This window comes from Heteronotia binoei, chromosome 4, assembly GCF_032191835.1.
Source record: "Heteronotia binoei isolate CCM8104 ecotype False Entrance Well chromosome 4, APGP_CSIRO_Hbin_v1, whole genome shotgun sequence".
NCBI lineage: Eukaryota > Metazoa > Chordata > Lepidosauria > Squamata > Gekkonidae > Heteronotia > Heteronotia binoei.
This window is the reverse complement of record NC_083226.1, coordinates 29974786-30551501: the sequence shown is the minus strand read 5'-3', so window position 1 is coordinate 30551501 and position 576716 is coordinate 29974786. Positions and strand designations below refer to the sequence as shown.

General features: G+C 43.7%; 11 protein-coding genes across 15 annotated transcripts; 5 read left to right on the top strand and 6 right to left on the bottom strand.

Moving 5' to 3' along the window:
* Positions 1–4401: 4401 nt before the first annotated feature.
* Positions 4402–105489, bottom strand: GAK (cyclin G associated kinase). 4 transcript variants are annotated; one of them, XM_060237053.1, is made up of 28 exons: positions 105138–105489; positions 77737–77798; positions 71987–72046; positions 70493–70607; positions 68565–68707; positions 66120–66245; positions 64231–64320; positions 63130–63265; positions 61224–61336; positions 60357–60468; positions 56913–57036; positions 48132–48181; positions 47894–48042; positions 45705–45827; positions 43759–43892; positions 42286–42480; positions 39935–40052; positions 37564–37643; positions 35853–36046; positions 35531–35686; positions 33111–33590; positions 29888–30055; positions 19213–19350; positions 18108–18227; positions 11086–11325; positions 8813–8961; positions 7405–7581; positions 4402–5138 (listed from the first exon to the last, which is right to left on the bottom strand). In XM_060237053.1, the coding sequence occupies exons 1-28, from the start codon at positions 105472–105474 to the stop codon at positions 5037–5039; spliced, it is 4191 nt and encodes a 1396-aa protein (XP_060093036.1). In that variant the 5' UTR covers positions 105475–105489; the 3' UTR covers positions 4402–5036. The 4 variants fall into 4 exon arrangements, with proteins under 4 accessions (XP_060093036.1, XP_060093037.1, XP_060093038.1 ...); XM_060237054.1 differs by having other exon boundaries at positions 33111–33587; XM_060237055.1 differs by lacking the exon at positions 29888–30055.
* A 4796-nt stretch (positions 105490–110285) lies between these two features.
* On the bottom strand, positions 110286–135010 carry LOC132570451 (S-adenosylmethionine synthase-like). Its single transcript, XM_060237052.1, has 9 exons — positions 134693–135010; positions 131354–131431; positions 128350–128472; positions 123742–123854; positions 121874–122017; positions 118814–119032; positions 115060–115242; positions 112231–112364; positions 110286–110512 (listed from the first exon to the last, which is right to left on the bottom strand). The coding sequence occupies exons 1-9, from the start codon at positions 134763–134765 to the stop codon at positions 110410–110412; spliced, it is 1170 nt and encodes a 389-aa protein (XP_060093035.1). The 5' UTR covers positions 134766–135010; the 3' UTR covers positions 110286–110409.
* Positions 135011–136915: 1905 nt separating this feature from the next.
* Positions 136916–153444, top strand: TMEM175 (transmembrane protein 175). Its single transcript, XM_060237051.1, has 10 exons — positions 136916–137104; positions 139895–139933; positions 141196–141293; positions 144360–144411; positions 146862–146897; positions 148552–148635; positions 149710–149874; positions 150479–150557; positions 151504–151633; positions 152581–153444. Exons 1-10 carry the CDS (start codon positions 136949–136951, stop codon positions 153242–153244), a joined length of 1503 nt encoding a protein of 500 aa, XP_060093034.1. The 5' UTR covers positions 136916–136948; the 3' UTR covers positions 153245–153444.
* A 3455-nt stretch (positions 153445–156899) lies between these two features.
* Positions 156900–162472, bottom strand: MYL5 (myosin light chain 5). The gene is made up of 7 exons (XM_060237050.1): positions 162344–162472; positions 161982–162089; positions 160894–160969; positions 160343–160447; positions 159141–159219; positions 158117–158165; positions 156900–157096 (listed from the first exon to the last, which is right to left on the bottom strand). Exons 1-7 carry the CDS (start codon positions 162344–162346, stop codon positions 156992–156994), a joined length of 525 nt encoding a protein of 174 aa, XP_060093033.1. The 5' UTR covers positions 162347–162472; the 3' UTR covers positions 156900–156991.
* Positions 162473–204384: 41912 nt separating this feature from the next.
* LOC132570448 (purpurin-like) lies at positions 204385–215430 on the top strand. The gene is made up of 5 exons (XM_060237049.1): positions 204385–204469; positions 209279–209425; positions 213064–213200; positions 214523–214635; positions 215201–215430. The coding sequence occupies exons 2-5, from the start codon at positions 209306–209308 to the stop codon at positions 215428–215430; spliced, it is 600 nt and encodes a 199-aa protein (XP_060093032.1). The 5' UTR covers positions 204385–204469; positions 209279–209305.
* Positions 215431–218809: 3379 nt separating this feature from the next.
* IDUA (alpha-L-iduronidase) lies at positions 218810–303932 on the bottom strand. Its single transcript, XM_060237048.1, has 14 exons — positions 303785–303932; positions 301036–301176; positions 256978–257060; positions 256458–256565; positions 254566–254661; positions 251280–251482; positions 249620–249799; positions 237810–238026; positions 236437–236646; positions 234093–234214; positions 225843–225968; positions 224208–224284; positions 221790–221890; positions 218810–220072 (listed from the first exon to the last, which is right to left on the bottom strand). Exons 1-14 carry the CDS (start codon positions 303922–303924, stop codon positions 219975–219977), a joined length of 1902 nt encoding a protein of 633 aa, XP_060093031.1. The 5' UTR covers positions 303925–303932; the 3' UTR covers positions 218810–219974.
* On the top strand, positions 288624–293952 carry SLC26A1 (solute carrier family 26 member 1). Its single transcript, XM_060237047.1, has 2 exons — positions 288624–289240; positions 292435–293952. Exons 1-2 carry the CDS (start codon positions 288635–288637, stop codon positions 293935–293937), a joined length of 2109 nt encoding a protein of 702 aa, XP_060093030.1. The 5' UTR covers positions 288624–288634; the 3' UTR covers positions 293938–293952.
* Positions 303933–306623: 2691 nt separating the features above from the next.
* Positions 306624–345561, top strand: LOC132570445 (protein regulator of cytokinesis 1-like). Of its 2 annotated transcripts, XM_060237044.1 has the most exons (14): positions 306624–306859; positions 317222–317354; positions 319673–319795; positions 323279–323512; positions 323923–324093; positions 324837–324989; positions 329913–330060; positions 330350–330486; positions 332539–332634; positions 334178–334318; positions 334772–334861; positions 340577–340657; positions 343096–343197; positions 345351–345561. In XM_060237044.1, exons 1-14 carry the CDS (start codon positions 306810–306812, stop codon positions 345417–345419), a joined length of 1728 nt encoding a protein of 575 aa, XP_060093027.1. In that variant the 5' UTR covers positions 306624–306809; the 3' UTR covers positions 345420–345561. The 2 variants fall into 2 exon arrangements, with proteins under 2 accessions (XP_060093027.1, XP_060093029.1); XM_060237046.1 differs by lacking the exon at positions 343096–343197 and having other exon boundaries at positions 306654–306859.
* Positions 345562–353120: 7559 nt separating this feature from the next.
* Positions 353121–370864, bottom strand: LOC132569932 (uncharacterized). Its single transcript, XM_060236371.1, has 5 exons — positions 370742–370864; positions 366292–366506; positions 363054–363223; positions 358024–358234; positions 353121–353352 (listed from the first exon to the last, which is right to left on the bottom strand). The coding sequence occupies exons 1-5, from the start codon at positions 370771–370773 to the stop codon at positions 353255–353257; spliced, it is 726 nt and encodes a 241-aa protein (XP_060092354.1). The 5' UTR covers positions 370774–370864; the 3' UTR covers positions 353121–353254.
* Positions 370865–378854: 7990 nt separating this feature from the next.
* DGKQ (diacylglycerol kinase theta) lies at positions 378855–471792 on the top strand. Its single transcript, XM_060237043.1, has 23 exons — positions 378855–379176; positions 400472–400551; positions 417427–417526; positions 418271–418356; positions 418622–418747; positions 426863–427016; positions 430565–430642; positions 433346–433446; positions 434074–434297; positions 435455–435545; positions 438282–438336; positions 438591–438652; positions 440800–440950; positions 441997–442035; positions 442566–442681; positions 454626–454777; positions 460610–460758; positions 461377–461558; positions 462797–462897; positions 465180–465326; positions 468940–469051; positions 470070–470222; positions 470455–471792. Exons 1-23 carry the CDS (start codon positions 378891–378893, stop codon positions 470551–470553), a joined length of 2844 nt encoding a protein of 947 aa, XP_060093026.1. The 5' UTR covers positions 378855–378890; the 3' UTR covers positions 470554–471792.
* A 14105-nt stretch (positions 471793–485897) lies between these two features.
* On the bottom strand, positions 485898–524350 carry SLC49A3 (solute carrier family 49 member 3). Its single transcript, XM_060237042.1, has 10 exons — positions 524189–524350; positions 505775–505933; positions 501740–501959; positions 497070–497146; positions 496825–496962; positions 495144–495260; positions 493945–494097; positions 491292–491449; positions 489294–489406; positions 485898–486182 (listed from the first exon to the last, which is right to left on the bottom strand). The coding sequence occupies exons 1-10, from the start codon at positions 524318–524320 to the stop codon at positions 486013–486015; spliced, it is 1437 nt and encodes a 478-aa protein (XP_060093025.1). The 5' UTR covers positions 524321–524350; the 3' UTR covers positions 485898–486012.
* Positions 524351–576716: the final 52366 nt, after the last annotated feature.

Genomic DNA, 576716 nt, shown 5'->3' with positions numbered 1-576716 from the left:
ATCACAAGATGAAAAAAAACCCCAACCTCTAATGCTTCCATGCCATTACAAACTACCCTCCATGGGATGAAACGGAGATCCAACTATAGAGGCATCAATATTACTTTTCAACAGGACCTCGGAGTTGTTTTGATATGTCATGAAACGTGCTGGACAATCATATTTTTATTCAGCTTACCTGCCAAGACTGAAGCATCTTATAAAGTGAGTCAAAAAGCAAGAAGGAAATGTAGGAAATCAGATATAAAGCTAAGAAGCAACCCATTAGAAGGCGATTATTATGGGCTTCAGGAGGAGATACCTTTGATGCTACAAAGCCATTGGGCTACCAAAACAAAGTGCAAATATTGACAAACTGTTTGACTACAGATAAGTTCTTCAGTTCAGGAGCTAATGCTGAAGAACTTAGCCTCTCTAAGTATTGATTGCCCAAAGCACTATGCTGATTGCCCGAAGTTCTCCAAGTTTACAGCCAGCAGCAACTGGGAAAATCCTTGCACATCTGGGGCTGCTTTGCTATTTTAGGCAAACCATTCTGTTTTTACTGTGGCTATACTATGACCATGGAGGACACTGATGTATCCACAATCCACACTCCCTTGTAAGTCACAAGGCAAGGCATCAGGAATCCACAGTGACCCCCTCCAAAAGTCATGACAAGCAAGGGATCAAAGTTAAAAACACCATGTGGATGAAGTTCAGACAGGTATCTTTCTAAGACGTTATAAGCCAAACTTCCAGGAGCATAGTACTGGCCTCCATGAGAACAACTGAACATCTTAATACCACAAATGATGGTTCAGACTTTTACACATAGATAAGAGATACCGGGAGAAGTCCTCTCACTTTTCTTACTAATAGGATGCTTTCCAAAACACAGTCATCCTTGCAACTAATATCTGCGAACTTCATATAGTTGCCCTTTGGGGTACAGAACAGCAAAATCATTTAGAATTTAGTCAAAGCTGCCATTCACTAGGAGAGTATGTTCAATTCATTCTTTTTTATCCTTTACTGCATGGAACACCAACAAAAAATGAAAAAGTAGTCTATAATATCAGGGCAATGAATGCATCATCACTAGATCAAAGGTTGTTTTTTTTTTTAAATAAATGGGTGTTCTGAAGCCGCAGTGTTTGAAACAACAGATAAATTTTACAAAACTGATCTGAATCAATTCCTTGAAGTTAAAATGAAGTTTGGTTACTGACTGCAGATCAATCTACCACCTAAACTCTACTCAACCAACAGTGGAACTTTGTATTTCTGAAGCACATACAGTAAAACTGTTCATGCCCTACAACGAGCAAGAGGTGGAGCTAGTTAGCTTCTAAGGCCTCTTCCAACTCTATGCCTTCATGTGCATTTATCTGTATATTTTATAACATGTATAACAGGAGTTTGTTGAGTATTACTGCCCACTAAATACAGAGTGGAAAACAGCTTCTTAAGGAATTTTCAAAAAGATGAATTTTCATGGAAAGCAAGAGCAAATCGGTAGTCTTCGTGTTTGTGGCTCCAGCACCAAGGTGAGGGGCCAACGTGGGCACCCATAAGACAAGTTCAGGACATACCAGGAGCACAATTCCTTTGACCTGGACCAGGCGTCAAGCCACATCCTAGTGAGCAAGCTTTCAAGTTCCCCAGAACTGTTCATCAGGCCAAGTGTTAAGCTAGAGAGCAAGACGCTGAGCATGACAGATCTCCCTCTGAGGCCTGGTTCAGTGTGCCCTCAGCTGCGATGGGGACTTACATGAACAACAGAGACAGCAGCCTTCTCAGCTGTGCCATCTCAGCCACCAAACTCTCTCCTCCCCACCCCGTCTTTCAGTTTTCCAAATATTTGTGCAAAGAGCTGCGCTGTGGGTACACTAAAATATCTGGTTCTTCTTTCAGACTTTGTCTTTCAGTTTTTCTTTCTGTTAGAATTTTAAGAGTGTTATTCTCATTAACTTTTTTTAAAAAAAATTGGACTGCTGGAAGGTTTCTGGGGAACATGTAAGCTTATTCACTGGTTTGAGTTGTTATGATTGGTACTGTGTTATTACGCTACTGGCATTTTTGCATCTGTCCAGAGCAGAGACCACCAGCAGGTTTAATTCAACTTCAAGTTTCTAGCGACTTCACAAAATTTGAACCATGGTGGAGTACACGCTTTGGCCAGTGTTACTACCGAAGAACAAGAAAATGGGTTTCCAAGATGCAAATGTGAGGGAGATGCCATATATCTTACATTGCTTTTGGATTTTGTATATAATGCTTGTGCATGACTTGGGGTGGCAGTGGTAGAATACAGTCCATGACTATGGAACTCATTAGCTGATAGTGGTAACAACGTAACTACAGACCATCACCTGAAGTATTAAGCTTTGTACGGATTTCACTTGCTATTTAAAGAAGAAACCACCCCTCATTAAATCAAGCTCCCCAAATCGTAATCTGTAAACTTCAGTACATCAAGCGGAAAGCACAAAAAAGCTGCAGAGGAATAGGCTCCAAGGACTACTGTCATTTTGGGGTTCTGAGCCAATCTTTCCATTGCATGTTCTAGCCCCTTTCCCCAATAATTCCCCAAGTTATTGATATTCTTTCGACCATTACCTTACACAGTAGCCGAATCAAAATTACATCGAAAAAAAATACTCCTTTAGGAACCCTGCTGACCACTGATTGAATCCACAAAAGTATGATATTGAAAGCCTTCTTACAAAAAAAAAGAGAGCGACACCAAAAACAAAAAAAAAGAGTTGAGTTTATCAAGATTAGGGAGACAATTTATTACAGAGTGTTTGACTAATGAAGAGCCAGAGAAATACCCAAAGCTGCACGGAAGCCTTTAGTCCATCCACTAGCCTTCCCGCTCAGAAACCAACAATAGTCTATAACCCACAGCTCCCAGATTGGCACAGCTCTTTGTACCTATGCAGGCTGCAGCTCAGCACGGTGTCTAAACTTCAATTGCGAAGACACAGGATACCACTACCAACTGCCCTGCCACAGTTTAGTGGCTGCCCACAAGCAATGCATCATCAAGTTTGTTTTCTGCAAGCCTTACCTCAATTTTTTTTGCTGCAATCCAACAGCGCAACAGGTTGACTAAATTTGTAAGTATGAATTCAAGTTGCATACATAACTCTATAAAGGATGGCGAACAGATGGTATGCAAGGTGAATTTATCCTCCAAGGGCAGTATCAAATTTTAATCAAGACACAATAAAAACTTTTGCAGTTTCATTCCCAAGGGGGTGGGGGGGTGGGGAGGGAAGATTGATTTCAAAACAGTGAGGCACACGCATCCCACGTTTCCATACAGAGCTCTTGCCGAGTTTTGTATGTCTTTCCCAGGCTGACTGCTGCTTGGAGAGTTTATTAAAGAAGCCAAAGACTCTAAAGAAAGATACACGGCATAACAAAACCCAATTCTGCCCCCATGGACTGCTGTCTAAGCAGAGGTGGGGGTGTTTCTCAGAATATTATATTACAGGAATGACAGGGAAAGTCAAACTTTCTTCAGAAATTAAAAAATGAAAGAACACCTCTTGACTTCTGCAAACCTCTCACCTCAATGGCGTTGCAAAACTGGACTGAGTGAACCCATGACAACTTGCAAATGGATTCAAGTTGCGCCAACCCGCAATGCAGAAGTTACACACCATGAGCTGCAAGATGTTGTCACCATAAACAGCAAGCCAGAACACCAATGAGAACACTTGCATACACAGAACTAGCCTTGATGTAACTTGTACCACATTCTTCAGTTTACAGAAGCAGCAGCAAAAGGTGCATTTCCCCTGCTTTAGAAGCAGCCAGCATATTTAAAGGTACGCACGAAGTACAAGACATCTTAAAGTACAGAACTTCCCGGTCTTAGATCCACATGTATGAAATTCCAGAATCAACAGGCTTTCAAACACAGAAAGCTGTCCACAGCCAGCAAAAGCTACATATGGCCCATCTTCAGAACGGCGGCTAACAATGGAGCCTCCACTGAGTTCAGTGTGACCAGAATCAAAACCAGCAAGCAGCATTGACTGAGCGACACTTTTGAGGTCTCAGCATACTTGCGGACGTCTATACAATTCAATTATGCCTAACAGAAGGCACACAGACTATTGAGAAAAGTAACGAGAAATGCAGGACAAGAGTGAAACAATACAAATGGTTTCAAAGAAATGCTTTGGAATAAACATCAAACGTAACATTGACTCTCAGAAAAAAATCTTCATAAATAGAACATGACTATGCAAATCCTTAATTTAAAGCCAAGATCCACTTCCAATGATTATGTGGGTTTCGGGCGGGGGTGGGGGAGGGAAATACAACATTCACTCAAACCAAAATTTGCCAACAACAGGGAGCGCTTTGGCTAAGTGACTGTCGATGCAGTATAAGGAACGCAGGTGTTGTCAGAAAATAGTTTAATTATTTACAGAATGATTTCTCAGAATGATTACATAAAATACAGAAGGAAAAAACAAAATGTACACCTCTCACAGACTTGAAAACAGATGCTGAGCAAATTCTCGGCTGAGAAGGTAACTAAAGCACTTTGAATAAGGCAAACACTGAAGTAAAAAAAAAAGTAGTAGTAAGTAATAAAAATCACAAAAGACAATGGTCGTGGTAGTGGGGAAAGAACAGGACTGAGGTTGTGTGGTTCTTCAACCAAAAAAAAATCAGGATTCAAAATGAAAGATAGCAATTATGCCCATACCAGCAGCCACCATTCATACAATCAGTGTGTCCACCCCATCTAATGTGGCCTGGAACCTCCCATACCCAGGGCCCCAACTTCCAGCTGTCAGTGGACCCAGAGTGTCATCTATGCAATGCTTCCCATTCAGTGTCCTATGACACAAACACACACACCCTGGTTTGCTGAGTGTACAGTTTCAAAGTGTGCAGGAACTGGGAAGGGCTTCTTTTTTGCCCCCTTCCTTAAACCCCGAAGGAGGCCACACTAACAGCACTCAAAGAATCACTTTTGCTGCCAATACATTTTTGATATCCATCCTCCTTGCAAGAGGAATAGCATGTTAAAAAAGCGACTTGGAGCCTTGGTTTTCAAATTCTGACCACGCGTCGTTCAACTCCATGAAGATCATTTTGGCGTACTGTTCGTAAGACTGTCCTGTGGCCTGGAAAGAGAAGGAATGGGAGTTAGAATTAGACAGGCCCAGTTTTATGCAGTCAAAACAACCGCAATTTCAATCACAAATAACTATTCTGCTTCCCCATCAAAAAATCCCTCCCCCCGCCTGCCATTCTTGGGCTATCAAGTCATTGATCCCAGTGCTGGGATGGCGAGTCCTGGAAACCACTGATGTGTTTCCAGAAGCCCGCTTAAGAACTCTGCTGGATCAAGATCAGTGGTCCATCTAGTCCAGCATCCTGTCTCACCCTGTGGCCAGCTGGTTCCTCTGGAGGACCAACAACAGGGCATAGATGTTGATGCTGCCTCCTGGCTCTGGGATTCAGAGGTTTAGTGCCTCTGAATGTGGAGGTTCCCCTTATCCACCATGGCTAGTAGCCACTGATAGATCGAACCGCCATGAATCTATCTAATCCCCCTTAATCTCCACGAATCCATCTAATCCCACTTGTTTCTTCAAGTCTTGGAGGGATAAAATTCAAAGGGTTGCTTCCTACCAGCAGCCTGGCAGAGCTCTCTGCTTGTCTCAAGCAGCTGTGCCACAGATGTGCATCCTCAACTTGGCTGTAACTGGGGACTCTCTCATGTATTTGAATTTGGAAATTTCACAGCGGCAGGTCGCAACTCTCCCCCTTTCTGTGCAAACCAAAATCAACCAGCATATTTCCCCCAAATGAAGGAACTGATTCGGTCTTGCTGGTACTTGGAGCAGGAATATTTCAGAAGACCTTGGCAGTCATTGCCTTTATGGCTCGGAAAGCACATGCTGTATATATGCTGTGAACATATTTCAGCACAGGTAATGCCATACAGCAAAGTCAGGAACTGCCCCCCCTCCCCGCTACAGCTAATGAGGTAACAATATCCAGGGCACAAGGGCTGCTTCGTAAATCACATAACTATCCTCTTTAAACACATTCCTTGCAGTGATTAGAGGGTTACACATCATTGGGAATGGGCCTGTAACAAGCCTACATGTTTTTATAACAACCTGAATGCTTTTAAGATGAACCACTACACAGAAGCATAAAGCCCACCTTTCTTTTTTGAGAACAAATTTTGTGCACATGCCTACTGATCTGCCCTTTCTGCTGCAGTGCACAACACACAGCATCAGAATGCCTGCTGGACACACAGAGCTTTGTGCTGAACCAAGCATGGTAGCCAAGCCACACCCTACAAGCAGACTTAAATCCCATGACTGCTGACCAATCAAATCAGTGCTACTCCAAACATGGCAATGGGAGACTCTGGTATGACTCAGGGCTTAGTTTGATGGAGTGACAGGACGACCTGGTCTACCAGCAACTCAGGCTGAGGAACAGGACTTGATGTTGGTATACCCATCACAGTCCTCAGTCCTCTCCTGAACTTCTAACCACAGATAGAGTCAGCAACCACCATCTCTTTCAGAGCAGAGCTGGAATATCTAAGTATGGTGGCCATTTCTTCTTCCTTGCTATTATTGACCTCGTGAAGATATTTCAGTGGCATTACAACTGCTGTATTTGCAGACCCAAGTTCCTAAATTGAGGACAGGGAAAAAACCCAAGCAGAAAAGGAGACTAAGGGAGAGGCAGTAAGACAGAGCAGAGGTCCCTAGTTGAAAAGCTTGGCAAATCAGCCTGACCTGGAAACACTGATAGGGGTTAGAGTGAGCCCCTTGGTTTGCTTTCGCATAGAAGCTTCCTTAGCTCCCCCTGCCACAGCACAGCGGTATTAGGATACAGAGTGAGTTTCCACCCAGGACCATTTTTGGTCACAAGCTCAAGATATATTGCTGGTTTGCCCTGACCCGGATAGTCCAGACAAGCTCAATTTTGTCAGATCTCGGAAGCTAAATAGGGCTGGCCCTGACTAGTCCCCAAGGAATACCAGGGTTGTGATGCAGAGGCAGGCAATGGTAAGCCACCTCGGAATGTTCCTTGCTTTTAAGCCCCACTGGGGGTTCACCAGAAGGCAGCTAGACTTGATGTAAAAAAAAAAAAGATATACTGCAGGCTCAAGCCTTAGCAATATGACTGCGGTAGGTTTTCCATTGTACATTGCTACAGACAGGCACAATGCCCTCTGCAGAGTCAGGACTGAGACCCCAGCTAAGTCCTTTTGCCAAAAAACCTGCCTCCTAGTGCATAGAGTAGACAGTAAATGCTCTTATCCTGTGGTCCAGTCAGACATTCTTTGTGTCTGACTTCTAGGCATACAAGTGTAATTTGGTGGAAAAAGCAGGAGAAAAAGCCACGGGGACTTACCTTATCTGGATGAACGACAAGGACGGCCTTCCTATAGTACTTCTTCACTTGTTCTGGGGTCACCAGGTCAGCCATGCCCACTTGCTTCCATTTGGTTTCGCCTTCCCAGAGCACAGTGTGAAGAGTGGATAATAAAGCTCTTATATTTCTCTCTTTCCCATCAATCCAATCTAGAATCTAGGGGGGAAGGCAAAGACTGCATCATAAGCAAGACGATGAAAATCTTCCTGAAATATTCTAGTTTGGAGGATGTGGCCCATTAAAAACAACCTGATTTAGTTTGCATGCAATCACGTAATTAATTCAGATTTGTAACTAGCCATTTAGCTGGTCACCTCCGGCAAGTGACAACTGCATCAAGGTGATCAGCAAGGAAGTTTTTGCACATTGGAAGAGAACCTTTCATGGATAAAAGACTAACTCAGATACATTTGGAAGTTCTCAATGTTATGGGCCTCTGAAGCTTAGCACCAAAACGTTATAAGGGAGAGAAAAGTCTACTTGCAGGTATTCTATGAAGGACTTTAAGCCATGAAAACACATTTTATTATTACACATCATCTTCCCGTATCCTTTTTCTCTACTCTATGCAGACGAGCAATATTAACTTCAGTATCTTCGGCTACTCCATAATGCACAAAAAACCCCAAACGCTGATACTTGCTGGTTTGTGTGGTGTAGTCTGTACTGAGAAGTAAAAACTCTGAAACTGCTCCAGAAAGAGTTTAAACTTCCCCCCATCACTCCAGAACCCTTTTATCTCACTGCTGCCTCAACCCCTTGAAAATACAAAGCTGCTTTAAGTCATCATCAGTTCGTTTATAGTACAACTCTAAGCAGAGTTATACTCTTCTAAGCCTACTGAATGGACTTAGAAGGCAACTCTGCTTAGCACTGCAATGTTAGCCTAGTAGTCACTGACTGGCAGTACCTTGGGCAGAGGCCTTTCCAAATCTTGCTTCCTGAATCTGAACAAAAAATATGAACATGAACATATGAAGCTGCCTTATACTGAATCAGACCCTCGGTCCATCAAAGTCAGTATGGTCTTCTCAGACTGGCAGCGGCTCTCCAGGGTCTCAAGCGGAGGTTTTTCACACCTATTTGCCTGGACCCTTTTTTGGAGATGCCAGGGATTGAACCTGGGACCTTCTGCTTCCCAAGCAGATGCTCTACCACTAAGCCACCGTCCCTCCTGCATGTAGAGGATATGACATAAAACTGACCTATGACCCCTTTCCTCCTCCTCTCATGTTTCCCATACCCTCCCTAACACCCACCCTTGACAGCTGCTTATCACACATTATTTCCTCCTCTGTTTTCATCTCTCCCATCATCTCTTAACATTATAAAACTGTTAACTTCCAACGCTTATTGAGTCACTGCCACATGGACTGCTTCTACAAACCTTTAATTTTAGGGGATCCATATCTTTAGACAGTTCTTGCTTTCTCATCTCAGCAATGGTTTTTGGTCCTTTCTTGTCAGATTTGGCTGAAAACCCTTGCTTTGACAACAGATCCTCAAAATCGTTTTCTGAAACTTTGGGCTTTTGTCCTGTTTGGTGAGATAAGAATTATAAAGTCTGCTCACAGGTCAAAAGGTGACATGAAAGAGAAAGTAACCTAGCAATAAGATGCCCGACTCCCTCCATATAGACTGACAGTGACCTTCTGGTGGGATTTCAACTCAATTCTCCCTTCAGCCAAATGCCAATGAGCCTTAGGACAACAAAACTGACAGCTGGCCTCTTCAGGATACACTGCAAATGAGAAGGTCCACATTGAATCAACATGGTGGCTAAGAGGGTGAGCTAAGAAATCCTCAGTTCTCATGTCTGACATGAACACATCAGTTGCCACTAAGACACTGTTCCTACCCAATTATGTTCTCAGTCTTAGCCTTCCTTCTGTAACATGGAATGAATAAAAAAACTACTGCAGCGTCATAGAGAAGAACACTGGATTAGGGATGCTCAAGTTAAGCTGAGAAAGTGACTTTGGGATCGTCACTACAGTGGCTGTGTTCTTTAGCTTAAAGATCATCAGCAGAGTTAGTAGCTAGGGTCTGAGCAGTAGCCAGCAGCATGTAACCCACTGCTGATCTGCCATAGGGAATATGCCTAACCTAGCAAAGCCAGATGCCTTATACTTCTGATTAAATGAACACGAAACGGCTCTTATGACAGAGCCACCATCATCCTTGGAAGCCCTCCTAGGCTACGTCCATGAAATCTGACTCTGACGAAACAGATGCGATGAAGACTTGAAGAACAGCCTGGCTCAGGGCTGGAGATCTAGGTAAACAATGAGGGGGACGGCTGGGAGAGGGGACATGTTCCTCAAAGTGATTTGGCTACTGCCATGGCGAGTGAACCTCCACACTAAACCTTTGAATCTCAAGAGCCAAGAGGTAACATCAGGGGAAGGTCTTGGCCTCCATGCCCTGTTGTTGGCCCTCCAGAGGAATCGTTTGCTGTTGTGTGAGACAGGATGCTGGACTAGATGGACCACTGGTCTGATCCAGCAGAGCTCCTCTTCTGTTCTTAAATGAGAGAAACACACAAACACATTTCTACTAATGGCTTTTCTAACAGATAAGCTTAAAAGCATTTTTGCAGATGGAAAATGCAGCTTCCTCACCTCTCCCCTTCCACTGCATCAGAGTCCCCAAATTCTTTTGGGTAACCCCCAAGTACAGCATTGGGCAGGGGGAAATCAGAGGTTTATGGTAGAACAGAATTAGAAGACACCCCCCCCCAACCAGTCACTGAAAATCCTCTGCAGCAAGTGTCCTTGAAGCGGTGCTAATGGGCGCCATAGTGCCCACTGCCACCATACTTGGTGCCCACCAAGTATTTTCAGAAAAGAGGTGGAGCCAGGTGGGCCTCATGCCCAGCACAGTTTCTGAGAGGCCACTGGAGATATGATTTGGCTGTGCAGATGAAAACGTTGCTGCTCAACAAATACTGTCTGACTGCCACTAGTGTGACAACTTCCGTAAGGAATTATTTGGAATGCTCTTTATCTTCTGATTACTGGACTAATCTGCCCTTCTGTCAATATTTACTGAATGATACTAATTTGGAGATTACTAAGGCTGTGGCAAAGTTTTTTGATGGATATTCTTAAATTTAAATCTGACCATGTATGACTCTATGCATAATTAACATATATATTTTGGTTTATTCTAGTGTCCTGGCCCCACTGATGGACCTCCTGATAGCACCTGGGGTTTTTTGGCCACTGTGTGACACAGAGTGTTGGACTGGATGGGCCATTGGCCTGATCCAACATGGCTTCTCTTATGTTCTTATATTCTTATTTCAAACATTTAAACCTTTCCCTATTCTGTACATATCTAAATGTGTACGTTATGCCATTAAAGGTCTGATGAAACCCCTGTTGGTTTTATTCTCTTCCACTCCTTCCCCTCCCGGCATTTTTAACCCCCCCTTCTCTCTTGCACTTGGACTTCCTCTGGAAGTGACCATGGTTCCATTCCCCCATGACAACCATTTTGTGCCTGAGCCCACCACCCTGGGTCAGAATTCCAAAAGTGCCCACAGGCTCAAAAAGGCTGGGAACCCCTTGCTTTGCAGGATCATACTGCAGTGTCTTGGGATCACAGCTTCAAGAAGCATGTCCCATCTGTCATGTGGAGGGGGGGGGGGCGCCTTACCGAAGCCTGGGGCTCTGATGCCTCTCTCTTCCCGCCCTCTAATAACGCTGAAATTCACAGTGTAGTTGGGTTTTGGTTGCCCGCTTGGCTTGTTCTGCTCCGGCAGTTTTGGCTGAGACTGGGACTGCCACGATGTGTTTGCGCTCTGCGGTTTCCCGGCTTGCCACTGACCCCCTGCTTTCTGAGACGGAGTAGACTTTGCAGCAAAACCGCTCGCTGAGAATCCTCCGCTGGAAGCACCTGGGCAACAATTTGGGCAATTTAATTTGCATTCCTCCATGTCCTTTTAAACGACTGAACACAAAAACAGTCTCGCCCCCTCTAGCATCCATCAACGCCATGATTTAAAAGCTGCATCCTGAAGTGACAAAGTTGATACAGAAGGGTGCAAGCAATTCTTTACAGCAGGGGTGGCCAAACTTGCTTAATGTAAGAGCCACATAGAAGAAATGTCAGATGTTGTTTGAGAGCCGCAAGTCGAGGGAGGGGAGCAAGGAAGGAAGATGGGGGAGGGAGACAGGGGGAGGTGGAAAGAAAGTAACTTTAACTTTAAATGCCTTATCCAAGTTGCTGGTTGGCTTGTGTTAGAGAAGTGATTTAAAGAGATCAATGCTTTTTTCCAAGCCAGCTGACGTGGCAGTGGGGACTTCAAGAGCCATACAATATATGTGGAAGAGCCACATGTGGCTCCCGAGCTGTGGTTTGGCCACCCCTGCTTTACAGGCTGAATTCCAAGCTCAGTGATAAGAAGGAAGGGGGTTCCTTCCTTGAGTGGACATACGGATGGCTTTAAAAGAGAGATTTGTAGAGAATAGGTCCATCAATTACTCTACATTGGGTGAGCTGTCAACAATGTAGCAAATTAAGTTTAATGTTGTAAGATGATGCACACTGGAACAAAAAATCCTAACTTTTAATATATGCTTACAGAGTTTGAACTGACCATCAATGCCATGATTTAAAAGCTGCATCCTGAAGTGACAAAATTGATACAGAAGGATGCAAGCAATTCTTTACAGCAGGGGTGGCCAAAATTGCTTAATGTAAGAGCCTTGAGCAAAACAGAAAGAGATCATGGGGTTACAGAAGACAGCTCAATGAAAATGTCAACTGTGTGTGAAGCAGCAATGAAAAAAAGGTGAACAGCATGCTGGGGATTATTAGAAAAGGCATTGCAAATGAAGCAGCCAGTACTGAAATGCCCCTTGTATAGAGCTATGGTACATTAACATTTTACTGTGTACAGTTCTGGACACTGTATCTCAAAAACAGGATATTGCAGAGCTGGAAAAAGTACAGAAGAAGGCAACCAAGATAATTGAGGGGTTGGAGTAACTTTCCTGGGAAGAAAGGCTAAACAGTCTGGGATTTTTCAGTTTAGAAAGAAGACAGTTACAGAGATCATTAAAGGCTTATAAAATTATGAATGGGGTGCAGAGAGCGGATACAGCAGACTTTTGTCCCTTTCCTATAATACTAGAACTTGGGAGGCGCTCAATGAAGCTGATGGGCAATAGGTCCAAGACAGGCAAATTCTTCTTTCTTCAAAAGGGAATTAAATTGTGGAACTCATTGCCAGCAGATGTAGTGATAGTCTCAGGCACAGATGGGTTTAAAGGTGGATTAGACACATTCATGGAGGCCCAGGGCTTTTTCTGTAGCAGGAACTCCTTCGCATATTAGGCGACACACCCCAGATGTAGCCAATCCTCCAAGAGTTTACAGAGCTCTTAGCACAGGGCCTACTGTAAGCTCCAGGATGATTGGCTACATCTGGGGGGGTTTGGCCTAATATGCAAAGGAGTTCCTGCTACAAAAAAAGCCCTGTGGAGTCCTATCAATGGCTACAGTTCATAGTGAGTTATTCAAATATCACGTAGAACAAGCAGCAAGCCCCTGAATATCAGTGTTAGGAGGCAGCACCAGGGAAATGTCTTGGCCTCTATGCCCTGTTTGCTAGCCCTCCATGGGAGCTTGTTGTTAGCTGCTGTGTGAGACAGAATGCTGGGCCAGACGGACCACTCTTCTGATCCAGCAAGGCTCTTCCTATGATATGTTGCAGTGTAGGTTAGCTGGCAAGGGCAAAGAGGGACCTTCAGTGCTCTTTTCTAGAGAGCTCCCAAACAGAACGAAACGGTGACAGAAACAGCCTAGCCTGTATATAAAGGCACTCTGAATGGCAGAGCCACAATGATGGAACATCCCTCCCCTTACAGTTTAGCCAAAATTATTTCCAGAGCTCTAACCCCTTCCTCTTCAAGCTGATGTTCAATAGTCACTATTAGGCAACTTGATAAAAGAGAGAGAGAAAGAGAGAGAGAGAGAGAAAGAGAGAGAGGAAGAGAGAGAGAAAGAGAGAGAGAAAGAGAGAGAGGAAGAGAGAGAGAAAGAGAGAGAGAAAGAGAGAGAGAGAGAGAGAGAAAGAGAGAGAGAAAGAGAGAGAGGAAGAGAGAGAGGAAGAGAGAGAGGAAGAGAGAGAGGAAGGAAGGAAGGAAGGAAGGAAGGAAGGAAGGAAGGAAGGAAGGAAGGAAGGAAGGAAGGAAGGGAGGGAGGGAGGGAGGGAGGGAGGGAGGGACAGACAGACTCAATAAGCACGTGGACGTTTAGTTTCATTTTTAGCCATTACTTACTCAGAGCCCCTGAGGAGAAGCAGAGTGCAAACTGAGCTTAGGCTGAGAAATGAACAGTTCAAGAGAACCTTCGTGGTCTAAGTCACTGTAAACCTCTGAGTGCCAGACGTTAGGGAAAAACTACATGCTCTTGCCTTGTTGCCCTGCTTGTGCACTTCCCAAGAGGCATTCAAGCAGCCACTGTTCTGCAGCACTCCTTTTCCGTAAGACAGTTCTTACTTTCAAATTATTAAAACAGCAAATACTTTTGTGCCCGAAGTCAAGGTAAATGGCAAAAGACAAACAAACAGCAGCACTGGGTAAAAGAGGGTATGAATTTTTAAATTCAATGAAGATATATTTTGACAAGGCATCTCAGCAAGTAGGTTGATGAACACAAAAGTCATCAAGAAGGGCATGTTCCACTAACGGAAATACCCTGGATATTTAGAAAAGAATAGGAATTCCTGGTAGCTCAAGGCTGCAACGTGACATAGCCTGGAAACCTGATGTATTTTTTTAACAGAAGCAGTAGGGAGAAATGCATGAAAAAAATACAGTGCTACAGAAAACTACTGTGAATACATTAAGAATACATTGCAAAAAATGTACAATAATAAAATGATGGAGGAATGGCAAAGCACATACAAATACATAGAATCGTATAGTTGGAAGGGATCTCCAGGGTCATCTAATCCAAGCCCCTGCACAATGCAGGAAACTCACAAACACCTCCCCCTAAATTCACAGGATCAGCATTGCTGTCAGATGGCCATCGAGCCTCTGTTTAAAAACCTCCAAGTAAGGAAAGCTCACCACCTCCCGAGGAAGCCTGTTCCTACTGAGGAACCGATCTAACAGTTCAAACATCACAGACAGGAAAGCACAAGAGCTTGATTTCACTGGCTGCTGTTAGCAATCTTCAAGCAAAGGGGTATGGATTCGTGACTTATGTGTTTGAAAGCAGTTTCTCTGCTGTTGCTGACTCCTGCCTTTGTACAAGACGGCAAATGCATTCATCTTCATAAGAGGTCAGAGCAACATTCTCATCAATACATTGAAGATGAATCCCACAAAACAGGAGTACATCCGGATTCCTGTCCATCACCTGTGCACTGTCATTCCTCAGCCCTTTTGTTATTGTACATTTTTGCAAGTACTACAATAATCATTCTTTATATATTCAGTGTTTGCTGCAGGAATGTATTTTTTTTTCCAGTTTACCTACATTGTGGTTCCTTTTGATCTATTTTTCTAATTATGCAGACCAGCAAAACCTAGAGAAAGCCCTTATTAAGCCCAATAATAAGGGGGAGGGGGGAGGTGCAAAAAGCTTCCAATGACAGCTGTAAAAATTACTCATGTAGTGACCCTAATTACCCTGTCACAATTTCGCCAGGGGAGAAGGCCAGAGCCTCTTGCTGGCACCCCACAGCTCAAAAGCCACTCCTGCAGCTTCTTTCTGTCCTGGAGGGGGAAAGGGGGGTGGGGGAGATAGCTCCTTCTCCAGAACTTCTGGCAATCTGCAAATGATCACATGGAAGTAATGCAAAGCTCTGACTCTGTTACTCAAATGCCCACTACTCCTGACTCCTCCTCTTGTAGACACAGTGCACACTTTTAATTATTGTGCTTGTGTGTTCTTTATCCACCCCACAATGAAGCTTAGACATGAAGATCTAAACATCCCAACACAATCCCGCTGAATTCTCATCCTCTGGGCACATCATCCAGATGGAACCATGTCAAGTACGTTTGCATGGAACCAAACAGGCAAAATAATAAGGGACTCAACAACCATGCCTGCGTGTTGGAAGAGAGCTTAGAAAAGCTACAGTGGCCTGGGACACAGCTTAAAGCACGACACTGAGACACTGAAATCAAACAGCTATAGCTGAAGACTGAATTCTGAAACAGGGGCTGCGTAAGGCTGCTCTTGGTGATTTACAAAGTGGTTGCGGCTCAGCATATGAGCACATGAGGCTGCCTTCACTTGAGTCAGACTTGTAGGTCCATCAGTCAGCACTGGCCATCTGTGACTAGAAGCGGCTCTTCAGGGTCTCAGGTGGAGGTCTTTCAAACCACCTGTTTCCTGATCCTTTTCACTGGAGATGCTGAGGATTGACCCTAGGACCTCCTTAATGCCAAGCAGATGCTGCTCTACCACTGAGTCATATCCCCTCCCCTCCATACTTGGCATGCTGAAAGGCCCCAGGTTCCATCCTTAGCTTCTCTTGCTAAAACACTCTGCCTGGAATCGTAAGAGCCAGAGTAGAAATCACGGGCCTATATAAGACCAAGAATATAACTCCATTCAACTTGATGACTGAGTCTGCTTCGGCAGGGAGGGCGAGATATAAATTTATTATTATTATTATTATTATTATGACTGGGATGTTGTCTCAGCAGTCCTGACAGTCCCCAGTTCTGGACTAGGGGATGGAAGAATTGGATTCTAACCCCTGCTCTACTATGGCAAGCTCACCACGTAAGGGACAGTCACTCTCTCAGTCCAACCTATCTCACAAGGTTGTTGGTGGGGGCAGAGAAGAAAACAATGGGATAGACCAGGAGTCCCCAACCCCCAGTCCAAGGACTGGTACCAGTCCGTGGCCTGTTAGCAACCGGGCCTTGAGTTGTATAATTATTTCATTATATATTACAATGTAGTAATAAGAAGACGACGACATTGGATTTATACCCTGCCCTCCACTCTGAATCTCAGAGTCTCAGAGCAGCTCACAATCTCCTTTACCTTCCTCCCCCACAACAGACACCCTATGAAGCAGGTGGGGCTAAGAGAGCTCTCCCCAGAAGCTGTCCTTTCAAGGACAACTCTGCGAGAGCTATGGCTGACCCAAGGCCATTCCAGTAGCTGCAAGTGGAGGAGTGGGGAATCAAACTTGGTTCTCCCAGATAAGAGTCATCATCACCACACCAAACTAATAGAAATAAAGTGCACAAACCATCACACAAACACCCCGGTCCGTAGAAAAATTGTCTCCCACAAAACCGGTCTCTAGTGCCAAAAAGGCTGGGGACCGCTGGGATAGACCACTGGCACCCAATTAGGGAGGAAGGTGGGATATAAATAACATTTTAAATAATGCATTTTAAATAATGGCATCTAGGAGTTAATAAAATGGAATGTGCTGATTTGTCTTCTTAAGAATTGTCTTTCAAAATCTGTCTAGAGAGTTCAGCCATCTGATCCGCCTTGAAAACACAAAATGCTCATGCCCTCTAGGTCCACTCTACTCCTGCCCTTTGTCAAGAACTACTTACACATGTGAGGAAAATTAGTAGAGGGGCTTTTCTAAAGCTCCCATTCCTAATGAATTAGATAGGGAGGGAAACTGGCAGGGACTCCAATAGCAAGGGTGGCCAACGGTAGCTCTCCAGATGATTTTTGCCTACCACTCGCATCAGCCCCAGCCATTGCATGCTGGCATCATTGGTGGGGGGGAGAGAGGGAGGGAGTGCACACACTGTTCCAGAGTAACTCTTGTTTACTGAAATACAAGACCATAATGCAAAAGTATTCAAGCAAATGGCAAATTAGCATTCCTCATACAGAAAACAAACCAATACCAATTAGAAAAAGTGCAATTGTAGATATCTATTTGGATTATATTTTTCTGGCAATTTGTCAGGTACCCACAAAGAAGGTAGCTGGCAAAGGGCCCTGGTTAATGGCAAGCACTGATATTGTATATCTTTAGAATCCAAAGTAGCCGTCAATTAAGAGATGGGATGGACCTGACAAAACCCAGATCCCTCCTCTTGCTCACCAGATGAACTCTGCTCAAAGTCAGCTCATAACCTACTGGGTTAGAAGCACCAGCACATTCCCCATGTCAAGGTGGAGTTCTGGAGCCACACACCCTGATATCCGAGATGTTTAGGCTTTGAGGCTAAAACTAAAAAAAATGAAAACAATCCTTGTATGACAGAGTGTATCTTTAGGTCAGTGCTTGCTTGAGAGCAGATATGCTACAAAGCTTTATGGGGAAAGGAATCAAACAATAGAGCAGGGGTGGTCAAACTTGCTTAACCTAAGAGTCACATAGAAAAAACGTCAGATGTTTGAGAGCCACAAGACATGAACATCAGAATTTGAGAGCCAGGAAGGAAAGCAAAAAGAGGAAGGAGGGAGGGAGGTGGAAAGTAAGCAACTTTAAATACATTCTCCAAGCCACCAGCTATCTTGGCTTGGAGAAATGATTTAAAGAGAGAAATGCTTTCTCCAAGCCAGCTGACAAAGCAGTGGAAGCTTCAAGAGCCACACAATGAAAGAGCCACACGTGGTTCCCACGCTGTTTAGCCATCCCTGCTATAGAGATTTAAGCCAATCTCAGCTGATCCTCAAAAATGGCCTAGTCTCCCACCTAAATTCTGCCTCAGTACACTTACTTGGAAGGCCAGTTTTCAGGTTTGCAAGGTCGGCGAAAGGGTCGAAGTTCTGGGATTTTGCTTGGCTGAAGGAAAGGCCGGAGGAGACGCTGGACGGGCCTCCTGTTGTAAAAGCTTGTCCTGAATCGTGTGACAGAAAACAGTTACAAAACTGCACAAGACCCTGAAAACAGTCGTATCGCAACTAAGGCTGGTGGCCCCAGACCTGGATGGTCCAGGCTAAGATGATTATTTCAGATCTGAGAAGGTAAGCAGCATCTGCCCCTGGTTTGTACGTGGATAAGAGACCACTAAGGAAGTCCAGGGTTGTGACACAGAGGCAGGCAATGGCAAACCACCTCTGAATGTCTCTTGCCATGAAAACTTCATGGAGTCTCCATAAGTCAGCTGCGACTTTGTGCTGCTTTCCACCACCAAGCTGTAGCATCTAAATTTGGTGCTGCACACACAGTGGCTAAGGGAGTAAGCAGTAGCCATTCTCTCTCAGCCCCCTCCCCTTTGTGCAATATCGGGAAAGTACTACCAGTTCTCTTACCAGGCTGTCCTAAAAATCATGCCATTATATATGCCTACTCTGAGCACTCTTAGAAGGGCTTCTAAGGCTACTAAAGTAGGGAATCTTGGTATAGTTTGCATGGTAATTCCTAAAAGAGAGAATATGGATTTCCAGCTGCCAGCTGCTGTACCCCGAAACTCCTCTCGATATGCATGCAGTAAGTTGGTTCGCAGTACTCTCAGGCTCTTTGCAGCTCTGAAGCTGCAACTGGAGACAGAAAACTCCAAGACTATTACTATAAACTCCAAGACTATTACTATTGTAAAGTGTTTTTATATAAGGCACATGATTTGGAAGCCAACCTAAAAGCATCACTATCTCTTCATGTGAGCTCATATCACTAAAAGCTTTGACATACTTTCATTACATCATAGCCCTGAGCGTGTTTGACAAGAAGTAAGTCCCACCGAGGTCAAATTTCCTTCTCCTGGGAAAGTGTGCTTGAGACTGAGGCCTTACAGTGCTATCCTGCGCAGAGTTCCTCCACTCTAAGGTCATGGGGGCTTAAGCAGCTGGGGGGGAAAGGCTAAATGCCACACTGCACAATACCTTCAAAAGTGGACTTCTTGGGCTGCGATGGTGCTGGATTGCTGACTGCTGGGGAATCTGCCCAAGAATCCCAGCCACCTAAAAGATCAGGTTGGCTTGCTGAGGACGACATTTTTGGTGGGTCAGGTGACAAGCCTCCTAGAAAGATAGAAACCAACAGCTTTAGGGTAACAGGGTATTATAAACATGCTTAAAGCTATGTAGAGCAAAATGTGGTATTAGATTTTTTTAAAAGTTCTCCCTTAGATTTGAAGAAGCCTATTTTTGGAAAAAAAGGAAGCTTCAAGCCTTTGCCTGTCTTCCAACACTCTGTAAGAGAAACCAGAGCCTTACCACGAAGACTTCAAGGCATACCAAGAGTTGTCTCATAATACACCTCCCAACCCATGAAATGAGCTAGAGCAAAAGTGAGTGATTTGGTAAAACCATTCCCCGCGCCATGAGCTTGAGTCTTGATGATTCTCCCAGTTCAAGACCATCAGCCTGGGCCAATTTCCATATATAGTTTTTATAATGTTACTAAGTGGGTCAACATTCCCCCCCTTCCCAATTTGCCGACAAATTAACTTGCATTAGCTGTTAGCTCTAAGTGGTGCACCATGAATCGCAAAGAGATGTTCTTGGATCTGCATAGCTCAGACAGTGAGGGATCAAAGACGAAAAGCATTTCAGAAATTTTAATCAGTCACAGAACAGCCCCATGATTCATGAAAACTTAAATCAAGGGAGCTGCCATCCTCCAAGTCAAATGATGCATTTCTAAACTGAAGCCACGGAGGCACCCTACTAAAAGCCAGTCCATTTTCAGCTTCAAGAAACTGCTACAGTAAACAAGTTATGTTTAATCCTCTTCAAAAGCGTGACAAGCATGACCCTAATCATCTATTTGAGATATTCCCAAGTCCTTTTCAGTACACGGCTGGTAGAATTCCATGTTTACAACACACATAAGATAATTTGGGAATTATATGGCATTTTTCTCTTAAATATATCTAACAGACAAGAATACTAAATGGTGGTTGCTAGCAAATGCAGAGATTTAAACGATTATGAAGACAAACATTTTGCTTCTCCTTTTTAGGATAAGAACTTTATGTCTTGCAATGAAAATGATTGACAGTAGGTCCATGGCAGATAGAACAAGCTTTTCTTCATAATACACATATCTTAACATCTGGATTTCACTATGCGAGGTGGAAGAATAGCTGCTAGTTTAGATGGTTTAAATATTGAAGGCAGTTTCGTGCAGGAAGGCTGCCTGTCAACACAGATCCAGTTCCTGCTTTGCCATGAAAGTTCCTATAAAGCATTGGCACAGCACTGCAATAGAGCATCTTGTGATTTTTTAAAAATTACGGACAACTAGGATTTCCCAAAAACCATAGCGTCGGCACACCAGATTTCAGCCTGTTTGATGCACTTCCCTCCATTCAAGCTGTGCTACAAAGAAAAAGCATAACCGTACCATTCAAAGTTTGCCTGTTGACTTCCTTATGGTCCCTTTACTTGCTCTGCAAGACTATATGCTTGATCGTCTAGAGAGTGTTCAGCACTGAGAATCAGTCACTAAAAGAAAGCATCTTCTATTGAAGAGCAACTAGAGTTGCTGGATGGCCCATGTTTCAGAAAACCCCCTCTCCTCTCCTGTTAACCAACACTAGGTGGGAGAAAGAATCTTATAGGTACAGTCTTGTGAGGAGAGAGAAAACAAAACTGAGCATGTTTACTTCCAGTCTACCTTAGGTAGCTGGGTTATGAAACTTTTCCACTTAAGGTGCTGGAGCATTATTGCTATACTTTGGACCAGACAATAACAGTCACGATGGAAGAAGAATCAGATATAATTAATGACCCTTCAATGGAGAAGATATAGGTCTTCATTGTCGGGTTAATATGCAAAACATCATTCATCTTATATTAATCCTATCATACATCAGTAAATGCTTTCAACCAAACAGCCATTCATGCTTTAATCTCGCCAATTCCAATTCACTTCCCTTACTGCAGGATATTCCACTTTGACCTACACATAGGACCAAACCAATGCAAAAGATTATAACAACAAAAAAAGATCTGTCCTCCTCCAAAAACCACACATGCACCTGGCTGAACAACAGGCCTCCAAGAAATTCAGGGCACTAGATTTCAGAGTCTTCTGATTCTATCCTTCCCAACAGCTCACCCTGAAGGCTGGAGACAGGGTGGTGGTGGGAAGCATATATGTGAAAATTGCTCCAGGCCACCATGTAAGTTTCATGGCTAAGTAGGCATGTAGATCTTCGTTTCCCACACCTCAGACTAACACTCTGGTCACTGAACACAGTGGCTTTCAGCAGTGTCTATTTATTTAAGAAACAAATGTGCCACTTTCTTCATTTGAGACACCAGAACTCTGGGTCTAGGTTGCTTTCCCAGCATATCTAGCAAGACAAATATCCTTGTGCCAGTAAATGGCAGCCAAAACGCATTGGTGATTTACAGGAAGGAACAAACCATATATCATATATCTTGACTGAGCCACCAGCCTCTCTGAATGGCCCTGGGCCAGTCACTTCCCCAGCATAATTTATGGCCCTGGGCCAGTCACTCCGCCAGGATGCTGTGAGAATAATATGTAGGAATGAATCATGCATGTCACCCCGATTTCCTTCAGAAGGAGGGCAGGATCAAATATAATGGGCAGATTTCTACCAGGAATTTGTGCTATTCTAAACAGGAAGAGCATCCATTTATCTCCTCTGCTCCAAGTACCCACCAAGAACCACACCAGAGATTTTTAAAAAGCCCATTGGCTTGGGTTAACTTGAGAATTTAAATTGTCACCACAACTGGATTGCCACATCTATATCAGGATGAGATGACTTCTGTTACACGTCTTCTGTTAAATTTTGTTACAAGTCTGTATCAAAAAACAGAAACTATCCTGATTGCTTAATTTTGGTCCAAATTAGCCATCATTTTTCTTGTAATTTTTGACCAATAATATCACTAACAATGTGTTGAATTTCTCATGTTCTAGAACTCTGAAAGGAAGGTATTTCGAACAATCAACATTTTAAAAAGGATCCTTTATGAAGGCTGGACCAAAAGGTAATCGAGTTTCCAGTTCCCTGAGAAAAGTATTCTTTTTCAGTCTTATGCATGACCATAAAAGACAGCTGGGTCAGGGTTTCTGGAATGACCCTTTCAGATAACATTATTTCTACTCTAATCATACACCCAAATGATAGATCCTACTTGAAGGCATAGAGGTCACTGTCTGACCTATCTTATCAAAAGGCCATGCGGTCTCATCTGCAGACTGTAAGCAGTAATTTTAGCAAGATTCTTGCACCTTCACTTAAGGTACGGAGCTGAAGCTATTTATGTGCCATTAAGCTGACAGAAGAGCTTTTCCTGATCCCACAAAGAGCTATTTATAGGATTAACCAGAAGAGAAACCTGACAGCAAGTGTTACGTGCACTTATAGACTCCCTCTAACAGTGCCGAGTTACTTGGGTTAAGGGATCAAGAAGCCTACATAACATTTCTCCCACTTTACACATCCTGTTTGAGCCCACAGACAAGACATGGAGAAAGGTTTCTAATATTGGATGGCATAGCTGTTGCACTCCAGTATCCCAAAGTATCACAGACAGTGGTGCCACTTGAAAGCAATTACTCTTCATTTAATATGAAATAGAAAGGTGATCAACAGAGGAATTAAGGAAGTCATACAGACAAGCATCGGTCAACAGCTGATTTGCATTTTTATATTTATTTTTGCACTGTCGTCGTAATCGTCATCTTAATTTCTATCCCACCTGTTTCCCAAATTGGGCTCAGGGTGACACACATCTCATCAGTGGACAATAAAAATGAAATTATGTGTGTGTGTGTGGAAAAGAAACTGAAGCACAAATGAACACACATGAAACTGAAGCACAGAGAACACAGATTTAAGATGAGCGCATCTCTTTGTCTTGGATTTTCCAGCTAGTGAGTCACTCTCTAAATAAAATTAATAGTCACGTCACTGATTCTCATGTTTATGATTATTTATTTATTAAAACATTTTTACTCCACCTTTCCTCATGGTTCCAAGTGGGATTTCTAATTGAATCACACGCTGCCAATGTTAAGATCTTGCTTGTTTTGCTTTATTTAATTGATTTACCTGCACAATCCAGAAGAAACCAGCAAAACCAATGTAATTAGCTCCTAGTTAAAGTATAGATAGTTTGTAAAATACTGGGCAGTATCAGATGCTGTTACTTGATACACTGCAATAGTTAAATGTTGCCACCAATCATCATATACAGTACGGGCTCCCAAAAATGGTGCCCAGTGGCATATGGGAATCTGTCAGTGTTTTTGCAGGTACTCAGGCCTTGAATTCAGCAGGAGCTCAGAGGAGTACAGCTCCTGAACCTTTCTGACAGCTCTCCCTCTTCCTCCCCATCTACCTTGTCCATTGAACAGTAGGTGCAGCTGCATAACAATCCCTGAATTAGGAGAGCGGGCAGCCACGCCCTCAGCAGCCCTCATTAACCCCTAGAGAAGCCCGCACCACCCTTTCTCCATTTCTTATGTGATTTTGGGTGGCAGGTAACTTGCTGGCCTTTTGTTTGGGGAGGGGGAGGCCCAGGAGAACCCCAGGCGAGCAAGGCCTGCTTGGGCTGACTGGATCTCTAGCCAGTCCAAGCAGGCCTCACTCGCCCGGGGCTCTCCTTTCTTGCATCGGTAGAGTACCAGCTTTTGGCTGGTAGGGGGGTTGTATATGCTAATGAGCTCCATCACCTATTTTTCTACAAAACAACCCCTGCTGGTACTTATTTGCTTCTTCAGGCTTTGGGCATATAATCCAAAAGGTCTTGACTCCAAGTGAGAAACAGAGTGCTTCAAGTCCCTCCCCCACTGGCTGACTGACAAGCAAAGTGCTAAGTTCAATCTAGGCAGGTGCATCAAAACCACGTGTCCTCTGTTTGGCCACAAACTCACTCATGGCTCTGGTCTTCAAAACCTCTCCCTAGGGACAGTCTAGGAATAAACCCTTCACTTTCTTAGGGTTAAGAAGCCAAAAAGCGTACTTTCTTAAAATTAGAGAGCCTCTCCAAGCTGTCTCCCCAGGGCAGGAAGTGCTTCACAGTTACCTAGGAGGCACCACCACTATATCTGCAGAGAGCACCTGTTCAGGAGATGTCTGCATCTATTGTATGATATTTAGCTTGGATCCTACCAACACTTGACAACTAGCCCCGCCCCACACTTCATGGTAGCACTGTCCATCTTTTTTTCAAATGATAAAACTGACCAAAGGGTCAACGATATTGGAGACCTCCAACAGAAAATCAAACACATGCTTGTAGCCAACTAGAGGCTAATATTAAGAATTATTATGGCTTAAAAAATGTTATGGCTAACTATGAACTTCATGCTACCGTTAACTAGTTATTCTTTCAGGCAAGGATTAACCACAGGCCAGAGGCAGCCCCCAAAACAAGTGTGATAATTCCCTCTCACTCCCTTTCCACTAGCAGCTCTGCAAAATTTTTACTTAAGGTCAGGGCATTTTTTGCAGCAGGAACTCCTTTGCATATTAGGCCACACAACCCTGATGTAGCCAATCCTCCAAGAACTTAAAGGGCTCTTCTTACAGTGCCTACTGTAAACTCTTGGAGGATTGGCTATGGCTACATCAAGAATGTGTGGCCTAATATGCAAAGGAGTCCCTGCTACAAAGAAAGCCCTGCTTAAGGTACAATGCAAATTCACCCCCATTTGCATTCAAGGAAAAACAGCAGATTCCAATTCATAAGGAACTGGATTTTGTACAAATTCCCTAGCTGTGCCAGAATAAATATTCTTCAAAAGTAAGAAGACAACTGCAGATTTATATCCCACCCTTCTCTCTTAATCAGACTCAGAATGGCTTACAATCTCCTATATCTTCTCCCCCACAACATGAGGTGTGTGGGGCTGTGAGGGCTCTTACAGCAGCTCCCCTTTCAAAGACAACTCCCGCAATAGCTATGGCTGAGCCAAGGCCATTCCAGCAGGTGCAAGTGGAGGAGTGAGGAATCAAACCCAGTTCTCCCAGGTAAGAGTCTGCACACTTAACCACTACACCAAACTGGCTCTTCTCTCTGCTAAATATTCTTCTCTCCGCGGACTTCCGGGGTAGGAAAATGCTAAGCTGAACTGCTTCTCAGAAGGGGAGCTGGCTGGAATTTTGTTCGGGGTAGTGGAAGGCAATTTAATGCCTACTGCCTACTTTTCTCAGTCAGAGATCAGTCCAAGATATGCACAGGAAACTTTGAGGAGATTTACCTTGGCTAAAAGGGAGTCCCGGGGGGGGGGGGGCTCCTTTGAGGGGTCTCCGGAAACGAGTTGCATTTTCATCATCTGCAGAAGTTTTCAGAGTCATTTATTTGACATAAGCTCTACAGAATCCTAATCTTCTTTGATACTGCTAAACATCTAAAACTACATAAGACCGGTGTTGATCTGGATAACTACAGAAAAGGTACAGATCGCTATCTTTCATTCCGGGACTAATTAAAGTTAAACAAAATAAAATCAGAAGGTGAGAAACTGAAATCTAGAAAGCTTGGAAGAAGGAGAGAAGGGACAAAATTTGGACTTTGTAAATTTAAAGGACAGTGCTAAAAAGTGGAAAGGAATTTATTGTTTGGTCTACCTGCGGTTTTTGAGAAAAAGCCCCATCGTCATAGAATTGCAGCTCCCACAGTCAACACAGGAAATAAGTCAAGTATCGTGAGATCTCTCTACCAGCGAAAACGGGATTTGGTGGCAAGTAAAGCAGGAAGTATTGGGTGGAAAAGGGAAATCATCAAAGCAGCCAGCCTACTCTAGGACTATAATATCATAGAAAAACATCGGCGGCCATTGCAAGGAGGCTAAAGTTTAAATAAAATTTTTAAAGTGTTCGGGACATTAAAAATTGGGGAGCCGACAGAGGTGACGTCTATAAGGTAAATGCTATTGGACATTATTGTTATTAACTATTTTAGAAGCTTCTAGAGAAAAAAGAAATTTTTTTTTAAAGTGAGGCAGAAAGTTGCGACCGCCATTTCGGAGAAAATAAAAACTTTAAAAATTAATATCTGAGCCCAGGAGGCTCTGAGGACGGCGAAATTAGGCTTATTGAAGAAAGCAAGCTTCACTCTTTCAAACCTTATAGTTGAAATTTAATTGGTGAGGTCAAAATTTTCGGTGTTTTTACATGTCAGACCACAAGCAAACCCGAGCAAGGACTGCTTCACTGGAGAAAATGCAGGACCAATTAGATGCAATGGAAACCGGGATAATGAAAGGGATGAAGGAGATGATAACTGCTTCCAAAAAAGAAATTAGAAAAGATATTGAAGAGCTAAAAAAAGATATAGAAGATATCAGAAATGAGACTGTGGTAGCAAAGAAAGTGCAAGAGGTGGAAGGGAGAGTGAAAGTACATGATTCCACCTTGTTAAAAATACAAGAAAAAGTGGCAATTCATGGCAGCAAATTGATGGAGACTCAGATCCGTCTGAGACGAGTACCTGAGGATGAACAAACTGATTTGAAAGAATATATAATAAAAATAATTGCAGAATTATTGGAGGAAGATCCTGAAGGGACTAGAAATATGTATGACTATATGTATAGAGTGAATTCACTTTATGCCAAAAAAAATAATCTACCAAGAGATGTGGTTATAAGATATATGACAAAAGAAACATTATAAGAATAAAAGGGAAAATACCAAATACATGGAAGGAAGCTGTTATTTCATTGATTCCAAAAGAAGATAGAGATGTCACAAATGTAAAAAATTATAGACCAATTTCACTATTAAATAATGATTATAACATATATACAAGAATATTGGCAGAACGGCTTAAACATCATTTGATAAATTTTATTAAGGAGGATCAAGCGGGGTTTCTTCCCAAAAGGCAAATGAGAGACAATATTAGAACTGTTATAAATATCGTGGAATATTATGAAAGGCATCCAGAAAAGCAAGTTGCATTATTCTTTGCGGATGCAGAGAAAGCATTTGATAATTTAAACTGAAACTTTACGTCTGCAGTAATGGAGAAAATGGAGCTGGGGGAAAACTTTATAAGGATGATAAAAGCAATATATACTGAACAATGTGCAGGGTTATGTCTAAATGCAGATCTTACAGAAGATATGACAATTAGCAAAAGTACAAGACAAGGCTGTCCGCTTTCCCCACTGTTGTTTATAATGACTCTTAAAATCTTACTGATGCAAATCCAAGAAGACAAAGAAATAGAAGGATTAAAAGTAAAAGGATTTACTTATAAATATAGGGCATTTGCAGATGATATAATATTTATAAATGAAAATCCCATACAAGTAACACCTTTGTTGTTAGTTAAAATACAAGAATATGGAGAACTGGCGGGACTTTATATTAATAAAGAAAAATCAAAACTGCTATGTAAAAATATGCAAGTAAGCAAACAAAAGGAATTGCAGGAGCTAACGGGTTGTGAAGTTACCTCTGAGGTAAAATATTTGGGTGTGGAGATAACAATGAAGAATATTGACTTGTTTAAAAACAATTATGAGAAGCTATGGCGTAAAATAGATGAAGATATGATAAAATGGAATAAACTTAATTTGTCATTGCTTGGCAAAATAGCTGCAATTAAGATGAATATTCTGCCAAGAATAATGTATTTGTTTCAAACTATTCCGATTGTGAAAGACAGTAAACAATTTAATAAATGGCAAAGGAAAATTTCAGAGTTTGTGTGGGCTGGGAAGAAACCAAGGATCAACATGAAAATCTTAACAGAGGCAAAAGAGAGAGGAGGATTCCAATTACCAGATTTAAAATTATATCATGAAGCAGTTTGTTTAGTGTGGATAAAAGAATGGGTGATGCTGTTAAACAAAAAACTCTTAGCGTTGGAAGGTCATGGAAATAAATTTGGCTGGCACGCATATATGTACTATGGGAAAAAAAAGATGGATGGTTTTTTCTCTCACCATTATATAAGAAACAATTTGCTAAATATATGGATGAAATATAAGAAATATGGGAATGAGAGAAAACCATTATGGATAGTGCCAGCAGAAGTAATAAAAATAACAGCTGAGACGGGTGAAGAAAAGTGGTTGTCATATAATCAACTATTAAAAACACAAAGTGGCAAAATAGAATTGAAAACTGCTGAAGAGCTGAATAATAAATATGATTGGTTCCAAATGCAACAAATAAAGAGCTTGGTAGAAAATGATATTAAAACTGAAGGAATAAGAAAAGAGCAAACAGAAATAAAAGAAGTTCTGCTTGGAGACAATGAAAAATTAATTTCAAAATTATATAAATTACTCGTAAAATGGTCTACAGAAGATGAAGTAGTGAAATCTCAAATGATTAAGTGGGCAATTAATGTAAACAAAGAAATACAGATGGAAACTTGGGAATATTTGTGGAAGAATTCTATAAAGCTTTCGACGTGTCATAGTATTAAAGAGAACTGTTTTAAAACGATGTATAGATGGTGCATGACTCCTAAAAAGTTGGCAAAGATGAACAATAAGATGCCAGATAGATGTTGGAAATGTAAAAAACATGAAGGTTCTTTCTACCATATGTGGTGGACTTGTGAAAGAGCAAAAAAGTATTGGCAGATGACTCAACAAGAAATTTCTAGGATCTTGGGATACGAATTTAAGAAAGTTGCAGAGACTTTTCTGTTTGGATTACAGATGGAAACATTTCCAAAAATAATTTGGTACTTGCTTTCAGTTGCTAGGACATTGTATGTGCAGTTGTGGAAGCAAGAAAAAATACCAGAAAAATGGGATTGGATTGTAAAAGTTATGACATGGCGTAAAATGGACAAATTAACAAGAATTTTAAGAGACTATGACTTAGAAGTTTTTAAGATGGAGTGGAAAAAGTTTAGGAGATATGCAGAAAAAGAGTGGAAAATAAAAGGACACTGGACAATTTTTGATAATGATTAAGTCTTAGAAGAAAGAAGAATATTAATCTTGGTTTTTATTAGTTAAGGGTACCTTTAAATATTAGTATATTAAGTAAACAACACCGGCGGGGGTCAAGTAATGGGGGGAGGGGTGGTTAAAAAGTAATATATGGGATAGGTAAAGAAGTTATTAATGATGCAAGAAATAGATATCGTTACCATATGTTACTAAATAAAAATTGTTTTAAACAGAATATTCTTCTCTCCGCTAAATGACATTAACTTCTAATAGAACATATGCAGCTGCAAGACCACCAATCAGTTTCACTGCAAATATTAAGTTTCTGACCCTGGACCACTTTCTAGCTATTCTGGATTTGAGGTATTGCACAGCCCCCTTTTTTGGCTATTCTGCATGGATTTTTAACAATCTGGCAATGCAGTGTCCCGGGTACACAAACTCAGCCACTCTGACACCTTAAAAGAAAGCTCCAAATAGAAAAAGGTAACAACTATTAGCAAAACCCCCCAAAAACAACAACCAGCCTTACACTGTACCCTATAAGTGTGCATGGCAACACTTTGAAAATAGCAACAACAATGTTGATCTGTTAGATGCTAATCCATTTAGAGTAATCTGATGGCAGCATGTCAACCAGCTAGCAACCATGAGATGGGGGGGGGGGGGAGAGGAAGGAAACCATGCTGAATGCCCACTTACCTAAATTAAGGAAGTCTGTGCTAGAGGAAGGAGGTGGAGCACTGTGCGTGGAAGGAAACATACCCGATGCTGTTGGCGCATTTGGACTAAGGAAGTCACCAAAAAGATCTGGAGTGGTAAGACTTGGATTGTCAGGACTGGATATTGTAAAAGGGTCGAACGGGTCAGCTGAAAATAGAAAAGAGGGGAAAGGAACACACAAATATCTGTATTATCTGAGATGCTTTGAGAAGGAAAATGCCATCGACAAAAAAAGTCTTTCTAGGCTGGAAATAGAAAGTATGAGAAGGTATCACATAAAACATGCTATGATCTTTCCTTTTAAGCCAGCTCTTCTCTCTGCTATCCCTTTCTCCCCCATTAGGGATTAGCTGCTATTATACAACGTAAGGATTGCCACCAGGCACACACAGGAAGAACCGTGATCTTCTCCAAGATAATACTTCACACACGTATACATTCAGCATGCTAAGCTCCCTTGTTTCCCCACAAAGAAAGAAAAAGTTTCTAAAACTTGCCAATCATGTCAGACCTGTCATCATTCTACAAAGGAGGGGGGGGGTGGAATTCCAAGTTTCTCCTGGAAACTGCTGGAGGAGCAATTAGCAGAGTAGAAACAGTCTTCTCACCAATGGCTAATTATACTAACAGCTATGTAAAAGCCATACCATACCAGTCTGAACAGAAGGCATAGCCGATTTCCCCCCTGGAAAGACGAACTAAAGCAAGGATGAAGAAAGGCCGTGTCCGGCCAGAAGTTGTTTCGCTGACCACAGCCAAGAGGGAGCTAATTGGAGTGGCTCAAGGGACGGTATTTATACCCAGCAGGGAGTGGCGTGTGATGGCCAGCAGGGAGTCCAGCTGACACTTTACCTTGCTTCTGCCGCACTCAAGGGCACACAAAGAAAGAATCCTTGAAGTGTCAAGTATGTTCTGCCACTCTCAGATGCCTAGATTTGAGAGCCCAGGTTCAGAAAAGCACCTCGTAAGGAAGGAACCGGCCCATTTTCAGAAACGTGCATCAAGCTTTGTTGCCACTGCAAGCAAGTATCATTCCCCTCCCCCCTCCATTTTCACCATCCGTCAGGAGAACTTAATAATGAACAAGCCAGTTTCCCACCCTGGCCAAAACTCCAGGTATAACCTTGTATCTATCATCATTCAAAACAATCACAGCTCTGTTACTCTCATGTGACCTCAAGATCTATCAGCAAGCAGCATGACAACATGCCTTCCAAGGCATCTTTTGTTCTCAGAAAAGGATGGTGGTGAAGGGGAGAATACCATGCTATGACAAACCCCACCTTTGAGCCATCAAGTTTTAATGAGAAAAAAAATCCAAAAACTAAAAGGAGAGAAGGACAATTCAATATTATCCACATTGTTAGAGATTAAGAAATGTGTCTGGTCTCTGAATTGGAATGCACAGTGCGAAAGCTTTGCCTGAAGGTCACACTGCTCTGATCCTGAGTGCCCAATTGGCCTGTCTCCTAAAAACCAATTTCTAGTCATTTTTTTCAGTGGGTTCTTACTACTGCTATGATGAATCATTCAGAATTCAGGATGCACAGAAGTTCCAAGCAGTAACCTAATGACAGTGAACATAGATGCTAGCAAAAAGACATGTTATGATTTTTGACAAGACAATAAGCTCAGAGAAGTTGGGCTGCTAAAGCGCGCATGATTTGCTGGAAGGAAAGAAGGAAGGAAGGACCTTTACACGAAAGGTAACACAAACTTGGGTAAGAAACACATCAAACCCTTTTAAGGGGATGGTAATGTTCACATCAGGAATAAACATGGGATGAATTTCCTCCCACACTGACTCTCTTAAAACGCTTGACTGGCATGCCAGTTACATGCTGGCTTTCCTAATGGGAGCTGATCCAGAAGAGAAATCCTCCCCGCACAGGTTTTCAGAAACTGCAAAGCATAATCATTATCTCCTTGTCACTCCAAAATCTTTAAGACAGCTTTACTTGTCATGACTCGCTGTTCAGGAACAGAATAAATGTCTTAAAACATGGTGCAGGCAGGAGCCTAGCTTCAAGGTGACTGCTCTGGTCACATCTTGGTTCCCTTTATGGGAGTAATCAATCCAATGCCATGGTTTGAGATGCAAATACAATGAAAAGGTATTCCATTCCCAGCTTCCTCCAAGTTCACAAACAAATGGAACACATTCTAGCAGTTAGTTTTCAAAGAGGTAGAGGCAGAACAATCAGAATGTGGGATGGCCCTTCACATGAGCTCGCTGGTGTGGAAAGTATTTGATGGAAGTTGAGCTATTAAGTGGATGTTCCACGCTGAATTCGTTATGATTTTTGGTATGCAAGATGTCCAAGATCAGGACCACTAACTAACACAGTTATGGCATTGGCACAAGGCCTAGTCAGGTATTAGACATAAACAGAGATGTTCAAACAACAACTATGGAAACTATGAACTGGCAACCACACTTTCCACATGCCCAAGGCCAAACACAGAAAGCAAACTAGATTGGATATGGATTTCAACTAACTCTCCAACCTACCACTGGTCCTTCCATTCGGGGGTGTAACACAGAGTCACTGAGATCCTATATGAAGGTAAGCACACTTCAACAGAGACCTCTTCCTGCACACAAGAAGGCGGAGGCAGACAGGGCAGGTGAGAACTCAGGACTCAATCCCAAGATTCCTGCACTGACCTCCTACTCCTGAAAAGAAAGCCTGATCAAGCCACTTTAAGCAGCAATGCCATGAACTCTGACAAGTTAGCCTCGTTTTAAATGCTCACACTGAATCTGACCAAGTGTTTCTGCTGGTTATTACATCCCATAGGAATTTACCTTCATCACTAATAATGCACTTTTAGTGCTATGTAAAAGCAGGGAACCAGAAGCTCGGGACATGTGGAGGATCTGATGGCTAAACCAAGTAAAGACTGTACGCCATCAGCCACTGGACACTCTCCACTCCCAACATTCTCTGAAGCAGCCAATACACTTCCCATTTTGTTGTACCCCATGAAAGTTATTAGAAACTTGCCCAGAACAGAAAGGGATGTGGAGCTTCCTTAAGATTCTATGCCTCTGCAGAGCCAGGGCTATGTGACCTAAAAGCATTAAAAAGTTTAGCATAAGCTGCAACAGAAAAAGGACCATGTGACTTGCTAGAAGCCTTTTCAGAGAGCGTTTCTTTAGACTGACATTCCAAAAGAAAGGAAAGCCACCATTACATACCTGTAGAAGAAGTGGCTACCGTGGGAGGAGAACCTCTCTGGGAGCTTGTCGTGGGTTGAGCCTGGCCACCAAAGAAGAAATCAGTTCCTCCTCCCAGAAGGTCTGCCGTAGAGTCTTCTGCACCCTCTGATGCACCACCAACAAACAGGTCATTCAACAAGTCTGCATTGCTGGATGAGCTCTTCATCTCCGAAGGAGGCGGGAGCAGCTCTGAAGGAGCTTCCGAGTCCAGTCCAAGCAAGTCGACGCTATCTTCCACAAGTGCCTCTTCTGGCTCTGGAATGGGAGTTTCTGTTTCAAAGAGCGGCTCACTATCTTCCTTCTCCAGTGTGGGCTTCTCCCTCTCGTCGAGGGGCTTGACATCTCCAGGAAGCACCGTGAACTCCTCCTCGGAAAGGTCGCTGTCATCCCTTTCCTCCATCAGCTCAGGACTCTCTTTTGAGAAGTGATCCTCAGTTGCAGCTTCAGAACTTTTGCCTTCTGTACAGGAGACAGAATGCTGTTGAATCATTCTTGCAACAAAGTTTACTTCGATAGTTTTATATTTCCTCAGTCTGTTTTTTTTTAATAATTGAGGAATGAATGGGGGCAAAGTCTCCAACATTATTGTCCTATTGGCTGACAGCTAAGTATTTTTTACGATGAGCCCACTTCTTTCCCATTCCTCTTTTGGCGAGGGGATGGAAAGGGAAGAAGACACTACTATGGTATTCCTTGAGAGGGACACATGGTATGGAACTCTTCATGAGATGGCTGGACAGTGTTACTGATGTAACAAACACAAATTTGGGCAGACTTCGGAGGATGGTGGAAGACAGGAGGGCCTAGCGTGACTTTGTCCATGGGGTCGCAAAGAGTCTGACTTGACTGTGCAACTGAACAACAAACTTTATTTAAGGAAAACTAGGCACAGATTCTGGGCATGGAGACCAAGTAAACAGCAGCCTTTTCTCACTAAGCTACATGCCCTGAAATCATTTTTCAACCAAACAAGAAATCCATGATTTCTACCCATGAGGGGAAGTGAAAGGCTTACGGGTTTTAGTTGTCTACCAAATGAAGCCCGGGAAAATTCTGTTTAACCTACAGTGCAATCCTTTAGAGAGTTAAATTGGAGTCAATGGATTTACACTGGAGTAACTAATGTGTTAGTGTATCTGCAGCCAACCAACCTCTCTAATTGCTGCAAAAGTCAAAAGTTCATGAGCTGAGGAGCTATTGATAATTTCAGGTCCTCTGCAGTAGAACAGTTTAGTAGTCATCACAAAGATGAAACAATGGCCTACAAGCAAGGCTGGGCAGGTCCCACAGTTCTGAAGGAACAAGGAGCAGCCAACATGACCTAGAGGGCTCTTAACAGGGATTGAGGAAGATGGGAAAGGAGTTATGACCAAGTCGGAGCAAAAAGGGGTGCAGCCTTCCTTCTCATCTGAGAAGGAATATAAATATAGGAGAATAATCCATAATAATTTGATTCAGGACTGAAGCAGCAGAACAAAGTTTGAGTCCAATGGCACCTTTAAGACCAACAAAGTTTTATTCAAGGTATATGTGTTTGTGTGCAAGCACACTTCCTTCAAACACAGTGAAACAGAGTCTCTTCATCCATTACATATAGGAAGAGAGGGGGCGGGGTGGGAGATTATTTGCCAGGAAGGGTCAGAGTCAAGACAGAGACAGAAACAACATGGAAAATTACCAGCCCATACATACATGACTCCTCACTCTCTACCTATGTGTATGGACTGGTGATTTCCACTTTCTTTCTTTCTTTCTTTCTTTCTTTCTTTCTTTCTTTCTTTCTTTCTTTCTTTCTTTCTTTCTTTCTTTCTTTCTTTCTTTCTTTCTTTCTTTCTTTCTTTCTCTGTCTTAATTTCCACTTTGTCGCTGTTTCTGGCAACTAACGCCCCACCCCACCCTACCCCTTCCTATATGTAACCGTTAAGGAAATTTTGTTTCACTGTATCGGACGAAGTGTGCTTACACAGGAAAGCTTATACCTTGAATAAAACTTTGTTGGTCTCAATCTGAACTCAAACTTTTCTAATATTAAATAGACTAATGAAAGCCCTGCCCTGCCCCAAATTCCCTGGCACCATCACACAAGACTTGGGAAAATGTTCCTACTTGATGCAGGGCCCTACCAACTCAAGAGACAGAGCTGCAAAACTCAACTTTGCAGAATCTGAACTGCCTGCTGCAGAAGCCTTCAAGTTCTTGTAACACCAAAAACAGAGACCTTGGAACTAAGTTATGTAACTCGCCATAGAGATATTTATTTATACACTTCATCTGCTGTCCACCTTGTTCAGCAAGACTCAAGAAAGCTCTGTTGTAGCCAGGAAGAGCAAGGCTTGAGCTGTACAGGAGCAAAGAGAGCAGCAGTGTAGCTTTGTCAATAAATGACTATCTTCCTGTACCTTGCCAATCCAGTGTGTGGAAGAAATTCGCTTCAGTGGCACTGCTCTGGGGAGAGTCCGGCTCTGCAGGCGCACTGTCCGAAGATGGTTCTGACTTGGACGTTTCAGCTTCATACTGGGCAGTGGACCCGGGTTGCCTAGGCAGTTCTGGCTTACCTAAGAAATGAAAAATGCACACCTAAGAAACTTAGAAATGGCACTTCTATAGAACATCCAACCCTACACAAGGCAGTAATTTTTTAAAAGGGACATGAGAGCCCTATGCTTTCACACACACATACTGAAGCAGAAAACCCCTGAAAGTGATTTTTGTTCTTTTTACCAAATTTCGTCAAGATCTCTTGCTGTTCCTCTCGGCTGGAGAAAAGGATCTTGGGATTCAAACCCTTGATGTTCAAGTTATCCCAGGGGGTTCGTTCGGTGCTGGGCCTATCCCGAGGCTCTACTTCAACTTCTAGGTTCACTTGAAACAAGTCGGGATATTTCTCTTGGATATCACATGCATCCAGATCATACCTGCAGCGATCATGATATGCAATTAGACAAGTCAATGTTTTGTTTTGTTTTAAAGGTCAACTGGATCTGGCTGGCCTGTGCAAGCTCTAAATTACATATTCGGCTAGCCTGCCTGAAGATTCCTAGCATTATGACATACAGGTCCAAACAATTAGACTATTTAGCATAAACATACTAATTGAAACATCTCACCATTTTTCATTTTTGTGGAAACTTAGTTCAATTAAAAAAGACAAAGCAACGTGTTACTAAACTGTGGGTTACGCTATTATGGGCTCTGGCCAGGAGCTTCAAGGTTTGCAGAAATCCCAAGGAAATGATATGTAAAATCCAGGTTTGCTTATAAGGAGATTTTAATAAAGCATCAGGACTTTCAGAAGATGCATGCTAAGCTTCCATCAGCTGGGTCTCGAGCATGCACACGCACAGCAAAACTTGCCAGAATCCGAGACCACACACATAACTAAAACTAGGCATTTTATACCCTAAATGCTGGCTACCAGTCAAATCATTTAGCTATGCCAAACTCTTGGATGAGTCAGGCCATCTTGCACTTGGCATCTAGTGGGGGAATAAACTACTCAGGCTTTGAAGATAAGCTCTGCTAACAAGCATGAGAGAGAGATAATGAGAGAAGAAAGTTCCCCTGGGAGCAGCTACACACCGTCTTTCCATAAGACTCAGGGCAACTAAGCACCAGCATGTAGCAACGATGGGCACCTAGGTCATACAACAACACACCAAGTACACCTATTGTTGGAAGGAAATGCTGCTGCAATTGATGGGATGTGATTCCAAGAAGGCAATTTTAAAAAATGGGGGGCGGGCTGCAGGTTTCAGACAGAAAGGTTTGGTAACTACTACTTAGCATATTACTATATTTAAAAAGAATTACAATTCATTGGCAAGAGGGTATCTGGGGCACTCGCAGGCCAGTGCAGATCCTGCATTAAGGCTCCAAGGATGGAGGGAGACTCCCTTGCTTTCTCCCTCCTATTGCAGCCCAAACAGACTCTTAAAATATTGCTTAGGGTGGGAGGAGATGGGGACTTCCGAGAACAGCATGAGTGAAGCATTCATTTGGTAAAGACAGACCCTTTGGGAGCCTACTAGGTCATATGCTCCCTCCCACTACCACCTTCCCTCTTACATGCAGACTCAGTTTGGTGTAGTGGTTAAGTGTGCAGACTCTTATCTGGGAGAGCCGGGTTTGATTCCCCACTCCTCCACTTGCACCTGCTGGAATGGCCATAGCTCTCGCAGAGTTGTTCTTGAAAGGGAAGCTTCTGGGTGAGCTCTCTCAGCCCCACCCACCTCACAGGCTGTCTGTTGGGGGGGGGGGGGATAAAGGAGATTGTGAGCCACTCTGAGTCTCTGAGATTTGGAGTGGAAGGCAGGATATAAATCCAATATCATCATCGTCGTTGTATCTGGCTCAGCATTACACAATCCAACATGTTTGAGTCACTGCAAAAAGAGTTGAGAAAATGTGCCTGGAAATAGTTTTAGTGACATACTTGGCGAATTTTACAGTGGTAGCATTTCGAGGTACGAATCCTGTATGGAACTGGATCTGGAACATCTTCATTGATGCCATCTTGAAAAATGAAAACAGGACATATATACTAAGAGGAGCACTGAAAAAAATGATCATTTTCCAGCAAACAAATTATGCACCTTGTTACTATCTTTGTCTGACTTCTGCTGTGACAATGAGCAACTTCAGGGGAGGGAAATGTTTCCTCACAGCAACTTATCATTGTGACTAAATACTTAAAGTTAACATTATGACAATTCTGCACTACCCAAGGGCCCCTGGTGGCTTACAAATGATAAACGTACCATTCAAAGCAACAGCCAACAACTTAAATGACATTCAGCGCCATAGAACCCACAGCTCTGTGCAGCTGAATACAAAAGAAGTCTAAATGCAATATTTTAAGAATAAAGTGGTGCAGAAAGAAAATTTACAGGTTTCAGAGCCAACTTAAAACTTCAGCACTTGTGCTGTGGATAGAATACTTGATAAAACTGGTATGTAGCTGAGCATTCTATGAAGGGAGTGACCGATACGGATTGCCACCAAGGCACGGACTCATCTTTAAATGAGAAACCAAAGACTTTCTGCTTCTAAAGATTTGTTCCTCCATTGCTCCATCTACAGGTCACCATATGTGGCATGATATATTCTGGGCTTTTTTTGTAGCAGGAGCTCCTTTGCATATTAGGCCACACACCCCTCATGTAGCCAATCCTCCTGGAGCTTACAGTAGGCCCTGTAAGCTCTTGGAAGATTGGCTACATCAGGGGTGTGTGGCCTAATACGCAAAGGAGTTCCTGCTACAAAAAAAAAAAGCCCTGGATATACTGTTAGGCACTTTCACAGTGACTTAGTGGTAGAGCCTCTGCTTTGCACGCAGTTTTCAGATTCAGTTCCAGGCATCTCCAGTTAAAGGGATCAGGTTAAAGGTGATGAGAAAGATCTCTCCTCTGAGGCTGCTGTCAGTCAGAACAGACAAGGCTCACCTGAACAGACCAATAGTCTGACTCAGTATTAGGCAACTTCATGGACTCACTGCAGGCAACATGATAACATAGCATTAATTTTTTAAAAAATCCTCATTGGGTCAGCGGCGACTCATCAAATCTTATGTTTCAATCCCAACGGCAGTCTTACATGCTTAATAAAAAACTACAAATGCCCAATAAAGGTTTCAGTGAATTGAAATTGAATAAAAAAAAACTAGTCGTTACCTTTAAGAATCCTTAATGATTCAACTGAGTTACTGGAGCATTACAGAGAGGGCTTAAGCATTCTACACCTGCCAAGAACGAGAGTCCATGCAAGAGAGAAGTCACTAGGAACATACAATAAACACTACCCTGAGGTAATAGTGACAAAATAACTATGTAATGTCAAGTGTGCCTTTGTAATTAGATACTCTGATACAGTAAGTCCCTAATGAAATAAAAAACACCTTCTGTTGCTATACAAAGTCCAATATGATTCCATCCCTGGCAGAAGTTGCGATGGCATGTCTTTGGTGCCACTGCAAGTTCTGCCAGAGATGGAATCATATTGGACTTTGTATTGCAAAAGAAGGTGTTGTTTATTTAATTAGGGACTTATTGTATCAGTGTATCTATTTGTAAAGGCACACTTGACATTACATAGTTATTTTGTCTCTATAACCTCAGGGTTGTGTTTATTGTAAGAATGAGAGTCCAGCAAAATAAATGCATTAACAGACTTCTGCAAGGCAAGCAAAAGACCAGCCTGGAGCAGAGAAAAAGTGCCCAGTAACAAGAAAAGAAGGCAAGTAGGAAAGACAATTTGGAGGGCTACTGGACAAGAAACCAAGAAAGCTGTGTGCATGTATGGGTACTTTCTCTAAAGCTATTTTTTAAAGAGAAAAAAGTACCCATTTGTTGTCATTCATCTCAAAATGAACACAAATGGCAAACATCCAACCATATCTGACTGCCTGGTTAACTCATATTCAAACAAGTTCAGATTCAGAAGAGATATGAAACTGACAGATACAAGGCAACTCTGAAAAAGATACGAAACTGAAAGCAAAGCTTTTCCAATCGGTGCGGTCAGAAATTGGTGGGAATTGCTGTGGGACCAAGCATTAGTTTGGTCATAACCAGCCTCGAGAAATGAGAACCTGTACAAGGAGAACCAGAATTTTTTTTTTTGTCCGAAGTGTAAGATTTGGGACCAAAAGGCCAATTCTGCTGTACTTTCTGAATGTAGGGCAACTGCAGTAATTCTTGCCCAGCTACATGAGACTCAGCACACAGATTTTACTGCAAATGAGGCTTATTCCCACAAAACCACACCAAGTTCTTGAGACTCAAAAAGGATGCAGTCCATAGCATTACCTTGGCTTGGAGTCTGCCACCTAAAGTGGACCTGGCGTGATAGATGACAATGAGAACATCTCCTTGGACTGTTATGCCAAGTGGGATTACTGCTTTGCCTTCTTCAATTTTAAAATCCCTAAAAGGGGGGCAGGAGCAAGCAAGCATTGTGTAAGCATTCAGTAGGGTTTACAAACATCACGGCCATCTGTTGCAGTTGGCTCTCTCCAGCTCCCCCACCCACCACGCCAGTTTAGAAAATCCAGTGCTTTATCTTCTGATTGAAGGCAATACTGCTACTAAAAATAGAAAATGCATCCTCAAATAATTCTACCACGCAGCAATCTAGCTCAGAGTTTTACCTTAGGAAGACATGTTAAGGATTTTACAAACACAACATTTGCCTGCATAGCTATTATTAACTCAGCAATCAGCAGAAGTGAACCCACAGTTGCGATACAAAGGAATTCCAGGAAGTACTATAGCCTAGATCCAAAGAGGTCCGAGACTGGCCATGCCCAGAAGGATTCTTATCTTTCCACCACCCCCCCCCCTCCGGGTCAGTATTAACCATTACTCAAGTCCCACCAGTTATAAAGAAGATGGCCATATCACTTGAGGGGCTGGTTGAGAAATACAAACTCAAATGCTCCTCAGACAAACAGCTGTTCAAATCTTTGGAGCTTGGAACTGGAGATGTTCCCCCCCCCCCACCCCTCTGCAGTAGCTTCATGCATCTCAAGTGATATTTTGCAAAAAGGAAGGGTGATATATTGGGTTTGGGGATGCAGTGGATGAAAGGAATGGCTGCTGGAGAAACAGAAGCCTTAAGGCCTTTTTGTCTTCAGTTGTGTGAATATCTAAATTATTAAACTGTATCCCAGTGTGTACCCATTATTCATAGCTAGATGGACTGCATGGGCAGGACTTACTTATGTATAAACATGAAAATAAAAGTACCGATTCAACATATAGGGAGGTCTGTGGGCATACAAGACGAAAGCCTCAGGGCTCCACTGTGCATGTAGAAAAGCCAAGGTGATACTGTGATCTGACCTTTAGAAATATGTAATAGTGCTTAGCTTCTGATTCTGAGAATCAGACTGGTATACTGGAAAGACCTGGACCAGAAAGATCAGGGTTCAAGTCTCCCTTTGGCTGCGAAGCTTACTGAACTGATTGCCATCTCAACCTAACCTCGGTCACAAGATCACTGGAGATGGAAGTTGTCAGGGCTGTAACCAGCGGTGGAACACAGAGGGAAGCGCCTCCTTTTGGACTGGGGTGCCCCACCCTACACCCCCACTTCACTTCACATCATCTTAAGCCATGGCTTCTCCTTCGCTGCGACTCCCCTCCTCCTCCTTGCTCGCCAGCCCTCAAGAGGAGGTGGAGATGGAGGGGAAGGAAGTGTGGAAGGGAGGGACAGAGATCTTGAGCCATGCAGGTCAGCTGGCTGCCAGAGGGTGGCAGCTTGGCAGGCTATGGTGGGGCTGTACATCCATGCACCCAGCTTCTCTCTGCCCCTCATGATGCCGGAGGGGAAGCAGAAGCGTGCATGCACACACCTGGTCTGGAGGCATCTTGTGACCTGGGGATGTCTGGGAGGGGAACTCTAATTAAACTTAATTTAATTAGCATCCCCCCTCCCCCAGAAAAATTCCTGGATATGGCCCTGGAAGGTGTGTTATGCCGAGCTCCCTGGAAGAAGAGTAGGATATACAAAACACACACATGCATATATACTAACAAAACAAACATAGGCAATCTTTTCTCTGTGACTTGTTTCTGTGGAAGTGCTCTTTAGACTGAAACCCAAGGGTGTAGGTTTCTAGGAAAGAAGGTAGTATTCCGCCCAAAGGCAGCTTTCCTACAGTGGATAAAAGTTCTCTGTCCGAGTACAGGTGGATTTCTTTCCCACCCCATGATAACTTAGAACCATTCTTGTTATTCAGGTCTGTAGGAGAAGTTCAGACATTTTAGAAGGGCAACGAAAACAAAACCACAATACAAAACCACAATCCAGAAATTAAATTCATATAAATCTGTGCTTACTTCCAACACACTCAATCACCTTAAAGACTAACAATGACATTGTAGCTGGAGCTGCCCAAGGGCTATAGCTGCAGATCTTAAGGTGTTTTACTGGTAATTTTGTTAGATTGCTCTAGTTGTACTGTTTTCATAACACTGTCTTCCAATTGTGTGATCTACCTTGAGTCTCAACATGAAGGAGAAACATTATATTTGAAGATTTTAAAAGCCCCAATAACTGGTTAGTCTTTAAGGTGCCCAAGGACATTTATTTATTTTGGTCACTCTTGCAGCAAGAGGATTTCAAATTATGACCCACGTGGAATATTTCCACTTACTTCATTTTATCATATTCCTGCGAGGTAGTGGCTACTCTTTCATCTCCAACGTAGACTTCACAGAAGGGCCTGCAGCCATTGCGTTGCTTGTTGAAAAGAGGGACTGGAGTCATGACAATTGATTTTACAAGGATTGGTTTGCTGTGAGGAATTATGGGCTCTTCTGCCATCATGTCACACATGTATTCTATGTACCTGTGGGAGGGGAAAAAAACAATGCAGCAAGCACAGACAGCCTCAAGCTAAGGAATATTTACCAAACTAGCTGTGACTCAGCAGCATGTGCCATGGGAAGTCTTACAGAGCTTTGCATGTAAGACCACAGGAATTTATCTTCTTCTCTATCGCATCCACTTATATTAGACATGTTTTATGTATTTTTGATACCTAAAAAAAAATCAGCACACTCTTCTAATTTATAATAGCTTCTTTGGAGATTTTTATTCACCACAAGCAAGTGATGTTTAAGAATGTCTTAACGAAGTTTATATACAAAAGACCAATTACTGAATTTGAGAACAATTGGAGAGCTTTTTATACCTATTATAGACAAAACTGTAAGAGGAGACATATCATTTAGGGATTTAAACTGATTAATTTAAAAAATCAAATATAATTATTGCAATTATTTTTTCACAGCTACATATCTAATTAGTGATTAAATAAACTTAATTTTTATATGGAACATAGTCTTTTTTTTACCATAAATTGTTAATGCTGTTACTTTAAAACTATGTGCGCAGAGAATTTCTTTTCTCCCCCCTTGCCCATCTATTTCTCATCAGTCACAGCCTTATAGAAAGGAAATAATGGAAATAGCAGCATAGGCTGCTTGCATTGTTATAGCGATTTATTATGATTTTTCATGTTTCATATTTTCATATTAATGATCTGTACTTAATGTGTTTTCCACCCCTTCTCCAACTTTTTATTCTGTATTCTTTAAATACTAAAAATATAAATAAATAGAAACGAATGTCTCAACTGACATTTTTCCCGAGTCAAGCATTTACTATGGAACTGGTGGGTTTTGTCAGTTCTCTGAGGATATTAAACCTTCACATGTGACAAGAAGCAGCAGCAGAGCAGCTGGCTCCCATCTCTCTGGTACTCTTTCCTGTCTGTCACACGTTTGGCTCCACACTTGTGCAGAGGGCTATGCAAAAGGAACCCAACGAGGGTAGGTCTCACCCAACAAGGACAGGCTCCACCAGGGAGGTCAGGTCCCAGTTGCATAGTCACTGAACACTGGAACAGCAGCTGGGGTTAGGAGGCTGCAGGCAATGCAATATTAATCCCCTGCCCACATGGAACTGGAACACTCTCATGTAGGGGTATGTACTGGCACACTGCAGTGCTCGGATGTTGGGCTGACTTGCAAAGTGGAATATCTTTTCCACAAAGTACATTCTTGCAAAAAAAAAAAAAGGACCTCTGTTCAAGCAACAACACATGTTTCTGTAAATCCCACACCTTTTATGTGATGGCCAAATGCCTGGCGGACAGCGTTTCATGCTGAACATGTAAACAGCAGCTTCGGCAGTGGTGAAGAGACGACAGAAGCATAAAAAAGAACAGACGACGACTGCTGACGCTGCTCTCCCGTCCTACAAAGGTAGAACAAATGGAAAGATCAGGCAGAATCCAGTCAACAGTTACTAGTTGTACAAGCTAGCTTTCTCCAGAGAAGTGCAATGAAGTGTTTCTTTATGCCATCAAGACTACAATATCCAGATCAGAAATGGACAAATAGCATCCACGGTCCCGCTACTGGATCAATGGCTATAATAAATATGTTCCCATTTATGGTATGGAGAGAGGCCCTCCACCCAAGAATTCATCCAAAAATTTCAATTGTTGTGACAGCTCTCTGTCCATGTACAGCAGCTCTGCAGAAAGGTGGGGGGAGGCTGAAGAAAGGAGCCAACTGGCTCCCAGCACAGAGTGCTCGAGCTCTTGGTCATGCTAACAAGGCTGTCTGAACCAGGAAAATGGCTGACTACTTCACTCCCTGCTGCCAGGTCACATCCAAAAGGGAGAGAGACTGCTCATAGACAAATAGCTCAAATGTAACAGGGCAAGGCTGGTAAGTCCATTTCTTCCCATATGGAATTCAAAAACTGGCACCTGCAGCCTCAAAAACTTTAAGCCTCTCCCTATAGGAAGGTGCTCCAACCCTGGATTATTTTGGCTGCCCTTTCTGCAACTTCTACAGCTCAACCATATCTTTTTCTGGAATGGTATCAAATGCTGCTGCAGCTATAAATTCTTATGAAAATATTATGTTGGCTATCCTGTCTTTCAGTTTCTTTCTCAGCCCACCTTTTCCACAGTTACTGGGTACCAAGGTTTATTGAACAAGTGATCACAAAGCCAAGTTTACTGCTAATTCACTTTCCATTAGGGTATAAGGGACTGAGACTTCTTGCCCTGGTCTCCGACATGTACACTGAATCTCATAAAACATTTTGAGGCCCACATATCACTTCGGAGCAATCCCTCTTCACTTCAGTCAAACTGTTCTGGTGCGACACTCAAACGTGACTACCTCACCTCAGACTCTGTTTATGAATAAACTGAATAGTGTAGGTCCTAGTACAGCTCCTTACGGATCCATCCCACTGCTGATTTCCCGCCACTGTGAAAACTATCCTTTCATTTCAGCATTCTGCTTCGTATTCTTCAACCAGCCCATAAGATGCTTTACCTGATGGATTGTGCCAATTAGAGTGTGTCCATCTGCACAATGTATATTCCCTACCCTCCAAGTGCAGGCCAAAATGCTGCGTTTCAGGGGCCATTTCAGGCTGCATCAGGAGAGGGGAGGCAAAAGTCATGTTCCATGATAGCAGTGGACCCAACCCTTTAGCTGCTAAGTCTACTCAGAACACTGCCTGATAAGATTCTGTCAAAAGATTCTTGAAGTCCTCATGTATAACTTTCTAGTCAATCACCCTTATCCATATGTTTGTAGACACTCAAAAGACTACTGGTGAGGCAGCACTTCCTATTGCAAGGAGCTGATTCTTCCTTTGTTGCCTCTTGCACAGCAAAGACTCATTTGTGGCAGCATTGTGTCATAAACGTTCGAGACAGTCCTTGGACAATTCTGACACAGAAAGTGCAAAAGCCAACTCATGCATTCCGTGTGTTGCTGTTCCATGAAGGCTTTTAAGAAGAAAGCCCGGCAGAAAGTTCAGTGGTGGATCAATCACTGTAGCTCCCCCGCTTCCAAGCCTATCTAATGCCCTTAAAAATTTTCAAATCTGTACCTTGTTATATCAAGTACTATGATACTGATCTGATCTTAGCCGTTCATGAAGGATTTTCACTGTCAATTTATTTATTTATTTTGCATAGCAAATCCTGCAAACCTTGCTCTGTTGACATTGAGCCCTTCAAATCCAAACCCCACTTACAAGGCAATGCACAATGCAAACGTTCTTCGGATCTTGCTTCAGCCATATATGCATGTTCTTACAAATGCTGTAAAGGTTTTGGAGGTTTGGTGCACGTCTTGCTGGCCAGCCACATTCAGAGACCTGTTTTAGGGACACAGAATCAGGAGGTGAAGTGGACATTAAAAGTCTATCATTACACAGCTCAACAGGCTGGACAGCAGAGGTTCTTTTGAGCGCAATCATAGCCTGCAATGCAGTCCCTTCAGGACATCCAACATGATGACTCACTCGGCCTTTGCAAGCTATCTGGCACATCTCTGTGCGCCATGATTTTATAGGAACACAGAACCTGCATAAAAAGATCGCTATGACAGAGCCATTGTTTTTAATCCCACTGTAGGAGCTCTAAGTGGCATACTGAAGGCAAGTGTTCTGTAACTGAGCTGCCAGCACAGATTACTCCAAGTTGCCACCCACTTTCCTCTGTAGATGGTTTTGAGAGCAGGAGGCCCATCAGATACCCAGGTCCTAGCCAAGGACATTCTAGGCTAAAACCAGCACCTAGAATTACACCTGGAAACAAAATAACCCAGTGAGTTCCTGAAGAGTTAGTGAGAGGCGCGCTATTCTATTTACTCTGGCTAGCAGCCTAACTGAAGTTCTCTGATAATCTTCAAAAGCAATCTGGAGCAAACATGACTTTGCTGCCACATAACATACAAGAGTGCCTTCATGGGCCACATGCTGACCCTCTGATTTGTAGCATATATCTGCACAAGGAGCAGCATCCAACAAAGGACGGGATGTAGCACAGAAAAGCGCAAGATCCTGCACAAACCCAAGAGCCATTGCACAAGGCATTGTCCACTATTCTTTAAGGCCTAACAGGTGAAAATTATGAAAGCAAACTTCAAAGGACATACGATTTTGCAGGGTGTTGGCATTTCTGGGGTTTCCTATTCCTTTAAAAAACAGCCAGAGGCAGACAGTCGGACTATGTCTACAGGCATTATTTTTAAAATCAAAGGCCCTCAATAACGTTTTGCATATTTATATTACATATTTGGGTATTTATATATTTAGCTGGACGATGACCTGCCATCTGGTTTTCAAGAAAGAAGTTCCAGAATGATCAATGGTGATTCTAGTCCACAAGCAGCAATGCTAACCATGCTGAATTCTTATGCATTTCTAGGCGTTATGTAATTATACGTAGATTATACTGTTTCCATGAATCACTTTAATTGTTCTTTCAAATCTGAGGCTTCTTGAAATGGGAACCACACCCTTTAAGATTTTCTGAAAGAGGTTGACATCCCTGCTATACAGGGGCAATATGCAGAAATATTCTAGGTTTAGCAAATTTGCACTCTGCCTTTCCTCCAAGGAACTTAAATTGACCACGTATTATCCTTACAAGCAAAGTTTTAGGCTTGGAGATTTCTGTCTTCTTCAAAAATACCCAGAAATTAGCAAGGCGACCTGGACTCCCCAGTCCAATTCAATACAAAAATCCAGATAGTGCCTACCAACCAGAAAGGATATTAGAATAAAATGGCATAACTTATAATCACTGCCCACTTAAGCATTCCAAAAACTAAAGAGAGTTCTTCCGCGAGATAAAAAGAACCCCACTGGATCGTGTGAAGGTCCATGTATCTGGTTTCCTACAGCAGCCAAACAGAGCTTCTGGGAAGCTCCCAAGAAAGACCTGAATGTAACAGCCCTCTCTTCAACATTGTTTCTAGCATCTGGTATTTGCTCTGGATGTTTCATTTAGCTATCATGGCTTGTAGCCAGTGGTAGACCTATTACCTTGTCTATATCTTATTAAAAATCTTCACAACACCTTGAGACCATTAATTTAAAAAAAAAACAGATTGGGTATTCATTCATATTGGCTATCTAATCGGCAAAATCAAGAACAGGGATCAGTGTAGCAAAGGCCAAGGAAAATTAGAGAAGACCTGAGTACCATCTGCAGCTAATAAAGTCAAGGAGAGAAGTCCCTAGATGGACACTAAGCTGCCAAGCAGAAAAAGTTAGATAACACAACTACTGCTGTTACGTTTTGATATCTTGGTCACTCTATTACTCTTTCACAGTGGTAGAAAGAAATAAAGAAAAATGCAGCAGAGCTACAAGTTACTGCTGAGAAACATGGCAACAGTGAAAAAGCCATGGTGAAACAATATTGGCATACAAACCCTATTGTGAAATCTTGAGGGTCTGTACGTTCTTGGAGACAGATTGTAAACAGCATAGCGCCCAGGATGTTTCGAGTCCAAGAATAACCGCACATCTTCTATGTTGTTTTTTATAGCAGATTCAACACCCTCAGCAGGAAAGGACATTACTGGAGGCAAGAAAGGAGGGGGGAGTCAGCACTCAACTCCTCAATGTCATAACAGGTGCACAGCTTAATAAATGGTTTTCTTGTCATACCAGCAATCCGTGAAGTGATGTACGATATATCCAGATCTCCCTTTGCGTAGCTAAAAGTTAAAAGACAAGAACTTGCATTAAAAGTGTCACATCTGAATTTGTTCACATGCAAAACACAGAAACAGAAATTTCTATCTGGGAAGGACCTCAAGATCTAATAATCAGTTGCCCTTGAAGGAGTAATACCCGCTAAAGCATCCCAGAAAGCCTCACTCTTCCTCAAATATTTGAACTGTGCAAGTTACCAGATGTACCTGGAACAGCACAGCAGGTTACCATGTTGGTTACAAGTTTCCCATTTGCTGTGCTCTCTGACCAGAGTGCAATGGTTACAGAACAAGGATGACAAATGTCATATAAAGGGGGGCACTGCAAGTAGGAATTCACGAGCATAGGAGTGAAGTTATTCTGCTGGCTACTGATGCTGCAGCACTAGCTGTAGTTTAAGCCACACAAACTGAAGAGGCTACCTGGACTCAGCAAAGTGTGGCAGGTGCATCTTACTCTTGTTCCACAATACTAAAAAAAGCTCAATGGAACAGCACAATGATAAAAGGTTATGGTCTCCATCTCCCAGGGCAACAGTAAAAAGCCAATGGGCTGCTTTGTGAAGGTAACTGTTGTCACCATGGGCCTCCACCAGCACCGCTCCCAAACTACCCCACATGGAGAGCCTTTCTGAACTTCACAGTCAGAGAATATTGTGTCAGTGCTACTGACCCAAGGATAGGCAGATCAATACTGGGGTCAGATTCTAGTACCAACACGAGGTTAACAAACTCTTCCTCACCCACCAGTGCCAGGATCATCCCAGGCTGCCCTGCTCAGTTAGGATCTGGCAGCTGTATGCATGGCTGTAGATACTCTGCCACCCCCCAAAAGAATTATGCAAATGAAGCCAATCTGTCTTGTCTTTCTTCTTTTGCAGACCTATTCTGCAGGGTTTTTTTCCTTTGGCGTATCTAGTTCTGCTTTCGGAATTCCCATGGAATAGCCAGAAGCTAAATAAACCACTGGAGCTGCCACCCAACTTGACAATTTTGCTAGCTTCTGAGATTCCACCAGGCCTTACTCGCAGGCTTTCACAACATAAAGGGCTAGAAAGTTTGCTTTTTTTGAACACCAGTTATAGCCTCCCACAAAATTATAACAAGAGCACAACCCCGGTTATTACTCCAGAAGGGCATGACTGGAAGGCCCACTTACTGGTACAGTTAAATCTGTGCTGTTTCACAAAACAGCAAGCATTGTACATTTGGAGATGATCTCTATAAGGTGGAAAGTTGGTTATTGGTTTTTTCACACACACAAGCAACCTTCCCCAAAATGAACTCCGTTAAACAGCAGTGAGCAAAAGAAATTTTAGGAAGCAGAAGTCTACAAGAGGCTAGTGAGTGTATCAGTCTCAGGCAAGTTACTAGAAATGAGGAGTTACACAGAAACAGGTTAATCAAGGTCAGCATCACATACTGCCAGTATCTGCCCTCCTTAACTGAGATGAATGTGTTTACGATTGGAAAGGCTGGCTTAGCATTGCTTTTAATGAAGCACTGCAGAGGCAGGGAACTGTAAAATACGGACTGCAATCCATCCCTTTCCTCTATTCTTTCTCAATCCTAGAAGAGCAATTCAAAAGAGAGATGACTTCCCCTCAGGCAGAAGAAAAAGAAAAAAAAAGAATTTCTGGATGTGGGAATCAACTGAAAGCAATCCTAAAGCATATAAACGCATATCACGTTTCCCTTGCATTGAGTACAATACCAGTTTTCTTTCTTTTTAAACAGAAAACAAGTCATAACCAGATGTTTGGCCACATCATCAATTAAATGGAGGATTGCAAAGTCCTCTGTGGCCACTGGTGGGGTATGGGAGAGGGTAGGGTTGCCAGATCCAAGTTGGGAAACGCCTGGAGATTGGGGGGGGGGGAGACTGGGGAAGACAGGAATCTCAGTGGGGTACAATGCCACAGAAGCCCCCCCCCCTCCAAAGCATCTATATTTCCTAGGGGGACTGATCTCTGTAGTCTGGAGATGATCTATAACCCCAGGAGATCCCCAGGCTGCACCTGGAGGCTGACATCCCTACTGAAATCCTACTACGGGATGAAGTTAATTTCAACAGGTGAAAATTTTGCAAGCAAGAGTTCTAGTCAAGCCCTCTGCCTGATATGTATAGATCCGGTGCTTGGATACAATGCCTTGAAACAGAATCCTGGAGAACAGCAATTCATTCTATATTCGTTTCATATGAAATACTGTAGCTTTGAAAGTTAACAAAGGCTAGCACCGATTAAAGGGTGGCTTGTTCCATGAAGGGGAATGAGACGAGAAGGCAGAATGGAGACTGTGGAGGGAAGATGACAGCCTGGTATGCACCCTGATAAGAAACTGCAAACAGGAAACAAGCACAGCCGCCAAAAAGGAGGCAGTGTATTCCCCCCTGCTAAGCTAGTTTCCCATTTGGATGGAGTTTTAAATCTGTGATTTAACATTCAAAGCTGCACTCTACCAGCTTCCACTTGAAACAGCGTGCTGCCACTTCACTCAACCAGACTTTCTCCTAAAACTTCTGCTTGCACCGGAACACTTAAGAAATATGTCTGTGGTGGCCACAGATTACAGTTGGTTGCTGATGCCAAAAAAATTATGAGGAAAATCTGAGCTTAATTTTTATGATCTAAGCATATTGTGTAGCTACTGCAAAAAAAATACCTGTCGGGGTCATGTTCCATACCTGTCTCCCTCTCCCTAAATTTGTTTGTCTGCATCTGCTGACAAACTTCCCCTCAAATTTCTCCAAGGCAAAATGCAGGCCTATTAACCAATTCTAATGACCAAGCTTACCCTGGCTCGATCCATCTCCTTCTAAACCAGCATGGTCATCTATCATCCTAGCAATAAGTAGGGTTGCCAGGTCTTCCTTGGAGACCAGTTGGGGGATGGGGGATAGGTTTCCAGATCCAGGTTGGGAAACTCCTGGAGGTTTGGGGAGTGGAGTCCGGGGAGCACAGAGACTGCAGTAGGATACGATCAAAGAGTCCACCCTCCAAAGCATCCATTTTCTCCAAGGAACTGATCTCTGTAGTCTGCAGATGAGCTGTAATTCTGGGGGATCCCCATGAACCACCTGGAAGCTGACATACTTAACAAAAGGTAAGGGAATTTTAATCACACAACAGCTGCCATGATGTGGTAAAATTGCCCAGACAGACTGTCATGAACTAGCGAGTGATAAGATGCATACTATCAGTTTGCCTACATAAACAATGACCTTGGGATAAATTAAACATGAAATCTGGAGACTGCCATCAATTGAACTGCTTGATGCAGCATTGAGACAATATTTTGCAACTCAAGATGACCCTGCCTTAAAAATGCTTAAGCAAATAAGCGCTCTAGATGGGAACAAGCTCTAATCGTGCAGCTTCCTGCAGTACTAATTTCAGCAACCCTGACCTGATTGGGCCAGGCTAGCCTTATCTCATGAGACCTTGGAAGCTAAGTAAGGTTGGCCCCGGGATGACCACCAAGGAAGTCCAGTGTTGCTACATAGAGGCAGGCTATGGCAAAACCAAAACCTATGATGTCACCATAAGTTATCAGTGACTTGATGACACTTTCCACTACCAATTTCAGCAAGTAACTTGCATCATGAAGGACTGTTATGGCATTGGATTCCTAAAGATACAGTCAGCCTCTCATTTAACAGCAGAACATTGGGGAGGGACGGTGGCTCATTGGTAGAGCATCTGCTTGGGAAGCAGAAGGTCCCAGGTTCAATCCCTGGCATCTCCAAAAAAGGGTCCAGGCAAATACGTGTGAAAAACCTCAGCTGGAGACCCTGGAGAGCCGCTGCCAGTCTGAGAAGACAATACTGACTTTGATGGACCAAAGGTCTGATTCAGTATAAGGCAGCTTCATATGTTCATATGACCTGGCCAGGTCAGAAGTATGGCCAGGCCAACACCATTTCCTCTCTTATTAAGGCTACCTGAGGAACAATGCTTGCCAGGCCAGCTGCTTCTGACTTGACCCAATGAGAACTGAGCACTACACAGAAGCTAGTTGAGGCCCCTAGAAGACGACACTTGTAGCCAGGAAGACTCCAGATACCAAAGCACAAGTATAAGGCCAAAATATTACATGGGTTTTGATGGAAGAAGAAAGGACTCTCAGATTATTTTCTTAAGAAATTGAGGAAGTTCTTGGAAAGAGGACTTGATATCACAACTTCTGATGGCAGGAATAGGCAATTTAATGTGGAATATGAACAGCACTGTCTGAGTATGTGTGTGAAGGAGCCCCAATTTATACTGGCACATTAGTATGTAGAAAATACTGCAGAAAGTGAGGGATTACAGTTTCAAAATGCTGAGCAACTAGTACGTTAGTGTGCAGAGCTTCTGACTTTTGTCCAAAAATCCACTTGGCATTTCCTCAATCCCTAGCAATTATATTGAAAGAGAAGCTCTCTTGAGTAATGAGATCTTCAAGGACTACAAATGATGTATTTCCCCAACAGTTTGCTCCTCAAGGAGGAGAAGGGAGAGTGGGAGAAGATACCAAAAAAATTAATTGCAAAAGATTAACAATTTAGCACATTAATTAAAAAGCAGAAGCTCTGAAATTATACAACCATGAAGACAGCCAAATTACGGCTTCCTGTTCAAGTGCAATGGAATAAAGCAGCTCTTGGGCCATTATACTGGCATAAGTCCAACACCCATGGGCTAACCCAGTGAAAAGTTGCAACAAATCACTCCTTATATGTTTAATATTAGCAAGTAAGGTCAAAGCAAGCGTTAACATGCAACAAACAACATACACTAAATTTAAGCATATTTACCTTGGACTGCTAAGGAACGGAAGTATGTAACGATGAAAGATGAAGAGGGGAAAAGGGGGGGCAACGAAATGAGCATAATGTGCAAAATCAAGATGCAAAACACCCCGTAATAAACAAAAATTACACAGCCACCCTCAAAAAAGCAGGAACCAGACAGAAGACATCTCTAAAGCACAGCTTGGCATTAAATGTCTTAGGCACTACCAAGCTAGGCAAAAGAACATGATGAATAATGCACTTAAAACAATAGCAGCTCTTGCCATTTCTTTCTTTTTCTTTTTTTTGCTTTGTGTTACTTTCTAAAGCAAAGGATGGGGCTATATAAATAAAATGAAACAGCAACTTAAAATTTGAATTCCAGGTGTTAACTGATTCTTTCTGCAATGGAGAAAGCAAGCAGCTTCAACAGTGACAGCTATACAGAAACCTCATCGATAGGCAGAGGGTGATGGTCTAATTTTAGTCTAATTACCATAAGTTGTATAAATGTAGCTGATGCCACATAGAGGTTCATTAGATGTCCTGCACTTCTGTGATCTGCGTCAGTTCCAGAGGAATATGGGAACACTTTAGCTTTAAAGCAGACATTTACATGGAAGCTCCGCCAATTTCAGCACAACTTGTTTCTAAATGAGTACGCTGGCTATAACTGGAAATACTCACAATGTTTTGGAACTCATCCCAATTCAATAATTTGGAAATTGCCATTTCAAGATTTCATAGATCCTCCAGCCACAGTACCTTCTGTTACTTCAAGCACTTCAAATCACATGGACAGGATTCTGAACAGCTATCTTTGGTGATCCCTGTAGGACTATTAAAATTAGCTTTCCCTTTGAACACCAAGCCCCCGTATAATAGCACAAAATGTTTTTGAAACTCTCTTCAGCTGCTGCTAGAGAAGCAAAAGTCCAAAGGTCTCCTGGGTCATGTGATAAACGGCCACACAGTTCTTTGGAATCAGGCCACAGTTGGAGGTAACAGAAGGTATAAGGGCTAAAAGGTATCTGGGTAGGTGTTTATTTGTGCGAACAACCTAACGTAACTCTTCGGTGAATAATAAAAGGGCCATAAAGTGTAAACTGGTTGCAGTTATAACACAAGAGCCCCTAAAACTTAGCAGTTACCACAGTAGTCACTTTCATTGTAATATTTAACTTTCACTGTAGAATGTTCTGTGCAAACCAAAGTGGAACATTTTATACAGAATCCCCTTGGATTTCCCACACAGAACTGAGAATTTCAGCACAGAGGGTACTGGATTCTCAGAAAAGAAAGCTTCAAAAAGTATTATCAAGAGAGACAAAATATTTGCTTCAGATTTCGGGACCATATTACTGGGACTGAAAGTCTGAGGTACTTTAATTCCTAGGTTTTTCCCAAGACCAAAGCAAAGGTATCTGAATAAGGCACTCTTTTAAATCAGAAACAGTTGAATTTTCCCCATCACCAACAACTCTTCTCTGTACCAGTTTATCCACATGAGGGCCAAAAACCATGTGGCCTTGAATGGTCTTTAGTGAAAGGAAATCAAACCACATCAAAAAGTTCACCTTCCCCAGGACAGGCCCCGCCTGAAAGAAACGGTGCCAGTCCATCCCAGTGGACTTTCTCTTTGACAGAAGACAGCAGCTAACATTCAAGCACTGAACTTCTACAAAGAAGATGGAGGGCCAGCTACACCTGGCCAAGATGGTCCTTGCCTCTTCTAACAGAACTGCAGCAGGGAAGCAGCTTTACAGTTGGTTTCCTTTTGTGTGATGTCATAGTGACTCCAGAGCAATGAGCCTGAAACTCTCCACAAATCAAGTTTATTTACTTGCTAGCCACAAGGCTCTTGCACTGACAACAGCCTTTCCTCCCTATGGTTCTCTCCAAGAAGCTAGGCTATACGGCAGGAGAAAGGAGCCTCTTCTGCCAACACTGGTACATCCAGTTCCTTTCACCTCTAAAATCAGAGGTCAGCACAGTTTTAGAGGAGTTGCAGTCTCCATGTAATTAAGATGCCAGTCCCTGCCCCTTGTCTCCCCAATGCAATTTACAACTGCAGCACTTTCTCTAATGTAACCAGATGGCTACTATTTGTTTGAATGGGAAATGTAAAAACCTAGCCAGTAAAACTCCTACCATGCCCTGAACACTGGTAACCCCTGGGTCTAGGATGAAGGAAGGGTTTGCAAACACATGCACAAACACTGCTGTGCTTCAAAACATAGCCAATTTGTTGATTTTTCAACACATAGAAGTTCTATTGGGGAGGGGGGGGAAACAATGAAAAAAATGTGCCAAGGAAACAGGTATGATTGCCTTTCTCCCATTCCTTTCACTTCTGCACCTGCAATGGAAATCCAAGATGTATCCCCCCCACGCTATTTCACTGAGTATAAGTCCAGTCAAGTGCATCATCATGCAGTTCCCAGGACACATATTTTACAAATATGTGAGAACCTAATGATTCCATTGTAATTTTGAGTTATGCCTTACATATTTGTGAAATCACGTTCCATTAAACAGCTGTTACTGAGGAAGAGGTGTTTTGAAACACCAAGAAATATACCCAGAAAGAGCGTTTTCAGCTGCTGCTACCTTTGGAATGTCCTCAGACATATACTACAGAGGTCCTTTGGACACTGCCAATTGTAGGAGGAATTCCCCATTTATTTTGTTATACCTTTATTCATATTTGTGGTCTTTCTCACATTGCATTAACGGAGACCTTATTGTGATACATTAGTGTCTGGTATTGTTACTACCGATCCATTTATTGTATTGTATACCTGAATTTATGAAATAATTTATTTATAAACATTAAAAAGAGCATTTGCATTGTTGATGGTTAACCTGTGTGTTTTTTGCTTTTGTTTTTACATACTTTACAAAGGCAAGGCCACTGTAACATAAAATAGAAGCAGCAGTCCATTGGACCCCTCTGTCAACAGCACAGCTGAACAAGAGAGTCCCATTGTAATTTTGGAGGAAGGCAGGGAGGTGAAATCCTAGCACTGACAGCTAATATAAAATAACACCACAGAGGAATTTACTCGCATCACATTCAGCAATGACATGGGAAGGTGGCAATAAGTGGGGGCTTTTTTGTCAGAGGCTTCTAAGCTGGATCCAAGACTACAGCAGACAGACCTACAATACCTTGTGTTTAAGTACATTTGATACTTCTGCTCTGAAATGTTCTATGGTTCTAAATCCTCTGATTGCAATTTTTGATTGGGGAACTACTTCCACATTCACGCTTATACCAAAGCCCAGCTTTTAAACTCTGCGTTTAAGTACTTGCTGAAACTGAAAGCAACAGGAGGCTATTCCTGCTCTCCCCTCTTCTCCTTTGTACTTCTTACCTATCTAGGTCACAAACACAGTTTTTGACGCTTTCCCCAACTCCACCAGGGAGGGGCAGCCACTGATATGAAATGGAAGCAGGGAAACACATGAATCAAACTGAACAATACAAATGCAGGGGTGGAATGCTTTCAAACGAACATGCAGCTGTCATTTTCGGTGGCAGCCATGTGCTTATGAGAGCCACCTTTGCCTGGAGCTTGTATAGTTGTAGAAGTGTGATGCTTGGTATACAAAGCAGCAACTTCCCTAACATTTAACATTTCTGGTCCACCCCAATTCAAACACTATTTTTTCTAAAAAAAGAATGGCCTTTCTATTTACATGCATACAAGGCTGTTCACAGTGGTGGTGCTCCCACTGGGAAGTCTCTACAAGATCTAACCTGAGAGAAAAAAGAACAACCAGAGCAAGGGTCCACTGATGGAAGACATAAGGGAAAACACATTCCAATCCTTTCGCAAAGATCGGAGTGCATAACCACTTGAAAACACACACACAAATTAAGCACCATCTTAGGAAATGTAGAAAGGCAGGCTGAAATTTGCATTCCCTTGATCAATACAGTTGCTTCTTACTTACTTGGCCACAGACTGGATAACTTTTGAAGACGTGTCTTTGATATTTGTGAAAAATCTCTCTGTTCCGCCTCTCAGTATATCAAAGAACCCGCTGTACGTCTGATCACACTCTGCGACCGTCAGACCTTAGGCCAGAAACACAGACTTGAAATGCAAGAGCGCTTCATCAATACTAACCTTTCTCTGTTTGAAGCTACCACTCAGTTACTAACACAAAAATCTATTCCACTTCATTAGTTTCGATGTTAAAATAATTTGTTGATGAGCAGAGCCTGTTACTGAGTTAAGACAATTTCCACCTCTGGGAATTACTCTTTGCTTTGGTTTATACTGTTACACTGGAAAGGGTTTGATCCCACTATTAATCAGTTACAACAGTTCAAGGAGAAGCAAGACCTCATGCACACGCCAAGGAGATCTCCTAATGTACCTGCAGCAGCATGTGGAAGATCCATTGTGAATTATGCAAACCATCCGTTCCCAGATGACAGCCAGTCAATACTGTGACTACCTAAAACAGAATGCTGCTGTACCTCATACATTATTGTCAATGATACAAACCAGCATTGTGCATCAGATACAACAGCAGCAAGAGAAGTGGCATCATCCAGCCACAGATATATTGCTGTTGGCTTTCAGAACACACTCAGGTATTCAGGTATGGAAAATACCATGATTCAGGTATGGAAAATAACTCCCATTCACCCGGTAATTAACCTTGGTTGCCTATTTCCACCCTCTATCACAGCCCCCTCCATCATCATCATTATATTATTATGTTCCATTTTTATAACCACCCATTTCCTAAACAGAGCTCAGGGCAGCGTACAAGACCCACTAAAACCACAAACACTAAAACACCCATTTAAAAATAATAAACATCGTGATAGAATTCATAATAATGATGCCGTTTAAACAGATGGCGGTCAAATTTCCAATTGTGCCACTGACTTGAAGAGGGGAAGAAGGGGTGAGCGTGCTTGCCAGACTGATGCCGTCGCTGTCCTCAACCAAATGCCTGGCGGAACTTCTCTGTCTTACAAGCCCTGCGGAACTGTAACAAGTCCCACTGGGCACGGATGTTACTCAGCAGAGAGTTCCACCAGGTTGGAGTCGGGGCACTAAAAATCCTGGCCCTCGTCGAGGAAAAACCAGTTATTTCTGGGGCCAGGGACCACAAGCAAGTTCTTATCAGCTGAGTGCAAAGCGAGGGGCTTACCGGGAAAGGTGGTCCCAAAGATACATGGGTCCCTGACCATTAAGGGCCTTAAAGGTAAGCACCAAAACCTGATCCAGCACTCGACCGGTAACCAGTGCAGCTCACACAGCACAGGCTGAATATGTGCTGGTCGCAGGGTCCCTTGTGAGGACCCACACCACTGCACTCTGGACTAGTTCAAATTCCTGAGTCAGTCTCAAGGATAGGCCCACACAGAGCGAGTTAAAGTAGTCCAACCTGCAGGTGACCGTTGTGTGGACTACTGTGGCACGGTCAGAGTGGAACAAGTAGGGGGCCATTTGCCTGACCTGAGGTAGCTGGAAAAACGCCAGCCTGGCAATACTCGTGATCTGGCAACGTGGTGTCGGTGTGCACCATGGCAACTGCTGACGTATAGCCTGTCTCCTTCTGGAGTCATGAGGATAAAATCTAATGAGGTATTTAATGGAACAAGCAACCAAACAAAAGTTCTGGGCCACTCTCTACCAGCTGACTAACCAGTAAAGCACTGAGCACATCCATGGCAGACCAGTTACAGTTGTGTCCCCTCTGCTTGGTCAGAGACTCCAACTCCCTTGTGTCCATTGCTTAGTGACTTCTCCTTCTGTGGCCATGCAAGGAGCAACCCTCTCCCTTTTTTGGAAATGGGAAACCAAGCAGTACGTCCCCCTCAAAGCAAAGAGCAATTACCAGCTTTCCTCTACTTCCTTGGTAGAGGAAGTGCTACAGAACAGCCTAAGACAGGGGTGTCGAACTCTTTGTTACGAGGGCCAGATCTGACATATATGAGAATTTTTCAGGCCAGGCTGGGCTATATTGGGCCGGGCCATGTATATACCTATTTAAGATTAGGTAGCAGAGATATAGATTTTTTTAAAGGACACAAACATTACTAAAGATTTTTTTTAAAGTTAAAATAAACATGCTTAAATTAGCGCTTGTTGATCTTAAAGGTGCTTTCTTTGTATTTCTCCCATGGGATCCAGGGAACTGGGCAAAGGAAGCTCTGGCTCTTTCCCTCCCTCCCCAAAGGACCAGGAGGGGGAGGAGCCTCAACCAATGCAGAAAATCAAGGTTTTGCTCTGTAGCTCCTGTGTGATTGAGCAAACCTTGAAAAGCAAGTTGAGATGCAGAAAGAAGCAAGAGAGAAGGAGAAGGAAGCAGGCAAGAGCCAGTTGTTTGGGGGCCTGATAGGAGCCCTTCGGGGGTCTGATTTGGCCCCCGGGACATGTGTTTGACACCCTTGGCCTAAGAGGTATAATCTTTGCATCTTCAGGGAGTGCCCATCTTGAAGCAGCTGCCTATATCACAGGTTAGTGCTCAGCTTGAAATATTCCAGCATTTAGAGAACGGAGGTCATGGGGGAAGGGCAGTTTTATGGTAGCAGCCACCACTTTTTCTCAGAATTTCAACAGCATCCACACGCGACATACACAAAACACAGACTGTAACCTGGCCGCAAATTAGATTAAGAGGAAGCCTAGCAAGTCCCAAGTCCTGCCCATTCAGTCCTCTCCTTGTGCACAGTTCCTGAAATCAAAGACTTCTTTGGTTTAGAACTCACAATTTGTCTCCACATCTGAACTGGGTGTTGTTGGGGGGGGGGGCGGGTTGCCATTTTGTTTCTTGGCCATAAACTGGGATTAAAGCCAGGTGCCTGACTGAAGGTTTGCAAACAAGGAACTAACCATGATTGCTTAAAACATCCTTCTCGGACATCACCCTAAGTTGCAGTTTAGTTAGGAAGTCTCCATCTTTGTCATGCTACACTAGGAAAGGAGGAAGGAGCAAGTTGAGGGATTCATGGACTTCTCATTATGAACAGGCCAGGAATGTTCATAACATCTGAATACAGAAACAAAGGTTGTAAAAACTCCTTGGGGCAGGAAACTGACCTTTGCATATGTTATTACATCAATATCATGAACAATTATGGGTATACCATAAATAGTAACTATGAACAGTAGTGATCCTGCTAACATAACTTTATTTAGTGCTATACATTAAACATGCATATTTCAGTAATTAAGAAAAGTCAATAAAACTTCGTTAGTCTTAAAGGTGCCACAGGGCTCAAACTTCGTTCTACCAGTTAAACCATGACGCTCATATAAAGACTGTCTTTTTCACTAATGCCTTCAAAAGGCATTTCAATGCTTTGAAGTGACAGAATTACAAAGATCTGCCTTGTAAGCCTTCGGAAGAAATGTGCATTTTAGAATCTACCTGCATTATACATATTGTTCAGCTGTCCTGCAGGCTTTGAGTTCTGCGGCACCACGGTTGAAGGTGTCCTAGGCTGAGCATTATTCCCATAGCCTCCATTCTGTTCAAGGAGCTGCAAGCAGAAGAGCCAGAGTGAGTACTTATACATCAAGAACATGCACTCTACTCCCTAATGGGTGTAGAGGATAATATGGCATGGGGCATTGATCTTCAAATGCCAAGTCGGAACTTAGTGCGTGAAATATCACCACCATTATCTTTCTTTTGCTTGGTTTTTTTTTTTAAAGGCAAACAGTAAAAATCAAAATGACAGAAAAATCATTAGAAATAAAGGAGCTCTAACATCCTTTCCATCTAATCATCGGCTACAAATTCCAGCTGGGATTTCTCTTCTCAACCCTGCATGAAAGGCTATTCTGGCCAAAAACATTTTTTATCAAACTGCAAGAACAACTGCATGGATTACTGTGGTATTATACATGAAGCACTTCAAACACATTTAGGGGATTGGAAACTTGTGGGCAAGGACTGCTGTGAATTTCGATCAGCAGAAAAATAGCGCCCATGAGAAATAAGTGATGATGAACATCTTCTAGCATGCCACGTAAATGCTAAATGTTAACATTCAGTCAAGTGCTGCTGAATACCTTACACTTGATATTCTAATTCTAGAGGCAAGAGAGGAGACACATGCCATTGCTTTGAGAAATATGACTTCAGGTTGAAGAGTACAGAACAGGCAAGCCAATCCGGTTTGGCATTCTGCAGTCCAAATCCTGGGTGTATCTTTCATAGATGACATGCAGAGTATAACATAGATACAGAAAACCCCGAACATCTGGCTCAAAACAAAATAAAATGTATTACCTCTGTAATAGGGGACTTTGGGTTCACATTCCTAGCAGCTGCAATCTCCTGCAGTTGATTCACAAGCTCCGTAATGGACAATCTTTCTTCTGGGTTCACCTTCAAAGTAGAACCTAACAGCATTACAAAACAAGTGTTATGTTGACCACTGTTGGATTTGCAAATGTGCTGGAGGACAGTGCTCCCTCTAAGCTGAGTTAGCATGAGCTAGCTCACAGATTTTTAGCCTCCAGCTCACAGATTTTTGTCTTAGCTCAGGAAGGATGACCCCAGAGCACACTAATTTATGCAGTAGCTCACAACTTTACTGCCAGTAGCTCACAAAGTAGAATTTTTGCTCACAAGACTCTGCAGTTTAGAGGGAACATGGCTGGAGAACACCCATTTCTTAAGACTCTGATCCTGCCAGTCAGACAAAGACAACTAATTCAACACAGTTGTTAAAATACGTAATGAACTTAAGATTTGCCTGTATAAACTAACTGTCAAGAGACAGCAGAACAAATATCATTTTTAAAAGCTTAGTCCTTAGGATTGTGATTCATTAGGAGATGGTGCTCTCTATCTAAGCTTGGAAAATATGAATAGACAATTTATTTATTTAAAAAATATATATGCTGCCTTACCACCCAAATAGGGTGCAATATGTTGAACGATTTTGATCTAGGAAGATGTTCCAAGACATGCTGAGAAGTGCACAAGATGATGGTCCTTTTGAATATACTTGGAACTCTAGCAGCCATGAATATTTTAAAAACAAGACTCTTGAAACACAACTCAAAATACGAATTGCTCTCAATCAACAAAGAGAGGACCCTGCTGAATTGCTATACTACTTCCAGCTTCCATTCATGGTTCTCCTTTCTAAGTATTATCCTGATTATTTATTTAGATATTTGATCATCTCTTCAATGGGGACCCAAAGCAGCTTACAACATCACTCTCTTCGTTTGATTTTAACCGCCACCTTGTGAGGTAGCTTAGCCTGAGATAAAACAACAGGCCCCATATCAGCTGGTGAGTTTTCACGGCATAATGGGAATGCAAACCTGAGTCTGCTAGTCAGACACTCTAGATCAGGGATGTCAAATATACGGTTCGGGGATTGAATCAGGTCCATGGAAGGCTCCTATCAGGCCCCTGAGCAGGTTATCCTATCAGGCTATCATCAGGCTATCATCGGCTTCCTTCTCCCTCTGTTGCTTCCTTCTGCATAATCGCTTGCTTTGCAAGGCTTACTAAATTGCACAGCAGAGCTACTGAGCCAAACCTTTCTTCCTTCTATTGACTGAGGCTCCCTGCCTCCCCAAGTCCCTGGGGAGGGAAGGAAGGAAGGAAGGAAGGAAGGAAGGAAGGAAGGAAGGAAGGAAGGAAGGAAGGAAGGAAGGAAGGAAGGAAGGAAGGAAGGAAGGAAGGAAGGAAGGAAGGAAGGAAGGAAGGAAGGAAGGAAAGAAAGAGTCAGAGCTTCCTTTGCCCAGTTTCTTCGATCCCATGGGAGAAATACAAAGAAAACACTTTTTAAGACTAATGAGTGCTAATGTTTTATGCATGTTTTAAGTTTTTTAAAAAATGTATTTGTGTTTGTGTTCTTTATAAAATTTGTATCTTTGCTACTTAATCTTAAATAGGTACACACATGGCCCAGCCCCACAAGGTCTCATTTGTGTCAGATCCAGCCCTCATAAAAAATGAGTTTGACACCCCTGCTCTAGATACTAAACCATGCTGACTCTCAGTATAGCGTACACTATTATTTTCACTTTAATTACATATATAGGAATGATTTGCATAAAAAAGGTCCCTTTTTAAAGAAAGACACGAAATACGGATGGCAAATCTTTAGAAAACTTTATCAACTTACCCCCCCCTAACTCCCCAAAACCCCTTCCCTCTGCCTTAAACTTACGAATAAGATCATGAAACACTGTGTATCTTGTGTCATTTTGGGGGATGGAATATTTTCCATTGACTATTCGAAGCTTTGCTCCATCTTCAAATGGATGCTGCCTAAAACACAACAAGTACAGGATGCAGCCCAGTGCCTGCAATGAAAGAATGACGAGATTTACAGAAGAATCAAAGAAATTAAGCTATTCAAGGTTAAACTCAAATCAATTCTAGAGCTGAAGTATTTTGTTTCATTAGAGAACTTGTCACCTCCAAAGAGACAGCAAGTTACAGCACACAATGACCAAGCAGAGAAATAGTGCTGAACCATGATTAGTGCTCAATATGATTTGTTGTCTGTACTCAGGTTAAGCTATGACTTGACATCAAATAAGTCATGACGAAATTTATTTCAACATAAACTCCTGTGACTCAGAGCTGCCTTTTTCAGAGAAATAAATGCATGAAGCACTAATCTGTTAGGGCAGCAATATTTGTACAAAAAGCTGCTCCTGTAAAAAGATGAACATGCGTCCGATGAAGTGACTTTTGACTCTGGAGAGCTTATTCTGGAGTAAATTTTGTTTAAGATGCCACCGGACTCCTGTTTCATTTTGTTGCTACAGACTAATGCAACTCCCCTGTGGGAACTAATATGACCTATAGAAATATACTGTCATTCTGGTATCTCATGAAGTAGTTTATACATCAGCATGGATGTTCATGAAGTAACTGCAGTCTGAAGACATAAAAGTGAGCTTCAGAAAACTTGCTAAATTTTGGTGTGTTCTTTTTTTTTAAGTTCAGTGCCTGTGTTTTAAGTTCCCACTGGAGACGGTGTCTCTTGCAAGCAGCTGAAAGGCTATGTAATACAAAAGAGCAAGATGGAAGGTATGGTGGGCATGATCAGGTGGCACACTAACTATGGATTTGGGCTGAATCTCACTACTTTTCTTGTATAGCAACTACTTCCCCATACCTTAAAATCTGTAATGAGAAAGAGAAGCACATTGTGGAAAAAATATATTCCACCCTGAAGAGGGATCTAAAGCAATTACAGACAAAAGATCCAAATTCACCACACATACCCCAAAAAACCCCAGGAAGGTGAAATACATACCCATATATCTTGTTTTTCATCGATGGGGAAATTTGAATATAGATCTACTATTTCTGGAGTCCTATACATCGGTGTTGTGTTCCTTGTGATCTGCAGAGACAAAAAGGCGAGATCCAGCACTCTGTTTTTACAGCTGTAGAAGTTAGGAACTCTCTTCAATTACTCTTCAAAGTAGTTTGCGAGTTTTTGCTTCTTTGAAGCACTGCATTAAATTGTCCACAAATATATCTATCCTGCACTCTCAGTCTATATCGATTGAGGGAGCCAACAACATTCATAATACAATAAAACATCCCTAAATATAATACCAGAAGACTAACACACAGCAAATCTCCTTAACAGCCAGTGTGAGGCACTGGCTTAATAAAACCAACAGCAGGATAAACCAACAAACACACGTGCAAATAAAAAATTGGCGAGATCCACGTTAAAAACTGCTATTTAAAAAGTTCATCAGCAAGCAAGAAACAGATTAAAAGGAACCAATTTTAACCATTGCAGCAAACAGGTTAATGAACTATCCTGAGGTTGAGCAGTCTGCATGTTCCATTCCGATTTGCTTAGCAAGCTGATCTTTTCTCTTGGGAGTGGCCTGCAGCTATCCATGACATACCAAAAGGTGCAAGCTTATCTACAAGCGGGTATGTTCCTTCCCCTCCCAAGATCCACACACAAGTAAATCTCCATTTCTTCATAACTGGGAGACACAGCCTAACCTACCTCATAGGGTTGCTGCTGTGTGAAGAGAAAGATCCACATACACTTCCCCAAGCTCCTTGAGAGGAATGACCGGATAAAAATGTGCTAAGAAATAATGAATAGCAAAATACAGAGAGGGGCTGCAGTTCAGCAGTAGAGCATCTGTCTGGCATGCAAAGAGAGGGGCTATGGCAAAGGTCTGGAATCCTAACATCCCTGAGGGATCTTAACCTACTCTCCATAGCAAAGCAGATACTCATAGTAGTTCTACGGCTCTGCTGGAGAACAGGGAGGGATGGTGGCTCAGTGGTAGAGCATCTGCTTGGTAAGCAGAAGGTTCCAGGATCGATCCCCAGCATTTTCAACTAAAAAAGGTCCAGGCAGATAAGTGTGAAAAACCTCAGCTTGAAACCCTGGACAGCCACTGCCAGTCTGAGTAGACAATACTGATTTTGATGGACCAAGGGTCTGACTCAGTATAAGGCAGCTTCATATGTTCAGGGATCTAACAGGTACCATCCATGCGGAAGAGCTGAGAACTGCAAGCTCCTTTAGGGGGGCTTGCCTTTTAGAAGGGTTCAGAAGCTGCTGGCAAACATGCTGATCTCCATCAGTCAGAGAAATAACCTTCCTTTTCAGAAATGCCCAAGTTCTTTGGAAAAGCTATTCTCAGATTACACAAAATAGGCTGAATACATGCAACTTGGCCTCCTTGCCAAGAAAGTTCTGCGACTGCACAACTTGGCTTCCCTTGGCACATGCCTTTGACGTTTGCAACACAAAGCGCACAAAGCCCTCTCTGCTGGAAAGCGCATTAGAGACAGAACGTTTGTGCTGCGGTTCAGAGTATGCCACCAAAGGACTCTTTAACTCTGTACTTAACAGAGATCTGTTGTATAAACTGCTTTGTTATGACAGCAGTTTGGTAACGCCAGGTAAATGACTTCTCAAGTCACTACGTGAGCAAAACAAATTTGAACAACTGCCATTGTTTCAGCTTTGTCACAAAGGAAAGGCTTCTTCTTTGAGAAAATCAGGCTTAGGATCTCTTACCTTAAGGCCTCTATGAAAGCAAGTCATCATTGAAGATGACTCCCCCAGGCTGACAATGAGCTCAAACATACTCAGAAAGGTGAAGAAAACCCATGAAACCAAAAACTAAATGTGATCCACCCTCTTGGGTTTCTCACCTCTTCCTCGACCATTGCTCTTTTCTGCGCAGACCAGCTGTAGTCCGGATAGTGTGCTACTGTCGTGGCGCTGCCGAAGTCACACAACTTAATTGTTCCCTGGTTACTCATCAGCATGTTTTCAATCTGCAGAAACAAAGACGGCAGAAATTTAAGTGTGCAATTTGCAATGAGGTTCATAACCAGACTGCCAAGTCACACGCATCTGTGCTCACGCTACATTACATTTTATACATGTAAGATTCTTTCAGCATAACTAAAATGCTCTGTTTCGGTCACTTCTCCCTCTGAAAACACGCTCTGCTTTCCAACGGCCAGCAAGGAGCAGCAAGTTCGCATGCTTTACTCTTCTAGCAGTAGTGGGCAGATGGATGACAGGGTCCCGGGATAACCACACATGAGGCTCAGATCAAAGCTAAACCTTACAGTTAACATTTTGCAATGTTTCTTAATCAAATATGAATTGCACTGAAAACCAAATGGTGATAAAAAGGGGTGGCAAGCCCACCCCCTTCATCAAGCCCTTCCACCAATGTCAAAAACCATGCAAAGGGTATTCGCACAGCACCAGGACGAGGCTAACTCCAGGTCTCTGGAGTTAGTATGTCTCACCAGAGCAGTGACCTTCAACAAAGGCATCGTGGTGCCCACCAATGTGCTCCCCCAAAGCATCAAGCCAATTTTGATTTTCCTCCACCTCATAGGGGCAGAAGGTGCCTTCAAGAAGCATCAACTTGGGGTCTATAGGGAAAGCGCCACCTTGGTGACCGCAGGAAGTATCCACTAGATATACTTGTGCCCACTGTGAAAGGATGTTAAGTTGGGGCTATCCCTGGACAATTTACTGGACAGGATCTGAAGCCGAATTTGAGGTATTCTTATTATATCCCAGACAGTAAAAAAACTTCCTGATGTTTAAGAGCTTACTCTTCCTATCCATTGCATCCAGAGATATTTTGACTGGCTACTGAACTGTTTAAGAGCTATCATTTCCTTAAAATAAAACAAACAGACTCTATTTAAACCTCGCTCTAGTTAAAGGTTTAAACTTCTCTTTTGAAGCATACGATCTCTAAAGTAACTGTGGATTGTCAGGCGAAAGCACACTGCACCACGCAAAGATAAATGAAACGTTACACAGCGAAATATTTTCCAGACCAATCTGAGTTAGATCTATAATGCAACATATTAAAAGGCATGCAAGCAACCACCCCATGTGCAGTCCTAAGCTTATTTATTTCTTGAAGTATTTTCCTTGTGGCTCATGGTGGTTTAGAATTCCAAATGAAGACTATATGGAATACAAATAAACGCCACACTTCAGAAAAAGGCCCGCAGCTCAAACTCCATTAAAAGCTCTAGCAAATACAGTGCCTCCTAAAAATTTATAGGGACATATCCTTCATCTGTACCTCCTTGGGGAGCCCATTTCACAAAGTGGGAGCTGTTACTGAAAAGATCCAAATTCTGGTAGCCACTAAGTAAAAACGTAAAGATAGTCCCCTGTGCAAGCACCAGTCATTTCTAACTCTGGAGTGATGTTACTTTCATAATATTTTCACAGCAGACTTTTTTACGGGGTGGTTTGCCATTGCCTTCCCCAGTCATCTACACTTCCCCCGCCCCCAGCAAGCTGAGTACTCAACCACTAAGTGGACAGCCTTAAATGGGAGGACAGTCAAAAGCAGCAGCTAAAGGACAATGGGGAAATATGAGAGACCATTCTTCAGATATGTAGCTCCTAGCCCAGGAAGGACTTTAAAGGTTATAACCAGCACCTTGAACTGAACAAACTGGCAACCAATGTAGCTGCTTCTGAACATAAGCTAGCCTCTGAACATAAGATAAGCTGTTGGATCAGGCCTATGGTCCATCCAGTCCAATATGCTGTGTCACACAGAGGCCAAAAAACCCAGGCACCATCAGGAGGGCCAGGACACTAGAAGCCCTCCCACTGTTGCCCCCCACCCCAAGCACCAAGAATACAGAGCATCACTGCCCCAGACAGAGAGTTCCAACAATGAGCTGTGGCTAATAGCCACTGATGGACCTCTGTTCCATATGCTTATCCAATCCCCTCTTGAAGCTGTCTATGCTTGTAGCTGCCACCACCTCCTATGGCAGTGAATTCCATGTGTTAATCACCCTTTGGGTGAAGTAGTACTTCTGACAGTAGCCAAGCTGTCATATTCTGAACCGACTGCTGTTTCTGAGGTGTCTTCAAGGGAAGTCCTACACAGAGTGGGATATAAAACCCTGGTCAGTTCCAAGCATCCTCCCACCCTTTTGTTCTCAGCTATAATGTATTTAGTAACTTCCATCAAACTATGCAATGCTTCTCAAGTCACTATGTGAGCAAAACAAATCTAAACTACTGCTACTGCTTCAGCTTTGCCATGAAGGAAATGCTCCTCCTTTGTGTAAATCAGACTTAGCATCTCTTACCTTAAGGTCTCTATGAATAATAGGCGGCTTCTGCTTATGCATATGCTGGACGGCACGGCACGTCTGATAAAATATCTTCAGAACCGTATCGCATGAGAGGGCCCCTTTGGATTCAGCTCTCTTTAAAAACTCTACCACTTGCCCTGTTGACATAACATAATTCATGTTAAACTCTTGCCCTGGGCAAAAAGGCAATCTCAGATCAGCTGTATACAATTCTAGTGCTATCTTTAGGCTTCTTACTACTTTATCTAAAAAGAACTGCTTTGTTTGAGTTGTGTTTGTCCATGCCTCTCAGGGCTAAAGGAGGCAGAGCTCACATTACCCACTCACAATAGGCACTATCCAAGGAAGGAAGGAAACACCACTGATTATTCCCTCAGAAAGATAACTGGGACTCACCTCGCCCACTAGGCATCACAGAAAATTCCAGAAGATGAGGCTCCAAGTTATTCACTACAAGACCAGCAGCCATGTCACTTCCTTCTCACTTTCTTCCTTCCCTTCTTGGGCAATGGGCAGTGCGAGAGGGTGCCGAAGTCCCTTCCCTACCCTAGACACCCCCAGACTCATAGCTGGGCCCAGTCAGTCAACCGGCATGCCCTACGCCACCTCATTATAACACATCTAGCCCTTGTTCTTTCAATCCGATTCCTAGTGAGTCCTGCACAGACTGAGGCTGCAATCACGCACACTAAATAATACACTTTCAATGCACTTTCCAGCTGGATTTTCCCAGTTCACACAGTGAAGTGGATTGAAAGTGCATTATTTAGTGGGTGTGATCGCAGCCTGAGCATTTACCACCCAGCCTCAGGGAGGGACTGTGGCTCAGTGGTAAAGCATCTGCTCTGCGTGCAACAAGGTCCCAGGTTCAATTCGTGACATCTCCACTAAAAAAAAGAGAGAGAGATCTAGCAGTAATGAAAGCTTGGAAAGCTGCTGTCAGTCTGACATCAGTGACATTAACACAATAGGGGTCTGACTCAAGCAGCTTGATGCGTAGGTGTCTCCAACCCTCATTCTAAAAGAGGCATGAGAAAGACTCATCCCTCCAATAAAGTAGGAAGCACCTCCAGCTCTAATCCTCCCCCCCCCCCCCCCCGGGACATCCTGCCTCCGTAAGGGAAAAAGATTGCCAAGATTATCTGATGCCTGCACCTGTTTTAAATGACTTCATGACTGATTTTTATGAAATAATTTTATCCAATTTTCTGCTATAAACCATCTTGAGCACATTATTTGGATAGGTGGCTGGAAACTATCCTAAATTATTCAAATAAATAGAGTCCCGGTCACTGGAGAAGGTCTCCCTCCCTCAGTCACCTGTGCTCCTTACTGACAGAAGGAAATATATGCTGTATTACACTCACAGCATCTTCACATGTAAAATATCTACTAGCTTTAAATACAAGAAGAAAAAGACTCCATCTTTAAGCTTCCTGCTCTTCCAATTTGGCACTGGAACGAGGGAACCTCACGTCTGCAGGACTCGCACAGTGGCGTGCCCTTCAGTCTCAGCCACACTGGTTAATTAGAGGGCAAATTTTAATCTGCAATTAAAGCTGTGATTAAAGCTTGCAGCTCTAATTAATACCCTTTCATTTCCCCGCCCCCCCCCCCCCCAAGAAGCATGCAAAAACCATGTGAAGGGAAAGGAAATAGCTCTCAGACATTCCTCTGCCATATTTATCATGCCTTTCACCGACATCGCTTCTAAAACCAGTGTGGGAAATATAACCAAAACAGAAAATTGGGTCCTGCAGCTGTATTAACAGACCCTGTGAAAACAGCCCTTCTGTTCCCTGTTTGACCATCAGCGGTTCCATTTCTGCAGACCTGGTTAAAGTTATGTCTCAAGAGACTACCTGCTTAGCTAAACTCTTAGTGCAGGCTACCATTAGAATTCCACATAAGCAGGATCTTACCTCTACAAAGCTCTGTTAGCAGAAGGAACTCCCCTTGCCCCGTATCAGATTCTTCTTTGCCTATTGAGGCAGCAGAGCAGAACTGGACAATGTTCGGGTGACCAGACAGCTTTTTCTAGAATTTTCCGTCTGTTAAAGTTTCAAAGCTTTCTGTATTTGGAACACATCCGCAAAGTCACGTTATACAAGAAAGCACGATCTGTTTCCTTTATCTGTCACTTGCTTGGGGCCAGTAAAACCTGACTTGCTTGGGGAGCAGGAAACGCATTAGCTGCAGCGTGTGCCGGTTCGGATCAAGAAGCGAAGAGGCCAACATTCAGCTCATCATACATCAGTCTAGTAAGACCACAACGGTCCTCTCAACAAGGTATGGTTTGATTTAGGCTTTTCAGTCATGTTTAGGCTGAACTTGTGCAGGGGTGTATAAGTGTGTGTGTATGAGAGAAAGAGCACATTCTATGGTACCCACGTGACAAAAACTTGGTTCAGACAAAACATGAAACCACTGTTTATTTTAATTTTGGTGAGTTCATTAAACCAGTATTTGGCTTGTAGACATTCACTCAGGTTGCCAACTCCAGGTCTGGAAACACCTGGAGATCTGAGGGTGAAGCCTGGGAAGGTGGGGTTTAGGAAGGGGAAGGACCTCAGTAGGCTATAATGCCACACCGTCCACCTTCCAAAGCAGTCCGTTTCCCTAGGAGAAGTGGAATAAATGTTTTAAATAAACCAATAAACAAACGAGTAATTGATTTATTGAGTTTTTATCTATTGTTAAGTCTAGTTGCTGGTTACTATGGCATTTTGTTGCTACTAATGTAATAAGGATTGATTCACTGATTGATTGAAGTAATCAATGTAGTTTGGAGAACAGCTGTAATTCCAGGAGGTCTCCAGACCGCCATCTCTTGACTTCATATTCTTTGCTCCATAGTTGGGGAGGGCAACACCAGGGACCAAGCCCCAAGATGTCTGCATTCACATATTGTGCAAAACCAGCTTCAAACCATGGTTTTGGATTCTGGTTTGGCTGACCCTTACCAATCATAGTTAGCAGTGTTGCCTGAACACTAACCATTGTTAGCTCAATTACATCACAGCCTTAAATGGCAACTGAACCACACCAAAAGGGTATGGACTGCCTTCTACAAAAATCAAGCAATGCAAAATGTCACATAGCATACTTGGCTTTATTGTTCTTGTGTTTAAAGTGTCCTGCCTTGTCACAAAATCATGAAAATGAAACCATGCCCAAATAAAAGAACCTTGATTTCCAGAACAGAACAAAGCATAAAAGAAAACTTAGAATTACTGAAAGGTTAAGATTGGTAGGAAATAATTACAAATCATTTGTAAGCTACAGCAAAATTGGTCCCTCAGAAATCACTGTGGCAAGAGTGACAGGATAAAAGGGCTGAAGAAACAGTCACAGGTTTGATCATTCCTTAAGGACTGCTTTAATTATCTAAAAGTGATCTTCTTCAAAAAGGATACCATAAAGCAAACTTCCTGAATGATGGCTTTGTTCTTTTCTTCTTCATTAGACAGTAACCTCTGTCAGAAAACAAAATGACAGGGGGAAAAAACAATTTTGTTTCACTCTAATAGAAGTATGCATTAAAAGTTTAGAACAAATAATATGTGGGCACTTGATCCTGTATTATGTATCTGTGTTTCCTTAATCAAACAGCATGGAGGATCCACACAGGGCTGTCACTGGAAGTTGTCTGGAAACTTTAACAAAAGCACAGTGCTATGACTTGCCTCTTAAGGTTAAAATACAGGGAGTCTCTTACCATAGTGGTATTCTGGCTCATTTTCTAGTGATAACTGCAAGTGTTTGGGGTCACTAAAAGTCATCAAGTAACTTGTGACACTATTGCAGCTAGGAACATAAGAGAAGCCATGTTGGATCAGGCCAATGGCCCATCCAGTCCAACACTCTGTGTCACACAGTGGCCAAAAAAAAGGAGGTTCACAAGTGCGGCTAGAAGCCCTTCCATTTTGCCCCCCCCCCCAAGCACCAAGAATACAGAGCATCACTGCCCCATGCAGTTCCAATAATATGCTGTGGTTAATAGCCACTGATGGACCTCTGCTCCATATTTTTATCCAAACCCCTCTAGAAGTTGGCTAAGCTTGTAGCTGCCACCATGTCCTGTGGCAGTGAATTCCACATGTTAATCACCCTTTGGGTGAAGAAGTACTTCCTTTTATCCATTCTAACCCTACTGCTCAGTAATTTCATTGAATGCCCACGAGTTCTTGTGAGAAAGGAAGAAAAGTACTTCTTTCTCTACTTTCTCCATACCATGCATAATCTTGTAAACCTCTATCATGTCACCCTGCAGTTGACGTTTCTCCAAGCTAAAGAGCCCCAAGCGTTTTAACCTTTCTTCATAGGAAAAGTGTCCCAACCCTTTAATCATTCTAGTTGCCCTTTTCTGGGCTTTTTCCAATGCTATAACATCCTTTTTGAGGTGCGGTGACCAGAATTGTACACAGTATTCCAAATGAGACTGCACCATCGATTTATACAGGGGCATTATGATACTGGCTGATTTGTTATCAATTCCCTTCCTAATAATTCCCAGCATGACGTTGGCCTTTTTATTACAATCGCACACTGTATTGACATCTTCAGAGAGTTATCTACAACGACCCCAAGATCTCTCTTGGTCAGTCTCTGCCAGTTCACACCCCATCAACTTGTATTTGTAGCTGGGATTTTTGGCCCCAATGTGCATTATTTTGCACTTGGCCACATTGAACCTCATCTGCCACGTTGACACTCACTCACAGATCCCTTTGGAGTGCCTCACAATCCTCTCTGGTTCTTACCACCCTGAACAATTTAGTGTCATCTGCAAACTTAGCCACTTCACTGCTTACTCTCAACTCCAAATCATTTATGAACAAGTTAAAGAGCATGGGACCCAGTACTGAGCCCTGCGGCACCCCACTGCTTACCGTCTTCCATTGCGAAGATTGCCCATTTATACTCACTCTCTGTTTCCTATTAATTAGCCAGTTTTTGATCCACAAAAGGGCTTGTCCTTTTACTCCATGACTCTCAAGCTTACTAAGGAGCATTTGATGAGGAACTTTATCAAAAGCTTTCTGGAAGTCAAGGTAAACAACATCTATTGGGTCCCCTTTGTCCACATGTTTGTTCACCCCTCAAAGAACTGTAACAGGTTAGTGAGGCAAGATCTTCCCTTACAGAACCCATGCTGAGTCTTCTCCAATAACTTGTGTTCATCAATGTGCCTACCCATTCTGTCCTTGATAATGGTTTCTACCAACTTTCTTGGTATTGAAGTCAGACTGACTGGCCTGTAATTTCCCGGATCTCCTCTGGAACCCTTTTTAAAGATGGGGGTGACATTTGCTACCTTCCAGTCCTCAGGAACGGAGGCAGATTTCAATGAAAGATCACATATTTTTGTCAGGAGATCCATAAGTTCATCTTTGAGTTTTTTCAGAACTCTTGGATGTATGCCATCGGAACTGATGACTTATTAGTTTTTAATTCGTCTATCAGTTGTAGGACCTCCTCTCTTGATTCTGAGTCTGTGCCCATATGGCAACACCATTCCAAAACGGAAGCACCATACTCAATTTCCTGCTGTTCCTGCCTCAGGGTTGCATGCACACATGGCCATTTATGTTCACAATCATTTCCTTTCCACACAACATTTGGTTAGTACCACTATGGCTGCAAAGGAGTGCCCCACAAAAGCTAACGTGAAGACTGGAAACATTTTTTCCCCTCAGAAAAGTTGCAATTCCCATAATTCAAGCAACCCCATACAGCCAGTTAACTCAAAAAGACTGTGTAAATGAAGATAATTTATTAAAAAAAAAGATTAATTCTTTCCTGTCTCATATTAAACCACCCTTCAAAAGCACCAAATTTTTTAAGCCAGGACCATCAGTTAGGTCATAAAGCTGAACCCCCAACATGCTACCATTTTGGTTTTGCTCTTTTTTTGGAAGGTTCTGCAGCTAGAGAATAAGCAGATGACACCACCTGCCTCTCTTTGAATATATATTGAGAAGAGCAGCAGAATTGTGAGGTGAGATCACTCAACAGTGAAGATGATTCTTCAGGGTTCTGACCCTTGGCTTTTTCCTCACGGTGTTACACCTTGCAGTGCTTAGCTTGCATTTCCTGTCCCACGCTCTCTTTGGGCTGCCGCCCAGAGCATTGATGAGATCTTAGCTCCAGCTCTTCCTGTCACATGGCCGTGATGTCATGGTGCTTGTGCTCAGTGGGTCTCATACTATAGACTGGGAGTTAACGATAGGCCCCGCCTCTGCAAAGGTTGTAGATTTCTGGTCTAAAGGGTCACCTTCATAGGACCTTTTTTGTATCCTCTTTTTAAAAAGTGCTTATACAGAAGCAAAACAGCTCAAAAGGATGACACATACATTTAAAGAAGTAGCTATTTTAGTCTTAGAGTTAGGGGATATCTGGGGACTTTGGGAGTGGAGTCAGGAGCAAGGAACAAGCATGACTCCACTCCAAAGGCAGTTCTGGCCATCACAATTTTAAGGGACTGTTCCTTTTAAATGCCTTCCCTTCATTGGCAATAGTGGAGGATGGGGGCACCTTCTTTTGGGGCTCATAGAATTAGAGCCCCTGATCCAATCTCTTTGAAACTTGGGGGGGGGGGCTGGGTTGGGAGAGGCACCACATGCTATGTTACAAATGTGGTGCCTGTACCTCAAAAAACACCCTCAAGCCGCCAGATATCCATGGATTGACTCTCCATTACAACCCTATGGGGACTAGTCTCCATAGGGTACAATGGAGTGCCTAGCAGAGAGGGGAGGGCCTCTAAACCAGAGGATCCCCTACCCCCAACTGGGTATTGGTAACCCTAGGTCTCTCACAGCAAAATAAAACAAAAGCTCAGTGGCACCTCAAAGACAAACATCTCTTTCAATATATCTTTCCCCGTATGTTCCCAGGAGAGTACTGAGATCTGGCTCGCAAAATCTGCTGCCAATCCCTGGGCCGAAGGAGGCCAAGTTGAAAATTACAAGGGAGAGGGCCTTCTCGATTACAGCTCCCCACTGGTGGGATCAGTTACCAGAAGATGTACAGGCCTTGCAGAGCCTTAAGCAGTTCCGCCGGACCTGCAAGACCATCCTCTTCCAGCTGGCTTTTTAATGTGGAGTGTTACCGTCGACATATAAAAACTGTGTTATATCAAGATTATAGCACCAAATTAATCTGTTGTTTAAATTGTTAGTTCTAACTGTTGGTTTTAAAAGTAATAGTATGTTTAATTAAGAAATATAATTATGATGTAATTGGGGTATTTTATTATTATATCATTGTAATATTTGTATTTTATGCTATGTAAGCCGCCCTGAGCCTGCTCCGGCAGGGAGGACGGGATATAAATTAAAAAATATTTTATTAATATGAGCTTTCCTGAGTCACAGCTCACTTCTGGACTCAGGAAAGCTCACTGAAACAAAGGCTGTGTCTTTGAAGTGCCACTGGACTCTTGCTTTACATAAATCTTGCCTATTTTCCACAAAGCTTCTTGTGAGATAGGGGCCTCCCAAGCAACTAGAATAGCAAGCCGCTTTTTGGCAACTGTGACCCAATAATCTTAAAGCCATCCCCTTCTCACTGAGGCCTCAGGAAGAGACAGGCAAGGTACTACAATTGTTTTTAAAAGGATGTTGTCTAGCAGCAGTATCTGTGATTCCCACTGCCACACAGATGCACATTTCTGAGCTTGCTAATGTTAAAAGTTCTGGAACCAGCCGGCTACGAGACCGGCAGCCTGCAGTTCATCAAACGCGATCTGTAAAACGTCCCCGATGGAGCTGCCAACACTGAAACCTGTTCTGGATTGTTGCTGACACAAAAGCCACAGCACTGGAGACTTGTTTGGAGGCCTCCCTCATCCATTTCAATCAAATCACTATTCTGCTATCGCTTCAGATGAGTTTGCAAAAAAAAAGAAAGAAAGGTACAGCATCAACTGGCAAGATTACAATGACCCTCCTATGAGCATTGCAGCAAAGGATAATGTTGCAGACACCGGACAATTAAGCAGGAGGGGTCTGTATCCGAGGCAGCACTTGTTTCTTTCTGGGTACAATCAAAAGACTGGAAGAAAACAGTGAACGGACAAAAGCTTTAAGATCTAGTAGCTGCCTCAGCCAGGCTGATTCTCACATAGCTATGGAATCGATACTGTAACTCAGGCTTGTAGAGACATCAGCCTGGTCATCTGCAATGAGAAATTGTCTCTTCCAGGCAACCAAACAACCTGGCTCATTTCAAGCCAGAAATAATTAATCTATGCCTATGTGCTGGCAGGTGAGGCTAGTAAAAAGTTGCCCGCTACAAGCTTTTGTGCATTTGAGTACCACTCTTCGCAATCAAATGACTGGCAGATTTGGAAGCTTTTAAATATACTTTCGAAAGGAAAAAAGCCAAATGCAAAGTCGTTAGCAGAATAAACTCTGGCTCCAAGTTGCAATCCCAAAGAAGAGCCATAACTTGGTTCCAGAAAGAACTGGACTAGAGGCAAAGTGGTGGTGGGGGGAAATATACCCATCCATCACTTACACTGAAGGAAAGACACAACAGCGCTTACATTAGCAGAACTGAACAGGGCAGTGTAGCTACCTGCCTTCTCTGTTTTGAAGAAAAGCAAGTTTTAGTCATCCAGGAACAGGATCTCAGACCTGGAAGAGAACAACCTTTGACTGACACCATGATCAACTTATGGGGAACATTTCCTTCTAACTCCAAGGCGACACAACTCAGTGTCACTCTGCGCTTAGCACAACACCTTAGTTAATCTCCAGCTTTGCCTACAGACTGACTGTTCCCTTCTGCTCTCTCTGCCTTAGAAAGGGCCTATGGGTTCCAATTAATGGTAGATTTTAAATCTTCAAACCAGAGAACAGCAATCGCTCCTTTCTCCCTGCACTCTTTGGCAACAACCTAAGACAAGCTGTCCACATAACTCCTCCTCTCCTTCGTATTAAGCCGGAGACTTGTACATCTTAGCAACATTTATTCCCCACCTCCAGGGGCTGGCTGAGTATTCAGCTTGAAGAAGAACTCTGATGGACTCAAAAGCTTCCTCTCTGCTCAGTGATGTTTTGGCTGCCCTAATAAAGAGGTATTGGAATACTGCTATTTTTGCATTCACGACATTACAAACCTCAACAACAAAACAGAGCGGGGGGGGGGGGTTGCTTACCTTTAAAGCATATTCTTTGCCACTTCCAACATCCAGAGCTTCATATACAAAAGCAAAGCCACCTGATAAGAGAAAGAACAGTGAAATCTAAATTTCTTGTGACATAACCAGTTACCGGCAAAAATAAAACAAGTCACCACAAAGAAAAGGGTGCACCCTGTAACACAGCAGATTTAATCATGATTAAAACAGTTATTTTAACAAAGGGCACTTGAAGTCCTTAACACTAGTTTTTCTACTGTGAAATACCTAGAATATTAAAGAGGGAAAAAACAGAAGTACAGATTCCTTTGTTCAGAACACTAACATCCTAGCTTCTGTTTTACTGATGTGCAAACAGTGTAAGAACATAGCCCTCTGCCACTTCTTGTCTCCCCAGACTACCTGCACTGCAGGTAGCAGCATTTAAAAAGAAAAAAAAACCCTGGACAGCTGCTGCCAGCCTTGAGTAGACAACTTCTCAACCAGTGAGACCAATGGGTTTTGATGGATCAAAAATGTCTGATTCAATATAAAGCAGCTGCATTTGTAACTCATTAAAAAAAAAAAGCTGAGAAGCAGAGCAGGCAATTTGCAGGTTGAAAACTGGGGGAAACTAGATATATGATGATAACGCTGAGCCCTAGATATACTGTTCTACATTTGATGTGAGCAAGTTACATCCCACTCTAAGGTTCTGTCATACTGCAACGTGACCAACAAGACAGTGCACAGGACTATGCAGCTGAGTTCCTGTTTCATTCTCAAGGGCTTCGATTTCTCCCCCATCATCACCTTCTATACAATACAGCTGCTGGGCTGAAAGTTGGAAGGCAGCGTTGTTTTGCTTGTTCTTTGGGAGAGCAATAGTGGGATGAGGTATGGAACACTGGCAGTGACTGGCAGGGGGCAGAGAGTGGGGCTATGGCAAAGCAAAAAAAAACCCCTGGCAGTACCCTTATATTATTTCTATTAATCTGGTCTTTCTAGCATAAATAACAGATGTTATTTAATCCTATCACTTTTTCCAAGCTGTGTGTGTGGGAGGGGGGGGGGAGTTAAAGAACACCACCTTGAATAACCTTGGCATAAGTCCCTTAGACTGTTCAAACTGCATGAGAATGCAAGCCTAGGATGCTAATAAGCATCAGAAGTCCAAATTCTTTAGAAGTGCAAATGAACAACCTGTGACTCAGATGGCCAACCTGTAGCTCAGATGTATAATCAACAATAGTATGAGGCAGTGCTGGTCGGAATGCAGCTGGGACACTGCTATAGCACCTACATTTCTAATTCTGAACTCACACCCACCCAAACCCTGTGTGGATCAAAAATCCTGACCTGGATCCACGCAGGATAACAAATATTGTTGTGCAAGCCCAGAGAAACCTTCAGGTTGGCAGAAAAATCAGACAATCAAGGAAAAAAGATCTCAACAACACTCTTACAATGCCACAATTTACAGATGGTCTAGCAACTCCAACTAACATTGCTAAAGGCCATAGGCAGCAGAAGTGGAGGAACTAAAGCAGGAGGAGAAGGGAATGCGAATTTGTCATGGATCTCTTGCTTACAATATCCCTATTTTGAAATTTACATCCCACCCTTGGCCCAAAGGTTCTCAGTGAAGCTCACAATCTGAGAGACAGAAAGTGGTAAGACCCCCCACCAAAACCCATCACCAAACCAATCTAAACACAACTTAAGAATAGCTCCCAGCTCTCGGGGGGGGGGGGGGCAAACTGCAGCTCAGGAGCCACATGTGGCTCTTTCACACACATATTATGTGGCTCTCAAAGCCCCCACTGCCCCATAGGCTGGCTTTGAGAAGGTATTTAAAGTTGCTTTATTTCCACCTCTCCCTCCTCCCACCTATCTTCCTTCCTTCCTTCCAGCTCTCATATATTTGAAATTCATGTCTTGTGACTCTCAAACATCTGACATTTATTTTATGTGGCTCTTAACCCTAATATAGCAATAAAGCCACAGATACCCCTACAAATACTATAATCCGTGAAGGTCTTATGATGTGTTAGTAATTGCTGCTCAAAGACACGGCACTATGGATTGTGCATAGGGTTATCAACTCTGGTTTGGGAAATCCCTCGAGGTTTGGGGTTAAGAGTCTGGTGAGGGTGGGGTTTGGGGAGTTGTGATGCCACAGAGTCCACCTTCCAAAGTAGCCATTTTCTCCAGGGGAACTGATTCTGTAGTGTGGAGGTCAGCTGTAACTCTGGAAGATCTCCAGGACCCACCCAGAGAATTAGCCACCCTATTTGCATATGTATTCCAACAAGGACTGGAATGATACACCTATGCCTTTATTTGTGGCATAGTTGACCACCATTCCCTTAGGAAACATATCAATGGTTCAGTACATGCCCAAAAGGGGCTATGATTTGAGATAAAATGAGATGCACAATCATATTCATGGAAAAGGTTTAACTGTGAAGACAAGGTGTAATTTGACAAAGCTTGCCCTCCGCAGCCTTTCAGATTATTTAATGGCGGGTTGCAAAACAGCATCCTCTGGAAACAAATATGTTTCCTCCTAACAGGAAACCCAGGGTGAGTGAGTCATAGGTGGAACCAGCAAATTGCCTCTCGTTCCTGAAGCACCACACTGCGGTGGCTCACAAGTCATACGCAGCAACAACAAGCCTCCGCCTGGAATCACCACGTTTTTGAGCTGTTTACTGTCTAGAGGTCCAAAGGTATAAGTGGGAAAAAACCTCTAGTCCCAGATTTTTCCTTTGGGTGAAGCTAAACATGCAATGGAAAGAGTTGGTGCAAGGGACATAGTGGAATGGACTGAACCACTTCAGATTGCTGGATGGGGACTGGGTGTTCTATTTGTAATGCTTCTGCGCAGATTCACTGCATCAAAACCAAAAGAAGGCATCCCGAAAAGGTTTATTTACTTTATCCACATCTTTGTCCTCAGCGGGGACCCAAAACATCTTGCATTGTTCTCCTCTCCTCTATTTTTTTTCTGCACAACAACCCTGTGAGGTACATTAAGACAGGTGTGTGTGAATTGCCCAAGGTCACTCAGCAAACTTCATGGCACTGCAAGGATTCAAACTCAGGTTTCTCAGATCCTAATCTGACACTGTGTTGCACTGGCTTGGCCAAAACCTTTCATCCAGAAAATCTAGTTTTCTAGAAGAGCTGACATGGGAGAATACCCAGGACCAGATCTACATGTTTTTTGAGAGGGGGGCAAAATGAAAAAACGATGCCCCCTTATGGGCTATTCTAACTTATGGTCCCATAGAATACAATGGACTCCATACCCAATTTGGCACCCCCCCTCTGTTGGTGCCCGGGGCAAACACCCCCCCTCTGCCTCCCCCTAGATCTGGCCCTGAGAATACCATAAAATGACACCTTTCACAAGCAGTCTGGGCTGTCACAGTCCATTCTGCTACCTTACAACTCTTACCTCATTCTGCTACATACCTGTCCACACTTACAACTCCCCCTTGTAATTCATCAATACGAGGATTTCAATGTGTGAAATGGCAACATGTACAAAACCAAATAACTTTTAATTACTCTCTCCATCTATTGTTGATACCCATTTTCGCAATACTGAGGTCTTTTTTGAAAATTACGTCAACCACAATAACTTCCCAGTACCGTTGGCTCAGGCATTCAGTACAAATTCTCAAGTGCTGACCCTCCATACATAAATTATGCTCATGTAAACTTTCTCCGCATCATTCAGAACTGCATCCACTCATGGAGTTTCTTTTAAAAGAAAAGGCTCCTAAACTTTCTCTCAGCCTATGAAAGGAAAGGAAATACCCAAGAAATAGTTATCACGGACTCCCACAGGGATACTGTAATATCATCAGACTTCTACTGTGCATTGCTGGCTATTGTGCCATCCTTTTTTGTTTTAGTTTTGGTTAGTATTTGCGTGTGTGTGTATTTGTGCATGTATGTGTGTGAGCCTGCCTGGAAGTCATAATTGACTTCTGCTGACCCTCTACTGGGGATTGGATATTTCAGAGGTGGCTTCTTATTGCCTGCCTCTGCGTCCTGGCCCTGATATTCCTTGGAGATCTCCCATTCAAGTACTTGCCAAGGTCAGTTCTGAGATCAGGCTTACTTGAGTTATCCAAAACAGGGAACTACTGTGCCATCCTTAAGACATAGCAATCATTCTCAGCTGGATTGTCTTGTCCAGTTGCTATAAATGTCATATTGGGGTAAAGAAAAGAGTCAGAAAGGGGAAAAATAAAAAAAATGGCAGAGATAAAGGCTGGGAAATGGTTGCTAGCCCTTGACCAGGCACAGTCTAAAGCAAACATACCCCTCCTCTCAATTCCTGTATTAGGGCTAGAGAGTCAGGGGCAAAATTCTACAAGAACATTTCTTTCTTTCTTTCCTTTTTTTTTCTACAGGAACATTTCTGAAATGCAAGCCTGTAATGTCCTGGGAACCCATTAAGGAAATCCCAACTTAGAAATAAAACCAAGAAGCTGCCACGTCACAGCAATAAACTGTTTCTTAAAAACAATCTGTCCCCTTGCTACTTTCATTACCTTATTAAGGAACAGTTAAAAGAAATGGGGAGACGCTTTGCCAAAGTGCTCCGATAAGCCCTCAACTTCCATTAACAGATCTCAACCACTACACTTTATCAGTGGCTGACTTTGATGCATTTGGAAGCAGGGGTTTGTGAAGCCTGGAGACTGACTTACATTGGCACTGAAATCCTGCCTGCTTTTGATGGCTCATGCTGCTGGTGAATAGACCCATCGTTCAGTCTCCGCTAATGCTCTTTCACTTCCATCTACAGCAAGTAACGTTTAACAACACCTTATAAAAGGAGGATTCACACAGATACACACACACACCAGTTAGAATACACTGCAATTATCACATATTAAACCAACCAAGTACCGAGAGCAACATAGCACTTTCACTGTGAACAACCGGTTGGTTCCATTAAGCACAGAGTATTTTCTAAGCAGCTGAGGAGTGGGCATGAAATCTCATTTGGCCCTTGCAACTTGTTTTATAAGCTTCAACCAGTGTTCCCTCTAAGCTGAGTCAGTGTGAGCTAGCTCACAGTTCTTTAGCCTCTGGCTCACATACTTTTGTCTCCACTCAGGAAGGATGGACTCAGAGCAAATTAATTTATGCAGCAGCCAAATCACTCACTCACAACTAATGCCAGCAGCTCAGGAAGTAAAATTTTTGCTCACAAAACACCACAGCTTAGAGGAAGCACTGGCTTCAACATCTCTCTTGCTCTTTCCCCCAACTCAGGAAATAACCATCTCTACAACCAACATTCATAATTTCCCCCCACCATCAGTACCCTGACAGAGGTAAAGCCACTGAAGTTCTTCCCAGCTTGGTAATAGATGTCCAGTCAATCATTTGGGATATCAGAGAGGTTGCCACTTCCTCAAGAACCAGAATTTCCTGCACTTTTAAGCTCCTTACCTCCCACAGGTTCAACAGCAACCAGTGTTCCCTCTAAGCTGCGTTAGTGTGAGCTAGCTCACATATTTTTAGCCTCCAGCTCACTCATTTTTGTCTTAGCTCAGGAAGGATGACCCCAGAGCACAATAATGCATGCAGTAGCTCACAACTTTAATGCCAATAGTTCACAAAGTAGAATTTTTGCTCACAAGACTGCAGCTCAGAGGGAACATTGACAGCAACCAAAATCAACCCCTGAACTGGTTGTTAACTATTAACCCATCAAGTCCAGAACTGTCTACCCTGACTGGCGGAGAACTGCTTTCCAGACCAGAGACTGATCCTGGGGTCTTCTGCATGGAAGGCACAGTTCTCCGATGGAACTGAGGACTCTAGCGCCTTCCCAAATGACAATGGGGAAAGAAGAAGAAGAAGATGGTCAGTGACCGGAACATTAAGGGAAAAATAGAGGACTCAGCGCAACACTGCATGAAACATTTACCAGATGTCTTTTAGCCAGGAACTTAAAACAAACACAGGGCTCAGTAGTAAAGTTCAGTGCATCTCCAAAAGGTATATAACTCAGCCTTTAAATACAACATGCCTCAGATTCCTTTGTACACCCTATTGTTCTACATTTCCAATTTGGAAATTCCATCTTCCACAGAGCCTCTAAAAAATTCTCTGCTATCTTGTAAGCTGCAGTCACCATTGGGGGCAGGGATCTCAGTCTGGGGTCAGCTCTGTTCTTTAGACAACATTTCTACAATCACTCATCTCATGTAACAAAGAATACTTGCAAGTTATGATCCCTTTTGCAGGTGAGCTGGTCTTCTGTGCCCACTTTCCTTCACCTTGACCTCATGACCCATGCTTACAATTCACACCAGCACAGGAGGAGAGCAGAAGGGGATGAAGAATCCGTGCAGTGGCTCCTCCTAAGATCATCAAGGCACATTAATAACCCTATTCAGCAGCGCCTGTGATTCACACAGTATGAAACGGACTTGCAAAATAATTTTTGTTCAACATTTGGTAACTCAAATAAAAACGACCACAGTCACTGAAAATTGTACTGCTTTGAGCTAACACTGGACAATAATTACGTTCAACTTGTGCTGAGTAGGCTGTGATGGATCATTCACACATGCAGGCTATCAAAGGGCTACTCTTCAGTGGTTACTATACCTGCACCACACAAAGCAGGGTTCTCATTTGAAACAATGAACTCTACACCAGCATCACCTCATGCTTTTGGTGCTTGGAAAATCCAAGAACCACCACAACTAAAGCCTAAGAATAGGGCAAGGAGCTGTGTGTAATTATATCTGGAAGGGAAGACTTCATTGAAGCAGATGTGGCTTTAAAATTCAAACCTGTGTTTAAGCTTGTCCCAAAAATATACACTAACTTGAAGTTACAGTTCTTGCAGTATTTCAGTAGCTTTGGGGCATGAGCAGAAGATCTTCTCCAAAAGCCAATATTCTTTCTTCCACATGCCTTTCTCCCAGTAGAACCAATACAAACTTTCACAACTGTTTGCTTTAAAAGCTATGGCAGAAGAATGGTTACACATGCTCTTCAGAGACGCAAGTTGACTAACTGTTTTTTTTTTGGGGGGGGGGGGGGATTAGGCTGCAACTTCACAAATACTTAACCAGACTTGGAAGACCCAATTCCTAAGATGCATTTCCACACAAAGGAAGAACAGCAGCTAAGCTTGCATTCAGTATGCTAAAATAGGTTTTAAAAAAAATTGCCTTGTTCTATTTTACGCTATTTTACAAAGAGGGAGTCTCTTTTCCAGTTTGCTTGGTTAAGAGCAAGTTGATGAGAACATAATGAAGCAGGAACACTACAGTGTGGTTACAAGTGAAGAGATAAGCATCTATAGATTTTTTTTTTCATAGCCAGAAGCTACAGGTGGTTCTTTCTTTTAGTATTTTTGTGCGTGTGCACCTGGAAGTCAAGGCGACTTCTGGTAACTGGCCCCTGCTGGGGGCCAGGAGGATATTCACAGAGGTGACTGAATAAAGCCTGCCCATGTCCTCCCAACTGTATATTTCAAGGAGGCCCCTGATCCATGTATTTGCCAGAGTCAACCCTGCTTAGCTTCTGAGATCTGACGAGATCAGACTTGCCTGGCCTACCCAAGTTATGGCAAAGCTACAGGTTCTTTAATGGTTTTGGATGGATGGCAGCTTACTAACACACACACACACACACTTTGCCCAGGTGGGGGCTCAAGAGAAGCAATTTCAGAGTTCAAGTAAAGAATGAGATTTGTAGCTGACTCGGGACAAGGAACCAGGGAGAGGAGCAAGTGATCAAGTGGATGGGGGCTATTACTGTGTAAAGATTATCCCTGTATCAGATTGCATGCCTGCTGTCCTCCACCCCCACGCCCCGTACATACAGCAGTTACAACACTACCACAAGCCCACAGCGCTTTCTGCTTGCAAAGGAAAACTATATAAAAGCTGTCCTCTGACACTTCCTACTACTCAAAGAAGTCGAAATTATGCAGCAATAACACACTTGTGATCCACGGCTTTCTACCAGTTGCCAGGCACCATTCAAGATGCCTCTCAGCTATCTGTACCCCAAACACCTAAGCAACCGCCTACCTTTTAAATCCATCTCAGTCTTCTAAACATAAAGACACCATCTTGGCTACTCCATTTGTGCAGCTGGTCTAGATACCAAGGAAACAGAAACCCACAAATAATTAGGGTTGGGGGTGGGGGAGGGGAACACAATGTCCAAAATGTTAATGCACACATTGACAGGACAATTTATTGTAAAAATGTAATCTTTCTGAAAGCTGGATGGAACCAGGTTGAGATTTTTGTTTAACCTTATACCCAGGGCTTTTTAAAAAAATAAATAGACCAGCAGGAACTCATTTGCATATTAGGCCACATCCCCTGCCATCACCGGAAGTGACGACACCCATTCAGTAGGTTACTTTCTGCATGTTAACACAGAACAGTACAGTGCCATCAGCCACATTTGATGGATGTGACCTTGTTTTGCACACACACACCAACACGGCCAGAGAGAGAGCCACAAGTTGTGAAGCAGGCAGCCACAGGCCCAGCTTCTCCCAAGAGCTTCTCATGGGTGGCTCCATGTCTCTCGCTCTCTTCACAAGCCCAGGAGGAGGCAGAGGAGACGGAGCACGTGGTCTGGAAACACATGGCTGCCTACTGCCTCCCCTCTGCCAGAGACCTTTTTTTGAGCTGGAGCCCTGGCCAAGCCTGCGGGAACTGCATTCCTGTTTGTTCCTGATATAAAAAAAAAGTCCTGCTTATACCAAGACTTATAATGCATTTCTTATGCAACGTTATTCCAATCTAAGTCCTAATAATTCCTAGCACCTAAGAAGGAGACTAAGCAGATGGTTTCCTCCCCCCATTGGCATTATGAATAAAAGCAGGAACTCAGGAAGCATTCAGGAGGAATGTCGCTCATTGGCAGAGCATCTGCTCTACATGCAGAAGGTCCCAGGTTCAATCTCAGCATCTCCAGTTAAAATCACCAAGTAGTAGGTGATGAGAAAGACCCTGGAGAGCCGCTGCCAGTCTGTATAGACAAGACTGACCTTGATGGACCACTGGTCTGATTCAGCATAAGGCAGTTCTCAAAAAGAAAATATGTAATAAGCAATCCCCACGAAAGCAAAAGAAAACATAGCCTGGAAATAGTGCCATCTTTTAACATAGGCATGATTTCCACGGCATTCCCCTCTCTTCAGCAAGCACATCCTGCCACGGCAATTTTAGCTGAAGATGAAACAGAATGCTGTTGATAATTACCAACGGAATCTATCTTCTTGGCATAAAGACGTCTGTTTGGCACGGAGAGTGTTTATTATGCATAGAGAAGCGAGGCATTAAGAATCAAGCCTGCCCTTGTCGGTCTGGGTCTCACTAGAGTACGAAGGAACAATGCAAACCGCCTGACACACAGAACAAGGCTTCACAGAAGCCAGGTGCCAAGTTGCAATGGTGCCTAGAAACTCCTATGTAGCACCTAGTATTTTTAGCAATGATTTTACTGTAGTGTCTCTCAATGAGACGTCAAAAGCTTATTAATCGTTCGACATCAGAATGTTTTGTTGTATGGCTGGGGGGGGGGGGGGGGTCTGGAAAAAGAGGTGCTGGAACTCCCAAGAGGGAAATGAAGGAGAAACACACAGGTGACCCTCATGAGCTTTTAAACATTTTTTGAGAATTTATTCCAACAATGAGGTTTCAGAACTCCATTCCACCATGTTCCCCCGGAAAAAAAGCCCAGTGTGTAGTGTAAAAATACATGTGCATGAAGTTCTTGCCACTGCTTGTTTACATGCTAACTTTGTACCATTCAACAGTGGTGAGTGAATTCACTTTTTTTGGTGATTAAATCTTGAATATTTCCCAAGCAGACCTTCAACTATGCTGGGAACTTTCCACCACCCCCGCACCAAGACCCAAAACAGCATCCCTGTGTTCACCTGAGAAATACATCCATAGCAACTTGTACTATCCTCTTGAGTCCACTGAAACAGAAACAGTTACATGTTGAAGCACTGGCAAAGTTGAATGAATGCAATGCCAGACTGGGCAGCAAAGCTGAACCCAAGGTTTGGCCTTAAGCAAGTCACAACTATCAATTCCACATCTCTCCTCTAAAAACAGGGCTGTGACACTTCTGACAGAGATGATGAGAGATAGGAACATGTTACCCACCTCTAGACTTGAAAATAAATTCATTACATGGTGGCTCCAACTGAAATCTAAACATTCCTTACAAAATCTGGGCAAGAATTATTTCCCCAGGAATGAAGTCCTTCCAAGTATCTGAACCCTTCCATCCACAATGGGCATTTGTTCCAAACCTAAAAACAGCACCATGAAATGTATTTTATGTATTCTATTGTTGTTTTAAGTTGTACTCTCAAATTGTTTAAAACTGTTAGCCGCCCTGAGTCTGCTTGTGGAGAGGGCGGGATAGAAAACTAATAATAATAATAACTTATTCTTGGATTGAGACTTAAAACCTGGGCCAATATAATTCCAAAACCAAACATGCTCAGTGCAAGATAATCTGAGACTATGGGCCTTTCAAGGCTGCTGAGCACTAAGTGGGAGTATTAATTGCACATCAACGGTCCTCCCCTTTACACACAAAGCACTTAAACAATTCCTGCCAAGTGATACTGAAAGTAGTATTGTGCTCAGAAACAACACTATTTCATTCCACACAAAAGCTTAAAGGCTTTAAACCAGTCAATTTGACAGGCTTCAATGATCTTGGTAATTGATTCCGCTGTTGGAGGAGAAAAAATAATACATCGAAGTATAATACGGCATCAACTGGCACATTCTCACAAATTACTTCATTTAAATAACTCAGTGTAGGATAAACAATTTTTAACAACAAAATTTATCTTGCCAGGCAAAAGAAAAGCAGCCAGCCAACCAATAGCTAGAGCAGAAGCTACTGACAATGGCTCTATTTCAGACTGATTCCTAACGCTTCCTACAGCAATTGCCTTTTCGGTACAGTGTGCAAGTGGTTATGTCTCCATACATCAAATTTATGGCAGAAAGCCACAGTTGCTATTGCTGTGCAAACCTTATAGCCTCTCTAACATTCTCATAGATCACAGTATTTTGTGATGAACTCTGAGGATCACACCACCTAAGCATTCTGCTGAAGCATGAGCCATAGCAACAAATAATTTCTGACAAGCGTGAACTCTGCATCTAGGAAGTCATATGATATATATATTAACAAAGCACCATGTTTAAGAACATGCTTCATTCATCAGGAGACTATTTAATTATCTTTCCCTTCCTCCAAGGACCTTTAAGCAATGTATGTGGCTGCCCCGTTTTTATCCGTACAACAACCCTGAGGAGCAGATCAGCTTGTGAAAAAATAACTAGCCCATGGATACCTCCAGTGAGCTTCAAGAGTCAAGATTTGAACCCGGCTCTACCCAGTTCTTGTCCAGCCACGATGTCACACCAGCTGTCAAACACACCAACATTTGAATTTTTCACATTCAGGTGGGCAGCTGGGTTGGTCTGAAGCAGCAGAACAAAGTGCGAGTCCAGTGTTATTTTTAAGACCAATGAAGTTTTATTCAAGATATGAGCTTTCATGTGTGTGCAATGAACAGTGAAGTACAGTGAAACTATACTTCCTCATACATTACATATTACCTATATGTCATGGTTGAGGAAGTCTGCTTTCACAAGAAGTGTGCATGCACACAAAAGCTTACACCTTGAATAAAACTTTGTTGGTCTTAAAGGTGCCACTGGACAATAACTTTGTTCTCTTGGGTTTTTTTTTTTTTACAAACACCCTTAAAAATGAGTCAAGATGAATTTCTGAGTAGAGAAGTGCCAGAAACTTCACACCGCCCCCCCCCCACCCACTCAGTACTCAAGGAAAATTACTGGACTGACATCATTCCCGGCACCCAGGGAAACAGGTAGAAAGGTCAGCCTGGCACCTGGACCTGTAGTGTGGAATGTGCACACTAACCTTGACTGTTCTTTCAGACTTCAAGGGGGAGATTGTAAAACAATATACATTTGCTTGGCCAAGAAACACACAGGGTCAGGCTGACATGCAAACTTCAAAGACGGTAACGTAGCTCGGACATCAGGTTCAGCTATTTCATGCAGATCCCTCAGGATCTGAGAGATATCAAGTTATAATCCAATTCATGTAGAGAGAATGCCAAATCCTCAAAAATAAAACCTGCAAGCCTTATGTGGGCAATAAACCTGGGGGGGGGGGGGCAAGGGCAAAAGAGGCCTAGAAATTTAGGCTGAGACCAAAGAGAGGCAACCAGAATCGTAAACAGAGCCCCCAGCAACCTAAATTACAAACTGAAGTATGAATAATGGCCCATGAAATTCCAAGGAGCACTAACTATGCTGTTGTTGCTTTTCATGTTTCTTTTCCCTCACGCTGGAAACAAGGCCTGCTTTGGAAGACCAAGGGACTCACGTGCCTGTTGCAGCAAGCAATTATATACGTATTTAAAAAGCCAGAACTGTGGGCAGCCGGGCATATTTCTCCACCTGCCAAAAGTTCACATGACTTCTTAGGCCTTGAAGGAAAAGCTCATGACATCTCTACCATAAACCCCACACAACTGTTCAACTTCTTGTCCATTTCACTGTGTGGGGGTTTTCTTCCTGCGGAGCAGCTGAACGTTCCCTGTGGGGAAACCACACCCTGTCAGTGGCCTGTAAGATAACATTCGCAGCAGACTTGGGGGAGAGGGGGGGAGGAAGAGTTTCACTTCACAAACCATGAAATATTTACAGGACAACTGCTTCAGGAACTTCATGCAGCAATTCAATATGCCAACAGCAACTGTTTCCTCACAGCGGTTCAAAAAGCACTTCAAAACACCAATGGAGACTTCAAACTAGAAATGTGGAGATTTGAAGCACAGGTTTCAGTGAAATAACATAAAACGCTCCCAAAACAAAGTGTTTCAAGTGTTAATTTGCATACCCTCTTATAAACCTACCCAACCACTGCAGTCATCTTTAGAGGGCCTGTTTCAGATGCCACCACCTTCTGATATTAGGTAGATGGTAACCCAGGTAAGGGCCTTCTCAGAAGTGGCACCAAGACTCTGGAACTCTCTCTCTGGGGAGATTTGTCTGTCCCCTTTTGTTCCCATCTTGGCATTCCCTCAGTGATTCCTCCTTCCTCCCTAATGTCTTAACTGCTATTTTAATTTTGTGTACTTATTTTAAGCTCTGGTTTTAACATGTTTTAATGGTGTATTTGTGTGTTTGTTTTAATGGCTTTTAAGGTGAGATTTTAATTTGTATGCTTTAGTTAGTTAGTCACCTTGGCGGCCCGATGAGTGCAGAAAGGTGGGATAAAAATTTTGTTTAAAAAAATTAATTCACCATTATTTTTTTTAAAAGTCTGTTGCAATAGTATCATATTGAGTCACACTAACACAATCTAAACAAGCTTGCTTATGAACTATTTCTCTTCCAAAGCCAGTGCTGAGTAGTAGCTGAAATGTTGGGTTAGCATCCAAGAGGCCTGGGTTCAAATCTCCTACCAAGAACCTTGCTGGGTAGACACCGGTCACTCACTCACTGCCTGCCTAACCAACATCACAGGTGTTGTGCCACACTAGCAATAGCAGCAAAAGAAATCAAGGTGTTGAGTAAATCTTTTACTATTACTTTCTGATTCCAATGCGTGAAGAAAGGAAAGCCATATGAACTCAACTCCTGGGAGGACTGCAACAGGAAAAAGTACTAGATAAGAGTATTTCAATTGCTTTCAAGGAACCAATAGGGTTGGAATGCAAGTAAAGAATTATTCCCATTAAAGGAAGGAAGTGTGCTGAGAATGAAGTACCGCTGAAATATTGCAAGACACATTCAGGAGGCAGCAATGCTGAATTAAGAAAAGGAGAGAAAAATGTATCCTGTTGGTTAAGTGCCCAGAACAGCAACAGCCTGCCAGAAAACTATTGCCACCATTATTTATTTATTATTTATTTATTACTTTAAATTTCTATCCCGCCCTCTTCGCAAGCGGACTCAGTATTAACCACACCTCATTAACCAGCGTAGTAACCATACCTCAAATATAAAGAGATCTGAACGATTTCTTTTTTGGAAAAGGAAGTATAATGTTTGTGTGGCTGAGTCACCCCATCACATAAAAGATATTACAGGCTTCCTCAAAGAGCCAGACTTCTTCCAAACTGACCACAACCTCATATGAGTACAGAAACAAGCTTGCCCCCTTTGAAGCACAAAGGAAGCGGGAAAAGGGCACAGGTGAGAAAAGCCCGGCAAGTAAGGATGTGGGACATTAAATGGAGACCAGCTCTGAGGAAAAAATTACTAGCCCAGTACAGTAGCCCCTCCATATTTACTGCTTTAAAAATGGACAGAGGTGGGTGAAGTTTCCATGCCTAAAAAACCTCACACTTGATAGGCAAGTAGTTATTTACAAGCCCACCAGACAGTCTTCTCAGAAGTCAGTGCAGCTCAAGAAGTCAAAAATTTGATGCATGAGGAGACTTGGCTGCAGTTGATCAAAGATCTTTATTGGTGACTACAGCATGGCAACGGTTAAACTAAGACTGGCTAACTGGGCTAATGGGGCCAATTATATACACTCCAAAGTTCCCACGCTAGAACATCATTTGAAGCACCAGGGGGCCGGTGATTGGTCTGGGGAAGCAAAGATTTGGGCCCTGCTTCCCACTGTTTCAGTGTCTCCAAGCTCAGTCCTAAAAAGCTCCAATGAGCCAGGCAGGAACTAGCAACCCACATTCAACACAGAATCGAATACACAACAAGAAGCATCTGGTCATCGTCTTCTTTTTTTAAACAAGGTATGTTGTTGCATGGGGAGCAAAAAGGAGCACACAAAAATTATTTGCCAGAGCTAACAAAGTCCAATGGAAAATACATGCAGGAAGAGCAATGGGATAACACGAACCCACTCACATCCGGGAGACTATGGTGGTTGCCCAGATAAACAAGGAGGCCAGGCAGCAGCAAGAAGGCTGTGACGCAGCCCAGAAAGCAAAGATAGGAAGACTACAGTGTTGGGTACCGGGACCCTGGTTTCCATTGCCTCAGACTCATGCTACTAACTGGTGACAGTTAGCAAGGTGCAGAGGCTGAAGGGTGTCAAACATATGGCCCATGGGCCACAACTGGCCTATCCAGGGCTCTTATCCAGTCCTTATGCAACCGGCCATCACCTTTATTGTCAGACGACAGAAGCTGTGTGTTATGTCTCTGCATACTGTCCCAGTACTAATGAGTAATGGACAGCGGAAGTGGGAGGGTGGGCATCAGGCAAATACTTTAAAGAAATAGCATAAGAATGTTAATGTTTTTAAGCATGTTTGTATTTTGAATAAAAATAACATAGTTAGCTGATTTTGCCTGTGTCCTTTCTGAAGTTTATATCCTCCCATACCTAGCATTACATTTTATAGCACACATGGCCTGGCTCAACAAAGTGACATTATTATGTACACTGCCGTGAGCCCTGCCTACATGGAAGAGTGGTTTAAAAATTGAAGTAAATAGATAAATTGTATACACAGCTGCCCACATCTTGTGGCTGAGCTCTGTAGCCAACTTTTATTTAATAACAGAGCCCAGCTGAACCACAATATCACCTGTTATAATAATATATAAACTAACTGAAGCAAATACTGTGTTGACAAAAGGGAAAAAAATTATTGAAACTTAAACTTGCTGTCTTTGGTACCTGATATCTTTAGTCTAATCCAGGGGTGGCTGAACTGTGGCTCAGGAGCCACATGTGGCTCTTTCACACATATTGTGTGGCTCTCAAAGCCCCCACCACCACATCAGTCAGCTTGGAGAAAGCATTTGTATCCTTAAATCACTTTGCCAAGCCAAGGCAGCTAGCAGCTTGGCGAACACATTTAAAGTTAAAGTTGCTGTCTTTCTACCTCCCACTCACTCCCCCTATCTATTTGCTTTCTTTCCACCCTTCCTTCCGGCTCTCAAACATCTGACATTCATGTCTTGAAGCTCTCAAACATCTCACGTTTATTCTATGTGGCTCTTATGTTAAGCATGTTTGGCCACCCCAACCTAAATTAATGAGGAGGAGAAAAGTAAGTTTTTATAGCCCACTTTTCTCTACTCTAAGGATTCTCAAAGTGGCTTACAATCACCTTCCCTTCCTCTTCCCACAACAAACACTTTGTGAGGTAGGTGGGGCTGACAGGCCTGAGAGAACTGTGACTGGCACAAGTTCACCCAGCAGGCTTCAGATCACAGCCTGCCGCTCTTAACCACTACACCATGGTGGCTCATTACACTGTTAACTTTAAACCCCTGCCCAAAGGGATTTATTACAACAGTCCAGAAGTCTGGCAAGTTTTCTAAGAACAAGGAGTTCCATGGTACCTAAAAGATTGGCACATTTTTGGCAGCCAGAGTTCACAAAGTACATTCTACTCTTCCCAGCAACTATTTCTCTTGAGTAAAAGGAGTAGTGTGAGGGAATTGCCCCATGGCACAGTGCATGCCTCACCCTCCAGAAGGTTCTCAAGGTCAGGAGCTGGCTCTCCAGATAGAACGACCTCTAACAGCAGGTCAGAGAATGATCTGCGGATAAGGTGCTCAGAGCCATTGCTGTGGAGAGCAGACAATGCCATCCGACATGGGGAGAGACTGTGGCTTGGCAGAAGAGCCTCTGCTTGGAATGCAGAAAATCCCAGGTTCAATCCCTAGCATCTCCAGTGAATAGGATCAGCTGAGAGATGATGTGCCTGAGACTCTGGAGAGCTGCTGCCATTCTCAGCAGACAGCGCTGACCTTGATGGACCACTGTCTAATTCAGTATAAGGCAGCTTCATGTGACTCAGTACAAGGCAATTCCATATGTTCAAGTCTGAAATGTCATGCAGTTACTTGGGAATCTACACAACCAAAACCCAGAGGGGATCATTTTTAAGTAAATATGCCTTTGATGAGACCGAAATCTCCTCACCACCAGCTCTGGAAATGCTTAGTAAAAACACTTTGCACAGAGGTCGACATCTACTGGCAGCATGGCACCTGCTGGCACTTTTTCTGGTGTCTGCCAAGTGCTTTTAGAAAGTTGGTGTGACCAGTGAAGACTTTTGCCCAGCAAGGATTTTGATTGGTTGTGCAAATTTTAACAAATGTTGCTTGGGCAGCAGCTGCCAGCACACCACAAAAATCTTTACTGTGTGACAGAAGGTAGGCTACGGCAACCATTTTGTAGCTGGCTCCACCTCTTGCAGCAGCCATTTTGTGGCTGCACCCACCATGCTATATCAGAATTCCAAAAGTGTTGGGGGCCTGGCTTAGCTAATCAGATTCTTTTTTTAAAAAAAGTTTTTATCTTATAGCACAAAAGCAGGGGGCAAAAGGGGAGGCTTTTTGTAGCAGTATTGTTTCCCATAGAAATGTGTATAGAAAACATTCCCTGTGCTCTGAATGGAGTGTGATTTAGCCATGTTTATTTTGAATTCTGTTTAGTAAACACATTTTAAAGAGTACTCCTTGTACTTTTATGTCTCAACTCCATATTTTCTACCAGTAGCCTTAGCCTCCACTACTGAGGCTTTTTCAGGTGGTTTAAAAAAAAGAAAAGGCAATTGAATGGCATTATAACAACCTCTCTATCAGGTCCTCTGAATCTGCAGCTGCCATTTTTAAAAACTTTCCAGCACATTTTAAAATTTATTTATTTATTTTATTACATGTGGTTTATTTCCCGCCCATTCTACGAAGACTCAAGGCGGCTAACAACATGAAATAAACACTATTAAAACAGTAAAACAATCAGGTAAAATCCCAATGGTGCTCCTTCATCTATTCAGGCAGGATTATACAGTATTTTCCTTTCTCCTTAGGGGCCAGATCCTAGGCCGTTAGTACTAATGCAAGGTAGATCCAGGTGAGGTGGCAGCCCTCTTCCATTTAGATGTCATAGGCCATCCGGAACAATTCAGTCTTGCAGACCATGTGGAACTGTGATAAATCCCACACGGCCATGATGACTTCTGGGAGGATGTTCCAGATTATTGGGGCTGCCACTGAGAAGGCTCTTGCTCTGGTGGAATTTAGCCTAGCCTCTTGTAGCCCAGGGACAGCCAAAAGATTTTGAGAACTTGATCGAAGTGCTCTCTGGGGAACATGTGTTGTCAAGATATAAGCAGAACAACTTATCTCCTCAATAAGGAGCTGTAGGTAATTTTGTTTTAAAAATAGCTGGAGACTCAGAACAAGGCACACACACCAATTAACAAACTAAAGTATATATTTTTTAAAAAAATTCAAAGTTTCTGTGCAGTTTGTTTTAACAGAATACCACTTTTAAACACACATTAAAGGCAACAGAGTGTGCACTTTCCTTATATTGTTTAAATTTAAGGAAGAACACAGGGCCAATGAAAACTATTGACAGGAATTTTAGCCCATTCAAAGAACTGTGCATGATACCCCATGGACATGAGTGTCCACTCATCTAATTCAACCGAATTAACTCCAACCCCGACTTTGATAGCCCAGGCGAGCCTGATCTTGTCAGACCTTGGAAGCAAAGCAAGGCCAGTTCTGGCTAGTATTTGGATGGGAAACCACCAAAGAATACCAGGGTCACAACATGGAGGCAGTCAATGGCAAACCATCTCTGAACGTTTCTTGCCTAGAAAATCCCACGAGGTCACCATACGTCAGCTGTGACTTGATGCCACTTCCCATCATCCATGGAGTTAACTGGGGCACCTCATCTTCACTGCCACTCTCCACAACATCACTTGCTTTACTTGTTAGGTCCCTATCTGTCTAGTGAGGACAACATCCCTTCTGAAGATACGTATGGCATAAAAATTTTAGCTCTCTGATTTCACCTGGAAATCCCAAACCCAAACCTGTCTCCCAAACCCATACCCATCTACAAGTAAATAAAACATATATGTATCCCTCACACAACTGCTATGGGTAACCACCTTCAAACATGACAATTCTGAAACTGTAAGCTTGCCGAACTACTGTATTGTCATCTATTCGTTGCTGTTAGGTTACAAACAGTTCCTCTTTAGAAATTGATTTTTATTGGTGTGATTGGAAAAATAAATAGCTGGATAATCTTCTGCCCTGCATCTCTGGCAGCAGCGAGCTTTCTCTCCCCCACCCCAGTCTCCTCCTGGATGAGACGGTATAGGGGCAGAAAGCTCGGAGTAAAAGTGGCTGCAGTTCAAAGCTAGGATGGATGCTATTAAACGGGGCTTTAATTGGTAGAAAAAACCCAGCAGGAGCTCGCATATTAGGCCACACCCCCTGGTGCCAAGCCAGCTGGAACTACATTCCTGTGTCGTCCTGCTCAAAAAAAGCCCTGCTTTTAAACACAATAAAACAGAAGTTTTTAAAACCTGAAACACTAACAAAATATATTCCTTTGGCAGAGCAGAATAAAACAGTGACTCATGAGGAATTTTATTAAAGACACAGCAAATTCTTTGGCCTTAAAAAAGGTGGTTGCGGGGGGAGGGTGGGATTCCACACCGTAGGTGACCAGGAGAGTGCTTTTATGGAACCTCAGGGCTAGGTCTGCATTACATCCAGAAGGATGCTCATCTGTAAAGGCTTCAAGCAACAAAAATACAGCTTGTGCATTACATACGATGACAAATATCCCAAAGATTCAGATACTAGATCCAGTTCTAGGATCCCAGGCTACTGCCAACCACTCTGCTCCATGATCCACTGTCATTTCACATGCCTTCAACGTCACAGATAGGTCAAAACTCTCTCAATGAGACATGTTTATGCTAATTGGTGTGGCATTCCCAACACATTGTTAGCTGTCAGAGTCACATCCTTTGCAGGCTGAGCTGCTGCAAGGTTTGCTAATGAAGCATCAAGTCCCTTTTCCTAAGCTGGGGGGGGGAGGGCAGAGGGTGGATCACTTCTTCCTCATAACTGCAAAGGATGCCAATTGACAACTCTCATAAAGGCTACTAATGCAGGTAGCAGGTAACACTCACCACCCTGTAAGATTGTGACAACATCTGAGGCAACATCTAGCCCAGAAGTCCCAAAAATCTGAGGCGAGGCTGCGGGCACCATTGGAATTTTCAGAGTGATGGTAACTGCCACTCCAAAATGGCTTCCACCATGGGAGGCAGACCCAAACTCCCAAGTGGCTAACTCAGGAGGTGGAGGCAAATGGAACGCCCCCTTCCTCACACCTCCTGGGAAGATGGAAATCCTGAAGTGAGAATGGAACCACACACTGACTAAGGAAGGCCCAGTAGTTTACCAGTCCTCCTCTCCTCCATTGGAAGACTCTTTCATTTGAATGAGGAAAGTCAATAATAAGCCCCACTTTACAGTGTCCCCACTCACTTTCTGAAAAGCTTGGTGGGTGCCAAAGGAAGTGCTGACTGGCACCATGACGCTCATAGACACCATGATGGGGAAGTCACATCTCGATTCTGTGCACTGCTTTTCCTACTAGCAACAGTCAACATGCAGGTTTTTCAAAAGTCCATCTACAGTACAGTATGGTACGATATTGAAAGTGTTGGACTAGGCAGACCCAAGTTCAAATTCTCACTATACCATGAATTATCTGTTTCCAGGCACCACTCAAAGAGCTGGTTCACACCTTTAAGGCCCAAAGAGGTTGAAGGCTAGGATACTTGCAGGACTTCCTCCCCCCATAGCGTTCAGCCTGACAGCTAAGCCATTCCTCAGAAGTGCTGTTCTCTGTGTCCCCCACCTGTAGAGGGGAGGCAAGGAGCAACCAGAGACAGGGCTTTTTCAGCAATGACCCCTTGGCTACAGAATGCCTTTCCCCTTGAGGCTCTCCTGGCACCTACACTAACCTCTGTTCAGTGGCAGGGCAAAATATTTCCCTGAACCCTGACTACTGATGAAGGGTTTTATAAATTTATTTAAACATTTTTCCTCCCACCTTTCCTCTTGGTTCCCTTGGTTTCTCTTTAAATGTCATTTTTATAGCCTGCTTTTTTAAGGCTACAAACAATGGGAGACTCATTTTACGCTGTTCAATGTCTTCACACTCTGGGTGGGTTTTGATTAATAAATTTTGTAGCCTTACACTTGTATTACGTTTCATTTTTTTAAGCTGCCTTGGGCAGCACAGCAGTTTTCTAAATAAATACAGTCTTATGAAGGGTTGCTCCAGTTTATACATGTTAAAATCAATGGGCTTAGAGAGGACTATATCTAGAATTGCACAGAGCATTGTTATGGGCCATTCATTTCTCAGTACAATACATGATTGTATTGTAAAAGAGGGAGGAAACCATGGAAACCACCCTGAAGAACTTGTTAAGGTGAAGGTAGTTCCCTGTGCAAGCACCAGTCATTACTGACCCATGGGGTGACGTCACATCACGACATTTTCTTGGCAGACTTTTCCAGGGTGGTTTGCCACTGCCTTCCCCACTTGGAGAAGGAAAAGAAACAAAAAAATAAAGCTTTACACCAGCTAAAGTCTGGTGAGTTGCTGAGAGATCTGCTAAGGGATGCATGCCGCCCCCAGTAAAACTGCCAGAATTCACAGGGACAAAGAAATTTGAGGCAAATGTGCCCAGAAAACCTACAATCCAACCATCCTTGAGGAACTGGGAGCAACAGTGGAATCTGAAGGGCACAAAGACTTAAAAATAGAACTTTTTAAACATACATTTTTCTATCCTTTCCCAACTGTCCACCTTTAGAGTTCCCCCCTGCAGGCCTCTCAGATTTAATGAAAAGTATTTTTAACTCTTAAGTAATCTGGAGGGGGGAGTGAGAGACAGAAAATGACTGTGCTCCTTTCAGATGTTATCAATATGACAGCTAGCCAAAACAAAGGAGGCTATATTGTCAATACACAGGACTGAGGCTCCACAATGTATTAGGTCCAGTGAGCCTCTCTTTATTCAGTACATTTTAATCCTGCCCTTCTTGCAAAGAGCCTTCTCCCTTTCTCCCCTCCACCATTTTATCGTCACAATAATACTGTATGATAATTAAGTACAGAGAAAATGACTAGGCCAGAGTCACCCAACAAGCTTTAGGACAAAGTGGAGATTTGAACCTGACCTTCCCAGACCCTGCTCCAATCACTACACCACACTTGCTCCCAACTGAGGAACTATGGTATTTTACATACCATAGTGCAAAAATGATACAGGTTCCAAAATCTGGAACAAGACTTGGGTCCTCTACTGATTTATAAAATGTCAGTCTCATATCAAATTTCCAAATACCTTAATTCCAATATAAGGCTTGATTAGTCTCAAGAGCACAACTAAGTTTTGTTAATTGGATTATATTATGCCACATGATTCAATAAACTGTATGTCAAGAGACAGGCACGATTCTGCTGGCTGCAGTCAGAAAGGAAGCAAAAATGGAAGGCTATGCCACGAATAAAAAACCCCTCCTTTTGGTCATAAAGTTCTGTACCCAGACACCCCAAGGCACAACAAATGGAAACAGAGGGCCCAACATTTATACCTTTGAGGTAAAACTCATGACTTATTACTGTTCAAACAAGTTGGAGACTTACAGACACTTTATGAGGCAGCAGCCTTTTGGACTACGCCATTTCCATGCTACAAGGGGTTTTTTTTGGGGGGGGGGCTTTTTACTACACCACCCATAAGAATTCCATACATACATCAGCACAAGCTTTTTGCCTCAATATGCTCGTTTACTAGATGCAGGCGGCTTCTCTGGGAAGGCAACTAGAAAAGGCAAGCATGATGGAGGAAGTATTACTTTGTTTAAAAGAACTCAGGAATACATAACCACATAAATCATATGGGAATCGCAAAAATCACAATCAAAAAGACCATCTAGAAACTTCAGCACAAGACATACCACACAGATTTGTTTTCTTTGGCTTCAAACTGGGCAGATATCAGGCTAGAAACAAACCTGCCATCATAAAGTGTACACAAAGCTGATACTCTAGACCATTTTTTACAATACACAATCAAGTCAATCTCTGTAAAAAAAAAAAGATGCAGAAATTCCATGTGTGTCAACCACAGCTGCGCAGGTTAGTGGTGCAGATTCTGATGTATTGCCGGAGGCACGTATGCATAGCAACGCTCACCCAACTGCTACTGAACGAAATGGATGAGTCCCTTTCAACAAATATGAATGCAAACCCATTAACTGTTACTCATGCCTAACCGTCCGTTATTAGACCTCGGTTTGGGACAGGTTGGAGTGTGGATGCATCTGGGTGAGAGGCATTTGCCAAGTGCCTGTAGCCAACTGTGATTAGAGCGCTGCACTAGAATCGCAGAGACCCACATTCAAATCCACAATGATTACGTTCACTGGTTTAGAGCACTCTCTTCCAGTCTAACCAACCTCAGAAGGTTGTTTGTGAAGATAAAATGGATGAAGGAAGTATCATGTCCAGTCCCCTATGCTCATCAAAGGAAAGGCAGGATAAAGACAACAGAATAAGATTGTTATGGTCAAATGGGCAGTCTTCACTAGCTTTCTACTGAAGTTTGTATTTTACCATGGGCCGTGTGCAGTTTAACAGATGCATCTCCAAGATAGCCAACTTATTCCCCCACCCCACAAGCAGACAATTAAGCTGGTAGTGCAAATTAAGTCACGGGACTTAACGGTACAATCCTGCACAGAGTTACTCCAGTCCAACTGCATTAAAATGCACTGAACTGCACTTTAACAGTCAGTTGATCTCACTTGCTCCAGCCACACTGAAGCATTCACAAAGCTGCCCCAAACAAATTGGTAAAAAAAAGCAATAACTGTCTTGAGAATTGAATTGGCTGAGGGACAGACGTGCTTAAAATCAGAAACAAAAAAAGGAAAGTGTCTTTTTCAGGCATAATGGGATTCAGCTTGCAGCTTTTCTTTTTCTTAAAGCAACCCTCAGAAGTAAGATTTGCAAATAAAAGTGAATCCTAAACAAAGTAGCACCCTTCTGAACACACTGAAATCAATGGGTTTAGCAGAGCGTAACTTTGTTTAGGATTCCACTGCTAATGTAGTAAAGGAGTGCTTCTCTTACAAAGACTTTAGTAAAACCGCACATTTCTTCAACTGGCCTTGACGACACACTTCCTTATTTCTTTTTAAACTATAAGCACTCCTGTGTTTAAGTAAAGACAGCCAAGGCCTTAAGACAAAGTACATACATTAAACATTTTAGAAATGGCCAGAGCACAAGATGGGGAGACGAGAAAAGCCACATCACCCAACATCAATGATGTCACAGGTTGAGCGAGACACACAGAAGTGTGCCCTGAGTATTCACTAATATAACTGGCAATCAGACTAGTTTTCCCAGCAACGTATTAGTACTATATAAGCAAATAAAACAATATTCCTGATATCCATGCACTCTTTTAAGTGAAGAAATTCAGAACCCCCAGAACCACCAATAAATATGATAAACATCTGCGGAAGTAAGACAAGCAAGTTAGTTATTAAGATGCCCACCATTAAGGAAGGGGCAGGCAGTTACTACGACCAGTTCCATAACCTGCAACACTCCATGGCTGGCAGGATCCAACCTCCTCTGTTGTTACAAAAAGGCACGCCAAACGGGTACTTCACACATGCCATTTGTCCCTATAGGCAAGTAGGGAACCACACGCCATCATTTGTGAAATGCTTTTCAACAAGGAAACATACAGCAGAAATAGACCCAACTGTATGCTTGCATGACAGGTTCACTCTTTCCCTCTACCTCTGTAAAGCAAATAGATCAATGTCGAAAGCAGAATGAGATCATATCATTGGCATCCTGTGCTAACTGCCCAGGAACAGGCACCTTCCCCTTACAATTGTTCTTCCTTGCTTCCTTTTACAATAAGCATTCAAATTTTACTAATTGTCCTCATGGATATTATCAATATCATTTTAGAAAACAACTATTTTAGATATAAGGATCAAACAAAAGGAAGCCCAACGACCCCAAGTATAGCTAATCTCTTCATGGTCGCTTTCGAAGAAAACACCGCACGTAACCCCAATGTTAACCCTTTCTTTCAGGTTATATTACATTATAAACACTTTATAGATGACCTCATGAGTTTTTTTGGAGAATAGATCAAGTAAATCACTTTTCAGAGTGGGTCAATACCCTCCATGATAACATCAAGTTTACAGGTCATTTTAATAAACACTCCATTCCATTTTGGGGCACTTGCACATACAGACAGCCTAATAATACTATTGCTTTTAATACACATAAGAAGTCAACACTTACATTTCCATCCTAAAGGGAAAGGAGGCAGCTACCCATCTCCCTCCAAGGAGTTTACAACCCTTGTCTTACTCTAGAAAAATGTAAATTATTTTAATGACTGTAAAAAAAAAAGAGATCTCCCCCCCAAAAAGAAAACTTTTGTGCATAGCAATCAAGTTCAAGGGTAGCACTTTAGATAATTGGTTTCAAGTCCCTGCTCAGCCGATACTCTGGATGGGTGACCATGGGCTTCTCTGCCTCACAGGGGCAACCCTAATGGGAAAGAATGAATATCTACAGTTCTCTAAACACCTTAGCAGATGAGACAAAAGCATACTAGGTACACAGGCATCATTTAGGAGAGTCAGTTTAGTTAGCAGATCAACCAGAGCCAGAGAGACCCAAGTTTAAATCCCAACCTGTCATAAAACAAACTGGGTGATCTTGACGCACTCATTCCCTCTCAGCCTAACCAACTTCACAGGGTTGTTGTGAGGCAAAAATAGGGATGGGAGAAGATTCATGAAGCTCATCTGGTGAACTATCTCTCAGGATAGCTATAGGGACAACAAAAACGGAAAAAAGGAAAGCCATGTACACAGGCCTGTAGCTACAGTGGGGCCCGGGGGGGCTAGGCCCATATTTTCAACCCCCCTTCCAACTGTATAGCCCCTCCACTGGAGGGCCCCCAATCTGCCCCCTTTGCTCACTGCCACTATGAACAAGTAGTATCACTGCTGCTGGTCTTTCGTTTTTCTCTCTCCCCTTCCCTAACACAGCATGCAGAGCAAAGTGTGTGGGGGGGGGGGTGAGAGTCAAGAGGTCTCTATCTTTCTGAGAGAAGGGCACATAAGAAAGGGCTGGGGGGGAGCAGAGCTGCTGTGACTGCCCAGGAGAAGGGGGGGGGGGTTAGCTTGTGGAACTCAAGGCAGCGTAGAGTGCCAAGAGCCCAGGGCTGCCTAACCAGGTGGCTCCCCAGCCCCGCCAAATAACAAATCCTGTTGTGAGCCCTACCAAACAAGAAATCCTGAGCTCCTTCAGGGAACTGGGGTGTGGGTTTTGAAATATACTAAACAAAGGCTTGGCCGCCTTTCTGCCTCGTTACTAGGTAGTGGCGGACTGGCCAGGGTGTCAGCTTGCCCGATGGCAAGTGGGCCTTGTGAGCCCCTACTGAAGTGGCCCCCCTTAAACATTAAGCAATATGTTAAAAATGTCAATGACCTTTTAGTACCTTGAAAATATAATAGACATTCCAACATTATTACTGTAATGCAACTAAAGTTTACATTGTATTTAGGGTTGCCAGCCTCCAGGTGGGGCCTGGGGATCTCCCGCTTTTACAACTGATCTGCAGCTGGCAGTGATCAGCTCCCTTGGAGAAAATGCAATCTGTATTTACATTTAGTATCTACTCCTGCCAGTAATATGTACAATATATGTACACTGAAATTACTAAAAAATATATATTTATTTTGCAAAAGTTTTGATTGTACCTTTTTTCCACTTATGTATTTTTTGAAAATTTTATTATTTCTTACAAAAATTAAATGATAGTCTTGTAGTTGTGGGTTGGCCCCAATGCCTCCTGGCAACCAATATCTTTAGACCCAATCCACCACTACTACTGGGCAGGTGAACCGCAGCTTGTGAAGTCACCAAATTGAGCAGGTGAAGGGACCTCCCCACCCCAGATTTCTCGGGCAGGTAAAGGTTTCCCTAAGAGCCCCGTGGCGCAAAGTGGTAAAGCTACAGTACTGCAGTCCTAAGCTCTGCTCACGACCTGAGTTCGAACCCGGCAGAAGCTGGGTTCAAGTAGCCGGCTCGAGGTTGACTCAGCCTTTCATCCATCCGAGGTCGGTAAAATGAGTACCCAGCTTGCTGGGGGGAAAGGGTAGATGATTGGGGAAGGCAATGGCAAACCACCCCGTAAAAAGTCTGCCGTGAAAACGTTGTGGAAGCAACGTCACCCAAGAATCGGAAACGACTGGTGCTTGCACAGGAGACTACCTTTACCTTTACTGCGTGTCTCCCTTCGCCCGCGGCAGCGAAGAAGCCAACCCCCCGGAGGGGGGCAGAAGGCAAGGCCGGTGAGAGGAAGGAAGCGGGGCACGGCAGGTGTACTGGCAGAAAGGGGGCCAGGAGGACCAGGCTCTTGTGACCACCCCGCTCCCTCCCAAGCCACCCCCCGCACCCACCTTCGGCGATGACCTTCTTGATCCGCAGCTTCATCTCGCCCATCTCCACCACCTGCCCCACGAAGTCATTCTGGTCTCGGCTGGCGGCCCCCAAGGAGCCCGGCCCGGCCAGGAAATCCAGCGCCGACTGGAGCAGCGACATGGCCGGGGCTGGGTGGAGGGCGGCGCTGGCGGGGAGAGAGAGAGGAGCCGACAGGCCGGTTCCGCCTGCCGCCGAGCCCACCAATCCTAACCCTCGCCGGCCACCGTACTCTTCCTTCCCTCCCTCCTTCCCTTCGAAGCCGCACCGAAACCAACGTCGTGCGTCGACAGCCGGAAGCCGGAGCCCCTCCCACATCCACTCAGGCACCGCCCACGCAGGCTGGGCACGAGCCCGGTGGGACCTTTCTCAGCTGCTCTTGACGTCATTTCTCTTTCGCTCTTTGGAAGGATGACAGTAGTGACAGCTGTCGCAGGAAACGGTGGAGAAATCCTGAGCCCCCCCCCCCAACTGTGAGCATTACAGACCACACAAAAAACGGTAGAAGAAAATCAGGCTTTTCCAATTCGTATCTTTTCCAATTGCTGGTTTGTTTGTTTTAAATTCTAGCTTTGCATTATTATTATTTTTTTTGTTATATGCGCTACCGATGTAAATGGCCTGAGGTATTATCTCGTCAGTCGGGTCCAGTTCAGAGCGATTTACAACACCTTTACAATGTAGTTCACTGGCCTACATTGCAGGAACGTATGTAGCAGGAGAGGGGTTAATGCACGGCCAAGTTAAAAGATTAACTACCTTCGCACAGCAATTGGAGTAGATATGGATTAGAAAAAATTATCCAGCGCTCTTGTTTGGTTTTTGCATTTCATGGCCCCTTTGACCCTGTTGTAGTTTTACGCCCCCACACACGAAAATCTCTTACATGACATAACTACACTCATAATACCTGAAGAACTAGTACACAAATGCTTAGTCTAAAATAAAATCTTTTTAGCCTTCAAGATGCCGCAAGGATCCTGTTTATTTTTATTCCCATTTAATGTAGCCATATAACGTAATGTAGTACTCAGTTAAGTCCCATATTAAAGACTGAAGGCGGGGGGTGAGGGGGTGGAGTGCTGAGATACAGTAGTTTAGGACGTTCCTGCAATGTAGGCAAGTACGGTATTTACTAATTTGTTTATTTACGTTATTTATAGTCCGCCTTTCTAATTTGGATTTAAATAAACAATGTCATAGAATTAGTGTTGCAGAACCAATCAGAGATCTAAAAATAGAACTGAAGCAAAGCGTTAGAAGATACAAAATTCCATAGGAGAAGCTGCATATTTCATATTGTATCTATGCACAAAGAACTCCAGACCCCAGAACAGAAAAGGAACTTTGTGGCACCTTTAAGGCTAACGGATTTATTATTAGTCTTTTCTTTAAAACGCCACAAATTATCCCTGCAAAAACTGACAAGATTTCAAAGTTCCAGGATCACATCCTCGCCTCTTCCGCCAGTACTACTAGCTGGCTTCGTGCACGAAAGCCACGCCCCGTTCTTCGAGGAATGGGATTGTTCTCCGTAGGTGTTCTACCAATTCCCCCGCCCCCGCGCAACAAACGCGCTTTCGTCATTTCTTGCAACTCGCCGGAATGCAACAGGCACGCTTGTAGGTAGGTGTACATTCCGAGGGTGAAATCATGACTCGTGACACACACACATTGACATTCAGGCTGTGCCTTCCACCCAGTGTAAAAAGTCAAGCCTCGAAAGCAACCCCCACTGAGTTGTAATTCCCGGGAATCTCCTGGTCACACCTGGAGGTTGGCAGCTCTAAACGCAGGAGGTGCTCCCTGCAGCTGCCTTCGTTCTTGTCCTCGTGTCAAAGATCGCTGCTCAGCAAGCACAGGATGAAGACAGCGGTTGCCACCCTCACAGCAGGCAAACAGATGGAACGGGTGCAGAATACCGAGTTCCGTTCCATTTATAGATGCTGACATAATGAGGGCTCATTCTTTATACAAAAGAAAATCTTCCTGTATACAGCCAGGGTTGCTTTTCCTTTGTATTTTTTGTTTTTAAAACTGTTCCCTTTGGAGGAAAGGAACTCTGCAAGTGTTAAGAGTAGGGCTGTCTCCCAGGTCTGTGTGGTAATACCTGGAGATTTTGGGGGGTGGATCCAGGAGAGGGTGGGGCTTGGGGAGGGAAGGGGCCTCAGCATAGTACAATGCCATAGAGTCCACCCTTCAAAGCCGCTAATTTCTCCAGGGGAGCTGATCACTGCCAGCTGGAGATTAGTTGTAAAAGTGGGAGATCTCCAGGCCGCACCTGGAGGCTGGCAACCCTAGTTCAGAGGCAGACGCGTGCCAGATTTTTTCCATAATTTTTCTGGAATCCTCCTTCCAGAATCCAACCCAAACAGGATGGCTTTGTTTCTAGTTAGCCTGGAATTCTGGAACCCAATCTGCAAGAACTGAAAAACTATTTGGAAGGGTGAGGAAATAACTGCCTGTTGCCAAGAACTGCAATTTTTGTATTGTGGGCTTTCTTGCTTATATTTTGTTCTTGTTGTAGAGGGCTTCTGTATGCCAAGTAGCAATTTGGGGGGCTTACTCTAAATGGTATGAAGTGCACTCAACTTAAGTATAGTCCTGGGGGCCATGATTTTTGTGTCCCAATGTAAATTCCACTTACAATTACAAGCTGCTCTGTGGGTGGTTTGAGGATTATTTATGAAGTAGCCCCCACACGAACACAAATAATGATTTCCACTTTTTCTGAGGGTTTTTTAAAATGAAACTAGATCAGCCAGCTGTTTAGTGAATCTGTGGAATAGGGAGGACTCTCTTCCTAGCAAGGGCCAGGTTCCGGTGCTCACTGGGCCATGAAACTGATCAGATGGCCTGGGCCTGTCACTCTCAGCCACTTTTTATCCCCCAAATATACCTTTATACAGGGCTTTTACGGTAGAAAAAGCTCAGCATGAACTTATTTGCATATTAGGCCACACCCCCTGACACCAGGCCAGCCAGAACTGCGGTCCTGTGTGTTTCTGCTCCCAAAAAAACCCTGCCTTTATAAGTTTAGGTTCTAACTGGTAGACATTAAACCATAGACAATAACATGGCCTTTTTTTTTTAGCAGGAATGCAGCTTGCTTAGCATCAGGGGGTGTGGCCTAATATGCAAATAAGTTCCTAGTGGGATTTTTCTACTAAAAGCCCTGTGTAAAACAATGGTGATGTCAGGAGGTGTGGCCTAATGCACAAATGAGTTCCTGCTGATACACAAATGAATTCCTAGACAATAACATATGGAAAAAGTTAATTCAGTATTTTATTCCTGTAGGCCAGCCTTCCCAGTACAGTTTCAAAAACCATCACTAATCTTGCTACCTTGTCAGTATAAATATACCTGTTTGTTATTTGTAGGCTTAAATGTTAGAATCAACCCTGTTTATCTTCTGAGATCTGACAAGATCGGGCTTGCCTGGACTATCCAGTAACCTACAAGCTGGTCAGGAGTAATTCTTGATTGCTGTAACACAATGTATAAAGGGCTGCCTTTGAAGATTATTCAAAACTACAGCTGATGCAGAATGCAGTGTCCTATTTATAAGTAGAGCGGCCTGCTTGAAAAGTAATCCTGCCACATTATGATAATGGCACTGTTCGTTGGTATGTTTCTGGGTCTGATTCAAGGTGCTAGGGCTTCCCTTAAAATACCTCCATGACCTGAGGCCTTCTTGAAGGATCATCTCTCCCATTATGAGCCTGTGCAGCAATTCTGCTAGGTACAACAGCATCTGTGGAATACCTTGTTCAGGTTCATTCAGCTGCCATCCAATCATGGGCTTTTTGGGGGGCCACTCCAGCCCCGTGGAATAGTCTCCCAGCTGAATCAAAGCAGACCTCACCGCGATTAGACTTCTGGAATGGTAGGAAAACAGGACTTTTAAGAAAGGTCTTTAAGGGCCACGTGATTACATTACAGGAAGGTGGGATACTACTATTACAGGAGGGCTTAAGCCTGCCTGTACTCCTGTACAGCCTGTACAACTGTACAGTATTACTGTATGACTGTACAGGAAACTTGTTGTACACTGTACTACTGTACTGTACACTTGCTGTTCTTAATATGATTTTTTAAAAAAACAAATGTTAGATGTTACTTGATTTTAAATGGTTTTATTCGGTAATCTAATATGGGTTTGGGAGAAAGGCAGTTCTGCAAATAGTTTAAATAGCTTTATAAATAGTGCAAGTGAATAAAAAGCAGACTGAAAGGGGCTGCAAGTGTTGTTCATAAGGGTAACACAGGGGGTGCTTAATACTTCCAGATTCATATTCCCCTGCAACACACAAAGAAAACAGTGGGGAAGGGAGAGATTCCCTCCATTCAAACTGGCAGCTTTCCAAGACAACTTTTAAAAGAGAGAGAGAAAGGTTAGAAATGTTACATGGTTAGAAATAAGTAACTGACAAGGCCCCATCTGGATGTTACAGAGTTGAAAAGTACTATACAGGGCAAATTAGACAAGATGCTGGGAGATCCATGTGGCTGCATACTATAGGGAAAAAATCTCCACTCCTGGAAGAGACTTCTAGCAGCAGAATGGGATTTCCCTGCCTCCCTTATTCTGCCAAGCTTGAAATTTTTGATGAGGAATTTGATACCTGCTTTCCCCCCCCCCCCCATCTCAAGAACAGTTCCCTCTCTGCTCAGGGCATCCTCAAAATAGAATTACCTGAGGAACAGCTACAGCTGTGTACACACTTAGGAAAGCAGGGAACGGGAGGGAGCAGGGTTTCTCCCAGGTATAATCTGAAAAATTACTAGAAAAGTGCAGAATTGCAGCCAATACTCCCTCTAAGCTGTGGAGTCTCATGAACAAAAATTCTACTTTGTGAGCTTGTTCTGGGGCCATTTTTCCTGACAAAAATGTGTGAGCTGGAAGCTAAAAACTGTGAGACAGCTCACACTAACTCTGCTTAGAAGGAACACTGATTGCAACTTAGAGACCATGCTAGAAAAAGTGGAGAGGGGAATCTACATACTACAGGCAGTTGTTGCACACAGTCATTCCACCCACACTCCTTTACCAGTGTAGAGACACAACACCTATTTAACTGCACTTTTACTCCATTGCCACAATACTACTCCATTAGACTCTGGCATTGAAAAGCATTAAATCGCTTTTTAATGTTTATAAAATGTCTGCTATCCAGCCGGCTCCACAATATATTCTTATGATAGTTTTGACCAGATTGGTATTTTAGAAACCTCACTGCCCAAATGTTTCTAATAAACCAGTTTTTTGGGCTGCTCCCATGTAAATTCTTCTCTTCCAAAATGCCCATAGCACGCAGTCTGCTGATAAATGGGTTTCTTCAAGTCCAGCTCCCTATAAGCAAAGAGAAAAACATTTGTTATCTTGCAAGATTTAAGTGTTTGTGCAACTATTTAACTAATACACCACACACACACACACACACACAAGTAACTGAAAATCTGCAATACTAAAAAAAAGCAAAACAAAAATGTATAATGTTGCCAGAGGGATCTGTTTCAGATTAAAGCTTATAACATAGAATGTTATAACATCAGATGTTTGAGAGCTGCAAGACCTGAACGTCAGACGTTTGAGAGCCACAAGACAGGAAGGGAGGGAGGAAGAGGTGGAAAGAAAGCAACTTTAAATGCATTCTCCAAGCAGCCGGCAGGCTTGGCTTGAAGAAGTGATTTAAAGAAACAAATGCCTTCTCCAAGCAGGCCCATGGGGCAGTGGTGGCTTTGAGAGACACACAATATGTACGAAAGAGCCACATATGGCTCCCAAGCCACAGCCTGGCCACCCCTGGCTTATAATATGACAAAGAATTCTATCCAGTTCCTATTGTATGTTTGTAATGAAGCCATGGTTTCCTATTGTTACATACCTCTCTGACCTTGACATTTTGCCAAAAAATAAATTTTATCATAATCTGATATTTTTCTAAAAACAGTGACACTCCTTTACTATTGAATTTTGGCTTTATTGTGTATATTTTTGTTTGTTTGTTTTCCCATTTCTCCTTCCCTCTCCTTTTCTGGAATGCTAGTTTACCCTGTGCATTCCATGCATTCTATAAGCTGAGCTCTGTTGAACTCATCAGTATGTATTCTCTATGTAGGGAGTTTATTTTGCAGCTTTTTATTTTGACCATATTGTCTTTTATCTACTTCTTGACTTCGCCTGTCTGAATCTGATCCTAGGATTATGGTGTAGATGTGTTATTGTAGGTTTTTGTCTGGTTGGAAGGGAGATTTAAAGGGTTAAGATTTGACTGCACTTGCTGTATATCATTTTTAATAGTTTAATTAAAAAAAGAGAGAGAGAGAGAGAGAACAGCAACCACGAACTCTTTGAAAACAAGCACAGCATTTCCATCCCACTGGTCTAAATAAATTTGCAAATGGTTGCACATGTGGGCACCATCTGGATAGAAAAGCTTAATCAGCGAGCAACAGGAAATGTGTGGTTTGGTGTATCAGGTACAGCAGCTATCATGTTGCAATAAGTCATTTAGTTACGCCTTCCCAAATAACCAGTAAGATGGCCAGCAAGGAACATTTTTAAAAAGTATAACCTGCCTTGCAGTGCAATCCCAAGCAGAGTTACACCCTTCTGGGGTTGAACGGGATGTTGTTTACTAGGTGATGCTATTTACTCCCATGCCTTAAACAGCTTCAGGACTAAGCACTAAGCTATTATTAATTTTCCTCTAGGCCGGCTGGCAACTCTACATCAAAGTGGCTTGGGATAATCCCAGCCCCTCTTGCTCTGCAGTGCTTGGAGATGCTTCATCAGAGCATGGCAAAAGCTAGCTATCCCAAGATCCATTAGGGGAGGGACAGTGGCTCAGTGGTAGAGCATCTGCTTGGTAAGCAGAAGGTCCCAGGTTCAATTCCCGGCATCTCCAGCTAAAAAGGGTGCAGGCAAGTAGGCGTGAAAAACCTCAGCTTGAGACCTTGAAGAGCCGCTGCCAGTCTGAGCAGACAATACTGACTTTGATGGACCGAGGGTCTGATTCAGTATAAGGCAGCTTCAGCTAATCATATGTTCATTCAAAACCAACAAACCTGATGATCGGGCCCAGGCGAAGGTCAAAGTTCTTCTCAATGATCTCAAGCAGCTCGTCTTCGGATCTGTCTGATGTGCCGTAGTGGAAAACTGAAATGGCTAGAGGGTGACTCAGTGCAATAGCATACGATAACTGCGGGGATAAAGCAAAATTCAAATCCCTCGCAAATGAAGAGCATTTTTGTCAGGAAGAATGTACAGCTCAATAGCTAGCAAGAACAGATAACTGCAACTTGGGATCTCTTGAGGGTAATTTTTCAGAAGGACGAGCCATTAGCCAATAACTAGGTTATCCTGCTGTGCTATAAGGTCTAGTGCTTTCCTCCTACCAAGACAGATGTTATAGCCCCCTCTGAATGACTAAAGTGGTGAAGGGCACAAAACTAGTTTACTCGGATGGATGGCATTTGTAATACTCTGAACAACAGAAGTTCATCTCTTGCTTGGCCTAAGGAATTTAAAGGTTTTTTAAAAAAATTAAGGCTCATTTACTTTAGTGCATAATGTATAAAATCAAGTATACGTTTCTAAGATAGCAGGTAGGAATTAAAGAAACACACTGGATCTAGGCTGCAGACCTGTGTACATTTACTTGTGAGTAAGCCCCACTGGATAGCACAGGCTAGCCCAGGAGTAGCCAAACTGTGGCCCGAGAGCCACATGTGGCTCTTTCACATATATTGTGTGGCTCTTGACGCTTCCACTGCCCCATTGGCCAGCTTGGAGAAGGCATTTCTCTCTTTAAATCACTTCTCCAAGCCAAGTCAGGTGGCAACTTGGAGAATGCATTTAAAGTTAAAGCTGCTTACTTTCTACCTCTACCTCCCCATCTATTTCCTTCCTTCCTAATTGTAATTATTGTTTATTGTTGGAACTCTCTGTCTGGGGCAGTGATGCTCTGTATACTTGTGCTTGGGGAGGGGGCTACAGTGGAAGGGCTTTTGGCCCCACTGGTGGACCTCTTGATGGCACTTGGGGTTTTTTGGCCACTGTGTGACACAGAGTGTTGGACTGGATGGGCCATTGGCTTGATCCAACAAGGCTTCTCTTATGTTCCTGCCTGCCTGCCTTTCTTCCTTCCTGTCTTCCTCTATCAGACATGTGACATTCATGTCTTGAGGCTCTCAAATATCTGACATTTATTCTGTGTGGCTCTTACATTAAGCCATTTAGCCATCTGTGGATATTATGACTTACAGTATTTTAGCACCTATTTTATCTATTTTAAATAATTTATTATGTAATTGATTATATTTAAAACTGTTTACATTGTTTTACTTGAATCATGGAATTCCATGTCTGTGAGCCGCCCTGAGCCCGCCTTTGGCGGGGGAGGGCGGGATACAAGAATAAATTTATTATTATTATTATTATTATTATTAAGCAATTTAGCCCAATCTTGTCAGACCTCGGAGGCTAAGCATGGCCAGTCCTGGCTAGTATTTGGATGGGAGACCTCCAAGGAATACCAGGGTCGTGATGCAGAGGCAGGCAGTGGCAAGCCACCCCTGAACGCCTCTTGCCTTGAAAACCCCATGAGGTCGCCATAAGTCCGCTTTGACTTGGCAGCACTTTCCACCACCAGGTCCCACTACATTCAGTCAGAGAGCAGACACGCATAGGATCGAGAAACTTACAGGCACAGCAGTCCTGCACAGCCGAAAGTCACAACCCATTTGTGCAGGCGTGTGACTTCAGAAGCTGCCTGGAATCATGAATCCTTAACCCCATGCTTTCATGGCAGAGTTGAGATTTGAACTGAGGAAACCCAAGACATAGCACATGCTCTCAGTCTCATTCGTGACCTCTTTGTTGCCTTCAGTCTCCTGTTTGCCCTGGATATCCTTTTAGGGATAGCTGGTTAGGGAAAGGAAAGCTGACTCCTTCCGTTTCAAGTAATGTTTACATGTGGATTAGTGCTGCCTATACATATTTAAAGTCAAAAGCCCTTTTAATCACCCAGCCATCTCTCCCACCTAGCAGTTTTTCTAATCAGTTTCTGCTGCTCCACCTCTGCTTTATGTTGGACCGGATGATCCCCTTGGTCCCATCAACAGACAGGCAGGCAGCTCTCAAAAGTGAACATTCTGGGGCTCAAGAGCAAAGAATCGTTCCGATTTCAATCCAGAAAGAAGTGGCTCTCTTCTGTCAGCAGCTTGGGGAACACCAGCATCATTTCTGCCAACTACCACCAACATGAGCAGAGCCGGATTAAAATTAGGCCAAGCAGGCAGTACCTGGTTGGGAGACCACCAAGGAAATTCAGGGTCTCTGTGCAGAGGCCAATGGTGAACCACTTTTGTCCATCTCTTGTTTGGAAAACCTTAAGCCTGTGACTTGGTGGCACTTTTCAGCACCAATGTTCATCACATTCACATTTTACATTTATAGGCACATGCCCTGTGCCAAACCAAACCAAGGGTAAAATGTCAGTTACATGTACGCCCCGGGGGGAGGGGGGGAATCATTATATGAAAACGAGAGGTTAGATTTTAGCACGTTACTATAATAGATTGATTGATTGATTGATTGATTTGTATTTATATCCCGCCCTCCCCGCCGAAGCAGGCTCAGGGCGGCTGTGTCAAGTCTAGCAAAGCATATTGCGTGAATAGCTGGACATGGTTTTTTAAAAACTCTTTGGCATCCTGAAAGGGACAATACAACACACCAGATAACCAGTGAGGATCTTTCATTTGTTTCAGGCTTAAGTTGCATGGTCATCCAAGACGGTCAGCACCAGACATAGATGCAAGCAGCAAAGCCCATACTGTTAATACTTTTCTTGAGCAGACCAACTGGCAGATGATGCCGACTCGTTCTCTTACCTGGACCAAGACTCTTCTGCAGAGGCCTGCTTTCACCAAGGACTTGGCCACCCACCGAGCCGCATATGCTGCTGAGCGATCGACTTTGGAGGGATCTTTGCCCGAAAAGGCACCTCCGCCATGGGCCCCCCAGCCCCCATAGGTATCAACGATAATCTTTCTGCCAGTCAGGCCAGCATCACTCTAAGGAGAGGGATACAGAAGTTAACAGTGATGTCAATGCACGGGCAGATGTAACAAATAATTTTTAAAAACTCTGGCATCTGAGCACCTTGCATGGAAACTGCTGCATGAAAACAGGAGATGGCATTGGCAGGCACCTAAGAGGCTGGGTGGGAATCAGCAGGAGGAGCGGGAAGCTGGAGCAAGGAGGGAGGGAGAAAAGGGGCATTTCCTTCCTCCTCCACTTGCATGTGTAGCCTTTGTAGAGTGAAATAATCCAGGGGTTTTTTGCAGAGTGAAATGATCCAGTTATCACACAACACTGAAAATTGTTTCTGACTATCAGTTACTGTGGGGTGGCGCACATATTGGAACCAGTGCTCCATCTAAATTGAGTTAGTGTGAGCTAGCTCACAGATTTTTGGCCTCTGGCTCACACATTTTTCTCTTAGCTCAGCAAACTAGTTTATGCAGTAGCTCACAACTTTAATGCCAGTAGCTCACAAAGTAGGATTTTTGCTCACAGGACTCCGTGGCTTAGAGGGAACATTGATTGGGACTAGAGATAAAGTCCTTCACACGGTGAGGAGGGAGTCAGGTTGAGAGGGACTCAGAAGCTCTGAACAATGTCATACATGAGGGAAGCCCCTTGCACATTTATTTAATATATTTATTGAATTCATTTGTATCCCACCTGTCTCCTCAGTGGTGACCCAAAGCAGCTTACATCGTTCTCCTCTCCTCCCATTTTATCCTCACAACAACCCTGAAAGGTAGGTTGGGTTGAGAGTATGTGACTGGCCCAAGGTCAACTTCCCTGGCACAAGTGGGGATTCAAACCCACATTCTGTTGCTTCAGAACAATATGGCTGCCCACCTGGATGCATCTACATAGATACTTGTTTGACATTCTTAACCACTACGCCACACCATGCATGCATTTGTAAGCGTAGTGCACAAATGATCCTTGTCACGTTATCCTTGGGGCTCAGAAGGCATAGCGCCGTCTGTGCCTCACCACGTGAAGGTTATCTTCTCTGGCAAAAAGGGAGTGGGGCTTTCTATTGTGGGCCAGGATTGATAGCAGACAACGGGTCTCAAAACCAGGCCTCAGATTCAGCAAGAGCTCACAGAAGCACAGCTCCTGGACCTTTCTGAGGATTCTCCCTCCTCCTCCCCATCTACTTTGTCCACTGAATAGTAGATGCAGCTGCTTAACAATCCCTGGATTAGGAGAGCGGGCAGTCAGCCAGCCACCAGAGGCTTTGCCACGCCCCCACCAGCCCTCATTAACCCCTGAATAAGCCTGTGCCACCCTTTCTCCACTTCTTATGTGATTTTGGGTGGCGGGTGACTTGCTGGCCTTTTGACTGGGGGAGGGGCAGCCCTGGAGAGCCTCAGGCAAGTGAGGCCTACTTGGGCTGGCTGCATCTCTAGCCAGCCCAAGCAGGCCTTGCTTGCCCGGGGCTCTCCTTTCTTGCATCAGGTTGCTTTTGGCTGGGGGGGGGGAGCATATGCTAATTAGTTATGCTAATGAGCTCCACCACCTATTTTTCTACAAAATGACCCCTGCTCAAAACAATGAAGACTTCAAAGGTAAAACTCAGAGGAAAACCTGGGAGAGTAATTACCTGCAAGTGATACTGTATTTAAGGAAGGAGAAAAACCAAAGGGGGTTAAGAAGCTGAGCTTGTGCTGTGGAAAAAGCACAATGTGGAAAAAGCCCTCTATGGATTCTTTCTGTACTTTCTAAGTCTTTCCTTCCCCTAACAAGCAACAAGGCCATAGGGATTAATAGTAAAGTCCTAAGCAAAGGTACACACTTTTAAACAGGTTGACTTCAACGGGCTTAGAAAGATGCAGCTCCAGGTTGAAACTATAAAATACCGTTTTTTGTAAAGTGATGCTGCCACCTGGTGGCCACCTATAAGCACAGTCCAACATTACTACCTGACCAAGGGAACTTTGACTTGCAAAAGCATATGCCTTGGAAATCTTGCTGACCTTTAAGGTGTTACTGGACTCAAATCTTGCTTTTCAACTGCAGACCAATGTGACTGCCCACCTGAAGCTACAGGCACAGTATTTTACTCTTCACCATAGATAGGAGGCAGTGAAAATATACCGGGGGGGGGGGGGATAAACTTGCTCCCCCCATCATGGTGCCACCAGTGACTTTAAAAAAAACCATTCATCCCCCAAGCCTGTATAGCTTTAATCTTGGTCACGTGACTAACAGTGCAACCCTAATCACACTTAGCTGGGAGTAAGTCCCATTGATTATACTTGTATGTACTTCTGAGCAGGGCTTTTTTGGTAGCAGGAACTCCTTTGCATATTAGGCCACATCCCTTTTATGTAGCCAATCCTTCAAGAGCTTACAGGGCTCTTAGTACAGGGCCCACTGTAAGCTCTTGGAGGATGGCTACATCAGGGGTGTGTGGCCTAATATGCAAAGGAGTTCCTGCTTTTGAGTAATCACTTATCGGATTGCTCTATTCATGATAGCTAGTTTTTAGCTTATCAACAAAACATGCACCAGGTGGTGTATGCACAAGATGGCATACTGCACTACTTGTTGCAGTCTATACTCCCTCTAAGCTGTGGTGAGCAAAAATTCTGTTTCATGAGCTGCTGGCATTAACGTGAGCTATTGCTTAAATTAGTTTGCTTGGAGGCCATTTTTCCTGAGCTAAAACAAAAATGTGTGAGCCATAGGCTAAAAAATTATGAGCTAGCTCACACTTAACTCAGCTTAAGAGGGAATACCGGTTGCTGTACAGCAGTTCTCTGTAACTGGATTTCCCCTAGGGATAAGCCGATCCAGCAGCAAATGACTGCTATAATGCAACACCCAATATCTGTGTGGCTGCAGCTCAGTTCCTAAATCAACTGCCAGCCTGTGATTCCACTGTGGTCTGTTTGTGTCTCACACAACCAGCACTCACCACCTCTCCCCCCGCAGTCTTGCTGAGCTCTTCTTCCTACTGTCTTCCTCACTGGCTGTCGGAATAATACTGGCTCATTAATTAATCACCATGTGGCAGTGATTAATTAAATATGGCAGTGTAATGTAGCCAGAAGATCCAAAGATTGTCTGGCAGCCTGAAGCTCTAACTCAGGGATGGCCAAACTGCAGCTCAGGAGCCACATGTGGCTCTTTCATGCATATTGTATGGCACTCAAAGCCCCCCACTCCACCCCATCTGCTGGTTTGGAGAAGGCATTTGGCTCTTTAAATCACTTATCCAAGCCAAACCAGCCGGCAGCTTGGAGAATGCATTTTAAGTTAAAGTTGCTTTCTTTCCACCTTTCCTTCCTTCAGGCTATCAAACATCCAATGTTTGTGTCTTGCAGCTCTTGAACATCTGCCATTTATTCTGTGTGGCTGGTATGTTAAGGAAGTTTGGCCAGCCCTACTCTAGCTCTTTTTTGTGGTGAGCTAGGATTTGGGGGGGGGGGGGGGCTGAGAGAACTGGGACTGGCCCAAGGTCACCCAGCCAGTGTCAAGTGGAGGAGTGGGGAATTGAACCCAGTTCTCTCCAGATTAGAGTCCACTACTCTGAACCACGACACCAAACTGGTTAATTACCTTAGGTCCACCTTCCAGAAATGCTTTACTTGGCAATAGATGGTAGACTGTCCTCTCATCCAGATATTTTGCTGGAATCACATCTTTCACAACTCGGTCCATCAGGTCTTTCTGCATTTGCTTCAGCAGCACCCCAGGAGCGTGCTGGACCGAAAGCACCAAGGTGTGCACGCGGATTGGCTCAACTGCACCATTGACTTCCTTGTATTCCATTGTGACCTGAGAAAAAAGAGCAACAGGAGATTAGGTTAAGCTCCAACAATTTTTGTATACATTTTATTTATCTACTTCCTTTCTAGACCGCCTTTCTTGCTGAGTCTCAAGACAAATCTCACAATTAAAAATGATGCAATAACAACAATGTAATGTTCAACAATGGATACAATAGAACTGGGATACAAATTTAGAGAAATCCCCCCCCCCCCTGGCAGCTGTAATGCATGCAATAAAGCCAGGTCACAAGATCGGAGAACAATGCTGTGTATGAAACTAGATAGCAATCAACTGTGGGCTATTATGACTGTAAATGATCTCCCACCCCCAAACCAGGCCTTTAAATCCATTGTTTTTCCCCATTCCTTTCTTGGTGTGTAGAAATTTTGCTGGAAGCACTGACAGCCAAAGTGATATAATGGTGTCAGAACAGGATCCAGGAGACCTGAATACAAATCCCTGCTCTGACATGATGAAGTCTGCTGGTTGGTCTTTGGACAGTCACTCCCTTTTAGCTTAAACAACCTCCCAGGGTTCATGAACATATGAAGCTGCCTTATACTGAATCAGACCCTCGGTCCATCAAAGTCAGTATTGTCTACTCAGACTGGCAGCCGCTCTCCAGGGTCTCAAGCTGAGGTTTTTCCCGCTTATATGCCTGGACCCTTTTTAGTTGAAGTTGCCGGGGATTGAACCTGGAACCTGCTGCTTACCAAGCAGATGCTCTACTACTAAGCCACCATTCCTGTTGTGTGGATAATATGGAGGAGGACAGAACTATGTTGCAAGCTGCTTTGGGTCCCCACTGAGGAGAAAAGTGAGATATAAACACTCAGGGGTGGGATTCTAGCAGGAGTTCCTTTGCATATTAGGCCACACACCCCTGATGTAGCCAATCCTCCAAGAAATTACAATAAAGAGCCTTGTAAGCTCTTGGAGGATTGGCTACATCAGGGGTGTGTTGCCTAATATGCAAAGGAGCTCCTGCTAGAATTCCACCCCTGTAAAGACTGATTATCATTATCATCATCTAGCATTGTGTGTAGTATAGCCAGGAGATCCTAAGACTGTCTGGCAGCCAGAAGTTCCAGTGCTTTTAGCATTATGCACCACTAGGTGGCAAGCTAAACTTGTTTTCAAGGCAAGAGACGTTTTCGAGGTGGCTTGCCATTGCCTGCCTCTGCGTTACCACCCTTGTGTTCCTCGGAGGTCGCCCTTCCAAATACTAGCCAGGGTTGGTGAGTTTGGGCTAGCCTGGGCCATCCAGGTCAGGGATGTAATACTGAAATAAGTTAAATGAATAATAAAACTAATAAATTAAATGAATTCTCAGCCAGCAATTTATTTTATAAATACTGAAATGAAATGACATAAATTGCTGGCTGGGAATTCATTTTATGCATCTGACAGAGTGGGCTCAAATCCATAAGAAAAGGCTGATATTCCATGAAGTCTTCTTGCCTTTGAGGTGCCACAAGCAGGGCCGACCCTGTCACTAGGCAAACTAGGTTATTGCCTAGGGTTCTGGCCTTCTGGGGGCACCAAATTGGGATTTTCAGACAGTCTAGGGCCAGCCCTGGAAGTTTCTTTTGTCTCTACCCTAAGCCATTTCAGGGACGCTTAGCTCCGCCTCCATGTGACAGAACTAAACTCCATATTTCCTTCCCCACATAAAGCATTTTGTTTCTTCCATAGCTCAGCCATACTTTATCTTTATACTGCAGCTCAGCTGGAAAAGTGGGAGGAAAGAAGAAGGTGGCTTGTCAGGCTGGGGAAGAGACAGTACTACCAGGGGAAAGGGGGACAGATGGGACAGTGATGTCAGCAAAAGGGGAGGGACCAGACATGGTGGATGTCATTCCTGCCCCAATTACTGCTGCTTCCTCAGGTTGCCAGCCTCCAGGCAGTGCCTGGAGATCTCCCACTATTTCAACTAATCTCCAGCTGACAGAGATCAGTTCGGCTGGAGAAAATGGCTGCTTTGGAAGGTAGACTCCATAGCGTTATACCCCACTAGAGTCCCTCCCTTTCCCCAAACCCACCCTCAGGCTCCTCTCCCCAAATCTCCAGGGATTTCCCAACCCAGAGCTGGCAATCTTAGCAGGTGCCTTTCCTATTCCTTTGTGGATGCAGCCAAAAAAGTTTCACAAGATCCCCGTTCAGACATTTAAACAGGTTATACCAATTCAGGCAGCATATGAAAGGCCGGGTTTGCGGGTTCCAGAGGAAAAAATACTGCAAGTAAATAAGGACTGCCAGTGTGATGTTGTGGTTGGACTGTCAGACTGGGTCTCGGAGACCAGGTTTGAATCCCCACACTGCCATGGAAGAAGCTTGCTGGTTGACTCTTGGGCCAGTCACACCCTCTCAGGCTAACCTACCTCACAGAGTTGTTGCAAGGATCAAATGGAGGAAAGGAGAACAATGTGGACCAGCTTGGGTCCCCTGCTTTGGGTAAAGCGAATAAAATGAACTTCCTCCTGATCTAGTCATCTCCCTGTCTCTCTGCTATTTATCTATGCAAAGGGGGTTTCTTTTTATCCAGGAACATTCCAACAGCCAAGGCCTTCAGCCTGCCTGTTCCTCATCTGCCACTTGAGAAAGTAGCGTTCCAGAAAAAAAATGCAACCTGTTTTAATCTGCCAAATTGCTTCAGCTGGCCCGTGACCAGCCCCAACTACATGCGGAGTTGTTGACAGCATTACAATTTAGCCACGGTGTGGATGATGCTCGCTTGGGAGTTGCCGCCTGTCAACCTTTTCCGGCTCTCGGTTGTTCCCTACGGGATGCGTCTTGTCCTGTATGCTGCCATGCTGGCTCACTGGATTCTTCACGCTATGTACCAACCTGTGTTTTCCCATCTGGTCTCAGCCAGGGCAGAGTGCCATCCCTCTCCAGAGACTTCAGCTTGGCGTTCAGCTTGTGGGCAAGCAGGATGGTTAAGGGCATGCATTCCTCGCTTTCGTCCGTAGCGTAACCAAACATCAAGCCCTGTGTGGGGACGCAAGCAGATATGACAAAGTTTAGCAGTTCTTTAGACCAATTTGAATAGAGATTTTGCTGGCCAGACGTTTTACTGCATTGTGGCCTTCAGACTTCAGTTCCCTGCGGCTCACAGCACGACCACTTAAGAGGGCCACATTAGATATGACTGCATCTTCAGGGCCAGCCCTAGACTGTCCGGTACCCTAGGCAAGGCACCCCCACCCCTGCACTAATAACATCACCGAGTCACATGGAGGACACCCAATTCGGCACCCCCAGAAGGCTAGAGCCCTGCCCAGTGGCAGGGCCAGCCCTGTGCATCCTAACAATTGCCATGAGGACACCACCCCATTTTAAAAAAACCACTGAGGGTCCAGTCCTAGCCAAGCTGGCACAGCAGTGGGCTGTGGTGCTCTTGTGCCTTCCCTTTAATAGCAGCATTTGTCTCCCCCCCCCTCCCAAAGCTGTTTCAGTATCCAAAAAGGAGACAGTGTGTGTGGGAGGGGGGGCAAAGTGATGCACTGTGGACCCATTCAGGACTTGGGCCCTCACAGCATTGTAAAATGACTTTAAAATGCCAGGGGCATCTTTGTGGTGGCCACGAGTACACCATCAAATTGAGTTTGGCCCTAACGTTTCTTCCTCCACTGGAAGTGGATCCCAGGAGAATGGAAGCAATATCAGCAAACAGATTATATGCAATGGGACGATATGCTGATGTTATAATTATGGTCTTCCTGAAGCATAGGACTCCGCCTGTGGTTTCAAAGGGCAGGTGACTGAGTGGGTTCTCTGCAACAAAGAATAGAGAGCCCCTGCCCTGAGTAGAGAGTCTGTAGATCAAACAATTGAGCAGAAATCTTGTGTTGCCAAGATATGTCTACTGTATGCCCCAGTGGCAGGGGTGGGGTGCAACATGGGTATCTGCTCCAATCAGACTGACTCATATTTGAAGGGGAGACAGGGAAACCAGGGCATATGTCACCAGTGATGATGTAAGCTTGCCAACCTTCAGGTGGTAGCTGCAGATCTCCTTGACAGTTGATCTCCAGTTTGCCAGGAGGAAATGACCACCTTGCGGAAGGTGGACTCTATGTAGGGTTGTCAGACCCCTGGTCCAAGTGGGCTCCTCCAATTTTCAAACCTTCAGCCTTCTGCCAGCCACCTAGCCAGTGGGGAAAATTCCACCCCCAAGTGCGGCAACGCCACTGATGTGATGTCACACAGAACTTTGGGCAAAACTCTATGGTAACCATAGAGTTTTGCCTCATAAGCCAGAGTGTTGCTGTATGATATCTTCAGTGTGATGACATCACTTCCATGTGATATCATCACATAGGCGATGTTGCATGAGGTGACCTTGCCCCACGCTCAAAAAGCACCCTCCCACCCCTTGCCAGCAGGGTAAGTTGACCTGGCAACCCTAACTCTATGGTATTATACTCCATTGAAGTCCCTCCCTTGCCCAAACCCCACCTTCCTCAGCTCCACCCTCTAAATCTCCAGGTACTTCCCAAGGCAAAGCTGACAATACTTCTTGTGGGTAGGAGTTTGTGAATTCAGCAAGCTAGTTGCCAAAGGCCGGGGCCATGTCTTCTGAAGCCCAGCATGGGGGTTGGAATGATGTCACAGACCCTCCACAGATTACCTCTCATTTCACTTTGGGAGAGAAAGTGAAGGAGATTTAATGGGGCCTCAAATGCTTTAAGGACAAACAAAACATGTTTTACTTGATCTCCAGCTCCAATATCATCGTCAGTCTTCCCACAGGAGATGGCCTTTTTGATTTCATGGCACTGCTGTTCCAGGGCTATCAGGACGGTGCAAGTCTTGTAATCCAGTCCTGTGAAATTAAGAATAAACCATCCTAATCAGCCATTTGCTTTTATGACCCATTTGGATACAAGGTTCACCTAAATCCCACTGAACTGTATGGAATGAAAATACCTAAATTTGATCTTTATAGCTTTGGCTACTGCACAGCCATAGCATTTCTAACAATCATTGGCACCTGGATTCTCCTGTGTGGGCAAGCTAATGTGAATTATTGCAACAGCACAAGAGTGCAATATCGAATAGTATGTGGATACATCTACACACACAGATCATGCATCAGAATTGGATTGAACCATTTAAGACTGCAGGTGGGAGAATTCCAAGGCTGAATTTTCTCCCAAATAAAACATTCCCTACACAGAAAACTAGAGGTCATAGATAAGAGACCTAGCCTCCTCCCTGAACTGCTAATTTTGTACATGCAAAGAGGTTTGTGTGTTGTGGGAACATTGAAACAAGCAGTATGAAATGGTTGGCCAAATCTGCCGTGACTTTGCATTGAAGCATTCACAGAAAGAACAGATGCATGGCTAAACAACCCTGTTTTCTCTCCCAAAGTTCTGTTAAATATTTATTTAAAATACTACTTTCCCCCAAATTCTGCAATATGCACATGGTGTTGCTTCCAATAAAACTTAAACACAAAGACTCTGGCATTATGCCCCAAACCGCCCTCCTGGAGATCTAAACCACTCCCCAATCTCCAGATATTTCCCAGCAAAAAACTGGCAACTGTAACTCACCCAAAGCCAACTAAAGCAGAACAAAGTAAAAAACAGGAAGGGCAGACAGAAGAGATAACCAATGCCCCCCAAACAGCAGTAATAATCAATCAAGAATGATAAACATTTGGGCCTGGGGGCATAAAACTCAAAAGACTTGGCCATAGGGTTGCCAGGTCTGTGTTGGAAAATACCAGGAGACTTGGGGGGGGGGGGGTGGAGCCAGGAGAGGATGGGGTAGGGTTGCCAAGTCCAATTCAAGAAATATCTGAGGACTTTTGGGGTGGAGCCAGGAGACATTGGGGCAGAACCAGGAGCAAGGGTGTGACAAGCATAACTGAACTCCAAGGGAATTCTGGCCATCACATTTAAAGGGACAGCACACCTTTTAAAATGCCTTCCTTCCATAGGAAATAATGAAGGATAGGGGCACCTTCTTTTGGGGCTCATAGAATTGGACTCCCTGGTCCAATTGTTTTGAAACTTGGGGGGGGGGTATTTTGGGGAGAGGCACAATTCAAGAAATATCTGAGGACTTTGGGGTGGAGCCAGGAGACTTTGCAGGCAGAACCAGGAGACATCAGGGTGGAGCCAGGAGCAAGGTTGGACAAGCATGATTGAACTCCAAGTTCTAGCCATCACATTTAAAGGGACCACACACCTTTTAAATCAGGAGTGTCAAATATGCAAACCGGGGGCTGAATCAGACCCCCAGAGGATTCCTATCAGGCCCTCAAGCAACTGGCTGTGGTCTGCTTCCTTCTCCCTCTCTCTTGCTTCCTTCTGGATAACAGCTTGCTTTACAAGGCTTGCTCAATTGCACAGAAGCAATTTTTTCATTGGTTGAGGCTGCTCCCTTGGGGAGAAAGTGGGGGGGAGGCAAAGCTTGCTTTGCCAGGTTCTCTCAATTGCACAGCAGAGCTACTGAGCTAGCCCTCTCTTCCTTCTATTGGCTGAGGTTCCTCCCCCTCCTGGTCCCGTGGGGAAGGAAGGAAAGAGCCAGAGCTTCCTTTGCCCATTTCCCTGGATCCCATGGGAGAAATACAAAGAAAGCACCTTTAAGACCAATGAGTGCTAATGTTTTAAGCATGTTTTATTTTAAGTTAAAAATAACATTTAATTGTGGTTTGTCTGTGTCCTTTATAAAGTTTATATCTTTGCTACCTAATCTTAAATAGGTACACACGTGGCCCCGCCCAACATGGCCCGGCCTGACAAGGTCTCATTTATATCAGATCTGGCCCTCATAACAAATGAGTTCGATGCCCCTGTTTTAAATGCCTTCCCTCCATTGGAAATAATGAAGGATAGGGGCATCTTCTTTGGGGGCTCATAGAATTGGAACTTTTGAAACTTGGGGTGAGTCACGATGCTATGCTGAAAATTTGGTGCCTCTAACTCAAAAAACAGCGCCCCCCCCCCAGAGCCCCAGATACCAGCAGATCAATTTTCCATTATACCCTATGGGAATCAGTCTCCATAAGGAACAATGGAGTGCCCAGCAGACATTCCCCGCCCCCACTCTCCGATGACCCTGAAGCGGGAGGAGGGTCTCCAAACTGGGGGATCCCCTGCCCCCTCCTGGGGATTGTGCAACCCACAAAGAGCAATGCAGATAATAGAGCAAGGGAAATAGGTAAAAACCTCCATGAAGACCAGCCTCCTATCATATACAACATTGCAAATTTACCTGCAAATTGATAATAGCACAATTATACACAGTTAGTACAAATGAATGATACAAAATAAGGAGCATCAATAGCCCCACCCACAATCATTCAAGAGACAAATCTATGTCCAAAATTTCTTATCTGTTGGGTGCAGGTCAAGATTCCAGTGATGGAGTTTTCCACGGAGATCGATGCTCCTATGTTCAGCTTTTCAATTTCCGGAAATTGACCATACCAAATAGAAATGATCTCAAGCAGCAGAGTTTGAATCTTGAAATGTCTTTGAAAAGCTCACAGAAGCAAATAGCGAAACGTGGGAGAATGTAACACCGCATCGCGTATCACTTTGTGTGCCTAGCTGTACAACTAAACATAGGAGCATCGGTCTCCATGGTAAACTTCATCGTTGGAATCTTGACCTGCACCCAACTGATAGGGAATTTTGGACATTGATTTGTCTCTTGAATTACTGTGGGTGGGGCCATTGATGTTCCTTATTTTGTATCATTAATTTGTACTAACTGTGTATAGTTGTGTTATCAATTTGTAAGTAAATTTGTAATTTTGTATATGATAGGAGGCTGGTCTTTGTGAAGGTTTTTACCTATTTTCCTTGCCGCTCCTTGGGATTGGCAAACCTATCCCCAATCTTCTATGGCAGCTTGGTGGGTGACCTTTCTCAGCTCAACCTCTCTCATGGGGTTGTTCTGAAGATAAAATGAAGGAGAGGAGAATGATGATGTATGCTGCAGTGGGCCTTCATTGGTGAGAAAATATCTTAATAAGCATATTTAACAGGGTCACTGCCAGCCATGTTAAGAACATAGAGGAGGAAATAGTCCTTTAAATATCCTGACCAAAAAGGCACTTTAAGCTGTGCTCAGAAGAAATCTGTAGCCAGTGATGCTGTTTTAGGATTGGTACAACATACAAAGAGTATCACAGCAGAAAGGAACACCTTTGGGTGTTCAGTTAGAAAACATTTGGGCTATGATTGCCTTTGCTTTAAGAATTTGCTAAGAAGTTTATTGCAGCTTGAAGAAGCTCTCTGTTAAGATGTCTATTCCAGCTTGAATGAGCTCTCTACCAAGAGGTGTATTGCAGCTTGAAGAAGTTCTCTGCTAAGAGGTCTTTTATAGCTTGAAAAAGCTTTTTGCGAAACAAGGGTATTAGTACAACCTTGTCCCTTTCCTCTTTGAAAATTGAATTATTTGGCTGCATCCATTGAGAGACATTCATCATTTGGAATATCACACCACGATTACATGGAAAAGCTGGACAATTTTACCATATAAAGGAAAAAGAACTCTTGGCGTAAATGCTTCCTTTTGTTCTAAGGACTAAGTATTATGGTTGCTTTGATGAAAGTAATATATGTGGGTTAAATACAATTATTTATATATGAATGGTTTTTCTTGTTTATGTAATTTGATATAGAAGCTGGTTTCACGCGGGGCTTTTTGTTTTAGGATTGGTGACATACTCTTTCTGTATCTTAACGCCTGCAAACAAGCTTACTGCAACTTTCCCCACCTGTTGGAGCTTCTGAACAGTCTTTACCATATTCCTAACGCAGTGACCCTGAGCGTGTTAACACAGAATCCTATTCAGGTCTATTCTGTAGGGCTTGTTACCTGGAAAATGTTCATTACACTGTATCAGGGAAGTCATTTTGTTCTTTGGCTTACACCCAATGTTTCTCACTCACATGTACCACTCTCATGGATGCTAAAAATGTCTGACCGGGCCATGAAAGGAAAAGGGGCTAAAATATGCATATTCCAAACAGTTGGAGAAAGCAGTGCTTCTGGCAGCTCTTCTAGCCAATGCCTGTCAGTGGATCTAGAATGCATCATTTTTTAAAAAAAACAACAACTAAGTAGGTTTACTCAGAAGTAATGGGGCTCACCCCCAACAAAATGCTTTTAGGACTCGCAGCCTTAGACCTCCTGTCAACTGAATATTTGCTAAGCAAAACGGTTTTAGAGGGAAAGTAGCATTCAGTCATGAAGAGCACTTCATTTTCTTCCCTTGCAGAGCCTTCATTCATGCTCATTTGCTTCCCGTGAGTCATTAGGGCAGTAGATTTGACAAGCATCACACCACTGACCTTTGGAAGAGTCATCGTACCCAATCTTCTTTACAGTCTCTCTCACAACCTGCTGGTAGTCCACAACAGCTTTGGAAGTAATTTCTCCACATAGCAAGATCATCCCTGTTTTGGCTACACATTCTGCAGAGAACACGGATAGGGGGATCAGTTCAGTTCTAAGATATCAAAGACTGATCATTTGTCCTTGGAGAATGCTGCATGAGACTCCTTAACATTTTTTCCTGGATGTAAGGAGGTTCAAGCCCTTTCCAAGGTACCCTGCTAGGAGCCATGAGGGGAGGGGGCCATTGGGGGCTGGAGGGGCAGGGGGCCATTTAAATAATTCAGAAGGCTGGTGACTGTTCTTGCCACCCCTCCCCTCCTATTTGGATCCCACCAATCAGCTGATTTGTGGGCCCTTTAAATGGCATGGGAGGGGCAGCAGCTGTTCCTGGGTGCCCCTTCCACCCAATTTAAATTGCACAAAAGAAAGGGGCAACCTTGGGGGGGGGGGGTGAGGGCCCCCCAACTGTCAGGGAGGCCAGGCCCCATGGCCCCCTGGTTAGCTATGGGCCTGGTACCCTACTGTCTGTAGTTAGGCTGGTAACCATTCAGGCTAAGATTTGTTCAAACTGTGAGATCTTCCATATGTCACATTTGTAGAGTTGCAAGCCAGATCTTCCACTTTTACAACTGATCTCCACCTGGCAGAGATCAGCTCTCCTGGAGAAAATCGCTGCTTTGAAGAGTGGACTCTGTGGCATTGCACCATGCTGGGCCCCTTCCCCCTCCCCAGACCACCCCCCCCTTCTCCTGGATTCACCCCTAAAATCTCCAGGTATTTTCCAGCACAGACCTGGCAATCCTGCACATTTGCTAAGACCTTAGAAGGCACATGGAATTTGAGGGATGGAGCTCTGTTAATAATGCCACAATATGTAAGTGGTTTAACTGTTAATCAATTACAGTTTAAGCTGATTAACTCATATGGTGGTTCTGCTCTTTATCTTTGATGCTGGCAAAAGTTCACACTCCATAACAAACCAGAGTTTGGAATCCTGGTTTGGAAGGCAAACTAGAGTTTGTGATCAGGACGTGAATAACCAAATACGGTTCACTGCAAAACCAGAAAGTATTACTTTCCAAGCTGCGCATCAGGGGTGGAAGAAAGGGAAGGGAGCACATGGGCCTAATGATCACTCCATTCCCAAAACTGCAATCCATGGGGCTTGTCAATATTGTGAGCTATTGCCACTATCTCAGCATTTGTCCACTAGCAGCATTGAGGCTCGAACTTCAATACTGCTGGATGCACTGTGAGATCTTTTACTAGCATTTAGGGGTCAAATACATTGACTATCATCCCCCATGCAGCAGTTATGCTCTAGGGGGGCAACCCACTTGGGAGGCCCTTTTTAAAAATTGTTGCAATAAAGTGATGTGCCCCACCTCCCAGCTTTTCAGACACTCTGATCATTCTTCCTATGTAGCTTCTAAAACTGTCCAGAAAACACATCTGGAGCTTTTAAAAGATTTTCAAAATGGTGCAATAATGGGGTTGAGGAAGGAGGAGACGAATCAAGCAATTGATCATAACACAGACATCGGCCAGTTTTTGGCAGTAATATTTGCAGATCTCTTGTAATTTATCTTCAAATGCATTTATTTCAAATATTTATAAAACTGCCTTTCTCCCAGACAGCTGGGACTAACTAAACATTTACTTCCCTGTAATTAAATATGCTGCTTAATTGGAGCGGGGGGGGGGTACACTCCAAATAAGCATCTTAGGGAAAGAGCCCCGTGACACAGAGTGTAAAAGTTGCAGTACTGCAGTCCTAAGCTCTACTCACGAACTGAGTTCCATCCCCGGCAGAAGCTGGATTTTCAGGTAGCCGGCTCGGGGTTGACTCAGCCTTTCGAGGTTGGTAAAATGAGTACCCAGCTTGCTGGGGGAAAGTGTAGATGGCTGGGGAAGGCAATGGCAAACCACCCCGTAAAAAAGTCTGCCATGAAAACATGAGAGCATCGTCACCCCAACTGGTGCTTGCACAGGGGACCTTTCCTTTTCTTACATCTTAGGGAGCAAATCCTCAGCAGCTGTACTCGGAAAGAAGTCTCTTGCTATTCAAGTATGAAGACTTACTCCCCATAAAGTTTCCTGAGAGTTACTGCCACAGTCAGTTGAAACCCTAACACTGCACTGTTCTGCTATCATGCGTGCATATGCACAGTCATTGCAACCAACTTGTGGTGACTCCAGCAAGGGGCATTCAAGGCAAGTGAGAAGCTGAGGTGGTTTGTCCTTGCCTTTCTCTTCAGAGCCCTCCTCAGCATTCTTCCATCCAAGTCCTAAGCCTGTTTAGCTTCTGAGACTGGGCTATACCATGCCACTTTCCCTCTCTGCATTTAAGAGGGCCATCTCTTTTTCTTGATTGCACAGGTAAAAAAAAAACACCCTAGTCTTTCTTTCAGGTAAACAAGGTATTTTCTTATGGTCTTTGTCACTTCCTTCCTTTGAACATATGAACATATGAAGCTGCCTTATACTGAATCAGACCCTTGGTCCATCAAAGTCAGTATTGTCTTCTCAGACTGTCAGCGGCTCTCCAGGGTCTCAAGCTGAGGTTTTTCATACCTATTTGTCTGGACCCTTTTTTGGAGATGCCAGGGATTGAACCTGGGACCTTCTGCTTACCAAGCAGATGCTCTACCACTGAGCCACTGTCCCTCCCTCCCTCTCTCCCTTTCCTTTGCAACTGTGTCTATGCCCTGTATAACTAGTAGCTACATATACAAACATAATAGCAACCAACTTGTGGTGACCCCAGCAAGGGGCTTTCAAGGCAAATGAGAAGCAGAGACCATTTGCCATTGCCTTTCTCTGCAGAGCCTTCCTTGGTGGTCTCCCTTCCAAGTATTGACTCTACTTAGCTTCAGAGATCCAGTGAGATCAGTCCATACCACGCCACCTTCCCTCCACCATTTAGCTCATTGCAAACTAATTCTGGCTAAGACTTACCGCAAGCAACCTTGGCATCCGGATCAATCTTTAAATGCGCATCAAGCACAGCGTCACTGATCTGGTCACACATTTTATCTGTGGGGGAGAGCATCAAACAATGAGGCTTTTCATAAAACAGTATATTCAAGAACCCCACCAGACTGAGCAAAAGGAAAACATAGTTCCCATACAATGATGAAATATTACCTGGAGGACCCTGAAGGACCCCTGCGCACTCTCCCCACATCCTTTGAGCAGGGCTTGATAATTATGCACTTCCATTGCAAAACATAATTTTTCTTTACAACTGAACCAGCAGTTAGGATTTGTTCCAAACCAGAGTTTGGGAGGGCAGAGAACAAAAAAAGAGATGTAACTCTAATTTGGGAGAACCAGGTTTGATTCTCCACTCCTCCACTTGCACCTGCTGGAATGGCCTTGGGTCAGCCATAGCTCTGGCAGAGGTTGTCCTTGAAAGGGCAGCTGCTGTGAGAGCCCTCTCAGTCCCACCCACCTCACAGGGTGACTGGTGTGGGGGAAGGAGATAAAGGAGATTGTGAGCCGCTCTGAGACTCTGAGATTCGGAGTGGATATAAATCCAATATCTTCTTCTTGCCATCAAACATGAAGTTTTAAATTTAATAGTGAGTCATGGAGGGTGAAAAAGCATGCAAACTTCAGGCACATAAAGGCAAATGATGGTTGTCACTACATTCTATTATATCCTGCTGTGCTGAGCAGGTCTACTCAAAAGCAAGTTTTGCTCTCACGGAGTTTTCCCTCAGGAAGATGTTTCTCCAGATTTCAGCTAGTGGCTTTTGGCTGGAAGTCAACCCCAAATATCATTTTTATTCATACATTTACAGTGGTTTTGAAAAGAGAATTACTGTTTTAATAGTCTTTTCCTAAAGATGTATGCCTGCACACAGACACTTATGTATGTATGTACCTTCACACTAAAGAAGAAAAGAAACACACAGAGAAAAGAGACAAAGAGAGAAAATTGTCCAAACATTCAAAAATAAAACATAACCTTGCGTATTTAGGTCTCAGATATTCCAAAAAGTGTTCAGCTCCTAAATATCACAAAACAGATGCCACACATGACTAATTGTTTAATACATTTTAACCAATTACATATTAAAGCATATGAAGAACTAATTTATAATATCACCTTACTTACGGACAGGGGTGGAATTGTAGTAGGAGCTCCTTTGCATATTAGGCCACACACTCCTGATGTAGACAATCCTCCAAGAGCTTACAAGGCTCTTTTTTGTAAGCTCTTGGAGGATTGGCTACATCAGGAGTGTGTGGCCTAATATGCAAAGGAGCTCCTACTAGAATTCCACCCCTGCTTATGGACATAATACCCTTGACGATAGCAAATTGCTTTACTTGGCCTTGCAGTATACTGTAATAGGGAAATGAAGGTTGCCTTTACAACTGATCCTCAGGTGAGAGAAATCAGTTCACCTGGGAAAAAAATGGCCGCTTTGGAAGGTGGACTCTATGACATTATACCCCACTAGTGAACCCTTGCCTCCCCAAACCTCAGCCTCCTCAAGATTCACACTCAGCATCTCCAAGTATTTCTCAATCCGGAGCTGGCAACTGTAGAAACACAGCACTGAATTCAACCCACAACCAGAATTACACAAAAACATCTTTGCACAATTTGTGTACTAGAAGAGAAGCAGAAGAGATTGCATTCATACCCCATCCATCACTTGGAGTCTCAGAGCGGTTTACAATCTCCTTTCCCTTCCCCTCCCCACAACAGACATCCTGTGAGGTAGGTGGGACTGAGAGAGCTCTCCAAGAACTGCTCCTGAGTGAACAGCTCTGAGAGATTTATGACTGATCCAAGGTCATATCAGCAGCTGCATGTGGAGGATTGGAGAATCAAACCCAGTTCTCCCAGATTAGAGTCTACGCTCCTAACCACTTTACCACTACACCAAACTGACTTTATATTTTGCTGGTGCTATACTATACAAACTGGTACTATACATTACTGCTCCTTGAACGAAATAAAAGTGCAAATCAGGCATCATTTAAAGGCAAGGGAAAGAAGAGCCCAAGAAGAAACCAGAGTTTCTTCTGTCATGTTTAAATATAGTCACTATGTGCACTGTATCCCCTCAAATGTTAGGAAAGTGATAGGTTATTGATGCAAAAAAGTCAACAACCTTCAGATTAGCACACACTGAAGTAGCTCCTTCTGACACAAGATTCTTTTTTTGTGTAGAAATTACCTTTTAAAAATCTTCTTCCAAATAGATGAGGCTTTGTTCTTGACCCCCTTATAATCCATTCTGAAGCAGATAGCTCTGAATTTCCCTCTATTAGATACACATTTTTCCTTTATAAAGAGATTTAATTCTCCTTACTGTCCATATAATACCATCTTGAAAGGGAATTGGCTGAGTTCACAGCTGCATAGCCCATTCTCTACTAAAAGGAAGATTCAGCACCATGAAAGTGGCATTTTTAAAAAAAAAAATCACATCTGCAAATATTTGTATAGTTTTCCTTTCTTGTCCTGATTTCAGAGACAATCTGAAAGTATTATGCGTTTTATCAGCCACCCACAAAACAATGGCCACAGAAAGCATTCTAAGGGACCAGATGACATATAGTTAAATCTGACATAATTCCAAAAGGGTAGCCATGTTAGTCTGTTGTAGCACAGTAGAACAGAAATTAAGTGGCAAGATTTGCAGATTTCAACAAACTATATTCCAGAATGAGTCAGACCTCACTTTTTCAGATCTTTCGACTTGCCCATCTGCAATTAGCATCGTGAGGACCCCTATAGATGTTTGATTTTCTGGGCTGATGGAAACAAAGGGCAGAAAATCAGTTTCTATGATAGAGTTGCCAGCTCCCCCCTGGCCACTGGCAAGGGGTGAGGGGGTAAGGTTGCCAGCTCCAGGTTGGGAACCTCCTGGAGATTTGGGGATGGAGCCTAGAGAAGACAGGGACCTTTGCAGAGTACAATATCATAAAGTCCACTCTCCAAAGTATCCATTTCTTCCAGGAGAGCTGATCTCTGTGGTCTGGAGATGAGCTGTACCTCCAGGGGAATCTCCAGGTCCCACCTGGAGGCTGGCAACCTCTGAGCAGATGGGTCAGGTACAGCAAGCCTAATTACACCTCCCCCCGCAGATGCAACACGAATGTTAAGAATAACCAAAGTTGCCTAAGTTATTAAGGAGGAAGAGAGCAGAAACAATAACACTTCATCATTGAAATCCTTTTCAGTCTATTCTTTTAGAATCTGGAACCTATGAAAGGCTATGAAAGTTACATTTTGTGCGTCAGAGAGGAAATCTGCTGCTAAGGGCTACTCACCAGAATGTCCTTCTGCAACAGATTCAGATGTGAACAGAAATCGCTTCTCTTTCTTTGCAGTGTTGCACGACATGTCTCTTGATAACAAGAACAATAGCAAGAAGAAAATATCCCTGGAAAGAGAATCAGTCTAGTGAAAGATCTACAGGAAGTAGATTCAGTTGGCAGGCAGGGAAGGGAAATGAAATGTAGCAAGGGATACATGTTTGGCTAAGCTACATAAACTGCTGACTTAACTCGTTCAGGCTCAAAGTCCGTAAGATTTAAAACAGTTCTAAACATTGCCTCTGTATTATCATATTCTTGGTGCTCTGTGCCCCTCTGGCTCCTCTCCAAGGCATGCTTTGCTGTCAGTATCTCTTGCCATACATAACTAAAATAACTTCTACACACTTGTGAAAAGGAAGGTTAAATCACCATGCCTCCTTTCAACAGAAGGCATATCCGCTCCTATCTGGAAATTCTCTTAGTGTTAGTTTATGGATATCTGCTAGGACATGCTAGAGTGGTAAAATGTTGCAAATCGGCTTTTGTGTAAAAAAATATGGTTACCCTTATTGTACGTTTAAGCCACAAAGCAAAATAAAACAGAAGTCCAGTGGCACCTCAGTATCTAACATTTATTCCCCACCCCCCTATAATTTTCTGAATAAAAATGAGGAAAATGGTTTTCTTTCTTTACATTGCATCTGATGAAGTGAGCTCTAACTCATGAAAGCTCATACTGGAATAAATGCCGTATAAGTGATGTTAGTCTTTAAACGCCAGTTTTGTTTTGCTACAATAGACTAATATGACTACCCCTCTGGAATTGACATGAGTCACAGACTGCCTCTTACCTAGATTCTCTGTAGCCACTGAATTTCTTTCTCACTCATCTCCAAGGGTTTCCCTCTCCCCGAAAAACCTCTTCTCTGGCAGAATAGGCACTGTCATTCTGTGAAACCCAACAGCTCAGACACTCCATGTGGTAAAAATGTATCTGCACATTGGCTGAAACATCTTGATTGTGGTACTAACTGATTTAGAAGCACTGCTGGCTATCTGTTTCTTTCCAAGCTCAATTCAAAGTGTTAGTTTTTACCTTTGAAGCCTTTCATAACCTGGGATTCAGAAACCTGTATAAGTGCCAAGTATGCTCTTCAACAGGTAGTAAGAAAAATGTTTGCTATTGATGCCTTTAGAAAGGCCCACAATGTACAAAGTGTGTTCTGTTGACTTGATTAGTTAGCAGGCGGAGTTTTACAATGATGGCAATTTATGGCTGTAGCAATTTATGGGACTTTATTGTTTTATTGGCCCTTTGATGTAACTGACTTTGGCGGCCCCTTCCTAGGTTGGAAAGGGTAGATGTTTTAACATTTTTATATCAAATGCGGACTCTATGGCAGCGGATCCCAACCCCTGGGCCATGGACCTGTCCCAGTCTGTTAGCAACTGGGCCGTGAGTTGTATAATTATTTCATTATATATCACAATGTAGCAGTAATAATAATAAGACAATGACATTGGATTTATATCCTACTCTCCACTCTGAACAGAGCAGCTCACAATCTCCTTTACCTTTCTCCCCCACAACAGACACCCTGTGAGGTAGGTGGGGCTAAGAAAGCTCTCCGCAGAAGCTGCCCTTTCAAGGACAACTCTGCAAAAGCTATGGCTGACCCAAGGTCATTCCAGCAGCAGCAACTGGGAAATCAAACCCAGGTCTCCCAGATAAGAGTCTGCAGAATCAAACCCAGGACTCCCAAATAAGAGTCTTAACCACACCAAACTAATAAAGTGCACAATTATATCATCCCAAAACCATCTTCTCCCTGTCTTCCACAAAACCGGCCCCTGGTGTCAAAAAGGTTGGCATTGTACCCCACTGAGGTCCCTGTTCTCCTCAGGCTCCATCCCCAAATCTCCAGGAAGTTCCCAACCTGGATCTGGCAAGCAACCCTACTTTCCATTCTGGCGAAGAGCCCTGGAAACTCCTAAGCTTGCACACAGTTTTTGTGTCAGTTTTGTCTGGACTTTACACAAGGCATATTGCATTGCACAGCCTTTGTTTAGAATCCGGGGTCCGCTGCAGCTCCTTCCCTCTTGAGCCCAGCTGGTTTCCCAAAAGAGAAGCAGCCAGGCTGGCTCCCGCGAAGGCGGAGCTGGCTGGGTGAGGATTGCGCAGCCACTCTTTTTCCTCCTCCTCCTCCTCCTCCTCCACTTCTCCGGGTAGGCGCGGGGCGGCGTCTTTCTGCTCATGCCTGTCAGAAGATGGCCGAAGCCGGCGAGGCCGCGGCTGGCCCGTCGCCGCCGTCGCTGCTCCTTGGCCCCGGCAGAGCCCTGGGCGAGCTGGGCGGCGGCACTCAGGCCTCGCAGCGGCTCCTGGCCTATAGCGACGCGCTGCTTTCCATCATCGCCACCGTCATGGTGAGTGGGGTTGCCCCCTTCCTCGCTTGAGGGGCGGCACTCGGTCCCTGCAGCAGCGGCAGCAGGACAGACAGGCAGGCATTCAACTGGTTTTGCAACACCACAAGCCGGGGGGTGGGTGGGAAGCGTGACGTTTTGCGCGTAGCGCAGTTGGGTCGCCCCCCCCCCTCAAGTGAGGGGAAACTAGTAGGGATGCCAGCCTCCCTGGGGATCCCCCGGAATAACAGCTCATCTCCAGAGTACAGAGATATATGAACGTATGAAGCTACCTTATACTGAATCAGACCCTCGGTCCATCAAAGTCAGTATTGTCTACCCAGACAGGCAGTGGCTCTCCAGGGTTTCAAGCTTAGATTTTTCACGCCTGTTTGCCAGGACCCTTTTCAGTTGGAGATGCCAGGGAATGAACCTGGGACCTTCTGCTTACCAAGCAGATGCGTTCCACCACCGAGCCACTGTCCCTCCCAAATATTACTCATTAGAAAATTGATTATTCATTAGAAAATGAATGCTCTGGAGGGTGGACTCTGTGGCATTGTATTGTACCTCACTGAGGTCCGTATCTTCCTCAGGCGCCATCTCCAAATCGCCAGCCCAAGGAGTTTCCCAGCCTGCATCTGGCAACCTACCTTCCCCCCAACATCCCTTGTTGGTAGCCAGGGAGGACCTGGCAACTCTCGATCGTCTTTTTCTGTTATGCACTGCCAGGCTTCTGCCCCCTTTCGTAACCTTCCTGGACCAAGCAAGGGATGACTAGATCCCTTAACAAAAATGTCAGAAAGATATGCCACAGCAATAATTCCTTTCTGATAGGGATGCCAGCCTCCAGGTGAGACCTGGGGATTCCCTGGAATTACAATTGATACCCAGCTGACAGAGATCAGTTACCCTGGAGAAAATGGATGCTTTGGAGGGTGGACAGTGTGTACCCCTTGAGGTCCCTGTCCAAGGTCCTCCCCAGGCTCTATCCCCAAATCTCCAGGAAATTTTTAACTGTGATCTGGTTTCCTACCCTTGATTCCTGCCAGTGGGAGCAGGCAACCCTACTTTCTGGGCATATACAGAGTGCCTTTTCTATGCCAGTAAGTGCCTATAGCTGCAGTAAAACAGAAGGCCAGCAGTGCCTTAAGGGCTAATAATACTTGATTCCAGTTTGAATTTTAGTAAACTGTAGTCCCTTTTTTCAGATTGCACTGAAGTTTGCAGAACAGAAACAAACAGCAGTTTGGTGGCACTGGCAACATTCCAGCATAAACTTTCACGTGCTGGAATTTGCTTCTTCAGATGAAGGGCTCTAGACCATGAAAGCATGAACTAGAATAAAGCAATAATCTTTTTAGGTGCTGCTGGATTTCTGTTTATTTTTAATGCAACAGGCTTGACACCAGCAATCTTATCCTGGCCACTGAACTTGACGACTTTTAGGCTGAAAGATATAGCCCCAGACCTTCCCCTCTGAAGAAATTAATCATCATATGGCAGGATAAGAACATTAAGTTACCAGTTCCCCAGACTTGGTACCAGCCATAGCTTTGCTTCTTATGTCACTGCACATGATAGCATTGTTCTGTTCACCTTTATATTCATTAATCTTGGTGCTGCATTTACACTACCTAAAGCAAATTAGGATTCCTGCTTCATCCATAAATGTAATTTCCTTTACTCCTTTCAGTATCGCAGTATACACAGCCTTTGACTGTAGCTTTGTTTTTAAACTCTTTGGCAGGGTGTTTTTTTCTGGGGGGATGTAGTGGAATGGAGTTCCAGAACCTCAGTGGAAACAAAATTCTAAAAAAAAATGTTTAAAAGTTAATGAGGGGGACATATGTGTCCCTTCATTTCCCTCTTGAGAGTTCTGGCACCTTTTTTTCCAGGAAAAAAAGCCCTGCAATTTGGGACATAGGTGTGTTACTTTTGCATACAATACACTGCCAAAACACTGTGCTTTTTCAATCTGTTTCGTATCCCAGCCTTGTAGTGCGACATGTGTGGAGATTATGGCATTGCATCCGTGTAACAGTCCTGGAAAGTAGATTAGGCTGCAAGATGATAACTGACCTTAGTTCGGCAAGTTAGGTCATCCAGTGAATGGGTACTTGAACCTTATTGGTTCAAATCTAGCATTTTATTCGTGAAACGGTATTCTGGTTCTATTCATAGCGGCAATTATTAATACTAAAGAAGACATTGAAAGTTTTGAAAACAATTTGCTGCCACTCTTCAGCTGGTTATAAATTAGGGCAGGGTGGCTAAAGCATATTAAAAATAGCATTATGGATTTGTGTATGCATCCTTAAAAACCTTTCAGATGTCTTTTGCTTGCCTGAAACCGCCTTTTTCTTCTTCCCACTGTTGTGGTTGATCTTCACTGTTTTAGGTTAATGCGCTTTGCTGTTGGGTCTTTGCTGTTGGGGGTTTATTTAACTATGTTCAGAGTTTTGGATAGACAGCGGAGAATGCGAAAGTCAACATAAGCGTGGGCTGGGGGATGGATTGGGCAGCTGGTAGGTGGGAAACTAGCCGTACTAGAAATGTAGGTTGTTACAGCACCGTTTTGAAGATCTCTAGGATGGTAATTTCAAGGAGGTAAAAGCTGAAGGTTAATTTTTGTGCTAGGTTCTTAAAACCCAGTTGCTTCAATTAAATATTTTCTGAAGTACCTCTGTGTCTTTGCACTTTTTTTCCTATTGCCTTGCATACAGAAACACAGCTATTTCCCCCCAAAACCTAAGTCTCCTATGCAAAAGAAACAGTGTGTATCATTTTAGTTGTATGACTCTTCTCTTGCAGATTTTGCCAGTGGCTCATACAAAAATCCATCCTGATCAGGTACTGTGCATTTTATGTTGTTTATGTACTCAGTTTAATAACGTGTACACTGAAATTGCAATATGTTGTTCCAGTACTTGCAGTGACGGGCATGTCATAGCACTAACAATTACAAGTCCAGTTTTTTACTAACTCAGCTGACTCATGACAGCCCTGGACTACCAGGCTTGCAAGGTGAGAGATGAGCAGAGGTGGTTTGCTCTTGCCTTCCTCTGCACACCAACCCAACTATTTGTGGTCTCTTACCCAAGTATTAACCATGGCCAGCCCTGCTTAGTTTCCAAGCTCTGATGATATCAGGTTAGGCTGGGCTATCAGGCTGCTTAGTTCAAGTTTAAGATCAGTTTATTGTTAAGCTAAGGATGACTTAAGCCAACAATCCACAAGACACAATACTTCCCTGGCCTTATTTCCCGCCACACACACATTTCTGCCCCTCCTCTTCTCTTGGAAAGTGGCCTCAGGACATGCTTTCACCATGTATTTGGGAGAGGTAGGCATCAGGTTATTTAGCCTGCTGACTGGCCCTCACTGGCTGAACTGATTGGCATCACATTGTATTTCCTCTTCTTCTGAAGACACTGTTCATCACTACTTTGTTCATCACAAAAGATACAACTGGAAATTAACAGGTAGCATCATGTGTTCATTGCCCCACGCACTGCAGAATGAATTCCAAACTATAGCACATGTTCATTTCCCCACACACTGCAGACTTCCAAGCTATTAGATAAGATCCCTGGAGCAGTTTGGTAACAGAAAAAACTAGACCATCATATTTATGGCTTAAACGGCCTCAAGATGACTTCATGTTTTGGAAATGGAATATACGTTTTGGAAAGTTCCCCAGAAGATGTACCATTTGTACATTCGGTGATGCACAGCAGAGAGGTGGGATTAAGTGAAGAATTCAACATTTTGCCGAGGTTGTTCTAGTGTTTTACCTACAGCCCTGAAGATGAAGGCTGTGGTTCAGATATAAGGCTTGAACACAAAGGAGTTCCATAGTGTTTTAAAGACTACTAAGTTTATTTTTACATATCTTTTGTGGGAGCTTTGTGAATTAGCCTAGTTTATATGTTTGGGGAAAGCTGAGGGATGAATTTATTGATGGAGGATATATTTAGTATGAAAGTTTCCCATTTATGCAAGTGGTTTTGCAGGGTATGTTTGCTTTGTGCTGAAAAGGAGTTGAACAATGTGATGTTTCAGTTGTGATAAATGATGTGCATTTATTTGACAATGGCTGTTCTTTGTTTCAGGAACTCAATGAAAGTGTTCAGCAGCTGCTAGCCACCAAAATTGCTGTTTATCTGATGACATTTTTAATAGTAACAGTGGCCTGGGCAGCTCATGTCAGGTATGCAATTAGAAAAGCACAAGCAAGGGATCCACAAGGACTTGCAGGGAGCATTTCATTTTCCCCTCCCCCACTATTTCCTCTTTCCCTTCCCCCTTAGGATCTCCCCTTTTTCTGTTTCCTTCTCTCATTCTCACCAATCAGCTGACCTACCTTTAGCTGTCCCGTTGTCTTCAGCTTTCCCTCCTTCCCTCACCCTGGCAGCCTCTGCTTGAGAGAATTATGGCTCAATTGCATGGCGTGGGCTACTAGTTCCGGCCCAGCAGCACAGTGGGGAACCTGCAATGACTTGCAAGGGCACTTCATTTTTCACTGTATCCCCTTCCCCACACCATTTCCACTTTCCCTCCTCCTGGCTATTCCCATATCCTTACTTTTTCCTGCTTCCTTCCTTCCTAACCACTAACCAGCAGGGGTCGTTTTGTAGAGCTCATCCAGGGATTGTTATGCAGCTGCACCTACTATTCAATGGACAAGGTGGGAAGGAAGAGGGGAACTGTCAGAAAGGTTCAAGAGCTGCACTCCTTTGAGCTCCTGCTGAATTCAGGACCTGCTAACCAGCATTTTATCTACATCTGCATCCAGGGCTTTTTTTGTAGCAAGAATTTATTTGCATATTAGGCCACACACACCCCAATGTAGCCAATCCTCCAAGAGCTTAGAGGGCTCTTAGTACAGGGCTTACTATAAGCTCCAGGAGGATTGGCTACATCAGGGGTGTGTGACCTAATAGAGAAAGGAGTTCCTGATACAAAAAAGTCCTGCTTGAATCATAAAATGGTTTGCAAGTCAAACACAAATGATTATGAGAATTGCAGGATTAGACCAAAGGTCCTTGTAGTTCAAGATTCTATTTCCCACAGAGGCCAGCAAGATGTCTTGGGGGAGTCCACAGGCAGTGCATCTAAGCAGCATTATTGTTTATAACCAAAGAAGTACTCTTCAATGTTATGTTGCCCCTCATCCTGAAGGTACTATTTAGACATCCTAGCTAGAACTAGGGGTAAGCCTGTCCTCGGGGTCTAATCCCCTTTTCATAGCTCTCTGAGCTGGTGGCCATAATGTCATCTTGTGGCAGTGAATTCACTGTGTGGAGAAGTCCTTCTTTCTGTTTGTCCTGAATCTATCTCTCTTACACATTTTTTCTCCTGCCCTCTCTCCAAGGAACTCAGGATAGCATACATGGCTCTCTCATTCTCCTTGTTATCGTCATACCAACCCTGTGAGGTAGAGTAGGCTGAGAGAGAATGATTGGTTCACACATTGAGTTTTATGGTAGAGAAGGGGTTTGAATCTGGGTTTTCTAAGTGCGATGCTTTCCTCACTGCCCCATCTGCTGCCAATCCAATTTCTTCTTGATTCCTAACCTGTGAAGAGTTTTACCAGCTCATGGCCCAGCCTGAATGGAGTGTCAGTCATCAAAAACTGCAGCGGAATTGCACTGTGGCTAGGCCAGTCTGTCCTGGCAGATGGACTAGGAAATTGTTCATTAAGCTGACACTGTAATGGGAAGTGTGTCGCCCGTCATTGCCACGCTTACAAAGCATCACTGCAGTTCTCTGCAGCAGCAAGCACAGCTGAATAGACAAGCCAATTTTAAATGGATTTGTGGTTTGCCTATTCAGCCATGTGAGTGGCTGAAATGACATCTTCAAAGGCACCTCCAGCTGTGTGCGTGATTCTCTTGTTTTCCCCTTGTGTGCATAAAGCTTTGTGAGATTGCAGCCTAGCCTAGCCTGTTGGGCCCAGTCTTCATAGGGCCACAGCGCCTCCTGGTTCTCCTTCCTCTCCTGCCTCTGTTTCCTCAGCTTGGTGTAGCGGTTAGAAGAACCGGGTTTGATTCCTCCTTCCTACCCATGAAGCCAGCTACCTTGGGCCAGTCACAAGTTCTCTCAGAGCTGTTATCTCAAGAGCAGTTCTTGAAAGAGCTCTCTCAGCCCTGCCTACCTCACAGGGCATCTGTTGTGGGAAAAGGAAGGGAAGAAGATTGTAAACCACTCTGAGATTCCAAGTGAAGGGCAAGGTATAACTCCAACTCCTCATCTTCTTCTCTTCCTTCTCCTCCCTACCAGCTTGCCATCCTCTGTCTCTCACCTTTCTTCCCTCAACATCTTTTTTTTTTAAATCCCTGGGCTCTAGCCACACTCAGCTCCAACTCTCTGTGCTTTAAGCAGTGCTCCTCTCTGAGCCCCTGCTTTGCCTTCCCCCAGCAGGGTTTACTCAGGGCTACCCAGAGCCACTTGCTGTCAACCTTCCCGCCAGCCAAAACCTCTACTAGATAAACATCTACCCCTGCCAGTGTGCTTGGTGGCTGATTTGCATGGAGTAGAGTCTTCTGGAAGTGGTGCACCACCACTACTGCTGGGGCTGTCATACCACCACTGCCATCCTGGTGCCCCAGCCTGTCTTAGAGCAGCTGCTGCCTTCAGCTAGGCAGGCCAGGCCTCTTCTGGCCTTCCCTGCCACCTCTTGGTCTCACCTACATTGTCCCAGCAATGGGTCAAGTGATAGTTTGCCAGAGGGGATATTGGCAGGGATCTTTGGAAGGCCAGCGAGTGGATTTGTCAGCATGTAAGGGTGATATTGGCCTGTGTCTCCTGGCTCTCAGCAGTGGCATTTTGGAAAAGGGAGCTTCTGAATGTCAGTGGCTATTTGCAGGACTTTTTTTTTTTTAGCAGGAACTCCTTTGCATATTAGGACACATGCCCCTGATTTAGCCAGTCTTCCTAGAGCTTACAGGGCTCTTCTCACAGGGCCTACTGTAACCTCTTGGAGAATTGGCTACATCAGGAGTGTGTGGCCTAATACGCAAAGGAGTTCCTGCTACAAAAAAAAATCCCTGGTTATTTGCATATCCTGTTGCACTTCCATGGCACTGCATAAAAAGATGAATGAATCTTCTAAGAGCAGATGAATGTGCTGAGAGCAGAACTAGACTCTGTATAGCCATTTGAACGCTATGGGTCTTAAAGCCTTCACTTTTGGAAGGCATGTCTGTCAGTTAATATTTCTGCGTTTCCTTCATCACAGAGGAATATCAATGGCTTTCTCTTTTTCTCTTTGCAGACTTTTCCAGGTGATTGAACTCATTGATGATGTTCTTGCGCTTCTAAATTTGGTGAGTCTTAACCTGTGACTGTTGTTAAAATATTTTTTTTATTATTTTTTAAGGAGATTTCTATGTCACTGCTTCAGAGTCCACTTGAAGCAGATTATAATCAAAATAATAACATATCAGTAGGAAACCGCAGCTAAAACAAACCCAGGGACATAAACGTCAAAAAGCTACCCATAAAATGAGACTCAGGCCAGAAGCAGAACATTTGAAAAACTGGAAAGGCCCCTAATTAAAAGCCTAAGTAAAAAGATATGTTTTTGGCCTGGTGCCTAAAAGACGGTAAAGTGGGCACCAAGCAGGCATCAAGGGGAGAATGTGTTCCAAGGTGAGGTGCCACCCTGTTTCTCCTCACTATCCTCCTTGTCTTTGAAGACATTGACATAGAGAGCAAGTCTTGATAGGCAGGTCTTAATTGGCTCACTGGATTATATAAGAGGAGATTGTCCTTTAGGTATCCCAGACCCAAACTATTAAATAACATTAAACTAGTGGTTTAACTAAATGTCACAAAAAGTTCCCAGATTCAAATATCACCATTAATCCTTTTACTAATAATTTTGGATGCTCAGCTGTTTTTCAACGATAGCGCTCAAAACATTGGAACAGAATTTTTAAGCATGTAATTATTTACAAACCATCTTACTGTAGATTTCCACAGTGCTGCTACTCTTCTGTTGTGGTCTCAGTCACCAAACGTTTGCTGTTGGATGGGGAGTATGTTAGTTTGTGTTCCATCATTTATTCATCTTAAAATGTAAATGATACAAACAAATGCAAATTAAGAAATTGAATGCCGTAACTGATCCAGTGCTCAGCACATACGAAAGCTCAGTCTTGCAGATAGTTTTCCTTTTCACCATAATGAACTGAAAAGGAGGCTGCACAAGAACACTACTCTTGCAAAACTGGCATTCATTTTAGTGAGGCTTGAATATGAGTGCTTTTCACTGAATTAGACTGTAGCTGTTGTAGTCTAATGCCAGTAATGGGAAAATGGTCTGAGGATACAATCCTGTACATGAGTAACCAGAAGACCAATTGACATAAACAGCATTTAAGAAAGAGTCCTTCTGCTTAGGACTGTGAACAACTGCAGTAGCTTTTCTCTAGACTGGCTTTTTATGAGAAGAAACGCCCAGGAATGCAGTTCCAGCTGGCTTAGTGTCAGAAGTGTATGGCCTAATATGCAAATGAGTTCCTGCTGGGCTTTTTCTACAAAAAAGCCCTGTGGACTGCCATTGTGATTCAGTGCTATTCTGCTTGGATCTGGGAAGGGTCTGAACTAGCCAAGAGAGTCTTCATCACCTGCAAAGAAAGATCCAAATGTTTGTCTGTAGCAGTAGAAAAGAGTAAGAGTCCAGTAGCACCTTAAAAACTAACAAAATTTGTGGTAGGGTAGGAGCTTTTGTGAGTCACTGCTGAAGAAGAGAGCAGTCACTCATGAAAGCTCATACCCTATTACAGATGTTGTTAAGAACATAAGAACATAAGAGAAGCCATGTTAGATCAGGCCAATGGCCCATCCAGTCCAACATTCTGTGTCACACAGCGGCCAAATATATATATATATATATATATACATACACACACACACTGTGGCTAATAGCCACTGATGGACCTCTGCTCCATATTTTTATCTAACCCCTTCTTGAAGGTGGCTATGCTTGTGGACGCCACCACCTCCTGTGGCAGTGAATTCCACATGTTAATCACCCTTTGAGTGAAGAAGTACTTCCTTTTATCCGTTTTAACCTGTCTGCTCAGCAATTTCATCGAATGCCCACGAGTTCTTGTATTGTGAGAAAGGGAGAAAAGTACTTCTTTTGTTAGTCTTTAAGGGGCTACTGGTCTCTTACTCTTTTCATCATTTGCTACAGTATAGTTTCTTTGAGATTCCTTCTTACATGGGGCCAGTTTTGGCACCACAAATACAAGATTTGAAGGTCCAGAATAGTGCCCATGGGCACCATGGCACCTCCCAGTACTTCTCTTGGTGCCTGTCAAGCTTTTCCAGAAGCGTTTGGATTCTTGTAAAGCATGGCTGCCCTCATTCAAATGGAAGGATTTATTGCAGCATCAAAGCAAGGAGGGAGGTGTTGCATTTCACTCTGCCTCCTGTGTCAGCCATTTTGGTATTTGGCTTCAGCTCCTGGGGCAGCCATTTTGGAGTTCTGTTCACTACACCCTCTCAAAATTCCAAAGATGCCACATAGTCAGAGAGTTTAGTCAGTCTGTGGACAGACAGACAGTCAGACAGAGACCCAGCTCTGAATCCCAGTTCTACCATGGAAGCTTGCTAACCTACCTCACAAGGTTTCTATGAGTATGAAATTGAGGAAAAGAGAATAATGTATGCTACTGGGGAGAAAAATGGTATAAATGAAGTACATAAATAAATAATATATAGTAATATGCCTGAGGAGTGCTGAATCCCTTTTTCCTTCTCCTAGGCCTGCATGATGCTGATTACCTTTTTGCCATACACGGTAAGCAAGGATTCTGCTTTTTTATCACAGGTTTCTCCCAGTGCTGCCCACATGGCAGGCATTTTTCTATAGTTGTCATCCCACTCCATTACTGGAAGGTTGTTTTTTTAAAAAAAAAATGGTAACTGAATATCATTGTGTTGATACAGTGTTATAACGATATACGTAAAAGGTCCTTTGAATTCCCAGCTTTCATTTAAAAAAAATTCTCTAGCCTCTTTTGTTGTGGAGATATAACAGGAAAGATACATATCACCAATAAAAGGGGATAGAGACTTACTTTTAAAAAAATAAAAGCTGGAAATTCAGACATGTTATCATATTATTATTATTATTTTCAGTATAATGATATTCCTTGACCGTGTTGTTGTTTGAGGGTTTCAACTGTAAAAGTGCTGCTGGTGTGGGGAGGGGGAACTGAGGCAGGGAAACTGTGAGGAACCCCCGATATGTGGAAGCCCCCCTGCCACTGTGCTGTATTAGCAGTTGCAGCAGCAACAGGAAACAACAAAGTCCTGTTTCTGTATGGAAAACACCAAAGTTTCAGCACGGCAGCATAATTCAAAGGCGTTGTGGATTAGGTCCTAAACTGTACAAATCAGGGATTGTTATTATCAAAAGTCTTTTATTTGCGGGGGGGGGGGAGGATTTTAACTATTGCAACTTGATTAAATAGTTTAACTTTAATTAAATTATTTTAGCCACTTGCGTTTGCTTTACAAAGTCATCAGCTATGTCTTGTTCAAGCTTGACATAGTGCTCATATTTCATTATATACCATTGGCTCCAGACCGCATCTTTAAAAAGTTTTGGACCAGGAAAGGAAGGTACACAACTGAATCATGATTCAAAACACGTGTATCATACCAGGGCAGCAGGCTATTTAAAAAGAGGCCTTTCAACTACATCGCTGCCTGCATCAATTATAAAACAATTTCAACTTGGTCCAATTTAAATAAATAACTGTCTTATTATTGTAATGCCTGGAGCCATTGTGTAACAACATTGTTTGACCATTAAAGAAGGCCAGTTGGCTGAAACACATTTGGTCAGGGTCACAAATGGTCTGTTTGAGACAACTGTATATTTTATTCTGATTTGAGGCTACTGTTTTTGGCCTACATTTGATTTTATCTAATTTGTAATAAGTGTGTGTGTGTGTGTTTGGTAATATTTATGTCTTAAATTAAGCTATTGGGACCTTATATTCTAATTTTGTTAATCTTTTGGTTCTTAATTGGCATTGTGCTCTGCCAGACAATATAAGGATGTTTTTGTAAATTTTCAAATGGTATTGTACTAATGACTTGTAATAGCTTTTCAGCATAAAAGGCTGTTTCATAAAACAGATTACTAATTCCTTTGGTCTCTTGCAGAATGCTGTACTCAGGCATTTGCTTTGCTTATTAAAGGATCATAAGACATTCAACATTTGTTAGAAATACATTTTCTCTTCAAGTTAATGTAATATACTTCAGATTTCAGAGCATTTACTGTCTGTTTCAGACAGTGTTACTGTTACTGGAAAGTTTAGATTATTTCTTGGTAACTGAAAACAAAGGGGGGGTGGGATACAAAGTATAACTTTTTAAAATGCAAAGTGCAAATCAGTGGCTTATGAAGACTGTAACTGGACTTATCCTTTCCCTTGCAGTTTTCCTTAATGGCCTCCTTTCCAGATGTTCCATTTGGCATTTTCCTGTTTAGTAGCTGTGCTGTTATAATCGGCTTTGTCCAGGTAGAGTTGTTTTTCACTTCAGAATTTAATTGTTTATTTCATTTACACACCACCTTTCTTCCCTGTGAGGGGAACCAAAATGCCATCTGTGTCATTCTCCTCTCAGTGGTGAGAAAAAGGGGGTATAAACAAACTCTGTTTTTGAATGTATAATTTGTAGTCTTTTAGGTTTCATCATGTGCTGTAGTTCAATACATACCAATTAAACTTTGGAATCTGTTTTTTCCAGCTGGCATGGCCATTACCTTTTGGGATTATAAGAACCCCAAAAAGATAGAACACACACAGTTAGAAGACCTAATTAACATGGGTTATGGTTTTAATCACTGTACCTGCAGTTCTGTTATGACTACAGTTGTATAGTGGGAGGGGGAGAGTACGCAATCCTGATCTTTTAGTTGTGTCTGAGAATCTCAAATCTGATATCTCTCAGTCATGTCTGATACTGATTCCTCACTAGCAGTTGATTGTGGAATGGAAGAAAATTCCATCTCCTAGGCTGCTCTCCTTTCATTTTCCTGTTAATTTGAAGAAGTTGGTTGAAATACAGAAGATTGTTACATTCAGCAACTCCTGTGAGTAAAGTGATTCACTTTGCCCCAGTGAGATCACAAAAATGATCCCCAGGTTTCTGCTTTTCCTGGCTCAGGCAGCTTCCAGATCTCCAAAAAAACAAGAGCAGGAAGCCACGAGGGAAATTGTAGGGAGCCATGGATCAAAATGTACCTGCAAAGCAACTGGTAAGGCATTGATCACTTGAGCCAGGGAGAGCAGAAGCCTGGAGACGGAGCAACTGCTAGTGAGGAATCGATATGAAAAATTCAAATCTAATATCTGCCCAGACACAGATGCAGCTTAATGATCCCTGCATCCTCATGGAAAAATAGCAGTGGAAATGACTTTTGGCACATATAGTTCAGTGCTTTACAGGTCTGCTTCTCCATGTTTGCTGCAGCAGGCTCCAGCTTATCTACATTTTATAATTGCCTCCTGGATGGAGCAGGGAGGATGTACTGTTTCGTTGGGATAACCTGTACTGTACTGTACTGATACATTCTTGTTTTCGCTCTGCAGGCAGTCATTGTCATGTATGGATTCCACCACCCATATCTACTTAATCACCAGATCCAAGTGTCTGAAAACCAAGCATTTTATAAGTATCATATTTTGAAGATTATAGTACAAGGACCAACGCTTAGCTTTTGTGCTGCCATCTTCTCATTCTTCTTCATCCCAATGGTGAGTTATATTGGAATCAGGGCTATTTTTTTGTGGCAGGAACTCCTCTGCATATACGCCAACACCCCTCTTATGTTGCCAATTAGCCATGAGCTTACAGGGCTCTTATTACAAGGCCTACTGTAAGCTCTTGGAGGATTGGCTACATCGGGGGGGGGGGGGGGCGTGGCCTGATATGCAAAGGAGTTCCTGCTACAAGAAAAGCCCTGATTGGGATTCCCAAACTGTGTGCAACTAAAGGGGCTGGCACTTACCTTGAAACACTAAGTCACCCTGCTGAATCTTTCCTCAAGAAAGCCAGTCTCTACTGATCCACATATAATACCTATTGACTTCATCTACTTATCTATGTATTGTTGTCCTTTCCCTCCTCCAAGGGCTGTTCCAAGGGGATATTTAATTATCTTTATTTCATGCTGGAACACAGTCCTTTCTCCGACAGCCACTTTTGTTGAATGAATCAGTGGGTCTTAGTTTGCTGGACTTCTTAGTTTTTATGACAGAGTATATCATTAACAGAACATAATATTAATCCTGTTATATACTATGAACAGAATGTCACAAAGCTCTTACTGTGCATTAATGTGCTTGTATTTCCTTGCAGTCTTATGTGTTCCTGGGTCTCATTATATTCTACCCACATATCCGGCACCTAACCAAATGGTTTACAAGAAAGACCACTGGTGAGTATGAGGACGATATGCGGGAGACATACATCTCCCTTCCAACAGTTTTGTACAGAAGTAACCAGTTGTACTTCAAAGCTTGAAATGGAATGCAAATCCAGAGTAAATGAGTAGTTCTTTTCCCTCCTTTCATGCTGGCATAAGGACTTGTCCAAGCTTCTGGGTTCAGGAGCAGTGGAGGGTGGGGGAGTCAGCTCCAAGTCTGGATGCCATACCTCATACTGTGGCCACAGGGAGATTAGTAACACCTTGGCCCCTGTTGATCACTACTCACGCCTCTCCCTCTCTCTGTTCCTCTCTTTTGGCAGTGAGCTCTTCCTCCCCAGTATGTTGGCGTCCCTTCCATTAAATCCCTGTCCATCCAGCTACTGCCCCCTCCCTTCACCAACACCTGAACTTTATTAGTGCTTATTAAGATTTTCAGCCCGAAAGGCAGTTCTGAAGCAACAGTGACTGGCCTTGAAAGGACATTATTGGAGCGGTTGTTCTAATCCTCTCTGACAGATCCAGGAAACCAGACAGGGCTCCCTTGCAGTTGGAAGGTGCAGCAATTGATGCAGCAGCTTGCTGGTTGTGGGCGGGGATGGGATTTGGGTCTAGTCCAGGATGTGAGCAAAGGCATGACATCCAGACAGGGCCCTGACTTAACTGTGTCTCCTAAAAATAAAGTGGGCAGCTGCCCACTCCGGATTCAGGAGCCAAAAGGCACAAAACCCCCCACAGAGAATGCACTTGCATGAGCAGTTGCTGATTTTAACCCATTTGCAGGAGGGCACCTTCAGAAGGTTTTGCTCTGGTGAGCGAAGCTGTCGCAGCGGAGATCCAGAGTGTACAAACCAAAAGATCTGCAAATAGACTAAAATGGTGTTTTCCTCCTTTTAAACTTCCAGAGCAGTTTTCTTGCCTGTGCAGGTTTGTTTAACTATACTGTTGTGGCTTGCAGGTCAGGAAGAGGAACTGCCTTCGGAGTTGTTTACTTTTTATCTCAATGAACCTCTGAGCAAGGAAAGAGTAGAAGCCTTCACAGATGGAGTCTATGCTATTGTAGCAACCCTGTTAATTCTGGATATCTGGTAAGTCTTCAGCAGGCTCGAGAAACTTAAATCTGCTGTTGCTCTTAACTGTTCCTTCATATGGGGAAAATATTGCTTTTGTGTGTGTTTTAATATCTAGAAATCAGTTTCTTCCCTCTGAAGCATGGATGAGAACTGTACTAGTCTATCCCTGTGGGGAATCTCTTTGCCTAGTGCACTCAAAAGTTATTTCCACCTTTGCTTCATGTTTGTCATTCATAGCCAGGACCATGTATAGTACCTGCTAAGCAATTTTAAATTCTGTGTCCAGAATTATCTAACATACGAGGCAGCCCTAAGCAGTGCTACCCTTCTGAGCCTTTTGACTTCCGCGGCTGTAGATGGGTATAACTAGGGCTTTTTTGGTAGCGGGAACTCATTTGCATATTACCCTCCTTGATGTAGTCAATCTTCCAAGAGCGTACAGGCTCTTCTTACAGGGCCTATTGTAAGCTTTTGGAAGATTAGCTAATATGCAAAGGAGTTCCTGCTACAAAAAAAGCCCTGGGTGTAACTTCATTTAGGACTGAACTTAGCCTCCAATGCATTGCGCACAAGGAGAAGGCCAGAGGCCATAATAGTATAGCATGTAATGTCATTTTTTGCCTACTTTCACTTTTCTGATAGAGTTTTGCAGAGCACACTGTGTCCTGATATTTTGGTTGGTTGAAAAAGAATGGTATTACCTAGCTTTCGGTTTTAGGGTTGTTGTTTTTGGCACATAAATATAAATTGCAAGAGTTATACGCCCTTCTGAGTCCGTTGACATCAAAAGGCTTAGACGGCTATGCCTGTTTAGAACTGCACTGTATACTGCTGGAGGCAGAATTTTAAAATTGCTTAGCGTATATTTATAAAAATTAAAGTGTAATGTAAAAATTCAAAGTGATAAAGATCTAGCTTGATGCCTGTCTATGCAATGTAATGCTATTCTCACCCCCCAACAGTGAAGATAATGTACCTGATCCTAAAGAAGTTCGAGATAAATATCACGGACATCTCATCAACGCTTTGAGCAAATACGGTCCAAATTTCCTTGCCTACTTCGGCTCGTTCGTAACCATTGGGCTTCTCTGGTTCGTCCACCATTCGCTGTTCCTTCACGTGACGAAGGCAACTCGTCTGATGGGCCTCCTTAATAACCTCTCCTTGGCTTTCATCGGAGGGCTCCCTCTTGCTTACCAGCTGACCAGTAAGTTCGCCATGAAGTCCCACAATGAAATAGAAGCCATCCAGGTCAGCTGCGCTACCATTTTTTTTGGCAGCATCTTCCAGTTTGGTATATGGACTGCCGCTCTGTTCTACGAAAGAGAGACGTTGCACCCTTACGCTAGGTATGGCGGGAAAGAACATGCCTTTATGTTTGCCAAGCTTGCTCTCTATCCTTGTGTCAGCCTGTTTGCCTTCTTCCTTACTTGTGTCCTCAGTGAATTGAGTGCCACCATCTTTCATCTCATGCAGATAATCACCCCATTTGCCTTCCTTGTGTTGCGTATCTTTGTCAGAATAGCACTGATGACAATCAGGTACATCATGTCCCTGTCCAGGGCACGGGAGAACATATTAGAAGAAGAGGAAGCATGTTTGTCTCCTCCTGAAACGTTGTCCTAGGGTTTTGGTTGTACTTTTACTGTGACAACTGTGGAACTGATATGCCTTGAACATGTCTGACTTTCTGGGTCCAAGCCACGACTGGATATATTCAGCTTGTAAGTTAGGTTGCTTTCTTCAAGCAACAAAAATGCTTCCGGCGTAATGGCCGCCAGTGCAAACTCCCAGAATCTGAAAGTCATTGCACTGTTGGTTTCTCTCAGTCTCCTCTTGTAGTTGGGTGTGATCAACTGCAGCTCAGTGGTGAGCATTTTCAGTTGCTTTTGTGTTTTTGGAGAACCCTCCCTGAACACGTCAAAAAGGCCTTCATGTTGATGGCTTTCAGAAGATGCTGAGCTTTTTAGGAGGGCATTCGAGGCCTCACAGTGGGGCAGCAACGCGGCAGAATGTGTTATGAATTCTTTGGCTGACATCTGCTGTGAGTTTTAATTTTTAATTCTGTATTTTTAACACACCAAATGCCCCATTATCTATCAGATTTAACTATTCCAAGTCATTGCAGGGCATTTACGTTGGCTAGACTAAATGTGTGTTCCCTACAGTGTTTTACAGGGGAGATATCATCAAGTCCCTTTATGTGAGACTCTGTTCCTGTGAAGCAAAAATTCCTGACTCAATTCAGCATATATTGCCTGATTGTTCCATATATCATAGTCTCCATAAAGGTCTATTTTGCAAGCTTTCCTTCTCCCTAGATCTGTCTATTCTGCCACCCTGTCATTATTTACTGAATGATACTGAGTGGGAGGTTCAGGAGGCTATGGCAAAATTTTTGACTGGCATTCTTAAATTTAAATCTATGTCTGAATGCATTTGTAATCTTGGTTTCTTTTTGATTTTATCTCCAATGTTTACATTTTTATATTCTGTGTATTCTCATTTGCAACTGTTATGCCATTAAAGATTTGGTATTTCTTTTACATACCTTGGGTCCCAGATTTCTGAGATAAAGGTAGACATACTATTTTAAATGCATACCTGAGCTCCTCTGCCCATACTTTGCCTACAGATTAGCATGGGGGTCTGTGGATGAATTTAACAAGATTTTATCAGTTCAACAGTCTAAATTGTATGGATTATAGGAATGAATATGGAAGAAGAGGAAGTCTGAGAGAGTATTATGGTTTTACCTCTCTGTGAGGGAGTTCAATAATGTCAACTAGTAGTAAAAGCAATGAACTTAAATGCAGAAACTCATGGGTTCAGTATGACAAGAAATGTATCAGACAGAAAAATGGGTACAAAGTGTAGGATGCATTAATATCTACAGATGTACCCCTCCCCTAGCCCCCCAGGAAGTCACTTTGTATTGTAAGGGTCTGTCTGGCACTCAAAGCTAAGACTAAAAATCCAGCTAGCAGATTGTGATGCCAATGCTGCTAAGGACAAATAAAAAATGTTTTAAAAATTTAAGATACCTGACTTCTCAGGTGCCGAGAAATTTGCTGCTAGGGCCTAGAAATGGGAAGCTTCCTTCTCATGCTGGCTCCAACCCAAAGTGAAGCTGGTACCATTGGGTGTTCAGTATTTTTCCAACATAGCTTCATACAGCACCAAGGGTTTTCTTCTGAGACTCAGCTGGGCAGAAAAGATAGGTCAATCTTAGGTAAAGGAAAGGAAATAGAATCCAGCAGATGCAACTTAGCCAATTGTCTAATAATTCACTACCTTTGCCGTTTATCAATAGTGGTTTTTCTCCCAGATCTTTTGTCCAATTGGGATGTGCAGTCATCTAGGCCTTGCTTAAGCCGCTAAGCTGCCTCTTTTTCATGGAGATTTTTATTAGCTTGAAGTAAGAGCTGTGCCTAAGGTTTGATGCAATTTCCCCAGGAGAAGCTCAGCATTCTGTCTCTTAGAAAAACAGTGCAGAGACTCTTCTTGAAAAGCATTTAGATGAGCTAGTTTACAAAGTTTCTCTGCTTTCCTGTTCACTGCACTTTACTATGGACATAAAACATTTGTGTTTCGAGTGGCTTATGATGCTACCTGTATTGTTATATGGAGTCATTTGTTGGAGTAATGAGATATATTGTATATTGAAATTCGCTCTCAGATCTGACAGATACTTCCTTTATTCTGTTATACATGTGTTGATTTAGAATGAGCCGAATACTTTTTGATTAAATTAAACCTTTTTTTTAAAAAAAAATTACAATTACGCCGTCAAAACTTTGTCTCATTTCAACCCCTCTCCACAACTATAAGTTTTCACTGTTTAATGAGCATATACAGAGGCTATGCAAGTTTAGAGACTATTTCTATGAACAGAAAAAGAAATCTGGGAAATGCTGAACAAGGAGGCTGAGGAAACTGGTTTGGGTGCGATCAGAAAAACGAATGTGAACCGGCAAAGAGAGGCCAATTAGGGTTTAGAGGCAGATACAGGCTTGAGAGGAAGTCAGGACACAGTTTACAAAGGAATCAGAAGCAGACACAGCAGCTTCAAAAGTACTCCCTTGGAAAGAGACAACAGGTTTATGTGATTCCCCTTGAATGGAAAGTGCTCAGTGGCAAACAGTGGTTCATACAAAGTCTAATTCTTTCACATGGGCATGACCATGTGGCTGTCCCCTCTTGCTTAATAGAGTAAGGCCTCTATGCAGAGGAAAAGTAGCTCACAGAAAAGCTACTGTAGCATCCTGGAGCTCTTATACACAAGTTCTTTGCCCCAGCTTGGGTGCTACTGGGAAGTATGTTTTTCCCCCATCTGTTTCCTCACAGCATCAGTGGCTTCAGTGCATCTCCCAAGTTTCCCCCATCTTTTCTGCAGTCTTTCCAAAATCTGCTTTGTGCTGATGTTTTGGGAAAGATCACAGCAAAACCAGCCTGGCTTCCATGTAGACAGGGAAGTCCAGATCTTCCCAGCCCGGCCCTCATCAGTGCCATTCTCCCTGTGCCAGTCCCCTGTAGCAGCCATTTCTTTGTCTGCTGCTAGAGGGCTCTGTTTCCTCCCTTTGAAATCAGCAGTAGGCATATTTATGTAACACTATAAACAATCTGTTCATGATGTTCTCCAGATTCCCAACTTCCAGTTTGAAAATAACTCTCGATCCCCTTTTGTTGCGCAGACATGCCTTTCTTCTTATATCTCTACAATGAAAAGGGCTATAGATTTTTGTTAAAAGCTGGGAATTCAGAAAACCTGATAGATTGCTATAATGAAAAACGTTAACAGCCATTTTTTAAAGCCCTCTGTGGAAAGGAAATGGCCATTGTGGGGACTAGGCAGGGGAAATGCCAAGAAACCATGCAAACCCCATCCTGAGGTGGAAAACACCAGATGCTACCACAAGTTTTATGCAGGTACAACTATTGCTGGGCGAGCCACAATGATCACATTAGTCCATATGGATTATCATCAGTGGGGGAAGCCTACTGATTCTACAAGCCTGTCACAAAAAAGTGCTCATCTTTGTCTTCAAAATGCTATTTGGAAGTGACTTCAGAATATAAGTACAGTGTCCCTTCAATTTAAGTAAGACTTTTCTTTCCATATAGCTGTTTTATGCATGTAGCCTTTCAGCCGAGCATGAAGGAAGAGACATGAAATTAGCTCCTTTGGAAAATGTGATTGTCTGCTGCTGCCATTAATTTTATCATCAGCATTTCCTCTCTCAGCACACGTTCAAAGTAAGACACATGATGCTCGCGCCTCTTGAGAAGGCAAAAAAATGAACTCTGGTTTTATTTTAGTTCTTTATGCATGGATAGAGAGATGTTGATGCAACAGTCAAAAGTTTGTCAGATTTACTCTGACTCTTTTTCTTCTCCATGTGTGATGGTGTAGCAGAGAGCTTTGTAATCCAGGTTTCCGGCTGCATCAATAGGAGAGCTCTGGAACATCTGGTCAATCTGTTCATCAAAAGAAAACCCATAATGAAAAGTTTAGCCATTGGGCTTCAGAAGACAACAAAAGGCAATGTCAAATAAATAAAAAGCCAATGTCAGACTCAAGGCGTAAATATAATCCACTACAGAACACCCAGTAGCTCCAAAAGAAACATTTTTAAAGGCCTATCCTTTAGTTCTTGGAGGTGCCTCATAGAGACCACTTGGGAAGGGTGCTGACTCAGCGGTACAACAATTGCTTTGCATGCAGAAGGGGCCAGGTTCAATACCCAGCATCACCAATTAAAAGGATCAGGCAGTAACTAAGCATATGATGTGAAAGATCTCCAGCTGAGAGAACCTGTAAGTAACAGGCAATTATTCATGGCAGGCAACTTTGTGATTTATCTGCCTTCATCTTCTAACTCCATATCTTATCTCTGAGGCTAGGCTCAGAACAGGCAACATTAGTTTATCTTATTGATTATAGCACAGGTAAATCTACTTAAAGCAGGCACGTTCATTCTTAACATAACATCTCCTAATGATGTTAGCATTTATGACAGCAGAGTTCAGGCAGTGTTCAGGAATTCAGGACATAAAAAGATTTTAAGTTTCAAGGCACACAAAATGGAGTTGCTTTGGTTTCGTTTTCTTGTCATAGGTTCAATCCCTCATTTTCAGCTAAAAAAACAGCTGAAATTTTAGACATTTTACTTGATACAAGGCAGGTTCTAAGTGTACACCTGGAATGTTGGAAGATCTCTGGGCCCAACAGAGTTTGCTTAAGAAGCAGTGTAAGACTGTAGATCAAACTGTAGGAAAAAAAGGGATTTTTTTTAAATTCAGCCACAGAGTTCAAATTGGAAGGGAGCCATTAGTTGCAACATAGACACACACCCTTCCCTCTACCACGACCAGCAGCTGTAGCCATTTTCAGAAGACTGATCCTGGTGGCAATTTAGAAAGTATTGGATTATTCTGAAACATGCTCATCCTAAAATGAATTACGCCCTTAAATAATGGCAAATAGAGCGCACCAACCTCTTCAGCAGAAAACTTGTCGCCCTGTGACATCATTAAGCGTTTGATGCTGGTTAAGGAACAGAGAGAAAGGGATGGTGAATCACTACTATAAAAGCTATCTTAAAATGTTATGTGAAATGTAGCCCTAATTAGTGCAGGGAACTTGCCCCCCACACCCATATTTGAGCCAAATTCCCACACAGTCCCTTGGACTCTGTTTGTGGCCTAATTTGCATGCTACTCCTGTGATGTAGCAATGGGACAGCAAGCATGCAGTTTATATAAACAGCATTCCCAGGGTGACTGGATTTGGGGGGTCATCATATCCCAGGGCAGCACAGGCAAATGTGAGAAATGCATAAGAATGCAGAGTGGGAAACCAGCATGAGCTGTGCTTCCATACCCAACCACTTTGATATAGGTGCCGATCATGCATCAGAGACGTTGCACCAGCTGCCATACTGCAACTAGTTACATAGGAATCTGGGTCCCAAACTTATTTTTGCATGTGACATGAAAAAAATGTGTTTGAGTTCCTTCCACTTCACAAATGTCATTGAAACTGAACTGTAGAAGAGAAATCAAATGTATACTAATCAGCAGAAGTATTAATCTGAGGTTGATTTGGGGGGGGGGGGGGGGGTTGCCATCAAGTTACAGTTGACTTTAAATATGACAGCAACCATACCTGCTATTCACTTGTATTTGGGACAGATGTATATTTAAGGATATGTTTATAATTTTCATGGCCCTCAGAAGAAGAGTTGGTTTATATCCCACTCTTCACTATCCAAAGGAGTCTCAGAGCGGCTTACAATCACTTTCCCTTCCTTTCTCCACAGCAGACACCCTGTGAAGTAGGTGGGGCTGAGTGAGTTCAGAGACCCAGCGGGCCTCATGTGGAGGAGTATTCAAGCCTGGTTCTTCAGATCAGAGTCTACTGCTCTTGACCACTACACCAAGCTGGCTCTCTTAAGCCAAGCTTAACAAATACAAGCTTGCAAATCAAATTTGAGATTGTACTTGGGTGGCTCATACTTACTAATCCTTGTTAATATTTCCTTTAGCTTCTGGATCAAACATTTTAAATGCATTTAATATGGTTTCTTCAGTGTCTGTACCTATAGAAAACAATGGAAAGAAAGCAACGCTGGGTTCAGTAATGCTGTTATCTGTGCAAAGCCCCCATTCATCTACTAGAATCTAGATCAGGGGTGTCAAATATGCAGTTTGGGGGCTGAATCAGGCCCCCAGAGGACTTCTATCAGCCCCCCAAGCAACTGGCTATCATCTACTTCCTTCTCCCTCTTTCTTGCTTCCTTCTGCATAACAGTTTGCCATGCAAGGCTTGCTCAATCGCACAGGAGCTACAGAGCAAAACCTGTATTTTCTCCATTGGCTGAGGCTCCCCCCAACAGCCCCCTGGGGAAGGAAGGAAAGAGCCAGAGCTTCCTTTGCCCAGTTCCCTGGATTTTTAAAAAATATATATGTGTGTTTGTGTTTTTTATAAAATGTATATCTCTGCTACCTAATCTTAAATAGGTACACACATGGCCCGACCTGACATGGGTTGACCCAACCCAACATGACCCGGCCCCTCAAGATCTCATTTATGTTGGGTCCGGCCCTAATGACAAATGAGTTTGACACCCCTAATCTAGATGAACTAGACAATGCATCATTCATTTTTAATTTGCTAGCAGGATTATGCATTTTAGAAGCAAGTCCTTCCCTTTTAGTCTTGATTCCACTGCAATACAATTGTCTTCAGCTGCATCCACATGGAGATACAGGTTTTTCTCCACACTGGCTTTAAAGTATTGACATTACATTGTCTTCCAATTATTCACTGTCTAGGCTTTCCCTATGTTCGGTATATTCCTTCTCAAACCTTGTTTGGAACAATCTTTCCAGAAAGACGGCAGTCCAAGTGCATTAGCAAGCCATCTAAACATTTCTTAAGAACATGCCCACATAGATGCCTCCCTCCCCCCCCCCCCCCCCCACCCCACCCCGAAGCCTCTCACAGCTTCCATTTTTTTTCCTGATCACTAGTAGGCTTTTTGAAAACTTTTTAAAAAATAATCAATAATTGCTACTGTGCTGTCATTTCACGAAATAACATTTATTACAATCTATAGCCATGCTCTACTATTTCTGAATTCTAAAACTTCATTTTTTAAAGAAATAGAAGTCGCCCTTTTCATTGTGAAGATACAGAGGGAAATATGTAGGTTGACTTACCACTCAACTTTTCCCCAAATAGGTTCAAAAACATTGTAAAATTAATCGGTCCAGTAGCTTCTTTGAGCATGGATTCTAACTCATCATCTTTGACATTTGTTTTACCTAAGAGAAAAAAGAAAGTTATCCACTGGAATATGCATATAAAATTAACATATCTGTGCTAAAGAGGCACTTTCTCCAAAACTTACTCCTTAAACAGAAGCAAAATTTAATTGTGTGGCGTATTTCCTATGCTTTCTTATTTCCTTTGTAATACTATGTGATTTGCAATATAGGAATATTAAACCATTTGTAATTTAATTTAACTTAATATTGAGATTTATATCTCACCCATCCCGCCAAAGCATTAGCAATAGCAAAATGTGAAATTAAACTTCAGATCCAATAAGATATGAACACTTGGGATGGATATAATGGGCATTTTCTTATGTACATAATTTAAATAATTTGAAATTTAAAAGGCACAAGAATAATGCAAGGTAACAACAAATGAGTTCAAAGCAGTTCAAATTAGTTCAAAGAGGATATGAATATTTCATAATACTTGCCTAGAGAAGCATAGGTATCTTTTAAGTCTTCTTTATCAATGAAGCCATCTCTGTTCTGGTCAATTAATGTGAAAGCCTAGAGAGAAGAAATATTAAAAGCTTTTTTTAAAATTAAAAACTAATTCTTTCTGATTACAATAATAATTGTATCCCTTTGCTACTGACATTTTCCTTGATCTTAACAGCACATCATCTAAAGAAATATGCATAAGCCTTTGATCTTACAAGGTTTTGGCTGCAGTTCTAAGGACACTTTCCTGGGAGTAACCCCAGTGAATAACATGGGCCAATAGCACATTATTCCACACTATTTGTATGAAGAAGACTGCAGATTTGTACCTCGCCATTCTTTCTGAATCAGAGACCCAGAGCGTCTTAAAATCTCCTTTATCTTCTTCCCCCACAACAGACACCCTGTAAGGTGGGTGGGGCTGAGAGAGCTCTCCCAGAAGCTGCCCTTTTAAGGACAACTCTGCAAGAGCTGTGGCTGACCCAAGGCCATTCCAGCAGCTGCAAGTGGAGGAGTGGGGAATCAAACCCAGATAAGAGTCCTCACACTTAATCACTATGCCAAACTGCCTCCCAAGCAAGGGCATGGTCAATGTGACTTAAGTGCTGTTTACTTTTCTCTCATGATTCTCTAGATTCCAGTTCAAATCTGCCAGGGCAAAAGTACAATCCTGGCAAAGTTAAGTGTTTTGAAGTCCCCATTTCAAATACATATACCAACCAAGCATCACTGGACAACTCTTGAAATCCTGTCTACTTTCCAGAGGAAGTCACAGGCCACCTACTTACGTAGTGCCTTCAGTTCTATTAAAATATTGACCCCTGCTACGACATTGTCACAAGCTCCAGTCTTACTTCAGCTATGCACATATTTTGTATCTGAAACAGACATTTAACAGATAAGGGAGCTTTGACTCATGAAAGCTAATGCCCTGGTTAATGCTGATCTTTAAAGGGCTACCAGACTCAAATTTTGTCCTACTATTATAGACTAACATAGCAACCTTCTGAAACAGATCCTCATTGTAATCTAAAATTTCAAACCTATACATTTTTTTGAAAAGGAGATATTTTCTTACTTCCTTAAACTCTTGAATTTGTGTCTGTTCAAAGTTAGAGAAAACGTTGGAGGACGCTCTTGCAGCACGCTTAGCACCACCTTCCTTCTTCTTGGTTTTTCTGCTGGCCTGAAATGAAGACAATATGAACCCATCTAGGAAAGCCTCACATGCCCACAGCTAGTTCAGTCTATAATATTTCAACATTAGGTAATGGCCCTATCATGAAGGGCCCATGACTCCTCTTCTGAGTGAAAGACACATAGCGGGCTTCAAGGCATACAATGATTAGTCAAAGGTCATTTATGAAATTAAAACACCACCCGACAAGAATGTGGTAATGAAAATCACCTAGCTCGTCTCTCTGTACAATTTGCACTCACCATCTTTCCTGGAAAATGCTACTCTGCCTCTATCTGTCTCTCTGGAAATCTATCCTTATGAAGTACCTCTTATACCAAGGGGAGGGTCTTGGCTTTACAGCTGGCATGTCTCAAAGGAGATCTCAAACTTCTTGAGAACCCTGAGCTCACAAGATCTCCTCCTTACATGGTCAACACTGCAAGATACCTTCCATTCCCCAGGGACTAAACAACGGTTGCTTACACTTGAAATTGTCTACCCAGCTTTTGGCCCCTAATCATGATACGTTTGAGTGAACATGGTGATGGTATTCATGGTGCTAGCAGAACAACATAATCCAAAGTGTTCTTAAAATTTTGATCTGAAGTTGCTCTTTATTTTGCATAAAACAGAATTACTGGGTTGGATTCTACAATTTTCTTCTAGTAGGTAACAGTTCATGATCTAGCAGAAGGAAACCCCTGATGTAGTGGAAGGAGCTGTAAAATCAAACCCATGATTTTAATATGCTAGAATAATCTCGCAATCCAGCAAGATGGGAACCTCACATCTATCCCCTGGGCTGTCACTATGAGAGCATATTGGCCACAATTTGAGTAGAAGAGGACAAATTTGATTTTGTGGTTCCATGAATGGCAGCAATCTTTCAGTTGCAGACTGCAAAACAACAACAACTATCTGGAAATTCCATGATAATTCACCTGTCTTTGCAAATATGATGGACAATAAATATAACCTGAAGTATCAATAATCTAAATCAGTTGATGGTGGCCTAAAATGTGACACTTCTAATACACGCTCTTTTTTCCACTACATGCTCCTATCAATCTCTCTCTCCCACCCCCCAATAAAATTTATCTTTCCCCCTCCCACTGTTTGTTATTCCAAAGGCTAGAAACTATGAAAGAAATCACAGGGTGGGGCCAGGGTTTATTGGCAGAACATCTGCTTTGCATGCAGAAGGCTGCAGGCTTCTCCACTTAAAAGGTGATATGAAAGACATCTACCTGAGACCCTGGAGTAGGGCTGTCAAACATGAGGCCCAGGGGCCAAATCAGGCCCCCAGAGGGCTCTTATTAGGCCCCCAAGCAACTGGCTCTTGTCTGCTTCCTTCTCCCTCTGTTTTGTTTCCTTCTGCATCTCAGCTTGCTTTGCTCAATCGCACAAGAGCTACAGAGCAAAACCTCAATTTTCTCCATTGATTGAGGCTCCTCCGCTCCTGGTCTCCTGGGGAGGGAGGGATAGAGCCAGAGCTCCCTTTGCCCAGTTCCCTGGATCCCATGGGAGAGATACAAAGAAAGCACCTTTAAGACCAACAAGTGCTAATGTTTTAAGCATATTTTATTTTAAGGATTTTTTTAAAAAAAATATTTAGTTGTGTTTGTCTGTGTCCTTTAAAAAGTTTATATCTCTGCTACCTAATCATAAATAGTCACACACATGGCCCAGCCCGACACGGCCTGGCCCAGCCAGACAAGGTCTCATTTAGGTCAGATCTGGCCCTCATAATAAATGAGTTCAACACCCCTGCGGAGATTCACTGCCAGAGTATACAAGATTGATCCTGATTGACCAAAGCTCTCACTCAGTATATGGCAGTCCATGTACAAAAGAACTAGCCAGCCACTGATTTTCATCTTTTTATGGGTTACATTTTTAGATCAAGTAAATAGAGACCTGATCAGGGTGAAGTGAATTTGACTTCTGAGCATTACTTTAACATCTAAGATGCTGCGTTAAGCAGGAAACCACACTGTGGAATGCCTCATTCAATCTTTTATCTATAAAAATTACTGCTCTTCAGAAGTAAGTAGGTGATTTTATACAATTCCAGTAGCTCTCTATGGGCACAACCCAACCAACAGTAACATTCTCTCCCACTCCAATCAACCCAAAGTGCTTTCTTATATTATCACACCTGCTATTTAGAATTATTTAAATCAAGCATAATGATCAAATAACTTCCAGAAATCATCAGCCTCCAGAAAATGATATGGATACACATTCATTTACACACACTTTGCCTAGCATGGATGTTACTCCTCTGCAGCTCTGTGCTGCTTTCATGCACTTCCTTGATTTTCCCCGTCTTTCCTATAATCTTCACCTAAACCTGCTTTGCTGTGATGTTTTGGGGAAATCTGCAACAAAGTCAGGATGTTTGCTATGTGGGTGAGAAAGTCCTGCCCACATTCGTGCTATTTGCCCTGCCCCATATCTGGCAGTAGCCATTTACCTGTGGTGTAGTGGTTAAGAGTGGTGGACTCTAATCTGGAGAACTGGGTTTGATTCCCCACTCCTCCACATGAAGCCAGCTGGGTGAACTTGGGCCAGTCACAGTTCTCTCACAGCTGTTCTCCCAAGAGCAATTCTCTCCGAGCTCTCTCAGGCCCACCTAACTCATAGGGTGTTTGTTGTGAGGAGAGGAAGGGAAAGAGATTGTAAGTTGCTCCAAGACTTCTTTGGATAGTGAAGAGCAGGGTATAAAACCAACTCTTATTTTCTTCTTCTCATGCCTCTGGGAGAATTTTTTGAGTTGCTTTAAAAAATCAATAATTGACATACTGATATGCTATTTTATCACTATGTCAATTACCTATCTAAAAAACACTCAAGAGTCCCCCTGGTAGCACATGGGGGAGGTCACTGAAGATCCTGGGACAGGGAAACTGAGAGGAAACCAACCATGCAAAAGCACCATTGCTACTGTACTGCATGGGCAGCCACAGCAACAATGCGGAAACCACAGAAGAGTGGTGCCATGTGGAACCAACACATGTTTCAATGAAGTACTTAAAAATAAAACCCTTGCTGGCAACAAATATGTACAGAATATAATATTTGATTCCTGTTTTATTCTGTAGAAAGCCTGCTTATATAAATGTTAATGCAAAATTTTACAGAAGAGAAAAATATTCAGTCCCATATCTCATTTACAGTAAATCTGACTGAAGGCAAATATATAAAGTAGGTAGATCAAGATGGATAGCTCTGTTGGACTGTCTGTAGCAGTAGAAAAGAGCTAAAGCCCAGTAGCACCTTAAAGACTAACAAAATTTGTGGCAGGGTAGGAGTTTTCATGAGTCACTGCTCACTTCTTCAGATATCTCAGAAGTAAGATGTCTGAAGAAGAGATCAGTGACCCACAAAAGCTCCGACTCTTTTACAAATTCTGTTAGTCTTTAATATAAAGCATGGGTCACAAATGTCAAGGGAAGCATATTCGTCCCACTGCAGGAATCAATCTAGGAGCCTGAGGCTGCAATTCTAAAAAGGCTTTCCTGGGAGTAAGCCCCATGGAATAAAATGGGACTTACTTCTGAGTAGAGCTGTTCTGCTGAGGTGCCAAACTAATCTACTAATGTTCATTTCCAGGACTCAGTGAACATGGAACAAAGTGCATCCTGCGTCAGATAATTATGTGCCCTCAGACATATTCATTAGCTCTCCCCTTCTAATATTCCTGCACAGTTGCTTCTTGTCATTTATATCTTTTGCCTGCAGCTGTTCATGCTAATAATATTCACTCATTATTCTGTATTCTAATATTCTCTCTGGGCTTTTGCTAAGCAGGGTGTATATCTTTAGCGTCTGCTATTCTGCGGCTCTTTGGGATCCAATTTAGGAGACAAGTTCCATTCAACTAAAAATGTGTACTATGCAGGAAAACCTTTCAAACTATAGATGGAATATTCAGATAGTATTCAGATGGTATTGCTTCAATCCTTATTGCCTTATTTTTATCATAACAATAAGGTTTCCAGGCTTCATTGCACAATTGCCAATTGCTTATAGGAATTAACTCCAAATCATCCTTTCTAAACCTCGTCTAGATCCCACCTACAATTTGAAGTATCTGTGTAATTTTACTGTATGGTGTTCTTTTTTTATTATTTAATATTACATTTTAAATTGCACATTTCCTTCAAGGAGCGCAGTCCAGCACTCTAATCATGACAGCACATTGGCTACTAATGCTCATGAGGATTTAAGCATGGCTAACAGTGCAGTCCCATACAGACTTGTTCTCATCCCATTCATTTTGGTGGAGTTACTCTGCACAGGATTGCACTGTACATTTCATGGGATTAGGACCATAGTGTACTGTGTTCCACAGCAAAACGTGCAACTGGGTGACTCAATAACTTTGAGGGAAAAACCTTTATCTTCTCTGTGGATGTACTTTACACAACTAAAAGCAAGACTATAGTCTTTGACAAGCATTATGTTTGACTACACAAAAACAGAGAACATGCTAGGCCCTATCTTCCTGTGATGAGCAGTCACCTTTTTGTCTGAGAGGAGCAACCAGTGTATTTTTAGTCTTGGTATACATATATCTGAAGCCTGGAAAAATACAGATAGTGTTCTAGTTGGTTAGATTATATGGGTTGGACTAGATGACCCTGGAGGTCCCTTTCAACTCTATGATTCTATGAATATGTGTGTGTTGCCCATTTCAGACAAAAATGGCCACTGTGGGTATCAGAAGGATATGCATATACTCTGTTCTTCCAAACATAATACCCATTAATGAATAACAGTTGTACAATGAACTATAAATACAAAGGATGTACTATATATTGAATGGACTCTCTTTATCCAAATTCTTCCGGAGCTCTTGAGTCAACAGTATTCTTCTGATATTGCCCCAGGGTTCTCAAAAGGGATGCCATCAGTTGAGAAAAATAATCAAATACATGTGAAGACAGAAAAAGAAAAAAATGCCACTAATTGTTTTACCATTTCACTGTAATTCTGAATCAGGTGGAAGGAAAAAAGCAAAGAGGAGGTGGAAGATTGAGGGCATAATAAAGAACAATAAAGAATAAAAGACCACACACCTTCTAAATGTCTTCCCTCCATTGGAAATAATGGAGGATAGGGGCATCTTTTTGGGGGGCTCATAGTATTGGACCCTTTGGTCCCATCAGTTGGAAATTTTTTTATTATTTTTTAAAATTTATTTTATTCGATTTATATCCTGCCCTACCCCACCGAGGCAGGCTCAAGGCGGCTCACAACACAAAAAGCTAACAAAATCAATTTAAAATACATTAATAATACATTAATAATTATAATTATACAATAAAATACATAAAATACTTATAAAATACATAAAAACACGTAAAACTCACTTCAGTATGTACTATGCTACCTTCCTTAAATCAATTCTTCAATATTCCAGTATTGAATAATCTGATGCTCGAGATTTGAATGTTCAGGCATTCCGATAACCATTAATTATATGCCAACCGGAAGAGGGCTGTTTTGCAGGCCCTGCGGAACTGTTCAAGGTTCCGCAGGGCCCTCACCTCCTCCGGGAGCTGATTCCACCAACAGGGAGCTGCAATCGAGAAGGCCCTGTCTCTGGTCACTTTCAGACGGGCCTCCTTTGGCCCAGGGATTGTAAGAAGGTTTTGAGACCCCGATCTCAGCACTCTCTGGGGAACATGTGGAGAGAGACGGTCCCTAAGGTAGGCAGGTCCCAGGCCATAAAGGGCTTTAAAGGTCATAACCAGCACCTTGTACCGAACTCGGTATGTTATCGGCAGCCAGTGCAGTCCCCGAAGCCCCGGCTGAATGTGCACTAGCTGCAACTTCCGGGTTCGGCACAGGGGCAGCCCCATGTAGAGGGCATTGCAGTAGTCCAACCTCGAGGTGACCGTTGCATGGATCGCTGTTGCCAGGTCGTCGTCCTCAAGGAAAGGAGCCAACTGCCTTGCCCGCCTAAGATGAAAAAATGCGGACTTGGCAGTGGCTGCTATCTGCGCCTCAGGGTGGAGGATATTTTGAGGAGAGGCACCAGATGCTATGCAGCAAACTTAGGTGTCTCTATTTCCAAAAACAGCCCCCACCCCGAGCCACAAATCAATTCTCCATTATACCCTATGTGGGAATCAGTCTCCTTAGGGCATAATGGGGTGTGCAGTAGGCATTTCCTTCCCCCCGCTTTCTGATGACCCTGAAGCAGGGAAGGAGGGCCTCCAAACGGGGGATCCCCTGTCCCAACCTGGGAATTAGATCAGAACTGGAAACCACAGTGTATGGACAGGTAAAATAAGAAAACACTGTGAAATTAACAAGCCTTAAACAAATGCATGTAATTCTTTTATGCAATCAGTTTATAAGAACTACTCAAAACAACTATCAAACATAAATCAAAGTGGCTCAACTGAGCTCAAAGTCCAGCAATTATTTCTTCTAGTTCCAAAGAAATTCACTTTCGATGCTGTATTTGATTGGTGACATATCCTGCAGTCTGTATATTTCATTTTCTGAGAGATGCAGGTGTACCGTATATTCAAATAATGTAAAGGTAGCAGTCCTCCATTCAACAGGTTCGGCTACACTAGTCCAAGGTTCTATTTGTGTTTCATTTGCCACTTCCACTGGCTGCCTGCATTTTTATCAGGAACCCGTGCTAAGGCAACAGCTCACATACAATGGCTAACATTTCTTGTTTGCACGAACGGTGATTGAGAACAGTGGAGAACTGGCCAGTGGAAGTGGCAAATGAAACACATACAGACAGCAGGATATATTACCAATCAATTACAGCATTGAAAGTGAATTTCTTTGGAACAAGAAGAAATAATTGCAGGACTGAGTTCAGTTGAGCCACTTTGATCTATGTTTGATAGTTGTTTTGAGTAGTTCCTATGAACTGATTGCATAAAAGAATTACCTGCATTTGTTTAAAGTTTGTTAATTTCACAGTGTTTTTTTCTTTGTTTACCCACCTGGGGATTGGCAACCTTACCCCAAGCACCAAGAATAGAGAGCATCGCTGCCCCAGACAGAGTTCCAACAATACGCAGTGGCTAATAGCCACTAATGGACCTCTGCTCCACATGTTTATCCAATCACCTCTTGAAGCTGGCTGGCACCCAACGAACTTTTATTCAAGGTATGAGCTTTTGTGTGCAGCCACACTTCCTCAGATACACTTAAACACTTCCCCTGCCTGCCCTGCCCTGTCCCCGAACTAAATCCAAACATATACATTTAGCTTGTTATTTCTGTTTGCATCTGTTAAAACAGGGGTGTCAAACATGCAGTCCAAGGGCTGAATCAGGCCCCCTGAGAGCTTCTATCAGACCCCCAAGCAACTGGCTGACATCTGCTTCCTTCTGCATAACAGCTTGCTTTGCAAGGCTTGCTCAATTGCACAACAGAGCTACTAAGCCAAGCCTTTCTTCCTTCTATTGGTTGAGGCTCCTCCCCCTCCTGAAGGAAAGAACCCAGTTAAAGGAAGGAAAGAGCTTCCTTTGCCCAGTTCCCTGGATTCCATGGGAGAAATACAAAGAAAGCACCTTTAAGACCAACGAGTACTAACACTTTAAGCCTGTTTTAATTTTTTTTAAATAATATATTTGTGTTTGTGTCCTTTATAAAGTTTAAAATTCTGCTACCTAATCTTAAATAGGTGCACACATGGCCCGGCCTGACATGGATCGGCCGAACCCCATATGGCCCGGCCCAACAAGGTCTTCTTTATGTCAGTTTCGGTCCTCCTAACAAATAAGTTTGACACCCCATGTGTTAAAACCTCCTCATTATGTCGCATGCTAATTTGTTGTTCAACTTCTGCCTATAGGTATGGACAGGTAACAACTTCCATTTCAATGTATCTGAGGAAGTGTGCCCACTCACCAAAGCTCATAGCCGGAATAAAATTGAATCACTCTCAAAAGTGCCACTGGACTGATTGTAATCCCTCCGCCACGCAAGCGCAGACACACTCATCCTATAAAGCCGTACGTCACAAAACTGTCCGTTCCGCCCCACCGCTCCCACAAGCCTCTGCTTGTAATCCCGCCTCGCTCTGGTTTGCGTCACATCCATTTCCGGGTGCCGGAGAGAGGCCGAGGCAGGCAGGATGATTCCCCCGGTGCAGGTCTCTCCGTTGATCAAGGTGAGGGGATCTCCCGGCTGGCCTCTTTGTGGCTCCGTCCCCCCCACCCCACCCCTTGGGTTGCGCTTGAGAAACCCCACCGAGCCGCGCATGGGGCCCTGTCCCCTTACCCGAAGGTGACCATGGAGGAGGTCAAGGAGAAGCGGAGGACTGGCTTCTTCGCTGCCTTTCGGGACTTGAAGGGGCTCATTATGCAGGACTGCTGCTCTCTGGCTCCGCCCCTAATACATTGATTGCTTTTCAGTAGGGTTAAACAGATGACTTGAGGTTGGGGGTTAATGTTTACTGGTATGCTTTTTGACTGGAGCTTGTTTTCACCTGTGTGCTGCGATGTAATTTTATTTGTGCTGTTTATAATCTGGATTGAAGGCAGATTGCACAGTGTAAGTCGTTGCATTTAGTAAATTGAGGTATCTAATAAGCGGTGTGATAGAACTAGAAATTCACCTTATTCTGCAGGATTGGGACCTTGTGCTTTTCATCCAGAACAGTGGGTTTTTTTTTTTCTTTTGCCCTTCTGGTTGCAGCTGTGGGTCTAAATCGCCCTGCAAACCAGTTTGTTTATATAATTAATTCATTTATGCCCTGCTTTTCACCCTAGTGGAGACTCAAAGCAACTCATATCGTTCTTCTCTCCATTTTATCCTCACAACAAGGTCACCCAGTGAATTTCCATGGCAAAGTGGAGATTTGAACTCAGGTCTCCCAGATACTAGTCTGACACTACTGCACACTGACTTTCCAAAACCAAAAGTCCTGCTGTATGCATCAGATGCAGCATTTCTTTCTTTTAGTTGGGCTGTTTGCCTCCTGTTTGTTACCTTCAGACTTGAGGGGAGATGAATGGGATGTCATAAAGAAATCTCAGTTAACTTCCCACACTTAGAAAAGATGCTTACAGACTTATTTCCTATTTTGATGTATTTATTGCTTGAATTGTTCTGCCTTAATTGGATCCATACAGCTGTTGACCTTTGGTCCTGTCTATAAGTTTGAATGGTTTTCTTCCATTTCCTTTTATCTGAAGATGTGTGTGAAGAAGTGTGCATGCACATGAAAGCTCATACCTTGAATAAAATGTTGTTGGACTTAAAGGTGCTGCTGGACTCTTAACTTTATTCTGTTGCTTCAGGGGTGGGCAAACTGCAACTCTGGAGCATTGTGTGGCTCTTTTGCACATATTGTGTGGCTCTCGAAACCCCAACCGCCCTGTGGGTGGCTTGGAAAAGGCATTTGTCTTTATATCACTTCTCCCAGCCTAGCCAGCCAGTGGCTTGGAAAATGCATTTAAAGTTAAAGTTGCTTTGTTTCTAACTTTCCTGCCGCCTTCCCCTATCTATTTGCCTGCCTTCCGTCTCTCAAGCACTTGATGTTTGTTTATTCTATGTAGCTCTTACATTAAGCAAGTTTGGCCACCCCTACTTCAGACCAACACGGCTAACCCACTTGGATCTATCTTCTTGTGCCTAAGAGGGCTTCCTAGTAGAGATTCATTGTTGTGAGGTGCTGATTCTAAACTCATAAATGCAGTTATATTTGTGTTTATAGGTCAGTTGTGAATCTTGTCCAAACTTTAAAGTTTGTTTTTTTCTGTTTTAAGAAACTTGAACCTGCAGCTTATTAGATTACAAGACCCCCTCTAAATTCTATACCTGTTATAGCCTGGAAAACAAAATACTTTGTGTGCTTGGCTATGTAGCAGTTTACATGCCTACACTTTGTATTTCAGGTCACCAGGTACTCAGCATTGCTAATCGGAATGATCTATGGAAAGAAAAGATACGGTAAGTAGCTACAGACAATCTAATGCAAACAACTTCTTGAGAGTGAACTTTTGCTCATCTTCAGATGGTTTTGCTTTGCCTTGACTGAATTGTACAGCTATTACGTGAAAAACAGCTATCTGAATCAGTTCATGAATCTCCAAACATGCAAATACAGCCATATTTTCTTTCTTTCATCTTGCAGCTTTGTCTTGTAAAATAATCTGATGTGAAGTATCTAAGGCCACTAGTGGTGGGGAGGGGGGAATCATTCCATTTGGTGACAGTCCAGTCAAGTCCCTGGCACAAGTCACTGCCAAAAATTCTTGACTGCTGGATGTCTGTTAGCTTGTCTTCTGATGTGAAATATGCATTTGTAAAAAAGTCATAAGCATTCTTAATAGTGTGTATCTAATGAGTGGGTATAAGCACAATAAAATGCAGTTCGGAGGACATTACGTTATAGTAGGTATGTAAATATCTTTTGGCAGTATTTGTTTTAATGTGTCTTTTGCTTAGTAATGCTCTTTGTGCGCTACTAGAATCTCAGCCGCCTAGTGATTTGATACTCTTGTAAATTTAACGGGGTTCCAGCATAACTGCCCCTAGTTCTAAAAAGTAGAACAAAAGCACTAATTGTAAACTATTAACCTATCTAAACAGCTAGAGACTCCCTCTGATATATCTCTGTATGTTCTTTAAAAATGTTGCATGATCTTATTGAGTTGGAAGCAAATTACTCTATTGTTGACTAGTATATGATAAAGCTTCTTTAAGACTGGAGGGGCAATCCTATGTAGAATTCCAGTCCGAGCCCCTGATTTCCATGATCTTAGGCTGGAATAACTGCATAGGATTATGCTTTAGTGAGGATTGTGCTTCTGTTTACTAAACGTTTGTGTACTCAGTGATATAAATTGCTTTAATGACAGACTACTTGAAGCCTATTGCTGCGGAGGAAAGGAGAATAGAAGAGGAAGAGAAGAAGAAGCGTGAACAGGAACGCATTGCAAAAGCACTGGCAGAAGGTATTTTTCTTATATATAATCTTTTTTCTGAAAAAGCCATGCATATTTTCCTAAAGCACAGTATGTCTGTACACACACTACAGTGGATATTTGTTCACTCTTTATTGACATTTGTATGTCTTCAAAAACTGGCAATCAGTGTCTGGATTAATGTTGGGTTTAAGTTGTGAATACATTAGTTGAGAAAGTTAAATCATACTGTAACTTCTGTACAGAGCTAGCAGCAGTAAGTAATTCAACATAATATAAAGATGGGAACTCTCTGGAATTTTGATTTGCAGAACTCACTTGATTTCGTTTTTTTGTGACTATCAGTGTGATGGCTGTTCCTTTAAAAAAGGAGAGTTTTCCCCCCTCCAGAAGTAAACTTACTAAAGAGAGCCTTGAAGCTAAAAATAAAGAGTATAGGTGCAGTACTGTGTTATCCTGACTTTTTTTTCTGTCCATCTTAGTCTAGGTTTGTTATCTGTGGGATAATTGCTCCCTTGACTGAGCTAAAAGCCCAGTTCTTTATAGTGGGCACTGTCTAGCCCCCATATGACATGCTAACCTCATGTGACAAGATGAAATCCATTTTAAAAAGCCAGATTCTCAAAATACTTGCATTTGCGACAGTGTTGCTGATGTAACTAACACAAATTTGAGCAGACTTTGGAGGATAATGGAAGACAGGAGGGCTTGACACGTGACTTTGTCCATAGGGTTGCAAAGAGTTGGACTCGACTGTGCGACTGAACAACAAATCAAAATTGCGAGGAGTTATTTCAAATGGCTAGTTCAATTGCATTGCTGTCAGAGGAATGCCAGGAAGGATGTCATATAGTAGCTTTACCAAGCTTGCATTATTCACTAGCTAAAACCAAGTTGCATTATTCACTAGCTAAAACCACTTTGTCCTTGAACTGCATCTTAAGAAATCATCCATGTAATCTTTACACACAATCATCATCCCCATGTAATCTTTACACACACACGCTTAGGAGATGTACTCCAAATCCTACAGGTCTGTTCAATGGAGCTTACTCTCAGAAAGGTGTTTTTAGGATTACCCTGTTAGTGGCTGCATCTGTCTTTAGAGTTGCTGAATTCTAAGTGGCACTAGGAGTTCTGGTTTGTTTGAGAGCTATAAGAGAACTATAAATGTTTACGAGCCCCACCACATTCTGCTTTAGCAGGAATCTTTGCTGGGAGAGTTGATTTTTTTTTTATCCTTTGTATTTCCTTGCTGACTGAATAGTTCTTACCGTATTTATAGTCCGCCTTGAGCCCCAGTGAGAAAGGTGCAGTATAACCCACTTGTGGGATAGGGCAGGATATAAATCTAAAAATTAAAGGTAATAGTAATGTCTGCATTCATGCTGTCTGCATACACATGCTGTGGAACTTAGATTGTGGCTCCTCAGAACATACAAAACCTAGTTTGTAATTGTCACATGTTCCACTATACACATGAGTCTCATGAAGTCTCAGACGGCAGTGACTCGTGTATAGGAACCTTGTAAGGGGGTTACAGCACTCATTTTTTATATGTTGCGTGAGACCAGAGGGACTCATTTAAGTGTATGTGATAATTGTCTAAAATGATCAATCATTTTGTTTAGGTGTAGGAGTTGCACGCGCAGTTATACATGCTTGCGGGGAGGTGTAATCAGGGATACTTAGAAAGCAATCCTGTGTTAATAAATGGTCCTTTCTTCCATTAAAGTGTCTTATGTTTTTAGCTGTAAGTTCAGTTGAGCCAGTGTGTTTAGGTAAGCTGAGTCTCCTTATAGATATGTACACGTTTTGCTTAGTGGGTCCTGAGATGCTCAGGGGAAATGTGGGCATATAAATATTTAAAATTTGTTCTGTTAGTATAGTTTTTTTTTTTTAAAGGCATTCAGCAACCTGAAATTTCAGATTCATTCTTTGAGTTCAGGGTGGGGTGATAATGTTAATATGGCAGTAATTTCCAAACCGTTTGCCATGAGGGAACTGCTGATATACTCTAAGAAATAAATTAAAAGCTCCTGGGAGAACCAGGCCCCCATTCACAAAGGAGGTGGCCAGCTATATTGTTGCATGGCTCCCCGCTCTATCTCTCCCTCCTTAGCAGTCAGTCTGGGCTGGAGCAGGTAATTCTGCTGCATCTTAGTTGGGAGTGGCTGAATACTCCAGTCACTCCTGATACTAGGGCTTTTTTTGTAGCAGGAACTTCTTTGCCTGATGTAGCCAATCCTCCAAGAGCTTACAGGGCTCTTCTTGCAGGGCCTGCTGTAATCTCTTAGAGGACTGGCTACATCAGGAATGTGTAGCTTAATATGCAGAGGAGTTCCTACTACAAAAAACCCCTGCCTGATACAAAGGTTTGCTGTCCAGAGGCTGACATCTCTGCATGAGTCACTGCTGTCTTGTTGCAAGGACAAGGGCTTCCCCAGATCCGCAACTCAAGGAGAAACACAGGAGGTGGGTTTCTCTGAGGCTGGGCAGTTCTGATGCCCAGAACGCTTTTACAGATCTAAGAATGAAGTGGGATTCTAGTTTTTATGTGGGGTGCACACATGTACCCTATCATGGGCATATGGAATTCTACCACTTTGATATCTTCCCCATCTTTTGAGAAGAATTAAACAGCTTTGTGCTTGACACAGCTGCAATTAATGAACTGTGGTAGTGGCTGCAAGCAATACATTTGGTACAGATTATTTTAAGCGGTGTACTTGGAGCATATCTGAATCACTCACTGGTTAATTATCTTTTTCCTTTTCAGCTAATGAAGATACAATACTGAAATAAAACCCAGCTGTTAACTTCAACTTCGTTGTCTGGACCTTCTGAAGTGGATAATCTTGACTTAGCTATGAACTCTATTTGCATCAATAAACATTTTGTGAACTAGGCTTTTCAGGTTTCTTCATTTATAAAGTACAGATTTTAAAAGTATGTCACATAAGACTGACTCGTAAATGTTCATCTGGCTACAGGAATATAGATGTCACTCAATGAAGTGTTATTCAGTAATGCTATGTGGCAATATTAGTGCAAATTGAAGTGGGGTCCAGTGACAAGATGCCATGGAAGAGGATGTTTTGTTTCCTTGTAGTGTTGCTGGAAACTGATCTCTTAACAGAATAGCTGTAACATGTACTGAATGGGGTTTTGAACTTCCAGGGTATGTTGCAACAGATGGCCCTAGAGACTGACATCTAGAGAACTGAAGGAATTGCCTTGTATTCATTTGAGAATATTTAAATGCCCTAGCACTTGCGGCAGGAACACTGGGTTAATGATATTGGCAGCAGCCAATAGGTACCTTGCATAACCATTCATAATTAAATTAAGTGTAATTGTAAAATTTATTGACTTCTGTAGCTCAAAGAAAACAACCTTTTGTTCAACTTTACAATAAAACTATACAACGCAGGCATTATTCTCTGGATCTGCTTTAAGTCTTTGAAGCGAGAGGCTATGTTGTATCTGGTACCTTGAGGTGGTGGGTGATAACACAGAAAATTCATTCCTGTAAATGTGAAGAGAGCTGTTTGTGAATGTCTGAAATGCTAAATAAGCTAAAGCTTTCAAAACCGCTCCAGGATTCCTTGAATTTCATTATTGTCACATTTCCAGTGGTACAGCAGCATATTTTGTGCAATGTCTTTTTGATTCTCCAGTTTATTTGATGGTTGATCACCAAAAAAAAGGGAGGTTACAGTGTAGGAGAAAAGAAAAGGTGAGAGGGTAGCAGGAAATTTATCGCTTACTAGTAATAAAGCCTGTTAAGAAAAATACAATGTGCTCTAGAAAGAGGTTCAGGGTAAGTGCCCCCCCTTGCTGTCTTCCCACCCAAGTGATAGCATGCACTTCCCTCCCCTCACCTGAAGGGGAGCTGATGTCTCTAGAGAGCAGTTGTAATTCTGAGTGATCCCCAACCCTCACCTAGATAGGCAACAGTGCTTCCCCAGGAGGAGACGGCATTGTATCTGTCTCATTCCCTCCTCAAACCCCACCCCTTAAATTTCCAGGAATTTCCTAACCTGGAGTTGGCAACCATGTCTCCCTTTACCTGTCCCTCTGACCAGCTTTCCATTGCCTTCCCCATCCCTGTAGCCTCATTGGAAAAGGACAATCTTTCTTCACAGTAGGGGGTGAGACCAAAGCAACTTACATCATTCTCTTCTCCCCACTTTGATCTGCACATCTTAGTAAGATAGGTTAGGCTGAAAGTCTGACTGGCCTGAAATCACCCAGTCAGCTTCCACAGCAAAAATCTGGGTCTGGTAGACCCTGCTCTTAAGTCTCCCCCCCCCCCCACTCCAACCCTTGGCTTTCACTCACCTCCTCACCCTTGCTGTCTTCCCACCCACCTACAACCCTTGGCATTCACTCACACACACCCCTTGCTGTCTTCCCACCCACCCTGCAGCTGAAACACACACTAGCTTTCCATTTCCCCCCCCCACACACACACACGTGTGTGCCCTCGTGTCTGTGGTGGCTCAAAGCCCTGAAACCAGTCCAGAGGGAAGAATAAGGGGGCGGGGTTCAGGGGGGAGCATGACGACGGTCACACAGACACTGAAGCACAGCATTCCTTTTGATTGCAGGGCATTGTTGCCACCTTTTCCTGTCATATTCAGCCTTGTGTTTAGCATAAGTGAGCTTGTGGCATTATTATTATTTGGCCTGGCATGGATGTGTTATGGTATACCATAGAGTAGGCACTCCAAAGCAGGTATTTTCTGTAGGGGAATTTATCTGACTTCAGTTTTCCACCTTCTCCCCTCCCTGCTACATCTATCTAGAAAAAGTACAGTCTTTCTCCACAATGAGGACAAAAGCAGGAAGCAAGCAACCTGAGCAGGGTATAATGACAACCCTCACCTGGAGATTGGCAACAATGGTTCTCCAGGCAAAAATGGCTAATTTTGAGAGTGGATTCTATGCCATGGTACCTGAGGTCCCACCCTTTCTCAAATTCACCCTCTCCAGGCCCCACCCATCAAATCTCCAGGAATTTCCTAACCTGGAGTTGGCAATCCTAATTCACTTTGGCTGTCACGGACTACTGCTGAACAGGAGCAAGCAGCCAGGCCTAGTTAAGTCATGCCAGCCGGGTGGCATCAAGTCACCCGGAGGGTGCTGCCAGGCCTAAGGTAGCCAACCTCCAGGTGGAGCCTGAAGATCTCCTGGGATCAGAATTGAATTCCAGACAGTATCTCCCCATCCTGGAGAAAAGAACTGCTTTGGAGGGTGGGCTGTATGCTATTCACCTGAGGCCTCCACTGAGAAAAGCAGCCTGGGTTGCCTAGCAACAGCTTCTGGCTAGCACTTCCCAGGAGGAAAGGGCCTGGCCTCCTTGGCTATTTGTGTGGCCTTTGGAGGCTGCATGTGCCTTTCTGAGAGGCTGGTTGACAGGACACAGAGAAGAGTTGGCTGCCTGTGAGGTAAGACTGTTAACATTCCTGGGCCTGAATAGCTGGGAGCAAAGGAATATGTCTCTCACAGTTTAGTGTTTGCTTCACTGTTTACTTCGCAGTAGCGTTTGTGAGGTGGTGGGGAGATGGACTGTTCCAGGCTTCTTACGATGGGCCCTGAGGAGAGGCAGAACCCCACATACTGGGGCTGGTCTTGGGGAAGGGAAAAGCTGTACACAGACATATACATTGAACTTCCAGAAAGCAAATTTTTACAAACTTAAAGTTATGCTGGGTAGAATCCCATGGCCAGAAATACTTAAGGAAAAGGGAGTTCAAGAGGGGTGAGAATTTCTTAAAAGCAAAATCCTGAAGGCACAATCACGAATGAGAAGGAAAAATTGGAGGAATCCAAAGAAGCCAAGGTAGTTCATAAACAGCTTTCTAAGCACTTGAGAAATAAAAAAAAAAAAGATTCATTTAGGAAACTGAAGGAGGGCCTTATAACCAAGGATGAATATAAACAAATAACTACTCACAGAGAAAAAGTTAGGAAAGCTAAAAATCAGTGTGATCTCAGGCTAGCAAGAGATGCTAAAAACAACAAAGGTCAAAGCAAGAAGAAAGGACATGGTAGGCTGCTTGCGGGGAACAGGAAAGTGAACTTATAACAGGTGATGAAGAGAGCTCAGAACTGCTCAATTCCTACTTTTCCTCAGTCTTCTGAGGGAAAAGGTGCTTAACATGGCAAAAACAGAACACATGATGAGGGAAGGAAGTTGCAGCCTAGGATCAGCATAGGGGTAGTACATAAACACCTAATTTCAATTAAATGAAGTCCTTGGGGCCAGATGAACTGCATCCAGAGATACTAAAAGAACTTGCAGATGTCATTTCTGAGCCTCTGGACATTATTTTTGAGAATTCTTGGAGAACAAGGGAGGTGCTGGAGGCAGGCAAATGTTGTTCCCACCTTCAGGAAGGGGGAAAAGCTTGATTGTACCTTGATTGTAACCTCGGGATTTTTAAAAACGAAGAGAAGGCAGCTCCATTCCCTGCAATGGAGACAGGAACGATTTGGTTGGATGCATCTGAATCCCGAGTGGTTTTAAATACCTGCGCGCGTGATGTGATGATGTCACCCAAAAGTGATGCTCCCAACCAAATTGTTCCCCTCTCCCTGTTGCAGGGAATGGAGCTGCCTTCTCTTAGCTTTTAAAAATCCTAAAGTTGGGTGCATCTGAATCCCGTGCAGCTTTATAGCCACTTGGGATTCAGACGCACCCAACCAAATTGTCCTCCTGTTCCCATTGCAGGGAATGGAGCTGCCTTCTCTTAACTTTTAAAAATCCCAAGGTTGGGTGCATCTGAATCCCAAGCGGCTTTATAGTGCCCCGCTTGAGAACACAGATGACTTTGCAACCCTAGGCCAGCATGGCAATGCACCTGAAACTTTTACTGATAAAATGTACACTCAGTCTCTGAGGCAATAGTTTCTTACTTAGAATTTTTCCCAGCAGGTTGATGCACTGCTCCTTTCAGCAGTTCTCTCTTTAAAGACTAGTTTGTGTTCTCTGTCTCATGTAGTTTAGCCCCAGTGTTTCCAATCCTGTGGGCAAAAGAGAATGAGAGAATGGAAGAGATGGCAGGTGAGTGGGGCTGGCTCAGGACATTGTGCTGTCTGCAGAAGAAAGGCCAAAATGACAAATAGCTGGTTGGTCCAGCAACTTTCTAGCCAAAATTGCAGAAACTGATAATTTAGCAGGCTCACTGCGACAATTCAAATGAGCAACTGAATTCACCGATTGTAAGGCTGTCATTTTAGAGCCTCAAATATACAATTAGACATTGCTTCACTGATCAGAAAGGCAGGAGAAATGTGGAATTCGCTGCCATAAGGTGGCATGATGACCACAGATATTGATGGCTTTAAAGAGGCATGAGATAGATTAATTCATAGAGGAGAGATCAATCAGTGGCTATTAGCCATGATGACTAAAGAAAACCTCCATGTTCAGACTCAAGAAACAAGTATAAGATTAGCATTGTGCAACATGAGGACAGAGAGAGACAATCCCTGGTAAGGTATCCTGGCCAGGGCATCAGATACCCTAATCTTGTGAAACTTCACGAATGGTACAGGATAGCAGAACCCACAGTGTTCTCATTCCACACTAGGAAGTGATCCATACCTTTAAAAAAAACTATTCTAAATGATGTGCAAAAAAAAAATGAATGAGGGCTCAAACGTCTGTAATATCTTCAGAAATCCAGTAAGGAAGAGGAAAGTTTAGAGAGCCTGAGTCCCAACCTGTGTGAAAAACAAAACCAACAGCACAAGAATCAGGGTCCAAACCCTCTTCCAGCCTCAGTAGGAACTGGGCCTCATTTTGGGAAGGAGCTCACAGGTAAATTTTATTGTGCACTTCCTTTCTTTACTCCCCCATGCAAAACATTCTGGGCTCCATTGTTGAAACTTCCTTTGAGAATTTTGCTGAACTGTAAGATTTGACAAACTTTCTAATATTTTCTCCCACAAAAAATGAGGAAATTAGCAAAATCTATAAAGCAGACAGATGGGAATCTTCATCATGTCACTGTGGCCACACAGGAGAAAGTAAATTTAAAAGTATGGTGGGAGTCAGGTTTTACTATGACAATTATAATTCAAGAAGCATTTTAAGGTAGATGCTGAACTGATATAATCTAGTACACCTTCCGGTGTTGTCAGGGGTGTGTGGCATATGCAAACGGGTTGTGCTAATGATCTCTGGCACTTCTTTTTCTACAAAATGACCCCTGGTAGGAACTCTTCAAGGCGTAAGATCCACATGCTAACCATGACAGTAGTGAAGCAGGCATGATGTAGCCAAGGAAAACACGGATACCGTGTGCTGTAAATAAATCTAGTGTAGCTTGCAGAGCAATCTGCACACGAACTTCCAGAGGCTCAGAGCACCCTCTCAAAATATGCCCTGAGACCACCCAGTGCTGAGACCACCCAAATGAGACACATTAGCTGCTCCTCAGAAAGAGGAGAAAAACCAAGGCACTGAAAACCAAATTCTGTTGTGGTGTCACCTGCAGAGATGGGGAAGCCAAAAGAAAAAGGTAACCATCTTAGAAAAATAAGGACTGTCTACATTTTGTTTGTTTATATATTTTTTTTGGTTGCCACTGCCCTGAAGGGTCTAAAGACCAAGAAAGCAAAGGGAAACTCAGTCAGCAGGATACGACACCCTGGAAAGGATCAATAACCAACCATCAACAGCACAGGGAAAACCATAGAGTAGCCTCACATGGGCCACCTGAATTGCTCTGTATGTTACAAAACAGCTGAAGTGTGACCCTCCAATAAAGGGGAATGTTGGTGTTTTGCCACTGGCAGCTTCCACTTGCAAGGGCAGAGGAACTCTCTAAAGGCAGGGGAGACAGGTCTATCAACCAGACAGGCAAGCACAAGCTTAAAGCTCTAACACAGAGGTGTCCAACTCATCTGTTATGAGGGTAGGATCTGACATAAGAGACCTTGCTGGGCCGGGCCATGTCTGGTTGGGCTGAGCCATGTGTGTACATTTAAGATTAGGTAGCAGTGATATAATTTTTATAAAGTACACAAACACAAATGTATATATTTTAAAAACTTAAAACATTAGCCCTCATTGGTCTTAAATACTCTTTGTATTTCTCCCATGGGATCCAGGGAACTGGGCAAAGGAAGCTCTGGCTCTTTTCTTCCTTCCCCAGGAACTAAGGGAGGGGAGAGTCTCGGCCAATAAAAGGAACAGAAGCTTGGCTCAGTTGCTCTGCTGTGTGATTGAGAGAGCCTGGCAAAGCAAGCTATTCCTCCCCCCTTCCTCCCCAAGGGAAGAGCCTCAGCCAATGGAGAAAACAGAGATTTTGCTCTGTAGCTCCTGTGCAATTGAGCAAGCCTTGCAAAGCAAGCTGTGATGCAGAAGGAAGCAAAATATAGGGAGAAGGAAGCAGATGACAGCCAGTTGCTTGGAGCCTGATAGGAGCCCTCCGGGGGCCTAATTCGGCCCCCAAACTGCATGTTTGGCACCCCTGCTCTAACACATGTAGTTAGATGACCTGGACCTGAACACAGGCCTTTTCACTCTGCCTCTGTTTCTCGTCTTTGGACCACTCCTCCCCTATCTGCCAGATTTCCCAGAGACTTCGCAGAGACCAGTGCCTGTGACCCAGATGCTGCTGGGCCCTCCCCCTGATGTCACAGTGCCCAAGGAGACAGTCATGTATACATAGGCTTGAGCTTTGGCAGTTGGATTCAAAAGAGAGGCTGAAAAGTGAGAGGCCCACCGTCTGACTAATGTTTGTGCGGAGAAGAACAGTCCACCATTCCCTCTTCCCTTTCCTCCTCCACCCCCCCCCCCCGCTAACTTACCCACCCCTGTACCTGCTTCCCTTCCTTCCACTAGTCCTGCTGTTTCCTATTCCACTCCCTCCCCTGGAACCAATGGAATGGGGAAGCCTGTGGCTGACCCCATCCTCCTACCCCTCTCCCTCCCTTTCTCTCTTGGGAAGTACTCCACAGTAGCTGTCTTGCAGTGGCCCTTTGCTAGAGATGTCTGTCACTGGGGCCAGTAAGGTAAGCATTTGCCTTTGTACGCTATTCAGCTCAGTCTCATTAGCAAATCTGCATAATCCATTTTGTTGCCATGGCACAGTACCTGGTGATTTACCACCTGATATTGTGAGTGCTCTTTCTAAATATATTTGTATTGAAACTATCTGTTTTTTAGGAACACAATTTAGAAAATCAGTTTCAAAGAACCAGAAAGATCTGATTACTGAAGTGGCAGGTTGTCAAGGTGGCAGAGTTATTTGGCTTTTAAAGAATGCAGGAGACTGGTGCAGTACCTTCGAGTCAAAACCCCATGAGGATACCTTGTCTTCAGTTGTTTGGTGCTAAACATTTATCCAGACCTCAGAGGGTCAGAGCAGATGACCAGAGTCATGGCTGGAGCAGCAAGTCAGTTCTGCAGCACCTCCAGGTCCTCCTATTGAGAGAAAGGAAATGTTAAGCTGGCAATAACCCATAGGTAAGTGACTATTTCTGCCATGTGTGAAGTGGAGATGGAGGGGGAAATAGGCTGGATTGCAAGTTCTTTTCCTCCACCACAGAGGTTGCTGAGAGACCTACAGTGGAGAAAGAGAGTGCAAGAGCCAAGGGAGCTGCTGGGAGGAGGGACAGTGGGTGGCACAGGATTCCCCCTTAGTTTCATAGCTCTATTTACTAACCTTGGAGCTGTATTTAGCAACCTTGGTGTCAAAGCAAACAGAGATGCATAATGATGCAAATGGTGGTCAGTGATTTATATGGTGGATGTATGTTTCCTTCTCCAACTGGTACCAAAAAATAGTTTCCTAAGCTTTCCCTATGTTGGCCTTATGGGGACTGTTATTCCCAGCTTTGTTTTTTTAAGTCGTGTTGTAAAGTGCATACATATGTATTTTATCTTTCTGTGCAAAGAAAGTATTAAGCGTTTCAATAATGATGTGTGTGTGTGATATTTGCTCGTGTGGCTCTCAAACATCTGACATTTATTCTATGTGGCTCGTAAGCGAAGCAAGTTTGGCCACCCCTGCTCTAGATGCTTCTAAATGGCTGCAGTTATCTGTGCGGCCCTAACATGAGCAGCAAATGCTTTGGAAGTGGAGTATCTGCCTAGTAATTTCCACCACATTTTGCTTGTCATAATCCACTGCAGCCACCATTTAACCTTTCTCAGCTCATGCTACAGCTGAAGGTCTTTTTGTGGCTTAAAAATGTGAATTAACATCTTGTTATAGCACATTGTAATATTATAACAATATGCTAATAACTGATTTATTTTTTAAAGCCCTCCACTGGTGGGGGATGTGAAGATGCTAGCTACAGGCGCCTGAGGCAAGGAAAATAGTTCCAGTATGGGTGGACCTGAAAAAAAATCTTCATTTCCCCATCTATACTGGTGTGAGCACACATTAGGTGCAACATTTCAAAAAAACAAACAGAAAATCCCCAAGCTGCTTTAGGAAAGATCATAGCAAAGCAAAGGAAAGTCATATGATACAAGCATTGCGGAAAAGATCACTCCTGGTTGATAGCCACAGTGAAACAAAACAGCCATATGGGGCCCCCAAGCACTACTATGGGAAAACATGACATTGCCCTTCCCGTTGTTGCTTTGGGGGCAGCATTTTTACTAACTATAGGATGGAAGTAGTAGGATTGCCAGTTTTGGATTGGAAAATCCCTGGAGATTTAGTGTGTGCAGCCTGGGGCGGGTGGGTTTTGAGGAATGGAGGAACCTCAGCAGTGTTCATACAGTCCACTCTCCAAAGAAGCCATTTTCTCCAGAGAACGTGATCTTGGCCATCTGTAGCAGCAGGAGATCTCCAGGTGCCACCTGGAGACTGGCAGCCCTAGGAAGATGCAAGGGGTATTGGTTTTATAGGAACATACAGAAAAGCGAGGTAGCAGCTAAGGGGTTCCCTCAAGAAGGGGCATGTAGTTTATTCTTTGGTCCTAGAATTGGCTATGGAATGTAGTTGTGAATGAACTGCAGGAAGTGCCACTGTGGTTCAGAAAGTGAAGTATCAATTGTCTGAATTTCCATAGGCTCTGCAATGTTTTATGTATTGATGTTCTCATTTTTACACACACACACACAGAGATTCAGGTCAGCAGCCAGGATTTCAAATGTTGGGGGCATTTAAATTTCTGAGGGGGCACTTTAATTAATTTAATTCTTGCCGGGGAGCTGTGTACTGATGCTGTATCTGTCTGACCTTTGCCAGGCTGTCTTTGGGCAGAAATTCGAGTAGCACACACATACAATATATATTCAATTGCTCATATCATAAACACAGTATACACAAAAATATATTCACAAAGTTCCCGTCCACGAATATCCACTGTATTCCAAAGTCTACTTGAAATGCAATCTTCAGTTCCTTGTGTGAAGTAGTGGAGAAAAGATGAAGACCGGTTTCGGCCACTTTCTCAATCGTCACTCACAACGCAAATCACTGCGTACACCTTCTCCAGTTATACTAATGATCATTTGCTAATTGGGACCCAGTCCTACTTCGCTAACGGGCAATGCTTCGCACAAATTCCACAGCTGGTTACGTCCCATCGTTTCTTCTCCACTACTTCACATAAGGAATTGAAAATTGCATTTCAAGTAGACTTTGGAATACAGTGGATATTTGTGGACTGGGACTTTGTGAATATATTTTTGTGTATACTGTTTACGATATGAGCAACTGAATATAATGAGCAATTGAATATATATTGTATGTGTGTGCTACTCGAATTTATGTGTTTTTGACATATCTATATCAGGTATCCTCTGTCTTTACCAGGCTGTCTTTGGGAGCCGCAAGGCACAGGTGGGGCTTCCTTACTTTCCAAGGGGCCATCTCTCTCGGCCACTCCCCGGTCTCTGAACAGGGAGGACCAACCTCTCACAATCTGCCCACCTGCATCCCAAGCAGCAGCAGAGGCGGCAGGAAGGGAAGGCTGTGGGTCAAGGGGCCTGAGTCAGGGGCCCTCGCCAGGAAGTCATGGGGCAGGGCCCCCACAGGCCCCCGTGGCTACAGGCCTGGAGAGTTTTAGAAATAGGCCGACTAGGCAACGCCCTAGAGGCCCCGACACCTTTAAAGGGCCCCGCGCCACGCCCTTGCCTCAAGAAAGGGAAACGTCCCGCCTGGGCAGAGAGTTGTTGCAGAGGTGGACGTATTCCACGGACGCCGCCGGCTCCGGAGCCCCTCCGCGCCGGCTCCGCGTTCGCCTGGAGGCCGCTGTCGCGCACTATCAGCCGCCCGAGCTCCCTTGCTCGCGGGCAACTCGCCGCTCCTGTCCAGCCCAGCCCGACCCACGACCTAAGGACCGCCGGCTGGCGGCGGCATCTGGCCGTAGAGCCAGAAGGAGGAGGGACCGGCCGACGCGCAAAGGGTTAAGGCGCTCCCCTTTGCCTCCCGGGATCTAAGCGCCGCCGCCAGTCTGCCCAGCCCGCCAAGGCGCTCACTTTGTTGCCCGCTTGTGCCGCGCGGTCCTAAAGGGCGGCGGGTTCACCGGTCAGGGAAACAGCCGAAGCCGCCGCCACGCCCTCCCCACGCCTCCCTTGGGCGCCCAGGAGCAGCTCTCGCACTCAGCCGCCCAATCTCTGGCAGGGAGTGGTGCCTCTGAGCGTGTGCAGAATCTTTGCTTCACCATCTTTATGCACATGCATCAGGGCCGGAGCTTTTCAAGAGGACAATCATATATCAACTCGCAGTTGTCTCATCTCCAGAGCAGAGATTCCCTGGCTCTTTCAACACGTTCTCAACAGGTCTTTGCTACAGTGTGTTAAATTAATTTGGTGTAGTGGTTAATTGCACAGATTCTTATCTGGGAGAGTTGGGTTTGATTCCCCAGTCCTGCACCTGCTGGAATGGCCTTGGGTCAGCCACAGCTCTCCTAGGAGTTGTTCTTGAAAGAGCAGCTGCTGCAAGAGCTCTCTCAGCCCCATCCACCTCACAGGATGTCTGTTGTGGGGGGGAAAGGTAAAGGAGATTGTGACCACTCTGAGATGCAGAATATAGGGCGGGATATAAATCCAAATTTAGTATCCAAATCCAAACTCCTTCCTAAACTGTAATGCCCAAACTGAAGAGAATACTCCAGGTGAGGTCTAAGCCCCACCAGTACTTCACATTAGCCTTTTTAAAACTTGCGTCACATGCCCGGCTCAAATTACTAAGCGGATGACTTCTCATCTTGGAAATCAAGGACTGCTTGAGATCCATTTGTGACTTCTCTAAAAAGTCATTTCACTGACTGTTCCATGGCCAAGTCCATTAGCTAAGCCTGACCTGGACGGCCCAGGCTAGCCTGATCTTGTCAGATCTTTGAAGTTAAATAGTGTCAGCCCTGGTTAGTACCTGAATGGGGAACCACCAAGGAAAAACAGTAATGAATTGTATTCTTGTAGTGACTCCAGAAGGCTAGCAAAAATAAATCTGGAATCTAGTGACATCTTAAAGCCACCAAGATTTTATTCCAGCAGACATGTTGTGGACTACAACCCATTTAGTCAAAGACAATGTGAATGGCCCCACTAGGTTATTGCGGGGGTAGGGGGGCAAAATAAGCAGCTAGGGCCAAAGGGCTGTGACATGTGTAACGATATACAATTTAAGAGAAGCACAAGATGCACAACAGCAGCAATTGGCCTTTCTTGTCGTTTTGCAGAGGTCACACCAAAACTGCCTCCCCCCCAAAAAAAGCAGGTGTGACCAAAATCTTTAGCAGCATTTATAATGACTAAGTCCTGAGTCCTGACCTGGATGGCCCTAGCTAACTTGATTTCATCAGATCTCAGAAGCTAAGCGGGATTGGTCCTGGTTTGGACTTGGATGGGAGACCACCAAAGAAGTCCAGGGTCACCATGCAGAGGCAGGCAGTGGCCAACCACCTCTGAACATCTGCCTTGAAAACCTACAGACCTCTTGGTAGATTCCAATCCAGCAGTCTCACCTTAGAATCTAAGGCTTTCAGTCAAGCAGTTTATACACAGCATTTCAGCCTGGGTGGTTTTCATAAGTGAAACACGAGCTTTTATTAATTTGCACTGCAAGTCCATGGAGAGTTAGTTCAGCTTAAAGTCACTGATCCCAATGGGCATAGACTGAAATAACTCTGTATAGGATTGCAGTTTATTGTAGTAGGGGTGCTGAATAAGGCAATGAAAAGGATTCAGTGGGTTACTCCTCCTCTTGCTGCTGTAAAAAGCTGTTTTGTTTATGGTGGGTTCCCACAAAAGGTGCAGGGGAATTCTGGATGGCCTTCTGACCGTGAGGGACAAATTTATGCACTGTTACTTGGGAGTAAATCCCACTGTACTTAGTGGGACCAAGTTCTGAGTAAACATGTTGCCAGTCTATTAAAATGATAAGCTGCCCCACAATTGCTCTCTAAAAGGCACCTATACTGAGGTTGTTTTTAGGGGTGTGCATTCAGTTCGGCCGAACCAAAGAAACCTCCGAATCACCCCTGATTCGGAAGTATACGGCGCTGTATACTTCCAAATCCAATTGGAAGCCATTATACGGGAGCCGTATACGGCTCCCCGCATACTTCCGAATCAATATTTGGAAGTATACGGAAGTCCATAGAAAAGGTGGGAAAGGAGCTTCTGCAGCCTCAGGGGAGCTGCTTGCATCCTTTACCGCCTTTGGAAGCCTTTTCCCGCCTCTCCCATAGCCTCCCTGGGATCAGGGAGGGAGGGGGAGAGGAGCCCCAGCAGCCAATCCAAAGCATGCATTTGCAAAATGCATTGCAAATGCATTCTTTGCAGGGCTGTTGTGTAGCTGATGGCTGGGCTAATCCCTCAGCCATCAGCTACATTGTTGTTCTTTTGTTTTGTATTTTTTGCAACTGCTCTGTGTAGGGCCAGAGAACCTTTTTAAGGAGTCTGCCTGGCTGGACTCCATTCCATTGCTACTGTGTTGGTGTTGGTGTGTGAGAGAGATTGTGCTGCGCTGACCCTTGGCCTCAGCTGCTGCTGCTCTCTCTCAGCCTTGCCTGACCTGCCTGGAGAAGAGAAGACATCTAAGGTAAGACAGTCTTCGGGTTCTTGGGGTTTTTTTAGTTAGTAAAAGGACTTTTTAAGACTCAGAGTCCCTTTACTTATCCAGATTTGGGTGGGTGGGTACTGGGTAGTTTATTTGGGATTAGGGTTAGGGGGTTCTGCTGGGGGTGGGGGGGGTTGCCAATTTGCCTATATCTTACTTTAGTGAGAGGACTTTTAAAAGTGCAGTGTCCTTTTACTTTTCCTGATTTGGGGGGCTTGGATTTCTTGGTGTTAGGGTGAAGGTTTTTTGGGGAGGAGGGGTTGGTAAAGTTCTTGTATTGTTAAAAGTCAAGTTTTTTACTGTTTTAAAAGAATTCTGTGTTTGATTTGTTGCTGCTGTGTTGTTCCTTTTCTCTTCTGGTTCTGGTTCTTGGAGGGGGGGGGGCTGTTTGGCCTAATTTTCATTGTTATAAAGGTCACTTTTTTAACAGTTGAGTTTGTTGGCTTTTTCTCAGTGATTTGGATCTGTTGCTGTTGGTTTTGCATCATGTCCTGTTGTCCCTTTTCCTGGTTCTGGTTTTTTTTGGGGGGGGTGGTGGTGGTGTTGTTGACTGATTTGGCCTGAGGGTTTTTTTATTGTTGAAAAGGTCACTTTTTTAACAGTTGAGTTTCTTGGCCTTTTTTCAGTGATCTGTTTGGATCTATTGTTGTTGTTGTTTGGATCTGTCCACCACGTCTCTTGTTTGAGAGTTATGTTGTTTGGGGCAGGGCTGGAGAACTGGCATCTGTAGATTGTGTGTTCTGTGGCAGGGAAGCTGGCATCTGGGTGAGAGACCCAGAACCAGCATGCTTGTTGTGCTTGGCCAGCTCTCCCCGCGTTGTTTGGGGCAGGGCTGGAGAACTGACATTTGTGGATTGCGTTTTCTGTGACAGGGAAGCTGGCATCTGGGTGAAAGACCCAGAACCAGCATGCTTGTTGTGTTTGGCCAGCTCTCCCCGCATTCTTTGAGGCAGGGCTGGAGAGCTGGCATCTGTAGATTGCGTGTTCTGTGGCAGGGAAGCTGGCATCTGGGTGAGAGACCCAGAACCAGCATGCTTGTTGTACTTGGCCAGCTCTCCCCGAGTTGTTTGGGGCAGGGCTGGAGAGCTGGCATCTGTAGATTGTGTGTTCTGTGACAGGGAAGCTGGCATCTGGGTGAGAGACCCAGAACCAGCATGCTTGTTGTGCTTGGCCAGCTCTCCTCGCATTGTTTGGGGGAGGGCTGGAGAGCTGGCATTGTAGATTGTGTGTTCTGTGGCAGGGAAGCTGGCATCTGGATGAGAGACCCAAAACCAACATGCTTGTTGTACTTGGCCAGCTCTCCCCGCGTTGTTTGGAGCAGGACGGAGAGCTGGCATCTGGGTTTGCTGCAGCCACGTCTGCAGAGCAGACCTTGAGCAGATTGTGTTTTGTGTGGCAATGACGTTGGCAACTGGGTTTATATTGGTTTCCACACCAGCAGGGTTCATAGAGTAGATAGATGAATGTAGTGCATTTGGGTCCTATAGAGATTCTCTGGTGTGAAGTTAGGTTTGGCTTTGGGTGCCCCAGGAATGGGATCCCCTGCCCCAATCTTTTTGGGACTTGGGAGTTTTGTAGGGGAGAGTCCCCTGCGAGTTCCCTGCAGTTTTGGGGGCTGTCCCTCAAACCCCCTGCCCCCCAATAGCCTCTTATTATGCCCTATGTTGTCATTGATTTCAATGGCCCATAGGGTATAATGGTGGGATAGGGGCACCCTCTTTGGGTGCCCCTGGAATGGGACCCCTTGGCCCAATTTTTTTGGGACTTGGGAGGTTTGTAGGATAGAGTCCCCTGCAGGTCCCCTGCAAATTTGGGGGCTCTCCCTCAAACCCCCTCCCCTCCAGGCGTCTTCCAATATTCCCTATTTTGCTATTGATTTCAATGACCATAGGGTATAATGGGGCCATATATCCGGAAACAGCCATTCATCTACCATACATACGGCTATTCCAAGTACCGCTATTTGGAAATATACGATATTCTGAATATTTCGGCCCCGTAGATTTCCAAATCCGATTATTTCCGATTTTTTTTGCACACCCTTAGCCTTGTTTTCCCTCAGATATAAACATAATTAATATTTATATCAACCTAATAAGAAAGGATTTTATTAATTGAATAAAAGCCAGACGATGCATTAATTTTTTTAAAGCTTCCCTCTGCAGCTGTCCCTCCTAGAAAGGCACCTAGACAGTTTGTTTCATCAAACACCCGAGAAAGAAGAGTACTGACTTTTTTTTTTACTGCTCCTCTGCTTTAACTCCAGTGGGACATGCATTTAGAAACAAAGCTTTCCTTATCACATTAGGCTAAGATGTATGCTGAATTACTGTTCAAGGTGTATGAGCCATGTAGCCTTTTAGAAAAGTGACCAGAGAGCCTTAATGACACTTGAATTATGTGACAATGCTTGCTTAAGAATGTTTGTCAAAACTGTCCTGAGCCATGATTTCACTTCCTGAGATACATCTTTAGGTGGCGCCATAGCACAATGATTCCAATTGAAAGTTGCCACGGTTCAGGTGGTGAGGTGAACATGATGTTCTGCCCAAGGACATACATTCAAACTAACTGCAGGTACTTTGATGTGGGACAGACAAAATGCAACCTGAGGTGCCTCTGCACTTGGCAAGAAACAGTTTATTTGGAAGATTCTGGACAAAGTATAGGCAGATGCTTTTAACCCATTCCTGCTTGTCTGTTGTAACTAGCTATATTTTTAGGTGAAAAGCAGCAGCTGGCTACTTTGTGTGTTAGTCTTGCTGACTGAGTCATCCTCCGCAGGTCTACTCAGAATCCTACCTGGGGATATTCAATAGGGCTTATTCCTGTGAAAGTGTACCTGTATGTGTGTTAAGTGCTGTGTGATGGACTGGATAGAACTCTCAGTGAGTGACTCACTGTGATTGGCTGACAGCTTCTAATTGTAACAACAGTAACAGTTGAGAAAGGCAGTGAGAAAGAAATCTTTTCAGTCTGAGGCAGAGCGGGAGTTTGAATCAGAGCTCTAGTCTATGAGAGGAAGTATGAATGGCTTTCCTCCTTTCTCCTAGGTCGGGGACAGAGGGTGGCTATTGGGGGAGAACGATCCCGGAGGCGCACACTGGATTGTGGGGTGCCTCAGGGAGCAGTTCTCTCCCCGATGTTGTTCAACATCTATATGCGCCCCCTCGCCCAGATTGCCCGGCGGTTTGGGCTGGGTTGCCATCAATATGCAGACGACACCCAGCTCTATCTGCTAATGGACGGCTGGCCCAACTCCGCACCAGGGAATCTCGACCGGGCTTTACAGGCTGTCGCGACATGGCTCAGGCTGAGCGGGCTGAAACTGAACCCAGCGAAGACAGAGGTCCTGTGCGTGGGCCGCGGCGCCCTGGGAAGGGAAATAGCTCTCCCGGCCTTCGACGGTGCGCTATTGAAAGCAGCGCGCCAGGTAAAGAGCCTAGGTGTTTTACTGGAGCCTTCACTATCAATGGAGGCCCAGATAGCAGCCACTGCCAAGTCAGCATTCTTCCATCTGAAGCGGGCAAGGCAGTTGGCCCCTTTCCTCGAGCGCCGGGACCTCGCAACGGTGATCCACGCAACGGTCACCTCAAGACTAGACTACTGTAATGCCCTCTACTTGGGGCTACCTCTGTGCCGGACTCGGAAGCTGCAGCTAGTGCAGAACGCGGCGGCCAGGCTGTTGTTGGGACTTCCAAAACGGGAGCATATACAGCCGGGGCTACGTGAACTGCACTGGCTGCCGATTATATACCGAGTCCAGTACAAAGTGTTGGTCGTTACCTTTAAAGCCTTATATGGCCGAGGACCCACCTACCTGAGGGACCGTCTTTCCCCATACGAACCCCAGAGAGCACTGAGGTCAGTCGGGAAAAATCTGATGACCATCCCCGGGCCGAAGGAGATTAAACATCAGAGCACCAGAGTACGGGCATTCTCGAGTGCGGCTCCTACTCTGTGGAACCGACTCCCCGAGGAGGTGCGGGCCCTGCGGAACCTTGAGCAGTTCCGCAGGGCCTGCAAGACCGTCCTTTTTAAACTGGCACATCCGGACTGTTAGGAAGATCAAGAATTAAGGAGCCGCCAATGCGGTCTGAAGGTTCACACAGCAGAATAATTATATCATTGAACTGGTTTTTAATGTTAGTAGTTTCATTGTTGATGTTTTATATTGTTGGATTTAAATGTTTTTATAATATCACTGTATGTTTTGTAATATGCTGTTAGCCGCCCTGAGCCCGCTAAGGTGGGGAGGGCGGGATAGAAATAAAATTTATTATTATTATTATTATTATGAAGGAGCAAGCGGTTGCTCTTTTGGGGAGTCTCTGTTTTGCGGCACAGAGTGTCACCAGGCAGAGTGAGTTCAAAGGCTCTGGTGAGGACTTCTGATCCCAAGAATAATGGACAGACTCCATTTGTGTGAGAGAACAGAAACACACTGTGAGAGGGACAAAGGTTCCGGTGGAATTTGGAATCTCAGAAGGCAGACTGATACCCCAGCAGAGAAAAAAGGACTTGGCAAAAGGGTTTGACGCACAAGAGTAACAGGCCCTCAGAGGTGCCAAAGTCCAGGGTTATAGCTCTTCCTGAGAAGAGGATAACTAGTCTGCCAGGGAGAAAGGGTCTGAGATGGAAGGTCTGATAAAGCCACAGTCAGTTCCTCAGAGACAGCTAGAGTGAATGATTAAAAAGCAAAACCTTTACCAGCAAGGTTAATTCTCGGGGCTTTTTCTGAGCAGGAATGCACAGGAATGCAGTTCTGTCTGGCTTGGCATCAAGGGGTGTGGCCTGATATGCAAATGAGCTCCTGCTGGGCCTTTTCTACCAAAAAAGCCCTGTTAATTCTAAGAAGTGTTGTCCAGCTGAGGGAAACATTTTGTCTTATGAAATAACAACTTGCCTACACAAGGTGTTCCTGTATATAAGTTTTTCTGCCTGCCCACAGATTCTAATCCTACAAACCTCTGTACCTTTTTCCTCCCCACCAATCTGTTTAAAATAAAGTATATCCTGTTTTTGTTATATAAATGCTACCAGTGCCATTATTTTGTTTCTGATGGGTAAAATTTTGGTTCACCTGAGGTACTGGGCAAGGTGTGATAGGAATTAAAATGGTCCCCTTTGCCCCTCTGGCCTTGGTTCATCTCATGTTGTCTTCTGACTTATGGAGACCCTATAAATTAATATCTTTCCAAACATCCTACTGTTAATAGCCTTGCCTCAGGTGTGCAAAATGAGGACTGCGTTTTCAACTTAGTCAATTTGTTTCAAGTTGGATCTTCCTCTTTTCCTGTTGCTTTCAACTTTTCCTAGCATTATGCCCTTTTCCAGTTACTCCTGTTTTTTCATAACATAACCAGAAATAGCCTCAGTTTAGTCATTTTCGCTTCTAGGAAGGGTTCAGGGTCTAGAACCCACTGATTGGTCTTTTTGACAGACCACACTATCCCTAAAACCCTCCTCCAACACCATGTTTCAAATGAATGAACTTACTTCCTGTCAACTTTCTTCACTGTCCAACTTTCACACCCCTATATAGTAAGTGGAGTACTGCGGCATGAATTGACTATCTTGGTCATGTTTTTAGTGTTGTGCTTGTAATTTGTGCTGTCATTTTAAAGTGTACTTAAGATTGTGCTATTAATGCTGTGAAGTGCTTCCTGAAGTTAGCAATACATAAAGCAGTAAAACACTGTAGTGAAACTACAAAAACATTGAGCAGATAAAGTTGTTCCTCAGCCTTTAAATAACCTTGCTCATTTCCTTGGCATAGTGTTGGAGATTAATTACTGATTAAACTGATTGTAATATCACTCAGTGTACTAAATGGTAGTCTTTAGAACAACATTGTGACATCAGCTGTTCATTTCCTATGGAGCAGTGTTTGGAGTAATAAATTGTAATCAATGCTTCAATACTGGCTGAGTGCAGTAGAAAATGCTGGGGTTGGGGGCTACTGTATACTTTGTGGATGGAAGACTTTCTCTTTAATGGCAGAACTTAAAGGGGTTTGGCTCTTGTGTTAATGTTTATATTTTAAAAAAATTATTCCATAGTGTCACTCTACGAGCAGTATTTTTCCATTTTTCTTTGAAGCATTTTATCAATAATCATAGAATCATAGAGCTGGAAGTGACCTCCAAGGTAATTTAGCCCAGCCGGCTGCACAATGCAGGAAATTCACAAATACCCCCCCACCCCCATGGATATACATTTCTGACTGATTTCAAAGTGTCAATCAGCATTTCCCTGGGCGTGTAAGAAAGGGCTACAAGAACTAAGCACTGTTGCAACCCTTCCTGCCCTGCTTCCCATAACCTCCCTAAATTCAGAGGATCTGTATTGCTGTCAAATGGCCATCTAGCCTCTGTTTAAAAACCTGAGGAACAGCCATATATAGGAAGTTCTTCCTAATGTTGTTCTTCCTAATGTTGATCTTCTTAATTAATAACACTTCAAAATAAATCTTCACTCCAACATGTGAAGGTATCTGATAAAGGGAGCTTTGGCTCTTGAAAGCTTATGCCTCCCAAAATCTTGTTGGTCTCAAAGGTGCCCTTGGACTCCAATCTGGCTCCTCTACTGCAGACCAGCAGGGCTACCCTCTGCCACTATCAGCCTGTGAAGTGGCAGATGACGAGGAACAGGATCCACATGCTTGTTCTCCAAAGCACTGAAGTATATTCTCCCCCCTTCACAACCATAGTCTGTCAATCTTAGAAGACGGGGCTAAGTCTTGAGAATACAAACGTGCAGAAACTGTTTTTTTCAAAGGTACTCTTCCAAAATGTCTTCCAAAAAGAAGAAAGCAACACCCAGAGCTTGAGAATAGGGGTAACCCTCTTCCTCAATTCTGTGGGAAGGGAACCAGAAGCTCTCTCTCCTTCCTTGCAAATAAGGTTGCCAGCTTCCGGGTGGTGAAAATGACCAAGAAAGAAGTCACTACAGAGAATGCAATACAAAATACAACCTGCAGGTTATAGTGACAAATAGGTATGTCATAAGCAATTAACAATACAATAAAGTCCCATCCAAGATCACAGTCTCTTTTCATTATTCAAATTACAAAAAGGAAGTCCATATTGTCCTTGTCCTTAAAGAACTTGTAATCACTGCCGCAGTGGTGAGTGTGAGCCACCATAGAGAAAACGTACTGGAGACTTTGTGTCCCTTAGAATTTATTTCTAGTAGTTTGAAACTGTGAAATATCCCTCGTTGATAAAGAAATTGAAACAGGTGTGGCAGAAGTCGATGACCTGTTCAGGGAATTTCATTTTGCTGTTACACAATGGATACAATGATATGAATGGAATTTTTTTCCTTCTCATTGCATGAAGACATCAGTTTACAAGTTCCTTTGTGACCTGGTTTTATTGCTGCAGTGATTGCAAGTTCTTTAAGAACAAGAACAGTATGGACTTCCTTTTTGTAATTTGAATAATGAGAAGAGATTGTGATTTTGAATAGGACTTTATTGTATTGTTAATTGCTTATTAAATAGTCATTTGTCACTAAAACCTATAGGTTGCGCTTCCAGGTGGTAGCTGGAGATCTCTTGGGATTACAACTGATCTCCAGGGGACACACATCAGTTCACCCAGAGAACATGGCTACTTTTGAAGTTGGGCTCTATGGCAATATGCCACATTGAAGTCCTTTCCCCTCCAAACCGCACCTCCCTCAGGTGCCATCCTCAAATTTCCAGGTATTTCCCAACCCAGAGCTGGCAACCTGACATTGCAAATTAGAACTGTTTAAGATGATTTCTCCAGGGTACATCTGACTTCAAGCTGAGTTGCATACCCATGACTTGAACTGTGTTTGGTCTACCATGCATTTTGGCCCTTAGTGAGTTGTCTTGCTTTGGTATGGTAAGTCCTGCTCCAAAAATCTTCTAGCTTTGGAATGAGACTCCTCTCTTAGCAAAAGGAAATCACTGGATCATCCAACCCAGAGTTGCCACCCTTTCATGATTTTTAGGGGATCATTTCACTTTCTGTGAGTTTTTATAAATACAATATTTATTATTGGCAGAGATTGCTCAAATTTTTGCAGCTGTTTAATTGCTTCTAATACAAAAAAAAAAAAAAATCCCGGTAGCTGACAGCCAGCTTTTAATGAATGATGAATGCCCTTGTGTAACAAGTCTGATGGATTGAATTGGCCAGTGTTCCTCTGTTTCTCTGCTTTCTGCATCTCTATCAATCTCCTGCCACATTAAGGCAATACCTGTCTGTATTAAATAATTAAGCACTTCTAGATGTCCATTAGGCCATCACTGCAATAAATGTTTAATGTCTTACTCATTTTTGGCACCACTGACTTTTGGCAAATGGCTGGATTGTTAGTACTTTTTCAGGCCCAAAAATGGCAATATTAATTGTGCCAGTTGAGAGCCAGCTTGGTGTAGTGATTACGAGCAGTGGACTCTAATCTGGAGAACTGGGTTGGACTCCCCTCTCCCCCACATGAAGCCTTCTGAGTGATCTTGGGCCAGTCACAGTTCTCTCAGAACTCTCTCAGCCCCACCTGCTTCACAAAGCAATTGTTGTGGGGAGAGGAAAGGGAAGGCAATTTTATGCTGCTTTGAAACTCCTTAGGGAAGAGAAGAACAGAGTTTGAAAACCAACTCTTCTTCCAGTTTGCAGATTCTAGTATGGATCTCATAGCCATCATTTCCACTTTAAAATGAGAAGGCATGGGAGTAGATCATGGCTCAGAGACTGAATGTATTGTGCTTCATGTGGAATGTCCCAGGTTTAGTCCTTAGCATCTCAAAAGGATTTCTGGTGGCATGTAGTATTTGGCAAATAAGAGTCCAATACCAAGTGACTTTTATTTTCCAAGATGATTGACCTGCTATCCGTTGCTCTGTTTAATAATTGATGGTCTCTTTGTGGCAGCTGTTTTGTAGATCCATTATCAAAGACAGTGTTCTAGGGTTGCCAAGTCCAATTTAAGAAATACCTGGGGACTTTGGGGGTGGAGCCAGGAGACATTAGGGGTGGAGCCAAGATCAAGGCTGTGACAAGCATAATTGAACTCCAAAGGGAGTTCTGGCCATCACATTTAAAGGGACGACATACCTTTTCAATGCCCTCGTTCCATAGGAAATAATGGATACAGGCACCTTCTTTTGGGGCTCATAGAATTGGACCCCCTGGTCCAATCTTTTTGAAACTTGGGGGGTATTTTGCGGAGAGGCACTAGATGCTATACTGAAAATTTGGTGCCTCTACCTCAAAAAACAGCCCCCCCCCAGAGTCCCAGATACCTGTGGATCAATTCTCCATGATTTTCTATGGGAATAAATCTCCATAGGGAATAAGAGTTCCCAGCAGACATTTCCCTCCCCTTCCCCCGCTTTCTGACGACCCTGAAGCGGGGGGAGGGCCTCCAAACCAGGGGATCCCCTGCCCCCACCTGGGGATTGGCAACCCTACAGTGTTCATACCAACATGGGCAAATGTTACGTCCAGAACAAAGTGGATCAACATGGCATTTTGTTGGCACTGTAACTTCCTTGGCATTAAACTCATTGCTGGATCCCAGAAACACACCAGAATCTATGGTCGCCTGATGAAGTTCCAAAACATAAATCTGAATTAACAACGATGCTTTTACTAGCAGCAAAAATGTTAATTGCTCAGTAGTGGAAATCTACATCTTTGCTATCCAAACGGCAATGGTTCTTAAAGATTTGGGACATAATTACAATGGATAAAATTGCATACAACTTGCAACAGTCAAATGTTAATTCTGAAGCTAAAGATTTAATGGAAAAATGGTTTCCTTTCTTTGATTTTGTACAAAACCATCAAAATACTTTGTGTAAGCTTCCAGATATATATATAAACTTTGTTTATTATTAATAACATAGATTTGTATATCTAGCAGGCTAGTTTAAGTTTAAGTTTGTGTTTATGTTCACAATGTATGATGTATGTGTGAAGTACATTTTTACAATAAAAAAATTAAATTAAAAAAAAAGCACCCCGTCCCCAGCCAAGTCTGAAGAAGACCATTTAGTGGAAAATGCTCTGTACACAGCATGACCTTTAAAATGGTGATTCATTTGGTATTCCAGAATAACATTCAAATATGTTACTGGTGGGAATTGCTGCCTTGCAGTTTTTGCTAGCATTTAATGTAATAGCTAGCTCTCTCAATGAAGTCATGGACTCCTGCTATTATATCCCATTTCTAATGGTGGATTTTCCATATTTATTTTCTGGGAAATTCTTCCTCTCCCCACTCACTCACTCAAAGGTTCATCCCCAGATATCCAGGCATTTCTCAACCCAGGGTTGGCAATAATTATCTAACCTGTCTTTAAACAGTCTTACAACAAATATTGTTCTCATTTACAGAATGAGATATGCTAGATGTTCATGCTAGATTCACAAAAGGGAGAGGCACTAGAGGCCATATTGCAAATTTATATTGGTTTCTGGAGCACACAAGAGAATTTCAAAAGAAAATGAGCTTGTGTTTCATAGCTTGCTGCAGGGCTTTTGACTGTGTTGATCATGAAAAACTATGGATGGTTTTTGCTATCAAAAGAAACAGGTGTGCTACAACCTCAGATTATTTTAATGCGCAATTTATACTCTGGAAAAGAGACCACTATTAGGACAGAATATGAAGAAACAGGATGATTTCCAATTGGGAAAGGTGTCAGACAAATAAGCATTTTATCTCCCTATCTCTTCAATTGATATGCAGAACCTATAAGGAAAACTGGATTAGATTAAGATGAAGGTGGCTCTTTAGTTTACCCACAGAGCCTGATGGATCCAACGCAGTTCCAAATGACTTTGTGGGATCCCTGGCCCCCTGGCAATTCTCTAGATGACCTAGTTGAGACCTGACATGGTTGGCTCTTTAGGGTCATCAACAAGATTGCACCCCCGATGCCCTCTGTGGCCTCGTTCTAAGCTAGCGCCGTGGTATAGCTCGGAATTGTGGCTGATGAAATGAAGGCTCAGATAGCTAAAGAGGCAGTGGCGACAGACTCAAGACGAAGCAACTAGAACATCTTATAGAGAGTTTATGAGGTCCTATGAGATGGCAGTCAAAGCCACAAAGAAAGCTTACTTGCAGCCCAGATTGCATCTGCAATGTTGCGCCTGGCACAACTATTTAGCACAATTCGGGCTCTGATGGGTCTGCCTTGTGGCAGAGGGAATCATAGGGAATTGGATATTGGCTGCGAGGCCTTTGCGACTTTTTTCACAGATAAGATTTCATTGCTCCGTTATGATCTCCCTGCCACTTTTGAAACTGTATGTGAACTCGAGGCTCCGTGCCTGTCTTCTGGACCAGTTTTGGATCATTTTACAACATTCAGACTGGAGGAAGTTGACAAAATTCTCTCCACTGTGCGCCCAACAACGTGTGATCTGGACCCCTGCCTATCCTGGCTGATTAAAGCTTGCCAGATGGAGCTACGATATCCTACACGGGACATCATAAATAGATCCCTCTCCAAAACGCTTTTTCCAATGTTTTTGAAAGAGACACCCTCTCCTGAAAAAACTCACACTGGACCCAGCAGAATTGGCACATTATCGCCTGGTCTTGAACCTGCCCTTTTTGGGCAAGATTATTGAGAGGGCAGTAGCGCTACAGTTACAGAGTTTTCTGGAGGATGCTTCCATCCTAGATTCCCACCAGTCTGGTTTCCACCCAGGTCATGGGACGGAGACAGTACTGGTCGCCTTAGTGGATGACCTCCAGCGGCATCTGGATCGAGGTGGTTCAGCAGTACTGATGTTGTTAGATCTGTTGGCTGCGTTTGATATGGTCAACCATCAGCTGCTTACCTACCATCTCGCTGATGCAGGGATTCAGGGGTTGGCCTTGCAGTGGCTTTCCTCTTTCCTTTAAGGTCAGGGACAAAGGGTGGCAATTGGGGGACAATCATCCCAGAAACACTCACTTAATTGTGGTGTGCCTCAGGGGGCGGTGCTCTCTCCAATGTTGGTTCACATCTATGTGCCCCCTTGCTCAGATTTCCTGAAGGTATGGACTGGGTTGTCATCAGTATGCTGATGACACCCAGCCCTATCTACTGATGGACAGCCAGTCTGGCTGTGTCCCAGAAAATCTGGACCTGGCGCTGCAAGCTGTGGCTGGATGGCTTAGGCTGAGTTGACTGAAGCTGAATCCGATGAAGACAGAGGTCCTTTGTTTGGGACATGGTGGTCTGGGCAGGGAAATTCCCTTACTGTCTTTTGACAGGGCGCCACTGACAATGGCGTTCACGGTCAGGAGCTTGGGGGTGCTGCCGGAGCCGTGCTTGTCAATGGAGGCCCAGATAGCAGCCACTGCCAAATCTGCCTTTTTCCGTCTCAAACGGGTGAGGCAGTTGGTTCCCTTCCTCTACTACAACCTAGCAACTGTGATCCATTCAACGTCACCTTGAGACTGGACTACTGTAATGCCCTCTACATGGGACTGCCCCTGTCTCAAACCCAGAAACTGCAGCTAGTGCAGAATGCAGCGGCTAGGTGGCTATCGGGGCTCCCCAAGTGGGAGCACATATAGCCGAGACTGCGGGAACTGCATTGGCTGCCAATAGTATACCGGATTCGCTACAAGGTGCTGGTTATCACCTTTAAAGCCCTATATGGCCGAGGACCTGCTTACCTTAGCGACTGTTTCTCCCCACACGTTCCCCAGAGAGTACTTAGATCTGGGACACAACATCTATTATTGATCCGTGGTCCGAGGGAAACAAGATTAAAGTCAACTCGAGAGAGAGCCTTCATGATCGCTGCCCCCTTCTGGTGGAATCAGTATCCGGAAGAAGCTAGGGCCTTGTGGGACCTCGCCCAGTTCCACAAGGTCTGGAAAACAACACAATTCCGGCTGGCCGTTAATCCAGAAGGACTGATATGGGAGTAGGGAATATCTTATATCCTGAACGCCATTTGAAATACAATAGTGTCAACTGATATTAGCACCAGAATGTTTTGACTGTTTTAATGGTTTTAATAATGTAATGTGAACTGTTCTGTTTTTACATGTTGTGAGCCGCCCTGAGCCTGCTCTGGCGGGAAGGGTGGGATATAAATCCAATAAACTTAAACTTAAAGTGGAGTGAAAACTTAAACTTAAGGTGGAGTCAAAATTGTTGGAAGGAATATTAACAATGTAAACTGTGTAGATGACACCTGTTCCTTCCTTGTTTCAGTAATGCCATTGAGAAAAAAGCACAACAGCAACATTACTTTGCTGTTTGGAGAGTCAGTTTGGTGTAGTGGTTAAGTGCGTGGATTCTTATCTGGTAGAACCGGGTTTGATTCCCCACTCCTCCACTTGCAACCTGCTGGAATGGCCTTGGGTTAGTCATCGCTCTGGCAGAGGTTGCCCTTGAAAGGGCAGCTGCTGTGAGAGTCCTCTCAGCCCCACCCACCTCACAGGGTGTCTGTTGTGGGGGGGAGAAAATATAGGAGATTGTAAGCCGCTCTGAGTCTCTGATTCAGAGAGAAGGGCAGGGTATAAATCTGCAATTCTTCTTCTTCTTCTTCTCTTTAATTAAGTTGCCGGCCTCCAGGTGGGGGCTGGAGATCTCCTGCTTTTACAACTGATCTCCAGCTGGCAGAGATCAGCTCCCCTGGCGGAAATGGCTGCTTTGAAGGGTGGACTCTATGGCATTGCACCCCCAAAATCTCTCAGTGTTTTCCAACACAGACCTGGCAACCCTATTTAATGCATTACAGAGATGCTGTATTCTAATAAAGTGTTGGTAGTGTGCATATGACATCACTGGGTTACAATCTTACCGTCAGAGTTGAAGGAAGGGTCAGAAGGAGTAATAATTTCTGAAGTGTGTCAGTGCCTTTACATAACAATACATTTTGCCTTAACTAAGAGAGCTTATTATCTAGACACTGTTTTTCAGAGAGCTGAAGTAACAAAGCGCTTTCCCTGCCTAGTAGCTGCTGATCTCAAGAGTCCACGGCCTTTTAATGACAATCATGGATTAACCTCGGGGGCAAACGCTTGGTTTCCTTGGCCCTAGCAAAAAGAGGTTCTCAGAGAACATTGCTGTGATTTCCAGTTACAAAGGAAAGGCCTATCTATACAATTCCTATCTATAGGCAACAAGATTCAGAAATATGGTAGCGATCTATGGAATGTGTCTACTTTGCAGATTTAAGTTGGTTTAATAGTCATTCCCTGAGCCCAGGAAACAAAGGGGAGACAATGGCTGATTCTTCATTAGCCTTTGCTCCGGCTCCGGTGCTGGGTTTCCCCCAGGGCAGATGTTGGTTTCCGCATATCTTGACCCGGTGCGGCAGTTTGACCTGCCTCCAAAGCGGTGTTGCCCCGCATTTAGGAGATCCTCAAAATGAGAGAAATTTATTTTTGATACAATTTCGGGGCTCGAAATTTATGTGCGGAACTCACGCCAATGTGCTGTCAAACTTCTCACATCAGTAGAACACACCCACAGAACTCCACACCCATGATTCTGCCCAGTTATTTCGTCATACTTCCTTAATTTTACTCCCTTTAAAAATTATCCAATATTTTCCTGAAATAAAGTAATTTTTTTTAAACAAATCACGTTTCGTGTTACAACGTGAAAAATATATAACGATGTAACATGATTTTCTTTTACTGAATACATTCCTTGCTTCCACCCGCCCCCATTCTTTATGGTATTCCACGTGATTTTGATAATGTGTCATTGCATTGTGATTACTTCCCCCCTCCAATTAAATCACTCCTGACTATTATAATTTTTTTTTCAAATAAGATCATTACAACACAACTAAATAAATAGTGATGTTACACAAACTACTTTAAAGATGTGCGATCGCCATCTTTATCGATCCGCACCCCCCCCCCCCGTATGGCCTAAAATGGGAACGGGAATTTGATTATGTTTATAGGTTTATATTTTTGATAGGGTGGGGAAACTTTTTCCCGTAACCCCTCGACATAAATTTCCCCCCCCACCACCACCTTCATGCATCTATTTGTAATTTGTTATAGCTTTTAATGGAAAACTGTGTGCTTAACATTCAGCGTGTGTGGATAAAAATGGTGGATCACCAACTCAGATTTCCCGAGGGAAGATATCACTAGGGAAGACATATGGTTTCACTACCTGGCTGGGTGCTTGTAGTCCCCTCCCCGCCCAATTACATAAAAGCCATGTGTGTGATAATAGCAAACAGACTTTCTGGTGTGAGGATTACTGCTGATGGTTTTTACATAATGGATTAGCCAGAGTTAAGTATTTTATTTAAGCCCAGGAGGAAAAAAAATAAAGCTAATTAGTGCCTTTCGAGACCCCCTTATTTAAAGGCTGCTAGTCTAAGCTGTTAACATTTGGACCTCTGGGGTGGCAAAGGAAAGCCAGACTCAAACTGCTGAAACTCTTTGAATTGAACAGGTAGGTTTCTTGATTGCTATAGGCATTCTCAGTTTTATGCCATGGTATTCCTGTTCTACTGAGATATCCAGTTTACATGGGAGCTCCTTAGTTAGAACATTCAGAGTATGTTTTGCCAGCATTTTAAATGTGAAATTTAGGGTTGCCAGCTACGAGTTGGGAAATACCTGGAGATTTTTTTTGGGGGGGGGGGTAGAGTCTGGAGAGAGCAAGGTTTGGGAGGGAAGGACCTCATAATGCCATCTTCCAAAGCAGCCATTTTCTCCTGATGAACTGATCTGTCCTCTAGAAACCAGTTGTAATTCCAGGAGGTCTCTAGTCACCACCTGGAAATTCACAGGAACAATACCCCAAAATGAAATTTTGCCCCAAATGGGAAATTTCCGTGTCCACTGAAGTATTTTGTCTTCACTTCCAGTTTGGTGTAGTGGTTAAGTGTGTGAACTCTTATCTGGGAGAACTGGGTTTGATTCCCCACTCCTCCACGTGCACCTGCTGGAATTGCCTTGGGTTAGCCATAGCTATCACAGGAGTTATCCTTGAAAGGGCAGCTGCTATGAGAACCCTCTCAGCCCCACCCACCTCACAGGTGTCTGTTGTGGGGGGAGAAGATATAGGAGGTTGTAAGCTGCTCTGGGTCTCTGATTCAGAGAGAAGGGTGGGGTATAAATCTGCAGTCTTCTCCTCCTTCCTAGAGTATATTCCAAAAAAATATACAGATACCATCCTGAAGTCGACTAAGAACCTGTTTTGTATTTCACTTCCCAGCAGGACCTCTGTAAAGATTTGTAACTTACATTTGTAAAGCAATGTGCAATTTCCAGTGTATTTTTCCCATTCACCACCAGTTACCAACTCAAATACCCCCTTTCGGGCAGTATTCATGCTTAAACTGAAATAGAGACTTGTGTATTTATGAACATATTGTATTCTGGTATACTTTTGCAAGGCATATGATTCATGTATGTAGCAATTTTGTATAAGAAGCCAATTGAGACTGGCATTACTAATATTTTGCAGTTTTGGAAATATGTATTTCATTATTTGGGGTTATGATATTAGCTGTATCATTCCTGTGCTCCCTTGCATAACCACCTGGAGGTTGGCAAGCCCTGTGGCAATGGAAGTAGTGTGTTCTTGTGACACAGAGAGTAGGAGTCTTTTTTCCCCATTGCCACCCATAAATCTGGGGATACAATGTAGACAGGCTAGCACAGGGGTTGCCAAACTGTGGCTCTGGAGCCACATGTGGCTCTTTCACACATGGTTTGTGGCTCTTGAAGCCCCTACTGCCATGTTGGCCAACTTGGAGAAGGCAATTGTCTCTTTAAATTACTTCTCCAAGTCAAACCAGCCGGCAGCTTGGAAAATGCATTTAGAGTTGCTTTCTTTCCACCTCCTCTCCCTCCCTCTCCCCATCTATATTCCTTCCTTCCTCCCTTCCCTTCCCTTCTCATCTTGTGCTTCTCAAACATCTGATGTTCATGTCTTGCAGCTCTCAGATATCTAATGTTTATTCTATGTGGCTCATACATTAAGCAAGTTTGGCCACCCCTGGGCTAGCAGGATTCTATGGGTAGGGTTGGCAACCTCCAGGTGGGGCCTGGAGATCTCCTGGAATTGCAAGTGATCTCCAGGTGACAGATCAATTCCCCTGGAGAAAAAGAGATGCTTCAGAGGGTGGACTGTATGTCAGCTGAGGTCCCTCTCCTTCCCAAATCCCACGTGTCCAGAGCTGCATCCTCAAATTTCTGGGCATGTCCTAATCCAGAGTTGGGAACCTTATAAAAACAATGCAAGTCTAAAAGTCATTTGCAAATTAGGCTCAAGCAAGGGTTATTGGGGGGTGCTATGACATGGCTTGTGCAGGGCTGAAAATGCTTATTCATTTATATTTTATTTATACCTTGCTTTTCTCCCCTGTGGGGACCCAAGGTGTATTATCGCATTGTTCTCCCCTCTTCCACTTTATCTTCTCAACAACAGCCCTGCAAGATGGGTTAGGCTGAGAGATTGTGACAGGCCCAAGGTCACCCAAAGGGCTTCCATGGCAGAACCAGGATTCAAATCTGGTTGTCCCAAGTCTTAGTCTGACCCTCTAACTGCTATGCCACATGGTGGTAGGAACTCTTCTGCTAGCAGTAGGATGTGTTGTAGTCTAGGAAAAGCTGCACTGCTTGGGAAGAAAGCATAGCACAGTGGCTAGGCACAGAAGGTTGCTGGTTCAGTTCCCAGCATCTCCAGACCCTTTGTCCCTAAGACGCTGGTGAACGGTCACCAGGAGTAGGAAGTGGTGGGAGAGAAAAACCAATGGCCTGACTTGGTATATGATCATAGGATCCTGTTGTATATGGAAGCAATGCTGCATCAATCCTTTGGAAGAATTCCAGGGGTCAGCAGAAGGTTCTGAGCCCATAGCAGTGCTCTGGATTTGGATTATGGAAATCTGTTTACTTGGAACTCTGTGTGATCAGTCTGTGAACTGTACTTCCCCCTTCCCTCCCCCACCCCCAGATCTAGCTAATACTCTTGCTTGACATCCTGAAATGGCTTGTCCTCTCGGATAACCTTATAGCAAGGCAGATTCATACCTTTAGCTGAATTCTGAATGCAGCTGTCCACTGTTGAATTGGAGGACCGGGAGTTCTGAACAAAGGCAGGGCATAATCTGTCTGCAGCCAGTTCCAGATGGTGGACAGACAGAAAACATTTGCCCAAGAGCAGGGAGGGGACCACCACTCCTTCGTTATTGTTTTTTCAATTTTATCAGGAGGTGTCCGTGCCACTTTTGTCCCCCAAAGGGACCAAACAAAAATTTCTAAATTATAACCAGTTGAAACAATACAGCTAAAATGAATACAACAAAAAAGCACACACACCAGGATTGCCAGTTCCAAGTTGGGAAATATCTGGAGATTTTGCGGATGGAGGGCAGAGTTTAGGGAGAGGAGGGAAGTCAATGGAATGTAAATACCTACAAACCACCTTCCAGTGCAGCCATTTTCTCTATGTGATCACTTGAAGATCAATTTTAATTCCAGGAGATCTCCAGCCATCACCTGGAGGTTGGCAACCACAACGCGAACACCCTGAGCAGGTCCTGATTCACCAGGGTGGCTAATGTTGGCCCCAGATTGTGAGCCACAAGCTAATGTTGGCTTCCAGTGTGGTGTAGTGGTGAAGAGCAGTGGACTCTAATCTGGAGTATCAGGTCTGATTCCCCCCTCTGCCACATAAAGCCAGCTGGGTGATCTTGGGTCAGTCACAGGTTTCTCAGAGCTGTTCTCTTAGAGCAGTTCTCTCAAACAGAGTTGCCAGGTCTTACCTGGCTTCCAGTAGGAAGCTCCCAGGTCCATTCCAGGATGTTTCCTTACATGTGCTTTGCATTCACATCACCCAGAAGTGACATAATTACACTGTGCATGTCGTGCATTGACACTCTGGCATTTTTGTCAAAAACCTTATGACAACCGTAGAGTTCTGGCCAAAATGCTAGTGTCAATGTGTAATGTGCCTGGTGTAATTAAGTCACTTCTGGGTGACTTTGTCATGCCAACATTGAAGTGGGAGAGGGGTGCTCAAGGGTGGGGCTTCTCCCACCGGCCAGCTGGTCAGTGGTGGATTGGAGCCCCCAAAATCAGGAGAAACTCTGTCCCAACCAGGGGAATGGAAACCCTACTCTCAGAGCTCTCTCAGCCCCATCTACCTCACAGGGTGTCTGTTGTGGGAAGAGGAAAGGATTATAAACCGCTCTGAGATTCAGAGTGAAGGGCAGGGTATAAATCCAATCTCTCCTCCTCCTCCTCCTTCTGCTTCAGGGAGCTCTGGTTGTGTCCAGGCTAGAGGAGATGACAAACTTAGTCCAAGTGGTATATTCAGCAGCTGATAAAGAGCTAGTAGGATCTCCCCAATTTTCTCCCTTGCCCTTCAGTATCATTTTGCAGAGGGATGAAAGAGGTGTAGAGGGAATTCTGTGCTCTTTCAGAAACCTGTTGAGGGTCCAAAGAGGGTCTCAATCTGGCCCTGCCAGCTGCAATAGAGTGAGCATCTAAACCTAGGTGAAATCCAGGTGGGCATTATTGACACTGTACTGTGTTGATAGAAGATTCAGTTGGGTAGCCACATTGGTCTGAAACAGCAGAACAAAGTCCAGTGGTACCTTTAAGACCAACGAAATTTTATTCAAGCTGTATGCTTTTGTGTGCCTGCACACATCTTCCGATACATTCTTCAGGTACACTCACACTTCTTATGAAACACTGAAATGTAATTTACCAGTCCATACATATAGGTGTAATTGTCCTTCTTTCAATCCACTTCCAGTGTACTTTGCAACTGTATTTTACTGCGTGAAACATTGAAATCATTGTTTGCAAACTATCACTAAAGTGCATTGAAAGGGTTATATAGGTAGTAGTAATGCTAGTCCAGAAAACAAATACCAGAACACAAGCACTTCTCTGGCACTTATCTATCTGTCTGATTAGCCTGGAAAAAATGGATTCCACTCTGCTTGCTGTTTGTATTTCTTGAAACAATGGAATGCAGCAACTTTAGCAGTCATAATCTGTAAGATCCAACTTTTGTTTTGGGAAATATACTTGCCTGGAATCCACAAGGGGCTGGGGCTCTGTCAAATAATAACTAGCACAGCTCATATATGAGGTATCTCTTTGTACGGATAGTTCATTTCACAGCTTTTTAAAAACACGCGGATTCCCCTAGAAACATGCATTTGCAAGGGCCTGGGGAAGTGTAGCCAATCATTGCAGGAGTGTCAGAGATGTGTGATTTTTTTCTTTCCTCCAGAGCCAAACAGTTGTGCTGCTTTACAGAATGAAACACACCCCGTGCACATTCTTGGTGATCCTGCTGTCCATCATTGATGATTGCTTGGCACAGCCTTCATGTGTAGTAGAGTCTTTCTCTGTGAAGGAAAATTTTGACCCCAAGAAGGTAATTATGAATACTTTCTGACGCGGAGGGGAATACGTACCTTATTCGTTAAATGCAATTCTGCAGTGAATGAATTAGTACATATGGCTTCTAAAGTTTCCTTTTCGATTTGTTAGATATGCCACAGAGTTTCTCAAATATTTATAAATGTTGTCTGCATTTATCAGCAGGGTTGCCAGCTCTGGGTGGGGAAATAGCTGGAGATTTTAGGGGTGGAGCTTGAGGAGGGTGGGGTGGGGGTGGGGGAGGGGGTTGGGTTACAATGGCATAAAATCCACCTTCCAAAATGGCAATTTTCTCCAGGAGAACTAATCTCTGTTGCCCAGAGATCAGTTGTAATCCCAGGAGATCTCTAGCCATCACATTGAGCTTGGCAATAGGGTTGCCAAGTCCAATTCAAGAAATATCTGGGGACTTTGGGGGTGGAGCCAGGAGACATTGGGGCGGAGCCAGGAACAAGGGTGTGACAAGCATAATTGAACTCCGAGGGAGATCTGGCCATCACATTTAAAGGGACAGAACACCTTTTAAAATGTCTTCCTTACATATGAAATAATGGATAGGGGCACCTTTTGGGGCTTATAGAATTGGACCCCCTGGTCCAATCGTTTTGAAACTTGGGGGGTAATTTGGGGAGAGGCACTAGATACTATACTGAAAATTTGGTGTCTCTAGCTCAAAAAACAGCTCCCCCAGAGCCCCCGAAACCTCCAGATCAATTCCCCATTATACCCTATGAGAATCGATCTCCACATAGGGAATAATGAAGTGCTCAGCAGACGTTCTCCCCCCCTGCCCCCCCCCCGTTTCTGGCGACTCTGGGTAGAGCCTAAGCCTACCAAACCACTTTTACTCTTGAGGAGCTGGGCGTGCTGAGGTCTGTTGCAACAGCACCCTGCAGGAGCGTGCCTTCCCCCCCCTTCCCCAGAAGATTAGCGTCTCTTTCCACCAGCTGGCCTCCAGAGAAGCGGCTCTCCTCCGAGCGCAGCCGTGGAAGGTGGTGGAAGTAAAGGAGACACCCGTGGCCGCTTTCTCCCCAGTTTGGCCCAACCCACCCCCAATTCCGACGCAAGCTGCCAGGCTGGATTGCAGAACCTGAACCTGCCCCTTCTTCTCCGCAGCCACAGGGGCGTGCCTACCTGCCCATTAGCAGCTGCTGAGAAAGGAGAAGGCATGGGGGGAGGAGGAATGCCCTGCTCCTATGCCCCTTCCCCACCCTTGGGAGGGGGGCGGGTTCCGCTTGCCTTAGCCTTCTCCTCCAGCAGCAGTGGCTGCTGCAGGGACCACCACAGCAGAACTTCCCAACAAAAGCAAAGGTTGTCCAGCTGCTAAGCAGGCGAGGAGAGCAAGCAGCTCGCAGAGGAGGCAAACAGAGGCTGTCAGGCACCAAATGAAAAGGTAGTTGGGCAGGGGCGAGAGAGCCGTAGCAAGCTTCACTTCTCCCCAGGAGGAAGAAGGACTCTTCCGCTGCTTGCCTAATGGCAGCACCAACTCTGCTGCACTGGCTCACCCCAGATAGGAAAGGGTGCTCTGGAGTGACTCCTGGCTGCTGGAATAGAAGGGGAGAACTCCGCCTCCTCCCCCCTTCCCCTTAAGGTGCTGCCAGGGACACAAGACTGGGCCAAGCAGCCTTATTTGCTCTGAGGCGCTGCAATGAAGGGAGTCGCCTTGGGCACTGGCTACTAGAGCAAGGGGGCTGAGTTCTAGCCTGCAGTAGCCCGACCCTGTGTGCAGATGTCTGATGTTACTTCAATTCCAGAGCCCCATGAAAAGCAGCTTCTTTGAGCCACCGGTGCTGACGGATATGGGTAGAGGAGAGGCAGGCAACCTCAGTGCAGTGGCCACTAACAAGTGCAGCAGAACAAGGCATCTGTCCTCCCCACCCCAACTCGCGGATACCGCGCTTACCCCGATGGCCTGCTAGTCTCCCACCCTTCCTCTTCTAAAAACTGCGGCAGAACAGGGCGTCGAGAGGCAGACTGCCTTTTCTCCACCCCCCCCCCCCACAAGCCTGAGCTCCCAGAAGCCACCAATTCCCCACTCACCCCGACTGCCTGCTGCTCTCCCGCCCTTTCTCCTCCAGCCACCACCAACAAAAGTGGGGCTGCGGGGCAGACTGGCTCTTCTCTCTCCCCAAGCCCCCAGCAGCTGCCAATTCCATGCGCAGCCCAACAGCGTGCTAGTCTCCCGCCCTTTCTGCTCTGGCCACCAACAACAAAGGTGCAGCAGAACAGGGCACCGAGGGAGACTGGCTCTTCTCCCCCACACATCCAGAGCCCCCACAAGCCGCCCATTCTCCTCTGGCCACCAACAGCAAAAGTGTGGCAGAACAGGGCTCTGAGGGGCAGACTGGCTTTTCTCCCACACACACCCAGAGCCCCTGCAAACTCACCTTGCTCACCCCAATGGCCTGTTGCTCTCCCACCCTTTTTTCTCTGCTCTCCAAAGTGCGGCAGAACAGGGCACTAAAGGCAGACTGGGTTTTCTCCCCCACCCCGAGCCCCCACAAGCTGACGGCCTGCTGGTCTCCCGCCCTTTCTCCTCTGGCCACCAAGAGTCACGAGTTTTAGCCAGTACATGTCAAAAGCAAAAGCCTACTCACGAGTTGCAGCCAACTTCTTCCAAGTAACACAGACATCCCATCCCAAAAGGAAGCCTTTCAAAGCAGAGACTGGAGCCTCGGGAGGGGATAAGTCACTTGGTGGCTTTGGGGCAGGGCTTTCCCCGCCGGCCAGCTGACTGGGGGCAGGAAGCAGCTGGATCGGGGCTGGGTGGGAAGGGCCACCATTCCCCCGCTTTCCGGTTTTTTGGCCAGCGGGGGGAGGAGGCTCCAAATCGGGGGTCCCCCGCCCAGGTGGGGAATTTGGGAAGCCTACTTGGCAACCCTGTTTATAAGTTAATCTACTTTCTATGAAGCCTCTGTTTGACAGTTTAAGCTTGGTATGCATGTTATCTGTGGGTGGCCCAAAACCCACTGAGACACGCCTGTTCCTGCGTCACTTTTGGTAATGTTAGAAAGGTGGTCAATTGTGGTAACATTAGAAGGACTGTAATCACAGACATGGGATTGGTGATGTCCTTGCTGCACTGAAGCTGTGCAGTCCAGGACCCTGTAATTCACACAGAGGGATTCCATCTTGAAGTTGGACCCTCTAACATGCATGGAAGGATTCTGTCCTGAAGTTGTACAACCCAGGAACTTTTGGAATCCCTTGATTCCATATAAACTGGTCCTCAGCTGTAACTTTAACCTCCATTCCAGCGTCTCGAGAGACAGCAGCTTGAATTCATTGGAATGTCTTCTTGTGTGAAATGATTTCTTCCCACTGAATGAGACTTTCTCCCCTCCTGCATTCTGCTCTGCAGCCTTGAGAAGAGCATTCTGAGGAAACATTTCAAGCTGAAGCCGGAGAGGGAACACAAGAAGGCCATTTTCTGTGGGTGGAAATCGTTCTGTCTATGGAAGTGATGGGGTGCATCCAAGCCGTCTCTGACTTTTATGCCCCAATTAACACTTAATTGGCTGTTCTAACATTTGGTGGTCTGTCTGCTAGCTTACCCTCTCTTCTCAGGTCTAGTAGTAATCCAGCCTGATGTCATGTCCTTTTGGATAACTTTAAATGTCTTCTCATTTTTAGTATGAAGGTAAATGGTATGCTCTGGCCAAGAAAGACCCAGAAGGTATCTTTCTACAAGATAACATCTCAGCCGAGTACACGATTGAGGACGATGGCACTATGATTGCAACTTCCAAAGGCAGAATGAAACTTTTTGGGTAAGACACCACCACCTGCCCATATGCCATAGGCCTGGACCCTAAGCAGCGCAAACAGAGTAGCACTAGAGCAGGGAAGGCCAAACTTGTAAGAGCCACATAGAATAAATGTCAGGTGTTTGAGAGCCACAAGACATTACTGTTGTCAGGTGTTTGAGAGCCACAAGACATGAATGTCAGATATCAGGGAGGGAGGGAGGGAGAGATGGATGGGGAGGGAGAGGTGGAAAGAAAGCAAACTTCACACTACTTGATTTCTACACTACTCAGATTCAATTTGAGATATGAGCTGTGCCTAGAGTAGCATGGAATTCAGGTTCCATTTTTCTGCTGAAGAATTGTTTTGAAATGTCTTGTATACCTGGGAAGGATGTATCAGCTATAGAGATTTCTCGGGGACATCCTCTGCCTTCTCTTTGGACTTTAGGAGGTCTTTTGGACACTATTACATGAAGGAGCACAGAGTCTCTTATTGGATTCTTATTTACTATTGAAGAATGTTTCTTGAATTGTGATATTTATTTCTTACTACTTATATCTGAACTGTGACCACCAATTCTATTTCATTGTCTGTATTTACTATGATTATGTTTCAATAGACTGATGTCTACTGGTACTTGTGAATTTTTGAAATTTTTTTGATGGCCCGACATGCAGTCCTTAAATTTTTCATCTTTGCACATTTCACATGCTTGGGGTCCCTATTTTTTGACCCAACTGGGGATTGGTAATCCTGTCCTGCACTTAACAGTCTTGAAATGGCACATTCTGTTTTGTCTCTCTAGGTCCTAGTTTCCTGTTTTCATCAGGCTCCGACACACTGCATTCCTATTCAAATTGTGATGTATCTGTTGGTCCATGCACTTAGCTTCAGGGGGTTTTTTTGAGCAGGAATGCACAGGAACGCAGTTCCAGCTGACTTAGTGGCAGGGGGTGTGGTCTAATATGCAAATGAGTTCATGCTGGGCTTTTTCTACAAAAAAGCCATGTGAGACAATGGTGACATCAGGGGGGGTATGACCTGATATGCAAATAAGTTTCCTCTTAGCATAGATGCACCAGCCCTTGCTGTCAAATTTTGGGGTATGCCATTAGCTCTAAAGTTGAGCAGTCTTGCATAAATTCAAGCCGCATCACTGATGGGTCCATGCTACAGCTGGCTTCTGACAATAGGGCAGAATGGGCTATATCAGCTGTGTCACGTCAGTAAGCAGTGCAGAGAAGTTAGCTGTGTTAGTCTGTTGCTGCTAGGGATGCCTTAGGTTGTTGCTAGTTAAATCCCACAATATGCTACTCAAGTGTTCACATTCCTCTGGTTTCAGATTCTGGATGATCTGTGCAGACATGGCAGCCCAATACTCAGTGCCTGACCCCAGCACACCAGCAAAAATGTTCATGAATTATCAAGGCTTGGCCAGTTATTTGTCCAGCGGAGGTAAGAAAGATATCATTTGCTTGTGGCTGCAAGTACAGAGAAGTAGAGTGTGTGGTCAGACTTAGAAAAGCAGTTGCTAGTATCCAGCTGCAAGCAATAAAAATCATATACCACAGAACAATGATGAACAGTAAGCTATAAATATACCATCATAGTTTATACAAAGTGAAAAAAATTACAAATAGATATTCCACAGAAGTCTTTAGAAACATCCACAATATTGATATCAGATACAGTTCCAATCTCTAATTAATTCTCTTTGATAAGTCTGTTAGTGATTCCTATAAACCCGATTCATAAGTTGTTGTTTATCACATTCATGAGAAACACATATCCATGCTTCTTGCTATTCCAGTACCAAGGACAATGATCATACCCGCCATATATTTTTAATATTCCCTTCCTACAGCATAACAAGACAGGCCAGCTAGCTTTACATGCCTCAAAATCCCCATCTTTTTACCTCCCATTCTGTCATCTTCCAGATCTCCCAATTTCCCACTAAGTACTCAATGGAAACAGCAGGATCTTTCGTCTGATTTTTAAACTCTTGGTATGTTCTCAGGAGACAACTACTGGGTGATTGACACAGACTACAACAACTATGCCATCACTTATGCCTGCCGGACTCTGAAAGAGGATGGATCCTGTGATGACGGCTATTCCATTATTTTCTCCCGCAATCCTCGGGGTCTTCCCCCAGCCATTCAGCGCATTGTGCTTCAAAAGCAGGAAGAAATCTGCATGTCGGGCCAGTTCCAGCCAGTGCTACAATCAGGTAAGTCAAAATACTGAGCAGAGATTTTTTTTTGTAGCAGGAACTCCTTTGCATATTAGGCCACACACTGCTGATGTAGCCAGTCCTCTAAGAGCTTACAGGATTCTTAGTACAGGGCTGTCTGTAAGCTTCAGGAGGATTCATCACATCAGGTTTGTGGCCTAATATGCAAAGGAGTTCCTGCTACAAAAAAAGCCCTGTTGAGAAGAAATGATAAGAATGCATAAGAAGGACTAACCTCAAAGCAGCTTTGCTGGCATGCAGTCCGTGAACCAGTTGCCGATCAATGTCAGAGATGCCCTCAGAAACAGGAGAGAAATTCAGCTCATTTGCCACCTTTAAACTTTGAAAGGATTTATTTATTTATTTTGCCATCCATAGTTCATTTTTGGTGACCTTGTAGGGTTTTCAAGGCAGGAGATGCTCAGAGCTGACTTGCCATTGCCTGCCTCCGTGTCACCACTCTAGTATTCATTGGTAGTGTCCCATCTAAATACTAACTGGGGCCAATCCTGCTTAGCTTCTGAGATCTGATGAAATTGGGCTAGTCTGACCATACTGGTCAGGGCTGGAAAGGATTAGTCCTTCATTTATTTATGTATTTTTAGGCCACATCTCTTCATAGGGAGCCAAAGTGACATAAAAATCTGAAGGAAATTCCCAATTGCAAAAGAACAAATAGACAAACAAAACACCACTGAGTCTTTGGCTGCTCCTGATTTGTCAAGCTGGGTCTTATGGCCAAAGGACTGTATGCCCTTTACCTTCTGCACTTTGGCCCTGACCAGGTTAAATGCCTTCTGGATGGGAGGGGGGCAGGGCTTTTTGTAGCAGGAACTTCTTTGAGTATTAGGCTACACCCCACCAATGTAGCCAGTCCTCCAAGAGCTTACAGTAGGTCCTGTAAGAACAGCCCTGTAAACTCTTGAAGGATTGGCTACATCAGGGGGATGTGGGCTAATATGCAAAGGAGCTCCTGCTACAAAAGAAGCCTTGGAGGGAGGAATCAGCCTAGATGGACCTCAGCTGCTGCTAGCTTGTTGCCAGCAAAGTAGCAGGTTCCTTCTCATTTCTCTGTTTTGAATATGTTTAATAGGGGATGCATAAAAAAAATAGAGCAACATCTTTGACATCTAAGGATAGTTCTTTACTATAGCATTTGGCTAGCAGACTGACCTCATTCTAGTTACTATGTCTGCATTTCAAGAATATAAGCTTTCTGTGCTGGATCAGGCCAAGGGTCCATCTAGTCTCATACTCTGTTCCTCAGCAATGGGTAAACAGATGCCCTTAGGAGCTTCGCAGATAAGAGAGCTGTTATCTGTTGCTTGCCTACAGTTTTTGATGCACTATTAATGCCTATAAATGTGGAGATGCCATTCAGGCAGCATGGCAAATAGCTGTCAACTGTCCCATTCTGTATATGTAACCAGGCCTCATTTTGGAATCTCGTTGTGCTCTTTCTTTCTTACCCCCCCTCCCAAATACCTGCTTCTGGGCTCCATTGTTCAAACCCCTTTGAGAATTCTGCTGAATTGTTAAGCTATAACAAACTTTCTAATATTTTTCCCCACTATAAATGGGAAGATAACCAAAACATATAAAGCATACAGATGGAAATCTTCATCATGCTACTGTGGCCACATAGGAGAAAGTAATTTTAAAAGTATGCTGGGGCTGTGGGAGTAAGGTTTTATTATGACAATTATAATTCAGGAAGCATTTTAAGGTAGATGCTGAGCTGATATAATTTAGTACACCTTCCGGTGATGTCAGGAGTGTGTGGCATATGCAAATGAGTTGCACTAATGAACTCTGGCACCTCTTTTTCTACAAAATGACACCTGCAACTCATCCTTTTAAAGCTAAAAATCACCTCTCCCTCTCTTGTCATGTTGAATTTGTTACCTTATACATTTGCATAGTGTGAAGCTGGACTTCCTTTTGTCACTGATGTGTGTGAACCAATTGATGATATTGACAACATGCTTATTTTGCTTTTCTTCCACAGAAGCCTGTTAAAAAATTCACACTACTTCCAATCCAGAGTTGGTGCAGACTTCTAATTTCTGTTTCTTGAAGCTGTCCCTCTACTTCCATAGTTTGGATTAGTGCTTCTCAGGGCTTTTTTTGTAGCAGGAACTCCTTTGCATATTAGGCCACACCCCTCTTATGTAGCCAATCCTTCAAGAGCTTACAGGGCTCAAGGCCTACGGTAAACTCTTGGAGGATTGGCTACATTAGTGGTGTGTGGCCTAATATGCAAAGGAGTTCCTGATACAAAAAAAGCCCTGGTGCTTCTTCTCAAACACTTAAGTGCTGGGTTTTCTTTTTGCACTTGGGTGCAATACACAATTGTTAAAACCTCAAAGAATTGTATTGATATTTGTCAATAAACATTTTTAAGTAATCTTTTAAATGTGCTTCCTTGAATTGAATTGTGTACCTCTATGGGAAGTAGGGTTGCCAACTCCAGGTTAGGAAATTTCTGGAGATGAGGGCGGAGCCTTGAGGAGGGGAGGGACCTCAGCATGATATAATGCCAGAGTCTACCCACTCCCAAGCAGTCATTTTCTCCAGGGAAATTGATCTTTGTTGTCTGGAGGTCAGTTGTGATTATGGGAGAACTCCAGGCACCACCTGGAGATAGGCAACCCTAGTGGGAGGAGTTTGAGAACTTTTCATTTTACATGCTCTTTCCCAGAGCCAGAACTGTTTTTATTTATTTTTCTCAGCAACAGGGACCTAAAGGAGCTTACGACACCATTCTCCCCTACTCTATTTTATGTTTGCACATACCAAATTCTGAGATAGGCTGAAGTGAGAGACAGCAACTAGCCCAAGGTCACCCAGTGAACTTCCATGATAGAGTGGAGGGGATCTGAACCTGGATCTCCAATCTTAGTCCTGCACTGAAACCACACCACGCTGGCTTACAGCAAGGCAGACACAAAAAAAGGAAGCCCCATTTTTGAGGACTGCCCTGTCTCTCTTCAATGTACCCGTGCAATCTTTGTGTGGTGTAGCATATTGGATCATCTTCTTCAGTAAAATCAGTGGTCTCCACCTAGAGGAGAAATACATCTTAAGACCTCTTCCACAGATGATATAGTCCTCTGTGGTTGAAACAGGGTCAATGAGCCAATCATTACACTTCAGAATACCCACCCTGAATCACATATTGCTTCATTTTTGTCCAAACCCTTTTTTTCTGCCACATCTTTGATAGCTGCTGCTATGGCATACTTTATGGCAGATCCTACAGCAGGGAGCAACAGCTAAGTGGGGCAGGGGAAGGCAGTCACTTTCCCCTTATTTTGAGGCACATGTGATTCTTCCTCAGGATCACCTTTGGTTCCAGTCTATTAAGCATTTTAAAAAAGAAAACACACTTGCTTTTAGAAACAGCTTTTGGCAATTTAATGTACCGTGGGTTGGATTTCCTCAGAAACACACATATATTGTGCTTTAGAATGCCACGTTCTCTAGTGGAGTGTGTTGGCATTTTGAGAAATATTTTATAAAAATCTGGTTTCTTCCCCTTCACCAGTTTGTCCATCTGAATAAACATCACTTGTGCCAGAAGTACTCAGTAAGGGCTTCCCAGTGGCTTTTCTCCTTGCACAAATATTTAGTTGCACTGTTTCTGCATTCTCATCCCAGCAAGAATGGAGGCTTGATTTGCCTTGAGACAGGCTTCCTTCCCTTCAGGTTACATTACAACTGGCCTATCAAATGTCTATGTGTCATGAAGTTCCAAAAAGTGGCAGATGGAACCTTCTCACCCCTCACTATGAACTTGGTGGGGTTGTTGCCTAGTGAGAGCCTAATGGAGACACCCTGGACTTGAGTTGAACATGGCAACCCTGCTGTCCAGGACCAGCCCTCAATGTTCAGCAGCTGAGAAGAAGAAAAAGTTTTTATACTCCTCTTCTTCTACCTTAAGGTGTCTCAAAGCAACCTACAATAGCATCCTCTCCCCACAACAGGCACCTTGTGAGGTAGGTGAGGCTGAGAGAGCTCTGAGAGAACTTTGACTGGCCCAAGGTCACCCAGCTGGCTGCATGTGGAGGAGGAGAGGGGAATCAAACCTGGTTCTCCAGATCAGAGTCTGCTGCTCTTAACCACTGCACTATGCAAAGCATTCATAGCATGCACATACATGCTGAACAGAAATACAACAAGTGGGATGGACTGGCCCTTTAACTTCCAGGAAAATTTGCTGAAGGGCCACTGTCCAAGAGGGCACCAGCAATCTGCCAGCACCTGATACAAGAGGCACTCACCGCATTTAATGGTGGGGCTGGTACTGACAACCCTCTTGATAAGGCGGGGGGCGGGAGCTGGAGCCATCTGAAGCAAGAATCTTAATCTTGCTGTATGGGATGACTGTATGGGATACCTGGGTTGAAGACAGGGGGCTAAAGAATGAAGAGGTGGGGAAGTTTAAGAGGCAGAAGAGAAACTGCAGCAAGAGTTGTAGCTTGCATTCTGAACAAGCTGTCAGCAGACCTAAGACTCTTAATTTCTGGCTTGCCTATAGGATACGCTCATTTTTCTTTTAAGCCTCTTCATGATAGTACACTGGCAGAGAAAATGGGCCTCTTCTGTCCCAGTAGTCGATAGCACACACTCTGTAATATCCCGTAACTCTCGTTCCTGTGAACAAAGCCAAAGCCATGAAGTTAAAAGTCTTGCATGTGCTGAAAAGGTTTAGGGTCCTGTGGGAAAAGTTGTTCTACACCTTGGAGATTACAAACATTAGCATTTTTTTAAATTAAAGTGTTTCTGTTGCCTACTGGTCTTTATGGAAAATTTACAATGGAGGGTCCCTAATCTTTTTGAGCTTGTGAGCACATTCGGAATTCTGACACGGCATGGTGGGTGCAGCAACAAAATGGCTGCCACAAGAGGCGGAGCCAGCCACATGATTGCCACAGCTTCACTTCAGTGACACACTGCAGATGCTTCTGTTGTAGTGGCAGCAGCTGCCAAAGCAACATAACTTTAAAAAATCCGCACAGCCAATCAAATCTCCAATAACCAATCAGAAGTCTTGCTGAGTAAAAGCCCTGCCTGGCTCCACCCACTTCCTAGAACCCTTGGTGGGTACCAGAAAAGGTATCGGCAACATGGGGATCTCTGACTTACAACCGCCTGTGTCAAGCCTCTGTGCAGTGACTCTGGACTTCCTTGATGGTCTTCCATCCGGGACCTTCTGGTCCTAGAATTTTGTATCTTCAAGCAACAAACGGGGAAAGGTAGTGGTGGAAAGTGCCATCAAGTGGCAGCCATCTCATGGCAAGTCCATGGGGTTTCCAAGGCAAGAGATCAATAGAGGTGATTTTGCCATCACCTGCTGCTGTGTAGTGACTCTGGACTTCCTTGGTGGGTCTCCCATCCAAGTACTAACCAGGGCCAACCTTGCTTAGCTTGTCAGATCTGACAAGATCAGTCTAGCCTAGGCCATCCAGGGCAGGACATTACTGCACTCCATGGGTCTTACAATACCTGCCTTTCTCCCAGGTATTGTAAGGCCTATGGCAGGTCTCTGAGGATCCAAGAACTGGGATTCTTCATTCTGATCTATTGCTATTAACGGACCCAACTTTCCAACTCTATATGACAAATTTGTTACCAGTGCAGCTTTTCAGCAGTTGAATTTGTCAACAGAGGCAGAGAGGACTCTAGAATCTCACTCCCTAGATCCACCACTGTGCTTCCCAAGAAGCTGCTTTACCGCATAATCCTGGAAGTGTAAAAATGTTGCATAGAAATCTACCTTGCATGAGTTCCCAAAGTGATCTCAGGAGCCCCCAGTCCATTTTTTAAAAGATGCCCCTATAGAGTCCTCCAGCTGCTTTTTAAAACTTCCTCTAAGTTTCGGATGTCACCTGAGGGTTTGTCACAAGAGCTTGAGTTGGAGCCTGTGGAAAAGAGGGGGGGGGGGAATTCCTCCTGTAGCTGTCCTCATGTCCCTCCCACTGGATAAGTGGTAACCTTGCCCCAGGGCCATTTGAGACTGCAGAAATGGCACAGGGGGTGAAGGCTCAATCCCTTCTCAGAGTCCCAAGCCCAACTGAGCCTGCATGCATCTGGAAATTCAGCTCCATATGCAGAATTCCCAGAGCACATCTGCTCCTCTTCTGCTCTGGGCTGGAAGGGAGCTGTGGACTTTGTACTCTTTAGTTAGGTCCTTAGAAACAAAAAACATTTCAATTCCTTTTCAGCTCACACTTTTCTTCTAGAAGAAATTCCACACTGTGAAAGGTGCCTGAAGGAATTACTAAAGGGGTTGAAAGGCTATCAGCTAATAGGGAACAGGCTTAAATTGTGCTATCTCAGTTAACACTGAAAAATAGATGGTGGACTTTACCTGGGCTATAGACCAGCATTGTAAATATACTTTTTTTTTCACTGATTGGGTGGTAAGCTTTTCCATCCTGTGAGAAGACGACTTCATATGTTTTCAGACACCTATGAGAAGAAGGGGGAAAGCACTTGTGGAAGGGCTTGCAAGTTCAGCCGTTCTCTTTATCACTGTCTTCCAGCAAAGGAAAAGGGGTTTGGGTAGACATAGAAAACAGCCATTCCAAACTCAGTTATCCCTGAGCAAAACAAAGCCCAACAGACTTATAGACAATGCACAGAAGTGTCTCCATTTCATCCCATTTCAGGTATCCATTCAATGTGGTGGAAAGTGCCTTCAAATCACAGCTAACGTATGGTGAACCCACAGGGTTTTCAAGGCAAGAGACAAACAGAGGAGGTTTGCCATTGCCTGCCTTTGCAGAGCAAACCTGTACTTCCTTGGTTGTCTCCCATCCAAATACTAGCCAGGGCCAACCCAGCTTAGCGTCTGAGATCTGATGAGGTCAGGTTAGCCTGGGCCAATCAGGCCAGTGCATCCATTCAACACCCCATTCTAAGACTGGATTAAAGTTTGCACGGACACTGGCTGGCAGGCGACAACAAACTGCAGCATTCTCATTTAGCCTCTTAAAGTCCCTGATCAGCAAATAGTCTTCTGGAGTGATGATGCCGAGAAGGATGATTTTGAATGTCCTTTACCCTGTTCCCCAGATGACTAGTCCTTCTCCCGCTGCATCCTCCTTTTACTTCCAGATTAGACTGGTACCGTTCCCATAGAGCCATTTTGGATGTGGGGGCAGTCCTCCAGCTCCTGACCTCTGGTCTAAATGCTTAACTGCCTTTTTATCACATTAGTGACAATATGCACATATTTGGGAACTCTTCTGCAAGGAAGTGTAGTAAAGTCTCTTGTTTTTCTCTTACAGCACTTCACAATGCTCCATCCAGGCTAATACATGCCACTAAGACCAGAGTACCTGTTTTCAGGGACGGATTAACAATTAGGCAAATGAGGCATTTGCCTATGGGCCCCGGGCCAGCTTTCCCCCCACTCCAGTTTCCCCCTAGTTTGCCTCTTCCTCCATCAGCACCTTTCCCTCAGCTTGCCTGCCTCGCCTCCTCTCCATCGCTTCCCCCTTCGTCTGCCCTCCCCCTCCCTCCCTATCACTTCCCTCGTTGCTTTGCTGTTCATCGGCTTCCCTCTTCACCTGACCCCCTCCCCATTGTTTCCTTCTTTGTCCGCCTGACCCACCTCCTCCCCATCTGCCAGCCCAGCCCCAGGGAAACCCATCTCTGGAGCAAGAAAACCGCTTCTGTGCTTGCCGGGCTTGTAAGGCACTTTCAGCCAAGTCAGGCAGGGAGGAAAGGGAAGCTGTCGCAAAACTCCATCTGGGTTCTGGTTGAGTGGTGGGCAGCGGGCACAGGACACTTCCCTCCCCCCAAAACAGAAATTCAAATTTCCTGCAGCAAAAAAAAGTGAGAAAGTCAGCCAGGCAAGCCGGTTCCGTCAGGCTTGCCTGCCCTTCAGCAGCTCCTCAGCCCCTCTTCTGCATCTGGCAGCGCCAGGCCAGCCAACACTTTAACTCCTGGGGGGAGCTGGGGGCTGCTTTTGCTGCAGGCTCAGCTCCATAGCCATAAATTTCTGGGTGGGGGGGTCCAGGGCATAAAATTTTGGGTGGGTGGCCTTGAAGGCTTGGCTGCTTTTTCCAGCGGCCAGCTGCCCAGCCCCAGCTCACTTGCTCTCACGAGGGTGGGAAGAGCCCGGGGGAGCAGCAGCGGGGAAAATGGGGCCGCGGGGAGAACGGGGGAGGCAGGGAAGAGCCCGGGCAGAGTGGCAGCGGGGAAAATGGGGCCGCGGGGAGAGCAGGGGAGGCAGGGAAGAGCCCGGGGAGAGTGGCAGCGGGGAAAATGGGGCCGCGGGGAGAGCGGGGGAGGCAGGGAAGAGCCCGAGGAGAGTGGCAGCGGGGAAAATGGGGCCGCGGGGAGAGCGGGGGAGGCATGGAAGAGCCCGGGGAGAGCGGCAGCGGGGAAATTGGGCCATGGGGAGAGCGGGGGAGGCAGAGAAGAGCCCGGGAAGAGCGGCAGCGGGGAAAATGGGGCTCTCCCACACTCTTGAGGGTGGGAAGAGCCTAGGGGAGCGGCAGTGGGGCTATCAGTGTGACCAATATAAAAATCCATGGCCAGTAAAACATATTACAGGTTTTTAAAGTAGCCTTATTCACAAAGCTGGCTGTTATGACATTAAATTCCAAGACGGATTTTTTAAAAAAACAAAACAAAAACAGCCTTCGCTTTTTGTACAGGTGAGGTAGGCTTTCTGGAGGATGACTCTTGCCATTAGGTTAGCAGTATCCTTTTACAATGCCTAATGAATAGATTTAAAAACAAATACAACTCTGCTTCTTCTTGGAGAACTACCTACTTTGAATTCACACAGCCATCATCCCACAGTACCAGAACTTGTCCCATCACGAGACTGATGAGGCGAACACCATTCACCTGGCAAGACAGAGGAATTCTGGGTAAGTACTGCGAAGTGTGGAAAGCAGAATCCACATCTAGCTCAGCTTATTTCACGTATTTGAGTCAGTCCTTTAAAAACACACATGGGCTGAGGACAGCCAACAAACAAATACCAATTATTGCAGGGTGTTCTGCCAGCTGAAAAAATAAAGCCCAGCCAAGCTTTGAATCTTTGGACAGATTTTTTTCTTTTGTCTAAAAGATAGCATTTGTTTACCAGAATGTGTTGAGAAAAAGTCAACAGTTTATCCTTTTCTCTCTTGTAGGTGCTTGGAACTATATTGCTCACATGTGCACAAAAAATAGACCCAGGATTCCATTTCACATGGTCATGTACAATAGATAACACAGGACATCCATGTGCTTCCTCTTTAGTCTCTCCCCGCCGCTGTTGAGCTAAGAGAGAAAAGGTGGCAACTGCCATTTTAAAAAGAGGCAACACAGGAAATATACAGAGCACCATCTGTTCCTTTGCTTGGCAAATCAGAGAGGGAAGATGCTGGTATACAAGGTGCTGTGCATAAACAGCTACCACAGCCGTTTTGAAAGGCACAAGGCCCAGCTCAGCCTGGCAATAACTGTACCAAGAGAGAGGGGAGGGATCACAGTTTCACAGTGAAAAGCACATTTCAGGACTGCTTCAGACTGTAGGCACACATACCCATAACAGAATGGAGCTCTATTCTCTGCATACAGAAAACTAACACGTCAGGGACAAGATTTCTTTTAGCATAACCTCCCCCTTAGCATGCTAATGGTAAGAATGTTTTGTTTTGTGTGTTGGAGAGAGCCTTTTACCAGGCCAGTCATTGTCTGGAGTCTGAAGGTATAAAACTGAGAGACATTCACTGACTCAGTGAAAGCTAATCTGGCTGGTTAGCTGGTGTGTGTCCTTGGAATGAATGATATTTGGGAGCAAGGAACAGGCATCTAGTGAACAGCTGGGCAGAAGATCATGGTACGGCACAGCAAACTAGAATTGGTGTTAATGGTGAGAGTGTCTGGTGGGTTTTCTGCTGTAAATCAGAAGGGGGGGGGGAACCAGCATTATGCCAACACCGGAACGTCTCTTCTAGAAAAAAACCTGGAAGTGACATTACCCAGGGGTTGTTTTGTAGAAAAATAGGTGGTGGGGCTCATTCAGGGATTGTTATGCAGCTGCACCTACTATTCAGTGGACAAGGAGGTGGAACTCTCAGAAGGAGGAGGTGGAACTCTCATAAAGGTTCAGGAGCTGCACTCCTGTGAGCTCCCACTGAATCCGAGGCCTGACGTTACCACATAAGGCAATGCTCTAGGATTCGCCAAAAACTTCAGCACAGTGTCGTCCCTCCTCACTATCCCTAGCATCTCCGACCAGAGCGCTCAGCTGGCAATTCTAATAATGGGAAACTGCTAGAAGCAGAATGGATTCCAAGCCTCTCTTACCCCAGGGGTCCTAAGTGGATCTCAGGAACACAAAACAGATTATTTCTGAATCTGATTAAAGCTCATTTAACTATACATAAGCAGCTGACAGGCAATGGGAACTCACCTGGTCAGGACCAGCATGAGACCTTGCACAAATATGGATGAGAAAGAGAGCCGGAACAGGGAGCTCTTGTTTCAGTACCAAACGGCCTTCTTCGGGAAGAGGAAATGGTCCTTTCACTATGGGGTCCTTTGAAATAATTTATAAGAAGATTGTAAAGTTCCTGCAAGGGAGAAAAATCACCTTCACAAAAGCCTGTCATGTCATGCAATATTATATAGGGGCCAAACCATTGAGTGTGTTAAGTGCCGTGAAGTCGCTTTTGATTTATGGTGACCCTATGAATTAATTACCTCCAAAATGTCCCATCATAAACAGCCTTGCTCAGATCTTGCAAACTGAGGGCCATGGCTTCCTTGATTGAGTCAAGCCATCTCACGCCGGGTCTTCCTCTTTTCCTACTGTCTTCAGCTTTTCCTAGCATTATTTTTTCAGTTAGCCTTTTCTTCTCATAATTTGACCAAAGTACAATAGTCTTGGTTTAGACATTTTAGATTCTAGAGACAGCTTTGTCCTGATTTGATCTAGACCCCTCTTATTTGTCTTTCTGGTGGTGCACAATATGTGTTAAAGTAACTTCCACTATTCACTGTTGGTGGGAGTGCCCAATAGTTAATTCCTTCTGGCAAAAGTCATATCACAGACAGAATCTTATCTCAGGTGTCAACATCCCTAGGCAAATAGAAGTCGTTCTTCTCAATAACTGGCAAGCTGTCAATGCATCTCCCTCCAAAATATTCTTGCTCATCTCTCTTATAACTGCAGCCAAAACCATCATAGCTCAAAATTGGAAATCTCAGCATGACTTAACCATTGATAGTTGGCTCATTAAAATATGGGATTTTATCACAATGGATAAAATCACAGCTGACATAGACATTCGTGATCCCTTAAAAGCAGCTCAAAATTTCATTGCCAAGTGGTACCCCATTCTTGACAAAATCGATGCGGACCCTATAATTTCCTCTTCAATCAACCAGCGCATCATTCACAAACAAATTATTCTTTCGTGATAAGGGCTTAGTGAATGCCTTTTAACCTCCTCCAGTGTTTTATGTTATGTTAAATTATTTATTTCCTTTATATATTCTATCTTGTATTAAGGTTCTATGAACAATGTTTAATCTGTATAAACAACCTTCTGGGGAATGCAAATAATGTATGAATGTAAATATGACATCCCTTTTGCTCTTTGTTTTTTTACAATACAATAAAATAAAATTGTTTAAAAAAAATAAACTCTTCTTCGACATCACATTTCAAACGAATCAACATTCTTCCTGCCAGCTTTCTTTATTAACTGACTTTTACACCCATACATCGTAATTGTGGAATACTATGGTATGTATTCTCTTGACCTTTGTCACCAGTGACACATCTTTACACTTGAGAATCCTTTCTAGTTCCTTTGCAGCTGCCCTTCCTGGCTTCAATCTCTTGGTTACATTACTTTTAAAAACAATTTTGGCCTGGGCTCTCCTAACCCAAACCCAACTTGCACTCCACTTAGTCAGAGAGTAGCTGCAAGGAACTATGTTCCTCAACAGAGGCCCAATTCAGGTCAGGACCATGACACAGAGGGCATACTGCTTACCAAATGGGCCAATTCTGTTTCAGTCATTGTATAATCAAGAAGAAGAGATTGGATTTCTACCCTGACCTTCACTCAGTCTCAGAACAGTTTACAATCTCCTTCTTTTCCTCTCATAAGAACATAAGAGAAGCCATGTTGGATCAGGCCAATGGCCCATCCAGTCCAACACTCTGTGTCACACAGTGGCCAAAAAAGAATTCTATCTATCTATCTATCTATCTATCTATCTATCTATCTATCTATCTATCTATCTATCTATCTATCTATCTATCTATCTATCTATCTATCTATCTGTCTGTCTGTCTGTCTGTCTGTCTGTCTGTCTGTCTGTCTGTCTGTCTGTCTGTCTGTCTGTCTGTCTGTCTGTCTGTCTGTCTGTCTGTCTGTCTGTCTGTCTGTCTGTCTGTCTGTCTGCCTGCCTGCCTGCCTGCCTGCCTGCCTGCCTGCCTGCCTGCCTGCCTGCCTGCCTGCCTGCCTGCCTGCCTGCCTGCCTGCCTGCCTGCCTGCACACTGTGGCTAATAGCCACAGATGGACCTCTGCTCCATATTTTTATCCAATCCCCTCTTGAAGCTAGCTATGCTTGTAGCCGCCACCACCTCTTGTGGCAGTGAATTCTACATGTTAATCACCCTTTGGGTGAAGAAGTACTTTTATCCATTTTAACCCAACTGCTCAGCAATTTCATCGAATGCCCACGAGTTCTTGTATTGTGAGAAAGGGAGAAAAGTAATTCTTTCTCTACTTTCTCCATCCCATGCATTATCTTGTAAACCTCTATCATGTCACCCCGCAGTCGACGTTTCTCCAAGCTAAAGAGCCCCAAGCGTTTCAACCTTTTTTCATAGGGAAAGTGTTCCAACCCTTTAATCATTCTAGTTGCCCTTTTCTGGACTTTCTCCAGTGCTATAATATCCTTTTTGAGGTGCGGCAACCAGAACCGCACACAGTACTCCAAATGAGACCGCACCATCGATTTATACAGGGGCATTATGATACTGGCTGATTTGTTATCAATTCCCTTCCTAATAATTCCCAGCATGGCGTTGGCCTTCTTTATTGCAATCGCACACTGTCTTGACATTTTCAGTGAGTTATCTACCACGACCCCAAGATCTCTCTTTTGGTCAATCTCTGCCAGTTCACACCCCATCAACTTGTATTTGTAGCTGGGATTCTTGGCCCCAATGTGCATTACTTTGCACTTGGCCACATTGAACCTCATCTGCCACGTTGACGCCCACTCACCCAGCCTCAACAGATCCCTTTGGAGTGCCTCACAATCCTCTCTGGTTCTCACCACCCTGAACAATTTAGTGTCATCTGCAAACTTGGCCACTTCACTGCTCACTTCCAACTCCAAATCATTTATGAACAAGTTAAAGAGCATGGGACCCAGTACCGAGCCCTGCTCTTTCTCTGCTTTCTTTGATGAGGAACTTTATCAAAAGCTTTCTGGAAGTCAAGGTAAACAACATCTATTGGCTCTCTCCACAACAGACACCCTGTGAGATAGGTGAGCTGAAAGAGCTCTGACAGAACTGCTCTTGAGAGAACAGCCCTGAGAGAACTGGTTCAAGGACACCCAGCTGGCTGCATGTGGAGGAGTGGGAAATCAAACCCAGTGCTCCAGATTAGTCTACCATTCTTAATCACTGCACTAAAAGAAGATGCACCATCCCTGTTTCATTAGTCTAGAAACATTCAGGGAGCAGGCCTTCTCGGTGATAGCCCCTCGTTGGTGGAACGACCTTCCTGAGATGGTGCGAGCCCTGCGGGACCTGAACCAGTTCCGCAGGGCTTGCAAAACATTTCTTTTCCAGCTGGCTTTTGAGATAGAACTTGATTAATCCAACGAATGGACATCTAGCCATCTTGCGTACATTATGATACAGTATTTTAGCACCATTTTATATATTTTAACTATTTTAAATAATTTATTTGTGACTGATATATTTAAAACTGTTTATGTTGTTTTATGTGAATCATGGGATCCCCATGTCTGTTAGCCGCCCTGAGCCCGCCTGGCGGGGAGGGCGGGATATAAAAATAAAATATTATTATTATTATTATTATTATTATTCAATGTGTAAAGCATCTAGAATTATGTTCCTCTCTTAAGGGGGAAAAAAAAAGCTTTCAATCATCTATAAAAGTAACTTTACAAAAATAAGAGTTTACCCTACCATACCTATCTCTTAAGGAACCTTTGAAAGGCATCACAAAAGCTATATTGCATACTTCCCCCCCCCACACACACACACACTTAAATGCTTATTGCTTTCCTTTGTGGGGGGGACCTTGAAAGTTTGTGTATGCATTTTTGAGCCTGATCCCCAGAAACCTAAGTAATAACAACAAAAAACTAACCTAGAAATAGTTCTCAAAATCAGTATTACTCTCAAAATCAATATTATCTGATATGTGTGTGTACCCTAGCCTATCTCACAGAGTTGCTGTGTAGATAAAGTGTGTGGGGGCTAACTAACTTTGTAGGCCACCTATCCACTGGTCAGACTTTTATTGCAGATGTAAAGTGTCAGCATGAGGGTTTTTTTTTTTTTTTAAAGGTGTTAATTGAAGTTCCGCTGTTTTTGTGAATGGATTTGAATGATCACTCTACAACAGAAATGTAATCTGTCTTTATACAGTCGAAAGTACATTCCAATGGCATGCCATTTAATGCTTTGGGTAGCTGGTATAAATACAGACTGTGAGAAGAAGCTTTGTTAGAGAGCTCAGCATTGTTTTGGGAAGCATTGCCAGGTGATGTTTTTGCATGGGAAACAACATCTAGCAGGTTTTAGTGGGTTCAGATCCAGTGTGATCTTTTGGGTCAACTTCTGCAGGAAATTCCGTTAGAGGTTCCTGGACAATCTTCCTTTTGTAAGTGTTCTTTCAACAAGAAAAGAAACTTCTCAGGCAAGAGGCAAGCAGTGAATAGTAAGTACAATCTCTTTGTGAAACCTTTTAAAAAGAGCCTTAAGGGATAGGTATGTCTTTTGTTTGCTTGTTAAGACTGTTTTTTCTTCCATTTCTCCCTTTCCTGGATGTCCATCTTCCTGCACTGCCAAAAGCAGTCCTAAATTAGGCCACTCAGGATCCTATTTTACTCCCGGGAAAGTGTTCTTAGGAACGCACATTGCTGGGCTCTGAAACTAGAAGGTAAGTCCTACTGCAGGGGTAAATGACCAAGGGAAAGGATGACATTAGAGAGAGCACTGGCAAGTATGGGAGAGATTAAAACCAGTTTCTCCAGGAAGTGCCCCTCACCTGCTTCTTGCCTGTCAATTCTTTCTGTAAGTATGTACTGATTGGTGGGAATGCTTTGCCACTTGTTAAAAATCAGTAGATTTAGTGCACGTACAAAGACCGATGTTTCTGAGGCTGAGGATTTTGTCAGTTCACACAGTAAAATCCAGTTGGAAACTGCATTGAACATGGATTGAAAGTGCATTATTTAGGTGATCACAGCCTGAGAATGCTTTAATTGCATTACCATCATCTTGTGATTTATGCATAGAATCGAATGTTAAATCTTTTATCCTATTCGTTTTTAAATGGTTATACCTATGTATTTTGAGTTGTCCTGAGCTCGCTTGCAGGATAGGGCAGACTTAAAATAAAATACATAGTAAGTGTCCCCTTCTTATATTTGCATTTTTAGCAAATGCTGGCCACAATAACATATGAATCTTCACTGACTCTAAACAATTGTGTCTAAGCACGTGTCAGCTTTCAAAATGACCGTGGGGTGTAGATTCCCTACTGTTCAAGCACGTGCTTATAAAGGAACACTGGAGGAAAGATGAAAGGGAAAACACAAAGCAGTCCTGTTTTGCTGGGAGAATCTTACTGCAAATATTTATGCCGCACTCTCATTGTGGACAGAAAAGGTCAGCCCCACAGGGAGCAAACATCTGGATCTCATAAAAAGGGATCCAGTGTGTTTGGACAACTCCCATTTGGTAGACACTCATATGGAACTGAGACCTGGCAGCATTAATGATGGGTAAGTGGAAAGCAAAGGAGAAAAAGGAGCTCTCATTTTAGGTCCTAGTTTCTTATTTCTGGCCCTAGTTGTACTGTAAGCTTCAATCAGTCTTACACCACTTCCAAAATCATGGTTTACCCCACTCCTTGCCTCCAGGACCCTGGTAATTCTCATTTGGTGGTGGTGCTGACAATTATTTAAGAATATTCCTTCTCCCTGCTCCACTTGCAGAACTGCAGTTTGCAGGGTTCCCTGCAGAAAGGGAACAAGCACATTGATTTAAGTCTATACTGTAGTGTAGTCCTGGCTGTAACTAATCCTGATTTAGAACAAAGTTTGAGTCCAGGGGCACCTTTACGACCAACAATGTTTTATTCAAGGTATGACCTTTCGTGTGCACGCACACTTCCTCAGATACAGTGAAATGGAGGTTGATAGATAGACAGACAGATAGACAGACAGACAGACAGACAGATAGATGCATCCATATAGGTGAACAGCAAGTTAGCATACAAATTAGTGAAGATGTCTTGACATATGAAAGGACAAAATAACAATAACAAGCTGCATGCATGGGGTCATCATGTTTGGATTTAATTGGAAATGGAATGGGGAACAGCTAAGCAATGGATGCGTCTAAATGGAAGACAGATGTGTAAAAGTGTCCTTCTCTTCTATTTTGCATCTTTTTCAGTCTCTCAGCCCAACTTGTTGGTTGACATAAATCTAGTCAATATAAGGCTCCAATGTTTTCCATGGTTGCCTAGCAAAGCCCAAATGGCTGCCAAGTGAAGCCTCACAAGAGGGGTTTTTTTTTTTTAGTGCAATGTCTGGTCTTGCATAGTGCTTTTTTGGGGGGGAGGGGGGGAGGTTTAACCTACTCCCCCAATTATGAGACATCCTGGTGGCCACAAGCTGAAATGACTTGAGAAAGGAGTTAGACAAATCATAAGGATTCCTCAGCAGCTAAATGCAACTTCTGTTGACAGGAGTATACCTTTGAATATGGAGCACTGGAAGCAAACAAGAAGAACAACCAATCCCTCCCCCCTTCCCCCAGTTTGGGAATCTAAGAGGCATCTGGCCGTTGGGTGCGGAATGCAAAACCAGAGCCAGTTTGGGGTAGTGGTTAAGTGTGCGGCCTCTTATCTGGGAGAACCGGGTTTGATTCCCCACTCCTCCACTTGCACCTGCTGGAATGGCCTTTGGTCAGCCATAGCTCTCACAGAGTTGTCCTTGAAAGGGCAGCTTCTGTCAGAGCTCTCTCAGCCCCACCCACCTCACAGGGTGTCTGTTGCGAGGGAAGGAGATTGTTAGCCACTCTGAGACTCTGATTCTATGGTCTTCTTCTTCTCTGATTGAGCAGTGCAAACCGTGTGTCCAGCAAGGATGGCATGAGGAGGGTGGGATTCAGGGAGGGGAGGGACTTTCATGAGGTATAATGCTATGGAGTCCACCTTCCAAAGTGGCCATTTTCTCCAGGTGAGCTGATCTCTGTTGCCTGGAGATCACTTGTAATCTTAGGAGATCTCCAATCAGCACCAAGGGCTGACAACTATATGTAGGGGTAATGCAGATCTCTTCAGAGAGGTGTGAAGAAATGTGTGAGAGAAAGTGGCCTTCCATTGTTGGAGAATGAATGCAAGGTATGTTACAGGAGAAATTGTATTTTGAGGAGATATCACTGCATGTGTTAAGAGAGAAAAATTGAAAACCAGTGTTTCCATTTTTTCATCACAAGAACTTTACTTTCAGTGTTTCCAGTAGGAAAAAAGGGTGATATTTTGGAGAGCACTGAAAAATACCCATAAAATGTTTTTGAAATCAGTGAAATCAGTTGATAAAATGTTTTACTCACTCAAAATTTTAGGTCTGAGAATTTTATCACATTTTCTAGTGGAATTATAGGGAAAACCTTTAAGAAAAGACCTCTGAATTTCTCCTCCTCCTGAAACAAGTGAAATACTTTGTAAGTCAAGGCTTTACTTATTCAAATTATGAAAAGGTCAGAGGACTTTTCCCGTCAGTTTTTCCAAAAGAAAAACTGGGACATTTGGAGGAATAGTAAAAAATATCCTGTGAAATATATATATATTTTTCTTTTACAGTGAATGAAATATGCTAGAGAAGGGGCCACAGTCTGTAGTTCTCTAACATTTAGTACTGAGTACAGAAGAATATTGCTTGTTGACAACTAAGGCATTTATACTTCTAAATTCCAGAAACATAAAAATTAATACAATTTTATATGCTAAGTTCTAAATTATGCATTTATGTTTTTAAAGCAGCAAAATAGATTTGGGTTTGATTGGAAAGTAAGAATGGCATGATATTCTCAAAATTTCTGTTTTGGGGGGATTTCACCCCCTCCCCCAATTTCAAAATTTCTGGAAATGTTATTTCTTCAGACATCACTTCTGCAAGCAAAACAAAGACCCTGATTTGCCAGCCTTTCCATTACAGTAAGCAAAATCCTATATCATCCTATCCACACTTATCCACTCCTTTGAATTTAACATTTGAATTCTGAACTTATCTGCATAGAACTGTATTGCATATGAATTTCATATTCTGGGAGAATGCCATTGAATCCAATAGGACTTGCTTATGAGTAAATGTATGTCATATCAATTGGTACTCAGAGTTGCTTCACAATGCACTATATACCTCAGCTTCTCGGATTTTCTGGAATTGCTTTGGTGAAGGAAAATCTGGAGCCCCCATTTTCTTCCACTGCAGATATGGATTGGTCAGGTTGTTATCCATGTAGTAAGTGACGTACACAAGGTCTTTGGGGAAACAGAGGGAAGGAAAACAGGCAAACTTTTTTGTCTGATATTCATTCAATATCAAGTCAGACTGTGGCTTTCCAACACAGGCTTTGTGGCTTGTACTCTTCCATCTGTTTCTGATGAGGGATGAGTATCCTCTGTTGTGATAGGGGTTTTTTTTGTGGGGGGAGAGGTACACCAAATCCTTCCTCATTCTACAATCCCTCATGCCACCCCAAAGCTATTCATGAGGGTCTGACCACCATGAACAAAATTTGGGAATTTCAGTGGTCTGTAGTGGGAGAAGGGAAGAGTGGAAATTCATATTCCATGGGTAGATTTCAAAGGATGCAAGTCTTGTTTTTAATTTTGCATGGGGTTGCCAATCCCCAGGTGGGGGCAGGGAATCCCCTGGTTTAGAGGCTTTCTGCCCACTTCAGGGTCATCAGAAAGCGGGGGGGGGGGGGGGGATGTCTGCTGCGCACTCCATTATTCCCTATGGAGACCAATTCCCATAGGGTATAATGAAGAATTGATCCATGGGTATCTGGGTCTCGGAGGGGGGGGGGGTTTGCTGGGTTTTTTTAGGTAGAAACATCATATTTTCAGCATAGTATCCAGTGCCTCTCCTCAAAACACCCTCCACGTTTCAAAAAGATTGGATCAGGGGGTCCAGTTCAGGACTTTTGGCAGCTCTACTGAGGGGAGAAAAGCTTCTAATTGATTATACCTGGAATACTATCTACTCCTTGCTGCTAGATAATTCTTGCTAAAGATAACTTCTTTTAACACTCCCTATCTCAGGTTTGCTCTACCCTCAAGAATTATAGACACTCCAATGGCTTGAGAGGATGACTCACTGTCTCTGGGCCTTCTTTCTAGAACAGTATATTACCCCTGTGGCCATTTTTGTTGTGGCCATTTCCCTGACTGCTTGTATTAGAAAGGTACAGCACAGTGGCTTTTCCAGAAAAGGAGCTTTCTCAGAAGATTTGAGAAACTATGAGAAAAACCAATCAGCTTGATTCTTGCTGTGTGAGCCCCCTGCGAGTTGGGCCTGCAACGAAATGTGAACCAGCATCAGCAGCAAAGAGGTATTGTGGCTGGATAGACTGAACTGGCTATTGGAGGTCAGTTGTATTTGTATGTCTCAATGGCTTGTTGGTCCTTTTAGCAATATTGTGACTCACATTTGCCTAGCTTCAGAGGGTAGCTGTGTTGGTTGGCAGCAGAACAGCTAGATTCCCTTTGTGGCCTTAATAGGATAGATATATCTTAAAGAGCCCTGTGATCCTTCCATGCCTTGCTTGAATGCAGGTTCTTTGAGAACATAAGTGATCACTATATTAAGGCTTTAATCAACTAGCTGTCTCCCTACACTCTGGAAACCCTGGTGGTTTTCCTCAGTGATATGGACCCTAAGTTTACTCTAGCAACTGCAAAATTTCCCCCAGTCCTTTTATTCCTTGAATTAAAAACATATATAAGCTGGTATCTTCTGCTGCTGAAGATCTATGAATTGAAGGGAAGGGAAAGGAAGGGAAGGGAGATTAAAGGCCAATGTTATTTTAGAGAACAAGATATTACGGGAATAAGTTTTTGAGAGTCAAAGCTCTCAAGTTCTGACTTTAGAAAGCTTATACCCCTAAAATCTTGTTGGGTCTCGAAAGTGCTATTGGACTTGAATCTAGCTAATAATACTTTTTATTTGTATCCTGCCCTCCCCGCCAAGACAGGCTCAGGGCGGCTCACAACATAGGAATACAATATATAGCAACAGTTATAATTATAAAATCATCATTAAAACAATTTACAAGTTATATTAAAATTAACATTATGGTGCTATAAACATTAGGTCTTCAGTAAGGTTCAGTAGCTAAAAACATATCCAGCGCCACTTTCTTGGCTTGGCATTAGGTGAAGGCTATTTTGAAGAGGTAGGTCTTACAGGCCCTGCGGAATTGATCTAAACATCGTAGGGCCCGCACCTCTTCTGGGAGTTGATTCCACAGAAGTGGAGCTGCAATGGAGAACGCCCGATCCCGGGTGGTCTTCAATCTGGCCTCCCTTGGCCCAGGGATATTCAGCTGGTTCTTTCCAGCTGACCTCAGCGCTCTCTGGGGCTCATATGGCGAGAGACGGTCCCTCAGGTAGGCAGGTCCTCGGCCATACGAGCTACACATTTACTCACCATTCCTTTAGGTGAACCAGCTCTACAACAACCATAGCTGAAGCCTTACCTTTGTAGATGGGGTAGTTGGTTACATTTATTGTCATGGTGCTGATGTTGGTGGATGGCTGATTATCGTTGCTGGAATAGAGCAATATGGCTGCCTGCCAGCTGTCAGACCATTGTGGTGCGGCAGGTTTGTGCAGACTGGCTAGGACTCCTACACTGTTGGAGTCATCAGATTCACAGCTGGAGATGTCAGCAGACACTTGCTCCTCTCCTACACAAAGGATAGCGGGATAATATCAACAATAATAGCAACAGCTGTCTTGTTTTCATGAAATAAATGAGAAATGTACCAGGAAGTGTTTATTTGCATAGGAGTGCCATCATAGCTCTCAAGATCAATGAGTCTGAGTCCTGACTGATTCCTGGTGAGTCAGCTACCCAGAACACAAATGGGTTTTTTGTTGGTATGTTTCTCATGCTTAAAAAAAATAAAAGGTCTGAAGTGGCCCTGGACTCTCATGACAGTATGATGAGGTATGTCAGGCTAACAGCAGTGGCCTGGACAAGATCACCCTGTGAATTTCATGGCTGGACTGCTGTGATGTGTTTTATGCGAGGCAGACTTGGAAGATGGTGCAGAAATGTCAACTAGTACACAGTGAGGCAGCCAGAATACGGCAGGCACCTGCTGCAGTGAAAAATAAGAGATTGGATTTATACCCTGCCCTTCGCTCAGAGAGGCTTACAATCTTCTTCCCTTCCTTTCCCCACAACCCACCTGTGAGGTAGATGGGGCTGAGAGAGCTCTGAGATAACTGCTCTTGAGAGAACAGCTCTGACAGAACTGATTGACCCAAGGTCACCCAGCTGGCTGCATATGAAGAAGAAGAAGAAGATATTGGATTTATATCCCGCCCTCCACTCCGAAGAGTCTCAGAGCGGCTCACAATCTCCTTTACCTTCCTCCCCCACAACAGACACCCTGTGAGGTGGGTGGGGCTGGAGAGGGCTCTCACAGCAGCTGCCCTTTCAAGGACAACCTCTGCCAAAGCTATGGCTGACCCAAGGCCATGCCAGCAGGTGCAAGTGGAGGAGTGGGGAATCAAACCCGGTTCTCCCAGATAAGAGTCTGCACACTTAACCACTACACCAAACTGGAGGAATAGGGAATCAGACCAGTTCTCCATATTAGAGTCTGCCACTCTTAACCACTAGATCTGTCTTACACCAACTGCACTGGCTCCAAGCAGGGTTGCCAGGCCAAGCAATGGGACTGTAGTGTCACCTGCATGACAACATTGCTTCTGGGAAAAACAAATGGGTAGCTCTAGGAATCACCAAAAACCTGCCGTTGCTTTGTATTTAAGGAGCAAAACCTTATTTATGAGATTGTACAATGGGATGAGTGATGTTTAGAACCTGTATGCGTTGTACCTAGCAGTGCCAGCAAACCCATCGCTGTGAGCACCGGCTTCCTCACCATCTGGACATGAGGTGGTTTGGTGTTGTTCATCTGGAAGCGTGCCGTCAGTGTCCTCTGAGTGAAGTGATAGGGATAGTAGCTCAGAAACGCATTGTCATTGCTCAACAAAGTGAAGTTGATGGTGTTGTTGGGTTTAGCAACCAGGAGGTTTTGATGCTGGGCAATAACCTGTGAAGAAATGGAAAGTCATCGCTGACACTTGGGCATCATTACTGTGTTTGCATATTTGTGTCAATATTGGGGAATGGTCAGTGTCCTTTCCAGAAAGTCCGCTGCGGATAAAGAATGATGTAGCACGATCAGGACTGTATTTATTTTTTACTTTAAAAAAAAAAACTTCCTTGGACACACGTGAAGCTGCCTCATAATTAATCAGATAACATCTACTTCTTCAGATGCAATGAATGGGGAATCTCCATGCAGTCATTTTACACAGGTACATGAAAACAAGCGAAGTGACAGGATGAGGGGCCGTGAAATGGAAGAAGTACAATGTAATTCTGTAAAATTCAAATCTCATGAAGATTGGGGGCTACTTGCTAGCGGTGCAGAGAGTGAACAGATTTAGATTTCAGTAGGTGCAAATTCGATCTTGGCAGAAGCTGGGTTCAGGTAGCCAGCTCAAAGTTGATTCAGCCTTCCATCCTTTTGAGGTTGGTAAAATTAGTACTGGGGGGAAAGCGCAGATGACTGGGGAAGGCAATGGCAAACCACCCTGTAAAAACATCGTGATGCGACATCACCCCCTTGGGTCAGTAAAGATGGTGCTTGCACAGGGGACTACCGTTACCTCACCTTTTAGGTGCAACTATATGTACAATGAATGAATGATGCTCGAATGTAGCAGTTCTTATGGATATTGTACCTGCTATTTAATAATCACACAGTAACTTCTGGCTGCCAGTTCTTACCACATTTGCAATGCCAATATTATGGGTTTTAAAGAAAACTGATGTCCTTTGTGGTTTTTGCCAATTCCTTCTTGTGTTGTACAATCCTATGTGTGTTTTCTTAGAAGCAAGTTCTGTTTTATTCAGCGGGGCTGACGCCCAGGAACCTGTCCAGGATTGCACCCCCAGTATATTCTATACCTTGCCTGGGTGATCTGGGTCAGGGCATACAGTTGATAACACACTGATAATCATGCCTGGTTATTGAAGAATTGCAGTCTGTATGCAGGATGCAAAACCTATACTATGCACACCATACACACATTACTCACGGGGGTCCTGAACAAGCAGTGTCTCTTTGGAGTGTTTGTGTCATCTGTTTCTGTCAAGTTTTCTTTTTTGGAGAGACACCTTTTCTCCTTATATTGAGAAAATGCTCTACAGTACTTCTATGGTAAAGGCTGGAGCACCCAATTTTATTGAATTAGATTGATTTGTCATATGATGGTCACTGCAAACAAGTTTCTGATGGAACACAAGCTGCACATGGTTTTAATGATGTTATTGTATGCTACTTGTATGTTGTGTGTATAAATTATACCTCCCTGAGATAACTGCATTTGCTTTGCTTAAACAACGACTTGTAGATATTAAAATGCAAGAACTCAGAAGCCTTGCCTCTGGCAGATGTTCCCCTTTGAGGTGGGGAATCTCCTTTAGTGGAATCTTGGCAACATACCTTTCTTGCTTGACTTCCCCTAACCTTCGTAGAGCCTTCTTGTTAGCTTACTTTAATGCCCTTCCTTCTGCTGTGCTGTATGGGAGGTTTGAGAAAATTCCAACAGGTTTTGTGGTTGTGGTTCAAGGGATATAGAAAGTACTGAACATGTTCTTCTGCATTGTACATTTTACTGTGATATTTGTGCCATTTACTTAGATCCTCTTCTTCAAAAACATGAGGGACAATCTGATGGTGGTAAGACTCTCTTTCTGTTGTCCTCTCATAACCCTGAGATTGAGACTGCGGCTAAATATCTGTGCTGTGCTTCTAAGAAGAGAGGAATGTTTCAAATGTTGGGGTAATATATGTTTTCCCCCTTGCTGATTATGCACATCTATGCTGTTACGCCAATAAGGGTTGTGGTTGTATAAATTACCGGTATGTGTGAACTATTTCAAGAAATCCCTCTAACTTGTTGATAAACATCTGGCAAAGGTTTAGTGGCAGTTTTAATTTGGTATTACGTAACTATTTGCTATACATCAGGCAGCTGAGGAAAACTTTGGTTCTGAAATGTGTCTCACTTTCTGTTCGTAGATTGTGATTGCTTCATGCATGATATTCTATTTTGGGTTTTCTTTTTCATACACCTATTACATCATACCTGTTTTGTCTAGATTGTTTACAGTGCTTTGTTTCAAACCAACAGACCGTTTAGGCCTTTTTATATCTGATGCCTTAGACGGTAACCAAGATTATTAAACAGTTGGAGCACCATTCCTATGAAGAAAGGCTGAAATATCTGGGACTTTTCAGTTTAGGAAAGAGACCACTAAGGGGGACATGAAAGAAGAAGAGTTGGTTTTATACTCCACTCTTCACTACCTGAAAGAGTCTCGAAGCAGCTTACAATTGCTTTCCCTTCCTCTCACCAAAACAGACACTCTGTGAGGTAGTTGGGGGGGGGGGTTAAGAGAGTTCTGACGGAACTATGACTGACCCAAGGTCACCCAGCTGGCTTCATGAGGAGTGGGGAATTGAAGCCAGTTCTGCAGATTAGAGTTTGCTGCTCTGAACTACTGCACCAAGCTATGTCTCAAGAGGTTTCTAAAATAGAAAATTTACTTCTTTGGGGGTTGATTCAGCCTCCCCCCCCCCCCCCGCAATTCTTTAACTATAGGAGAATTCCAAATCAACGTGCAAAGCTGTACTGTACGCATCTTGAGTACCAGAAGTACACCATGATAAGTTAGCGAGAGGATTTATTAAGGAGCCTTTCCAATAGTGGATGTTGACCTAATTCCTCAGTCTGGCTAAACTTAGGACTTGAAGAGGAGGATTGTGGCGAGGCAGCTAATCAGATGTAACAAGATTAATGGTCCATGGTGAAATTCACAGAACAGCTGGCTGGTTTTTAAGCATGTCCTGCTCTGCAGACTGGAGTTCCATAAACATGTTTTTTTAAAGACTCAGAAGCTCAGGTGATATCAGGTGGGGACAGAGGTTGGAACAGTCAACAATGCAATGACCCCATCCCCTTTTTTACAAAGTGAAAAGAGTATTTTTAAAAAATCACCTTCCTGGTGGGTAAATATGGTATGATCAACCTCTCCAGCCACTCAGATAAGCCCCCTCCCTCAGTTTCAGAGCAGCAGCAAACCCAATCTCTCTCTAGAAAGCTTGTCTACTTCTCTCTCTCAGACTGGATATTACACTGCAGTTGTCTTCTGCAGTGTCTGAAATGCCTTTCATGTGAACATTAAGAGTAGCTCTAATGGATCAGACAAACGGTCCATCTAGTCCAACATCTTGTTTCCTGCAGTGGTCAACTGGACACCACAAGGAAACCCACAAGCAGGGACCAAATGGCAATGTCTTTCAACCTGTTGGCTTTTTCCTCAGGATCTGACAGTCAGAGGCATTTTGCTTCTGAACCCAGACATCCTTCTTCGCTGTCCTGACTATCAACTGGAGACTATCAATCTGTCTAATCTCCTTACAAAGCCATCTATTCCATGTAGTTGGCACCAGGGGTGTATCTACATTTTTGGGACCCTGAAGCTTGAATGTTATGGGGGCCCCTTCATGACCAGCAACAATGGGGCAACACCAAACAAGGTCCAAAGGACCTCAAGGCCCAAATGGTGGAGAACAGGGTGGTGGGGTGGAGCACTTGAAAATGACCTGTAGAATTATTAAGCTATGCAACAATGATGGATTTGAGGATTCAGCTCCCAAAATGTAGGCTATGAGTAGATTCTGGCAAGCTCAGCGAGCACATACAGCTGGGGGTTTGGGTGCAGCAACCCCCCCAAGAAGATATTGAAATCTGATCAATTACAGAGACATTTTGAGGCCATATGAAACTGGTATTGGAGCAAATTCTAAGGTCAATATTAAGTACTTCAACTCACTAGCTTATGATTCGATCATTAAAATAGCCTTATTTTAATAACAAACATTTTAAAAGACTCCCATCAATTGTATTGAAAAATTCACACATTACAGGAAAAAGTTGCTTCAGGGCTCCTCCACTCACTGTGACTCAGGCACCTGCTGACCCCTTTCATGGCACCTGCCAAGTATTTTCAGAAAATGTGTGGGACCAGAGTCACACATTTTGATTGGCCACTGGAGATCTGATTGGCTGTGCTGATTTTTTAGACGTTGCTGCGTCAGTAGCTGCCACCACAGCACAAAGATCTTCACTGTGTGACTGAAGGAGTATTCAAGAAAATATTTTTAAACAATGTGTTCATTTTAAAAGGCATCCTGTCAAACAGAGCTTCTGCCTAAAATGCTGAACAGTTACTATTGGAGTTATGCATGAGCTCACTCTCTGACATTTTGCGGTTGGAGCCCCGTGGTACAGAGGGTTAAAGCTGCATTACTGCAGTCCTAAGCTCTGCTCACGACCTGAGTTCGATCCCTGGTGGAGGCTGGGTTTTCAGGTAGCCGGCTCAAGGTTGACTCAAGGTTTACGACCTTCCGAGATCGTAAAAAAAAAAGTCTGCCGTGAAAACGTTGTGAAAGCAATGTCACCCCAGAGTCGGAAATGACTGGTGCTTGCACAGGGGACCTTTCCTTTTCCTGCCTCTTGTGGCAGCCATTTTGTGGCTGTGCACCTACTTTTTGTCAGAATTCCAACAGTGCCTGCAGGCTCAAAAATGTTGGGGACCCTTCTGATGTTCTGACATCCTGCTTGAGAACTCAACTCTACCCCACCCCACCAAATATTTCTACTATGGAGAAAAATTTGAAAAGCCAATCACAAAGTGTTGTTACCCCTCTGCTGTAGCCTTCTGAAAGACTTCTCTTTTACATCCTGCATACCCCTAAGTGAGTCTGGGAGTGTGGTGATGGGTCTTGAGTTTTTCTTCCTTGTGGCTGCAGCACAGGAAATTAATCTTGGGGTCATCAATCCAAGAAAAGAATAGGCTGCAAAGGGGTATGTGATGAAGTGGGGCAATTAAAGAGGGTGAGGTGAAGTCATCACACCTTTAATCAGCAAAGGAGTTCCTTTAGCTGGTGCCCCTACAGCAATTGGCTCATTAGAAATTAACTTAAGAGTCACAGAATCGCAGACTTGGAAAGGGCCAAACAGGCCATCTTATCCAACCACCTACTCAATGCAGGATCAGCCTACAGCAAGGGTGGCCACATAGAATAAGAGCCACATAGAATAAACATTAGATGTTTGAGAGCAGCAAGTCATGAATGTCAGATGTTTGAGAACTGCAAGACAAGGAAGGAAGAAAAATAGATGGGGGAGTGAGAGTTGGAAAAAAAGCCTGGCTTGTCTTAGAAAAGTGATTTGAAGAGAGAAATGCCTTCTCCAAGCCAGCCAACAGGGCGGACCAAGAGCCACACAATATGTGTGAAAGAACCACATGCAGCTCCTAAGCCACAGTTTGGCCACCCCTGGCCTAAAGCATCCCCGACAAGCATTGCTTCCTGAAATCAGCTTCCTGAAAGGGTGAGGGAGGCTCTGTCTATTTGTGCACAGACCTTTTTAGAAAGGCATTTGGCTGACTGGATTTGCTAACTGTTGTTGCCATTTTGTGCTGCAGGCAGCTTTTCTTCTGTGGAATAATCTTTGCTCCCCTCCAAGAAGACCATTTTCTAAAAATGCTGATAATGGGTTGGCTGCTGCAGCTCTATTCCACTACAGAGCTGGTTTTCCTCAGCAGAAAAGAGCCTTCTCCAAAGAAAGACATGAAGAGAAAGTGCCTTCTGTCAGAGGAAAGAGAAAGTGCCTTCTGACACCCAACCCTGGAGATACACAGGTTTGTCCACTTTATTGTAAGCCACTCTGAGGTATTGGAGAGGCAGGGCAGAAACTCTGAAATATGTAAGTTCAAGAAGAAGTGCGGATCAATTCTCCATTTTACCCTATGGGAATTGGTCTCCACAGGGAATAATGGAGTGCCCAGCAGACATCCTCCCCCCACTTTCTGATGACCTTGAAGTGGGGGAAGGGCCTCCAAACTGGGGGATCCCCTGCCCCTACCTGGGGATTGGCGACCCTACTAGTGGGCCCAGAGGCCTGTATAGCAGTAGTTAGAGACAGCCTACAAGCCCCAAAATGCCTTGAGAGGTTTTGGTGCTATTTTTAGCCAATCACAGAAAAGGAGGCTGTGGAAAAGCTCTGTAAGAGGAAAATGCTGTTCTTTCTTCCTGGGAAGCCAAGCCTGCAAGAAGGCTGCTGCAGGGAAGAAGACCCTTATTCTGAGGGAAAAGTGAGCAGGCCGGAGCCTGGTTAAACTAACGGACTAGGGACTGTGAGTCTAGTCACGTTGGGACATTTTGTTTATTTTCCTTCACCCACTGTACTATATTATTATGTGCACCTTATCTGTTATCCTGCACCTGACCTCCTGTTAAATATACTTTTTATTTTGCTTGTTACTCTGCCTGGTCCTCATGCCTGCTTTTTGGTCAAGGTGAGGGAGATCTGTAAGGTTTGGGAGGGTACTCTGGGCCTTCTCAAGGAACCTTAAATCCAGAGTGGTGGCAGCGCCAGGTGGCAACCCATCTGAGTCGTGACATCCCCCCCTCATGTGTTGTGGTTCTGATCCAAATTGGGCCCATGTAAACCTGAGAATTCAGTTCTGACAGAAATTCCTGTGGTGACCATGAAGGCTTTATGATGGGTGTCAAACATGAGGGCTGAATCAGGCCCCCAAGCAACTGGCTGTCATCTGCTTTCTTCTCTCTCTCTTGCTTCTTTCTGCATCACAGCTTGCTCTGCCAGGCTTGCTCAGTTGCACAGGAGCTACAGAGCAAAATTTCTATGTTCTCCATTGATTGAGGCTCCTCCCTTGGGCAGGAAGGGGGGGGGGGGAAGCGGAGCTTGCTTTGCCAGGCTCTCTCCATCATACAGCAGAGCTACTGAGCCAAGCCTCTCTTCCTTCTATTGACTGAGACTCCCTCTCTCTTGGTCCCCTGGGGAGGGAGGGAAAGAGCCAGAGCTTCCTTTGCTCAATTCGCTGGATCCCGCGGTAGAAATACAAAGAAAGCACCTTTAAGACCAACGCTTAATGTTTTAAGCATGTTTTATTTTATTTTATATCTTCAATTCTTCTTGTCCTTTATAAAGTTTATATCTCTGTTATTTAATCTTAAATAACATGGCCCATCCCGACAAGGTCTCATTTATGTCATATCCAGCCCTCATAACAAATGAGTTTGACACCAACTGCTTTATGAGTTTGACACCACTGCTTTATGAGGTATGGATTAGTACTGAGGGAGTAAAACAGATTGTTTGCTGACAGAGGAGGCGGATGGACTGAGGCACTGGCAAGTCATCCAGTGTAGCTAGTTTTGAAACTCATGGCAAACCAGAAGCGATGGTAAAGAAGCTGACGTTGAAGCCAGAGGTAAAATGTGGGCAGCCCTGAGGAGGTGACTGCCAGCATTCTTGTACTGAAGAATTAAACATTCAAATGCTGCAGGCTGCTGCACATCCCAGGCTTTTGTTTAAGGTCATTTCTGACAGGCCCCCACCATTTTTAGTTCTGCTGCTGAACCTTGTTTGCCTTTTTCATAAATAACCCAGTTTCCTAGAAGTAAATACAGTTTAAGGAATGTAAAGTGCACTGAATTAAAAAGCAGTGGGATTCATCTGTCAGGTGACAGCAACACATGCTTTCACCAACTCAGGATGAGGTCTCTCAGATTAAGAATTTAATTTATCCCTGGCAATGGACATGGGAGGGGGAAATCAACACATTGTTTTTGTTTTAATTTAGGGTGCGATAGGCCTGTGCAACCCGTGTAAAACTGAACATCAGCCTCCTGCCTACTGATTCAAAAGCCGAATGGTCAAGCAAGAGATTTCATCATTACGACCAACCCACATAGTCTGCAAGCTTGGGAGTTTTTCAGGATTCTTCATCAGGAGGGATGTTTTAAAAAGGGTGGGATGAGGGAGAAAGAAAGATGTGTCAGGCCCTGATCGACAGGCTGTTGTCTGCATTTTGTGTAGAATGCTCAGCAAATCTGAACATGGGGGTACTAGGCAAAATTGGTATTGGGCTTTGACGTCATTTCCGGGTGACGTCATCATGCTGGGGACATTGTGCAGTGTTGCTCTAGTTTTTGGGCAAACTCGATTGTTTTGAAGGCAAAAGACTTTTGCCCAAAAAACAGTGTCCTGTGCAACGTCGTCGATGTGATGCTGCTGCTTCCGGTTAACGCTATCGTGTCGTGAACATCGCATGTGACATCCCACACATCGCATGTGACATTCTGCTGTATGGCTGTTCCAACATTCCGTGTTTTGTGATAATTATTAATACCAACACTGGAGAATGCTAAATTGGTTGCTCTTTCTGAAGTATCCCAGGTCACTTTTCCCCCTAGACAAGTATTAACGACTTTGTTTTATTGAGCTTGTTTTATTTTCTATCCCAACCTTCTTCCAAGGACCTTGAGATAATATAGTGGGTGCAGTCCAAAACAAAACTACCTCTTTGAGGGACGGTTGAAGATAACAAGATTAGAAGGGTGTGACTCTGCTAAGGGTTGCACTGGGAATCTCCCCCTCCTAAATTTATCTTCATAATTTTAAAACATTATCAAAACATTTATATCCCACCTTTCCTCCTGGTTCAAGGAGGCTTGCAACAATTAAAATATTAGCAGATAAAACCAAAGGTAAAAGACCAAGCCCTATTCCCTTCTCCCCTGAAAAGTTGCTTGCCATTTAAACCCCCTCAGAAGCAGCCCTGGCAAACAGACAAGCCTTGAACTCCCTCCTCTCCAGAGAGGGTCCCTGTCACCTCTTCAGGGAGCCATGAAAAAGGCCCTGGCTCTGGTTGATGCCAGATAGGCAGCCCTAAGTGGTAGGCTAGCCAACAGATGTCTGCCTGATTACCAGATACGTGGGCCGCCACTCATGATGGACTTTAACCTGAACCTTGAATTGAACTGAACTCAGAAACAGACTGGCAGCCAATGTAGCTATTTCAGAATGGGCAACATTACATTCCCAGCAGCTAGCCCCTGAAAGCTCCTGGACTGCTGCATTCTGAACCAGTTGTAGTTTCTGGGTTGTCTTCAAGGGTAGCCCCTTGTAGAGCATGTTGAAGTAATCCAACCAGTTACTGAGGTTACAGAAGCGCGGATAACTGGCCAGATCAGGTGAGTTCCAGGTAGTGAGAAAGTTGGTGAATCAGACGCAGCTGATAGAAAGCACATCTGGCCACATCTGGCCGCCACCACACCAACCTGTTTTTCAGACAGCAAGGCAGCATTTAACTTGCTCTAAAAAGGCCAATGTTATTTCATCTAGGACAAGTGGGTTCAGTCCTTCTAGATTATCAGCCTTCCCAGCCAGCATTACTTCAGTCTTGTCTGGATTCAGCTTCATAATGAGCCTGTGAATTAGGTTAGATTGTGGGAGGTTGGCCTAACGTCACCCAGAGCCAGCACAGGGATTTGAACCTGGGTCTCCCCAGTACCTAGTCTGATATTAGCTACTACACCGCTCTGGCTTTCTTAATACTGGAAACTGATATATTATGCGCAAAAACTGTGTTACCAGGCCAAAAACCCCTTGCCTGCCGGCTATGTGTTCATTATGAACTTTTCTATTGTATTTTATGCCACCTTTCCTTCAAGGGAGAGAGCCCCGTGGCGCAGAGTGTTAAAGCTGCAGTACTGCAGTCCTAAGCTCTGCTCATGACCTGAGTTCGATCCCTGGCAGAAGCTGGGTTTTCAGGTAGCCGGCTTGAGGTTGACTCAGCCTTCCATCCTTACAAGGTTGATAAAATGAGTACCCAGCTTGCTGGGGGGAAAGTGTAGATGACTGGGGAAGGCAATGGCAAACCACCCTGTAAAAGTCTGCCGTGAAAACGTGAAAGCAACGTCACCCCATAGTTGGAAACGACTGGTGCTTGCACAGGGGACCTTTCCTTTCCTTCCTCCAAGGGGCTCAGGGCAACGTATGTGGTTTCCCCTTTCCCCCTTTACTCTCACTACAACACAGTGATGTAGACACTGTATTGTAAGAGATGCTGTCTCTGGCCACACCCACCCACCTTCCTCCTCCTTGAATGCTATTGTTTTTGACTGGTGAAAATGTACAAGAGAACCAGCCCTTAAGACAAAGTAATACAGATTGTCCAGTGGCACCTTTAAGAGCGGCAAAGCTTAATTCTGGGTATAAACTTTTGTGTGCATGCACATTTCTTCAGATATTTGGACTGAGACTTTGTTCTATTGATTCAAACCAACATGGATACAGAATCTAATATGGAAACTGTGTGCCCAAAATAAAAATGGGATTACAAAAAAAAAGAAAGAAACTGCAATGACAAGCTTCCTCCACTTGAGGGCAGACAAGTCCTAAATCCTGTAGCTGTGAATGAGAAAGCTGCAGGTTAAGGCCCTACCTTTTACTCCATGAGTTAATTCCCATCTAGAGCAATGAAGGGTGAGGAAAGCGCTCTATGTAAGAAAAAGAAAATGCCGAGCTTGGATTTCACAGGCCAGAAGTTTCTCCAGTACGAACTCTCACGCTATTTACTTGGTGTTTTATGAGATCACTCCAGGGCTATTTCAGGCTAGTTAAATGTGTCAAAGTGGATTCAGCACCCCACAGGCTTATGGGAAGGAAAGGACTGGCTTTGATGGTGGAGTTGCTACAGTAAATAAATCCTACATATGTTTAAACAAAGGGTGATATTTTAACAAAAAGGAACAGCTATGCAGGTTTAAGAGGCAACAGGCTTATAGATCAGGAAATGGGTAAAGATCTTTGGAGGGTTGAGCTTGCTCACTCTCAACAAGGCCTCCATGAATTACTCTTTAAAAAGGTAAAGGTAGTCCCCTGTGCATGCACCAGTCGTTTTTGACTCTGGGGTGACGTTGCTTTCACAACGTTTTCACAGCAGACTTTTTACAGGGTGGTTTGCCATTGCCTTCCCCAGTCATCTACACTCCCCGCCCCCCGCCCCAGCAAGCTGGGTACTCATTTTACCGACCTCGGAAGGATGGAAGGCTGAGTCAACCTTGAGCTGGCTACCTGAAAACCCAGCTATGCCAGGGATCGAACTCAGGTCATGAGCAGAGGGCTCCGACTGCAGTACTGCAGCTTTGCCACTCTGTGCCACGGGGCTCTTCAATTACTCTTAACACTCCACAATTAAGAATGATACATTTACACATCTCCCTCCAATTTTGACATATTTATTTGCTCCACTGTTTCCCCCAGAATTAAATCCAAACAATAGTGACATTATAAATGTAGCTTCTCGTTCCTGTTTTGTCTTTGCATATCTTAAAAGATCATCATGTTGCATGTTAATTTGCTGTTTGATCTCTGCCTTATATATATATATATATATATGGACTGGTAAATTCCATTTCATTGTATCTGAGGAAGTGTGCATGCACACAAAAGCTCATACCTTGAATAAAACTTTACTAATCCTAAAGGTGCCACTGGATTCAAATTTAGTTCTACTGCCAACACAGTTCCCACCTGGATCTAGATGAAGGAGCTCTTGCCCTCCTCTGTCCTTAACACTATGGGCTTTGGCTTGAAAAGAGAGCAAAAAGTCCAAGACAATTTTTGCTATGTGTTTCTGTCCTCTAGGAATGGGGCTTTATTCCTCTTTTAGCAAAGAAAGCTCAATCTTACCTTCACCACCAGAGCTGCGTAGGTGACATCTGCCCTCCATGGCTGGGGAACCGACCACCCAACCAAGGGATCCGCCTCGTCATTGTATACAGGCAGGGAGGTGAAACGGGGAAAGAGTTTCTGAATCTGTCCCATCGCTTCCATCTCCTGCTCCAAGATGTGAAGAGAACTCCCAGCTCCCTGTGGTTTGGAACATTATTATCTATTAGATTTCAAGCCCGCTCTGTCTCTTAGGTTCAGACTTACTGGTAAATTGCTTTCACACACACACCTTTCTGTCACATATCTCTGCTGTAGTGTTTAAAAGGCTTAGATAAAAAGACAAGGTTTTTTTAAAAATTTGATAGAGATTGAAGTTAAAGATCTTGATCTTGTCCAGATTACTTGCATTCATTTCTTTTCCTGCTATTTCCTCAGCTACACAACATATTTTTTTTGCTTATGCAGTACTAATAACACTGTATGTGTTTTCACATAGCACCTCAGACAGGTCCCTGCCCCAAGGAGACTACACATTCTGAGAGGTGGCGAGAGACTGCTTACAACAGCAGCGATGGCAGGAGGAACAATGGCACAGTCAGAAAATTCTGTTTAGCAACTCTTCAGCAATGCTGAAGCTTAAATTGAAGTGTGCGTAATTACATTTGGCTCAGGATTTGTGCTTCCACTACAGACTTCCTAGAAGGCTTTGGGCAAGTCTTGGCCTCAGACTCCTCTTTGCAAAAAGGGGGATTGTTATATACCTTATAGGGCAGTAGGGTTTTTTCTGTGGACTCGGAAAGATTACACGGTGTCAGAAGTGGTGAATGGGGGGGTGGGATGGAGTGCTCAGTTAAACTGAAGGCCATTTCTTTGCTGTACAGCTGAGAAAGTCCCACTCAAAGAAGACTAGACAGAGTATGTAAGTATTGCTGAAATCAGTATTTTCATAAATATGGGTATGTTCCAACCACCATGGAGACTGTAGCATTTGGGGGATATTCCCCTTAGGCAAGCCTCTGTCTCTCAGGCTCTCCTCAGATAATATGCAGGTAGTATTGGCCGGCCTTACAGATTACTGAAGGGAAGTTTGAATGCGATAAAGCAGGTACCTTCGTCAAGGGTACCCCATGGGTACTTGTGGAATTCTGAGAAGGTTAGTGGACACCAAGAAAAAATGGTTGCCATTGGAAGTGGGGCTGGGGGTGGAATTTCAAATTGTTGTGAGGTTCCAAAGCCAAGCATCTTTTTATAATGTGGGCAGCTGTTTCTAAATGGGTTCCCCTGCAGACCCAAATCTGACACTTCCTAGATTCTTCCAAACCCCCTCCTGCTCCAGTGAGATGAAGGAAAGCCAGGATTTAGCTGTTATGTTTGGAAAGAGGCACTCTGGGAGAGAAGCGGGTGGGCACTTGGACACACCGTGATACCATGGTATACCTTGGCAGCACCATATTGGTGATTGCTGCTCTAATGTACCATAAAGACACTAAGGGTGCTGTTCAGTGTTTTAAACATCTGAATTCACTGCTGCAGCTGCCACTTTCCCAGGAATTCAATCAAGAACCTTTGTGCCACATAGCGAAATTTTAATGCAGGGAAGCCAATAAATCCGAGCACTGAAATAGGGCTATGAATTGTTTTATGTGCTCCAAACTTCATGGCAAGCAGAGTGCCAGACCTTCTTATGCATGGCAATGTAGTCCAGCCGCACGCCCGTCTCTCCTGTGAAGAAATTCGTTCCATTGTGGCAGTGACTGAGCAGCCTCCAGCACAGAGGGGACTTGGGGTAGGGGTGAAAGGAGTCTCCGGGGCCTCCCAGGCTCAGCTGAGAACTGACTTGTCTTAATCCTTCTGAACAGGCATCATAGTAGTTGAGAAATCCTAGGGATGAAATATAGGCATTTAAGCTGCGGCATTCTGCTGTTAGGAGAGAGGCCTTTCCCTTTGAAACATACTAGATAGAAACTTGGTAAAGAGTGGCATATCCTATTGCATTTGCTATGCCGGCACCAACAGACTAACAACTGTGAGCTAGGCAGGGCTTTTTTTGAGCTGAAATGCACCAGAACGCTGTTCCGGCTAGCATGGGCAGCATTCCAGGTGCCTTAGCCAGTGTTCCAGCTCATCCCAGGCAGCTTCCTGGCTGGCCAGGGGTCAGGGGACCCAACTGTGCTTTCCCGGCTTTCCCGTGCTCCTCCGCTGGCCAGTGGGGGTCAGGGGACTCTGCGGCAACTCCTCGGCATTTTCCCGACCCTCCACTGGCCTGGAGGAGGTCCGGGGGCCCTGCCGCACCTCCACGGCTTTTTCCCGCCCTCTGTCGGCCTGGCGGGGGTCGGGGGCCTCAGTGGCGCCTCCACGGCTTTTTCTCGCCCTTCACTGGCCTGGAGGGGATCAGAGGCCCTGCAGCGCCTCCATGGCTTTTTCCCACCCTCCACTGGCCTGGAGGGGGTCAGGGGTCCTACAGCACCTCCGCGGCTTTTTCCCGCCCCCCGCTGGCCTGGCGGGGGTCAGGGGCCCTGCAGCGCCTCCGCAGCTTTTCCCCATCCTCCACTGGCCTGGAGGGGGTCAGTGGTCCTATGATGCCTCCGTGGCATTTTCCCTGTGCTCCGCTGGCCAGCGGGGGGTCAGAGGAGCCCTGCCGCTCCTCCGCAACTTTTCCCCATCCCTTCTCCCCCTTTTCTTTCTATTTCTTTTATTTTCTTTCCATTTCTCTCTCTCTCTCTCATTCATTCTGTCTGTCTTTTTCCCTATTTGCTTTGTTTCCCACTCTCCCACTCTTTCTGTATTTCTTTCATTCTTTCTTTCTGTCAATATTTTTTTCTTTTTACCTTATTTTCCACCTCCCCCATCTCTCTCTCTCTCTTTCTTTCTTTCTCTTTCTTTCTTTCTTTCTTTCTTTCTTTCTTTCTTTCTTTCTTTCTTTCTTTCTTTCTTTCTTTCTTTCTTTCTTTCTTTCTTTCTTCTCCCTCCCCCTCTTTCATTCATTCATTTTTCTGTCAGTCTTTCTTTTTCCCTTTGTTTTATTTTCCACTGCCCCAGTCTTCCTTCGTTTCTGTCAGTCTTTCTATCAATATTTCTTTTTCCCTGTTTGCCTTATTTCCCACCCCCACACTTCCTTCCTCTCTTCTCTCTCTCTTTCTGTCAGTCTTTCCCCCTGTCTCTCTCCTTCCTTCCTTCCTTCCTTCCTTCCTTCCTTCCTTCCTTCCTTCCTTCCTTCCTTCCTTCCTTCCTTCCTTCCTTCCTTCCTCCCTCTTTCTATCAGTCAGTCTTTTTCTCTATTTGCTTTATTTCTCTTTCTTTAAGCACTACATCAGGGGTGGCCAAACTGTTACTCAGGAGCCACATGTGGCTCTTTCATGTATATTGTGTGGCTCTCACTGCCCTGTCAGCCAATTTGGAAAAGGCATTTATCTCTTTAAATCACTTATCCAAGCCAGCCGGCAGCTTAGAAAACGCAAGTTGCTTTCTTTCCACCTCTCTCTCATTCCTCCCTTCTGCTGTCAAGCATCTGATGTTCATGCTTTGCGGCTCTTGAACATCTGACATTTATTCTATGTGGCTCTTAAGTTTAAGGAAGTTTGGCCACCCCTGCACTACACCATGCTGGCTCTTGTGATCGAGTAGTGTGTTGGAATTTGGGTTTTTTTTTTCTGAGATGGCTATCAGCGTTCTCTCTAAGCTGAGTTAGCGTGAGCTAGCTCGCAGATTTTTAGCTTCGAGCTCACACATTTTTGTTTTAGCTCAGAAAGGATGACCCCAGAGCACAATAATTTATATGCAGTAGCTCACAAGTTTAATGCCAGTAACTCACAAAGTAGAATTTTTGCTCATAAGACTCTGCAGCTTAGAGGGAACATTGATGGCTATATATATGACTATATACGGTATTTGTGGACTTTTTCCAATGCTAGAATATCTTTTTTGAGGTATGGTGACCAGAATTGTATGCAGTACAATTCTGGTTACCACACCTCAAAAATGATATTATAGCACTTTTGGTGATGTCAGAGGTGTAGCCTAGTATGCAAATGATGGTGATGTCAGAGGTGTGGCCTTGCATACTAATGAGCTAGGAGTCTGAATGACAACAAAACAAAATATTTTTCTTATATGTATAAAAAGAACCAGTTCCTAGCCCCTTCAATTCTAGAAACCTAGACAGATACATATAATTGACACTTATTGCTAAAGAAGGAGAGCTGTTTCAGAATGGAAAATCTGTGATTGGCTCTTTCCAGTAATAAAATTATTGCTGCAGTCAGATTCAAATTTCACTACTATCTCCCAAATGAAATTTCCATTTTAAAAATTCTGGAAAGATCCAGTCACAGATCTCATTTGGTTTGAGCCTTTGAAGTCATAAAAGAGTGAGATTCAGCATCATTGAATGGTCTAATTTCACAACAAATTACATTGATTTTGGAGGACTGGAGAAATCCTGGATTCTTAGGGATTTGGGATACAGTTAGAGAGCAATCCTAAGCAGGTCTGTTCTGAATTCTACCCGTCTATTCCATGGAGCTTACTCCCAGGAAAGTATTCTTAGGCTTGCACTGTTAGTTTCTATTGCTCTTAGATTATCTGATAAACCCAAATCCCTATCCTCATTTATTCAGGTTAAAAGATTGGTGCTTTTAAACATGGGTTAGGCAAGGTGCATAAACTAATGTAAATACACCTGGTTATAATTGTTATAAAACATTAACTTCATTTTCTTGAGTTTATGCAGTTACAGTTATCATTAAGAGACTCTCCCAACCCTTGTGTCCATTTGTTGATTTATCTTTTAAGAGCTTGTGTGGCAAAGGCCATTATCTCTGGGGCAGGGGAAATGTGGTAGACTTTTCCTAGTTCTAAAATGGAACATTTATCAGTCTCGTTCTTATCAGTCCTGTCCTTTTGAGTGTACATCTTTCCGTTCCATTCAAATAACAAAAAACAGGAAGGACTCAAAATCAACCTACCATTGGCTGTCATTGACACGTTGTCGAAGTCATGGTGGTCGGGCTCATTCCAAGTCTCAAAATTCCACTTGGCAACGTGTTCCAACCCATATTGCTCTGGAAATCAAAAGGTCATTTGGAATGGCTCAGTACCATTGGAAGAGCACTCTTCTACTGAGATAGAAATGCAAATCTTAAATGGAAGGACTACTCTACTAGACCAGGGGTGGCCAAGCCTGCTTAACATAAGAGCCACATAGAATAAATGTCAGACATCTGAGAGCTGCAAAACGAGGGAGGGAGGAAAGAAGGAAGGAAGGAAAATAGATGGGGAGGAAGAGGTGGAATTGGAAATAAAGCAACTTTAACTTTAAATGCATTTTCCAAGCTGCCAGCTGGCTTGGCTTGGAAAAGTGATTTAAAGAGACAAATGTCTTCTCCAGGTCAGCTGATGGGGCAGTGGGGGCTACAAGAGCCACACAATATATGTGAAAGAGCAGGCCTTGGATTCAGTGGGAGCTCACAGGAGCACAGCTCCTGAACCTTCCTGAGAGTTCCACCTCCTCCTTCTGAGAGTTCCACCTCCTTGTCCGTTGAATAGTATGTGCAGCTGTATAACAATCCCTGGAGGAGCTCCACCACCTATTTTTCTACAAAATGATCCCTGTGAAAGAGCCACCCCTGTATTAGACCAATCTCCTCTTCAAAAGTGCAACAAACTCTGTCTCTAAAGGTATATTTGTAAATGAGGCAGGACAGGCACATATTCACAGTTTGTTCCTTTCATGTCCCAGAAGTAACCTACTGATGTGTTTCCAGGCATGGTCTTGTTTTTCGAGTACTAGAGATAAACATTAAATGGTCTTTAACAGTGCAGAAAAATGAACAAATCTATGGACTGCTTTTATCTGATTCTCCTGGACAGAGCATCATGTTTATGTACCCTCAGATGGGCCACAGATACAGATATATCGGGTTGGGAACCTCTCCCTGTGTCATACAAGGAGCAAGTGCTTCCCTTTCTATGGAAACTGAAATCAAAAGGCATCTCTTCATAAAAGCAAAGTACAGTCCCTACTTTACTCCCCTTCCTTTTAATGGAAAAAAACTTAATAACCCAGGAGGAACCACCTTTGCATAGCCAAAGAGTGCTAATTCATAAGTACGTAGTTGTCTCTGTCATAGGATGAGACTTGTCTTGGAACATTCCAGAATGTAGTGGTTAACCACACTTTCTGCTGATCGTTATGTGACTGGCCCTGCCTCTGAGGCCATTCTGAAGTTGACAGTATCCGTCGCTTTAAGGCTTCTTGATACTGGTAATATGATTATGTAACTCCTGCTATACAGCTGTAAGTAGAAGCATGTGAGAAACACGTGCAACTCATTAGCCAAGTGAGCAATGGGATTGGCTGGTGGGGGTATAACAGCAGTAGCCACACTGCTACCTGTTGTGGAGAAGGAGTGGAGAAGTATTGGAGAGGAATGGAGGAGAGTGGCGTGTTATACTGTTGGATGAACTTGGATTGATGGACTGTTAACTGACTATTCTTTGGACTGTGATTATTGTACCTCTGAACTGGCTGGACTGACTGTGAGTGAACTGACTATTGGACTGTACTTGACTTTGCTTATTGCCTGAACCCTAATACAACTGTTGAACTGGCTGTCTGTGAGTCTGTATTCATTAGAACTTTAGCTGAAGCTGGGCTGCCCAGAGTGCCCTACGGGACGTTTTCCAGCACACTCTGTCAGAAGTGATACCTACTATCCTTTTCCAAACTTCCAATAATTCCCACAGACACAACAAGCTAAAACACACAGAGAAAAATATAAAACAACAATTCAAACATTGGGCAGAAAGGAGGGATCATTGACACTGAATCGAGAAGCAACCATTTTAAAACACTTACCGACATATCTTTTGGCTAACTGAGCAATCAAGTTCTTCCACTGTATCACCTGCTCTTTATCTTCAAAGTCAGTGAAGTATCCTGAAGGACTTCCCATCAATTCAAAGCCTTAGTCCAGTTTTTTTAAAAACAAAACAAAAACAACCTGAACTGTCATACATTTGCAGGGCTCACGGATGCCAAGAAGACTGATTTCCTAATAGACATTATATATAGGGAATGTTATGATCTTGGGAAACATGGGAAGCCCATATTCTCATTGTCGGGTGTTGTTCGTCTACTCTTGGCTGAGTTAGGAACATACATTTCAACGCATTTTTACAAAAAGCTGCAGAGATTTGTAACTTCTCCTTTACAACAGTTCACAAGGGAGGCAGTGAGGGTTTAACTTAAATGTAACACTAACTTGTTAAAATTCCAGCACTTTTCAATGAAACTGCTGTACCAAACTCCAACTGCCTTCAGGTGAAAACTGCATTTAGCACTGGCAGACTGCAGTAACGTAAAGGCATAACTTTACCTGGATTTAACTTGTTTTCCCAGAGGAGATCCATAAAGTTATCCAGGCTGGTGAAATTGTAATGAAGTGTCCCATTTGTCTCCCTGAAGAAGGGAAATTTGATTTTAGAAAGCCTGCAACACAACCCTAGTAATTTCCCCATAAACCAGTGAGTATATACATAGTACACACATGCATATTCATTAATTGGTGACTTCAGCATTAAATATTGGTTTTCATGTGTGAATGCACCAACACATATCCAACTCTACAGACAGGACTTTGATATTTCCCTACACTTCTTGAGTACAGTACTCCCCCCCCCCATTGAGCCAATTTGTGCATCTAACCACAGCTCATCCAATGTTTAATTAAGCACGTGTAAACTAATTAGTGAATATGGACATTTGGCATGTATCTAGGCCTATACAGCTGTGATTTTCCCGTGAAGACAGAAGTTTTTGTTGTTGCTCAATCCACTGAATTATTCTGAACATATACATCAGCATGCATCTTTCTCTTCCTCTTCCCTCCAGTCCGAGGAGGCTTCCTCTAACATAAGTGGCAATTCTGTGGGAGGAAGAGCTACTTAAGTTGGACGACAACTCCTTAAGCTGGAAGCGAGGTTCACACTTTGCTCCATGGAGAGGTAGGATGAGGGGTAGAATCTACATATGGCTTTAGGGGGTCTAACTAATTTTCTTGTTACAAGTCCATTAGTCTGTATTTCTCATTGTAGAGATAGAGGCCTCCAGTTTCTGCTATCAATTGTTGTTCACTCGAACAGTCGAGTCCGACTCTGCGACCCCAAATCAATTTAAACACTTCCAAACACTTTTCAAGAGCTGGCTCACATAAAGCATATTGCAGTAGTCTAACCTAGACTTTAGCGGTGTCTAGGTCCTTTGAATTCCAGTGCATCATCTCCATGGTTTAAGATCTTGTAGATAAACAAAAATTGTGGGACGGATCCAATGGACAAGATTTCCTGACAATCAGCAGAAACTGATCAATGTGTGTGGATGGCTGTAATAATTTTAGTTAGCAAGCAAAACATTCAGGTTACTCAAGTTCAAGGCAGAGTGCACCAATTTAGGTCTGCACCCTTAGTCTAATTACCAGCATTTCTGCAAGACGTTCCAGTTGGTTTTCTATTGAAGTATTTGCTTACTCAATGAACAAGGGCACCAATGATTAATTGTAGTTTTCTATCAACTGAATATGCCATAGAGTTCAAACCACAAACCACATGCTGACTTCACATAAAGAGGGGGATGTACTACATCAAGGAAACCAGAAACTGACTTGTAGGAGGGCTTTCAATGTCACATGCCCTAATCTGAAACCTTAGACAAATGGAAACCATGTGTTTTGATCATACAAGTGCAACTGTGACTTAAGATATGCCCTGTTTTAATGCAAGATAGCAACAATAGTACCCATGCATTGAGACATCAGTTATGTGCTCAGTTATTGCACATTCAGCTAGTCTGTTGAGCAGGGCCAGAGATTTCCAGTAGTGAAAAGCAAGTTGTACGTACAGGTTCCAAAGAGGATGAAGGGGGCAGGATCTGCAGAACCTTGGAGAGCTCCTGCTGAAGTAGGAGGTTGCTCCACAATGACTAGAGCCCAGCTGGGCTCTTAAGTAATGATGCTGGCCTGCTTGCATGTTTTGAGCATAGTTGCTCCATGAATGAGAGCTAGCAGGAAACTGAAGGGCAGTGCCTTCTGATTTGCAACCGTCTGTTCCAGTGTTGCAGACAGCCAGTTTGGTGTAGTGGTTAACTGTGCAGAGTCTAATCTGGAGAACCAGGTTTGAGTCCCTACTCCTCCACATGCAGCTGCTGGTGTGACCTTGGGTCAGTCACAGTTCTCTTAGAGCAGTTCTCGAGAGAGCTCTCTCAGCCCCACCTACCTCGCAGGGTGTCTGTTGTGGGAGAGGCAGGGAAGGAGATTGTAAGCTGCTCTGAGACTCCAAGGTGGGGCATAAATCCAATCTTCTCCATTAGACCCATTTTGCACAGAATATATTGTATGAACTAATATCAGAGTTTTACAGTTGCCACTGAGCTAGAGCCATCCTAATATGACTAATAACAATGTGTTCTCTTGGAGACCCGGCTTTGGACTCCTTCCCAGGTTTTGGATTGGGAACCAGTGTTTTACTCTCTCTCTTTTTTTGGGGGGGGGGCATTTTTGTATTTTTATGTGCACACGTGTGTGTGTCTGTGTGTGCATGTACACCTGGAAGTCATGGTGACCTCTGTTAAATGATCTCTACTGGGGGCCTAGAGGTGGCTGAATAAAGCCTGCTTCTGTCTTCCCAACTGCTGGTATTTCTTGGTGGTCTCCCATCCAAGTAGCTGCCAGAGTCCACCCGGCTTGGCTTCTGAGATCTGACGACATCAGGCTTGCCTGAGCTACCTAGGCCAGGGCCAGTGTGGCTTTTTGATGAGAAAGTGGCAACCCTACCCAGACTCCTAAAGCAGGCTGCAACCTTAGTAATGGAACTGCCAAGACTGGAGCAGACAGGAGATACGCAGTGATGAGTAGGGAAGCAACAGTACTGGCAAGGGTCTCCCCCCACCACCTAATACTATAGTGCAGGGGTGGCCAATGGTAGCTCTCCAGATGTTTTTTGCCTACAACTCCCATCAGCCCCAGCCAGCATGGCCAGTGGCTGGGGCTGATGGGAATTGTAGGCAAAAAACATCTGGAGAGCTACCATTGGCCACCCCTGAACTAATCTGACAGCTTGTCTAAACCGCTCCATCCTGGGCAACCAATCTAATCAATGTTTAATTTGTAAGCCAGATACACATTGAAAGGGAGTCTGTAATGACCCCACTTCCCATCAGTTAACAGTCAAATGACTTAAAACTGATCTGTGCATAAAAGCATCAAGCTATTTAGGAAAGGTCTCGGGCACAGACATATCGCACCCAGCTGCTGGAATATGTTTTACTTGCTCTTTTTTTCCCCCACCTCTTCCCTTTCGAACAAAATGTTCTTGACGAATATCATCATAAATTATCATTGTGATATGCATATAAGCCATGCAGGGCTCTCAGATGCTACAGCGCAAGGAATAAACAAGGAGAGCCTTTGAGCAGATAAAACCGCGGCCTGCGATCTCCCCCTTCTCAACCAGCCTGGCTCCATTAGCTGTGCTCTTTTGGGTTTCCCTCAGCACCATGCACACTGCAGGGATGAGGCTGAACAGAAGGCAGGCAAAGAGAGAGAGGCGAGGAGAGAGATGAAGACAAAGAATCCTTTGCTGGCTGCTCGAGAGAGAGGTGAGTTTTTGCTGAGAAAACATTAAACTGATTCAGCATTTCAGTCATCCATTTTAGGGTTGTTGTTTTTTTAAAATGTGAAGGAATCAGGGCAATTGAACCAAAGGAAATCTTTCTTGTGGGCTTGAAAAAAAAAGAGACAATCAAAGCAAACAGCCCTGCTATTTTTGACACATTTGAATCAGCTGAGCATCTGGATGAGTAATTTGAATGGTGCTGTGGGCTGGCCACACTGGCAGGGTTTGATAGCAAGCATACAAAATGATCTTAAGCCTGAAAGGAATTCTGATTCCTTCCTTCCCCACAGACCTGTACGGGATAAAACGAAAATGGATACTGCTTCCTCTAGCTCTGATGTGTCACTTGTCTGTCAGATTCTTGTTGGAGGGATAGTATTTGTGTGCTTCTAAGTAAACAGCACGGAGCATGGGTTTCTGAAATGCTGCTTCCCGATACAGGAAGCAATGTCCTGAATAATCTCTGAGCTGAATGCTTGCATCCTGTTATCTTAATGTAACAGGTGTTCAATAGCTTATCCTGTTTCCACTGAGAATCAAGAGAGGTGGCAGGATTCCCCCCCCCCCTTCAACTATCTCCTTGAATTAAAAAGGGGGAGGGAAAAATGCTTAGGTTGCATAGCAACAACAAAAATTCCTATTAAAGGAGGCACTGTCCTCCTTTATCATTAGCATAACCTATCACCCTGACCTGGATAGCCCAGCCTAGCCTGATCTTGGTAGCTAAGCAGAGTTGGCTTTGTTCAGTATTTGGATGGGGGATCACCAAGGAATACCAAGGTTGCTGCACAGAGGAAAGCAGTGGCAAACTGTTTCTGAATGGCTCTTGCCTTGGGGTTCTATGTGGTTGCCGTAAGTCAGCTGTGATCTAATGGGGGGGGGGGAATACATGTATTTCATTTCAGCAATATTAGGAAATATTGCTACCTTTCTGAACAACGGTTATAGTAGTGTTCAACAATAACTGAAAATCAACACGATAAAAAAATAATCTTCATATAGTTATCTAAGTAAATCAGCACCAGCATAATAAAACCAATCTGCTTCTAGCCTCAGGATGATTTTATGAGCTTCATTGCTGGCTGCTGCATGTTGATTCATGGTGTTTATATGTTTCCATTTTTTTAACGGCTTGTTTTATTATTGATAATTTTATGATGTTATTTTATAATCATTTGTTCTTGTTTTTATTTTGTGAACTGCCTTAAGTAGATCTCTGGAGAGGCGGCGTGTATGTCTTCTAAACAAACTAATAAGCGAGCCTTAGAAAATAAGATTTTTCATCTACATAAGAACATAAGAGAACATAAGAGAAGCCATGTTAGATCAGGCCAATGGCCCATCCAGTCCAACATTCTGTGTCACACAGCGGCCAAATATATATATATATATATATATATATATATATATATATATATACACACACACACACACACACACTGTGGCTAATAGCCACTGATGGACCTCTGCTCCATATTTTTATCTAACCCCTTCTTGAAGGTGGCTATGCTTGTGGACGCCACCACCTCCTGTGGCAATGAATTCCACATGTTAATCACCCTTTGGGTGAAGAAGTACTTCCTTTTATCCGTTTTAACCTGTCTGCTCAGCAATTTCATCGAATGCCCACGAGTTCTTGTATTGTGAGAAAGGGAGAAAAGTACTTCTTTCTCTACTTTCTCCATCCCATGCATTATCTTGTAAACTTCTATCATGTCACCCCTCAGTCGACGTTTCTCCAAGCTAAAGAGCCCTAAGCGTTTCAACCTTTCTTCATAGGGAAGGTGTTCCAGCCCTTTAATCATTTTAGTTGCCCTTTTCTGAACTTTCTATGGTAAAAAGAATACAGTAATGGGGATTGACAGACATCTATGGGGTAATTGTATTTCAGAAAGTTTGTGATCAACACTGGAATTTGCTGCTCCAGAGGAATGTATTAAAAGACTCAGTGGGTAGACACCATTTGGGGACCTATAAATGTATTTCCAGCAATATAGATATGTATTTCATTTCAGTGAGAGTCTCTGCCTCTCGCTAAGAACGGTGGGTGTCTCCCTAAAGTTGCTCTGAACCGCTCTGAGATTGGAACTAGTTTCCACACAGTTTGCTCTCTGCCTGATGTTCAACATTTGAGGAAGAGAGGGCAGCTTGCTCCCATGGTGAGATCTGTTCCACACTGGGGCTGTTCTGTGCAAACCAGAGATTTCTATTTTGGCATTAATGCATGCAAAATTCCAATACAGAATCTGCCACTTGATCATTCCCTCTTCCCTTCATTTCCTCAGAACAACCACATGAAGGTTAGGGTGAGAGACAGTGACTGGCCCACAGTAATGAAGTGGGCTTCATGGCTGAATAGTGGTTTGAACTCAAGTTCAGGCTATAGACTGACTGGCTATAGACCAATGATGGCGAACCTTTTAGAGACCAAGTGCCCAAACTGCAACCCAAAACCCACTTATTTATCGCAAAGTGCCAACCCGGCAATTTAACCTGAATACTGAGGTTTTAGTTTAGAAAAAACAAACTGAAAGAACATTTGGTCTGGATAGCATTTGCTTAGGAAACCAACGAAATAGTAACATGTCAGAATGGGAGAATGATGGTGAGAGTGTCATAAGGCAATAAATGGAGGCTGTTCATTGCTCTGTTGCTTGCAAGTCTGGGTTAAACTGAGAACATGCCTTTCCCAGAGGTGTTCCTGTCCACCTAATTTACTTTCGAACATGTAACATACATTATAAACATCATTCTAGTTTGCCATTAGGGAAAAAGAATACATTAAAATATAGTGTGTTTAGCAGGAGCTGGAGGTTAGGGTGTCCACATCAGATCTGGGAGGTCCTGATTCATATACCCACTCTGCCCTGGCAGCTTGCTGGGAAACCTTGGATCAGTAATATACTCTGAGTTAACCCACCTCATAGGTTCGTTGTGAGGATAAAAGAGAAGGGTAGAGTGTGTCAAACCACTTCAGTGTCCTTTTGGGGAGGAAGGCAGGGGATACATGATGATAGTTAAATGCACTACTTGCAAGCACTACTTCTCTAGAGCAATGTGTTTTGAATGCAAAAGGTCCTAAGTTCAGTCCTCACTATCACCCCGTTAAAAGGATTTCAAATAACATGGCAGAGAAGAAGAAGATGATATTGGATTTATATCCCGCCCTCCACTCCGAAGAGTCTCAGAGCGGCTCACAATCTCCTTTACCTTCCTCCCCCACAACAAACACCCTGTGAGGTGGGTGGGGCTGGAGAGGGCTCTCACAGCAGCTGCCCTTTCAAGGACAACCTCTGCCAGAGCTATGGCTGACCCAAGGCCATGCTAGCAGGTGCAAGTGGAGGAGTGGGGAATCAAACCTGGTTCTCCCAGATAAGAGTCCGCACACTTAACCACTACACCAAACTTGCTCTGGTGAAGGTGAAGGAGATCGTGAGCTGCTCTGAGACTCTGAAATTTGGAATGGAGGGCAGGATGTTGTCTTCTTATTTATATTATTACTACATTGTAATATATAATGAAATAGTTATACAACACACAGCCCGGTTCCTAACAGGCTATGGACCAGTACCGGTCCATGGCCCGAGGGTTGGGGACCCCTGCATTATAGTATGCATTGGTACCACAGACAGAATTGCCTGTCCTCTTTGGGAAAGAGCTGTCTGGGGAAGAATCACGTGGATGCCAGGAAACATACAGGGGTATGCAATGGCACTGATGGGCACCACAGTAAGGATGATAGCTTTATGCTGTCTTGTCAAGTGAAAATTTTAGTAGCAATCCCAGTTCCTCCTAGTTCCATATTCAAATAAAGTATAATGGATTTCAGCTTTTATTCCCTAGTGCTGTAGTAGATTAATAAATAGGCAGTGTGGTGTGGTGGTTAGGGCGCTGAAAACAATCTCAGTCATTTCAGGTGAAAATAGTCTATAGCAGTGGTGGTGAACCTATGGCACAGGTGCCAGAGGTGGCACTCGGAGCACTCTCTGTGGGCACGCGTGCTCCCTTGCCCCCCCCCCCCCCGCACGAGGCTCTGGAGTCATATCTCATTGAAGCTTCTCTTCTCCCCAAACTCAGGCTCCTTCCCCCAAATCTCCAGGTTTTTCGCAACCCAAACCTGGCAACCCTAACTGGGCCTCCTTCAGAGAGACAACAGGGTACTCCAACCTTTTTGAGCTCGTGGGCACATCTGGAATTCTGATGTGGTGGTGGGGTGCAACCACAATGCAGTCTCCAAACACAACACACAGAGGAAAATTCCTTGCAGGTGTTCCTGCAGTTTTAGGGAGGGGGTTAGATGGGACCCACTAGGGCAGGGGTGGCCAAACTTGCTTAACATAAGAGCCACATAGAACAAATGTCAGATGTTTGAGAGCCACCAGACATGAATGTCAGATGTCTGAGAGGATGAAGGAAGGAAGGAAAATAGGTGGGGAGGGAGAGAGAGAGGTGGAAAGAAAGGAACTTGAACTTTAACTGCATTCTCCAAGCCACTAGCTGGCTTGGCTTGAATGGGGTAAATACTCAAGATATGGCAGCTTCCTCAGTGTACCCAACTAATCCTTTGGTAGGTGCATTTCCTCCCAAACTAAACAGAGACACACACTTAAAAACAGAAAAAATGTTAAAACAGTTTACAGGTTATTTCAAAGAGCTAGATTCAAGACTTGGTAGCACCTTAGAAACCAACAAGATTTCCATGGTATACATTTTTGTAAGTCAAAGCTGCCTTCAGTCAGATACAATTGACTCTCAAAAGCTTATACCCCTAAAACAAGTTGGTTTTTGAGGTGCTAGCAGACTTGAATCTAGCTCTTCTACTGTAAACACGGCAGAAGAAAGACCTTTGTTTTCCACCTCTGGGAGAAACGGTGCCAGTTAGTGCAGACAGTTCATGGCCTAGATGGACCAAACATGGCTACCCTCTGAAACTATCTTTCGTTAAGTAACTGGAGGAGATGGAATTTTGTGACAGAGACAAAACGTTATTTTAGTGATCATTTAGGAATCACGGTGTGTATTCAAAGAGCCACAATGATGGGTAAGGCATGTAGTCAAATAGTGCACAGTGTATTCGTTTTATAACCTCTTGTAATGGCACATACTAGGAAGGTACAGGAGGGTAGCAGTTTGCTCAGTTTACTTTTATCATTAACAGCTCACGACTTGGCCAAAACAGGCACAAAGAAGTGGAGAGATTCTCTGAACTGACATATCTTGATCCTTCAGATGTGGAGGAAAAGCCAGAGTCCTCACTGACTCTGCCAGCCTTGACATCTTTCTCTACCTGGTTAGCCGCTGGTGAGAAGAAGCCTGTCTTCGGACAAGGCCACATGTCCATCTCAAGGTCAGGTGGAGCTGTGGCTCAGTGGCAGAGCGCCTGCTCGGTATGCAGAAGGTCCCAGGTTCTAACCTTGGCATCTCCAGTTAAAAGGATCAGGTAGTAGATGATGTAAAAGACCTCTGCCTGGGACCCTAGAGAACCACTGCCAGTTTGAGTAGACCATGATGGACCAATAGTCTGATTCAGTATAAGGGAAATTCATGTGGAATGTTTGTATCATTAACCTATTTCATTCACATTGCATGTATGTATCATTAACCTATTTCATTCACATTCACAATTGTATACCGGGTTCGCTACAAGGTGCTGGTTATCACCTATAAAACCCTATATGGCCGAGGACCTGCCTACCTCAGGGACCGCCTCTCTCCATATGTTCCCCAGAGAGCACTGCGCTCCAGTTCACAAAATCTTTTGGAAATCCCTGGGCCTAAGGAGGCCAAACTTAAAACGACCAGGGAGCTGGCCTTCTCTATAAAAGCCCCCCAATGGTGGAATTAGCTACCGGAGGAGGTGCGGGCCCTGCAGGACTTCAATCAGTTCCGCAGGGCCTGCAAAACTGCCCTCTTCCAAGAAGCCTTTAAGATGTAACCAGAATAAATATTATGCTGCTGGATAAATAGCACCACTGTATTGTTTTAACTTTTTATAATAATTTATATTTGTACTTATACTGTTATTGATTTTATCTGTTATTATGATATCATGATTCCGTATCATGTCCTGTAAGCCGCCCTGAGCCTGCCTTGGCGGGGAGGGCGGGATATAAATAAAAATTTACTTACTTACTTACTTACTTATGTAACAAAATGCAAAGTCCTAAAAAAAGTCTTTGGCGTATAAGAGGGTCTAGCTCCGCATGCAGCAAACATTGACTGCTGTAGAGAGCTAACATACCTGGGACATGCCGTTAGTGTGCTCAGGGTATAGAAATAGGCAGAATGTGCTGTTGCATGCAAAATTCAGATTCCAGACTTTATAATTAATTTTATGCACGTATGTATTTGTAGCCACTTTGGTGGCCCCTATGAGGACAAAAAGGCAGGTTATAAATTTATAAATATAAATATAAAAGGGAGAACTTGTAGTTTTAAGGGATGTGAAACTATACTTGAAAACATCGCTGGCAGCTAAAAACAGTTCCAGTCCTGCCCTCTACTTCCGTATATAGTTGGATTATCACTTACTATATGAGCCCTGGTCTCCTTGGCCCGAACTCCACACCAAGAGCCCTTTAATGAGAGCCACTTTGGTGTAGTGGTTAACAGTGAAGACACAAATCTGGAGCATTGGGTTTGATTCCCCATTCCTCCACATTCAGCTGCTAATGTGACTTTGGATCAGTCACAAGTTCTCTCAGAGCTCTCAGCCCCACCTACCTCACAGGGTGTCTGTTGTGGGGAGGAAGGGAAAGGAGATTGTAAGCCGCTCTGAGATTCCTGAGTGAAGGGCATGGTATAAATCCAATCACTTCTTATGTGGCAGCTCATGTATTTGCTACAATAAACTTAGTTAGTATGAGGGGGCATCATAAGAATCCAAGAAGAGTCCTCCTGGATTAGACCAGCAGCCCCACAGTGGCCAACCAGTTTCCCACAGGAACAACAAAAGTGTCTTAGAGGTCAAGGCTTTCCCTTGATGTTACCTCCTCTTGAAGTTACCTCCCAGCACCTCCTTCCATTCATCATTTGCTGCCTCTTATCTATGGAAGTTCCTTTTAGTAGTCATGACTAATAACCACTGATAAACCTATCCTCCATAAATCTATCTGTCAAGAAACTGATCTGTGACTTGTAATGTATGTAAGTGTTTATGTAACTCAGTGTCTTTGTCTGTACATGTTACCAGGATTTGCAGCAATATATAGCATGAGTCAATAGGCAATTACCCAATTAGATCTGGAGGTAATCTGTCACACCTGTAAAGTCAGACCCAGTTGACAGGTAGACCCTTTTGATCTAGCTTTGACAGCTCACCATCTGAATCCAGAGCTAGATGATAGCTCTCTCATTAGATCATGTCAGGAGCATTAACCAATCACAGCCCCTCAGCCTACCCCTCTCAAATGTTCGGGGGTTCATGAGTGGATAGAGTTTTTTCTGCTCTCCCAAAAGCCTAGATCTCAGAGGCACCCAATGAAGCTGATGGGCAATAAATTCATGATGGACAGAATACTTCTTTACTTAGTGAGTGATTAAACTGTGGAATTCATTGCCGGTGGACAAAGTGATGGCCATTAGCCAAAATGGCTGTAAAAAGGGGTTAGATAGTATCAAGAACCACAGCTGTTATTAATTATTAAACACCCAGCTGCTAACATGTCAAAACAGACATCCAGGCTCAGGGAGTATATGCCACGCTCTTTGAGTCCTGCTAGAAGGAGGGGAGAAAATTAAATAAAATAACCTTGGAAAACTGGAAAACCCCTGTTATATTTATTTTTTATAAATTTATACCCTGCCTTTTTGTCCTCATAAGGGCCCCCAAAGTAGTTAGGAATCTGAATTTTGCATACAACAGCGCATTCTGCCTGTTTCCATGCCCTAAGCACACTAATGGCATGTCCCAGATACATCATTTCTCTACAGTAGCCCATTTTTACTGCATGCGGAGCTGGACCTGCATTTTGGGAGAGCAGAAAAAACTCTATGCACGTATGAACCTCCGAACATTTGAGAGGGGCAGGCTGAGAGGCTGTGATTGGTTAATGCTCCTTAGTGCATGTCCATTGTTTTAAGGATGCATATTTCCCCTTCAGTCTTCATTTTTATGCAACAGTTTAGTTTCCCTTGTATTTATTAAAGAAATGTGTGAAATGGTATGATCACCTTTTAGCTGGAGAAAAATCTCAGGTGGTCCTCAAGAGATGTCAAATTCTTCCTAAAAGCATAACTTCTACAAGGAAGTCCTTATCCCTGTCTTGTATGTAACCTTTGAAATAACTTGATCGTTTACAAAACATATGGCCAAACTGGAATGAAACCTTCCAGACAGAATCCACAGTCAAGCCTGACCAAGGAATACGTGAACTGGGTGTAAAGTCCAACAAGACTGGACTAGATGACCAGCTGTTAATCAATAATTTTTGATGGAGTATTGAACAAAGGGAATGTACAACAATTAATCACCACACAGAAACAGAAGGCAAAGTAAAGCTTTGCTCCTCCATAATTATTCCAACAGGTCAAAATATTGAACATATGCAGAGCTTTCGTTATTTTGAGCAGAACACAGTTCCAGCTGGCTTGGTGTCAGGGGTGTGGCCTAATATGCAAATGAGTTCCTGCTGGGCTTTTTCTACAAAAAAAATCCTTGAACATATGTAACTGCCCTATATGGCATCAGGCCCTTGTCCATCAAAGTCAATACTGTCTGCTCTGACTGGCAGTGTATCTCCAAGGTCTCTGCTAGAAGTCATTCATATCACCTCCTACCTGATCCTTTTAGCTGGAGATGCCAGGAACTGAACTTGGGACCTTCTGCACGTAAAGCAATGCTCCGCCACTGAGCCACAGCCCCTCCACCAGATATATTCCTAGTCAATTCTTCTTTTCCTGTGCAGTAGACATTTTACTGACCCACTTTTCTTGATAGACCATTTTAACTAGCACCAGTGTGATTTATGCAACTACTACACATCCTAGCCCAGGGGTGGCCAAACTTGCTTAACATAAGAGCCACATAGAATAAACATCAAATGTTTGAGAGCTGCGAGACATGAACATCAGATGTAGGTAGGTAGGTAAGAAGGAAGGAAAGCAGATAGATGGGGAAAAGAGAGGTGGAAAGAAAGCAGCTTTAATGTTGAATGTATTCTCCAAACTGCCAGCTGACTTGGCTTGGATAAGTGATTTAAAGAGACAAATGCCTCCTCCGGGCCTGCCAGTGGGGTGGTGGGGGCTTCAAGAGGCACACAATGTGTGTGAAAGAGCCACGTGTGGCTCCCGAGCCACAGTTTGGCCACCCCTGTCCTAGCCTGCCTCATATTTGTTCCGCTTCCTTTGGTAATGCAAGATTTTCTTAACAGTGTAACCATTCAAGAAGGAAAAAGGCCTTGGTATCAAATGCTTTACTAATGGGTAGGCCTTTAATAATTAAGGAGAGTTAATTGAGAGTTTAATGAAATGTGCTTCACAAAGGAAGTTTCCTTGTATTATCAGATTCCCGTCTCTAGCTGACTGTAGCTCTTTGGCTCATCAAGAAAAAAGCCTTACCAAACCCAGGAGTTGGAAAGCCATTCACTTGAGATATCAAAGATACACTTGGAACCATCTGAACACAAAGCACATGTCTTGCCATTGAGCTACAGCCTGTCCTCAGCATTAGCTTCTCTAATATGACAATCTCATGTATGTTTATTCAAGCAAATCCCACTGGTTTTGGTGGGACTTCCAAGTAGATGCACATAGGACTGATGCCTGAACCAGATAAACATTAGACACCAGCAATATTTATGGATGTGACTATCAGATGAATAGACTATGACAGTATTTCTGTGATGGTGACAAACAGTATGGACTGTCTGCCAAAGTCTTGAGGCAGCAGGAGGAAGGTTGTGGGCCTAGCTTGCCTGGAACTTATAGATGTTTGTATGCAAATGCTAGAAGTGTTCGAAGTAAAATTGGTGAATTGGAATGTTTAGCGTTGGGAGAAAACATAGACATTGTGGGGATTTCAGAAACTTGGAATTAGGAGAATCAGTGGGACACGGTGATTTCTGGATATAAGTTATATCGGAAGGATAGGGAGGAAAGGGTTGGAGGTGAGGTGGCTCTGTATGTCAGAGAGAATATACGGTCCAGTAAGACTGAGGTCAGAGAATTAGATTCCCTTCTAGAAATGTTTTGGGTTGAAATAGAGGGCCCAAAAGGAAATTTAACTATGGGAGTTTGTTATCGCCCACCAAATCAAAAGATAGAGGACGATTATAATATGATGGAAGGATTAAAGACAGCGGCTAAAACTGTGTCATAATAGGTGATTTTAACTACCCGCAGATTGATTGGGTCAATACGTGTTCTGGTCGAGAGAAAGAGATTGAGTTTCTTTATGCTCTCAATGACTATGCTATGGAACAGATGGTCTCAGAACCTACCAGGGGTGGGGCGATCCTGGATTTGATCCTCTAAGTAATGCCCAAGACTTGGTGAGAGATGTAAAAGTGATCGCACCGCTTGGGAGCAGTGACCATAACGTTATTGATTTCATCATTTGTATAAATAGGGAGTTGCCCCAAAAGACCAGTACAACCACGTTTAACTTTAAAAGGGGTCAATTCTCTGAGATGAGGAGGCATGTGAAGAGGAAACTGAAAGGAAAGACTGTGATCAGGCAGGAAAAAAGGGACTATGAGGAGCAGATTGCAAAAATCATAAAGACCAACAATAAAAATGTCTTCAAATATATTAGAAGCAGGAAACCAGCCAGGGAGGCAGTGGGGCCCTTGGATGACCAAGGGGTCAAAGGGTTACTGAAGGAGGATAGGGAAATGGCTGAGAAGCTGAATGCATTTTTTGCCTCCATCCTCACTGTGGAAGATGAGAAGTGTTTGCCCGCTCCAGAACCACTAATTTTGGAAGGGGTGTTGAAAGACCTGAGTCAGATTGAGGTGACAAAAGAGGAGGTCCTACAACTGATAAACGAATTAAAAACTAATAAGTCACCAGGTCCGGTTGGCATACATCCAAGAGTTCTGAAATAACTCAAAGTTGAACTTGTGGATCTTCTGATAAAAATCTGTAATCTTTCATTGAAATGTGCCTCCGTTCTTGAAGACTGGAAGGTAGCAAATGTCACCCCCATCTTTAAAAAGGGTTCCAGAGGAGATCCGGGAAATCACAGGCCAGTCAGTCTGACTTCAATACCAAGAAAGTTGGTAGAAACCATTATCAAGGACAGAATGAGTAGGCACATTGATGAACACGGGTTATTGAGGAAGACTCAGCATGGGTTCTGTAAGGGAAGATCTTGCCTCACTTACCTGTTACATTTCTTGGAGGGGGTGAACAAACATGTGGACAAAGGAGACCCAATAGATGTTGTTTACCTTGACTTCCAGAAAGCTTTTGATAAAGTTCCTCATCAAAGGCTCCTTAGAAAGCTCGAGAGTCATGGAGTAAAAGGACAGGTCCTCTTGTGGATCAAAAACTGGCTGATTAATAGGAAGCAGAGAGTGAGTATAAATGGGCAGTCTTCGCAGTGGAGGACAGTAAGCAGTGGGGTGCCGCAGGGCTCAGTACTGGGTCCCATGCTCTTTAACATAAATGATCTGTAGTTGGGAGTGAGCAGTGAAGTGGCCAAGTTTGCAGATGACACTAAATTGTTCAGGGTGCTGAGAACCAGAGAGGATTGTGAGGCACTTCAAAGGGATCTGTTGAGGCTGGGTGAGTGGGCGTCAACGTGGCAGATGAGGTTCAATGTGGCCAAGTGCAAAGTAATGCACGTTGGGGCCAAGAATCCCAGCTACAAATACAAGTTGATGGGGTGTGAACTGGCAGAGACTGACGAAGAGAGAGATTTTGGGGTCGTGGTAGATAACTCACTGAAAATGTCAAGACAGTGTGCGATTGCAATAAAGAAGGTCAACGCCATGCTGGGAATTATTAGGAAGGGAATTGATAACAAATCAGCCGGTATCATAATGCCCCTGTATAAATCAATGGTGCGGTCTCATTTGGAGTACTGTGTGCGGTTCCGGTTGCCGCACCTCAAAAAGGATATTATAGCATTGGAGAAAGTCCAGAAAAGGGCAACTAGAATGATTAAAGGGTTGGAACACTTTCCCTATGAAGAAAGGTTGAAACGCTTGGGGCTGTTTAGCCTGGAGAAACATCGCCTGTGGGGTGACATGATAGAGGTTTACAAGATAATGCATGGGATGGAGAAAGTAGAGAAAGAAGTACTTTTCTCCCTTTCTCACAATACAAGAACTCGTGGGCATTTGATGAAATTGCTGAGCAGTCAGGTTAAAACGGATAAAAGGAAGTACTTCTTCACCCAAAGGGTGATTAACATGTGGAATTCACTGCCACAGGAGATGGTGGCGGCTACAAGCATAGCCAGCTTCAAGAGGGGATTGGATAAAAATATGGAGCAGAGGTCAATCAGTGGCTATTAGCCACAGTGTGTATATATATATATATACACACACACACACACACACACACATATTTATGTGTGTGTGTGTGTGTGTGTATGTATATACATTTTTTTTTTTTGGCCACTGTGTGACACAGAGTATTGGACTGGATGGGCCATTGGCCTGATCCAACATGGCTTCTCTTATGTTCTTATCCTTGAATTCCAGATGTGGGAGCTGAGGCTGACCGACTGGCCAGCCTAAGGCCACCCTGGTGAAGTCATGGCAGAGAAGAGACTCAAATCAGAGTATTCCTGATGTGGAGGTGAGTCTTATGTCCATTGATCATGCAGCTCTTCTGGTACAGGGCATCCTGCTATCCTCTAGAGGATTACATGCTTTGGGGCTTTCAGTAGTTGGGATCCCTTAGAACAGTTCTCCTAGTGATCCTGTCCAGTGAAAGGAATGTCTTGTCATAGAAAGACTCCTTGTGCTGGGAGAAAGTGCTACCACCGGCAGAACAGATCCCAGGGATCTAAAGCAGTGTTTCCCAAAGTGGACGATATTGCCCCCTGAGGGGCGCTGGAAAGATCCGGCGGGCAGTAGTAGCCTTGGGTGCAATTGGGGGGTGGTGAATAAAAATAAGGGGGTGGTGAAAGCATAAAGGGAGGAGAGGAGAGGAGAGGAGAGGAGAGGGTGGGAGGTGTCAAAACATCACATTTCTGGCTCCAGAATTTCTAATTTAGAGAAAAAATCCAATTAACAAAAATAGGGGGTTCCTTTTTGTCTGCTACTTAATGCGAATTCACCCAATTAGACTAGTAACGAGGACCAGAACGCCATCCAATTAAAACATAAGAAGGATGCAGTTTATTTACAAGGCAGAATAAAAAAATAGAGGTGTACAGACAAACAAGAAACACAGAAACAAAAAACCTTACTAGTCTATCCTAGCCAATACTTATTACAGCTAGCAGCAATACAGTTTAAATCAGGACAGTGGAAGCACTTAGGCAATTGCGCAAACCTCTCTGAAGAGTTCCAGCCTGTGGCTTTCTTCTCACAAAGTTTTCTGCAGAGTGTCAAACTTCTTACAAGTCCTCTGGTGACCAGTTGATTGCTTCTGTTGATTTCAGTCAGCTACTGAGTGTCTTCTGCAAGGCCAGTACATGCGAGTAGGCAGGGTAGGCGACCACTTAGGGTGCCACCCTGTCAGGGGGCGCTGCTGAGCACCCCCTTACTCCCCCTTCCCCTGTGGCACGATCATGCCAGCCAGCAGGCGAGCTGAGAGCCCTGGGTGGTTTTCTTCACAGGGCAAACATTGCCTGTGTTTGTTGAAGGAATCCTCCAAAGAGCACCCCATTTTACTGCTGCCTGCTGCTTTCGAGTTAAAAGTGGCTGGGTGGTAGCACCTTCCCATTGCACTAGTTGGAGCTGACAAGCGCAATGGGAAAGTGCTGCCCACCCAGCTGCTTTCAATCTGAAAGCAGCAGACAGCAGTAAAACTGGACGTTCTTCGGAGGCTTCCTTTGAAGGCTCTGACAAGCACAGACAAAATTTGCCCTGTGAAGAAAAGTGGCATTGCAGCAGCACTTGTGTGCACCACCCGGGACTCTGGGCTTGCCTGCTGGCTGGCATGATGACATCATCACCGGAATGCGAAAAATACCTCCACCTTTAGGAGCACATGGGGGGGGGGCGTGGGGTTCGGCCTAGGGCGGTAGAACCCCTAGAGCCGGCTCTGGTCTTCTGTTCCTCTTCTTGAATTTTGATATTTTACTAATCCACATATCCCTGACTGGCTGTCAAAGTGCTAGAATTGTGCAACCAATTTAGCTGGGCTCATCTAGATCTTCTCCTGTCAAATACCTGTCAAACTAGATGGCCTCCTGTCCCTGTCAGTTGGAATTGAAATTTCAAAAATTCTCTGTGAATGTTACTATAGTTGATTTTATAAAATAATTTTAGAATTTCACGCTTCAAAGTGTCTTCTTTACAACATCTTTGTTTACTCTGTGCAAATATGTCACTGTATCTTTTAGTTCACTTCTTGAAGGTAGATTTCTAGAGGAGCGCTGAGTAATTTTTTTTCTGAAAAGGGGGCGTTAGGCCAATTAAGTTTGGGAACCTCTGATCTAAAGGAACCTCTTGCCATAGAATGCAAGAAATCTCTTGTCACAGAAAAACTCCTTATGGCTGGGAGAAAATGCTACCAACAGCAGAACAGATCCCGGGGATCTAAAGGAACCTCTTGTCACAGAAAGACTCCTTGTGCTAGGGGGAAAGTGCTACTCCCGGCTGATCCAAGCACTGCTACACCAACACTGCAAGAGAAGTGGTGCAGGATTCATTTCTACCTGTGGCTATATAGCTTCTTAATAGCATAAACTGATGGAACTGTAACACATATCCATTCACACTCAGTAGTTAAAACACACATTTAAAAAGGCATTTGGAAAAGCTAATTTGGGATGAGTTTCACAGAAGGCAACACTGCAGCATGCAAGAATTTTCCAGACTCCTATCTGGTAAATTTCACAGAAATGCAAACTACGACGGTCCAAATGAATAATATGTGTTACATCTACAAATCTGGGTGCAAATCCAGTGCTGAGATATTGTCTAGCAAATACTACCTGAAAATAGCTGAAGGGTGGGCAGTTACCTAATGTTTTGCTGTTCATCTTGTTGTGTAAAACCATCAAGCTAACAATTACAACGATGAGCTGAACAAATATTTTGCTCTGTGGCAGGCAAAATACAAGAGACAAAATTGCAGATATAAGTCTGGATGTTCGCAGCTGCATAATTATTTTAGGCATAACAAGCTGTTATTCCAGAACTTAATTGTAATAGAATATAAGGAGAATTTTAGTTTTTCATACATCACAAAATCTGTGCCATGTGAATTCTGTCCATAACCTCCATTAAAGTAAGAACCACTATCTGGTTATTCAGCTTCCTGGTGGACAACCAAATTTTCTTGGTTTGCAGCCCCTCAGAGGGGCGGACATGTGAAATGTTCAAAACTGGTCTGTAATGATTTAACTTTAGTTGATTAATCTGCTGGAACCCATTTTATGCCCTGGGGATGCCAGTTAAGGGCACACATTCTGTTTTGAACCTATTTCTGTTCTGGAGTTCTTGTAATAGTGTGAAAAAAGGAACATGTCAAAATGACTCTTACGTTACCACATTGTAAGTTATCTTAAATTGATTTCAGCATCTCTGTAAGGTACTCACAGTGACAGGATGTTACTCCAGTCTAAGTTCACAAATTTCAATAGACTGGAGTAACTCTGCATAGGAATATAGTGTTATACATTGAACTTTTGGTCGGAGGTAAGTTTATATAATTTATTGTGAAAAAGCGATTGATTACCCAAGCATTCCTTCATTGGTTCATAGCCCTGATTAAACTCAACACTTGTGTTTTCTCTCTGTGGCTGCAGCCCATCAAAGTGGTTTGATAAACTATGGAATATTTATATTACGGTGAAGATAGCTTATCAAAGTAACAGTTGTATAGACTCTGGGGAGGACCATTCAGGTTTTGTGAAAATATGGTGACCTTACCTAAACTATATGGTCTCTGAAGGAAACTGCTGGATACCTCCTTGCAGGTAGATGCTATTGTTCTCTAATATTCTTAAAGATGTTATTAACTTGGATAAGTTTTTTTGTGTGTATCTTTACTGGGATACAACTTTGTAGACACTGTTTTTGCAGCTATAATTGTTTATTACTGTACTTGCTTGGTTTATAAAAATAAAGGCTATTTTAAAAATGGGGGGATGCAATGCATAAAGCTAGAGCCTTGGATTTTTGACACAGCCCTTTTCCTTGCTGAAGAGGCAAGTTGTTGCTCAGCACAGATTTTAAAATCGAAATGGAAAATTGCTGTTTAGTGTCTGGTGGAGACATCAGAACTTCTCTTGTGCCTTCAGTATTTTCCTTGAGAAAGAAAGCACCAGAGGCCACCAGTACACTTCCCATTTGCAGTCAGGCCTGCTGGTGGTCCCTGCACTGCAGCTTTTTTTTTTTTTTTTTAAACCATTGACTGAAATATGAACAAAGGGCAGCCATGTTTTGGTCTTAACTTCTGCAGTGCACATCCATATGCCCTCCCACAACCAATCTGAATCATTAATTCTGAATGATCCAGCAAGGGGCTCTGGATATGACCTAAGAGGGATCATAATAGGGTTGACAGACCCAAGCTGGGAGAAGGCCTGCCCCTAACAGTCATGACCCCCACACCACGCCTCCAACGTGATGATGTCATGCGAACATGATGTCCCTAAGGATCAGGGACATCACATGGCAAAGCTCTCGTATTTTGGACAAAACTATGGTAACCATAGGGTTTTGCCCTAAATACCAGAATGTTGCTACAAGACATCCCCAGCATGATGACATCATTTCTATGTGACTTCATCATGTTGGGAATGTTGCGTACGATGACATCACCCCACCCCACTTCCAGTGAGAGGCTGGCAACCCTAAATCATAACAGTCTTTAAGTGGGATCTGTTCCTTCATGTGTCAAGACCTTGAACGGCTTTCCTGAGGTCAGGTGGCATCCCACTGTGCTGTCATTCCACAAACTAGGTAAAATGGAGTTGTTCAAGAGGGCAATTCTTATAAAGGTAAAAGGGTTGTACTATAACAGAATGGTTCAGGAAGACACTTTATAAAGAAAAGGACTGTGGACTATACCACTGTGTGTGGGATGTATTATCAGTATGCTGCGTGTACTCCTCTGTTGCTGCATTGTTTTCTACTGTGGTAATACCATTTTTCATCATTATTGTATTATTTATTATTATTTGTTATATTTGATGAATCGCCCTATCCTGGCCAGCGCCAGGCTCAGGGCGATGTACAACAGTAAAATCAGTTACATTAAATATATATATATAATCAATTACATTAAAATTACAAACCCTGACGGTGTCTTTAAAGTGCTCTTATTCAGTTATTGGATCAGGGGTGGGGGATCCCCCCAAGAAGGGGTGGAGAGGAAAAGGTGCCAGGATGGCAACCGTCACTGTCCTCATGCAAAGGCTTGGCAGAACATCTCTGCCTTACAGGCCCTGTGAAACTGTAAAAGATCCCGCAGGGCCTTGATGTCTTCTGGCAGAGCGTTCCACCAAGTTGGGGCCAGGACTGAAAAAGCCCTGGCCCTTGTTGAGGACAGCTGGACCTCTTTTGGGCCAGGGATCATCAGCAGATTTCGACTACTGGAGCGCAACACCCTTCCAGGGACATAGTGGAGGAGGCGGTCCCGTAGATACATCGGTCCCAGACTGCTCAAGGCCTTAAAGGTCATAACCAAACCTTGAATCGGACTCGGTATTCAACTTGCAACCAGTGTAGCTGGTGCAGCACAGGTAGAATATGTGCTGTCCGTGGCGTTCTTGTCAGGACTTGTGCTGCTGCATTCTGAACCCGTTGGAGCTTCCGGATCAGACTCAAGGGTAGGCCAGCATACAGCGAGTTACAATAGTCTAGTCTGGAGATAACTGTTGCATGGATTACTGTGGCTAGGTCTGAGCAAGATAGGAGGGGAGTCAGCTGCCGGGCTTGACGGAGATGAAAAAATGTCACCTTGGCAATATGTGTGACCTGGGCTTCCATTGAAAGTGAGGTATCCAATGTCACTCCTAAGCTCTTGACAGTAGGCGCTGGTGGTAGTAGCAGAATGATTGGTGTTAGTAGTTCAGAATGTGGCAGCACAAGTCCTGACAAGAATGTCCAGCCAGGCCTTCAATATCAGACCATAGCACCTCTTCCTTTGAGGCCAGATCCACATTCAATCCTACAATGTAGTGGGTTATATGCATGGCAGAGTCTCAGAGTAAGTGATTACAAGCTCTTTAATAGGAGCGACATAGTATGAAGCTACATTACAAGACTCGTGTTGGGGCCCACGGGCCAAACTTATATGCACCTCTGGGTTCCCGTGCAAGCACTTTATTGGATCATTCAAACAAATGGGGGCTTGTGATTGATCCTGGGCTGCAGGGATTTGAATCCTGCAGCCCTTTGTTCCCAAGTCCCCAAGCTCAGTCCGTATGGCTCCAATGAGCCAGGCGGAAACATCCAAAGTCTTTCCTTGAATCCACATACATAACAAACCCCATGCCAAAGATCAAATCCAATGTGTGGCCTGCCCGATGTGTGAAGCCTGAGGCATATTGGTGGAGTCCCAGTGCCGCCATGGAAGACACCAGTTCTGCGGCCTGGGCAGAGGCGGCAGAATCATCTGCATGAACATTGAAACCCCCCAGGACCAATAGCCATGGGTACTCCAATGCCCACCCAGCCACCGCCTCCAACAGGTCCAGAAGGCTGTCTGCTGATGTGCTAGGCGGTTGGTACACCAAACAGATCGCCAGACTCACCTCAGACTCCCACACCAGGCCAACACATTCAATCCCGGTGATCCTTGGGATGGGGAGTGGCTTGAAGGAGAAAGCCTCCCGGATGAGCAAGGCCACCCCGCCCCCCGAGTTCGGGACTGATGTAAGACCAAGAAGCCTGGCGGGTCAAGTTCTTTCAAGGCGACTGTCTTGCCCTCTCGAACCCAGGTCTCTGTCACGCAAGCCAGGACCATCGACTGGGCTGCAAGGGAGGTTTCCCAAATACACTTCCGACATGCCAAGGGTCTCTGCTACAAGTTGGTGATTACACGGGGTGGGGCGGGGCGGGGTCAGCATGCCTGTGCCCACTCCCCCTCTGCGCAAGTTGATTCCTACATGCATAATAGCATCGTAGAGGGGCTCCTGAGGCCAAGCAAGCTTGTTGCTATGCACTCTGACCAGCATACTGGGGTAAAGGTTTTTCACATCAGCTGCTGCCTGACCTTTAAAAAAAACCCCAGATACACAAGGGATTGAACCTGGCACCTTCTGCATGCAAAGCAGGAGCTCTGTCACTCAGCCAGGGCACCGCCTCAGTATTATTGTCCTACTATTGTCCAGTATTATTGTCCTACAGTATTATTGTCCTGCACGTGTAGAACGGAGGTGAAATCTTGTCTTGCAGTTCTGCATGACCTATTTCATGCTGTACCCTGAGCAGCCAATATGCAATAACGTCAAATGCCCCCCCCCCCCACCAATTTAAATACTTTGGAGCTTCAGAACGACCAAAGTTATATATTAAACCAGCTGTATGCATTGTAAAAAAAGTATACCTGGGCTGTGCAGGAAGCCCCACCGCCAAACATGTTGTCCTGATCCCACTTTAAGTAATTACATCTTGCCAGAGATGGGTTCTCAGATCAATTATTATACAGGCTATACTTAAAAAGGATTATCGCTTGTTTAATGTTTGCCACTGAAAATCAAATAACTGAGGCCAACCAGATGGGAATGGAAACAGAGGAGAAGTGTGGGGCGGTGCCTCATGGCCCCTTGTTTATGCCCATCAATATTCACCTAGCGCAGCCTACTGTTGGGTTATAGGGGCAGCCCAGAAATATTAAAGCACATCCACTTCAGTGCTTAGCACTGAGGGACTTGGATGTCCTTGGTAGCCAAGTGTGGGGAACTCAGGTGGAATCTTTGCCTGTTCCTTATATGCCTGTATGAGCATCGCCAAAAGGAGACAGGTAAGAGAAGTAGAAATTTCATTCCCGTTGCAAGAGTTTCTGTGCTGATTATCATAGACAAAGCAGGGCAGGCGGTCAGTGCAAATCCAGCTGCAGTAAGCAAGAACCACAGTTTGCTGATGCTAGAAATAAGTTTTTAATTCAGGGTTGATCGTGGATCTCAACATGTTTCAAATGGTGAAAGCTTGTTCTATGGCTTTTTCAGGCAGCATATTGAAGAAATAAGAGGTTATTGCTCGAAAGAAATATTTTTCAATCTATTATATATTTCTTGTTTAAAGATTATTTAAACCCCTTTGGGTGTTTGCCCTTTTCTTCTTCTTTCCCTAGAGGTTGCAGCCAATTTATGGCAACCTCACAGGATTTTCAAGGCTAGAGACATTCAGAGGTAGTTTGCCATTGTTTGTCTCTGCATAGCAACCTTGGATTTCCTTGGTGGTCTCCCATCCAGATACTGATCAGAGCTGACTCAGCTTCCAAGGTCTGATAAGATCAAGCTAGTCTAGGCTATCGAGGCCCCTTAGAGTTTCGATCTTTTTAATGCAATGAGTTCAACAAAATGTGCATTGTATTTTTCTATCATAAGATTACTTTGACACTCTTTCTTGTAGTGGGGTACCAATCTGAAAACCTGGCATTTTAAAGTTTATTCAGCTATTTCCCAGAAAGTTCTGTGTACAGCATAAGAACGTAAGAGAAGCCATGTTGCATCAGGCCAATGGCCCATCCAGTCCAACACTGTGTATCACACAGTGCCCCCCCCAAAAAAAGATTTTATTAATCTCTACAATAGTCCTGTAAGGTAGGACGCTATTATGTTTCAGTGACAGCCTTATCAAGGGTGATAGTGAGATTGCTACATAAGGTAACACCCTGTGTAGATAGGTGCAGGTCTTTTCTGTAGCAGCTCCAAGACTGTGGGATGACCCCCCACAGAGGTGTGATTTGGTACCTGCCTTCTGGGGGTTTAGGTAATTATGCAGGGTTGCCAACCCCAGTTGGGGACAGGGGATCCCCCAGTTTGGAGGCCCTTCCCCACTTCAGGGTCATCAGAAAGCAGGGGGAAGGAAGGGAAATATCTGCTGGGCACTCCATTATTCCCTATGGAGACTGATTCCCATAGGGTATAATGATCTGCAGGTATCTGGAGGGGCTGTTACAGGCGATATTCTGAAATCATTACTTCTGAGGCAGTTCCCCATAAAGCTATGTGTGATCACAGTTTGTTTGCAAAATGCCCAGCTATCAGAAGCTGATACTGCCATTACAATGAGGATGAAAATAGACAGAACGAGGATGTAACTGAGCATCTAGGGACTTTAACACGACTGCCAAAAGCCATTTTGTGTCTGGAAAAGCAACTACACAAACCAACGACACATTTTTGTTAGGGGAAATATGGCATTTGAAGACTGGGCTTTGCTGTTTTCTTAGTTAAGGAACTGTTCTTTATCTCAAGACAGATGATATTGTTTTAATGTGCTGACTGAAGCGTTCTCAATGTGGGGTGACCAGGGGCATCATGCCATCCACCTGCAGGGCTTTTTTTGTAGCAGGAACTCCTTTGCAAATAAGGCCACACACCCCTGATGTAGCCCAATCCTCCAAGAGCTTACAGGGCTCTTAGTACAGGGCCTACTGTAAGCTCTTGGAGGATTGGCTACATCAGGGGGGTGCGGCCTAATATGCAAAGGAGTTCCTGCTACAAAAAAAGTCCAGCAACCAGCACTTTTCCTGGACCCACTAGGTGTTTTTAGAAAGTGAGTGGGGTCAGATGGGGCTTTTTGAGTTTTTGATGTTTATGGTATAATGCAGACAGCGGCTTTACATAAAGTATATAACTTTACATAAATCAAGGTGGCTGTGACTTCACAACTTCGAAAACAAGGTAGGACTTGATTTCGAGTAAATACGGTTGGGTTGCATGGCTAAAATCCTTAGATCTGAGAGTCAACGTGGTGTAGTGCAGGGGTGGCCAACGATAGCTCTCCAGTCATGTTGGCTGGGGCTGACGGGAGTTGTAGGCAAAAAACATCTGGAGAGCTACCGTTGGCCACCCCTGGTGTAGTGGTTAAAAGTGGCAGATTCTAATCTGGAGAACCGGGTTTTATTCCCTACTCCTCTGCATGCAGCCAGCTAGGTAACCTTGGGCCAGTTACAGTTCTCTCAGAGTTCTCTCAGCTCCACTTACTGCACAGGGTGTGTGTTGTGGGGAGAGGAAGGGAAGGAAATTGTAAGCCACTCTGAGACGCCTTTGGATAGTGAAAAGTGGGGTACAAAAACCAATTCTTCTTCTATTTAATGCATCTAATTGGAAGAAGGCTGGGGGATCCCCATTCTGGCTCTTTATCGAGGAAGCACAATAGACCAGAAGGCTTCCTTTGATGGAATTCTTTTGCCAGCTGGAAATGTGCTACACGAATTAGCAGGTTATTAACATTTTATTTAGCAATAATAATTCCTATGCCTAAATAAACATACTGGAGAGCAAGCCCCCTTGAGCTCAAAGGGACTTGCTTCTGAGAAAAGATTATTAGGACTGCACTGCTAAGGAACGAAGGGGTGGATTTATTCCTTTTCAGGGGCACCTGGCATTTCAGTCGTCCTGTCCTGTTCTCATTCTTTAACTATGTACTTTTGCACCCTAGTTGAAAAAACTGTTGCAATGTTCTGTTTCAAAGTTATAAATAACAATTTACGGCTAAAGAAAGCCATGCTTTGACTGCACAAAGAGAAAGTTAGAAATGTGTGCTATAAAATCAGAGCTCTGTAACCTTATAGCACCTTTGTCTCTGAATCTCTGCTTTAACAAGAACATTCTGTTAATGATCGAATGCTGTCAACCTGGGAGTTCCGCTGATAGCTAACATTCCTGAATGCTATCTATTGTAAAGAAATAAGGACGGGGTTGTCTGTTACGTCTCTCTACAGTCTTATAATTTGGCCTATGCATGTTGCTTCTGCCTAACTGACTATGCAAAATATTATAAGCATTTATAGGCTGCACTTGAGTGTAGTTAGCGATGGAGAGAAATGGCTCAAAAAGCAGAAAACGGGGCTGCAATTCTGTTCATGCTTACTTGGAAGTAAGTGCGTGCAGTAAGTAAGTGCATTAGGACATTTCTCTCCACCACAGAGACATTTGCAGGAGCATTTCTTGGAGGCATCCCATCCCAATACTAGCCACAGCTGACCCTGCTTTGCTTCCAAGATCTGACAAGATCAGATTCGCCCTGGCCTATCCAGGTCAGGTACAAAACGTATTTAAAGAGATCCAGGTGGGCAGCCGTGTTGGTCTGAAGCAGTAGAACGAAGCAGAGTCAAGTAGCACCTTTAAGACCAACAAAGTTTTATTCAGAATGTAAGCTTTCGTGTGCTCTAACTACACTTCATCAGACAGTGGGATAGGATGGCAAGCAGTCCTGCATCGACCAAAGCAACCCCATCAATCCTCTTAGTACAGGACCTACTATAAGCTCCAGGAGGATTGGCTACAGCAGGGGTATTTGGCCTAATATGCAAAGGAGTTCCTGCTACAAAAAAAAAGCCCTGGAAAGGTGGACGTGCAAGTAGACTTGACACTTCCTGTTTCAGCATCTACATGAATGTGGTTATTGCAAAAGGCCCATGTTCCTATCCTCAGATGCATTCAGATGTTAGAAATGGTCCAGGCTCCTTCAGCAACAAAGGGCGGACAGTATGAGTGCTCTGATGTATCTTATACAAGCGTCCAGACTACCATCCCTCCTGTACAGCGGAGGGAACAAACTCTCTTTATTCTTACAATTCAGCATCAGTGATCAAAGTGATCGAGCAAGGTGGAGCCTTACCATGGCTGAGTGTCTCTTCATTCTTTCTCCTAATTCCCAGTGCTCTGATGTATCTTATACAAGCTAAAGGTGGTAGATTACAGAGATGCCTTGATTTTAAAATATACAAGCAGTCACCATATCAGTGAACAACCCAGTGGTGAGAAAACTAAACCCGCTGCTTTGGAGCTCATTTCATTGGACTCTAGCACCCCCTGCTGAAGTACATTTAACTTGCTATAGCAACAGGCCACAACGGAGGCAAAATTTACAGTTGTAACCACACTCTTAACCTTATTTGTTTCTAGAAGTTTTTCATTTGGTAGAGAAAAATAAATCGAAGTCCTCCCCCCCAATAATATTTTTAAGTGCTCTCAAAATGTCATCTCTGTTTAAACAGTGGTATATGCTATTTGCAAGCACCCTTATGGACTGGCAGGAGAAAATGAAGAAATGGTATTAATAATATGATTTCCTTGAATTACAGCATCATGGAGTTATCAGTATGTTACTAAACAATGTTGCGGTTTGACTGGTGAAAGGGGGCAGGGCTGTGTAAAAAAATGCTTTTTTCTACCTAATCTCTTATGCAAAACTTGGCTTTCATTGTTGTGTCAGGTCCTTTCAGCCCTCTCTACCTTGGAAAGGGTATGCAGACACCATGGTATACCTTATTTATATACTTAATTCATTTAATCAGATTTATACCCCACCACTCCCTCAACAAGTCAGCTTTGAATTGGTGGCACTTTCCACAATCACTGTATAAATCTCCTATTGCAGGGGTGGCCAACAGTAGCTCTCCAGATGTTTTTTGCCTACAACTCCCATCAGCCCCAGCCACTGGCCATGCTGGCTGGGGCTGATGGGAGTTGTAGGCAAAAAAACATCTGGAGAGCTACCGTTGGCCACCCCTGTCCTATTGAATATAGCTGCATCCAACAGCCCAACAGTTAAATGATCTGGCAGAAACAATAAAACATTTCCAAGACATACACGAGTAATTAAAAATCTGTTGAAACAACTCTTGTCTTGCAAATCCTGAGGCAGTATACAAGGTTCTGCAGGGCACGCATGTCTCTGATAAAACATTCCACCAGGATGGAGCCACCACAAAGAAGGCTCTCACCCTGGTAGAGGAGAGGTGAGCCTCTCTAGCACTGGGCACTACCAAAAGATTGTGTAATGAAGAACGCAGCCAATATGGGGGACTGCAGAGGGAGAGGCAGTCTTTCACGTGTGATGGTCCAAGACCATTTAAGGCTTTCAAGGTTAAAATCAGCACCTTGAATTTAATCCAAAAAATCAATTGGCAACCGTCCCTGTGTTTCTGCACGAGCCACAGTTCAGTGTATGCCTCTTGATTGGAAGGGAACAAGTTTGACATAGTGACTCATGCAGAGATGCAGCAGGCAGCCTCTAGTGAGAGACTAATTGTTAATTCTACTGCATCAGGACAGATCAGCAGATCCCAGGATTACCCTTGGAAGAGGTCACCTACTGTGATTGGTTTTGCCTCTGCCTTTCTATGAAGAATACGCACACAAGGAGACAGAAGCAGAATATACTCATAAAGATCAGCATCAATAAAAACTAGGGAGCCTGTAATGTGAGGGCTTGATGGGGCTTCTAGAGGCTGAAGTTCCAAACTGGGGAGGCTTGGGGAAAAGCCTTGCTCTAGTCCACCACCAACAGGACCAGATCTACATGTTTTTTTTTGGGGGGGGGGGGAATTTAAAAATGACGCCCCTTTATGGACCATTCTATCCTATGGTCCCATAGAATACAATGAACTCCATAACCAATTTGGCACCCCCCCCTCTGTCAGTGCCCAGGGCAAGCACCCCCCCTCTGCCCCCCCCCTTAAATCCGGCCCTGCCCACTGAGCATGCTTACACATATTCCTGCTCAGAGCCCCTTTGGGTGATCTGAGAATGCAGAATGGCTAGATCTTCTGAGACAGAAGGATTCCCTAATTATTGCATTCATTTATCAGCGCACACAAGCAATAATGTCATGGCACACAGTTTGGGAATGACCACATGATGAAAGTCACATCAAACCAGACAAAGATGGGAATGGCACGAGTCATAAACTGAGATGGTTAAAGCCACTGTGCTGAAAGAACACAGAATCCTTATCTTATTTGCAGGGCAGCCCTAAGAAGAGCAACACCCTTTTCAGAATCTACTGATGTCAGTAGGTTTGGAAGGGAGTAACCAGGGCTTTTTTTTGTAGCAGGAACTCTTTTGCATATTAGGCCACACACCCCTGATGTAGCCAATCCTCTAAGAGTTTACAGGGCTCTTATTCCAGGGCCTACTGTAAACTCTTGGAGGATTAGCTACTTCAGGGGTGTGTGGCCTAATATGCAAAGGAGTTCCTGCTACAAAAAAAAAGCCCTGGGGGTAACTCTAGGAAGGTATTGTTGAAGTCCTGCATTTTTTTTTTTTTTGGCAGAAAGCTGGAAGTGAGAACAAAGCGGTGAAGTGAGATAACTGTACTGACAAGGGAGCCTGAATTTAAATCCCTGCTCATGCATGGACTTCTGCTGCTACCTACCAGGGGCTCTTACATGAGTCACTAACTTCACAGCAGGAAAGCCCTTTGTGTGTACTGTCTATAGCTCCCTAGGGGAAAACCAGAATATAAGGGCAGGAAATATTCTGTCTGTGTACTAGATAGCAGGTACTTCCTGATGGGAATAACATACAATACCACTGTTAATTTGCCCGGTTCCACTGGTCTCTCATAAAGAACATGGATGGGTAACACAACTCTCTTTTCTCTTGCAATGTCAGATGGACTTTCTAGCATGGACAAACTTTCAAACACCCAATCTTAGCTTATATTTAATTACCTACTTTTTTAAAAAGTGAGTGTGCTAGATTCAGTCTCTTACAGTGTAATCTCATCTTCTGAGTTCATTGAAGTCCATGAGTTTAGGGCTGTTTAGGATTGCACTGTTAATTATATTTTAGGGGAGGGAAGTGCTGTCAATTTGCAGCCAGTTTATGGAGATTTCATAGGTTTTCACGGCAAGAGATGAACTGAGGTGGTTTGCCATTGCCTGCCTCTACCTAGTGACCCTGAATTTCCTTGGTGGTTTCCCAAGTTATAGGGTTGCCAGGTCCTGACTAGCCACCAGTTGGGGCAGGAGAGGGGGTGCTTGCCCCGGGCGCTGACAGAGGAGGGGGCGGGGCGCCAAGTTGGTTATGGAGTCCATTGTATTCTACGGGACCATAAGATAGAATGGTCCATAAGGGGGCAGGAGAGAGATAAGGTGGTCAGCTCCAAGTTGGGAAACTCCTAGAGATTTGAGGGTGGAGCCTGAGAAGGACAGGAACCTCATTGTGGTACATAGAGTGCCACAGAGTCCTCCCTCCTAATCAACCATTTTATCCAGGGGAACTGATCCCTGTAGTCTGGAGTTGAGCTGCATTTCTGGGGCATCCCAGGTCCCACCTGGAGGCAGGCATCCCCATCCAAGTATTAACGAGGGCTTCTTTAGCTTCTGAGATCTGGTGAGATCAGGCTAGCCTGGGCCATCCAGGCCAGATAAACTTTACAATACATGATCGTAAAAAATAAAGACAAAAAAGGACAAAAATACAGAATTATTTCACAAAGTTGTCCATCCTGATGTCAATAGAATAGTTAAGAAAATGCCAACACATTGGTGTTCTCTCTCTCTCTTATTTTTATTTATGTAAATATTTTTTTAAGCAACCCAATCTTTGGGATGGAGTATGGTGCAATTCAAATGACGACCAGCAATGCATTTTCAAATGAAACTTATGCCAGTCTGTTGATATTTATTTTATTTACGTTATATTTATATCCCGCCCGTTCCATACAGACTCCAAGCGGGCAGCCATGTTGTTCTGAAGCAGTAAAATAAAGTACAAGGTCCTACTTCGTTGGTTTTAAAGGTGGTTTTAAAGTTGCACCTTTAAAAGTTTTGACAAGTTGCACCTTTAAAAGTTTTGACAAGTTGCACCTTTAAAACCAACAAAGTTTTATTCAGAATGAAAGATTTTGCATGCATGCATACTTCTTCAGACGAGGATAGGGAATGGTGGGCTGAAACACATGGAGTTGATGGGTTAAGAGTGTAAACTGATACAAAGGTAGGATCAACTTTGTTTTACCTAGACTTGCAGCAACAGCAATTAACAAGCAACTTTTATTACCTTTTATTGCTATCCAGACCAAATGGTCTTCCGATTTATTACACCATTTTCCCATTTGATCCTAACTTTGTATCAGTTTACACTCTTAACCCACCAACTACATGTATTTCAGCCCACTGTACCCTATCCCCTCATCTGAAGAAGTATGCATGCATACAAAAGCTTACATTCCGAATAAAACTTGGTTGGTCTTAAAGGAGAAACTTGACTCCTGCTTTGTTCTTCTGCCAATCTGTTGAGTTTGAGTGCGAGGTCCATGAAAAGGGATCAAGCCAATTCAAACAGTAATCTCTCTTTGTCACAGGAACCGAGGCAGGCACAGAATGGAGAAGGAAATGGAGATCGTCAGGACAGAGAATGGGTCTCCTTTCCATTTTCTTATGGAAAGAAAGACTCCAGTCCGGATTAGAAAAATGGACAGGATCAAAAGCCAACTCGGAAAAAACTGTTCTTGCTCCATGAGGAAAATGAAAAAGTCAGTCATGGACTTCTTCCCGGTGTTACGATGGCTTCCCAAATACAACTGTAAAGAATATATCTGGGGGGACGTTATGTCCGGCCTCGTCATTGGGATCATTTTGGTGCCCCAAGCAATAGCCTACTCTCTGCTGGCAGGTCTGAAGCCGATTTACAGTCTTTACACTTCCTTCTTTGCCAACATCATCTACTTCCTCATGGGAACCTCCCGACATGTTTCGGTTGGAATTTTCAGCCTATTAAGCTTAATGGTCGGACAAGTGGTGGACAGAGAGCTGCTCTTGGCAGGGTTTGACCTCAACGACGATCCTCAGGATGCCATCTACGGCAGAGGCCATTTGAATGTTACAGTTTACAACGTTACCCTCAGCTCTGTGAGCACTGAATGTGGGAAAGAATGCTATGCTATTGGGGTAGCTACGGCATTGACCTTCTTGGCTGGAGTTTACCAGGTAACATTCCTTCTCTGGGAATACACGTCTCCTGCAGGGAGCTTGGTTTTTGCTTTAAGGGAAACTAAAGAAAGAAAGGCAATTTTCTACCGTTTATAAAACAATCCAGAAAGGTAACTAGGGTTGCCAACCTCTAGGTAGTACAAAGACAGCACAGCCAAAGTTATTGTGTCCGAACAACTAGGAATGTATTGAAACAAAATCATACAAATATGTTCAATAGAAGACTAAATAGCAATAGCAATTCCCCCAAAGTTTCACAATTCCATCAAAGGAGTCCCAATGAACAGGAGGTCGACTTGATTATTCCTGCTTCGAATGCTCTTCTAGCATAGGGCGCTCCGACCACATGTCTCAACCAAAGGCAAAAGCTCAGAAAAAAATATCAAAGTGTTTCTGATGCATCAGTAAATTGCAAAAAGCTGCAAAACCCACAAGATTCTTTTTCAGTGCTTCCAAAGACTGCACATAGAATTCCCAATAGACAAATAGGACAGAAAGTCTCCAGTAAGATTTCAAAATGGCACTAAACTCCACAAAGGCTCTAGGTAGTGGCTGGAGAATTACTGATATTACAGCTCATTCCTCAGGGTTGCCAGCCTCCAGGTGGTGGCTGGAGATTACATCTGATTTCCATCCTAGAGAGATCAATTCCTCTGGAGAAAATGGCAGCTTCATAGGATAGGCTCTGTGTCATTATACCCTGCTGATGTCCCTCCTCTCCCCAAACTGCGCCCTCCCCAGCATCTGCCACCCAAATCTCCAGGTATTTCCCACCTCAGAGCTGACAAGAGTAACAAAGAACTGTGAGAGGAAAGGACCCGCACAGGCAAGAGGCCTGTGCACATATGGCTTTGCTTGTGCAGAGCTTTTACATGGTAAAAAATCAGGACTTTTTCCTGCCCCAAGCATAAATGCCTACCTAATATCTTCATCCTTGCCATTTATTTATTTATTTGATTTTTTTTAGTCACTACTCACCCAAGGGCCAAATTGCATGTCTATTAAGTCACATCCATGTCCCCTGGACCCAACTCACTTTCCCAGCAGCCACAGCGCAGTTGTGGAAATGTCAGTTTTAAAGCGGGGGCGGGGTTATGATTGGCCTCAAGACATCATCATGCGGGGAGGAGCTTTTGTTTCTCCCCCATATCTTTTCCCCAAGCCGAAACAGCCCTGGTGGGAGTTTTTTAGCAGGCTGTTTCAGCTTAGAAGGCAGGAGCACCTCCCCATCACACCATGGTCTGGAGATGGATCAAGCCCCCACAGCTGCCTTGAAGCTGCCTGCTTAGTATTGTCTATGCCTGACTGATAACAGCTCTCCAGGGTCTCAGAGAGAAACCATCCCTAGAACTTCTTCCTGGGAATCCCAGGGTCTGAGCCTGTGCCTTTGAAGATGCAAAGCACAAGGTTTGGGTTTTGCAGTTCAGCCACAGAAAGTACTGATGATTTGTGAATTTCCTGCAATGTGGACTAGATGACCCTGGAGGTCCCTTCCAACTCTATGATCACTGTGATCTTTCCTGCACACCCACCCACCTTCACAGTCCCATCCAAAATGGGGAAAGCTGGCCCTCAAGGGTGAAGGGACCCACATGGACTAATCGCTTTGGAGGTTAGAAGAAGAAGATATTGGATTTATATCCCGCCCTACACTCCGAAGAGTCTCAGAGTGGCTCACAATCTCCTTTATCTTCCTCCCCGACAACAGACACCCTGTGAGGTGGGTGGGGCTGGAGAGGGATCTCACAGCAGCTGCCCTTTCAAGGACAACCTCTGCCAGAGCTATGGCTGACCCAAGGCCATTCCAGCAGGTGCAAGTGGAGGAGTGGGGAATCAAACCCGGTTCTCCCAGATAAGAGTCCGCACACTTAACCATTACACCAAACACTTAACCACTACACTAAGCTGGTTAGAGGGATGCAGTGGGTAAAACTGCCCCTCCTCTCTCTTCATCCCGAGGAGCTGCACTGATGGAAAAGGCAGGGTGTTTTCTCCCACCTCAGAACAGCCCCCTGACCAACCTGCCCATTAATGGTCTATCCAATTGATGTGCCACTTCTCCGGGCCTGCTTGAAGTGACTTAAAAAGTAAAAACACAAGATTATTTAAAAAAAACCCAGCAACATATCAACCTATACAGGTAACTCTTCTGGAGTTGTATAGAACTGCTGGGAGGAAGGGAGCATGAAAACAAGTCCCTGATGCTTCAAATCATGGGTCATGAATGCTCCTTCACTGTGCTGTGGCCCTTAGCCATATAGCCTGGGGCTCCTATTCCAAGGTAATATCCAATATTTGGCAGACTAAGGGATGGAGCAAGCGGGTGAACAAGAATCAAGGTAATAAGGTAACAAGGTAATAAGGGCTTGAGTGTGAGGAAATTAAGTTAGGTTAAATTTAGTTGCTAGAATGCAGGGAACTGGTGAGTGTATGAGATCTGCACTGCTCTTCTTTGAAGAAATATTAGGCATGTCTTTTTATGTACTTCCATTGTGCTACAAAAAACAACCCTGTCTTTCTAGAAATGCCTTAGGCTTGAATTCTACCAGCTTGCTGTAGTGGTTAAGAGTGAGGGACTCTAACCTGGAGAACTGAGTTTGATTCCTCACTCCTCTACATGCAGCCTGCTGGGTGACCTTGGGCCAGTCCCAGTTCTCTCAGAGCTCTCTCAGCCCCACCCACCTCACAGAGTGTCTGTTGTGGGGAACAGAAGGGAAGGAGATTGTAAGCCGCTCCGAGACTCCTTTTGGTAGTGAAGGGCAGGGTATAAAACCAACACTTCCCCTTCTTCCATGTCTTCTACGTATTTTTAATTTTTTTCTGTATAAATGCTAAAAGCTTAGACATGCTTTCAGCAGCACTCTGAGGAGGTGGCATAGAAATACTCTAAATAAATAAATACCATGTATTTATCCCACCTTTCCAGTAATGAGTTCTCCTTGCCTTCGTGTTATTCTATCAACATGAGGTGGGTTAGGTTGAGACAAGGAGGACTGGCCGATGAACACCCAGTTTGCTTCACACCAGACTGAATCTTCTCACTTGTGGCCCAAGACCCTATTCTCCACTGGCTGTCATTAGAAGACATGAATGTTTTCTTTTAAAGAACTGCCCACAAAGTCAGAGGCCACCTCCTGATCTTGAGCTAGGCATGTTCTACTCTTACACTCGTTCTTGCTTTCTCCTCACAGGTTCTGATGGGACTTTTCCGCCTGGGCTTTGTGTCGGTGTATCTTTCCGAGCCTGTCCTGGATGGGTTTGCTACAGGTGCTTCGGTGACCATTTTAACAGCTCAAGTGAAGTATCTCATTGGGATCAAGATCCCACGTGCCCAGGGGTATGGGATCTTAATAACCACCTGGGTTAACATTTTCCGCAACATTGCCCAGGCTAACCTTTGCGATGTCATCACAAGTGCCATCTGCATTGCTGTGCTGGTCACCGCCAAGGAGCTCGGGGACAGATACAAGCATAAGCTCAAGGTCCCCCTGCCTACTGAGCTGGTGGTGATTGTGGTGGCCACACTGGTTTCGCATTACGGGCGACTCAATGACGTCTACAGCTCCAGCGTGTCAGGTGCCATTCCAACTGGATTTATCCCTCCCCAAGTGCCAGACTTCAGCCTCATGCAGAGAGTTGCTGTCGACGCCCTCCCTCTCGCCATCGTTGGCTTTGCATTCACCGTTTCGCTCTCGGAAATGTTTGCCAAGAAGTACGCTTACACGGTCCGAGCCAATCAGGAAATGTTCGCCATCGGCTTCTGTAACATCATCCCGGCTTTCTTCCACTGCTTCGCCACCAGTGCAGCTCTGGCCAAAAGTCTGGTCAAATCGTCGACAGGATGCCAGACCCAGGTGTCCAGCATTGTAAGTGCCGTGGTTGTCCTACTGGTGCTCCTGTTCTTTGCCCCCCTTTTTTACAACTTGCAGAAGTGCATCTTGGCCTGCATTATCATCGTCAGTCTAAGAGGAGCCCTTCGGAAATTCAAAGACATCCCCCAGCGCTATCGCCTAGACAAAATCGATGCACTGGTGTGGTGCGTGACTATGCTTGCCTCTGCTCTCATCAGCACTGAGATGGGACTACTGGTTGGGGCTGTTTTCTCAATGCTGTGCATTGTTGGCCGCACCCAGCTTCCGCATGCTGCCTTGCTGGGCCGAATTGGGAACACTGTCTTCTATGAAGATGACGAGAAATACAAAAACCTTTTGACTCTTCCAAAAGTCAAAATCTTCCGCTTTGAAGCGCCGCTTTATTATGCAAACAAGGACTTCTTTCTGAAGTGCCTCCACAAAAGGACAGGCCTGGATCCAGTTGTGGAAATCGCAAAGAGGAAAAAGGCCAAGAGGAAAGGTCAACAAAGTTTAGAGAAGGCACTAGGCCAGGTAGATGAGACTCCATGTCTGGTCCCTAAACACAACGACCTGCAAGCCATCGTCATAGACTGTTCAGCCATTTTGTTTGTCGACATGGCTGGAGTGAGCACGTTAAAGGAAACACACAAAGACCACCAGGAGCTCCAAATCCCTGTTCTCTTGGCTTGCTGCAACCCCAGGGTGATAGATTCTCTAGAAAGAGGAGGCTACTTGGGGAGCGAAAACAAAGACATGCATGAATTGCTGTTTCATAGTATACACAGTGCCATTCAGTTTGTAAGAGAGAAGGAGGTTTTAGCAGATGTCTCTGTTGTATAGTTTGAAGTCCATACCTGTTTCAGTCACACAACTGGTGTTTGGGAGATACTTCATTCATCACACACAGGTTGGAGCAGTGATCACCTTGTCCAGTCTTGGGACTCGCCTTTAATCCCAATGAGCACCTGGACCTAACTTTTAAATTCTTAACTTTTATAGGTACACAGCAGCCGCACTAACACAGCACAATACTTTAATTGCAAAATCGGAATCAGGTAAATTTATACATGGATGTCTCATTATATGCAAGTCACCGTTCTGTTATCTAAAAATTCAAAGCTAGTAAGTTATTTTTTTTATTTTTGGCCCATTTTAATGCCACACTTCAGGGTTTTTTCTCTTGAGATTTTATTCCAGCAAGAGGATAAGGCTGATAAGGTTCACTTCCAAACCTGTTTCTTGTTTAAGTTTTGAGGGCTGACACTGCTGAAAATCCTTACTCGTAGGGATGGGTCTCACTAAAAAGCGGCACATATGGATCATAGCTCCACATGCTAATACTGTGTTGTCCTGCCTTTGAAGATCTGCAGAGTTTTATAAAGTTTGCTGCTAAAATAGAAAACTTTACAGTTGTGTTATGTTAAGCAACTGACCCAAGAACATTGATAGTGCCTCTGGCAAAAATCTGATTGGTGCTTCTTCCAACGTAGCATGTACCTATTAAGATCATATTCTAAATCTTTTTGATTTTATGGGCATGATGATGCTCAGCGTGTTCTGAAAGTGATCACATCAGATCTACTGCCATTTTAGACACACCTGTCAGAGAAATGGGGACTGTGTGCCATAAAATTATATAATGGGGGAGGGGAGAGATCAGGGGTGGGGAACAGTGGCTCTCCAGATGTTTTTTTGCCTACAACTCCCATCAGCCCCAGCCAGCATGGCCAATGGCTGGGGCTGATGGGAGTTGTAGGCAAAAAACATCTGGAGAGCCACTGTTCCCCACCCCTGGGATAGATATTTCAGCTCAACAGACATGAATTGTATTTGCCTAGTGTCTTATCCTGCATGGAGCTCTTAAGAAATCAGATCCCCTCCCACGCACATTGTTAATTAGTGGAATGTTTTAAACAAGATTATTTCTTGAGGAAATAATGTATTTTTTTAAAAGATAAAAGCTAAGAAAACCCACAGCAGAAGTGAATGTTTTCCTTAAAAGCCTACCGACACTCTGCAAAAGATACATTATGCTTTAATTTTAGGGAGAGGAAGTAGCAAAAAACGGGATTTAATTTATGTCCCAACTCCCCACATAATGTTTTCAATATTAGGACAGAGGTCTGGATAATGTGAAGTAATAGTGAAACAAAGTGCCTTTCTCTCACTACTGAGCAACTGTAGCCCTCATATTTAGGATTAAGAGATGAGTCAGATGGAACAGCTCGAACCACACTACCTCTTTTCCTGGAAATCAACCTGACCAGAAGGGGTCAACTGACAGAATCAGTGTGACAAACCATGTCTCTTTCTTTCAGTCTGGAAATTTTTTCAACCCACAGCCAGGGCCAGCCCTAGACTGTCTTGCGTTCTAGGCAAGACTAATTTCTGGTACCCCATCCCCAAACTGATGTCACTGAGTCACAATGGAGGAGGGGGGGAGCCCATTTTGGCACCCCCAGAAGGCTGGTGCCCTAGGCAGTCGCCTAGTTTGCCTAATGGCAGGACAGGCCCTGGCACAGCCCATGTGCTCTAACCACTAGCCTCCTTTCTTTGCCATCTCTGATCCATCTAAGTTTTCCTCCAGCAATCAGTCAGAGGTCTACTACCCTGCTCCATCCGGTTTTTGTCTTCAATTTCAGACTTGGCCTTTTTATCTTCTCAGTTCTGCCTGCTTGACTGACTCCCTAAGAGCCTATTTTCAATTTGCAGGCACATGAAAGCTCCTTCTGAGGAAGGATTAGCAGATTGTACCTTATCCCCACTTCTGTCCTATCTCATCATCATCCCCGCACAACCACATCACTTATTTAAGTCAGCCGAACACCTACCCAAGCACACATGTATGTGTTTGGCTCTTTTTCATGTCACAACTAGGCTCTTAATCATGATTGGACTGCTCAGCCTTGCATACCTCAAAGAGTCTACCAGGGCTGGGCCTGCCACAAGGCAATTGCCTATGGTGCTGACCTTCTGGGGGCACCAAATTGGGTGCTCCCATGTAACTTGGCAATCATAGAATCATAGAGTTGGAAGGGACCTCTAGGGTCATCTAGTCCAACCCCCTGCACAATGCAGGAAACTCACAAACACTTCCCCCTAAATTCACAAGATCTTCATTGCTGTCAGATGGCCATCTAGCCTCTGTTTAAAAACCTCCAAGGAAGGAAAACCCACCACCTCCCGAGGAAGCCTGTTCCACTGAGGAATCGCTCTAACGGTCAGGAAGTTCTTTTGATTTAATTTCAACCCACTGGTTCTGGTCCTACCTTCCAGGGCCACAGAAAACAATTCCACACCATCCTCTTTATGACAGCCCTTCAAGTACTTGAAGATGCTGATCATATCACCTCTCAGCTGCCTCCTCTCCAGGCTAAACATGCCCAGCTCCTTCAATCTTTCCTCATAGGACTTAGTCTCCAGACCCCTCACCATCTTTGTCACCCTCCTCTGGACCCGTTCCAGCTTGTCTATATCCTTCATAAAATGTGGTGCCCAAAACTGAACACAATACTCCAGGTGAGGTCTTATCAGAGCAGAGTAAAGCGATACCATCACATCACGTGATCTGGACACTACACTTCTGTTGATACAGCCCAAAATTGCATTTGGCTTTTAGCCACCGCATCACACTGTTGACTCATGTTCAGCATATGATCCGCTAAAACCCTTAGATCCTTTTTGTATATACTACTGTTAAGACAAGTTTCCCCCATCCTATAACCATGCATTGGATTTTTCCTACCGAAATGCAGAACTTTACATTTATCCCTGTTAAAATTCATTTTATTGATTTTAGCCCAGTTTTCCAGCCTGTCAAGATCATCCTGTATCCTGTTTTTGTCTTCTTCTGTGTTTGCAACCCCTCCCAATTTAGTATCATCTGCAAATTTAATAAGCATTCCCTCTATTTCTTCATCCAAAACAGGTCCCAGGATAGATCCTTGAGGCACTCCACTTGTCACTCCTCTCCAAGAGGATGAGGAACCATTCACAAGCACTCTTTGGGTGAGATCTGTCAACCAGTTACAGATCCACCTAATGGTAACAGGATCCAAACCACATTTTACCAACTTGTCAACAAGGATAGTATGTGAAACTTTATTAAAAGCCTTACTGAAATCAAGATAAACAATGTCTACAGCACTCCCCTGATCCAGCAAGATAGTCACTTTCTCAAAAAAAGAGATCAGGTTAGTCTGACATGACTTATTCTTGAGAAACCCATGCTGGCTCTTAGTAATCACATCCATTCTTTCTAAATGTTCCAGGACCGACTGTTTGATGATTTATTCTAAAACTTTTCCAGGTAATGACGTCAAGCTGACGGGTTGGTAGTTACCCGAATCGTCTTTTTTCCCCTTCTTAAAGATGGGGACAACATTTGCCCGCCTCCAATCTTCTGGCACCTCTCCTGTTCTCCAAGAATTCTCAAAAATAATAGTCAGAGGCTCAGAAATTACATTCACAAGCTCTTTTAGAACCCTTGGATGTATGTCTTGATCGTTTGCTGATCGACAAATGTTAATAAATGGATTTTAAACGCCAAAAAAAAAGAACCCTTGGATGCAATTCATCTGACTCTGAGGACTTAGTTTCATTTACAGAAACTAGGTGTTTATGTACTACCCCTATGCTGATCCTAGGTTGGAACTTCATACCCTCCTTATATGGTCTGTTTTTGCCATGTTGAGCACCGTTTCCCTCAGAAGAGAAAACTTAGGAAAAGTAGGAATTGAGCAGTTCTGCCCTCTCTTCATTACCTGTTACAATTTTACTTTCTTGCCCTTGCAATGGGCCTACCGTGTCCTTGCTCTTTTTCATACTCTGAACATAAGAAAAGAACTCTTTTTTGTTGTTTTTAGAATCTTTGGCCATCCTAAGCTCATATTGAGCTTTAGCTTTCCTAACTTTTTCTCTACAAGCATTGGTGATTTGTTTATATTCATCCTTGGTTATAAGGCCCTCCTTCCCAATTCCTAAAGGAGTCTTTTTTATTTCTCAAGTCTTTTGAGAGCTGTTTATGGAGCCACTTCAGCTTCTTTATGCTTTTTCCATTTTTTCTTCTTATAGGAATTGTCTGTGATTGTGCTTTCAGTATTTCACTTTTAAGAAACTTCCACCCCTCCTGAACCCCCTTCCTCCTAAGTATTTCTGACCATGCAGTTTATCAAAGTTTGCCTTTCTGAAGTCCAACCTATAAGTCTGACTACGTATAGCTTTTCCCTTCCCTAAGACTGTAAATTCCAAAATCACATGGTCACTACTGCCCAGGGTGCCCACTATTTCCACTTCTTCAATCAATTCTTCCTTGTTGGTGAGAATCAAATCCAAGATAGCAGATCCCCTTGTTTCCTTCCTCACTTTCTGGAAAAGGAAGTTGTCAGCAAGACAAGTCAGGAATCTATTTGACTTTTCATTTTTAGCAGAATTGGACTTCCAACAGATGTCCAGATAACTGAAACCAGTGGGTAATGTTATCATTGAGGGGGCGGGGCACCAACCTTACCTAGGGTGCTAGACAGTCTAGGGCCGGCCCAGAGCTCTTCTCAACTGTGCTAATATGGTAAGCAAGACTGGCACCTCGTCTGAAAAAAATATTGAAAAGAGTCCCTATAGCATTCCTACTCCATGCTTTAGTGGCCTTGAAGGTGACAGAATTTTTAAAGAACAACAACATGGCAGAAATACTCCCACTTCTCTTACTCAGTAGTTGAAAGCCTCTAGACTGAAATGCAGAACAGTCTCTTCACATGAGTTCCAGCAAAACTAAATAAATGGAGGACAGGACAAACGATAGCTTAGCCTCTCAGTTCTACTATTGGGTAGGGGCTGCGGTTTAGTGGTAGAGTATCAGGTCGGTATGAAGAAGTTCTCGGGTTCAATCCCCCGTGTCTCCAGTTAAAGGGATCAACAAGGAGGTGATGTGAAAGACCGCCTTAGACCCTGGAGAGCTGCTGCCAGTCTGAGTAGTCTGTCCTGACCCTGATAGACCAATGGTCTGGTTCAGTACAAGGCAGCTTCATGTATTTGTGTGTGTTCATGGATTGGTTTAGGAATTAGGCAGCTTGCCTGTACAACCTTTTTAAAAAGTGTGCTTGCAGATTCTGCAGAGCAATCTGCAGAGGTCCACAATCGTGCTCTCCAGTGGTGAGCTCTCTCTTAGCACGACAAGCTCATCTGTGTTGCCTGACTTGGCCCAAACTTAAACATTTTAGACATCATGTTGGGCTTCAGAATCACTGAGCTGTCCCCGTGCCTCTAGGGTTGTCAGCTCTCCTGAAGAACGATATCCTCTCCCTTGAATAGATACTTGACTTGAATGCTGTTTACTGGGTAACTTTATTTACCTCCATGTTTCAGCTCCCCATTTTCACACATTAAGGAGAAAGATGCTTTTCTTCAGACCGGTTGACCACCCTAAGTGCCTCTGAAGGTTGATACAGGCTAAAAATGTGCTAACTGGCTAAAAATGTGCTAGACTCCGATACAGTTATGTACACTGTGTCTTACTCCTGTTCCATTTAACATTTAAAGGCAGGCAACCCATTGTCTTAAATGAGTTTTAGCCCATCAAGATCATCCTGTAACAACCCCTAAGTTACTATTTATGAGACTGTAGGCTGAGATCTGTTCACTAAGACTAGTAATTTGTAAATGTAAAACTAGGAGTTTTCCACCACAATATTTTCTTAGAATGCACAAAATAATACATTTTTTTAAAAGGGGTTTGATATTATTCTATGCATACTAAAAATTCTGCCTCCCACATTTTATGCAGGTCTCTCTGTTTAAGTGGAATTCCTTTTTTTCTGAGCAGGTTGCCACTATATATAATATACTACTAAGATAGTATTTGCTGTTATTTTGAACTGCTTCATGTATTAATTTTGTAAATCACCCCAAACACCATCTGTCATGAAACGGGATGTAAATATGAAAAAATAAAGAGACAAAAATAGATCTCATGTGCAGCAAGAAACAGTAACTTTATTACTAATGTAAAAAGATAATATTGTCCAAATACAGTACTTTGAATGCTTTATCCAGACACAGGGCTTAATCACAGGTCTTCTTCCTTAACCAGGGTTAAGCATTACATCTAAGTACAAAGCTGTAGTTAACCCAAGATGTGAAGCCCATAATTTGAAGTAGCCTTAGGAACCACCATTTTCTCTAACAAAGCAATGCAGGGTGGATCCTGTGGATCCATTCCACTAGTAGTGTCACACTGGTCCAGAGCGACGCAGGATGCTCTTGCATTGCATCAATTCTAGGGGGAATAATCTCTGAGATCCCACCTGTTATCTGCTTTGAGAAAACCATAATTGGAAACCATTATATTTCCTCTGCCTCGTGCAAAATTACAAGCGAGTCTTGTTGATATCAGACTATCCATGTCTTCCAAGGCCAGGGCATAATTTGGAAAGCTGAAGCTGTGCTTTACCCTTTGTACATTAATATAAAAAACAACAAGATTTCCCCTTTTCTAGCCATCAACCTGTAACCTCCAGAACTAACTACCTGTGGCCACCCAGCCAAGGAGGCATCCTGACATGTCTCAAGTCTTCTGGAAAAGGCACTACACTCCCTTTCCCAGCATGGCAAACAAGATAGTGACTTTTGCAGAATTATTTACAAGACTAACACTGCAGTCTTATGCAAAGTTGTACCAATCTATGCCTGTCAAAATAAAGAAATGCTGCCTGGGGTAACAGTGCATGGGATCGTACTTCCAAGAATCCATGTGCCAGTAACCTCCATCCACAGTACTTTTTATTTTACTCTTGAGCTTCAGTTCCCTCTGTTTTTCAAAGGCGTCTTTCCCATCCAAGCAGCTAACAAGGGAAGACTTTAATAGCTTCTCCCACGGAGCCTGTGCCAGGTGCCTTTAGATGAAATGAGCCACAAACAATCAAATATAAAACTTTGACTTACCCAACTTGAATAAGTTCCAGCAGCCAGTGGATTCGCACTTGTTCAATGCCATTGTGAGGCACGGAAGAAATGTAGGCCAAGTTAATGATCTGGTCTTTACTCAGGTCAAACAAATTGGCTCTGTTGTGAGGTAGAGGAGGACTGGAAAATGAAGACAACAATGGTAATACTAAGTGTTTGCAGCAGCAATGCTCAGTGGCTTGGGAGTCACTTGTGGCTCTTTGACATGCCAGCTGTGGCTCTTCTGAGCATTGTTTTTAAATGTGGCATTCACCCATGTTCCAGGAAAGTGGGCAAGGCCATTATCCAGTAGGCTTGTGGTAGGAAGGTGGTATGCACTATGAAATGACAACCATCAGAGAGACCGAAGCTGTGAGCCTCCTGAGGTCCAAGCTGCCTACCATGGATGGAAGATGAATTCCCAGTCCTCTCCTGCTACTTCCCTCAACCCTTCTTGGCAGCCTCTGTGATCTCATCCCAGCTTCTAGTAGGAGAGCAAGCTGTCTGTAAAGAATCACCACCATGGCAGCCACCTGGGAAAAGAGCAAGCTGCCCATGTGGTGTGTGTGTGTGTTGTGATTTTACTCCCCTTCTTCCACAGCCAGTTTGCTCTCCTCTGGACACTGTACAAGTCTCACTCTAGTGTGAGCTACTGCACCTCCTGCTGTCTCAGTAACACAGGTCAGTATTACTTCATACTGGTGGTCAAAAGTTTTATTTTACTTAGATGTTTATACCCTGCTTTTCTCCCAGTGGAGACCCAAAGCAGCTTACAACCTAGTTCTCCCCTCCTCCGTTTTATCCTCACAACCCTTGTAAGGCAGGTTAGATTGAAAATGCCTGGCCCAAGATCACCCACAAGCTTCTATGACAGAATAGGGATTCAAACTTCGATTTCAAAGCATAATGGTACTTTGGTGCATCTCCTAGGTTTTCCTTGTCTTTCCTGCCTTCTTCCTCAACTCTACTTTGATGCAACATTTTGAGAAAGGCCATGCAGGAAAGACAGGGTGCTCCCTATGTGGATGGGGAAATCATGATCTCCCTCCACGTTGGTGCCATCTCCCATACCCTGGTCTCCCACAGCAACCATTTACCCTCTGCAACCAGAAGGCTTTTAAAGAAAATCAACAATTGATCTGACCTTACACTGTTTTAACATTACAATAATTTATCCATAAGGCAGGGCCGTAGCCAGTGGGGGCGGGGGAGGGAGGCCCAGGGGAAAGATTAGGGACAATTGGGTGGGGGTGCTGCAGATTCTATTGGGAGCACTGCCCCTGTGCCCCCTCCCCCGCTGGCTACGGCCCTGCTGTTAGGTCCTCTGAACTCCCAGCTTTCATTTTCTTTCTTTTCTAAAACCTCTAATCCTTTTTGTTGGGATGAGATGTCATTTCATTTAATATGTCTGCAATGAAAAGGACAAGAGATTTCCTTTTTTCATTAAAATAAAAGCTTGGGATTCAGGGAAACTAATAGACAAGACTGTTATAATGCTATAAGAAAAACTGCCAATATAAAGGCTGGGAAAACCCATTTAGGGGAATGATTGCCACAGGGGACTGGGCAGGGGAAAACAAAGTTCCATTGCCACTGCACTGTAGCAGCAGACGCAGCAGCAGTGAGAAAGCCTCTGGGCAGGAAAGTGGAGATGACCTCAACAAGTGCATTTCTCAGTAAGCAAATATCACAAAAATGCCATAGATCCCCAATATTCTCAAAGCGAAATTGATCTTACAGACAGGAAGAGAGCCAGTTTGGTGTAGTGGTTAAGTGTGCGGACTCTTATCTGGGAGAACCGGGTTTGATTCCCCACTCCTCTACTTGCACCTGCTGGAATGGCCTTGGGTCAGCCATAGCTCTGGCAGAAGTTGTCCTTGAAAGGGCAGCTGCTGTGAGAGCCCTCTCCAGCCCCACCCACCTCACAGGGTGTCTGTTGTGGGGGAGGAAGGTAAAGGAGATTGTGAGCCGCTCTGAGACTCTTTGGAGTGGAGGGCGGGATATAAATCCAATATCTTCTTCTATACTGAGCCAGAACATCAGCCTAGACCAGGGGTGGCTAAACTGTGGCTCGGGAGCCACATGTAGCTCTTTCACACATATTGTGTAGCTCTTGAAGCCCCCCCACCCCATCAGCCAGCTTGATGAATGCATTTAAAGTTGCTTTCTTTCCATCCCTTCCTCCCTGCCCCATCTATTTGCCTGCCTGCCTTCTTATTTTGTGGCTCTCAAACATCTGACATTTATTCTATGTGGCTCTTACAATAAGCAAGTTTGGCCACCCCCGGTCTAGACAATCATTGATTTCAATACCAGGGTGACCAGTCCTCATCTGCTGCCTAATCCATTTAATGGGAGATATTGAGGATAACACCTTCTATATGCCAAGCAAGTCCTCTGCCATCATGGTGCGTAAATGATAAAAAGTCAGGTTCGAATCTCCACTCTGCTTTGAAGCTCGCTGGGAGGCCTTGGGCCAGTCACACGATCAGCCTGACCTATCTCACAGGGTCGTTGTCAGGATAAAATGGAAGAGAGGAAAATGCAGTAAGCTATTTTGAGTCCCCATTGGGTTGGGAAAAAATGGGGTATATATTAAGAAAACGAACAACGAACAACAGATAGTTTATTGAAATGACATGCCTTGAAACGATAATTGAAATCCACTGCTTGGAGCTTGTGCTCTACATAATGAAAAAGTCGTTCCTTCTGATCGCTGGCAAACCCTTTCAAAATCCTGCTTTCTTACCAATATCCAGTGCTTTTCCAGAAGTGTTTCAGTTCCCTTTCGGGCTGCGAGACGTCCACCTTTACCACGAAAGACCCCAGGGCCACTTCTGTTATCACGCCCAGCAATAGCACAACACTCCATGCTACATGTATCCTCATAAACTTCTCACAAATAGTGAAAATACTCCCACCGGTCTGAGACGCTACCGCCATTCCATCACGTGCTTTCAAAACTACTCTATGCCACCACCGGAGCGGGGTGCTTGATCCTCTGTCACATAGATTATCTGAATTATGCTATTTTTCTGGTTTGGTACATAAAGTCTCCCCTTCGCTGTGTGCTACAGAATTGCAATGGAGGGTAGAACCCCCAAATCTAATGATTTTGTCCAAAATCAGCCGTAACGATAATTAATGCACCCCTCTTCGGTACAGAACATGGTCGTTTCTTCCTTAGTTCCTGCTTTTCTTTTCGGCAGGCAGCAGACATAGGAAGGCGAGGCCTCGCTCGTGGGAAACTCAGTCCCATTTAGCATGCAATCCTAGGCGTGGTTATTGGGGGACGAATGCCCTTGCTTCCAGCGAAATATGCTGTGCTCGTGTTCATGTTTTCCTGGAAGTCTGTCTGTGAGCCTGAGCGCAAGAGTGGGACTTACTCCGAACTAAATCTGGATCAGTGTGATAAACACAAAGGCTGTGATCACGCACGCTAAACAATGCACTTTCAGTCCATTCTGTACTTTCCAAATGGATTTTGCCAGTTTACACACAGTAATAGCCTGTTGGAAAGTGTACTGAAATTGGGCTTAAAGTGCATTATTTAGTGCGTGTGATCGCAGCCAAAGACCTATTCCATTTTGACTATGGTAAGGTAAGGGTTATACTTCTGCCTGCGGAAACATCTAGGTTGGGATGTCATCCTTAAGAAAATAGATTTTAAAACAACAACAACCATAAACCATCCTGCAAATACTTGCTAAGGGAAATGAGCCCCATTCAACGTAATATTTGGTAAGTGTTGGAGAATTTTCGCTTTTTATTTTCTTGTATTTCATAGACACTCCTTCCCTTCCGCTGCACCGTTTCCCCAAAACAAATTGATTCTCCCAGCAACTAATACATGCGACGCAGAGGCAAACCTGCTATTCCATAAACAACTGATAACACTTTATTCTTCTCGGTACCCAAGTTACTTATAGAAAAGGCAAAACAATTTCCAGTTTTAAAAGTTTTAAATAACAAGACTTACACCCTACACTTTATTAGAGACTTATAGGCCCTGTTCACACAGCGTATTGAGTCCGTGTTAAACTGACCGGGTTCTGTTCCGAATATCTTTGTTTTGGATATGATCAATCAGACTGCCATACTGCAATTCGGATCACTCTGCGGTGAAACTGTCTTCTGCTGTCCACACGACAGCACCATGCAGTTCTTTTTTCTCCACTTTTATGCTCATGCTCACATTATGCGCATATGCACACATGTGCACAGGTTAGAACATGTGGTTATGCAGTTATGTGCATATCACTAAGTAGTAAAAAAAATGGCGACCGTAAACTGGATGTCTGAGGCTCTTTTTGCTCTGGGACAGCCTTCAGACATCCAGAAGTTGGTCGAGAACTATCCAGACGGGGAAACTACGAGGTGAAACCAGAGAACTCAAAAAACACCGCAAAGGAGCCGATAACAAAATACTCCGGTTCCGAGAAGGACTTGGGGGGGCTGCTATGAGTTAATACTGGGAGGCAGATGTTGCTGTCTGATCAGCCACTTTTAATCCGGTATGAAACAGCAGCGACAACTGATTATACTGTGTGCCTGAACAGCCCCATAATTTTTTTGGTATCTGCTAGATTCTAAGATTTCTAAGCATTTCAGAGACTCACAGTGCAATCCTAAACAGGTCTATTCAGAATTCTACTAAAGTCTGCTCAATGGGACTTACTCCCAGGAAAGTGTTCTTAGGATTGCACTGTAAGTCTTCAAAGGCTCTCAAATTTTTCTTTTTAGTGCTCTCAGTTCATATCTATTAGAGACCTCTAAAATAAATTGGCTAGCCTCCTGAGAGAACATTTAGCACTCTGAAATGGCAGCAAGCTATGACAAAAACGTAAGGCTTATATAGGATCTGGCTATGGGAACTCTTCTCTTTTCACATGCTTATCTCAGATAAATATCTTGCCTATTAATCTTACTTTGACACCTTTCTTAGCACCTGCTAGACCATATGGACACCCATGTTGGCTAATGTCCATCTCCCTTAGATATCAGCTGGACTCAAATAATGTCTAGTGAAAAAACCTTGATATTTAAAGTTTTTATAAAGGAGCCAGCTTAATTTTTTTCCGCTGCAGTAAGAAATCATATTTCTTTTCACCAATAACAAAGTTCCAGTATTGTGCCCTCCCTGTCCTTTTAAAACTCCACTATGTTTGGATTGGCTGATTACACCCCAAAACAAAAGTCCAGAGGCACTTTAAAGACTAACATTTAATTTATTGCTATATGAGCCTTAGTTAGTGAAATGTCACTTCTTCCAAGGCAGGAGTCAAGTTGCATCTTTCAGACCAACCAAGTTTTATTTAGAACGTAAGCTTCTAAATAAAATCCCCTCGTCTGATGAAGTATGCTTAGAGAGCACACGAAAGCTTACGTTTTAAATAAAACTTGGATGGGCTGCCCAGCTGGATCTACTTTTCAAGGAAAATCCTTTTGCACACTTTTCATTAGCTGCCCATCAAGACCACTGTTTTTAAATTGACAAAAAAAAAGCCTTCACTGCCCACTGGCTAACCAATCAGCTCCCTCTTCTTTGCGCACGCGCCCTGACACATCCAATAGGAGCACACGAGGGCGCTTTTAAGTAAGTAGAGTCTCAGATTCGCGAAGCGGCGGGTTGGCTGGCTCACCGTTCCGTTGGGTGACGTCATTGCGACAGCTTGCAAAGGACACTTTGTTTTGTTAGAGGTTTGAATTTCAGGCGGTTGCCGACTCCGAGTTCGGTTTTAAATTTAAGGGATTTTGCCTTCTACCTCGGGACGATGGCGTCTCCCTTTCCCCCTTCTCGAATGTCGCAGCCGAGCAAGAAAAGGTGAGGAGGGAAATCTCTCAGGCCAGAGTAATAGAAATAGACTGTTATTGCGGCCGCATGGGCTTCCTCGGAAGTAAGACCCCTGAATTCAGTGGGGTAAAAGGCAGAGAGGGCTCAAGCCTGAGGAAAGGTTAAGGTGTTAGGGGGTGCGAAAGTCTTTAAATGGATAGGCATTAGGACCGAGCTCTGACACCCTCAGGCAGAGCGTTAGATAGGGAAAGGAAAAGAAGGAGGAATTCCTGTCTGTTAAAATACGCCAGTTTAGTGCAGTGGTTAAGTGCGCGGACTCTTATCTGGGAGAACCGGGTTTGATTCCCCACTCCTCCACTTGCACCTGCTGGCATGGCCTTGGGTCAGCCATAGCTCTGGCAGAGGTTGTCCTTGAAAGGGCAGCTGCTGTGAGAGCCCTCTCCAGCCCCACCCACCTCACAGGCTGTCTGTTGTGGGGAGAGAATATATAGGAGATAGTAAGCCGCTCTGAGTCTGTGATTCACAGAGAAGGGCAGGGTATAAATCTGCAATTCTTCTGTTTAGTGCACCTTTTAGGCTCCTCCAGTGTTCCCTTTAAGCTGATTTAGTGTGAGCTGACTCACAGATTTTTAGCCTCCAGCTTTGTTTTAGCTCAGAAAGAATGACCGCAGAGCACACTAATTTATGTAGTTGCTCACAACTGTAAAGCCAGTAGCTCACACAGTAGAATTTTTGTTCTCAAGACTCTGCATCTTACAGGGAACATTGTTCGACTGATGTATGTATGGGATTGCCAGCCCCCAGGTATGGCCCGGGGATGTCCTAGAATTACAATTTAATCCAGACTTCAGGGATCAGTTTCCCTGAAGAAAACGGCTGCTTCGGAGGGTATGGCATAATTCACTGAAGTCCTTCCCCTCCATGTCTTCTTCAGGCTTCAACCCCTAATTCTCCAGGAATTTCCCAACCTGGAGCTGGCAACTTTATGTATGTAGTGTTCTTTAGCCTTGAGTTGGTAACACTAGATGAATAGCTTGTTTCTGCAGTTTTTTGATAATAATTGTATCAGTGTGATGTCACTGTTGGGCTAGTAGAATCTGGAAGAACCAGGTGTGAATCCCAGCTTTCCTGGGGAAGGTGTAGCATTGAGCTGGTCACTTGCATTCAGCCTGACCTATCTCACAGGGTTGCGGTCATTATGCTAAAACAGAGAACAGAAGAATTAGGTCTGTCCTGTGAAATATCTTGTTTCCTATGACAGCCAGGCAAATGCTCTCTTGCTGATTGCTCTCTAGCATCTGACAGTCACACTTAGTATGCTGGAACTCAGTTGTCCCTTTGGGCTATGATGCCTGGTATTGCCAACATGAGTTTGTTTTCTGTAAATCTGCCCGACCCCTGTTAGCTCTATCTGAGGCAGTAGCTGTCAGCGCATTCCAGGATGCTGTAAAAATGCTAGTATACATAAGAACTGTAGGCAATGTGCAATAAGTAAATAAGTCTTTACATATGGGTAGCATGATACCCCATGGCGCAGAGTGGTAAAGCTACAGTACTGCAGTCCTAAGCTCTGCTCACGACCTGAGTTTGATTCTGGCAGAAGCTGGTTTCAGGTAGCCGGCTCCAGGTTGACGCAGCCTTCCATCCTTCTGAAGTCATTAAAATGAGTACCCAGCTGGTTGGGGGGAAAGTGTAGATGACTGGGGAAGGCAATGGCAAGCCACCCCTTAAGTATGCTGTGAAAACGTTGTGAAAGCAATGTCACCCCAGAGTCGAAAATGACTGGTGCTTGCACGGGGGGCTACCTTTACCTTTTTAAATAGCCTCTTAACCATGCCTAACTTGGTGTGGTGATGGCAGAGTAAGAAATAATTTCTCTGGCATTGTTGCATTCTGTGAGAGCAGTCTAAGTAAGGTAGAGGCTGTGGCTCAGTGATAAAGCAACTGCTTGGCATTCAGAAGGTCCGAGGTTCAATCCCTGGCCTCTCTTTTTAAAAGACCAGGTAGGAGGTGATATGTAAGGACAGTTTGGGCCTTGATTGACTGGTAATCTGATTCAGTATAAGGCAGCTTCATATATATTCAGCTTTTAGAGTGCTAACAAGGTCTGACTTGTGCTGGTCGAGCAGATGGCTCCATTGAATGCTTAAAAGTCTGATGCTTTTGCTAGATTTGCTGTCCTGATTAAGCTGTTTGCTTCTGTTCTGAACTGGATGCTACTATTAATGCTGCCAGAATACCAGAGCACAATATTGTTGGTTTTCCTTGGATGGCCTTCAATTGCTACATCACAAGGATGTGCATAGGGTGTTTGGAGGGGTGTAGCTAGCCTGCAATTGCCCAGTTGAGCCTTGCTGTTGTCTTGCACCTACTTGAAAGGAAGTGCTATTTGGGTATAACTGATGTTAATATTTTCCTGAAAGAGGGGATAGTCTTGATGTAGCACTCCACTTCACCCCAAGGGAGTCAGCAGCTTGGTTCCAACCTTATGTGGCTCCTTTTGCCCAACTACGCCTACACCTTTTCTTGGAAAGGAGTGAGCTGACTATAGTTATCTATGCTGTGATCATGTCAGTACTTGATTGCTATAATATGTAGAAAATGAGGTTGCTCATGAAGAGTCTGAAATGGTCTAAAATATTGCAGTAGAGAGAGAGTTTAGTGTAGTGATTAAGTGCGTGGACGCTTATCTGGGAGAACCGGGTTTGATGCCTCACTCCTCCACTTGCACCTGCTGGCATGGCCTTGGGTCAGCCATAGCTCTGGCAGAGGTTGTCCTTGAAAGGGCAGCTGCTGTGAGAGCCCTCTCCAGCCCCACCCACCTCACAGGGTGTCTGTTGTGGGGGAGGAAGGTAAAGGAGATTGTGAGCCGCTCTGAGACTCTTCGGAGTGGAGGGCGGGATATAAATCCAATACCACCTTCTTCAGTATAAAAATTAGTGGGAGGTGGTCTGGAGCAGTTGTATTGCCCTTGTTAAAAGAGCTGTATTGATTACCAGTTTTCTTCCAAGTAACAAGTAAAGGTGCTGGTTTTAACTGTTAAAACCCCACATCAATTGGATATGAGGTACCTAAAGGTCCCCTCCTCTGCGGATGCTCAAATATCTGCTGGTTCATCTTATGTCCTGCTTGCCTGGGGTGATCATACAGCAGTTAATCAAAAGACTGTTCGGCTGTTTGCATCCAGTTCACCTCTATTTACAAGAGCAGGATACTTGGCAGCCATCAAAACCTTTCTTCTAGCTGATTAGGGATCAACTGAGAGTCTTCTGTTCTTCCTACCCTGAATTGTTAGTTTGGGCTTCAGAGAAAAAGAGCAGATTGCTTCTGTTCTGCTGTAGAAGCTGCAGGAACTGGGAGGGGAGAAAGCCACTGGGAATTTTTCTCTACACTTAAAACTGATTGCTTGGGTTGAGGAAAGCAGGCATGATCTGCTCCTGTTCTCCATAGCTCAAGCTGACAGCGGGGACTGAAAGAATGATCTACTTTTATCTTCTGCAACCCAAAGTTCTCAGTTTGGGGGATGGGGGGAAGAAACAGGTTGTTTTTCTACTCCTATTTCCTGAAGCTATCAGCTTGGACAGCAGAGAATACATGCAGATCACTTTTGTTCTCCTGCAGCCCAAGCTGTTGACCATTTCTGTCAGTTTTGGCATAGATTAAAAAAGCAGTTTGTTCTTTTTTCTCCACTCAAAATGGCCTGTCAAGAAGAATCAGAGCAATCTGCTTTTCTTCCTGCACATCTTGAGCTGCATGGGCAGCAGAGAATCAAGAGTGATCGGTTACTTTTCTTTACAACAGAAGCTGACAGTCTAGTATAGAAGATGAAAGAATCCAATCACTACAGTTCTTTCAATGCCAAGATTCTCCCGGTCTTGCTGGAGTAGAGAGTGATGATGGAGTGGAGAACAGAAAAATAAGCTCAGCTGATAGCATCTAAGAGGCAGCTTTTGATCTCCATCCACTTCCATACTTCTTGCTGAATCCCTGAATGTTGGGACACAGCAAGAAATGTGGAAGGCAGTTTCTTTTTAGCAGCCATTTGTCTTGTTTGTTGGGTACTGAACAGATTGGATGATCACCTATCTTCAAGCTAGCTAAGCATATCTACTATGAAATTTGCAGCATCATTACTTTTGATGAACTGTCCTGTCTGGAAGACAATCTGTTTTCTGGATGGGCTTACTTTCTAAAGTGAGATGGGTGGTGATGGGTGCCAAGACTGGATATGGGAAGACTTGTAAAAAAATTGGCAGGAAATGCTGCTGTCATGAAAGGGCCTTCTGACCTTGGCCTTTGTCATGATCCCTAACCCCAAATCAGGCTTATGGCCTTGTAGGTGTGCACTTTTGACAGGTGGGGAGGGTCTCCTTTAAGAACTTGGCTGTGTAAATAGGAAGCTTTGACTTCCTTCACCTGTGGTGTTGTTGTTGTTGCTGAGTCGCACAGTCAAGTCCGATTCTTTGTGACCCCGTGGACAAAGTCACGCCAGGCCCTCCTGTATTTTACCATCCTCCGAAGTCTGCTCAAATTCGTGTTAGTTACATCAGTAACACTGTCCAACCATCTCATCTTTTGCCATCCCCTTCTTCTTTTGCCTTCTGTGTTTCCCATCATCAGGATCTTCTCCAGTGAGTGCTCCCTTCTCATTAGTGGCCAAAGTATTTGAACTTCAGCATCTGACCTTTCAGGGAACAGTCTGGGTTGATTTCCCTTTCAACTGACTGATTGGATCTTCTTGCAGTCCAATGGATTATCAAGATTCTTCTCCAGCACCACATCTCAAAAGCATCTGTTCTTCGGCGCTCGGCCTTCCTTATGGTCCAGCTCTCACAGCCATACATTACTACTGGGAATACCATTGCTTTGACTTATACGGACTTTTGTTGGCAGGCTGATGTCTCTACTTTTTATTATACTGCCTAAGTTTGTCATAGCTGTCCTCCCAAGGAGCAAACGTCTTTAAATTTCATGGCTACAGTCACCATCTGCAGTGATCTTGGATCCCAGAAATGTGAAGTCTGTCACTACTTCCATGTCTTCTCCTATTTGCCAAGGTGTGATGGGGCCGGATGCCATGATTTTAATTTTTTTGATGTTGAGTTTCAAGCCTACTTTTGTGCTCTCCTCTTTCACCCTCAACAAGAGGTTCTTTAGGTCCTTCTCACTTTCTGCCATTAGAGTGTATTATCTGCATATCTGAGGTTTGTTGATGTTTTTCCCGGCAATCTTAATTCCAGCTTCTGCTTCATCCAGGCCAGCATTCCGCATGATCTACTCTGCATATAAATTAAATAAGCAGGGTGACAATATACATCCTTGTCGAACTCCTTTTCCTATTCTAAACCAATCAGTTGTTCCATATCCTGTTCGGACAGTTGCTTCTTGACCCTTTATACAGGTTTCTCAGGAGACGTGTGAGGTGGTCTGGTACTCCCATCTCTTTAAGGACTTGCCACAGTTTGTTGTGATCCACACAATCAAAGGCTTTAGTGTAGTCAATGAAACAGAATAGACGTTTTTCTGATATTCCCGTGCTTTCTCCATAATCCAGCAAATGTTGGCAATTTGATCTCTAATTCCTCTACCTCTTCGAAACCCATCTTAAACTTCTGGTAGTTCCTGATCTACATACTGCTGAAGCCTAGCTTGTAGGATCTTTAGCATGATCTTGCTGGCATGTGAAATGAGTGCAATGGTGCAATAGTTTGAACATTCCTTGGCATTACCCTTCTTTGGGATAGGAATATAAACTGATCTTTTCCAATCCTGTGGCCACTGTTGCGTTTTCCAGATTTGTTGACATAATGTGTGTATCACTTTAACAGCATCTTTTAGGACTCTGAATAGCTCAACTGGGATACCATCATCTCTGCTCGCTTTGTTGTTAGCAATACTTTCTAAGGTCCATTTGATTTCACACTCCAGAATGTCTGGCTCAAGGTCAGCGATTTCACTGCCATGGTTGTCAAGGACATTGAGATCCTTCTCGTATAATTCTTCTGTGTATTCTTGCCACCGCTTCCTGATCTCTTCTTCTTCTGTTAGGTCCCTACCGTTTTTGTCCTTTATCATGGCCATCCTTGCACGAATTGTTCCCTTGATTTCTCCAATTTTCTTGAATAGATCTCTTGTCCTTCACATTCTATTATTTTCCTCTGTTGCTTTGCAGTGTTCCTTTAGGAAGGCCTCCTTATCTCTCCTTGCTGTTCTCTGAAAATCTGCATTTAGTTGGGTGAATTTTTCCTTTTCACCTTTGCCTTTTGCTTTCCTTCTTTCCTCAGCTATTTGTAAAGCCTCATCAGACAGCCACTTTGCTTTCTTGCATTTCTTTTTCTTTGGGATGAGATTGCTGCCTTCTGTACGATGTCATGAACCTCCGTCCATAGTTCTTCAGGCACTGGTTCCTTAAACCTATTCTTCACCTCCACTGTATATTCATAAGGGATGTGATCAAGGTCAAACCTGAATGGCCTAATGGCTTCCCCAGTTTTCTTAAGTTTAAGCCTGAATTTTGCGATGAGTAGCTCTTGATCTGAGCTGCAGTCAGCTCCAGGTCTTCTTTTTGTTGACTGTAAGGAGCTTCTCCATCTTTGACTGCAGAGTATATAATCAATCTGATTTCTGTGTTCCCCATCAGGTGATGTCCATGTGTAGAGTCACCTTTTAGGTTGTTGGAAGAGGGTGTTCGCTATGACCAGCTTGTTCTCTTGACAAAACTCTATTGGCCTTTGCCCGGCTTAATTTTGTTCTCCAAGGCCAAACTTGTCAGTCGTTCTGGTTACCTTTTGACTTCCTACTTTGACATTCCAGTCCCCTATGATGAGGAGGACATCTTTTTTTGGTGTTAATTCTAGAAGATGTTGTAGATCTTCATAGAACTGGTGCACTTCAGCCTCTTCTGCATCAATGGTTGGGACATAGACTTAGATTACTATGATATTGAATGGTTTGCCTTGGATACGGACCAAGATCATTCCGTCATTTTTGAGATTGTATCCCATTACTGCCTTCCTCACTCTTGTTAACTATAAAGGCCACACCATTTCTTCTACGCGACTCTTTCCCACAATAATAGATGTAGTGATCCTCCAAGTTAAATTCACCCATTCCTGTCCATTTTAGTTCGTTGTTTCCCAAGATGTCTTGTCTTCACCTGTTAAGTTACACTAATTAGGGTCAATGTGAAAGGTGGAAGAACATGTCTGGCTTAATTGGCTTTGACAGCTGAGGACCTAGGTGAGCTGTCAAGATCTGCCATGTCATCTTGATTAGTCCCTGTCTCTCATTGGTTGGTCCAGAACGCCTAAGGGCTAAGTGCGGAGTTGAGAGGAAGCCTTGTCAGCTTGCGACTCTCTCTGGCCATTCTTTCCTTAATAGGTTGCTGGAATATTGCTGGCTGGAATGCCAAAACTGTACTTATCCACATGGTAATGTACTGCCTGTCTAAATGTCTAGTTAGTGCTTATATTATGTTTTTATTTTAATTTTGCACTGCCTGTATGTTTTATTTTATTCTTATGACTACTTTTTGTTAAAACAATAAAAAGCCCTGTTTTGTTACTGGTGCCGGTCTGTGTGCTGCCTGTTAGAGCTCTCCAGGGATCTGATGATCTTGACCTCGGCTATCATAATCTGTCCAACAAATCTTCTGGTGGGGGAAGCAGCCTGTGTTGGCCTTAGGGCGGGGCTGCTGACTGACTCTCTCTCTGCAAGTAGAACCAGGTGGAGGTTCTCCTTTTCTCCCTCCTGGAGTTTGCCTGTAAAGGGAGTGGTGGCAGACTACCAAGAGGGCTGGGTACTTAACCAGCCAATGTTTCCTGGGGCAGCTCCCTGGCTGGGCTAGCCAGTAGTGGCTGAGTATAGTGTGGATTGGGAAACAGTTAAACCCCTTCCATGACTCTTCCCCAGCTTGTAGGTGTTAAATTCTAAAGGTGACCCTGAGAGTAAGAATAAACTAAAGGGGAGTGCTGGGGAGGTGTTTCATGACAGTTGCTTTCAAGGACATCTTAATTTTTCTTCTTGTAAAAAATTGGAATTTTCGGACTGCTTTAAGAAAAAAATCTTGAAATATTTTCTGCTTTGGAATTACTGGAATGCTTTTAAGATAAGATGCTATTCCTTCAAAATATGTAGTATGAGGGATTTTTTTGTAAGACAGTTGTTAACAGTAGCTGATAATTCCTGTGTGTACTGTCAAAATATACAACCTATTTTCAAGAATATTGATCGCTTAAATGGGACTAACTTTGTTTGCTATTTGTATGCTATAACAATGCATATGATGACAATATAGTATTGAAGGGTTGTTCTAAGTCTTGTATCCAAATATGCTGCTTGTCCTGTTGTGGCTGTTTTGTCCATATAATACAGTTTTGTTTACTATTGAAGTACATTTCTATTTTCAGGTGTTATTTTCTTATTCTCAGACGACAAACAAAGGTGCCTTCGGCAAATATATGAATAAACTCAGTTCAACTATAGCCGCTGAGGCTTTTGCACAGCAAATCAATCACGTTAAATAGGATAAATGTTGGATATAAAACACTGACAAACCTTGGTGCTTGTGCCTTTTACTAACAATATTTAAGTTAGTTATTCAAACTTGAATCAGAATTGTCAGATTCAAGTTCAGTAAAACCTACATTATTGCTAACTATTTAAATTGAGCTTCAGGTCTGATTTTAGGACAAATGAACATATGAAGCTGCCTTTGGTCCATCAAAGTCAGTATTGTCTACTCAGACTGGCAGCGGCTCTCCAGGGTCTCAAGCTGAGGTTTTTCACACCTATTTGCCTGGACCCTTTTTTGGAGATGCCAGGGATTGAACCTGGGACCTTCTGCTTACCAAGCAGATGCTCTACCATTGAGCCACCGTCCCTCCCCGACTGACTTGGGCACACCTATGAATGACTTGTACTGTGATGGGTGGGTAAGGGTGCACCTGTGTTGATGCAGGCAAGATTTGGACGCAGCTGCTGATCACATCCAAGTGACATTATTACAATATGCAGTAGGTGGGGCTATTTTAGAAGACCAGAGCCTTCAGTTGGGCCAATAGTGTGCCAAGATTGCTGTCTTGTTCCAGAAATTGACTGTATTTTGCTTGTGTTTATAACAATTCTACTAGCTTCCTATATGCTTCAGTGCTCAGCACATGATTTCTGCAGTGTATTCCTGTCTGTTTGAGAAAATTATTGGAAGCCCTATTCTTGTCTGGAGTGGTTGGGTACCAAAATATTTAGATAATCAAGTTAAACTTTATGATGATGGCAAAACTAAACTAATGTATTATCATGGAGCATACTGCAGCATATTTGTTGCCAGATTTGTTCACAATTGAACAAATGCTTGAGAATATGTTGTATATGTCTACCATATACACAGGAATGATAAACTAATGTTGTAGGTTGGCTGATATAATTTTTTTCAAGCTATACATTTTGAGCAAAAGCATTGTTTTAAAAAAGTATCATTCCAAAGAACTGTTCCCCAGTGAGACACCTGCCCCTGTGTTCCTGGAGAATGGCCAAGACTATTGCCCCAGGGAGGTTGTAGTTGGCAGGTGGTTTTTCTCCCAGGAAACAGCCACTGCTGATGTGACTGGAGGATGGATGTGCTGCAAGCCTCCCTGAACTCTGGGTTCCATGCCAGCAATGGCAGCAATCCCCCACCCTTCTCCATGACCTCCACACACTCATCCCAGTGGCCAGGTGGCTGCTGAGAAGAGACAAGAAAAACAACTACCAGCAGCGTGGTGTCCACCCAAGAAAAGAGCAAGCTGGCCAGTTTTGCTCTCCTTTAGAGCCTTGGCAATCTCTTACCTGAGCTGTTGTGCCTTGCGCTGGGGAGACAGCAAGAAGGCAAAAAGGGAAGGGAATGAGGCATTGGTTTCTTGCAAAGAGAGGCTTCACAACACTGCTGGCTGGCTCAGAGCCTACACCTCCCTCCACCAACATGAGGTAAACTAGCCTTGGCCATCTCACTCTCACCTGAGCTATGGTCCTTATGCCATGGAGCAAGCCAGAAAACACGGAGAGGAGTAAAGAGTGCACAGATTCAGTAATGGGAGAGAGAGAGAGACAATGTTATGTGTTCAGACGTGCTCTGATAATAAGTTATATTTATATATGTATATTAATAATTGTAGCTTATATTGTCTGTTTGGTGGGATGGCTCTTATTGCTAGTAATTGAAAATGTAGCTCTCTGCAAGCTGTGAAGTGAGTACCCCATTGAACTCCTTAAATGATAGTCATTGGATTGAAACAGTTTTCATCTCCTTGGATGAAGGGCAGGAATACTAAAGTAACAAATAAATAATTGGGAACGTGAAGGTAAATCCGTGGATTATTGACCAGTAATTTCTTTATCTCTTTTCTTCTGTTCTAGTGAGATCTTGGCTGCTTCGTTAGTAAATGGTGTCACCCAGGCTCTGGCTAACTTGCTCGACTTATGGAATGAAATGGGCATGAAGAACGAATTGAAGCTGGAGCGTATGCAGGCTGTGAAAGTCCACGTTGAGGTATGGACCAGTTTGGCCTTGTAATACCTTCTGTGTGTAGATTGGAAAGACCCATCTCCCCTCCCTCCAGATTCTCACTTTTGCATATTGTGGCCTGGTGCCTGTTAGGCACCCCTGGGTTTCTGATCCTCTTGAAATTGAAATAAGTCTTGGAAGGTGGGGGAAGTTGAAGCCACCAGGGGATAGAAGTTAAATGCCTTACTGAGTTCCTCGCTTCCTCTATGACTAGATAACAATCCTGAACTTGCAAGGATTTTGAAGCCATGAGAAACATATTGTGTGTTTTGGAAAAAGTGGAAACTTCTAGAAAAAACGTTTAAGTATATTCTCAGTCTTACTGAAATTGCAGATTTTCAAGGGAGAACATTAATTTTCATTCCTCCTAACTAAATTTGCAGAATTTAAGCAGGCTGCATCATTCAGCTTTTATTTGTGCACAAAAATACAGACAATACATGACCATCAGTATAAGCTGTTTGTGGAGCACGCAGTGCCCATTTCACCTTTTTGCCTGAAACACAAGGGCTGTGTTTGTCAAAAACCCAGATGGGTAGCAATGACTGCATGAACAGCATAGTCAGGCTTAAAGCAGCAAATAGGAGATGAGACTGACCTCTTATTCCCTGTTGACTTCCTTCCTTGGAACAAGAATTCCTGACAGGCTCATGCTGAGCTCTGTAGAGAAGTGATGAGAGCAAAGAAAATGAAGGTTGCATCCAGTGAACCGAGCAAAAACATGACACCCAGTTCTTCTTTTATATGCTTCTCCAGTAGGGATAGGGTTTTCAGGGAATTGCTGCTATTACAAGTGGAGCACTCTTTTGAAGTGTATTGATCCCACTTTTCACCCTGAAAATGCAAGGTGCCACATCCAGCCTACTCCTCATTCAGTGAGGCATGTTTTGGTTCATTTGGTAAGGCTGCTTTGCTGTCATCTTCAACTAGGTCTCCTAGAAAAAAGTGGGCCTGCTATCTAGGCCCTAAGCCATTCCACAGATAACTTTAAAACAGTCATTCCCAGCCTGATGGACCTAGACACACACATACACACACACACACACACAAACAATATGGCTATTGCAGATAACTACCTATGAAAGGTAACTCTTACCTTTTGAGTTTGTTCTTTTTAAAGGTAGATCATTCAGCACTCATGTCTGATACAAGTCTGGAGGGTCCAATCTTGATTTAGTTGATCTGTTTAAGCCTTCAGTTGCACAGACTGAGTCCATCTCTTTCTTCACTAGTACAAAATTAGCTTTTAGGTGGTAGTTCTAGCAGTGTGTGACATTGGATGGAGTCAAAGGTCCCAGGAAATGTTGCTTAGCCTGCTTTCCATAAACCAGGAGGCAGGCTCCAATCCATTTATGAAACAAACCCATCTATGAGAAGAACAAATTTTCCAGGTAAGCATTTCATTTTCTTTTTGTTGTTTGGTCGCACAGTCGAGTCCGACTCTTTGTGATCCCATGGGCAAAGTCACACCAGGCCCTCCTGTCTTCCACCATCCTCCGAAGTCTGATCAAATTTGTGTTAGTTGCATCTGTAACGCTGTCCAGCCATCTCATCTTTTGCCGTCCCCTTCTTTTGCCTTCTGTCTTTCCCAGCATCAGGATCTTCTCTAGTGAGTGCTCCCTTCTCATTCGATGACCAAAATATTTGAGCTTCAGCATCTGACCTTCCAAGGAACAGTCTGGGTTGATTTCCCTTAGGACTGACTGATTGGATCTTCTTGCAGTCCAAGGGACTCTCAAGATTCTTCTCCAGCACTACATCTCAAAAGCATCTATTCTTCTGCACTCGGCCTTCCTTATGGTCCAGCTCTCACGGCCATACATTACTACTGGGAATACCATCGCTTTGACTATACAGACATTTGTTGGCAGGGTGATTTCTCTGCTTTTTATTACACTGCCCAGGTTTGCCATAGCTGTCCTCCCAAGGAGCAAACGTCTTTAAATTTCATGGCTACAGTCACCATCTGCAGTGATCTTGGATCCCAGAAATGTGAAGTCTGTCACTACTTCCATGTCTTCCCCTTCTATTTGCCAAGGTGTGATGGGGCCGAATGCCATGATTTAATTTTTTTGATGTTGAGTTTCAAGCCTGCTTTTGTGCTCCCCTCTTTCACCCTCAACAAGAGGTTCTTTAGGTCCTCCTCACTTTCTGCCATTAGGGTGGTATCATCTGCATATCTGAGGTTGTTGATGTTTTTTCTTAGCAATCTTAATTTCATTTTCTAATCTGTGTTAAAAACATAACAGTATATTTTTGATGTGTGACTACTCTGATCCTTCTTTGTGTGGTTTTCTTGACAGAAACTGTTGGATGACATGATTGAGGAAGAAAGAAACTTGAAAGAAAAGATTGAAAGTGACATTGAAATACAGAAGAAGGAGTTAAGTGTAATAAGAAATGAACTGAAGCTAGATCCATACAAGGTAAGTTTTCATTGCTGATTATTTATTGCTGAGAAACGAATAACATATCCTACATGAAGCATAGATTGAAGACACTGGCTTGTTTAAGCAGTTTCTTTATCTTGGGGCTATTGCATAAAAACAAATATTCAAATGCAGTTTCTATGCATATGTAAAGGTCTCATGTTCAGTCCCTGACATTTGTTAGTTATTATAAGTAACAACTAACTTGGTCTCGTCCCTAGCAATGCAGTGAAATGGCATTACCCCAGACAGAATTTCATTTTTGCACCTGAAGTTCTTCCCCTCAATGCTCTGATTGTGCTCATTGCCCTCCAGTGGACATAAAGCATTTGGGCTGGTTTAAGTAAAAGAAAGGGAAAATTGTCAGGAGAGGACTTGACTGATTAAAACCATCTACAGCTAAGTATATTTTTTGGTGCAGGGATCAAGGCGTGCATGGCTGAATCTTTTTTTGCTTCACATCCTCTTTCCTGCTTTGATTGAAATCCAGGGTGCTATAAGCTTTTAGGGATGACCACTTCAAACTTTAGAAAAGCCTAAAGCAAGGGTAACTGAGAGAAGACGGAATGCATCTCCAGTCACCCCATCAAGAACTTTTAAGAACCCTATTGTCTTGTCATGGGTAATAAAATAAAAATTAATTTGTACACTCTTTCATGCCACATAGGCAGGGAGTTTAGATTTGAGTTCTTGTCATTTTGCACTGAAGGGCCATAGTAGATGACAATTTTCTGGTGAATTATTCTCCCTTCTTTGCGATTCCTTGTGAGCCTCCAGCTTATCCACTTGTGAAAATGGAAGCTTATCAGCGTTAGAAATTTCTGCACTGAGAAGTTACCAGGCTCACTGCTGTGTTTCTTTTGCTGCCTTGCCGATTGGTGTATTTTAAATTCTGTTAGTTACCCTATCCTAATATAAGCTTGACAACTATTGGAGTTGGGCAGAACTGGGCTTAGGAAAAGTATATCCTAATGTCTCTCCTGGTCCAGGAAAAAAGGAGGCCTGCTCCAGAGTTCTTGGATGCAGGGCTGATGAGCATCATGTCAGCAAAGCCTTGGGTTGGCTAGGGCAATTTCCCCAACTACCTGAGATCTAAGGACTAGTTGCATGTGCACTCCCCTTTGCTGCCAGGATATTTTTCAGCAAGGTGAATGGACATGCATTTGCAACTCTTGCCAGGCCAGTATAAAGGAAAGTTTCTAGATCCTTTCCAGATCAGGTAGTGTTTAGACTCATAGAATCATAAAGTGGGAAGGGACCTCCAGGGTCATCAACCTCATGCACAATGCAAATACTTCCCCCTAAATTCGCAGGATTTTCATTGTTGTCAGATGGCCCTTTAGCCTCTGTTTAAAAATCTCCAAGGAATGAGAGCCCACCACCTCCAGAGGAAGCCTGTTACACTGAGGAACTGCTTTAATGGTCAGGAAGTTCTTCCTAATGTTGAGCTGGAAACTCTTTTGATTTAATTAAATCCATTGGTTCTGGTCCTACCTTCTGGGGCCACAGAAAACAATTCCACACCCTCCTCTATATGACAGCCCTTCAAGTACTTGGTGATCATATCACCTCTCAGCCGCCTCCTCTCCAGGTTAAACATGCCCAGCTCCTTCAACCTTTCCTCATAGGACTTGGTCTCCACACCCCTCACCATCTTTGTCGTCCTCCTCTGGACCTGTTCCAGCTTGTTTATATCATTCTTAAAATGTGGTGCCCATAACTGAACACAATAATCTAGGTGAGATCTTACCAGAGCAAAGTAAAGCGATACCATTACTTCATGTGGTCTGGACGCTATACTTCTGTTGATACAGCCCAAAATTGCATTTGCCTTTTTAGCCACCACATCACAGTTTTTACTCATGTTCAGCATATGATCCACCCAGATCCTTTTCGCACATACTACTGCTGAGAGAAGTCTCCCCATCCTATAACCATGCATTGGATTTTCCCTACCTAAATGCAGAACTTTACATTTATCCTTGTTAAAATTCATTTTATTGGCTTCAGCCCAGTTTTCCAGCCTGTCAAGGTCATCCTGTATCCTGTTTCTGTCTTCTACTGTATTTGCAACCCCTCCCAATTTAGTATCATCGGCAAATTTAATAAGCATTCCCTCTATTCCTTCATCCAAATCATTTATAAAGATGTTGAACAAAGCAGGTCCCAGGACAGATCCTTGAGACACTCCACTTGTCGCTCCTCTCCAAGAGGATGAGGAACCATTCACAAGCACTCTTTGGGTGCGATCTGTCAGCCAGTTACAGATCCACCTAACAGTAACAGGATCTAAACTACATTTTACCAACTTGTTTAACATGGGCCTTGCCTTGCTTTGCCCTCCCCTACTCTGTGAGAATCTCTCAGTGAATCTCCGATCTTGCAAGGAGATGACTGACCATGAGATATTTGGTTAACATAGAGTACCTTTTGAGAAAAAAACTTGTTGGTTTATTTGTATCATGAAGGTAATCTTTTAGCAATGGCAAGAGTGCGGTCCCTTCTCACCCTTGCAGAAATCAAGGCCAAACACTTAAATATCCTTCCTCTAGAACAGTTTAGGGCAGGAGCTTGCTGCTAGAGTTCTCTCCTCCCTCTTCCTAATAAAGCTATAGGCCCGTTGGCTTTCCCTGATGGCCAAATTCACACAACAGGGCCACCCTTAGACTCGAACTCTTGAGTTCTGCAGACTGGAGCAGGGGACCAGTTGCGTTGTTTCAAAAAACCATGACTTAGTTTTGAAGTGAATTTTTCCTTATAAAATCTTTTCTGCAGTGAATGCATAGCATTAAGTAGACCTCTGGAATTCTGGTTGCACTCGAACATGGCTGGTCCTTCCAGTAGGCAAATTAGGCATTTGCCTAGGGTGCCAGGCCAGGGGGGGGGTTCCAAATTGGGCACTCTCCCTCCCATTGGTGCCCTAGGCAAATGCTCGCAGTGGCTGCTGGCTTCATTCCACCTCCCTTTCCATCAGAAGGGCTGGTTCTGCAAGGTTTCTGTAGTGACCCAATATGGCACACAAACGCTAGAGGCTGTCTCGCAGTGATCAAGAGGAGAGGCATGGTGACCAGCAGGAGAAGAGCAAGCTGCTGGAGATGAGCTGGAGCCATTGGGGGTTCCACCTCCTGTGTGGGGAGAGGGGCTAATTTCTCTTGCCATCCATACATATGACAGTGGGATTTTTGAACGTGAGGTTCAGGAGAAGGTAGGTATGTAGCAAAGACACATCAGCTGTTGTAAAGGCACAGGTCATAGCAACTGGTACAACATTGCGCTTGCATTGGGAAAGGGATCCTCTCTGTGATCCTGCATGATGCTTTGGAAGATTCAGTTCCCCCACTCTTTTTTTAAAAGCTGGTTAAGTGGTGACAAAATATTGTAAGGTATCTAGCATGCCCAAATGGAAATTTTGTTCATCCCTTCTGCTTGTTGTATTTGGCTATTTATTTCTGGACTTAGGCGTTCTCTAACTTTCCACAGGTTGAAAACGGCTTATCCATGCTTCAGCTCGAGAGAGAGTTTCGCTTGGCTTTAGAAGCTGCTGTTAAAGAAAAAAGAGAGAGGCTGGAGAAGTTGAGACAGTTGCAGCAGAAAAGTCAGTCACTGTGTGCAGAACTTTGTGCCACCCCCTACTACATCCCTACTGGCAGTGTCCCCACTTCCCTGGAGCTGAAAGAACTTGAAGAACATGTTCAGAATCTCTTGCAAGTTAAGGTATTCAAGCAACTCATTTTCTTCATTTAAAAACTAGACATAAAATGCTTCTAGAATGATATCACTGAATCACTTCTGAATGCTTAGCCTGGGAAACTTCCATGGAATTCAGTTTATGCAGACTTGACTTCTGTAAGCATTCAGAGAATTGTAGAGCCAGCCTCACTAAACAGTCAGTGAAGTGCTTGCATGTAAAGTATCTGTGTATTGCTGGTCGGTTAGGGGAAGTTAGTTTGAATTCCTGCATAGCACTTCCAGTCCATAAAGTTGGATGCTTTCATTAACATCCTTGGTCTGTTCTAAAAATATCTTAAAATATAAGATTCCCCAAACAAAAAGTCTTAAAGCAGTATAATAACCGCTTGTTTAATCTGAATGCATTTACTGATTTAAATCATTTATTTGAATAGGAGCAAAGATTGGAAGCGTTCTTAAACCTGAGAGGAGAAATCAGACAGTACAATAAAGAAATTGGCCATATACCAGATGGTACCCTGGAAAATGAAATGCTGCTTGATGGCGAAGAATATATTTACCTTACAAAGAAGAATATTGAAGATCTTAAATCGCTTGTTAATCAGGTTGGACTGGGAATGGTTATCACTGTTATCAGTGTCTTGCATGACAAGGGGTTCCACTAATGGGTTGTTACTTAAAGGTGAGGGTGAAGTCAAATTCGGCCAAGCAGACGAGTAAATTTTAAGTCCAGATATGGCACTCAGATGAGCTATATCAGTGCACTTGTGTAGTGCTGAGTGAATGGAACTGGCAAGCTACACATAGCTGTGGTTTACATAGAGCATGGCACAGTTCTGTTACAGTGGCACACATTTTCTGATCCATTCTTTCTCCACCTCCTTAAACCCTCCAAACCTTTCTTAGAGGTTTTCCAGACTTTCGGTTAGTGCAGTGTAGAGACTGTCAGTTTAGCTTACTGCTTCTTTCACTTTACTTGTGCTAATAGCCCAAGTCAGAATTGTTCAATCACAGGAGGATATTCTTTGCAGCTGTAAGGACTAGAAACCTACCTTTTTGAGGGGGGTGGGGGAAGGGGAGGAAGCTAATGGTTTTCTGGGAGCTGAATTCTCGTCCTGAATCCTGATACCATCCTTCCAACACAGCTGTGGAATATGAAGGCTGTAGGAGTCAGGTGCAATATCTTTATTGCTGAGAAACCCAGGAGTGTTACTGGGCACAGAACATTTCTGAGGAATCCCTATGGACTGTCAAATCTGATTTACCTTGCCCTTGCTGAAATCATTGGTAGTAATGTAGAAGTTTATATTGTATCCCTCTTAAACTGATGTGATTGCACCCTTTTTAGTTGCAGATCAAGAAAGAATCCTTGACTGCCAGCCTTGAGACACTGAGGACAGAAGTGCAACTCCTGTGGGACAGACTTCAGTGGCCACAAGAGCAGCAGGAGGACTTTACAAGAATTACAAGCAAGCACTCTATTTCTGAAGCACTGAAGATGGTAATGGTCAGAATTTTGTATCTCTCTCCCAGCTGCGTGCACTTCTTTCACTGTACTTAAACACTCCTATGGACTCCAGGCCAATGTGGAGTGTGGAGTGATTCTAAATTCCACAGTCCTGAACTCACTAACACAAAGGACAGTTGGGCTTTGGCAAAAAAGTGTGTCTGCAAGGTGAGGGTTCCTGCATTGCACCAGCGAGAGGCTTTCAGATTTTGTCCCCTCTTCTCAGAGGGAGTTCTTGTGCATGTCATAGGAGAGACCTTCCGTGGTGGGTCGTGGCCAGCCCAGCCCCTCTGCTCCCCTGCACAAACCACAAATGCAAACTTAGAACACCTCCAAACATCTTGTGACTGCACATCATAGGGAGAGATGAAGATTGGAGCAAGCTGCATTTCAAGGAATCTTGTCATTGATAATCTCGTTAAAGAGATCTTAATAAATTTCAGAGAAGGGGAATCCCTTGGGTTCCCTGGTATACCTTATAACTGCTGCGGTATATATGCTGCTGGGTGTAATAGCTTACTAAAAAGACTCTACATGAAATGCCATATTCCAGCTTTTTGCACGAAAGGATCAAATAACTGATTCAGTGACTGTTTTTGTACACATGGAGTTGAACTATTTTAAAACATTTTATTGGGTGAAAGTAACTATAAACACTTCAGTATTCAGTCTTTATACAGCCATAATGAATGAGAGCATAATGGCCAGAGAAAATATAATTCCTTTTCAGTACTACTGGCAAAATCAGAAATGCTCTTTTTACTGATATGCTTGAATTGTTAGTTTCATTTATAATAGTTGTACTCCAGACACTTTAATCAAAGGTGGATAAGTAAATTTACATCCAAGTCTTTGCTACTAATATCACAAATGAGAAAAATAAATACTAGATTTGCTGGAAATTTGTATCTGTCTGGTAAATAGGTCAATATAGTTTCCCAATTAAGTAAAATCATCCTGTACTTTCCCTAGTCATGGTAGGGAATGCCTTTTTTCGTCTCCTCTTAACAGCCAGCAGCATTTACATAGATTTTTGATACCACTTACACAATATATTGGTTTTCTCTAGGTCTCAGGTCTAACATATATCTTGAAGATAATATGCACATCTATATTTCCACATATCCAATATGCTTATCTGCATCTGTCATTTATCTTCGAAAAATAACTTTTGAATCTAATTCCATCAAGTACTGGGGTAGATCCTGCAGTTTCCTGCTGTGTGAGATGGTATTCCCAAGTGGATGAGGGTGAACAAGTTGAAACTTGATCCTGACAAGATAGAGGTTCTCTGAGTTAGAAGAAAGAGAGACAAGGGACTTTAGATTTTTCATGACTTAAATGGGGTTATACTCCCCTTAAGTCAAGATTGGGTGTAATTGAATCTGATGCGTTGCTGAAGTTTTGGCTCATCTATACAGTGGGTGACCTTGCTCTTGCTTCTTGCAGATTGGGAGTACTGCTTGACCCAGCAGGCACCATACAAAACCGGATGGCTGCTGAGGCTTGGAATGCATTTGCTCAGCTCCAGCTGATGCATCAACTGCATCCATTCCTGGGTCAGTCAGATCTAGCCATGGTGATCCATGCCTTAGTTACATCTAGACTTGGACTACTGCAATGAACTCAGTGCTGCCCTTGAAGAGTGTTGGGAAGCTGCAGTTAGTGCAGAATGCTGTGGCTATATTGCCTGTTGAGGCCAGCTACTGGGATCATATGTCCCCAATACTACAAAAATTACGCTAGCCACCAATCCACGTCCAGGACTAGTTCAAGGTATTGGTTTTGTCCTTTAATACGCTACATGGCTTGGGACCACAGTATCTGAAGGACCATCTTTTCAGATATGCTCCTGCCCAGGTATTAAGATCAAGGGGGGATGCACTCCTGAGTGTCCTGCTGATTATAGATTCTTGTTTGGTGGGTACATGAGAGATGGCTTCTTCAATGGCACTGTTATGACACAAGCTCCCCAGGCGCTGTTACGACACAAGCTGCTGCATGGCCCCCTCATTGTCAATCTTTAAGAAGCAGTTGGAGACAGTATTATTTAGGACTCCATTTTGATTGATTCGGCTTTTATTACTGGCAGTGTGAATTGGAGATGTTAAACTGGGCTTTAAAAAAAAAACTTTATCTTTATTCTTTTTTAAAATAATTCTTTATATTGTAAAACTGCCTTGAGTTCCGTAAGGGAGAGAGCTGGTTAATAAGTAATAACCCAAACTATTATGTTGTCATAATTGCTACATATGCTTAAAATCCTCTCACAATACAATACGTGTTAAAGATTCATCCTGGGTACTCCTGCAGCATCTTCATCTGAAGTCGACAAATCTCACAACTGTTCTGTAACCCAATATGAAAATGTATATGTATTCCACCAAAAATAATGGGAGTATGGTGAGCATCTGGAAGTAAAAACTCTCTTCCACATTTTAGCATATCCCATTTTCTCTAACTGAATACAAGTGAAATAATGAATCTATTTAAGCAACAAGACTTCAGACTGGCAGTTTGCCTTTAGGTGCTGATTTGGTTAAATTGCCTGTGTCTCAGTATATCCAGGCTTTGCACCTGATTCATTGCTGTTGAAGTTTTGGCTCATCTATACAGTGGGTGACCTTGATCTTGCTTCTTGCAGCAGTGCATCAGTGTGTTCCCAGTGCCTGTACTTGACATTTTTCCTACCTAATTTGTTCTTGGCAACTGCTGTCAAGCTGCAACCTGACAAGCCTCAGTCTTAAAATAGTGTTACTCCTTTTCCATAGTACTAAACTAGCAGTGTAGATAATGGGAAAATCAAGTGTTTCTTCCTACTTGATGTGCAAGGTTGCCACTTTTTGGAAAGTCAGGGAAATAGAAGTTGGTCAGGGAAATTGGTCTGAAGTTAGGGAAATTGTGATTAAAATATATTCAAGCAGTGGATTTTTTTTACCTGCAGCTGCAAGAGCATGATCTATTCTTGTGGCACTGGAATAGAGAAGTAGCAGAATACAAGTAAAACTTTCCCACTCCATCTTTTTCTCAACTCCAACCCCAGCAGCCAGCCTAATGTGTTTGTTGAGCTCTGTTCCTGCATGATTTCCCAGGTCTACCTTAACTTATATATAAAGATAAGCATGTTTTTGGGTCATGCTTGTGTATGGAATGGATGTTTTTGTCTCCTGCTTAAACCCAGCAGTAAACTAAAATCATGGCATCCTGCCCCATCACTCCTGGGCAAATAGAAGGGGAAGACATGGAAGTAGTGACAGACTTCACATTTCTGGGATCCAAGATCACTGCAGATGGTCACTGTAGCCATGAAATTAAAAGACGTTTGCTCCTTGGGAAGACAGCTATGGCGAACCTAGACAGCATAATAAAAAGTAGAGGCATCACCCTGCCAATAAAAGTCCATATAGTCAAAGCTATGGTATTCTGAGTAGTAATGTATGACTGTGAGAGCTGGACTATAAGGAAGAGTGAGCGCAGAAGCATAGATGCTTTCGAGCTGTGGTGCTGGAGAAGACTCTTGAGAGTCCCTTGGATTGCAAGAAGATCAAATCAGTCAGTCCTAAGGGAAATCAACCCAGACAGTTCCCTGGAAAGTCAGATGCTGAAGCTCAAATACTTTGGCCACCAAATGAGAAGGGAGCACTCACTGGAGAAGATCCTGATGCTGGGAAAGACAGAAGGCAAAAGAAGGACGGCAAGAGATGAGATGGCTGGACAGCGTTACAGATGTAACAAACATGAATTTGAGCAGATTTCGGAGGATGATGGAGGACAGGAGGGCCTAGTGTGACTTGGTCCATGGGGTTGCAAAGAGTCGGACTCGTCTGTTCGACTGAACAACAACAAAACCCAGCACAGAGTTGCAAATGAGTTTTGCTGCTGTTGGATTTCACAGACAACTAGCACTTTCTACTCTGCACCATGCAAAATAAATTTTGCAAATCTAATTGCTTGTTCCTGTTTACAGAGTATCAGATTTCTTACCCTCTTTCCTGACTTCTCCCATGCATAAAGGTTGCAAATGAGGATTGTCTGCTTCTCTAGATTGCAAAAACTCCACCTCCTTTCTTGCTGCTGATCTGCTCATTACCTTTCCCAGCTTTGGAAAGTTCCTTCTTGTTAGCATTGAGTTTATTTGAATTGAAGTTTGTATCATGGTGTAATTTTTGGTGCAATTGCAAAACATGTTGCTGCAGTTAATGTTGAAAGAAGCTGATATTAAATCTCTTACTTCAACAAATATTTTTGCAGTTGAAACTTGTGTAGTTGTAGAGTGGAACATTTCATTAAGCCTTGCATTAATGCAACATGACCTATTCATTTTTAAACTTGTGGTTATATTTGAATGATGGCCAGGGAAATTGACAAATGTTGGTCAGGGAAATGAAAAATAAAATTTTAGTGGCAACCCTGAATGTGCTTCTTGCTGCAGAGTTTGTTTGTTTTTTAGTAGCTAGCTCCTTCGCCAGCTGCTCATCTGACCAGGGCATTAGAAACATTAAAACTGTTGAAAAGTGAAAGTCAATTTCAGCCTTGTGGTGGTCAATTTAATTAAGGTCTCTTGGTTTAGATATTTCTAGATGAAAAAACTGATCACTAATTTGATCAGGTCCAAGGATTTGCTCCAGCCACTAACCCCGTTCAAGTACTTAATCTGGAATGGGAATGATGGTAAACAAGGCATGAGTTTTGCTCTTTCTAAATTATTGGTAGTCATGAAGCTTTCTGTTTTTTAAAACTTCACATTAATGTACAAGAGCCTTTTCTGTTTATTACAGACTGTTATACTGTTTTTTTCCAAAGGAATTTGTAGTGGATCTGTAAACATGCTTGGATAATAGAATTTGGCAGGAATGGAAGTATTTAACTGCTCAATGAAATGTCTTTTGCTTCATGCTGTTCTTTTGCTTTCATTAGTGGGAAGAACAGTTGCTGAACCTGGAAGAGCTGAAAAAGGAGAAACTGAAGGACATTATTTTGAAAGTCAGGGAACAGCTCAATAACTATTGGCAGAAGTGTTTTTATAGTGATGAACAGAGAGCTGCATTTCAGCCTTTTTATAATGGTAATTCCCTCTTTAGTGTTTGTCTTTCGCATGTGTCTTGCAGGTTTGCTTACTGAAGTTCCTACTTCTGTAAATGACTGGTTTTATGACCGAAAGCATTTAAAATAATTTTGTAACTTCTATGAAATGAGAACCTGATCTGTTGACTGGTGGGAATAACAGACTTCAAAGATTGCGTGGAAGGGTTATAGTGGCAGTGATTGAACAAGCCCCACCTGAGCCTTTGCTTTCTACTTGCCAAATCTAGCCCTATTTCTCATACCAGCTGATGTTTGTTTACTTGCCCCAGACAATTACACAGAAAACTTGTTGAGCCAACATGACGAGGAACTTCTGAATATGAAACTCAAGTACGAGAAGAACCAACTTATGTACGCTAGTGTACAGAAATGGGTAACTACATGGGAGCGTTTCATTGAATTGGAGGTAGGTTCTGCTGTGTGTTGAAAGGTATTGCTTTGAACATGGAGAGTCAAAATTGAAAGTCAGTTATGGATTCTCATCCTTGTGAATTATGGGCAACCTTGAGCAAGGGCTGAGCCTCAGGAGATGTCACGGGTTACTTATGAGCTTACACTGATAATTTGCGAAGGGATGGTAAGTCTGGAGGTGTGGGTAGACTTGTTCTGCTGAGGGTTTGAAATTTTCTGCAGAAAATTGCGAGATGGGATGGGAATTAGCTGCTCCAAGTCCTCGAGGGCGTAGAATTCTTAGGGAGAAGGTTATCCTCTCCTACCAGCCCAACCAGTGATTCCTAAGGTTTCTCAGCTTATTCAGTATTCTAATGCAATGCTTGTAAGGGGCTGGCATGTCAAAGTTAAATCCTTTTTGCCAGTTTAAGGTTCTTCCATTTTCCACCTCTTTTACGTGCGACTGAACTAAGTTTGGAAAAACGATACTTCATGAAAGAAGCTACTGTGCTAGCGTAGAAACTTGCTTCAGCCTGTACCAAACTTTAATTTCTCTGTTCACAGAGATAAAAATCAGATGCTGGTGGTCATTCAGAAGCTGATTCTGATTAGCAAGAACTTTGGTGTATTCATTAGATCATGTTATGTTGATTTCACGTGGCTGACTTGTTCATGGTTACTATGGCACTTAATCTGTATGGTGACACATTACTGAAAAGTTTAGATCAATGTCTAGTCCAGAGGCACTGCGAAGAGTAGAAAATGTATCAAAATAGACTTGATAGTGTCTAATATACATAAGAATCTAAGTCTCAATGTATTTGTTAGCTTCATATTAATCACATAGTAAACGTCAGTGTACGCAAACAGTAATCCAGTTGATGAAGCTGATTAGTGCTGGGATTCTGAAAAGCCTGTTTTAAGTGAATAAGAGATAAAAAATTTTGCCCCCAAAAGTGGGGGGGGGGAGGTTGTGGGGAGGCAACAGAAATTTGGGGAAAATTGAAATGCATGCAATGCTTGCTGTCCCATCAAACCTAATTTTACTGCTTCAACAACTTGCAATAGTTGAAATATTTTGGAACTTCAGAGTTATAAACACCTTAGTTTTCTGCAAGCAAAACTGCAAGTATACCCACTGCTTAAGAGGAAACTACATGGTGATGCAACCTATGCTGCATTAACCCCCATACTTCCATTTTTGCTCTTTGAAAAGTAGAATAAAATAGGACTTAAACAGAAAACATAAGTTTGTGTTAAATAGCATAATATATTTGGTGAGAATTAAGGGTCATACAAAATGTTAGTAACAAGATCTGCACAGCTAGTACGTAATTCCTAGCTAGATGCTGTCTTCTACCTTCTGTGGTTGCTGCTCCCTTCTGAGAGCTCAGTTTTGAATGAAACTTCCAGAGATTTCCTCTGAGGCTTTGGATGGTTTCTGCCCCACCTCCTTCTGATCCCCCCCTCCCCAGCAAGGGAGGGCAATAAGCAACTTGATACTGAATCTGCAGCTATGTGTCATAGTGGTTTGAGGTGGAAAGGTCAACCACAAGACAAGAGTCAGGTCCAAAGGACCACAGAAACAGTGATGGTCTTGCATGCTGCCCTCGTGAAGGTCAGGTATCTTTCTAGGTGCAGAAATGCATATTGTTTTTAACAGCTGTGTTGGTCTACAAAGTACCCAGCTGTCCTTGAAAGCATTTAACTCATTCTAAAGGAGAAAATATTTCCGTGAGGTTTTTTCAGTAACACAGTTTTTTTCGGGATTTTTTTCTGGCCTTTCACATCTCTAGTTATGCCAAATTTCATGTGACATAAAAGCTACTGTAACAATGTTGGAAGCATGTAAAAATGACTTTCTGTTTATTGGTAATGAACATCGTGATCCTTGTTGGTAACTAGTACTGGTGTACCAGTTGCTTTTCCTTGAATCTTTCAAAACTCACAGTAATTTGTTCCTTGGATATATAGGTAATACTGTAGGAGTAGCACCAGTGTATTAAGTTGTCCTGTGTGGCAAGAAAATGCCTGTTACTGATACATAACATATTGCGCTTGCATTCAGAAAAAATCAACGGATCCAAGCCGACTTCTGAACAGAGGAGGTAACTTGCTCAAAGATGAAAGGGAGCGATCAAAGATCCAAAAGCAGTTGTTAAAAGTAAGTGCCATGGTATTGTTATTTGGACTTGGCCACACTGAGCTTCCATATCTTAAACCAGAGGTGTCAAACCCTGCAGCCCATGGGTCAGATCCAGCCTGCAGAGGTTCAAATCCATCCCCCCAAGCAACTTCCTTCTTCTGTTTTCCTTCCTAGGACTGCTGCAGCCACACCATAGTTTGCCCCCCGCCCCAGCTCCTTCAGCGGCTCTTTGCTTTTTGCTTCCTGTTCTCCACCTCTTGCCTTCCTCCCTTACTCTCTCTCTCTCACACACAAGCACACAGAGCTCAGTGGCAGCTTCCTGCATGAGAAATATAAAGACAAGCCTCTGTCTCTCTCTCTCGTGTGTGTGTGTGTATGTGTGTGTGCGCACATGCACACAGCTTTTGCTTCCTTCTCTGGGGCTGTTCCTCTTTTGGGGAGGAAGGGGAAGGGGGCAGAAAGAGTCTTAATGCAGCTTCAAGACCAACAATGTTTTATTCCAGGTATAAGCTTTTGTGTGCAAGCATGCTTCTTCGGAAGTTGAGTGGGTGGATGGATTCTTCTGACAAGCACAATGAACACTGAGGAAATTATTTTGGCTTATTTTGAAAAGTTTTTTTTTTAAAAGATTGAATTTCTTTGTTCACATCTAGAATTTAATTTCTTTCAAAAAGACCCTGATTTTGGAATTAGAACCACTTGGATTGGTGCTAATACCTTGGAGAGTGGAGTGGTTTCAGATGCCAAATGATAATAGCACACATTGGGAATGAGATAGGAAAACAAGCTCTCATTGCAGTTGTCCTGAGCGTCAGCGGTCTATCTCTTTCTACCCTTTGCAATCCCTTTGTGAGAGCACTGCTACTCTTAGGAAAGCAACTGAATGTTGTGGTTTCTAATGTCAGACATACCAATTTATTCTTTGGATCCTCCTGGACTGAATATGCCTGGATGGAACTGAGACCTGGGTTTCCTGTCTCATTACCAATGCTGGTATCTCCATGTCTACTATCCCTCTGCATAATCCAATCAAGCCTGCTGTTGTCATTCGCTTACTATTGCTGTGTGACATGTGAAATCACCTCTATAAAACTTATATCTCCTGTACCTCATGTTACATCTTATGGCACGCATGGCCCAGCCCAACAAAGTGACCTTTATGTCAGATCCATCCCTAATAACCAGTGAGTTCAACACCTCTGCCTTACGCTATTCAGCAAATGCGTAACCTGCTATGTAAAGAGTATAGCACGGACAAGTGCTAAGTTTCATATGTCCGTCCAAATGATATATACATTCAGAACACCTTGTAGTTCTCTAGCTAACTATATGTACAGCATGGAAGGCTGTCTGATTGCAGCAGAAGTGAAGAGTTCTAAACCACTTTGAAAAGTATGTTAAATTGACTTTCACCTGGGTGGGCTGTAATTTTACAATAATACTTATCAGGTTCCTTTCTATGCATGTGGCAGCCAAAGTGGCACGTTTTCATTTTTCTCAGTTGACTTGAATCTCCTTGAAGCTGACTAGATGACTGATGAAACTTTCTTTATGACTCTAGCTGAGTGAGCACCTGAAGAGAAGTATTGAAAGTTGGGAAAGTGAAAATGGTGCTGACTTCCTCGTCAACAACGAGAAATTTTTAGAATCCATAGCCCACCAGTTGGAACATCATCGTCTTAGAAAAGATCAGACCAAAATGGCAAGTCTTCCCCCTCCCCCTTTTTTTTTTGGCATGATTAAGTCGCTTAACCAAATCCTAACCATGGGTGCAACAAGGAATAAAGCCTGACTAGCATTAGTGACGGTAAACCATCAGTGTGAATGATGAAGAGGGGGAGAATCTGGATGATGGCATTGATTGGTTTTGCAGACCTGGGTCACAGCTGGGCCTTGTAGGCAAGATGCGCTTAGCTGTTCAGAGGATGCAGATTGCAGGTACATAGTGGAGCTAGTGGAGCTATTTCTGCATTGAGTGTCTGTTGCATTCTGGAATGCTGAGTTAATCTGATGTGTTACTATCTTAAGGGCCTCAGTGTGTTCCTCTGTATCTGCGTTGGTTTCCAAATGGGACCCACTGATGAACGGGGCAATTTTGAGTTTTGCTAATGAGTAAAATACCATCATTTCAGAGAGCAAACATCTTGTTTTGCAGCCTGTGAAGCGGGATGAATCGGCAACCCCAAATTCAGGTGTTAAAAGACCCGCAGGTGCATGTGCACCAACGCCGAACAAGAGGCAGAAGGTAAAATATTGCCTGATTGGAAGATTATCTGGTAGGAACTGGATAACCCAAGTTGAAGTATATATGATATATAGATTTGTCAGGGAATAATTTGGTTGTCTTGGAACAACTCAGTACTGGAATGTGCAGAGGATTCCTCTTACTAACTGAGAAAACTGACGGGGAAACACCTTTGTATGGCTTTGTGGAGAACTGGGCCTCACAAGAGGCTGTGAGGTAGGAGGCTGCTCAGCTGACTGGATCCCCATCAGCCCAGCTTCCCTTTCTTTGCTCCCCTAAACATACCTCTCAGTATCCACCACCATGGACCTTATCAAAGGAAATCCCCACCTGAGCAGTCTGATTTCAGGCTCACTAACTTTTGAGGCTCCTTACCTTGACATTCCAGAGACTGTACCTTCACTTGTGTACTAGAGGACTGAGAATTAAACCGCTGCACCACAACCCCTGGGAAAAAGTGATTAATTGGAGCAAACTGTGGGTCACAAGAGTCAAAACTACAGCATTCAAAATAAAAGGAAATGTTTTAACAAAACTGAAAGGAGATATCAAAGATTTCAGGTTTTCACAGCTGGTAACATCATTAGGGTTTGTAGACTCTTTCGGGATCAAGTGCCGTGTTCTACTGGAGAAAGTTTTCCTTCCAGACGTTTTGTTCTCAGCTGCGGAGAACATCCTCAGTGGCGTTGCAGCCGGAGCAGGCGCTCAGACCTTCTTGGCTGCTGTGCATTGAGTGGGGCCAGGGCTGCTGGAGAGCTGCTATTTGTAGGCTGGAGGGGGTGTGATGAAAGGGCAATAGGTTTGTGGATGTGCCCATTCTCAAACGCCATAATGTTGACACAGTCTTCAAGCCCACACAACAGATCCACCACATGTTGCGCTCGGCCAAGGTTATGAGAGATCCACTTTCAACCCCTGGAGTCTACCAAATACCCTGCTCCTGTGGTGCAGTCTACATTGGCACTACCCAACGCGGTATCAACACCCGCCTCACCGAACACAAGAGACACTGTCGCTTGCTTCAGCCAGAAAAATCAGCTGTAGCTGAACATGCACTTCAGGAAGGAGACCACGTCATCCACTTTGAAAGAACTGAAGTCCTTTCTACGGTCTCACATTATCATACCCGCTTGAACAGAGAAGCTATTGAGATTTACAAACACCAGCACAATTTTAACAGAAAGGAAGAAGGCATTTTCATCCACCAATCTTGGTACCCAGCTCTGCAAAACACCCTACAGACTATAAATTGCAGAAAGTCTCAGAACAACCAGCAAATTCCACAGAACAATCAGCACAGTCAACAGCCATCTTCCTTATCTTCAAACCCCTTCCAACCTTCCCAGCAATTAACACAGAACAATGGTCACATTCAACAGCCAGTTTCCTTATCACTACCCTTCCAGGAAGCCCCACCAAACAATGGGCACATCCACAAACCTATTGCCCTTTCATCACACCCCCTCCAGCCTACAAATAGCAGCTCTCCAGCAGCCCTGGCCCCACACAATGCACAGCAGCCAAGAAGGTCTGAGCGCCTGCTCCGGCTGCAACGCCACTGAGGATGTTCTCCGCAGCTGAGAACAAAACGTCTGGAAGGAAAACTTTCTCCAGTAGAACACGGCACTTGATCCCGAAAGAGTCTACAAACCCTAATGAAAGGAGATATGCTATCACAGCAAAGATCCAAAGAAAGACAATTACAATCAGCATGTTGTCTTTCCCTTTTCCCTATAATTCGGAGCCTAACAACACTGCCGCAGGGCAGACCAAATTGTAAAGAATTGGAGATTGGCTGTGAGGCTTTTGCGAATTTCTTTGCAGACAAGATCGCGTCGCTCCGCCTCGACCTCCCTGCCACATTGGAGGCAGTTAGCGAAACCGAGGCTCCGGGCCTGTCTTCGGATTATGTTCTGGATGGTTTCAGCCCTCTCAGCTTGGAGGAAGTTGACAGGATCCTCTTATCTGCACGCCCAACAACCTGTAAATTGGACCCGTGCCCCTCCTGGCTTATTAAATCCTGCCAGAGGGAGCTTAGATATCCTGTACGGGATATCATAAATAGATCCCTCACGGAAGGGCAATTTCCAACACAGCTTAAAGAGGCGGTGGTCCGTCCCCTCTTGAAAAAAACATCATTAGACCCGGCCCAATTGGCACATTATCGGCCGGTCTCGAATCTGCCCTTTTTGGGCAAACTTATCGAGAGGGCAGTGGCGATGCAGCTACAGACTTTCCTGGATGACGCTTCCGTCCTTGATCCCCTTCAGTCCGGCTTCCTCCCGGGCCATGGGACGGAGATGGTGCTGGTCGCCCTAGTAGATGACCTGCAACGGCATCTGGATCGGGGCAGCTCGGCGGTACTGATGTTGTTGGACCTATCGGCAGCGTTCGATACGGTCGACCATCGGTTGCTGGCCCGCCGCCTCGCCGACGTGGGGATTCAGGGGTTAGCCTTGCAATGGCTTTCCTCTTTCCTTGAAGGTCGGGGACAGAGGGTCGCTATTGGGGATGAGCTGTCCCGTAGGCGCACGCTCGATTGCGGGGTGCCTCAGGGTGCGGTTCTTTCCCTGATGTTATTTAACATCTATATGAGTCCCCTCGCCCAGATTGCCCGAAGGTACGGGCTGGGTTGTCACCAGTATGCTGATGACACCCAGCTTTATCTGCTTATGGACGACCGGCCGGTCTGCGCCTCACAAAATCTGGACCGGGCACTACAGGCTGTGGCTGGGTGGCTCAAGCAGAGCGGGCTGAGGCTAAATCCGGCGAAGACAGAGGTCCTTTGCTTGGGTCGTCGGGGTCTGGGAAGGGAAATACCCCTTCCGGTTTTTGACGGTGCGCCGCTGATTGCGACGCATAGAGTCAGGAGCCTGGGGGTACTTCTGGAGCCTTCCTTAACAATGGAGGCCCAGATAGCAGCCACTGCCAAGTCTGCATTTTTCTATCTTAGGCGGGCAAGGCAGTTGGCTCCCTTCCTGGAGCGCGACGATCTAGCAACGGTGATCCATGCTACGGTCACCTCGAGGTTGGACTACTGCAATGCCCTCTACATGGGGCTGCCCCTGTGCCGAACCCGGAAATTGCAGCTGGTGCAGAACGCCGCCGCCCGGTTGTTATTAGGGCTCCCAAGGTGGGAGCACATTCAGCCGGGACTTCGGGCTCTGCACTGGCTGCCAATATGTTACCGAGTCCGGTACAAGGTGCTGGTTATTACCTTTAAAGCCCTCTATGGCCTTGGACCTGCCTACTTGAGGGACCGTCTCTTCCCACACGTTCCCCAGCGAGCACTAAGATCAGGAACCCAAAACCTCCTGGTTGTTCCCGGGCCAAAGGAAGCCCGTTTGAAAGTTACAAGGGATAGGGCCTTCTCCGTAATGGCTCCATCTTGGTGGAACCAGCTGCCGGAAGAGGTAAGGGCCCTGCGGGACCTTACCCAATTCCGCAGGGCCTGTAAGACATTCCTCTTCCGGCTGGCCCACAACTAATCGGCACTGAGCATTGAACACCGAATACTGAACATGGAACACTGAACTTGAAACTGATGAGTGTAGCTTTAGGACCGCTGTATGATTTAATGTTCATGTATATTACAAATGTTTAGATTTTTAACTATAAATTATGAAATGTCAATTTTAATGTTTAATTTTATATTTTATGTTAGTTTTATATGTTGTAAGCCGCCCTGAGCCACCTAGTGGGAAGGGCAGGATATAAGTCTTAAAATAAATAAATAAAATAAATAAATAAACTCTGTACATTCCCTAAAGGGAATAGCCAGTGGCCAGAAGTAGTTCCTTTTCCTCTGTTCCTTGGTGTAGGGTCTTCCCGCATTGCAGTTACAGCACCATGTGCTGAAGATGGGAGTCAAGGTGTAAACAAGTATGGTTTACAACTCCTTCATGCTTGAGGCACAATGGCCAAAAGCTCTTCTTGGAGTGCAGAGATTTTATAACTCCCCCCTTATGGACTTTCTGGCAAAGACGTTAGCTGAAACCATTTGGCACCATCTGGATAGAGCTGTCTACATGTCTGTGTTGCTGAATTGTCCTGGGCCTCTGAAACTGCCTCCTTCCCTTGTATAATTCCCAGCTGTTAATCCATAGAAAGGTACTTTAAGCATGTAAAAATGCAGACCTGATTATTGCAACTCCAACATTAATGTAGGACATTCCTTCTCAGGGCTGGTTTCTTCCTTCTGCTCTGAGTCACAAAGTGCCATATTGATCTTTCCAGGAGGAGGCTCAGTCTTTCCACCCTACTTCTACTGAGAGATCAGCACTTTGGGCTAGCTCCAAGCCTGGGGACTATCTTGTTTAAGGGACAGTTTTCTTCCCAGCCTTAGGCCACTGAATGTCCTAGTGCTAGGAAAAAAGAGAAAAGGTCCAAATTTACCAAACGTTCTTAGGAGTGGCTGCATGGCAGCATCCCAGGGGAAGGACTCACACAATTATCTGCTTGGACCATTTCGAACCATAGACTAGGAATACAAAGCTCTTAGGGCAGTAATTAGTTTCTGAAGATGAAAATGTGTTAAACACGACCTTGCGTTACAAATGTAAAGACTGCAGGGGTAAGGCAAGGCTATTTGATCTATAGCAGGGTGTCAAACTCATTTGCTAGGAGTGCAGGATCTGACATAAATGGGATTTTGTGGGGCCGAGCCATGCGTGTTCTAAAATGTAAATGCCAGATAGCAGAGATACAGACTTTATAGAGGACATGGACTAACAAAATTAAAGATATCATTTTTTTAACTTAAAATACAAACATGATTAATACTCTTGCAATATTTTGTTTAAAACAGAAAGGGGGGATAGTGGGATTTTGCAATACAGTTTTAAAAACAAAACTTCAAGAAAAAGCACAAGGATCACAGCAGAAACTTAAAAAAATAAAATGCTCTCAGTCTGAGAAAATATGAAATGGCAAGGAATTGCAAGCTTCTGCCCCCCCCCCCCCCAAGATTAGCAATGGCTCTCCAGGGTAATATCCCCCTTTGGCTGTGGGTTCCCAAGTTAGAGTACTCACTAGGCACTAGTTCTCACTCCACTGAGAGGAGACAAAGCTGGCTCAAAGAATCAACACTTGGTTTGCAAGGACACAGCTCCAGAAAGCTTCAGCTGACCATAGGAATGCTGGGAAGTTCCTCTCCATTGAAACACATAGACAAAGTTGCAAGGAAAACGTGGAGTGGATTTTCTGTTCACATCTGCTCTGCCCAGAAGCCTGAAAAGAAAATAGCAGGCAGCCTCGGAGCTTCACAGGGTGAGGGCAGATGGGGGGAAGGGAGGAGAAGAGAACCCCATGGGCCTAATTGAAGCCCTGGGCAGGTTGGTTTGGGCTGTACATTTGACACCCCTCGTCTGTAGTCTCCAGCTAACTCTTGATAGTTGGTAACACTGTGATACTAACTTCCTTTTCAAAAACAGCCAACTATTCTGGTCAAAGGTGCTCAGATTTCAAAAAGCTGGTTTTACAGCGTTGGGAGCTGAAGCACTTGCTCTTTACTGGCTCTTAATTACTTTTGAAAAAGGAACATGAGACTGATGTTGTTCGAAGCCTGCAAGTATGAGACACAGGATTTCTTTGGCACTCTTGAGAATGTTTTCATGAGACTATTTAAGATTATGCTGGAATTCCAACGTTCAGTGCACTATTTGTCAAAGACTTGAAGCATTGTTTCTGATGCTAATTTGAAACTCTGCTTTGCAGGTAAATGGAGCTTTACTTAAATCGAGCAGCTGCTGTAATATCGCAACCAAAAGCGCTGGCAAACCATCTGGTCAAATCAAGGTGAGCAGAAAGCATCAAACTGCTTTTTATAATGGCAGTTTCAAAGCAAGTTTGCTCGTGGTCATGAGATGGGGTTTAAGGGATGATGTCGAACAGTGCAAATTGGATACTTAGCCAGCAAGGGCTGGATTTACATGAATCATAGCTGGGGGAACGTAGATAGCAGGAATTTGTGGCACTTGTGCAAAGTACCCAGCCTCGTGTCTTCCTGCATCACTCAGGCATTATATGTATTTATTTTCCCACTTACGTTTCCACTATGGTGCTTCTTCCCCAAATCCACGGACTAGATGCAAGACTATTGAAGGTATGGGAGATAGTACTGGAGAATGTGTTGAAGATCCTGTGTCGCACTTCACAGTTGACAACTTAAAGAATTAGCTGCCACGGAAGCACTAAGGATCTAGTGGAAATAAGGTTCTGATGACAGGACAAGTTTCCACGAAGATTCCTTTGTCACTTCTCTACTCCCTTCCACCACCAAATTTGTATTTATCTCTTGTCATTTCCAGGTGACAGGATAATCTTGAACTTAGAAGAATGTGAAAAGTAGGACAACTTTGTTGTTTATCTGGGTAGAAACCAGCAATCCCCAGCATTCATGAGCCTGCAGACTCCTGATATAGGATGGTGGATGCAACCATAGAAAGGCTAGCGCAGGCGTTATGGCCAGCTGCAAAGTATCTGGGAGTGAGGCCATACATATTTCTGGCACTTCAAGCAGAAGCTCTGTTTAGCAGTTAGCCCTTTTAAAATTAATATAGTACTTAAAATCTTGCAACATCTGTAGGTTATGGGGTTAACTTCTTGGTGAACCATGACTACCAAAAGGCGACTGCTGCCTAGTATCTTCCATTTATTATAATTTCTGAAAAATAACCCTAAAAGATTAGTGTTAATTCCTTCCACATCCTAAAGACTGCTTCTTTATATTTTGATCTCAACACAAGAATACATCCTTTTAGATTGGAGTCAAATGACTCCTCCGGTGTTTTTTGAGGATGAAAGGGAGTAGTCAAAAGCAGAGTGAATGTCCAAGATCAAGTAAACAAGAAATCTTCAAGTTGCTGCATGTAGATTGTGCTAAGTGACTGACAATATTACCTTATGTATATTTACTTGGCATTGTCTCACCAAGTTCAAGTCGAGTGTTGCAATTTTTTCAGAAAGCTTCAAAATGGAAATTTGCTTTGGACAGTTAAAATAATTGGAGCAGATGGCTGAATAGCTGTGAATTTGATAGTTTTCATTGTCTAGGTGTGACAGGTTATCTTCAACTACAGTTTTCATTTTAATTGCAAGCAAGCAGTATAGTATTTATACAAATACTCCCATAAACCTGTGGATGTTAATTAGGCAGACTTTGGCTGCTGATGCTCTTCCCTAGCGCCATTGGGAGATAGCCAAGATTTCACCCACGTGTCCCATTTGACTCTTGAAAAAAATGCCCAGAGCTGTAGAACCTATGGCAAAGGTGGGGGGAGGGAGGCAGTGAGGAAAGGAAAATATGGGGAAAATACCTTTCTCCATATTCAGCAAACAAAGCCATGTGCGCAAGAGGTAAGATATCCTTGCCCAGTTCGCTTTTCCTTTTCCCACACCAATTCCAAGGAATTCAAATCAAAAGTATCTGGTAAGGAAAGGCGAATACAGGAAAAATCAACACATGTGCTGGCGACTTGTCAGATAGAAGCCATTGTATTTTTGACTTTCTGATGTGTTTTCAGTTACTCTTTGCCCCATTCTGCCAGAAAGGGAATTTTAATAGTTCACTGGAAAACATAAAGAAGACATACATTTGAGTTATACTGTACAATGTGAGAGTCTTACTGTTAAATTGGGTCACTGGCACTGCTTAAAATGAGCCTAAAAACCCATGCTGCCAAATGCAGGTCTTCCAAGCGTAGCAAGAGAGGGACAGATAATGCTTTCTAATGAATCTTCAGGCAATGGGAATATGGCAGAATTGACTGCATGCTGGGATGGGTCTGTGGAAGATCAAGCAGGATTCTTGATAAATCAGTAGGTTTAGTGAGGTCAGTGTAGGTGAGGATAAGGCCTAAGCAGATTATATTTCTAGTGGGTTAGCATGAACAGCATTCCAAATAACAATAACTTACTAACAGATTTCTAAAAAAGCTAGCTTCAAGTCCGGTAGCAACTTGGAGACCTTTGTATCTGATAAAGGAGCAGCAGAATTTAAAAGGTGCTTAAAATATGACTTTTAAACTAAGGAACAAAAGTAGGGGGAAATGTAGAATAACTTCCATTCCACTCTTTGGAGGAGGGGTTGGACGCTCTTGTATATTTGTGAAATGTCTTCCATAGAATCTGTCCCATTAATTAACCAAGTGATCCAGTTCAGACTTGAGGGATCTTAATAACTGTACTTAATATAACTCAAGACAAGTAGGTGTAATTACAGTTACGTTTTGCAGACTCCTTCTGAAACAATACCTCTAGATTCCCTGCACCGACCACCATTGGAAGAGTGCAAGGAAAGCATATCAGACAATCAACTTAGCTATTCAAAGTTCATGGTATGTCTTTACTGTGTTTCCTTAATCACATAGCCTTATAGGAAATGAGCAGAGACTGCTTTAAGTGGAGATTCAGAAGCAAAGTGCGGGGACCTAGCTGAAATGGTTTGAAACTGTAACTAGGATCATTTCTGTTCAGATCAGAATTCCAGTGCTTGGGAAGTTCATTAGCTCAGTAACGGGCTTAACGTGGATTTAGGCTTTACCAAAGCTGCATGGGAGAGCAGTTCATGACAACATAGTTGCCTTACCATGTTATGTACCTGGCAGTTGTACCCCAAACGTTTCTTCATACATGATGGTTAATTCTAGGAAGAAATTAGGGGCTTTAGGATTAGGTAACCCATTAATTTGTTTTAAAATAACCTGCCTTTCTGCTCTGGCTGTCCACTGATAAGAAATCCCAGTGTCATTTGAGGCTGTTCTGTCTCCTTTCCCTGTCATATGTTAATGTAGAAACAAAATCCCTTTCTGCACCCCATCAAACTTGGGTTCTGCTCTGGTGGTATAGGCCCTTGTGACCAAATGTGGTTGTAGAAGGGCATCATCTGTTAGTGTATTTGGGATCTGGTCACCTTCATTTCATGATGTCTGTCTGCCTAGTTGGTCTTCCCTCTCTTGTTTGTGGGTGTGTCTCCCTCTTTGTATCCTGTCAAAATTTTCAAATATCAAAATAAACAAAAATCAGCACACACATATAAAGCCATCAAAAGGTGCCAGAATTATCGCATCTGCCACCTTTTGATGGCTTTGTACGTGTGTGCTGATTTTTGTTTGTTTCATTTATACCCCATTTTTCTCCTCAGTGGGGACCCAAAGTGGCTTCCACTGTTCTTCCTGTCTCTATGTTAATCTTTACACCAGTCCTGTGATGTAAGCTATGCTGAATATGTGTGACTGGCCAGTGGTCTCCTGGCAAGCTTCCATGGCAGAACAGGAATTTGGACCGATGTCTCCCGGATCTAAGCCTGACACTCTAAACACTATGTGACCAATGTTCTCTCTAAGCTACAGTCTTGTGAGCAAAAATTCAACTTTGTGAGCTATTGGCATTAAAGTTGTGAACTACTGTATAAATTAGTGTGCTCTGGGGTCATCCTTCCTGAGCTAAGACAAAAATGTGCAAGCTGGAGGCTAAGTTTGGTGTAGTGGTTAAGTGTGCGGACTCTTATCTGGGAGAACCGGGTTTGATTCCCCACTCCTCCACTTGCACCTGCTGGAATGGGCTTGGGTTAGCCATAGCCCTGGCAGAGGTTGTCCTTGAAAGGGCAGCTGCTGTAAGAGCTCTCTTAGCCCCACCCACCTCACAGGGTGTCTGTTGTGGGGGAGGAAGGTAAAGGAGATTGTGAGTCGCTCTGAGACTCTTCGGAGTGGAGGGCGGGATATAAATCCAATATCTTCTTCTTCTTCTAAAAATCTGTGAGCTAGCTCATGCTAACTCAGGTTAGAGGGAACACTGCATGTGACATAGGTACTTCCTATCTTTACTTTTCGGCTAGTGACTTTGATGCAGCACTCCTGTTCACTACTGTTGCTACTCCTGACAGCAAACGCAGCATTGCTGTGTTGGATCTCTCTGGGGATGTTGCTTTTAGTTTTGCATGCAGTCTGCCCTAGCCTTGCTCTCCCTCATTCTTTCTTCAGTTTACTGCAGTAGTTTGCTTTTTTTTTTTTTTTTGGATGGGGGTTGTCTTCCTCTCTGGCAACTCAACAGTAGCCACCCCTTTGAATTTGAATTTATTATGCTTTGTCTGTAATCTTCAGCTGTGAGCTTTGTTGCTGTTGCCAGATTTTTCCACAGCTTCCTTTTTTTTTTGCTACTGCAGCAAACTGAGCTGGAGGCAATAGAGGTGTTCTCATTCAAATACTTCGTCACTTTGAATACTGGGGAATTGTTTCAGTCTTTTCAAGATGATTGTGGGTCCATTATGTTCGCTAGCATTCCAGGAAGCAGTTTGTCATACAACTGTGAACATCAAGAAAAAAATAATAAACACATTTTTGCAAAAAGGCTATAGGGCATATTGACTTGGGACAGGGGCAGTGTACAGTATCTCATACACAGCAATATCTCATCGGGTCTTTGTGTTAACTCCTGTGTTGGCTCTACTGCTGCTTAAGAAGAATGTAACTCATTCCTTAAAATGTTACAGAAAGACCTGTCAATGAAATCCACCAGCAACAGAATTTTCAATTCGACATTGAAGGAGAACTTGAACTGATGAGCCTATCACACCTGGAGGTGAAACGGATAGAAGAAAAGGTCCATTTCATAAATGAATTTTTTAAAAAAATATTCGAAATGTATACAAAGCTTTTTGTACAATGCTTATATAAAATGAATATTTCTGTTTAAGTGCTAAAGCTTTTGTTATGACTGTATAAGGGAAGTAACGTGAGTTGGAGAAGGCTTCTTTTGAAGGAGGGCCCTGTTCTTATGAAAAGTGCTTCCTAGAGGCTGCCAACAACTACCTGAAAAGAACATCTAGATAAGAGTCCAGTAACACCTTCAACACCAACAAGATTATCAAGGTATACGCTTGCAGGAATAAAAACTCCCTTTGACAGATACAAGTAGGAATGAAGATTTGAGTCCATATATCCCAGCCAATCAGAAGGTGGGAGGGGTGTAGCGAAGAAAGGAATCAGGAAGCTCTTCTACTGCAGTCCAATGTGGGCTACCCTCTGAAAGTGTCTTCATATAAAGAACAGGTTTGCCATGCTTAGAAAATACCAGTTTTCTTCTGAGGCCAAAAGATGTTGTTCTGCCTATCCAGAGGGAATGGTTTTCTCACCCCAGTTTCTTCAAATTAGCCATCTTACTCAATTGTAGCACCTTGAACTGCAATTCAGACACAGTGGCTGTCATGAATGATTCCTAAATACTCCCAAGAACTGCTTGCAGAAAGGAGAAACGCTGGGACAATTGAAACATTTAAATGGGCTTTTAAAAAATCAGCAGTTTCATCCTGAGAGCCAGTTTGGTGTAGTGGTTAAGTGTGTTATCTGGGAGAACCAGGTTTGATTTCCCACTCCTCCACTTGCAACTGCTGGAATGGCCTTGGGTCAGCCATAGCCATCACAGGAGTTGTCCTTGAAAGGGCAGCTGCTGTGAGAGCCCTCTCAGCCCCACCCACCTCACAGGGTGTCTGTTGTGGGGGGAGAAGATATAGGAGATTGTAAGCTGCTTTGGGTCTCTGATTCAGAGAGAAGGGCAGGGTATAAATCTGCAGTCTTCTGTAGGAAGAGAGACTAATGAGTATGGGACACACAAAGGAGAAATCTTACTCCCCTGTAATCTCCTCTGCACACTTCTCTGCTTTCCTTCTTCCTGGCCTACACCACAGTCTCTTATTTTTCTCTGCTTTCTTCTCCCTCTCTTTTAGCTGTCTGTTTTCCCCATCCCACTTTTCTTCCTTCTCTTCCCCCTGAGGCTCTCTCCTTTTCTATCCTACTTACCTACTATTTCTGCTTCACTTTTCAGTTTTACCTTCCTCCCTGCTTCCCTCCACTCATCTTTTACCTTTTTCAATTATGTTCCTTTCGCTCCCACATACCCTCACCAAGACGTGGAAGGTGGTTGCCTAGCAACCCCGAAAATGGCCCCTGAGATCTCTCCGCATAGTCTTGTGAGAGTTTCAGTAGCATTACTGGTAAATTGCACATATTAGTTCTATGACTTTGGACATTTTAATCCTTGCAGTGTGTTCTTAAAATAGATTTTTCTGCAAACCGTGGACTACTTCAAAGTTTGAATAAAAATCTCCCACCTGTCCCTGGCCCCACTGTGTAAATTTTTTAAATTGCACTCTAGAGCCAGGTTTAGAATTAGATATATACAGATAGAAGAAAATGTCAACTGTTACAGATTGAACTTTCTTAAATCAGTACCCGTTTCAGGCCTATAAAACAATTTTCTTTGTACTTATTTATTCATTTATACCCCCACATTTCTCTCCATGGTCTTAAGGACAGGGTTTTGTTTTGAGTACTGTGAGTAGTGCTCCATTAGTCAAACCCAAAGCTGGTTTTGGTGGAGAACTCAGCACCCCTTGTGTAGAAAGAGAATGCTCTTCTCCAGGATTGAAGCTCTTTTTCATGTCCATACTGTCAGAGTTGGTGTGATCGATGTTGTCAGTACTGGCAAGAGTATTTCCTGCCAATGGTGCTTTAGGTGTCAGAGGGCCAGGTCATCTCCTTTGGCATCAAGAGAGTGTGCTCAGAAAGCAACAGACAATATCAGGACTGCCTTTTTCGGGGGGAGGGGGGGGAACATACAAAAATTACCATAAATTCACAACATTTTAGCAACACAAGGTCTCAAATATTATTTCAGGGAGGACCCCACAAAGTCTCTTATTTTCACAAAGAGTGCTACGACTAGAAAACAAAGTTCCAAAGGAGTCCCTCTGTTGCTTGTCGGCTTCCGAAGGAAAAAATGCTTACCCTCACGCAACCACCGGTTTTTAGTTGTGTTCTGCTGCTCCCGCAGCTGCCTCATAAGCCAACTGAAATTACCAGCCAAGTTCCTCTCATACGCCCATTTCAATTTCTCATTTGTACATATAATTTGTACGAGGTATTTAATAGTGTGATTTGCACGGTATTTTTTGGTATATTTTATTTTGTATATTGTGCTGCCATTGTCCTTTGCATTTTTGGCGGGGGGGGGGCACTTGGCAAGTAAACTTTTAATTGGGTGTCAAACATGTGACCCCACCCCCCGCTCCAGTTCCCTGGGGAACGAAGGAAAGAGCCAGAGTTTCCCTTGTCCAGTGACCTAGATTCCATGGGATAAATACTAAGAAAGCACCTTCAAAACCAATGAGTGCTAATGTTTTAAGCATGTTAAGGTTTTTTTTTTTAAAAAATCTTTGTTTGTATCCTTTATGAAGTTTATATCTCTACTACCTAATCGTAAATAGGTACACACATGGCCCAGCTCAACCCAACATGGCCCAGCCCAACAAGGTCTCATTTATGCCAGATCCGGCCCTCACAACAAGAGTTTGACACCCCTGCTTTAAATAGTGCTATCAGGTCTCTGAGACACAAGAGACAGCAGTCAAGCTTGTCTGTGGATGGGAAGTTTCCTTGATGCCCATTACATTGTTTGAAAATGGCATTTTTGCCATAGACTGAAGTAGGAAGCAAAACTGGGGTGCCTGAGAGTCTTGAAGAGGACTGATGCTCTGTAGAAAAAAATTGTAAAGAAAAGATGAAAAGCACTCTGAGGCGAACAATACAGTATCTCTGCTGCAGTGGACAAAAGGAATTTAGAGTAAAGACACAATTATTCGTCCAGATCTAACAAGTCTCAGGTTCTTTATGCTTTTGTTATATTTTAATTTTTAAATACATCTGAGTCAGTGAGGTGTAGTGATTACTGTTCAATGATGATGTGATTTGAGTTCAAGTTCCTATTCTGTCATGAGGAGCTAACTGACTAACCTTGTGCTGGTACCACTGTTTAGCTTAACTACATTACAAGCTTCTTGTGAGGACAGAATAAGGGCTGAGGAAAACATGGGTGTGCCCCCCCAATCCTGAAAGGCAGGCTAAACGGTATAGTCACTGTCTTCCGGTTGATTTTGATGCACCGTCTTAAAGTACTGATGTTGACATTTTTAACATCCGGGGATCATGCCACTGTTAACTAATGCTTCCCATATTATTTTGCTGGTCAGTAGAGGGTTAAATATGCCTTTTCCCAGTTGCCTGTCTATGGGATTGGAGGGGGGGGGGTGTACTTAAGACTAGATACCTTTCCCTTTGTTCCAGTCCATCTGTGGAACTCCTCTCATGCCATCTATTAGGGCCATCTTTTTGGTGCCTCAAGTTTGTGTTTTTCTTCTGGTGCTGTAATACTTGTTCTGTCATCTTGTTTTTATTGCTGCTGCTTTTCACTGTTCTTTTCTTCTATGTATTACATTTTATTTTACATTTTTTAAATAAAATCTCACACATGAAAGGCGTACCTTTTATATTTGCAGTTTGTAAAAGCTACAGGTATCACAATGAGGTTTGGTTTTTATTCCAACATGTTTGCCATTCTCCCAAGTAAGAATCACTCTACTCCTGTGCCCATTTACAAGTAAATTGCTAACATTCCTAAATTATTGTTCAAGTGGCTTTCTTACTAAAATTACTTGGACATGCTAAGAAAGAAGCAAGCAATGTGTTACAGGCATATCTCCTTTGATATCACAAATGTTTAAGGTCTCATCCTGTTAAGTGAAATGACATTGATATATCTACAATCTCATCAGCTTAGAACCAGCCAATAATGATTTTGTCACACACATAACTGGATACAATTTTTATTATTTCCAGAGGCTATTTTAACAGGCTGCCAGGACATCCAAGATAGGATAGACCAAGTAAACTTATGAGCAGGTACATCCCTATTTGTATAATGGATCTCTTGATTTTCTCCCTTCCTTCTGTAAACCCCAACTACCTTACCCCAGCACTCTGAAGTATCGACAATGGTATGTCTGCAGCCTGGGAAGCTATGGCGGGAATCTACAAAACATGGGCATATCTGCCCCCACATCCCCAGTGCTTCGTATGAACATAAAATGTGCATACTGGATCCAGACTAATAAAGTGAACACATGTAGTCAGATAATTGGCCTGTAGAGATTGTATTTATTTACTCTGAATGGTAGGAGCTTTTCAGGGTCTCGGAGAGAGGCCTTTCACATCAAATACTACATTATCATTACCACAGTTGAGAACCTGAGACCTCCTGCATGGAGAGTAGATGATCTGATCTGTATTACTAGCACCAAGGATAATAGGGCATTAGTTAGCTTTATTTGTATGCACACTTGCCTGTGTTGAAATGAGAATTGCAGGACAGCCAAGTTGTTGCCTGAATAATAGAAACTTTAAGTGCAAAACAAAAGTTGTTGGAAGTGACAATGAAGTGTGTGTGGTGGTGCTGGTGGTGGTGGTGAGGAAGTTTAAAGATAAGCCAGTTCAAATGCAGATGTCAAGTAAAAGGCATGAATGAGAGGTCTTAGATTTAGATCCAATAGAATTGTATTGGCTTTGATTATTGGGAGATCTCATGTCTAGTATAGGCAGTTACCATTCTTAGTAAAGTGAGTGCAGTTATCACAAATACAGTGAAGTCCACATCCTGAGGGGGTTCACTATGTATGCAGGAAAATGACTCTGGATTAAGAAGAGGACATCAAAATAGCTAGAAAAAATATGCTCCAGAAGCTTGGAACAACAGCAAAAGGCTGGGAATCCATTTAAGACCCTGAGAGCATAGAGAATTTTGGAGGGGGAGATCTGCAGAGTGGGCGAGGGAGCTTCCAGCATGATGCTCATGGGCCTCTAGCTTTTCTGTAAAACTAAGCACTGACATATCTCCTATGCATTTTAGGTAAGAGAAGATTTAGGGCTTCTATGGAAGTATAATTCCCTCTGTCATAGAAAAGGCCTGCTCAATGCACACACCATGATATATGGAAAAGAACAACACTTACAATTAAGTCTGTCAAAGAACATGAAACAATGGCTACAACAAATTGGTTCAACATTCCACGTTATGCCATTTCCCCCCACTTTATGCCATAAAGCAGGGGTCCCCAACCCCCGGTCCGTGGACCACTACCGGTTCGTGGCCTGTAAGCAACCGGGCCGCGAGCTGTATAATTATTTCATTATATATTACACTGTGATAAGACACTGGATTTATATCCTGCCCTCCACTCCGAATCTCAGAGTGGCTCCAATCTCCTTTACCTTCTTCCCCCCCACAACAGACACCCTGAGAGGTGGGTGGGGCTGAGAGAGCTCTCCCAGAAGCTTTCCTTTCAAGGACAGCTTTGCAAGACCTAGGGCTAACCCAAGGCCATTCCTGCAGCTGCAAGTGGAAGAGTGGGGAATCAAACCCGGTTCCCCCAGATAAAGAGTCTGCATACTTAACCACCACACCAAAATAAAGTGCACAATTTTATCATCCCGAAACCATTGCGTCCCCCCCCCCCCCGGTCTGTGGAAGAATTGTCTTCCGGGGTCCCTGGTGCCAAAATGGTTGGGGACCGCTGCCATAAAGGAGAGGAGTCATCTGCAGCAGGCTGGGTATGGGTTAGGCAAAGAGGATAGATCTCCCCATTACCACACCTGCAGTGGCTATGCAGATACTTTAATCACCTGCAAAATACTATTAAATATGCAAAGAAATGCCTTTTTACCTGGGAAGCTGAGAGGGGCAAAAGCCTCCACTCTGAATTTTAAAAGGTTTTTTTTTCCTCTGAGGATAGAACAGGCTGGGAAGTCGGAAGTCAGTGAATGGCCGTCCAGGCTCAACTCAGCTATCTCTTAAGAAATGCTAATGAGTCTAGCCAGAGACAATGGGATCACCAACTCCCTCCTCCCCCAGCTTTTCTCCCCCTTCCTCCTAGCAGGAAACAGATTTGGGAGGACAAAATCCTAGATAGTCTTCAGGAAGGAGATTCCTAGAGATCTACCTGGTGTGACCTGGTTGGTGGATGGAGTACCAGAGGATAAAATCTTGCAACAGGAAGGAGCTCTCTTTTCCTGGAATTCTGCATCCGTGAGCACACACAGACCTCCCTCTCGCAAGGCAGCCATTGACCATGTTCTCACCTCAAGAGTTGGAGCAAGCTTCAAGGTAATGTAGACTTTCTAAGGATTTGTAACTACCTGTCCTATTTTAACGTCTGATAGGGCACGTATGGAAATAGGGACAGGATTTGCATTTTTGCTTCTCAGTCTTTTGGCTAAGATCAAGTGTAGCATTTTCCCCATTTCTTTTGGTATCCCTTGCCCAATTTGGTGTGGTGCTAAAAGTATGCTTGTAAACATTGTCTTTTTGTTAAATACTTTATAACTTTAGATGCTGGTGTAGTGGTTCTCTGTGCCACATAGACCTCTACCATCTCTGACTCGCTATTTTAAAAGCACACCAAGGGGAAAGTAGGCAGTTGGCAAGTGGCTATTCCTTCAAGGATGTACAAGGCAGTAAATTTTCTCCATAGTGACCAGGTACTCGGCAGCAGGAAACACAGAGGCAAACCTCAGAACTTGGCAGAGAAGCTGGGAGTCCTGACTCTCCCAGTGGACAATTCTGGCAAAAGATCAGATGGTGGTGGAAACTCTGAGAGTGAAAGAAAAGCCTCTCCAGGTGTTGAGAAAAACTCACGAGGACAGGGTGGAAAAGGGGCCAGCAGGCCACAGCAGGCGCATTCCACCACCAAGTAACAAGCTGAAATTGTTTTGTAGAAGAACAAGCAACCTTCATAGCATACCTGGCTTTAAGTTAATAATGTTTAGTATAAAGTAACACAGACAAGGGAATGGAAAGGAATATTTTATTTATTTGAAATATCTCACCACCACCACCACAGCAAACTTGTGTGAATAATCTGATCATGTACAAATTAGGATTGTGTTGTGTCTGACTGCTTCCAGGTTACATTTTCAGGGTCCAAATAATAAAAGGACAACTATTCAACTATATTGTGAATATTTATTTCCTGTCTTGTTAGGTGCCTGTCTTGTTAGGTGCCATTTCCCATTCCACCCCTGGCTGCAGTTGCAGCCTAATTCCTGGAACTGTCTCCTACCCAAATAAGATCATACAGCAAATAGGGTGATGTCACAGCCGTATACAGCCAAGCCGATAGGCAAGTGAGAAGAGCCAAAGAGGACAATGTAAGTGAAGTTCCATGAAGTTCCACGTTCATTTCAAGCAAGTTACACGTCTGACAAACAGGTGAGGATTTTCTGCCAGGAATGCTGAAAAAATTGCTCCAGTGTACAATTATTTTTTAATACTGTAAAATGTTTGTGACGCATTTAACATAATTTCAGTTCAGCTCCAGCAAACGAATATACCTTCCTTGTCTAGCACTTTGCATGCAGGTGTGCTTGCAAAAGGCATAGGGAGAGTTAAAATGACTTCAGTGTTTCAGATCCAAAGCGAATGCCAAACTAAATAATTGCGCTGATGCCAAATTAGTGCATGCAGTTTCATAATGCGTGCTCTTTTTCAAAGGCTCCTAATTTGCTATGCTTACATGAGAGAAGTCCAGATGAGAGGCTGACGCTTTGCTGCTCTCAGGGAGCCCCTGGTACTGGCTCCCCAGGTCTTCCCAAAGGAGAACTTGTGTCCTGTTTTTGAAGAAGAAAATATCTTAGGGGGCGACCAAGCTGATAAGTTTTCTTTACGTCATACTTTTGCTCAGCAGAAGTTAAACCTGGACTCTTGGTGACCAGGTCTCAAAGTTCTTTCCCTCTCTCTCTGTTTTTAGTAAACAACATTTCAAATAAGGCATGTTATTGAGTCATGGGATCAACAGGGCAAATTAAACATTTATTAAGAAAATACCTCATGCCTGCAGTTCTCAGGGGGAGAGGAATCCATGTGTGTTAACACTGATAGATATATTTGGCTGTACAGATTTTTAAAAATCTGCTCATTCTCCACCTCCCCCCCCCCAAAAAAATTATTACCTTCAAATGTTTCATTTTCAAACCTGCATAGGAAAACAAAAAGCAAGGAAATAACAGCTGGCCCAAATGGTGGGATGCTGACTGTCTTTGGGGTTTGCTTGCCTTGTGCTAATTACCAAGTAAGGATGCCAGCCTCCAGGTGGCACCTGGGGATCCCCCAAAATTACAGCTCATCTCCACACTATTAAGATCAGTTCCCCTGGAGAAAAATGGATGCTTTGGAGGGTGGACTCTATGGCATTTTACCCCACTGAGGTCCCTTCCCTCCCCAGATCCCGCCTTCAGCAGGCTCCACCCCCAAATCTGGAGTTTCCCAATCTGGATCTGGCAACCCCTACCCTCCATCCCTCGCTAGTAACCAGGGGGGACCTGGCAACCCTCTTACCAAGGTGAATCTCTACCTGCTAGATGGAAGAGGGACTGCCTGGATATCCTAAACAGACTACAGTAGAACACAGGTTTGGACATTTGTTCCCAATTAAAAATACTGCTTCTGGAGAAGGAGAGATACTAGGTGAGCACAGTGTGTACACTCTACTGCTGTATTTCATGGTATTCTGCCCAATATGCTAGTTATTGGTTACTGTGTACATGACAGTATTCAATTTGGGGTTGGCTTCCAGCCCTTGGAGTCCTGCCTGTGTGACTTCTGGTTGTCCTCCTGCCCACTCCCCAGGGAAAGACAGGAAGGCTACATGGGCCTATTCCTGGTGTGGTTCAACTCACTGATGAGAATATACTCACTAGGGTTGCCAACCTCCATGTGCGGGCTGGAGCTCAATCGGAATTACTACTGATCTTTGGACTACATACATCACTTGTATATTACCTGTTTATTCAATACATTTATTCTACTTCTGGAGAAACTGGGTGCGTTGGAAGTTGGACTGCATGGTGTTACACCTACCCTGCCAAAGTACCTCCATTCCCTAAATCCCAGGCTCCACCCTCAAATCTCCAGATATTTCTGAACCCAGAGCAGGCAATCCTAATGCTCAGTGAAATACTTAGCCATTTTCCTAGGGGAAAGGGAAAATTGCATCAACATCATGATAAACAATCTCTCTTTTTTGCAGAATTAAATGCATTTTGAAGCTGCCGCTCTCATACTTCAGGCGTGATGAACAGAGGTAGAGCTGTTGAGTTGGACCCATCACAGTGTTTCTGCAAGTGTAAGAACTGAAGACTGGCAGCTTGAAATCCTGCTCTTAGGGGAGAGGGGATTACAGGCAATATTCCTGCTAAACTGCAGAATCTTGTGAGCAAAAATTCTACTCTGTGAGCTACTGGCATTACAGTTGTGAGCTACTGCATAAATTAGTGTTCTCTGGGGTTATCCTTCCTGAGCTAAGACAAAAATGTGGCAGCAGCTGCTACCGCAGCTTGTGTTCCTTAAGTTAAAGCTGTGGCAATCATTTTGTGGCTGGCTCCGCCTCTTGTGGCAGCCATTTTGTTGCTGTCATGTTGGCATTCCAAATGTGCCCACAGGTTCAAAAGGGTTGGACATTGCTGCCCTAGGCAGAGATGCACTACAAACTTTTATTTGCCTCCTTAAGCTCTGTTGTTTACTTCTTGGTAGAATTTTTGTTTGTTTAACTTGGGTTTATCGGTCTCAGAGTTGTCACAATATAGCAGTTTAAAGCAAAGGCTGTCCTCCCCGACCTAGTAGAGCATCATCTGTGGCTGAGGTGGGCCTCTTGCTTACTTTCCTTTGAAGTGTCAGCTATCAAGTTTGGTTGGCAACCCTTGCACAGGTACAGATTTATAAACAGAGCTGAGACTGCTTTCTAATGTCACAGCTAAGATGTTTAGCACATAACACCCAAGCTGTTTTATTGCTGAAGCATTTTTTAAAAACTATTTTAAAAAGTCCCTTCTCTAATTTTCTCGCCTGACCTGTATGCATATCTTTAGAGAATGTAAACTTAGAGCTCTGACCTGAATGTCCCAGGCTAGCTCGATCTTTTCAAATCTCAGAAGCTAAGTAAAGGGGGCCTTGGTTAGTATTAGGTAGGGTTGCCATCTTCCAGGTGCTGCCTGGAGATCTCCTGCTATTGCAGCTGATCCCCAGAGATCAGTTCCCCTGGAGAAAATGGCTATTTTGGAGTGTGGACTCGATGGCTTTATATATCCATAAGGCCCCTCCCCATACCCCACCTCTCCCAGGCTCCACCCTGAAATCTCCAAGTACTTCCCAACCCAGAGTTGGCAACCCCAGTATTTGGAGGAGAGACCACTAGGGAAATCCAGGGTCCCTATGCAGAGGAAGGCAATGACTAACCACCTGTGAACATCTCTTGCCTTGAAAACCCTTAGAGCATCTAAATCATTGTGAGAGAACTACAATGATCCTGGAGGACACTGAGATCTATTTCCTGCGATGGCCAATCAGATGCTGTGGAAGGCTCACAAGCGGGGGCACAGAACCTCTTCCCCATTGTTGCCCCCAGGACTGAGTTCAGGGAAATGCTGTCTCTGAATATAGAGGTTCTGTTTAGCCAGTATGGCTAATTGCTGTTGAAATGAGATCTTCCATTTTTCCAGCTTTAACTGATTTAATTATTCACTTCGTTTATATCCCCTTTCCCCCCAGTATGAACCTAAAGCAGCTTACATCATTATCCTTTCCTTCACTTTATCCTTGCAGCTGTGTGTATATGTGAGGCTATGTGTATATGTGACTGGGCCAAGGTCATTCCATGAGCTTCCATGGCAGAGTCCATGGATTCATACCTGAGTCTCCCAGATTCTAGTATGACACACTAACCGCTATACCACACTGGCCCTTTTAAAGTCATCTGGGCTATGTCACAGCAAGTGCCATAGCCTAATTATGTATCATGTGAACAATTTATTTCATTTGTCTGTTGTGAATCTACTGCCAGTTGTTCACAGGTAATTCTGGCCTTTGGTATTATGGAGAAGAGAAAAAATCTTTTATGTGTCTACTTTTCCCATATTTTGCATAATTTTAGAAACCTTATCTACATGACACCCACTTAGCTATCTATTCCCTGAACTAAAGTGCTCCAAATAATACTTTCTTTGTAGTGCTCAAAGTCCTTGATCATTTGGGTTAACCCCTTATGCATCTTTTCTAGTTCCATGATTATATTTTGAATGGGGGCAACGAAAAGTGTATATGGTACTGCAAATGTGGCTGTTCCATATAAAGGCATTCTGATGCCTGCTGGCCAATAAATAAGACAAGTTCTTTTCTGCCAGCATTTGTGTGCTGATGCCATTTTAAGGCATATCTGCTTCTGGGGATGCTCAGTGGTGTCCATAGGTTTATTCTTGCATGATCGCCTGGTGGAATCATCCCCTTCTGTCCATGGTGAGGGAGGCAGATTGGAGAGTTTATAAGCCCCACACCTACTACTGATCTCTTCATATTGAGAAGCGAGGATATAAAAGTCTGAATGGTGCAGAGGCAGACACAAAGCTCCTGATTCATTTAGCATGGTTAAAAGGTTGGAAGTGGATCATGAGATATTTTTTTTTCTTTTGTGCAAGAATGTTCTTTGCTTTTGTTGTCCTTTTTCTTCATTAAGGATTCTGGGGTCACAGATCTCAGTTCTGATTAGCACTGGCCAGGGTTTGCCTTTACCAAGGATTTGAAGTCTTGGTTTTCTTGGAAGTCTTGAACCATGAGATTTTTTTTTTTTTTTTTGCTTTTGTGCAAGAATTTTCTTTGCTTTTGTTGTCCTTTTTCTTCATTAAGGATTCTGGGGTCACAGATCACAGTTCTGATTAGCACTGACCAGGGTTTGCCTTTACCAAGGATTTGAAGCCTTGGAAGTCTTGGTTTCAAATTACTAATCAAATCAAGTGCCTGGGGAGACAGCAATGAAGCAAGGGAGCCTACAGTCCCCTGTATAGCCTTGTTATGATTGTTTGCATAGCATCTGGGTTGTAAAGAGGTAAATCTTTAATATCTGAAACATTAATACTACATATTTCCTTTTTTGCCATGAAAATTGTTGAGGGCAGAAGTGATCCAGGGTGATGAAAAAGGAAAACAAACAAAAGGAACAGCTTTTACCAACTGAGTTTCTGAAGTCTCATTCGTGAAATGGAAGGCAATGCCCTTGATTCCCTTTGCCTGTCTGCATATGGATACAATCCTTATTGAATTGTATCGGGCAACTTTTTCACCTTACCTAATGGCTTATAACTGGGATATTAAAGGGCAAATGAATTGACCTGAATCAAGTACAGACTTTATTTCCTGTTTGGCTTTTAAGCTTCTCTAGGAAATAGATTAAGGTTTTTTAATATGGGTGGATTAAAGCAGATGGAATAGCAAATTTAGCCTGCGATACATACCCGGAACGTAGCCAGTATAATTCGGAAGGAGGCCGCAGTCAGGTCTATAGATCAGTTTGCCTTGTTGCTTTTGAAGCATCTCTATCTTCTTTGGCCCTAAAGATGGAATTTCTTCTGGTTTTTCTACTTTTTCTGTTTTGGAGATGGTAGTACCAAAGATCTTAGAGACACCCTTATATGGGGGCAAACTAGGTGTTGTAGAAGAAAGATTCTGCCACGACGGAAATGAGAATAAACAGATTAAACGGCCCTTCCTGCCTTTATTTCTACCATACCCTCAACTCTTCAAAAGTTTACTGCTCTTTTAAATTATCCTCTTTGATTCACAATTATGTGTGTTATCACCCTGCTTACCTCTTTCAGATCTTCCTTGTCCATGAGCCCCTGCTTTAACCTCCCTGCTTAAATACTCACAACTGAAAAAGTTTGTCTGTCTGACTTGTTTGTCTGACTTGTACCAGAGTATCTGCAAGTACCCATGCCTCTCTCCCCTCATTCCCCCCCCCCTTTTTGCCATTACATTGCAGCTGATTTATGGTGACTCCTGGTGGTGTTTTCAAGGCAAGAGACATTAAAAGGTGGTTTGCCATTGCCTGCCTCTGTGTATTTCTTGGTGGTGACCCATTCAAATATTGACCAAGGTCAATCCCACTTAGCTTTTGAGATCAGGCTAGCCTGGGTTACCTAGATCAGGACCTAACTGACCTGACCCGTCAACGTGACGTCTATACCTGGAAAAGTTTTAGAACAAATCATCAATCAGTCGGTCCTGGAACATTTAGAAAGAATGAATGTGATTACTAAGAGCCAGCATGGTTTTCTCAAGAACAATGGGTTGAAATTAAATCAAAAGCGTTTCCGGCTCAACATTAGGAAGAACTTCCTGACTGTTAGAGCGATTCCTCAGTGGAACAGGCTTCCTTGGGAGGTGGTGGGTTCTCCTTTCTTGGAGGTTTTTAAACAGAGGCTAGATCGCCATCTGACAGCAATGAAGATCCTGTGAATTTAGGGGGAAGTGTTTGTGAGTTTCCTGCATTGTGCGGGGGTTGGACTAGATGACCCTGGAGGTTCCTTCCAACTCTGATTCTATGATTTTATGATTCTAATCTGATATAATTTTGTGTCTGAGTGAGCTGTGAGTCACAAAGTTCTTGGCTTAAATCTCAACTTTGCCATTAACTCACTAAGAAGTGGCCTTTGGTAAGCCACTCTCTCATAATCCCAGGTACTCTCCTATTATCCCTTTTTGACCTTGTGGGCACCTTTAGAATTCTGACATTGGGTGGTGGAAACAACCACAAAATGGATGCAGTAGGAATCAGAGCCACACACAGAAGAAGCTAGGGTTGCCAGGTCCAACTCAAGAAATATCTGGGGACTTTGGGGGTGGAGCCAGGAGTAAGGGTGTGACAAGCACAACTGAACTCACATTTAAAGGGAGCACATGCCTTTTAAATTCCTTCCCTCCATTTGGAAATAATGAAGGATGGGGCACTTCTTTTAGGGCACATAGAATTTGACCCTCTGGCCCAATCACTTTGAAACTTGGGGGTATTTGGAGGAGAGGAACCAGATGGTATGCTGAAAATTTGGTGTCTCTACCTAAAAAAATACCCCCCCGAGCCCCAGATAAACACATCAATTCTCCATTATACCCTATGGTAATCAGTCTCCATAGGGTATAACGGAGTGCTGAGAAGACATTTCCTCCCTCCCCCTCCCCTGCTTTCTGATAATCCTGAAGCGAGGGGAAGGGCCTCCAAACCAGGAGTTCCCCTGCCCTCATCTGGGGATCCTAGAAGAAGTCCAAGTGCAGGGCACAAGAGGAGTAATTCTAAAAAACACACTGGAAAGAGAAACAAGAGATAAAACTGCATCTAAGGGTTCTAAAAGAGCTTGCGGATGTAATTTCTGAACCTCTGGATGGTATTTTTGAGAATTCTTGGAGAACAGGAGAGGTGCCGGAAGACTGGAGGTGGGCAAATGTTGTCTCCATCTTCAAAAAGGGGAAAAAGGAGGATCCAGGTAACTACTGACCCGTCAGCTTGACATCTATCCCTGGAAAACTTTTAGAACAAATCATCTAACAGTCAGTCCTGGAACGTTTAGAAAGGATGGCTGTGGATACTAAGAGCCAGCATGGGTTTCTCAAGAACAAGTCATGTCAGACTAACCTGATCTCTTTTTTTGAGAAAGTGACTACCTTGCTGTATCGGAGGAATGCTGTAGACATCGTTTATCTTGATTTCAGTAAGACTTCTGATAAGGTTCCACACACTATCCTTGTTGACAAGTTGGTAAAATGTGGTTTGGATCCTGTTACCGTTAGGTGGATCTGCAACTAGTTGACAGATCGCACCCAAAGAGTGCTTTGAATGGTTTCTCATCCTCATGGAGAGGAGTGACAAGTGGAGTCCCTCAAGGATCTGTTCTGGGACCTGTTTTGTTCAATATCTTTATAAATGATTTGGATGAAGGAATAGAGGGAATGCTTATTAAGTTTGCAGATGATACTAAATTGGGAGGAGTTGCAAATACATTAGAAGACATAAACAGGATGCTGGATGAATTGTGTGGAATTGTTTTCCGTAGCCCCAGAAGGTAGGACCAGAACTAATGGGATGAAATTAAATCAAAAGAGTTTCCGCCTCAACATTAGGAGGAACTTCCTGACCGTTAGAGCAGTTCCTCAGTGGAACAGACTCCTTCGGGAGGTGGTGGGCTCTCCTTCCTTGGAGGTTTTTAAATAGAGGCTGGATGGCCATCTGGCAGCAATGAAGATCCTGTGAATTTAGAGGGAGGTATCTGTGAGTTTCCTGCATTGTGCAGGAGGTTGGACTAGATGATCCTGGAGGTCACTTCCAATTCTATGATTCTAACACTGTAGTGGCAGATGGCACTGAAACAATGTTACTTGAATCTGCACAGCTAATCAGGTCTTCAATGGCCAATCAAAAGCCTATACTATTTTCTAGAAACATTTGGTAGGTGCCATGGTGCCCATGGCCACCGTGTTGGGAACCCCTGATTTCTTCGCTACCTTACACATTGATCGAAATCAGTACAATTTAGTCCTGACCTGGATAGCCCAGGCAAGCCCGGAAAGGAAGTAGCCCCAGGTCTACTACTGATCTCAGAAACTAAGCATGGGGGGCCCTAGAAGTATTTGAAAGGGAAACCTCCTTTGGAATACCAGGAGTGGGAGGCAGAGGCAGGCTGTCACAAGCCACTTCTCTGAACATCCTCTATGCCCCAGAAGGGGTCACCAGAAGTTCCAAGGATGCATGTACACACAACCCCCTCCCCAAAAAAATCCCAAAACAGAAAACAGTAAATATAAATGAAGTGCTTTACATACATAAAATACTAAGCTTGCCAATTCCCAGGTCCCAGCCGGGGCTCTCCCACTTTCCCAGGCTCCGGCCCCACAGCCACCATGTGCCTTTCCACCTCTGGAGGCTTCAGTCTCTGATTGGAAAGGCTTCCTCTTGGGATGGTGTGTCTGTGTTACTTTGAAGAACTCATGAGTATAGATACCAATCCCTAGCTTCAGAGTCGCCAGAAACGGGGAGAGGGGGAGAGAAATGTCTGCTGGGCATTTCATTATTCCCTATTTGGAGATCGATTCTCATAGGGTATATCGGGGGCTGTGGGGGGCTGTTTTTTTTTAAGTAGAGGCACCAAATTTTCAGTATAGCATCTAGTGCCTCTCCCCCAAATACCCCCCAAGTTTCAAAATGATTGGACAAGGGGGTCCAATTCTATGATCCCCAAAAGAAGGTGCCCCTAGCCTTCATTCTTTCCTATGGAAGGAAGGCATTTAAAAAGGTGTGCTGTCCCTTTAAATGTGATGGCCAGAACTCCCTTGGAGTTCAATTATGCTCGTCACACCCTTGCTCCTGGCTCTGCCCCAATGTCTCCTGGCTCCACCCCCAAAGTCCCCAGATATTTCTTGAATTGGACTTGGCAACCCTATGAAATACTATACCAATGCTAAATATTAATCATAATCACAATTGTAACTATCATAATTATAAGTACTCTGCAAAACACTATGCTATTTTTTTTTTGAAGAAGTTTATAATAGGACAGTCTTGCAAACAAAAAAAGAGGGCCACAACAAAATCAGGCAAAACATACTAAAAGCAAACCCTTAAAAGACAAAGTTTAGTTAAAAAAAATAGGCCAACACACTTCTCAATGACATAGATTTATATTTCTTTCTCAGAAGACAGAGAGGAGATGTGTCCTTAGTCATGGAAGCTATGATTACACAAAGGAAATATAGAATGTGTCCATTTAACTACTGTATAAATTTCCCTAAAGATGATCTGTGAAACATGTTCAGTTTTTAAAAATTAAACCTCAGTACTTTTTTGTTGCAGATAAAAAGAGCACAAATATTGCTAGTTCATAAGTATTTCTACTAGCTCACTTGCACACACAACCTACGTTTGCATTTTGGGGTAGAAAACAAAAAAGAATCTTTCTGATGTGTCTCAGTTCTTGGTTATCTGTAGATAACTCTTGGGCTGTGTTCAGATGTCATGACAAGTGGTAATTAAACTCCAACTGGGCACGTGCACAGCTTGTTGGTGTGCTCTCCCACATCCCTCTTCCTCTAGCTGGAAGTGCTTGATTGATTTAGCATACTAGCTGTATTGACTAATATCAGAGGATCTCTGAATTTTAAAAAAAAAAAACTTAAGAACATTAAGCTGGGCAGTAACAACAAAGCCTGGGGCGTAGCCAGGATTTTAAAAGTTGGGGTGCTTTTTAAAAAGTCAGGGGTTCACTTTCCCATCCACTGCGGGGCTTGCCGCTTCTCATAAGCTTTCTTCTGGCAAAAAAAAGCAGGGAAGGCAGGCTGTGCCTCCGGAGGAAGTCAGGGGGCCCTGCCCAGAAGTCAGGAGCAGTGCCCCCAGAGCCCCCCCCCCCCCCGGGTGGCTACAGGCCTGAGCAAAGCTATGCAACTGTTAAATACATTCTGGATAACCTGGAAGCCATAATGGTTCTTGGAGCCTGCGTACCTTAGTTGGCTTAGTTAGGCTGCGCTGGCTTGTTCCACGTGGTTTTGGTGGTGGCTTTAGGTCCGCCTTGACCTTTTCTATTGACTGAATAGCAGAAGTGGTTTGAGGAGCACCATCATAGATTAGCCTTCGAGCAAAGCCAGATCTCTTAGTACTCGTGGGCAGGTACTCTGGAAAATCAACACAGACAGGGCTTGCTGCAGTTATGGAAACAGAAACTAAGCATGCATTTGAAATCAAGAAGATGTCGCTTTAATCTTAGATAATAAGGCTTAATGTCACAATTTCATGCTTGGTTGTAATCTCAAGAGACAGGTAGCTCTGAGGATTGACTTTTTTTTTAACGTCCTCTTTCATCTGCTTCATTCTGACTGTAATTTAATATGAGGTTTCCTATTTGTGTCAAGCTGTTTTTCATATCTTTAGGAATGTTATTTGTGCATGTTCATTACTGAGGACATGAGGATGTACACATTGTGATCCTTTCCCTTTCTTCCAACTAAATGTGAAAATGAACCACCATAAGGTGTTCTTGTAAGGATGCCAACCTCCACATGGTGGCTGGAAATCCCTCAAAATTCTAACTGATCTCCAGGTGATCAGAGCCAGTTTGGTATAGTGGTTAAGTGTGTGGACTCTCATCTGCGAAACTGGGTTTGATTCCCCACTCCTCCACTTGCACCTGCTGGAATGGCCTTGGGTTAGCCATAGCTCTCATAGGAATTGTTCTTGAAAAGGCAGCTTCTGTGAGAGCTCTCTCAGCCCCACCCACCTCACAGGGTGTCTGTTGTGGGGGAAGGAGATTGTAAGCCGCTCTGAGACTCTGATTCAGAAAGAAGGGTGGGGTATAAATGATCTTCTTCTTCCTCTCCCCAAACTTTGCCTTCCTCAGACTCCATTCACCCCAATATCTCCAGGTATTTCCCAACCCGGAGCCAGCAATCCTATGTCTTTGTTATGGCTGTTCACTGACTTTCTGCTAATGCACTGGATCCTACCAAATTTCCTGTTTAATCTTACTGATTCCCTTCCTTGTCACTGTCCTCATCCTATATAGCTTTTGTCAACATGGATCTCATGATTCTTGGTGTAGCCTTTTTCATGGGCAGAAAGGGTCCCTTCTTTTGCCAGGTAAGATCCTTCTCTATCAATTCAAGATGGAGAGAAGACTTTTGGACATCTCTATGCACATAAGTGCTGTCAATTTGCAACCAACTTATGGTGGCCCCAACAAAGAGGCTTTCGGAGCAAGTAAGAAGCAGAGGCGGTTTGCTATTGGTTTCCTCTGCCAGATCCCTCCTTCATGGTTTCTCATTAAAGTACTGACCCTGCTTAGCTTTTAAGATCTGATGAGATCAGGCACTACCATGCTATTTTCCTTTCCTTTGAACACCACTGGGTCCTTGTAAAGCAGATGCAGGAATTTATAATAAGCCAGTATTGTGAACTAGAGTGGGCTAGTAACACTTCAAACTGATTAGGGCTTACAGCTAAAAGTTCTGAAAACTTGATCCTTGCTTCTTCATCTATCTCGTGCATATATGCATGCACAATGTGTGTGCTGTTTGTGCAGCTGGTTGACTGGAAGAAAGGCCTGTGGTTCAGAAGCAAAATGAAGAAAGTGCCTGCAAATTCCATTTCAGACACTAATACCTGTTGTTCCCACCTTTGCCCCATTATCCTTGCTTCTCCCCACTCCCCCAAGCATTGCAGTACTTTCAAGACTGCATAAACTGTGCAGGTGTTTTATTGACCACCAATGCAAACAATATATGTAGACTCTGATGTCTTAATAGGGTTGCCAGCTGTGGGTTGGGAAACATCTGGATATTTGGGGGGTGGAGCCTAGATAAGGTGGGGTTAGGGAAGGGGAGGGACCTCAGCATGGTACAATGCCATATAGCCCACCTTCCAAAGCAACTATTTCCCCCAGAGGAACTGATCTCTGACGTCTGGACATCAGCTGTAAAAGCAGGGAAGATGTCCAGGCCCCACCTGGAGGTTGACAACCCTAGATAGCATAGAGGACTGGGAAAGGTTTTGGGGAGGGGTGGAAATGTGGGATGGAAAAGAAACAAGGTTGCAATACTGATTGTTGATGTTCCTGATGTTTGTTCACATATTTCTAGAATATATGCAGGAATTGAAGGAGTAGAGAAGACAGGATTTGGTCTCTGATTCTGTTTTAATCTCTAAGGAACTGCTGTTTCATAAACCAAATCTGACTATTTCTGTTACTGAAACCTGTTTTTAAAACATTTGTATTTCCAGTATCGTGTTCCACCGGGCTTTTGGTTAGGGATAGTGATGGTTTCCTAACATGGCTGGCACCCATTTTTTCACACACACCCCAACCCGCCCCCCCCCCCCTGAACTGTATCCCCTCTCTCGCTGCCCAGGAAGTGACCAGCATTCCAGTTGTAAATTTTTGGGACGCCATCTTGAATCTATTGAATCTATTTTAAATTGGTTTTTTATACTAATTATATTATACTCACATTTAAATGTTTTTGTATATCTGCTCTATGGCTTATGCCTCATCGTACATAACCCAGAGCCTGGCGCATGCTGGAATAGGGCAATTAACAACTCCAATAACAATAATAGCAGCAATTACACTTTGTGCTGACATGCTGGTGAAAAGTCCTTGCAAAATTGTATACGTAAAGGGATTCTGGCCAGATTTTTTTATACAAACAGAAATGATTTTTGAAATGTGCACAACATTTGATGTAGTGATATTTATTTATTTATTTATTTATTTGGGATTTATATCCCGCCCTTCCCACGAATGGCTCAGGGCGGCTATAAACTTTCACTTTAATTATATAAAACATTAAAACTGATTACCTCAATAGATGCTCCAGTTTTGGTGAATTTCTGCCATGAACCTTGATAACATTTTTCTCAAGTCCTACTGTCTTTTTAGAATCACTCTGCTATGTGTACATGTAAAGTAATTTACTGTCTACATTATACCAGAAAATGGAGTTGTCTCCCTTATTCCTGAAGGATCCATTATACTGTCTGCATACTTTCATAAACTTCCTGACTAGTGAATAGGATAAGTAATCCTATGCACTAAGGGGAAGAATGGGAGAACCTGAAACAGGAATAGAATTTCTCACAGCATTTTTAAATTGATTGTCATGTGTAGTTCCACTCTTAGATCATATCTGAAAGTATATTGATTCTTGTTCTGAAAGTCGCTGAATCAGGTAATTAGCATACCACTTACCACATGCGGCATTTCCATCTTTTAGACTCAACTGACCGTAGTGATACTTATCTGGCCATCTGAATGGCCTGCTAGGACGATACCTGTGCCCTGGTCGGTTGAATGCACTATGGCTTAATTGTAGCAATTTGGCCTGATGGAAAAGCAGTTTTCGGGTAGCATTGCCATAGGTTTCTCCAACTACATTTTGGAGTTTTGGGATGAAACCTGTATATCTGATAAGAGAAAAACAAGACAGTATGGCCTTGTGAAAACTGTGAAAGACCATCTGAAATAGGGAATGATGATAACGTGGCAATTTCACATTGTGAGTGCTAAGTACTGTCAAGTCGCTTCTGACTCACACCAACCCTATGAATTAATGTCCTCTAAAATCTATCATTATCAACCTGGCTCAGGCCTAGAAAACTGAGGGCATTCAATCCATCTCATGTTGGGTCTTCCTCTTTTCCTTCTGCCTTCAACTTTTCCTAGTGTTACTGTCTTTTCCAATGACTCTTACTTTCTTCTAATATGACCAAAGTACCATAGCCTTAGTTGAGTCATTTTAGTTTCTAGGGAGAGTTCAGGCTTGATTTAATCTAGAACCCATTGATTTGTTTTTAGTAGCCCACAGTAACTGTAATGCTCTCCTCTTTTGAAATGTCATGTTCATATTTGGGTATGGGTTCCCAGGTCAGGGTACTCAGGCACCCATTCTCAGGTCCATTCAGCAGACACAAGCTGGCTCAAAACATCAGCCGTTTATTTGTAAGGAGACAACTCCAACAGCTTCCGCTAACATACAAAACTGGAAAATGAAACAAGAACACCCAATAGGACCATACTAAATCACACAGATATTAGGGGGAGGACCAGAATGTTCCACTACATACATATATGCATACAATAAATATACCACAGAAATCAACTGTCTTCCTGTCAGCTTTCTTCATTGTCCAACTTTCATATCCATACATAGTAGTGGGGAATACTGTGGCATGAATTGACTTGATTTTGATTGCTAGTGGCACATCCTTACACTTATGAATCTTTCTAGCTCCTTAATGGCTGCCCTTCCCAGTCTCAATCTCCTTCTGATTTCTTGTTTGTAGTCTCCCTTTTGGTTGATGATGGAGTCAACGAACAGAAAATCAGTTTCAATTTCTTCATCATCAACCTTAAAGTTGTGTAATTCTTCCTTAGTCATTACTTTGGTCTTTTTTGATGTTCAGCTGTAATTCTACTTTGGCACTCTCTATTTTAACCTTCATCAGTAGTCATTATAAGTCTTCATTATTTTCTGCCAATAAGTGTTGGCAGTTGTCATCCGCTTATCTCAAATTGTTAATGTCCCTTCCACTAATTTTCACTTCACCTTTAACTAAATCTAATCTAGTTTTCCTTATGATATGTTCTGCATACAGGGTGAACAGATAGGGAGACAAAATACATCCTTGTCTGACACCTTTGCCAATTCGAAACCACTGTTTCTCCATATTCTGTCCTAACAGTAGTCTTTTGTCCAAAGTATAAGCTGAATGTCAAAACAATCAGAGGCACCCCTTTCTTTTAAAATCATCCATAGCTTCACATGGCCCACACTAAACAAAAGCCTTGCTATAATCTATGAAACACAAACCAATTTCCTTTTGAATTTTCTTGTGTGCTCCAGTAACCAACGTATATTTGCAATGTGATCTATAGTGCTTCCTTTTGTGAATCCAGCTTGAACATCTAACATTTCTCTTTCCTATATAACAGTATTTGTTGTAACATTTTGAGCATTAGTTTACTCACATTAGAAATTAATACAGTGGCCCTATAGTTTTGCAGCCTTTGATATCTCCTTTTTTGAAACTGGAATGTAAACTGACCGTTTCAGTTTGTGGGCCATTATTTCATTTTCCATATTCGTTGAGATATTTTTTCTTAAGATTCCGATGGATTCTGTTTATGTGGTTTGGAATAGCTCTATAGATATCCCTTGTACTCATGATTTATTTTTCCCAGTTGCTCTCAATACAGCTTTTCCTTCACTTTCTAAAACTATAGGTGGTTCTTTAAAATTTCTTTTGGGAAGAAATCTGTCATCCTTTCATCTCTTCTGTAAAGTTTTTCAGTGCAGTGTTCCCATCTTTTCTTTATCCTGTTCTGTTTCTGGCTGGCTTGGCATCAGGGCTTGTGGCCTAATACGAAAATGAGCTCCTGCTGGCTTTTTTCTACAAGAACTAGTGTAAAACAATGGTGCCATCAGGGGGTGTGGCCTAATATGCAAAAGAGTTCCTGCTGGGCTTTTTCTGCAAAAAAAAAGCCTGGGCCTCAGCATGGTCCAATGCCATAAAGTCTACCCTTCAAAGCAGCCATTTTCTCCAGGAGAGTTGATTTCTGCCAGCTGGAGATCAGTTGTAAAAGCAGGAAATCTCCAAGCTCCACCTAGAGACTGGCAGCCCTAGGTTACAGAAGAGCATTACAAATGCTAAGCATTTCTAACTTTTGTGGTTTTGTATAATTATACCTAATGTTTGAATCAAGATGTTTGCAAAAACTCATAGCCACCCAAACCATAGGTCTTCCCTCCTTCCCAAATCTATGTTAGTGCTCTATGGCACATTGATAACAAAGAGACAGGAGAGAGAAACATTCTTCCCAATATTTTCCTGGGCAACAGCCTTGAGTGACTCTTACCTGCCACATGCCAAGCAGCTGTTTAGAAATTTGTTTTAAACTCCTTCTGGATAACTGATAAGCTAGGCTGTTGAGGCAACCATTAAGCCCATTTCATTTTTCAGCTAACAATCCTTGATTATGTTGGGGTAATGAGGTAAGTCAGGGGTGGCCAACGGCTGTGCTGGCTGCGGCTGATGGGAGTTGTAGGCAAAAAACATCTGGAGAGCTACCATTGGCTGAAAGCCACTAAATAACATTCAGTCCAGTGTAAAAGTAGGTAGTCCAAAGTGGTCCACACTGGACTGAATGTTATTTAGTGGCTTTCAGCCACATAAGGACAGTAGGAGCATTGAGTAACATATGAGGTTTTAACTTGGTGATACGTACTGATATTATTTGTTTTGTATTCTGATACTTATTATTCACAACAAGTTTAAATTGCGTTTTACATGGAGAGTTTTCTTTCTGTTGTGGCTTAGTCTCTCCTCCATGGTCCCGTTTACATTGTGACGTCACTTGATGGGGATGATGGCAGACGCAAATAGAGGACTGGGGCAGGGAAAATGTGGGGAAAGCTGCCATGTGGAGATGCCATTGCAAGACATCAACAGCAGCAGGGGAAACTACGCAAGTGTGTCATCCTGTGCAAAGCACAACATATTTTGAGTTGGGATTGTGGGACCTCTGAAATAGCTTAACTTGTTGCATACAAGCTGCAGCTGGAAATCTGTGGTTACTTCAGAAGCCCTGGGCTACACTGGAGGAGCCCACACAAGACGAAGCTGCACTGAACTGTCTGTATGCCACAGGGGTAACATGAGAAGGAGCCCTGATATTGTCAAACTCACAAGTTGTCAAACCACATTGTGAATCCAGAATACCATTTGATACCCACAAGGTAAGCCAGTTGTCTATAAAAGCCTGCCAGGCATTAAGGTGAATTTTAGCATACTTCACGTGATCAGAAATCCAGGGGGGTAGAAGAGTGCTGTATTTCCCCTTCTACTTGGCAAAATGTTATAGTTTACTAACTGATTGCACATTCTAGTAGGGGTAGGGGAACTATCATCTTGTTGCAGGAAAAGCAAAAGAAGGATTCTGCAGCACTTTAAAGACAAACCCATTTATTGTTGCATAAGGTTCCCATTGGGGGCCACGTGGTGCAGAGTGGTAAGCTGCAGTATTGCAGTCCAAGCTCTGCTCGCGACCTGAGTTTGATCCTGGCGGAAGCTGGGTTCAGGTAGCCAGCTCAAGGTTGACTTAGCCTTCCATCCTTTCAAGAGTGGTAAAACGAGTACCCAGCTTGCTGGGGTAAAGTGTAGATGACTGGGGAAGGCAATGGCAAACCACTCCGTAAAAAAGTCTGCTGTGAAAATGTTGTGATGTGATGTCACTCCAGAGTTGGAAACGACTGGTGCTTGCACAAGGGACTCCCTTTACTTTAAGATTCCCATAGTCTCAAACCCATTTTCCTTAGTACATACCGGAGTAAATTTTCTGTATTCCCACCAAGTCTGGTTTAAAACTAATTACTGGAAATATAACTGTACATATTACTTATTTAACTACCTTTTTTATTCTGAGCCTCTGGCATTTTTTTGCTGGTTTATTTTTGGTCCATATTCAGACTTGGTTTTAAGTGGAAACAGACATTTTTAGATTGGTGATAACCAGACCCTCATGGATTTCAATGTCAGGATTTCAGGAACCCCATAATTTCCTCATCACCATCCCATTTAACTATAGAAATATATTCTTTACTACTTCCAGTGTTCTGAGAGTTCAAGTTTTATGTTCTTACCCTGGTATGTAGCTAGAATAGTCAGAAAGCATTCTCTGAGCTGATTCAGTGAGGATTCAGCAATTGTTTCTCCACTTCAAGCCCAGCCAGGAAATAAGAAATGTCAAGTGTGTCTTAGCCTCACTTTGCTTGTGTAAGAGCAACGTTTGGCTTGGGCACCTAAGTTTTGTCACCATAGCGACTCAAGTCAGGTGGGGCGGAGGTAAATAAAACATGGAAAATGTAACACTGCCAACCTGTACACTGGGTTGTCAACAAAATAACTTGATTTACCAGACCCACCAAGTGTGGCTCTGGTCCACAAGAGCTTCAGCCAAAATAAATTTTGGTCTTAAAAATGCTGCACGACTTTTTTGTGTGCTCCTTGTTTATGGCTGTAACAGACTGACATGGTTATGCCTCCAGAATTCAATCCATGAGGAACTTTAAATTAATATTGGTATCTAAACCATGGTTTGTAAATAAATATGAACATGTCTTATGAATAATATATGGTTTGTACCCTGGCTAACAGTCAGTATAAATCTAGTGATTAAATCTACTTGAACAAGCCTAATTTTTTTTGTTTGGGAAAGGGCAGGCCTTGCTGAAAAGATTATTTCTAAATTCTCATCCCATCAGCAATAGAAAATAGGATGACAATAGTACAGGTGCCTGGAAATGTAGGATCTGTTATCCCATGATTGGGTTTTTATTGTAATTGGATTGATTGCTGTGTTGTTAGTGTTATAAACCACACTGAAAGTTAAATAATTGAAAGACTGGATAAAAATGTTTAAATCTACATCTGTTTTTGATTTCCAGAAGAGGACCTAGAGTGAAACTGATGATGGTTTTGCAAAAAACATAAAGACAAACAATAAAACATTTCTTCAAATACATTAGTAGCAGGAAACCAGCCAGGGAAGCAGTGGGACCTTTGGATGACCAAGGGGTAAAAGGATTACTAAAGGATTATAGGGAAATGGCAGAGAAGCTGAATGCTTTGTTTTCCTCTGTCTTCACTGTTGAAGATAGGAGGTGTTTACCCACTCTAGAACCACCAGTTTTGGGAGGGGTGTCGAAAAAATCTGAGTCAGATTGAGGTGATGAGAAAGGTCCTATGACTGATGGACAAATTAAAAACTGACAATCATCAGGCCCAGGTGGTATACATCCAAGAGTTCTGGAAGAACTCAAATGTGAACTTGTGGATATCTTGACCAAAAATGCAATCTATTGCTAAACCCTAACCATAACGGCCCTGTATTGGTTGATGGTGTGGCCTCATTTGGAATACTGTGTATAGTTGTGGTCACCACAGCTCAAAAAAGAGATAGCACTGGAAAAGATGCAAAAAAGGCAACTAAAATAATTAAGGGAATGGGACACTTTCTCTATGAAGAAAGATTAAAGAGATTAGCACTCTTTAGCTTGGAGGGTGACATAATAGAGGTCTACAGAATTATGCATGGGATAAATAAGGTAGAGAAAGGAGTACTTTTCTCCCTTCTCACAATACAAGAACATGTAGGCACTCAATGAAATTGATATCAGTAGGTTTAGAACAGATAAAAGGAAGTACTTCTTCACCCAAAGAGTAATCAACACATGGAATTCACTGCTGCAGGAAGCGGTGGCAGCCACAAGCGTACTTCAAGATGAGATTGGATAAATACATAGAGCAGAGGTCCATCAGTGGATGTTAGCCACAAGGTTATGGAGCACTATGTCTAGGGCAGAGATGCTCTGTATCCTTGATGTTTGTGGGGCCATGATGGGAGGGCTTCTGGCGCCACTGGTGGGTTTTGACTCCTGTGTGACAGAATGTTGGACTTGGATGGGCCATTGGCTTGATCCAACATGGCTTCTCTTTTTTTCTTATGTGGTTTTCTTCCTGATAAAATTAAGTAGACTTCTTCCACACCACTTCCAGCCAGTTTACCTAGTGTGAGATCACTTGTGGTTTAATCAACTAAGGATAAAATGTTGCAAATCATAAATGTAATAGAAACGTGTAAGTCAAAACACTGGCATATTATTTTTTTAAAAAGTTGTCCCCCATCATCCAGATTTCTTCTAATATGATAAAATGGAGAAATATGAAATAAAAACTTTTGCTAGGTTTGGAGGACGAAAAGCTGGACTTTCTTATATCCAATAATCAGAAGTTAACCACAGCAAAATGCAGCCAGTTGTTCAATATTCCTATAACTTTATTGTTCTTATACACACTTACTTGGGAGTTTTGCTCCAAAATTAGCATTTTGCAACTACTTGAACTATTCTGAAGCCCATTCAATGGATCTTACTCCCTGGAAAGCTTTATTTGGATTTTAGTGTTAGTTTTCGAAAGTTCTGACAATTTAAGCTGCGTACCTCTAAGTATGTGTAAAGTGGGAGGTGGGGGTTGGAGCTTCCGGGGTGAGTTTCCAACATAGCTGTCGTCTCCTGAATAAGGGGAAAACTTAATCCTTTGTTCAGGGTAGTAAAGAGCCTTATTGGGTTCTCTGCCTGCATTTCTCAGTTAGAGTTTTGCCCAGGATGACGTCAAAAATACTTTGAGCCGTTGATCTCAGCTAATGATTGATTCCGGAGGGGATTTTTCTGAGGCTTTGAAGATCTGGCAAGGAAAAGGAGCGTCGTCCAGCATCTACAAAGGATTAAGAGCCATTCAATTGGCATAAGCATGTTTGGATCTCACTCTCTTTTGAGACCGATAAGTATCTGAAAGACCAGGAAGACCGAAGTTTAAAAAACATAGTCGCTAAGGTACTTTGATCATTATCTCTCACTCCAGGACATTTCTAAGCTAATCTAAATAACAGTAGAAGGTGGGAAAACCTGAACAAGAACGAAAGTGAGGGGAGGAGGAGAAACTTTGAAATTTGGACTTTGTTAAATTAAAGGCATTGATAGAATTTGGGAAAGAAGAAAATTGTTTTGAATACCTGTGGTCAGTGACATAGGCTTCTGCGTTACGGCTCTGTACTTGCAATCAACATAACAAGTATCCAAAGACTGCGATATTTGGAGAACGAGAGCTGAGCTCAGTGATCCAGGAAGTAAAAGCTGAAGGTGTACTGGCAGTCAACAATTTCAAAGACCGCAATAGTTGGAGAACGTGAACCAGGAAGTAAAAGTTGAAGGAGAGAAAAGCAAGAAGAAGGTCTTTGCTAGGGATTTTTAACCATAGAGAAAGTACGATCGCCATTTTGAAAGAGGGAAAATTGCCAAAAACTGTTAAAAATCAATATCTCAGCACAGGAAGGTAGGAGAAAGACAAAATTAGTCTTATTTTAAACAGCAAGGATACTGGAGATCTTAAAAAAGAAGTTGAAGATTTTAAAGATGAACTGGGTATGGTTAAAAACAGGGTCAAGGAGGTGGAAGAGAAAGTTGATATACATGCTTCCACCTTATTAAAACTTCAAGAGAAGGTAACAATTCATGACTGCAGATTAATGGAAACTCAAGTGTGTCTGAGAGGAATACCTGAAGGGGAGGGAATTGATTTAATGGATTATATGGTGAAAATAATTGCTGACTATTTAGAGGAAGATTCTGAAAAATTTAGAAACATGCTGGACAGTGTCTATAGATTCATCATATGCAAAAGACAAAGGCCTACCAAGAGATATAGTTTATAAGACTAAGGTCCAAGGATATGGCAGGGAAAATTCTAAATAAAAGTTTTCAAAAAGCCCTGACAGTAGAAGGGAGTAGAGTCAAAATAATGAAAGAGCTGCCAAGACAAGTGATAAACGACAGGAAGAAATACAAGAGATTAACAGAGAAGCTGCGTGCAGAGGGCACGAGATACAGATGGATACTACCCGAGGGTTTGGGCTTTGAACAACGTGGAAGAAGGGTTACAATAAGGAATGAGCAAGAGATGTAAAGTTTTTTTGAAGAGAATAAAGACTCTGCATCATAACGGAGTACAAGTTATTATCCTGGAACATAAATGGACTAAATTCACCACAAAAACGAAAAGCAACATTTCATTGGATTAAAAAGCAAAAATGTAATATAATTTGTTTACAGGAAGTTCATATACAACAAAAGGATTATAAATTTTTGTGGAATAAACAATTGGGATTGGAATTTTTCTCATTGGCGGATCAAAAGAAAAGGGGTGTGGTCTTTTATATTAAAGAACAATTAGAACCAAAATTGATATTTAAAGATAAAGATGGAAGATATATAGCAGTGGAAGTGATAATGGATGCAAAGAAAACGCTGTTATTAGGATTATATGCGCCCAATGGAGCAAAAGATACTTTTTAAAAAGACATTAATCGACAGTTAGATGAAATGTCATATGACCAGATCCTGATGATGGGTGATTTTAATGGAACAATACAAAATAATATAGATAGATTGGGCCAAAAGAGGAATGATAAAGAAGGAAGACTGCCAAAATCATTTTTTGAGTTGGTTAAACAAGAAAGCTTGGAAGATATTTGGAGAAAATTTAGTCCTGAAGTAAGAGACTATACTTTCTTTTCAGCAAGACATAATTCTTTTTCCAGAATAGATATGTTATGGGGCTCTAAAAGCTTGGGCCTCGTAACTAGAAAAGTGGAGATTCTACCAAAGGTTTGTGCAGATCATAACCCAATATGTTGGATTACAAAATTGCAAAAGAAAACAAGAAGATGGAGAATAAATGACTTGCTACAAGATAAAGATATTGTGACCTTTCTAGAAAAGGAAACTTCAGTGTTCTTTCAAATAAGTGACACCGATGATATAGAATTCCAGACGGTTTGGGATACTTATAAAGCAGTAATGAGAGGACTATTAATCACATTGTATAATAAAGATAAGAGGGCCAAAGAAAAGCAGATGTTAGATATACAAAATGAAATAAAGAAAAAAGAAGGGGAACTAAGAAAAAGACCAGGGAAAAAGAAATTAATAAGGGAAATTACAATACTACAATCCCAAGTAAGACATTTGTTGAATAAAGAACTAGAATGCAACAGAAATCGTTTGAAGGTGCGAACAAACCTGGGAAGTATTTAGCCTGGCAACTGAAGAAAAAGAAAGAAAATAAAATCATTAACAAAATTGTGGCAAATCGAAAAGAGATAGTGGATCAAGAAGGAATTAAAAGAGAATTTTTTAAATATTATGCAAATTTATTTAAAGGTATCAAAAAAGAAAAAATGGAAGAGTATCAACGAAATATTAAGATAGCACCCCTGACTGAGTATATGAAAAAGATTTTGAATGACCCATTAGAAAAAATTGAAATTGAAGCAGCAATAAATGTAATGAAAATAGGCAAGGCTCCCGGGCCGGATGGATACACAACTAAATTTTATAAAACTCTTAAAGATGAGATAGTACCAAAATTGCAAAAATTGTTGAATACGATAAGAATAAAAGGGAAAATTCCAAATACTTGGAAAGAAGCTGTAATTTCACTGATCCCCAAGGAAGATAGAGATGTCACAAATGTAAAGAACTATAGACCAATTTCATTACTAAATAATGATTATAAGATTTACACAAGAATCTTGGCAGAACAACTTAAGCAATATTTGATTAACTTTATAAAGGAAGATCAAGCGGGATTTCTCCCTAAAAGGCAAATAAGAGACAATGTAAGAACTGTTGTAAATATTGTAGAATATTATGAGAAACACCCAGAAAAAGAGGCGGCATTATTTTTTGTGGATGCAGAAAAAGCCTTTGATAATTTGAACTGGGACTTTGTTTGCAGTAATGGAAAAAACAAATCTGGGAGAATATTTTATAAGAATGACGAAAGCAATATACACGGATCAATATGCAAAGTTGTGTATAAATGCAGACCTTACAAAAGAAATGAAGGTGAGCAAAGGTACAAGACAAGGATGTCCGCTTTCACCATTGTTGTTTATAATGACTCTTGACATTTTGTTAAGGCAAATACAAGATGACAAAGAGATAGAAGGACTGAAAATTAGAGGATTTTCTTATAAATATAAAGCATTTGCAGATGACATTGTGTTCATAACAGAGTCTGATCCAAGCGATACCTTTGTTGATAGCTAAGATAAAAGAATACGGAGAAATGGCAGGACTATATATAAATAAAGAGAAGTTGAAATTTTTATGCAAAAATATGCAACCAAATAGAAAGAATTGCAGATTTTGACAGGATGTGAAGTTACTCCTAAAGTTAAATATTTAGGTCTAGAAATAACTATGAAGAATATCGATTTGTATAAAAACAATTATGAAAAGTTATGGTGCAAGATGGACAAAGATATGATGGAATAGTCATAGAAAGTATGACTGGTTTCAAATGCAACAAATAAAAAACTTGATGGAAAATGATATTAAATCTGTTGGAATTAGACGTGAGCAAACAGAATTGGAAAGGGTTCTGCTTGGAGATAATGAAAAATTAATATCGAAAATATATAAATTATTGTTGAAATAGTCTATAGAAGAAGTAAACAAGGAAATACAAATGGATACATTTTAAGAGACTAAGATTTGGAAGTGTTTAAGAGGGAATGGAAGAAATTTAGAGGATATATAGAAAAAGGACATTGGACAATTTTTTAAATGAATTTAAGAAAAAGGGAAAATTGAACTTTGATGGGTTAAGGGTACCTTTCTAAGTGAACTTAAGTATATAACATTGGCGGAAGTCTAGTAAAGGAGGGAGGGGGGATTAGAAAAATATCATATGGGTTAGGGATTGTAACGATATAATTTGACATTGTTACCATATGCTATTAATAAATTGTTTTAAAACACAAAGTGGGAGGTGGGGGGACCTCAAGCAAAAAACTCCAAGGATGTGTGGACTTGCCTCTTTTTTTCTTCGTCAAATGAAAGCACCTGTTTAAAAATGTTTGAAGGCTACTGTGCCTCTGACCATGTGCAAAATGCTCATTATCAGAAATTAAACATTCACACACCTGACAAAAAAATTATAACAAAACCAATCATTTCCTCCTTGCTCTTTATTTTATGATTCTACTAAGGGGCTGGGAGAAAGATGAACTGACCAGGTAGCAACCTTTCAGCTGCAGCCAGGGCTTTTTTTAAAAAACAGGAACGCAGTTCCGGCTGGCTTGGCACCAGGGGATATGGCCTGATATGCAAATTAGTTCCTGCTGGGCTTTTTCTACAAAAAAGCCCTGGCTGCAGCCCATATTTGTTAGTGGAACTAGTCTATCTTACCTTTAATGGCACTGTCAGACATTCCTCAGGGAGCACATGGTGCTTTTTCCTTATGAAAACTTTGTGTCTGTGCAAACTGCCTATTCTGACCCCCACCCGGGATCTATTTCTTTAAATATTTAGGCCCTGCTCATCTCCCAAGGGCGACCCCAAAACAGCTTCTAACATCAATCTCCCTCGATTTTTTTCCCCCTAACCACCACCTCCTGACTTAGGTTAGGCGGAGAACGTGCGAACGACCCAAGCAAGGTCACTCAACGAATCCCCGTGGCCAAGTCACCATTTCGAACGGCCCAGATTGCGCGCAGCCCGCCATTCTTAACCACGACGCCACCACGCTGGCCAGGCTACCTCGTCGGGAAATAAACGGTGACGGGTTTGGGGCTGTCCCCCTTCACTTGATTCTTGTTGCTGTGGCTGGGGTAAGTCAGCTTCACAGGGCTGTTGCACCGCTCTGCGTGGGAAGAGAAGCCTCCATCGACAGCGGTTCTCGAGGCGAGCCTGGTCAGGCTTCCTTCCGTGTAAACCCACCCGAGCCCCTCTCGCTGCGTAACCCCCCCCTCCCCATACCCCGGCCGTTTCGCGAGCCCGGCAGTAGGAGGCGGCCTCGGGGTGAGTGGCCTGCGCCTGAGGGCGGGGGAGCAGAGCTTGAGGCGGGCTGCGGTGCTGCGGCGGTTGAAGCGAAGCCCCGCCCTCTGCGTCCCTCCTTCTGGTTCGTTCGTCCGCCCCCTCCTCCTCCTTCGGCCCGCCGCCGCCGCCGCCTCTGGCTTCCCTAGCAGCACGGCGGAAGTCTCGCCAGAGAGGCAGCCCGTTGCTCCTTCTCCTCACGAACCTCCTCTCAAGGCGGCGGCGGCCCAGAGGGAGAAGCGCGCCTGTTCCTGTGAGGGGGAAGGAGGCGGGAAGAAGCGTCCCGGCGGCGACGGCGAGGAGACTGAGTGAGGAGGAGCGCCGCTTCTGGAGCCCCAGCGCCGGCAGCGGCATGGCAGACGGAGCCCGTTCCGTGCTGGGCGGCAGCCGCGGCTCCAGCCCTGTGGCCAGCCCGCTGTTGGGGAGAGGCGGCAAGAGCCGTTCGCTGCCCACTCCGTCGTCGACCAAGCCGTCGCCGCCGCTGCCTCAGCAGGCGCCCGCGTCGCCCAAACAGCCGCAGACAACGCCGCGTGGGAGCGCGCCCGGGCACAGCTTCAAGAGGGTCACCCTCACCAAGCCCACCTTCTGCCACTACTGCACTGACTTCATCTGGGGGCTGGCGGGGTACCTGTGCGAAGGTAAATGCTTGCCTCTGGGTGGGTGGGGGTGAGAGAGAGCGCATAGTGTAAGCCTACTCGGAAGTAAGCCCTATACTATTCGATGGGGCTTACTCCCAGGGAAGGAGGCATGGGACTTGAAAGCGTCGGGGGGGGGGATCGCATTCTGTCCCTTTGCTGTCCAGTACAATCGTATACAGAAGTCATGTCCTGCTTTGTTACATGGGCCTTACTCCCAGGTAAGTGTGTTGCCATGGGAGGGGGGGGCATGTATTTCCGTCTCTGATCTTCATCGGTTAAGGGCTGCCAATATGGTTTGGTAACCCCGTTTCACTCCTCTCTTCATCCTGCAAGTTTTCTGTGTCTTGGATGGTTGCCTGTTTGCAAGCAGAAATACAGCAGGTAAATCTTTCGCCATACTTTTCTTTTCTAGACTGGTGGGAGGAAAAAAAAATCCAGAGAGGTAGGAGGTTGCATCTGAAAAAGTGGGGTTTTTCAAGCCCACGGAAGTGTATGTAGTAATAAACACTGTTGGTTCCAAGACTTTGTTTCTGCTGGGCAAAGAGGTAACAGGATTTTCCTAGCATTGCCAGCCTTTTATTTCCCCTTGATGGGGTTTGTCTTGAACAGCAGCCGGTTATATAGACAGAAATTAGGGAAGCCCTTATGATCACTTCACCTATGTGGCAGGAAAAGCTTTCACTGTTGTAGTAGGTCTCAGTTCAAGAGAATTTTCTTTGCAATATTGTCAATGCCCCCCCCCTCCCCTTCTGCTTTTTAACAGCATCATGTCAGAGGGAGAAATTAATCCGCTGATGCTTTCTTTATGACTTAATATCTGTGATGGGGAAAGTGTTCCCTGTTACAAGGGACCCAGATGCAAAGTGCCTTTCCTTGTAAGATTGCCAAGATGGGGCATTTTGTTATTATTTAATACACTGGATTTATAACTGCCCTTCCTAATCAGACTCAAGGCAGTTTACATCAAAACACCAACAAAGAACAAAAATACAAGAAGTCGTTAAAACCTTGGTCTAAAAATGCTAAGAATTCTAAAAAAATTCTTAGAGATGGCATCAGAACCAACCATATTGCTATCTCCTGGGGGAGGGAGAAACAGGTGGAAGATGGAACTTGTATTAAGCATCTCTGGAATAGGTTGATATTTATCAGGTGAAGTTGCCTACATTCCTACATCATTTTGCCAGAAAAAACTTTTTGTGTTGTAGTTGAAACAAATGGAAGGTATCTTTCATTTCATTGGGGAAGGACGGTGGCTCAGTGGTAGAGCATCTGCTTGGTAAGCAGAAGGTCCCAGGTGTTCAATCCGTGGCATCTTCCAACTAAAAAGGGTCCAGGCCAATAGGCATGGAAAACCTCAGCTTGAGACCCTGGAGAGCCTTTGCCAGTCTGAGTAGACAATACTGATTTTGATGAGCTGAGGGTTTGATTAAGTATAAGGCCGCTTCGTATGTTCAAAGGCGCTTGTCCTTGCAAAGTTCACAGTGTATATGTATTTTCCTGACAAGATACTTGCCCTTTTATATCTATCTGTCAGACAGGTAGATATTTATTTGGTAAGTCTTTCCGGATTGCTTCTTTTATTTTGTGAACAAAGACTTTTGTCTTCTGGAATTGCCAGTGGTTTCCTCCACCACCACCACCCCACCTCTGATGGGAAAATATTGTAACAGCCAGTGTGGTGTAGCAGTTAGGTTAGGGTCTGGGAGACCCAAGTTTGAATCCTTGCTCTGCTGTCGATGGCTTTGGGCCAGTCACATTTGCTCAGCCTGACCTACCGGTACTTCACAGGATGTAATTGTCTAAATAAATGGTTTCCTTTTAGGTAGAAATATAACATATAAAGGATTTCTTATTGGTTAACTCATTAAGATAACCATTGGAAGCTGGAGGAATCTTTATGATTGTTATTTTTGGCAGCTTTTAAATATACAATGCAAAAAGTATCTAGCATTTCTCTCCTCCCCCAAAGGGAAAAAAAAAAGACAACTGGATAGTGTGAACAGCTGGACCTTGATACAAACTGTTCTCTGGAAATAGTTGACTTAGTACTAAGGTGTGTAACAAGGGTCCCAAATCTTTTTGATCCTGTGAGCACCTTTGAAATTCTGACATAGAGTGGTGAGTACAACTATAAAATGGCTGCTGCAGGAGGTGGAGCTAACTACACAGAGGAAGACCAGGCGCGGGGAAGAAGAGGCATAATTTTAAAAATACCCTGGAGAAGTGAGAGAAAACCATACCAATACTGGCAGCTGCAATTGATTCAATTGTATTATAATTTGCACAGTTCATCTGATCTTCATTGTGGCCAATCTGAAGCTCTGCTGGCCCCACCCTCATTCTAAAAAACACTTGGTTGGTACCAGGAAAGGTGTTGACTGGCACCGTGACACCCATGGGCATCACACTGAGAACACCTGGTGTGGAATATGCCTCCGCTCACCAGCATCCTTGTCACATTCTTGGTGGGCTGCCAGGCTAAGAAAGGACTTATTCTCTTCCCCTCCCTCAAGCACAGGTTTATTGAAAAGTGTATTTTTAAGGCAATCTTGCCCATAAATCCGCTATCCCAGGGCAAGCTTTCTGGAAGAGCAGGTTTTGTCAGATCAGATTACTCAAGGCGCTGCATCATTGAGGTGTGGATGGGCAGGTCGGTAAGTTGGCAGGTAGCTTTCACTTTTCATTGGCTGGCTTTTTCTCTTCTTACCAGCTCTTGCCTTATTACTGGAAGAAGGAATTGGTATGTAATCATGGGAGGTTTGAGGCAAGTTGAGTGTATGGTTGTGTTTCTTTCATGTTCCTTGAGACTTGCATAGTAGTAGCAGCATGGCTGGCATTGATGTAGCTTGAAGTGGGCCAGCTGTCAGGGCCCAGAACTTCTGGTTGTGTCTGTAGTCACTGAACCCCCCCCCCATGCACCTCCATGCTCATCCCTGCCTGTTCATTTGCAAGCACTCCACCACCCATGTTCCCACTTCCCAGAGAAGTAATATGCCAGTGCTGTCAGAAAAGGGGCATGGTTGTGGTGCAGATGTCTGTAAGCATAAGTGGTAGGAGGGCTTGTGAGCAACAGAAGGATACAGAATTGGGTTGTGGAAAAGGGAAGCACGGGGGAGCTTGGGTTAAGTCGAACCAGACCCCCTAGGCATTATTTGTCCAGCCCTTCCCCCCAAAAAAACCCTGGAACCAGCATTGGGTAGTACTATAAAGTGAAGTGATCTCTCCAGCCCTTGGATACTGACATACTGAAAGGTTGCTGTTTTCATGAGGACTAGAGCCTGAGCCTCATTGCCTCATTTTCTTGTGTCCTTTATATTGTAAGGTATCTCATGTCATTGCTGTTCTTCAGGCTGCTATTCCTTTTAAAGAGTTACAACCATGATGCCCTTTTCCTTAGCTCTTGGAAACTGCTGGATCTTTAAGGCAAAACTGTTGGTGTTGCTTGTTTTGTTTAAAGAGAAAGGCAGTCTGCCATTGCAAGCCATGCATATGATCTGGCCTCCTTTCAAGGTGCTCCAATGAAGGTTGGATTTAATGAATGGACGACATGCTTTTGTACTTTTAGTGGAATAGATATGTGGTTTCTTCCATTCCTGGCTCTGAACTGGAGTGATTGGTGGGTGTGAAGATCTAGCAGCAATTCTTTCTCTGTTCATCAAGGACATTGGAACATCAGCGAAACAGTATGAGAGAGACCTGTGTCCCTCACACTTAGGTGGCTTTCATCCTGATTTGGGGAAAAAATGATTTGGAAAGGTATAAGTAGTCAGAAAAGATTAGAGCTGGTCTGGGCATTTCTCCATTGGGTCAGTGTCTGTGACTGTCCTGCATCTTCCTTGCTCTGCATCAGAAACTCAAATGTTACAGTTGGAATTAATAATGAAATAAGTAGTACCATGTGATTAATCTGAAAAACAGAAATTGCTTCTCCTTTATGCAGAATTTGAGTTTATTTTGTGCATTCATCCCTGTTCATACCAATCTTTTATTTTTTAACACAGTTTAAATTTCATCATTTAAGCACTTCAGTTAAGCACTTCTTCCTCTGAACTGATCAAGTGTACATTGGACTTACTTAGAGTCTGCGAAGAGGACACTGAGAATACTGTCTCCTTGGTCTCATTTGGTATCTTCTTCCTACCTTGAGGAGCATATGGTAGGACTGAATGTATGACTTTGTGAGCTTGAGGTCTTACAAGGCCATCCTAAGCAGAGTTACATCCTCCTAGGTCCATAGAACTCAGCAGGCTTAAAGGGGAGTAACTCTGTATAGAATTGCAGTGTTGGTCTATCCAGTAGCATTGGGGTGTGTGTGGTAAAAATATCTAATTAGACCTGTTTTTAACTGCATGGAGCCTATCTGAAGCCTCATGCTGTGCATATGTAGAAGCCTTATTTGTTAAAAACAGCACCAAAAGTTAGGGGAAAACATCCCCTTGGCAATTCAATGGAAATAAAAGAAATAGAACAGCTTCCTTCCTTCCTTCCTTCCTTCCTTCCTTCCTTCCTTCCTTCCTTCCTTCCTTCCTTCCTTCCTTCCTTCCTTCCTTCCTTCCTTCCTTCCTTCCTTCCTTCCCTCCTTCCCTCCTTCCCTCCTTCCCTCCTTCCCTCCTTCCTTCCCTCCTTCCTTCCCTCCTTCCTTCCCTCCTTCCCTCCTTCCCTCCTTCCTTCCTTCCCTCCTTCCCTCCTTCCTTCCCTCCTTCCTTCCCTCCCTCCTTCCCTCCCTCCTTCCCTCCCTCCTTCCCTCCCTCCTTCCTTCCCTCCTTCCTTCCCTCCTTCCTTCCCTCCCTCCCTTTGTCCTAAAAGGAAGTGGTTTTTGTTCTTCATACACACATATTGGTGTCTTAGCATACAAGGACATGTTGATCTGTTGTAACTTGCAGAGACGTTTTAAGATGGCTCTGAACAGGAAGGTCACACACAGAAGGACAACATTGGTGTTTAAAGATGTACATTGCTGGCACCGTGATTAAGCATATGCTCATATCCCTGTTATGTAAAATAACATATCCCTCCCCCGTGAGTACTAGCCAGGTACGGAATCAGAGAATATGAGTAATGTTCTGGGTAGCTGGATGTAGTTGAGCAATAATGGGGGATATTGAGGAGGAAGAGGATTTCTTTTACGTCTGCCGCTTTTGAAGAAGTGTAAGCAGAGGTTACGCAAGGGCCGTCCTTTCTGACTAAGAGTTCAGTCCTAAGCAAAGTTACACACCCTTTTAAGTCCATTGAAGTCAGTGGGCTTAGAAGGACGTAGCTCTGCTTAAGGTTGTACTGTAAGTTACTTTCAGGCGTCTTCCTGCTGTTTGGTTGAACTTTAAACGTGCAACAGTCTTGTGTGAACTCATTTAAATCTTGAAGACACAGAATATGACATTGCTGGATAAAATGCTTTATTGTAAGCAAGGATGATCAAGGAAATACACCAGGTCCTGCATCTGTGTCGGACCAACTGAAATATGCATATTGTGAAACTTGTCCGTTAAACACTGAGTAGGGATTGCTTTTCTTGCTCTGTTCTTTGGCTCTTTCTTTATGGAGCAATATGTCAATAATAACGTTAGTCTGTTTTTTTGTGGGGGGGTGGATTCCAAGAAATTGTTACATTCTTTTCAATATCTCTCCTCCCAGCTTGTCGTTTTATGTTCCATTTTAACTTAGGATCCCTTCACTCTTTTCTGTCTAGTGCATTTTTTATCCTGCCTTTTCTCCAAGGAGCTCAGGATGGCATATGGATTCTCCCTTCCTCAGTTTTATCCTCACAAGTATGTGCAATAGGTTAGGCTAAGAGAGAATGACTGTCCTTAGCAGAAAGTGAGGTTTGAACCAGGGTCTCCCAGATCATCTTCCCAAACTCCTAACTGCTGCAGAACACTAGCTCTCTTATAACAGCTTTGCTGTCCCTTCTTAACATTCGTTGATACAGTATGTACTTTGTGGATTATCCCTTGGCTTGAAATAAAGCCAAGAGAATTTTGGATCTGTGTGGTTATGCTCTGTGTGTTTTTAACAATGGTACGGAATATTTGAGGTGATGTTTTGCTGTTAAGAACTAGTGATTTAGACTGTGATTGGAAGAACTAGGGTGTACATTTTACTCCCCTGTATTTTTAATTTTGCAAAAGTCAGACTTAGTATCTCTCTCGCTAACTCTCAGGCACACAGAGCTGTTATGAGTGCGTGATTGTGATTTGGGCAGTGGCAAAGGGTTAAACACCCACTTCCTACTATTGCGGTCTTGTTCAGATTAATAGCTTCACAAAATACTTGCTTTAAAGTGTAAAACAAAATCTTGAATGTCTTGGTCATGGATCTCCTGGATCCTGCCTAGTTAAGCCTGTCTTAAAATTTGAGGGAAACTATAACAAAATCTGAGAACCAACAGTTTTGTTTATCTAGTGTAATGGCTTAAATTTTAACCTAATTTTAGCTCCTTGTACACTTCAGAAAATTATCTTTGAGTGATCTAAAGTTATTATAAGAAGCCCAAAACTATGACACAAATGAGAGAGCAAACTTTGGTCTGGAGCAGAGACTTTGTATGGGAGAAGGGAGGAGGTTGTTGAAAAAGCTTGTTGTGAGCCTGAAACACGATCAACAGACCTTGCATTGCACTGGGAGTCCCTATCACTGTTTTCCACAGCAATCCTAAAACTGTTTTCCAGGGAGTAACCCTGACTGAATAGACCAAAGTAGGATTATGCATAGACCTTTTTAGGAGTGCTGCTGCCTTAATCAATTCAGGGCTTCTCGTCTTTACTTTTAAGCCTTTCTGCAGTGTTTGCTCCCTTCTCTGCTTTCTCATCCCAGCTTGATCTCTCTTTCCCTGGTTTGTACAGGCTCACCTATTGTCTCATGCGCTGCCTCCATTTCTGGTAGTTGTGAGACCTATTTTTCAGCATCTTAGCTTTGCTTTATCTCAGTTATCTGTCCTGCCACTTGATCCATTCCATGAATAACTCTTCCCCTGTAGTCATTTGTCAGTGATTGGCCTCTCTTCCTTGACTGTCTTGAGACAGACTCATCTAAATACTCAATGGGACTGAGGTTGCATCATTTCTATATTCTGTACAAAAGTATGCTAGTAGTAAAGAACATGGTGACTTGAATTCATCATGGTCAATCTGAGATTTAAATTTTCAGTTTGGCTGTATGTGGAAATGCTGACAAATTCCTATCTTTTTGGATTTTGTTTATGGTCCATAATTCTCTGCGAAGAACTGGTGTTTGTCATCTTGGATGTCTGACAAAAAGTTATCAAAGGGTCTATGACCCCAGTCACATTCTGACTTTTAATACTGTAAAGGCTTCTTTTCAATATGAGGTTGACATGTTCCAAAAAATACCTTATTTCTGTAGATATATGTTTTTGGAAACAGCCTATCAAGTGTTTCTGAACTTTCCTAGAAGCCAGAGGTCTGAATCTGAGTGATGTCTACATTTAGTAATATGCAGAATACTATCTAGTAGATATGCAAAGTATGTATCATCATAGGACAGTTTGATGTACTCTTTGAATTTCTTCTATGTAGATATCATCTCATTTGCTCAGTGGGTCAGATGTACTTACAAAGGCTCTGATTATTGTTGCTTTCTTAAAAGTCTTTCTGAAGGTACAGAATGAGTTTGATGAATTCACCAGTTTCTATCCACCAGCAGTGGTTGATAAGAACAAAGGCAGAAACTGGACGTCATAAAAGCTTAGCAATCAGTTCAATGTACCTGTGTTTCCAGAAAGCTTGTTAAAACAGATGCTTCTCATTATGCCAATACAAGTGCCAAATAATATTCCCATCTTCAGTCCAGAGAGAAAATAACATTATTAGCACATTCTTGGCTGCAAATTGAATTTTTATTTTTAATTGAGCAGTTAACGCACTGACTCTAAAATAGTAATGCTTTTGCTTAATTGGCTTTTCTACCCATCAAGTGCACATATGCCTGAAGCCCAAGTGATACCTCCACTGATACTGACGTATATCTGCCATTTTCTTCTAGGCTATTGTGGCCAAAGTTCTGTAGTGCCTCCTGTTGATGGGACTTTTGTTTGGGCTTCATTTCTGAGAGGGGCTTCCCCATATTTCAAGGATTCTTGGCAGGTCTCTGTGATGTCATAGCTGCTGAGCAGCATGACAGGATACAGCTGTCCATCATGGACAAAGACTTACGGTAAATCCATTTGAACAGAGAGTGCCAGCATGATGTGATGATTAGAATGCTGGACTAGGATTGGTGAGATGTGGGCTCCCAGCTCACCCTTGGCAGTAAAGTCAACAGAGTGACCTTGGGCCAATCACTGTCTCTCACTTCTGCCTACTACACAGTATTGTTGTGGGAGCAGAGTGGAGAAAAGAACCATATATACCATCCCAGGGTTTTTGGAGGGAGGTGGAATAAAAATGTAGCAGACAGTAGGATTGGCCTTTGCCACTGCTTGAAGGTAAATCCGAGAACCTGTCTATGCCACCATCGTCACTAAATTCTGTAGGGATTTTTTACTTTTTATTCTGTCTTTTTGCTGATTTTTTTAAAAAATATGTATGAATTGTTTGGCAATAGTTGTATGTATGAACAGTTTTCTAAGAAAAAGAGCTTGTGCAATATAGTCACACTGCAACTTAGAAGTCAGTATGAGTCTGTCCTGGATACCTGTATTCCTCCAGTAAATTAATGATGTATCTCCTAGGCATATTATGTCAGTTTCACTCCCTCCCACCTCATTTTGTATGTTTGTGTGTCTGCACCTGGAAGTTATATTGATCTCTGGTGACTGACCCCTACTGGGGGCCTCTTCTGGGATATAGGAAAGGAAAAGAAAGGTCCCCTGTGCAAGCACCAGTCGTTTTCGACTCTGGGGTGATGCTGCTTTCATGGCAGACCTTTTTACGGGGTGATTTGCCATTGCCTTCCGCGGTCATTACACTTTCCCCCCAGCAAGCTGGGTACACATTTTACCGACCTCAGAAGGATGGAAGGCTGAGTCGTTTGGTTCTGGCTCCTTGACTATTTTCAAAATTCTTTTATCCATTTAAGCTAAGTGGAAAGAACACTAAGATGCGCAAAGAACACTGAGATGCACAACTGTCAAGAACCCATCTGTTCACACTAGGACTTTTATGTCAATTGGCGATTTTTCCTTTGCCATCTCAAGCCACAGATACATATTAGCTGGGTATAGGCTTATCTGTTCTCTTACTTAATGTCTCCAAATTCCTTCTGATCCCCATCTTTGGACAAATCCATCCATATCACAGACTCTGCTTATACTGTATATAATCAGTTCTGTCCCTGCCTTCTGTCTGTCCAGACACAGAAGTCAGGACCCTAATTAGTTGTAGCCTCAGTTTCCCCATGTACCACTTTGGAGGGATTTCATAATCAACACAAAACTGCTCAAGAGTTCTGAAGTAAAACTTGGATGTCCTCCCTTTTTCTGTACAAAGGATTTTTCTGGTCTGTCTGTCTTTGCAGATGAGCTAGTAGAAGGCTGCCATTGTTGAGTTAGTGCCAACTTCCTCTAACTTCATCAGGGTACACACTCTCTCACCTGAATCTGCAGGCAGAGCACCCTTCGTCTGCTCTCTTTCGAGGTGAGCCTTCTGTTCTTTCAGCTCAGCCTGGAGTTTGGCCCTCTCAGGCTCACTGCTTGCTCGATCCAGTGTTGAAAGCTTAGCACCTCTTAACTGATGGGTGCTGGCATGTGAACCTGGGTTGCCTCATCCAGCTATACCACTGGGGTCAACATTGTCCCAATAGCCTGGTTTCATGCTGTGAGCCTGGGTGCTAGTACATGCTCAGATTTCTCTCTACCAGATGTGAGGTATGCACAATGTCTGTATTGTGACTGCCCAGTCCACCTGGCTCAGCTCTGATGTGGACTCTTCTAGCCTTCAGTACTTACCTTTCCTTTAAGGCTAGAAGAAAGAAGAAGGGGGCGGGGTTCACTGCTTACTCTAAAAGAGTGGGTGGGTGGAATATTACCAAGGCCAAGTACCTGAAGTTTCTGTAGCTTTTATATAAAAATTCTTTCCCCCCTGTGTGTCTGTCTGTCTGTCTATCTATCATCCAGCCATCTATCCATCCAGCCATCTTCTACCAATGCCTGTCTGTCTCTCTCTTTCTTCCCCTGGAGGAAGGCAGAGGCACGCAAACAGATATATAAATATTGTCTGAATGGTATATTCTTATCCTGCCATTCCTCTGAAGAGTGCAGATTGGTGTACAAGGTTCTCTCTTCCTCATTTTATCCTCACCAACATGGGCCTGTGTAGCCAGAAAATTTTAGACGAGGGGGGCTAGGAGATAAAATTTTAGATGGGGGTGGGGTGGGGCACAAAATGATACCACAATTTTTTAAAAATCTGGGCAGCCTGCTCCCCTGTTGAGCCATCACGGTGGTACTCCGAGAGTGTGTGCACCAGTGTGTTTATGAGTGAGAAAGCTGCAGAAGAGCAGGGAAGGAGGCAGGAGAGTGGGGAAGGCAGTGCCATGGCATGAGAGCACAGGAGGCAGCACAAGAGTGGGGAAGGTGCTGCGGTGGCAGGAGAGCAGGGAATGCAGCACAAGAGCAATGGCAACAAACAATGGCGGAGGAGCCAGAAAGGTAAAACAGAGGGAAGATTAGTGGTGCCTCTCCCCACCGGGCTCCTCCATAGCTTCGGGTCTGCCAACAACCCTGGGAAATTGGTTAGGTGGAGACAGAGTGACTGGGCTAAGATAACCCTGTAAGCTTCATAGCAGAATGGGGTTTGAACTGAGACTACCAGATGAAGTCCAGTACTCTGTTACGCCACACTGGTTGGTGAAGGGTTAGGCGCCTTTCTTTCCAACCTCATCAGTATTGTTTTAACTAAAAATTATTAGTAAGTGAAAGCAAAATATGGATAATTACTGCATGAAGCTGCTTGTTCCTCTCCACGAAACAGTTCTGAGTATACTAGACACAATTTTCTCACACCCACTCATTAAGTTCTGGAAATTTGCCTCTTAGAAGTAACTCCAGGCTTGATTTAAGGGAGGGAGAGTGAAGAGAATGTAGAGTTTGTAGCCAGATGGAGAAATTCTGTATGTTGAATAGTGACAATTGCAGCCTTTTTTGATATTTAACTTGGAAGTGTTGAGGGGGGGGGGGGGCGGGAAATACTACATGTTGAATGACTATCTTTTCTGTCTCCCCCCCCCATTCGGACTTTGAGAGTTATTTCACAGCCTTTTGTAAAGAGAGAACTCCAGACAGATCAGGCCTGCACAGCTTGTGGTTCAACAAGCCAAACAGGGTACTAGCCCTGTAAGATGGCCCATAGGGTTCAGTAAATAGGCCTGTCACAAAGCCTTTCCCTTTAAAAGGGGATTGATGTGTGCAAAATGGATAACTGAAGTTTTTATGGCTTAGACGTAAATAACATCCTGTTATGCCTCTGGGAAAGGGGCAGGACACTCCTTTCCAGACCTGTTGGCAACCATATCAATAAACCTCCAGTTTTGGGCTGTTTGCAAAGGTGTGATGTGTGGTTTGTGAAGGCTGCTTTGTACTTGTTGGTTAAAGGTATTCTGATATTCACCAGTCCTTTCCCGCATCATATATTTGTGTATATGTACATGCCTGATAAGGAGGTGAAACGTTTTGACATGCTGATGGGAGTGGGGAGGAAAACACAGGCAGAAAAAGCTGTTGACATAGATCTCATATATCAGGGGTGGCCAGACTCGCTTAATGTAAGAGCCACATAGAATAAACGTCAAAATGTTTAAGAGCTGCAAAACAGTCCCCATAAGACCAGCATAGGTAATTATGTTTTGGCACCAGTGGGAGAAGGAAACAGATATGTACCATATAAATCACTGACCACAGTTCACATCATTATGCATCATTCTTTACCTTGACACCAAGGTTAGTAAGTGCAACTCCTACAAGAGCTATGAAACTAAGAGGGAACCCTGTGATGCCCTCTTTAATTCCATCCCTCTTTCCAATGGCTATCTTGGCCCTTGCACTCTCTTTCCCCACTTTAGGTCTTCGGGCAACCTCTGTGGTGGAGAAGAGCTTGCAAACCTATTTCCCTTTCCTTCAAAGCTTCACACACAGCAGAAATAGTTGCCTACCTATGGGTCAGTGCTCAGGCCGACTGAGGGTCTTGATGCTAAGCATACTTACTTGAGAGTAAGCCTGCATTAAGTTCCTCCTCTCCTTCCAGGAGCCGCACAATATGTGTGAAAAGGCCTCTTGTGGCTCTTGAGTCGCAGTTTAGCCATCAGTCGAATATCTTAATGGACCAATTCAGTGTCATGGAATAAAGCTCTGTATTTTTTCCTCAGACTCTTAAATACGGTTTGCACACAGAAGGGTTAATAATCACTTTTCTTTGTCAGTAACTGAGTCCCATTTTTCTTCAGCAAAGGGATTTGTTCTGAGGGGTTCTTTAGGGGAGGCTGTAGCTCAGTTGTAGAGTACCCAGATTCAGAAGGATCTTGCATATCAAGACTAGGGGAGCCCTCTGCTTTGAGACCTTGGAGGGGACTGGCCAACTACATGAAATGGTACTAAGATGGACCAATGGCATCATTAGGAATCCGCAGACCTCTATGTAAGAGTCTTTCTCTGAACAGAACAGTTCTGTTTTTACTGCACGTGTTTGCAATAAGTTCCACATCTGTTCTTTGTGCTGACAATTCCTCAAAAGTTGGTCCAGAAATTATAATTACAGAGTGACAGATCTATAGTTTCTTAACTTGCCCTTTCAGTTTCTTAACATCTTTGAAGACTCTTATTCATTTTCCCACTAATCTATTTTTTGGTAATTTTAGTTGCTTCTACACTGGGTGTTTGGACTGGCTTGGATACTAATGCAAAGCAGGATTTTTCTCACTTCCCCTCAGCATCCTGGTGCTTTCATACATCTTCCTTTTTGAGGCTTTTCTGTAATCTTTCACAAACCTGTTTTATTATATTTTTTGGAAAGAATGCAGCAAAGCTGGTGGTGGATGGAGAAGTCCATATTTTTCCTGGTCCTGCCAACATTGATGCCATTCTCTGTAGCCCTTTATGCTGTGGAAATATGCCTTTGCCCTCATATCTCCACAATGAAAGCAAGAACATCGCTTTTTTTTCCTTAAATGGAAGTCAGATTGTGAGAGAAGCTAGATTACTCTTACCCTGCTACAATCTGTGATTTGCCAGTTGCTTATTAAAAACATTCCCCAAAACAGGGCCACCATCAGAGGAGGGCTTGGGGAGGGGACAGGATTTGGGGGTCCCAAGTCAGTTGGAGCTGTCTTGAAGCCAGAGGTCTGCTATGTCCAGTAGAAAGTCTCTTCATTATTTAATACAGCTGTGGCTACAGCCGCTGAGGGTGCAGGAAAGTCTGAGCACAGCAAAAGGCACTCTGTTATTTGCTAGACTTCACTTTCTCCAAGACTGAAGCAGACTTGCCTAAGGGATCATGCTAAACCCATGTACAGAGCAAGACAAGTTACCCTGGCTGATGGCTGCTACCCTAACTGTCAGCCTGCAGCTTGCTAACCAAGGTAACTTTCTATAATAGTTTAACCTTTTTTTCTCCTTTCCATGCACTTGGCACATTTCTCTTCCCTCTTTCCCACACTTTTCTCATTCATTTCTATCTCCCTGCACCCAATTTTTCAGTGACCCCCCTCTCCTTATTTTTGCTTACTGGTCTCAAGACTTTCTCTTCCCTATCCTGCTTAGTGACAGAATGTACAGGCTGCAGGGAGGGATGGGGGAGGGTTTAGTATTGCCCCATAACCGAGCAAATTATAAAAGAATACTCCTTCCCCTATTTACATGCATGGTAATGGAACATCGGGCCATTTCAGTGGTTATACACATGGAACAGAAGCTACAAATCCCAGTTCAGGCACTGGGTTGTTAATCATTATTGTGCTGGTGGAAGATCTAATAGCTCATTGTAAAGGCTACTTTGCTATATGATAAATGATGTAATCTTTTTAGTTACATTAAAAATGAGATTGATAACAAATACCAAACCCAGTCTTTTCCTCCCATGGGGACCCAAAGCTGCATTGTTCTCCTGTCCTCCCTTTTATCCTCGCAGCAGCCTTGTGAAATAGGTCTGGATGAGAGTGTATCACCCAGCAACCTTCCATGGCGGGTCGTAGATCTGAGTATTAGAGACACATGACAGGTTGCTTAAAACTCTCTTATTACATGTTCTCTGTCTTGAAGATAGGTGTTCCAGTTCCCTTCATTTTTGACACTGTAACAGTCATCATTCTGGGTTAGTGGCCAGTTTTCAAACAAGTGGCATTATTTTCGTAGTTATGCCACTGAGGCTCTTAGTTCAGTTGCAAATAGCACAGTGTGGTGGTGGTTTGTCTCACCTGGGCTAGGATTTTCTCTTGCCTTTCAGTTTTGCCCATGGAAGTCCTACAATCATCCTGAAGCTGGTTGGCCAATTTTGAGTCTCCTAACTTTAGTCTTTGATGAGTTATGCATGCCAGTGTGGTGTAGTGGTTAAAGTGTTGGACTAGACTCTGGAAAAGCCAAGTGGAAATTCCCACTCAGCATTCCCATGGGCATTGAAGTTGTGAACTACTGCTCTATGGCAATTTTTCCTGAGCTAAGACAAAAATATGTGAGCCAGAAGCTAAAAAACTCTGAACTAGCTCACACTAACTCACCTTAGAGGGAACACTGGTCCCCTCTGTCTGTGTATACTTTATCTCTAAGTCTCATCTCTAAGTCTTTATTTCATAGTCTCATGAATTTACTAGCTTCCTTTCTCATTCTAGTCAAATAAAGAAGAGCATCCTTTTTAGATTTTTTTGCACCTTTAATTTTGATGGTAATAAAATAGGTGAAAGGTATTGTTAACTTGTGTGTCTGATAGTTCAAATTCTCTAATTTCTGCAGCAGCAAATTTCTTATTTGCTGGATAACTGTCATACATTTCAGAGCAATACTTCCATTGCCCTTAAGTTACCTGGAAACCTATGTTAAAATATTCAGGAAAACCATAAATTATATTTAGTGTGGTCCTGAGCATGTTTATTAAGATGTAAGTGTCAGCTTCTGTGCAGCTTTCATCAACTCAGCCTTTATGATGTTTATCAAATAAGGTATTTATTGAAAGAGATACATATTCACAGTAAAATGCTTCTTTGTTAGAACTGCCCTTCTAAGATAGGGTCAGGTACTTCTACACTGGGCATAGCTGTTAATACACATAAGCAATCATAGGCACTCAAGAAAAAGCAGCAAAAGCATTTTAAACATATTCCCATGACACCCTCCCCCAGCTGCTAGGTATCTTTCCCCTGAAAATGAAAGTTAGAACAGTCTCTCCAGCAGTCCTGATAAGTGTCTGGCCTTCAAGGTCAAAGAGGAAAGGGATGCGGTGCCTCTTTTGTGCAGTGTCTGTTTTAGTCTTAACATTGCCTGTGTTAAAGTCTCCCTGCCAGTGTGCAGTTTAAATCAAAGTATACATTTCAAGTATAAATGTGAAGCCATTGCAGTCAAATAACATAACATAAAACCATGGGCAAGAAACACTCTCTTGACATTAAGCCATTGCAATCAAATTATATAAAATAATATAAAACCATTGGCAGGAAACACTTTCTTGACAGTAAGTCCCACAGTATTTAGTGGAGCTTATTCCTCATATATATATGTGTGTGTGTGTACTTTGTTCTGTTGGAATAAAGTTCTTATGGCATAGCTGGGTTACATATCTTCAGAAATCCAAGGGGTCTAACATTTTGCATCCTTTAATACTCAATGACTAGAATAGGACTCTAGAGTAGGATGGTGGAGATGTGAGGCATTTGTGCGTCATAAGGAGGGGCATCAGTGTGTGCTAGGTTACTGATGAGCAATCCTGTCTTTTCATAGGGGGGAGAAAGTCCTACTCTACTCAGTAGGACTTCTGAGTAAAGATACTCAGGGACTGAGCTGAATCAGTTTGTGTAGCTCAGTGCACTCTGGAACCCCCACCCCCTTTCCTCCCATCAAGATGCAGCTGATTTATGATGACCCCGTAGATTTTTCAAGGCAATAGATGCTCAGAGGTGGTTTGCCACTGCCTGCCTCTGTGTAGCAGCTGTAGCCTTCCTTGGTTGTCTCCCATTCAAATACTAACAAAAACCTTCTCAGGTTTGACAAGATTGGTTTAGCCTGGGCTATCCACGTCAGGAATCATATATTGAACGTTTATTACCTTCTACAGTGTTATGTATGTGAACTAATATAGATATCAATGGTGTTTCTGCCTGGCTCATTGGGGCCTGAAGGACTGAGCTTGGGGACTTGGGAACAATGGGTAGTAGGATCCAAGTCCCTGCTGCCCTGCTCCAATCACGCCCCCCCCCCTGCTGATTTGAATGATCCAATAACGTGCTTGTACAGGAGCCCAGAGTTGTATATAGTTGGCCCTGTGGGTCCAGTTCTCCGTTCTTTGTAGAGCAGCCACCTACCATGCTGTATCTAATAAAGAGCTAATTATTACTACCACCTCGCCTCCTCAGTGCATCAAACCCACTATATTATAAACAGTATGTAATGCTGCCTTTCAAATAACTCCACATGGGTTAGTTGCCGCTACTAATTTTATTTGAATACTGCCTTTCAAATAACTCCGCATGAGTTAGTTGCCCTCCTATCCACATGTACTCTTGTGGCACCATTGGCAGCCTGAAAGGGGAAAAAAACAAACCAGCACTTTTGCATTCATAAAACAAATTAGTTGCATGATTATCAGAAGGAAAATTCTTGGTTCCCACAGGCATCCTGATGAGTCGGTGGCAAAATTGCTCTCCCGTGCTTGAAGTATTTATTATATTAGACTTTTAACCCGCCCCTCCCCTGTGCAACAGGGCTCAGAGCAGGGGACAACATTTCTAATTAGATGACATTTCACAATCAGATTGACAATTAAAACACCATTGGTAACTGAATAATAATTTACAGTATACAGATATATATACAGTATACAGTTTGTGTCCTTATCCATAGTGAGGCGAAGGAAGGCGAGAGCCACGCTAGATGGAGACTGTTGCTGTCCTCACCCATAGGCCTGGTGGAGCATCTCTGTCTTACAGGCCCTGTGGAACTGCATTAGGTCCTGCAGAGCACAGATGTCATTCAGCGGAGAGTTTCACCAGGCTGGTGCCAGGGCTAAAAAAGCCCTGACTTTGTCTGAGACAGCTGTGCGCTTTTCAGTCTAGAGATCACCAGTAAACTCTTCTCCCCTGAGCGCAATGTTCTTCTTTTTTTCTTTTTTTAGGGGGGTGGTATACCAGGAAACCATTACTTGTGGTTTCAAGTAAGGGTCTATAAGAAGACAGGAGGAAATGCTTGTTTACAGAGAGCTATCTTGTAGTGTTTCATGTCAGAACAGGGTAACTGCAGTTTTAGTAGGAGGCTTGCAAATAGCTGACGCTCTCAAAAGATACAATAGTGGATTTTAATGAACTGTGCTTCCTTTTTTCTGTATATGGATACTAGTATTATTCCCTGCTTCACTACCCTGGCATGAACTATAAATGGAGTGACTTTCTTTGGAGACATGTGTTGTGTCTAGCATTTTGAGTCTTAGCCCTGCAAGCATCTAACAGTGCAGTCGTAAGCTGAGTTAGTGGCTTAAGAGGGTGTAACTCTGGCTAGGATTGCACTGCGAAAGTATCAGTCCTTGTTGCATACAGTGCACGGCTTCTTAAATACAGCATTGTCTTCTTTCAGCATGCTTCATGAATTGTGCACATTGTACCCATGTTTACAGTACATATGTGCATTACAGTCCTTAGTGCAGTGAAACTTCTCTGTGTTGTGTGGATAGTCTTGGACTTTTTAAAGGCATATACTAAATTTGCATGTGAAAGTCACTGAAGGTTATGCAAAATATGGGAACGTTTAGGGAGCTGTAAATTTTAGGCAGAATTCAACTCCTTAAAAACAGGATGAAGAGAATGTGGGGTTCACCCATCCCCAAACCTAGCCAAGTTCTGAAGTCTGAAAGTATAGTGTAAGTGTGACATGTATTAGAAACGAAAATCCTGATTTGCAATATATGCTGATGGGGTCTGAACGAGCTGAGACTGAAAGATCTTGGAGTAGTTGTGGAAAGCTCAATGAAAATGTTGACCCAGAGCACAGCAGTGGTGAAAAAGGCAAGCTATGCTAGGAACTATTAGAAAAAGGATTCAGAAATCCAATGGCCAACCTTGTAATGTCCTTGTATAAAGCTATGATGCAATGTCATTTAAAATAGTGTTTCCAATTCTGGATGTTGTATCTCAAAAAAAGACATTGCAGAGCAGGAGAAAATACAAAGGTCAACCAAGAGGGTTGAAGTTCCTTTTCTCTGAGTAAAGGTTGAAGAGTTTGGAACTTCTCAGTCTGGAGAAATGACAGTTAAGTGGAGATGTGATAGAGGTTTATAATATTATGCATGTGGCTGAGAAGGTGGATAGAGGCAGGGCTTTTTTTTGAGCAGGAACGCAGTTCCGGCTAGCATGGTGTCAGGGGTGTGTGGCCTAATATGCAAATAAGTTTCTGCTGGTCTTTATCTACAAAAAAGCCCTGTGTGAAATAATGGTGATGTTAGGAGGTGTGACCTAATATGCAAATAAGTTCCTGCTGGTCTTTTTCTACAAAAAAAGCCCTGGATAGAGGTAGCTTTGATCAATTAAAGCTCCTGTGATTAATAAATGAAAGTTTCTTTAATTTTAGCACTGTGTGTGTGTTTTGACTAGAAGCCAGATTCTGTGTAACGAGGGGAGCTTGCCTGCCACCTCTTTGGAAAGATGACTAGGTATAGCATTACATCAATTTGTATAGCAAATGAGTGGCTCCAGGCACAAATGGGTAAATATTATATAATGTAATTTTAACAGGGCATTAAGTTTGGCATTTCTATTCCACTCCTTCCCCCAAGTGAGCCATCAGCATGGTAGAGCTAGACATTTCAGCAAGATTTCTTTCAGTCTGGTTTTGAACATACAGTAGAACTCATTAAAACTCTGCTTCCTAATATGTATGCTTAAGATTTGATGCTTTGGTAGGCCATATCAGTTTTTAAGAAGAAACTGACTTTTCTTCAGATGAGATGAGGCACATTCAACCATTTTAATGGATTCTCTGGAACTTGCCCTCTTTCCTTTATAATATGCTGCTAATTTTGATTGAAGCGTAATTGCTCCTGTTTCTTTCCAGTGTTCTCCTGTCTGTGCTTCAGAACTCATGACCTTGAAGCTGTCAGCTGTTGGCTACAGAAGCATAATCCTTTATCATTTGAAGCTTTGAAGCTGGGGCATCTTAGTAGTTGATTTATCTCTGAGTTTTAATTGATCTTAATTAGACTCCTGTCAGTGGCTCAATTAATATGCAAAAAGTGGATCCTGAAGATGTTTGTTTGATGTTAACTGGATGAAAACTTTAGCGTTCTGGAATATAATTAAAGGAACTGCAAAATATAAAGGGGTTACCGTAAATCCTTGGCACAGTGTTTATGGACAGAAAGCAATTAATTTTGTGGTTAAATGAGAATTTTTCATGGCTTTCTCTCCAAAAATTACTTTATAAATATTAATGCAGAAAATATTTTTGCCTGACTATGAAAACTGTGAAAATGTGGCTTTTATAAAATCTTTTGAGATTTTTATAAGTCTTTTGAGAAAGAGAATGCTCCGTCATAAAAGGTATTTTTGCTTCATAATCTATATGAGTATTTGTTTAAATGCATAAAGTGTAGACTTCACTGTGATGAATTTGAATGCATGCATGTTGTCTGGATGTTGGTTTGTATGTAGATTGGGCATTGCTGTCTATAGAATGTGGTTAACCCCAAAAGGTTGTCACAAGGCATAATATATATGCACCTGCAACATTTTAAAGAAAAAAACTCTGTGTTTCAAATTAATTAAACTCTGAGGCATCCCAAAAGTCATCATCTGTGCATAGCATTAAACAGGAATTGTGCATGCAGTGAGGATTGCGTAGATCATTGCATTTAACACATTGTACATATATGCAAGGTTGTTATTTCAGAATTTCAATTTCCTCATGATTGTTAAGAAATTTCAGTGGAGTTAGTATGTTGCAGTCGATAAATTCCAAAGAGTGTTAAAGGACAGCCATTAGTCTTGAAAATGTTACAAGTCTAGGTGGTAGGAATGAAGAGATACTAGCAAGTCAGAGTTAAGCCGTGTCAGGACAATCTAGTCTAGTAGGCAATTTAGATAGTGTATCAGGTAATCAGGTGAGAAATAAGGACACGTTTAACAATTTGCACCTAGGTTTTTACATACATAACTGTGAAAGGAACTGGAGCATTAACACTGATATAACATGATTAATTAGATAGAATGCTAGGAGATTTTTGGTTGGATGTTCACAGAAAAACAGAAGGAGCAGCTTCTCTGTATGCTATATGCTGAAATGTCTGCTTATGGGTATCTGCTTGGAATAGGTATTAATGCAAACGTGCCTGCTGTCATTCTGAAGAAACTGATGTTTCACTCAGTGTCAGATTTTTAAGAGTTTGCAACATGATGTCCCCAAACATTCAGTTTTCTCAGCTGGCATCTTAAACCATGAACTGTAAGCCTGTTCTCTAATATAGTAGCTTGAAAGACATTTAATTCTTTCAATTTATTGTTAAGTGCAACAGGTACCCGATACTGATTTTAGTTACCTGTTCAGTTGCAGTAATCCATAGTACTGATATTGGCAAACATCCTGCATCTTTTGTTACAATGGTATATCAGTACAAACTACCGTGAGACTTTGATCTAGGAGAGGGAGGGGTTTGGAGAGGTACAATGCCAGAGCCCACCCTTCAAAGCAGTCATTTACTCCAGGAGAGCTGATCTCTATCAGCTGGAGATCAATTGTAAAAGTGGGAGATCTCCAGGCTGCACCTGGAGACTGGCAACCCTAGTATGAAGGTATTCTAATGCTGTTTAAAAATCTGAATATATCTGTGCGCACAGCAGCCATGCAGATTGTAGAAAAGCTGGGGAGGTGCACAATGCACCATAATTCTGTGAGGAAGCAGGAAAAAAAGACTTTCCAAAAGCATTGCATTTGGGGCAGATAACCAATGTTAGAAGACACCCTTGTTTTCTCACCTTTCTTGCAGTCACGATTATTAGAAAGTGAAGCTGAATCCCAAGAAAAGTTTTTTCACAATAGCATTATCTGCTCACAATTTAAACTAGAGTTTTTGAAACTCGAGGGAATAGAGTGTGATTCTAGGATGAACTGTGTAATTGAAACTATTAGAGGACTCATTAACGTAAATACTTTATTTTCCAGTTTGCAATTTTATGTCTCACGAAAAGTGCCTGAAACATGTGAAGATACCATGCTCCTGTATTGCTCCAGGTCTTGTAAGGGTAAGTCACTCATACTTGGTGATGATTTTTGTGCAAAAATATCTTTAGCATGTATATTTCTCATGTTTAACCTGAATTTTATTCTTCTCTTTTGGCTGCTCTGTGTGTTTGTATATGTGTGTAGAAGGCAAGTCAGTTTTGCAAACTGTAAAATATAGTTATTTAGCAGAAAAGTACAATTGTGTCAGATGTGTTCTGCTGCTCAGTTGGATTTTAGCTGCCCTTGTACTGAAATATTAAATAATCCAAGTATTGATTCTGAGAAGAGGCAGTGAACCAACTAAGGGCCGGGCAGTGCCCCTTAATGCCAGGGAGACATGGCAGCCAATCTGGACCAAATGGTTAACTGTATTGAAGGCCATGGATAGATCCAGAATGATCAAGAGGACAGGCATGCCTTTATCCAGATGTAAACAGAGATCATCAACCAAAACGACCAGTGCAGTTTTGGTCCCAAAGCCAAGCCTGAAGCCTGACTGAAAAGGGTCCAGGGCAGATGTCTCATCCAGGAAAACTTGCAGCTGCTCGGCCACTCTCAGAGGATTGCTATCAGGGAGGTCTTCCTGACAAGACCTGAATTGTGGAGTCCTACAGTGTTTGATCCTCTTTCCGATGTCATTTAGCATATATATATATGCACCCTCTTGCCAAGCTTGTCAGGAGTTTCGGAGTTGGGTGTCATCAGTATGATGACACACAGCTCTTTCTTCTGCTGGATGAACTGCTGGCGACAGAGCTCTTGGCATTATGCCAGTGCCTGGATGCAGTCCAGTGGTTAAGGGAAAGCTGGTTGAAAGTTGAATCCATCCAAGACAGAGGTCATGTGGCTAGGAAAGACTGAGATGCTAGCTGGAGGGTCATTCCTGAGACTCAGTGGTGTCCAGCTGACAGCTGTAGATTCTGTAAAGAACCTCAGGGTGTGGTTGGATTCTGTGCTGTTATTGGATAAACAAGTGGCCATGGTAGCACAGTCAGTGTTTTTGCACCTATGCCAGGCCCGCCAGCTGGCTCTTTATTTGTCTGGCCCAGATCTCACCACATTGATCCATGCAATGGTCACCTCCAGACTGAACTACTGTAATTCACTCTACCCTTGAAAACACTTTGGAAGCTACAGGTGGCCCGGAACGCAGCTGCCAGGTTGCTGTCTGGAACATCATGGTCAACTCATATTCTTCTAATTCTGCTGAAGCTGCACTGGCTACCAGTTGTTCTCTGGATGCAATTCAAGGTGTTGGTGTTAACTTTTAAAGCCTTTAATGGTGAGGGATCCTCATACCTACAGGATTTTCTCTTCCATTACAACCCCCCCCCCCCCATGCTCCCTTCAGTCATTGCCTAAGGGCCGCTTGCAGGTGCCTCACCCCAGGATGGCTTGGTTAGTTGTCACCTGGGAAAGGGCCTTCTCAGTTGTGACCCCTACCCTGTGTTATGCACACTCAGATGACATATCTGCCTTAGTGGACTTGTTTAGTTTCCACAGGGTTGAATTATAGAGGTTGGCTTTTGGAGGATAACCGTATGTTTGAACTGTTTTAATAGTGGTATGGTGATAGCCATATATTTTAATAATCTAATATTTTAATGTTAATATTTGTTACTTTTTTATGTTGTTTTATCTTATTGGTTTTTATGTTGTAAATTGTCATGGGACCCACCAGGTGAGTGGCAACTAAAACATTTAATAAATAAATAAAATTATAGAGGGCTCAGTATGGCTTCTGGAAGTCCTAACTCAAACTTCTCAGAATTCTTTGAGATAGTCAGCAGGTAAGTAGATAGGGGTGAACTGGTAGACACTTTATATTTGGACTTCCCAAAAAGATTTGACAAGGTGCCTCTGTAGAGACTTCAGATTAAACTTAATATTAATAGGATATAAGAATGTGTCCTTTCATGAAGTATAATAGTTAGAAGAAGCAGAGGATGAGGACGAATGGGTAGTTTTCACAGTGGAGGGAGGTGAGCAGAGATCTATGTTGAGACTGATTATATAAATTATTCATAAATTACCCACCCTGAAACTGGGAATACACAGTGAGGTAGCAGAGTTTGTTGATGATACTTAGTTGTTCAGGATGGTAAAAATCCAAGGGAATTGTGAGTAACACCAAGTAGATCCTTCCAAGCAGGGTGATTGGGCAACAAAATGGCAGATGAAAGTGTAAGTAGGTGTGAAGTGATGCATGTAGGACCAGTGTACCCTAAATTCACATATGTGATGATGGAGTTGTAAGCTGACAATAACTTAAAAATGTGATTGATAGTGGGAGAAAGTGCCATGTGTATACCCTCTCCCTGTGATCAGTTATCCTGCTTTCTAAGCACTGTTGATTATGTGAAGGGTGTGCATGTCACAGTGTAATAGATGAGCCTTTTCTCCAGAAATTTGCTCAGATAATGTGCCAGAATGTACTACAATGTGGTTATTGGGCTATATAGACCACCTGATCAAGCCAAATCATCCAGCAATTCCATCGACATCATTGGGTGGTGCTGATGCTGTCTGACGTGGGTAGCTGCAAATGGTCTGGGTTCCTGTTATATTAATCTCTGAATCCCTATGCACATATGCTCTCTTTGTCAGTATACTCTTGTCTGTAGTGTAAATTCCTTCAACCCTTTCCTTGTTGGTTATGTTCATGGATAAGTATTACATCAAAATTGATGGTAATTTCTTATGCTAGCTAGAGTTCTTGCTTTTAACTCGGGTTTGAAACCAATAATTGGCACCAGATCTGTTCGGTTCAAGTGGGATACATGGCTAAGGTTAAGAAAAAAGGAGAGACAGTGAGTGATTGTGCCTAGCATTGGCTCTATAGCTGTCATGTTTTCAGTTAATACTACTGGAAATGGTGCAGAGGAGGAATTTTTGTTGTTGTTCAGTCGCACAGTTGAGTCTGACTCTTTGTGACCCCATGGACCAAGTCACAACAGGCCCTCCTGTCTTCCACCATCCTCTGAAGTCTGCTCAGATTCATGTTAGTCACATCAGTAACGCTGTCCAGCCATCTCATCTTTTGCCGTCCCCTTCTTCTTTTGCCTTCTGTCTTTCCTAGCATCAGGATCTTCTCCAGTGAGTGCTCCCTTCTCATTTGGTGGCCAAAGTATTTGAGCTTCAGCTTCAGCATCTGACCTTCCAGGGAACAGTCTGGGTTGATTTCCCTCAGGACTGACTGATTTGAGGGAGCTACTTATGGCAGAGTACATTGATAATTATACTTTGTGCGTAAAGGACAGGAGGAGGTTATGTGCCTGTCTCCCCTTTGTACTAAAAAAATGGCTGCTGTTTGTTTAGAGCTAGTGTATAGTCAATATTATCAATCAAAAGTCATATGCAAACATTATTTTGTTAATTCATAATTGTAGTTGATGCTAGAAGAGATTGAAGTTGGTGGTAAGGAGAGAACACTTTCATTTACGTTCCTTTGTGGTTTGCTGCAACTCATGTTAAAACAATTTTTTTTTTTAAAAAAAGCATAGGTCCTTTTCTGGTTTCCTTCAGTGGGTGCTGTGCTGAATGTTTTTGTGCTTTGTTCTAGGAAACATTTCCTTTTCAAGCTAGCCCAAACAATCTCCCTCTTGTAAACAGCTTTGGTGCTTAGACATCAGAAGGTGTAGTAAAAATGTTCAGTTGCTGCTGTTAATTACGGACTGCCTGATGGTTTGCTGATCTGTGCAAATGAAGCTGTGTGCCGTATGGGGATATGTTTTGCGTGCTGGCTACATGAAGCAAATATTCAACGTGACTGTAGGCTGGAAAACATAACAGAAGGCTTAATGATAGTTTATTCTATGTATGGAAAGCTTTTATTTTTGTACCCTGCCCTTCTTACTGATTATACAAAGTGGTTATTTATGGAAAGCTCTAATATAGGAAGGGTGTTAAAGATCTCCCCCCCACCCGCTGCCAGATTCTTAGAATGTACTAATATTGTAAAATGTGGACGGTGTTTTGAATACACAGAGAGGGGGAAAAATGGCAGTTGGTTCCATCCATCAGTGAAATAAAACTCTCCTCCTGTCTTGCTGAAAATGTTTCTTTCAAACAAGATTTGGAATTCGAGGTCAAGTTAGCTGGGAACATATGAAGCTGTCTTATACTGAATCAGACCCAATACTGAATCAGTAATGCCTACTCAGACTGACAGCGGCTCTCCAGGGTCTCAAGCTGAGGTTTTTCATGCCTACTTGCCTGGACCCTTTTTAGTTGGAGATTCCAGGGATTGAACCTGGGACCTTCTGCTTGCCAAGCAGATGCTCTACCACTGAGCCACCCTCCCTCCCCAAGTTAAAGGCTCATGAACTCAGAAACTGGTGTCATACAAATTCCTGCACTGAGGAAATTCAAAAAGAATTAGGATTGTTAGGATAGGAGTTTCAGCTCTGAACAAGAAGCTTCTGGAGGTTTGAGGGTACAGCCTGGAGAGGACAGGAATTCAGGAGGAGAGGGACCTCAGCCATACAGTCTACCCTCCATAGTAGCTATTTGCTTCAGCAGGCGTAGGGAACGTTGGCTCTCCAAATGTTTTTTTGCCTACAACTCCCATTAGCCCCAGCCATTGGCCATGCTGGCTGGGGCTGATGAGAGTTGTAGGCAAAAAAACATATGGAGAGCCAATGTTCCCTACCCCTGCTCCAGAGGAACTGATCTCTGTAATCACCAGGCTGCACTGTAGGGTTCCCAGCTCTGGTTTGGGATATACCTGGAGATTGGTGTGCATGTGGAACCTGTGGAGGGCAGGGTTTGGGAAGAGACCTCAACAGGGTATAAAGCTATAGAGTCCACCCTTCAGAGCAGCCATTTTCTCTAAGAGAATGGATCTTGGTCATCTGGAGATCAATGATAATAGCAGGAGATTTCCAGGTGCCATCTTGAGGTTGACAATCCTAGATATCACATACTAAATCTAATCTTGCTTGAACTTGGTTAACAACTGACTGTGAGCCATGCTATGTTAGAATTATTTTTTGTGAGCAATCCATATTGTCTAGACTCCAGTTTAGCTTAAATGAATATTTTATATATGGTTCTCCTGCATGCCACTTTTGTAGGGGCCATTGCTAATGGCTTTCTTGGAAAGTTACTGTTTTAACTTGCCTGAGTATTGAGAAGAAGATGGGAGAGGTAACCGGAACTGCAGGATTTATTTATGTTTATCATGTAGAAATTGCTTTTGTATTAAAGACCCTACTCAGAAGCATAATAGTTCAATTTAAGATATTCAGGCAAACATAGTGATACGATTAAATTTTAATGATCTTTCTACATAACAAAATTTCATGTGGTGAAGTTGTCTAGGGAGCAGCTCTGCCATGACAGTTTCGCTCATCTGAACAGGGCTTTCTATTACCTGCAAATGGGCAAGATCAACAACTGTCCTTATGCAAGCCTTCTCTGTTGTGGCTCCTGCCTTGCAGAATGGCCTGCCTGAGGAGGTCAGGAAGGCTCCCACTCTCTTGGCTTTCTGCAAACTATGCAAAGCTGAGTTATTCAAGAGGGCTTTTCCTCGCAGGCAATAGCATTACACTGTACTGAATGAGTCACAAAGTTGCTTGGAAAAATTATTGGTGACTGTGGTCTACACTACTGTATATAGCTTGTGGAAACTAGGATCCTGCTGTGGAGTTTTGCATAATTTAATGAGTCACACTAATACTTTGCTTCAGTTCTTCTTGTAGACTTCTTATTGGTTTTGCAACCCTAATCTTATTGTTTTATTGTTGATTGTATTGACTTGCTTTGTGTAATCTGCCTTGAGTCCCAAGTGAGAAACATGGGCTTTAAATAACATAACTTGAATAAATGAAGTGAGATTCCACAGCTAAATAAACCCTACTCTGGCACATAAATCCATATGACGGTATGTCGACTACCCCAATGAATAATTTTGTTTCAGCGATCATCTCCATGGGTCCTTAATCTAAAATAAAGAAGGAATCCTGGACTAAGATGCTTCTAATAGATAATAAACTATGGAGGATTCATGTATCCTGGAATTTTAGCAGTATATGTAGCTAAAATATGAGAACTGTAGCCATTTTTTCTCCTTAAAAAAAAAAAAAAAGAATTCCTCCCCCCCCCCCCGGGAAAAAAAAAAAGCCGTGTCAGATTTAATGACAAGTGACAAATCTGACTGCTGAGCAGCATCAATTATGAGGAACCGGGACCATCATAAGGATCACTGTCAGGAAAAGAAGAAATTATGTTTCAATATTAATTGGACTGCTGAAGAAGGAAGCTGTGATCCCACCTATACTAAATTTTTTGAGTAGCACCATAAATTTAATTTTTGTTTAAGCTTTATTGCTTTAATTTTGTAACCTAAAATTGTTGTTTTAAATGATTGTTAGGTGCCCTGAGTCCGCTTGCAGAGAGGGCAGGATAGAAATCCAAAATAAATAAATAATAAAAAATATCTCTTTGAGGGATTTCTTTATAATGTTTATCATATCAGATGAGTATTGTGCTTGGAATTCCCATATGTTGATTTGTACATGCAGGTGGATTGATCAGTTGGAAACCTTAATACTGCAGGGATTTAGATTCTCAAGTTCATGGATTCAAAAGGACCTAGTTTTGTGTGCAGTCCATCAGGTGTGTTGTTTCTGTGCTTTGGATTACTCAGCAGGGCAGACCTGTACATGGAAAATGCAATGTGGAAGGTTGAGCTGTACCTTGCAAGGAAGTCAGTTTCACTTAATTTTGGAGCCTAACTTCCACACTGCAAAACCTTGCTAATTTCAGATGAGAAGTAACATGCATAAACTTAATGCAGCATTTTTCAAATGCAAGGATGGCATTGTAGAGAAGTACAGCCCAGTGGCCGGATCACTTGAGACAAAGGGGGCTGCTTTAGTGATACCAGTTCAGTTTTCTCCTTTGATGTTAGCACACAGTGTGCCAGTACTCTGCTTGAGAAATGAGCAGTCATGGATTCTTTTTTTTTTAAATGAACATTGGGGAAATAGGGTTTTGAGTGGGAATGTCAGAAAGATGGCTGATCTCCCTTGGCACTTAGCTTGTTGACTGAAATAATGAAATGCTATGCAGAGATGAGCAAGATATACTTGGGATTTATTAAAATTGGTTGTTGTTTACAACTGAGCTGACATTCAACAGAATCTTTGTACGTAATAGGCAGCTGGTTCCATTCCATCATCCTTAAAGGATAGGGTGTGATAGCAATTTGCCAAATGGCTTTGAGAAGGCAATGCATCAAAGATTCATTGACTGTTTCTGCTGCTACTCCTGTTTGCTGAGAGGGAATATTGGGCGCCTGTCTGCCTCCCTACTATCCTCTATTATTCTTTGCTTTCCCTTCTGTTTGCATCTCTCATTTGCCAGGGATATTCTATAAATGAGAACCAATGAGAGAGCCACTGTGTTATAATGGTTAGAACATAAGCCTAGGGCCATGGAGGTTTAGATTGCCTCAGCCATGAAGTTTTCTCAGTGACCTTGAGCTTCTCCTCTCTCTACTCCTTTTTTCATCCTACCTCACAGGGGGCTTCTGGATGTGAAATGGGGAAGGGGCATGTACATGCCTTGAGCTCCTTGGAAGAAGGCCAGAATAAAATGTCAGAGCGGCACTGGCCACCATCTCTAGTAGTATTTTTCCTTTTGCTTGGCACCATCTTGAAAAGAAACAGGGGGCTGAATTCTTGGAGGAGGTCTGTTTTCTCTAATGCTCTTTTCCCCTGACTAGTGGACGGGTGATGACCACATTGACAAGAGGTGAGGTGTTACAGTTAAGAAGAATTTGTATGAAGGGCAAGGCATATTTGGAAGAGGGGTAAGAGGCAATGGGGAAAAAGTCTGGGGGTATACAGGGAAGCAGTGCTGGATTATTTATTTTTATTTATATTTAGACTTATATCCCACCCTTCCCACCGAAGTGGCTCAGGGCGGCTTACAACATTATAATTCACATAGATTCAGCTTAAAAACATTTACATAATAAAGTTAAAACCATAATTAATAAGACATAAAAATAAGAATAAAAACCAGCGGTCTGTAGATGCATTTTTAGTTCCATCCAGAAGATATTCTCAATGTCAGTTAGTTGTTATAGGCCTGCCGGAAGAGGGCTGTCTTACAGGCCCTGCGGAACTGCCCTAGGTCCCGCAGGGCCCGTACCTCTACTGGCAGCTGGTTCCACCAGTAAGGCGCCGTTACCGAGAAGGCCCGATCCCTGGTGGATTTCAGGCGGGCCTCCTTTGGCCCGGGGATTACTAACAGGTTTTGTGAACCCGATCGTAGTACTCTCTGGGGAACGTGTGGGGAGAGACGGTCCCTAAGGTAGGCAGGTCCTAGGCCATATAGGGCTTTAAAGGTAATGACCAACACCTTGTACTGGACTCGGAATGTTATTGGCAGCCAGTGCAGATCCCGAAGCCCCGACCGAATGTGCTCCCATCTTGGGAGCCCTAATAGCAGCCGGGCAGCGGCATTCTGCACTAACTGCAATTTCCGGGTCCGGCACAAGGGTAGCCCCATGTAGAGGGCATTACAGTAGTCCAACCTCGAGGTGACCGTAGCATGAATCACTGTTGCTAGGTCGTCGCGTTCCAGGAAGGGGGCCAACTGCTTCGCCCGCCTAAGATGAAAGAATGCGGACTTGGCAGTGGCTGCTATCTGAGCCTCCATTGTCAGTGAAGGCTCCAATAGTACCCCCAAACTTTTGACCCTGCTCGCCGCTATCAACGGCGCGCCGTCGAAAACTGGCAGGGGGATTTCCCTTCCCGGGCCACAACGACCCAAGCAAAGGACCTCTGTCTTCGCCGGGTTCAGCTTCAGCCCGCTCAGCCTAAGCCACCTAGCCACTGCCTGTAACGCCCGGTCCAGATTTTCTGGGGCGCAGGCAGGCCGGCCGTCCATGAGCAGATAGAGCTGGGTGTCATCAGCATACTGATGACAACCCAGCCCATACCTTCGGGCAATCTGGGCAAGGGGGCGCATATAGATGTTGAATAACATCGGGGAAAGTACCGCCCCTTGAGGCACTCCGCAATCGAGCATGTGTCTCTGGGACAGCTCTTCCCCAATCGCCACCCTTTGTCCCCGACCGTCAAGGAAAGAGGAAAGCCATTGCAAGGCCAGCCCCTGAATCCCCGTGTCGGCAAGGCGGCACGCCAGAAGCCGATGGTCGACCGTATCGAACGCTGCCGATAGGTCTAACAGCATCAGCACCGCTGGGCCGCCTTGATCCAGATGCCGCTGAAGGTCATCCACCAGGGCGACCAGCACCGTCTCCGTCCCATGGCCCGGGCGGAAGCCAGACTGGCAGGAGTCAAGGACAGAAGCGTCCTCCAGGAAACTCTGTAGCTGCAACGCCACTGCCCTCTCAATAAGTTTACCCAAAAAGGGCAAATTCGAGACCGGCTGATAGTGTGCCAATTCGGCCGGATCTAACGTTGTTTTTTTCAAGAGGGGACGGACCACCGCCTCTTTAAGCGCTGATGGAAGATGCCCCTCCAATAGGGATCTATTTATGATATCCCGTATAGGATACCTTAGCTCCCTCTGGCAGGTCTTAATAAGCCAGGAGGGGCAAGGGTCCAATTTACAAGTTGTTGGGCGTGCAGATAGGAGGATCCTGTCAACTTCTTCCAGGCTGAGCGCACCGAAGCCATCCAGAACACAATCCGAAGACAGGCAGGAAGCCTCAGGTTCGCTAACTGTGTCTAATATGGCAGGGAAGTTTGAATCGCTTCGTCTCAAGTACACCGCCATTGCCTCTCTAGTCGTCTGAGTCCCCGTTTCAGATGCCGCAACTCCTGGTTATACCAAGATTAAACCCTGTGGAGGCCCCTAGGCAGTTGAAATATTGGGGGCCCTCTCACAAATTACCTGAGTGCCCACCCTGCCACCTGCAGCCCCCACTGAAGTCTGCAGGCACCTTCTCAAAAGTCCCTTTGACAAAGCTGTGGGGGAGAGGCAGAGAGAGGCAAACTTGGCAACGACACCAGGCAAGTTGGGCAAAGAACGGCTCAGTTGCTGACTGTGCGTGCAGACTGGAAGAGCTGCAAACGGGGGAAGCCAGGGGGGAAAGCTGGCCTGGGCCCCCTAAAGGCAAGAGGGCCAGTAGGCCAATGCCTTGCAGGGAAGGGATAATTTTTTTCCATAGTGTCCCCTCGTTTATAGAATTTCTGTTTCTCAGCAATCTGGTTATTATAGATTCATATAGATATAATCATTTTTATGTGTCTATTTCTTAGATAGTGTGCTTTGTTTTGTTTATGGCTTTCTCTTTCTTGTTTCTTTGGATAATAGGTTTGTTAAACTTTATTGCATTTTTTACTGGCTTGATGTAGTGCTGTGTTTTGTAATTTGATAGTTAATTGTTTGATTTTAAGAACATAAGAGAAGCCATGTTGGATCAGCCAATGGCCCATCCAGTCCAACACTCTATGTCACACTGTGGCTAATAGCCACTGATGGACTTCTGCTCCATATTTTTATCCAATCCCCTCTTAAAGCTGGCTATGCTTGTAACCGCCACCACCTCCTGTGGCAGTGAATTCCACATGTTAATCATCCTTTGGGTGAAGATGTACTTCCTTTTATCTGTTTTAACATGACTGCTCAGCAATTTCATCAAATGCCCATGAGTTCTTGTATTGCGAGAAAGGGAGAAAAGTACTTCTTTCTCTACTTTCTCCATCCCATGCATAATCTTGTAAACCTCTATCATGTCACTCCACAGTCGACGTTTCTCCAAGCTAAAGAGCCGCAAGCGTTTTAACCTTTCTTCATAGGGAAAGTGTTCCAAACCTGTAATCATTCTAGTTGCCCTTTTCTGCACTTTTTCCAATGCTATAATATCCTTTTTGAGGTGCGGTGACCAGAATTGCAGACAGTATTCCAAATGAGACCGCACCATCGATTTATACAGGGGCATTATGATACTGGTTGATTTGTTTTCAGTTCCCTTCCTAATAATTCCCAGCATGGCGTTGGTAGGGTTGCCAAGTCCAATTCAAGAAATATCTGGGGACTTTGGGGGTGGAGCCAGGAGACTTTGGGGGTGGAGCCAGGAGACATTGGGGCGGAGCCAGGAACAAGAGTGTGACAAGCATAATTGAACTCCAAGAGAGTTCTGGCCATCACATTTAAAGGGACAGCACACCTTTTTAAATGTCTTCCTTCCATAGGAAATAATGAAGGATAAGGGCACCTTCTTTGGGGGCTCATAGAATTGGACCCCCTGGTCCAATCGTTTTGAAATTTGGGGGATACTTTGGGGAGAGGCACTAGATACTATATTGAAAATTTGGTGCCTCTACCTCAAAAAACAGCTCCCCCAGAGCCCCCGAAACCTCCAGATCAATTCCCCATTATACCCTATGAGAAGACGTTTCCCTCTCCACCCCCCTCCCCCCGCCCCCCCCCTTTCTGGGAAATCTGATGCAGGAGACAGAACTCACTCACCTCCGGAGGTGCAAAGGCGCATGGTCCTTTGGGGGCGTGGCTGGGCTCCCCTCCCTTCACCGGCCAGCTGACTGGGGGCGGGAAGCAGCCTGAGAAAACGGAAGAGTTCTGGCTGCTGCGATCGGGGCTGGGTGGGAAGGGCTGCCGTTCTCCCCCTCCCCCCCCGCTTTCCCTTTTATGGCCAGCGGGAGGAGGAGGCTCCAAATCGGGGGTCTCCAGGCCTAGCGGGAGATTTGGGACCCCTAGGCGTTGGCCTTTTTAAAATATCTGCTAAGAGGCATGACATATCAGTCTCCAAATAATAAATAAAGGTTGTGTTGTACCAGTAAGCTGCAGCACCTCCCTCATATCTTGGAAAGAAAAGCTAATGCAGAATTAATTTATAATCTGAAATGTGAGTAGTTGAGTGCACTGGATTTCTTTGATCTCCTGTTCCAATCCAGACTGTTCCAACTCCAGATATTAAAGTTATGGGGCAACTTTTTTCTTGGGTGCGGAACATGTTGACATTTATTCTGAGTCTTCAGCTATTGTCTTGATTCCAGTACAGCAAGCCATGGTGTGTTCCTGTATGAACACACCTAGGGTATTCTCAGATTTGTGTGTTTCCCGTTTCTTGTGTGTGGCTCAGTAAGCCGTAAGCAAGCCATAAGTTGTTGATGCATTTTACCCACAGGCTGTTGTTAGGTCTGTTACCTGCAGATCAAGTTTCCAGACTCTGATTTGAAGTCCTGGTTTATAGGAAGGAGGATAATCCATAGTTTGTACTTTGAATACAGTGACCAACCATGGTTTGCTGGAAAACTAGAAACCATTAATTAGGATTCCAGATTTGAGGGGAAGGGAGAGCCAGTGACCAGTCCCCAGTGTGGTGCCAGTATGTTTCTTGATGTCCATTTGCTCCTTTCCCAAAGCATCTTTTCATTTAACCTGTCTTTCCTCCACGTTATTGGAGCAGGAAGTGACCTGGATAGCCCAGGATAGCCCGATCTCATCAGATATCAGAAACTAAGCAGGGTTGGCCCTAGCTAATATTTGGATAGGTGACCTCCAAGGAATATCAGGGTTCTGACATGCAGTCAGGCAACAGCAAACCACCTCTTGATGGCACTTTCCACTACCATTGGAGCAGGAGCTGCTTCAAAAGAGCCCAGGAAGGATCACCTTTGTAGAGAGCACACATTGTGTAACAGGATAGGCAAATGCTGGGGTTGGAACCTCCTAACATGTTGTGGAATCTTGCAACATCTCTCTGTGTTTAGCCTCCCCAACTCTATGTTTTGCCCCAAATGCCCAAACGTTGCTGTGTGATGCCCCCAGCGTGATTATATAATTTTCATGTAACATCATCTCACTGGGAACGTTGAGCAGAGTGGTGTCTGTTTGAACCTGTGAAATTGGGGGATCCCCCACCTGGGGGCTGGCAACCCTATTTGGTAGTCCTTTTGCTGTAGTGCTATATATTCTTGTAATATCAGCATGTCATTTGAGGGGAGATGTATTGTACATGATCTAAAGGGTGTGTGGTTTGAAACTAATGGCAATGAAATTGTACAATGTATCTTTTCATGTCACACTTTTTTTTGTTTTCCTGGTAAGTAAAAACTGTGTGTGGGCATGTGTGAAATTTCTGCTCTGTTTCCTAAAGCAGAATGCATTGTATTAAGACCTTGTTTGCATGAGTATTCTACCTAATTTGTTTGTTTGGTTGCAGCTGCTTTTAATTGCCTCCAATTTGGGGCCAGATGATCAAATTGTTTACTGTGTAAACAACCCAGTACAATCCTCTTTTCAAGCCTTATTTGCATTGCTAATAGTGCTGACCTCAGTGCGTTCACTTGTTTTTGTTTCACAGAGAAGGGTGAAAGTCCCCAAACCCAGCCTTGAGTGTTCTTAATCTCTTAAGTGAAGGGTGAGGAGGTTGTTTCCTTCCTAGAATTTGTCCTCTAACAAGGAAGCAATATCCTGAAATCTCAGATTATATGTAGACACAGCTTTGTTATTTAGTAACTGGAAAGTGCTCTGCACATGTTCGTTGATACTTTTTTATTTCATGTTTGGTTCCTGCACTAAGTGCAGTTTTCAAACTAAGTGTTGATTAGCCCAAGGTCAAATTAAGCCACACATTCAACATAGCTTTTCAGGGTAACAATTTTGCAACTTTCCAATTACCTTTGTCTCCTGGTAAATGTTTTTATGGCAATCTTTGACCAGGTATATTGTTTTAAGCTTTGCAGCTGTGCATATCATTGTTCTAAATTTATCAGCACAATGAAGGCATGCAGTGCGGAGGGAAACCCTTATAAAATTTGAAACAGGAAGTGTAACTACTGAAGATAGCTGAAAATAGAATGGGCATCCTGGTGCCTTAAACAGTGGTTAGCGCATACACTCAGTACAAGTAAAGCATATTCTTTCTTTGTTTTTGTGCTCTTTTTTAAAAAAATAAGAACTTTCCTGCAAAAAGCTTCTAACTTTTAAAAAACAAACATGATTTTTAAAGAAGTCTCTATTTTTAACTTTCCCTGGGTGCACTTATGGTTACCCTTTTATTAGCACAAACTTGAAATTCTTCTTTTCTTGTGCATTCTGAGTTCAGGAAAAACATGACAGCTCTACCATAAAACCATCTGAATAACAGATAACACATTATTTATGTACAGTGGTATTTGCCATGGTAAACATTTAAAAAATGCAAAACTGAAACAAGCATTTGTTAACATACAAGGACGCACATACAAATCAAGTGGCAATTAAGATTGCCAACTATGGGTTGGGAAATACCTGGAGATTTTGGGGGTGGAGCCTGAGGAGGGAGGGCTTGGAAAAGGGGTGGGGCCTCAGTGGAGTATAATGCTGTAGAGCACCTTCCAAAGCTTCCATTTTCTCCAGCTGAACTGATGTTTGTCACCTGAGTTCAGTTGTAATCGCAGAAGATCTCCAGCCATCACTGGAAATTGGCAACCCCAGGTGCAACTCAGTCTTTGATATGAATAAGCCCATCCTAGGACTTCACAAATGGAGGTCTTCTGGTGTTTACCACTGCAAATGTTTGCCTCTATTGGCATGCGGTGTGAATTGGCTCTCAGAGCCATTTCACATACTACCCAGTGACAAATTAGGTTTACCACTGGATGTGCAGTTAACAGGAGATGCAGTCAGTTCCCTGTTACTAACATTCACACTTTTTAGCTGTACATTCTAATAATTTGAAGGAAAACTGGAAGTCTTTTCAATAATAAATGTGAACCAAAGAGTATGCAGCTTTCTCAGGGTGCCTTATGACATCACCAGCCTGAATTAGCACACTTATCTGTATGGGGTGAATATTCTGAACAGAAATAATTGAGGCTTTGAGAGCAGAATGCTCAGTCCCTGTGGCATTCAGGGAGGATAGGACTGGACAGAATAATTAAAGTCGCCCCTTTACCTCTCCGTTTCTGAGGAAGAGAATGCATATATAAGCTAGTAATTCTGTGGGTTTTTGTCTGGATGCAGAGGTGCTTTTATATAAACAGTTATGGGAAGCAAGGGAATGTGCATGTTTGTGTCATTCAGTGGAAGTGGTATAACTTGTTAGCATAAGGGAGGGAGGACATTCCCTTTGTGATCCTTGTGCAAGAGAGAAAACATCTTTTGTGCCTGGGTTGATGTGACAGTTGTGACTGGCACTACCCCTGCCCTTATCTTGTGGTAGGAATTACATTGCTTGCAATTGCTGTGTAGATTTGCCTTTCTTTTGAATTGTTTCTTTCATTACTGCTTTCTGTGTGGAGGGGAGTTCTGTGTTGTGTGCTCTTTTTCTCATGCTTATTTGGATTTCTGGATTTCAGGGCCTCCAATCCTGGTAATATAGGCACTGTATTTCATTGCATTTTCTTGTATTAGGCAAATTTAACTCTTAAGAGTTTGTTTTGTATTTTATGTAATCATGGGGCACTGTTCATGTCTTTGCTTCCAGAAGCAAATTGTCACATCTCATTTGAACTTCAGACGTTTTCAACTATTATGCACCAGCAAGCCCAGTCCTGTTTAGTTGCATAGTGGAGAAAGAGGAAGAGTTTAGCTGATGATGAATGACATGGGCAAGAAACAGCTGCAGTGACCCGAAAGATACATATTGCAGACAGGCACATAAAGGCAAAATAATTTATAACTTAGTTATTTACAAAATTTGTACTCTGCCTTTCTGCCCCACCAGAGCTACTGAGATGACAGCATTTAAAACAAGCATTATAAAAACAAACCTTCATCTTCATCTGCTGCTGGAAAAACTATGACCCGTGGTGGGTGAATTCCTGCCCCTTCCCTCAATTGTCCATGTTTGACTAATCAAGTAAAAGGAGAAAATCAATCAAGTCATAGGGATGACCAATTAAGTAATAGGGGAGGGGGGAGACAGGGCCACAGCATCTGCAATGCTCTAGAAATTTACCAAAGAGATTGGGAGAATTCCTAGAGTGTTGTTTGCATGTGATATCGCAGCATTCACAATATTCCCCCTATGCGCCAGAACCCCCCTCCCAAAGGATGTAGGCTTGGCAACTCTATCCTTTTTGCCTTAGATATTCCTGCTACTGAAGCCCTTGTGAATTTGCTGCCATCGCTATGTACTATGTAAGAACATAAACTGCTGGTAGTTCTTCTGTGTTTGTATACCTTGTCTGGCAAGTTTTATTGTGTTACTGAATATACAGTAATCAAACTCTTCAAACTAGCTAGTCATTTTTTATGTTGCATGTGTACTTGTAGACAAAACGTTAGTGTTATTATAGTGAATTATATACTTAAAGCAGGGGTGGGGAACCTCCATCCCAAGGGCCATATGTGGCCCTTGAGGTCATTTGTTCTGGCCCTCGGGAATTGCTGGGCTGAACCGAGCCATGTGGCAGCCTCCCTGGGGCCTGGCTAGCCAGCAAGGATCGTGGGGCCCAGCTGTGCTGTGCAGCAGCCTCTCCAGGGTCGGACAGGGATCACAGGGCCCAGATGTACTGTGCGGCAGCCTCCCCAGGACCTGGCTGGCCGGCCAGAATTGCTGCAGGGCCTGGAAAAGTTACTGTCACAGTTCAGTTTGCACTTGTTTATCCCAGATGGTGGCCTAATATGCTAATGAGTGTGTGATCTAATATGCTAATATTAGGGGATGTGGTCTAATATGCTATTGAGTTCCTGCTTCGCTTTTTCTACAAAAAAGCCCTGGGCCTATGCATTTGCTTAGGGCGGTGGGCCAGATGTGTTTGTGTGTGTGTGCTGGATTAGGCTCTCCCCACATGATTTCAAATAGAAAAACAATTTTTTTTATTAATTTTGCCGGCCTGAATCATTCTCCCTTGGCGGAGCACTTTTTAAAAGTTGAATGATGTTATAAATATCCATATTGCCCTTGGCAGAAAAAGGGTTTCTCACCCTCTGAGTTAAAGTATGGCCTCCTTTTCGTACAGGTTCCAGTTGCACATTGTTTGGGACCTCCTGGGCACTATAAGAGAAAGTTTTGTGCTGTCTGCAGAAAACAGTTAGAGACTCCAGCATTTCGTTGTGAAGGTAAGGCTGAAACACAGTGAGTCATGTTCAGAAACAAAGCATATCAGGACACTTTCTGATCTCTCTCCACTGATGGATGAGAGATCGACAGGAAAAAGACTGTGTATGGATTTTCTGGGGAAGATTATTTAGAAAGGCGGAAAGGTTGAAAGGAAGGAAACTGCACTTCCTTTTCCAACAGCTAGTTTAGTTTAGTTTATTCAATCTGTATCCCGCCCTCCATGCTGAAGCTGGCTCTGTAACTCTAGCACTGCAATACTACTAAGGTTGAGCTACCACGATAATTGTCACCTTCTGTTGGGAGGACATGTTTATTCCAGAACATTCAATGCTGTGTATAGTGAGAGATATGGCAGCTTCAGTGACTGTTCTCAAGATAAACATCTGATGTCCTTGTAGTGTCAAACAAGCGTTTATCATTGTCAGACCACTGATGCTCCTGGCTCAGTAATTTTCACTTTGATAGTGGCTCCCCATGCTCTTAAATTTTCTCAACACAGCCACCTAAGCTGTTTTGACTGGCAGTGGTAGGAACTGATGTTGGAAACTTTTGGGATAGTGAATCACATTCTTTGCTACTGATTTATTGTCCCTCAAAGTCCGCTTTTGAATGTGGGTTTCGAATCTTTCAGTATTTCTGTGTTATAAAGTTGGTGAAATCTTCTAAAAGTAAAACAGGAGATAAGACAATGTGCAGATGTAAGCAAGTGTAAAAAGTAAACTTCCTTTTTAATCTGCTTTCAGTGTGCGAGCTACATGTGCATACAGATTGTGTCCTGTTTGCTTGCAGTGACTGTCGTCAGACCCATCAAGACGGTCATCAGGATCATGTACGTACAATGACTATTGTTTTAAAAGCTTAGGAAGCAAATTTATTTGGTGATGCTTTTGATTATTCTGCCATTTAATATATATATTCTCTGTTTGCTTTAATTTATATTCTACGTTGACATTATAGTTGCTATCCTTTTACTTTAAAACAATTCTTCCAGACTTTCTGTTCATATTTCAAACACAAATAATACTTTGGTGTCCACTTCATGGCTATTTTCTTTAAATAGCTGAAATAATTGACTTGTCTGTATTTTTTAATAGGACACATACCATCATCACTGGCGGGAGGGAAATCTTCCTTCTGGTGCACGTTGCAAAGTGTGCAAGAAAACATGTGGTTCTTCAGAGGTGCTCTCGGGTATGAGATGTGAATGGTGTGGCATTCTGGTATGTATGCATGCATTACTTAATTTTTATTAATTTCTAACCACGTTCCATATAAGATACAACAGAAACATTTTGTTGAATCACAAAATCAAAACAATAAATTTTTATATTGAACATGCACAAAAGCAGTGGAATATAATCTGTAAAACCATCATGCCCTAGACCTAGGAATGGTTTCCATATTTTTTTTGGAGGGGAATTAAACTGTTTGGGACATACTTGTATAATGACAGTAAGTATATAAGTATATAATGAACACAACAAATAAACCACTGATTTTAGCAAAACAGAGATAGTGACCTTTGATTTCAGTTTTCAGTTCTTTTGTGTGTTTTGAGTGACTGAATAGAACTAAAAATTGGCAGTGTTGTATGCTATGGAATTTGTTTTGTGCAAATTGGGCTCCCCCCCCCCCCGTGCCCCAGGCAAGCACCTAGTTTGCCTGCACCCGCTACCGCTGCCCACCACCACTGCTGCCGCCACCCACCCCTCCATTCTAGGGTTGTCAATTCCAGGTGAAAGCAGAAGATCCCCCAGTTTGGAGGCCCTCCCCCCTCTTCATGGCCATTAGAAAGCGGGGTGGCGGGGAGAGAAATGTCTGCTGGACACTCCATTATCCCCTGTGGAGACCAATTCCCATAGGGGATAGTGGAGATTTGATCCACGGGTACCTGGGGCTGGGCGGGATGTTTTTTGAGGTAGACAAATAGACAAAAAAGAAAGAGAAAAGAAATAGGAAGGAAGGAAAAGGGAGGGAAGGAGTGAAAGAAAGAGGGACAAAAGGAAGTACGAGAAAAGAAAAGGAAAAGAAAAGCAAAGCAAACAAATGGGATGGTAGCAACTTACCTTTAAAACTGCTGACTCTTGCCCTGCCGTTCGACCCGCTGAGCCCTGCCGCCAGCGGGACGTAGAGAGTGCCCCGCGCGAATACGGGGGCATTCCCTGACCTCTGCCGGCCAATGCTGCCAACTGATGGAGGGGGAGGGAAATGGCTTGGCCAGAACGTTTTGCTTCGGCCTCAATGACAAGAAAACTCAAGAGGAAGGAGGGACTTTGCTTTTCTCTCAGGCTCCCCTTCCCCCATGCCGGCAGGTAAAGTGCAGAGGCCATGTCGGCTGGTGTTGGTGACTCCAGGAGGAAGCCCTGCGGCAGTCCGGATGGCGTGTGGCTCCGAAGATGAGCCACCGGGGTGCTTTTAGTTTAATTTCTCCCTAGTTACGAAGCAAGTATAGCAGCCAGTTAAGGGAGCCCTTCACAGCCGGAGGGGGGAGGGACAGCAGCACTGCAGAAGGTGTGTGCCCTGTGGGCAGGGGGGCTTCCTGGAGAGCCGCGCTTTCTCCAGAGGCGCAGGATGGAGCCTGCACTGAGCAGCCAAGTGCTCTGGGAGGTGTGTGCCGTAGGCGGCTGCATGGCCCAGGGCGCCCTAGCTCGGCGGTTGCATCACCGGGAGGGCTCCATGCACTTGGCCCAGGCGTTGGAGGATGCACAACTGGGGGAGGTTGGGAGGTCCCCACGCAGGAACGGCTGCATCCCCTGACCTCCGCCAGCCTGGGGGAAGTCGAGAGGTTCCCTGCACAGGCGCGGCTGCATCCCCTGACCTCCGCTGACCTGAGAGAGGTCAGGAGGTCCCCGCACAGGCGCAGCTGCATCTTCTGACCCGGCAATGAGGGCAGCGTGGCTTGTGCTGGGTCGCAACCCTGCTAATGGGAAACGCCGATCTAAAGCTATCTAAGGCTATCACTCGATCGGCAGGCAAAACAGCGCCATGGAGCCGGTGCTCACAGTGTGTCAGGACCAGCGTCCTGAAAGGGCAGCCCTGCTGCTGCTGACTCCTCTCCCATCTAGGAAGTGGGGAGGGGAGGAGTCAGCGGCAGTGGGGCCGCCCTTTCAGGATGCTGGTCCTGACAGACTGTGAGCATGGCATGGCCCTGCGGCGCGGTTTTACCCGCTGATGGAGTGATTGGGTAGGGGGGCTTTAGATAGCTGGAACGCGCAGTGCTAGAGCCGGTTCCAGCATTGAAATCGGCATGGGGTGAGGAAGGTTCAGGAGGGGGGGAGGGGGGAGGTGTGGGGGGGAGTGCTGGGGGCGCTTTTGGGGGGGGCTAGGCAGTGAGTCTGCATAGGGTGCCATGGGGCATCGGGTCCCCCCTGCTTACACCTAATCAGACCATTGTTCCATCTGCCTGAGGACTGCCTTCTAGTAGGTCTCTAGTGCAGGGGTGTCAAACATGCAGCCGGGGGCCAAATCAGGCTCCCAGAGAGCTCCTATCAGGCTCCTGAGCAGCTAGCTGTCCTGCTTCCTTCTCGCCCTCTCTCTTGCTCCTTTCTGCATCATAGCTTGTTTTGCCAGGTTTGCTCAATTGCACAGGAGCTACAGAGCAAAGCCTCTATTTTCTCCATCGGCTGAGGCTCCTTCCTTGGGGAGAGGGGAGGGGGAAACAGAGCTTGCTTTGCCAGGCTCTCTCAGTTGCACAAAGAAACGCAAAAGCTCAACAGCTTAATACTGCAAATATTAAATATATTAACACTCATACAAAACTCATCAAATGTGTTCAAAATATCACTACAATTGCATACACAATTGCATGATAGTAATGCTGACTTGAAGTGAAACACAATGGAAAATATTGCGCCAATCGCCGAATGTGCGTTTGTAATTTAAAGAGCAAGAGCTCTGTCTTCTTTGCGCAGTAGGTGGAGTTCAATACATACTGAAGTTGATGCTGAATTGTTCAGTAAATTTTGAATGTCCCAAAGTTAGATGTCCTGTGTGCAACGGTGGACCGGTTACAGACCGTTTCCCAGATGACTGCTTCATCAGGCGCTGATCAAATGAATTGGGACCCACTTTTAGGAAAAATGCAAAAAATACGTATCATCATCATATGTATTCCAACCTCGCATAACTGACTATTGCCAAATAATGCTTACGCAGTGATGCAATCACAGTAACTTTTCGAGTCAGTGTAACAGTGCTGGCGCTTCTGGTAGCCCAAGAAGGAACTCTTCGAGTGCTCACAATCTAAAGGGCTAATCAGCACCAGCTGTAGACCAGCCACTTATTTAATATTAAAAAAAAACCTTGCATATTTTACAACAAAAACTTTTCTCTAAAAAACTTTATTTTTAAAAAAGGGATTATATCCCCATTTCCAAATTTTACTACTATATGCCAAATTTGAAATAGCTTTTACTACAGAAAGCACGCTAGATCCAAATTCATATTCAAACCTTCCGGTGTCACAGCCCCCAGTTTGAATGTCCAAAAGAACCCTTAGTGCAGTCATGCCATCCATGTGTTCAGGCACCTTATAAATAGCTAGAAATTTAAAATCATCTATGCCATGATGGGCTGATTGGAAATGACTCACAAAAGAGGCATCTGGAACTGCCAGATGAACCCTTGATTTATGCTCTAACAAACAAGTCTTCAAAGACCTCGTGGTGCTGCTCACGTAGACCTTTGGACACCCACAGACCAAGCAGTGCATGACCAGTGTTCCCTCTAAGCTGAGTTAGCATGAGCTAGCTCACAGATTTTTAGCCTCCAGCTCACACATTTTTGTCTTAGCTCAGGAAGGATGACCCCCCAAAGCACCACTAGGGGGTGCAGTAGCTCACAGCTTTAATGCCAGTAGCTCACAAAATAGAATTTTTGCTCAAAAGACTGCAGCTTAGAGGGAACACTGTACATGACCCCCCGTGACTGGCACATCGTGAATGACTTTAACGTGACCAGCAATTTAAATCATTTGAGGGGAGATGTAATGTACATGATCTTCGGCTTCTGTGGCGGAACCGGCCCGATTCTGCCTTCAGACCCGGTCCTGTCAACTCCCTTTTGAGTTGCCAACTCCTGAAGAGAGCTAATCTTCTTCCCACCACTAAGGCACACTGCCGCCACCTGTTCAATTTAGGGGTTCCTGACTGAGAGGAACAGGACTCCCAATCCCCTTGCCAGTTCTGTGGCCTCAAGGTCCTCTGCCAACCCAGCACCTAGTTAACACAGAGACCTTTGGGAGACCGCTGGAGGATTGGCACCCTTGTCAACTGTATGGCTTCCCTGGACTCCCCTCTAACAATAGTGTGGTCTAAGGCGTTGGGGAACCTTGGTGGTACAGAGGGACTACCTTTTAAACAAATAAAAAACAAGGTTTCTTATTTAAAACATGCAGCTATTTACAGGCATTTTTAAATACAGGGTGAACGGAAGTAATAAATGAAAGTAGGGATAAACGCTCCTTCTTTTTCTCTTATACAACTGGCCCTGACCATACCATCCAGAACCCATTCACCAGTCTCCAAGACTCAAATCAAACTCCTTTTCCTTCCCAAAATCTATATTATATAACTCAGTTCCCGGCCAGGAACTGGTTTTCCCTTCAGCAGCCTGAAAGACTTCCTGTCTCTCTAGGAGGCCTCCTCAGAAGTGCTGCTTGCAGACAGGGGAGGGGGACGGCGGAATAGACTAGGCCAAAGCCTTGCCTAAAGTTCCCTCTAGCCAACTCCCAGACAAGCACAGGCCTAAATGGTGTTTCTCCACAGCTTCATTTGAAAATTGGGGGGGGGGGGGGGGAATGAAGAGCTGCTTTTAAAAAAAATTATCAAATACATTATCTGGTGATGTGAGGATTAGCATCTGATTTCTGTTCTGTTGTGCACAGTTCACCAAATAGAGTGAGTGGTGTACAAATATATACAAAAGAGCTGCCTGATTTTCCTCCTCACTCCAGCGTCGGTCTTCAGTGCTGCATTTCACACAGTTCCCAGGGCTGCCGTGTCCCACAGGACCAGCTCTTCTGGAGGCTTCAACAGAAAAAAGGAGACATGGCTCTTGGGATTCAACCCAATGTTAGAAAAATCCCCTGGACTACCCATGAACAGAATGGGCTTCAGTAGTATTTGAATGGTATTCTCTCCCCATTAACTTATCCCATTAAATAAAATATAGAAACAAGCTAGAGTTAAATGTTGATTTCCTGTGTCTTCCTACTAAAAACAGTTTACGTTTAGATACATTTCAAACATAAAACACAGTAGGGGGGATACTTTGTTCTTTTTTACCTTTTTCTGGAAGGAGTGACAAATAAAAATGTTAATCCTTTCTGTTTAGCACACTTGGATTACACACCTGCACGCCTGGTTTACTTTCTAAAGCTGATTGCACCCTCTCTCTGCTACATCTCCATATTCACACCACCACCACCAGACCCTGGAAGTTTAACTAGCTCTTTGTACGAAGAAATATATATATTTGACAGTGATTTCTTAGCACCACGGGGTGAAAAAAATTCCCTATAATTCCTGAGCTAGCAAACAGTATTTTCTCCTGCCCTGGAATCCATTAAAGCAGGGGTGTCAAATGTCTGTCCCACAGGCCTGATCCAACTCGCAGAGCTCTTCTATGCAATTCACCATGGTCTGCTTCCTTTTCCCTCTCTTCTGCTTCTTTCAGCACCATTTTTGTTTTTCTGTGTGGGATTGAGGCAGCCATGCAAAGTGGCCTCTTCTCACTCTTTCCCTCTCCCCACTCCCTCTTCCCCAATGGAGGAGCTTGGCTCTGTAGCTTCTGTGTGATTGATAGAGCCTGGCACAGCTAGAGCTTTCTCAATCAAAGCTAAAGCTGTGCCAGGTTCTCTCAATCACACAGCAGAGCTACTGAGACAAGCTCCTCCATTGGCTGAAGCTCCTCCTTTTCCCCCCTCCCTTGGGGAAGAAAGAGATGTTGCTTTCCTTGGCTGCCTCAGTCCCTCAGGAGAAATACAAAAAGCACCTTTAAGACCAACACAGTTTTATTCAGTGTAAGTAGTAGCATTTTGACTTGCCTCTCTGTCTCTCGCCTCAGTTGTCCAATGAACCACTATGCCTTAAAGGCTGCATCTTCTTAATTTGTAATCTATTTCATACTCTGATATATCTTCTATCTTTATATTTTATTCTAGACAAAACAAATGGGGCTGGATCCCACAGAATATTTCCTCTAATAGAGGTCCTTTATTTGTCAAGTAGCTTGCCCTTGCTACCAAAGGAAAGTATCTCTAATAGTAGAATAATAGTAGGGCCTATAAGAATGAATTGTTTCTACAGGCTTTCAACACCTGAATCCAGGAGAGAATCACCACCTTTCACCACTGAGGAGCTACAAATATCATGGGATCAATAACAGAAAAAAAAAGATCCTACCGTATCAAGTGTATAGCACCACAAAATGTTTTAAATGTATTTTATTGGTTTTAAATTGTTTTATATAATTGATTGTTAGCCGCCCTGAGTCTGCTTGCGGGGAGGGCGGGGTATAAATTTAAAGTAATAAATAATAATAAAATAACAGAATAAATTCTAAAAAACCTATCAAAAATTTTATAATTACCTGTGTTAGTGAGATTGCGACCACAGAAGAAAAAGTTATGTGATAGATGTTCAACTATAGCCTGCCTCTTGTTATTACTCATCAGTTAACTTTGTCCACATACTTTTCTACAGAAGAAACAAAAATGTCTTTATGTAGTGCGTGTGTCCGTGAGCATATAGGAAGTATCCATTCACCCTTGCCATTGCTTGATGCGAAACATATCAATAGTAGACAGAGCGAATGACTAGAAAAGTGATGAAAACCCATTCTTTAAAAATAACTTCTTGCGTGACTTGAAAATGTATTAAAATTAGTGGGTAAAAATGTTCCTGTGAAGCATTTACTTATCTACAAAAGACTTCTTTGATAGTCAGTTTGAACCAGTGAGATTGCATTCGCCCACATGCCTGTTGAAGCTTATCACTCTTGATTCAAGATCTATTCTCGGTACATGCATTCAGCACTTCAGTTTGAACAGGAATAGTTAATAATAGTGGAAATTACTGTGCATATGTAGAGGTTTAAAATTCCTGAGAATTTTGGAGTTGTGATTGGAGGGGAGGACTTTTTCTTTCCCAGGACAGAAAGAGAAATAGGGAATGGGGGAATTGAAATATATGCAATATTCTTATCAAACATTAACTTATTTTACTGCTTTAACAATCTGAAGTGCATCGTTGGTAACTTAGCACACAGACTAATGCTACTTGGCATAGGAAACTTACCAGTATAACTTCCTTTGTTTTCTAGAAGCAAAGCTACTGCACCCTGTGCTATAGTAACAAGTGTATTTCAGTTCTTGTCATCTGAGTGGTAGGGAAAAATTAAAATTGATAATAGAAAACATTGATTTTGTTGCAAACAGATGAGAGTGTTATTTGAACAGATAGTTTTATACACTAATAAATCTAGCACATATAGATGCAGCATTAGATTTTATTACATTGAACTTCATAACATTGTTTTCATAAGTATGTTATACAAATTATAGTATACTTACCTCCTTTATCTTCCTCCCCCACAACAAACACCCTATGAGGTAGGTGGAGCTAAGAGGGCTCTCACAGAAAAGCTGCCCTTTCAAGGATAGCTTCTACGAGAGCTATGACTGACCCAAGGCCATTTCAGCTGCAAGTGGAGGAGTGCGGAATCAAATCTGGTTCTCCCAGATAAGAGTCCGTGCACTTAACCACTACACAAAACTGGCTGTACAGTTTGAGGGTAGGGCTATTCCTCCTACCAGTCCCCTTGGGACTTTTAGTGCCTATATCATTTGAGGGGCAGATCAAATGGGTAAGCAGAATCCCAGTATGCTCCTCTTCTGAAGACTGTAGCATCCTCTATGCAAAGAAATGCAACTTGAACTGGAGTGTGCCTTATGTTCACAGTATACACAGGAAGTATCATTGTCTAATGCTGTCAACTGTCTTATGCAAAAAAATTCAACTTTGAATGAGTCAACTTTGTTTTTGAAAACATTACATTCATTCCAAAACTGGAAAAAAAATGTTTCATAATGTTTTTTCCTCTAGTACTCCTTTGAACTTTAGGTATTCGCCCCCCCCCCCGCCCCCCAGCCACTGCATCTGAATCAATTTGAGAAAACATACTTACTGTTGTTTGCTAATGGTCTTCTAGGGAAAGGTGGGAACCCCCCCCCCCTTTCTCCTGAAGAATGCAGTGTTCATCTATAGTTCATCAGTTGCAATTAGATTAGGCTTTAAATGGCTCTTTACAAGAACTTTGTGCTGTTATTTCCATAGGCTCACGCTGCTTGCTGTGTGATTATACCTCCAGAATGTACATTTGGAAGGCTAAAAAATATGATTCTTCCTCCAAACTGTGTGCACTTATTTTCTCGCAACTTCAGTAAAATGCACTGTTTTCGGATATCGGAAAGCTTACAGACCGAACCAGGTAAAGTACTGAATGTGTGAATGTCGAACTATTGGTTTCACCAGGAACTGAGCAGTACAATTCCAAACAGAGTTACACCCTTCTATGTCTTCTGACTTCAACAGGCTAAGATGGATGTATATCTACTTAGAATTTTAGTGTGTGTCAGTGTTGACTGTTACACTAAGCTCTGTAAAAGTTAAATTATTATTATGAAGCTGTCATGCTGTTTATTGCCAAAGGAACTGTGATTCCTAGAACAAGAGCCTGTTAAAAGCACAGGTAATCAACCAAGGATGCACAAGCCTCCCGTAGCCCATCTGTGCATTTCCAAGCACACACAGCTTTGGCAAGGTGCTCGTGTTTCTGGGAGAAAAAATATTTTTCTCAGGGCTTGGTGGGTCAGAGGTGAGTTTGCTGCTATATGATTGATTGCCTTTAGTGCAGTGATTGAGGTTTTTAGCAATAATGGCTGCAAAATTTCATTGATTTTTTTTTTAAAGGTAAATGGGATCGCTGGGTTCAGAATTTCCAAAAATCTTTTTTACTTTTTGGAAGGGTGCTTGCTATAGAATTTTGTAGAGAATAGCTAGCCTTGAGCTAGGCTGTGTTATGTTTTTACAAGAATAAAATGTTCCTTTAAAGTAGATGGAAGAGCCCTGTGGCGCAGAGTGGTAAGCTGCAGTACTGTAGTCCAAGCTCTGCTCACGACCTGAGTTTGATCCCAGCGGAAGCTAGGTTCAGGTAGCTGGCTCAAGGTTGACTCAGCCTTCCATCCTTCCGAGATCGGTGAAATGAGTACCCAGCTTGCTGGGGGTAAAGCATAGATGGCTGGGGAAGGCAATGGCAAACCACCCCATAAAAAGTCTGCCTTGAAAACGTCGTGATGTGATGTCACCCTATAGTCAGAAATGACTGGTGCTTGCATCTTTACCTTTACAAAGTAGATGACTTCTGATGAATGGCTGAACTTGGGTAGAGTTGATCATCATGAAGATGTTTTAGAGTTGCGTTTGTGTTCAACAAAGCTGTAGCAGTGGACCAGAGGGCAAGAGTTCATCTTAGCTTATACTTTCCCTCCTCTTTCTCTTCCTGTCTTTGCTTTCATTTTTTAGCTTGATAGCTATTCAGGAATATAGCAGTTAAATGTTTATTTTGAACTTGTACTGAAAAAGCATTAGAATATTGACAAAATTTGCAAGCTGATCAGTAGATCAGAGGAAATTGTATAGCATAATGAGGTGGAAGTGTTCTTAGTGGGTGGCCAAAGTTACCTCTTCATTTGTTTTGGCTTTATTGAGACTTTGCACAGCTTCTGGTGTGATGCTTTACTGCCACCTAGGGTACATCCTATGTGTATCATCTGAATTTCATCTTCAGTGGCCTTAAACATGGGGCATGCTGGGTTCTGTTAAACCATGTGCAAGCCAAATAATTTTGATCGAGTACATTTTTCATATTTCAACAATTTGCTCATCTTGGAGAGTGTTATGCTGCTGAGTCTTTGGTGTTTTGAATTCAGCATGGACCCCAGTGGTTGTGAAAATAAACTTGTTTGTCATTGCAAGCAACTAGAAGAGAGTCCAGTAGCACCTTAAATTTGTGATAGGGTATGAGCTTTCATCAGTCACTGCTCACTTCTTCCCAGCAACTGTTATGTGAGCAGTTATAAACAATGTACTATGTCGTGCCTGCAACATAACTAGTGGAATTCAGCCCTGATTGCAGGATTAAGGAGATGTTGACTTTATAGATTTGGTATACGTGACTATTGTAATTTGTTGTACCTGCTATAAATGCTGTAAAACATATTTATTGTACAAAGAATTGAGAAATAGATATTACATATATGCTGCTTTGCTTTATTTAGAAAGTGAACACATTATAAATTTTGTATTCTTTTGGTGCATAGTTTGTTCCTGGTTGCAGGATTGGCTGTTTGCAAACATCTCTTGTGCGGAGCCTCGTCTTAGCACCAGTGAAGAAACCAGTGATGCCAGGCTGTTAGTTTAATACTGATTTCAAATCCTGTTAAACAAGGTGGAATGATTGATTCCCATATATTGCCACCTCTAGAAAAATTTAGGAGATGCTGCAAGGCTATTTTAGTTGCCAGGACGTTTAGTGGGATACAGGTTCACCAGTAATCAACTCTTGTTTCAGGTTAATATTATTTACAATTATGAGGAGTAATGTAGTACAGGGCAATCACAATTATGATTGTGGTAATGTCGGACAGGGCATTTATATGATGAAGTACGGATTTATGCATAAAGGAATTCTAGAAGGAAGAACCACCTTTTAGTGTTGGTTTCAACAGACACATGTCATGACTCAAGAGACTCTTTGTGGTCTGTAGTTATTTGGTGTAGTGGACTGTTATCAGGGAGAACTGGGTTTGATTTTCCTACTCCTCCACATGCAGTCAGCTGGAGTGACCATGTATCAGTTATAACTCTCTCAGAGCTGTTCCACCTACCTCACAAGGGTGTCTGTTGTGGGGAGGAGAAGGAAAAGGAGATTGTAATGTGCTCTGAAACTCCAAGTGAAGGGCAGGATATAAATCCAATTTCTTCCTCCTCTTCTTATGAGCATTAAGTAAGCTAAGAATAAGAAATGAATCATGTATCATATTAAAAAAAATTAATAAAAATACATTGTACCCTATGAGGTTGCATAAAATTTCTCATTGGTTAAAATCAATATGTTTTATGGTTATAGCAACAAATGAGTGTGCAGTTATAGTTAGGAATATTTAAATAATAGAATTTTTAAAATTTAAATGAATGCTTTAAAGTAGTTAAGGATTGATTTAACCCATAATTTAATGTGGGATTTTAAATAACTCCATTTTTAAAAAAAGGTATCTTTTGACTTCATTTTTAGACAAAAGTGTTCACTGAAAGTAGGGGTGGAGGAGAGAGAGAAAAAAACAACCTCATGATACATTTTTATGGGAGGGGATCTATTGTAGTAGTAAAGAAGTAACCTTTATACAATTGATTTTTCAGAGTGCCTCTTATCATTGCATGCTCTTAAAAATTGATTCTTTGTATAAAGAGCACTGGGCTCTATAAAAACTGCCCACTAGTGGAGAATATTGAATTGAAAGTATTGAATTAACTGGAACAGATTGTTACAGGATGATGTCTAAATTATTTATGTAAATTACCATCCACTAGATGGAATTATAGTGGGATTTTCTGATAATTTTGTAAAAAAAAATACTTCCTGAGTCATGTTGGTGCATATTAGATTTTCATTCGTAAGCACACATTACTTCAATGTTTACCTAAAATGAAATTATCAGTCTTTGGTACATCTGTGATTACATTAAATTACCCTATAGCATTATAAATAGGAGGAATGACCACTCAAAGTACTGATTTGACCAAGTGGCTTTTCTGCTCAAGCTTCAAAGAACATGATTATTTTAATATATGCGCACAACGCAGCATTGTTCTGTTTACCATTCTTTTGGGGTTGTTTACAGTGCAACACCTGATTTTAAAGATAGATGGTTTATTTAACCCTTCATTAATGGAGACTTCTCAACTTTTTTCTTGCAGACGACGACGACGATGTCGATAACTCAACACAAGGTTCACTGAAAGAACCCCAGGCTTCAGCAGACTCAAGCACATCAGGTTTGTGTCTAAGTATCAAGTGTTTTTTTTCAGAGTAGGGTTTTCTGTGGCTGTAAGGAGATTTTTACTATTCAGAGTGTTACACAGTGCAGTTTCAGAACACCAAAAATAAGGTACCTGTAATTGATGCCCCTGGAAACTGGATTTGCTGTCTCTTGCTATCATAGCTGAGAATTGTCCCACCGTGCAATTTGGTAAAATGAAATCAAGACTGCGGCGTAATTACAGTGTTGCTGTTCTGAAGTGTTAGCTTTCACTATTAAATACTTAGATTCAAATATTATGGAGAACGTAGTATAAAAAAAAAAGATCTTTGCTCAAGTGAGGCCTTGTACTAAGAAATGGTGTTCCAGGGCTTTTTTTGAGCAGGAACGCACAGGAATATAGTTCTGACTGGCTTGGCATCAGGGGCTGTGGCCTAATATGCAAATGAGTTCCTGCTGGGCTCTTTCTACAAAAAAAGCCCTGGATGTTCCTTTCCATCCAACAAGGAGTCCAGTGGCATCCATATCCAGTGGAATGCCTTCTACTCTTTGGTAGCTCCATGACAATAGTATTGAAAATGGGTTCTGCATGGTGTTGGCAGAAGGTGCTGCTGGAGGTAGATTTTTCTCCACCCCCTCTCCCCCAGCAACTGCTGCTAAGCTTTGAAAAGGAACTGTTGAAAAAACAGTGTTGAAGGTTGTGAGATCCCATTTAGAGGAAAACTTATGCAATGTGACTGGTTCGCATTAGGAAGGGGCAAGCAAACGCATTTGCCCCTTTACCTCTTCCATCAGCAGAACAAACTGGGCTTCTGGCAGAAATGGCAGGTGGGATGCTTATTTCCAAACACTCTAAGGTGTGGTTGCTTTATTTGGGTCTTTTTTGTGCAGTGTCTTTTGGCAATGAAATACACTCAGCAAAGCCAGAATGGGACATGACAAGGACAGCATGCATAGCAAATAGAAATACAGAAATCTTGTAGCTGTAGCAATAATAACTCTTAATTTAAAATAATTAACCTCCTCCCCAGTGTCATAAGAACTGCTGCTTTTTGTTCAGGTTTTTTTTATTTGCCTCCTTGAGCAGAAGTTATATTTTAGTGGATGGCCAAGCTTTAAGCTGCTGTATTCCTTCCGCAAATCTGTGTTTGCACTTTCAAAACAACTTTGTAGCTGTCATGTTTATTTGCTGATAATGTATGAATGCAATCTAAAGGCTTAGTTAAATTCAGTATTTTAATATAGAGGCTTAGTACTTTTATGTTGGGCTCACTAGTCGCTTGTGTATTAATGTTATGATATTATTTGAATGTTGTGTGGCCTCTGACCTATATGTTATGGCCATGTGTTGTTTAATTTGGATAGTGTAATGTTCCCAAGGAGTTGTCTCTTAACTTCCTTTAAAAAAAAAAAGTGTTTTTGGAGACCAGATCTGTTTGTGTACATATTTCTGTCCACTGTACAGTTCTGTAAACTTCTTGTTCTATTTTCTGGGTTGTAAAGTAGAGCTGAGAATGAGAGAGGGTGAAGGATGATTTTCTTGGTTTTATCAGTTTTATAGGTGCATTAAAAGCTTGCAGTGACACTTTAACTGCAAAAGCGTTGCTGTTAAGTGAGCCTAAAATGAGTCTACGCCTGTGGCCTATACTTAGATGTCTAGGTATAAGATATCTATTGCTGGTAATGTAATGTTGAGAAATTATCTCTTGGAGCTGGTTTCCCCCTCCTTTCAAGGATGTAAGCAATAACCAGAGAGTTTACATCTCTCCTCTAATATGCTGTTGAAAACATGCAAAATGCCACTGTAGTATTCCCCTTGCCTCGTTTGGCTTTGTAGCCTGCTCCTTACATGGATAGGGGAACAAATACAGCGTCATGTTGTACTTTGTTGCCTACAGTTCCATTTTGTTATGGTGATGCAGCTGGAGACATGAGTTAGTGTCACCCTTAAATGGGGGTAGGCAGACTCCAGCATCCATGCCAAGCAGCACCGCAGCAGACTATTTTGCTTGGATTTGAAGCTCTCTTGCCAAATCCTAAAAGTGGGAGTGTAATTGAGCTGTGAGGGGTTTGGGTTACAGCTAGGAGGTTAAAAGGCAAATTGGAAGGCATCAGGATCCTGAGGTAGACGTTGCCTTTTTTTCAGCCCTCAGTGACCTAAGGCATTCTGGAGGATATACTTTCTCGAGTGGTATGTGTGCTAGGGGGTAGTTTCCAGCATTTCTTTAAAAATTGGTCGAAAGCATTGGAGGGGCTGTGTCTCAGGGTTAAAATAATCAACATAGCATGCAGAAGGTCCCAGGTTCAATCCTTGGCTTTTCCAACTAAAAGCATCAAATAGGTTATGTCAAGCTCTGAGTCCTTGGAGAGTGGCTGCAAGTTGGAGTAGACAATACTGACCCTGATGAACCAATTGTCTGATCCAATTTAAAGCAACTTTAAATTCATGTATTGCTGAGTGGATTATACAAAGGAACTATAAAATTGACCACTGAAGAAAAAAGTGTTTGAAACACCATCTCCAAGGCACTGTATTACTTTAACTGAAAGGGGGCAAAGTTTGTTTAGAACTACAAAACCTGGCTGCATTTTACTTCTCAATCCTCAATATCAACCTAAGGAATAGAAACAAAATACATAAATAGCTCAAAACTGTTAATACGAACATATGTAAAATTTATTTCTGTTGTTATGTATTAAAATGTGACTTTCCTTTTAGGCAAACAAATGTTAAAAATATATGATGGGAATGATGCTGTAAAACGCAATCAGTATCGGCTTATTACGGTTCCACGCATTGCAAAGCAGGAAGAAGTTGTGGTAAGAATGTCGGGGTTTAAACTTGCTGGCAAATTATGCACTTCAACATGCTAAGTTTTATTGTAAGAATGTCTAGTATTCATCAACATCAATAAATATTAGAAGTTTGGAATACAAATAAAGTCTGAGGAAGTATCTACAAGAAGAACATAAGAATTGCCATGCTGTCTCAGAAGCGTTTTCCCACAAGACTCTAGAATGAAAGTCCTTCCTACTGTCTTCTCCGTTAGTTTTCAGTGCTTCTGTAGAGCGCTATGTAACAAGTACCACTGTGATCTTTGATTCCTCTTTCCTTAGGAGGTAATGCTGGCAAGCCTTGGGTCAAGTCTCCCACCCACCAAGAGATACCATATGGCTCCTAGTTTGTAAGAAAGAATCCAGGAAGGTTAGACAGAGTGGTTATGCTTGGTAATAGTACTTAGCAGAAGGCTGCTCTAGGGTTTTTGGAATTAAGGCACCTGCCTGTCCCTTCTTGTGATTTAACAGTGGCCCTCAAGGAAAACCTAACCGTAGATCCAGGTGCCTAGTTGGATTATTTTGTCCATGCAGTACTTGATCTTAATTTCTGTCAAGTCTGCTCATGTGGAGATCTTTGAAATTAAGATTCCATACTGTGTATTTCTATAGGAGGCTGCATTGAGAACGTACTACATAAATGATGATCCTAAAGAGTATGAACTTCAGACGTTCACTCAGCAGGCCTTGCTGTGTGACGATGTCATTAATAGGAATGATGCCACCGAAGAATCTCATCCTGGGTCAGTGTTCAGAGAAGCTGTTCCTGAAGCCTGGATCATCAGAGTCAAACCAAAAGACAATGAAGTAATAAAGATTTATCCTGCTTGGCTCAAGTGAGTAGCTTTTTCCTCCCCCTAAAGCTCATGCTAGAGGTGTGGTCTGCAGGTTAAGGTTGCTAGTAAATTGAGCTGAGCATCTCTGAGGAATTAACACCTGCAGGGGAAAATGCTATCATTCAAGGGAAACATGTAAGCAGTGGGGGAAGGTTCTGGGAGCATGATGGAGACAATCATGATAGTGGGCACAAAAAAAATTGAAACTAATTAAAAGTTCATTAGTTTATATGTTAGTTAAAACGTTTGTCTAAGGAGAAGAGTGACAGAACAATATTTAAGTGAATAAATAAATTTAATTACAGCGACTAAGGTGAATTAGGAACATGAAATTAAAAGACGTTTGCTCCTTGGGAGGACAGCTATGGTGAACTTAGGCAGTATAATAAAAAGTAGAGACATCACTCTGCCAACAAAAGTCCGTATAGTTAAAGCGATGGTATTCCCAGTAGTAATGTATGGCTGTGAGAGCTGGACCATAAGGAAGGCCGAGTGCAGAAGAATAGATGCTTTTGAGCTCTGGTGCTGGAGAAGAATCTTGAGAGTCCCTTTGACTGCAAGAAGATCAAATCAATCACTTCTAAGGGAAATCAACCTTCCAGGGAAGGTCAGTTGCTGAAACTGAAGCTCAGATACTTTGGCCACCAAATGAGAAGGGGGTAATCACTGGAGAAGATCCTGATGCTGGGAAAGATAGAAAGCAAAAGAAGAAGGGGGCGACATTACTGACTGGATAGCATTACTGATGTAACTAACACAAATTTGAGCAGACTTCGGAGGATGGTGGAAGACAGGAGGGCCTGGTGTGACTTGGTCCATGGGGTCGCAAAGAGTTGTAATCGACTGTGTGACTGAACAACAACAAATCCATTTTAGAAAGTCATACTAAGAATTTTAGATTACTTTAAAAAAAACATAGATTGGGTAGCTCAGGTTTAAACATGCATGTCTGCTGCAGTCATCTGTTCAAGCCATAGTGATGGGTTTTAAGGACTAGTATTTGTAAACCTGACCAGCAGAGAGAACTTCATGCAGTTTAGGGAACCTTTTTCTGCAGACAAACTTGACTTTAAACAAACACAGTGGCAGAATAGTAGTTCCCTGTTAATATTCCTCCAGCCCGTTTCTACCTTAAATAAATGATATTTTCCCCGTAGGGTTGGAATGGCCTGTGTCTCAATACGAATAAAGAAAGAAAGCACTACCCAGATGGTAATTAAAGAAGTCCTCCCATTGCTTGGATACCAGGTAAGTGGGATCAAATGGATATTTTTTTTCTGGTCTCCCCCCCACCCCATTTTATCTGTATGATGTTACTCAAACCTGGATATCTTTGGGCTCGCTACATGGTGGCTCATCTGCTTCAGGTTTACCACTGTCAGTGCAGGGGGTGGCATGAATCTGAGCAATCTCACACTGAATATAGAATGAAGATGTTTATGTAAGATAATTTATTAGAGCGTGATGTATGTTCAGCACTCACATCTAGGAACACTTCTGCATCTGGAGAGTGTTGTTATCCTTATGTGATTATGTCTTCAGAGCTTCTTTTGTATGTGGATTGCTGCTTGCTATTCTTTGTGCGTGTGTGTGTGTTAAGTGGTAAGTTGCATCTGACATGGCAATCCTATGAATTAATGTTTCAGTAATTAACAATCTTAGAATCATAGAGTTGGAAGGGACCTCCAGGGACCTGCACAATGCAGGAAACCCACAAATACCTACCCCGAATTCACAGGATCTTCATCGCTGTCTAGCCTCTGTTTAAAAACCTCCAAAGAAGGAGAACCCACCACCTCCTGAGGAAGCCTGTTCCACTGAGGAATTGCTCTAACAGTCAGGACGTTCTTCCTAATATTGAGCTGGAAACTCTTTTGATTTAATTTCAACCCACTGGTTCTGGTCTACCTTCCGGGGCCACAGAAAACAATTCCACACCATTCTCTATATGACAGCCCTTCAAGTACCTGAAGTTGGTGATCATATCACATCTCAGCCGCCTCCTCTCCAGGCTAAACATCCCCAACTCCTTCATCCTTTCTTCAAAGGACTTGGTCTCCAGACCCCTCACCATCTTCATTGCCCTCCTCTGGACCCGTTCCAGCTATATCATTCTTAAAATGTGGTGCCAAAAACTGAACACAATACTCCAGGCGAAGTCTTACCAGAGCAGAGTAAAGCAATACTATCACATCACGTGATCTGGACACTATACTTCTGTTGATACAGCCCAAAATTGCATTTGCCTTTTTAGCCACCACATCACACTGTTGACTCATGTTCATGATCCACTAAGACCCCTAGATCCTTTTCGCACATACTACTGCTAAGACAAATCTCCCCCATCCTATAACTATGCATGGGATTTTTCCTACCAAAATGCAGAACTTTACATTTATCCCTGTTAAAATTGATTTTATAGGTTTTAGCCCAGTTTTCCAGCCTGCCAGGGTCATCCTGTATCTTGTTTCTGTCTTCTACTGTATTTGCAACCTCTTCCAATTTAGTATCATCGGCAAATATAATAAGCATTCCCTCTATTCCTTCATCCAAATCATTGATAAAGATGTTGAACAAAACAGGTCCCAGGACACGCCACTTGTCATTCCTCTTGTCACTCCTTGAGGCACTCCACTTGTCACTCCTCTCCAAGAGGATGAGGAACCATTCACAAGCACTCTTTGGGTGCGATCTGTCAACCAGTTACAGACCCACCTAACGGTAACAGGATCCAAACCACATTTTACCAACTTGTCAACAAGGATAGTATGTGGAACCTTATCAAAAGCCTTACTGAAATCAAGATAAACGACGTCTACAGCATTCTCCTGATCCAGCAAGGTAGTCACTTGCTCAGGTCTTACAAACTGAGGACAGTGGCTTCCTTGTTTGTGTCAATCCACCTCATGTTTGGTCTTCCTCTTCCTGGTTCCTTCAACATTTCCTAGCATTACTGTCGTTGCTAGTGACTCTTGTCTTCTCATAATGTGACCAAATATGATAGCTTTAGTTTAGTCATTTTAGCTTCCAGGAGAGAATTCAGGCTAGAACCCACTTATTTTTCTTTTTGGTGGTCCATGTTACCTATAAAACTTCAACATGACATTTTGAAGGAATCAATTTTCTTCCTGTCTGCTTTCTTCACTGTCCAATTTTCACACCTGCCATTCTTTTGTATGAGAGATACATGCTAAGATTGCATTGGTAGTGTACTTTGCATCTTTCCCTCTGTTTTGAGTATATTTTTTATTTATTTATTTATTTATTTATTATTTGTATCCCGCCCTTCCCACAAATGGCTCAGGGCGGCTCCCAACAATTAGTAAAACATAAAATTAAACAATATTTAAATATATAAACAGTTAAACATTTAAAACAGTTAAAACCTTAAAAACCAGTAAACATTCCAAAAATATATATATGTAAAACAGGAGTCTGGCAAGCTACATTGAGTTCTCATCTCAGCTAGGTGTAAGCTAGCCGGAAGAGGGTCGTCTTACAGGCCCTGCGGAAGTGTAAGTGTACAGTTGTGCTTGTAGAAAGCTAAAGAATTTATGCTTTTAAACTTCATACATGTGGCAAGTAGTAAAATTATATGTGCTCACTTACATGATGCTTTTTATGTTGTTAAGGCAGTAAAGTACATTTAAGTTGGAATAGAAAGTATTACATATATTTTCAACTTTTCCCCAAATGTGTTTATTTCCATAACCTCAAAATTTCCAGAAATTTTCACATCTTTAGACATGTACTGAAAATATAATTGAATTTGTAAATTTATCATGTTACTTTATACATGTCAGATTTTCAAATATTTTGGATATAAAATGTATAGTATTTAAGCAATCAGATCAACAACGCACCTTGTTTTTTTTAAATTCCTGCTTATTAATATCATTTAGATACTAAAAATTAGAAGCTTAAAAACTTTGGAAGTTTGCAATCTGTTAAAATTCTGTTCGTATTTGTCCATTTTTTTGGCAGTCGGAATGCCCCCAAAACTTCAGATTAGTGGAAGTGCTCATGGGTTCCAAGCAAGGTAATTCATCAATACATTTCACTCTTTCAAAATGTCCATGCGCTTCATGTTACTGTTTGCTTTCAGATCAAAGAGCATTCAGATTTTTTTAAAACACTTTTTATGTATTTATGTGTTTTCATTTATTACTTGGAAAATTAAATTAACCGAATAAGTCAATGTTCGGATTGGTAGTTTGGAGCGTGTTAATGAGATCAATGATTTTAGTGTTAACTGAGAAGGAACCACATTAGAGTTGTCTTTGCTTCCCATAGTTCAGCGAATGGTGCTGGATGATCATGAACTGATTCTCAACAGATTTCAAGACATAAGAAAGGTAAACAAATAAGGAAGCACTATTAAGCAATTTAGCGTATTACCTGGATTTTGATTATTTACACTTATGTCTATTTCTGTTTAATTTATTGGAAGAACTACAGACTCAAGTTGGCTCTCAAATAGCCACCATTAGTCAAGCATATGTACTCTTCTGTGGTCATGGTGACACTTTAAAATGTAGCCAGTACCTCTTATTTACTTATTTAGAAAAAAAATCTCTGCCAGAGAACGTGCTGGAGGCAGCTAACCAAATAGAACTCTGTAAAAATACAACATGATATAATGGTTGTTAATGGCTTCAGTAAGAGCTTTGATGATTAGCATTTGTTGGGACTGGGAGATACCTGTCAACCAAATATGTCAGTAAATAAACTTTTAGTCAACAGCAAGAAGGCAACAGTGTCAAGCAGGCCATAACCAGGCAATACAGCTGCCTCCTGCATGGCACTGTTGCCCTCTTGTCAATTCCCTCCTAAGAGACTCATCCACCTCAATGACTCAGTAGTGGCAAGAGGGGAGTAGTAGTGGCAAGTGGACAGTGTGCAGGTGATTCATGTGGGTCTCTGAGCTCTAGGCATTCTGGGTAAGCAAGCTGCCCAATTAATCAAGTGCTGGTTAACAAAACCTTTACATTAATAGACTATTAAAAACCTAGCCAGAACATGAAAACAGCTCAGCTTGAAATGAGTCCCATAAAGCAGTTCTCAGGCTAGAAGCAGATTATTAAAAATGATAATAAAAGATGGATAAAATTGCATTGTTTTGGCATGGCTCTTAGAGGAGAGGAGTGGCTACCAAGTTTTAGTCTCAGTTATGTGTTTTGGCTCTTAATCAGGCAATGTGCTTGGATGAAATCACCCCAGCAACTGTAATAGTCACAATATCCAAAGGTGGCTCCAGTTTGGGGCAGTGAGAGTCCTTTTGGTGTAGTGTTTAAAGAGCAGCAAACTCATCTGGAGAACTAGGTTTTTCTTCCATTCCTGATGCACAATATTATTTGCAGGTCATTGCTCTCCCAGTTTTTCTTCAAGTTTTTCCAGATGACTTTTTCAGTGGTGTAAAAAAAGGCAAAAATGAAAACAAAACCTCACTGGAGAGCAATGGCCAGCAAACAAAACTGTGTCTTAAGGAGGGGGGAAATGAATGCAGTCCAAGAACTAAGCTTCAGCAAAAAAACCTGGTGCTGAAAACACTCAGTGGCCATTTGGTAGGTGTCTGCTGCTTTGCACAGACCCTCTTTTCTCACAGCTTGTAGATTCTATTCAATACTATCCTCTTAACTGTTTGTACCTGCATGGTCTTCATGCCATTCCATATTCTTTCAGGGAGGGGCATTTTTCTCCCTACTTTGCACTAACCAGAGGTGCAGTGTGGGTGTGATATACTTTGTGTCCAGTAAGAGGCTTTTTCAAACAAGGAATATTTGGCCAGGGATGGACTATCTCCTGCATCCTTTCCAAAACCTGTCTTACCTCTGGACTGGAGTGACTGAATTATGCTAAAAAAAGACATGAATATTTACTTTGTGTAGAATACTTTTGGCATGGAGTTCAGAGTTCTGTGACACTTAATCTAGGTTTATGAGGAAGATGAAACATAATGGATGGCACTTTATTGTTTTCACCAATAATCCTGAAAACTTCTGCTTAAGTTGGCCTAAAATGAGAATAAACAAGCAAGCTGAAATTAAGGGGGAGGGGAGCCCTGTTTTAGTCATTGTTAGCTAGTTTTAGCTTATGGAAGCCAGCCTTTTCTCTGTAATCTGATGTGTTTATAACAGGGGTGGCCAAACTTGCTTAAGAGCCACATAGAATAAATGTGAGATGTTTGAGAGCCGCAAGACATGAACAACAGAGTTTGAGATCTGCAAGACAGGAAGGCAGGCAGGCAAATAGATGGGGGAGGGAGGGAGAGATGGAAAGAAAGGAACTTTAAATGCATTCTCCAAGCTGCCAGCTGACTTGACTTGGAGATGTGATTTAAAGAGAGAAATGCCTTCTCCAAGCCAGCTGACAGGGCGTCAAGAGCCACACAATATGTGTGAAAGAGCCACATGTAGCTCCTGAGCCACAGTTTGGCCATCCCTGGTTTATAATGCGGTGAATTCTCAGGATTTCGCCCCTCCCCTTCTCTTCTGTTTTGCAGACTTCACTGCGTCAAATGAACCAAACCAGATTTTACATTGTAGAGAACAACATGTCTGTTGTGCAGGTGCATTTGTTTGTGGGTGGCCTGCCACCTCATCTTTCTGCTGCAGAATACACAAACATCCTCAAGAATGAACTAACCATCAAAAGTAAGTCAGATGCCATTGCAGTTTCTGCTGACCATCATATAATGAACACAGTGCTCTTGAATTTATGAAACACCTTCAAGATACTTCTCGAGCTTTGTTGAAGTTTTCCAGTGTTTTAAAAAGTTTTATTTATATATTGTATAAGCAGTTTACCTTCAGAATTTATCACAGCACAGTACTATGTATGGGAAATGTTAGAGAAAGGGCTCACTTTATAATTAATATATGCTACCTTCATCCATTAATTAATGTCTCAGCTTCTCTTCATTATTTGAACTTAACATTTTTTTGGTTGTTTGTTAAAATGCAACAAGTCATAATCAGAACCTTTGCATTTTGGCATGGATGTTGATCTGATTTCTTTTTATTGAAAACCGTATAATTGTTTGAATTGTGCTTCTTGGTGTATGTTTTGAACTTGTCAGAAAAGTGCATAAAGTCTCTCAAATACATCAGACATAATGATGAGGGATTAAACTAGTGTATCCTTAAAAGAGTCTAAAGTAATGGTTTAATACAGTGAGCAGGAGTGGTTTATTTCTGGAACAGAAGGGCAATGGAGCAAGTGGCAATAGAGTCTGTTTGCTCTATCATGAGTATGCAGGCTCATTGTCATGCAGCGGCCTCAATCTCTTTTCCCCTTCCCCCACGGCTACTCCTCCCCCAAACTGGCATGATTGTGGACAAGGTCCTCAGTTCTTTGACCCTTTGAAATCCCACCCACGTGATGTTTGCTTACAACAACTTAAGGTTAATTGGGTAGTTTAAGGACTTTTACTACTCTGGCTAAGATTTTCCATCAGCTTTGTTGTTCTGCTTTTCAAGCAGTTGATCCTGTTTAGTGTCTTGAAGCTTTCTAACTAATAAAATGTAGGCGATTTGCACTTCAGTTGCATATCTTTTCAAAGAAATGGGACTGGCCTCTCAACATATTTGTAAAATGGGAGAATATATTTTCTGAAGCTTTGTTTTGGTTATGTACAGTTTTCTTCATTTTGATTTGAGAAAAGCAAATTTTCTAATGCAGCTTTTTTCAATTTTTCCAGCAAATTTAGTTTCTGTGAGTCATGTGTATTCATCTCAAGGTAAGAATATAAGTGGGGGTTAGTGTGCTTTATTGGGGTAAATCTAGTATATAGTGTATAGATTTATAGTGTAAATCTGCTAATTGGGCTGACTTTGGAAGAAGCAGTGTTGGCTGTAGTACAAGGTTATTAAATAGCATATTGGAGGCTGCTTCCCTCCATTCAAAATGCAGTGAGATCAGTAGCTGTTCTTGGGATTGTGTGTTTCCACCTTATGCCCTTCACATTACATGTGGAGGTGAATTCCTAAATTGGGAATTCTTGCCTGTCTTGTCAACAAAATTCAAGTTGTAGCACTGAATTTTTTCTCTCCAGCAGTTAACAGCAGTTATTCAGGGTTATAGGAGATGCTGCATTTTTGAATACTTGTGGGATGTCACAGTTTGTCTTTGTAGCTTTTGTGCAGTCCCACATGGGACTGTGTAAATGCAGATCAGTCGAGATGAAGATGTTACATCATATTTTTATGTGTATAATTCTTTGTATTTCATATAAAACAATTTAAAAATGATTTAATTCTTTGGTTACAGGTGCTGTTGTATTAAACATTTCATGTTTTTCTGAAGCTGAAAGACTGTATATGCTAGCTAAAGATACCACTGTTAACGACAAGCCGCTAACTGCTGTAGTGCTCCCTGAAGTTTTGGTAAGATCCATTGGTTAAACATTCTGTTAAGAAATTAGCAGATACCTTCCTTTTACAGATATCTTGCTCAGTGGTAAGACTGAAAAGGTAGACAGTGGACAGCAATAAAATCCAGATCTTGCCTTCTGTGCTGTTACATACTTCTTTTAAAACAAGACAGTTAGGCACTTTCATATCACTTTCCCAATGGACATTTGTTGCCATCCAACCCCAAGTGATGGCCAAATCCATTCCCGTTTCCTGTTTTGATTCTCCCATTTCCTGCAGTAGGTGGTGTTGGCTAGTTCCGTTCTGGTAGGCAGCCCCATGTAGAGAAAAAAAGGAGGATGCTCTAAAGGCCTCTGATGTCATTGAGGTCCTGAGAACATCTTCACACTTGAGGAAGCTGCAGCCAGGTTTTTCATCCTGGGTAGGTAGACTCTATACTTCTGAGCTGCTTACAGCCATAGGCAAAGTCTGGTCCCCAAGTGATTACCAGTTAGCAGGCGATCTAAAACAACTAACATGGTGCAGTGGTTGCAGCCCTCCTGCCAGCAAGCATGTGGCATTTGAGTTCAGCAGAAATTATATCTGTGCACTTCCAAGAAATATGGTTGTATCTTGAAACTGTTTCAGTCAGTCTTTATTTGGTGCAATCATAGATCAGCCAAGATTGATGCAGACATGACGATCAGCACATCTGTAGATACAGTAAAATGTTGGAGCCACACAAGGCTGTTTTCATTAGTACAGTCATAATTAATAAAAACTTAACCAATTGCATGACCTTGTTTTTACCATCACCTCTGATAGTAATTCTGCCAAAAAGTTTAATCGTGCTTTTTAACTGCGATGTCCACAGCCACATCATGGACTTTGCTTTCTAGAAGCGCTTTTGTTGTTCTGGGTGAAACATAAGTGCGACAGTGTGATTTTATGAAAGCTCTGCTGTACTGTCAAGGCCACCATAAAGGTATTTTTCCAAAGTCTGTTTAGCAATGTATTGGTTTCGGATTGAGTGATATTCTGAATCAGTGAGATAGAAACGTTGCCACCTATAGAACTTCATATGCAACGCAGGACACTCCTGTTTACAACATTTGATTCCCAGGGAATGCCACCTGAGCAACCCTCGTGCCAGAACTGAGTAACTGTTAATTGCATTTGAAAGGGGAGGGATGGACGCTCAGTGGTAGAAGATCTGCTTGGTAAGCAGAGGTCCCAGGTTCAATCTCCGGCATCTCCCAACTAAAAAGGGTCCAGGCAAATAGGCATGAAAAACCTCAGCTTGAGACCCTGGAGAGCTGCTGCCAATCTGAGTAGACAATACTGACTTTGATGGACCGGGGAGCCTGATTCAGTATAAGGCAGCTTCATATGTTCATACGTTCATGTTCAAAAAAAGAGCCAAATATGTTCATGTCTTCATCATTTGCTCTGCATTTATGAGAATCAGAAACTTGGGAGAAAAATGAGTGTTCTTGAAAATAACATGAGATGCATTTGAAAATGATGGCCTTCTTCGCAAATGATGTCTGAAAATGGCTATTTCTTCTGTATGAACAAACCTCTATGTGCCAAATCAAAAAGTGATTGTAAGATCACTTTTGAAAAATTCTTACACTTTTAAAGAGTTTTGCACTTATTTTATCTAGGATCTTAAAGCAAAATAGTTGTCTGATATGAGGGGAAACAGTCATACGGTGAATACTTGCTTAGATATTTTACAGACTCTATTGTTACTTTATGTGTCTCTTTTTAACGTAATGAATCTTCTCTCATTTCCAGTGCAAGTTGCATTAGTTAAATTTGTGCTTGTTAGTATCCAGGAATTTCTTTTATTAATAGGATAAATTTGTAGTACTTTCCTAAATGAGAGTAACCAAAATAATAGTTGCAATAGCGCCAAATGAAAATAAGTTAATGAAATCCAGCCCTACTCTAAGTTTGCTTAGCTTCCTTGCTTTGGATACAGAAAGAAGGAGAGCAATTAACAAAGTAGGAAAACGGAGCAACATTTACTGCCAGCCAAGGAATGTGTGGTTATAAACAAAGAACAATTTAGGTTTCATTTTTGGCCTTAAAATAATGAGCTATTTTTGTTCTACTTAAAGAAAAACAGCTTTACTGTTTATAATCTTGAGGGATAGTCAGAACTTGGCTCAAAAATAACAAAATGGTCTGTATGTTGAGAATGTAATGATGGATTAATTTACTCTGCTTAAGGGTACCCTTTAAAATGATTCCCTGTCCAGTTGGCACTCTCCTAGCCTGTTGTTAGCTCATAACCATTCTCTTTTTCAGCTGCTCTGCCAAGTTTAGTTCTTCTGAAAATGTCAGGATGTTCAGTGGCCTCATTGACACATACCCGGGGTGAAGTTGGTGGATGGTGGAGTTGCCTATTTATGGTGCGATTCCCTCTTAGCATATGAGAATGACACAGCCGCATTGACAAGGCCAATCGCTTGGGTCTTTCCTACCTGATTTTTCCCTAGCCATCAAGTGGGAAAGAGCCACCCCCTCCCCATGATATTAAGCACACACACACTATGGCTTAAGGCTCCCCCACTTGCCCGTGAGGTTAGAGTATTTTAAAAGTGAGTTTTGGATCATGCACATTAACCAACAATTGCACTTGCAAACATCAGTCATTTGAAAACTTTAAGAAAGCCATTTGAAAACGTTATTCTCAACAGAGAGATACATGCTTTGCCTTTATGCAGGTCTTGTTGTTTCTGATCACGTGCATAGGCTCTTGCACATAGTATCAAAATTCACCAGAAGTCACCAATAGGAGTAACACACGCAAAAGAACAGTGCTGTCTACTAGGTTGTCTAAGAACTTTGGGTTTTGACCCCTATGTGACAAAGAGTGTTGGACTGGATAGGCCACTGGCCTGATCCAACATGGCTGTTCTTATGTTCTTAGCTGTCTGGCTTTGCCTAATCTTCTTCGTGGTCTCTGTGCATCACACTGATGGGATATAGGCGCCCGCGCCGATCTCGATCGGTATTCTTGAAAGCTGCGGATTTCCGCGCCCCAGGCCCAGTGCGCATGCGCAGAAGCCCCACCGCGCATGCTCACAGGGACCGGAGCGGACATCCCGCCAGTTCTCTTCTGACCGCCGCTTGGATCAGTCGATCTCTCGCCACGGTCGGTAGAAATCCTTTTTGAAAGTTGCGAGCTATACTTTTTAGATTCTATTGAAACTTTTCTTTGGCTAAGACCACACAACAGTCTTTTTAAAGACTAAAGAGCGTGGGGGTAAGCAGCTTTATCTTCTCAGAATTCGCCTCAGCCCCCCCCCCCCCCGCTCCCTCCCTCACCCTCCCCGCATGGAAAAGCGGTGGGGATTTTTCAAAAGGTGCAAGAACTGTGGAAGCAAAATCGCCCCTCCAGACGGGCACGATCTCTGCCTTTTCTGCCTAGGGGAAACACACATCCCGGAGACGTGCACCCACTGCGCGAAGTTTTCCCGCCAAACGAAGAAAAACCGCGCGGGCCGTCTGGCAGCGGCACTAATGGAGAAGGCACTCTCGCCCAAGAAAATGGCGGCGGAGACACATAAGCCGTCGACATCGGGACAAAGCGGCACCGACAATACCGCCCCCGACGCCGATCGCCCTTCTAAGGTGGGCTCGGCATCTAAGTCCGACTCCTCTACTCCTGTAAAACGGATAAGGGAGGAGAAAGGACTTCAGCCGGAAGCAAAGAAAAAGAAGAAAGCGGACAGACATACATCATCCGCAACCTCGCTTCCGACGTCGCCATCGAAGTCGCTGGCGAAAATACCACCTCTGAAGCTCTTTGCTTCACCACGCCGCCGGTCAAGCCCCCCGGTATTGGCATCGATGTCTACACAAATCGCCATCTCCTCGGACTCCGATCGAGACTTGGACTTGACTCAACAATCGGGAACGGAGGACAGCCCGCCAGACCACACTGTCGAAGACACCGCTCGGACCCGAACACCGACTCGGGACCCATCGGTCAGCCCTGATCGTCGACGAGCCCGGACCCCGAAAAGAGACCGGCCTACCTCACCCAGACGGAGAAGCGTCGGGCGCGATTCTTCCGACAGTCCTCATAGACATCAGCGCAGCCCTCGGGGTCGTCATCGATCCCGAGACTCGGAGGAGAGATCCCACGATAGGGATCGTTCCCCCCTTCACAGACCACCACCACCACCCATGTCATGGGACCAGAGGCAGTGGCAGTATCTGTACGGGTCCTGCGCCATGCCCTCCATGTTCCCGTGGTTCCCTCCTAAACATTTAGACTGGGACCAACAGTCCGAAGCTTCGGTAAGATCGCAGACGTCGTATCGGCCCAAACAAGCATCTGCATCAGCTTCGAAATCTTCGGACGCGACGCCTCCAAAGAGACAAAAAACCCCTCCACGTACGGGGAGCCCGGATCGCCGAAAGACGCCTGGCTCACCAAAGGTCCCAGAGACACCCAAACGTTCTCCCGGATGTTCTGAATCAGGAGACGCCTCTCCTGAATCTAACGAAGGTTCCCTTCGGGAAGAACAGGATATCTCCTCCCCGGACGAACCTACCCCATCGAGCAAAGTAGGTGAGGAATTACCCATATCTCCTTCCGAGGATTTAAAATCCTATGGGGACTTAGTTAAGAGGATGGCGATGACCCTATCGCTACCGACGGTCCAACCGACGCCGATAGTTACGGACAATGTATTCGATGTTGTACAGCTAGATACCTCGACGGCTATCGCCCTACCGCTCACGACGGTCATGCTTCATACGACCAAATCCTCATGGGATAGACCAGCCTCAACACCGATAAGCTCCCGAAGGCTCGACCACATGTATCGGGTGCAGGAATCCACAGCAGAATTTTTATTCAACCATCCAAAACCGAACTCTGTAGTGGTAGCATCCTCCTCAAAGGCCAGAAAAACGCACGCTACTCCCCCAGATAAAGAAGGGAAGAAACTGGACAACCTAGGTAGAAGATTCTACACTGCAGGTTCGTTAGGCGTGAAGGTGGCAAATTATGGTGCATGTATGGGTCGCTATCAGTATGCCCTATGGGACCAGTTGTCATCCCTCCCGGACCTGTCGGAACAGGCTAAACAGGCAATAAAGAAGGTCCAAAAAGAAGGTATCGCTCTTGCCAAACAGCAAATCAATTCTGCCAAGCATGCAGGTGACATAGCAGCAAAAACACTCACCTCAGCGATTACTTTGAGACGTCATTCCTGGCTCAGATCAACAGCACTCCAGCCAGATACTCAATCCTATGTTGAGGACCTCCCTTTTGATGGAAATGGATTGTTCAGCTCCAATACAGATTCTGTATTACAGGAAATGGACAAAAGCATTAGAACGTCACGCAATTTAGGGGTTCCCATCTCGGCTAAGTCCCAAGGCAAACGCAGTTGGAATAAGCCATGGAACAAGAAGCAGTTTCCCAAACAACCAGCTGAACAACAATGGAGGCCCAAGGGCTCCACATCATACTCCAAACCACCTTACAACCCCAAGTCAAAATATTCGCCGACTTCTGCACAATCGGCCAGGCAAAAGGGGAATAGGCCCTCCAAACAGGGCCTTTGACTGCCTTCTCCCCTATTTTACCCCTTCCCCCCTCCACTCGGACCATACCAGACTTTTCCCATATTTCCACACTTGGTCCACAATTACTACGGACAAATGGGTTTTAAGTATAATACTCAAGGGCTATCAGCTAGAATTCAAGGAAAGGCCGATAGTTCCCACCGTCATCCACACCAGAACATCCACCACTCTGCAGATGGAGGTCCAATCTCTCCTCCAAAAAGATGCTATCGAGCAAGTACCAATCAACCAAATTGGAGAAGGTTTCTACTCCCGATACTTCACCATCCCCAAAAAGGATGGTGGCCTTCGACCCATTATGGACCTCCGGGGCCTGAACCAATTCATACTAACCCAAAAATTCAGAATGGTCTCCCTACAAAACATCTTGCCCCTACTAAATCAAGGGGACTGGATGGCCACCCTGGACCTGCAGGATGCATATTTCCACATAACTATACACCCAGATCACAGGAAGTTCCTCAGGTTTACAATCGGAAACACCCACTTCCAATACAAGGCCCTACCCTTTGGCCTCTCCACGGCACCGAGAGTGTTTACAAAGACTATGGTGGTGGTGGCGGCTCACTTGCGTCTACAAGGGATCAATATCTTTCCCTATATAGACGATTGGCTGATAGTGGCAAATTCCAAACCTCTGTTGCTACAACACATACAGCGCACCCTAGCCCTTTTGGAAAATCTGGGCCTACGGGTCAACCCTCGGAAATCAGCACTACAACCCTCTCAAAGGGTACAATTCATAGGAGCCATACTGGACTCACGAATCTGCACGGCTTTCCTCCCGACTCAAAGAGCGGAGGACATCGTCTCACTGACGCGTGTGTTTCTTACAAACCCGACGGTTACAGCGTTCCAAATACAACGCCTCTTGGGCCTAATGGCATCGACCACAGCAGTGCTCAAATTTGCCAGATTCCACATGAGAACATTGCAGTTATGGTTCCTGCGCGTGTTCAATCATCAAAGGGATCCACCCTTATGCCAGCTGACCGTCCTGATGACTGTACTAGAGACCCTGTCTTGGTGGCAGGAAGAGGAGAACCTCCTCCAAGGAGCCCCGTTCCACAAACAGACTCCCACGGTGACCATAACGACAGATGCGTCACTATGGGGCTGGGGAGCCCACATGAACGACATATGTGTGGGGGACAAGTGGCCCCAGGATCTCCTCCGCTACCACATCAATTTTCTAGAATTATTAGCCATACACCATGCCATTGTCTCATTCAAACATCTAATTGGGAGGAAAACGGTGGCGATTCTGACAGACAACACTACTGCCATGTCTTACGTAAACAGACAGGGTGGCACAGTCTCGAGGAAGCTGTGCTCCCTAGCCTTAAGAATCTGGGAAATTTGCAGAGAATCAGACACGACCCTGATAGCCACGCATCTTCCGGGCACTCTAAACACCTGTGCGGACTATCTCAGCCGCGGGGGAGCTTCGCTCCACGAGTGGGAGCTCAATTGGAAGTTTCTCCATCCCGTGTTCCAGAAATGGGGCACACCGGAAGTAGACGTCTTCGCCACACGCAGCACCTCGAAATGCAACATGTTTTGCTGCAGAGGAGGCGCGGACCCCCTAGCACTGGGAGACGGGCTGTTGATAACATGGACTCACTTACATGTGTACCTCTTCCCACCGGTACCGCTAATCACGAGGGTCGTCCACAAGATCCACCTCGAACGCCCCAAAGGGATCCTCATCACACCATGGTGGCCCAGGCAGCAGTGGTTCTCCCCTGTAATGACGCTGTCTCACGGGATATTCCATCAATTCCCGACGAGCTCGGACCTTTTATTGTCCCACGAGGGGCAAGTAATCCATCACGATGTGCCCCACTTGAAACTGACGGCGTGGAGGCTGGCGTAACAAGTCTCTCTGACAGGGTTCTACAGGTTATACAAAACTGCAGAAAGTTATCTACTAGGAAGTCATATGAGTACAAGTGGAAGACATTTGTCCGATTTGTAACCGGAACAAACAAAGAACCGAGGAAGGCAGGCCTTCCTCTAATATTGGACTTCCTACTCTCACTTCTGGATAAAGGGCTAACAGTAACGTCAGTGAGAGTATATTTAGCAGCCATATCTGCCAACCACGATCAGGTTGAAGGCTACTCGGTGTTTTCACACCCTAATGCCAAAAAGTTCCTGAAAGGGTTATCGAGGTTATACCCTGCGGTGCGAGACCCAGCCCCTGCCTGGGACCTCCCAGCTGTATTACAAGCACTAACGGGGAAACCCTTTGAACCCATGGCAACATGTTCTTTACAGCTGTTATCCTGGAAGACAGCCTTCCTAGTAGCGGTAACTTCGGCTCGCAGGGTGGGAGAACTTGCAGCCCTACGCTGTGACGAGCCATATCTGAAGTTCAATGCTGAAGGAGTAAGGTTGCGACCTGATGTAACCTTCCTGCCGAAGGTGACATCGCCCTTCCATCTGAATGCGGAAATATGTCTACCCACATACTTTCCTAACCCAGGTTCAGACCTGGAACGAAGACTGCATACCCTCGATGTGAAAAGGGCACTCTCATTCTACCTACATAGAGTAAGGCCGGAACGCAAGGACACCAGGCTCTTTATTTCGTATTCCACTACACCGCGAGGTGTTAGAGTTTCGTCACAACGGATCTCGAAGTGGATAACTGAGACCATAAAGTTATGCTACTTACTCAACAAAAAACCTCTGCCGAGACAAATTAGAGCTCATTCCACTAGAGCCCTAGCAACGTCAGCAGCCTTCATGAGAGGGGTACCACTGAAAGACATTTGCGACGCTGCCACGTGGTCAGGGTCTCATACGTTCGTGAGACATTATGCATTGGACCTGCACTGGCGTAGTCGTTCTTCAGTGGGCCGTGCGGTGCTTCAAGAGGCCTCTCGCTGATGGACCGTTGCACCCTCCTCCAGGTATGACTCTGGCTTGCTAATCTCCCATCAGTGTGATGCACAGAGACCACGAAGAAGATAAACAGGTTTCCTACCTGTAACTGATGATCTTCGAGTGGTCATCTGTGCAGTCACACTACCCGCCCTCCTTCCCCTCCGCTGCCGGTCCATCTCTAAGGGCTTACGCAGCGGTCAGAAGGAACTGGCGGGATGTCCGCTCCGGTCCCTGTGAGCATGCGCGGTGGGGCTTCTGCGCATGCGCACTGGGCCTGGGGCGCGGAAATCCGCAGCTTTCAAGAATACCGATCGAGATCGGCGCGGGCGCCTATATCCCATCAGTGTGACTGCACAGATGACCACTCGAAGATCATCAGTTACAGGTAGGAAACCTGTTTTTCCGTGCTCTGAAATTTCCCCCACTAACAGGTGAAGAAACAGGACTTAATGGCAGCCATATTAAACACCAGTGCATATGTCTTTCTCCACAATAGGTAATTTCCTCTGCTCTTCTTAGTCCTTGCAGAAAATTAACTGGTAAGGAGAGAGAGTTGAGCAGAGATCCAGCCCAAGGGGAAAAGCAGCTAGTGGCAGTGTATATGTGTGAGAGTGGAAATGTGACAGGATTGTGACTGATTTATCCTAGTCTTTTCTGCATGTAGGTGGGGGAGCCTTCAGAGTTTCCCAACAAGTTACTTCACAGGGTGAATGCAACATTTACCCATTCTTGTCAATCATGACAAATAGATTGTTTGGTGAGCCTTCAAATTAGACTGCTTGTAGCAGTCACCAGCTTGTACAAACCATGTTGTTCCTGAGAGGTGAATTGAGACATCCCTCCTAAAACCAGCATACTAGGATTGGGGGTCTCATGGTTACAGTGTCTTGGTTCTATTCTTCCACCCTACTGAAATGAACGCCCAACAAGCCATCTGTAGTATCTGTCCTTTACGTAAATGGATAGGCAGTTTGGGTGTTAGCAGTTGGTTAACAGATGGATGATGCGCCTCAGATTTGAAGCTGCTGAAAAATAGACCTTATGGTTTAATTGTAAAAGAGGCCTTGCAGCTGATTTGTCTGGTCCTTAAATGGAGAGCTATAGAGGGAGAGAATTTAATAAGTGGACCTGGCTGTCTACCTCCTGTATGTGGACCTGAGTGACCAAGCTCAGTTTCTTCCTGTCCGTTGGTTCCTGAAGTGTCATTTTCCTTCATGGAAGGCATTTCATTGTGTGGGAAAAGTGTAGAAGTATGCAGCAAGTATATCCATATGTTTCACTGCACATATGTCCATTTATTTAAATGTGTGTATGTGCTCTAGTTGAAAGGGAAGAGCTGTTCTGGGGGTATGCTTGCTTGTAAAACACAGGATTGAAGTAGTGTTTGCTCTTTAGAGGGCTAGTTCAAAAATTATAGCAGCCTGTGGTCTTTGAGAACCTTTTTCAGGATGTACTCTCAGAGCAAAGGGAAAGCATAAGGATGCAGTATGTATTGGCTCAGATCAGACATCATACCCAAACCATGATTAGGGAAGCGTAGCTGTGGCTAAGGTAATACTTGGATTGACAATCCATGTCTTGACTAGTCATCAGACAGGAATTAGAAACCATGGGTTGAAATCTGGGCTTTGGTTTTGTGGCATCAGGACGGCACAGGACTTTCCCTGCTACAGTTTGCATTCTGAATTAAGTCAGACAAGCCATGATTTGGTGTGATGTGTGAAATGAACCTGCCCCTTAGCTAAGCATGGTTGTTTGGTGCTCTCAGAGCAGAGATTGGTCAGGGCTTGGTTGTGGGAATCCTATCTAAAATAAAGCTGCCGATTGCTGCTGCTGTTTTCTGCTCTCTGCAGCCAACAGGAGTTGCTTGCTGCAGTCAACAACAGTGGTATGATTGCCAGTGTCCCTCCGACAGAGGAACAAGCCAGTGGTGTGTTTGAGCAGTTGCCTAGAACAATTAATCTCTTATCCTCTTCAGATAGCATAAGGAGGCTTGTTGCCTTCTTCCCTCTGTTGGGAACTGAGGCCTGACTCCATTTTCCATTCTTTGTGCTCACAGACTGACAGGTCATAAGCAAACAAATTCAGTAGCCCAGTAGTACAGAATAATACAGTTCAGATATACAGAAAGTAACCAATCAACCAGAATAACTAAGTACAGAGTATAAAATTACCGTTAAGAAGTCATTAAAAACCCTAGATAAAAATTTTGCCACAGCAAGAGGTTTTGCTCCCTGGCAAGCTGCTGTGGATATGCCAGTATTACTTGAGGCAGACAGGTAAAGTGCAAGCAATACGCATGTGTTTTGAAGAAACATTCTTTGTACACATGGCAGGGAACCTTTGGTTAAGCAGGCCTCTGATGCATGGGTGCTCATAGATGTTCTAAAGATGTAAACATGTTTCTCATGGTTTTGTATTACTGCACAAATCTTGTTCTGTAAAGTGTGGTGTTGCCCTCCCTTGGTGGCTTTAGGTATCCCCACATGAGAATATGGAGATGATACTGGGTTGGATCCAGACAAAACTTTCTGCTAACGCAAGACACTTCCATTGGCAGGACAGAGCTCCCTTCTCCCCCTCAGCCCATTGATCTTCTTGACATGCTGCTTCTGGGAGATAGGGGGCCCTCATGAATGGCATGAGGGGTGGCCAGTTGGGGGTTTGCAGCTGGAACGGAAAATGAGTGGAAATTATACAGCCCCCTGTGTTAGCAAAATTGTTTTTTGTCTGGATCCAACCCTCTGACTTAGTAAATAAAGCTGTTGTAATCAATAACTGTCAGCGTGCCATATTTAACATGCTTGTCAAATGAGCTATCTTGGCCTGTGCTTAGTAATATTTATTATGAGCAGGGCTTTTTTTGTAGCAGGAATTCCTTTGCATATTAGGCCACCCCCCCACCTTCCAGTGTAGTCAATCCTCTTGGATCTTACAGGGCTCTTAGTACAGGGCCTACTGTAAGCTTCAGGAGGATTGGCTACATCAGGGGTGTGTGGTCTAATATGCAAAGGACTTCCTGCTACAAAAAAAGCCCTGATTATTAGTAGTGACATCAAAAATATAGGTTCTTACCCGAGTACTTCTTAGTCTCAAGCTAAAGAGGAAAAAAAGTGCAGCTTTAATGTCATGCAGTGTGGTTTAATTCTTTAGCATTTAAGTGCTAAGCGTCTCCTGTTGCTTACAGGTTCTAACACTGTAAAAATGAGGAAAGGGCAATGTGTAAAGCTTACATTGGGTTTTTATGCTGTTTTTATTATTTTTCTAAAGAGCTTTCTTTGTTGTGGTAACAATCGAGTGGGAGCTTTGTCTGTGCAGTTCAGATGCTTTTCTTAAAGGCTTACACAGATACACAGGAGATATTTCGACTAGAGAGTGGCCAAGCCAGCAAAAAAGACTTATCTTTGGAACAGTGTCTTCTTTATCATGTATCCCTGTTTCTTTAACTGCATGTGTTTGTGTTTTCCAGCATTCCAAACTCCCCCAGAACTGCTGTCCCCTGCTAGTCTTTGTGAACCCAAAAAGCGGAGGCCTTAAAGGTCGGGATTTGCTGTACAGTTTTAGAAAACTGTTGAATCCTCACCAAATCTTTGAACTAACGAATGGAGGACCACTGCCTGGGTAACTGTTGCAGTTCAAGATTGATTTCCCTTTTCTTGAATTTTTAAAAATCATGTTGGTGGTATTTTACTATATTTTGTTGGACTTCTTCCTTCCTTCCATTTTTCTGCTTCCTAGTCCAGAAATCAAATAGTATCTTTCAAGAGCTGGGGAGAACCAACTGTGATCTGAGTAGTGCCTGACTGAGATGGAGTGTGGGAGCCATATATAAGTGTTGGCTGCTCCTTAGAGGAAGAATTGGTTGTAAAAATACAAATAGCTTCTCCCCATCCATCCAACTGCTATGTCTATTCTTATATCTCTCTTTAATTTTGGCCTATGATTTGGCATTGCCTGTTACAATGCTGTTTTTAAGATTCTGGGGTTCTGCTTTTTCATGAAACTGCATTGTAACCATATAGGTGAGAAGACATGATCTTCTTCGTGGTCTCTATGCAGCACACTCATGGGTTTAGGGTGTGTGTGCCGACTCTGATCGATAACTTCTAGAAGCTCACTGAGTGCATCTGAAATCTCACCTTGAGAAATATGTGAAGAAGATGATAATATTGGATTTATATCCTGCCCTCCACTCTGAATCTCAGAGTCTCAGAGCAACTTAAAATCTCCTTTATCTTCCTCCCCCACAACAGACACCCTGTGAGGTGGGTGGGACTGAGAGAGCTCTCCCAGAATCTGCCCTTTCAAGGACTGCTCTGTGAGAGCTATGGCTGACCCAAGGCCATTCCAGCAGGTACAAGTGGAGGAGTGGGGAATCAAACTCGGTTCCCCCAGATAAGACTCTGCACATATAACCACTACACCAAACTGGCAGGTTTTTTCCTTGAGCAGCAGCTTCCGGCACATCTCACAAATAGTTTTTGAAACTCACCCCAAATGGTGTGGGGATGCTTCTTTTCATGAAACCCCCAAGTCCCATGGATATGTGACACCACTAGATCCTTAGGTACCAGCTGGGGATCTCCAAAGTGTAACAGGGCCCTGCCACAGCGTGTTGCTGCTGAAGATGAGCAGTGCTGATGGTAGAAAGGTACAGTGGAAAAGTGTTGTTTAACCCCGCTGTCAAAACAGTAAATCTTTCCACTTTTAAGGTCAACTAAGAAAATTGTAGGGGGAGAGTTAAATAAATGACATTTCTATTTTTACATTTGGGATTTGGCAGTAGTTACTGAAATGCAGCAGAGGCTTATTTCTCAAGTGCACAGTGATGCGCTTAGTGTGAAATGAAGTTCAATGAGTTCAGGAAGGTTGTCTCATCAGCTTGTTGCAAAGCACAGCTAACTTTCCTTAGCTGAACCCAGGAGTCGAGAGGTTGATAGTGCTCTGCTCTGAAAATTGCTACATCCATAAGTGTAGGTTGGCTGCTATCCCTTGAACTAAAGTTATTTTTTAAAAAACAAGCTTATAGTGCACAAGATAGTTTTTTCTCATGCTGTGTGTAATTAATTGATCAGTAACATAAAATTTGACTATATTAAGGCGGTTTGTATATTTATCATGGGTCATTTAAAAAAAAGAAATTTGCATTGTCAGTTTCAATGATTTTCTGGCACAACACCAGCAAGCAACTGGCCTGCATTTTATTCTATAATATATAATTTTATCCTATAATCTCCTCCTCCTGGTTTCAGTCCACCTAGTCTGAAGCTACAAAGTCATGTTGCAAAGACTTCTTTTTAAAAACAAAAAATTGTAGTTGGTAATTGCAGAAAGACTCTCTAATGGCTTGGAAAGAGCTGTAGTTCATGTGTGGTGGTAGAGAGAAACTTACGAGACCTGAATCCCAAGACTCTTGCTGCTGTTTCCATGTGCTGAAGGAAGCTTTGGACCGGTGCCACACTGTTATCACAAACTCGTTTCTGAATCTCTCCTCCATTTCAGAGTCAAATGAGCAACATGGCGTTTCAGGGTGCGGTTCAACAACAACAGCATTTTATTTATATCCCGCCCTCCCTGCCGAAGCAGGCTCAGGGCAGCTAACAGCATCAAATACAGTAAATTATACAATAAATATTTAAAAACAGTAACTAATTTAAACATTTCAATTTAAAATTTCTAAAAACATTCTGGTGCTATTTCAGCATAATGGTGAAAATCATTTAGACAAGTCCCTCTGTCATTTTAATCCTTTTTGGGATGGCCTTGCAGGCCCTGCGAAACTGTTCAAAGTCCCGCAGGGCCCGCACTTCCTCCGGGAGCTGGTTCCATAGGTGTGGGGCTACGATAGAGAAGGCCCGCATGCGAGTGCTCTGCAGTTTTGCCTCCTTCGGCCCAGGGATGGTCAGTTGGTTCTTCCCTGCTGACCTCAGTGCTCTCTGGTGTTCATATGGGAAAAAAACGGTCCCTCAGGTAGGCAGGTCCTCGGCCATATAGGGCTTTAAAGGTAATAACCAGCACTTTGTAATGAATCCGGTATATAACTGGCAACCAGTGCAGTCCGCGCAGCCCTGGCTGTATGTGCTCCCACTTCGGGAGCTCCAATAACAGCCTAGCCGCCGCGTTCTGCACCAGCTGCAGCTTCTGGGTTCGGCAGCCCCGTGTAGAGGGCATTACAGTAATTCAATCTCAAGGTGACTGTTGCATGAATCACTGTTGCTAGGTCCTGACGCTCTAGGAAGGGGGCCAACTGCCTTGCCCGCCTTAGATGAAAGAAGACTGACTTAGCAGTGGCTGCTATCTGGGCCTCCATTGATAGTGAAGGCTCCAGTAGAACTCCCAAGCTCCTGACCCGGTGTGCCGCTTTCAGTGGCACCCCGTCAAAAACCGGGAGAGGTATTTCCCTCCCCCGAGCCCTCCGACCCACGCAAAGGACCTCTGTCTTCGTCGGATTCAGCTTCAACCCACTCAGCCTTAGCCAAGTTGCCATGGCCTGCAGTGCCAGGTCTAAATTCCCTGGGACGCAGTCAGGCTGGCCATCCATTAGCAGATAGAGCTGGGTGTCATCAGCATATTGGTGACACCCAAGCCCGTGCCTCCAGGCAATCTGGGCAAGGGGGCGCATATAGATATTAAATAGCATCGGGGAGAGAACTGCTCCCTGAGGCACTCCACAATCTATGTGCGCCTCTGAGACAGCTCACCCCCGATTGCCACCCTCTGTCCCCGACCCTTGAGGAAGGAGGAGAGCCATTGTAAAGCCGACCCTCTAACCCCTACATCGGCGAGGCAGAGGGTCAGTAGCCAATGGTCGACCGTGTCGAACGCAGCTAACAGATCTAACAGCATCAGCACCGCCACGCCACCTCGATCTCCAGATGCCGCTGGAGGTCGTCTGCCAAGGCGACCAGTACTGTCTCCGTCCCGTGACCTGGACGAAAGCCGGACTGGCAAGGGTCTAGGATGGAAGCGTCATCCAGAAAACTCTGCAACTGCAACGCCACTGCCCTCTTGATAATTTTACCTAAGAACGGTAAATTAGAGACTGGTCGGTAGTTTGCCAATTCAGCCGGATCTGCTGTACTTTTTTTCAGGAAGGGGTGGACCATAGCCTCTTTTAAGGGTGTTGGAAAGCGCCCCTCCAGGTGGGATCTATTTATGATGTCCCGTAAAGGACATCTAAGCTCCCTCAGGCAAGATTTAATTAGCCAAGAGGGGCACGGGTCTAGATCGCAAGTTGTTGGGCGTGCAGAGGAGAGAATTCCATCAACTTCCTCCAGGCTGAGTGGGTCGAAGTGATCTAGAACTAAACCAGAAGATAGGCACGGAGCCTCCAGTTCATATACTGTATCCAATGTGATGGGCAAGTCCTGGCGGAGCGACGTGATCTTATCTGCAAAAAATTTCGCAAAAGCCTCACAGCCTATTTCTAATTCTGTCACATTTGGTCTGCCTTGAGGCAGTGTAGGTAAGTTTCCAATTATTCTAAACAATTGTGCCGGGCGCGCATTTGCAGACGCAATCCTGGCCGCAAAGTAATCTTTCTTTGCGGCCTTGACTGCCATCTCATAAGACCTCATAAACGTTCTATAGGATGTTCTCGTCGCTTCGTCACGAGTGCGCCGCCACTGCCTCTCTAGCCGTCTGAGCCCTTGTTTCAGCTGACGTAGCTCCAAGGTGTACCATGGAGCCAGCCTCACACGAGGGCGCAGAGGGCGTCGAGGTGCGATCTCATTGATCGCCCTGGATAGCCGATCTTGCCAGGTCTCAACCAGGACGTCAAGGGAGTCGCCAGGGGGCCAGGGATCCCGTAGAGCCATTTGGAACCGTTCTGGGTCCATCAGGCTCCGTGGGCGAGCCAAAATAGGCTCTCTGCCCATACAGGGTTGGGGCAGCATCTCCATACGGGCCTTGAGGGCTATGTGATCCGACCATGGTACCGCTTCCACCGCGATATCGTTCACCAGAATTCCGGATGCAAAGATCAAGTCTAACATGTGCCCTGCCTGATGCGAAGGAGTCGTAACAAATTGAGAGAGTCCCAGTGTCGCCATGGAAGACACTAGATCCATCGCCTGACTGGAGGCCACGTTGTCGGCATGGACATTGAAGTCACCCAGGACCATAAGCCCTGGGTACGCCAACGCCCAGCCCGCCACTGCCTCCATCAGGGATGGTAAGGTGCTGGCTGGTGCGTTAGGTGGACAGTACACCAGCCAAATCGCCAACCCCTCTCCGACATCCCACACCAGACCGGCACATTCGATACCATCGATTGTTGGGGCCGGGAGAGCCCGGAAGGAGTAACCCTCCCGTATGAATAACGCCACCCCTCCGCCCCGCCCGCTAATCCGTGATTGGTGAAAGACCGAGTAACCCAGGAGGGGGTCATCTGGGAGAGAGCCACCGTCTCCCCCTCTCGCACCCAGGTCTCGGTCACGCAAGCCAGGTCCACGTCCTGCCGAAGCAGGAATTCCCTGAGGATCGAGGTCTTATTATTTACAGACCTGCCGTTGCATAATACCAATGACGGGAATGGGCAATTCCTCTTGGCCCCACTATCTGTCACTGTTGGGATGGGAAGTAGACCAGAAGGGGGCCGAGCACTGTTTTGTCTCCACCTCCTTCCCTTGCACTTCTGTCTATTCCCACCGTCATACCTTCCCCTCCCCAGGAGCACTGGAATCCCCTGGCCGGGCATTCACACCTATGCCCCGGTATGATCTTCTTAATAATAGGATGGCCTCCCCCACCTAGCTATATTGTCTCAACTTATAGTTTAAATTCCCAGCCCACCCTCCACATTCAGTCCCTGGTTATCTGACTCACTATAATTTAATCAAATTTAATTAATATCAAAACCCACCCTAATCCTCCCTCTAATTGATTAATAAAAATAACTACTTTCTTTCTTAGCACATTAATAAAAATCTCCCCATTCCTATGTCCCAACTTAATGTGCTAATATAAATAAATAAAATAGATAAATGTGCATTTAAATATATAAATACAAAATAATAAATCCAATTACTAATCAATTACATAATCTCTAATTAAATTAAGTAATAGTTCCAATTAGTGGTTAGTAAGATCTTCTATCCAACAGAATGGAAGTCCAGGATACTGAATTAGAGAGGTAGATTAGAATATTGTTCTTAAGGTGCTGTTGTTAAAGTGCCAGTGCTTGCCGATGTCTGTAAATGTCCTTAAAGTGCGGGTGCAGTTCATGTGGGTGCAAATTCCTCAGGACCTGTTGGTTCAAAGCGTACCAATCCAAACTCTCCTTGGATGCACAGCACTAGATGTGCAGTTCTTTGGATTCTGATGTCAGTTGATTAAAATTTTAATTTGAAGTTATTTTTTTTAATTGACTCGGAGAATTATAACACCTGATTGTACGTCCTAATTAACAGCAGTTCTGGAATAACGCTGTGCTCCTTTATTTTTATATTGAAGACTTCATACGTTCTCTCAGATCCCGTGCTTCCGAATATTGGTGTGTGGTGGCGATGGCACAGTCGGTTGGGTTCTCGGTGCCCTGGAGGAGATCCGCCACAAGCTCGTCTGTTCGGAGCCATCTGTGGCTATTTTGCCTTTAGGCACAGGTGAGGCTGAGGCGAGAATGGGAATTTAATTTAATACTGGAATTTATATCTTGCCCATCCTCCCAAGGCAGGCTCAGGGCAGGTAAGAACATGACACACATACATGAATTTCATTTAAACTGAACGGAAAACTGTGGCCTGTGGTGATGAGAACTGGCATGGTGTCATGGTTTGAGTGTTGGATTAGGATCTAGGAGACCTGTGTTCAGATTCTCACAGTGTCATAGAAGCTCACTGGGCAGCCTTGGGCTAGTCACCTATGCTTAGTCTAACCAACCTTACAGAGGGTTGGTTGTGAAAATAAAATAGAGGAGGAAGGGAACTATGCTGTAAGCTGCTTTGGGTTCCCATTAGAAAGAAAAGCAAGGTTTAAATACGCCTCTTCCCCCTTTAAATGTGTCTTTTGTTTGTCTGGTAAGAAAACATAAAGTATGTTGCAGTGAAAAGTTTTAAGTACAGTAAAGATAGCAAAGCATTTTACATTTTCAAACAATGGTGTAAGACGAAAGAGGCAGTATTAGTAGTCACACAGATCGCCTGGTGAGCTGCTTTTTTGCTTTTGTCCAAATGGCTAATGAAAGGTTTACTTTTTTGTTTTTGTTTAAAAAAAAAAAAAAGGTAACGACTTGGGGAGGGTGCTGCGCTGGGGTGCTGGATACAGTGGTGAAGATCCATACTCCATTCTGATAGCTGTAGATGAAGCAGATGATGTGCTCATGGATCGCTGGACCATCCTCTTAGATGCACAGGAGGCCATTGAAAGTTCAGAAAATGGTGTATTAGAGCCTGAACCCCCTAAGGTATTTGTGGGGGGTCGGGAGGTGTTTGTGTGTGTTTTACTTTTAAACAATACCCTCTGTCCAGCCATGCAGTTCCAAAGACTTTTCTTCAGTGGAGACAGAGGTTTCTGCTTATACTCCCCTTTCTCTGAATCCAGTGAAATAATGTTCCTGGGGTCATGAGACTGTCAGGAAGAGCATAGTGGAAGTCTGCAATATAGATTGGATAGGTGTAATAGGAGTAGATAAATGGCCTTTTATAAGAAAAATCAAGTGTCCTGAAGTTTTTAGAATTGTGGATAGAGGCCTGTGTACTTTGACCAGGTTTGCTAGCCTCAGCTAAGGGCTTGCCGTCACCATTGGAGAGCAGCAGAATTGATTAACTGCAACCTGGAAAGAGATCTAGTATGGAACTTGGACATCTGGCAGGGTCTTGGGTTGGGGAGGGTGGTATCCTTTAGTCATAGAGGTGTTTGAGAGGGTAACTTTTGAGGCAGGGGCAATGGCAGTGCCAGGAGTGAGCTGTTGGAAGAAAAGGAAGAGAGATGTTTTGGTGCTCGGGCTTCCTATGTCCCATCCAAGGTACTATGACTGCTGCTTCTTCGACACCTCTCCAAGTACCATCTTACTAGCTTGAACTTTGGATCTTACATGTGAAAGAGCGCTCAACTGGATCAGTATTTTGCACCAACTTACAAATTGTTGGGCTTCTTGGAGAGCTGCAGTTTAGGCCTTTGTCAAGGCTTATCTGCTAAAAGCTCCTTTGGACTTGGCTGCTCCTCTTTGTATGAGTGGGGCACTTGTTAGGATTGTCCTTCCTCTGGGAACTAAGGATCCATTTGCCTTCTAGAATTTTCAGGGGGATTGTTTGGGCAGTGGCACTTATTCTGAGTAGTTGACAGGGTTGCTTTTTAGCATCCCTACCTCACTCCAGTGACCCCCCCCCCCAAAAAAAAAATATCCTGAAGTTCTGGGGAAACACAAAGCCAGGTTGGATGATGTTGTGGGGAAGGTGCAAAGGAATAGTGGTAGAATATAAACATTGAGTCATACTTAAGTCATTTGAAGGTGGTGGCGGCAAATTTCTGCCTCTGTTGAAATTGGCTGAATCATGTCCCAGGGAATCATTCTGATTGGTTCAAAGTCTGCTGTCTCCTAGGTTGAAATCCTGTGAGGGTAAACCATCTGTTGATCAGTGTGATGTTCTTTTTTCATGCTTTTTAAAAAGGGATTTATTTCCATTTTTAAAATATTTCTAGATTGTACAGATGAACAATTACTGTGGCCTTGGAATCGATGCAGAACTCAGTCTAGGCTTTCATCATGCCAGAGAAGAAGAACCAGACAAATTCAACAGCAGGTATTTGAAGCCCCATCTTAAGGAAACATTTTACACCCTTGTGCCTGGCCGGAGAGGCAGTCTGGAGGAAAAGGACAAGTATCATTATCTCATGGACTTATTTGAAATTACTGGAAGTGTAAAGATAATGTTATCCTATAAGAAACTTGAAATTGACAGGTCTCAAGGGGTTAAGGAGTGTCTTCTTCTCCATCTTCTATTTTTATATTGCGTGTTTTACTTTCCTCTGCTGATCCATGCTATTTATGACTGGAAATAGAACGTGAAGAGAGAGTTGTCCTAGGGCAATGGATGCTTTAGTTGCATTTGATTCTGCTGTTGTGGGGGCCATGCCTCTGTCACATCTTAGTCATGCCATTTGGTAACGCATGTACCTTTAGAACCACATGAGAACAGCAGTGATGTGGTTCTTTTCTATGCAGTACAATCTAAATTAGAGCTACACCCTTCCATTGAAGTTAGCAAATTTAGAAGCTCTGTTTTGGGATGTACTCTTAAACTACTACCAAGTTAGACTATTGACTGTTCTGAAGAATTCTATTGCTTTCTCAAATGCCAATAACAATTAGCATCAGTTTAATCCAGTATCAAAATCAATAAGAGTGGCTTCCATTGTTACATGGAGCAACCTTTGGTTTTTCCTCTGAGTTTAAGGCCACTTGAGAGGCACCTTTGTCTTTTATCGGGGGGAAAAATCCTGTAGTTTATTACAGTCCAAGATCAGAAGTCAAGATAATCTACAAAACCTATTTGTTAGTGGATGTCTGAATATACTGAACACAAATAGACATTTGCTAGAATAAAATTTGCTAAAACAAATCTTCTGCCTGATTAAACATGCCAAGGCACAAAATATTGCTTAAAGGTAGTTTCATTATAACAATTGGCAATAAGAAGGATAAAATTGATTGGATATGCCTGGGTAATTGGACATAGTTGGAGTGAAATACATATTCTGAATGTTCTGGTAAAACTGGCAATGTAAGAGGACATGCTTAAATGACAAGTAATTCCAGATTGACAAGTAAACCACTATTCACTTAGTTAGGAACAGGTCCCCCTGTGAGTGTAGCTGGACTTATTTCTTTGTTAAAATGTTATATCTCAGACTGTTTTCATTAAGCTTTTAATTTCATTTCTGATTTTACAGCTCTCTGGTTATTGTTTTGGTGTTGCTATTTTAAAATTCTACTTTGCCATGTTGTATTCTAATACAGCAGCTACCATTTCTCCAGGAAGGCTCATCTGTGGGAACTTGAACAAGGTTGGCCCTTGTATGGAAACATATGGGGTTGCATAAGCAGTCCGCTGTGGGCCGTGATTGTCATTATGCTTGCTTTTTGCCATGTTTCTGAGAGTTTCAACTTCACATTGAAAGTTTTGATTGGAGTAGGGGAGGTTACCTTTCACCTAATGATCCAGTGGATAACACAAAACTGAAAAGTCTGATCAATTCCTGAACACCAGCTGCAACTCAGACATATCTAGGCAAAAGCCTCCAGAGACTGAATTTTTTAGAAAGCTCTTGGGAACTGTACACTATATATATTGCATATATATAAAAGGAATCTTCCCAAACTTTTGCTCATGGTGGTGGTGGGCCTTTTCTGAGCATAGCTAGACAAGCTCAGGAATTACATGGGAACTTTCCTGAGAAGTGCCCTATGAGCTAGTGCCATCACTGCAGTGTTCCCTGGAGCCTTAAAAACCAGCTTGGGGGTAAGGGGAGGCTCTTCTTTTACTTTAGTGATACTATTCATACAGCCAGTTAGGCTCTGAACAGTGTCACAGTATAAGACAAAAGTAATTTATTAATACATATATCTATATAATATAAAGATTTAATAATTTTTAATCTTAACTGACTGATGAAGGAAAACTTGGCAACTGCCAGGGTAATATTAAAATCCATCCCTGCTAAAAGAAATCTCAGATTATCCAATTCACAGCTGGAGTCCTGACAGCGCAGAGGTGGTTCTTTCATACATCCAGTGTTCAAGACAAGGACTAAAATAGAAGAAATGTCAAAGAGAAAGCCAGAGGTCCTCTTAGAGAACAGCAAATGCAGAAATAAAGCTATGAAGCTGTTTATCTCTAGTTATTTTCCAGGCCCAATTGCACTTTATTCAAAAAAGAATATCTTCCTTTTTAAAAAAATGGCATTGTATTAATGAACTTATTTCATTATTATCAATGACCTTATTTCATTGTATTAATGAACTTAAATCCTTGGCGTGCTGCAAGTCTGATGTTTGCATTAAATGAAAAATCTCTTTCTCTAGGTTTCATAACAAGGGTGTCTATGTAAAAGTTGGCTTGCAGAAAATGAGTCACACAAGAAATCTTCATAAAGAAATAAAACTTCAAGTGGACCAGCATGAAGTTGAACTTCCAAATATTGAGGGTCTTATTTTCATTAATATCCCCAGGTAAAATCAGCACTTCTGTGTATGTGTATTTGTTTCCAAGAAAGCAACACTTACATTAGATTGCATTCTGTTATGATTCTTAATAGCCACTAGGGGTGTGCATTCAGATCTACCTGACCCAAAAATATACCTAAAAATTCCTTATTGGTATTTTCCAGGTATATTCCAGCTTTCCAATGTATTGCGTTTTCTCAGAGGGGAGAAAATCACAATAAAATTCCAGATATATTTGGGGATTTCAGGTAGATCTGAAAACAGCAACTATTTGTCAAAAAAAACTCTCTCAGCCCCACCTACCTCACAGGGCATCTTTTGTGGGTAGGGGAAGCAAAAGGAGATTGTAAGCCACTCTGAGACTCCCAAGGGCGGGATATAAATCCAGTCTCTTCTTCTTTTTCTCAATTGCTGCCAGCATTTCATACCTCTAGAAGCATGTCCAGTCCTCATTGGTCTGTTTTTCTGGAAGCCTTTTTCCCTTTCATTTAATTTACTGAGTCATCCGCTGCATATTGAGCCATCTCCTGAGTACGTAGAAACTCTGTGTCATCTACGGATGGCTTGGGTTTTCTGCTTTCGGGGTTGGCATGCACCTTTCCATTTACAGATACACTAATTTATTGTTTCAGAGATAGTTTCCACACTTCAGGCGCACGGATCTGAACAGTTCTAAGGCATATAAAAAGTGTGAAGGCATCCACATTAAGCACAGTCTTTGCTGTGTGACTACCATGAGTTGGTGGCTGTATTCATTCCCCCTCCTGCTGTCTTTGTCCATTCAGCTTGTTATGAGGACAGATAAAGCCACCTTGTACTGAGTCATACCATTGATTCATGTAGCTTGGCACTGCCTGTTTCAGCCAACTGCCTGCTGTTTTCTAAGGTCTCTTTTGCTGCTCTGCTGCCTGAAATCCACTTACCTGCAGATTAAATCTCTGCTCTTTTTTTGCATGTATGGCTGTGCTCGAAGGCAGAGCTGGGACACGAAAGAGATAAATTGTGTACCAGGCACACCTATATCCTGCTTAGGGCACAGTGTGGAGCTGGAGGCAAAACCACCCCCAGTGCACAAACCTCGGTGATAACACAAGATTGTATAATTGTAGAATCTAATTATCCAGCAATGTTAAAGACTATCTGGTTTGATGCAAAGGCCTTTTATGTCCCACAGTGAGAATGTTGGCGCTATGAATAAGCATTTAAGATGGGACGAGTTCTTTAAATGTTGGTTTAAATATAAATATCTGCACTTATGTCTCACCTGCTGTATCCCTCCCCTTATTTCCTAGCATGTGTCAGTAACCTGTAATCAAGGATGATTTATAGGTCTAGGATTCTGAGAAGTCTAGTTTCATAGAACAATATCTAGTTATGAATATACTCTGGTTATGGTGATATTTTATTCTTTGTTGATGCAAATAAAAAGGAAAGTGTGTGAAAGGGTTAGCATGTCTTTTTCATGCTGAGTTTCCATTCTTTTTGGAAGCTTGACTGACTGGCTGATGTAAACAGGGTTAATGTGGGTATCTGTGTGTTTTGGGGGGGTTTCTGTAACTTTTGCAGGGACATTAATGCATGCATAGATTCGTTAAGATTGTAGCCGCGCCTGTACCCACTTGTGGCTTTTTTTTTGTACCATTTTAATGTAAGGTATCCTGAAGTGCCCTCTGCAGGTCATCATGTAAAACCCCAAAGTCTGATCAAAAGTTAACCGCTTTGTAACCTTTCAAAGGAACTGAAGATTTCTTGCCTCCCATAACAGTGATGGCTGTGGGATCCAAATGTGCCTGTTTCTGAGGCAAGCAGTCTACCTAGTAAAATTGAAGGTTCTAGAGTAAATAGTTACGTTTGCTGCTGTTTTTGATCCTTAATAAAATCTCTCTTATCTGAGCTCAGCTGTGTATTGGGTACAGCTGCAGTCATGGTGTGAGTCCTGAAAATGGCATGTTTCTGCAGTAGAGGAATCTGTTTATCTTTCACAAAGTTCAGCCTGTATTGAGCCTATCTTAGTTTGACTCCCTTTGACCCAGTGGTGTTCATCTTGTTTCAATACAATTCTAATGCAATACTGTGGAGAAACGCCAACTGAGTTAATGTTGGTGCTTGGTTGGAGGGGAACATGAAACTATTAAAGCAGGCTTTGGGGCCTAGCCTTCCCTTCATCCCCCCCCCCTCCCTTCCAGAGTTAAACCAGCGCCTCTAGGGGGAAAGCCTCCTAGAGGGGCAGGAAGTTCTTTAGCCTTCCCCTCATTCCCTCCTCCCTTCTGGAGTTAAACCAGTAACTCTAGGGGGAAAGCCTCCTAGAGGGGCAGGGAGTTCTTTTGTTCTTTTTATTTGAGTTAGGCGGGAAAAGGGCAGTTCTCAGCTGGCGCTCAAGGAGAGAGGTTGCCAGTCTGTGGGCTCCTGCCTGTGGAATAGACGGAGTGGCCCCCAGGCAGTAATTCACAAGGTAGGGCAAGTTTACACCAGGGACGAGAGGATGTGTTTAAATCCACCTTTTATTTGTCCTTCTTGTTGCTGTTCAGGTGCTGTGCTAAACTTTTACATGTAACTGTTTTTGTTTTTATTTTTCTTTCTTTCTCTTCTTATTAAACATTTTTACTGTTTTGAATGCTGGCAGTCAAACTCTGTACCACATAGATCCCCAACCGCTTAGACCACGCTGCTTTATGAAGGGGGCCCCAGGGAAAGGGGGAAGGCATGCAGTTGGATAAGGTGCCAATCCTCCAGGGGTTCCCCGACGAAGGGCTGTGGTCTCTGTGATACCCAAGTACAGGGTGGCAGAAGACCTTGAGGCCTGGCCTCATAGCTGGAGAGGGGGATTGGGAGTCCTGTTCCTCTCAATCTGAACCCCTAGACTGAGCAGGTGGTGGCAGCGAGCCCAAGTGGCCGGAGGAGAAATAGCTCCCTCCAGGAGTTGGCGACTCAATAGGGAGTTGACGGGACCGGGTCTGAAGGCAGAATCGGGCCGGTTCCGTCACAAATACTATAAACCCACCATCTGGATTAGACATGTTCTGTATTGATTTTTGACAGTATTAAACTGTGGGGATTGTTGGGTAGCTTGAGTGATGAAAAGACACTCCTTGAAAATGGGCTTGAGCAGATGGTTAAGGCTTTCTGGAGAAGGAAATGAAATTGGGGAGTGTGCTTAGTCAGGTGAGATGAGACTCCTTGCCTCTAACAGGCACAATGGAGGGAATTGCCCATCCATGTTCCACTTAGTCTGCAAGCTTTTTTCCAGTCTTCCTTCCCCTGTATCCCCTTCCTTCTCTTATGAGTGCTGTGGATCAGTTGTCCAGAGGGGCCCCTTCAGCCATTATATAGGAATCACAACAAAGGAAGCATTTAAAGCTTAACTTCATCTCCTTGCACTTCTGGATTGCAGACAAAACCTGTCCACCTTTCTGTCACACTTTCTGTAAAATGTTGACAGTGGCCCTAGTTCTAAGGAAAAAAGATCTTATCATCTGTAAATTGTTATTAACTCTAATTATGTCAGTTTATGATACAGTATTCTGTGTAGAAGGGGTTTGCATGCTGGATTTTGTACTTCTTTTTTTTAAAAAAAAACCATTGTGGTAACAATGGTCATCTTGCTGTATTCTCTGTTCAGCTGGGGCTCTGGCGCTGATCTGTGGGGCTCTGATAATGATAATCGGTTTGAGAAGCCAAGAATTGATGATGGATTACTGGAGGTTGTTGGCGTCACTGGAGTTGTTCACATGGTAAGTGTCAGTTTTGAGGAAATCAGGGAAAGATCCATACAGAAGATTGTTCATTGGAGTGCCTGGATTACCTCATGGATTTAACCCATTCATAAATAAAATTTTTAAAAAACCTATAATTGTGTCTGCCACTTGAACTGATTAATTAGGTGATCATATTAAAATCATATCGAGATCCAGTGGAAAATGTCAATATATACACTATGCTGATGGGCTACCTTTCTATGACCAATTTGAAGCTTGAGAAAGAAATAGGAAGTTTAATAAAGCTAGCTGGCTGTTGTTGCAAACTGGTAAAATATCACTAACTAGGTTTAAAGAACGGTTCCAAATCTAACAGGTATCCAGGACAGAATGGGTTTTGAAAAGCTTGGATTTTGACTGGAACAAATTCATGTGAGCTTTACTGGAAATCCAATGCCCATGTGGTCAGTGTAGCAAATGAGTCAGAAGATGGTGTTACCAGACAATGAAAAGTATAACTATAATTCTTTTTCAACACAATTTATTTTGCTAATAAATTAAATATTTCTTTTCCCAGCCTTAAACCTGGTTAATATCTTTCTCAAATGTATTGATTTTTTTTTAGCATTCTAGAAAATGGGAGTGTTTTCTAGAGTAGCTTTCAGATGTTCCAACAGATTTATTTAGAAAAACATACGTACTCTCTCTCCAGAAATCTGCTCAGGGAAGATCACAAAGTAAGAAACAGTACAGTAAAAATATCAAAACAACAACAACACAAGTGTGAGGGTGGCAGTGGCAGTGGGACCTGACTTTGCTCATGGGGGGTGGCAGGAAAGGTGCGGGGCGGCAGGCAGTCCTAGGGTGGCAAAAAGCTTGGTGCCGGCCCTGGTTATCAATAGTCAAAGGAGCTGCTAAATTGTACCAGGGAGAAGTACTTACATATACACAAAAGTGTTTATTACTGTACAATCTCATACCAGTTACAGCTTTTTCCTTCTGAGCAAATGTGGCCATTTTAAGGTTTGTTCTGACTCTATTCCTCTTTATATAGGGACAGGTCCAGGGTGGCCTCCGTTCAGGCATCCGCATTGCCCAAGGCTCCTACTTCCGCTTGACCCTTCTGAAGCCCATCCCTGTGCAAGTAGACGGAGAGCCTTGGATCCAGCCCCCAGGCCAGATAATTATCTCTGCTGCAGGACCAAAGGTAATGCCCACTGGATTTTGTCCCAGTGCATTTCTGTTTATTGGAGAGGAAAAAACGATGTGCAGACCTGTAGAGCTTGTAGAAAACCACATTCTTCTGAGCTCTGTAAACTTTCTTCTTCTTTGAGAAATGATATGTTTTGAACAAAAGTTGGTTTGAAATGACTGTCTTTTTATTTTTATAAATTCAAGTGATTTAAAAATGACTGTCTTTTTATTTTTTTAAATTCAAGGTCCATATGTTAAAGAAATCAAAACAGAAACAGAAAAAAACTGGATATGTGAAAGACTCCAGAACCGAGAGCACGGCGTCCAGTGACGTGGGCCATTGACAGAGACAGACCCAGAGAGCAGATGCAGCACACCTACTGTAGACCAAGTGGACCTGCCTGATAAAGCTGTCCTGTTCGGCTCAGGTTATGAAGGGTTACTTACGAGCCCGCTGTTATATTCCATGTTTGTTGTATGGTGCCTACCCTGTGACTGTCATGAGATAGACATTCGTACATCATGGGCTGATCAGAGACTTCTGCATTAGGAGGAAGCCTTTCAGTCAACCATTTCCCAATTCTTGCTTTATGCCAATGAAGCACAGATCCCATTATGCTGTGCATTTTACACAATTGTCTTTCTCTGTTTTAGCCCCTTGGAGCCAAATGTTTTATAAACATAAGCTTTTAGACTTTAGTGGGGTTTTTTACATAAAGTTTAGCCAGAATTAGAGCTTAAGCTAGCTAGGATTCCCCGTAGGGGTGTGTGTGTGAAAGTGTATATATAGTGAGACGCTTACGAAACTGATTATTTTAATTTTGTGGGTTGACCCGTGCAATAATGCTTAATGTAGGATTAGGATACATTGATTGAGCCCAGTGGTATGATCCATCCTGCACTCTGCTGGTAGTACTTCTCCAGTGAGAGTTTCACTGCAATGCACCTGATGTTGCTGATCAAGTGGGGGCCCTCTGTAGCTCCATGGGGAGAGGGATCCAGTGAGCCATGCTGGTCCAGACCTGCAACATGCAGGTTACTTGTTAATACCTGGGTGCATTGCAGGAAGGGAAGGTTATAGAAAGTTACCAGGGATCAGTTTTCCATGGACATAGCATTGTCTGGATTATATCCTCAGTGTTAGGTTACAGTTTATTCAGAAGCACAAGACGCTGAAGAAATAATGTTTCCTATTTCTGCACTACTCTAATAATCCTTGGGGGAGGGAACCCTTTTGTCATTTTATTGACTTTTTCCGTAAAGCACATTTTTTACATACACTACAGGCTTCTGGTTTTCTATTATACTGGTAGCATGTGTGTTTCTTTTTTTTTTTTCAAAATTCCCATCACTGGTATATTGTTCCTAATTTTATGTCCCAATTATCCCCTCTTTTAACGTACTATGAGACTGTTGCTGGAAACACCAAAGCTTGTAATTATGGCACAATATTGCAAACTGTCTGTTTCCACATTTGTTATGCTTTATTTATTGATGCACTAAATTGAAATGTGCTGCTGTTTTTTATTCTGTATTAAAGAGCTGATCTGGGTGTATACACCTAGGTCTCTGTCTGTGTCCTACATTAATCTGGGTATGACTACTGATAGTGTATAGGGGAAAATGTTATATACAGATAGGTCCTTAACCGAGCATCATTTGTTCTTTGTGATGTAGGTAACTCCTCGCACTTCTTCACTTTCATTTCACAACTAGGATTTGCTTGTGCAAGGAGTTCCAAATGACTCCTCCTAGCTCTGTACTGCAGTTGGGTTTTACAAGAAAAGGTTAGTCTGTTGTCACAGAGTATCTTCCTGTGCATAAAATACAGAAGGAAAAATGGAGGCGAAACAGCTGAGTGTGAGTTTGGTCTAGCTCTGAGAGCTGCAATCGTAGTATAAAAGGAAAATGTTTTTGTAGACTCCTGTTCTTTAGAATGGCTGACTTCTGAAGATGCACTATATTATTGCGGGCATTTAGGAAGTATCAGTGTCCCTGAGATACAAAAACAATAGCACTAGACCCAGACTCGGTAGTTGTTCACACATATGCAAGATTTCACCTTCTATATTTTGACAGATATACAGCTGCTGCTTGTCTTTCAGCCACTTCAGGTAGAGGCCTCCTTCCAGTGGCTGTCTAGAAGTTGTGGATCCACTTCTTCTTTATGCTATGCTTTTGCTGAAGACATTTTTCACCTGATTTATCTTCTACGGTAGCAGATTATGGTCTGCCATGCCAAGGAAGCAGTTTTCCAAGGAAATATTTTGAAAACAGATCCTTTTGATGGGCCCCTGCCCTCCATCTTCTGAGTTTTTAGAGCAACCTGCAGCTGATGTCTATTCCCTCACTAACAAGATCAAAACTGGAGAATGGTGCCTTTGTTAGATGGTGTTCTTGTAGAACTTTTCCTTGCAAAATTCTTATCAAATGATTGATGGATGTGAACAACATTTACAGTGCAGTCCTAAGCAGAGCCTTTTAAGTCTATTAAACTTAGTTTTTGTGGGGTGTAACTCTGCTTAGGAGAGCACTTTTTAGTTCCTTAAATCTAGATTCCTTTGACAGTACAGAATATTGTACAGATATGAACAAATGGAATAGCTCCAAATCATTCTTTTGATCTAAACCTGTGGTTCCCAAACTTTTTGGGACAACCACCTCTTTGGTTCCATAAACTCATCCTTTTAAAAAGCATTATTCAGGACTGCAGTTTGCACAACTTACTAAGGAAGAGAATAACAGTAAAATGTAAACCAGTAACAATTTAATTGCACATTTATTTAAAATCCAATTAAATTTTTAGTTTAATTCAACAAAAGTGATGAACTTGATCCAGTGACACCAGCTTTTTGAAGTCTTATAGTTATTTAGCTAGAATCTTAGATATCATATTTAGTAATTACTTCACTGTTCAGTTCACACTTAATGCAAGTAAACACTACACCAAATAATGCATTTTACATTCTAATTTTTGCAATTTTTACACAGTAAATCCAGATGTAAAATGCATTATTTAGCATAGTGTGAATGCACCAGAAGTGATAACAGTTTTCCAGTATCTCTTTTAAAGTCCCTTCGCAGGAGTTAAATCACCATGTTTAGTAGTCTGGAGTCTACTTCTTTGATTGGAGAGAAGTTGGATGACCACGTTTCACCAGTGTTGGAAATGCAACAAAGAGCTTCTCTGCTGTCCGTAGTACAGGGATAGTGATCAGAAAGTTTGCTTCTATAACTAGAACTCTTGGCACAATTTTGTAAACTTTGGCTTCAGCTCAGTGTCATTTTTGTAAGTCCATTAGTTCTTCCTCCACTATTCCAACTTCCCCAATACTTGAAAATGGAATTTCTGTTGAAAAAAGATTCTCAAACTGCTTAGACATGCCTTTGTGTAGCATGTCCAAATGATCACAGAAAAACTTCAAGATCATCATCTTGTGTCTCACTTTCCTCTTCTAACTCAGACAGGCTCAAAAACTGATATCACTCACAATGGGAACTGTATTGCATTTGAATAGAGTTAACTTTGAAATAAATGTAGAGACGACATATTTGGCCTTGATGACCTCATTTCCTTGCTACTCGTTTCCTTGTAACTGCATATTCTTTTCACTGAACTTTTGCAGATAATTCTTATAAGCAGTGTAACACCTGATCTCTTTGAGTTCATCACTACCCAAAGCACTTGGGTCTCAAAACTCCACAACAGTATCAAAGGTTGTAAAAGTGTCTCACAGAATTGCCTTTTGATAGTCAACAAACTTCAGTATGAAGCAGCAAACATTCAGAATGGTCATCATTCTCAATACAGAGCTGCTGGAATAGTTGATCATTGAAAGCAGGGGGTTTAATTTTGCTTCCTGCAGTAATTAGTGTATGTAATGTGTTGTGCCAGGTGATCACTGGGGGGTTTTGTTGGTAATGAATGGGTTAGTGAATGGTGAAGACATTTGGGGATGCTTTTTTCAAGTAAGCAGCACACCCATGATACCAACCAGTCATTTATGGTGCTTTGAAGAACTGCTCAGCATGAAATTCTGACTCCCTTTTAGTATCTGTTCTTTGTTAATTTGCAAATAACAAGCCTTAGGCCAAACTTTAGTCTTTTGTAAAGTGCACATAAGTGAGAAGCAAAATTTGTTGCCTGGCAAAGTTGACTTATCCAGCTGCAGTACAGATTCTGTTGTTAGTATACTGCACAATGTTATCTTCTACATTTTCATCCATTTCATCTATGCATCTTTGGACTGAATTCTGGCTGAGGAGAACTGTCTTAATTATATTGTCTGGTGACATATACAAAACAGTACTCTGAACCTCATAAGAATATAAAAAGAGCCCTTCTAGATCAGATCTGGAAGGCCAACATAAGAACATTAGAGAAGCCATGTTGGATCAGGCCAATGGCCCATCCAGTCCAACACTCTGTGTCACACAGTGGCCAAAAAAATGTGTATGTGTGTATACACACACACACACACACACTGTGGCTAATAGCCACTGATGAACTTCTGTTCCATATTTTTATTTAACCCCCTATTGAAGCTGGCTATGCTTGTAGCCAACAGCAGGAGATAGAGGCTGCGGCCTTCTCCTGATGTTGCCTTCTGGCTGGGGCTGATGGGAGTTGTAAGCAAAAAGCATCTGGAGAGCTACCATTGACCACCCCTGGGCTATAGGATTCAGAGATTTAGTGCCTCTGTGGAGGTTCCCCTCTATCACCATAACTAGTAGCCATTGATAGATTCATGAAGGATAGGTCTATCTAATCCTGTGTTAAAACTGCTTATTCCTGCAGCCCTCACTACATCCTCTGGCAGCAAATCCCATATTTCAATCAGTCTCTGTGTAAAATAGTATTTCCTTTTGTTTATCATGAACCTACTGCCCATCAGCTTCATTGGATATCCTCAAGTTCTAGTATTTTATCTCTTCACCCCATGCATAATTTTATAAAACTCTACTATAGCCTGCTTAACCATCTCATTTCTAAACGGAAAAGTCCTGGACTCTTCAGCCTTTCCTTACAGGGAAAGTGCTCCATCCCGGTAATCGTCTTGGTTGCCCTCCTCTGTACTTTTTCCACCTCTTTGATGTCCTTTTTGAGGTACAGTGACCAGAACTCAACACAGTCTTCCAAATGAGGCCACACCACAGATCTGTACAGCGGCATTACAATATTGACCGTTTTATTTTCAATCCCTTTCTTAATAATCCGGCATGTAGCGCTGCTTACTTTTTTCAGTGCAGCAGCACACTGGGTTGAAACTTTCATTGAGCAACCCCCACTTCGAGTCCAAGAACTTTTTCCTTCCAAGTCTCAGCAACTTCAGACTGCATTAGCTTTTACTTGAACTTGAGATTTTTGTCCCAAAGTGCATCACCTTACATTTACTAGCACTGAACTTCATTTGCCACATTGTCAACCACCCACCCATTTTGTAGAGGTAGATATTCATAGACAGCCTTGGTTTTCACCATCCTGAATAAATTTTGTGTCATCTGCAAACCTGGCCCCTACACTACTCCCCCCTACTTCTAAATAATGTGTGAATGAATTAAATAGTACTGGCCCCATTACTGATCCTTGTGAGACCCCCACTGCTTACTTCCCTTCACTATCAGAACTGTCCATCTATTCTTTCTCTTTGCTTCCTGTCATTTAACCAGTTTTTAATCCAAAAGAGAACTCATCCTCTTATCCCATGACTGCAAAGTTCACTCAGGAATCTTTAGTCAGGTACTTTGGCAAAAGCCTTTTGAAAGTCCAAGTATATAATGTTTATGGGGTCGCTGTTGTCTACATGCCGGTTCATTTTCTCAGATAACTTCCAAAGGATGGTGAGGTAGGACTTTGCTTTGCAGAAGCCATGGTGATTTTCCCTCCACACGCTTTGTACCTCTAGGTGCCTAACAGTTCTGTCTTTAACTACAGTTTTTACTAATTTGCCTGGAACAGACATTAGGCTGACTGGCTTGTTTTCACTATGGCCTCTAGGACTTCAGCTCTCTGGCCATTCAGAATAAGACTGTACTCTGTAGTCTGGACTAGAAGACTGCCTTGAATAGTGAGCTCTGGCCTGAGTCTGCCTCCTGTCTTAATAACCATCCCAGCCTGTGTTCATTCTCTGCTGTGAGAATGTCTCGCATACGATTCAGACTTCCTTCTTTTGCATAATGTGTAGTCATCTTGTCACCACCTCCACCTCTTTTTGCAGCAGAGCTTTGTAGCCAATTCCTGAGGGTAGACTCCCTTGTTTTAGCTTTCTTCTTTTCACATCTTTTGGATTTCATCTTGAGAGGGACCTTTGCCCTTTTTGAGGTATGGTGACCAGAACTGTACACAGTTTTCCAAATGAGGCTGCACCCCAGATCTATATGGGGGCATTAAAATGTTGGTCGTTTTAGTCTTGACATGCCAGCTGCATAGGGTTTTCAAGGCAAGAGATGTTCAGAAGTGGCATGCCAGTGCCTGCTTCTGCTTAGCGAACATGGTACTCATTGGTGGTCTCCCTTCCTAATACTGGCCAGGGCTAACCCTGCTTAGCTTCCAAGTTCTGACGGGGACCTGGTCAGAGATACATCAGTAACCTCACTAACTGCTGGTAGGATGAGTTCTTCACCAATTGTATGTGGCTTTTCATGGCTTAGCAACCAGCAATGAAATGTTGTACAATGCACACCAACCATCAGTGTTCTGTTGCGAAACATTGCATTGCAAAACATTGTCTGCTTCTAAAATTTGTCACAAAAGGGATGCCTTGTCAGAATGTGCCTTCTTCAAATGTTTAGTCATTCTAGAAGGCTTTGTTGCCTCATTAGAAAAGATCTTTTTGAATATTAGGCCCATTGACTAGTTTGTCACGCTGGTATAAATCCATACTTCAGATATTCCAAACTATATTGTCTACATTTCTTCTTTGATTTTTCTGCTTCTGCCAGTTCTGTATAGCTGAAACACGCACTTCATTATCAACAGGATCAGTAACTGAAAACAGAAAAATAAGTACCACACTCAATACTTAATTGTGCTTAAGGACTTAGCAGCAAAAACTTGAAAAGTGATGATGGTTTCCACCAGATTTCAGCCCCATGCAGAGGCAAAAATTTGGAACTCTGTTTTGCAGCATGGTGCCACAGCCTGGTCACCAATGTTCCCTCTAAGCTGCAGAGTCTTAAAAATTCTACTTCGTGAGCTACTGGTATTAAAGTTGTGAGCTACAGACATTAAAGTTGTGAGCTATTGCATAAATTAGTGTGCTCTGGTGTCATTTTTCTGAGCTAAGACAAAAAATGTGTGAGCTGAAGGCTAAAAATCTGAGTTAGCTCATGCTAACTCAGTTTAGAAGGAACACTGCAGGTCACTCATAAATAAATATATGGTTGAAGGGGCCCACCTCTAGCACTTCTCAGGTAATCCTATTCCCTCCCTCCAGGAGGTTATTAGCACCTACTTTGGGAACAGCTGGTCTAAGCAATAGCTTTTCCTCTTCTGGGCATTTTAAAAGCATTATTTAATCTTGCTCATACTGTAGCTTGCCCAAGTACCATTCCTCGAACCAATGTGAGCTTTAAACTCATTTATCGCTAAGATACAGGGCACAAGTCCTTCCCTTGGTGTTGCCTCCAAGCACAGGCATAAATCTAGCATCTTATGGAAAACTTATTTTTGAAACCAAAGGGGAATTCACCTGTTCAGAAGACAAATGTGAATTTCCACTGGGGTAAGCCCTTGGAGTAGCCAAATACAGTTCTTTAGCTCCCAATCTCTGTAATTGTGTGTAATTCTCTTTGATAGCCTACACTGTCAATAAATATGCTAACAACATATGCTATCAATAACTACATACAGTGCTAATGAAATTCTTAATTAAGCTTCAGTGATGATCTGTTAGATATTTTTTTTTTTGCTGTTAAGAAACACCTGACATGGCAGCTTTGTAGGGTTTTTAAGATAAGAGATGCTCAAAGGTGCCATGCCCTTGCCTGCCTCTGCTTAGCGACCCTGGTCCTCCTGGGTGGCCTCCCATCCAAATTCTGTCCAGGGCGGACCCTCCTTAGCTTCCAAGATCTAACAGAGACCTGGGCTATCCAGGTCAGAGCTATGTCAGTAAGACAGCACTGTGCAATTAAAATAAAATATTTTGTATGTACATATACTTCCCTGAATTATGCCCCTCTAGCTCTGTTTAAATTACAAAAGCACATTATACATTTGTCAGCAAATGTTTAAAACTGTCACAACCTGTGATTTGCACAAGTATTTGCAGAAATACTGGCGCGGCTACTAAAACAGCATCCCCTGTATAGTTGTGGGGTTTTTTTTGAACCCTCAGATTGGATTTTAAGTAGCAGCATGTTTATCTGTGGTCCAGGTGAATCCTTCATGTGTCAACTCTAAGGATATAGGAGGAGCCCTGCTGAATCAGGCCTGTAGTCATACAATTATAGAGCTGGAAAAGGCCATTTAGCCCAGCAACCTGCTCAATGCAGGATCAGCTGAAAGTATCCCTGACTAAATTCCATCTAATCCACCATCAATGCTCCCTCTAAGCTGTGGAGTCTTGTGAGCAAACATTCTACCTCGTGAGCTACTGTCATTAAAGTTGTGAATGAGTGATTTGGCTGCTGCATAAATTAGTTTGCTCTGGGGCCATTTTTCCTGAGCTAAGACAAAAATGTGTGAGCCAGAGCCTAAAAAACTGAGCTAGCTCACACTAACAGCTAAGAGGGAACACTGTCCACCATCCTTTTTTATACAGCTGCCAACCTTGGAGGGCCAACAAACAGGGCACAGAGGTCAAGTTCCTCCCCTGATGTTGCCTACTAGCCCCTGAATCCACCTAACCCCGTTAAAGATAGCCATGCTTGTAGCTGTCGCCAAATCCTTTGGCAGTGGGATTCTGCACTGCAATTGCTTGTGTAATCGGAACAAACTCCATATTACATACAATTTTTGAGCAGTTTTTATTGCTGTTCTGTGATCACACAGGTTAAAAATACAGGGAACATTAGGACTCTGTGTGGCAGTGGGTGTGACCAAGAGGTACAATCGATTTTTAAAAATTTTCATATTATCCACTGCATCAATACTGAACTCTGCAATTTTCTATTAAATTCACATGGAAAATGATATTTTAGCCTAATAATAATAATATAATCAGGAGGATTTTAAAGCTCTAAATGACAGTGTAATCCTGAACAGAGTTATATACCTTTCTAAAGTGCACAACTTCAGTGGGCTGTGAAGGGTGTAACTTTTTATGATGGCACTACTGGTCTCTGGGGTGATTAGGCAACAGTCTTACTTTAATACATTTTGGTTTCAAGGTATAACCTCTCTGAGTCTAAGAACTGTGCCAATAGTACCGGGTCCCCAAAGCTTCAGGATTTGGATTTCTTTAACAATAGCCTCCCCACCCTCCAAGTCACATGACAAAACCACTTTTGAAACAGGAGATTCAGTAGCCTTTGCAGTACAGCATGCTGGCTTGTTGCTCAGAGGGAGGAAAAGAGAAAAAAAATCCTACTTGATGCATTTGAGCTCTCCCCCTCCCCATGTTGGGTTCAGCTTAAGTCCTATTTGTTTTTAAAGGGAGAGATTTCTGCAGTTGTGTAATTGTTTTTACTGAAATCAAATAGAACCTTAAATGCTTAGCATCAGTTGGATGGATGGATCATGCTCACAAATGGGTTTCATGAACACACATTACCTTATTCTGATTTCCTTTGGGAGATGCAGAAAAGGGTCCTTTATGAATGTTAGGACACATTTTCCTTAGTTGTTGAGGCTTCCACCACAAATCTTACAACTGCTAAGGAATCAGCAGTGAATCTAATTCTCTGAATCCAAAAGCACAGCAGTTGGTTTGAGGACTGAATCTGTACTTAGTCTTGCATCGGATTTTTGTAATGTCGCACATATTAGCAAAACTGAATATATGTTACTTTGTGGTTTCTAAAAATGTTTACATGAGCCTAGACATAGAGCATCCTTGGGGGGGGGGGGCAAGCTTAGCAACACTTCACAGCTTTTGAGTTTCTTTAGCTGTATTCAGAATTTCTAGATGAGCAATCAACAAGTTCAGATTATTTTATTGGAAGAGAGTCTGCCTAGTGGATATATTTTTGTTACTAAAAGTATTTGCAGTTTTTATGATGATGCTGTTGAAACTGATTTTGGACTGAGTGGCAGGGACACTAAAAATTGAACTCTGCAGCTTATGCCTTTTGTCTTTTATGACTGAACTGTGTGCTTTCTGTAAAGCACTGTGTTGATGCACTTAGGTATTAAAGATGACATATTCCTTTGCACTACAGAAAGCTTCTTCCCTCTACTGCCTTGGGCAGTGTACTTCCACCTTTTTATGTGTGCTTGCATAGAGATGAAGTAGGCATGTCCCACCAGTTTTCGCTCTTTCTACTGAAATTGACGAGGCTTCCACATTGAATGATTTGTGATGTAACCCCATTGAGTTGGATCTCATCTAAAATTTCCATGCTTAGAGGTTGGACTTCTGTGCATGAAAGCAAGACTTTCCTGCCTCCCACTGCAGCCCGGAATATCCCATCATATACTGCTCCTATAGGACAGTGGGCCCCCAGGAGCAACATGAGGGGCAGCTGCAGAGGGGTGGTGGCAGAAGTTGCCCCCCCCCTTATGTACCTGAATCTTTCTTGTGGGATCAAACCTGTTTTTCCTAGTATTTAGGTGCCATTACAATGATTTCCTATGAATGGACTATCTTAACAGTTATCTGGTGCACATGTAGTATGAACTGCTTGTTCATCCCTGGCTCACAATTGGGGACCATCCTCAGGACCACACAGCCCTTCCCCCCTTCTCTTCTCCATTCTACAGGGGAATTATTTGCTGGCATTGGGTGCTGGTGATGGGTAACCATGGCTGATGCCAGGAAGGCTCTGCCCCTTCAGTGCTGGTTGTTTATGCTTGCTTATGGGCTGTGCATATAGATGCCAGTGCATACAAGTAAGCATGTGGGGTGGGTCTACACCTGCTGAGCAGTATCCATGTCAGACCCTGTCCAACTGTGATTGTAACACACAGGCATCAGAGAGATGTGTTGGGGGCAGAGGAAATAGTAGAGTGTTGTGGGGTGATCTCACAGTCCCCATACATATTGAATCGTTACTGAAGTGAATAATATGTAGACCATCGTGCCCTCTCGTTTCCATAGTACAGTTGTTAAATGCGATTCTTCAACAGAATAATCTACAAGATTTCCCTTCCGTCCTGGCAAGAATTTTATATTAAACTGAACTGCTAAGATTTAAGCTACCAATTGGGACTATGTCAGTTCGAATTGACATATATCAGAGAGGCCAGGGTTATGAGTCAGGCTGTGCAATATACTGGAATAAATGGGTTTTGTTGTCTAGTTTTGCGTTGAATGTAAAGCCGTTCTTTGCGTTGTTTAAGGGAGCAAAACTTCATGTTGTGTTTGTGACTAGTGTGCCGTTCGACAAGTGCTTTGATGTTTACAAGATGGCGACTGTTGATTGTAAACTTCCACAGCAGTGCACTGCTTCCATGGGAAGGTTCCTTTGTGCTGCTTTGGACAATGATTGGAATAGTTTCCTTTCCTGATGGGCCCTTCTAAGTACAACCTTTCCAAGAACTCTGTGGCATTTGACTTCTCTGTTGAGAACAGAATGAGCAAAGTTTGTATTGACACAACTATTGAAAAGAATATTTCTTATGAGAAAGTTTATATTTTCGGAAGATAATTTATAAAGAAGGTTTTATATGCAATTATAATAGCATTGATGTGGTGCGGTATATATTCATCATGTAAGCAAATGTATAGTAAACAGATTATTTCAACTTTATTTCAGCTTTTTTTCTTCATCAGAATATACCCATATTTGTCGGGATGAGTGTATGTGTCTGCATATATATTTCCCTTCTAATGCTGCATTTCTATCTTGGAACATCTTAGAGGATGAGTACAGTATATACCAAATGTCCTACACAAATATTGCTTCTGTGCAGGAAATTTCTGTGTGCACACTGTTGCATGAGACAGTGTTCCTTGTAGTTTTTTCTGTATGTGAAGCCTTGACTGGTGGCAGTTTGTTTTGATGTATACACCCAGTGAAATGTACATGAATACTAGTCGCAGTGATGGTTTGTGCAAAACATTACATGCAGTTTCCTGCAAGAGAGTGGAGTATCAATGTAAAAAAACGGACATGTGTGACATGACCCTTTTCAGGATGGAGGAAGCTGTTTTAGACTGTGCTCTTAAAGTTGCATGCAACTTTTTGGAACCGTTCTTGTCTTCCACACTTTTCTACCAATGAGAATACAAATAGCTGCTTAGTTTTAAATTGTTTCATATTCTTCTACCTACACTTGGGGCTCCAAGTCAGTGGTTCTTCATAAGCCGGCCGGACCTGCTAGCAGACCTTGCTGTTGCTTTCCATGAACTCAAGAGTGTACCCTGGAACACCCTTAGGCCAAGATTGTGGCTCTTCCCTGCTTTCTCCTCCCTTTAATAGACCCCAGGAGAGATTGATTCATGAGGTTACTGGACCCATGTGGGTGGGTGGCCTGCCATGAGGAGAAGGAAGGGGCAAAACTATTCCATCCATCTTCCCCCAACTTTCTCAGGGTTGAAAGGGACTGCTGGAGTGGGGGGAAGAGCCAGAAGTGGATTCAGTCCACTCCCTGCAGTTGCACGTTGCAGAGCAAGGGGTCGGTAATCATGAGCTATTTGTTCTTTAGGGAGCTTTATGTACCACCACTGATCATCTCATGGAGGGAACCCCTGAGGAACTTCAGAACCTTGTGCTGAATTAAATTCTTATTGCATGACCCCACCAATTGTGCTGAATTAAATTCTTATTGCTTGACCCCACCAATCTTCTGCCCTCATTTTTGTTTTGTTCTGTTAAAAACAAATCAGCCTTACTTACATTGCCTTTCCTGAGCCCATTCATACTTTCCAGTCCCTGGCCCAAGACGTATAAGGAAAGAATGTATTACTTCTAGTGCTCCAGAAAACCAGCAATTGCTCTGCCTGTTTTTATAGATAGTAGAAATAAGCCCATGTTTTGTAAACTGACAAATAGGAATCAGTGCAATTTAAGATCCATCACAGGGATAGCTCTGTTTCACAAAAGGAAGGTAGAGAGAAACTGACCTGGTGAAAAAAATGCAATTTCAAGGTGTATTTGTACCAGAGTTCTATAGCAATTTGGCTCTCGTGGCTTCTTACATAGAATCCTGGAAAATAGTAATCGAGTGAGAGTGCTGAGAATTCTTTGTGGGAGATTGTGAGATCTCCTCTAACCTCCTCACTTGGGGTCAGTGTGAGTAACTAGTTTTGATTTCTGCCCTTGCAAAAGAGGAAAATGAGATCGGTTACTAAAACATCAACTGAACTATATTCTGTATTCAGGTTCAGTGAGATGGAGAGCCTGAATTTGAACTGGATTTTGAAATATTGAATTGTGCGGTAGTTCTCAGTGAGGTGAGAAGGGAAGCACAGGACTGCTGGGGGAGGGGAGCAGGCGACTTTTGAAGGGAAGAACCCTGCCGCAGGCAGATGCATCTCCTCTGAGCTTACTTTGAAAGCTGCAGAGGAGCAAGGAGCATGCAAGCGTGCCAGGATTGCGGTCCTTTCTCTCCTTTTTCTTTCTTGGCTGACTTGGGTTAAGAAGTCTACAATGGTCAATTGTAGACTTCTTTTTTGAAATTCCAATGCTGGATTAGTGCACCAGGCAGTTTTCTGCAAGGATTCCACACACTCACCTGCCGGAGATCACTCAGGGAGGTATCTTAAATTCACCAGGGACGTTTGCATTCAGAAAGCTTGAGCTACATTGGTCTAGACCTTTCAATAAGCTGAGCAAAATGTAGTAGTTAGTACCCTTAAACATGTCCCAGGTTATGCTGTCAATGTAAAACCAAGCAGATAATCTGGAATCATTTGCTCGTGTTGTATTTGCTCTTTGCAATGTGTTTGCTTCATAATTCTCCAGAGTAATTGTAATATTACGCACTTTGGATGAGCACTGTATCCACATTGTTGTGCCTAAATCGAAGCTAGAAATGCACATCATACCTTTGTTTACGTGTTCCTTTCCCGTCTTAAACAGGGTTTTTATTGTGTATCTAGTTTATAGTTGCCTGCCTTGCAAAACTTCTTGTATGTTGAATTCTCAAATCTGAAACGTAATAACTGTCTAAAATAATAATTTATATGGTGTGCTCTTTCTTTTGTATTTAAAGATCTGGTTGACTTCAGAATATATTCTTTGGGAGATTCTGTATATATTTTTGCTATGTATTTTTGTGTTTGGGTTTTCATTCGTATTGTATATTTTGGCACTGTTTTGAAAATCTGTATTAAGTGCTTTGTGAGTCTTGGACTTCTGATTAGAATTTGTCTGTGACAAATATAACCGCTGATTTGTTTTACCCTGAATATGTTTGTCCATGTTGAGTTTTTGTTTTTTGTGCTGTGGGAGGGAGCTTGTAAATAGCCATTATCTGGTTGCCTTTGGTAAGTAAACCTCCTTTGAAGATGAACTTTAAAAAGCCCCCCCTCTAAACCCCACAAATACACAGGTATGTGTGAGCCGATAAGCAGCGTGAAATTTCTGTGGGCTAAGAACATCTCTGAAAGCATTTGCAAGCCTGCCATAGAGAATGTACATTTGCTCCACCCATTCTATAGATGTTTGTTGCCCTTCCTTACCACTGCTAGTGATTGCATAAGACGGATCATGTAGCTGAAGTTACTTAATATGTACTTTTGTCATCCTTCTTCCTCAAATCTGTGTTCCTCCACGAACCTCTGGGTGGCACATACAGGAGTTCTTCCATTTAATTATCTCAACTGTCCTGTGGGTTTAAAGCATGAGGCAGGATCCCAAACCAGGCATCTGTCTATGGGCTGTAATAATCGACTGACTGACCCAAACCAGGCACTCATGCAGAAGAACTCTGGTGATTAACTCGGGACACAACCATGAATATTCCAGGGGAGGGAGTTGTTGGTTGGCCCACTGCTATACTCTAATACCACCACCAATGTGAACTGAATAACAGGTAATAGGGTGCTTTTTGGTGCTGCAGCACTAGAGGGGACCGATAGAATGATCTGTAGTTTTATGGAGCATCTGCTTATTCCAGGGCTGTATGGGTGGCTTCCACAGGAGAGGGCCGTTCTAGAGGGGACCAGAACTCTCAGCAAGCTTCCCATCCACTGGTGGCACTGCCCTCCATCACCTGCATTTCAATAGCTTCCCTTCCACGCAGGAAGCTGTGTTGCAAATTGCTGCAAAAACAGGTCAAGACCTCCCTATCTCTATGTTTTGGCCCCAAGTGACACCACTGGGGTCACCAAGCTCTGCTGTGCTTCTGTGTGGTGGCCAGGCATCTCTCTGCCTTGGATTCCTTTTATTTCCTCTGCAAAGATGTGTCTCCAGGTGGGGTCTCTTTCCTCCAGCTCTTTTTTGGGTAAGTCTTTCCTCACCCTGACTCTGCTGCTTGCTTGCTTGCCATCCTTCCTGGTTCCACGCCCTTCTCGTAGCTTTGCCTGGATCCCAGCACAGTCGCCAAATGGATGTCATGCTTCTGGCCACCGAGCAGACAGTTTCCTGGCTGCTGCCCTGGATGGCCACACATGCAGATAAGAAGCCACTTTGCACCAGCCCGTTACCATCAAAGTGCACTTTACTCTGCTATTTTATACTGGCTATTTTATACAGGTTATGGCACTTGAGGTCTGGGAAGCATCCACTATTTTTAGGCCCTTGGGTTAATCCAGAGTTCAATCAGTATCTTTTCCTTTTTGTGTCCCATCTGTTATGTAATCGTCTGTTTTGTTAATCGAACAGGCATTCGATGTCTCCGCGTAGATCCTCCTGTAGCTAGTGTGAAAAGCCACCACGTAGAAACAGGCTAGCAGGCTGCAGATTCCCGCAAACACCAGTGACGAAGCTGTAAAAGGATTTTTTAAAAATCACTTTCCTAGAAAACAGCATCTGCAGTCTACAGGCAGAATAGGAAGGCAACAGCTTGCCTTTCAACAACATACCCTTATTTTGAGTATTAATGTATTATTTTATTTTGTTCGATTTATATCCTGCCCTCCCCACCAGAGCAGGCTCAGGGCAGCTTACACATTTATGTATATACATGAAATAGAAAAGTACATTAAGACATGAAAACATAAAACCATTTAAATCTTTAACATTTAAATCTTAAATATGCTGTAATGTGGAACTAAAATCAATTAAATATCTTCAGCTAAATGTCAGACTTCCCAGTTCTACCTCCCAGAGTTGTAGGGAGGATGAAATGTAGTATTCCTTGGAGGAAGGGGAACATAAAAATATCATAGAGACATGGCCAGAGAACTACAGCTAAGAAACCAGAGAACTGCAATAGCAGAACTTAAATATCTGCCTACCCAGGGGAAAGAGATGTAGTAAAACCTAAGGCCATGTGTTACAGTGATGACTCTCAGGCTACCGGCTAAGCTTCTACCTCCACCCCCCTTCAGGACTGTATGAGTTCTTCCGATCCAAACCTATCCTGACTTTGTTATTACTAATTTACTTAATTGCTTTTAGTGTGTTAATTAAGTAATTAATTAAGTAATTAAGTAATTTAGTAATTAAGTTGCAGCTGCCTGTCTGTGCATGTGCACAAACAATGGAACTTGGAGACACTGACAACATGAGAAGCTTTAAGTGACTTATCCTGGATGCTGCTGTGCCCCAGTATACACCTCCACATCTAGATTCTAGCTCAGGGGTATCAAATGTGCGGCCCATGGGCCAAACCGGTCTGCCCAGGGCTTCAATCAGTTTGAACCAGTTTGGTGTAGTGGTTAAGTGTGCGGACTCTTATCTGGGAGAACCGGGTTTGATTCCCCACTCCTCCACTTGCACCTGCTGGAATGGCCTTGGGTCAGCCATAGCTCTGGCAGAGGTTGTCCTTGAAAGGACAGCTTCTGGGAGAGCTCTCTCAGCCCCACCCACCTCACAGCGTGTCTGTTGTGGGGGAGGAAGGTAAGGAGATTGTGAGCCGCTCTGAGACTCTTTGGAGTGGAGGGCGGGATATAAATCCAATATCTTCTTAAGAACGTAAGAGAAGCCATGTTAGATCAGGCCAATGGCCCATCCAGTCCAACACTCTGTGTCACACAGTGGCAAAAAATTTATATACACACACACACACACACACACTGTGGCTAATAGCCACTGATGGACCTCTGCTCCATATTTTTCTTCTTCTTCTTCAATCAGGCTCGTGGGGCTCTCTTCTCCCCCCTCTTGCCCTCACCCCCTGTGAAGTTCCAAGGCTGCTGAGACTTTCCCAGTTCCTTCTGCCTCCTCTTTGCAGAGGCTAAAGCTGAAAGCAAAGCTGCAAAGAAAATGTGGAATGGATTTTCTTTTCAGGCTTCTGGACAGAGCAGACGTGAAAAGAAAATCCACTCCACGTTTTCCTTGCAACTTTGTCTATGTGTTTCAATGGAGAAGAAGTTCCCAGTGCTCCTATGGCCAGCTGAAGCTTCCTGGAGTTGTGTTGTTGCAAATCAAGCATTGATGCTTTGAGCCAGCTTTGTCTATTCTCAATTGAGTAAGAACTTGTCTAGTGAGTACTCTAATTTGGGAACCCGTAGCCAAAGGGGAATATTACACTGGAGAGCCATTGCTAATCTGCGTAAATGGGGGGAGGGTGGGAGAGAAGCTTGCAATGTCTTGCCATTTCATGTTTTCCCAGGCTGAGAGCATTTTATTTTTTTACGTTTTTGCTGTGATACTTGTGCTTTTTCTTGATGTTTTATTTTTAAAATTGCATTGCAAAATCCCACTATCCCCACTTTCTGTTTTAAACAAAATATTGCAAGAATTTTAATCACGTTTGTATTTTAAGTTAACAAATGATATCTTTAATTGCGGTTGCCTGAGTCCTCTGTAAAGTCTATATCTCTGCTATCTGACATTTACATTTTAGGACATGCATGACTCAGCCCCATAAAGTCCCATTTATGTCAGATCCGCCCCTCCTAGCAAATGAATTTGATACCCCTGTTCTAGCCAATGAGATGCTAATGCTTTATTGAAGTGATAAAGGACCTCCTTTTAAAAAAAGCGGGGGAGGGGGGTCTTGCCAAGTTCAAGTTCCTTGGAGAAAAATACGATAAATTGCTCCTTTCACTTTTTGTGTACAATGACAAGCTAGGATGCCTGCCCATAAAATTCATTTTAAATGTGTGTCCCCGGTCAGCAGGTACTAAAAATATAGAAGGAACAAGGAACCCATAAAATGAACTGCATTAGAGACTCTAGAGACATCTCACCAAATACAGCATGCATGGTGCTGTGAGATGAAAGACCAAAGGTCGATCAAACTATGTCACTGTTTCCGTTTGCATTCCCCATCCACCCCTGCTTTTGTTGAGATTATGTCTAGAACTCTCTTGTGCTTAGGCTGCAATCCAGTGTCTGCAAGTCTTGGGTGGGTAGACATTCCATTTTTAGTGCATGTATCAAGAATGAAGAGCCAAACTATTCGAGCAGGTGAGTCGTCTGGCACCACTAAACAGAAGTGAACCCCTCTGAACCTCAGCTGGGTGATAAGTGTTCAATGATCTCTTCCCCCCTCCCTCCCCCCCATGTGTATATCTCTAACTTCCTGTACAAGGGAAACTTGCATCTCTAGAGTGATGAACTACATGGAGGTTTTGGATTGGGACCGGAAAAGCCCGGGTTCAACTCCCCACTCAGTCATAAACCTCAAAGGAGGAGGTTGAGCTAATCATCCAATTCAACCTAACCATTCTCAAACTATCCTGGTATGAACCCAACAAGAAGAGTTCCAATATCCAGCAAAATCTACAACACTCACTTCTGCTAGTGTAGCCCAGCTCTTTGCTGGAGGAAGTTCTTAGAAGAACTGGACGTCTATGTCTTGTGCTCGAAAACAGCTAAATGGTCTCTCCATGCAACAGAAGAGAGATGCTGCCTCTGACCTCCAGCTAGGACTCAGTCATCAAAACAGGCAGAAACATTAGTTTCTTATGCAGAAGATGACACTCACTTGACCAATCCAGCGTCCCTCCTTGAGCTACTGTGCAAGTAGAATATGGGGTGTTTTTCATCTCCACCGCCAGGCTTTGGAACAAGACCATGAAAATAACTCCTAGGATCTGACTGAACAAAAATGAAACAGAACAGGCCATTATTTATTTATACAGAAACAGTGGAATCCCAAGAACACTTTCCTGAGAGTAAGCCCCATGGAGCAGACTTCAGTAGGATTCTGAGGAGACCTGCTTAGGATTGTACCGAAAATGTCTAGGCCTCCTCTCTGGAGAACCTGTTCCTGGTGGCTTACGAAGTAAAACATAATAAGAACTCACATCCTAAAAATTCACAATTAAAATGCCTACAATTTTTTTTTTAAAAACCACATAAAACTACTTTAAAAGAGTCTCACAGAACAAGCTAGAAGCACTCTTCTAAAAAGGATATAAAAAGATCATTTTCTCAGAAGCTGGGGTAAACATTTTGGTCTGCTACCTGAAAAATGGGTGGAATAGGTGCTATCTGTGCCTCAAGGGGAAGGGCATTCCAGAATCAGGGTGCCACCACCAGTCTCTGATCCTTGCCTGTCTCTCCTCTATAGGTGGTTGGCACAAGCAACGTCTATCTTGGGTACAGTGGGCTTTTTGTTTCTATCATGCTGGGATTCTGGTTCTTTGATCAAATAATTGGTGGGCCGTAAGACACAGAAAGTTGAGGAGCACTGGTGAAGGTGATCTGAAAAAACCTCAGCTTGAGATCCTGGAGAGCTCCTGCCAGTCTGAGTAGACAATACTGACTTTATTCAAACATTCATATCCCACCTTTCCTTGTGGTTCAAGGTGGCTTTGATAGACCAGTGGTCTGATTCATTATGAGACAGTTTCATGTGTACTGTTGTAGCTCCTTCCCTTATCACACTGTCAGCTGAGGCAAGCTGTTCCTTAACTACCAGATCACAAAACTTTGGGTGCAGCTTCCATCCCTCTCTCATGCAAATCTGGAGACATTTGCAAAAATTTGAGAAGGGCGTTTCCTAAGTAGCAATTAAAAAAAAAAAGTTTCTGTGTTTGGCTATGGATGGGGCAGAGGACAAATCTTCACCCTGCTTGACCTTTCTGGCCCCTCCACTGCTTGCCTGCCACCTTTCTCATTTGCCTGCTGCCTTCCTTGCCCGCCTGCCACCTTCCTTGCTTGCCTGCCACCTTCCTCACCTACCCGCCACCTTCCTTGCCTGCTGCCTTTCTTGCTTGCCCCCTGCGCCTTCCCCACCTAAATTTTGATCCTCTGCGCCCTCCCCCCCCCCCCCCCCCCATCTAAAGTATTCTGGCTATGTGCCTGGGAACAGCAGATATTTCTGCTGGATGCTTAGTCAAGAAACTACCCGAGAGTTGGAAGAACAACAGAACAGATCAAGGGATTGCAGCCCTTGTTCTGAGAGAAGGGAAGGCTAAAAGGTTTGAGGCTTTTCTGTTTTTTTTTAAAAAAGATGAGAGAAAAGGGACAGGAAGAAAAGAGACAAGATTCCAAATGGTGGTGATAGAAAGTTCCTCCTCCTTCAAGAATACAAAGGGAATAAACTGAGCATATGTTCAGGCCAGAGAAAAGGAAATGGAACAACCCCAACAGTAGGAGGAGAAAGTATAAGCCAGAGGTATGTGCTGAACAAAGCAGATGTGACGGGTCATTTGAACCCAAGAAATTTTGTTTAACTGCGCATGATGAGATACAATTCCCACCATTTTGGTCCCAAGTGTGTATAGGGTTCCTTCTATAATAACCCCTTGTGGTATGCGTCAGGGTAATATGCTTAACTCAGATAACAACTGGTGTGGAATAAAGAGAAACTGAGAGTTCATTGCTGGTAAGCCTTAATCCGCTACGGTTTTGGCAAACCTGCCAATGACTGGCTGAAGAGGGGGAGCAATCGTACATGAGCAGCCCTAGCTTAGAAAAAGAAGAGGCTCAGCTTTCTTTGAATGAACTGATGGCCTGCCCCAGTCCAGCTTCTTACCTAACCACAAAAATCAGCCCAGATGACGTTCCTTCTCCCACAGGGTACGAGCATTCCACAGCAAGTTCCATAGAGACAGGATAGGTTGCAAATCCAAAGAACCCAAAGATTGAGCTGATCACTGCCAACGTGTAGGTCTGGTTCCTAAACCGAGACATCTGCAGGAAGAGAATCCATGGGGAGTGCTTAGGTATGCATCTCACTTCTCTTTGTACGGGAAGTCCCAAATGTGCCCAAACCCATCCCATTCCTCCCAATTTGAGGCAGTCTGTTTGGTTATATATGAACACAGCTCATGTATAATCTTTGTCTCAAATTACATCTGGTTCATCTGGATTGCATTCCACAGTTCAATGGTTGGAACTGCCAGAAGAGTTCATGGAAGGTGTTGGAGGGGGGAATCTTTCCCTTCTCTCTCTCTTCCTGAAGGAACCTGTTCTGAATCTCTTCCATAAGGATAGGCAGAGTTGTGCATGCAAAATATGCCAAGGACTAGTACATGTGTGTAGTTGTGTGTGTGTGTGGAGGGGCTGCAATACATTGATCTCTTTCCCTCCATCTGTGTACAGCCTGTGTCCACAGTAGAGGGACAAAAGAGGGTGAATTTCCTTGATTTCAACTCTCATCATTGCAGCCCCCCCATCTCAGGGTACCATTTTCCTTGGAAAGTCCTGCTTCTCCTAAGAAAGGACAAGCAGTAGCTTGTTTGAGAAGGTAGGAAAGATCCTTCCCCACCAACACCTTTTGCGAATTCTATTTTCTTCCATTTATATCCTGCCCTCCCCACAAGTGGGCTCAAGGCAGGTTACAAGGGAACACAAAAATATTGTGACAGTAAACAATATCAAATTCGGGCAATATTTAAAAATTCAGACAGTTAATTTTCAGTGCCAGAAAGCCAGAGTAAAACTTGCCTTGGTAACAACCATCTGAGTAGTGTTGACTGGATCCGACCCCAGGACACAAATGGCAAGGCTCTCTCTTTTGGACACTTTAGTCACCCCACCCTGCTGTCTTACAGTCTTCTGTCTCAGCAGAGGGCACTCTGTGGAGCTCCAGTGGCCTGCCTGGGTATCAAAGCTCCTTTTGTCATTTGTATCCCATGAGTTATTTTCCCTTCAGGCTTCTGGCCCACGCTTATTCAAGCAAGCTGAAGAACGAGGGGCTGCTTCTCTGAGTCAGTTCTGACCAACTGAGGCCTCAGACAGAGGCATATCAGCTTCTTTCCCCTGCCACACGCACACTAACGTGCCTGTGCCCCAATCCAAGAATGACAGGCCTCTCGGAGAGAGAGAGAGAGAAAGGGCAAGCATCTTATTTGAAGCATCAATCCCAGTCCTATTCTGCACCATGAGCAACAAGGAGTAGCGAGTCCAAGGAGTATTAATTGCCCCCTTGAATTTGAAGGAGGGCCGGAGCTTTCTTGATACCCTAAAGATTAAAAAACCACCCTGAAGATTAAAAAACTCAGATTTCTGAGAGCCAGACTACATGTTACAACGGACAAAGTTCTAACCCATGGCCACCAATGTCATTCTAGAGGACAATTTAGCCACTTAAAATTGCCACAAAGGCCTGCGTCTGGTCAGACCTGCGGCATGATGTCAACAAGCAATCTTGTTTCCCCCACTCTGCACTGTATAGTCTATTCTGAATATTCTAGCACTAAATGGATTGATAAGAAGACCGCAGATTTATACCCCACCCTTCTCTCTGAATCAGAGTCTCAGAGCAGCTTACAGTCTCCTTTATCTTCTTCCCCCACAACAGATAACTTGTGAGGTGAGTGGGGCTGAGAGAATTCTCACAGCAGCGCCCTTTCAAGGACAACCTTTGCCAGAGCTATGGCTGACCCAAGGCCATTCCAGCAGCTGCAAGTGGAAGAGTAGGGAATCAAACCCGGTTCTCCCAGGTAAGAGTCCGCACACTTAACCGCTACACCAAACCGGCTGATACAATCCAAAGTCACTAATGCTCATTGGTTGTGTTTCCATCGTTAAACTTATCCATAAGGCATGTGACAGTTAACTATTTCTTAGGTCTGTTAAGGCATACTTTCACTGCTTATTGTTCTAGTTGGTGTAGCGGTTAAGAGTAATGGACTACTATCTGGAAGTTTTTTTTTTAAAAAGGTAAAGGTAGTCCCCTGTGCAAGCACCAGTTGTTTCCGACTCTGGAGTGACGTCGCATCACGACATTTTCACAGCAGACTTTTTTATGGGGTGATTTGCCATTGCCTTCCCCAGTCATCTACACTCCCCGCCCTCCCAGTCATCTACACTTTTACCAACCTCGGAAGAATGGAAGGCTGAGTCAACCTTGAGCCGGCTACCTGAACCCATCTTCTGCTGGGATCGAATTGAGGTCATGAGCTTGGGCTGCAGTACTGTAGCTTTACCACTCTGTACCTAGGTTCAAATCCCTACTCATGCCAGGGAAGTTTGCTGGGTGACCTTGGGCCAGTCACACTCCCTCAGCCTGAACTACCTCACGGAGTTGTTGTGAGGACAAAACGGGGAGGGGAGGAAAACAATGTAAGCTGCTTTGGCCCCCATTTGAGAGAAAAGCAAAGTATAAATGAATTGATCGGATAAATAAATATTGGGTGTCAGTTACGGCAATTTACACAGTATTTGTTCCCAGTGGTACTTACCACTGCAAATGCAATGCTAGCCAGTGCAGATAAACAAAAACCAATCTTGGTGGCTTCTATAAATTTCTTTGTCCTGTCCACATACAGCCCAAGAAGGAAGGCACCAAGTAATCCAGCAACAGTGAATAAGGCACCACACAGACCTGCAAAAGACTGTAATAGGAGCTCAATAAGGGATTGCTGTTGCACGGCTTAGATATTTTATCTCCACAACAGGCTTTGTATGTTGCTAAAGCAATGGAGACGTGCAGCACAGAAATCAGAAAAATAATCACAGCTAAATTAAACTTGTGTTGATGTGATTATCACAGGAACCTTGAGATGTTGTAGTTAATGCTGCAAGGTCCAGGTTCATTCACTTGCTCACCTTCTAACATTGTACATGCCATTAAATGCCAACAGTGTCCTTCAATTCTCTACACAGGACGAACAGGACAAACCCTACGCCAAAGGATAATTGGGCACAAATCTGACATCAGGAATCACAAATCTGAGAAACCTGTAGAACACTTCAGCCTTCCAGGACATTCAATGGGTGACCTCAATGTATTTGTTTTATTGTTAAAGAACTTCAAGAACAGAATGGAAATGGAAATTGCTGTTAGTACAAAACTTGGAACAAAATCCTCCCCAGGACTCAACCGGAATACATCTGTATACTCACCAAGAAGCGCTATATACTTTATTTTATATATTTTAGTGTATTTTCTGTTTGGAATACTAACTTAGAATAGTGATTGTAATGTAACACAATGAATTAGAATGGTATACTGGAATGCATTCCTCTGGTCTGGTAACAGAGGAGACATAACACGGCACTACATAATACCCTGCCTCAAAGACACAGATACCATCAGTTACCACCACACTTAAGAGGAGACAAATGGAACATTACAGCACGGTCAGATGGTTGCTCTTAACACTCCATAATTAAGAACATATTTACACATCTATCACCAATTCTGACATATTTGACTCACTGTTTTCCCCTGGAATTGAATCTAATCAGTGATGACCTTATAAACTTAGCTTGTTAGTTCTGTTTGCATCTGTTAAAACAGACAAAATATCTCACACAAATTCAGAGCGATCCTGTGTCTAAAACAAAATGGGATAACTTCTCCCTCAGTGCTGTTATCTTACTTGTTGTGCCCCCTCCCCAGATGAGACACGTAAGAAAGATGAAGTAACTTACTTACATTTGAATATCCCACCACACACATCATCTGTTCCAGCAGAGCAGAGAAACAGGTGAAGAGTGCGACCCCTCCGCCGACAGAGATCATCAGGACAAGGTAAGCCTTATTTCGAAGGAGCTAGGAATGGAAAACAAGAAGCAGTTGTCAGAAAGTGACACAATGTTTGCTGGTACAACTAGGACCTGCTTCTGCTTCCAACGCTTGTGGGGAACTGGCCTCTGATTGGGCTTCTAGAATCGTCCATTCTGAGACGGTGGTGTATCCGATGCTCTAACCTGCTCTGAGGTAATTTGTGGAGGAAGTTGTTGGCTTGGGTCCCTAGATTCTGAAGGAAGTGCTGTTCTTTCTCCCTCCCTCCCTCTCTGTGTCTCGTTATGAAGAAACAAAGAACAGAACTCTTATAAAGGATGCTTTATGCTCCCTTCAGAGCATGCTGGCCATTTGGACAGCTTGTTTTCAGGGCCAAAAGCGAAGGCCAACACTCCTTTGGGAATCAGTAGCCATGTAATTTACTCATGGTGCTGGGGAACCAGTATGGTATAGTGACTAGAATATAAGTTGTCCCACTTTTCTCTTCAGTGCACCATTTTATTCTCACTCTGTGAAGTAAGTTAGGCCAAGAATGAGAGACTGATTCAAGGTCACCTAGCAAGCTTTCATGGTGGAATGGGGATTTGAATCTTGCTTTCCCATATTTGTCCCATATTCTAGACATCATCGCATCAGCTGGAAATGGCATCATAACGGTGATGTCTGTGAGACACTCTGGTATTTGGGGAAAAACTCTGGTTGAAGCCATTTTTACCACAGTTTCCACAGGGAATTGAAAACAAATCAGCCGCTATCATAAACCCCCTGTATAAATCGATGGCGTGACCTCATTTGGAATACTGTTTACAATTCTGGTCACCACACCTCAAAAAAGATAATATACAATTGAAAAAAGTGCAGTAAAGGGCAACTAGAATGATCAAAGGGTTGGAACACTTTCTCTATGAAGAAAGGTTAAAGCACTTGGGGCTCTTTTGCTTGGAGAAATGACAACTGAGGCGTGACATGATAGAGGTTTACAGGATTATGCATGTAATACAGAAGGTAAAGATAGTAGTACTTTTCTCCCTTTCCTGTAATACAAGAACTCATGCGCACTCAATGAAATTGCTGAGTACAGTCAAGTTAAAACAGATAAAAGGAAGTACTTCTTCACCCAAACAGTGATTAACTTAGACTTCACTGCCACAGGAATGTAGACGGCTTCAAGAGGGAATTGGATAAACATGGAGCAGAGGTCCATCAGTGGCTATTAGCCACAAGGTATAGATGGCACTCTGGGGCAAGTGATGTTCTGTATTCTTGGTGCTTGGGTGGGAAGGCTTCTAGTGTCCTGGCCCCACTGATAGACCTCCTGATGGCACCTGGTTTTTTGGCCACTGTGTGACGGAATGTTGGACCGGTTGGGCAATTGACCTGATCCGGCATGGCTTCTCTTATGTTCTTATGCCCAAATACCAGAGTGCCGTCACAATGTGATGATTTTATTTCTGGTACACGATGGAAGTGACATCCCTGGCAATGTAGCCTGGGCCTCCCTCCTGCTCCTGGCGAGCCTAGTTCAGCCCCAGGATTCGGAACATGTCCCTGCCCTCCCAAGTTAACCCACTATTCCTTGGTTGCAACATACCATTTTCAAGCCTGCAAAGACCGACTGTGAATTAGACTGACTGGCGCTGGCCGATGGGGGTGTCGGAGGCTCCTTTTTGCGAATCCCCACTGTTGCTAAAACACAAGCCAAGATGGCAGGCCCCATGTACACTCCAAGCTGGAAAAAAGAACAGAACCCCAACAAAGTCAGAAATGGAGCATTCAGTTCCTTTGCAAGGAAATGGAAAGGGGGAACGGACTCTAAATTCATTTGCTTTCATTTACCATTAAAGGGACATCTTTTTCTTCATGCACAAGAGCAGGAGACAGTATGTTAGCTATAAGAAGGCCCAGTGGATTGGCTATATGGAAACAAAAAGAAGTGGTTTTTATTTTCCTTCAAGTGATTGAAATACCGTGCCAAATGTTTTTATTGCACAAGCTGACTGACTTCGAAAAGCAAGGAGTTAACCCCAGGGCCAGTGGATCTACTGGTCACTTCAGCCCATGGGGTGTGACTTCCTTCTCTTCCCCCTCCCACTGCAGCCCAAAATTACCCTTAAGGCTGGCTCATGGGGAACTGGGGGAACCTTGAGAACAGCGTGAAGGGAGGAGTCTGCAGCAAGAGAAGGGAATCAGCAAAAATCACACTCCCCCTTCACCTTCAATGTCTAGTGATTAAAAGATAGAATCCACTGACAAAGGATGTAGTGATGGCCACAGGAATAAACAGCTTTAGAAGGCGATTAGATAGATTCATGGTGAATAGGTCTAACAGTGGCTACTAGGTATGGTGACTAAGGGGAACCTTCACCTTCAAAGGCACTAAACTTCTGAATCCCAGAGGCAGAAGGCAACATGAGGAAAGGCCTTGGCCCCAATGCCATGTTGCTGGCCTCCTGAGGAACTGGCTGGCCAGCGTATGAGATAGGATGCTGGACTAGATGGGCCACTGGTCTGATCCAGCAGGGCTCTTCTTATGTACTTATCCAAGCCCCTGCTTCCACCTGTTTCCTTGAGCTCCTTCTTAGATGCCTGACGTAGTGGCCGTTCTTCCTGCTGAAGAATGCCTGCCATTGTCTTTCAGTATTTTTTTACCTGGCCTCTTCTCACAGAAGCAGGACCAGTTCTCCAGCCACTCAGGCGACTGCATGAGGTGCTACAATGAGGAGGGTGCTGACACCTCTCCCAGGGATAGGGTTGTCAGCTCTGGGTTGGGAAATACCTGAAGATTTTGGAGCTTGAAAAGGGCCAGGTTTGGGGAGAGGCCCAGGGTTGCCAGCCTCCAAGTGGTAGCTCACAATCTCCCACTATTACAATTGATTTCCAGGCAACAGAGATCTGTTCACCTGGAGAAAATGCCTGATATGGAAGGTGAAGTATGTGGTATTATACTTCATTGATGTCCCTCATATGCATCCCCACCAGCAAGTCCAACAGCTATCAATGCAATATGAAGCAGATTTAAAACCTTCTTAGTCTGTTGACTTTAACAGACTTGTAAGGATGTAACTCTGTCTAGGAATGTACTGTATGATAAACTGCAATTCAAAAATCGCTTCCTGGTCAGATTTGCTGCTCAGAATTCCTTCCTTATAAGGCCTAACTTGGATAGCCCAGGTAAGCCTGATCTCGTTAGATCTCAGAAGCTAAGCAGGGTTGGCTCTGTCAAGTCCTTGGATGGGAGATCTCCCTGGAATACCAGCAGTTGGCAGGGCAGGGGCAGGCTTTATTCTGCCACCTCTCTGAATATCCTCCAGGCCCCCAGTCACGAGAGTTTGCCATGACTTCTAGGTGCACACCCAGGGTGCTTTCACATGGTAACTGTTTGCAAGTGGATTTTTCCATTTCACACAGTAAAATCTAACAGCAAATTGCATTAAAATGGATTTAGCGCATGTGTGAAAGCAACCACACATTCACACGCATGCATACACATGCATTTTTAAAAAGCTTCCGTTCAAAATAGATCCTCAGAGCAAAATAGAGCAAAATGAATTGAATTACGAGGCTGGAAGTTTCAAACAGAGAGAGAGAGAGAGACCAGATGCTAAAAAAATGGTTAATTTGCTAATAGCGGTAAAATTTATCTATTCAATAGAACTGAATCACAAGGTGAATGGCTTTCATATACTGGATTCGCCTACTGGAACCGGTTGGGTGGCTTCTGGTAAGTCTCAGTATCTGTTTTTTGCTGTTGCTTCATTGTGGCTCATCTGTTGAACAAGCGGTGCCAGGAGATGGGACAAGCAGACACACTGTGCCCTGAAGGGGTTCAGTGCGAGAAACACTTTGCCTCAGTTCTGTCGAATGTCTGGTCTGGGCCGCAGGCTACGTGTTGTAGGCTGCTTGTGAGGCTGAAGGGGAGCAACTGGGGGCAGAGCTCACTTGGAGTGGGTTAGGCCAAGACGGTGTAGCATTCTGCCAGCTATTGGTTTGGAACCTGCTGAAGAAAAACGACTGGCTTGCTCCTTATATAAAAGTGGCTCCTTCATGAAGTCTCAGGGCATGTATCTTTGGAAAGAATTTAGCCAGTAATGAAAGAGAAGGTTTAGTACTTCCTTATTAAAAAATACTAAAAGAGCCTCATGGCGCACGGTGGTAAGCTGCAGTATTGCAGTCCAAGCTCTGCTCATGAGCTGAATTCAATCCCGGCAGAAGCTGGGTTCAGGTAGCCAGCTCAAGGTTGACTCAGCCTTCCATTCTTCTGAGGTCGGTAAAATGAGTACCCAGCTTGCTGAGGGTATAGTGTAGATGATGACTGAGGAAGGCAATGGTAAACCACCCCGTACAAAGTCTGCTGTGAAAACATTGTGATGCAGCGTCACCCCCGAGTCAGAAACGACTGGTGCTTGCACAGGGGGACTACCTTTACCTTTTTATTAAAAGATACTGGCTTGCTCCTTATCACAGCCCAACAAGAGGAAGATATTAAGACTTCTGATGAAGTTGTAACACGAAACGAGTTTACAACTAGTTACTCGTCCTATATTATACCACAAGGAAAAACTCTGTTGAAAAATGATTATAGAACATTATTTTTACGGTTGCTTCTTTATGCGAATGATATTTGTGAAATCTTTAAATAAGTTTTATTAAATTTAGTATAAAAAGGCAAAGGTAAGTCTCCTGTGCAAGCACCAGTCATTTCCAGTTCCGTGGTGATGCACAGTAGCCCATACATCACAGTTATGTTTTTTGTATTTCGCAGTAATGACAAAGGCAAACTCTTATGTTTGAGAATATTAGGGAAAGTATTGTGAATAAAATGGCTGCTACTGTAATGCCCCTGTATAGATTGATGGTTCCGCCTCATTAGGAATACTGTGTTCAGTTCTGGTCATCTCAAAAAGGACACTGCGGAGTTGAGAAAACATGAACATCTGAAGCTGCCTTATACTGAATCAGACCTTTGGTCCATCAAAGTCAGTATTGTCTTCTCAGACTGGCAGCAGCTCTCCAGGGTCTCAAGCTGAGGCTTTTCACACCTATTTGCCTGGACCCTTTTTTGGAGATGCCGGGGATTGAACCTGGGACCTTCTGCTTCCCAAGCAGATGCTCTACCACTGAGCCACTGTCCCTCCCCCTAAAAAGTACAGAGGAGGGCAAGCAGGTTGGAGCACCTTCCCTGTGTGGAAAGTCTGAAGAGTCTGGGATTTTTCGGTTTAGCAAAGAGATGACTAAGACATGATTGAGCAGGGGTGGACAAACTGCGGCTTGGGAGCCACATGTGATTCTTTCACGCATTTATTCTATGTGGCTCTTATGCTAAGCAAATAATTTTTCTTCGCTTGCAGGCAAGGGGTTTAGACAGATTCATGGAGGACAAGTATCCATAGCAACTAGACAGGGTGACTGAGGAGAACCTCCACGTTCAGAGGCACTAGTCCTCTGTATCCCAGAGTCAGGAGGCAACATCAGGGGAAGGTCTCTGCTTCTATGGCCTGTTGTTGGCCGTTCAGAGGAACTGGTTGGCTGCTGTGTGAGACAGGATGCTGGACTAGAAGGGCCACTGGTCTGATCCAGCAAGGTTCTTCTTCTGTTCTTATGACAGAAGAAGAGGCTGGTTTTCACAGATTCCTTTCTCCTATAGCAGGAGAAAGATAGAAAGTACCCTCCTCCATGCTGTCCCCCTGGAGCAACATTTCAAAGCACAACTACAGCTAATTAGATCAGTCAGCAATCTAATTGGTGGCAATATAATTAAGCTCCTGGTGTTTGCCCCACCATGGAACATTTTCTGGCTACTCTCAGATGGTCTTAGAACACATCTCTTCTCAGTTAAGGCAGGAATTAGACTGAACTCTCCTCAGCATCCAGCTCTCACAAGACTTTTTCTGCTCAGCTGATGCTGTCCAATCAGATTGCTCAGAGCAGCCTGTCACTCAAGGCCGTCTAGTTCTGTGAAGAATCAACCCTTTAGATCAGGGGTGTCAAACATGCTGCCTGGGGGCCAAATCAGGCCCCCGGAGGGCTCCTATCAGGCCCCCAAGCAACTGGCTGTCATCTGCTTCCTTCTCCTTCTCTCTTGCTTCCTTTTGCATCACAGCTTGCATTGCTAGGCTTGCTTAATCACACAGGAACTACAAAGCAAAACCTCTATTTTCTCCATTGGCTGAGGCTCCTCCCTTGGGGAGGAAGGGGGGGAGAGACAGCTTGCTTTGCCAGGCTCTCTCAATTGCACAGCAGAGCTTCTGAGCCAAGCCTCTCTTCCTGGCTGAGGCTCCTCCCCCTCCTGGGGAAGGAAGGAAAGAGCCAGTTTCCTCTGTCAAGTTCCCTGGATCCCATGGGAAAAATACAAAGAAAGCAGGGCTGGTAAACTATCACACATTGGGAAAAGTGATAGGAACAGAGAAGGAGTGGCTTGCCCCCTGGATGAGAGTTGAAGCCAAGAACTCTTGTCTCGGTCTTCTTGCCATTGTGCAACTTTGCTCCAACCATGTTAAGTTACTTACACATCGAGGCAATCATATTAGCGGTGGCTCTCTGGTGATCGGGGAACCACAAAGCAGCCAGTTTGGTTGGTGCAAACACAATGAGTGGCTGGGCCACAGCACAGAGGCACTGTCCTACGAGCAGGTAAACGACGTTGAGGGAACCCAGGCTCAAGACGCTGATGACGCTGAGTTCTCGGACGATGCTCCCCACCATATTCAGCCAGGCACAGAGTATCACCTGTAACAGAGCAGACAGTGTTAAAACTATCCTCTTAAAGGTCAGGAACAGGGACCTGAACGGAATGCAAAAGTTATTGAGACTTCCTGTGTTTTCAAGCATGTAATCCAGTACTGGATAGAAAGTACCCTTTTCCCACCTGGCTTGAGTTTCGAATCCTTGGTTCTCCTGGCCTTAGTACCAGTGAGATCATAACTCCAGCTCCCTCTCTTCCTTTCACATGACTGTGATAACTTTGCTTTGGCGTGAATAGCTTTGGCGTACACCTACTGACCACAGGATTTGGCAGGGATTTGGTGTACATGTACCATAGCTTGTACAGAGATGTTCATGGGAACTTGCGTATTTTGCATCACTGGGAAGCTCCTCATGTACCTTCCCAGACACACCTTGAACCCCTAAGGTGGTCACATGTGTTGGAATCATTATGGGCCAGGTGGCCACCTTAGGGGTTCAAGGTGTGTCTGGGAAGGCTGAAGGTCACTGGGTTAATAGATAGCTTTTTGTTACATTCATTCACACATGAGGAGCTTCCCAGTGATGTGTAGATCCTCCTGCTAAGCACAGCTACCACTTTGTCTGAACACGGAAAACACACAGCTTTGACATACACATACTGATCACTGGATTTGCCAGGGGATCTGGTGCGCTTGTACCATAGCTTGGACAGTCATGCAAAATAGGCGGGTTCCCATAGTAGCCACAAACGCCCTCCCCCCAAAAATCAGGGCCCTGTGGGACCTGCCACAGTTTTGCAGGGCCTGTAAGACCAAACTGTTTAAACCTGCCCTTAACAGTTAAGGGGAGGCGGCTACTATTCCACAGAACCGACAATCTATAGAGTTTTAAACAATAGTAATCATAATGAATGTAGAGGAGAACAACATCGGTGCGCATCTTGGATTTTGAGTAATTATAAACTCTATGAAAATGGCTTTTAAATTGTATAGTCTGTTTTTTAACCTTCTGTATTGTTTTTAAATTGCTGTTAGCCGCCCTGAGCCCGTTAGGGGAGGGCGGGTTATAAATATGATAAAATAAAATAAAAATAAACATATGTTGGAATCGTTATGGGCAACAAGAGCTCCAGGTATATGGGGGCGTAACACCTAAGAAGGGCTTATACATCTAATAGTACATTGAGGGCTTAGTGTAGTATGGCATGTGGGTGACGTTCTAAGCTGAGTTACATGCTTCTATTCCCATCGGCTCCAGTTGACTTAGACAGGTGTAAACTATGCTCAAGACAGCACTCTTAGTTGTGAACCAGGAGGCTCCTTTGGTTCCAGTCTTTCCCAACCTGAACTCACTGAGCGGCCTCAGCCTCCCCACTTCTGTAGGAGGGAGTATGACACCATTAAGCAACAAGATGGCAGAGAATGTACACCATGTGCCTGTAATGGTTATACATGTCAGTGTAATTGCAAGGTAGTCTTTACCACCGCAGAACATGAAAGTTTGCGCTTCTGGCTTGGATGACTTTGGGTCATGAGACTGTCTAATATTCCCCTTTATACATTTGCCTAAGGCCATGGAAGATGCAGACAAGTGGGTGAGCCTCCTATCCCTGATCCAGCCTGTCAGACAACGTGGCTGGCTTGGTTTGTAGTTAGTTCTCAGATTGTTGTGTTCCTTCATGATCATGAGCAAACAAGTAGGCTATCAAACTGTGTGATCTGTTTTCCTATCGCACTCCTGTAGAGTACTGGTCCAAGTATCTATGAGAATACACCTGCGCAGCTGCCGGCCAAAATCCAGTGTTTCATATCCACTGTGGCTCAAGAAGACTGCACATTTATACCCCGCCCTTCTCTCTGAATCAGAGACTCAGAGCAGCTTACAATTTCCTATATCTCCCCCCCCACACAACAGACACCCTGTGAGGTGGGTGGGGCTGGAGAGGGCTCTCACAGCAGCTGCCCTTTCAAGGACAACCTCTGCCAGAGCTGTGGCTGACCCAAGGCCATTCCAGCAGCTGCAAGTGGAGGAGTGGGGAATCAAACCTGGTTCTCCCAGATAAGAGTCCGCACACTTAACCACTACACCAAACTGGCTCTCAGTGGTAGAACCACCTCAGTGGTTCTCAGTGGTAAAGCCACCTGCTTGGTATGCAGGCATCTCCAGTTTAAAGGATCACGCAGCTGGTGATGGGAAAGAGCTTGGCCTGAGATGCCTGGAGAGCTGCTGCCTATCAGTGTAGAGAATACTGATGCTGATGGACCTGATTCAGTGTAAGGCAGCTTCATAAATTCTGTGCCCAACAGAAATCACCAAGGCACCATTTAGCACAAGTTTCTGTAATGCATTGAATTAGGTGGAAAGATAGAATCCTGCCTTCCAAAACTTGTAGTACCCTTGTGTATATAATGGTGCCCAGCTCTATCACTATTCAAAGCTGCCATGAGGAAATGTGAAAATGCTACAGATATTTTGTTTGCTTAATGCTGTCTCCAATAGTTTGGTGTAGTGGTTAAGTGTGTAGGAGAGCCAGTGTGGTGTAGTGGTTAAGTGTGTGAACTCTTATCTGGAAGAACCAGGTTTGATTCCCCACTCCTCTATTTGCACCTGCTGGAATGGCCTTGGGTAGCTATCGCAGGAGTTGTCCTTGAAAGGGTAGCTACTGCGAGAGCCCTCTCAGCCCCACCCACCTCACAGGGTGTCTGTTGTGGGGGGGGGGAGAAGATACAGGAGATTGTAAGCTGCTCTGAGTCCCTGATTCAGAGAAAAGGGCAGGGTATAACTCTGCAGTCTTTTTATTATCTTAGAGAAGCAGGTTTGATTCCCCACTCCTCCACTTGCAGCTGCTGGAATGGCCTTGCGTAGCTCTCGCAGGAGTTGTCCTTGAAAGGGCAGCTGCTGTGAAAACTCTAAAGGAGATTGTAACCTGCTCTGAGACTCTGATTCAGAGAGAAGGGCGGGGTATAAATCTGCAGTCTTCTTCTCATTCAGAGGTGCTATACTCTTTGTATGCTGGGGTAATCCCATAAGGTAGTGGTGTTCAAACTTTGTACCTTTGAGGATCATTCTCTTTGATGAGTCTGCAACGGATTCTTAAGTAGCGTTCTACTTAATGTGTGCTCAGTTTATTCAAAGTACTGGCCAGGCATTTCTATCATTCTATCTGTGCGCACTTTTGCTTTACGCCTGATGTTCTGCTGTGGCTGCGTTTTGCAAGAAGTATTGGTAGCTGAGCCAGCTGTCTGTTTTTGGAAACTTCCTGGCTATCCCTTGTTTTCCAGTTGAGGAACCTCTACATATGGTTTCTCCCTTCCGGCAGTTTTATCCTCATAACCACATTGCAAAGTAGATTAGTCCTTGGCAGGGGTAGGCAGCCATTTTGGCCTGAGTGCTGGGGGAACAAAATGCATCACTTGTGAAGATCTTGGCGTGTGGGCAAACAACATGGAAGAAGGAAAACAGGAGGGTGGTACTCAGCCAAATGACCAGAATTTTAGCAATTTCCCTTGAACTCAGCTGGTGGCTGTGCAGGTCTGGGGGTTGGTGATGGACATAAACCAGGCCTGTTGACCGGAGACCTTGCCCTTGCTGCCAACCAAAATTGTATGATGTGCCACTGTTGGTGCATGCGCTGGAGGTTGCCTTCCCCGGGTCTAATGGGCAGTGAATGGACCAAGAGCAGATTCATAGTTCAATGCCAACATGAACCTGAGGCTTCGTTGGTGCTAAACCTGAACTCAATCTGCTATATCATCCATGTCTTTTGGTCAGCGTACAAGCAGCCTCTTGATTCTGTGGGACACAGTTTGAAAATGCAGGAGTCAATCTGAATAGTGCCAGTCTTAGTTTCAACTTACAACACACTTAAGTCCAAGGGTGTCCAGCATCCATATGGCTACCAGCCCAAATGGAACGGATATCACCAGGTACACAAGAGACAGCCAGTTGACCATATCCAGGGAAATGTGGAAGTGTTCGGCTGTTTTATCAGCCACCGGAGCAAATGACAACCAGAGCTGCAGAGGGGTAGAAAAAGAGAGTTATTATTTTCTTTTAGCATACTAAAGTAATAATCCAAGTGTGGCTGGCAAATTTTAGACTCCTTTACTAATGACTGCTTTTAACAAAGATTTGTAATTAGCTACTTGCCCCATCTTCTATGCAATACAAGGCTCACTTTCAGGTGACTTCCATGATCTTCATGAAAGTGGAATTCTTTTGCTCTGGGACCATAAATGGCTACAACCGTCATTTATGGGGCACAACTCTGGATAGCTCAGGTTAGCCCAATCTTGTCAGATCTTGAAGCTAAGCAGGGTCAGCCCTGGTTAGTATTTGGATGGGAGACCACCAAAGAATACCTGGGTTGCTACACAGAGGCAGGCAACAGCAAACCATAAGTTATTGTTAATGTGGTATTGTGACTGTGAGCCGCCCAGAGTCCGTATGGAGTGGGCAGCATACAAATTTAAGGTAAATAAATAAAAATAAAATGGGGGTGCCCAATTTGATGCCCCCAAAAGGCTGGCACTCTAGGCAATTGTCTACTTTGCCCAGTGGTAGGGTTGGCCCTGCATGAAAGAAAGTGATATAAACTGGCCTGTGATATCAAAATCATGTGCCAGGAAGAGGGGGAGAACCAGAATGATGACCCCACTGGTGTCAAGACCAGGACTGTGAGTAGGAGACCGAGACAGCTGGGGACCAGAAAGGCAAGCTAAGCACAAGATGGACCGCATGAGGAACAACCCAAGGATCAGAGCTATCGAGAAATCTTTGCCTTGCCATCCTGCAGTTTCTTCCAGCAAAGATGCAAAGCGCGGCACTCCATCCAAAAAGCAGCCCCCCCCCCAAAAAAAAACCTGATCAAAGCTGCCAAGTAATACACTGTCTTTCAATTTGCAAATATATATATTACAAGAGTCATGTACAACACAAATTAAACAATACAATAATGATAAAAGTCAGCGGTGCGAAGACCTTTTAAAGTGACAGAAACCCCAAAGGGGCCAAAAAACCCTGTCTCCAAATGAATTAATATAAGTCCAAACTTGGAAACAGTCCAACTGGAATTCACAAAGTGGGTGCTCCTGAGGAACGTAGCTTCAACGTAGCCGCTTTCTTCAAAGACATCTCTCTAGATTTTGATGACGTTTCAATTCTTTCTTCTGTTTAACGGCTCAATTATTTAAGATTATTTGAGAAGCATCAAGCTTCTCATTTCAGTGTGAACATCGGCATTTCAGTGTGAACATCGGGGAAGGAGCCCGATGTTCACACTGCAATAAGAAGCTTGATGCTGTGATTAGAGAATGTAGAACGGGGTTGTTAAATAATTGAGCCGTTAAACTGAAGAAAGAATTGAAATGTCATCAAAATCTAGAGAGACATCTTTGAAGAAGGCGACTATGTTGAAGCTACATTCCTCAGGAGCACCCATTTTGTACATTCCAGTTGGACTGTTTCCAAGTTTGGACTTATATTTATTCATTTGGAGACAGGGTTTTTTGGCCCCTTTGGGGTTTGTCACTTTAAAAGGTCTTAGCACCGCTGACCTTTATCATTATTGTATTGTTTAATTTGTGTTGTACATGACTCTTGTAATATATATTTTTGCAAACTGAAAGACGGTGTATTACTTGGTGGCTTTGATCAGTCTACTAATTACACCAAGTGCCCTTCAAGCAGCAGTCCCACAAAAGAGGCAGATCTATAGGAGCTCATGACCTAGCAGTGTGTCCCAACCCACATGGTGCAATAGAACAGTAAGGAATGGATCCTCCCTCTAATGGATTAGCCCTGTTGCTATCAAATAAATTGGCAAGCAGAGACAGCTCCAGGTTCTTTTGATGGGCTCTGGCAGCTTGATGTGGTTTGTGCCAGTGGCAGATCATGTGAAGTGATGGTATCACTTTACTCTGCTCTGGTAAGACCTCACCTGGAGTATTGTGTTCAGTTTTGGGCACCACATTTTAAGAAGGATATAGACAAGCTGGAGCAGATCCAGAGGAGGGCGATGAAGATGGTGAGGGGTCTGGAGACCAAGTCCTATGAAGAAAGGTTTAGCATGTTTAATCTGGAGAGGTGGCGGCTGAGAGGTATGATCACCATCTTCAAGTACTTGAAGGGCTGTCATATAGAGGATGGTGCAGAATTGTTTTCTATGGCCCCAGAAGGTAGGACCAGAACCAGTGGGTTGAAATTACATCAAGAGTTTCCGGCTCAACATTAGGAAGAACCTCCTGACAGAGTGTTTCCTCAGTGGAACAGGCTTCCTCGGGAGGTGGTGGGCTCTCCTTCCCTGGAGGTTTTTTAACAGAAGCTAGATGGCCATCTGACAGCAATCCTGTGAATTTAGGGGGAGCTATTTGTGCATTTCCTGCATTGTGCAAGGGGTTGGACTAGATGACCCTGGAGGTCACTTCCAACTCTATGATTCTATAACCTGTCCTTTTGTGTCACACCAAGTTGGGGTGCTGCCTGACAGCAGGTTGCTCCAATAATGCCAGAGCAGCTTCTCAGAGTTTTATAGAGGGTGAGATTTGAAAGATGTTCAGCGGCGATGAAGAACCTTTCACAGCTCTGATCCTCGGCTTGTTCCTCATATGGTACATCTTGTGGTGCACTGCTTGCATTTCTAGTCCCCATACTTTGGCACAGTGTCAAAAAATGATTATTTTTACTGTAACTGAAGCTGACTCAAAGCACTAATTAGGAAATGACTACAAATTCAGAAGAACATTTAACACACCTAGCTGGCACAAGTTCCCCTTAGATTTCTGATCCTGGGCCATTAACACTTGCCCAGGTTGGCACGTGGCCAACAGTAGGAACATAAGATTTCTAGAAGCAAAGACTAGGTTAAGTAACCACTGCTCTCTATAAATTATTCTAGCTCCAGTCACCAAGAGGGATATCGGAGTCTGAATATTTCCTGATGATACTGAGCTTTAAAATTGAGCGCAGATGTGGTCCAAGACTTCCTGGTTACCAGAAGAGTTTGAAAGACGGACTCTGGAGAATCTTTCCTTCAAAAACCATGGACAAAAGCAAAGTATTTTCTGATTGTACAGAGAGCTGATAAGCAAGCACAATCAATCTTAATAAATAAATCTTAATAAATAACAATTGCAGTCAACAAACCAGCAAAGTTCGAGCAATCAGGACAAGTCATATTAGAAAAATCCATTAAAATTTAGTTTCAACATTGAAACCTAAACAAATTATATATAGTAGTATAATAAATTAGAAAATCCTAAGTTTTCTACATAAAAATCAGACCTTGCTCAAGCCCACCATCTGTAGCTTTCCATGTTTGTAAACCTGGGAACAAACAAGCACTAAAAAGTCTGGAAAGGGAATATTTTACAATGTAAATGGCCCTGACTTGGATGGCCCAGGCTAGCCTGACCTCTTCAAATCTCGGTAGATAAGCAGGGCCGATTGTGATTAGTACTTGGATGGGAGACTGTCCTTGAAATACCAGCAGTCAAGAGGACAGAAGTAGGCTTTCAGCCACCTCTCTCTGAATATCCTCCAGGCCTCCAGTAGGGGGTCAGTCACCAGAGGCTGACATGACTTTTAGGTACACACACACACACACCTAGAACAGTAGCCCCAAACCTTTTTGGCATCAGGGACCAGTTTTGCGGAAGACAATTTTTCCACGTGCTGGTGGGGGTGCTGAGGTTTTTGCTGTTCCAGGCTGCCCCCATGCCCACACCCTGTCCCCATGGGGGGGTCTTTAAATGGGGGGAGGTGGGGCTGCTTCTGTTGCCTCCCTGCTAGGTGAAGCCGAGCCGCCTCTTTCGTCCACCCGGGTCTTGGGTAGGCAGAAGGGGTGGCGAGGCACCAGGCGGTGTGGGGAGGGGGTGCTTAGTAGAGCCTTAGGCATCTGCCTACATGCCCCACTTCCACACACTGGCCATGTACAAGAGCACCATATGTCAGCTGCGACTTGACAGCACTTTCCACCATCACATTGGTCAAACACTGCAAACCATTGTGTAAATCAGCAGGGCCAGTTTTGTAGGCCCTGGGTGAGCGTCTAACTGGGCCCCCTTTCCCACTTTGAGTCCCTGTTGGGAAAGAAGACATGGTACAAATGAGGTAAATAAATATCTCAGAAGACCCTAGAGAAGATGGTTAGAAAAAGATTACACAGTGAGCCCAGATTAAGGCTGAGTGAAGAATTTTTGAAACCTAATCTCAGAGTCCAACACTATCATCAAGTGGTTCTCATGAATCACTTTTCAATTCCAATACAGCTCATGTTGTAGGTAAACCAGTGCAAAGACTGGTAATTACTAGACAGCGTTTTGCTAGGAAATGGAGAAGAATATGATTGCTTGATGTTTTGTTCATGCTTAAAACGTAAAAATTAGACCTCATGGGCCATACAAGTTCATTAAAAAGAATTTAACAAGATCCACAGAAAATGTTGAATGTATTAAGACTAAAAATCACAGATGGGTTTTGAATTTTGTTTTAAAAATTAATTTCCTCAGAATTTGATCATAAATCTGCAATTTAAAATTACAACAGAATGAAATTTCAGGTTCGGGTAATCCTAAAAAGCACAATGTGTCCGAAACTCTCAATCTTCTTTGTGTACAAATCTTGGAGCTTAACCAAGTATCACTGAACGATCTTGGCTCCATATCAGCTTTTCACTCTCAAAGATATAGCCAGAGGTACCTGAATTCCTGGTATTTACCAGCACAGAACAAACATGCCAAGTCACAGTACTCCCCTGGGAGTAGCAGAAGTGTTCTATCACTGGAATGGCAGGTCCTAGAGTGAAATTACAACCCCAGAGAATAGAAGTTCTCTGGAACTGGAATGACAGCCCCCCCCCGGGGGGGAATGACAGGTTCTGGCAGTAGCAGAAGTGTTCTGGGACAGGAATGACTGGTCCCAAGGGTGGTGTGACGGCCCCTGTGATTGAAATCAGTGTTCTGCACCTGTCATCACAAACCTTAGAATGGGGGTGGCACTCATATATTTGGTATGAGACACCTAAAAAAGGAAGCATTTTTCTTAGGCATGAGGTAAGGAAATCTCTGTTTAAGACATGGTTGGAAGTTAAAAACCAAGTATATAAATATATTCCCAAATGGATTTCCCCTATAGAAGCATCTGTGCAGCCCAACCTTTTTTTGTTGGGAAGAGAACCAGACTTATGAATATTTACTAGATACCAAAAATGATTTGAAGATTGATGAAAATTTTAAAATAGATTGGTGGCTCCAAATGCAAATTAAATCAAGATATAAAGTGGATAAGGGGGTAGGCTTCGCTAAAAACTTAAATAAATTTGATCTTATCATAGGGGGATCAGATCGAAAATTGATCTCTAAAATTTATTCTTGGTTATTAGGACTGAAAATGCAGGATGAAGGTGTGAAGGAAAGCTGGATTAAATGGCTGCAGGAGTTTGGTCATAATATTGAATTAACTGATGGGAGAAAATATGGAGGGAAAATTTAAAATTGACTAAATCCTCTCTTTAAAGAAAATTTATACAAGATGGCATACTGTTGGTATTATACTCCTGAAAAGCTTTCTAGAGCTTTCCAAAACACTTCTGATAAATGTTGGAAATGTGGTAAAGTCAAAGGAACATTATACCACATGTGGTGGAAATGCGAACTGGCTAAAAAATATTGGGTGCAGATTCTCTCTGGACTCAAAAGATATTAAAGATGCAAATTACTCATGTGCCAGAACTATATTTATTAAATATATGCAGAATGTCGATATCTAAAGCAGCGAAAAAGTTACTGCTTCATATTGTTACAGCAGCGAGAATAGTGTATGCCGAATACTGGAAGTCGTCTCAAATACCAAATAGGGAGGAATTCATGTTGACACTGCTGGAAGCAGCTGAAATGGATTTGTTAACCAATAGGTTGAGAGGAGGGAATGTAGAGGAATGCAAGGAAACCTGGAATCTGTTGTATGAATGGGCAAAGAAATTGGGTTTTGAATTGATAAGGTAATATATATGTTTTAGGTTTAGTCCTTTTGCTCCATTAGATGTTATGTTTAGAATAAGAAATTTGTATGTTTATTTTCTTTTGTTTGTTTTGTTCGTTGTGTGCTATATATGTTTTTAATAAAATTTTTAAAAAACAAACAAACCTTAGAATGGAATGAAATACCTTACACTGATTTGAATTACAAGGGCCATTGTTCAAATCTGGTACCTGTCATTCCAAGTCTAGAACACTTGTGCTACTCCTGGGAGCTGTCATTCCAGTAAATCAATCTGGGAGTAGAGGGGAGGTAGGAAGGAGGCGACTCCTCCCTTGCCTTCAACTGATTCCTGCAGACTCCCTCCTCTCACAGAAGCGGCCATTTTAATGATTGTATAACCCCTATGATTTGGGTGCAGCTTTGTCAAGGGGAACCATTAGACTGAAGTCCTTGCCCCATACAGCCAGGGAAGGGAAAAATCAGCTGTATTCATGTGGTAACTCAACTGTCAAGGTGGCCTCAAGGATAATAAATATGCAAATAATCACATACAAGATCAAACTGAGATGGTATCTCACACCAGCCCAGCTTTCGTACAGCCTGCCCTCTTTATCTCCTGCTTGCTGGAAACAGTGTGAGAAGAGAGGGACATTCTTCTATAATTGATGGTCTTGCAAATTCATATATAAATTTTGGACTCAAGTTGTTTTAGAAATGGAACAAATAACAGGACATTAAATTCTATTGGTTCCAGACAACATACTTTTGAATCTCTGGGAAAAAGCAAATCTCTCCCAATCCAGCAAAGTGCTTATTTTGACTTTGTTAACTGCAAAAAGTTTAATAGCCAGCAAATGGAAAGCAGACAAACTCCCAACCATATAGTCGTGGCTTACCAAATCTTAGGAATTATTTGTTTTAGTAAAAAATAACTGAAGTTTAGAATTGCACTCATCTAATACGACTATACTGGACGAATGGCTCCCTTTCTTAGGAAAAAAAATGAAAAATTATCACAGCTACAGGCAATCTATCAATATGGTTAATTCTCTAATATTATTCCATTAGAAATTTTCCTCTTTTATTATGTACAAATGCTGTCTGATAATAAGTTTTGTAAAGCGCTCTGCCTGTACCTTTTAATTTTTACTTCCTATTGTCATAATCATTACTATTATCTTTATTTAACGTTCATTTTTTTTGTTGTACCCCTTTTTTTTGTAATATTGGAATTGATCTAATAAAGAAATTGATATGTTAAAAAAAAATTGTCAAGGTGGTTCAGAAAGCAGCAACCTTCTGTCTGCCAATCCTGTCTGCTCTTTTATCCAAGGTCTATTTTCAGCCTCCCTTGAACAGAAATCCCTCTGTGTCAACTTGTCACAAACAGACACCAAAATTAAAACTGCCAAAGAAAATGAAATTAATACAGCCTTAAGTGTCGCCAAGAGCTTCTCCCACAAGCTGACAAGGGCTGTCAAACTAATTATGCATGGAACACAATAATCCCAGAGCAAAGTACAGCAGCACCGCAAAAGCAGGTAAGTCTTTTTGCAGAAGTGGGGAAACAATACAGTTTAATGCAAGCCCTTAGCTGGCATGGCAGCTCCCAAAACAAAGTGGCAGTGAAGGAATTAAGTCATTTTAGAGATGAAATGCAACACAAACAATGGCATGTGAGTCAGAGTCCCTTCAGTCCTCTGCAGACCCACCCTATTTGAGCAGTATGAAGGAATTTCTTTGAATTCCAGTGTTATCAGTGGACTTAGACTAGGGTTAGTTGGCGCAGCATTTTCTGTTGCATTTTAGAAGAAATTTACTTCCGCCCCTTCAAATTATTTTTTGTAGGTTCACCTCCTATCTCCTGTTTATAGATTTTTTCTTAGCTTCTTGATATGTGGAATCTTTTTCACAAAAGGTCTTGGGATGAGAAGCTTTGTCATTGGTGCTCCAAGTACTTTCAGCATTTTACCTCAAGGAAAATAATTGTTGTCTGGCAATGGACTTTTTAAAAAATTGCATGTTTTACTTCATTTACACCAAACTTTGCTCTACAACAGGGACCTACAACAGCTTGTATCCTTCTCTATTTTATTCTTACAACAACTCTGAGAGGTAGGTTAGGCTGAGAGTGTGACTGGCCCAAGGTCACCCAGCAAGCTTTCGCAGCAGAAGGGAGAGTTGAACCCACAGCTCCCAGGCACTAGTCCAAAATGATACCAACACCAGCTGTCATATTTTTTCCAGTTTTTTTAGGTTGCTGATATACTGTTTAGCTTTCAACACGAAAAAATCTTGCCTTCTAGTTTGTGCAAATTTATGGTCCTGACAACTGTGTTGCTTCCGTGGACCTTGCTAATGTATAAAGTCTGGGGATTCCAGATGGTTCACACACGACGGCAGCCCCCACCAGTCAGACTTCAAACTGTGAAGGACGTTGTGGCCTTGAAGAGAAACCGCCTGTCAGATACGAAGACCAAATGACAGAAGTGTAGGAATTGTCTTCACAGGGCAGGTCTGTGAGATTTTCAGAGGCATCTGGGCTGGCTGCTTGAGAAAAGAGAACTATGGATCTTGGTTCTCAGAATTCAAAAGCAGGACGACATTGGTCAAAAAGCAATCTCTCTTGCCCTGACCTGGGTAGCCCAGGCAAGCCCGATCTCATCAGATCTCGGAAGCTAAGCAGGATTGACTCTGGCAAGTACTTGGATGGGAGACCTCCTTGGAATACCAGTTGTCAGGAGGGCAGTGGCAGGCTTTATTCAGACACCTCTCTGAACACCCTCCAGGCCCCCAGTAGGGGTCAGTCACCACAGGTCACCATGACTTCCAGGTGCACACGTGTGTGCACACCCACCCACAAATAAAAAATACCCCCAAAAGGGTGGGGAGAAAAGCAATCTCTCTTTCCTGGTCCAGTTAAAGAATACATCACCAGGTCTATCTGAGAATATTCCCAGGGGCTTCTGAGGTACCTGCAGACCGAAAACAGAATGGATGCTTTCCACTCTTGCCCACCCAGGATGCTGGGGGAGATGACCTTAGACAAAGGATCCCAAAGAAGAGGTGGCAATAGATAAGGTTGTTTGGCATGTCACATGGGAAATGTTTATTTCCTGATCCACGAAAGGTATTGGGCCGTTAACCTTGTAACCGAGCACCGCCAGTGATGCAAACGAGGGTGATTCATGCATGAATAATCTTCACTGGATAGCCGCAGCATCATATCACACAGCAACATGCACATACACAGGAGGACCGGTTTGCACCAGAGAAGATGAACATGCTTCCCTGCATTTTAGTGCCGACACGCCTAGTAGCTTATATTGATTCTGACAGGTGTTACAAGGACTTGCAGAGAGATCCAGCCTTCTCATGCCTGTTGGTTACCCACTCACTTGCCAGCAATGTAGGGCTCCTTCTGGGTAGCAAAGGGGAAAATGCAGTTACCGCCTTGTCCCCTGCCTGCCGGGGGGGGGGGGGGAGGGGGGAACCAGGCAGTGGCAGAGGATGTGTGTGAAAGCAACGCGGATTCTGAGGGCTAGAAAGGGGTACTCTTTACCAACCTCCAGGTGGTATAAACATAAACAGGAAACCACGGCGTGTAGATAACTGTCAACAACGCTGCACATAAGCATTACACACATTTATGCCGTATCAATGAATAAATTTATAACTTTAAAATATATTCAATTCAGACTATTTCAATTTCCAATACTTTTAAAGCCCATAGATCCAATTAATTAAAATCACAATAATCAATTTAGCAACAGGGTTAGTTAATCTAATTAGCAGCAGTTAGTAATAGCATGGAGATCTAAACAAAAGTGCAGTCAGTAGTAAGGAAATTTCAGTACCAGGTGCAAAGTGCAAAATTAAATTGCAGATATAAAGTGCAGAGTGCAATTTCACAAACTGGGATTACAACTTCTAGCTGGCAGCGATAGGCTCTAAGAATTTTTCAGTAACAAGCTCAATCAGGTTCTTAACTCCGACAAGTGGTGATTGCATGTTCCAGGAGCTTCACCTTGTTTTCTTGAAACTTCCCAATAGTGCGGGTGGGAGTATTGACGAGGCAGGCAGGAAGCAATGTCCAAAGGCAAGGTCCAAAGGTGGCTGTAGTAGTGTCGCTGTAGGGAGATATACTTGGGGCTGGTGTGGAAAGTTTGGTCCCCTCCTCCGCGGTAACCCTAGGAGACAAAGCCCCCGCCCTTGTGTTCAGCTGCAGCTGGAGCAGGCACACAAGGCACTCTTCGGGGGTTGTTGGTTTCAGAGAGTATTGGTGCTCTAGTTCTCTCTCATAGCGCCGCCACCGCAGCCACAGCTGATGCCGTCCTTACCTCACCTCCACCATCCAAAAGCGCTCGCAGTTTTGTTGGCTGTGTCCACATTCCACTTCGCGGCACCTGCAAGTTCCAGCGAAGTAGTCAGGCCATGCTGGGCGCTGCGTTAGATAATCCAGTCACGCTATTTTTCCAGGGAAAAATATGTGATAGTTGATAACTTGAATTGAGCCCAGTAACTGATGGGCAGCCGGTAGAGTGACTGCAGGATGGAATAATATGCATCTTCCATCTAGCTCCTGATACTACTTGAGCCATGGCATTCTGCACCAACTGCAGCTCCTGAATTGATTTTGAGGGGACACCAATGTACAGTGCATTGAAGAGGAGGAGGTGGAGATTGGATTTATATCCCACCCTTAGCTACCCAAAGGAGTCTCAGAGTGGCTTACAATCTCCTTTCCTTTCCCCTCCCCACAACAGACACCCTGTGAGGTAGGTGGGAGTTCTCCCAGCTTTGAGAGAACCCAGAGTCACATTCGCAAGTGTATGTGGGAGAGTGGAGAATCAAACCCCGTCCTCGCAGGTAAGAGTCTGTGCACTAAACCACTACACCAAATGGACTCTCTAGTCATAGTCTAGTCTTGGTGATATTGTGGCATGGATCCAGGTGGCCAGATCAAGGTAAGGGGCCATCTTCTGCACTAGGCTGAGTTGGAAGAAAGACTCTGCGTGTGTGTGTGTGTCTGAAGCTGCACTAACTTGCTTCTCCAGTAATAAAATTGGGTTTAGTATACCAGCAAGGCTCTTAACTGAGTCAACAACAGTCAGCTGAACTCCACTGAAAGTGAGGAGCACAATGCAGCTTAGAATCACTGAGCTGAGGGCCTCAGAAATGCTGAATCATCATTGGTTGCTTAGGGCACTGGACATCATTCTCCCCTCCTCCATTTTAGCCTCACAGCAACATTGTTGTGAGGTAGGCTGGGCTGAAGAAGAATGACTGGTCCAAAGTCATGTAACAAACTTTATGGCTGGATGGGGATTGAACTGTCAGAGACTGCTCTCAACACCCCAACCAAGACAATAGTATCGGAAACAAAGATGGCAGCAAGAGGGAGAAGAATCTGAAGAGGATTAGCTGAGGAAGAGGCAGATTCTTCCAGAAAGAACGCCCTGATCAGGCCTGGCGTGTCCAATGCCAGGTAGGTGGCCACCTGGCCTACAGGGGCACTGGGCACCCCTTCCCACCCCCATCCTCTCCCTGAAGGCAGCCCCAGCAGTCTATGGGGCAGGCTGAGCCGCCAGCACAGATAAAACCAGTTGGTGGCAAGAGGCAGTGCAGCAGGAAGGGAGCACTGTGCCCATCTCTTCCTGTTTGCTCCTGGCTTCTCTCCTCAATGCCGCCTCTTCCTATTCACCTATGTTGGCAGCCAGAGGAGCCAGGACCAAACAGGAATAGGGATGGTGGGGTGTGTGCTCCAGTGCACCAACAGGGATCCACTGCCACTGTGCTCAGGTGGGGGAGGGGGGGGGTGGAAAGGCACAAGGTGTAGACGGGACACCAGGGGTGAAGGGGGGGCACCTTGCCTGGGGCTCCAGCCTGGCACTGGCATCCTAGCACCAGTGCTGGCCCTGATGTTTCATTTCTTGTGTTTTCAGAGAACATTCCTGACCAGCTTTGGAAGCAATGCTTATGTCTTCAGTATCTGGAACAGCTTTGGCCAGAAAGCAGTCTTCTGAGGATAGCAAGCAAGACTTTGTAAGTTGTAACTTGAAGTGTAAACTAGATTGAGGGAGCCTGCTAGTCAGGGCTTTTTTTCTGGGGGGATGGCGTGGAAACAAAATTCTCAAAAAACATTAAAAACTTCATGAAGGGCACCTGTGTGTTTCTCCTTCATTTCCCTCTTGAGAATTCCAGCACCTCTTTTTTTAAGAAACCCCACCCCCCGCTTCTAGTTAAGAACACGAGAAGAGCCCTGCTGGATCAGAACAGTGATCCATCTAGTCCAGTATCCTGTCTCACACAGTGGCCAACCAGTTCTTCAGAAGGGCCAGCAACATGGCATGGAGGCTGAGGCCTTCCCCTGGTGTTGCCTCTTGACACTCAGATTCAGAAACTCAGTGCTCTGAACATGGAGGTTCCCCAGGGCTTTTTTGGTAGAAAAATCCCAGCAGGAACTCATTTGCATATTAGGCCACACCCTCTGAGATCAAGCCATTCGGGACTGCATTCCTGCTAAAAAAAAAAAAGCCCTGAGGTTCCCTTTAGTCACCATGGCTAATAGCCAATGACAGACTGATCCTCCATGGATTTGTCTAATCCTCCTTTAAAGCTGTCTATGGCTGTGGCCATCATTGCATCCTCTGATAGTAAATTTCACATTTTAATCACTCTCTGTGTTTAATTAAGAGATTAAACTACCATAGGGATTGACTCCTCCAATGAATTACAATTTAAGGAAGTAAAAAGATCTGCCCGCAATACAAATGCCCAGCTAAATTGCCATACTATCCATATACTTTTAATAATTAAAATTAATTACATTAATTATAAATTATAATATTTTCGTTCTGGTTACCTCCCATGATTCCAGTGCCCTATGCCTAATAAAAACCAAGCTACTAGGGCACGATGAGGCGTATTTTACCCTCAGTAGCAAACAGTAGCAGTAGAACACAAGATATGCATGATAAAAGCTCAATATTTATGTAAGCTTACAAAGTGGCTTACACCGATCTCTGTTATGTCTTTCTAACAGCCCTATGAGGTAGGTTAGGCTTAGAGGCTATGACTGTCCAAGGCCACTCAGCAAGGTTCCATGGCAGAATGAGGATTCGCACCTGGGTCTCCCAGATCATAATGTAACTTGGCTGGCTCATTCTTGAGTCTTGTAGAAGCAGTGGGGGGGGGGGGGGAGATTTTTACAAAACACCTGCATAGTTTCCCTCTTGTAATTTTCCTCCACAAGGAGCCACTGTTAGTAATGTAAGAGGAGCGGTCCAGAGAACAGGTAAAATGAACTAACCTAGGATTGCTTTTCTAGCATAGGAACATAATTGTTCTGTGTTGCAATGGGCACATAAACACAACAAGGATCACAAGTTAGCTATTTAACCGGCGAACTGAGCAGTTCGGCTATAGGTATGGAGGACAAGGTAACATTTCTGATTTTGGGCGCAGTTTCTAACTGTGGTGGATAATGAATAGAATTTGTTGGGTGATAAAGATCAGTTTAATAACTGGGTTCAGTAGAGAGAAGGAAAACAACACACAGTTTGCTGAAGGTTTGTTGACCTGAATGAAACAGGACTAGCAGTTTGGCAAAGATTTCTAGAATCTGCTTCTAAAAAGGTTTTTTTTAAAAAAAACAAAAACGCCAATACCTTTGATTGCAACCAACCAAATGGCATTTAAAAGAGCACAAACATTTTAGCTCAACAGAACTCTTTCTTAAGTTTGATGTTACAATTTTTAAAAACTATTTTTAACACCCAGGCTGCGAAGAGTGTTATTGAACTTGAAAGCTTCCACAGGTGTCATTGGCTGGTCCTAACAAAAAGTGTTACATGGATAGTGCTGGGACTTCTTGGTGTTTACTTCTCTGGGACCAACATAGCTGCTAACCGTATGTCCAACTTGGACCACTGGAATGGTTCTTTGGTTTGCTTTTATATTTCCAAAATGGCAATAGGTTCTGTTATGTTTTGTTGCTGGCATTTGTTTTGTGTGTGTAAAGTAAAAAAGATATTATTTAAAAAATGGCAATGGGTATTTGTTTTCACCCCATGAACTTTGACCTCTAGTGCTCCAGTGACTGTCAAATGCACAAAGAAATATTGGCCTAACTAAAGATTGAGACATCCATGCACCACATTTAAAAAATGGGGCACTGTGCACCACAGCTAAAGAATGGGATCCCTGCGCACATACCAGTATCTGCCTAACGGGAATGCCATTTATATGTGCATACCTTGTAGTGCTCTTGGTACCACTGATCATACGTTGCTTGACTTGTCTCCATTTTTTACAAAGCTCACTCCACTTTTTGCACCCCTCTGAGGTCCGACATGTGACTCTAAGCTTTGTTCCTCCTTAAAAATATTAATCTGCATGTTCTCTTCCTGTTTGTAAAAACAATTATCTAGCTATCCTCTTTTGAAGATCTTGTGAATGAATAAATCACAACGGTGGACTGATGGAAGAGAGAGCAATGCCCGGACAGGATGGAACATTTGGGACCCACTTCTTGGCTTTCTCCGGGCCCAACAGATCTTCAAAGGTAATAGTCAGCTGGTAACTTCCACAGTAAACTGAAGATCCAGCTTGCTCCAATCCCTCGGCATCTAAGAAGTGGCAACATTCTCCTTATTCCTGCTGCAAGTCAGTAGAGACAGCAAGGCTACGCTCAGAGTATAAGATCGCAGCTTAAGTTAGTTTGTCCATCCCTATCTGCTTGATATCTACTAACAGGCTAGGGAGTTTTATACAGTGATGGGAGACAAAAGTAAAAGCCAGTAAAAGTTATCTGGACCCCAACAGGCATCATCAAATTGACAACACAGAAGCAAAAATCCAAGAGACTTGTGACACCTTCAATATGTTCTGGCATAAATTTCTGTGGGCCCTATTTCTCTGCAACAATGCAGGCCTGTGGCTGCAGCGGGCATATGGGGGCAATGCCCCCTGAGAAATATGTCACAATCTCTTTCTACATTCCCAGTTTTCATTTAAAAAAATATGCTTTTAGCCCTTTTCATTGTAGAGATATAAGGGGGAATGTGGTAGTGTTTTTGTCCCAGTTGCGAGGTTATGAATGGGGGGAGGGCTGCAAGACAGCTGGAACCAAGATCATTAACCAAAGTAATTTTTTGTCTGCTACATTCATCTCCTTTCCTGCTTAAGCCTTTATTTCTTGTTAGATTCTCTCCTCTTTAATGTCTATGGTGACAAATCAGAAAGTTTGGCAGAAAGATAGTTAGACACATGACAAGGCAGCCATAACGACAGAAGCAAGAAGTTGTGCGTCACCTTATCATGGTGAGCATAAATGGCTTGCCGAGATAACGTGACCCATTTCCAACTGGGGATGAGTCACTCTAGCAGGACAAATGACAAAAACACCTGGATGGGATAATTATTTTCTGCAGGGCGTTAACCACTCCTAAGCCCTTTTAAGCTCTGCCCTGTCAATGCCAGACAAGAGGCTGGATTGGTTGGTTTCAGTGCCTTTACTGGGAATGCAGAGAGAAAGTGACTAGCACCAGATCCTCAGGGCTGAGGAGGGATTTGCACTGGGTACCCCTGCTGCTACGGTCTGGGTTAAGCACAGACCGAATGGAGCGTGTTTGTTTCACGACTTCACTGGGAGTGACAGGCATCTGACTTTGGGGCTTCGTTTTGTACACTCGCCCGTTTCTGCTTCCTCTTGGGGATTAGGGCTGTCCTTTCGCTGAAGATGCAGCTTCTGATTTCTGCCAATCAACTTAATTGCAAGCCTTTCCCATCCTAGTTCTTTGAGAGCGAAAGTTTCCATTGTGCATAATTTTTATCCTCTTTCATCAAATCCCACCCTCCAGCAGCCTGCTTTGCTGAACTCAACAGCCCTGCAGGCTTCTTTTGCGTTTCATCCAGGGGAAAATGCTCCACCTCCTTTCAAACATCACCTTTCCAGCTGCCCAAGTGAAACTTCTTCACTTTTAAAAAGGCTGACTGAGCGTATCTATCCGCTGATCTCATTTTTTTTTCTTTTTCCCTTCTCTCCCTGCTTGCGCCTCACCCAGCCTGTGAAAAGCAAATTGCTTTAAAAAGAAAAAAGAAAAAGCCCGCCCCATGAACATCCTCAGACTTCCTGTTCATGCGTCTGGCTATTAACCGGACTCTACACATAAATCAGAATTAACAAGGATACGCTGTTTTCTTCTCTTTCCCAACCATGCTTCTTTTAAAAAAGCAAACAGGGTTAATTTGCAAAATGAGAATAGGAGGCTCATCTTCGTGACTGTAGTTGCTCAACAACAAGGAAGAAGCACTCTGCACATTTTCAGAGGACCCTGACACACGCCCACTGAAACTAGATTTCCAAGAGTTCAGCCTGATGCCAGATCAAGAAAATACAAAAATAATCACCGGATAACAATAACACCTTCATACTCTCAATGTGTGCGTATGCTCTGTTTAGTGCAATACAAATCAACATACGTTAAGTACAATCATACAGCCACTCAAACTCAGGGTGCTCTTCTCCCCCTTCCCCCAAAGTCTACTCCAAAGTAAACTCAATGTTCGCTATTACAGATGCAAAGGTGTTATTGTTATCCGGTGGTTATTTTTGTATTTTTCTCTATATACACCAGAACCTGTTGTATATCATTACATGATGTCAGACTGAAACTGCAATTCAACAGATACCATCTGGGAGTGGATCTGGTCGAACTGCTGCCTGTTATTTATTTTACATTTTTTTCATTTTTATCCTACCCTTCCTCTGTGTTGGCATCCATGGGTTTCCCTTTATCCCCACAATGACCATGTGAGGAGCATATGGCTGAGAGCGACAGAATGGTCCCATGGTCATCCAATCACCTTTATGGCGGCACAAGGTAGGACTTGAACCCAATATCCCTTGCATCGGACACTCTACTGGACCATCTCCTCCATTTTATCTTCACAACAGCCCTGTGAGGAAGATTGGTCTGAGTGAACAGGGATGGATTAAGATCACTCAGTGAGCTTTTATGGCACAGCGCAGAACTTGAAACTGACACCCCTTTGTAATGGAACTGGACACTAAACTACCTCCACCTCCACTTTAACTTCACAGCAACCCTGTGGGGTAGATGAGGCTGAAGGGAGGGGGGGAATGGATCAAAGTCACCCAGTGAGCTTTATCCATGGTGTAGGACTCAAATCTGATACTCTGAGATCCCAGTACACCATACTGGCTTGGCAAAGCACTCAGCTGCAAATAAAGGCACTTAGGATCATGCCCTAAAGCTGCAGCCTATGAGTAAGTCCACTAGATTAGAATATAGTAAGGCTTATTATTTTGAGCCAGTTTGGTGTAGCGGTTAAGTGCAGCGGATTCTAAACTGGAGGAACTGGGTTCGATTTCCCGCCTTTCCACATGAAGCCGGATAACTTGGGGCCAGTCACAGTTCTCTCTGAGCTTTCTCAGTCCCTGAAAAGAAATCTGGCTCAGGGTGAGCAAGACTTGTTTCTAGGTGCTGAGAGAGCTGTTCACATAATGCTAAGAACTAGAACAGGGGTGACCAAATTGTGATTCAGGAGCCACGTGTGGCTTTTCTATACATATTATGTGGCTCTCAACGTCCCCACCACCCCAGCAGCCAGCTTGGAGAAGGTATTTGTCTCTTTAAATCCAAGCCAAGCCAGCCCATGGCTTGGAGACTGCATTTAAAGTTGTTTTCTTTCCACCTCTCCTTCTCACCTCCTTCCCCTATTTGTCTGTCTTCCTTCCTTCCCTCCAAAATTTGATGTTCGTGTCTTGCGGCTCTCAGACATCCGATGTTTATTCTATGTGGCTCTTAGGTTAAACAAGTTTGGCCACCGCCGAGCTAGAACTTGAGGCTGCCAGACAATCTTCAATCTCCTGGCCATATGCCATATGACAAGACATTCACTAATTCCGGGCGTCCGAGGGCTTCCTTCTTCAAAGGGCCACCGGACTTCTGCTTTCTTTTCCTCCTCTGGACAATCGCAGGGCGCGGGAGGAAAACAAAATCTGTTCCGCCGCGCGATCCTCTGCAGAACGAAAGACTCCAGCGTAAACCTGTTGGTTCCAAAGGGGTCGGAGGCTGCAAGCGGACAAGGAGCCGTGCTGCCCGAGTTTGCAGGGCTAGTTCGGATTCGGAGGCTGAATCGAAGAGGGCGCAGCAGAAACAACCGGCCGGCCGGCCGAGCAAACACCGAGAAACGCAGGCTGCTGGCAAGGTCAGGAACCCTGGGAACACAAGCCCGCCCCCCCTCCCACTGGCGTCCTTACCTACCATGGCATTGGAAGAATTGAGCAGGCAAACGACGGCCAGCACCAGCCAGCGTCTCTTGTAGAGCTGGAAGCCGCCGGGCGGGCAGGGATCGCCCTTCTCCTCGGCCTGTCTGGCGGCGACCTCCACGTCCATCTTCCCCCTGCGAGGTAGGCTCGCCGTCTTGACTTCGCTTGGTTTGCGGGGAGAAACAAAAAGGGGAAAAGCTCCCTGTCCACGTGGCCCCGCCGCCTTCACCGCATCCTCCCCGATGCGGCTCTCCCAGGATCATCCGGACCTTCCAAGCCCCATTGCTAAACCGCGCGGCGGCGGCCTGAAAAGCCGGTTCAGCCGCAAACGCCCGCCAGGTCTCGCCGCCCCGTCCGCGGGCGCTTTAGCAACACCACCGGCAGCAGATCGCCCGGGCGAAAACCACCCGCCAGTTCCTGGTTGGCGGGCAGACACGCCCAGGGCGGCTTCCTCGCGGGGTCCTAACGCTGTCGCTTTCCGAGCCCTGGCCAGGAAAAAAGCAAGAGTTAAAAGGCTCACGAAATGTGTTCCGCAGTAAGATTTCACTGAGGGAGAACTGACTGCTGAAATATTCCTCTATTACAAGGGCAGGCCCGTAGCCAGAAAATTTTAGAGGGGGGGGAGGGGACCCAGAGGATAAAACTTTAGGTGGGGGTGGGGGTGCAAAACGACTTCATGAACTTAAAAAACAACATGTCATTGGTTACCATAGCATTTTTGCAATCTCTAGAAATGGCCTTATGCCCTGTCTGCACGCTGGAAAGAGAATTTGGGGACTGGCACAGCTTCTCTTGTGCAGAGCAGAGTAGGGGGCTCAGTGGGAGCCGCTTGTAGCTGTAGGCCCTCAAATGGAGGGGCCATACAAATGGCGGGGGGTTGAATGGAGTGGCCTGGCCCCCACTCTAGCTACAGGCCTGTACAAGGAGGAGGAGGAGAAGAAAGAAAAAGAAGGAAGAAGAAGAAGAATTGGGTTTATACCATTCCCTTCACTTGGAGTCTCAGAGTGGTTTACAATACCTTTCATTCCCCACAACAGACACCCTATGAGGTAGGTGGGGTTGAAAGAGAGCTCTGAGAGAACTGCTCTTGGGAAAACTGTGACTGGACTGATCCAAAATGGCTGCATGTGGAAGAGTGGGGAATCAAGCCCAGCTGTCCAAATTACAGTCCACAACTCTCAACCGCTACACCAAACGGGCTTTCATAATCTGCATAATAAATTGATACCTCAGATGCTGGATGAAGCCAGCTCCCGTTCAGGAGAGCTGATTCTGGAATACATTTTATTCGTCTTCCAGATGCCCCTGGACTTCCGTTTTAGTTTGTTGCTACAGACGAACTGGGCCACTGTCTGGCCAGACCTTCAGTCTGCAGTGAGTCTGGATCTTCCCTGACCTGGATATCTCAGGCTACTCTGATCTCTGTCAGATCTTGGAACTCTAAGCAAGGTTGACAGTTTGGATGGGAGATCTCCATGGAGTTAAACCACCACTGAACGTTTCTCGCCTGGAAAACCCCACTTTGTGGCCATAAATCAGCTGTGACCTGAGGGGACTTTCCACCCCCAGTCTGGGTTAGCCTCAGAACAAAGCACATGGAAGGGAGGGGGACTGGACAGGAGGGGATGGAGAAAAAGAACACCCTCTTTTGGGGTGAGGCTCGCTGAGTAGAGGGGTACCCTGCTTTATGCTGCCTTCAACACCCTCCTCAGCCCTTTTCTCCTAGCCAGTTCAAAGGGGAAACTGATGGGCAATAGATTCAGAAGTATTTCTTCACTCAGCAAAGGATCCTGTTCAGCAAAAGGAAGCAGTTCTTCACTTCATGAGCAATAAACCTGTGACTTGACATGGGGTGAGGCCGTAGCTCAGGGGCAGGATGTCTGCTCTGCACGCAGGTTCTGGGTTTACTTCCTGCCATCCACAGTGAGAAAGATCAGGAAGGCAGTGATCTGAAATACCTTCGAGCAGGGGTGGCCAAAGGGGTGCTTAGCATAAGAGCCATACAGAATAAGTGTCAGATGTCTGAGAGCAGGAAGGAAGGAAGGAAGGAAGGAAGGAAGGAAGGAAGGAAGGAAGGAAGGAAGGAAGGAAGGAAGGAAGGAAAGCAAATAAATGGGGAGGAGAGAGGGAGAGGTGGAAAGAAAACAACTTTAAATTCATTCTCCAAGCTGCCAGCCATCTTGGCTTGGAGAAGTAATTTAAAGAGAGAAATGTCTTCTCCAAGCCAGCCAACAGGGCAGTGGAGGCTTCAAGAGCCACACAATATGTGTGAAAGAGCCACAGTTTGGCCAACTATGCCTTAGACAGCCATTGCCACTCAGAGTTGGTAGTACTGACCTTGATAAACCAATGGTCTTATTTGGTATAAGGTAGCTTCATGTGCTCACCAGTGCTAGGATGCAACACTGAGAGGAGGGGAGGCCCAGCCTGTGAGCCCTATTTGTTGCCCCTCCAGGCTGGACCCTGTGGGAGGCAGGGAGCTGGGCTAGATGGACCACTGGTCTGATGCAGCAGGGAACCACCTGTGTTATTCTCTTAACAGGTTCAGCAACCAGTCTCTGTCACTTTCAGAGTGGATGCTCACTTGTGCTTTCTCCAGCAGACACTGAGAGACTACAGCCTCAAAGGCAAAACCAGAAATGATGTGCCTACCCATGAAGATCTTATTTATTTTATTAGATCTATATCCCGCCCTCCCCGTAACGGACTCAGGGTTGCTAACAACTGGTAAAAACACATCAGATCATAAGACTTAAAAACAATCAACAAATACTATACAATAATCATTTGAAATTACACAATCAGTAAGCAATTGCACTACCAGTACTATCCAAGATCTTGACAGGTTATGGTGCTTATGATGTTAATACAGTAGCATTGGCCAAGATGATCAGTTCTGTGGTGACTTGACATCGGTCTCCCATATTACTTATTAAATGCAAGGCAGAATAATTCCATCTTGCAAGCCCTGCGGAACGGTGAGAGGTCTCGCAGGGCTCTGATGTTGTCTGGGAGTGCATTCCGCCATGTGGGAGCTGCCACAGAGAAAGCCCTGGCGGTTGTCAGCTGGGCTTTCTTTGGCCCGGGGATCGTTAAGAGATTTTGAGATCCTGAACGCATACTCTCTGAGGCACATGTGGGGAAAGGCAGTCCCGAAGGTAGACAGGTCCCAAGCCATATAGGGCTTTTTTTCTTGCGGAACAGAAGAACACTTGTAGGCTCACAGAAAACTCTGTGTCTGTATCTGTCAGTTTTATACAGAATGCAAGTGAGGGAACTGCAAGGCCTTGTGGGGGAGATGGAGTCTCATGATTCCCGTCTCTCTCTCTCTCTGCCTCCCTGGCAGTGCTTGCAGCCTCTCCCCTTTCCTTCTCTTTCACCCACCAACCTGCCTTCCCGCCTTGTTCTGTTTTCCCTGTGGCAGCTTCTGTGCTCACTCACCCACAGTTTTCTGTGCCCCCTTTTCAGCTTTCCTTTTTTTACCAATTTCTGCTCTTCCTTCCCTTTAGCTTTACCTTCCCTCTCTCCTGTCTTTTACTGTTTCCATCTATTTCTCCTCATTCATACACTGACACTCAGGCTTGGAATCCCCACCAATGTTGGCTGCTTGTTGTTTAGCAACCCCCAAAATGGCCACCAAGACCTCACAATGTAGTCCCATGAGATCTCAGTGGTCTACTTTTCTTAAAGAAGTAGATATCACTTTCTGTGAGTTTGGGATTTTTCTAATCACCACTGTGGTTTTTTAGACATATTTTCTTCCCCTATCTGACCTTTGCTCCATTGTAAGGGTTTTTTAAATCCACATGTCAAGACAGAGACCATCTCGAGGGAATCTTCCAGTCTGCTCCAGCTGAAGTTACATAGTTCCCTGAATTCACTGTTCTACATTGTTCCTTGGTTTACTGACAATCCTAGCATCCTCCACACTGGTAGATATTTGGCAAGGTGCCCTGACCTGGATAGCCCAGGCAAGCCTGATCTCCTCAGATCTCAAAAGCTAAGCAGAGCCAACCTTGGCTAATATTTTGATAGGAGACCTCCAAGGAATACTAGGGCCAGGAAGGAGAGGCAGACATGTCCAAGTGCCGTTAGGGGTTACCAGAAGTCAGATACGTGTGCATGCACACACACATAAAAAGATATTTGACAAGGTGGACCATCCAGGCCTGTTAATTAGGTCCACTCTGTTCAGCTGTGGATAGGCTTCCCAATCCCCAGGTACCAGCGGGGGAATCCCCCGGCTTTACAGGCTTCCCCCCTCCCCCAGCCAGCTGGCCGGCGGGGGAAGCCCCTCCCCCACAGCCATTATGCACCTCCATGAACAATTCCCATAGGGAATGATGGGGAATTGATCTGCGGGTATTGGGGGCTCTGGGGGGGCTGTTTTTTGAGGTAGAGGTGCCAAATTTTCAGTATAGCATCTAGTGCCTCTCACCAAAATACCCCCCAAGTTTCAAAAGGATTGGACCAGGGGGTCCAATTCTACAAGCCCCAAAAGAAGGTGCCCCTATCTTTCATTATTTTCTATGGAAGAAAGGCATTTTAAAAGGTGTGCTGTCCCTTTAAATGTGATGGCCAGAACTCCCTTGGAGTTCAATTCTGCTTATCACACCCTTGCTCCTTGCTCCGCCCCCAAAGTCTCCTGGCTCCACCCCCAAAGTCCCCAGATATTTCTTGAATTGGACTTGGTAACCCTAGCTGTGGACCTGGTATAGTGGGGGGGGGGGATTCGCTTTCACCTGGAAGATTCTGTGGACAGAGTCCAGTGATTGGTTGAAGAGGTCAGGGACTTTAGCTTGTACTTTTCCATGAAAGTAGTCAGTGAGAAGAAGTGTTATCTTTCTCTTTACCCTTTCTGTGCTGCCAAGAAGACACTCGTATTATGCTTAAGGGCTCTTCACTTCCAGAACTATCAGTGTTGTAGCTAGTTTTATCTGTGCATTGACTGCCACGGCATGATATGCCTTATTTGTTTAAACTTTTACTTCAGTTTCTTTGATAAAGCTCTTTTTTGCTTTGTGTGTTGAGTTTCTGAGACCAAACTGAGGAGTTGCTGAGACCAAGCCCAGGTAAAGCTTGGTTTTGTCACTGCACCCAGGCAGCTCAGTCTTGATACTCTATGGCCCAATTCGGAATTAAATATAATAGTGGGGGGGGGGCTGTATAGTTAATGAGAGGACAAGATTCTACACACAGGGAGAGAGAGCTTTTACAGCACATCAAATACAGTGTTTCAATTCTTACAGCAGTACAGAAATGGAGGACATGGCGAGTCTCCCCATATTACAGAGGGAAGGCTTAGGGGGGAAATCCAGACACTACTTTGCAATAGATGACATTTCAGTACTACCTGGCCTGTGGCTCATCCTCTTCGTCATTGCAATGGGTTAGCTCTTACTTGCTGCATTTTCAAAAATTCAAAAAGGCATGCAGTGCTATCCTAAGGACGCTTTCCTAGGAGGAGACCCCATGAAGTAAAATGCTGCTAGAAAAATAGCACAGCAGTTATAACACTTACGCCCACTGTGTCTCCTTTCTCTGCTCTTTTTTTTCCCCCCCAGCTCTGCATTCTGCAGATGCTATTGTATCGCTACAGCACTGTTACCTCGTTCTCCTTCACATGGTACTTAGTTCTAAATTCTACTTCCTCTTGAACATGTTCTTCTCAGAGAGGAAAAGTGAAACTATTTCAGCTATGGGCGTAACCCTTTAACAGAGTGTTTGTTGACTTGGCTTAGATGTGGTATAAGTATAAGGGAGTTGGGTGGGAAGGTGAGAGGCAATTTTCACAATCTATTCTTGCTGCCCAAGGCAATAGGTGGAATCTCCCTAACCCTATGTTCAGTGAAGCATGAACTCTTGATAGTTTCTATGCTTGAAGTCCTAATATTTGAAATCACAAGCCAGGCTAGCGCATTCAAGCAGAAGTAAGTGCCTATAGAGCTGCTGTTCATTTGTGTAGTCGTTTTACACCCCCTGCTGTTGGCATTCTTAAATGCTATTTTTACACATGTGCCACTCTGCCAGCAAAGCAAACCATCTCCTATCTGATGTGTTAGAATGCACCTTACTTATTTAATGCATTAGAATGAGCCCTGCTTAGATGGTGTTTAAAGCGTTTCAGGAACAGGCTCTCACCTAGAGCTGGGATGCAGTGGTAGAGCATCTCTTGGCATGAAAATCCACATGTCAAGACAGAGACCATCTCGAGGGAATCTTCCAGTCCCAGGTTCAGTTTCCGGGATCTCTCATTTTTGTTTTTGTTTTTAAAGACGATGGGAAAACCTGAGACCCTGGAAAGTTGCTGTCAGTCTGAGTAGACCTCATTGACCTTGATAGACCAATGGTGTGGTTCAGTATAAGGCAGATTCATGTATTTCAGTAAGTCTTCTGACATTAAAAATCACAACACTCAAACACCAGTGGAGGAACATTTAATCTGCCAGGACATTCTGTGGCTTTCTTGATTGAGTCAATCCATCTCATGCTGCGCCTTCCTCTTTTCCTGCTTCCTTTGACTTTTCCTAGCATTATTGTCTTTTCCGGTAACGCGTCTTCTCATAATGTGACCAAAGAAAAATAGCCTCTGTGTAGTCATTTTAGCTTCCAGAAAGTTCAGTTTCAGTTTTGATTGATCTATTTGTCTTTGTGGCAGTCCACAGTATCCATCAGACCCTTCTCCAGTACCACATTTTGAATGAGTCAACTTTCTTCCTGTTAGCTTTCTTCACTATTCAACTTTCATGCTGTATAAAGTAATAGGGAAGTCTATGGCATAAATTGTCTGAATCTTGGTCACCAGTGCTGCATCCTTACACTTAAAGATGAGAGCTAGTTTGGTGCAGTGGTTAAGTGTGTGGACTCTTATCTGGGAGAACTGGGTTTGATTCCCCACTCCTCTACTGGCAGCTGCTGGATTGGCTTTGGGTCAGCCATAGCTCTTGTAAGAGTTGTCCTTTAAAGGGCAGGTGCTGTAAGAGCTCTCTCAGCCCCACCTGCCTCACAGGGTGTCTGTTGCGGGAGGGGGGGTAGGTAGAGGAGATTGTGAGTGCTCTGAGATTCAGAGTATAGGGTGGGAAATAAATCCAATATCATCATCATATTCTTCTTAAGCCTTAAGAGAGACAGTCCTCAAATAGAGAAACTTCAGGGGGAGATTGCAATGAGAGATTGCTCCGTTTGAGTTCTTTCACCCATTCAGAACAGTGCACCCCACAGGATTAAATAGGGACATAGGATCCTATCTCACTACAGATGCTAATTTTCTGTCCCTTAGTCAGGGCCGGATCTCGGGGGGGGGGGGGCAGAGGGGGGTGCTTGCCCTGGGTGCCAACAGAGGGGGCGCCAAATTGGGTATGGAGTCCATTGTGTTCTATGGGACCATAAGATAGAATGGCCCATAAGGGGGCACCTTTTTTTAATTTTGCCCCCCCCCTAAAAAAACATGTAGATCCGGTCTTGCCCTTAGTATTTCTCCCATTCTCAAATCAAGGTGATTACATTTTGCATTTCACCTTTGCATCCTTAGTCCTTCCTTCCTATCAGACAGGGACATCTCCATTCCTTCTTGTATCTGATGAAGAGAGCTTTGAGTCTCATAAACTTATCTGGTTAGTCTCTTAAGGTGCTCCTGGTCTTGATTGAGGCTCACAATAGCCTTGTCCAGCAAGCCAGTCATGCTCCCATATGGGCTGGAGGTCTGAACCAAAGTGGTTTGTCTGAAGCCCCTTAATATGTTCATGCTTGAAGGGCACTTGGTGTAATTAGTAGACTGATCAAAGCCACCAAATAATACACCGTCTTTCAGTTTGCAAAAATATAAGGATTATGTACAACACATAATAAACAATGAAATAATGATAGAGGCTGGCGGCTGCGTTGGAACTACACTCCTTAGGAGCACCCACCTTGTGAATTTCAGTTGGACTATTCCCAAGTTTGGACTTATATCTATTCATTTGGGGATGGGTTCTTTTTTGGCCCTTTGGGGTTTCTGTTACTTTAAAAGGCCCTAGCACGGCCAGCCTCTATCATTATTTTATTGTTTATTATGTGTTGTACATAATCCTTATAATATATTTTTGCAAACTGAAAGATGGTGCATTATTTGGTGGCTTTGATCAGTCCCTTAATATGTTCAATGCTGAAGTGAGGTTTTCATCTTATCCACATCCTGTGATGGAAAATTTGGTCTCAATCCAGTTTTATCAATATTACATGCCCTCTGTAAATGTGTCCCTAGAGCAGGGGTTACCAAGGCGTTGGTTATATGAGTTCCATGGTGCCCACTGACAGATCTTACTTTTATCAGTAGCTGCCTGTGAGAAGCCAGATGAGCATATTAGGTGGAGGCTCTTTTCCATGGAAGTTACTCTTATCTCAAACCACTTGAAGTTTTGTAAATGCTAAATTAGCATCTTAAATGGCTAAAATTAGCATCATAAAGGGGTCCAGCTCTTGAGATGCTGAGGGTACTGTCCAAGAGTCCCTCCCCCAAGAATCTGTCAAAAAATGTTTTGACTGCTGGCAGTGTTCCCTCTAAGCTGAGTTACTGTGCGCTAGCTCACAGTTTTTTAGCCTCTGGCTTGCACATTTTTTGTCTTAGCTCTGGAAAAATGGCCCCAGAGCAAATCAATTTATGCAGTAGCTCACAACTTTAATGCCAGTAGCTCACGAAGTAGAATTTTTGCTCAGAAGACTCCACAGCTTAGAGGGAGTATAGACTGCTGGCTACTTTCTCGACAAAGAATCAGTCTGCGGAACTGCAATGATAATAATTAACGTGCTGTCAAGTCACTAATGACTCATGGTGACCCCAGGGCCACAGGGTTTTTAAGGCAAGAGATGAGCAGAGGTGGTTTCATTGCCTTCCTCTCCAATAGCAACTCTGGACTGCCTTGGTAAGTTCCCATCCAAGTACCATGGCTCATTCTATTTACCTTCCAAGCTTAGACAAGTTCAGGCTGGTCTGATCTATTTAGGCTGCTACCCTGAAGCTGTACAATTTGTCATGACAACTAACTGCCGCAAGTCCTTTGTTAGGAGGTTTCACAATGAGTAGTAAACACACAGAGTAGCACCTTGTTTCAGTGCTCCGGCATAAAGCCGTGCACGGTTCGCACTTACATTACTGGCAATGGTTCACTTTTGTCATTTCCCTGTCTGTGAAGCTTCTCTGGGCCCTGTGGTGCAGAGTGGTAAAGCTGCAATACTGCAGTCGGAGCCCTCTACTCATGACCTGAGTTCAATCCCAGCGGAAGCTGGTTCAGGTAGCCGGTTCCAGGTTGACTCAGCCTTCCATCCTTCCGAGGTCGGTAAAATGAGTACCCAGCTTGCTGGGGGGGGGGGAAGCGTAGATGAATGGGGAAGTCAATGGCAAACCACTCTGTAAAAAGTCTGCCGTGAAAACGTTGTGAAAGCAACGTCACCCCAGAGTCTGAAATGACTGGTGCTTGCACAAGGGACTACCTTTTCCTTTTTAAAGCATCTCTAAGATGCTCTTTCGCCCCATTAATAATGTGTGAGGTTTAAAGCAAGGTGAGCGAGCAAAAAAAAAAAAAAGTTAGCTCGATTTTTTGTTACTGGTTTGCATGTTCTCTTTCAAATTCCCTTCTTTCTGTTAGTTTCATCAGAACAAATGTCCTGTTTTCAGGTATTCTGTGTTGGCATGAGACTCCAGGTTCCACAAACCTTTGCTATTTGGTAAGATCTTGGAAAGAACTCTATGGCACTTTAATAACTTATATAAATTTACGTGGCCTTCAGCCTCCGAAGCAAAGCCCCCTTCATCAGACACAACATTGGACCCAGCAAATTCTCGGTGAGCAAAGACGTTATCCATGGAGAAAGAAAAGGAGAGGAGGTAGTGAATAAAAGGCTTGGTTTGTGACTTTTCCTTGCAAAACTTTACAGAATATAGATAAAAAGAGTGATTATTCACAGTATTTTCAACTGGTGATAAGTGAGGATGTCCAAATATTTTTCAGCTGAGAAAAAAAAGATTATAGTGGCTTTATAGTTGGTCTGGTTGTTGCTGTCGCGTCCAAATAATGGGGAAAAAAAATCAATGTTTTAAAACTGAGACATTACTTTTTTTGTCTCTTTGTGCCTTGTAATTAGCATTGTTCACTGTTACTTTAGTGGCTTCTGAGCTATCCAGATCTGGATAAGTTTTCACTTGCATATTCTCTCATGTGTGCTCATGGGTATTGCATTCCTAATCCCTACCACAGTATGCACAAAGAACATATTTTTTAAACTTTTGCATGATGCAATCTTAGGTCTGTATTGCACCTCAGTAGTTGAGGCTTTTAAAGTTAGTAACATATGCCTCTGGCTTACTTTTATTTATATCATTTGCATAATTTTTAATGATTGTTATGACGATGGGTTTTTAAAATGAATTTATGGGGGAGTTTTACTTGTGAGTTGCCTCAAGCAGTTCTCTACATAAATATTTTTCTTTTCTTTTAAATTGACTGACTGATTGTTCAAGTAACCTCAAAAAGTGAGATTTGGCCAGAGTGATCCATGCTGGGATCACACCCAGGTCAAATTACTGTAATGCACTTGACATTGGAGCTGCCTTTGAAAACTGTTGGAACAATTGGTCCAAATACGGTTGCTAATCCCCAGTTGGGGCCAGGGATATCTTGGTTTGGAGGGCCTCCTCCCACTTCAGGGTCAGCAGAAAATGGTGTCTGTATGTTTGTGGAAATGTCCACTGGGCATTGCATTATACCCTATATGGAGACTAGTAGCCTATATGGGCTACTCATGGCCCAGCACCATTGCAACAATATACCAAGGATCACAATGATAGTATGATGAATCCCTTCCACTTCCCTCCCTCTCAGGCATGATTTCCCATCTGTTTCTCTTTACCCCTTCACTGTGACTAAGCAGCCCTCAGTAGCATGTAAATTAAATAGGTTTTTGAAAGAATTTCTGTCCCACCTTGTTTCACAGAATATAATTAGTCTTTTAGCCTAGCCCAAGGAACTTGTGGGAAAACAGCAGCCCTCTTTTTAATGGAGTATAATGGAGAATCGATTCATGGGCATCTGGGGCTCTGGGGTGGCTCTTTTTTGAGGAAGAGGCAAAAAATTTCCAGCATATCGGTGTCTCTCCTCAACCCCCCCCCCCACCTCTCAGCTTCAAAAATATCAGACCAGGGGGTTCAATATTACGAGCCTCAGAAGAAGGTGCACCATTTAAATGCGATGTCCAGAACTCCCTTTGGAGTTCAATTTTGCTTGTCACAACCTTGCTTTTGGTTCCACCCCTACAGCCTCCTGGCTCCATCCCCAGATATTTCCTGAGTCTGACTTGGCAACTCTACCAAGCTATCATAGCAGGCTGGATAAAGCGATCCTTGAGTCTTGTACAGTGTCAGGAACAATGTTGTTTGTTCTGGTCAAGTGCTGAATATTCAATCAGATTGGTTTGAATTATCCTAGTATTGTTGTCATTACTTCTTACGTACTAATTGTTTTTATATTTAGCCAAATAACTTTCACCATGTATTAGGGTTGCCAAGTCCAATTCAAGAAATATCTGGGGGCTTTGGGGGTGGAGCCAGGAGACTTTGGGGGTGGAGCCAGGAGACATTAGGGGCGGAGCCAGGAGCCAGGGTGTGACAAGCATAATTGAACTCCTGGCTCCACCCCCAAAGTCTCCTGGCTCCACCCCCAAAGTCCCCAGATATTTGAATTGGACTTGGCAACCCTAGCTCGGAGCCCAGCCCGGCCCAGACGCCCCCTCCTCCCTGCGGGAGCCGCCGAAGGAAAGGAAGCAGCGCAAGCGATGCTGAGCCTTCCCGGGCCTCTCACCAGCTCGAAGAGGTTGGCGACGTGCCCTGCCGCCTCTTGCTGGGGCTTCCTCCGCCTGCAGCTCGCTCCAGACCGCGCCTGCCCAGACCGCGCCAGGAGCTGCTGCTGCTGCTGCTCCTCCTCTTCTTCCTCCTCCTTGGTCTCCGGCAGCGCCTGCCTGCGCAGCTCCCCCTGCAACCGCCTCAAGGCCCGCCGCGACATCCCCAGGCCGTGGACCTGAAGCCAAGCCGGAAGAGGACACTGCGGACCGGATGCCAAGCCGGAAGAGGACCCGAAGGAGACAACTGGTTCTCCTTCACCGAGGGAGCAAGGCCAAAAGCGGCCAGAGGGCGGTCAGCCCAGGACAAACGCCGCTGGAGCGTGGCCCCTGCCACTCACCGGGCCACGCTCCTTGGCGCCGTTTCCCCCTCCCCCCGCTTCCGTATTTTTGCGGAGCGGGAGAAGAGGCTGGAATTCCTGGGGTCCCCTGCCAGGGCGGGAGGGTTGGGAAGCCTACCATGTATTCATATTCCGTTATCTATATGCATTCACTTGGAACAAACCGCCATGCATTTTAACAAGTTTATTTTGTAACCCTGAACATTTAAAAGCATTAACCTAACATTAGTAGAATAGCACATATGAGAGTGAGACCACTCAATAGTGAAAGCTGGGTTTCACTCCAGGGAGATGGAGAGCAGCAGAAACCAAGATGTGTCTACCTTGGAATGTGTGGCCTTGACTGGGGAAGACATTAAAGTCTGGGAACCCAGTTTGAATGACTTCTGGCAGGAGGTTTGAGCGGGAGAATGTGTGTCTGCAGGCCCCTTTTTGTAGAAAAAACCCAGCAGGAACTCATTTTCATATTAGGCCACACCCCCTGACATCACCATTGTTCAGCGTAGGGCTTTTTGGTAGAAAAAGTCCAGCAGAAGCTCATTTGCATATTAGGCCACACCTCCTGATGCCAAGCGAGCCGGAACTGTGTTCCTGGGCATTCCCGCTCAAAAAAGCCCTGTGTGTCAGTTATCTGGTATCAATAAAAGACTTTTAGGTTTCATTTTTATGTAGTTCTGGCAGGACCTCAGTCTTGCTAACATGCCACAAGTCTGTAATAAGTGTTTGCTTTGCTGATTCACTTCAAATAAACCTTTTTCTGCTTCTGCATGAGAAGCCTACCCAAGTGATACTTGAGTAAAACCTTACATGGAAAGATCTGGGCTGGCTGCCCATCTGTTTCCTGGCACAATTCAAAGTGCTGGTCCCTGCCTTTAAGGCCCTGAATGAGAGCCACCATAAGGTGGTGGTTAGATTGTTGGACTAGGATTTGGGAGAACCAGGCTGGAATCCCCCCTCTGCCATTGAAGCTTGCTGGGTGACCTTGGGCCAGTCACACAACTCTCAGCCGCACAACCCTACCTCACCAGGTCACTAGAAGGCAGGCCAAATTCTAGGGAATTGGAGATTGGCTGTGAGGCTTTTGCGAATTTCTTTGCAGATAAGATCTCGTCGCTCCACCACGATCTTCCTGCCACTTTGGAAACGGTATGTGAACTCAAGGCCCTGTTCCTGCCTTCTGGACCAGTTCTGGAACGCTTCGATATACTCAGCCTGGAGGAAGTTGACAGAATCCTCTCCACTGTACTCCCAACAACTCGTGATCTGGACCCTTGCCCCTCCTCGCTAATTAAAGTTTGCCAGAGGGAGCTTAGATATCCTATACGGGATATCGTAAATAGATCCCTCTTGGAAGGGCTTTTTCCAATGCCTCTTAAAGAGGCCCTGTGGTGCAGAGTGGTAAAGCAGCAGTACTGCGGTCTGAACTCTCTGCTCACGACCTGAGTTCGATTCCGGTGGAAGCTGGGTTCAGGAAGTTGGCCCAAGCTTGACTCAGCCTTCCATCCTTCCGAGGTCGGTAAAATGAGTACCCAGCTTGCTGGGGGGAAAGTGTAAAAGACTGGGAAAGACAATGGCAAACCACCCCGTAAAAAGTCTGCCGTGAAAACGTTGTGAAAGCAACATCACCCCAGAGTCGGAAACAACTGGTGCTTGCACAGGGGACCTTTCCTTTACTTTCCTTAAAGAGGCAGTGGTCCGCCCTCTCCTGAAAAAACCCACTTTAGATCCGGCCGAATTGGCACACTACTGGCCGGTCTAGAATTTATCCTTTTGGGGTAAAATTATCGAGAGGGCAGCAGCACTACAGTTACAGAGTTTTCTGGATGATGCTTCCGTTTTAGACTCCCACTACTCCGGCTTTCGCCCAGGTCATGGGACAGAGACAGTGCTGGTCGCCCTGGTGGATGACCTCCAGCAACATCTGGATCAAGGTGACTCAGTGGTACTGATGCTGCATTTGGTATAGTCGACCATTGGTTGCTGACCCACTGCCTCACTGATGCAGGAATACAGGGGTTGGGCTTTCAATGGTTTTCCTCTTTCCTTGATGGTCGGAGACAAAGGGTGGTGATTGGGGGAGAATTGTCCCGGAGGTACGTGCTTAATTGTGGGGTGCCTCAGGAGGCGATGCTCTCCCTGATGTTGTTTAACATCTATATGCACCCCCTTGCGCAAATTGTCCGGAGGTATGGGTTGGGTTGCCACCAGTATGCTGATGATACCCAGCTCTGTCTACTGATGGACGGCCAGCCTGACTATGTCCCAGAAAATCTGGATCTGGCGCTGCAAGCTGTGGCAGGTTGGCTTAGGCTGAGTCGATTGAAGTTGAATCCAGTGAAAACAGAGGTCCTTTGCCTGAGTCGTGGCAGTCTGGGCAGGGAAATTCCTCTACCAGCGTTTGACGGTGTGCCACTGACAATGGTGCACAAGGTCAAGAGCTTGGGGGTGCTGCTGGGGGCCCAGATAGCAGCCACTGCCAAATCCGCTTTCTTCCATCTAAGGTGGGTGAGGCAGTTGGTCCCCTTCCTGGAGTGCGACGACCTGGCAACAGTGATCCATGCTATGGTCACCTTGAGGTTGGACTACTGTAATGCCCTCTACTTGGGGCTGCCCCTGTGCCAAACCCAGAAACTACAGCTAGTGCAAAACATGGCGGCCAGGCTGTTATTGGGGCTTCCCAGATGGGAGCACATACAGCCAGAGGAAGTGAGGGCCTTGCAGAACCTTGCTCACTTCCGCAAGGCCTGCAAGACTGCTCTCTTCCAGCTGGTCTTTAATTGACGCGCAGCCTACAGCGTAGTAATCTGGAGAAATGCCGTCGCCACTGAAAATATACAACACCTAATGAGATTAGCACCAAACCAATTTTGAATCGTTTTAAACTGTAGAATTTGTGATTTTATAATATAATTGTTTTAAATGTTACCATGATTTTATACTGTGAGCTGCCCTGAGCCTGCCTCCGCGGGGAGGGCAGGATTTAAATAAAATAAATAAATAAACAGGAGGATAAGATAGAGAAGGGGACATCGTCATCCACTTTGGCTCCCCATTGAGGAGAAAGATGGGTTGTAGATGAACTGGGTACTCAAAGTGGCAGCCCTTTGAGTACCTGCTACCGCCTGTATTGTCCAGCCCACCAACTAAGACCCTCTTCTGTGACCTTGTGTGCAAATGTGAGAAAGGTGGCTCGTGGCTATCAGTGTGAGTCCTCTTTCAGTGGTGGCACCTCAACTTTGGGAAGTCTTCCCTTCCTTGTGAGGCTCACCTGGTGCCTCCATTCTTTTCTTCTGAGTGCCCGCCCACAACACATTCCGTTTTGACTCAAACTTTTAATTAAGGAGCCCTGCCTCTTTTCGCCATTTTATAGTCTGCTTCTTAACTGTGGACTGTTTTACAGACATCATTTGCTCATTTGTTCAGTGTCTGTTTGATGCTGTTTTATGCCCTAGCTTATATTGAATGGCTTTGTTTAGATGGTTTTGTTTTATTGCTCTAGTTGTCTTGAGCAGGTCTCTGGAGAGGCGGCCTATAAATTTCCCATACAAATAAACAGGTTACTTCTTTAAACAAAGGTGTGTGGCCTCACCCATGAATCTAGGTGGTGAATCTTGCAATCACAATAGATACCGCCATCTTCAAAAAAGCAGACAATATATCCAGTGCTAGTCCTTTAAATCAGTGGTCCCCAACCCCTAGTCTGTGGACTAGTACCGGTCTGTGGCCTGTCAGTAACCACGCCGTGAGTTGTATAATTATTTCATTATATATTACAATGTAGTAATAGTATTAATAATAAGAAGACGACATTGGATCTATATTCTGCCCTCCACTCTGAATCTCAGAGTGGCTCACAATCTCCTTTATCTTCCTCCCCCACAACAGACATCCTGTGTGGTGGGTGGGGCTGAGAGAGTTCTCACAGAAGCTGCCCTTTCAAGGACAACTCTGAAGAGCTGTGGCTGACCCAAGTCCATTCCAGCAGGTACAAGTGGAGGAGTGGGGAATCAAACCCAGTCCTCCTATATGAGAGTCCACATACTTAACCACCACACCAAAATAAAGTGTACAATTGTATCATCCCAAAACCATGCCCCCACCACCCGGTCCATGAAAACATTGTCTTCCACAAAACTAATCCATGGTGCCAAAAAGGTTGGGGACCACTGCTTTAAATGATATGCTTGACCACATGGGTGCAAAAGAGAGGGCAAACGGGGAATGATTCATTTGCTCAATGAACATAGCTTTTAAAAATTTTATTTATTTAATTATTTGTTACATTTTTATACTGCTTCCTCTTTTGTGCAGACTCAAAATGGTTTACAATAAAACATTCTACAATGATGTATCACAAAATACATCAACATTAAAATAGCACAGGCTGAAAATACAATTACAGTGTTAATTTATAAGACATCAATAATATAAGAAGAAATTCCTAGGAAATAATCCAGTCTATAAATACCTGATACAGCCACTGTGCAATTCCACTAAATGTAGCCAAAGGCCTGATGAAATGGAGTGGCCTTACATGCCCTGTGGGACGCACGAATATCCTGCAGAGCATGGGCTTCATCAAGGACCTAGTTCAAAAGGGCAGGAGCCACAACCAAAAAGGCCCTGGCCCTGGTGGAAAATAAATCAGCAATGCAGGGGCCAGGCACTTGTGTTAAGCTCCAAAACATTGACCTACAACTATCCCTTATCAGAAACCCTGTAGTACCTTAAAGACTAACAGATTTTAAAAGTTTTCTAAAGAACAGTGACTAAGCTATTGGTCTAAAGTAAACTGGAGCAGAGGAATGAGCCCCTGATCTCATACTGACATACATAGTGCAGTGGCTGTGTTTCTTGGAGACTGCAACTGAGACTTCAGTGTTGGAGATTTACATAAGAGAACATAAGAGAAACAATGTTGGATCAGGCCAATGGCCCATCCAGTCCAACACTGTGTCACACAGTGGCCACAAAAAAACAAAACAAAAACCCAAATGCTATCAGGAGGTCCACCAGTAGTGGGGCTAGAAGCCCTCCCACTGTGCCTCCCTCAAGCACCAAGAATACAGAGCATCACTGCCCCAGACAGAGACTTCCAACAATAAGCTGTGGCTAATAGCCACTGATGGACCTCTGCTCCATATATTTACCCAATCTCCTCTTGAAGCTGGCTATGCTTGTAGCTGTCGCCACCTCCACAATTACGATTTGCTTCACACGATGGAAGAATTCTACTAGTGGAAATTGCCATAGAAAGCAAAAAAAAATTATTAGCAAATATCTATGCCCCGAATGAACATCAAGAAAATTTTTTCAAAGAACTGCTCGGTGAGCTGGCCAATTTGGAATACTCGGAATGCTGTGTAATAGGAGACTTTAATGCAGTCTTTGACAGACAGTTGGACAAAAAAGTACACAAATACGTCAAAACCAAAGGATTACAACTCCCTACAAGTTTTTTGAAACTAGCTGAAGAATTAGACTTAGTTGATGCATGGCAAATAAGATACCCAAAATTGAGAGATTTTACATACTACTCTGCTAGTCATCCATCTTGGTCAAGGATTGATATGTGCTGGGTGTCCATTGCCTTAATTAAAGACTTACTTAAAGTTGAAATCCAACCAAGAGTGATATCAGACGACAATCCAATAACTATAAAAATTAGGAGAGCTTATGTGAGAAGACCTTGGAGGTTAAATACACAAATTTTAAAAGATAAAAACTTTCTTCAGGAGACCAAAATAGAAATGGAATTTTTTAAAAACAGAATATAACTCAAGATGTGAAAATTCAAGTGATTTGGGATACAGCTAAAGCATATTTCAGAGGACTTGCAATTGGGTTCAATGGCAAGAAAAGAAAAGAGAAAACTGAACTTTTTCAAAAACTAATGGCACAAGTAGAAAAAACTGAGAAGAACTTGAAAGCACAGCCTACTAAGCAAGAGTTCCAAGAAGGGATTAAAAAAATACAATATCAACTTAACCTATTGTTGATAGGTGGAGGAAAAGCTAAGATTTGCTAAGCAAAATTATTTTGAATTTGCTAATAAACTGGGGAGATGGTTGGCATACAAACTGAGGAAGGAAAGCTTTAAAAGAACAATAACAGTGCTGAAAGATGAAAATAATAAAGAAAAATTCCAAAGATTGGAGATTGGTCAGATCGTGGAATGACTCTATAAAAAATTATATGAAGACAAGCAAATTCAAGATGAAGATCTAGAAAAATATTGCCAAAAGAATAACTTGACCAAATTTACAGAGGATCAATGGAAAATTTTGAGTGAACCAATAATGATGAGAGAATTGGATGAGGCAATAGCGACACAAAAGAACGCCAAATCTATAGGGGCAGATGGCCTTCCTATTGAATACTACAAAGCTCTCGAAGATTGCTTATGGATACCATTTAAACACTTAATAGAAATGATCTAAAAAGAAGCAAAAATTCCAAACTCATGGCAAGAAGCAACAATATCCCTAATCCCAAAAGAAGGTGCAGATACAAAAGGATACAAAATTTTTTAGACCAATTTCCCTTCTGAATGTGGATTATAAATTTTTTGCTTCAATACTGGCCCAACATCTTTAAAAAGTACTGTCAGTCCTCATACACCAAGATCAGGCTGGAATTTTACCTAGAAGATATCTCAAAAGAATGTCAGAACAGTATGTAACATAATTGAATATTATGAGAATCATTCAGAGAAACAACTGGCATTAATATGTCCGGATGCAGAGAAAGCATTTGATAACGTCCGGTGGCAATTTATGATACAACTGAAGGGTATGGAATGTGGTTAGAACTTTTTAAGGGCAATACGATCAATATATTCCTCCCAGACAGCTAAAGTGAATGTGAATGGTGAGCTATCAAGACCAATATCTATTCAGAAAGGTACAAGGCAAGGATGCTCATTATCACCTCTCCTTTTTATTTTATGTCTGGAGGTATTAAATAATCAAATAAGAGAAGAACCGAATATTAAAGGCGCAATGATTAAGGGCGAACAATATAAGTTGAGGGCATTTGCGGACAATCTGGTTTTTATATTAGAGCAACCATTAGATTCAATTGATTTGTTGATAAACAAGATTAATCAATTTGGCCATTGGGCCGGCTTGAAGATAAATTATGCTAAAACTAAATTTTTGACTAAAAATATGACGATAGAATTAATTAACCTTCTTCAACAAAAATTGGGTTTCTCTCATGAGAAAAAAGTGAAATACTTGGGCATACATATCTTGAGCAAGTGTAGTAATTTAAAGTGTAGTAATTTAAAAAGTTATGACAAACTTTTAAAGGAAATTTAAAAAGACTTGGAAAAATGGCAAGATTTGAATATATCACTAATGGGAAGAATTGCCACGATAAAAATGAATGTTTTACCAGGATTGTTGTTTTTATTTCAAACTATACCTGTCTTATTAACTAATGTTTTTTTTTCAAGAATTGAATAAATTGATATCTGACTTCATCTGGAGAATGAAAAAACTAAGAATTAAACTTAAAACATTACAAGATTCTAAATCAAGAGCTGGCCTAGGTCTTCCAGATTGGCAGCTATATTATAGAGTTTCAATGTTGTCATGGGTGAGAGACTGGGTCATGCTGAATGATGGAAGATAGTTACTATTAGAAGGTCATGACCTCACCCTAGGTTGGCACGCCTATCTCTGGTGCCAGAAGCTAGAAGAACACTTTTACTTTAAGAACCATTGGTTCCGGAATCCTTGTACCACACTTGGATTTGATAAAATTGAGGATTTATCAGAAAACCCCAAAATGGGTATCTCCAGTGGAAGCTTTTACATCACCAAACCTTTTAAAACCAAACCAAAGTTACAGATATGACGAACTACTGAAAAAAGATAACCAATTGAAAATGAAGGAGGAACTAAAAGATATTAGAATAGGCTGGTGGATGAAATTACAAATAGAAACTAGATATGCTAAAGATAAGACAACGGGATTCAACATGGAACAGCACTCCTTTGACAAAATTTTCTTAGGTCCTCAAGAGAGATTGATTTTGAAACTGTATTCTTTCTTATTACAGATGAAAATGTAAGATGAGATTGTAAAGGATTGTATGGTCCAATGCACCAGGAATGTGGGTCGCAATATTGTTAGATGCATGGGAGACTTTATGGAAATTTAACATCAAATTAACCAAATCAGTAGCCTTTAAAGAAAATTTGTATAAAATGTTCTATAGGTGGTATGTGACTCCTCAGAAATTGTCCAAAATGTATTGTAATACCTCTAATAAGTGTTGGAAATGTATGAAACATGTGGGAACATTTTACCACATGTGGTGGACTTGTGAAGTGGTGGAAAAATACTGGAAGATGGTCTATAAACCGTTACAGAAAATTCTGAAGACACAGAATTCAATTTAAGCCAGAACTGTTTTTATTGAATATCTCTCTCTCTCGGCTTGACTTCACGAACGAAGATTTAAGAAGGGTGCAATAGTCCACGTCTGCTGCAGGCTCGCTGGTGGCTGACAAGACCAATGCGGGACAGGCAGATCCGGCCACAGTGGCTGCAGGGAAAAGTCTGATTTGGGGTTGGTGCTGTAGCAGTGCGATTCTTCCTCAATCTCCTTTTGTCCTCAAGACAAAATATTATTGAATATATATCCCAGTAATTATACAAAAGAGAGGAGACATTTAATAACTCATATCAATACAGCAGCTAGGATTCTTCTGGCACAGAAATGGAAACTTCAAGAAATCCCCAAGAGATCGGACTTGATAGAGAGAATCTTGGAAACAGCGGAGATAGACTATTTATCCCAGTCGGTGACTGGAAAATCTAAGGAAGATGCAAGGAAACACTGGAAGAAACTATATTTGTGGTAAGACTTTTAAGGGATACTGGTGTGAACTGCGATTCTCTTGTTCTCATCTACTATGATACATACATTAAAATGTGGAAAAGTAATCCAGCATGGATAGATAGAAAGTTAATAAGCGATTTATAATTTTTGTAACGTTTTTTTATAGATCAGGAGTATATGACGTAAAATGAATAACAATGTATTAGTGATATTTTATCTGAAAGACATGTCAACATGCAGACTGGATTACAAATGTATTGTTAATGATAACTTTAATCTTTACTTCCCATTTCCCTTTCCCTTTTCTTTATTCTGGAAAATCAATAAAACTTAAAAAAAAGAGCATGGGACCCAGTACTGAGCCCTGTGGCACCCCTCAGCTTACCATCTTCCACTGCAAAAATTGCCCATTTATACTCACTCTGTGTTTTCAATTAATTAGCAAGTTTTTGATCCACAAGAGGACTTGTCCTTTTACTCCATGACTCTCAAGCTTACTAAGGAGCCTTTGATGAGGAAATTTATCAAAAGCTTTTTGGAAGTCAAGGTAAACAACATCTATTGGGTCCCCTTTGTCCACATGTTAGTTCACCCTCTCAAAGAATTGTAACAGGTTAGTGAGGCAAGATCTTCCTTTACAGAACTCATGCTGAGTCTTCCTCAATAATTTGTGTTCATCAATGTTCTTACTCATTCTGTCTTTGATAATGGTTTCTACCAACTTTCCCAGTATTGAAGTCAGATTGACTGGCCTGTAATTTTCTGGATCTCCTCTGGAACCCTTTTTAAAGTTGAGGGTGACATTTGCTACCTTCCAGTCCTCAGGAATGGAGGCAGTTTTCCAGCCCCATTCAGAGACAGCAAGGGTTGAATTGTTCTGTCACCCATTCTGAGGAAGAGAACTCACTACAGTTCCTATGAGATGTGAACCAAAGTGCTCTGAATTCATGAGAGGCACTATGCCAGGGGTGGCCAAACTGTGGCTCAGAAGCCACATGTGGCTCTTTTGCACATATTGTGTGGCTCTCAAAGCCAATCAGCTTGGAGGATGCATTTAAAGTTGCTTTCTTTCCACTTCTCCCCCCCATCTATTTTCCTTCCTTCCTGTCTTGAGGCTCTCAAACATCTAACATTCATGTCTTGCAGCTCTCAAACAGCTGACATTTGTTCTATGTAGCTCTTAAGTTAAGCAAGTTTGGCCATCCTTGCATTATGCTGTCAGCACTTACAGGGAGGGGCTATGGCTCAGTGGTAGTGCATCTGTTTGGCATGCAGAAGGTCCCAAGTTCCTTTCCCACCATCTCCAGTTTAAAGGATCAATTAGTAGGTGATGTGAAAGATCCCCACCATAGATTTTAGAGAGCTGTGGCCAGTCTGAGTAGACAATACTGTCTTTTATGGATTGATGGTCTGATTCAATATAAGACAGTTTCATGTGACTCAGGAGGACACACAGAGGCAGACACTAAAAAACAATGAAGTGTGGTATTTAAAAAAAATGTGATTCTTTCAAGAACATAAGCTTTATATTGATTCCCCCCCCCAAAAAAAAAACACTTTGTAGCAGTGGTGGCAAGTGCAAAGGAAAAAGACTGTATTTGTGCACATGTGTATATGTGGTATTTGAGCTGTTTAAATGTGGAACAGTCTGTCAAATGACTGGACCCCATAGTTGCAACTTGTGGTCATGATGAGAGATGAACGGGCAGGTGACTTAGATTCTCTGCTTGAGGCGGTATGTATGAACTGACTCCTTTGCAAAGCTTTCTATTTGGAGTGACAGAAAAGTTCTGTCTGCATCATTAGATCTGTGACATCCCTTTCCTGCATGCTAGTTACCTTAACGTTGCAGTAATCAATGGGTAATACACATGTTCAGTTATCAGTCTTATAGGGCTTTTTTTGAGCAGGAATGCACAAGAACACAGTTCCAGCTGACTTGGCATCAGGGGGTGTGGACTAATATGCAAATGAGTTCCTGCTGGGCCTTTTTTAAAAAAAACAAAGCCGTGTGTGAAACAATGGTGATGTCAGGGAGCGTGGTCTAATATGCAAATGAGTTTCTGTTGGCTTTTTCTACAAAAAAAAAAAAAAGCCCTAAGATAACCCCTACTGTTTCCAACTGTGTTGGAATTGCCACCAGAATACCCTTCCACTGGACATTTTTAAAACTCTGTTGTTACATCTGTTCATCCTGGCTTACCCCCCACCTCCTTACATTGTAAGTCTAAATGTAGATCCTGTTTTATTTTTTATTTTTGCACAGCTCCTTGTGGTGTTCGGTGCTTTATAACTAATAAGTATTATTGTGTCAAACAGAATGGAAGTTTTCTGCTCTCTCTACACAATGCAACATGGGATAAATTTCATCCTGTAGCAAAACATCAGAAGGAAAACAATACATTTTTAAAATCATTTTAGATTGTGTTTAACGATAGAAGAGCGGTATAGAATTTTTACCTGGCTCTGGAAGGGTTATGGAATGAGTAGTTTCATTTTATTTGTATGGTACCTCACTGGGTGTCCAGCTGAATCATTCAATAAGATTCTACATCCAAATTCCAGAATGTTAAAAATTTCCCAGGGTTGCAAATTAACTTTGAAGATACTGCTATTCCTCCATTCGCCAGCAGAAGGAGCCCTGAGTGACCTGATTTTAGTGAATTTTGGCAGCTTTCGAGGATTTATTCTGATATAATACTAAATAATTGTTGGATGCCGGGTAACCTTTAGCACTTAATTGTTCCATTGCCTCTTCCTCTGCAAGTCCATGTGATAATTCCTACATTTTGGCTAAACTGTGGCAGCCCATTGTGCTGGCCTCCGGGGGCTTTGGAATGGGCTGCTATCTGAGGTCCAAGGTGTATCCTTTTTCTCATGGGCTGAGTAAATCAGTATTCAAATGGTCATTAATTTCAATCCATCAATGGATGTGGCTGATTTCTGCTGTTTTTTGTTTTAATAATATATTGTTAGTTTTATATTGTTCTGATGATCTTGATGTATATTTTTGGCTTTGTTAAAGTCTACTTTTTAATTTTTTTAAATTGTGAAGCCAGTTTGGTGTAGTGGTAAAGTGTGCGGACTCTTATCTGGGAGAACCAGGTTTGGTTTTCCACTCCTCCACTTGCACCTGCTGGAATGGCCTTGGATCAGCCATAGCTCTTGCAGGAGTTGTCCTTGAAAGGGCAGCAGCTGTGAGAGTCCTCTCAGCCCCACCCACCTCACAGGATGTCTGTTGTGGGGGAGGGAGATAAAGGAGATTGTGAGCCGCTCTGAGACTCTTGAGTGGAGGGCGGAATATAAATCCAATTCTTCTTCTCTATCAGGATAAATTGGTGGGAGAGGTAAAGAGTTAAAATTGATAAAAGTGAAAGATAATAGCAGAACAGAGTGAGATCTGAGAGGCATCTAGTTGCCAACCACCATCTTAAGCTAAAAAAAAAATTCAAGCGTATGTAAGAAAGCAAATAAACTGGCTGTTATATTTTAAAGTTGGTGTTTAAAGAAACTGAATTTTAATAACTCTTCAAGAATTAAGTTTGCACGTACACACACACATAAAAAGGAATTAAATATCAAACAGACAGTGTTTGTGAATATGCAATGATAAAGCTAAGTGAAGAATGGCATGAAAATAAATGAGGTTTGCTTTATTGGTCAGTTCTGGAATAATAGCTCCCAATATAAAACTGCTAATGACATTCTAATAGGGATCTCTTCTGAATGTACTAATCCTATGAGTAGTCTATTACACTGAGATGGATGACTTATCGGTATGGCTTGTTCTTAATAAATTATGTAGGAACATTATTATCCTCCCCTTCCTGCCTGCCTCCACCACTGCAGCCTCAGGAGTGATTTTGGCAAGAAGGAGGCAGAGATGTTCCTTCTTGCTTGCCTACCTGCCTGCTCCAGCACTACCACCTCTGCAGCAGGGTTTTTTTGGTGGGGGGAGGGAGCTGGGGGGTGGCTCCTTTGCCTGGCCACCTGCATGCCTCTCCAGCAGGGCTGCCTCACTGCTCATCCATCCACCCACCTGTCTGTCCTTTTCCCTGGCAACCAATCCTGGCCTCTCTCCCTCTCTCTCCCACCCACCTGATTGAAGTGTACAGGGGGTGGGTGGGTGGCAGCAGCTCTTGCTACTCCCCCCTGCCAGAAGAAGACGATGACATTGGATTTATATTCCACCCTCCACTCAAGAGTCTCAGAGTGGCTCACAATCTCCTTTATCTTGGAGAAACTCTTTATCTTGGAGAAACGTCGACTGTGGGGTGACCTGATAGAGGTTTACAAGATAATGCATGGGATGGAGAAAGTAGAGAAAGAGGTACTTTTCTCCCTTTCTCACAATACAAGAACTCGTGTGCATTCGATGAAATTGCTGAGCAGACAGGTTAAAACGGATAAAAGGAAGTACTTCTTCACCAAAAGGGTGATTAACATGTGGAATTCACTGCCACAGGAGGTGGTGGTGGCCACAAGTATAGCCACCTTCAAGAGGGGTTTAGATAAAAATATGGAGCACAGGTCCATCAGTGGCTATTAGCCACAGTGTGTGTGTATATATAAAATTTTTTGCCACTGTGTGACACAGAGTGTTGGACTGGATGGGCTGTTGGCCTGATCCAACATGGCTTCTCTTATGTTCTTAGAATGCTATTTTTAGGGAAGTGTTTCCTCCCTTCCAGCTTGACACACCTTTCTCACACATGCAGCCTTCTTTACCAAAAAGGGAACAATGGATGCCGGGCATGTTCCCCCTGCATCTGCATTTATCCTAGTTAGTTAGCTTAGATTCAGTCTCTGTCTCTTATCTCTACTATCTAGAATGGAGTTGCATATAATAAAGGACTCTTATTAGTTTTATACATCTGACTACTGGCTCTGTGTAACTTTGTAAGCTTGCTAGCATACTCAGCACCAAAGCTTTGCTGCATGGTAACTTGGTGCACTCTTCTATTTAGATAGTGATTCCTGGCTGTATCAAAACCAGATAATCCAATACCAGGTAAACCCATTGCTGCAAGCTAAATCCCCACAGGAGACTGCCCAGAGGCTCTGTGGGTCTGGGAAGCAATGCCAGTCATGAATAAATCAAGCTGATTTATACTGAATCAGACCACTGGTACATCAATCTCAGTACTGTCTACTCAGACTGGCAACTGCTATCCAGGGTCTCAGGCTGAAGTCTTTCCCATCACCCTAGTCCAGGGGTGGCCAAACTTGCTTAACATAAGAGCCACATAGAATAAACATCAGTTGTTCGAGAGCCGCAAGATAAGCATCAGATGTTTGAAATCTGGAAGGAAGGAAGGAAAAGAGATGGGAGGAGGGAGAGGTGGAAAGAAAGCAACTAACTTTAAATGCATTCTCCAAGCCACCAGCTGGCTTGACTTGGAGAAGTGATTTAAATGCCTTATCCAAGCTGGCTGAAGGGGTGGGGGCTTCAAGAGCAAAACAATATGTGTGAAAGAGCCACATGTGCCTCCAGAGCCACAGTTTTGCCACCCCTCTCCAAATCCTTTCAACTGGAGATGGCGGGGACTGAACCTGGTACATGCAAAGCAGATGCTCTATCTCTGAGCCACAGCTCCTAGATACACTGCTAGTGGTTGGAACAACGCTGAGCCCCTGCAAAGCATCAGTACTCATGGTACTGCCCCAAACAGTTGCTGGGATGGTTTGCCTGGAGAACCAGCCTGTGGTTCAGTTGCTTGGTGTGCTGAGCTTGCAGAAGCACATGTGGGAAGCTGGATCCGATTATATCTAGGACGTGGAGTACAGTCTGAAATAATCCCTGGAAAAGTGACACAGGGGGGGCATTCCTATAGCAGTGATGCATGATGTGTGCAATTGGAGAAAGATGAAGCAGGAATGGCTACTGCTGCTATTGCAGCAGGCTTTCAGTGCCTTAATCTTCCCTAAAGGCAACAGGCTTATCTGGCCACTGATAAAGGCTTGCTGATTAACACCTCGTAATGATACTTAGCACGTTTGCAGGCTTTCATCAGTAAATCTCAAGGGCGTTTAAGGGAGATAAGCAGGTTATCCTTTCATGAGGTCAGGGACTCTCAATTGTCTGTCATCCTGGAGCCTAAAATTCTGGAGACAGCCGAGATCTCTTGTGTTTTTCGCCTTTGGGCTTTGCGTCTTGGTTGGGGTGCTAGGTAACGCGATGGTTCCAGCCGTAGAGATAACTGCCGCTTGACATTGTGGGTATTGTGCTTAATGTTGGCTGGTTTTGATCCTTTTGGAACTGGCACGGATGCTCATCATTTGACTCCATGTTTAGTTTTGCATCATCACTCCTTAGTGCTGATCTGTTATCTGGCAGTCGGACTGTACTAAAGGGTATTGGGGAAACTAGGTCAGAAAGAATGTATCTTTCCTTGTCAGTGTTCCAGCTGAGATGCGGGAAAGCCACTCAGGTGTGATTTCTGGCATGCTTGAGAAGAACATGGGCTTCTTGCCTCAGCACTGTTTTGTTTTGTTTTTAAACAGTTTATTGACTTCAAAATAAGTACAAAAATTAGAAACATTGTAAGATTAGAACCAGGCCTCATTTTGGGCAAGAGCTCACAGGAGCAGAGCTGCGGAACCTCTAAATGTTATTGTGCTCTTTCCTTCTTACCCCCTCTTCCCAATACTTGCTTCTGAGCTCCATTGTTCAAAGCCCCTGTGAGAATTTTGCTGAACTCTAAGATCTGACAAACTTTCCAATATTTTCCCCCACAAAAAAAATGGGGAAATAACCAAAACATATAAAGCAAACAGATCTTCATCATGCCACTATGACCACTTAGAAGAAAGTAATTTAAAAAGTATGATGGGAGTCAGGTTTTATGATGACAATCATAATTCAAGAAGCATGTTAAGGTAGATTCTTAGCTGATATAATTTAGTACACCTTCTGGTGATGTCAGGAGTGTGTAGCATATGCAAATGAGTTGTGCTAATGAGCTCCGGCACCTCTTTTTCTACAAAATGACTCCTGATTAGAACAACATTTAACATACTAATGAAACATATAGGCTACTGGAACAGAAAATAGCGATAACTATGCAAAGAAAAATCAAAAATAACTTACGATTTAACAGCCTCAGATAAAAAGCTGCAAACAACACAACTCCAATAACAAGAGTCTCTTAATTAATAACATATGGTGGCACAGGATCAAAATATTAAACTGGGAGACTTAATTTTCTCTGGAATGCTATTGTGAGATGACATAAAATTGAGGACAGGAAACCATTTCTCGGTGAATCAAAAGATCTAGAAAGAGTTCAGACGGTTTTTATTTATTTATTTACTTTGTTATATTTATATCCCACCCTCCCCTGTCGGGCTCAGGGTGGTAATAAACAACCTGTGATCTTATCCATCACATATATATTCCAAAATTTATCAAACCAAAGAGAAATCTTAGGAGCTCAGCACCGACTTTGCGTTTGTTGATGTACAGGGAATTTTATAATGTCTTCAATCCATTAAATTTTAGAGATGGAGGAAACAAACACTACTGATCCAAAGTATGCCATATGGATATGCCATACTTATGCTTCAGGGACACTGCAGATCGCTTCCAGGTTCTGTTAGGATCCTTCCCCTCCCCGTTTTTTCCAGCAGGTAAACAATTAAACACATGAAATGGAAACCAATTCATACCTTTTGTTCATTAGAATTGTCCACCCTGACTTGTAGCAGTTCTCCAGGGTGTCTTTTAGATCACCTACTAGGTAAAGGAAGGGGGGGAGGGGTGGGCTCCCTCTAGGGTATCCTGCCCCCCCAGGGAAAGTGTATGTGCAATACATAGCCTCTCCTCTCCCGGTGTAGTGAACGCCGCGTGGTCACTGTCCGGCTATGCCTGGCAGATGGTCACTGCAATGGCCTCTCCTGCATTACTGCATCCGTGGCAACACCTTCCCGCTGGTCCCCCCCGTTTCTTACAGAGTTTGCCATGTCATGGTGCGACCGAATGTCCGGCGGTATAACTGGATGGGCAGGCTGGGCTCACCAACTTCGCCAGCCAAGAGAAGGAAAACTCTAACATCAAACCCGGGCAGAGAGCTCATTAATGTAACACCTACCACCTGGAGGACTCGCTGCCGGCGTCCCGGCTTACTGGGCCATGGCAGATGACCCCAAGGTGAAAGGGTGGAGCCAGTACCGCGCACACTGTGCTTCACCTAAAAATTCCTCTGCGCAGGCCTGAAGGGCATATCCACATCCACAACCCACAACACACCAAGTCCTGCAGCGATGGGCAAGGGGCGAAACGGCAGGTGGAAGATGCCACTGGAAGCCGCAGTCCCGATCCTGCATGTAGGCGGTTTAGGGTATTGGTCGCCTGATGCTGACCCGGAGACGAAAGCATCTTTCGGCAGCACCCTGAACGACCAAGCAGCCTTATCTAGGGACAGCACTGCTTGCTCCACATGGAGAGGGGCCTAGAAAAGGTGGCCTAAACAAAGCTCGTCTCCCCCACCCCAGTTGGCTAGCTGCGGTCAACGGGCATCCTTACTTGCGGTCAAAAAATAACAACAAAGAAAAGGCATGCACCTGCCTCACAAAGTGTGCAAAGACTTAAGCTTGCGTGTTGGAACATCAGAACCATGCTTGACACAGTAGACAGTGGTCGCCCTGAATGACGCTCTGCTCTAGTTGCCCACGAACTTCTCAGGTTGAATATTGACATAGCAGCTCTCAGTGAGGTCCGTTTCCCTGAGGAAGGTAGTCTTCAAGAACATGGTGCTGGCTATACCCTCTACTGGTCGGGTAAGTCAAAGGCTGAGAGCCGCCTTTCTGGCGTTGGCTTCATGGTCAGGAACTCCATTGCCTCCAAACTCAAAAACCTGCCAACAAGTCACTCAGATCGCATCATGTCCATGCGCCTCCCACTTCAAAACAAGCATCATGCAACACTCTTCAGTGTGTATGCCCCAACCCTTCAAGCAGATCCTGCAGAAAAGAACAAGTTCTATGCTGATCTACGCAGCCTCGTACAGAAGACCCCTACAGAGGACAAGGTGATCATCCTTGGCGACTTCAATGCCAGAGTAGGTAAAGACTCGGAAGCCTGGAAAGGAGTACTTGGCAAACACGGCATTGGCAACTGCAATGATAACGGGCGCCTCCTGCTAGAATTCTGCACGGAGCACCAGCTCACCATCACCAACACTATCTTTCAGCAGAAGAACAGCCTGAAGACAACCTGGATGCACCCACGGTCCAAGCACTGGCACCTTATTGACTACATTCTGGTGCGCCAGAGAGACCTTCGAGATGTCTTACACACCCGAGTAATGCCCAGTGCGGAATGTCATACGGATCATCGTCTTGTACGCTGCAATCTCCGTCTTCACTTTAAACCCACACCCAGGAGAGGAGGTATCCCTCGGAGGAAGCTTCAGGTTGGCAGCCTTCAGTCAGCCGAAGTTAAAGCTGCCTTCCAGGCAAAACTCCAGTCAAGAATTGAGGACCCCAGTTGCCCCAGAGACCCTTCTCCAGAAGCACTCTGGGAACACCTAAAAACTACCATCCTGTTGATCTCTGAAGAAGTCCTCGGGTTCTCCACAAGGAAAAACAAGGACTGGTTTGACGAGAACAATCAAGAGATTCAAGAATTACTAGCGAAAAAGAGATCTGCCTACCAAGCACATCTTGCTCAGCCCTCTTGTCCCGGGAAAAAAGCAATCTTTCGCGCTGCATGTAGCAACCTCCAGTGGAAGCTTCGAGACATTCAGAACAAGTGGTGGACCAAGCTTGCAGAGAGAACCCAGCTATGTGCAGACACTGGTGATTTAAGAGGGTTCTACAAAGCCCTGAAGGCAGTATATGGCCCATCATATCAGGCTCAGAGTCCCCTGCGTAGTGCAGACGGCCAAGTGCTCCTCACAGACAAGGCATCCATACTGAACCGGTGGTCGGAGTATTTTCAGGTTATCTTCAGTGCCAACCACGTAGTTCAAGATTCAGCAATCCACCTCACCCCACTTCAACCAGTGAAAACAGAGTTGGATGAGATCCCCACCCTAGAAGAGACTGTTAAAGCCATCAAGCAACTGAAAAGTGGCAAGGCAGCAGGAGTTGATGGAATCCCACCAGAGATCTGGAAGCATGGGGGCACAGTACTACATAGCACACTTCACAAAGTACTTGTCACCTGCTGGGAACAAGGCAAACTACCACAGGACTTTCGCGATGCAATCATCATCACTCTACACAAGAACAAAGGAGAAAAGTCAGACTGCTCCAACTACCGGGGGATAACCCTGCTCTCCATCGCAGGCAAAATCCTTGCCAGAATACTCCTGAACAGACTGGTGCCCACCATTGCAGAAGAACTCCTCCCAGAGAGCCAGTGCGGCTTCAGAGCTAACAGGAGCACCACCGACATGGTATTTGTTCTCAGGCAGCTCCAAGAGAAATGCAGGGAACAGAACAAGGGTCTATATGTGACTTTTGTCGATCTTACCAAAGCTTTCGATATCATTAGCAGGAAAGGCCTGTGGCAAATCTTGGAACGTTTAGGATGTCCCCCAAGGTTCCTCAGCATGATCATCCAGCTACATGAAAACCAGCGAGGCCAAGTCAGACACTGCAACAACCTCTCGGAGACCTTCCCAATAGGCACAGGTGTAAAGCAAGGCTGCGTTCTCGCGCCAACTCTCTTTACGATCTTCTTTAGCATGATACTTCAAAGAGCCGCAGTAGATCTAGATGATGACGATGGTGTCTACATCCGCTATCGCACTGATGGCAGCCTGTTCAACCTGAGGCGACTAAAGGCTCACTCCAAGACAATGGAAAAACTTATCCGAGAGCTACTATTTGCTGATGATGCTGCACTCGTCTCCCACTCAGTATCAGCCCTGCAGCATATGACGTCCTGCTTTGCAGAGGCTGCCAAGCTATTTGGCCTAGAAGTTAGTCTGAAGAAGACAGAAGTTCTCCACCAGCCTGCACCCCAGGAAGATTATCACCCTCCCTGCATCACTGTGGGTGAATCAGTACTGAAGACAGTCCAGCAGTTCAGCTACCTGGGGTGCATCATCTCCTCAGATGCCAAGATCGACAAGGAGATTGACAACAGGCTGGCAAAGGCAAACCGTGCATTTGGCCGACTGCACAAAAGAGTGTGGAGCAACAAGCATCTGAAAAAAGGCACAAAGATCAATGTTTACAAAGCAGTTGTGATGACAACCCTCATCTACGGCTCCGAATCATGGGTTTTATACCGTCATCGCCTGCGACTCCTCGAGCGCTTTCATCAGCGCTGCCTTCGCACCATCCTCAACATCCACTGGAGTGACTTTGTGACCAACACTGAAGTCCTCAAGAGGACGGAGGTTACAAGCATCGAAGCACTGCTGTTGAAGACGCAGCTGCGCTGGGCAGGGCATATTTCTAGGATGGAAAACCACCGCCTTCCCAAGATTGCTCTGTATGGCGAACTTTCCACCGGCCATCAAAATAGAGGGGCACCAAAGAAGAGGTACAAGGACTCCTTGAAGAAATCCCTTGGCACCTGTCGCATCAACCATCACCAGTGGTCTGACCTAGCCTCAGATCGCAAAGCATGGAGGCACACCATCCACCAGGCTGTCTCTTCCTTTGAGAACGCACGCGTAGCTGGTCTTGAGGACAAAAGGAGATTGAGGAAGAATTGCACTGCTACAGCACCAACCCCAAATCAGACTTTTCCCTGCAGCCACTGTGGCCGGATCTGCCTGTTCTGCATTGGTCTTGTCAGCCACCAGCGAGCCTGCAGCAGACGTGGACTACTGCACCCTTCTTAAATCTTCGTTCGCGAAGTCAAGCTGAGAGAGAGAGAGGTAAAGGAAGTCCCCCGTGCAAGCGCCAGTCGTTTCCGACTCCGGGGTGATGTCGCATCACAACATTTTCATGGCAGACTTTTTACAGGGTGGTTTGCCATTGCCTTCCCCAGTCATCTACACTTTCCCCCTAGCAAACTGGGTATTCATTTTTCGACTTTGGAAGGATGGAAGGCTGAGTCAACCTTGAGCCAGCTAGCTGAACCCAGCTTCCGCCGGGATTGAACTCAGATCGTGAGCAGAGCTTGGACTGCAGTACTGCAACTTACCACTCTGCGTCACGGGGCTTCTTGATCACCTACTACCTGAGCCTTTTAGCTGGAGACTGAATTTGGGACCTCCTTCATGCAAAGCAGACACGTTACGCTTTTTACCTTTAAACTGCGAAGATGTAGTCTGCTTAGCTAAGGCAGTTTTTATTTTATTTCTTCCAAATGTAACTCCCCTCCCTTTTGTTTTCTAGTAAAGTTAAGTCTCTTTTTAAAGCTCAAACTACAATGGTGTGGTCTATTTACTCTGCAGTTTAAACAAGCAAATTCAACACATCTACTAAAGGAAGTGAGGAGTGGTAGTGTGCAGGCTTACGGTAACACACTTGTTTAAGGAGCTAACTTTAATAAAAGCTTTCCAAGTAGTCTCCACCACATGTTTTAAAACAGTCTGATCCCCAGGGCTTTTTTTGAGCAGGAATGCACAGGAAAGCAGGTCTGGATGGCTTGGCATCAGGGGGTGTGGCCTAATATGCAAGTGAGTTCCTGCTGGACTTTTTCTACAGAAAAAAAGCTCTGCTGATCCCTTTGAGCAACTCTAATAGTTGTACAACTGTTACAGGATGGGAGTTGTGTTCCCAGCTGTTGTATTGCCAAGGACTGATTTAGGATGATAGAGGTTTACAAGATTATGCTTGGGATAGAGAAGGTGGAGAAAGACGTACTTTTCTCCCTTTCTCACAATATGAGAACTCATGGACATTCAACGAAATTGCTGAGCAGTTGGGTTAGAATGGACAAAAGGAAGTACATCTTCACCCAAAGGGCGGTTAATGCATGGAATTCACTGCCAAGGAGGTGGTGGCAGCTACAAGCATAGCCAACTTTAAGGGAGGATTGGATAAACATATGGAGCAGAGGTCCATCAGTGGCTATTAGTCACAACGTATTGTTGGAACTCTCTGTCTGGGGCAATGATGCTCTGTATTCTTGGTGCATGGGGGGCCACAGTGGGAGGGCTTCTAGTGTCCTGGCCGCACTGATGGACCTCCTGATTGCACCTGTTTTTTGGGGGGAGGGGGGCACCGTGTGCTTCTCTTATATTCTTATGTTCTTAGGATGGAAGGCAGGGTTCAGTACATTTGCTTCTTGAATCCCCATCCAAATATGTTCTTTGGCTCATCACTACTAACAACAAGGCCCTGTCCATTATTATTCAGAAGATGTTAACTACTCAACTGCCTTTTGATGATAGTGGGGCTAATATGCTCTAAACCACAGAGTTTCTGGTGATTCCTGGAGAGGTCACTCTGGCTTCTCCCTGGAAGTGTTATCATGCTGTTGGCCTGAATGTTATTTAATCCGCACCCTCCCCCATTCTACTGCTGCTGCTAGTGGCAACAGGAAACAAAAGCCAGGTATTGGCAATGCAGCCATGGACTTCCAATGAATTACTAGTTCTATTCTAAGAATGCTTCCCTAGGAATAAGCCCTATTGAATAGACTTCAGTAGGATTCTTAGTAGACCAGTTTAGGACTGCACTCTAGAAGACCTGGGCCCAGCATGTCTTGAAAGGACACTTTGCCCAAGTATTAAGATTTGAAAAGAAGGTATGTTATGGGCTCTCCAAGATATAAGATCATTTCATGGCTTATGGCTAGACCAGGGTCTCTTCATTGTTGGCACTAAAACTATGGAACAGATCATACTTATGATATGTAAGATGGCAGGTGAAACTTTTTAAAACTTAAAGAAACATTTTAGTTTGTTATCCTTAGAAGTCTATGCTTCTTAATCTGTTGATCTATCCATGCATTTTGTTCTTCCTCCATGGAGCTCAGTGTTAGAAAACTGAAGGACTGTGCCCTGTCTCATGTCTCAGGCTTCAGGAGATCACCATAGAGTTAGTCAGATAGACAGGTCAGGACACACAGAGCATCCTTTCCTTCTTGTTATCTGATCCTGTCCCTTTGAGGTTGAATGCTGTTTTCAGGGGCTTGAGATTCCTTCCTTCCAGATTGATTCCTCCCTTTCACTCTCCCTCTCACGCACACAAAAGAAGGAGCACACTGTCTCCATCTTTGAACAATGGATGCAGGGCATACTCCCCTGCATCCACATCCATCCTAGTTAGCTAGATTAAATCCTATCTCTATCTGTCATCTATACTGTCTAACATGGAGTTCCATAACATAAAGAACTCTTAGAGAGCCAGTTTGGTGTAGTGGTTAAGTGCACAGACTCTTATCTGGGAGAACCAGGTTTGATTCCCCCACTCCTCCACTTGCACCGGCTGGAATGGCCTTGGGTCAGCCATAGCTCTCATAGGAGTTGTCCTGGAAAAAGCAGCTGCTGTAAGAGCTCTCTCAGCCCCACCTACCTCACAGTGTGTCTGTTGAGTGGGGGGAAGGTAAAGGAGATTGTGACCGCTCTGAGACTCTGAGATTCAGAGTACAGAGTGGGATATAAATCCAATACTATCTTCTTATTATTAGTTTTGAATCTGATTGCTGGCTCTGTGTATCTTTGTACGTCTGCTAGTGCACTCAGTACCAAAGCTTTGCTGCATGGAAATGTCTTGGGCATTACATTTATAATGATTCATAGTGGAACACTGTCTGTATCATTCTGAAGCGAGTCATAAAAATAACTTATTGAGCATTTGAGTTCCATTTAGATAACCTTATGCATCCCTGACACAGAAGAAGACCTTGTTTGAAACATGTATAGAAACCTGAGATGCATGTATTGTTTCATTCCTCATCTAAGAAGCTTTGTCATTTTCAGTGGTTATGGTGAGGAGTGGCTTGGATGTTGGAGCACCTATCCAGCATACAAATTTTGACTGGATGTTAGGGACAATTAATTGATTCAAGGAGATCATTTTTGTCAGTTGTTCATTTTTTAAAGAAGTTTACAGACATTCAATTGGTTTGTAAATATTGTATTACTGTTTGACGAAAAAATTCAAATTCATTAAGTATTCACAAAACTTGTGAGTTTATTCATGGTTATAAAATTGGCATGAACACAGAGTGATTATACATAGTTTTTGTTCAACCTGACATTGTGGTTCCCTCAGTTTTGTATTTTTGTTAACCTCCAGGTGATAGCTGGAGGTCTCTTGCTATTACAACTGATCTCCAGATGATAGAGATAAGTTCACGTAGAGAAAATGGCTGCTTTGGAAAGTGTACTCTACGGCATTATGCCCCATTGAAGTCCCTTCTCTCCCTAAGCCCCAATCTCCTCAGGCTCTGTCCCCAAAATCTCCAGCTGGCAACCCTCGCTTGAAGTGATTGCTTTATACTGAAAGACTGCAACTGAAGACACAGTAGGCAGCAGGTACGAAGAAAGAGATCCCGTGGCTGACCTCATTTCTTCTCATATGGGCCCTTTTTCCTATCCTTGGTATTAACTTAACCTTCACACCATCTCTTCATTTCATCTAGGCTGTCCTACTCTCTGCTCACTAAAATAACTTCCTGAGGAGTAGGCTGGCCCTCAAAACTTCATTCCACATTGCTGACCTGGTTCTGAGAAACTCTGATAGTCACTTGTGGCTTTGCTGTATTCTACAAAAAACAATGCCAGCTGTATAATGAAGTGATCTGAGAAGGTTGCTTCAGGTGACAGATTTTGGGGGGTGGCCAACTTGTCCTGCCTATCCGATTGCTGCTCCCACCTGTGAGCCAGATAATCCTCTTCTCATTCACTTGAGTCTCATTCCTCTTCTCATTCACTCAGGGCCGGCTCACCCACTAGGCAAACTAGGCGCTTGCCTAGGGTGCCGGGAGGGAGGGGGCATCAAATTGGGCCCCCCCACCCATCATTTGATATGTGTCCCGTGCGGGTGCCACCCTCCCGCCGGGAGATGCCGCAAAATGAGCCCCCTTGAGGCTTATGGCGGCAGGGCTCGGGGGAAGCGAGCTAGACTGCTGTTCTTTTGAGGGGTTATAGAGTGTTTCGAGCCCGTCCCTGTGGCATCGGTCTCATCGTTGTGGGACCCAGGGGGCCGGCGCAGCGGCCCGCCGAAGCAGCCTGTCACTAATAACACAGGTCGAGATGCAGGACAGGAACCCGGAAGTGACCGACAGGCTGCTTCAGCAGGCCGCTGCGCCGGCCCCCTGGGCCCTACAATGATGGGACCGATGCCACAGGGACGGGCTCGAAACACTCTATAACCCCTCAAAAGAACAGCAGTCTAGCTCGCTTCCCCCGAGCCCTGCCGCCATAAGACTCAAGGGGGCTCATTTTGCGGCATCTCCCGGCGGGAGGGTGGCACCCGCACGGGACACATATCAAATGAAAGAGGGGGCGCAGGGCTATCAGAAACAGCCGGCGGAGGGAGTCAGGAGACCACCCCACTGGGGGATCCGCACCCCGAAAGTGATGAAGGTGGCGCAGATAGAGCCAACAGAGCAAACAGGACAAAATAAATAGGCTGCATTATGCAGCACAGTTGAGAAAGTGCCTTATCCCATATACTGATGAAGTAAATACAGGATCTGAGAACAAAATTGCACCAGAAGACACAAACACAAAGCTCCCTTACACTGAATCAGTGCTTGGGTCCACCAAAGTCAGTATTGTCCACTCCAGTCACAAACACAAAGCTCCCTTACACTGAATCAGTGCTTGGGTCCACCAAAGTCAGTATTGTCACATAAGAACATAAGAGAAGCCATGTTGGATCAGGCCAATGGCCCATCCAGTCCAACACTCTGCGTCACATAAGAACATAACAGAAGCCTTGTTGGATCAGGCCATTGGCCCATCCAGTCCAACACTCTGCATCACATAAGAACATAAGAGAAGCCCTGTTGGATCAGGCCAGTGGCCCATCCAGTCCAACACTCTGCGTCACATAAGAACATAAGAGAAGCCCTGTTGGATCAGGCCAGTGGCCCATCCAGTCCAACACTCTGCGTCACATAAGAACATAAGAGAAGCCCTGTTGGATCAGGCCAGTGGCCCATCCAGTCCAACACTCTGCGTCACATAAGAACATAAGAGAAGCCCTGTTGGATCAGGCCAGTGGCCCATCCAGTCCAACACTCTGCGTCACATAACAACATAAGAGAAGCCCTGTTGGATCAGGCCAGTGGCCCATCCAGTCCAACACTCTGCGTCACATAAGAACATAAGAGAAGCCCTGTTGGATCAGGCCAGTGGCCCATCCAGTCCAACACTCTGCGTCACATAAAAATATAAGAGAAGCCCTGTTGCATCAGGCCAGTGGCCCCTCCAGTCCAACACTCTGTGTCACATAAGAACATAAGAGAAGCCCTGTTGGATCAGGCCAGTGGCCCCTCCAGTCCAACACTCTGTGTCACATAAGAACATAAGGAGGGAGGGAAGGGAAGGGAAGGGAAGGGAAGGGAAGGGAAGGGAAGGGAAGGAAGGAAGGAAGGAAGGAAGGAAGGAAGGAAGGAAGGAAGGAAGGAAGGAAGGAAGGAAGGGGGAGGGAGGGAAGGAAGGAAGGGGGGAGGGAGGGAGGGAAGGAAGGAAGGAAGGAAGAAAGGAAGGAAGGGAGGAGGGAGGGAAGGAAGGAAGGGAAGGGAGTGAGGGAAGGAAGGGAGGGAAGGAAGGAAGAAAGGAAGGAAGGGAGGAGGGAGGGAGGGAAGGAAGGAAGGAAGGGAGGGAGGGAGGGAGGGAGGGAGGAGGGAGGGAAGAAAGGAAGGCCGCCCCCCGCCCCCCCCCGCGCTTTCGGCCCCCTTACCTGATTCCAGGGCGGCGGAGAGTCCAGCGGCGGCGGCGAGTCCTGCGGGCCTGCGGCGGCGGCCTCGCGGCGAGGGAGGGAGGGAGCTGCCGGCGCTGGCCTCTGGAGGCCTCCAGGGACCAGCGCCGGGCCTCTCCGCTACCGGCGCTGGCCTCTGGAGGCCTCCAGGGACCAGCGCCGGCTGCTCCGCGGCTTCCCCGTGGCCTCCGCTGGTCCCTGGAGGCCCTCCAGAGACTCTGGAGGGCCTCCAGGGACCAGCGGAGGCCGCGGGGAGGCCTTCGCTGGCCGGCGCTGGTCCCGGAAGGCCTTCCAGAGGCTCTGGAAGGCCTTCCGAGACCAGTGCCGGGTGCTCCGCGGCTTCCCCGCGGCCTCCGCTGGTCCCTGGAGGCCCTCCAGAGACTCTGGAGGGCCTCCAGGGACCAGCGGAGGCCGCGGGGAGGCCTTCGCTGGCCAGCGCTGGTCCCGGAAGGCCTTCCAGAGGCTCTGGAAGGCCTTCCGGGACCAGCGCCGGGTGCTCCGCGGCTTCCCCGCGGCCTCCGCTGGTCCCTGGAGGCCCTCCAGAGACTCTGGAGGGCCTCCAGGGACCAGCGGAGGCCGCGGGGAGGCCTTCGCTGGCCGGCGCTGGTCCCGGAAGACCTTCCAGGGGCTCTGGAAGGCCTTCCGGGACCAGCGCCGGGTGCTCCGCAGCTTCCCCGCGGCCTCCGCTGGTCCCTGGAGGCCCTCCAGAGACTCTGGAGGGCCTCCAGGGACCAGCGGAGGCCGCGGGGAGGCCTTCGCTGGTCGGCGCTGGTCCCGGAAGGCCTTCCAGAGGCTCTGGAAGGCCTTCCGGGACCAGCGCCAGGTGCTCCGCGGCGTCCCCGCGGCCTCCGCCACCGCCGCCGGGCCCCGCGCGCGGGCGGGGAAGGCGGCGAGTGAGGGAGGGAGCGTCCCTGCGCGTGTGCCTGCGCACTATGGCCTGAATAGTTGTCTTCCACCTGAAATGGAGTAATTTTATTGTTTTTACTGTTTAAATTTATTTCTAATAATGCCGTTTCAATCCACTTCAGTGACCATTTGCAAGTGGGTTTTGCCATTTCGCACAATCAAATCCAGTTGTAAAGTGGATTGAACGTATGTTATTCAGGGCTTTTTATGAGCAGGAATGCACAGGAACACAGTTCTGGCTGGCTTCACATCAGGGGTGTGTGGCATAATATGCAAATGAGTTCCTGCTGGGCTTTTTCTACAGCTAAAGCCTTGGTGTTATTTAGAATGTGTGAAAGCCCCCATTGTTAGATGCTGATGAGAATGAAGCAGCATAGGATGCTGCTTTTGGGTGTCATGTTGCTTTTTGTATATTAACAATGAATAAGTCTCTCTGATTAATAGGGTGGCCAGCTGCAAGGGTGAAAAATTCCTGGATACTTGGGGGTGGAGCTTAGGGTTGCCAATCCCCAGGTGGGGGCAGGGGATCCCCCGGTTTGGAGGCCCTCCCCATGCTTCAGGGTCATGAGAAAGTGGGGATGGGGGAAGGGAAATATCTGCTGGACACTCCATTATTCCCTATGGAGACCGATTCCCATAGGATATAATGAAGAATTGATCTGTGGGTATCTGGGGCTCTGGGAGGCCTGTGTTTAGATTAGATGCACCAGATTTGCAGCATAGCATCCAGTGCCTCTCCTCAAAATACCCTCCAGTTTCCAAAAGGATTGGACCAAGGAGCCCAATTTTATGAGCTTCAAAAGGAGGGACCCCTATCCTTCATTATTTCCAATGGAGGGGAAGACATTTAAAAGGTGCATGATGGCCAGAACTCCCTTTGGAGTTCAATTAATGCTTGTCACCACCTTGCTCCTGACTCCACCCCCAATGTCTCCTGGGTCCACCCCCAAAGTCCTCAGATATTTCTTGAATTGGACCTTGCAACCCTAGTGGAGCTTGAGGAGGGCGGGGTTTGTGAAAAGGAAGGACTTCAGTGGGGTATAATGCCATAGAATCCACCTTCTAAAGCAGATGAACTGATCTCTGTAGCCTGGAGATTGGTTGTAATAGGAGACCTCCAACCATCACCTGGAACCTGGCAACCCTATGTTCTGGATGGGTGATGGGTGGATGGGGAAGCATCAAATACAGAGGACCAGTGTATTCCCACGCTCAAGGTGTGAGCAATGAAATCTATGCAGAAATCGATGCTTTCAGATTGGGTTCCCCCCCCCACACACCGCTGATTCATCACGTGGGTCTCATTAGAAATATTTGTACTAATGAATATTAGCGTTCATGAGGGCTTCAAGCTTTAATTGGAAGATTAATCAAATGCAGCTTAAGGTATAATAATATTTATTATTTATAAGGCTCCTCGGTGTTAGGCACTGCGCAATTGACATGAGCCACTGATTGATCAGTGATTAACCAGCAAAGGAAAAAATTTTTAATCAGTTGGAAGTTGAGTTTAAGGGCAGAATTATTTGGTAAGTCTATTGGGTTTCTGGAGGGCTAATGTAATAGGGAAAGGGAGAAATATTTGCCATGATACTTCCTTCTTGCAGTGATTGGTAGCTGTTGTTTACTTAATGCCATCTAAACTTACATTCTGTCAATTAAGTCACTGAGCAATCAGTTTTCAAGGCAGACAATAACCCACTGAAAATGACTTTCATGGGTTGATTGGTTTGCTCTTTGGGCATAAATGCACTTTGTGAATCTGTGTGCAATTGACAAATGCCTTTTTTAAAGCTCTTGTTGTGAAAGCCAGTGTATAAAGATCCCACTGAAGGAGGGGAACGGAAGTTTGGAATATGACAGTTCTGATTGCAGGGTGTGTGAAGGAGATAGTTTTCTGTGTACACATAAAAAGCTCAGTGCATTTAATAAATTATGGAAAATGGAGAGAGGGACTCATTCACAGTAAACACACAATCCACTTTTAGTGCAACTTGCAACTACATCTTATTGTGCAAAACAGCAAAATCCACTTGCAAACGGTTGCTGAAGCGGATTGAAACTGCATTATTTAGCATCACTTGGTTTTTTGTAGCAGGAACTCCTTTGCATATTAGGCCACACACCCCGATGTAGCCAATCCTAATATGCAAAAGAGTTCCTGCTACGAAAAAAGCCGTGTTTAGCATGAGTGAAAACAACTAGAGTGGTTTCACACATGTTAAATCATGCTATTTCAATCCACTTCAATCACCATTTGCAAGTGGATTTTGCCATTGCATACAATAAGTCCCGTTGCAAATTACATTGAAAGTGGATTGAAAGTGTGTCATTTAGTGTGTGTGAAACTGACCTGATGTGCTTGTGATCACACGTCGGGAGGTTTTTTTTAAAGGGAAGGTGAAGCAGTGAAAAATATGCTACCTACTCACGACAGCATACAAATCTCCAGGAATTTGTACAGGAATCTCCCTGATAACCAAAACAATCAAGCACAACAATTTTTTTTGAAATGTTATCTGTTTTTTAAAAAAAATGCAAATATGAACCCAAACATATGTTGCAATTTATATTACTGTAACTGAAAACAATTGTAAAAATGTTAATGATTATAGGCAATGATTTGTGTTGCAAATCAATCAACTCTGAAATGTTTTATAAATATAAGTAAATGAAACTGTTAAAATCCCAGGCTGGAAGAAGCAGTGTGAAACAGGAAACGAAAGTCAACATCCTGTTCCGATGGAAATTTGTTGTGCTTGATTGTTTTGATTATCAGGGAGATTCCAGGAGATTTTGGAAGATTCCAGGAGATTTGCATCTACATTGATGGAATTATTGCATGTGCATTGCATAGGTATAAACAGTGTGGTTACATTTATATTAGTTTCCTAGTTATGTTATGTCACTATAAGCTGTTGGTTGTGGTTGGTAACTTAGCGGAGAGCCTCAAGAAGGGATGACACAGTGATGGTTTTTTTGTCATTTTACCAGAAAAATCCTTTTTTGGCATCATTTTAAACCACTCCCTCCCCCCAAAAAATCTGTAATCATGACTGACAGTACAAATAACTTACTATTGGATGAAACTGCCATAATTCTATTGGATGACTGACAGTACAAATAACTTACTATTCTATGAAACTGCCATAATTCCCTCACTCAAATCTTTTCCAGGTGACTCAGGACACCTAGAAGGCCTGCCTTGGAACTCACTGATGAGGCTTTTAGTGTTTACCTGTAATGGCTGCTGTTGAAGAATTCCCTCCCAAAGAGAAATCTCTTCATGTGTGTTGTGTTTGATTCTGGGCCACAATTACCAATGATGGTAGTCACTGGAGATCATTAACAAACTTACTTATGTTTGATTGCAAAGGATAGCAGTCCTATACCTTTAGCTCTTGGAAGGGAAGGCTGCACTGGCAGGCAATAACAGCAGTGCCTGCTGAAATTATTTCTTCTACTTAACTTGAAGAAGAAGAAGAGAAGGAGATTATTGGATTTATACCCTGCCCTTCACTACCTAAAGGAATCTCAGAGCAGTTTACAGTCTCCTTCCCTTCCCCACAATGGACACCCTGTGAGGTAGGTGGTACTGAGAGAGCTCTCCCAAGAACTGCTCTTGTGGAGAACTGCTCTGAGAGAGTTATCACTGACCCAAGGTCACTCCAGCTGTTGCACGTGGAGGAGTGGGGAATCAAACCCTGGTCTCCCACATAAAAGCCCACGCACTTAACCACTATACCAAACCGGCTTTATAGATCCAGGTGGGCAGCTGTGTTGGTTTGAATTTGTTTAACTTTTATAGGTACATGAATCTCATTAATTTATTCCCCACCTTTTTCATAATAAGGAAGTAAAGCTGTTTACAGAACTCTCCTCCATTTTATTCTCACAACAACCCTGTGGGGTAGGTTGGGCTGAGAATCTGTGACTAGCCCAAGGTCACCCAGCAAGCTTCTGTGGTAGAGTGGAGATTTGAATTCAGGTCTTCTCAATACCAGTCAGACACTCTGACTGCTACACCACAGTTAACTTGAGGTTGAAAATGTAAGAGGGAAGCATTGTGGAATTGTTGAAAGACTAATTTAATGAGCAGGCTATAGCTGAGATAAAGCAATCGAGCAAAACAGGCAGTAAGACCAGTATTGCCTGTCGCACAATAGATGCTACTACTAGTTCTAATTTGGATTATTGGCATTAGAAATTGTGCTGATTTTGAACATAGACTGTTTCCACACTTATATGAAGCTATATTGCTCAGAAAATAAATTAAGACGCATGGTAATTCAAATCACTTTATTGGACATTACAACTTTAAGAGTGTAAATTAGAGCCGCTTATACATGGAGTGTTGTTTATTCTCTTACTCTTTTTCCATGTGACTTTGATTTTGTTACTCAATCCACAGCTGGGGGCAGGGGATCCCCTGGTTTGGAGGCCCTCCCCCACTTCAGGGTTATCAGAAAGTGGTGGTGGGGGGGCGTTGAACATCCTCTGAGACCAGTCCCCATAGGGTATAATGGAGAATTGATCCATGGCTATCTGGGGCTTTGGGGGGGGGCTGTTTTTTGAGGTAGAGGCACCACATTTTCAGCATACCATCTGGTGCCTCTCCCTAAAACACCCTCCAAGTTTCAAAAAGATTGGACCAGGGGGTCTAATTCTCTGAGCCCCAAAAGAAGATGCCCTCATCTTCCATTATTTCCAATAAAGGGAAGGCATTTAAAAGGAGTGGGTCCCTTTATATGGGATGGCTGGAACCCCCTTCAGAGTTCATTCATGATATTTTCTGCCCACTACCAGTCCCTTCTTCTTGCTCAGCTGTTACAGGAAATGCTTGGGGGGTCTCCTCTTTTCATGGGGAAATTAGCAAGAAGGAGACTTAGAGCCAATTAGAGTGCTTTTGTCCACCAATGATGCAGAGGTCTGGTTTTAGAAAGAAAAACTCCAGAGTAAATATATTTTATGTTTACTAGAACAATATGTAAAAAAGTAAAATCTCACACGCACAAGCAATAAAATACACACAATCAAGGGATAGGAAAAATAGAGATGATTGATAGGGATTTTTAGGGATTGTTGAAGAGGGCAATATTACCTGTTCCAGATGTGCAGATGTCCATATAGCAAGAAAATGGAGAGAAGGGCATGCACGACCAGCGTGACATACCCAATAGACCCAATTACAGAGAGTAATTGGGGTTACAAACTGTATAACGGCACTTTACAGAATGCACTCGGTAATGTGATTTGGACCCCATTTATATAGGGTTTTGAAGGGTAGAGACCCTCCCATAGCCATGGTGACTTTAATGGTCATTGATTTTTTTTTCTGGGCACCTGAATAGATTCCCAGCTCAAAACAATAGGTGAGACTGACACTGTAATGTTTGCTAGGATGGGCCATGACGGGTTTAATGTTTGTAATCAATTTAGCTTTGATACTCTGAGGAGGAGTCAGTGTAGAAGACAAAGGTTTTGTGCATAGAAGTAAATAAAAGAGGTTAAGTGTTGGCAGGAAGGCAGGGGATGGGCTATCAGTAGCTAGCCAAGGATTGAGATGAGCAATATGTTACCTGTGAATCCTTTTGTCTATGCATTCCTTTGGGAGGGGGAGAGAGGCTAGACCAGGAGGACACCTACGTATGTTGTCAGGGTCTTTTTTTGTAGAAAAATCCTCGCAGGAACTCATTTACATATTAGGCCATACCCCTGATGTCACCATTGTTTCATATAGGAAAAGGCCCAGCAGGGACTCATTTGCATATTAGGCCACACCCCCTGCGGCTAAGCCAGCCGGAACGGCTTAAAAAAAAAGTGCCCTGTATGTTGTAATCAGAACAAGTCCAGATGTATTTCTCTGTCCTTGCAGAGAGTGGCTTCGCTTGGCCTGTTTCTGACCAGCAGCATCCATTTTGTTTTCCAGAGTTGGGGACCCTACTGCTTGCGGGTGCTCGCATACAAGGCAGGCAGTACCTTCTGGCCACTCAGCCACCCTCCTGCTTGCTAGAGCATCATTCCCCAGCCCTCTGGCAAGGTCTCCTACCACCTGTGGTCACAGCTGCCCAGACCGTGTGTGCTGTGCACCCCTTCCCCAATTAGGCTTCCCAATCCCCAGGTCCCATCGGGAGATCCCCTGGTTTTACAGGCTTCCTCCCTCCCCCAGCCAGCTGGCCGGCGGGGGAAGCTCCACCCCCATAGCCATTATGCACCTCCAGGAACAATTCCCATAGGGAACGATGGGGAATTGGTCCGCGGGTGTCAGGGGCTCTGGGGGGGCTGTTTTTTGAGGTAGAGGCACCAAATTTTCAGTATAGCATCTAGTGCCTCTCCCCAAAATACCCCCCCAGTTTCAAAAAGATTGGACCAGGGGGTCCAACTCTATGAGTCCCAAAAGAAGGTGCCCCTATCCTTCATTATTTTCTATGGAAGGAAGGCATTCTAAAAGGTGTGCTGTCCCTTTAAATGTGATGACCAGAACTCCCTTGGAGTTCAATTATGCTTGTCACACCCTTGCTCCTGGCTCTGCCCGCAGTGTCTCCTGGCTCCACCCCCAAAGTCCCCAGATATTTCTTGAATTGGACTTGGCAACCCTATCCCCAATGGTGTTGGTGCTGGGTACAGCTAGGAGTGCCACTGCCATGGCTACCACAGGAATGCTGATTTTTGTGCACCATCCACGTGGTCTTCTCCAGTAATAGTAGGTACAGCTGGGAGCACAGACAATAAAGCATACACAAGCAGGCAGTGGAAAGACGTGAATGCTGACAGTGGATACGAAGCACAAGTAGGGAGTCAGCAGCAGTGGGCCCCACCAGAAGCCATGGGACCTAGCAGCTGCTGCACTTCAGGGCATAAAGTCACAGGACAGAAAGGCTCAATGGGGGGCACCCATGTATAAGACAAAGTAATAATGGGAAACATGGGAAGAATTCATAAGACTAGTAATAACAATCCAAAATGCTGCATAGCATATGAAAATACAAGGCTACTAAAAAAGGTAAAGGTAAAGGTAATCCCCTGTGCAAGCACCATTTTTTTTCGATTCTGGGATGATGTTGCTTTCACAACGTTTTCATGGCAGACTTTTTTCGGGGTGGTTTGCCATTGCCTTCCCCAGTCATCTACACTTCCCCCCCAGCAAGCTGGGTCTCATTTTACTGACGTCGGAAGGATGGAAGGCTGAGTCAATCTGGAGCCGGCTACCTGAAACCAGCTTCCGCTGGGATCGAACTTAGGTCATCAGCAGAGGGCTCAGACTGCAGTACTGCAGCTTTACCACTCTGTGCCACGGGGCTACTAATAAATTATTAAACGCATATATCAAAATTACAGAAATACACTGATAGGCATTACTAGTCTTATGAATTCTTCCCGTGTTTCCTGTTATTTCTTTGCCCTTCAAGGGATGCCAATGCTAGCTCCGGGTACTGGGCACCCCTCCCATTGTATATACCCAGAATACAATACACCACAGGAAAAGACTGGTAGCATGCAGCTAGCTATGAAATCTGCCTGCTATTTGTGACTTCGTCATTGCAGAGGCTCTGATTAGCGTCAGAGGTTTCACAAGAACACAGTTTGAAAATCGCAGCCTTTAGTTAGTACCTACAGATTACCTTGGATGGTTTCCAAGGAAGAATCTTAGGAATGCTGATGGAGATCCCTTGCTTCCTCCTCAAAGACTTCCCTGAGTTCACCAGATTTATGACGACTTCATTGACCTAATTCATTCTAAGGTCAATGAAGTTTCTATACAACTAGTCCATATCTCACACAACTGGTGTGACATCACAGAGAAATCTTGCAAATGTCTCCTTAACATGGTGAGATCATTGTTCACAGATCCAGGAATTCTTTTCTAGGACATGGCATTTTTCTTTTAAAAATAATGTGGTGGTGGTGGGGTTGAACTTTGAATATAGAACTGTTTCTTGAATATGTGCACCAGATTTCATTCCAGCCATTTTACCTGCCGATCACCTGATCATGGGGGGGGGGGGGAGGCGCCTTTAAATAGCCCAGGGAGTGTGGCCTGGTGGGGAAGGGAGGGAAGACGCGGCGCGGCAGAGGAGTGCAGTGCCACAGAGGGGGGGGGGCAGTGGGCCACAAGGATGCCTGGTACGCCATGTGCCCTAGGGCCAGCCCTGGGTATGAGAGCCACTGAACTGTAACGGTTTGGGTACTGGGCTGAGACTGGGAGACCCAGGTTTATTTATTTGGTTTACAAATTCTGCATGAGAGCAGAAGCAGTCTTAAAAACATGCTCCTAAAACATGATTCCTGCTGATTTCTAAACCCATCAAATCCTGCATCTTTCATTGGCCATGCAAAATCCTGCTAAGTAGTTTATTGGTTTCATTTTCTGCGCATTGGGGACCCGAAATGGTTAGGGTTGCCAATCTCCAGCTGGGGGCAGGGGATCCCCTGGTTTGGAGGCCCTCCCCCTGCTTCAGAGTTATCAGAAAGCAGTGTGTGTGTGGGCGGAAAATATCTGCTGGGCACTCCATTATACCCTATAGAGACCAGTCAGTGGGTCTGTTTTTTTTAGGTAGAGGCATCAAATTCTCAGCATAACATCTGGTGCTTCTCAATTTTTTTTCAAAAAGATTAGACCAAGGGGTCCAATTCTATGAGCCCCAAATGAAGGTGCCTCATCCTCCGTTATTTCCAGTGGAGGGAAGGCATTTAAAAGGCATGCAGTCCCTTTATATGTGATGGCCAGAACTCCCTTCAGAGCTCAATTGTGCTTGTCACAACCTTGCTCCTGGCTGCACCCCCAAAGCCCCCAGATATTTCCTGAGTCAGACGTTGCAACCCTAGCTTGCACTGTTCTCCTCTCCTTCATTTTATTTCCCACAAGCCTGTGAAGTACGTCACAAGGTGTCTGTTGTGTGTGGTGTGGAGGTAAAGGACATTTTGAGTTGCTCGGACACTCTGAGATTCAGAGTATAAGGCGGGATATATAAATCCAATATCTGCTAATGACCATGGGGAACACACAAATCGATCTACATTTTTTTCAGTATATGGTGAGTGAATCATCTCCCACAATTGTTTTCCTCACATGACATGTATTTCACCCCTGTATTTACATGGGACCCAGACTCGCTCAGGAAAAAAAGGAGTTGATTTTTTATGCCCTGCTTTTCTCTACCTACAAGAGCCTCAAAACAGCTTAAAATAATCTTCCCTTCCTCTCCCCACAACAGGCACCTTGTGAAGCTGGTGGGGCTGAGAGAGTTCTTCAAGAATTGTGAATGGCCCAAGATCACCCAGTAGGCTTTGCGTAGAGGAGTGGGGAATCAAACCTGGTTCCTCAGATTACAGTCCACCACTCGTAACAGGACCGCATTGGGCCTCTGATCAGTGGAGATTTGGGGGAAAAACAAGATGCAGAAGAAGGGTTAAGCTTCTTCTGTCTCCGTGCTTCTTTCTCCTGATATTGTTTTGGGGTACAGCCTGGTGCCAGTGTCTGCCCTTCTGAGTGTTCTGGGAGCACCTTGCTCTCAAGCAGCTGGCACAAGAACCGCTCTTTGGACCATGAGGCAGAACATGTCCTCTCAATGAGCAGAGTCCCCTGAATGTGGGTATGGCTTGTGGTGGTCCATGCTGTATTTTGGGGTGCAGAGGGCAAGCAGTCAGAATAGTTCCTTATTCAAATCTCCTTTGGAATACAGGCTTCTAGGTGACACTCCAAATGGAAGCTTGTGGCACCGGAACCATTGTTTGGACCAGGCAGCAATGCATGTCTTCTTGCAGGGAACAGTGTCCTGAGCATCGGGATGTGCCACTTGGGGTGGTCCAAATATTGTCTTGGGGTACAGCCTGGTGCCAGTATCTGCCTGTTTGAGTGTCCTGGGGGCAGCTTGCTTTGGAGCAGCCAGCACAAGAACCTGTCACGAGCTGGGGCCGGGTCAGGCGAAGTCCAGGGGCAGTCCAAGGTCTGTAGCTGGTGAGCAAAGAGGGTCCGATGCGCCAAAACCGAATCACAGTCCAGGTATCACAGGTCAGAGGTCCAGGAGCCGAAGTCGGGAGGTCCAGCAGTCAAAGCCAAAGTCAGAAGCCGAAGTGGGTGCTAGAACGTCAGGTAAGCGACTAGTTACTTCCACAAAGCCTCCTCCCAAAGCCCACAGCTATATAGTCCTCTGCTGTCTGTTACCCATTTGGGCTAAGTGCTGACTCAGAGGGCGGCCAGGATCCTGCTGAGACTCAAGCATCCTTACTCCTAGAAGAGCCAGGATCCTTTCAAAACTCAGGGAGCGTCTTGCTCGTGAGCGTGCCGCCCTCCTCTGATCCCTGAGGTTCTGACGAAGGCGGTCACGCACACGAGCCACCCGAGAGGGTGAGGCAGGGGGGCTTGGGTCTTCTCCCGCAGGAGGCAGGGGCACTGGTGCAGGTGGCCAGGGCACTGGTGCAGGTGGAAAGGCCACAGTTTCTTCTGCAGGCTCAGCTTCTTCTGCAGGGTCCCCAGCACCCATGACAGAACCACTCTTTGGACCATGAAGCAGCACATATCCTCTCAAAGGACAGAGTCCCCTAAACAAGGGGGTGTATAATATATGGGGGTCCAGACCTTTCTTGGGGGGTTCAGAGCTTTCAAACTCTCCTCGGTGTTTTTGGTTGAATTCACAAATAAGTAACGAATAAAGAACTGCAAATAAGGAACCAACTTCAGCCTTCTCCCTCTTGAAGCATTTCCCCACAGACTAGGCCATTGGACTGACATTCTATGGAGCCACAGTATAATGGGTATTTATTTTTGAAGTACTGAACAAAAAACAGCAAGCAAGAAAAGTGATAGTTTTGTGAATAGCTAAAATAGCTCCATTAATTCATTATCCTGAGATGTTATAATCTCAAACCTGAGATGACTCACCAAACTCTGAAATATAATAGGAGAGCTACTAATGCACAGCAGCTACAAAGTTTATTACTCTGGCTCTAGAAAATCATGGAAATATAGAGGACTCTATGTAATCATGTCGGCATTCAGGGTCTCTTTTGGGGAAAAGAGTTTGATTAGAAAGGATCATGAAATATTAAGATGCAATCCTGGTTTATATGCAGCAGGGATGAAGGGGTAAACGTGATCTGGGAGAAAGGTCTTCAGGTCTCCGTGGCCACTGGCAGGGAATGGGGGATAACTCGCTAGGCTGGGAAAGTCCTGGATATTTGGGAGGTGGAGCCTGGAGAGGACAGAGACCTAATTGGGATAAAATGCCATAGTTCACCCTCCAAAGCAGCCATTTTCTCCAGAGGAACTGAGCTCTGTAGTCAGAAATTGAACTGTAATTCCAGGGGATCTTCAGGTCTCACCTGGAGAGTGGCATTCCTATCTGGGAGGTCAAATTTTTTTAATGCTCCTCCATATAAAAACTCCCTATTTTTTAAAAAAAAATTGGCACCTTCGGTGAAACAATTATATTCAGAAGCCATTGGCATGCTAATTCACCCATTCATTTGTTAATACAACAAGATTGTAAAGTAGGTTAGGATAAGTGTGTGTGACTAACACACCCAGCAGGCTTCCAGTGTAGACTGGGGATTCAAACGGGTTTGATCCTTGTCTGACACATTAACCTTTACACCATACACTGCCTCACCTCTTAACTATGCTTGAAGCAGCTTTTAAAAACCCATAATTTACCACGGTAAAACATAAAATGATGTAATTTAGAACAGATCCAGACTCCTCAAACAAACCTTACCCCCAACTTCAGAAGAGCAGCATTTGAAACAAAGCCAGTACCCACAAAACATCAAGAAACTTCAAGAGAGCACTGCGATCAGGGACAAAAAATCTGCTGTCTGCCCCTGGCCCTAAAGAAGCCAGGCTATGCGCAACAAGATCTAGGGCCTTCTCGATGGCGGCACCAGAACTCTGGAACACCCTCCCAGAAGCTATAAGGGCCCTGCGGGATCTGTCGGCGTTCTGCAGGGCCTGTAAGACCGAACTGTTTAGACAGGCATTTCTGGTTGACTGAAAATGGGCTGCCACCGGACATCCTACAGAAGCTGGTGGTCATAGTCAAAACCCAATACCGCCAGACTGGATCGAGATAGCGCAATAGTTTTAAACTGATAAATGTATTATGGTTTTATATGTTTTATGGAATTGATTGTTTTATGATACTGTAAGCCGCCCTGAGTCCGCTTGCGGAGAGGGCGGGATATAAATGCAAAGTAATAAATAAATAAATAAAATTAAATCAAAGTTCCAAACACAGAGAGCACAGCTAAAAGACTTGTTGGACAAATAGTCCAATGTGATTTGCGGAACTTTGCCAGAAAAGGGGTACTGCTTGTACTCTTCTGGAAGGTTATTCCACAGAGCAATTTCTACCACAGAGTTGGACAAGGCCTTGCAAGGATGGCTTCAGGAAGAATTGCTTAAATCACCTAAATTGGCATTCATTTCAGAAAGAGACAATGTTAGATCTGCTTTTAATTCTCAGGGAGGGTGTTATGTATGTAGACTCAAGAGAAGACTTGGATATTCCCACCGGGCTCATTGGAGCCAGGCAGACTGAGCTTGGGGACTTAGGAACAAAGGGCTGCAGGATCCAAATCCCTGCGGCCCTGGACCAATCACAAGCCCCCACCGATTTGAATGACCCAATGATGTGCTAGCGTGGGAACCCCGAGATGTATATAAGTTGGGCCAGTAGGCCCCATCGGCCATCTTGTATTGTAACCTGTACCATGTGATTCCTATTAAAGAGCTTGTTATCACTTACTTCGAGACTCAGCCATGAATA

Coding starts and splice junctions, on each gene's coding strand:
- TMEM175 (XM_060237051.1), top strand. CDS start 136,949: ATGGCCGAAGCCGGCGAGGCCGCGGCTGGCCCGTCGCCGCCGTCGCTG. Junction 144,412..146,861: donor TTCTTGCGCTTCTAAATTTG/GTGAGTCTTAAC, acceptor TCCTTCTCCTAG/GCCTGCATGATGCTGATTAC. Junction 151,634..152,580: donor CTGTTAATTCTGGATATCTG/GTAAGTCTTCAG, acceptor ACCCCCCAACAG/TGAAGATAATGTACCTGATC.
- DGKQ (XM_060237043.1), top strand. CDS start 378,891: ATGGCAGACGGAGCCCGTTCCGTGCTGGGCGGCAGCCGCGGCTCCAGC. Junction 400,552..417,426: donor TTGCTCCAGGTCTTGTAAGG/GTAAGTCACTCA, acceptor CTTTTCGTACAG/GTTCCAGTTGCACATTGTTT. Junction 433,447..434,073: donor CAAAGCAGGAAGAAGTTGTG/GTAAGAATGTCG, acceptor GTATTTCTATAG/GAGGCTGCATTGAGAACGTA.
- MYL5 (XM_060237050.1), bottom strand. Junction 160,448..160,893: donor AGATACCTATGCTTCTCTAG/GCAAGTATTATG, acceptor TTTTTCTCTTAG/GTAAAACAAATGTCAAAGAT. Junction 158,166..159,140: donor GGAAATATTAACAAGGATTA/GTAAGTATGAGC, acceptor TTCCTTAACCAG/CATCAAACGCTTAATGATGT.
- LOC132570451 (XM_060237052.1), bottom strand. CDS start 134,765: ATGTCGTGCAACACTGCAAAGAAAGAGAAGCGATTTCTGTTCACATCT. Junction 122,018..123,741: donor ATATTGGAGCTGGAGATCAA/GTAAAACATGTT, acceptor GTCCCCACACAG/GGCTTGATGTTTGGTTACGC. Junction 115,243..118,813: donor TTCTGGAAGGTGGACCTAAG/GTAATTAACCAG, acceptor CCCTCTCCTTAG/AGTGATGCTGGCCTGACTGG.
- LOC132569932 (XM_060236371.1), bottom strand. CDS start 370,773: ATGCTTTCTGACTATTCTAGCTACATACCAGG. Junction 366,507..370,741: donor TATTCTAGCTACATACCAGG/GTAAGAACATAA, acceptor TTCTCTTATCAG/ATATACAGGTTTCATCCCAA. Junction 363,224..366,291: donor AGATGGAAATGCCGCATGTG/GTAAGTGGTATG, acceptor TTGATTTTCCAG/AGTACCTGCCCACGAGTACT.
- LOC132570445 (XM_060237044.1), top strand. CDS start 306,810: ATGGCGTCTCCCTTTCCCCCTTCTCGAATGTCGCAGCCGAGCAAGAAA. Junction 323,513..323,922: donor AGAATCTCTTGCAAGTTAAG/GTATTCAAGCAA, acceptor TTATTTGAATAG/GAGCAAAGATTGGAAGCGTT. Junction 343,198..345,350: donor TTAGCTATTCAAAGTTCATG/GTATGTCTTTAC, acceptor AAAATGTTACAG/AAAGACCTGTCAATGAAATC.
- GAK (XM_060237053.1), bottom strand. CDS start 105,474: ATGTGGGAGGGGCTCCGGCTTCCGGCTGTCGACGCACGACGTTGGTTT. Junction 61,337..63,129: donor AGTGTTTCATGATCTTATTC/GTAAGTTTAAGG, acceptor TAATGCTGTTAG/GTTCTACTTTGAAGGTGAAC. Junction 11,326..18,107: donor CCTGAAAACTGGCCTTCCAA/GTAAGTGTACTG, acceptor ATTGTTGCCCAG/GTGCTTCCAGCGGAGGATTC.
- LOC132570448 (XM_060237049.1), top strand. CDS start 209,306: ATGAAACACACCCCGTGCACATTCTTGGTGATCCTGCTGTCCATCATT. Junction 213,201..214,522: donor GGCAGAATGAAACTTTTTGG/GTAAGACACCAC, acceptor CTCTGGTTTCAG/ATTCTGGATGATCTGTGCAG. Junction 214,636..215,200: donor CAGTTATTTGTCCAGCGGAG/GTAAGAAAGATA, acceptor GTATGTTCTCAG/GAGACAACTACTGGGTGATT.
- SLC26A1 (XM_060237047.1), top strand. CDS start 288,635: ATGGAGAAGGAAATGGAGATCGTCAGGACAGAGAATGGGTCTCCTTTC. Junction 289,241..292,434: donor TCTTGGCTGGAGTTTACCAG/GTAACATTCCTT, acceptor TTCTCCTCACAG/GTTCTGATGGGACTTTTCCG.
- SLC49A3 (XM_060237042.1), bottom strand. CDS start 524,320: ATGGACGTGGAGGTCGCCGCCAGACAGGCCGAGGAGAAGGGCGATCCC. Junction 494,098..495,143: donor GTGTGGTGGGATATTCAAAT/GTAAGTAAGTTA, acceptor CTCCTATTACAG/TCTTTTGCAGGTCTGTGTGG. Junction 491,450..493,944: donor CTAGCATTGCATTTGCAGTG/GTAAGTACCACT, acceptor CTCTTCCTGCAG/ATGTCTCGGTTTAGGAACCA.
- IDUA (XM_060237048.1), bottom strand. CDS start 303,924: ATGAGGATACATGTAGCATGGAGTGTTGTGCTATTGCTGGGCGTGATA. Junction 301,177..303,784: donor TGGAAAAGCACTGGATATTG/GTAAGAAAGCAG, acceptor TTCATTTTCCAG/TCCTCCTCTACCTCACAACA. Junction 236,647..237,809: donor GGGTTTGCTGGCACTGCTAG/GTACAACGCATA, acceptor TCCTTTGTGTAG/GAGAGGAGCAAGTGTCTGCT.